The 547,504-nt window shown below is 47.2% G+C and overlaps 4 protein-coding genes and 2 long non-coding RNA genes across 9 annotated transcripts; 4 read left to right on the top strand and 2 right to left on the bottom strand.

Moving 5' to 3' along the window:
* The first annotated feature begins 18,274 nt into the window (after window positions 1-18,274).
* Dock2 (dedicator of cytokinesis 2) lies at window positions 18,275-428,111 on the top strand. Its single transcript, XM_046421400.2, has 52 exons — window positions 18,275-18,402; window positions 33,807-33,890; window positions 42,762-42,802; window positions 43,899-43,954; window positions 44,423-44,519; window positions 47,453-47,601; window positions 52,385-52,520; window positions 54,730-54,884; window positions 58,505-58,586; window positions 64,036-64,171; window positions 65,657-65,732; window positions 66,644-66,720; window positions 67,152-67,277; window positions 68,395-68,519; window positions 73,568-73,666; window positions 76,589-76,661; window positions 76,770-76,873; window positions 79,335-79,518; window positions 79,664-79,761; window positions 81,302-81,391; window positions 82,570-82,670; window positions 83,476-83,610; window positions 110,362-110,470; window positions 121,252-121,322; window positions 123,071-123,177; window positions 165,706-165,854; window positions 194,126-194,221; window positions 318,227-318,325; window positions 320,974-321,068; window positions 331,370-331,448; window positions 339,388-339,488; window positions 339,578-339,636; window positions 351,878-352,026; window positions 362,941-363,026; window positions 369,532-369,688; window positions 371,461-371,501; window positions 375,432-375,522; window positions 376,319-376,438; window positions 379,823-379,912; window positions 381,480-381,584; window positions 384,462-384,603; window positions 389,205-389,286; window positions 390,558-390,642; window positions 391,403-391,489; window positions 396,848-397,024; window positions 397,858-397,941; window positions 420,902-421,039; window positions 422,945-423,072; window positions 424,441-424,609; window positions 425,340-425,460; window positions 426,702-426,844; window positions 427,610-428,111. Exons 1-52 carry the CDS (start codon window positions 18,360-18,362, stop codon window positions 427,670-427,672), a joined length of 5,490 nt encoding a protein of 1,829 aa, XP_046277356.1. The 5' UTR covers window positions 18,275-18,359; the 3' UTR covers window positions 427,673-428,111.
* Insyn2b (inhibitory synaptic factor family member 2B) lies at window positions 209,825-316,039 on the bottom strand. Its single transcript, XM_046421401.2, has 4 exons — window positions 315,880-316,039; window positions 229,013-231,220; window positions 227,837-227,911; window positions 209,825-212,670 (listed from the first exon to the last, which is right to left on the bottom strand). Exons 2-4 carry the CDS (start codon window positions 230,347-230,349, stop codon window positions 212,484-212,486), a joined length of 1,599 nt encoding a protein of 532 aa, XP_046277357.1. The 5' UTR covers window positions 230,350-231,220; window positions 315,880-316,039; the 3' UTR covers window positions 209,825-212,483.
* Window positions 424,606-426,807, bottom strand: LOC124077150 (uncharacterized). Its single transcript, XR_006846552.2, has 3 exons — window positions 426,673-426,807; window positions 425,817-425,914; window positions 424,606-425,215 (listed from the first exon to the last, which is right to left on the bottom strand). It is a non-coding gene; the product is annotated as an uncharacterized LOC124077150 (long non-coding RNA).
* Window positions 428,112-446,896: 18,785 nt separating the features above from the next.
* LOC124077116 (RING finger protein 11-like) lies at window positions 446,897-448,920 on the top strand. The gene has a single exon (XM_046421368.2). It carries the CDS (start codon window positions 447,051-447,053, stop codon window positions 447,513-447,515), a length of 465 nt encoding a protein of 154 aa, XP_046277324.1. The 5' UTR covers window positions 446,897-447,050; the 3' UTR covers window positions 447,516-448,920.
* Window positions 448,921-455,272: 6,352 nt separating this feature from the next.
* On the top strand, window positions 455,273-459,092 carry Foxi1 (forkhead box I1). The gene is made up of 2 exons (XM_046421335.2): window positions 455,273-455,938; window positions 457,453-459,092. Exons 1-2 carry the CDS (start codon window positions 455,362-455,364, stop codon window positions 458,010-458,012), a joined length of 1,137 nt encoding a protein of 378 aa, XP_046277291.1. The 5' UTR covers window positions 455,273-455,361; the 3' UTR covers window positions 458,013-459,092.
* Window positions 459,093-525,557: 66,465 nt separating this feature from the next.
* LOC124077139 (uncharacterized) lies at window positions 525,558-529,564 on the top strand. Of its 4 annotated transcripts, XR_006846541.2 has the most exons (4): window positions 525,559-525,781; window positions 526,171-526,398; window positions 526,629-526,880; window positions 527,355-529,564. It is a non-coding gene; the product is annotated as an uncharacterized LOC124077139 (long non-coding RNA). The 4 variants fall into 4 exon arrangements; XR_006846540.2 differs by having other exon boundaries at window positions 525,558-525,781; window positions 526,171-526,421; window positions 526,629-529,564; XR_006846539.2 differs by having other exon boundaries at window positions 525,559-525,860; window positions 526,629-529,564.
* Window positions 529,565-547,504: the final 17,940 nt, after the last annotated feature.

Consider the following 547,504-nt stretch of genomic DNA (forward strand, 5'->3'; position numbering starts at 1 on the left):
ACAATATTAATTCTGTTTATCCAATAATACGGGTGGTCTTTCCATCTTCTATGGTCTTCTGCAATGCCTTCAGAATCTATAGTTTTCATTGTAGAGGTCCTTCACCTCCTTCATTAGATTAATTCACAAGCAATTTATTGTATTTTTTGAGCTAATTGTGAATGGGATAATTTCCCTAATTTCTTTTTCAGCAAATTCATTATCACTAATGGAGTATATAGGAAAGTGAATGACTTATGTATGTTAATCTTGTATCTTGCTTTTTTTTTAACTTTTATCTTGTTTTTTTTTAACTCTAGAAGTCTTCTGATGGAGTTTTTTGGGTCTTCTAAATATAAGATCATGTTATCAGCAAACTGATAATTTGGCCTCTTCTTTTACTATATGTATCCCTTTATTTTCCTTCTCTTGCCTAATTGTTCTGTCTGTGTTTCAAGGACTATGTTGAATAGGGTGATGAGAGTGGGCATTCTTGTCTGGTTCCTCATTTTAGAGGAAATGCTTTCAGTTTTTCTGTGTTCAGTAAGATGTTGGCCTTGGGTTTGCAGCAAATAACCAAGAAGAAAAATGTTTGATCATATAATTGTAAATATGCCATGTGTCTAGAGATAAAGCCAACAGAAAAAAAGTATAAGACTTCTCTATTAAGAACTTCAAACATCTCAGGGATAAAGAAGATCTACTTGGTGGTATATATTAAACTAAAAATATCACTTATCTCCAAATTGTTCTAAAGATTCAACACAATTCCAATAAATTCCCAGTAAATCCCCCCTCACACTGGAACACAACAAGTTGATTCTAAAATTTATATGGAAATTCAACAAGCCAAGAATAGGCAAGAAAATTTTGAAGAATAAAGGAGGAGGGCTTATACAAACAGACAAAGAACATTAGTATATAAAGAAAGAAATTGAAGAAGACCTTAGAAGATGGAAAGATCTCCCATGCTCTTGGATAGGCAGCATTAATATTGTCAAAATGGCCATACTACCAAAACTGTCATACAGATTTAATGCAATTCCTGTTAAAATATCAATGACATTCTAGAAAAAGCAATCATAAAATTCATTTGGAGAAATGAGACCCAGAATAGCCAAAGCAATCCTTAGCAAGTAGAGTACAGTAGGAGATATCACAACATCAGAACTTGAAGTGTACTACAGAGCCATAGTAATAAAAACAGCATGGTATTGACACCAAAACAGACATGTAGACCAATGGAACAGAAGACATAGAAAAAACCCCACATAAATACAGTTATCTCATATTAGACAAAGGCAACAAAACATTCATTGGAAAAAAGACAGCCTCTTCACCAAATGGTGCCGGAAAAACTGGAAATCCATATGTAGCAAAATGAAATTAAATCCTTATCTCTCACCCTGCACAAAACTCAAAGTGGATCAAAGATTTAAGCACTAGAACAGAGACCCTGTGTCTAAAAGAAGAAAAAAGAGGCCCTCACCATTTTGGCTTAGGAACTGACTTCCTTAATAAGACTCCTAAAGTGCAAGAAGTAAAATCAAGAATCAATAAATGAGATGGATCCAAACTAAAAAGCTTCTCAGCAAAGGAAACAATAAATAATGTGGAGAGAAAGCCTACAGATTGGGAGAAAATCTTTACCCCATGCACCTCAGATAGAGCATCAATCTCCAGGATATATGAAGAACTCAAAAAACTTAACACTGAAAAAAAAATAACCCAATTAATATATGGGTTAAGCAACTGAAAAGATAATTCATAGAAGAAATACAATTGATCAACAAATACATGAAAAAATGTTGAACATCTCTAGCAATTAGAGAAATACAAATCAGAAGTATCCTAAGATTTCATCTCACTTTAGTCAGAATAGAGATTATCAAAGATAAAGCAAAAAATAAATGTTGGCAAGGATGTAGGGGAAAAGGCACGCTATTACATTGCTGGTGGGACTGCAAATCGGTACAACCACTATGGAAAGCAGTTTGGAGATTCCTCAGATAATTTGGAATGGAACCAACTTTGATCCAGCTATCCCACTCTTTGGTTTATACCCAAAGGACTTAAAATCAGCATACTACAGAGATGTAGCCATATCAATGTGTATAGCAGCTCAATTCGAAATTGCCAAACTATGGAACCAACCTGGATGCCATTCAACAGATGAATGGGTAAAGAAAATATGGTATATACACACTAATGGAATATTACTAAGTCTTAAAGAAGAATGAAATTATGACATTTGCGGTAAATGGATGGAGCTGGAGAATATCATGCTAAGTGAAATAAGCCAATCCCGGAAAACCAAAGGCCAAATGTTTTCTCTGATATGTGGGTGCTAATTCACAATAAGGGGGTAGGGTCTAGGGATGAGTAGAGGTACTTAGGGTTAGAGAGAGGGGAGTGATGGGAAAGAAGGGTATATGGGAACAGGAAGGACAGTAGAATGAATTGGACATATATGTCCATATATGATTACATGACCAGTGAGATTCTACGTTGTGTACAACAAGAAGAATGAGAAGTTGTACTCCATTTATGTATGATGTGTCAAAATGCATTTTACTGTCATGTATAACATTAGGACAATAACAAAAAGAACCTTAGTGTAAATAGTAATTGATTCAGCGTGGTTTAAGAGCAAACAGAGACTCAGTCATAAAGAAGAATGTAATTATGGCATTATTTGCCGTTAAAAGAATGGAACTGGAGACTGTCATGCTAAGTGCAATAAGCCAATCCCCAAAACCCAAAGGCCAGATGTTCTCTCTGATATGTGGATGGTAACACATAATAAGGGAGGGGGAGGGAAGACTAGAAGTTCATTGGATTAGACAAGGGAAAGGAAGGTAGTGAGAATAGAAAGATAGTAGAATGAATCAGACAGAAGTTTCCTATGTTTGTGTATGAATGCATGATCAGTGGAACTCCATATCATGTACAACCACAGGAATCCTAATTAGAATAAGTTTTACTCCATGTATGTATAATATGCCAAAATACACTCTACTGTCATTTATATCTAAAAAGACCAAATTATATATGTGTGTATATATACACATATACATAATATATGCATAATAATATATATGCCCAGTATATATATATATAATATATATATACACATACATATATACATATCTATATATGCATACAGAGAAATAAACCAAAGAAAGAATAGAGAACTTGTAAACAGAGTCAAGCATGCACATGCTCTCCTATTTCATAACAACAGACCACATAGGGCCAGAGGGAAATGATAGTCTTTTTGAAAAATTGTGCTGGGGAAATTTGGGTAGTGCATGGAGAAGACCCTTGATCCTCTCTCCACTTAACACAGTTATATGGGTGTTACAAAGGCAAATGTAAGGCCCAGTCAGTTTACTTGAGAGCCTAGGCTGAAATCTAGACTCTCTGGCCCCACATGGACTGTTGCTTTTAGTAATGTTTTTTTTTTTTAATTTTTTATTGTTGGCTGTTCAAAACATTACATAGTTCTTGATATATCATATTTCACAATTTGATTCAAGTGGGTTATGAGCTCCCATTTTTACCCCATATACAGATTGCAGAATCACATCAGTTACACATCCATTGATTTACATATTGCCATACTAGTGTCTGTTGTATTCTGCTGCCTTTCCTATCCTCTACTATCCCCCCTCCCCTCCCCTCCCCTCCCCTCCCCTCTTCTCTCTCTGCTCCCTCTACTGACATTCGTTTGTCCCCCTTATATTATTTTTCCCCTTCCCCTCACTTCCTCTTGTATGTACTTTTGTATAACTCTGAGGGTCTCCTTCCATTTCCATGCATTTTCCCTTCTCTCTCCCTTTCCCTCCCACCTCTCATCCCTGTTTAATGTTAATCTTCTTCTCATGCTCTTCGACCCTACTCTGTTCTTAGTTACTCTCCTTATATCAAAGAAGACATTTGGCATTTGTTTTTTAGGGATTGGCTAGCTTCACTTAGCATAATCTGCTCTAATGCCATCCATTTCCCTGTAAATTCTATGATTTTGTCATTTTTTAATGCAGAGTAATACTCCATTGTGTATAAATGCCACATTTTTTTTATCCATTCATCCATTGAAGGGCATCTAGGTTGGTTCCACAGTCTAGCTATTGTGAATTGTGCTGCTATGAACATCGATGTAGCAGTGTCCCTGTAGCATGCTCTTTTTAGGTCTTTAGGGAATAGACCGAGAAGGGGAATAGCTGGGTCAAATGGTGGCTCCATTCCCAGCTTTCCAAGAAATCTCCATACTGCTTTCCAAATTGGCTGCACCAATTTTCAGTCCCACCAGCAATGTACAAGTGTACCCTTTTCCCCACATCCTCGCCAGCACTTGTTGTTGTTTGACTTCATAATGGCTGCCAATCTAACTGGAGTGAGATGGTATCTTAGGGTGGTTTTGATTTGCATTTCTCTGACTGCTAGAGATGGTGAGCATTTTTTCATGTACTTGTTGATTGATTGTATGTCCTCCTCTGAGAAGTGTCTGTTCAGGTCCTTGGCCCATTTGTTGATTGGGTTGTTTGTTCTCTTATTGTCTAATTTTTTGAGTTCTTTGTATACTCTGGATATTAGGGCTCTATCTGAAGTGTGAGGAGTAAAGATTTGTTCCCAGGATGTAGGCTCTCTATTTACCTCTCTTATTGTATCTTTTGCTGAGAAAAAACTTTTTAGTTTGAGTAAGTCCCATTTGTTGATTCTAGTTATTAACTTTTGTGCTATGGGTGTCCTATTGAGGAATTTGGAGCCCGACCCCACAGTATGTAGATCGTAGCCAACTTTTTCTTCTATCAGACGGCATGTCTCTGATTTGATATCAAGCTCCTTGATCCATTTTGAATTAACTTTTGTGCATGGCGAGAGAAAGGGATTCAGTTTCATTTTGTTGCATATGGATTTCCAGTTTTCCCAGCACCATTTGTTGAAGATGCTATCCTTCCTCCATTGCATGCTTTTAACCCCTTTATCAAATATAAGGTAGTTGTAGTTTTGTGGATTGGTTTCTGTGTCCTCTATTCTGTACCATTGGTCCACCCACCTGTTTTGGTACCAGTACCATGCTGTTTTTGTTACTATTGCTCTGTAGTATAGTTTGAAGTCTGGTATCGCTATACCGCCTGATTCACACTTCCTGCTTAGCATTGTTTTTGCTATTCTGGGTCTTTTGTTTTTCCATATGAATTTCATGATTGCTTTCTCTATTTCTACAAGAAATGCCGTTGGGATTTTGATTGGCATTGCATTAAACCTATAGAGAACTTTTGGTAATATCGCCATTTTGATGATGTTAGTTCTGCCTATCCATGAACAGGGTATATTTTTCCATCTTCTAAGATCTTCTTCTATTTCTCTCTTTAGGGTTCTGTAGTTTTCATTGTATAAGTCTTTCACCTCTTTTGTTAGGTTGATTCCCAAGTATTTTATTTTTTTTGAAGATATTGTGAATGGAGTGGTTGTCCTCATTTCCATTTCAGAGGATTTGTTGCTGATATACAGGAATGCCTTTGATTTATGCGTGTTGATTTTATATCCTGCCACTTTGCTGAATTCATTTATTAGCTCTAATAGTTTCTTTGTAGACCCTTTTGGGTCTGCTAGGTAAAGAATCATGTCATCTGCAAATAGTGATAATTTAAGTTCTTCTTTTCCTATTTTGATGCCTTTAATTTCTTTCGTCTGTCTAATTGCTCTGGCCAGTGTTTCGAGAACTATGTTGAACAGAAGTGGTGAGAGAGGGCATCCCTGTCTTGTTCCAGATTTTAGAGGGAATGCCTTCAATTTTTCTCCATTCAGAATGATGCTAGCCTGAGGCTTAGCATAGATTGCTTTTACAATATTGAGGTATGTTCCTGTTATCCCTAGTTTTTCTAGAGTTTTGAACATAAAGGGATGCTGTACTTTGTCGAATGCTTTTTCCGCATCTATCGAGATGATCATATGGTTCTTATTTTTAAGTCTATTGATGTGGTGAATAAGATTTATTGATTTCCGTATATTGAACCAGCCTTGCATCCCAGGGATGAATCCTACTTGATCATGGTGCACAATTTTTTTGATAAGTTTTTGTATCCGAGTGGCCAGAATTTTATTGAGGATTTTTGCATCTAGGTTCATTAGAGATATTGGTCTGTAGTTTTCTTTCTTTGAAGTGTCTTTGTCTGGTTTAGGTATCAGGGTGATGTTGGCCTCGTAGAATGAATTTGGAAGTTCTCCCTCTTTTTCTATTTCCCGAAGTAGCTTGAAAAGTATTGGTATTAGTTCCTCTTTAAAGGTTTTGTAAAACTCTGCTGTATACCCATCCGGTCCTGGGCTTTTCTTAGTTGGTAGTCTTTTGATGGTTTCTTCTATTTCCTCAATTGATATTGGTCTGTTTAGGTTGTCTATATCCTCCTGACTCAATCTGGGCAGATCATATGACTTAAGAAATTTATCTATGCCTTCACTATCTTCTAATTTATTGGAGTATAAGGATTCAAAATAATTTTTGATTATCTTCTGTATTTCTGAAGTGTCTGTTGTGATATTGCCTCTTTCATCCCGTATGTTAGTAATTTGAGTTCTCTCTCTTCTTCTCTTCGCTAGCATGGCTAAGGGTCTGTCGATTTTGTTTATTTTTTCAAAGAACCAACTTTTAGTTTTGTCAATTTTTTCAATTGTTTCTTTTGTTTCGATTTCATTAATTTCAGCTCTGATTTTAATTATTTCTTGCCTTCTACTTCTTTTGCTGTTGTTTTGCTCTTCTTTTTCAAGGATTTTGAGATGAAGTATGAGATCATTTATTTGTTGGTTTTTTCTTTTTTTAAGGAATGAACTCCAAGCAATGAATTTTCCTCTTAGAACTGCTTTCAATGTGTCCCATAGATTCCGATATGTTGTGTCTGTGTTTTCATTAATCTCTAAGAATTTTTTAATTTCTTCCTTGATGTCTTCTATAACCCATTGATCATTCAGTAACCTATTGTTCATTCTCCAAGTGATGTATTCTTTTCCCTTCCTTCTTTTATCGTTGATTTTCAGTTCCATTCCATTATGATCAGATAGGATGCATGGTATTATCTCTACTCCTTTATATTGTCTAAGAGTTTCCCTGTGACATAATATATGATCTATTTTTGAGAAGGATCCATGTGCTGCTGAGAAAAAAAGTGTAACTGCTTGATGTTGGGTGGTATATTCTATATATGTCAATTAAGTCTAGGTTATTAATTGTGTTATTGAGTTCTATAGTTTCCTTATTCAACTTTTGTTTGGAAGATCTGTCCAGTGGTGATAGAGGTGTGTTGAAGTCTCCCATGATTATTGTATGGTGGTCTATTAGACTCTTGAACTTGAGAAGAGTTTGTTTGATGAACATAGCTGCACCATTGTTTGGGGCATATATATTAATGATTGTTATGTCTTGTTGGTGTATGGTTCCCTTCAGCAGTATGTAGTGTCCCTCTTTATCCCTTTTGATTAACTTTGGCTTGAAATATATTTTATTTGATATGAGTATGGATACTCCTGCTTGTTTCCGAAGTCCATATGAGTGATATGATTTTTCCCAACCTTTCACCTTCAGCCTATGTATGTCTTTTCCTATCAAATGCGTCTCCTGTAGGCAGCATATTGTTGGGTCTTGTTTTGTGATCCATTCTACTAGCCTGTGTCTCTTGATTGGTGAGTTTAAGCCATTAACATTTAGGGTTATTATTGAGATATGGGTTGTTCTTCCAGCCATATTTGTTTATTTATGTTACTAAACATGGTTTGTTTTCCTCTTTGATTATTTTCCCCCCTTTAGTGTCCTACCTCCCACTGTTGGTTTTCATTGTTATTTTCCATTTCCTCTTCCTGTAATGTTTTGCCAAGGATGTTTTGAAGAGATGGTTTTCTAGCTGCAAATTCTTTTAACTTTTGTTTATCGTGGAAGGTTTTAATTTCATCTTCCATCCTGAAGCTTAATTTCGCTGGAAACACAATTCTTGGTTGGAACCCATTTTCTTTCAGTGTTTGAAATATGTTATTCCAGGATCTTCTAGCTTTCAGAGTCTGTGTTGAAAGATCAGCTGTTATCCTGATTGGCTTACCCCTAAATGTGATCTGCTTCCTTTCTCTTGTAGCTTTTAAAATTCTCTCCTTATTCTGTATGTTGGGCATCTTCATTATAATGTGTCTATATGTGGGTCTCTTATGATTTTGCACATTCGGCGTCCTGTAGGCTTCTAGGATTTGGGGTTCTGTCTCATTCTTCAAGTCTGGGAAGTTTTCTCGTATTATTTCATTGAATAGATTGCTCATTCCTTTGGTTTGAAACTCTGTCCCTTCCTGTATCCCAATGACTCTTAAATTTGGTCTCTTGATGTTATCCCATATTTCTTGGATGTTCTGCTCATGGTTTCTTAACAGTCTTGCTGAGCTGTCTATGTTCTTTTCAAGTTGAAATACTTTATCTTCAATGTCTGATGTTCTGTCTTCTAAGTGTTCTACTCTGCTGGTAGTATTCTCAATTGAGTTTTTAAGTTGGCTTATTGCTTCCTGCATTTCTAGGATTTCTGTTTGTTTGTTTTTTATAACCTCTATTTCCCTGTATAGTTGATCTTTTGCTTCTTGGATTTGTTTATGTAATTCATTGTTGAAGTGATCTTTCATTGTCTGATTTTGCTGTCTGATGTCTTCCTTGAGACTCCAGATCATCTGAAGCATGTATATCCTGAATTCTTTATCTGACATTCCATCTGCTGCAGCTATAACCTCTTCTAACGTTGAGTTGACCTGCAATGCTTGTGGTCCTTTCTTTCCTTGTCTCTTCATACTGTTCGCATTCCTTTCTACTTGGTGAAACTGTTGTGCTATTGAATTTTCCCCCTATAAATTTATATTGGTCTTGTATAGTTGCAAAGTCTCCCTCGCAGGCGCGGGCGGCGGCTCTGTCCCTCTGCGGGCCTGTAGGCTTGTTCTGTCGGTGGTCACAGTTCTGTCTACTTTGCAGGCGCAGGCAGCGGCACTGCCCCTCTGCAGGCCTCTGGGGCTGTACTGCCAGTGGGTCGCAGGTCCGCCTACCTTGCAGGCGCGGGGGGGGGGGGCGGCTCTACCCTTCCTCAGGCCACTGGGCCTGTTCTGTCTCTCGGTTGCAGGTCTGGCCTGTTCTGATGGTGGTCACAGTTCCGTCTACCTTGCAGGCGCAGGGGGGAGGGGGCGGCTCTGCCTCTCAGCAGGCCGCTGCTCCTCTTCTGCCAGTGGGTCGCAGGCCCGCCTACCTTGCAGGAGTGATTGGAAGCTCTGTCCCGCCACGGGCCACTGGGCCTTTTCTGTCGGTGGTCACCATTCCACCTACCTGGGAGGCGCGGGGGGTGGGGGGCGGCTCTGCCCCTCAGCAGGCCGCTGGGCCTGCTCTGTGCGTGGTCACAGTTCCCTCTACCTTGCCGGTGCAGGGGGAGGGGGCGGCTCTGCCTCTCAGCAGGTCACTGCTCCTCTTCTGCCGGTGGGTCACAGGCCCGCCTACCTTGCAGGAGTGATTGGAAGCTCTGTCCCGCCACGGGCCACTGGGCCTTTTCTGTCGGTGGTCACCGTTCCACCTACCTGGCAGGCATGGGGGGTGGGGGGGCGGCTCTGCCCCTCAGCAGGCCGCTGGGCCTGCTCTGTGAGTGGTCATAGTTCCCTCTACTTTGCCGGCGCAGGGGGAGGGGGCGGCTCAGCCTCTCAGCAGGCCGCTGCTCCTCTTCTGCCGGTGGGTCGCAGGCCCGCCTACCTTGCAGGAGTGATTGGAAGCTCTGTCCCACCGCGGGCCACTGGGCCTTTTCTGTCGGTGGTCACCTGGCAGGCGCAGGGGGTGGGGGATGGCTCTGCCCCTCAGCAGGCCGCTGGGCCTGCTCTGTGCGTGGTCACAGTTCCCTCTACCTTGCCGGTGCAGGGGGAGTGGGCGGCTCTGCCTCTCAGCAGGTCGCTGCTCCTCTTCTGCCAGTGGGTCGCAGGCCCGCCTACCTTGCAGGAGTGATTGGAAGTTCTGTCCCGCCGCGGGCCACTGGGCCTTTTCTGTCCGTGGTGACAGTTCCCCTACCTGGCAGGCGCGGGGGGTGGGGGGCGGCTCTGCCCCTCAGCAGGCCGCTGGGCCTGCTCTGTGCGTGGTCACAGTTCCCTCTACCTTACCGGTGCAGGGGGAGGGGGCGGCTCTGCCTCTCAGCAGGCCGCTGCTCCTCTTCTGCCAGTGGGTCGCAGGCCCGCCTACCTTGCAGAAGTGATTGGAAGCTCTGTCCCGCTGCGGGCCACTGGGCCTTTTCTGTCGGTGGTCACCGTTCCACCTACCTGGCAGGCGCGGGGGGTGGGGGGGCGGCTCTGCCTCTCAGCAGGCCGCTGCTCCTCTTCTGCCAGTGGGTCGCAGGCCCGCCTACCTTGCAGAAGTGATTGGAAGCTCTGTCCCGCCGCGGGCCACTGGGCCTTTTCTGTCCGTGGTCACAGTTCCCCTACCTGGCAGGCGCGGGGGGTGGGGGGCGGCTCTGCCCCTCAGCAGGCCGCTGGGCCTGCTCTGTGCGTGGTCACAGTTCCCTCTACTTTGCCGGCACAGGGGGAGGGGGCGGCTCAGCCTCTCAGCAGGCTGCTGCTCCTCTTCTGCCGGTGGGTCGCAGGCCCGCCTACCTTGCAGGAGTGATTGGAAGCTCTGTCCCGCCGCGGGCCACTGGGCCTTTTCTGTCGGTGGTCACAGTTCCGCTTTTAGTAATGTTGATACTTCCTGTGAGCCTTGAGGGATACAAAGAAAAAAGAGAACAAGGAAAAGGCAGTAAAGAAAATATAAAAGAGGTGCGCACACACAAAAACAATTACAAAGAAAATAAGGATAGTGAAATTTAAAACCTAAACAGGCGATTCCACTGAACAGGTGGCTCTTTGAAACCCTGCTTTTTTCCTATCTGGTTAGAGTAATGCTTTACCATGAATCATCTGTTCTTCGCATTTCCTCTAGATCTGTTCTTAAACTCATTCTTTCTCTTTCTCTGAAAAATAACTTTATAAGGAAAGGAAAGTTGGCATGCCTGTTTTGACTACAAAATGGTTACCACATTGAGAAATACAGAATCAACTTATTTTTAAATAGTATATTATTTATAATTTCAAATAATGTGTCCCACAAGGGTTCAGCAAGATACTCTTAAATTAATGAGTCTAATTGGCAACCTGGAAAAAAAATCATAAAAACAGGGAAAAAGTATGACTGTTATAGTTTTTAAGATTAACAACTGAACCATTAAATTTAGAGTACTCCATCCCAAAAGGTATCAGAATGATAAAGAATATCATATTGGGTGTATTATTTTACAAAGCAGGCAACAACTCTTGAACAATGTGTTTATCCCACCTTCAAGGACTTTGTGGACATCTTGTATGGTAAAACACTTTTCCACCGGGTTTAGCACTTTTCTACCTCACCTAAGCAGCACCGTGAGTGGTGACTTCAGGTGGCACTGCTGAATATCTATGTGGCCTTCTCTTATTTCATGGTTCTCTTTGCTCTTTGAATGCCGACTGGACACAGGAGCAGGGCAAGGACAAGGGTGGGCGTGAAAATTGCTAAGCCTAGTTTCCATGGTAGAGCCCCAGCGAGTACCCATTCCTGGAAATCCAGTCTCACTTCTGCCCTCTCATCAATTCTGCAACCCACTTAAAACTCCATAATGCTTGCTTTCCTACGTAAATTGGTTCAAGTAGATCCTGTTCTCTTTATCTGAACTGTCAGCACTGTGATCCTTTTAGAACAAAACCACTTTAAGTCAATAGGATTCAGATACTAACCTCTACCTGGACATGGAAAAAAAGAGTCCTTGGAGCAAAGATAATTCCCCTGTGGCGCTGACTTAATTGTTTGTGTTGCTATTTGTTCTGTGGAAGTAGGCTGTCACAGAGGCCTCCTACTTCTGTTCTGGAAGCTTCTGGCCCTTGACTTACCACTTTTAAATTGTCTACCACAAAAGCCCTCAAATTTTTTCTTATCTTAGATTCTACTCTCCATAATTAACCCTTCCCTTCATGCCTGAATACTCTTCTGAATTTCCTTGGGAAGACCCCAATCCTAACTTAAACTCAGCTCTTCCCATGCTCTAGTTTGAGTTTAACTGTCCCCCAGAGGCCCATGGTTACAGGCTGGATTCCCAGCTTGGCACAATTGGGAGGCAGTGAAAAGAGGCAGGTCTGCTAGGAGGTCTTCTGGTCAGTGGGGTGTGCCCTTGAAGAGGAGAGTGGGAGCCCAGCCCCTTCCTCTTCTCTCTCACTGACTCACAGCCCTGACGGGAGCAGCTACTCTCGAGCATGCTCAGCTGACCATGATATGCATCCTCAGGACAGGTCCAAAGACAATGGGGCCATTCCATCATGGACTGAGACCTCTGAAACTGTAATTATAAATGGGTCTTCCCAGGTATTGGTTACAGTGACAGGAACATGACTAAAAAAACTGGGTATCTTCTAAAGTCTCCTGGACCCTCTTCCCAGATGACTGCAATCAGAATTGGGGTGTGGGGGGCACTGAGACTGAGATTCCAATGTACAGCCAGAGTGGAGACTCCCTGGTCTAATCCATGTCTGCACTGAAGTCATTAAATGTGGCACAAGAAAACCATTTGATCATCTTCAATCTTTCATGTGAATCTTATGACCCATAAGCAGATGGCTTCCATGTCTTCAGGATGACCTTCATTTCTCTTTCACTATTCCTAGTCTCAGCTGATGACCTTCGAATTTTATTAAAAATATAATAATTTGCTGCATATTATGTGAAAAACACTAGTGTTCTACATATATTTCTCAATTGGTCTGAACTCTGGAGTAGGTGCCACAAGATTGTTTGATCTTCAAGAAGTAAAAACTGAGTACCAGAAACGTTACTTTCTGTGACGAAACTCACAAAGCTTGTACTTGAAGGAATTTACATTTGAACCTGGAATCCATCTCTCACCCACCTCACACTCCTTTTCTGGAGTGCTGAAACAAACAGAAAAAAAAAAACCACCTTTGTCTGATCTTACATTGACTGACCAATCTGTCTCTGCATCAATCTCTTCTTTCCCCACCTTTAGTGCACTCTGTGCATCCAATCCACCTCCTCTAATACAAGACTTGTTAGCAATAGTGATCTTGCCCACTTTGAGTGGAATACTGCCATCGTACTCCATGGATCATGAAATCATGATGAAAGCACAGTCCAATGTGGCTGTTCCATACTGCAGTGCTAGCATGAACAGGATTCCAAAAAGAGCATAAATGAAAATTAAAAAGAGTACTGGGAGACACATATGAGGGAAAGTTGAAGGAGAAAAGAGGAAGTATGAAGTAATGAGGATATTTGATTCAGGTAAGGGGAAGAGAGAAGAGAAAATAAAAAAGGAGAGACAAAAGATAAAAAAGGAAAAAAAATCAAGGGGAGGGAGTGAAAGAAAGGAAAGAGAAAAAAGTAAGGTAGAAAAGAAAGAGGGAAGTAGAGAAGTAGAGAAAAAAGAAGGTGGGAAGGGAATACAGAAGGAAAGGAAAAAAGAAGGAGACAGGGAAGAAGAAGACAGGAAACAGGTGGAAGGAAGAAAGGAAAGAATGGAGGATAAAGAAAAGTAGAGAGACAGGAGGAACGACCAGGGAGGGAGAGAAAAAAGGAGAAAGGGAGACAGAAAGAAAAGGAAGAGACATGAAGAGAACAGGAAAGAAAGAGAGAAAGGAAGAGAGGACAGAGTAAGAAAGAGAAAAGAGGAAGAATCCAGGAAGGTGTTAAAGGAAGGAGGAAGAGAGGGTGGAAGAGTGGAGGGGATGCACCATGGGAAGGGTGAGGGGAGGGTGGAAGGGTGATGGGGAGGAGGGAAGGGAAGGGTGAGGGGGGTGGAAGGGGGAGGGGAGGAGTGAAAAGAAGGGTGAAAGGAGGCTGGAAGGGTGGAGGGGAGAAGGGAAGGGAAGGGTGAGGGGGGTGGAAGGGGGAGGGGAGGAGTGAAAAGAAGGGTGAAAGGAGGCTGGAAGGGTGGAGGGGAGAAGGGAAGGGAAGGGTGAAAGGAGGCTGGAAGGGTGGAGGGGAGAAGGGAAGGGAAGGGTGAGGGGAGGGTGGAAGGGTGGAAGGGATGCATGATGGGAAGCGTGAGGGGAGGGTGGAAGGGTGAAGGAGAGGAGGGCAGGGAAGGGAGAGGGAGAGTGGAAGGGTGGAGGGGAGGGGGGATGGGAAGGGTGAGGAAGGGTGAAAGGGTGGAGGAGAGGAGGGATGGCAAGGGTGAGGGAGGGAGGAAGGGTGGAGGGGAGGAGGGATGGGAAGAGTGAGGGAGGGTGGAAGCGTGGAGGGGAGGAGGAAAGGGAAAGGTGGGGGAGGCTGGAAGGGTGGAGGGGAGGAGGGAAAGGAAGGGTGAGGGAGGGAGGAAGGGTGGAGGGGCTGAGGGATGGGAAGGGTGAGGTTAGGGTGGAGGGGAGGAGGGAAGGGAAAGGTGAGGGAGGGTGGAAGGGTGTAGGGGAGGAGGGAAGGGAAGGGTGAGGGAGGGAGGAAGGGTGGAGGGGAGGAGGGAAGGGAAGGGTGACGGAGGGTGGAAGGGTGGAGGGGAGGAGGGAAGGGAAAAATGAGGGAGGGTGGAAGGGTGGAGGGGAGGAGGGATGGGAAGGATGAGGGAGGGTGGAAGGGTGGAGGGAGGAGGGGGGAGGGGAGGGAGGGTGGAGGGGGAGGGGAGGAGGGATGGGAAGGGTGAGGAAGGGTGGAAGCGTGGAGGGGAGGAGGAAAGGGAAAGGTGGGGGAGGGTGGAAGGGTGAAGGGGAGGAGGGAAAGGAAGGGTGAGGGAGGGTGGAAAGGTGGAGGGGAGGAGGGAAGGGAAGGGTGAGGGAGGGAGGAAGGGTGGAGGGGCTGAGGGATGGGAAGGGTGAGGGAGGGAGGAAGGGTGGAGGGGAGGAGGGAAGGGAAGGGTGACGGAGGGTGGAAGGGTGGAGGGGAGGAGGGAAGGGAAGGGTGAGGTTAGGGTGGAGGGGAGGAGGGAAGGGAAGGGTGAGGGAGGGTGGTAGGATAGAGGGGAGGAGGGATGGGAAGTGTGAGGGAGGGTGGAAGGGTGGAGGGGAGGAGGGAAGGGAAAAATGAGGGATGGTGGAAAGGTGGAGGAGAGGAGGGATGGGAAGGGTGAGGGAGGGTGGAAGGGTGGAGGGGAGGAGGGAAGGGAAGGGAGAGGTAAGGTGGAAGGGTGGAGGGGAGGCAGGATGGGAAGGGTGAGGGAGAGTGGAAGGGTGGAGGGGAGGAGGGATGGGAAGGGTGAGGGAGGGTGGAAGGGTGGATGGGAGGAGGGAAGGGAAGGGTGAGGGAGGGTGGAAAGGTGGAGGGGAGGAGGGAAGGGAAGGGTGAGGGAGCGTGGAAGGGTGTAGGAGAGGAGGGAAGGGAAGGGTGAGGGAGGGAGGAAGTGTGGAGGGGCTTAGGAATGGGAATGGTGAGGGTAGGGTGGGAGAGTGGAGGGGAGGAAGGAAGGGAAAGGTGAGGTAGGGTGGATGGGTGGAGGGGAGGAGGGATGGGAAGGGTGAGCGAGAGTGGAAGGGTGGAGGGGAGGAGGGATGGGATGTGTGGGGGAGGGTGGAAGGGTGGAGGGAAGGAGGGATGGGAAGGGTGAGGGAGGGAGGAATGGTGGAGGGGAGGAGGGAAGGGAAGGGTGAGGGAGGGTGGTAGGGTGGAGGGGAGGAGGGAAGGGAAGGGTGAGGGAGGGTGGAAGGGTGGAGGGGAAGAGGGAAGGGAAGGGTGAGGGAGGGAGGAAGGGTGGGAGGATGCACCAGGGAAGGATGAGGAAGGTTGAATGGTTTGGGGGAGGAGGGAAGGGAAGGGTGAGGGAGGGTGGAAGGGTGGAGGGGAGGAGGGAAGGGAAATGTGAGGGATGGTTTAAGGGTGGAGGGGATGTGCATTGGAAAGGGTGAGGGATGGTGGAATGGTGGAGGGAGGTTGTATGGGTTAGGGTAGGGTGGAGGGGAGGAGTGATTGGAAGGGTGAGGGAGGGTGGATGGGAGGAGGGAAGGGAATGGTGAGGGAGCCTGGAATGGTTGAAGGGCTGAGGGATGGGAAGTGTGAGGGAGGGTGGAAGGGTGGAGGGGAGGAGGGATGGGAAGGGTGAAGGAGAGTGGAAGGGTGGAGGGCAGGAGGGAAGGGAATGTTGAGGGAGGGTGGAAGGGTGGAGGGGAGGAGGGGAGGGAATGGTGAGGGAGGGATGAAGGGTGGAGGGGAGGAGGGAAGGGAAGGGTGAGGGAGGGTGGAATGGTGGAGAGGATGCACCAGGGAAGTGTAAGGGATGGGGGAAGGGTGTAGGGGAGGAGGGAAGGGAAGGGTGAGTGAGGGATGAAGGGTGGAGGGGAGGAGGGATGGGAAGGGTGAGGGAGGGAGGAAGGGTGGAGGGGAGGAAGGAAGGGAAGGGTGAGGGGGGGAAGGGTGTAGGGGAGGAGGGAAGGGAAGGGTGAGGGAGGGTGGAAGGGTGGAGGGGAAGCGGGATGGTAAGTGTGAGGGAAATGTATAAGGGTGGAGGGGAGGAGGGAAAGCGAGGAGCAAAGAGGTGCAAGGTTTGGGGGGTGGGAAGAGGACTAGGAAACATGGGAAAAGTTTGTTATATCCTGAATGTACTAACTGTGTTCCCTTTAGGACCTTTGCATTTGTGGTTTGTCTGGGTGAGCTTGATTTCCCAGGCATCCCTTGTTAATATTACTTTCTCAGAAGCCCCTTCCCTCCACTCCCCATTGCTGCTCCCCTGGGCCGTTCTGTCTATCATTTCTTTGCTTATTCTCTAGGTATAAGCAAATAAGTCAGGTTCTGTACTCTTGTTGATTTTGTTCCTTTCCTACTCATGGATCAGATCCACAGTAGCCTGAACCTTGTTGTTATCTGAGGTGTATCCTCAGTACCTAAATGGCTCCTAACAGGTCGGGCTCTCAATAACTGTGGAACCCAGTTGACTATTTACAATCTGGGCCTCTATAGAAAATGTCTGCCAACCTCTGATGTGTAGCGGGGATTTGTAGAACAGTTGGAATGGTTCTGAGTTACCCTGGCAGGCAGTCGTCCCCAGTCATTCAGTCAAACACCAGTGAAGGTGTTGCTTGCTGCAAAGTATTCTGTAGATGTTATTAAAATCTATCATCAGTTGACCTTAAATAAAGGAGATTATCCTTAATAATCTAGGTCGGCCTGATCCAACCGGTTGACAGATCTTAAGAGGACCGAGGTTCCTTGAAGAAGAAGGAGTCCATCTGTGGCGGTAGTTCCCACTCCTGTCAGAGTTTCCAGCCTGCCCTGCAGGCCCAGAAAGGGCAAAACCAAGGATATTGGTAGTTACGCCCTTGAGAAAACAGGCTTTGAAATCTGAATTCCCTAGATTTCATCCGTGCCTAGCCAGCTCCACAATGGCTTCGGCCAATTCCTTGTATAAATCTCTTTATTTATACCCACATGCCACTGGCTCTGGTCCTCCGCTGGAACCCTGACAACCACAACAGCTCTCTCTAAAGGCACCACCTAACTTTTGCTGTTAAAAACTAAAAAGTAAATCACTTTAAATAAAATTCATATTTTAGAGGAGCTGCCTGTGGACTGATATTTCCTCATCTCTCTTAATGACTCCAGAACAGAAAAGGGTGGTGAGAATCATGAAGAAAGAGAGAATTCGCCTGACTTAAATTTGCTCCTGTCACTGTGACGGAAAGAGCTGGGGTGTGGGGAAGGTCTCCCCTGGCCTGACCCTGGGGCTGCTCTGGGCCCACTGTTGCCCCCCTTCATCCCTTCACTGTTGGTGAATTCTGTGCTGGGTACTTTCAGAGGAGAGTTTCCTAAACTTTCTTGGGATTTTCCAGTGGGTCCCTGGTAAGATAAGGATAAAAACTCTAAAGGACTGCCCTCCAGCAGCCACGTCACTCTTCTGTGTCACCTGCTGTGTACATTGTCCTCTCTGTTCCTCACAATGGTCCTATGAAGGAGGCACTGTCCATTTTACAGAGGAGAAACCTCAACCTTAGATCATGAAGTCATTTGTTTTGGTTTGGATTTGAATCCAGATCTGACAGCAAAGTTCATGCTAAGCGTCTATTCAGTCATTTGGTTCAGAAATCGGGGACCTCTCAGCCCAGGTGGTCCCCATGGCCCCAGGTGCCCGCCTGGCCTCTGGCCACTCGCTTGGGGAAGAGATAAGTTGGGGGCGGCCCCCCAAGTTTTGCAAGAGGCCTTCTAGCCACTAGCCTAGGGTGCCCCTGCCGGAGGACAGTAGGGAGGAGGGAGCGGGGAGCCCAGGGAGGGGAGGGCTGGGAGGGCGGGCCCTGAAAGAGAGTTTGAAAAGAGGAAGGAAGTGGGGCCCAGCAGAGCGCTAGCCACTCCTGCTGGCTTCCCCACGGAGGACTCAAGGCCCGCAGGCAGGCACCCCGGCCCAGCCATGACCCCCTGGCGCAAAACTGACAAGGAGCGGCAGGGTGTGGGTAGGTGTGCAAGCTGGGCAGCAGCTGGGCAATGGGCAGGCGGCTGGAGAGCCACATGTGGGAAGATGCTTATGGCACCTGGCAGCTTGGGTGAGGGCAGGGGCGCCCCTGGAAGCCCCAGGGCTCAGGGGCTCCCTTTGCCTGCTGGAAGGGGAGGCTGCGGGTATGAAGGGGAGGCTGGGGTCTGGGAAAAGGTGGGCACCTGCCCATGACTCTGGCTTCCAAAGGTGCCCTTTCTCCTTAGTGCTGCTGAGCTTCAGAGGTTGTGTCCAGCAGGCTGCTTGCTCCCTTGTGCCAGTCTCAGCCTTCTCTATCTGTTCACTTGCTGGGTGGAGGGAGCCCCGCTGTCCCCCAGGTCTGCCATGGCCCACCCAGGATGCCCTCTGCCTCCCCCGTCCAAAGCACCTCCCTCTGTCCTTTGCCGGGCCTGTTCCTCCTGGGTCAGATGACCCCTGATTTGGCAGAGCATCCAGGGGCCCCTGCACATTTGGGGAGTGGGGCGGGAGGGCTGGATCCTTCACTCAGCCCACGGCCTCTGGAGAAGGAAGCTGCTTTCAGAGGACCTGGGGATAACTCAGAAGTCAGCCCCTCCAATTTCAGCCATCTAAGCTCCCAGAGGCCTCAGCCTCAAGCTGGGGGCGGAAGTGGCAGCTGGGGGGAAGGGAGGCAGCAGGTACTGGGGCTCCTTCTAAGTGTAATGGGTGATGCAATCCTCATACACTTGAGTGTGAACTTAAAAAGTGCCCTGGAGATTGCCACACAGGCCACTGGCAGACACGCGGCAGAGGTGACGCTTCAGCTGGTAAAGCCCTGGGTGCCCCAGCCCTGGGCAAGGAGAGGCAGGGGTTCCCGAGGCCACTGTTGGAGAAGCTCTCTGACAGCTCAAATATATCATCCACATACTGGGCACTAGGCACTGCAGGGCATAGATGAATAGTCCCCATCCAAAGAATACACAGGATCCTTAGCCTCCAGGGGTCTCAAGTTCTCGATCTCTAAAATGGGAAATTTGAACTAGACTCAATCAAGACCCTTTTTTAACTTCAGGGCTTCTCTGGCCCTTCCAACTGGGGTATCAGGCTAACAATCTACCCTGGGAACCATGGAGACTGTTAACTAGGGCAGGCCATGTGGGTGGAGGGACCACTGTGGTCCAGAAGGGACCAGTGTGGCTGGTCCAGGAAGAAGAAAGCACATCCAGGCAAGAAGAGCTGGTAGCATCTTCACCTTCGGGAAGCGTGCAGGGAAGGGAATAACAAAGCCACGGTTATGCCCGGCTAAGGAACTGGGCTTTCCCCATTTAGGCCACCGAAGGCTCTGAGCAGGCAGGGCTTGAGCAGTTCTGTGCTTAAGCCAGCATGGAGGGAGGCTGGGGGGACAAAAGATAAGGGAGTCACGCCACAGGCCAGGGACAGTATTGGTCGTCCAGGGTAATTAGAGCAGTTAATGAGGGAGACTGAGCATTGCAAAATGGTGTTCCCCTAGGGCCTGGGGGCTGCAGTAACCTGATGCACAGGCTCATGCTAAGGTGTGCATCCTGGCTATGGTGCCAGCTGGCCTGAGCCTGGGTTCCAGCCTCCCCAGCCCTGTGACCTAAGCCCTACGCCTCTCCTTACCTACTCCAGGGCTCGGCTACCTTGTCCATACAGTGGGGTTCATCACAGAACCTGCTTCCCGGGGCATCTGTCTCGTGTGCCTCAGGTGAAGACTCAGGGGCAGAGCACCCTTCTAAATGAGGAAGATGCTTCTTGGTTATCTTGCATGATCTGGTGGGCAGCCAGGAGCATCCTTAGGTCACTCCCCAACCAGGGTTTCTTCTTTCTGCTGCAGCCGCGATCAATCTTTATTTTATACTGTGTCTCCTTTGGGTCCAGTTGAAACTTGATGTCACAGAATGGGACGGGGCTCCATGATGGAGTAGGGAGGATTCTCACCCTCCCTGACAGAAGCTATCCTGCCAGTGTGGCCTGGGAGGATTAACACTGTCAGGCCCCAGCCCCCACCGCTTCTGGATCTGGTGGGAGGGCTGATATTTTCCACACCTTCTTATGAAAACATGAGGGTCAGAAATCACCTGGTGGGCACCTGCCCGTCAAAGAGATCTCCTCTCTCTGCAGGATCAGTGACTGCAATCTCCAACCCTGAGCCCCTTGGGGGAAGGAAAGGGAGGCTCAGGCTGTGATGGTGTGGAGACAGGTCATCCAACGTGAAAACCCAGCAAGTGGCTGAGAGAGAGGAAGCCAGGTTCTAGCTCTGACCCCATCTCTCTTTGCAGATGGATCTCTGTTCTACCTTTCTCACTTTGGTCCAGACATTGATACTTTCCTGTTTCAAACCACTGTCTTATGAAGATCATTTGAGAATCTATGTATATGGGGGTTTGGAAGATAAAGAGCTGGAGCTCTCTCTGTGTGTGGTGGGTGCTTAGACAGCCTCTCTCTGCCATCTCTTCAGAACAGGTGACATTTAACTTTCCCTCCTGTGGTCTCATGGACAGGGCTGCTGGTGTCTGCTTGTGCTCTCCACTGGGGCTTTTGAGGAAGATACTTCTTGGTTATCTTGCATGGTCTGGTGGGCAGCCAGGAGCATCCTTAGGTCACTCCCCAGCCAGGGTTTCTTCTTTCTGCTGCAGCCGTGATATGTGATCCATCAGAGCCGTGAGAAGACCTGGGGTACAAGTGTGATAGAGGCAGTGTGCGTTCAGAGTACAAAAGGGTGCAGTCCTGCATGAGGAGTGGTGTGTGGGCTCAGAAGCTCGTGTGTGAAGTGGGGATTGCGATCTGATCGTGACCGGTTGCTCTGTCTCTGAATTGGGGAGTGATGACGGTCCCACAGGCTGTTGTGAGGATGGAATGAGGTAAAGCCTGGGGCACTGAGGAGTGTGCTTGGCTCCATTAGTAAGTGACCGAACCAGGCAAGTCAGTGGTGCACCCAGCACCGACTTTAGGACATCAATTCTCATAGGAATGTTGCATGCCAAGTTTGCAAAGCTCATTCTGATGCAGCGCTGTTATGGATGAAGAAACGGGTCCCCAAATTCACATGACAGGGAAGTACTGGAGCTGACCCTTAAACATGACCTGCAGACACCTGGCCCTCTGGAGATGCCAGAAGGGCATCTAGGGGGGGACATGTTGAGCAAAGGCAGAAAGCTGGAATGCATGTAAGATGTGGGTCAAACAAGAAGTGGTCTAACTTGGCTTTAGTGGGTGTTTGGAGAGGATGTGGCAAAAGCAGATTTTGGTCAGATTTTGAGGGGCTGTGAGAGCCACGCTGAGGCTAGACTTCCTGTGAGCACTGAGGTCCAAGTGAGAGTATCACTGGTAAGAAGTTAACATAGCTAATTGGGAGAGGGACAAGTATTGGACACCAACCAGAAGGGAAGAGCAGAACACTTTCATTTGTCTACTGACTGCCTGGGTGGCTGACCTAGCAGAGTCCACCTAGAATTAGCACTGTCCTTGTGGCTAAGGCCTGCAGTCCCAGGGACCTAGGAGGCTGAGGCAGGAGGATCAAAAATTTGAGGACAGCCTCAGCAACTTAGCGAGGCCATATTTCAGAATAAAAAGTAAAAAGGGTTGATGATGTACCCCAGTGGTGGAGTGCCCCTGGGTTCAATTCCCCGTTCCCACCACCACCAAAAAAAAAAAAAAAGCCTTTCAGCCTTCACCATCTTAACACCCCCAGCCTGAGACTCTGGTCAGTGATGAGAAATTTCTCCTTGCAGGACGGAGGGAAGGGCAGCCAACTTTCTGATTTATTCATGGTCATTGAACTTCTCTGGGAGAGGGCATTATGGCTGTCCCTGTTTCCTTTTTCTTAGGAGTTTCTTCTTTTACAGGAAGATCCAGGAGGACTTCTTTGTGCACTGTTGATTCTCGTTTGCTGCTAGCACAAAATAGCCATTATGCTAAGGTGGCCTATTTTGGGTTGCACATTCTGATCCCCTACGGATCAGAAACGTGTTCTGTGTACAACCTGTTTCCAGCTGTGGCTCTGTCCCTGGGTTTGGTGAGGTTTTGTGGGTTCCTTTGAGGGCCAGGAGGGATAATCTGTTCTGTGGCTCTCGCCCACCTCCTGGTGGTATTCTGGCAAGCTCTGGTACTCCTTGGCGTGTACACCATCACTGCTTTTGGCTTCTGTCCTTGCCTGGTGTTCTCAGTGTGTCAGTCTCTCTCCAAAGGCACCAGAAGAGTGTGCATGGCAAACACCCAGAGGCACCCATGTGTGCTCTGGCTGCCAAAGGCAACAGATGAGAAGGGATGGAGATCACCTTCCACACACTAACCACTCCATCCATCCTCTACTCCTTCTCCGTTTATTCTCTGGGCATTTGTGGGGCATTTCCTGTGTGCACTCTGCTAGCCACTGAGATACTGGAATCAGGCTAGCATGGGCGCTGCCCTTTTGGAACTTGTACTAGTAGTGAAGGGGAAAAAAAGAACTTTGTGGACCCACCAGATTGGAGGCTTTCCATCCACCATCTTTGCCACATGGACTGTACCTTTGGACTGGTTTCCCAAAATTAGTATCATGCAGCAAAACTCGTGGATTGGAAATCTAATTCCTTCCTGCTGCAACTCTTGGGTGCCCGGGACTCCTACTTTCTGATGCTTCTACAACTCGGGCTATTTGGGAGGCTGCTGGTGGAGTCCACATGAGGAGATCATCCTAAGGCCATGTACACGGAAGGTATACAGAAGCCACAGAAACCAGTGGCCAGCCTGCCCTGCCCTTAATGTCAGGATTTGAATGAGCTTGAAAAAACTGTTTTCTCAGCTCTGCTTCCTCCTGAGATAGGCCTCGTTATGTTGCCACTGTGTTTTGAGACAGGAAATGTAGTCACCATCATGCTCTGCTAACTTCTGGACCTTGGTTGTTTTTAAAGCTTACAGCCTTTAATTTAATAGCCAATTACCCACGGTGCCACAGTCTGTGTTCTGCAGCATGTGTTTGGCCAACAGGGATGCCGATGCTTACCATCACCTGCCTCCAGGGGCATCTGGGCAGAGACAGCATGAATGTTCCCTTCACAGGCACTTTCTCCAGGCTTCTCACTTCCCCTAGTTGGTGGGAATTAAGAGGCTGTCAGGCTGAGTTCGTGAGCTGCGCAAGTCTTACTCTGCATGGGGAAAGTCATCCCTGTCCCTGACCCAACCAGGACACTTGAGGCTTCTGCACTGGTTAGGAGTTCAGTGGCATAACATGACTGATAACAGGGACCCTTTCCAGACCTCTCCCTAGTCATTCTTCAGAGGACTTAGGGTTCCCTGACACCACGTGATCCCTTGGGACAAAGTCTGGACTAGACTGGTGGAAGGAGACACAGGTGGACAGTGTGACAGATAGACAGTGTGACTTGCATGAAATCCCCAGGACACAGCACCAGAGCTGAACAGAGCAGATACTCAGCAGGTGTTTGTGGGGTTGGGTTAAGTGGTGGCAGTGCCAGGCCTAGATGCATGCTGACTGGCATGTTTGGCTGCAGCAGAGAGGCATCCCTGTACTCCACAGTCCTGAGTGTTTCCCTGGAAAGTGGGGTTGTCCTTGCTTGACTGGGAGTGGCAGTAGGGAGTGGCAGGAGGAAAGTGTGTCCTAGGTAGAAAGAACAGCTTGTGCAAAGATCCTGAGGAGGGTCCGCAGGGCTCTGTGGGAGGTCAGGGTGGCTGCATTAGGGGAGCAAGGGACGATGGGTTCTGTGAGGGGAGGTCACGTGGAGCAGGGCGTGGTAGGTGCTTTCACTCTTCGTGGAAGGGTGGAGCGGGGTATTACAGAGTTTGGAGCAGAATCGTAGAGCGACCTGCCTTAGTTTGTAAGAGGACTATTCTAGCAGTTTCCTGATGAATAATGAAGGGAATTAGTGTGGAAGCAGGGAGAGCAATTAGGCAGCTGCTGTAATAGCCTAGATCAGAGATAGCAGAGCCCACGCTGGGAAGGGGGTGGAAGAGGTGCAGGATGGGCTTCCATTCTGGGTGTGTGTGCTGTAGCGCAGCAAAAGGGATGTCCCTCGTGGACAGGACATGGGTATGGGGGGACAAGGGTGACCCCAGCATTTTTGACGGGGACAGCTGGAACAATGGGAATTGCACATAGGTTCTCTCTAGTTTAACCCTGGATCTGAGGCGTCCCCAAGGTTTCCATCAATACCCTTTTGCAGAATGGTGCATTTAGAGAGACTGTGTTATGGTTTGATACTCCACCACCCTGGGAGGTGGGGACCTTAATCTCATCTGAGAAGAGGAAGCTGAGGTAGAAGCCTCCCCAGTCTGAGGGGGATGCAGCCTGTTGCAGGCACTTTAAAAAACACTTCTCACCCCTGGGATTTTATCTGGGTAGTCACTCTTCACCTCTGGCCTTGGCCTATTTTCTGATGTCATAACTAAACGCCACCCAATGGGAAGATTACAAAGAAGAGAGGTTTATTTAGCTGGTGGTTCTGGGGGCCAGAAAGCCCAAGAGCAGGGTGCCAGCACCTGTACGTGTCTGGCGAAGCCTTCCTGCTGTGTGGCAACATGGTGGACGCAGTCTGCAGGAGACAGAGCAGGCACTAATACCCACACAGGGCCACCTCATGGCCTTAGCTAATTCTACTCATTTCTCAGAGGTCCCACTTCTAAATGCCATCAACATATGAAACTGGGGGGTAAGTTTATAACATAAATTTTGGGGGATCTGTTCAGCTATAGCCCCTGGTCTCTTTTGCTCTGTGACTGCATGTCCTCTCCTCCACTGGATGACTCCTTGTGGAGGTCAGAGCTCTGCTGGGGATTAACTCCGAGTCCATCCAGCTCCAAAGCAATCGCAGGGTTCTGGGAGGTCAGAGAAACTAATTATCATCCTCACAGTTGGTCCCCTGGAGGGGCCAATGGAAGCTATAAGCTGTCTTCTCACAAAGGCATGCACATGTGAGCGTGCATTATGAATTCACTGAGCCCCATTCAAGAAGCAGGAGGGCCTGGCCAAGTGTGCCCACTCACTATCTTGTAAAACTGGTACAGTAGATACGTGAGTTTGGTAGCTGTGGCACTCTGCCCAAGGTATGAATTCCTGAACTCAGGAGCTGCCAAGAATCAGAAACAGGTCTTATAACCTGTCCAGATCAGTTACGTTCAATGATTCTTCTGCTCTGTGGTGGAGAGCTAGTTTCAGGTCCAGAGCACCTGCCTTTAGGAAGCTTGCGCCCGTGGGGATCTCTCCTGCAGGAGGCAGCGGAGAGCATCACTGGCATTCACATCTGCCTTTCCCAGACTGGAGCAGTCACCTTCTGGGTGATGTTAGGTGGCTCCTGCTACCACCCGTCGCGGCTCTCTTCATTTTGGGTGGCAGGGTCTGGGTCCCCCCCAGAATGTGATCTCCAGGACAGCAAGACCATGTCCTCGACTCTTTGTCCCACATGGGGCAGGGGCTGCTTCGGCAGCAGTGCTTGATGGGACAGATGGATGAGTGGACAGATGGACACGTGGGCAGGGGAGGAGCTCTTTCAGTTTTGATGGCTTCGTAAGGTTCAGGTGGACTGAGTCGCCTCATCTTGTCTTCATCTTGCCACTTTATTCTCCTCGCTGCCGAGAGGCTGGGTCCCATAAGAACACAACAGAGGCTCTCCCCAGATGCTGGACCCCTGCAGGTGACACCTCAGGGGCTCCATGAAGAGTCCCCCCAACCTCTCCTTCCCCTCCCTGCTCTGCCAGCCCTCCCACCTCTGGGCTGCTGAGTCCTTCCCCTCGCCCTTCCTCTGCCCTCCAGCCTCACTCCCTTCAGGGGCTCCCTTTCCCCCTGAGAGCCAGGCTGTGGGGCTTGCAGCTTGGACTTCATTATTGAGACAGCTCCCTGCTCCCAGAATGTTTGTTTTGTCTCTTCAACTCAATTTCATGAAAGTTGCAGGAGTGCCCAAGCCACCTCTCCTCTCTCTACTCTCCCAACGCGCAGGATCCAGCAAACAGCTGGAAACACTGCATTTGGGGTAGGGAGCTGATTGATGGATTTCATTCTAAAGCCTCTCTTCCAACTCAGTGGGGTGTGTGTGAATGCAGGAGTGTGTAAGAATGTGAGTGTGTGGGTGTATGTGTGTATACCTAACCTCCAGGAGTACTGGAAAGGAGAGAGTAGAATTCCAGCAAGAGACTTGAGAGCAGAACTGACCAGCCTTGAACACTTAATGTTTTGGGTCAAAGGATTCTTTGATATGGGGCCTTCCTGTGTGGTGTGGGATGGTATGTTACTCTGCTTTCTGTTGCTATAACAAAATACCTGAAGCTGGATACTTATAGAGAGTATGTTTAGTGGAGAGGTATGTTTTAGCACAAAGTTTCAGGGGCTAAAAGTCTAAGATCTAAGATGGGGTGACTTCATCTGCTCAGCCTCTGTGTGGACTTCTTGGTGCCACAGAGAGAACAGGAGACTGGAAGTCAGAGGCCAGGCAGGGGCCAGCTGGCTGTGTTTATAACCCCCACTCTTCCAAGAACAAACCGCAGTGTCATGAGAACTGTATTAATCATTTCCAAGGGTGGCGCCCCCATGATCTAACCACCTCCCTTAGACTCTAGCTCTTTCCAGCACTCTTACTACCCCACCCTGTCACCCAGCCTGCAGCACCTCAGCCTCCAGGACACGCTCAGACAATGTGGAACCGTAGCAGGGGTTGAGCAGCCCCCACAGCCTCTACCCAGTGGGTGCTGGGAGCCCCGCTGCCCCCACTTCACTCCAAGTTGATACAAAGACAAACTTTCTCCAGGACCCAAAATAACCCTTTATTGTGAGTCACTGATTTAGAGAAGCCAGGGAATCCTAACTCTCCTCTTGTGGGCTGGGGATGTCACTTTGGCTCACTAAAGACAGCACAATGATACTCTGCCCAGAAGGTGGTTGTCACCACCCAAGAGGGGACTGAAGCTGCTATCAGCATGCAGGGACCAAGTGCATCTCCACTAGGGAGAGGAGGCGCAGTGTGGAGGCTGTGCTCCCACCGCTGCCTGTGGAGGGATCTGGCCAGCTCCCTCCTCTCTGCCTCCCTGGCTCCCTCTGCATCCCACACTGCCTCAGTTTCCTTTTCTGTAAAATAGAGATGGAAACAGCTATACCCACCCTAAGAATCGTGCTGAGGGTTAACTAGGTTGTCTAAAGCCCTCGGGAAGGTGGCCGGTGCAGGGGGTGTTCTAAGAGCCTGGCTCTTGTCATTCGGAGCGCTGGTCCCCTGCCCCTCCTCCCCCTCGCCCTCCTCCATCTCCATCCTGGGCTGTGGCTCTGCTGCCTCCTGGTTGGCCAGCTTGTGCCTGGGTTTGAGCTGGGGTTGCTGCTGGGTCTCCACAGTGGACCTCCCTGGTGACATCGGGATACAGACGCCCCGCATTTCACACTGCCTGCGCTTTTCGATGTGCGCAGTGCCCTTGGGCCCACCTGCACCTGCGCTGGTTCTGTCTTCCCCTGGAGTGGAGGCTCTCCAGAGCCCGCTAGGTCTGAAGTGAGCTCCAGGCAATTACATTCTCTCTGTGTGTTATTGTGTTTGTTCCCCTTACACAGCCACTTGTCGAAACTCTATTAACACCTGGTCTTGGTTGAAGCTCTCTTTTTCAAACATGTCAGTAAATGGCAGGGCCCCCAGGAGGACCCAGTGCTTCCCCATGGTCACAGCTGGCCAACTGCAATACAAATTAGCAGCCGGCTTGGTCAGCATCTCTTGAAGCAATCCAATAAATTCAAGGTGTATAGCCAGAAGAAGGGACATACCTGTCCTTCAAATCCAATCACATTCCTCAGTCCAATGAGTGTTTATGATCTTATTTCTTCAGTGGGTTGGGCACTGTTCTTAGCACCAGGAGCTCAGTACTGACGATGGACTCAGTCTGCACCTTCTCTGAGGCTGAGGGAGACACAGGACATCAGCAAGTCACACACACATATAGGAAAGTGTGATGTCACCCAGCACAGTGGCTCATGCCTGTCATCCCAGCTACTTGGGAGGCTGAGGCAGGATGATGGCAAGTTCAAGGCCAGCCTCAGCCACTTTGTGAGACCCTGTCTCAAAATAAAAGAGGAGGGACTGGGATGTAGCTCAGTAGTGAAGGGCCCCTGGGTTCAGTCCCCAGTACTGTGACAAACAAAAGAAAAAGGGTGACATCAGCAGTGGGCTGGTCAGGGAAGCAAGAACTTTGGATTCTGCTCTGAGTTTGAATCTACTCTCCACCATGGCTGTGTGGCCAAGGGCAAGTTCCAGATCCTCTCTGTGAGATTCTTGTAGGTTACATGGAGGGTAATACCCTGGAGCATTGGCATGAAGATGAATGAGTAGATACAAGTAAGATGATAAGGCTTTGGCCTGTTTTACCTGTCACTCTAACCCCAGTGCCCACAACAGTACCTAGCACACAGCACATGTTCCCACCAGTATCTCAAAAATCATGGCAGGGCTGGGGCTGGGCTCAGCAGTAGAGCCCTCACCTGGCATGTATGAGGCCCTGGGTTCGATCCTCAGCACCACATACAAATAAATAAAATAAAGGTATTGTATTCACCTACAATATATATACATATATATATATATATATAATTTTAAAAATAAAACATAAAAAATCATGGCATATGTGCTTGGTATAGAATAGATACTTAATAAACATTTACCATTTTCTTGGAAAGCAGTGTTGTGTTCAGAGGTTAGAATTTAGATTTCCCTACTGTCTGTCTGCCTACCTATCCACCTACCTAAGTTCATCAATCTATCTTGTAGAAAAGTTTTTTATCCTCCTCCCTGTGCCTCAGTTTCCTCACTTACAAGCAAAGGGAGACTTTGTATTTATTTCCTAACATGGCACAAAATGTTTCCTTGCCTTTTCCATCCCTCACTCCAAAGTCAAGAGTGGCGAGGTCCTCGGTGAGTAGGGACAAAATGATCTGCTCTCACCGTGGTCAGAAAGAAGGGCGGATCAGAGATCAGCAGTCACACTTCGGCACAGAGTGGCACCCCGACTCCACTTCCTGTTAGTCATTTAGAGGAGTTAGCAAAACCGGGTATTCATGAGCCAAGCCACTTCCTTTGTCAGCAGTGTCTGCTCTCCAAAAACCTTGAGAGCCCAGGCCCTTCTGCAAAGGCAGATACGATTTACAAGTTAAATGGCAGGCAGTAGCTTTCATTTTCACAATCAGTGAGTCCTGGGGATGGATACAGATCTCACCATTTTCAGATCTGTCCAAGACATCTTAAGCCGATCAGTTGGAACCTTTGCACCTGACATTGGTGGGCAGAGGGTGAAGGACCCCTGAGGAACACTGAGGGTCAGTCGGGGAACAAATCCCAGTGCCCCGCCCTCCCTTTGGGGCACTCTGGGGAAAACCCAAGGGGTGTGTGGTTTTCTGCTTCTGTAAACCTCAGTTGCCTCCCGGCCCTGCCAGCTCTTGGCCGAGTTCCCAGGCAGACCCTTAGGGCTGGAGGAACAGGGAGGACACTGGCAGACTGGAGTGGGTCCAGGAGACCGCAGCCTATGGGGCAAGAACGTCTGCAATCAGGTTGATGGTGGAGGCCATGTTTAAGCAGGAGAAAGGAGGCCTCAGAGGCCGAGGGCTCTCAAGATTTGCTCTTGGACAAAGGATTGATGTTACTCGATGTTGACTGACAGTGCCATTGGCTGCAAGCTGCAGGGAAGTGGCTTTCCAGGTGACATAAGTGTGGAAGGAATTGGTGTTGTTCCGAGTGGACGCTCCAGGAGGGATTATGATGCCACTCAGAGGGACAGTGACTGCCATTTATTGAGCACTTACTGGGGCCACACATGGGGTCAAGGTTTTTATGTGCATTAATCCCAGGTGAGCCTGGCAGGAGCCCTGTGTTGACAGAGAAGAAAATCAACCTAATCAAGAACAAAGATAATTACGTTTATTGGGAGGCTGATTAGGACTGCAATCTAGGGAAACGCAGATTCCAGCATTCTCAAATGTGCTCCCAGGTTTTCCAAAACAGGGCCTGTATTTATAGCTTTGGTCCATGAGGGGGGCATGGACATCATTGGAGTGTCGGGCATCGTGATGGGTACTAGCAAGGGTCAAGCCATTTTGTGAGAAAAGGCATCGTTGTCTCCTCAATGTCTGGGTCATTCAGGGGGAGCAGGGAGGTTTCATAAGCAGCTAACAAAAGCTAGTGGACTGCAGTGTGGCCCAGGGCAAAGGTCAGCAGTGCTCTGGGTGCAGGTGCCCAGCCTTCAGTGGCTCAGCATAGGGGTGTCTGAGGCCAGAGGAGCAGGGCCTCCCAGCCCCACTCTAGGGGCCCTGAACCAATGCTGCTCTGTTTTTCTCCTCCTCCTGGGCACCTGGGAGGCAGGGCTTCTCCTCCACTGCACAGCTGGAGAAGTGGAGGCCCAGAGAGGGGAAGTTGCTGTTCCAGGCAGGCTGTCCCTGACCCCGCTGGGCTTTCACATGGACTACAGAAAGACACTGTCCCCTCTCCTCCTGTGCATGCAGTATGGACAGGGCACAGGCGTTGGCAAGCAGATAGAAATGGGGTGCCAGCCTCCATGGCTGTCCTGGGGCCTGGTGCAGGACACAGCCTGAACACAGCACTCTGTGATCCCTCAGTGGACAGTACTGGCCTCATGAGCCACATCCGTCTAACTCCAGGGACACTGGCTCATAACCTGCAGGCCTGAGGTTCTCTCAGGATCGAGACTCCCCCATCAATGACATAAGTGCCCACAGAGGAGGGGGGGTGTGTGGGGCATGCCCTGGGGATGAACTCCCTATGCTCACTGCCATCGAGATACCCTAATAACCCCGTGAGATAGGTACTGTCAACACCTCCCTAGTAAGAAAGTGAGAACCAGAGAGGTGCATTTACTTGCCCCAAATCACACAGCAGTACACGGCAGAACTGGGTTTCCTTCTATACCACTCTGCTCCCTTTGATGTGGTTTACACAGGCAGGTGTTAGGGAGGGGGCTGGGGGAGAAGAAAGGAGAGAAGAGAGAGGGAAGGAGATGAGTGGGGAGGGAGGGATAAAAGCAGAGCTGGGCACTGGAGGTGGTGTCTGTGATCCAAAATAATCTGTACACAAACCAGGGATGTTTCCCACAGGGTGTACAGATCACACCATCCATTTGGATCTTGGTCACTTTGTCACTCAAACCACTGTTCTTGTCCTCAAAGATAAAGGGAGATACCACAGGAAGACATAACGGCAGAGTAAAATATTAGTAAAGAGCACAGGCCTGTACTCCCAACTCCAGTCCTGTGTGACCTTGGGTTAGTTAACTAACTTCTCTATGCCTGAGTTTCCCCATTCAAAATTTGGAAATAATGCTTTCTCCTTGGAAAGAGTGCTGTCAGGGTTTAATGAGCAAACGCATGTGGAGAACTTCATGTCTGGTAGTATAAAGTTTTGATAAACATTAGTTCTTCTTAGGATTATAACTCACTACCAGATAAGTGGGGCTTGACTACCTTTAGTTCCTCTTTGGGAGGAGTAACAACCTGTTTAAGGTGCAGTTTTCTCAGCTCATTCCCCACCTCCCAACCTTGTGGAGTAGGTCAGAGATGCATAACAAAATCTCTTTTAAAAATGGGGAGTCGGGTTGCCCTGGAAAGGGAATCCATGCCTAGGCACGTTGGGAATGTCTGTCTGCTGCTGCCTGGGTGTGGCAGCCCCAGGGCTGAGGGCCCTGTCATGGACTGGAGCTCACACCAGGGTACTTTCCTTTCTCCTGGGAAGCTATGCAGAAGGGGTCTCTGGCTCAGGCCTCTCCATCTTCACAACAGCCTAGGCAGGGGCTGAGGGAGGTCCCAGCTCAGCTGGCCCCACCCCTAGGAAGTCCTCTGTAGCCCTGCTTGGGTCCAGCAGCCCCCTAGGGTGCTCTCTAAGCACCAGGCCACGCATCTGGTCACTGCATGTGCACCTCTCCGGCCTCCCCTGGCTGCAGAGTCCTTGCCCTCTGATCCCGTCTTTCTGGCTACTGTTGATGGAGCGTCACTGTGCGCCGGGCTCTTTACCAGATGCACATCTCTGTCTTTCCCATAAAGGACTTTTGCCACAGTGACCTTGGTGTCCGAGCTGGATGCTAACCCAGCTGGACTGAGGGCAGAGGCAGGCTGTCCAAGGCTGCCATCTGCTTCCGCTGTCACCAACACACCCCTCCTTCTGGCCTGCAGCTCGCTGTGCTGCTGGGAGTTAGCCTGTGGCCCTCTCACTTCTGCAAGCCTCACTTCTTCTTGCTCGGTGCTTGAAGGTCAGGCAAGTTGAGTTTCGCTTCCTCACATCTTTTCTCAGCTTGTGCCCAAGCCCTAGTGCAGCCAGAATTCCAGGTTGCCTGGGGCATGCGGTGTCCTTCCCAGCCCTTAGTCTCCAGAGCATTCCACTCCCAAGCCTTTCCTCTTTGTCCTCTGGGGGAGGAGCTGCCTCTTTGGCCTTTTGGTATTTTTGACCAATGCCCTTGGCATGGGAGCCTCTCTAGCCTGGGAAAGTTCTGAGGCAGGGAACACAGGTAAGCTCTAGGTGTCAGTCAGGTCAAAACAGGTAACTGCAATCCCCAAGGCAAGGTCCATTCAGCTGCCTCTGGCTTTAGAACCCATAGCAGAGACATGGGCTCCCTTCTCCAAGATGGCTGCCCCAGTGGGTGCAGGCTGGGTGCAGGCGATGCTCAGGGGGGCCTCAGCACTGCAATGGTAGGCTGCGTCCTCAGGCTCTGGTCCTCCTTGGAGGCTCCAAGGGTGCAGAGCCGACTCCTAGTGAACATGGGAGTGAAGGCCACATTTCTGAAGGTTAATGCTCATCTCTGTAACCTCAACCTTGGGAAAGGGCCCCGAGTGTCTGGGGAAGCAAGGAAGGCTCAGGGAGGAGGCGGACTCTGGCCTCAAGGGTTGGCCTTCATGAAGGCTGAGGAGCAAAGGTTGGCTGGAGTTGGGGAGGAAAGAGATCCAGCTTACTTAGTGAGGGTTCTGTGGCCTGGGGGGGGTGGGGTGGGGGAGACTGGCACTTGGGTTGTCACTGGAATGGGGCAATTAGGGAGCCGAAAGCAGAGCACCTCGGTGGCTGGAAGTTGGATGCTTATTTTCCTGGCACTTCCTGGCCTGATGGCTTTGTCCAAATTGCTTAACCTCTGGCCATCTTCATTTTCCTTGTTAGGATCCCAGGATTTGCTGTGAGGTTGGAAAGTGATGCACAGCCTGGGGTGCAGCAAGAGGGCACTCCAGAGCAGACAGAACCAGCCCCTCCGGAGTTCAGGGGAGGTCGGGTTCAGGGAGTAAGCAGGGTCCTTGGAGCCAGGAGGTCCTGGATTCCCCTGCTGTGGCAGGGAATAGGTGTCTGCATTGGTTTTTTCATTCTACATGGGCTTCCTGGGTGTGGGACAGCCTCAGGCAGGGAGAGCAGGAGGGAGCAGAGTCCAGGTACCACAGGCCTCTCCTGACTGTCTCCCTCTTCCCTTTCCCAGCCATATACAACTTCCAAGGCAACGGAGCCCCCCAGCTCCCGCTGCAGATCGGCGATGTGGTGCGAATCCAAGAGACCTGTGGAGGTGAGTCCCTGCCCACCTCCCCGCAGATGTAGGCCCTGGACGGTGGAGCCCACCCAGTGCACACCAGGCACCTCCTCCTGCATGTGCTCCAGAGCTGCTCCTGGGATCTCTGTGTTAGCGCAGGAGCCACCAACTGCAAGTGGCTAAACCTGCATCTGTACAGGACACGTACAGACGTTTCTTGCTGTTCCATACGCCGTGCAGCATCATCCACAGCGTCTGCCTTGTATTTGGCATTGTAAGTCACCTAAAGGTGACTCAGAGTAGGCAGGAGACTGTGCCTGGGTTATATGCAAATACTATGCAATTTTATATTGAGCAGCCATGGGACCTCCTGCAGGAGGCCCTTAGGTCCGCCCTCCAGGACACTGAGGGATAACTGTAATTAGAGTTTCCTGAACAAAAATGCTTCATTATTTTAGGAATTTTTGTTCCATAACCAAGTCATAACTGGGCGGCTTAATGTTTGTTACACTTACTGTTTGCCACAGCCATGGGACCGATTGGCCTGTGGCTCCTTCTGGATGCACTTCTTGATTAGTCATAATGCTATTGGGAAGGAAAATCAGCATTATTAGGACTTGTGAGGGAGCCATAAATATTTTCCTGGTTCCAGGAGGTCTGCTGTGCATAGCCATGTGATTTGTGTACTGCGCAAATGTGCCCAGCCAGGGAGCAGGGATTGCGTCCTTAGGGATCGCGTCCTTGCCACGTCCCATGCTGGGCAACTGGCACCTCTTTCTTCCCACAAGGGCATCGCCCCCAAGTGAAACCAAGTGTCTCTTTGTGTCCAGCCATGGTGATAGCGGCAGGAGGGGTGCTTCTTACAATTTGCACAAGGCTAATGGCTTTGGATTCATGAGTCTGGCAGTTGAAACTCAGTCTGTCACCTGTCACCTGTATCACTGATCAGGTTGTACTGTGAGCTTGTCCTGGGTATAAAAACCGAATGAGCTTGCTAACCTGTCACCTGTGGTCAGCTGTCCCACCCCCACCAGCCCAGCTGAATAGCTGTGGTTCTCCCTTGCCACGCCTGCCCATGGCACCCACTGCACAGAAGATGCAGAGCATGTGCTCCCTGTGCCTGGGCAGAACAGAGGAGGAGGAGGTGAGAGTGGCCTGAGCCTCATGGAGGTGGAAGTGTCCCTTCCCCCAGTAGATCCATCAGATAAAGCCCCCAAAGGGGAGAGGGGTGGCAGGAGGCAGTGTACTGCAGGGTAGGCCTCTCGTGGGGAAGCAGGTGGCCAAGGGAAAGGAGGTTCCTACAGGAACAAGTGTCTTCAGTCCATTCCACAAACCAGACGCTTCTCAGTTGCTTGCAGCCCTGGAGGTGGTACTACCTGTCCTGTGGGTAGATGTGAGGATGCAGGCACAGAGCCCCCAGCCCTCTGCAGATGGTAAAGAGGCACACACACACACACACACACACACACACTCAGTGCACAAATGCACACACTGCTTGGATCGCAGAGGGTGTTCAGGGTTGGCTAACTCCATCCTTCCCCATGATGTGGCACGCCATCTAGGCGGGCCAGTGTGTAACCTTACAACACGGTCCAGGTGACCTGGAAGCTGAGTGATTGCCTGGAACAAGTGAGGCCAGCGCGCCTTGCTGATGTACTAAGTTTGCTCAGTTGGGTGAACCTAGGTGTCACGCAAAGGCAAAGATTGAAGATAGAACCAGGCACAAACACTCTGCCCGGTGTCTCTTGTATGCTATGTGGACTAATGCTGAGGGATGGGCAGGAGACCTCCATCTGCAGGTGAGGAGATGGGGAGAGGGAAGTGGCTCCCCAGGTCACCTGGGAGCCAGTGGCTGTTTTCTGGTGCCTGGGCCAGCACTCGGCCCATTAAGGCGAGATGGCAGTAAATCACCAAGTTGATCTTAAAGCAGGAGACGAAACTTTATTCACCAGCCCGTGGTCCAGATCCACCAGCTGGTGGGCCAAGGGGTGGGCTGCAAGTCTACACCCTCAGGCCCCCTCCCGGGGTGTGAGTACACGTTTTATAGGCTAAAACCATATTAAAGCGTAAGTGGCTGTTACTATGATTCAAAATCTTAAACAAACGTCATGAGACCTAAAATCATAAGCAGAAAAAGAGAGTGGGCCAAAATGTCCCTAGTTGTGTACAAGTTAAAGAATGGTTACTAACCTCTAGACAATCAATCTCTGACAGGTACACTGTCCAAGAAAAACGGGGACCAAAGAGAGAACACTTTTACATTGTGTGAGAATTGCCATTACATGTTGCCAAAAAAGGCTCTGGGTACAGAGGTGGGGCTTTCCCTGGGAGAAGCAAGTCCTGACTATGGATGTGGGAACCCCATGTTAGTGTTCCCTGAACAGTAGGAATGAACCTCCTTGTAGGAGGTACAAATATGAGAAAAAAATACTTATTTTTTCCCTCAATCAGTCCTATTTGGTTGACACCTTTCCCCATATTTAATGACATCCAAAGACTTAAATCTCATATCCTTAAACAAGGAGGCCTGGAGAGGACATGGGGATGAGAGGACATGGAAGACCTGGGAGAAGGTGCCCTCTTCTCATCTGTCTTCCCTACTCAGTCAAGCCCAATGGTGGTCATCAGCTCCTATACAAATAGCAATGCATCTGGGGAACGAGATGCCAGGTGCTTCTGATGTTTGGGTGTGAAGCTGCTAGGTTATATGCATGCTATGCCCCACCATGGTTTTTGAGTGGAGAAGCTGTACCAGGCTTCCTAAAACACCTCCCACCTCCAAAGACCCCTCTTGTGGCCTATCCTGTCTTCAGACCACACAGGCCATGGTGGGCGATATTCTCTGGGGTAGCACAGCTTGCTTAGGTGCCTCTGTGTAAGTCCTTCAGGAGGGATGGATGTGCCATGCTCAATTAGTCGCTACCCAACTCCTCTCTTTGAAATAACCAGAAAAGTCACTTCCTACCTACTGATACTTACATGTATCAGGGCCATGGGGGTCCATCTTAGGGATGAAGGAAATGGGATTTCTAGACAGTGACTCCCAAGGAACTTTTAGGTTTCAAAAAGGAATAATATAAAACCAGGGGAGAGGGGAGGGAGGATGTGGATTGAGGACCTTCCACTTTTTCAAGCGATGGATGCAGACTGGTGGTTGCTACTCTGTTCTGGAACCGGGACCTCACTGCCTACCATTGTGAGACTTCTTACCTGGAAGTGTTTGGAGCTCCTTCACTTCGGCCCATGCACACGACCACATTGCAGCTCAGGCTGCAGATGGCTCCTCCCCACCATGAGATTTCATTCACTGCCTTCAGGGTGGGTGCACAGGGCTGTGGAGCAACTTAGACACTAACAATTACATGGAGAGTGATCTTGACCTGCCCCCAAGTTCTTTGCTCTGGGGACAAGTGGGGGACATGATGACATCTTGAGAAGGGGTATTTTTAAAGCACCACTTTGTAGGAGCTGTTTCTCTCTTTGGCTGTGCGGTAGAGGCAGGTTGGTGTGGAAAGGTCTCTGACTTCTGGAGTGACGGTGCTCCATCATTGGGAGTACCCCAAGAGGTTTCATCCTTTTGAATGAAGATGAGGCTAAATGTCAGCAAACTTCCACCACGTCTTCTTTGCTTTGTTGCTATAGAAATAGGTTGAAATGGCTTCAAGAAAAGAGCAGTATTCCAAGTCTGTAGGTACTGGAAACAAAACAGAAAATATGCACGATGTATTCTGGATTATAATTATTCTTTTAATTGACTTTTAAAGAAGAGGGGACAGTATCTACTGTTTTGGACCCTTATCTCATGTCAGGCACTAGGAAAACTCTATATTTTCCCCTTAATTTAAGCCTGATAAGACAAGTACCATTGTTATTTCCATTTTACAGAGGAGAGGAATGAGACCCAGAGAAACACGTTTGCTTGTCAAGCAGACTGTGTATCGCAGATCTCCATGCAGATCCAGGCTTTGATTCCAGAGCTTACTCTGTTTTTCTTTTCCCAATAAATTTTATTGTGGATATTTAAGGTATTCAACATGCTGCTATGTGATAAATGTAAATAGCAGGTCACTCCAATGAGACAAACTAACATGACTACCATAGTATTTACCCATTTTTTTTTTTTGGTTGTTGCTGCTTTTAGGACATGAGAAGCTAAAATATAATCATTTAGCAGGAATCCAAAAACAGTGCAATGTTATTACCTGTTGTCCTCGAGTTGTACATTAGATTCTAGACTCATTTGTCCTCGTTATCTGCTACTGTGCAAGCTCTAACCTCCATTGCCTGGTTTCCTCTCCATCCCCCACTCCTGCTGCCCCTAGTAACTACTGTTTTATTCTCTATCTGTATATCTGACTCTCTTTAAAATCTCTCCCATCAGTGAGATCGTGTAATATATCTTTTGATTTTTTGTGGTGCCTGACTGGTTTTATTCAGAATGTCATCTAGGCTCGTCTATGTGGAGGCAAATGGCAAGATCTCCTTCAAGGCTGGGTCATACTCCATGACATACATATGCCTCGGTGTCTTGCCCATCCACCCCCTGGTGGACACTCAGTCTGACTCATAACTTAGCTATTGCAAATAGCACTCAGTGAACTCAGGAAGGCAGCCTTCTTTATGGGTGGTGTTTTTATCTCCTTTATGAATCTGCCCAGAGGAGACACTGCTTGGTCATATGGTCGTTCCAGTTTTGATTCCTTTAGGAACCACCATACTGTTTTCCAAAAAAGCAGCACCAGCCTCCATCTCCACAAACTGTGCACTGGGATTCCCTTCCCCACATCCTCCCAACACCCATCATCCCTTGACCTTTGACAGTAGCATCCTAATAGCCAGGCATTGTGGTTTTGATTGGCATTTCTGTGATGATGAATGATGATGAGCAACTTTTCATACACCATTGGCTGTTATTAGGTATTCTCTGGAGAAATACCTGTTCATATTCTTGGCTTATTTTTTAATCAGGTTATTTGCTTTTCTACTATTGAGTGAGGTGAGTCCTTTACACATTTTGGATATTAACCTCTTATCAGATATATGTTTGCCAATATTTTTTCCCACTCCATGGGTTACTGTTTAATGTTTTTTTATTGCTTTGCCAAATATTGTCAGTCACAACTCACACTCCTAACTACTGATAGCAACTAACTAACTTTTAGCTGATCTTAATATTATACATTTCAACATAAAGAATCATGATTCTTTCAGGGACCCATGACTCAGTTAAATATTAATATTTTTCCATTCCTGCTTTAGACATTCATTAAAGTAAAAATCTCACATGCAATTAAAATTTCCTTTGATCTCTCACCTATTCCATCTTTTTTGTACCCAGGGGTGCTCTATCACTAAACCACATACCACCCAACCTTTATACTTATATTTATAGACAGGGTTTCACATAGTTGCTGAGGCTGGCCTCAAACTTTCAACCCTCCTTCCTCAGCCTCCCCATTTGCTGGAATAATAGGTGTATGCCACCATGCTGGGCTCTGTCCAGGTTTTCATGTATTTACCAGATGTGTAGACTTTCACATCCATGTTTAGAAATATAGTTTTTGCAACACTCCTGTGAGGGGAGGTATTCTGTTTCTCATTTTATTGACCAGAACTCTAAGGCTTGAGTGACAGACCAAAGATCACGCTGCCTGGATTGGCAGAGGGAGGACTGGATTTTGAGGCCATGGATTCTTCTTTGATGTTCTGAGATATTTTGAATCTTCTCCCTCCCTTGACTGCTCGATTACTTGAGAGTTTAGGTATTTTTCGTATTAGAATTTGGAATGCAGATAGGGAGGATAGTTTGAATAGCTGGTGCTTTATTCATGTCCAAAAGCACTGTAAAAATTTTCCCTTTCCTTATGTTCCTCCCACCCTCATGAACTACGTTCTCAAACCCCACCTCCTCATACGGTTAAGTTGGAGGTTAGGACTTCAACTGAATTGGGGAGTGATACAGACATTCAGACCACAGCAATGCACTTTGTAAGTCTTATGATAAAAAACTGAAGTGGCAGTCTCACGGACAGGGTTAGTGAAAATATCTCTCATTATTATTGAACCGGAAAGAGCGTTGAGTTCTGGCAAGTGACAGGATCTGATCAATGCTGTCTGACACTTACACTTGAGCAGGGTGTCCTCTCTGCTTTTTTTTTTTTTTTCCCTGTGTGCCACTGTAATCTGCCCCGTCAGGCCTTGGAGCACAGTGAGAAGCAGCTGAATGGTAACCAGGTCAGGGACTGATGCCGAGGTCAGAGGCCAGAGACCCAGCAGGAGTGGGGATGTCAGGAAAAGTCAAGAAAACTGTCCTCCTGCAGCAGATGCCTCAGGCCTGGGTTGGCTCCTGCCAAAGAGTGTGGGGATCCCTCCCTGTCTTACTTAATCCCAGCGCAGCAGGTGGAGATGGTGGTCAGTGCTTCCCTTTCAAGATCACTGGGGATCTGTTTCTGGAAGCACCAGGATAGTGCCAGCGTTATGTAATCGCAGGCACACAGTTGGTGCTGGTTGAACATGAGTCTGGGAACCAGAGTGTGGATGCTGAGGGAAGAGCCAGCAGATTCCCGGGCCAGGAGTGGGCCGAAGCTGTTGAGAACCTGAAACCCCTCATGGTGTGCACATGTAACTGAGTTCCCTGGGTCACAGCAGGCAAAGTCCTTGGACCCAGGAAGTCTAGGGACCCTGTATGGAGCCCCTTTCACAGAGACACAGATGTGGGCACCAGCATTGAGTACGGACTGCCAGTTCCCTGATATAGTCCTGATTTCTGGTGGCTTTGGTGGCCTTGGCCATCAAGTCAGTTCAGATACGTGCAACTAAGGTAACCTCAACTAGATTTGTGCTCTTCCTCCATCAAAATGCCTGAACAGTTTCAAGGGCTGGCTTTGAATTCACAGACACTTGGACTTGAGCGCTGGCTGCGTGATCTTAGCTTGCTACATCAACTGACTTGGACTTCAACATCATTTATAGAGCAGGAATTATGTTACTTAGCTCACAGAGCTGTCCTGTGGATTAAGTGACCTAACGCAGGCACAACACTTAGCATACAGCTTTGCCGGCTTCAAGCCATCAGTGAAGGGTGGCTAGTAATGCTGTTTCAAAGATGCAGCTATATCTAGCTGGTGGCAGGGGGTGGAATTGCCACCAAAGGAGGTGGCTGTGCAGTGAATGCAGAAGAATGTTACTTGTGCAGTCAGAGCCTTGTGTTTAAATTTCAAGCCATGAGACCCTCAGCAAGTTGCTTAATCTCTGTGCCTTTCTATCTTCATTTGCAAAACTGAAATGATCATACAACTTTTATAGAATTGTTGTGAGGATGAATTTATAACTTGAAAAAACAAAACGAAAACCTTTACCAGAACTCCTAGCACACAGCAAGCACTTAGTATAACTGCAGTTGCTAATTAATTGTTTTCAATAGTAATTGACAAATAGAGTCAACTGAAAATAGAATGTGGTGTTTCATAAAGAGCTTCCCTCATTGAAAGTACCCAGTTGGAAAGTAGTTGGAAAGTGGAGTCTTTGGAGGCTTTGGATGTTAAAGATGATGGGAACATTGTACCCACCAAACTCCCTTCCCACTGAGACAAAAACTATGATGTCATGGCGGCTTATGTTCAAATCCTGACACTCTCAGTCACTAGCTATGTGATCCTGTGCAAGTCATTTAAATTCTCTAGGCCTCAGGTAGGCCACTTACTTGTAAAATGGAACCAAAGTATATGGTCATTATGAAGATTAGAAGGCTTCCATATGAAGTGTCTGGGATGTCAGTTTATTCCAAACCTTATGCTCTTCCCCTCCCTCCCTTCCTTCCCGATTTCCCTCTCCTGGTCCTTTTCTTTTTTCCCCTTCCCTCCCACTTTCTGTCACTCAAAGGAGAAGCCACAATGAGCCTCCTAAGCTTTAGCACTTCCTTTAGGTCCCTGCCTTCGAGCTGGCTCGTGACTGTGAGGGGTGACCTTGCATTGTAAGGTGTTTGGGGGTTTCCACGTGTGTCTGTTGAGAACGCTTTCTGGTGACGATCTGTGAGCCCAGAAGTGACGGTGTGCTGATGTGTCACTCGCCTGGTGCTTTTGACTTACTAAGATGCCAAACACCACTGCCCGGCTGTGCCCCAATCACTTGCGAGCCCTGCAGACTCGCCGTGGCCATCAGTGCTGCCTCTTTTATGAGAGGACTTCGTGCGTGTGGATTTCTGCTGATGAAGCATTGATATTTCCATGAAGAGAAGAATCCTTTAATATTCTTGTCTCTCTACCTGTCCCTGAACCTAGCTGTTTTTAAATGACTGAGTTGAACAAATTCACATTTTAGGCACCATTTGTTGCTGTTAGAACTGTCAATATTATTTTGGGATGTTTGCCAAAATCCCTGAGACTTCCTGTGCCCCTGCAGCAGGAGTTGAAATCACGAACCTGGCCCCCAGGCCAGCAGGTAACAGGTGAGGGAGGAGCAGAGGCTGGTGGGTGGGCAGCTCCTGTTCTCTCTGACGAGTCCCTGACCATGGTGGCCAGAGGAATGAGGACGCTGACCAGCGTCACTGAGGCTCCTAGTTCGGCAACAGGAAGGGATTTACATCTTAAATGAGAATTCATACCCCATTTGAATCAAATGTATGATATGTCAAGATCATTGTATTGTCTTGAGCAGCTAAAAAAAAAAAAAAAACGTAAAAAAAATTCCTGTGTCCTTCCCCGCTGTATCTTTAGTTGTCGCTTTGAGTTGTTGGCAACCAATCAGACTGATTTCAAAGACAAGGGCTTCCAGACTTTGTAACAAAGGCCTCAGGCAGTTTGCAGTGATAAACAGAGAGAACCAAAGCAAAGCAAAGCAAAACAAAAATGCCAGCAACAAACCTGTAAGAGTAAATGAGAGAACTGTTTCTTTGTTTTCTCTTTGCAGACTGGTATAGGGGATACCTCATAAAGCATAAAATGTTACAGGTAAGGTCACTTTCTTTCCCTTTGGGACAGTACTGCATGTCTTCAGCGACCACCCCACCTGGGCAGCTCTCGCCCAGCCTGGCTCCTCAGCAAGCTGAGCCTGTCCCTCCTGCTGCCCCGCGCTCTCTGATCTCCCTCTGGCCCCTATACCTTGGCCCCAGCTCTGCTGGCCGCCTCTCCTGGTCTCTGGTGCTGCCCCTCCCTGCAGCCTTCTCTGATGTTCTCTGATGCTACTTGCATTTGAATTGCACTCTCCCTCCCCATTAGTTCCTGTGGGATGGTGCCGTTTCTATTTGACATCTGTTTTCTACTGCTGTCCTTTAGAGTTTGGGACATTCCTTTGTCCTCCTCTGCATGATGTAGAAAGGGCAGGCTGGGTCTCCCTTTGAGGCTTCTCTTACTCCTGCCTCACCTGACTCCATCCTCTCATCTCCTCGAGAGCAGGTACCTGCCTTGCCCATTACGTTTTCTCTCCTGGAGTCTAGCACAGTGACCAGGTGACCCAGTGTGCATTCTGCTTGGTTTTACTGAGGACTTTCTGAGCAATTGATAAGTTTCTCTTGTTAGCTGAGCTTATGCAGCAAGAGCACAATAGAGGCTCTTTCTTCTTCCCGACATGCTGAGCTGGGAGGCCCCATCCTACTCTACTCTCCCAAAGAACAACAAAGCAAAACCAGGGAAGAGGTCTCAGATCCAGCCAGCCCACAGGACTGTTAGCTCAGGGCCAGCTGTTCCTGACGGCGAAGGATGCAGCTCTCCTGAAATTGGGCAGTTCGGGAAGAAGCAGAGGGTCTCATCTCACTGAAGGCAGTGGCTCTGATAGCTTTTCTGCCAAGACTGCCATCTTCTCCCCTGAGAGTGTGAGCATCCAGGATGGGGTTGAAGCACCCTTTGGGACCGAGGGGTTTTGTGGAATCTAAAACAACTAGACCTAAACATATGGATCTGGAATCCAACCCTGCTCGGACGCTGAGAAGATTCCTTTAAGGTTTTATGGTTTTAAAAGTCAGCCACTGGCTTTTGACAAAAGCCATGAAGACCTTGGTGAGTCTCGGGGGATATGTCCTTTCATTTCATTTGATTTTATCTCCAACAGGGCATCTTTCCCAAGTCTTTCATCCACATCAAGGAAGTGACTGTCGAGAAAAGAAGGTACCTGCTGCTCTTCGCCATGCTTGACCCTGGCTCGTGGCTGCCGCTGTCCTATTTGTTGCCTTTACGACTGACTTGGCAGATGTGCAGGATGCACAGCTCTGCTCTTTCGGTGCCTCTGTCTGTGCCTCTTTTCCTGGCTTCGTGGGAGAGCTAATCTAAACTGCTTGGGTTCAAATCTGACTCTAGGGGGGATTAGTCAGTCTGGAGGAGCCAACTTTTCCTTGGCAGTTGCTTTAGAATCTTATTGAAATGGACTAATCTTGCATATTGAGCACGAGGAGCCCACCCTGCTGAAGGGGGACAATGGAAGGAAGTCCCTTCTTGTATTTGCATAATGTAATTGGCATGGCTGTTGCCTGTGATGTCAAGAAAGCTCTCAGCAGCTGTAGCTTAATGTACATCTACCCACATCTTATTAAAACCTGGATCCTAATTTCATGCCACTCTCTTTCTCACCCTAAATAGAAATACTGAGAACATCATTCCTGCAGAAATTCCTCTGGCACAAGAAGTGACAACGACACTTTGGGAATGGGGGAGCATCTGGAGACAGCTCTATGTGGTAAGACTCAACCCTGCTGCCCGGGACAGGAGCTTCTTGTGACTTTCATTTTATTTTAAGTTTAGCATTTAGCTTTGAGTGGGCCGGCCAAGGTGGCTTTGTGATGTAGCAGAGCACACACTACCATGTATGAGGACATCACGGCCCAGAAGGGTTAAGCAGCTTTCTCGAAGCTACACAGCTAAGCTAGTGACAGATTCTTAATAAATGGGTCCTGATGTGATCCTTATGGTTTTTGTTTTGTGGTGCTGGGGATGGAACTCAGGACCTCGGGTATGTTGGCCAGGGCTCTACCAAGGAGATACACATCTAGTCCCTCGCATTTTAAACTAGTGCAAAAGTTGTTGAATTCAGGTTTGCATATAAATCATCTTGATATCTATAAAAAGATAAAACTTCTTCTGATGGGGCTTAGCGATCCACATGTTTATCAACCCAGGGCATCAGATTTGGTATTCTCCTAACAGTGCCTTGGGAACCAGTGCTCTCATATATTAATTCACTGATGGCTATTGTCCCAAGATCTATGAAGAAGCTTCGACCCTGAAAAAACAAAGAGCACATCATGAGTGTGTTTCCCCTGTTTTGAAGCAAATCTAATTTAAAATCTTTCTTTGATGCTCCACAGCTCCTAATGAGAGCAATTAGCTATGCAGGCTCTTAAGCTGAATGAAAACAGTCAGTGGAGGCTGCTGCATGTTCTTTGCTGCACTGGGCACACCTTGCTGGCGTGTGTGGCCATTTGTAGGCCACCTGTAATGGTCTTAAATGCTGAAACCCACATGGACATTTCAGAATGCTATGATTGGCCCTACCAATACTAGAAGCTTCCTAAATGTCATCAGGAAAATTTAGTGAGTGTAGTCCATTTTTTCATTACCATCATGAAATACCTGAGGGAAGATACTTTATAAAGAAAGTAGGTCTAATGTGGCTCTTAGTGCATGCCCTTGGTGGTGACCTTCTTGCTTCCAGAGTCCCAGGTGGGCACAGAGTATCTACATGGCAAGAAATAGGGCATGGGCATGTAGAGGTTTCTGTCTGGGTTTTCTCTCTCTTCTTTTAAAGCCACCTGGATTCAATCATGGCCTTCTTTTATCCTAATCACTTCCCAAAGGCTCCACCTCTAAACCCCACAGTCAGGTGAAGTTTCCACCTCTCAGCATCTTACACTGATCATATTCTAGCCATAGCAGGGGATGAAGGGTCTGCTTGCAGCTAAAATGATTTCCTGTTCGTCTCCACTTCCTCTTTCAAAACATCCATACACCTGTACCATGGAGGCTTGGCACTTTCCACTAAGAAATATTTGACCAGCTAGTCCATCATGCCTTTCACTCCAGGGAGCAAATCCTTTAACCTCTATTGTTTCAGTATCACCTCCATGGTTCGTGCCATCTCTGCACGCCACCTGTGTCATATTTACTTCACACATAGATTGGATCCCTTTTTTGGTAGACAGTTTAGATGACTTATTTAGATAATTATATAATTTACATAAAGAACTCAGTAGTGTGCTGCACCATCCCAACCCCAGCTGGGGCCCTGTCATGCCGTTCAGTGGGTGCTGCCCGTAGAGTTGGCAGAAACTCCATGGGTTTAAAGGCCCATGAGTTTGCCCTCACTTCAGATGCCAGCTCCGAGGCTGCCACATTTCTGTCAGACTTGGCTACAATTCAGGGACTCCTGATACTTGTCCCTGCCTGGGTGCCCTCCCTGCCTCACCTAGGCCCCACAATCCTTAGAACATCTCCCAGATCTCAGGAAACTGCTCTGCCCACGACGGCCATATCATTATAAGAGAGATAATTCAGGAAGAACCAAATGGAGGAGATATGTAGGGCAAGGAACATGGGTCACATGGCTTCCTTGTTCTCTCTGGGTGCATCACCATCCCACCACCCGGAAGCTCCTCGAACTGGTGGGGTATGGATCAAAGTCGCACTACATGGTCAGAATTCATCAAGTCACTGGCCACTGGTGGTTGAACTCCAGCCCCAGCCACTCCATCCAAGTGAGGGTGACCCGGAGGAAGGAGAGTAGGGCTGAAAGTACGACTCTCGAATCCATTATATATCCTGCAGCTATCGAGGGGGCCACCCAAAGTTGTTCCATTAGAATAAACTCAGGTAGCCTTTGACAATAAAGAGGTGTTCCTGTAACTCTGCCTCCTTTGAGGGTATTTGGAGCATAGCACCAGGCACCAGGGACAAAGACCAAATGTGTGTGGATTTTATTATGCCACGTGCTCTTTCTCTAGTAGAAAGCCCAAAGGGTCTGGCATGATTGGAAAAACATCATTCAAATACATTCAGGGAAAGCGAGACAGGGCTGCTAGGTGCTTACTGCAGTGCCCAAGGAAGCTCTGAGGGCCAGGCCTTCTCTCTCTGTTAAAAAAAGAAAGTAACGAACTGTAAGGGGTATGAGACATCTTGCCATGGAACTGCATCCTCTTCCCTGCCCCTGTAAACAGAAGGATGGCAGGGAGAGTGGAGGAGAGTCACCGGGTGGGCCAGTGTCATCTGGGGCTGTATTTTGCACCACCCAAAGTCGTCATGCATCCTGCAGGTCCACACCCACACTCCGCTTCAGGGAGTACTGCCATCTCACTGCCTTAAGGACCTGAGCTCTGGGACCTCCCTATAGCAGATTCCCCTGGCATTTCTGTTGAACAAGCCACCTTTGTCAATGAGTCAGAAGTCACCCTTTCTTTAACTAGGAAGTGATTGGGGTTGTGACTTCTGCTGTTGAGAACCCCACAGGTCCAGGGAGCAAATATGTGCACAGCTGAGCTCACCATCCTATCCTCAGTTGCTGGCTGGGGCTGGAGCAGGTCAGAGCCGGGCCCCGAATAGCTGCCCGACCCTTGGCACTGCTCACCAAGTGCCCTCAGCACAGGTCATTAGGGATCATTTCCTTGTTTCCTGTCCTAGACCAGCAAAAAGGAGCGCTTCCTGCAAGTGCAGTCCATGATGTACGACCTGATGGAGTGGAGGTCCCAGCTCCTCTCGGGGACGCTGCCCAAGGACGAGCTGAAGGAGCTGAAGCAGAAAGTCACGTCCAAGATCGACTATGGCAACAAGTAACCTCTTGTGCCCCAGAAAAGCCACTTTCTTCCTGGCCACCCTCCTTCTTCTCTCTCCCTCCTGAGAAGCTTGGTTTCATTTTTAGATGCGTGTTTGCCACTTTCTATTTGGGAGATGGCGGTTACCAAGGGCCCTGCCTGTGTGCCTTTGTTATCACCCCCGGGGACCCAGGGACATGCAGGCAGAGCTGGCTTGCTTATGCAGGGCTTATTAGCAGGCGGAGAGATTTAGGACACTCATTTAACCTAGTTCCGAGGGATCGGGAGCAAAGTCACGCTGGTCGCTTTCAGCTTCATCGTCATTTTATCCCTGCATTTACAAAACGCTCCTTTAAATCCCAGTGTGAGACTTGAAGCCTCTTCTCCCATCCTAAATTATCCAAGCCACATGCCACCAACTAACTCACAGGCACAGTGACCAAAGTATTTTCCAGAAAGGGGAAGGCAAGCAGGCATTGGTTGGCCTTTGAATGAAGTTACGGAGAAAGCAAAATAGAGAAAACAAAGTAATTCTTTGAGGCAGGGTGACCACTGCTAATAATAGCTGTGACATTATTGTCATACTTGATCTGAGTTTATTTTGCACAGGGTTTTGTATTAAGTGTTTTCCATGTGTTGTCTCATTTAATTCTTCCAATGGCTCGACGGGGCATGTGGTTTGATTATCCCAGGGTCTGGGATGAGGAAATGGAGGCTCTCAGTTAAGTGACTTGTGAAGAGTTCCACAGCTAGTAAATGGCAGAACCAGAATGCGGACATGGGCAGTCTGTCCAGAGTCTCTGGGCCTGGCCACTCTGCAACGTGGATGGCTTTGAGAACTAGGGCTCCCTGCCTTGTGTTTCCCGATTGCCCTCCAAGCTCTGCTCATGTGTTCAGTCATTCAAACAGCAAGCATGTGGGGAGCACTTATGGTCGGGCTGATCTCCTGTGAGATGTTGGGGCTGCAGAAACTAAAGTCCCTACCCACTAAGAGATCACTAGCCACTTAGGAGTAAGTTGTGAGTTGACATGAACTGTGCCAAGTTTGATGGCTTCGGAAGCAAAGGAGCTCTTACTACGACTTGGAGAGGGAAGTCAAGGGGGGCTACCTGGAGGAGATGGCCCCTAAGGGGTGGTTGGCTAAGAAGGAGAGTGCCCGGCATGTCAGGAGGCTGCAGGGTGGGTCAGGAGGCTGCAGGGTGGGCCAGGAGCCTGGAACACTGGGCTGAGGGGAGGTCGGGAAGCCCACCCAATGGGAATGCCAGGAGATTTCCCCAGCAGCCAGGATTTCTTGCCCTTGCTGTGTGCCCTAGGGAGAGGAGCCAAAGAAGAAAGTCAATGAGTCCAACTTAGAGCACTTCCCACACCAGGACACAGTCCCTCCTTGGTCCCCTATTGGCTTCTGGCAAGTGTGTTCAGATCTGCTTATAAGGCACATCATCCCCAAGTGACAGGAAGGATTTGCCATGCAGCAGCTGCTGCCGGTGATGTGATGGCATCTTTAGAGGAGCACAGTTGCAGTTAGGAGTCAGGGTCACATCTGTGACCTTCATATGCTATTTCCTCCATCAGGACTCCTGACAAGCAGGACCAGGGAGGAAGGACTTGGTCGCTGCTCTTAGGAAGCCCTCCCCAATTTCCTGCCCTCAGGTGCAGCTGTGTCAGGTGCGCCTAACCCTTGGCACCTGGGCAGCAGTCACCTCCCTCAAACTCTGCCTCTTTGCTGCCCCAGGGGGCTCCTCTGAGACCCTGACTGCCTAGCTCACCCCATGGCCTGTGCCTGGGACAGGATCTGCAACAGTGGGTGTGCACGGAGAGGTACCCAAATGGGTGGTGAGGAGGAGGGGAAGGAGAGGCTGCCTTAACCCAGGCCTTCCTCCTTGCCACCTCCCTGCCCAGCCCTGAGCTTTCAGTTCCAGTCAGCGTCCTCTGGGGAAGTGAGAGATGCCCTGCCGCTGAGGTTGGGGGCCCCACCAAGGGGCCCCTTGCTTCTGCTTCTCTTCCCTGTCCACTTCAGCGGCAAGTGAGACAGAACTGGGCACATTACCATTGGCCTGGCATCTTGGGGCCTCAGAGCTTCACTATGGGATGTGAAAGCCCGGGGGCCCAGAGTCTGGGCAGAGCTGCAGCGGCAGTCGGAGGAGCCCTGGAGCAGGTTCAGCTCAGCCCTGAGCTGAGTCTTGGAGGAGAGGTTAGGGTCAGCCTGTTCTCTCCTTCAGCTCTTTTGTTGCACACCTGGTAGGGCCCAAGGGGACAGAGGTAAATAAAATATGGCCTCTATTTTTAAGGACAACAGCTATTAGGAGAGCAAGCAGGGAGAGCTGGTGATAACTTACTGGGTGTTCTCCGCACACCAGGTGCTAGCTTTTAAGTACTTTCCATCTATTAGCTCAGTTCCTTAGTGCCATGACTTTACGAGGTATTCTTCCTATTTCTCAGAGAAAGAAGCTCACAGAATAATTGGGAGCTTTGGCCCAAGAGGCAGTGGGATTTGAACGAGGGAGCACAGATACAGAGTTCCTGGGTGCAGCCCAATGTGGCTCTGTGGGTCAGTGAAGGGAGGCACTTCAAGAAGGCAGGGAGCATGGACAAAAGGCCCGAGGAGGCAGGGCGAGGGTGACACTGCCCAGAATCTGACTGGAGAAATGGTGCAGAGAGAGAGAGAGAGAGAGAGAGAGGCAGACAGGAAGGGAAGGTAGACAGGGTCTGGACACTTGAGGACCGAGGGCCAAGTGTTGAACTTTGGACCTACTCTGAGTGCAATAAGGAGCCACAGAAAGAGCCACTCTGTTTTCATTACCTTTTTTACTTTTCAAAATGCTTAAAGTGGGAGCTTCTTTCTCACCCTCATCTTGGATTCATTTGATCACTTTCTTGAACAGAGAAGAGCCACAGGGCGACTTCCTGAAGAGAACATGTCAAACTGCTCCCTCCCCACACCAACAGCTGCTGAGCTCAGGGCGGTGGTGGCTGTTGAAGAACGGCCTCTCCTGACCTCGGCCCCAGCGATGCCGTCAATCTTGCCACGACTGTTAAAGCTTCCAAAATTCCAGGCGAGGCTGGTAATGGACAGACTCTTTGGTATCCAAGGAGTGAGGAATCCTCAAATGACTTCTCCAAATCCCAAGATAGCCGGATCCTAGGAGGATGTTTTATTCATGCATTTTAGAACCAAATCCACTTTGATAAATTTTGAAGAGAAAGAGCTAGAGAGATCTGGGCATTAAATTATGTATCGGCTCTGCTCCATCTTTTCCGAGGTCACAGGCACCTCTGCTCAGCATGAGCTGCATGCGTTTGTCCCCCCTGAGCATCCTGGGTGGGAGCGTGGCGCTGCAGCATTCTGAGTCACATCTCGTTGGGAATTAATTTCCTAATGAGGGTGGACAAATGGGCGCTCCTTTGCTCCCTTCCACTTGCATTTTGATGAGATGAGAGATGTGCTTCTCAATTTGATTCTCAAATAAGAGATGAAGACCTGGTCTCCTTCATTTGTCCTTGCTGCCCTTCTGGAGTCTGGTACCAGGTGGAGGTGCCCAGCACCTCTGTGAGCCACCTCCCCTACCTGTACATATGGGCAGCTAGGGTTCTGCCACTCGATGCCAAATGCAAGAGCAGCTTCAAGTTAACACCACCGTAACCCACCTGCTCTCTGAACCCAACCCATAACTGCTACCGGGCTCCTCCTATCCAGGAAAGATCTTCAGAAGTTAGGAGTGCAAACCGCATGCTGGTCTTTACTAGCTCTGTGATCTTGAGCAAAATAATCAGCCCTCCCCCTGCCCTGCCCCGTCCCCAGTCTGAATGTTACAGCATTGCCAGGAAGATTAAAAGCGTTGTCACATGTAAAATATTTAACATATGCGAACTTATCCTAACTGCTTTGTGAGTGTTTGCTGTCAGCATTGCTGATGCCAATCAGAATGAGACATGCTGCTGAAACAGATCAATATCTAACAAGCTCGTGGCCTGCAAGTCCAGCGGCTGAAGAGCAGCCATGGGTGACAATCAATATATCTGAGATTGCTTTCTCCCATGGCTATTTTCAAATTTTTATTGAATACTAGTTGAGAACGTGTCTTTGTGTGTGTGTGTGTGTTTATAAACAGTAAGCACGTGGAGATAAGCACATTTGTCTTATTCTGCCTTTGTCCCCCGCTGCCTTCCCAGCCCTGACGCCCCCCTCTCTCACAGGTGACCCTTATTGGTCGTGTGCTCCTTTTTCATCCAGATCTTTCCCTGTTCTTTATTACTTTTATACACATACCCATGTGACACATCCGGCCTGGTTTTTGTTGTTGTTGTTGTTTTATTGTTTGATTTTTTTCCACATAAAATACACTGCCATCTTTCTGTACCTTTTTTTCCCTCTGATACATTTATGTCATTAAACACATCAAAATTACATAATCCTTTTAAGCCCTCCGTCTTCCATCACAGTTCAGCCATTTCTCTTTTGAGACACACACAAACACACACACACACACACACACACTTTAACACTTTAACACTTTGCTGATGTAAACTGTGCTGCGACACACAGCCCTGTTGCATGCACGCTGGGTGTTCTTCCTGCTGTGACATCACAGGAAATACCACATTGGAGCACTTTATGGTATGCCCTGCCCTGAGAGTGGGTGCAGCACAGATCTGCACCCCAAGCTGTGTCCCAGGCCATCTGTGTGCAGCGTGTCTCTGTGACCATGAGGTCCTCAACTGCTTGAGCTTCCTGCTAAACACTTCTCACCAGCATCCTGCAGGCCTTCCTGATCTCTGTTCATCTCCAGGTTTTGCTTTTCAGAATCCTTGAGCTTGATCTGATTGTCAGAGATGAGGATGGGAACATCTTGGACCCTGATAACACCAGTGTCATCAGCCTATTCCACGCACATGAAGAAGCAACTGATAAAATCACAGAGCGCATCAAGGAGGAAATGGTGAGCTTTGCTAAGGAGGCTTTGGCCAGTGAGGCAGGCATTTAGCACACCATAAACTTAAAATAATAGGCTAATTAACCAGACTGTGTATTATTCAAGGGGCCATCTGTCCTATGACCTGAAATGATCAGTAATCACACACACTTTATTGTGTTTTTGTACTCAGATCTGTAATTCATTCAGCATGCATCCCAAAGGTAGTTAAATGCCAGGCAAGATTCCTAATCTCTTGGAGTTTTTGAATTCTAGAAAAAAGACCAAAAAGGTAGTAAAAAAAAAGTAAATAAATAAATGAAAAATCAATTCCAGATGGTGATACATTTCTAAAAGGCAATCAACCAGGGTTTTGTGACTCAGAGTGAATCAGGAGCTACTTTAGAAGGGCTGGTCAGGAAAGGCCTCTGTTGAGAGTAAACTCTGAACAGGAGCCTAAGGGATATGCAGGCACTGCCTGGGAAGGCCTGTGGGCTAGGCAGAGGGAGGAGCAAGTGTAAAGGTCCTGAGTCAGAACTGAGTTTTGCATGTTTGAGGAATAGAAAGCCCAATGGATGGGGCAGTGATTTGGAGAGGTGGGTGGCAGGATCTGGTCCTTGAAGGAACTGAGTTCCTGACATTAGGAGTCACTAGGCTTGGTCCTAGTATGATGACAAGCCAAGAAGACATTTCAAAGAGGGGTAAAAATATAATTTACATTTTAAATGTATGTATTATTTGAAAGCAAGTTTACTTTCATTTTTTAAAGATATAATTTGCACATAGTAAAATTTACTCATTTTAAGCTGTACTTTAATGAATCTTAGTACTATATGCTGCTGACTCATCTTCAGCACATATAGAACACATAGAACAACATATAGAACATTTCCATGGCCCCCAATGTTTCTTGAACTTCCTCCTCATTCTCATGAGTTCGGGGAGTTTCAACGTCGGCGTCCTGTGTTGGACTTCCTTCAGCTCAGCATCATGTTTTGGAGGCTCGGGTTATTGTGCATATTAATGTGTTGGCCCTTTTCATTGTCAATTAATATACTACTGACCAGTTGTGTGTGTGTGTGTGTATAATTTTATGTGTGTGTGTGTATATATATATATATATATATATATATTTTTTTTTTAATTGATCAATGGATAGTTTCCACTTTGGGGCTGTTGTAACTAATGCTACTAAGAACATTTGCAAACAAATCTTTGCATGAACATGTTTTCATTCTTTTTGGGTAATACTTCACAGTGGGATTCCTGCACCATATGATAAGTGTATGTGCAACTTTTCAAAAAGTTTCCCAAAACAACTGTATAATTTTGCACCCCCACCCACAGCAGCATATCAGCGTTCCAGTTGCTCTACAGTCTTTCCAACATGCAGTGTTGTCAGTTTTTTCACTGCAGTTATCCTAGCTATTGTGTAGTGATAGCTTTACAGGCTTTTCATGATAATTTTAATTCTCATTTCCCTGCTTGCCCCTGAGGTTGAGCATCTCTTAATGTGCTTACTGGCCTTTTCCATTTGTATCTTCTTTTGTGAAGTGACTGTTCAAATATTTTACCCATTGAAATTGGGTTGTTTGTCTCATTAATCAAAATTGTCAAATTATTTGGGTGTTCTAGATAGTTTCTTTTTTTGCAGGGGGGGCGTGGTATCAGGGATTGAACTCAGGGGCACTGAACCACTGAGCCTCATCCCCAGTCCTCTTTTGTATTTTATTAGAGACAGGGTCTCACTGAGTTACTTAGTGCCTCACCATTGCTGACCCCAGCTTTGAACTCGCAATCCTCCTGTCTCAGCCTCCCGAGCAACTGGGATTACAGGCATGTGCCACTATGCCCAGTCTAGATACAGATTCTTTGTGAGGTGTGTTTTACAGACTTCTTCCAGTCTGTGCCTCATCTTTTCATTTTAAAATGCACCTTTCAAAGAGAAAAAGATTGTAGTTCTGATAAAGTCCATTAAGCATTTTTTTCCTTCATGAATAAATAACTTCATGAAGAATATGGGGTCCATGATGGTGTTTCCCAGAATAGGAAGATTAAAGTCAATAGAGTCAAAGTGACTTCATCCAGACTGCAGAAATTTGACAGTAGAGCTGCATGTAGTGCTGAAATATTTAGGTTTAACCCTGACTGACTCCTAATATCCAGGACTGTTTCTGTTGTCTTAAGTGATGCTGAGCTAATATGTTCCATCTTTCTTCTTCCTTCCACCACGTAGTCAAAAGACCAGCCTGATTATGGAATGTACTCCAGGATCTCTTCTTCCCCCACCCACAGCCTCTATGTCTTTGTGAGGAACTTTGTGTGCAGAATTGGGGAAGATGCTGAACTCTTCATGTCTCTCTATGACCCCAACAAGCAAATGGTCATAAGGTAGGTGCGCTCAGCGTTGCCTGACCTCTGTGTACGTGGGAGGTTGGAGTTTGGCAGAGCACCCAGCATCTCTTCTCCCCACCATCACTTGTGGAATAAATTCCCACATGGAGGAAAAGCAGCCTGAGAATGTGGAAATCATTCCTTTGGAGGGCCTGGGGTTCAGATGAAAGTGTGACTTCCCACCAGACTTCTTCCACAGTGGAGTTATAGTTACAGGGTTTTGTCAGTAGGTTTTGATGACAAGAAAACAACCAGAAATTACAAGATTCACTTGTCGTGTTGGATAGAACAATACCTAGTTTTATGGGAGTTGAGAAGTGAATGATGAAATCTCCACATCCTCCTTAAGGTCTGTCCATGTGCTTAACCTCACCTTTGTGTTTTCATTCTTCTTGACCCTAGGCTGTGGACCATTCTTAAGCCTGAGTTTCACGTTCACAAAATATGAGTGCTACCCTTTCTTTCTGGTTTTAATGAGAAAGCCTGTAAAGCATGGGCCTGGCACATGCGCTCCAAGAAGCAGTGGCTATTATTTTTGCTACTTTGATTAATTGCTCTTGGAATGGAGGAGGTGAGGGAACTTCTGGGTGCCTTCCTTAAGGAAGGGAAAACACCCCTGGGGATCCCCAAGGAGGAGACTGTGGAGCATTACCAGCCCCCACAGTCAGCCCCCTGACCTCTCCTGCGGTTCAGACAACCTTCCTCCTGTCCCATGCCCTGGAGTTTAGGGCCAGTGGTCACTGGTTGACATATTAAAATGGAGCTGAAGCATTATCTCTCTGTCTTCATGGGGAAAAAAATGGAGACGTGGATATCTTCCTAGCTTGGTTGTTGCCACATTGCAAGTGGTGGTGCTTTAATCAATCACCGTTCCCCTGAAGACATCTCAGAGGCGCGGAGTCATCTAAGACAACTGAGCTGAGATCTGCAAATAATTGCATTTGGTCCTCATTACTCCCTGCCATCTGGGTGAGGAAAGGAGGACCAAGGAAGCCCAGCGTCTTGACTAGAGGCCCACATAGTTATAAATGGCAGAAGCCAAGATTTACACTCAGGTCTATCTGACTTCAAAGGCAAACCATTGTCTGTCACCAAGAAATGAGTTGCATCAAAAAGCAAAAATGGTTTTCACCAGAGCTTCAGCACCACTGGAGTAGAGAGCTATGCTTGGTGGCTCACCCAGGACCCTGAAGTTACAGGGTCAGCCCAGTACAACTGGTTTGGCTTCAGTGCATACGACACTAAGAACAAGGTTTTTTGATCCCTCAGAACCCACCGTATAGTGGCCTGTGTCAGAGATCCCTTGCGGTTCCCTGACAGTCACTCCCAAGGCTCCTGTGAGAAAGATCCTAGAAACATTGTCAGAACCCTCCCTATCTCTTAGAAAGCACGAGGACTCCTTACTGCCACATTGACGAGGGTGCCTGGGCCACTGACCCCTCTCAGTGACCTAGCTTTGTGGAGCAAGGAGATGGCAGCTCTGTCTCTGATGCACCACCCTGGGTGACATGCCTGTTGGGGCATGTGGGAGTGATACCTCAGGAGCATCCCTTGGGGTGGAGGTGGGGTGCGAGGTGAGCAGGAGGAGCAAGAGAATGAAGAGCTATGAAAACCGAAGGAGGAGAAATGAGAGAAAGATGGGGAGAGGAGAAGGGTGGGGGGTTGGGAAACGCTACATCAGTCTGACCCTGCAGAGCTGCTCACTCTCTAGGAAAGAAATCTCCACTCCTGCCTGCTCTAGTCAGGGTTTACCTGGCCCTGACATCAGAATTAGGGCCTCCTTAGCATGCCCTGATGTGGGCTGGAGAGAATTTTTCTGGGCCTGATCTTGTTGGGTTGAATTGAGGTGAGATTCGCAGTGGATTCCTGAAGAAATCTGGTTTGAGAAATTGAAAGTAAAGTTTTGTAGGGCAAAGCAGTAGCAGCTCGGGCATCAGGCCATGGTAATCTTTGTCCACATAGGGCCCAGGAGGGAATTGAAATGGGCCTCCTTTCCTGTGAGGAGGGCATCATCAAAGGCGGTCCCACCTGTCCTGGAGGCTTGAGCCTTCAGGTTTTATTACCCAGGTGTTCCAGGCAAGGATGGATGGGGCCAGCTCAGACCTCTAAATTGCTTTTCTTATTTATGATTGCATTTCTCCTAGAAGAAAATTGCTGGCTCCTGCTGTTTGGATGTAGCAGGCTGGGTCACTAAGGGGATGGCTACATGTGATAGAAGGTACTGGAAAATGCCTATGCATTTCAATAGGAACAGTCCATAAATAACTAGTAGGAAGGAATAATATTGATATAGGTTCATGGTTGATTTTTTTTCTTTTCTTTTCTTTCTTTTTTTTTTTTTTTTGGATAAAATCTCCCTAGTTTGCTGTGAATTCCAAAAAATTCTTTTTTAGATTACTGAGGAATTTTTTTTTTAAAGTATGAAAAAGTTACATGTAAGTTGACTTTTTAAACGTTGGCTGATCTGAGGCTGTGCTCATTTTTGCTACTGGTTCCATTTCCTTCTTGAACTTTACTCAACTGCCTTCATTAATCTTCCAGGGATGAGTGGAGAGAAAGTAAGATGTGAGCGGCACAAAGCTCCATAGAGGGAGGCGGCCCCCTCAGCTTTGCTGAAGTCACTTATCACGCCCTCTGGAGCTAACTTTGGGTTTAGGGTGTTATTTATTTCTTTTTTTCTAATTCAAAATAATGGCATTTATTTGGCACCAAGTGTATGGTCCTGGAGGGCCTGGAAAACCTAGCCACTCCATTCAGTGAGCGGTGACCTGCTTGTTTTAAGTTAGACCCGTGCTGACTCCCTGTCTCCTTGGCATGGCTGTGCTGACACTGTGATCACACTGGGTCTGGTGACTTGAGGGGGTGAGATGGTAAGCGATTATGCATCAGTGTCAGGGGATCCCTGCCTGATGGGACTTGCTCAGTCCCTGACCCTCAGGAAAACCCTCAGCAGGCTCCATTATTCTTAGGGTCCAGTCTGAAGCCTTTCATGGCCTACAAGGCCTACATGGTCTGACCTCTACCTTTTGTCTTACTGCTTAACCCTTGAATCTGTTTCTTAGTTGCATCAAGCACAATTTCACATAAATAGTAGGACAAATGCATTTAAATAGTTGTTTAAGAGTATCTTGGATGGTGGCTAAGATCCTGCATGAGCCACCACAGAATGACATTCCATTCAAGGAAACACTCCTGCCTTAAAGGGATGATTGAAAAGAATTCAAATCTTTATTTAGTCTCAAAAGTGGGGAGACAGGGGAGAGCAATATATTCATAAGGTCCAGAAAAGCATGCCGAAATCGTTTTTCCTCCCATCTCTTTCTCAATAACCTCTCAGCTGCTCTTCAAAAGTATTAAGCACTTGTTCCAGAAAGTGCTCAGCAGATAGGGGAGGAAAGAGGACATGGCCACATGTGTGTCTGTCATTCTTCCCTTGCTCCTCTAAGGTCAGTTTGCCAACACAGCTGGGATCTCTCAGAGGCAAGGACCATGTCACAAACACTAACACCTAGTCAGCTGCCAGCCTGGTGCAGGCACATAGTAGGTGCTCATTGAATGGTTTTGACAGATGGCTGTGGAGCCCCTGCAGTAATAGGCTACCGCTCATCTTCCCACAGTGAGAACTACTTGGTACGATGGGGCAGCAGGGGCTTCCCGAAGGAGATCGAGATGCTCAACAACCTGAAGGTGGTCTTCACGGTGAGTGTACCCATCTTCTTGTCACCATGTCCACCTCAGGAGGATCTGATCATGGAAGTATGGCTGATCCATTGATCAGGAGGGGGCATGGCCTCAGTGCGGGGCTGTGTTCCCAGCTTGATGGAGGGAGTTGGAGCTGGCAGAGGCCTTCTGCACCCCGAGGAAGCCTTCAGGAGGACAGTTCTTCTCCTTCTCTCTCTCCTTCCCGCCCTCTTTCTCACTCCTGTATACACAGAGAAAAGCACACACCTCCTGATCAGTGGTGCCTGGTACTGGGCATGGTGGCTACTATTCTGACTTCCCAGTTAATTCATGGTTAACTCAGCTTCCCTTTTTCACTTTGGGCCTTTCTGAAAACCTTTCTAAAATGTGTATGAAAACCCAGCGCTTCCCTACAACATTGGCCGCCTTGGTAAATTGGATATCGTGAACATGATTAAGTCCTGGATGACTGAAAGTCTGGGGGGGCCTTGAGAGTGTCCTTCGGAACACTAGTACCCACTGTAGAAATGCTAAACTTTGTCATTTGGAAGATTTATTTCTAAGAATAAACTCGGCTTTTTCTGCTCTGAGCAGGGGGAAGCAATGGAAGAAAGAGGATAAATAACAGTTATAATTTCCAGCAGAGACTGCTCTCTTGTCCCTTTTTCACAGGCCATGTTAATAGTGTGACCTCAGGACACTGAGGTTATGGGTATCATTTCCTTCGGGGAGAAGACCACCCATGGGATTTTTCACTGTGTTGCCTGCATTAGCACAAGAAATGACAGAGGCGAAGCCAGGGAGGGGTTTGGGCATTGACCAAATGGACGCGCTGGGCCAGGAGTGACCGACACGCTAGATTAACCTACCTTGCTCTATGATAATTTCCCAGTTACAGCCCATTAAGTGCAATGTCTCATGTCACCTCACGATAGATTGTGGTATAGCTGATTTATTTTGTTTGTTATTTCCTGAAAAATAGGCCAGAGGCGTAGGATAGGATCATAGGTCCTAAATGCTTAGACAGAGTTTTCTTGGCGTATACAAATGTGCCTCAATTCTGTTTATTATCAGTTAGAAGGAGGAGCCTATTTGTTTTCTTGATAAATAGGAGTGTCCCGCGGGGCTTCCTGATTAAACCATGAGACAGATGCTTCATGAGAGGGAGAAGGACAGGGAATCAATCTGTTCTTCCTTTTGCAGAGAATGTATCCCTGATGTCAGTAGGAAGGAAGGGCATTGGTGTCACGTGGTGTCAATGACAATGTGGGTTGCCTTCATGGAATTCTGCCTGGGCCAGGGCTCTGATTCTCAGAACCAGAGAACTCGAGGACTCTGGTTCCATGGGCTGGTACTTCTCTCTGTTGAGATGGGGGAGTCCTCATTTTGGGAAGGAAGGTCATGGTGGTCTCATGACTTGTACTGATTCTGGGGTGATCCAGTGAGCACCTGCTAGGCATGAGCTCTCTGCTGGGTGCTGGGAGACAGTGGAGAATAAGCTGACGGAGTCCTTCCTGTCATGGTGCAATGGGTAGAGGGTGTTAGATAATAAATAAGTGAATAACGAAGCAGGAGCCATGTTGGAAAGCACTGCAGACAACATAGATAATCAGAAATGAGTGTCGAGACCATGTTTGCCTGGATGTTCCTTTCAACTGGGTGTCGTGGTGGTGCTCCCGGTAGACAAGAGCCAAGAGTTGGCAGCCATGTGCCTGGCTGGCCTCTGACTCTCCCCTCTCGATGTCAGTTCTGTCTAGTCTCCACTTTGGGGACAGATTTTCTGCTCACTGGGCTCACAGAGCTGGCATGTGGATCTGGCCGACAGTTGATGTCCCCTTTGTCTGCCTCATAAATATTCCTGGGCTGGGCCAGAGGACAGCAGCATGTGCCACCGGGTTCCTTCCTGGAGACTCAGCCCATCTGGGGTTGCTGCTAACACAGGAAACAAGAGTGGACAGTAAAAGGAATGCTAACATCGCTACTCAGATGGTGCTGAGGCTCCATCATCCTGCTTCCCCCAAACATGGGAGCTGAACTTGAGAACTTCACTTGATTGGTTCAACAAAAGTTCTTCTAAGTAGAATGGATTGGGAGACACTGCAGATTGGAGCCCAGTTCTCAGTAAGGATCACTCACTTACACACCCTCCAGAGGAGAATCTGCGTTCGAGCATTCTGGGTTAAGCTAAGATTCTCCAGGGCCAGGGGGTCACTGATGAAGCAGCTTTTAGAGATATGGCGTCTTCCTTTGAGCAAGTCACAATCTTTACAGAGATCAGGTGGATGGGGCTTCTGTAGAGACTTTACCGGTCTATCTCGTGTATTGGTCAGCTAGGGATGCCACAACCAAGTACCACGGATTGCTTGGACCAAGCAACAGAGATGCATCTCCTCACAGTTCTGGAGGCTGACGTCTGAGGTCAAGGTGTCTACAAGGCTGGCCTCACCTTGTGGATGTGTCCTCCCCCTGTGTCTTCACATGCTCCCCCCTTGGTGTGTCTGTGTCCTGATCTCTTATAAGGACACCACTCATGTTGGATAGGGACGCATCCTATTGACCTCATTTTAACTTGTTACCTCCATAAAGATCTGTCACCAAACGTAGCCAAACTGCAGGGCAGGGCCGTAGACCAGAAACCCCGACTGGAGGACAGGACATCAACATATGGATTTTGGTGTTGGGGAGGGGACACAATTCAGTCCACCCCATCTGGAGCCCTTCAGGTTCCAGGGCCTTGGTGGCTCTAAGATGGCTCTGAAAGATCAACCTAGATACTGTAGAAATAGGAATGATCCCAGGGGGAGGAGAGAAGTAATTAAGGATGGAGGACATTACGAAGGAAGCACGGTTTTAAGGATGGGAAGGCTTTGGATGTGCAGAAGAATAAGAGGCGAGTGTTTGAGGTGGGAGGGAGGGGAGGGTCAGGAAGAAAGAAAGACCCGGGGTTGAAAGTGAGCCTCCTGCGTCTGTGGTGCAATAAAGAAATCTTTGTGACAAAAATAGAGTCTGATTTTCAGAGAATGGTGAGGGACCAGTTGGCGAGGACAGCTGGATATATTATGTCTAGGACCTTTCATGTCCACTAGGAAAGATTAGCACTGCTAATAGGGTAGGAAATAGCACACTGTTAACGATGAGGGGAGAGAAGTAGAAGAAGAAATGCGGCTTCTGAAGACAAGTTGTAGGTCCTCTCAGGATGGCTGGGAGGAAGGAGTCAGGCAGGCCAGAGCAGAGGCCCTTCCGCCATTTGGATGTGATGTAATTGGGATCTTCAACCCAGGTGGCACAGGGCATGGTGGGGTGCAAACAATAAGGGGGGTATCAGTCCCATGCGGCTCCTCTTTCCCCTTACCCCTCTCCCTTCTGAGCTTGCAGAAGGAGAAGCAGGTGTCCACCCTCCAGCTGGTGAAGGACAGCCCTTGCAGGAGTTGGGGTTCTCCAGAGAAATGGAGCCAGTGGGTTTGCTGTTGGAAATCTGCAGGGCAGGGCGGTAGACCAGAACCCGACGGGATTTCTAAACTACTGTCTTGAGGCAGAATTCCTCCTTCTCTGGGAAACCATCACAGCAACACCTAGACCCGAGTTTGGCCAGTCAGCTACACACCATAGCTCAGCCAACTTGGCACATAGTATGCAACCACACAGCCCCGCACAGGAAGATGCAGACCATATGTGGGACTTGCCTTTCCCCCTCCTCTGCCCCACCCCCTTCTCTCACACCAGCCATGCAGGAGGATGGGATGGCTGCTCTACCCGGGCCCTGGCTTGGATAGAAGCAGATGTCTTGTCCCCCATGCACATGCCCACTTTGAGAATTAACTCAAAGTGGGAGAAACGTGCTCTCCTGTGAGGGCTGAGGGTTCTCTGCTCTGAGGCCAGCAGTGTGTCTTGTTCCTTCCCGAGAGGATCCTAGGCCAGGATCCCAAAGAACACTGAAGCCTTCAGATTTAGTGAGGCAGTTGGATGCAGAGACACTCGGGGGGTCCCTCTGGCGTGCCTCCATGATGGTGAGGGAGCTGTGTGGGAGTCAGTGTATCTGTGGTCTCTGGAGAAGCCGTGACTGGGCTGAAAGCCCAGTGTCTTCAAGGACTAAGGTCATGGCCTTAGGGAAACCCTATTTTTCTTTGTGTCTCAGTGTCCCCATCTGTGAAATGGGATGCAAAAATAGTATGTATTCCAGAGAGCTCTTAGGGACCAAATAATGACATAGTGGACACTTGGCACAATGCAGAGCACATTAGTGGAGCTTACCAGTCCAGCTTTCCTCCTTCTAAACACACAGCTAAGCACAATTTCCTGCCTCCTTGGAGGCAGGTGTGGCCACATACCTTGCTGTGGCCAATGAACTGTGAGCACAAATGATGATGTGCGTTTCTTCTGGGTGGAAGTTTTAATAACCAGTGAGTTATTTGATACTGTGTTGGGTTTTCATTGCTATGACAAAATACCTGACAAAAAATGAACTTAGAGGTGTAAAGGTTTATTTGCCTCATGGTTTCTGGGCCTGTGATGAAACAGAATATCAGGTGGAAGGATGTGGCAGACCACAGCTCCTCACCTTCCGGCAGCTGAGAAGCAGAGAGAGAGAGAGAGAGAGAGTCAGTCCCTGAAAGCATACTCCTAGGGACCCACTCCTTTCAACCCAGTCCCACCTCCTACAGTTTCCACCCCCTCCCATAGTCCACTCAGATCACGAAAGCATTAATAGATTGATGCGGTCAGTTTTCTCATGGTCCAATTACTTCCCCCCAAACCCCACCTCTAAGGATTGCTGCATTGAGGACCAGCCTTCAACACATAAGTCTTTGGGGGACATTCTAGACCCAAGCTATGACAGCTATGTTCCCTTTTCCTACTCTGGGAACATTTGAAGCAGCTGTGCCAGGGTAGTGCCATCAGGCAGGGCCCATAGTGAGGGAGGGAGCAGAGCTCTGGCCGTGGGCATGGGACCTGCAGCCTGCATCTGAAACACAGCGCCTTCTGTGTTGCAGGCTCTGAGACAGACAGGGGACATTCAGTGACACCACAGCCCTACCCGTGTATGAGCTTGAGGTGTCCAGTCAATGGTGGCTCTCTTTTACTGCCCCTTTCTTTTGCCTTCTCTCCCAGAGATGCTGACCAAGGATGAGAATGATGGAGTCCTTGGTAGCAAAAGCCACTTCTGCAGGGGTCATCTGCCTCTACAACCACTGTCACTCCTTCGCCCTTCTCTCCTTCTACCAATTTGAAGTGGAACACTTGGGTTGGAGCACAGAGTCCGGTCCCTCAGTGTTCTTTCCAAGCCTCACCTGACTTCTGTGCAGTGGGTGTAATGTCTTGTTTCCTACCTTTTCCAGGACGAATTGCAGGCTTGGCCCAGGTACACCAAGTGTCACAGCATCCCTCAGAAATGTCATAGTAGGTTTGCTCATCTCCTTGTCCCCAGTCAGCTCATGACATGTGTACTTCTGCTTTCCCTTCTTTCCAGGACCTTGGGAACAAAGACCTCAACAGGGATAAGATTTACTTGATTTGCCAAATAGTCCGTGTTGGGAAGATGGATCTTAAGGACACTAATGCCAAGAAGTGCACGCAGGGACTGAGGAGGCCCTTCGGGGTGGCAGGTACTGACACTCCATACCACTGACTTTCACTGGCGTGCCCGTCTTCATGGTTGAATTTTAAAGACTATTTCTTTACGCCCTTCCCCTGCCTCACCCCATCCTCCCACACGACATATGCCAGACATATGTCTTAATAGCTAGGCTTTTGGTGACTAACAGAAATACGCTTTTGGTGACTAAGCCTGGATTCACATTGAGCGCCATGAGTAATGGATCCAGGGTCTGGGGTTGAGTGTTGGGAGTCAGGTGCCATCAGAGCAGTCGGCGCCTTCGCGCCCCAGGGCTGCGGAAAAGGAAGAACGTGCAGGAGAGATCTAATTACCAGGAGCAATTCCTTCTAAAAAATATCCAGCACAGGAAATGCAGTTACACGGAATGAGTCACCCACCTCGGGTCTGAATTCCACCGGGACCTGGTGAGTGGGCAGGACCTGATGTCCCGCGGAGGCTGCCTACAAAGCAGCTGTCCCAGGTTTCAGGGCACCAACGTTCTTGTCCCACTATTTGGCTATTACTTGCACTATTATTTACCTAATATATTTCCTTTTAATTAACCCACTTTATTGAAACTAAAATACATTTATCTTAAATGATAGTTTAAATACCTGGGACATGGCAATTTGATATGCCACTTTTATTCTTTTTATTGAAATATAAATTTTTAATCACGTACCATTAATAATCCCTGTGTACCCTATCTGAACTCACTTCGGGAGGCCCCATCTTCTGCAATCACAAATCCACCGGCTTTCCAGCTCCTTCCCTGGTGCTCCTTGTGTAGTATTGGAGTGGAATAGCGTAATGAGCTAACTGGATTTTTAGCCTGCATTGACACTTGCTGGCCTGTCAAGTGACCTGGGGCCTTGGTTTTCCCCAGGGCCTTAGTTTCCCTGTGTGTAAAAATGAGGGTCTCGGACCTGGAGGCTCCATGGAAGCCCCTCCTGCTCTTCAATGCCCTGGTGCCGTATGCAGACGCTCCTCCCAGCACAATGGTCCTGCAAAGGCAAGGAGGGTCCTCTTCGTGTGTGGTGTAAGAAGCTTCAGAGGCCCAAGACGCCTCTGGAATTGCAGGGTTCAAGGATTCTACAGTCAGGTTTCTGTGCATATGAAAAATGTTTATGAAGCAGGTGCATATTTCACTGGATTATCAAATTCTGCAGGAAGTCTCTGTACTTGGGTTCGGAAGGCACAGTAGCTATTAAATGTATGTGTCAAATGCCAAGCTAATTGCTCAACCCCATAGCCGTGTCTCTGACTGCTTCCTGTGGCCTCTGCTAAACTGCTTTGCCCAGAGGCGTCTACACGGGTGCTGTGTGCTCAGAGTTGGCTGTCCACGGGCTGTGACTTGCTGGGCTGCTTGCCCCTTTAGGCTTTCCCAATCCCAGGCTCCCCCCTACCTCCTGTCTGACAATTTGATTCCATTGCTGTCCCTTCCTCAGATCAAGGAGGGAGTTGAACCATCAGCTCATCTCTCTTCTCTTTCTAGTTATGGACATAACAGACATCATCAAAGGGAAATCAGAGAGTGATGAAGAAAAGCAGCACTTCATCCCGTTTCACCCGTAAGCAATGGCCCGTGCCTTCCTAGATCCTTCCACCATACTCTTCCTCCTGGAGGGCCACTCCAGTGCAGGGGGGGGACCCCTGGCTAGAAATAGGGCAGTCAGGCTGGGCCTCCCCAGAGGAGGGCAGGGTGATCCATGCCAAGCTCCTCAAAACCCACCAGTTGTTACTCAACAGACTCTTCCTAAAGCCTGGCACAGCCCTGTGCCAGGCAAGGGGGATGGAGTGATGGGCAAGAGCAACACGGCCCTGTCTTTGTGGAGCTTGTCCTTTAGATGGCAATTAAATAGATAATCAGAAACAGATTCGTGCATTCATTACAAGCATAACTGGGACGCATCTGCATTCTGGGAACCTGTATTGAGGAATCTCCTCCTGGTTCTTGGCAACTTTTATTGAGGAGTCCTGTCCCGGTTCCCATGGGTGATACATCCATGACTTGAGGGAGGACAGTGAGGAAGGTAAATGTCCTTCTGTGCTCTAAAAGCTCTTGGAGAAAGCAGGAGAGTGTTGTCAGTACTCAGTCACCCCCAAGACTGTCCGTGTACCAAGGCCAGTGGCTCTGGGGAAGGAGTGTGACTGGGACCTCGTGGGAGTGATGGAAGCCTTAGCCCACCTGTGGAGCAGTGTTTGGGTTGAGGGCTTGGGGATCCTTTCTTTTTATGAGTCTTCCTAGGGATAAAAATGACCTCTACTTAGAACATTGAAATTCCCCAACTTCAGAGCGTTTTGTGAGTGTGTGAAAGGAGCCCTGTACTTCCTGATGGCCCATGTGCACCCTGGGTGAACCTCTAGGCTGGCTTTCCAGCCATGGCACAGGGAAGGCTAGGCAACTCCCTGGGGCACCTTGGACAGAGGTTGGATGTGCCCTGAGGGCTCCATGTGCTCACTGTGCTCCCTTCCTCCCCAGGGTCACGGCAGAGAATGACTTCCTTCACAGCCTCCTGGGCAAGGTCACAGCCTCCAAAGGAGACAGCGGAGGACAAGGTAAGGTGCCAAGATACTGAGCAGTGGAGCCCACCCCACACCACCCAGAAACCTAATTCCCAAGGAGACAGAGCAAAACCCAGACCCTGGGGAGCTCAGGCTTCCTTCCAGATGGGCCACTGGGAGCACTAGGTCTGTGGGGAGGGGAGCACCAGGTCTGTAGGGAGGGGAGCATCTCCTGAAGCAAAAGAGAGGCACGTCCTAGTGCCCAGACAAGGAGAGGAATTGATCCATTCTCTCCAGTGTGTCAGGCACCCACCTTACTCATCCCACCTTACTCAAGTCCCGTGAGGTGGGCCCAGAGTCCAGGGTTGGGTCACTGCATTTGGGGTTCTATGTCTGCTTCCAGTGGTCTCCAGAAAGGACTGATGGCGGAGTGGGGTGGGGGCCGACTGAGAGAATGCCTTGCAGAAGCTCACCCTCCCTTCTAGGCCTCTGGGTAACCATGAAGATGCTGGTGGGTGACATCATCCAAATCCGCAAGGACTACCCACACCTGGTGGACAGGACAACTGTGGTGGCCAGGAAGCTGGGCTTCCCAGAGATCATCATGCCAGGTGGGACCTTCCTCTCCCTAGGACAAGCTCTCGGGTCCATTTTATTTTATTTTTAAAGAGTCTACTCTTTCCTTTTTTTTTTTTTTTTTACTGTTTTTCTTTTTCTCTCCCCGAAAGTAAACCACTAAAAACAACCTCTATGCATCCACGAAATGAACACAAACACATAAGTACAAACACATGCGCTTTTTTTCTCCCACAAGTGGGCTCTCACTTCATATATACGATGTACCCTTACTTAATACGCTTTTTATAGTGTTCTGCAACTTGCTTTATCACTCAATAATTTATCACGGGCATCACTTCTATTTTACTACATGTAGAACACTCTTTCTGGGGGGAATATTGTCATTCTCTTAAATTTTTAAACCTTTTATTGCCAAAGGAATCCATGCTCACCATAAAATATTCAAGTGGCCCCGTAAAGGTCTAGAGTGAAATGTTATGAGCTCCCCCATGTCTTTGTCTTTAGACGTAACCACGACTATTAATTTTTTTCCAAATGTGCCTGTAATTTCAAAAGGCGAGATCGTGTAATAACACTCTTTTGAAACGTCCCTTTTGGTCTTGAGCGCGAGGCTTGGTCTTCCGCCCGCCATCCCTCTCCCTGTCTCACCTTCTTCCCCAGTTGAGTGCTGGTCCCCGGGGTCTGGATGGGATTTATTTGATCTCTGTAATGAGATCTCAGCTCCTTGTGGGTTCCCTTGCAGAATGTTTTATTCTGATTGCCCCTCCTTCCTGAAAATCCTGTGTCCGTGGTCCTGGGGTACAGGAAAGCCACTCTCTTCTGGATGGGTCTAATCCTTGGTTTTTCCTGGGCCCTGATCAGTTCAGTTGAAGCTTTACTTGGCCTTCCCAGAAGGTGTCACTAGAGGATGGAAAGCAAGGGATCTTCAGGTGGAGGAAAACATGGCCACTTTTTGACCATGCTATCCCTTTTTTGGGATAGATGTCCTAGCGTCCCTCCATCCCTGCGCTCCCCACTTCTGCATTCTCCCGGCAGGTAAAAATGCCTTTCCCCAGCAGTTCTGATTTAACATCCTAAATAGCGGCTGCCTCCCCTCCAGCTCTCCTCAGAAGCCTGTCTAACTCTTTCTCCTCTCTCCCTCCGCCTCAGGGGATGTCAGGAACGACATCTACATTACTCTCTTACAAGGTGACTTTGACAAGTACAACAAGACCACGCAGAGGAATGTGGAAGTGATCATGTGTGTGTGTGCCGAGGACGGCAAAACGCTGCCTGTAAGGGCTCAGCCACGCTGGCTCTGGGGGCCGGGGCCTGGGGGCGAGGGGAGTGGGGATGGGGTCTGGGAGCGGGTCTGGTCATAAAGATTCGCTTCTCCTCTCCCAGATTTGGCTCCCTCAATGCCAGGTGCCTTTGGGGTGGCTCTGAGTGATGTGGGCTACACCTTCGGAGCCTGGTTAACGTGGTGTCACACAGTGAGACCTCATGTTGTCACTCTTTGGTGCCTAGGCAGTTTTTCAATGCCTGTTTCTTATCCTTTATGACCCCTTCTTCTTCTTTTTATTTTTGCTTGGCCTCTGCTTATAGGTTAGCCTTTTGCAGCTAAAATGTTGTTCTTGTTGAAACCCAAGCTGGTTTATTCAGGCAAAATCCATAGTAAGAAAGAGGATCAATACAGAGCCTTGGGCTGGTGTGAGGCTCAGATGTCCTCAAAGCAGACATTCCTGACACTTAATCCAGCTCCCCAGCACTCATCCAGGAATCCGGGTGGAAAGCCTTATTCACAAATTGGTCTCCAGAGAGCTCTCAGAGCCTACTCAAGGATGCGAAGCACATGGCTATATTTATCCAGCATATGTCCCGGACAATATTTGTCGTGTGTGTTTACATTTATTTACTTATATTTCCTGTAAGGTTGTCAGCAGTTGTGTCCAGTGTGTAGGAGGGTTTTTGCTTCTCAATTCCTCCTCTTGGAATACTTAGCCGAAAATAAGATCAATTCTCAGTAGAAGTTTCAGTGCAGGAAAAGCTTCCTCCAGAGCCACTGTAGGGGATCCCACGGCCCAGGCAAGCAGGGCACTGATCAGAGAGGGGCACAAGGGCTAATAGCCATCGGCTCCAGCCTTGGGGCCTCAGCTTAGGCCTGGTATTGTCACCCTCTCCCTCAGAATGTCTGGTGTCCCCAGGAGAACTCCCCTCTGCCAGGCTCTGCCATACTGAGATGCCTTTCCACCCCATTACCCTGCCTTTGAGAGATGGGACTGAAACCTTCCTGAGTACAACTCCTCCTCCAAGGTCATCAAGTTAGCAGGTGGCAGAGATGGGGTTTGATTCCAGGTTCCAGGTCTCCTCATCACGTCACTAGAGGGCCTACACATGTTTTTAAAATGCTCCCAGTTACTTCTCATTTGAAAAGTGAGGCTGATAACTCTTCTGCCAATTCTGGGATGATTCAGACTTGTTTTATAATTGTGAAGAAATCCCTGCTGGTGCCTTTTCGTTCACAAAACCACCCTCATTAATTAATATCTTCTTGAGCAAAATCCCCGCATTTACCTCATCCTCTTATTGTCGGATGGTAAGACTTTTCTGAAGGGGAATAAGTGAGAAACATTTGGCTGAGAGGAACACAAAAGAAGAGCAGAGGGTTTTTATCTGAAAGGAGAAATTGCATTTCAGGAATGTATAGACAGTTGCTTTGAAGTTATTTTTATCCAGCTATCTGGAGAACTTTTTAACCTCAGCCTCATTTTTAAAACATGGATATGCCGGCCTTGCATGTTGCCGAAGGACAAATTAAAGGGAACAGGTAACAGGCAGGCGAGGTGGCTTTCTTATCTCACGACGGAACCATTTTTACCTCCACCTTTGCGTCTTTCACATCACACCCTGGCCACTTAGATGCAGTTATCAAAGACGAATACATAAGCAGGACTTCAGGGGCTGAAATGCAAAGGTAATCGTGGGCCATGGAGATAATTTGCGTTTTCACCTGTTGGGGAAGTTATGGGGAAGTGCAGTTGACCAGCTATTGAAAATGGCTAAGGAAGCTGGTGGGAGGCTTTTCTTTCCCTATTTGCAGAAATAAATATTACTGTCTAATTAAGTATCACACAGCACACTCAAAAGCTCCTGCTTTATTTGGTGGGTTCCTGTGGGAACAGTCCCTGAAGGGAAGTATCGATTTCCTCTCTTGTTCCAGGTGCTGTCTTTGGCAGATTAGGGCCAGCCAGCGGAAAGGGTTAGGCTGCCCTTGGCTCATTTTGGGTCCTCAGGTCCTTGCTCAGGTGGGGCTGTAGCAGAGAAGCTCATGAGCTATATAGTAAATATGGATAACAGGAAGGGAGGGTAACCTTGAGAGAAGGCAGGCCAAGCCAGGCAGCCCTGGGAGGGAACTCAGAAAGACAAACCAGCCTGAAGCAGGTTTCTAGAGGAGCCCAGAAGCCCAGATGCTGCCCGGCCCAGAAACCTCTGTTTTTCTGAGGCCATCCAGCTTAAGGTATTGGAGGTAGGGACTAGAAACAGTGTGACCTGGTGCTCAAGATCATGACCTCTGGGGCCAGGCCACCAGGTGCAAAGCCTAGTACAGCCTGGATCAGTAAAACAACTCTGAACTAGTTCCATGACCTCTCCAAGTCTGAGAGTCTACCCAAAACTGGGATGGGCAAAGACACCTCACCCTTGTGAATATCAGATGAGTTGACCACATCGTGGGTGTTTGCTGAATCCACTCATTATTATTAGAAAAGTGTCATATGCTTCAGACCTGATTCCCACCTGCAAACGCTGGTTGACATCTCCCATGACGTGGCACACCCTTGGTCAAGTGCATTCGCAGCCGTGGCGCATCTGCCTCGGGTAATGCCTGTGGAGTGACAGGAGCCTGGTGTCCCTCCTCTGTGGTGTCTCTGCCAAGGCCACGTCAGCATCACAGCCCCCCAACTTCAGGATTCTCCCTCAGGTTTTCCACTGACCTGGAGTTCCTGCACCAGCTAGGGGCTCTCGGAGGGTGGGCAGTGTGGACTGTGGCCAAAGTCTCACTTGAGATTTATATGAATCTACATCCTTCCTAGAGCTAGGCTGTGTACTGGCTGGCTGCCTCTCTCTCTCTCTCTCTCTCTCTCTCTCTCTCTCTCTCTCTCTCTCTCTCCCTACCAGCCTCCAGTTTGAGCTTTGGAGTGCTGAGGTAGAGGCCAATGTCTTTGGCTTTTCTCTGTATAAAGCTGAGAATTTTTTTTTTTAGCCATAGGAAATAAAATTTTTTTATCATCAGGATAGTTTTGTGACATTCAGTTGCCTGCCATAGTGCAGTTTTATTTTCACCTGAGATATATGTGTGTTTTCAGACTTTATAAGCTATGTGGGATTCATGGAAGCAACAGAGACGATAAGCCCATAAATGTCACCAGATATGAATATTCGCAGGTAGAAAGAGTGTAGGTTGTTATAGAAGGAACACTGGACAAGGATCTAGAGGACCTGCCACTTTTTTGGTCAAGTGAATTAGCCTCTCAGGGCTTCAGTTTGCCCACCTATGCAATGGGTTCGCATTAAGGACTTAGCATGATGCTGGATGCCAAGTGGCCAGCAAACCTTTGGAAGCATGTTTCAGCTCATTGCCTCAAATAGTTCTGGAACTCAGCTCACCCTTTTCCTATCCATTGGACACCGAGAACTTTTCAGTGAGATGGACAGATTTTCCTTCCCAATGTAGCTTGGTTTCCAGGGGCCACAGAGGACCTTCCTGTGGCCAACTCTGATGGCTCAACATACTGAGGGGTCAAGGATTTATTGCAGAAACTGAAGGAATCTGATGAAAGGTGTACACTCTCCCAGGAGCACCTGCCTTGCAATTATAGGGGCTAGTGCTTCAAAACTAGACCTTAGGCTCCTAAAAGTCTGGGGATTTGAAGTGAAAAATTGATCAGCTAGTATGAAAACCTCCCTAGGCCCCTTCTGGGTCATACTAGCTTGATCTTGTGTTGGGACCCAAACTGATGGAATGAAGAGAGAGAGAGAGAGAGAGAGAGAGAGAGAGAGAGAGAGAGAGAGAGAGAGAGAGAGAGAGAGAGAATTAGGGATTTGCTTATACTATCTGAAAATAATTCCTTGTTACTTTCTGAGACTCTGAGGGTGATTTCTTTTTTTTTAATTTTATTTATTTATTGATATGTGGTGCTGAGCATCGAACCCATTGCCTCACATATGCCAGGCGAGCACTCTGCCACTGAGCCATGACCCCAGCTCTCTGAGGGTGATTTCTATGGCAAAGAATAAATATCCTACATAGGTCAGAGTGCTTTGCTTGCTCTCTGCTCAGAATGCCTTTCCCATGTTTCTGCTCAAAGCCAACTCAGACTCTTTCTTAAAGATGCTTACCTATCACCAGGCATGGAGGTGCATGCCTGTAATTCCAGTAGCTCAGGAGGCTGAGGCAGGAGGATAGTAAGTTTAAAGCCAGCCTCAGCCCTAAGCAACTCAGTGAGACCCTGTCTCAAAAAATAAAAAAGGGCTGGGGATGTGGCTCAGTAGTCAAGTGCCCCTGGGTTCAATCCCTGCTACCAAAAAAAAAAAAAAAAGTTGCTTAAGTGTCATCACCTCTAAGGGGACTTCCCTGAGTTCAGTCTATGTGTGCCTGTCATCACATGGAACTAGTCAGGACCGGGGAGCTCATGTGTCTGACCGTCTCCAACAAACTCTGAGCTCCTATCTGGTTCAGTTCCCAGCTCACCCTGGTTCCTCTAGAGCTTAGTGTGGGCCCAAAATGTGCAGAAGATGATCACCACTGCAGGCTAAATGGAATCACCCTCCCCAGACTCATTCTTCATGGTGGGCACCCCGTTGTCTTTCTGAAGCTCATGCTGTCTCCCACTGCCCAGCGAGTGCCCTCCCACTTTGTCGCGTCAGCAACCAAAATCCATCAGAAAGGGTTTCTGCTTGGCTGGCCTGAGCCTGTTTGTAAACCTTGTGCACATCCACATTTAGGAAACAAATAGGATTAATAAGACTAGCAGCATGCAGTGACTCGGAGGCTGGTTACCATTTACAATGAGGCGCCACGTCAGCGACCAGCACGCTCCAGTGGTTTCCAGAATGAAAGTAATAGAATTTCTGTGGTTAAGCAGCTGTCACTTCTGGGCCAGGGATGCTCATGTATAAATCCGTAATGTAGAAGGGTCATGATAGGGGCCTGGAGAAGGGTCAAGGAAGGCAGGGTTACCCCAGGCTCTAAGATTGGCTTTGGCCTTTGAACCAATGTTGCCCAAACACAGGAAATAGCAATTCTATAGAGTTTTATCTCTCTATATATTTTTTTCTTGATCAGAATGCAATTTGTGTGGGAGCTGGGGACAAGCCCATGAACGAGTATCGCTCCGTTGTGTACTACCAAGTCAAGCAGCCACGCTGGATGGAAACAGTCAAGGTAATGATAATGATAAGAGCACTGAACATGTATGTAGCTGTTACAGTGAACCAGGCACTGTTTTAAGTATATTAGTTTAAAAGTTTATTTCCTGCCATAGTCCTGTGAGGTCTGCATTGTATTTCCCTCATTCTACTGGTGAGAAAATTGTGGCCCACAACTAGTGAGTGGATTGTCCAGTGTCACTGCTGGTCATGTCAGGACTGGAACCCAGGCAGCCTGGCTCTGATCTGAGCTCTCCAGTGCTCCTTGAGGGGACAGGAGGTGGACTGGAGCCGTTATCATTCATTCCTGCTCCTTTTCATGAGAATGTGCCAACAAGTTGAGCAAGACTCCCAGAGAGTTCAGGATTCATGTTCCTGCTCTACCATTAATTCCCCAGCTGTTTGACCTTGAGCAAGTCATTGGATCTGTCTGTTGTGATTTCTTCATCTGTACAATGGGAGCCACAGGATGACTATGAGGATGAAATGATTTAACCACCCAACGCTGTCAGAGAGTCTTGGAGAAGTGTGCGTTTGATAAATGCTACAAATGCGACATGTTCTCGGCTGTCCTGCAGCGTACCTGCTAGTTTTCTTGGTGTAGAAAACCAAACCAGATCTGCAGCTCCTCTGAGCTGCTCTTCCAGCCCTGGCCCCTTGCTCATTTTCACTCTCCCCTCTGCAGCTTCACGCCTGCTCTGTGCGGTAGGGAGTGGAGGAGGCAAGGATACAGAGATTCCAAATGCCTGCTGTGGTCCTCCAGGTCCTTCTCAGATAGTGCCCCCCACCCCCCAGTACTCTGTGGTGTTTCATTAAAATTAAGCTCCTGGATAAAGTAAATGTGAGAAATACTGAGAAGTGACAGAAAGTATAGATGTCAAAGGCTTCCTTGTCTCAGGTTCTCAGAACCCTTCTGATGGAAGCGTCTTTGCAGAGCTGCAGGAGGAGAGAGTGCATTTCCCAGACTGCTCCACCATGGAGCTTCTGCTTTCCCCAGCAGCCCATCCCTGGACTAACGCACTGTTGATCACACTTCAAAGATCCCTTGTTCTGCTCCAAACATATGGGAGGCTTGATAGACCCAAGTGATTGTGAAGAACACAAAGGAATATATTGTCATTTTCTTCATGGAACACCCAGCTCAATTCTGGGGCCAATTTTGAGTCTACTTACCTGGAAGGACACAAAGTGACAGAGCTGTCTTCAGCCCTGGGGTACAGTAGAAGTCACCACTCGTGGGGGCATGGGGTCCTCTGAGGCACCTTCAGAGGATCTGAACAGCACCTGGCAGGTGTCTGGTGGCAAGCCAGGAAATAAACATGTCCCCATGGACAAGTGCTGTGGTTCTCTGATAGCCTTTTATTGGTCCACTACCTAACCGTTATGGACTTGTCCACTAGTCCTCTCTTGGACAGTGCCCAGCCCATCAAACTGTGCTATTCTACCCATCAGGGAGGAATGCCAGAATTTTCAAGATGTGAGCTTAAAACAGGCCGTGGGATACCTGAAAAAATGCCCCTTTAGTAGAAGTGGCTGTAGACACAAATCACCACATCATCATGCTACACGGGAAAGAATATTCTCCATTGGAATATGAATTAGGAATTAATTCATTGAACAGTGAAACTTGATTCTAGCTTTGAATATCTCTGCCTCATAATCAGCAGCAGCCCTTACTCACCTGTGCTGACTCAGGAGAGACACACAACTTCCTTTTTGCTGAAACCCCAATGGTTTCATTCAAACCCCAATGGTCTGGCCTTGTTGCATCTATTCCTAGTTTCCTGTGGGTCTACTTATATTCATTCTTGTCAAGATGATGACCTGCCCAACTTTGGGGTCAGAAAGTTATTGGACCAGGTAGGTCCTCTGTTCTGTATGCTCTCATGCTCCCTAGGTACATCTCCTTGCTAGTTCTTGCCATGCAGTGTTTTATATGTCACCCCACATGGACCGTGAGTTCTCTGGGTTCAGAGATGCTACCTTCATCAGTGTAGCCAATGCTTCACATCTTGTAGCTTCCAGGAACCATTTCACATTCAGTGAGAGGATGAGTTAGACCCAGGAGACTCTCAGTTCTTTTGCTGGGTATGAAACATAGAACAAGACCTCCTCTGTCTCAGATTTTCTTTTCTGGAAGAAAAATTCCTGCAATGTATACTTTTTGGTTTTTTGTTTTGTTTTGGCTTTTAATAGTTATCCATACTGTGCAGACCTTTACAAAATCAGTGTTGTTCTTGCAGGTAGCTAAGCTCCTCTGCATTGGCCTGAATTGCACACTGCAGGAAGCTGTGGGGCTCTAGGAGGTGGGGAGTGCAGAGCCAGCCAAAGCACCTCAGTGAGTGGTGCCAGCAGACCCTCACCCTACAGTGGTGCTGGGAGATGCGGATGATTGTCCTACCTTTATATCTGTATCTGTGGAAGCAGAAGTATCAGACATGTGTCCCACCAAAGAGGGGATGAGCCCTAGGATTTTTCCAAATATTATTGAGTTAAAACACTTTTATTAATTGGCCTAAATGAGAGTCCTCAAGCAACCCCTTAATGGCCACTGTTAATTTGCTAAGCCCTGCTGCAATTGCCAGAGCTCCTGGAGTGTGTAAGGAAATGTGCACTGTGCACTCTGCAGTGCATCAAATCCTGTGCTAAAGTTATGTGACTTTTATATCAATTTGGGGAGATTCATTTTTCCTCACTATAATTTACGGACCTCTTTTCATTGGCTGGGAATGCAATTTGCCAAATGGATTACATTTGGTACTTTATTTTCTCTTCATAGCTAGTTCTTATGTAATTTATTTACAGTTCATCAGGCTTGATGGATGGGTGGCAAAGCAGCATGCTGAGCCTCAAGTTAAATGGTCAGGCTGCCTGTGGGGTGGGACGGGGGGTTGTGTTTAACTCGTGGTCTCCTGAGCTCTGGTTTCTGCCTGCTGAGGTGGCCGTCCCGATCGAGGACATGCAGAGGATCCATCTGCGATTCATGTTTCGACACCGGTCATCCCTGGAATGTGAGTACCCAACCAAATGGTGTCCCTGCGGCTCTCCTGAGACATGGGCAAGATAGTGGGGTGGCCCACGTCTCGTTTTCTTTTCTGACCTCACTATGCCATTTCCAGCTAAAGATAAAGGGGAAAAGAACTTTGCCATGTCCTACGTGAAGCTGATGAAAGACGACGGGACCACTCTGCATGACGGCTGTCATGACTTGATTGTCCTCAAGGTACCGTGAGTCAGAGCCAATGGCAGTGAAGGGGGTGCAGGAACCAATGGGTGATGGCAGGATGGCCTAGTGGTTAACAGCAGGAACCCCAGGACCACAGGCCTACCAGCTGAGTGGCCCAGTGCAAACACAACTCCTTTGGGGCCCCATTTCCTCACCTGTGAGCCGCCTGTGACTCATTGTGAGGATTATGTGAGGTGGTGCTTGCAATCTGGGTGTAAAAGAGAGCTCCAAATGGAGAAGTCATGGTACATACGGAAATGGACTCTTGACTCTGTGAGGTCCTCTGTGGGACATGCAGAAGACCTTCAGGGAATATTTGAGAGAGGCTGCACTGTAGCTAATGAAGAAATATTAGAATCTGGGTCTGGATCATGCTGCTATATAAATCTGGAATCATCTAACATGTCTTCCTGAGTCTCAGTTTTCTTTGTTTAGGCAGATTACCAGTCTGTTTGGTGTTACTATTAACAAAATAACTGAAGAAGGCTACTTTATAAGGAAAAGAGGTTTATTTAGCTCACAGTTTCAGAAGTTCAAGAACATAGTGCTCAGCTCTGGTGAGGCCCTTCTGGCTGTGTTACATCATGGCAGAATGTGTGTGAGGAAGAGATCACGCACCAAATTGGACACCAGAGAGGCCAGGCATGGCTAGAATCAGGCTTTTATAACCACCCTGTCTCTAAAACAAAGCAGCATCCCATAAGAACTACCTTCATCCCTTCTGAAGACAGCGCCCCCGTGACCCAAGGACCTTCTGTAGGCTCCACCTCTTTTTTTTTTTAAGTTATGATTATTTCAATGTTTATTTCATTTTTAGAATGGAATAGCATAACACAAAATTAAAATAACCATCTCTTATACCTCTACTTATAAAAATAAGTAATTTTGAGCTAAATAAAAGAAAAGAAAAATCACATAAATACGAGTTTCAGGACTTGATCAATTTAGGCAGCTAATTTAGAAAATTCATTTTGGCCTCCTCCTTCCCCAGCATGCTCTATAAATCTTCACTTTTAATTCATAGATGTGATATAAAGCAGTGTCTGGAAATAGATCAGATATTTCTGGGATAGACAGCCTCTAAGAGGGTCCCCGGTGACCTCTGCCCCTGGATGGTGACCTCTGCCCCTGGGTATTCACACAGGCTCCACCTCTGAAAGTTTCCCTCACCTCAATATTGCCACCCTGAGAAGCAGGCCTCCAACATATGAATCTTGGGGATTAACCACACCAAACCATTGCAAGCAGTGACAGCAGTAATGATGAAAACTCAGTCAGATCTCAGACACGACAGGGCCGTGTAAATGTGAAGGGCGTACTGATGTCCACTGTTGGGTTTTCACAGCACGAGACCTGCACTGTTTACAGGAGGTGGGGAGGCGTTTGCCTTGACCTGGCCTGTGTGCTTTCCCTTTTGGGACAGCAGGACGCATGGGGAAGTTGCTTGCTGGATGCAGAGCTTGTGGTTGTGACCTACATACAGCATGGCTGAGTCACAGGTGGACCTTTGCCTGGGCTCTCTACCTGGGGGCTGCAACCGCCTGTGGCCAACATGACCCTCACTGCTCATCACGTGGCGCTTTTCTCTGAGTCTCTGACTTTTCCAGAAGCCCCCTTTCTTCTGTGTAGCCTGTGTTCTCTCATTCATTACGCCTTGAAGTAGGTCTTGGAATGAAAGCCATTCTTCCCCAACCTGCTGGGAACTCCTTGGGGAAGAGGACCAGTCGTAGCCAGTTTTCCTTTTACTTGACTTCATTAAACCTTAGTTTCCTCAACTGTAATCTGAGAATAACAAAATCTGCTTCATCCACTTGAATGAAATGAACTAAGGCACACAAAGGATTTGGAATAGCTCGGGGCAGAGGAAGGGTCTGATCAGGAGGGTCTCCTGAGCACTGCCTCTGGTCATTCATATTGCCTGGCGAGGCCGTGCATTTCTTTAATTCTGCTATGTTCTCTGCATTATCCCATTTAGTTTGGGAGTATGATTATCCTCAGTTTACTTGTGAGAAAAATGGACATGGAGAAGCCAGAGAATGAATCCAGGATAAACAGAACAAGCTTCGGGTCCAGGGCTTCCTGACCTAGTGCCTTTGCCATTCACCCCCAGGTTAAGCTGGATTCCCTAGTGTCCTGGAGCATCTTTTTCTTTTAATCATTTCAAAAAAATTTAGGATGGATTAAAACTGCTATCTGGAAATCTTCAATTCCCTTTTCTGCTTTAAGATGCTCACAGAGACTCCAGCTGGTTGATCATCCCCTTCTGCATTCAGCTAACTAGATTCCCACGTTTGTGGCGGTACAGGCCTGCCTCGCCACCTGGTCTTCACTGCTTTCCTGATGATCTTCCTGCTTCTGACCCTCCCCAGCTCACAGCACGTAATTTGGCCACTTCAAGCTCTGGGTAGATTATATGAGTAGTCTTGGCTTGGGACAGTAACCAAGGTGTCATTTCCAGGGGGACAGCAAGAAGATGGAGGATGCCAGTGCTTACCTGACTCTTCCTTCTTATCGACATTATTCGGAAAACAAGGGGGCCACCTTGAGCCGGAGCTCCAGCAGTGTTGGGGGGCTGTCCATCAGCTCTCGAGATGTGTTCTCCATTTCCACCCTGGTGTGCTCCACAAAGCTCACCCAGAATGGTAATGGAGCCCACTGGGAGTTTTGTCTGTGGGGTGTGTGTGTGTATGTGTGTGTGTGTGTGTGCATGGATGCACAAGCCCAGGTGCGTGGCGGCCTGGTGGTTTGATCAGTAACAGTGATCCTCTTGTCCCAACTGTGTTTTAGTGGGCTTGCTGGGTTTGCTGAAGTGGCGCATGAGGCCCCAACTGCTGCAAGAGAATTTAGAAAAGTTGAAGATCGTGGATGGAGAGGAGGTGGTGAAGGTTAGTGGGACTTCACTTCCTGTGTTCATCCACCAGTGACAGAAATTTAAGTCAAGGGCAGCTCCAGGGAAGGAGGCGGGTGGGTTTTCCTTGCCATGGTGAATCTTTATTGGGAAATCCAGTGGGGAGACTTGGCTTGATGGCACTGAATATCGAGTATCAGGAAACTCTGGTTGTGCTTAGTCTCTGTAACAAATTAACCTGGGTGTAGAGCCCAGCTCTCCCATTTAATCTTTATGCAATAATACTATGAAATGACATGTTTCTCAAGGTTGTTATGAGCTTTCAGTGATGTTATTTAAAAATAACTCAGTGCTGTCTCTTACGTGTTAATACATAATAAATGAATGAAAGCACACGAAACTTACAAAGTTCAATAAATAGTGATAGTAATTATTTTGTATGTACATGTTGCTATGTTTAGTAGTATGATCTCTCAGTACTATATGCACATTTTTAGAAATGAAAAGTTTATTTGTAGTTTGTCTGCTCAGAGAGCACTATGCCTTGAAGGTGACAAAGAGAAAGATGTCAGTGCTTGCACTATAGGTAAAGTGAGCTGAAAACCATGCAAATGCCTGGGATCTACAGGGTGGTGGAGAGTAGACAGTGTCTAAGGTGGAGGTCTGGCTAGAGCAGGCCGCCTCTCCAGCCCCATCAAGAGGACAAGTGTGGAGACAAGTGTTTCCCACGGTCCTGGTCATCATGTTTGCACCAGGAATTTGGTTCAGCTAGAAACCCTGAAGTTAGATGTCTTTATGTGGTAGCTCTGGCTTTTAAGGGATTATAGGAAATATTGACTCTTCCCTTAGGAGGGAAGGAAATCAAGTTTTATTTAATTGCACAACCCTGGAGAAACGGTGGTAGAACTTCCAGATCAATGCTTCAATGGACGCTATTGACCCACCCACCCACCTAGCTCAGCACTGACAACCACACGCCCCCAGACCCCCCCTGGAGAAGGCTGTTGCTACCAGGCAGTTTGGAGAAGTCATCTGGGGGTGGGGGTGGGGTTCCACTGCATTCTTTCTTTTGATTCTTCTTTTTAAAAAATGTTTGTTATTGGAGTATACTATCCCTGCGATGCAGCAGGCACCAGCATAGCTCAGGGAGATTTTGTTCACTGCCCGCCACATCCATCCCCCAGATGGATATGCACGACACTCGCAGAGTTGCTGTGGACCCTCTCGCCCCCTTCATGATCCCGCGTAGGGGCAATGGCTAGGCTGGCTGCTCTGGTCATGGATGGGTTTTTCCTACTCTTGAATTTTCTGAAGCTGGAGTGAGAGAGTGTTCATTTCTGTGTCTGACTTGTTTTACTCACATCCTCGCTGTTGCGTGACAAAGCGCTGTGTCATGTTCTGTAGTGTGAAATTGCTACTGTGCATGGACAGCCAAGTGGCTCCAAGTCCTGGCTCTTCTGTGGGCCTCTCAAACATGGCCTGGGTGCTGTGCGCTCATTCTCTTGGGTAGACAGGTGAGGGTGGGGTCCCTGGCCATCTGCACTCCCTCTGAACGTGACCTTGGTTCTTTCGTCCAGTTTCTCCAGGACACTCTTGACGCCCTCTTCAACATCATGATGGAGCATTCTCAAAGTAATGAGTATGACATCCTCGTCTTCGATGCCCTGGTAAGAGCATGGGGACAGGCTTTCATGTGTCTCACTGTGACAGTAGAGAGAACCCATGGTGTCTATGGTCCTTTCCATGAGTTCCTTAGAGCCACGGTGACCTTTGGCAGCCAGACCCATGAGTGAGCTATTGCTTCCCTTCACTGGTGTCCGGTTGTTCTGAAAGCCAAGGGCATAGTGGGGCAAGGGGAGTTTTCAGGTTGATGTCAGCCCAACCCTGGTGGAGAGCACACGAGGCCACGTGCTGGGAATCGTTACCTCCACTTCCCAGGAGTGTGGAGCCGGTCCCTGGCCAGGCTGTAGAGCATCTGACACTTCCCCACTCTCCTGTCATGTCCTCTGACTCACCTCTACTCCTGACAACCCAGAACCTCTGGCCGTGGAACGCTGCCCAGATCTTTTCTCTGTCTTCCTGTATGGTCCCTCTCATGTCACGGCCCACATTTCCTCAGTGCCATGTCCAAAAAACATGAGCAACACTGCATCAGGGTTTGGGCAGTCAGTAAAGTCTTCCTGTGTTGGCCCATGTCTTCGCAGACATTTGCAATTTAAAAGATGCTCCTTGGAGATGAAGGTGGTTTAATCAGGTGCTTTTCACAAAGGTCCTTTAGAATGTGCCTTACAGGACAGATGCTCCTTAACTAAAGGCTCCTTCCATTAAGTAACTCAGAGAAGTGCTGAGTGCTGCGTGGCCCCCCTGGAGAGTCATAGTGCACATCAGTGTACCAAGTCTCTGCAAAGTCCTGCAATAAAGACGATGTCTAACGGTGGCAATATGAGGTTCCTCTAACCTACCTGACTGTGAAAGCTTTTATCTTACAATACCTTAAAGCACATTTCATGAGCAACTTTTGCAGAGACAATATTATGGTGAAAAGTATTAATCGGGTCTGGGGTTGTGGCTCAGTGGTAGATCACTTTCCTAGCCCATGTGAGGCACTAGGTTCATTCCACAGAACCACTTAAAAATAAATGGATGAAATAAGGGTTATAAAAAGGATTAATTATTTATTAGTGAGCATGTCTTTATGTGGTAGCTCTGGCTTTTAAGGGATTATAGGAAATATTGATTCTGGGCAAACAAATTTTGATTAAGGGGTGCATTGTACCAGGTAAATACTGTTTCCTGCTCTGAGTTTGCTCCCCCTCACCCCAATAATTCTTGGCATTTTCCTCAGATCTACATAATAGGACTCATTGCAGACCGGAAATTCCAGCATTTCAACACGGTCCTGGAGGCGTACATTCAGCAGCACTTTAGTGCGACCCTGGCTTACAAGTGAGTCCCTCGCCTGCAGGAATTTCCTGTGCATGTGCTGCCTGCCCTGCCGGGATGCATGGGGCACAAGGAACTTGAGCAGTTGCCTTTTGACACTGGTCTGTGTGAGTTCTCCCTTTTCTGAGAAAACCCAACCCATAACTGGGTAATTTGGATATCCTCAAACATATACAGAATCCCGAGATTGAGATGAAGTGTTCGTGTATTTGCTGAGCTAGTTAGCTATCATTTACGGGATAGTTACTTGTGGAAAAACACCAGAACTCAAGGCTAGAGAGGAAGAAGTACAGAAACCGGGTGGCTCTGGATTGCTGGGGGTAGGGGACCGAGGAGAGAGGGGGGTGATGCTGGAGTGTGTGGTGGCAGCAGTTTGGGAAGAAGCCTTGGAAGGCAGGCCAAGTCATTTAAAGTCTGCCCCACTCGTGTTGGAAAAACACACATTTTCTGAGCAAGGGAGTTTCACGGTAGTTACAGGAACATTTTGTATAGAGAGAAAAATGCAAGACTACATCAGCACTGCTATCTCCCCATTGCCTGAGTAGGCCTAGTTTTACCATTGAAGACATTTTTTTTTTTTCTTATATTTTTCCTTTGCTGGCTTTTTATGGGCAGGAAATAACTTATTCATTCCCTGTAATAAATACATATTTTCAGCAGTTATTTTTATGTTAGCAAACGAGTGGTGAACTTAGCTATACTACCACCTTTAACCTTTGATTGAATGCCTCATAATTTTCTGAGCAAACTAATTACCATGCTGTGGACCAGAAAGAGATATATTTTGAAAATACTATCTCTTATTCAGGAAACTGATGACGGTGCTGAAGACTTACTTGGACACCTCCAGCCGAGGGGAGCAGTGTGAGCCGATCCTAAGAACTCTGAAAGCTTTGGAATATGTATTCAAGTTCATTGTTCGGTCGAGGACATTGTTTTCACAGTGAGTACCTGTTATGTAAGAGTGATTGATGAACCCTGAAATCCCTATGGGAGCCAACAGTATTTTTACTGTAGGTGAAACTCTTCAAAAATTATAACCAGCTTTCATTTAAAAGGAAAAAAAAAAAAACTTAAAAATTCCAATCCAGCCCAAAGAGTTCTGAGGGCTCTAGATTTCGTTTGGGAAGAGAAGGAATCCTAAGCTGTTGCAATGATGTTTCTTCCCAGAGCAATGTGATTTGTGGTCTGAAGCTTTTCTGTTTTATCTAACGTTCTTCATTTGATTTAAGATAATTTTAAGAAAACTTTCCAGGAATGAAGAATGCTCATTTGCACTTAGGGATAAATAGGATCTTATTTAAATTTGCATTTTTGAAAAATCCAGAGAGAGAGCGCTGGCCTCAGGCATGGCTGAATCCAGATGCTCAGTGCCACTGGGACTATCTCTAGCTCTTGATCTTGACTGCCTTTCTTTTGTTGATTGCCTTCTGAGGCAAGTTTTCCAGTGTGCAGCTACTAGAATTCCACTAGCTAAAGCAACCCTAGTTTCCTTGCTATCCCAGAAAAATTCTTTGGCAACAATTACCTGGTTATGTGTTAAGATCTTAATCAGGTGGCTAGGGGAACGGCTAGGCATCACCGGTAGTTGTGGTCACGTGTGGCAGGGTCAGGTCAGCCCCTTATGGCATAGACTTCCTGTGGTGGAGACAGAGCTTTCCCAAAGAAAGCCTGTACCCTTTATTTGGATCATGACAATGGATGACCTCTAAAGCTTCACACTCAAGAAAGCATTTGAAATGGGTCATCATTTCAGATCTTCCTAAAACACCCTTTGACGTTTCAGGTAAGCCAAAGAAAGATGCTGTAAATCCTGTATCCCTTAAATTGGAGTGTACATTTCAATTTCTCAGACTTGTCAGTCAAATCTCAGGGGTGTTCTTCCAAGTTCAGGGTATACTTGTTAATTATTTGTAAACCAGTAGAGTCCAGGCTTTCTAAGAACTGAGTTTTTCAGAGTTCAATGATTCAGACTTTGTAGTTACAGATTAAGACAAGGATACCTCATCTGTCTTCCCAGTGAACATTTTTTTTTTGGATCTATAAAAATATAAGCTTTCATCCATCACTATCTTCTTCTCTAGTTCTTCCCTTAGTCTTATATATTTTACTGTTCCTCCTTCTCCTTCCCTCTTCCCTCCTTCCCTCCTTTCCCTATCATTTCCTTCTCTCTTCCCTCCCTTCCTTCTTATCTTTTTCCTGTCTTTTTTCTTTCCCATCTACTAGAACAAAGTACTTTTGTTCAATTGCTTTCTTTTTTCTCTGCCTCAAGGGATGGCATCTTGCAGAAATTCTAACTCTTGAGTATAAATTCAGTGCTGAATAGCATTTGGCTTCCTGAGGAGCAGAGTGATCTTTATTTCTTGCTGAATCCCCATCACTGACATTTGGTCAGAAGATGCCTCTAAGACACTACAGGCCTCATCTGGAACCCTTTCTCATGAACAAACATGTAGGCTGATCTGCAAAAGAGGGCCCATGACCTCATACTAGGAGAAAGTAGGTTTGTGTCTTGTTCATTGTAGAGTCCTATTCACAATGGTCTGTTCTCCAGTGGGGCCTCAGGGCATCAGAAGTGACTGGGTATTTCCCCGTACTGGGGGAAATGTACTTGGACAACTAGAAAATAGAGAGCTCCGTGCTTAGAGATTCCTACGCCAGCTGGTAGGAAATAAGAACATAATTATTGCTTTTAGGCTTATTGCATCTGCTATTGTGTTTCTGTTTCCTGTTATTCCTTTATTCTTTCCCCCCATGTGCATAATTGCAGTGAATCTGGCTCCCATTATTTGTTCCCTGCATTTGTCTTTGCATGTACTGCGCATGAACATTTGCAAAAGCAAGGACTCCGCTGTGTCGATAGGTAGGAACTGGGGGACATGGGAGGAAGAGATGTGATTTAGATGGTGGGGAATTTTTATTTCATTATTTTGCAGGGGAGAGGATTCACTTTACTCTATAGCCAAAAGAAGTGAGTTTCTTGTTCCCCATCTTGCATCATGAGCTCCCAAGCCAGCATCTGGCCTGCTCATAGCTGTACAGAAAGCCGGCAGAACAGGTTCTAGTTTCTACCACAGGGAGGCAGTGGTGAAAATATGGGAAATTCCTAAATCGTGGGGAGTCTGTCTAGAAGATCCTGGGTGGCCATGCCTAAGGCCACCATCCACTAGGCTTCTGCAGGATGATCCCCTGGGGGGTACAGAGCACAGTGAGAAACATTCAGAAAGAGCTGAAGTGATTGTCTTCCAGGCATTGAACTCTCTACAAAGCCCAGGGTCTTTAATCCTGAAGCTCCATGCTGATCCTCAAGGCTTCTGAGGTTCTGGAATGACAGGTGGCTGGAGCGACCTGTGCTTCCCTGCTCTGCGGTGGACACCGAGCAGCTCTCTGTCCAACTGGCCAGCATTCTGCGGGGATAGCTGGCAGAGCCTGGACCTGCAGGGGGAGGGGGTCTCTCCTCCTTCCTTGCTCCTTACAAATCCCAGTCCTGCCACAGGCTGGGGCACAGGGGGCAGTGTTGCTTGATGGTCACAGCACACTGTTTGTGCTGTGCCGACCTTGGATTGAGGCATGTTTCTGTCCCCGTAAGTGCCTGGCTAAATCAGTGACCCAGCCTCTCTGAGCTTCGGTTTCCTCATCTGTAAGTGGGGATATGCCAGCTCCTGGTGTTTAGCTGATGGGCTGAGATTACATGCAGAGCACTCCAGGTGGCATCTGGCACCTGCTCCATACGTGTGATACATGTTTGCTAATGTCTTGTTTTTGCCTAGGAGACAGCAAGGAGGCCTATTTCAAAAGCTCAGGCTTAAATTAGTAAGAGAGAATGTTCCAGAATCTTGATGCTTGCTCAGCTGACTCACCGTGCACCTATCCTAAGCATTTCTTGCTGTTGGTTTTTGGAGGTTGAATCACTTTGGCCTGTTATCCATGCTTTTCAAGGACAGAAATGTGGGGACTTTGCTGGCCCTGTGAATTCACCTTGCTCTGCTGCTGGCCCCTTCAAATGGTCCCTGACCCTGCTGCTCTCCTGTCCCCTGGGGGTGTGGCCAGGCCTGGGGTGCTGCCCTGCTGGCTCTGCGTCCTGCCTTTTCTGCTCTCTTTATCATCCCTCTTATTCGGTTCTTGCTGTATTCTCTTCTGTGTGGGGCCCCAATCATGGGTGTCTGCCTTTCAGATCCCTCCTTCTCCTCCTCACTCCATACCAGCTTTGCTTGGGAGAGTCTGGGTGCAACAGTGGTTAAGCACAGTTGTCTCCAGGGCTGGCTAATCCTGAATCCCACCACCACTGTGGGGAATTCTTTCATCTGCCCAAAGCTCAGTTTCATCACAGGTAACAGGTATCACGTGAGTACCTGCCACACAGGGTTGCAGGGTAGCCTGAGTGGGTCCAGGGCATAAGGCTCATACACAGTGCCTGTCACAGACCAAGGGCTGTCCATGGTAGCAGTTTTTACCTGCAGAACATAGTTCACATGCCATGGACAGGGATCTTCACAAAAATCCAATAGGACCTCATCTTTTAATGTCATCTCCTACTAAGCCTCATTTGCTCCACACAGCCACACTGAGTGACGTCTTTGCTGGGACTCAGGCTCCTCACACGAGGCCTTTGCTGCCTTCTCCAGTGTCTGCTCGCCAGCCCTCTCCTCGGCCATGTCTGCTGTTTGGCTGTGCTATTTAAAATGGCAGCACTCACCCTCGGCCCTCCTGATGCCCTCTTCTCACTCTGCCTTTGGTCTGTTTTCTTCCTGTAGAATCAACCATGGGTTATACTCTACCTACTCATTAGTTATGCCTTTATTCACCGCTCCCCTTCCCTGACTAGGATGTCAGCCACAGGAGGACACGAATCTTTGACTATTCTTTGCACTGCTGTATTCCAAGAATGGGGAACAGCATGTGGAACATAGTAGGAGCTTGATCAATATGAAACTGGACACCATTTCATAGATAAGAAAATTGAAGTTTAGATTCAGCCTCAGGCTCACACAGCAAAGAACTAGCTGAGCAGGATTTGTCCTCTGCGTGATCTGATGAAGCAGAGATTGAGAACTGGAGCTTTTGCTGGGCCATGCCAGTGGGCAGTCTGGTTGGCAAGGAGGAGGGCTGTCCTGAGAGAAGGCACCTGGGACCAGAAAGGTCAGCTCCATGGGCCTGACACTGCATGGGGTCAGGTGCTGGGTTACTTGGCCCCCCTTGTAAGCACAGTAGGGATTCAGTAGAGAGGATGAGGGCTTGCACAGGAGAGGTTAGGGAAGCGTCCCCACTACTGTGAGGAAGCTCTGCAGGAATCCCAACTCCATACTCAGTCCCAAGGAATGAATGAAGAGAAGCTGCCCTAGGGGAGGCGCAGGTGAGCGCAGGCCCCTTGGTTAGAGAAAGACACTCTGCATTCTGCGGGGGCCATGGCATTGGAAGGGTCCTCCTCCTTCCCCCTACTCCCTGGGAGTCTAGGGCTATTGTGGCTGCACAGTGCCATTGGCCTGAACTGGCTCTGCCACTCCATTAATGGAGGCTTCCCAGAGCAAGCTTCACAGCTCCAGGGACACCCATCTGGCTCCCCTTCCCCTGGCCGAGTGCTGCTGCCTGCCTTCATGTGCCTTTAGCATCATGGATGTGAAACCAGACATTGCTCTCTCTGCCTTTTTGGCTTGCATCTTGCTTTGCTCTGCTCACCACCTGCCTCCCCTGTCTCCACTTACCCCTCCCCAGCTCTGTTTCCTCCGATGTGCATAGTATACACTAGCTCGCCTCTGGGTCCTGAATATGTTAGGCAGCGAGATTGTCTGAATGAAACTCAGGCGCGCCCAGTTCAGCCCGCAGCCTGAGGGAGTACAGAAGTCACTGCCTTTTTAAACAAGTATGAAATTAAGTCCAAGGTAGTTGCCAGTGTGATTTGTTTTCATTGTTTATATATGAATAAATATTAAAATGCAGTCATCTGTTTATGCCGAGCATGGGGTGAAAGGCCTGTCACATTGCTATTCCGGTTTCTCCTGCATGTAATTTGTTTGCATGTTAATGCCATTTATTCCTGTGTAAGCCTCTGTTTTCTGGTTTGAATATAATTTCACTTTTCGATGACAGTAATGGCTCTGTAAACTGCACAATTGCAGTTAATGGAATTATTTTATGATAACATTAACTTGGCATCACATCAAAATGGAAGACAAAACAGTCACCAAAGGGATATTGTCAGACAGTGACTTCTCTGTAATTTATTGTCTACTTTATGAGCTGCTGCACTGCTGAGGGGAGCTAACAGCCTGATTCTCATGAACATATGTGAAAGCACTTTATCAGCTATTAAGTAAGTTGCTGTTATCTGAACACGAAATCATGAGTAGGCATGAACCATTGAGTTGTTCTCTTTCCAGTCGAAATACTGGCAAACATTTACTGAGCACCTATTATGTGCTTGGCATATTGTTAAGTAGTGGGGACTCTAAGATTAGTAGGTCAGCTTCTATAAGTAGTGACAATGTGGTGGACAAGATAGGCCTCTAGCCATCAAGTTGCCTTCCCTAAGAATGAGCAGGACCCAGCAACCGATGCTTGGAAATGGCTATTAGGGGGCACACAGGTCTGAATGACAAAGTCCACCTGGGGAGGGCCAGTGTGTTAGTCAGGGTTCTCTAGAGGAACAGAATCAACAGGAAGTATAATAATAAAAAGGGGATTTGTTAGATTGGCTTAAACGACCCAAATCTGGATAATCCACAATGGCTGTCTGCAGGCTGGAGAGCTAGAGGATCCAGTAGCAGCACAATCCAAGATGCTGAAGCCTCAGAACAAGAGGGACCAGTCGTGCTACCATAGTTTGAGACTGAAGGTTTCTGGAAACTCCATGGAGAATCACTGGCTTTGAAAGAACGGAGGAGCTGGAGTCTGATGTCCTCAGATGATCACAGCAGCAATTAAGAACCTGTTCAAGAAGAATCAAGGGCTGAGGCTGAAGCTCAGTGGCACTTGCCTCGCACGTGTGAGGCACTGGTTTTGATCCTTAGCACACATGAAAACAAATAAATAAAGATATTGTGTCCATCTACAACTAAAAAGATATTTAAAAAGAAGAAGAAGAAGAAGAATTGAGCTTACATCTGCTGCTGCTTCCCTGTTCTTCCAACTTTTATTCCATCCAAGCCTCCAGCCTATTGAACAGTGCTGCCCATGCTTAGGGAGGGTCTCCACTTTAGTTTGCTATCCCACCTGCCAATCATTCCTAGACACATCCTCGGTGACACACCCATAAGCCTCTTAATCATCAGCATCTCTTAATCCAATCAAGTTGACAATTCAAATTAACTTATAGTCAGTAATTCTTCTCAAAGAAGGTGATTTTTTTTTGAGAGAGAGAGAATTTTAATATTTATTTTTTAGTTTTCTGCGGACACAACATCTTTGTATGTGGTGCTGAGGATCGAACCCGGGCCGCATGCATGCCAGGCGAGCGCTCTACCACTTGAGCCACATCCCCAGCCCAAGAAGGTGATATTTTAAATGTTGAAAGGTATTTAAGAAAGCAGCCATTGAAGGAAAAGAGAATCCCACATTCCAAATATATCAGACCTAGCGGAACTGGTGATTCTGCCTGCTCCTCTAGATCTGGTCTGCTAGGCCCCTTCTCTATGTGTAGCCCCCACCATTTCTTACTCTATCTCACCTCATACGCACAACAATCTTGCAAAGGACAGGTGTCATATGTCTATTCTACAGGAGAGGAAATGGAAGCCCAGGAAGGTACCAAACAGGACTCCAGGACACAGAGTTAGGCCTGGTCACAAGGGATCTGACACCCTAGGTTCTTTGTACCCTGCTTAGCCCACACATGAATAGCATGTTTGTAAAGAGGAGTGGGGCTATGGTTTGGGTAAGTGTCCCCCACAGGTCCCCCTGTGTTAAAGGCTTGGTCCTCAGCCTCTGGCATTATGGGAGGTGTGGAACTTTTTTTTTTTAATTGTTAATGGATCTTTATTTAATTAGTTTATTTATATTTGGTGCTGAGAATCGAACCCAGTGCCTCACACATGCTAGGCAGATGCTCTACCGCTGAGCCCCAGCTGCAGCCCAAGTATGGAACTTGTAGCTAAGAGGTGGAGCCTACTGGGAGGTCTTGAGGTCATTGAAGGTATGCCCCAGAAGGGGACTGTGGGACCCTATTTCCTTTCCTTCCTTTCTTTCTTTTGTTCCCTGGCTAGTTTTTCTCCTACCATGATATGCACTCTTTACCCAAAATCCATGGGACCAACCAGTCATGGACCAAAATAACCCTTCTTTTTTTAATAAGTTGGTCATCTCAGGTGTCGGTTGTAGTAGCAGGAAGCCGACTGGCACTAGTGGCTGGTAGGTGAAGCTGCAGGATAGGCAAGCTGTAGGAGGGGCATGGGGGGTTGGAGCTGGTCTTCCTCCTCTGTGCAGCAGGATTCGGCCTAGGTGCTGCTTTTCATCCTGAGCACACTCAGTGAGCCACCCCCGTGGTGAGCAAACGAATTCACCAAGATCGGGTAAAGATATTACCATTTATTAAATCCCAGATGAAGAAATTAAACTTTTTAAGCACTGGTAATAGCACATGGATAAAATTTATAAGTAAATAATATCTATTGAGAGAGCTGATTAAGTTTTATTTCTCACAGGAGCCGTCTGGAAACCACTGCTTTTGGCAGGGGGAGCCACTGATGTTCTAATGTGGGGAATTAACCTGATTAGGTTCTTGCTGTGGAAAGAGGAGGAAGTAGGAGTTAGCATACAGGAGAAGGCAGGAATAGGGAGAATGCCGGTGGACCTCAGGGGTAGGGCTCTGGGGAGGGGGGGTTATCCAGGCAGGTGGCTTGAGCGGAGATGGTCACAGTAGCGCTGGAGAAGAGGAAGAAGTGGGGGGGTGGTGAGGAAAGCAAACTGCCTTCCTCTGCCCTCGCCCCAGGACGCTCAGCACAGACGATGGCCCCCCACCTAATGCGTGTGGGTCCCCTGCACCACACAAGCAGTTCAGGCGTCCTCAGATGTGATTCAGCCCCGACACTGCCTACCTGGAGATAGAATCAGGTCCCACAGGCTGAGGGCTCAATCCCCAAGACTGTCCCCAACCTCAGTCAAACATGAATGACAGTCGTACAAGCCCCTGGTTGTTTAAGTAGTGCTTCTGACCCAGTAGGCGTGAGTCAGGGTCCTCAGATTCAAGCAGGTTGGGTAGCGGCCCTGGGAATTCAGAGAAACACGTCCTATGTCTGCTAGTTACCTAGGATCCACAAAGGATACCAGGGGACACCAGATGAAGAGAAGGACAGGAGAGGCATGTGCGAGGGGCGGAGATCTGTGCCCTGTCCCCAGGCCACCCTCCGGGAGCCTCCGTGTTCAGCCATTCAGGGGCTCTCTGAAACCTGTCCTTCAGGGTTTATGGACGCTTCATTTCCTAGACATGATCAATTACACCACTGGCCATTGGTGAAAGATTCAATCTTTCTAGGCGCTCACCTCCCTGGAGATTGCTGGTGGGGCTCAAAATCCCAACCCTGGAATCCTACCTGGTCTTCCCAGTGACCAGCTCCCCCTTGAAGCCTGCCAGTCACCAGTCATCTCATTAGCATATGAAAACCTCTTCTCACTTTAGAAATTCCAGGAACTTTAGGAGCAATGTGCTAGGAAGCAGGGATGAAGACCAAGCTCCACTGTACCATATCACTAAGGGTTCAGAGATGGTGGGGGTACCAGGACTAACTGAATGCGGTGGTGGACTGGGAGGCCCCGTCAGCCCTTCTGTCACTGAACTTTCTGGACACTTTGACATAGCATTGCAGAGCAGCCTGGTGAGTATAAAGGAGATGCATGTTTCCTTGGTTTATTTGGTCTGCAGCATGAAAAGTTTCAGATGTTTATTGGCAAAGCCTAATAGAAATGTACATCGGAGTTTGGGAGAGCGAAGAATGGAAATCGAGTTTTTGTAGAAATTGATCCGAAGAGTCTTTTGAAGCTGCCATGCAAGCTGAGCAACACTGTGAAACTCAGGGGAAGTCCAGGGGATTAGCCCATTGAAGGGATGGCCAGGGAAGAGCCCCAGTGCAGGCAGGTCAGGGACTCAGGGCAGGAGTAAGAGGGACTGGAATTCCAGGAGCAGCAGAGAAAGCATTCCAAAAGGAGCATTGGCAATGTTGGTCATGGGAGGTCAGGTCTGAGAGCTGATTGGAGGCATGACATTTTGCAATGAGGAGGTCACTGTTGAATAGCTAACCCTTTCCTAAAGTTTAGCATCTGCTTTAGTCTGTTTTCTGTTACTATAATAAAATACCTGATGCTGGAGATGTCTTTATTAAACAAGATGCTTATTGAGCTCAGTCTGGAGCTTCCATACATGGTGTCAGCATGAGCTCAGCTCTGGCAAAGGCCTCCTGGTGGATGGCAGCACAATGGCAGATGTGTGTGCACAAGAGGAGAAATCATGCCACCAGGCAAGGAAGCCAGAGTGGCCAGCCTTGTTCTTCTATAACAATCTCTTATGAGAGTCACTCCAGGAATCCCATGAGAACCATCTTCCTGCCATCCTAGGGCAATGTCCTCAATGACCTACATCTCCCACCAGGCCCACCTCTTAAAGGTTGCCCAGCACCTCCCCAAACCACCACACTGAGGGCCAGGTTCCAGCACATGAGCCCTTGGGGTTCACACTCAAACCACTTCCAAGCTGTCTTTCCTGGTACCCAGCTGGAGGCCATTGGAGTGTGCAGAGGCCTGGGGCTGAAGTGCAGCTGGTCTTCCCTGGAGCACAAGGGAATCCTGTGCCTCTGGCTTGTCTTCTCCTTGCACAATCCCAGGCTGCCCGCTTGACACTGGGCAAACTTCTATTCTCTGCTCAGAGCAGCATGTGAGACGCGGGTCCTGCCTGCTTCCATTGTCCTTCACATGGCTTAATTTCACAGAACAAGTCTGTGCTCTAGACAGTTAAGGGAGCAGACAGGACCTAGGTGTGCATTCTTGAAGGTGGGAACTGTGATCACTTCCCTTCCTCCTTACCTCCTCGCTAGAAGGCTGGGAGCTGGCGTGCCGGCCATATCCTTGCCGAGCACAAAATGGGCTTTTCCTATCGGATGCTGAGGATCATAGCTCCTTAGAAAATGACTGGGGTGGGAGAGTCATCTACCCAGTAAGTATGTAGATTTAGGAAATGTGTTTGCAAATCCCTTGTAATGAAGCATGCAGATGCCGGGTAAGAGGGTCCTGGCTTGCCAGCAGGGTGAAACTCACCAAGCTAACACAATTGTCAGGGATGACAACAGAATTAGCATGACTACATGCACTCTGTGATCCACTTCCAAGGCTCCTGAGGCAGGCAACACCCTGAAGGAGAATTTGTTTCCTTAATAGGAAAGAACAGACAGCTCAGTTGTTGGCTTGCTGCATGTTGTGTCTTTTGGGTGGGAAAAAAAATTGAGAAGATCTTAGTTGCGAGGTGCAGAAGCACATCTAGCAACTGTCCTTCAACTCTCTAAACCTGTCCTCCACCGCCCGCATCTGCTCTCCTGATAGCTGCTGCAGAGACACTGATTGCGCCCCCTCACTCATTCTCCATTAGCGGTCAATCCTGCATTTGGCCAAACTCAGGACGGGACACTGTCATGTGTAAGAGTGAGGGAGTCTCTGCCTCATGCTATGAGAGACAGAAAAAAAAATAAACAAATAAAGTAAGTAGTTGCAAACTGTGATAAACGCTATTGAGGGAAATAAGCAAATTCAGCTGTCCTAAAGGGGGATCCCTTCCAGGACCCCCACCAGTACTCAAATCCAAAGATGCTTGAATCCCTACATAAAATGGCAAAGTTGAACATAATCTAGCCATATCCTGTGAGCTTTAAGTCACATTAGATTACATATCTAAAATGGTGCGTTAGATATGTATTAGGTGTTACACTGTATTGCTTAGGGAACAATGACCAGAAAAAAAGTCTCCTTGTTCAGTTCAGATCCAGTTTATATATGTATATATACATATTTTTTCTGTTTGAGATTGTTGAGTCTGTAGATGCAGAAATGGGGGAATGGAGGGCCAATAGCAGTTGAGATGGATAGTCAGCACAGTAGCATAGAGGAGGCTCCAGCCCAGAATACCTGGGTTTGGATCCCAGTGTCTCTGACCTTGCAAGGAACTTAACTCCGCACTTTAGTGTCCTTGTCTCACGTGGGGATAGACTGCGGGTATTATACTGAGTGAGAGTCCTGAATAAGAGCTGTTTAGACTGGGAGGTGGAGGGTGCAGCCATGGGAGGGTTGGGAGGAGGAGTTTCAGGGAAGAAAAGAATGAGCAAGTGCCCTTGGTAAAGAACAAGTGGGAATGTTTTTAGACAATCAGAATGCTGGGTGGCTGACGGAGGTGGGCAAAGGGGAGAAGAGGAGAAAGAGGGCTCCAGGGCTGGTGAGAGCCTACCACGCGGGGGGATGCCGAGTGTGTTGCAAAGGCTGGTGTTCAACCAAATGCTCATGTGTCAGCTACCTGCTGTAATGCTCAGGGAGTAAAAAAGGTTTGTGTCATGCACCACGTGTGACTCAAAACGCCCTCAAGTCTCTGAGGTTCCCCAGGTAAGATACACGTGACATAATCTGTGCGTTCTTTCATTAGGTTGGAGGATAGACAGAGCCTGTGCCTCCTTGAGCCGATGGAGATCCCTGAATCTCTTCTTGCTGTCTCTCAGCTCTGCTCAATGTAGTTGTCTAACAGTCACATTTACTGTTTTTTTTTTTTTTTAACAACAATTAATTCTTTGGCCACCTAGATTTTGGATTGTGGTTTTGGACAGATGTTTTTCTTAAAAAGTTTATGATTATGATTTTCAATTATCTGCTAATATATGGGTCTAAAGATCCATATTACCCAAAGTAGCAGATGCTGCCAGAGCCATTAGAGGTGATCATTAACACGCACTGTGCAGACTGCGTTGGTTGTGGGTATACATTTCCTCAAAAGAATGGTCTCCTAAAGTCCAGTTTTCTGGACTAAATGGTATTAATTATTATTTTCTGATGTCCTACTAAAGGAGCATTCTTCGTGGGGTGTGAATCTTCATGTCTTGAGGTCTACAAGGGTGGAAAAAATGCAGAGGTTTCCCGTGATTAGATGCACTTTGTGATAAGCCTCAGGTGATTCATACTATTGTGCCAGCAATTAAGAGCATCCTAAACAGGAGGAGCCACAGCATTTTACAGTGCTGTCCCCTGTCCCCCATTTGATACCCGTTCCTGCCTTGGCCTCTGCAATGTGGACCCCCTCTTCTCAGTCTCCGTTCTTCCCAGATGCCCTCTTCAGAGGTCCTTAGTCTCAGCCTGGCCTTTGCCTCTTTTCACTCAGCTCTCAGTCCCAAACTGCTCCCCCAGTTGCCACCTGTGGGTGGAGGATGCAAAGCCAGCAGGTTCTGACCCCAGGTTCCAGGCCCAAGCACCATCATTTCCTTCTCTCTCCTCTTTCAGTATCTCAAAGGCCATTCAGAGTCAGAACCAAACTCACAATGCCCCTCACAGGGACCCACACTCCACCACCGGGTGAGGCAGGGAAGAGGGACTTGTCCTTGACACCTCATTTTCTCTGATTCCCCATATGCATCTATTCTTGTCCCCCTGATCCCAAGCCCATATCTACAGACATGCTTGGATTTACTAAATAGACAAGTATAACACCATAAATATGGAACGTTCCATGTCTCCCTTTCTAATCCTAATTCTTTCTCTCTCCTACTTCACTGGCTAGGATTCTAGGTCATTTTGAATAGAAATGACGAAACAAGCCTGGAACCGTGACACACACCTGCAATCCCAGAAACTTGGGAGGCTGAGGCAGGAGGATCACAAGTTCAAGGCCAACCTCAGCAATATAGTGAGACCCTGTCTCAAAAAAAAAGGGGGGGGGAGGGGGGCTGGTGGGGTAGCTCAGTGTTAAAGCATCATTCGGTTCAATCTCCAGTTCAAAAAAACAAAAACAAGAAAAAGAAATGAAATCGTGAAACATCTTGTACCTTTGATATTTATTGTAGATGTTTCCATCAGTTGAAGGAAGTCCCTTAGTAATTTGATGCTGATGTTCATTATGAAGAGATGATAGATTTTCAATGTGATAATTGATGTTCTGAATTTATTTCTTCCATCTTGATTGTTCCTCCTCCTTGTAGTTTTGTCCCCCCATCCTCTACTTTTTTTGGAATTGTTTTCAATTTTCTTCTTCACTTTTTCACTTTATGAGTTTGAAAGTTACATTTTATATTTATTTTGATTAGTGGCTACCTAGATATTTTGTCATACATATTTAATGTAATAAGATTTAAAGTTAATATCTTTTATATTTCCCTTGAATAATAAAAGGATCACTTTCCTCTTGAATACCATGCTAATATCATAAAGTTTAACTTTAAAGAAAATAACTCCACAAATTAGATAATGTTTTAAATAGTCAGTATTTGTTTATATATTTTCACCAACAAAAGTGCTTCAATGCTACTACATGGTACACTTAAAAAATAGTTAAGATGGTAAATTTGATGTTATATGGTTTTTAACCACAATACAAAAAATTAGAAGTTCATTTTTTTCTCTTTTTTACCTTAGACCTTTCATTTGTTTTCCTTCTTCTTGAAGTAAATATTTTAGAATTAAGTTTAGTAAATTCTGCAGTAAAGTCTCTCAGTTACTCTGATTTTATCCTGAGATATGAAAGGACGTTTTCATAGACATAGAATTATAGTTCTGCTTCTCATTTGTCTATTTGTTGGTTCACTGATCTTTGCTGTTTCTCGTCAGGCCTAACTGACAATCGTACCATTGTTTCTAGGAGTGGTATTTCTTCTTGTCTGGCAGCATAATTTCTTCATCTTTGATGTTTTGTGGTTCCCCTTGATGTTATTTAGGGATGGTATCTCTGATACAAATTAGTTTTCCTAGATCTGGAGTTTTGTGTGCTTAATTCCAATTCCAAATAAATTCCCACTCTTATCTTTTTAAATATTTTCATTTTCTCCATGTAGCCTATTATCTGTCTGAAATGTCATCCAATGCATATAAGCCTCATTATATTCTCCAGGTTTCAAACTTTTCATCTTATCCATCTTTTTTGATTTGGGGGGATTCATTTTGGCTAATTTCTTTGAACCTATTTTTCATTTCATTCATTTTTCTCTTTAGCTATGTCTAATATGCTGTTTAAATCATTGAGTTTTTAATTTTGATAATTATAAATTTTCAGAAGTTCATTTAGTTCCTTTTCAAAACTACTTTATCATTTTTTAAATTTTTTATTTCTTGATTATATTTTCAAGCACCATTTTGGGATTTTGAAATATATTAATTATGTTGATCTTATCTTCTTGGTTGTAAAATTGCAATAGGAAGCATTTGTGGGTCTGAATCTGCTGTATCTGTTTTAGAGCTTTGCTTCCTTTGCTTTTCTTGGTCTTGTTATTATTTCAATGCTGGTGGTCCAACCCAGGGCCTCATGCTAGGTAAGTGCTCTACCACTGAGCTACATCTGCACCCCATATTTTTTAAAGCAAATTTTCCTTTATCAGTTAGTATCTGTGTGTTTGTGTGTGCATGTGTATGTGTATGTCTTGAATTAAATTTTTATTTACCTCCAAAGAAAATCAGAGTTTCTGTCTTTCACTTGAAGGCAGAATAAAGCAGAGATCTATTTAAGTTAATTTCTCTGCTTGTCGATGCAGCAAAGAACATGACTTTGGAAAAACAAATAAACAAACAAACAAAACAAAGTGCAGGAGAAGACTGGCTTATGGCTATGCATTCCCAGTGCAGATGTGTCCACATTCCCCACCCAGTACTAAGGACATTTGTGTAATGAGTCTACCCCTCAACTACCCTTACAAAGAAGGGGTGACAAACCCAGAAGCCAGCTTAATGCTAGGGTCTCCAGGAAGCAGGGCTCACTCTTTTTGTCCTTCAGTAGACATCAACATGGAAGTCTCAGGACGCTAGGCTTCGGCAGATGCCTTTGAGGTAAAGTTGGATTTACTGTTCAGCAGTACCACAGTCCGACTCGGTGTTGTCTGTCTCACGTGGATTCTTACTATCTTGACAATTCAGTGATTGGTTTTTAAACCCATCTTTGGTAGTTCTTCCATGGAGAGGTTTTCCTGGGTTCTTGTCCAGCATGCTGTTAGAAATGAAGGTCTTCAGATTTTATTCTGTCCTTCAGGGCCACGTACCTGCTATTCCTGAGACCTGGACCACCCTTCCCCTCTCCCCTTTTCTCCACTTTTCTCTTCCTGACCTTTCCTGTGTCATTTCAAGTGTCACTTCTTCGGGGAACCTACCCTTTTATTTTATGGCTAGGTCAAGTCTCTATTTTATGTTTTTATTGCCCACAAAATTTGTCCCTGAAGTACATGTCACAGTTGCTGTTTTATATGTTTGGGGGTCCACTTTTACTTCTCTTTATAGCACATTGATCAGCACACAGTAGGTGTCCAACAAATTTTTGTTGAATAATGAATAATACTGTTGTTGAATAATACTCTTAAGGAAACCCCAAGCACAACTACTTAGCCAAGTCAAAGCTGCCCTGTCCTGGAATTTAGAGTCCACTATTGTTAGTTTTTTCTTTCCTTCATTCCTTATAGGTGAGGTGACTCGACTGCTCAGCTCATTTGGCTTCAGGCCAGCTATGCACCACTGGGTCAGCAGGGTCTGATGAATGAACCGCAGTCCATGATTTTAAAGCTCACCTGCTTGGGAGAGAATCCCTCTTCTTTTTTCAGCATTTCCTCCTCTGATGCGATTTAATATGAAATCTAGTACCTCCCCCAATGCAGCAAAATTAGAATGTGGCCTCTCCTAAATCCTAGAAGTCAACACAAGGACCTGGCCCTGGCATGTCCTGCAGCCTGCATCTGCTGCCTACAGTACATGCTCAGCTTTTCTGAGCCTGAGCTTTGGCCACCCCCACACCCAGTCCACTTGGGAAGGCATCTGCGGGGCATCTGCGGCAGGTGGAATGTATCCTGGGGCTAGCTCAGAGATAATCTCAGGGCCTGCAAACCCAATGATGATAAGCAGCTTGTCACATGTGGGGCATTTCTCCACTTTAAAGACTTGCTCTTTCAGTCCACAGTATTTTTTCCTCCTTAGGTTCAGCAGCGACACCCTCCATATCTGTCCTGTGCAAACCGCCATTGAATCTTGGTTCCTCTTTTTAAGCATCTGAGTAAATAATGCAAGTTTCTATGTCAAAATGAATTGACCTATTTGCCTAGTGGTGGGGGTTTGGCTTCGCTAGTGCTAGCTATCCAGTGCTTATCTGATGCATATTTACATATTTATAGCACCCTGCACTATAAATCCAATGATGAATTGGACAACCCCAGGCCTAGTCTTCATGGACTATTTGGTATAGTTGGGAAGAGAGTCACTGAGCAGATGATCATGTGGTTAAAGCAAGGGGAGGTGTTAGCCATGAGCCTCAGAGCAGGTAGTCAGGTCAAGTCCTAGGGGGCCAGGGAGCTTTTCTGGGAGAGTGCCATCTAAGCTCCAGCTTAGATGTTGGCTTGTGAGGAGGAGGGGTAGTAGGTGAAAATAAAGCCACAGAGAGCTCCCTGACAGAGGGAGCATGACCCAGGTGAACTGCAAAAAGGCCAGAGTGGCTGGCATGCAGAGGCCCAGGGACAGAGTGGCTGGAGATCACCTAGAGGTACAAGAAGGGACAGACCTTGAAGAGCCTTGAATGTGGGGCCATGGCAAGTGGCTACAGTCTTCAGAGCAATGAGGAGCTGCTACAGGATTTTAAATGGAAAATGCGATGATCACATTTGTGTTTCTGTAGAAAATGGATTGTCAGGGGATGGGCACGAGGGAGGGGAGATTGATTCAGAATCTTAAAGGTGACAGGCAATGGAGATTCGGGTGACAGTGGAGGTCCTGAAGCAGGGGAGGAGAAAGTGGCTTTGAGAGAGTGAATTAATGGGCTCCATAACTGAATGACATTTGCACTCTTCAAGATCCATTCCTTCTTACTCCAAGCTCTGAATTGGGTGCCTCTGGGTCTGTATGCTCTGCTTGGAAATTCTGGAGGGTGATGTGTCCCATCTTGGCTCTTTTTTTTTTTGCTACTAAGGATTGAACTTGCAGATGCCATCTTGGCTCTTTAACAGTAAAGCCAGTTGGAATCCTGAAGGATTTAGGTTATAGTGTTACTTAGTGGTAGAGCCCATGCCTTGCCCTAGGTTAGATCCCCAGTACCATGCATGTATACCATGCCCGTGTGTACACACACACACACTCTCTCTCCTGAAGGCTTATCTCAATGTTAAGTATTAAGTGGAGATGGGAGAACTGGAAATTAGAGTTGAATGTCCTACTGGAGGTCACAATTTTTACTATTGCAGGCTCTGGTCTAGAGCCCCACAGCTCAGACCCCCGTGTTCTGCTACACTGCCCTCTGCCATAGGCTCCTCTGGCCCTCTGCCCTCCAGCTTTCTCTACAGAGGTCTCCAGTGATGCAAAGCCAAGGGTGTTTGAATTCAGTGCCTTCTTGGATATTCCCAGATTTCAAAACAAAGAGTTTTATGGCACAGGTATTTTAGAAACTGGCACCATTAGGAAAGAAAATGTTAAAAATTCTATTTACACACACCAAATGTCAGGGCTCCCAGTGGAACAGAGCAGGAAGCCTGGGGTTAATTATCCTCCTCAGAAAGCCTGGACTCAAAGGACAAAGTTCAGGTGCTCTTGGCATGACCACAGTTTATAATAATAATAACTTGACATTCTTAGGCAATTGTCTCTCTAGCTGCAGTCTATGTAGGAAACCAGGAGGGAGGTGAGAATGAGCTTCTCTACTCCATACTGGAGAGGGAAGCTGCCTCCTGGGATGTGACCTTGTGTTGGGTCTCCTTTTAGCCTGGTTTCCTGGGTGAGAATGAGAGGACACAGGACAGGCTATGGAGAGGATTGTCCTGATATGGGCTGGAGGGAGAGATGCACTCACCCCTGAGAGCAGACCTTGCTTTAAAAAATTAAATATAGCATTCATTTGTTAAAAAATCAGAAGATAACATAAAATTGTCTAATGGGACTCTCGCACACAGTCCCTTTTCCAAGGGATTTTTTCTATCATCAACTTAATATATAGATTGCCAGATTTTACAATTTGTGTGCGTATGTATGTAATCATTCTGCAACTTTATTTTTTGCTATCATTTATCATGGAAACCTCCTGGGTTATTAAAGAACTAGAGGATGAAATGAAAGAGATGCAATGAAAACCCAATTTCTTCTTGGCACCCAAATTTTTCAACAGAGTATTCCATACAGAAAAATCTAGAAAGGACTCCAATAGATATTTGCTCTCCTTTTAAGTGGTCAATGCAATTTGTTTTTCTCTGAACAGAAGCATGGAGGGGTATGTGCATGTGTTTTTATCCTTAGGAACATTGTTTTGAGAACATTCAATTTCTAATTATATCAGAGAAAGAAAGCCCCAAATGCCATTTTTCATGCTAATGGAGAAATTTACTTAGGCACAGAATTATGCTACTTGGGTCCTTCAGCCAAATGACAGAAAGTCTGCAGCTCTCAGTGGAATAAAGGATGGCACGGGGCGCCCGTCACACTCGATTCATAACGAAGAGTTCTCTCCGAGGCTTTGCCTATGTCTTATTACCTACTTACTGTGAATTTATTACATAGGGTCGCCATAATTTAAAAGTAAAGTGGATGTTTTAGATGGATTTTCTTTCCTCTCTTCCATATTGCTAACTTCTATTTTTTTTTTTTTTTAATTCAGGTGGTTTAAGCATCCACCTGAGGCAGTTTTTCTTCTGTGATTAAGTTAATTTCTATGCCTTTATTCGAGACAGTTTTCAAAGCAGGATTCCCCTCATGATGCAGAATTTGTTTTCTTTCCCCTCAACCACAAATCCTTCTTCCCCGGGATTATTTACAGCAGGAAGAAAGACTCTAGTGAAAATTCTTTGCAGTTTGCCCTAAGGGCTGGTCGCTCCTTAAATGTCACCCTCTGGAAAAGTAACAGTTCAGTACAAACCCTTTTGTCATTGACAGAGAACTGGCTTCTGTCTGGGCCCTGCCTACTGCCCACTGGGGGTGTTCAATGAAATACCACCACCCAAGGCTCTCCAGTCACAGGGGCTGCTTGACTGGCAACATTAAGGTCATCCTAAGCCTCCTTTACTGCTTCCCTTCCAGAAAGAGCTTCCCTACTTTGTCTTCCAACAAAATAACTCCTCACATTTCAATTTTGTTACCCTTTCAAAGAAATCTTCTCTGGCCTTTGTTGATCAAGAAAGCTAAGCACAACCTCATTGCACCAAAATTTCACTTCTCCATCTGCAACTTCTATTTCAGGTTCATAAACCTTGGCACAGGGGAAGGGGTGGGGGGGGACGGTGGGTGACAGTGACCATACAGGGAAGAGGCAGATCAGACAGGGACCCTCTTCTCAAGCTTTTTCTAGCCCTATCACTATGACAGAAATATACCTGCTGATCGCACTGCAGGGTTTCTCTATATAAGCAGGATCAGTAAGCAAAAGAATGATTTTCAGACAGACTCGGCCACTGGTTCGGCTACAAATTATGCTCAGTGCCAGGTAAAGAGAGAGAGAGAGAGAGATATTGGAGAGAGGAGCAATGGGAGAGAAAGACAGAAAGTGCGCTTGACTTCCTGGCTCTGGTCTTGAAGTATTGTGATTTTCCCAGGATAATCACTCTTCTCAAACCAGGAACAGCTCAGTGGTTCTTTTTGGAAGTCAGTAATTTATACCTTTTCAAATAAAGCAAATGCTTGGCTCCTGGGTGGGAACATCAGTCCAGTCACCTTGGATTTAGAGCTTGAGTAAGCAAAGGTTCCAACCGGTCAGCCAGCTTCCCTCTGTCCTCCCCTGGGCTCCCAGTGCTGCCCATCCCCCACCTGCTCCAGCTCCTAGCTGGCTGCCACTTAACCCTGTCCCCAGGAGGGGATGCTGCTTAGTGGTTAATGGGAGAAGGTGGGAGGCAGAGACACTCATGGCCTGAACTTCTGGTTCTGCCATTTATGAGTTGAGTGACTGGACAAATGATGCCATCTAACTGTACCTCCGTGTCCTTATTCACTTCATGGTAATAACACCTACATGATGGGGTTGCAGTACGGATCAAAGAAATAAATATGGACGCAGCACTCAGAATAGTAAATGCTTAATAATAGCAGCTGTTGGCAGCAGTTGTCTTAGTGGAAAAGGTAATAATAGTAATTACTCATATCATCCTTGAGATCTATGGGTGCCCTTAACATGAGCCCACGGCAATGCGTTCTGGATTCCTAGGACTTTTCTGTGCAGCCACATTGAGGCTGCTGAGATTCGCTTCTTCAGTGGTTTTTCATCTGCTGACCCGTGTTTGTAACTCACTTTCGATATTCCAGGCCCGTCGATGGACAGAGGGACATTATGATAGAGATAGCCTCGTTTCCTGTGTGCTTGGAGTTGACACTCTGATGGAGAAAGCAGTCGAAAGGTTTCAGTCAGCTTTCTCACTGCTGTGACCAAAAGACCCAATCAGAACAATTAGAGGAGGAAAAGTCTACCTGGTGCTCAGGTTTCAGAGGTCTCAGCTCATAGCAGCCAGCTCCTTTCCTTGGGGTTTGAGATGAGGCTGAATGTCATGGCGGGAGGGTGTGGCAGGGGACAGCAACTCAAGACATCACACCAGGAAGCAGAGAGAGAGAGAGAGATCTCTGCTCAACAAAGACAAAATATATACTCCAAAGGCACGCCCCAGTGCCCCCTCCTCTAGCTACACCCTACCCGCCTACAGTCACCAAGCAGCTGATCCCTTTTCAGGGGATTAATGCACTGATCAGGTTAAGGCTCTCAAACCAATCATTTCATCCTAAACCTTTCTGCATTGTTTCACACGTGAGTTTTTGGGGGACACACATCTAAACCATAACAAAGTTGTTGCTGAAGATGAAGTTTTGTGATAGGGACGTCTTGGCCTCCATGATGGTGTGTGCAGTGTGTATCGGTCACCTGAGGGAATTCACTAGGTAGGTGGCCTCCCTTCTGTGGTATCCACTGAGTACGTGGCATCCCATTTTGGGGCACGAAGGGGTTGCAAAGTAACAAAGTGGTGTGCTGGGAACTGAATACTTTGCTCAGTTCTAGAAAAGATCCTGGAATCATTTAAAACATTTTTCATTTTAAAAAGCTTTCAATTAATTTGGTCTCGCTCCCAGGCTCCTGTGAAACGAGTCAAGTGCATATCTCTCCAAGAGCAAATTTAGGCAAAGATGGGACTGGGTGAGGGAGGCAGAGGGGGCTGGGCCGAGGGCTGAGGCTGCAGGGCACCTCCGGGGCTGCTGGGGAGGGAGCAAGGAGGCAGGGAGGACAAGCTGTGGTGGGGGGGGGGGGCATTGCAGCAGGGTGGGGTGGGGGGGACTGGGGGGGGGGCATTGCATTCCTCTAAAGATCTCCTCTTTAAACTGTATTTTCTCTTTTGCATATGCAAAGTATAGGTGATAGGTGCTAGCCCCTGTGGAAAGGGCCAGTCCATGTGGATGGAGAACTAGCACAGCACCTGACCCTTGGCAGTGCTTGGCCATGGTGTCTACCTGTTCTGATTCTGCTTCGTCTGCATGCAGTAATCAATGATCCACCCGTGGGCTCGCCCCTCGCTGGATGGCACATGCTAAGTTCTCACTAGGTGGTGGTCTTTGTGAAGATGCCCATCTCTCTCCCTGTGGCTTCTATGGCTCAGGAACCAAAACTGTAATGTATTCAGGAGAGGAATTGCAGGTGATGTAAGCATAGCCTGTGTGTATTGGGTTGCTGTCTGCATGGGCTAGACACGGTACCAATCGCTTTACATGACATTTATGAGGTGAGTGTCCCTAATCCAAAAGTCTGAAATCTGGAGTGCTCCAAAATCTGAAACTTTTTGAATGTCATGGCTCCACAAGTGGAAAATTCCACACCATGAAACTTTGTCTTATGAGCAGAATTACCAAAAGTGTCAGATAAAGTGACCTTCAGTATATTTGTATAAGGTACCTATGAGCCTCATAAATGAGTTTCCTATTTGGGCTCCGGTCCTGTCACTAAGATACCTCATTATGTAAAAAATGTAAAAATCCACAAATCCAGGAAAAAAAAATCCCAAGCTGAAACACCTCTGATCCCATTTTTGGATGAGTGGCGCTCTACTTACATTTGATTTTTGGAAAAACTACAGGGAAGACAACATTTTACTAATTGAGGAAACTGACCCTTAAAGAGATTGTGTTGTAGCCAAGGTTTGCTCCCCACACTCTCCCCGTATGTGGCAAGGCAGGATTTGGAACCTAGAGAGTTTAAGTTTCTATTTTACCTCCAAGAGGCAGGACAACAGTCAGAGGGATGCCTGTAAGGGTCACTTAGAGGAGCTGGCAGTGACTGTGATTTAGAAAACAAAATGGGGCCCACTTCGCCTCTGGATACTACAGTGAACCTGCCAGCGTGCCTTACAGCCCGAGTAGCTTTGTTTGGATTCCTCTCCCTTGGGCTGTGGGCTCAGGTTGGCTATCTCAGTTTTAGGCCAAGGCTCGATGTACTTACATGAAGGAGGTGGAAAAGAGCACCGTGTGCACCATATGGGGCTGTGTTTGCACTGGGAGAGTGCTCAGCTGGGCGCAGTGTCTCCTTAATGAATCATGTGCGTGCGGCTGAGCCTGACTGTATTTATCCCAGCCCTGGGAGCCTGACTGTGATGGGGCTCTCGGCTCCAGAACAGTGCCTTGCAGGTTGTTTCAGTTTTCCTTGTGGCCAGGGCCTTGGGGCCCTTCCATAATTTGTTCCCTGGCAGAATCAGCTGGATTGTTAAGTACCTTTCTAAGTGTTCTAGGCCAGAAAACAATGTTTCTCTCCTGAAGCTGTAACAGAGACCAGGTGCTAAAAAAGGACCCTGGAGCAGCATCTGCGCCCTTGACTTCAAGGCCAAAGTGCTGCAAATAGATGAGGCTGTATTTGTCTTTGCAAGCTTCTCAGGAGGCCCTGGAATGCCCAGTTGCCCCCATCTCATAGAAAACTATATGGTGTTTCTTCCATATAGTCTCAAACTCCTGCGTGTTTCTTGCCTTAGCCATTTACTACTCAAAATATCCCTTCTATTTATTTACACCCAGATTAGAGCATTTGCCACGATGATCACTTCTAGGCTCAGCAGTTGTGTTAGTTTGCTTTTCTATTCTGTGACCAAAATACCCGACATGAACAACTTTAAAAAGGAAAGATTTATTTTGGCCCATGGTTTCCGAGGTCTGTGCCCATGATCAGCTGGCTCCATTGCTCGGGGCTCAGGTGAAGCAGAGCATCATGGCGGAAGGGCGTGGTGGAGGAAAGAAGCACAGCGGGGAAACAGGAAAGGGAGCCAGGGACAGGAGATCCCCTTCCCAGGCACACCCCCAGTGACCTACACTTTCTAACCAGGTCCCCCCTCCTGCAGTCTCCACTGCCTTCAGTGGTCATTCAGCCATCAGTGGGTTAATCCCCGGTGAGGTCAGAGCCCTCAGGATCCAATAGAAGCGTAGAAGGAGAAGAATGCTGAGTTCCAGTCCAAGCTATCCATAGGGACAGTCTGACCTAGAGCGAATCCCATCTCTCTTGTGGATGAAAACAAGATTCAATTTAGTTTGAAATCAATGGAGAGTGTTGGCCTACTCTTTAATAGAGTCTGAGGTCCTCTCTTCCTTCCTACCTTAGTCAAATATTTAAAAGATGGCGATGCCAAGTCACTTCCCTGCTCTGGACCTCTGCCTCTTCATCTTTCCAATGACAGCATGGACAAAGTACTCTCTGGACTTCTCGAGAACTCTTGGTTTCAAACCCCACCCCAGGAAGCAGCAGGAAGAAATTTGTTCCACTCTATGAAGTTGTGACTAGAGGAGGGCTGCAGAGAAACCAACCATCACTAGTTTAATTAGAGTGCAGTTTGTTGTAAGGAATCTTTGCAGCTCATAAAAGCCAAAAAGTGGTCATCAGATACCGCATGAGTGGGAACCAGAGCAGTCCCTGAACATGAGCCGGAGATCTACCACTGAGATGACTCCCAACAGTCCGTTATTATGTTTCTCTGTTAAAAATGACAACTTACAGAAAGAAAGAGAACTGACCAAAAAGCCATTCAGTTGATGGGTGGATGGGGCTGTCTTTTAGCAGAAAAGTGTCACTAGTGACCATCCCTGTTGGTGGGGCAGGCAGTTCCCATGAAGATTACCTGGTCATAATGGCCTCTACCACACGCACACCAGTATACCAAGGAGGATGCCTGACTGAAGAGCCCACTGGCATCTCGATACTGGGGCAGCCAAGTCTGGGTGTCAAATACTGATGGGAGGCAGTTGTCAGGCTCAATACTAAGACAAGTGACTTAGTGGATGCATTGTGATATAGTCTATTAAATGTTTCTGGTAGCTGTAATGGGGAAAAAGTAACAGTTTTCAAAGCAAAATTCTGGAGAGATGGACTATCCATTGGCTAGAGAAAGTAGTTGTGGGGAAGCCAACATGACCACGATGAATTAAGATCCAGTCTTCTTCTGTGCTTGATCAAGGACAGAATGGGACTCTGGTCCCATTTTTTCCACTGAGATGATGTATTAGTTTGTTTTCTGCTACTACAATGAAATACCCAAGGCCAGGCAATTTTATAAAGAAAAGAAGTGTACTGAGCTCATAGTTTCTGGAGGGTCACGGCCATGGTGCTGGCATTGACTTGACTCTGGCTGATGGCATCACGCTGGAGCACAGGTGAGAGGGAGAGTTCATATGAGACAAGAAGCCAGAACATAGCTGGGTCCATTACTGGTCCTCTTAAGAGAGCTACCTTAATCACTTCCAAGGGTGCATTCCAGTGACCTACTGACCTTGCAGTAGGTCCCACCTCTCATATGTCTTACTACCTCTCACATCACCACATGCGTCCAACCTTCCAACATGAATCCTTGGGGGATGAATCTTATTCAGACCAGAGCAGGTGGGATTGAGCAGGTTTCAAGCTCATGAGAATTTCCTGTGTTCTTACCTGTGGAGTGGGGATGACAGCAGGGAAAGTCCTCTCACAATTGGCAGCAGGACAGCAGCTAGTGCTCCCTGGGGCCTAGCTCTGTGCTCAGCCAGCCACTGTGCAGTCCTCTGCCAGCCCTGTGGCCGCCGACACCACAGGTGGGAAACTGAGGCACAGGAAATTGAGAGAGGTGGTGGACATGGAGAGCTGGGCTCCAGAGCCGGACGGCCACGCTTGCATCCTGATTCTGATTCTGGCTGGGGGGCCAGGCCCTGCCGCTGAAGCCCCACCCTCTGCCAAGTGGGCAGGATGATGGGGCTGCTTGGTGGCAGGGCTGTGAGGAGGGGGATAGCCTAATGGAATCCCAGAGGGCTGGGCACTGTTGCTCTCCATGAGGTTCGTGGTTATTGACAAGGTGCCCCGTTCCTGCAGGGCAGTGGGGGTCTTCACCCAGAGCTGACTTTCCCTGTAGTCCACACTCTACAGGAGGTATCTGTGGCTCCAGGAGAAGGTCCAGAAGAGGTGAAGAGGAGCAGGGAGAGAGAAGGGCGAGCCTTAGAGAAGAGAATGAAGATGCCCAGGGCACAGGGCCTCTCTGTGACCTTGACCTAGATTCCTAGAAGGTCAACGGCAATTGCCAGCTCCCTGGAACTGATTGGGACAACCAGCTCTGGCTTCCCATTAGCTTCCTACTCCGGGAGGATTTTTGAGATGGCCGGTTAGGAAAAAAGAGAGAAAGAGAAAGAGGAAGTGGCTGGTGATGAAGTCCCCGATTCCCACAGAGAGAATGACCCACACTGAAGCTGATAAACAGAAGACACAATTAGAGCTAGGAAACAGAGGAAAGAGGGGAGAGGGGTGGGGCGGGCATTGTGCAGAGATGGCAGCGAGGTGGCCCTGCTGGTCCAGCTCTGGGCTTCAAGAAGCAAACATACCTGTTAAGCCTGTCAGTGCTTTATCTGAGCAAAGCACCTTTACCAAAGCCCAGGCGCCGACAAGTTTTTGACATGTCAGGCTGTGACAGGAGAGACTCTATATCTGAGCCGGTGACAGGAGTCCTCCTCTGTGCATTTCACACTGGATGCTGCAGATTAGGCTGCGGATATTTCATGGTTGGCGATAAAGCTTGTTTGGAAAAGCCTGGGGCTGAGCAATACTCCTGAGGCGGGGGATGGGTGGTGAGACTTGGGGACCTGATTCTCTAGGAGAGGATGGCTTCCAGGCACCATCACATGTGTACATCAGGAGGCACTGGAAACCTCTGGAAGGAAGCACATCAAAATACTGACAGAGCTGACTTTTGCTTGGGTTAATGAGAATTCTCAGTTTCTAAACTATGCATTTCTGTTATTTTTTTTATGATAAAAATGTAGGATCTTTGTAATGAGAGGAGAAAGAGGCCAGAATAAGTGTCCTCCTGAAACAAGGGAACAGGAGGCCCCTGAGTAAACTGTGGGGCCCGTTGGCCATGCAGGTTGTGGGAAGTGGGAGGGGCGGTGGATTTGAAAATATTTCTCCTTGATGTTTCCAGGGTACTTTGAAAATCTGATGACCACAGCCTCCCCTCTGCATCTCCTGACCCTTTTTCTTTTAAATTTTAAATGAAGGTTGTAGCTGGCACACTCTTTCAAAGATGTTGCCTGTTGGCTTGAGAAATAACCCAAATGTGTCTTCTTTCAGGCTTTATGAAGGCAAAGAACAGATGGAGTTTGAAGAATCCATGAGGCGGCTCTTTGAATCCATCAACAACCTGATGAAAAGTCAACATAAAACCACCATCCTTTTGCAGGTCGGTTCACACTACAAAAGAAAAAGAGAAATCTCTGTCTTTTCCCTTGGTCATCCAATAAATAACCTCATGCTGAGATAATGACTACTTTGGGGCTTAAATATGCAGCCTGGTGTTAATTGAAGGCTGGGCTGGCTGCATTGCTGATAGGGCTCCTGGGGCAGGAGGAAGCAGATGCCCTTTTTGTTTGACTGTAGCAGGGCCTCCTTTTAAAATAGCTCCCAAGCTTGTGTTATCTGGAGGGAAGTCAGTCAAACTTGGTCTGCTCTAGTGGGAGAACAGAAAGGTGGCAGTTTCCTATTAAGGTGGGGCTCCGACTTAATTCTCAATCCCCTTCAGGATTAAAGAGTCTGTTTTATAGACAAGGGGTAATTTGGAGAAATGGGATGTTGAATGTGGGGGTTCAGGATGCTCATTTGCAAACTGTGTACATCTCTGAGAAACCTTGAAGGCCTGCCCTGTGCTTGGGAAGCAGGGGAGCAGATGAATCTGAATGCAGAGGCTGTTTCAGGGGGACTTCCACTCCTGAGCATTGGGCTGTGTGTGGAGGGCTGCCCAATGCCTCCTGATGGAAGGAACCCAGACACATTTATTTAAATCAGTGAGCTAATGCAGATTGTTGCTGCTGCTGGTTTTAAAAATCGACATTATCCTTTTAGTTGCTAATTTAAATATCCATTATGCAGGGGATTGCCCAGCTCTGTTTAGAATGGATCAGGCAAATGTTCAGCCAGAGTGGCGCTGAGGAGAGACGGAGGCAGAGTCTGTCGAGGGCGTGTGCTGCTGACGCTAAGGGCACCAAACTTTGCACATCAGAACCACCTGGGGATGTTTAATAAATTCTGATGCCTGGTTTCCACCACCAGCCTTGCTAATTTAATTGGTATGGAGTGCAACCAGGGCATGGGGACTTTCAAAAGCTCCCCAGGTTGTTCTAATGTGAAGCAAAGTTGGGGAATTGCTTTGCTAAGGGCTTCTTTTGGTTTAACAAATAGTGGGAGCCTGTGTGTGTGTGTGTGTGTGTGTGTGGTAGGAGGGCTCTGTCTTGCTTATCACTGAATATCTAGAACAGTCCTAATACATAGTGGATGTTGAACATCTGTCAGGTGGATGGACACACAACCAGGGACAGTGATAAGTGTCCATTCTGTACATGAGAGAGCTGAAGCTCAGCCTGTTGATAAAGCTTCTACAGGTCTCCACGCTGGGGAGAGGCAGGACCAGCATCCTGATCTCTTCCTGCCTGGCTCTGAGGACCGCGCTGCAACCTGTACTTTCAGCTATCTGTACACTGATTGTTTTCCTCCTGCTGTGGACCTGGATGTCGCCCTGTGATGAATAGGGGCTGTGATCTTGCAGTTTCACTTTCCTTTCCCTCTTACTGGTTTTTAAAGACATCTTCCTCACATTCCTAAAGCTCTGGTCATTCTTTGATCAAGGGGCTAGCAGGGGCAGAGGCAGCGGCAGCGGCAGCATGGGGAAGCAAGGCAAGAGCCCGGCCTGTCTCCCCCTCTGCCCCCCTGTGCATCACCGAGGCAGCTGAGCTTCTGGGAAGGCGCTGCGTGGCGTTAGGATATGAACTAGCGCCGTGGGAGAGGTTGTGGGCTGAGTCAGGCTCCAGGGAAGCAGCAGAAATGGCGGCCAACACTGTGGGGAGGAAAAGGAGCAAGGCCCAGAGAGGGGAAGCCGCGGAGGAGAGGTCAGAGCTGCCCCTGTGGCTCAGAATCCGTTTCCCCGTGATGAACCACATGTGTTCTGGGGGAAGGGAAAGATGGAGGGAGTAAGAAGGTGGGAAAAGAAAGGAGGAGGAAGAAAGAAAGGGGGCAAGGACGAGTGGGGAGTGCATGGGCAGTGCCCTGCAAGGGCTGGGTGCACAGGAACGGGCTTCTCTGTGGACCCAGTGGCCTTGCGCAGGTCATATAACTTCCCAGCGTCTCTGTCCCCTCGCCTGTGAAACCTCCCTGGGTGAGGATCCAGAACACTCTGCCAAGGGGCAAATCGCAAGACTCTGTGCCAGTGCCGAGGACTAACGTGATTGTTCCAGTGTGGGCACAAGGATCTTCTCACCCCGATCCTCATTGTCTGGGCAACTGTGTCAGGAGCCCCGCTTTCTCCATGATTTGGGCCACATTATGCTAGTTTCCTCTTATGGATTCTACCCTAGAGCCTTGCAAAGGCGTTTTATCTCTTTTAAACTTGCTCTAAGGGCCAGATTTAGCTTCAGGGATTTACATAAAGCCAATGATGCTTTCCACCTATTTACATGGTTGTTGAAAAGTCATCAAAGAGGGATTTAAAGTCATATTCAAATTTGGAGAGCAAATTCAAGTTTGGAGAATAATGTGATGCTGTTTCGGGTGTGAGGAATGAGCTGAAGATTCAGAGAGGTCAAGGCCACGTGACGTCAGCAGAACTCAGGCCAGGAATCTTCTGTAGACTTTGGTGTTTGCGACAGGAGTGCGGGGGGGGGGGGGGGGCTCCACATGTGGGTTTATAACTTTGGGAAAGTCATTTCCACTTTCTGGGCTTTTGTTTACCTTAAGATGGGGAGTCCAAAGTCGGATTTAGAGGACAAGAAGGATTGAAGAAGTAATGCACTTAAGGCTTGGAGGATAGGGCTGGTGCATAATTATTTTCAGTAATTTATACCTATCCCTCCAACCTCTTCAGAGACTAAAAGACTCTGGGGGGTCTTTTACTAGAATGGAAGCTATTCGTGCTCTTAACCTTGTCACATGAAGCCAAATAGTGTCAGTACATTCATTTATTCATTTAAAGAATAAACAAAACAAAGCCAAATACACATTGCAAGGAGAACAGACTCACATGAAAGGACTATATGGGGAAAAAAATGATGGCCAATTTTCACCTGAGACACAGCATAAGGTGTCTGGAGGTTGAATTCTGAGTCTGCAAGGGGAACAGCGGGAGAGTGCTGTGATGTGTTAGTCCTGTCTGCCACGGGCATTGGGTGGGAGTGTAGAATAAGAATGCCCAGGGTCGATGTTCCTGGTGCAAACTGAGTATTTCCAGCAGGGTAGCAGCTTTGGAGAGAACCCTTTGCCATGTCTGTGTTAGTTCCAGCTCAGATCAACGCTTTGTGAGTTCTGGGACTTAAGAAAGTTATTCCCCATCTGAGAGGTTCATCTGGCTTCTGTGAAGTGCTTTCTGTGGCCTTCCTTACTGTTCTGAGTTGGCATGACAGCAGCTCCCCCAAAACTGCTGGTTTAAATTTAAAGCCAGTGGTTCAAAAAGGGCAGAAAAAGCAATAGAAAGGCCTTCTACTCATCGAGGACCCACCTGAGACAGGCTCTACATTATCTTTTTAATTCTGCTAGAGGTCTGCAGAAAATTGATCCTCCACATCCCTGAGAGGCTCACAAATTAAATAACTCATTGCAAAGTATCCCTCTGCACAGTGGCAGAGCCAGGTCCCCTGACTCCAAAGTCAATGTCCTTCTCTACACCACAGGAATGCCTTAGGCCAGGGCTATCCGTGTGCCAGCCCCATGAGCATCATTGGCAAAACCAATAGCAGGTTGACAGGGCCAGCAGGAGACACTTGTGAACAGGATGCAGCTCAAATGTGAGCAGAAGGCCCAGGGTGATGTTGCACACCAGCTTGCCCCTTGTCCTTGAGATCTGTGCCGTCTCACAATGCCCCGGTTTGATGGTACCAGTGGATTGAACAGAACTGGTGAGTTGGATGGCATGTTCTCTTGGCCACTTGATCACCACACATGCTGACAGACCCACCAGCATGTCAAGAAGGGCAGGGGCCCTGTCTGTTGTAACCCCAGTGTCTGGAGCAGTGGTTGGCACACAGTAAGTGCTCGATTATCCATCGGCTGAATGAATGAAAGGATGTGAAGCAGCGTCGACCATTTCTGTTGCGTTTTGTTCTGTTTTGTGTTTTATCGTTTATGATATGTCAAGCTACCGAGCTAAAGGCTTTACATAGATTGTTAGCTCATTTGATTTTTTCTAACAAGCACCTTATAAAGCAAAGTCTCTTATCTCTGCTTTTCAGACGAGGCGAGGAGGCTTAGCGGTTGAGTGACTTAACCCTCGGAAACGCTGGCAGGTCTTGGATTTGAATCGAGGCTGTGAGAGTCCGCAGACCGTTTCCTTAGTCACCATGAGGAATAGTGTAGTTTTATTAAAGACCCAGCCTTTGGGCAAAAGGCTGAAGGAGGGAAGCTAAATGACAGCAAAGATGGGCGGAGCTCGGGTCACAGTCACGAAGGCACCCCGAATTAGCGGGCTCCACAGCCCCTCCTTTTCTCTGTGAATATTGTAAATGGCCAAATGTCCAGACTACGGGAGAAAAGCAGCCCGTTCTTTTTTCTGTTGTTCTTTTTAGATGACAGTAGAGTGTATTTTGATGTATTAAATATACATAGATTATAACTTATTCTAATTAGGATCCCATCCTGTGGTTGAACGTGAATTCTCTGGTGGGTATTCATACATGATCGGGGAGAATTGTGTCCGATTCATTCTACTGTCTTTCCCATTCCCGTCTCCTCTCCCTTCCTTTCATTCCCCTTTGTCTAAGCCACTGAACTTCTAGTCTTCCCTTCTCTCCCCCTTGCTGTGTGTTAGCATCCACATATCAGAGGGACATTCCTTAGGTCTTTGGGGACTGGCTTATTTCACTTAGCTGATAGTCTCCAGATCCATCCATTTGCCAGCAAAACTCAGAAAGTCATTCATTTTTATGCCTAACATTCCATGGTGTGTATACACCACCTTTAAGCAGCCCATTTTTGAGAAGTGGTCCACAGGATGAACCCCAGGTGTAGGGAAATGCCATTCCATGTCCACAGCAGGTTGGGCTTTTCCTCCCAACCTTTCAGTCATCCTTTGATTTTGCCCTCTTCTCCACTTGCCCACACTTAGGGGCCACAGTTGGGAATGAAGACAGGTGGCAGGTAGAGTGACAGTTTGTCCCAATGAGAAAGATGTACTGACACTGAGAGATCATGCTTTTCCTGCAATCTTCTCGTCAACCCCTAGATTAGGTCACTATTCTCTCCATTTTCCTGACCAGGAAACTGGACCACAGAAATTTAGCTTTTTCCAATGTCACAAAGTAAAGTGGCCTTCCCCTGGACTTGGGGTCAGACCGTCTGCCTCTTCAGATGGCTGTTCAGAATACTGCATTCTGTTTCCTCCTGGTGAGACCCAGGGACCAACATAATGTGGTGACAGAAAGCATGGAGGAACACGTGTTCTAGAACCCGCTGGCCTTCTTCCCTTCTTGCTCCCTGAAAGAAAAGAAAACTATGTATTGTTTAATGAAACTGCACTATTTGGTGGTGATTAGGAACCAGACCTCTAGTCTTGCACAGCCTGGATTCAGGTCCTAGGAATATAGGTGACGGGCGAGACTCCTGAGGCAAACGCCACTTCCTTGGGGAAACAGCCTCTCTGAGGAAATGCCCTCTTTGGACCTGTTCTGGGGAACCCCTGTGACATTGTGGGTCCCCTTCCAAAGGGCCTTGGCCCTCTAGCCTTTGATTAAAGTCAAAGTATGAACATCAGAGGTGTGAGAACAGAGTTTTGAATGCCCATGGCTCTTGAATGAGGAAGATATCCAGCCTTCTCCCATGGTGCCATTTTAAGACATGTTCTTAAAGCTTACAAGAAGGCTGTCTGCTGGCACCCACCATGGTCATGATTGATCATGCTTGCAGTGTGTGATTGTGTGTGTGTGTGTGTGTGTGTGTGTGTGTGTGTGTGTGAGAGAGAGAGAGAGAGAGAGAGAGAGAGAGAGAGAGAGAGAATCTGAAAACATTGAGCAGATGGGGCCCCTTTGAGTTCAGGGAGGTGGGTCTGCTGGTTTGGGGTTTGTTGTTTTTAAACAGTGGCTGTTGCTAACAGCCTAGAGTGCTCAGTTCTGCGTGAGATCCCTCTGGGCAGCAATGATTTCCATTGCTGGGACAAAGAACCGGAGAATAACAACCTGGAGGAAATGTCTGTTTTGGCTCATAGTTTCCGAGGTCTCAGTCCTTGCTTAGCTGACTCCGTGTTTTTTTTTTTTTTTTTTCCCTGGGCCAGTATGAGGCAGAACATCATGGCAGCATGGTGTAGTGGGGCAAAGCTGCTCACTTCATGGAGGCCAGAGGCAGGGGAAGAGGGAGGGAGAGACACCAGGGACAAAATAAACCCTTCAGATGCATGTTCCCCCATGAACACATGTAACTAGGCCACCTCCTGCAGCCTCTAGGCCCCAAAGTACCTCCAGCCAGAGTTCAAGCCTTCAGCACAGGAGCCTATGGGGTCATATCAGACCCCAAGTACAACAGCCCCCTTGTCTTCTTTCTGGGCCAGTCAAACCCTGTCACTGGGTTTGGGTCTTGCTCTCTTCTTGAGGACTGTAGCTAGCCTTCAACAGGAGGTTCCAGAGTTGGTGATTAATCTAGGAAATTACCTGCCCCCCCCATGACTGCCTAATTTCTGATCTAGCCAGTGTTTTCCTTGTGGCCAGTCTTGCAACCTGCTAGATGTGTGAGGAGGGATGTCAGGAAACTGTATTTCTTTTCAAAAAAGGGGGCTCTTCATTCTCTTCTTTTCCCAAGTTAGCCTTCTTTCTCCAACATAAACCTCCCCCTTGCCCAGAAGAAACAACTTTCCCAAAACACCATGGCCATCTGCAGAGCAGAGTACGTTGGGTAGGAGCCAGTGGGGCCACTGGGGGCATGTCCACGCTGTGCTGCTTACTGGCTGCTTGGCTTCTGGCAGGTGACTTGACCTCTCTGTATCAGTGTTTCTCTTTGGTGAAATGGAATGGCAGTATCTACTCATGCAACAGTCATAGTATTAAGTGAGATCATGCATGTAAAGTGTTTGGCACATATAATGTTTCCAATAATAGTCCCTATGTTAAAGCCCTATGATTAATAGTGTATTTTATCTGTGTATGCACATATGTATTGCATCTGTGCATATATGTGTGTGTTTGCTTTAAATATTTTATACACTATGGAATATATACTATTGTTTTATGCATAACAGTATTAATGATGAGAGTAGCAGTCATCTCAACAGTGAAGCTGAGCAGTTCCTAGGAGTCCGATAGATCTGGAAAACCAACCTGTTCCTAGCTCCCAGGCCTCAGAAACATGCAGCAGATAGAGGTCCCCAGTGAATCATAAGCTGAGCTGTCCCCTCTGGGAGTGCAGGGTGGTAGCACCTGGTGTCACCTGCTCAGGTGTGTCAGGGGAAGAGTGTGGCCAGAGCCTTGTGGCCAGTGCTGGCTGTGACAATAGTCTTGGCCAAGTTCCTAAGTCATAAATAGGCTGTCCCTACCTGAAGAGAGAGCCATGGGCCTGCCGGCTCTCTGTGGGGCCTCGTGGGCCAGATGAACATTAACTCTTCTCCTGTGGTGTTGATAACACCCTAAGTCTCCGGTGACAGCTACTCAGTTGTTCAACTTTATTACCAGCCTAGAGCAGGACGTTGGGAAGATGGGCTCCTTCTGAAGCCGCCTTCTCCCTGCCCAGCTCCTCTGCACTAACAGCTGCTGTGTGTACATGCAGGCGTCTGTCTGGAACCCTGGGGACTGTAATGCTGTGGTGTCACTCCCCAGCCCGGGAACGAGAAGCAGCTCTTGAACACCAGCAGCCTGCTGCAGACACTGAGCCCTGGCTTCCCCCAACTTGCCCAGGGGTTGTTCTTTTGTTGCTTCATTTGGTCTTAATTATAATAATTCACATTATACTTTGTGAAGGCATCGTGGACCAAGAGCAGGAGGGGGGAGATATGATGTTTAGGGATGGATGCACTTGCCTTGGGGACCCGGTGAGGGCCAGGCATTACGATAGGCATATGCACTCTCTTCTATGTCATTCTTGTTACTGTACCTGACGGTGCAGCCCACGGGGTAGGGAAATGGGGCTGTGCTGAGTGCATACGGGGCCTGGGTGGGGAGCTGGCTTCACACCCGTGTTCCTGTGGGCTAAGAATGAATGAAGAAATGGTGACCGCTACTGGACCAGCCCTTCTCAGATCACATGGGTCTCTAGACTCTAGAGGTGGGGAGAAATGCAGCCTGCAGCTGCGTTTGAGTTCGCCAGCACAGCATTTGAACAATTGAACAACTCATTCTTAGAGAGAGTGTGGGTTCCAGTGCCTCATCACTTCCAGCTGCTCCAGGCACATCCCATGTCACTTTTTCCCCTCCTATTTGCCCAGTCCTGAAGGCAGTGGACTTTGCTACATCTGTTTGGTGTTTCCTGATGACCTTGACCAACTAGGTTGGTTGCAGTATACTGTATAGTAACAGCCTATAGAAATGTCATAATGCATCCCAGCATATTAAATTCCTGAAAAGTTATGCAGTTTATTAAAAAACTCACTGTTTATCTTTGCTTAAGTTAATATTTTCCAAAATTATTTGATTGTGAACCCCTTTTCCCTGAAGCATACCTAAGCCCATCTTACGGGACCAGAGTGGCCAATAGAATATTGTTTTAGAAACACCAGCCTGTTTTCTCTTGTCATCTAGATTTGAAAGCATACGGAATAGATCTCTAGGCACAAAATCCAATAACTATAAAGAAAAAGCCTGACAAATTTGACAACATGCAAATTAAAATCTTACTGTGCAAAGGAAGATATGATAAACAAAGCTAAAAGATAAGCAATGAACAATAGAAAAGCAGAGGAAATTCTTGCAAAAGTGATACCTCAAAAGAGTTAATATTAATAATGCCTAGAGAATTCTGCAAACCAATAAGAGAAGAATCCCCCAAAAAGAAGAATGGAAGAAGGATATGAACAAGCAACTTAATAACTACAAGTATTCAGTAAGTGTAGAAAAGATGCCCAGCTGTGCTGCCAACCAGAGAGTTGCAAATTGTTCATCAGATTGACAAAAATTAAAAAGGTTATATATTCAGTGTTAGCAAGACAGTCAGTAAAAAGAAATTGGCCACTGCTTCTTTCAAGGTAACTTGAGATCTACTGCAGTTCACATGTATCCATTTTGATGAACTAGTTCCTCTTTGAGAAATCCCCCCTGCAGGGATTCTTACCAATACAAGGAGATCTATGTGTTAAATGTCATTTTACCACACATGGTATAATTAAGAAAAACTGAGAATAGCATGGAGCCCATCTGCAGGGGAAGGGTTGAAGGAGGTGTAGCATACCATTCAGGTACTTAGAATGCTGGCCAGAAATGAAGAGAGCACACGCCGTGATATGGCATGCCAAGGTCACAGTGGCAGATGGCTATCTGCAGAAAGCAAGTTAAAGAGCTGTGTATTTGCATGCATGCATGTGTGCACGTGCGTGCGCGCGCGCGCGCACACACACACACACACACAACACATGTACTCATGCATGATCAAAATCTGGAAGGAAATTCCCCACACTGTTAACAGTGGTCTCTTCTGGGAAGGACAGATTGGGGCTGAGATGAAAATGTGGGGCTTCAGGGACGATTTTCACCCCCAAAACCTTATTTTATGTGATTTATTTTTTGTATATAAAATCCATGGTACTGATAGTATAAATCATAAACAACAAAAAGAAAAGGATGAAGGGGTAGAAAGAGCTGGTATTTGAGGAAGGGGGTCATGCAGCTTCAGGGTTCCAAGGAGCGGATCTCGGAGCAGCCTGCCTGAATTTGAATCCTGGCTGACACTTGCCAACTTTTTGACCTTGGGTTAGTTACTGAATCTTAATGCGACTGAGCTTCCTTATCTATGGAAATAATATCTCCCTTGCAGGGCTGTAATTAAGAAGCTAATATATTCACAGCGTTCAGCACAGCGTCTGCCCCATTGTAAATTCTCAGAGAAGAGTCATCATCATTATTTAAATAAGACGCTTATTTGTGTATGGCTAGGAGTAAGATTTTCTTTAAGAAAGTAATTTTCATGATTTTTATTTGGGTCTGATTGCCAAAGGATGATAATACTGATAATAGAAGACCTACAGCATAGAAAATAAAAGAATAAAAAATGCACACTTCCATTCGATTCTGAGACATTCTTTTCCATCCATGTGACCTGCAAGTCCCTCTGCTGAACTTGGAGTCTGTCTGGTTGCCTGGCAAATGGTGCTACTGTGCTGGGGGTGGGTGTGGCTCACGTCTCTGGATGTGCATTTATTACCTGGAAGGAAAGTAACAACCCAGCACAGTCGCAGCTTTTTTAGCCGAGCTGTAGCCCAATGCTTGCCCGCTATCATTTACATTCCCACTATTTTTTGCTCATTAAACAGACCATGGAGAGAAAATATAAATAACTCAGTCCAAGCCATTCTTGCCACCAGCAAATCAATTCAAGCACACTATCTTCTAAGAAGAATAAAAATGACCATTTATTGAACACGTAAAATATGCAGGAGGTTCTGCTAGATGCCTCATGCACATTCTTTTCTATTCTTCACAATCCTACAAAATAAATATCACTTTTCCTCTTTTAAAGACATGGACTCTGACAATCAGAGAGGTTAAGTGTTTTGTCCAAAGCCACATGGCTAAGATGGTGTGCAAATAGAATTTGACCCCAGATCTGCATCACTTCCAAGTCTATGATGGTTCTACTGTATGATGGCAGCATCTTAGACAGAAGCCGGGACCTCTCTTTTATGTGCAGAAAAGTGCAGGCCTGGGTTTCAATCCACCCACAGCCTCGAATCATGTGGCAGGGTCCTGGGTGCAGGGTCTTTCAACTCTGATCGGTGTTGTGTCATAGAGCGTCCTCCTCACCCTCCCCGAATTGCTGGATGTGGCCTCACTCATGTTTATTTCATGTTCCACCCAGGTGGCGGCTTTGAAATACATCCCTTCTGTCCTCCACGATGTTGAAACGGTCTTTGATGCAAAGTTACTCAGGTGAGAGCCTATGATGTACTTCCCCCGGTTCTGCTGTCAGCCAGGGATTCAAAGGGAAAGGAGGGCTCTTGTGGGGAGTTCCAGACGGGCGCTCAGTTCAGGGATAGGGTAAGCATGAGGCAGGAGCCTCGCCCGGGGACTCCTGCATGGGAATATTTACCTTTTGGTTTTGTTGTGTCAGACTTTGATGAAAACCATAAGCATCCCTGTGAAGCTACAGAAGGTAAACATATAGAGTAAGAGATGTTTGTTTGGGGCAAATGTTTCAATTGGACCTGGGCTTGAAGGTTGCTCAGGTTCTAGTCTTTGCCTCCTAAGCCCTATAGTGGCAAGGGGAGGACACCCTAAGGACACAGGGCAGACAATGGAGTTGGGCTCCCTTGTGCTTCTGCTTTTAAACTCCATTCATCTCATGGATGAGCCCATAATTTTAATGTGATTACACTGGTGAAATAGGGGCCTTTGGATCTGATATACCCTCATCTTTTTTTCTTGTCCTTAAATTTGCTTGAGTTCCTAGATAACATAACAGGAGATGTTTAAAAAAAAAAAAAACAAAAAAAACACCTTTTTATGTTTAAATACTTTTCTGTTTGAAGATGGTACCCAGAGTTCCCACGTGTCCTACCCTGCTGTCCACAAGGCTCATGTTTGCATAACTGCCACCCATGGATTGAAATTGAGAAATCGTCCTTGGTGCAGCTTTTATAACTATACTCTAATATTCACTTGATATCATTGAGCTCCAATTTTTTCACAGATGTCCCTTTTCTGTTCACGTAAGATCTTTGCCGGCTCTTTCTTGTCCTTCAGCTTCAGGCTCAATGTTAACTTTTCAGAAAAGCTACTTCTGAATATTGTAAATCAATTAAATCCTCGCTGACCCCTGGCCCCTTGTTCTCTGACATAGCTTCCTATTTATTTCCTTTGTTGCATTGATCACAGCATGTTGCTTTGTTGGTGTCTGCGTTGTGTGTGCGTCTCCACTGGAATGTAAGATCCATGCCAACTGGAACCAAGTCTGTTCCCATGACTCTCATTTCTCTGCATGTTGTCTGTCACATACTAAGTAGATGCTTAATAAATACTTGAAAGGATGAATGAATACCATCATGTTTGTTTGTTTTTTTCTGGAAAGCTGACAGGGACTGTTATTCTGTTTTGAGATATTTTTATTTTTATCTGGAAAGAGCTATCTCCTTTTTGATGCCCCGAACTATCTGCAACCCACCAATTTTTCACAGATGTTCTTAAACTTAAGGACCTTTTTTGATCCTAAGACGTATCATAAAGCATTTCCAAGCATAAGCACTTATAAATAAAATGATATGCTAATGAAGTTAGCACTTGGTTTTCTTGTTGCTTTGACTCTCTAGCTGCCTGACCTTGGGAAAGTTAGTTGACCTTTTTAAAGCTTATTTTTCTCTCTTGTAACATTGGGGTGAATATCCTATCCAACTATAGAGTTCCGAGGTTTAAATGGCAGTGCATGCAAGGTACTGGGTATGCAGTAAGGACTCAGGGTTGATAGTGCCACTTTCAGATTTTTACATCTCTTCAAATGCTCTTAACACTCAACACCAACCACAGCTGACGCATCTTTGCTGGAGGCTTGCTGTGCCCCTGAGCTCTGTCAGGAACTGAGGGTCTGAGGGGAGCAGGAGTGACCCTGGCACCCCAGGAGGCTCTGTCAGTGCTGGGGGGCAGGATGCTGGGTCTAATTTGCTCTCCCTGACTCCCATTTCCAGCCAGCTCCTCTATGAGTTCTACACCTGCATCCCCCCTGTGAAACTGCAGAAGCAGAAAGTTCAATCCATGAACGAGATCGTCCAGAGCAATCTCTTTAAAAAGCAAGGTGAGTGCAAGGCGTCTGGGTTGGGTGAGTCCTCTTTTGGAATCTGGCAGGAGAGGGTGACCTGTCTGGACACTAAAACATCTCTTTTTTTTTTTGTATTTCTTAAAACACTTTTTTTTTTTTTTTGGTTATTCACAACATTACAAAACTCTTGACATATCATATTTCATACATTCGATTCAAGTGGGTTATGAACTCCCATTTTTACCTCAAATCACTGCTCCCTTAGTCCACATGAGGGTGCGAAGTGGAGAGTGGCTGCCGGCTCAGATTTTAGAAGCTAAGCTGATTTGGGGGATTCTTAGGTTGCAGTGTTTATTTTTCTTGAGAAAAAGTAATGGGGCAGTAAATTTAGAGACGCGTATATACCTTAGGTCATTGAGGTATGAGAAGATTTCTCTCTGCACGATTTACTATTGCTGTCTGTAACCTGAAGGGAGGTGGGCCGGGTTCCTTTTAATAGAACTGATCTTTGGGAAGTTCTCAAAACTTCAAGGATGTAAGAATAATCTGGAAACATTGTTAAAATGTGGATTCCTGGGGCCCAGCTCAGAGATTCTGATTGAGTAGGATTTGTAGGGTTTCTTTTTTTTAGCTTTTAAAAAATGTAAATTATTCTTGAATAGGTAATACATTTATATGGATCTAAATGCAAAGATATGAAAAGGTACCACATGAAAGGTCCCTTTGGACCTGTGTATGACCACTCCAGGGCCTTCTCCAGAAGAAGCCAGTCTTCCCAGCCTCTATGTTTGCTTCTGTAACCCTCCTTGGATATATAATCAAATAGATGGGCTATATTTTCTCTCTTGGCTTTTTATTATTATCACTCAAAGGAAGCTATTAGGTAATTCCTCTGAACTTTGACTAATTTCACTTAATGGCATCTTTTGGAGATCAAGGAATGACAGGATTTAAACAAAGTGGCTGTCCCCTTAAACTGGTAGCCCGAGTCCTCTGACAAGCATCCTATTGTCAAGAGACTAGGGGTTCTTGTTTCTGAGGCCAGTGAACTAGATGTCCAGAGCTCCTCCAGATGTGATAGGGGCGGGGAGCTCAGAAGTTCATTTTCACTCCCTGGCTCCTTTCTGACAGCAGTCTGCATTCCTGGATCATGCAAAACGGAGCGTGCCCTATGCCCCTCTTTGCTTACCTGTTCAGAACCTCGCATTCCTCTCCCCTCTAGAAGGGTGAAAGGATGACTTTGGAGGTCGCACTGTTTTTTGGACCCTAAGACCAATCTTTTCCAATTTTAAATTCCTCTGTCCACACTGATGTCAATAATGAAATGAGACACAAACTGAGAAACTGAGGTCTTAGAATCCAGAGGCTCTGCCTGGCCCAACTGGAATTTATTCAGGGAGTGAAGCTGGAATATTTATGTAAAGTGCCTGGTAATCACAGAGACATTCAGAAACCACTTCGCTGTAAAGGTGTTTTTCTTGCCCAGTCTTGGTTAGCATGGTGCATCCTAAATTGCTGTCTGGATCCTGTCCTGGGGTTAGGGTAGGAGAGAGACACACGGGGAAGGCAGGTATTCCTGTGATTTTCATATTCGTGTGTGTGGCTTCCTGACCATTTAGGCGTGAGAACATTTTAATGCAACACGTGTGTGGTTGGTTTGTGCAGGGTGGTTTGAGCAAAGTGATGAGACTGACCTTGGTAAGCCCAGCTGCCCGTCTTCCATCACTGCTGCTTCATAAAGGGAGACGTTTGTGTTTGTAAGGTTCTGATTTCCACATCCACATGAACTTCCCCTCACTCTGAAGGCCCTGAAATATGCCTGCCTTTTCCTGCTCTGGCAGCCCCTGCTGGGATTTGGGGTGGTGTCACCATTGAGACAAATCGAGTCCAGTCCTAGAGATGTAACAAGGACACCTCCAGCTACACATGGCATTGCACAGATGGCAGGGAGCTGGCTAGTTGGCTCTCCTTCATTGTTCTGAGCTGCCATTATTATCAGGGGTCCCGCTTAGCATGGAGGCCAGATGAAGAGTGAGCACAGCCCAGACTGGGCATGTGTGTCAATCCCAGCCTGTGGAAGTACGAGTAATCCCTCTCCTGGAGCCCCCTCTCCTGGGCTGCGAGGGGCCCCCCAAGGGCTAACAGGGTCACAGGGCATCTGGCCAGCTGCTGCTTCCCAGTCCTGCTGTGCGGCAGCTTTAGATTCTGTAAAAACCCTCTGATTAATATTAACCGACAGGAGGCCAGCCCTATTGTTGTTCATGGTGACAAAGGCAATGTAAAATTCCTACCTCCAAATAGATCCAGAGACTGGGAACAGGCAAACAAAGTACCCTTGGGTCCCTGCTTTCCAGAGGACACAGAACATCATGTGTCTACCCATCCCTGGCGCTGGAGGGCATTGGGCTCTTGGGCTCAGCTGTCCCACTCTTTATTTGCTTTACTGAATTGACCCAGAGGGAAGCTTCAGCTCCTCCCCTTTCTGAAGGGCTCAGTTCCAGATGGACAGGCTGAGTTCATGGACACCTGCTGGTGTCCACTGTTTTGGGGCGAGTGTCTACCCTCATACCCTTCACCAAGGTGAGCTTGGTCCCGCTGGCCAAACTCAAGCTGTCATGAATGCGTCCTGTTATTCTCCTGTGAAGCACCCTGTGCCTTGGGACAGAGCTGCTTTGGGCTACTCTCATGTAAGTGCCAGATGTGCAAGCTCCTGGAGCCTTGTCGGAGGCATTGGCTTGTACTCACAACCCTCAGCATTTGTGTGGACATCCAGCAGAGGGGCCAGGAGGTTGTAAGCACTCTGTCAGATTTTGGCAGGCTACCTTATTAACCTCTCTTTGGGAGGATCCTACACAGAGGGGCCCAGGGTTTACTGGTTATGGGCACTGGCACTTGGGTCATTTAATTTAATTTAATTCCTGGATCAGTCCCTTATCAGCTGTGTCACCATGGATGACTTTAGAATTTTTTTTTAGTTGTAGATGGACACAATACCTTTATTTTGTTTATTTATTTTTATGTGGTGCTGAGGATCGAACCCAGACCCTCGTGTGAAGCGAGCGTTCTATTGCTAAGCCACAACCCCAGCCCCCATGGATGATTTTTTAACCTCTCTGATCCTCAGTAAGCTCATCTGTAAAATGGGAATAATAAAATAGTGTCTGACTTAGAAGGTTGTTCTCTATGATATGTCAAGAGCTTTGTAATGTTTTGAACAACTAATAATAATAAAAAGAAGGTTGTTCTCTAGGCTAGTGAGATATATGAGGCATTTAAAGAACTTAGTGCAACATCACTTTCAGCGCAATGTTCTGTACAGAGTGATGACTTTCACTGTTCGTGGTGCAGATTTTCCCTCCTGCAGTCTCTCAGCCACTATCCTGACCTTTAGATTCCTTGTGATAAGCGAGTCTCCTCGTGTTGCATAGCTGCACTTCACCCTAAGCCCGGACTCTCCCGCTGCCCTGGAAGCCACATGTTTTTCCTCGGGGGTCTGGAGAACTTGGGACTTGATGAATGAAAGGGCCTGAGTCTGTAAGTTCTTCCCATTTTTGTTCCACCTCCCCAGAGCATTTTTGCAAATGGCGGTGTTTGGTATTTTTAGAAGGAGGCTGGGCAGGGGAGGGTTGGTGGCCTCTCCCTTTGCTGTTCACGTTGCTCCAGGCCTTACCATACTCGTGTGGTCCTGGACACTTGCCAGCCATCCTCTCTGGTGGTTTGGCCTTGGGACTCTTTAAAGAATGGAGGCAGCCAGCCTCCAGTGGCCTCCACTGTTCTTTGCCCTGCAATCTTGAGTCAGCTACCCAATCCTAGAGCATCTTCATGTCCTCTCCTGTAACATGGGCACAGCCACAGGCTGGATTGCTGGATTGCCTTGCAGGCCCGATGGTATGATGTGGCTTGTTAGCACACACCATGAAGGAGTGAGTAAGGAGTAGCCAGTGGTAGTGGCTCCCCACGGGGTGGCTTCCTTGTGCGAAATGACCTCAGAGTTCAGCGGGAGGAGAACTGAGAATCTATAGGGATTAATCTCTGTCCTCTCCAACACAAGCTCAGACATGCCTGGTGACTCCGAGGGGAGCAGAGAGGACTAGATATGCCCCCAGGAGGCTCTGAGGGGAGCCCACGAAGAAACCAAGCCTTCTGCACTGTTGGAACGGATTTGTCCCCAGGAGAACCTCATCTCTAAGTAATGTTGTCTGTTTCGTCTGATGCTAATCAGATGCGCCATCTGGTTCAGTGTAAACTGCTTAGAATCCACACTGCTCACTTCTCTCCTCAACCTCCAAACAGAGGGAGGGGGAAAGCACACACACGCAGGAGTGAGCTGGTGAGGATTTGGAAACGCTTCCCGTGTTGATTTCCAGCTACCAGGACTCCTCACTGGGGACTTTGCTGAGTGGCTGTGTGGGCAGCACACGCACCCGCCTGAGCGTCCTCCTCGGAGCTGCAGCTGCCTCCTCCTGCCTGCTGCTTGACCATGGCCTGCAGTATCTGCAGCAGCTGCACCTCAAGTCACAGTTCACGGTGGCCAGGCAGCTGTGGGGGGAGGGGAGGCCGAGTGTGCCCAGTGCCATAAGGGCAATATCTTTTCCAGTATTATTGCAGCATCAGGTTGGGAAAAGAGCAAAGTCCCCTGACTCTAGTGATGGCTTTGCTTGGTGAGCTTTTATAATGTCACTGAGCCTTAGGTTCTGTGTTTGAAATATGAACAGGAATGTCACCATGAGATTCAGAACATCCTTCTTTCTGATCCTGACCTGGTCACTAATTAGCTGTGTTCCTTTAAGCAAGTAGCCTCTCTCAGCTTCAGTTTCTTTAGCTACACAACTGTGATTAACTTTGTAGCAGAACAACCAGCAGGAAGCCTGAGATGTACTAGCTGCCCATGGAAAAGCGTTGGTCACAATAGCAACCACAGCAAAATAATGACATCAACAGTATCTTTAAAGGACAGACATGTTTATTTAAGTGACAACTCTGTAACAGATGCTGTATGGCACATAAATATGTTATATTCTTACAACAACCCCTATCTTATTATAATTGGGGAAACTGAGGTCTAGGAAGTTTAGTAACTTGTATCCCGATGAGACCAAAGGCTATACAATGTGTTACATTATTAGCATAATGATTCTGCAGTCACAAATCAGTGGGTTTTTATAGCAGATTCTCAGTGGGTTTAACAGTGTAAAGGTTTTTGTTCCTGTGCAAAGTCTGGCAAAGGTCATGTGCCTTTTGTCCTTTGTAAAGTTGTGCCAGCTGGTCCCCAAGGCCTCCCTGCCACTGGGGGAGGAGAGATGGCAGAGAGAGGCACTAAACTACCTGGGCCTGGAAGTGATGCCTATTGATTTCACCATGGCGCATTGGCTGGGCCGTGTCACCTGAATCCAGCCCAACTGTAAGGAATGCCCAGGAAATGTGACAATGGGCACTCTCTCTGCCTTTGGTAGCAAGGGTCAGAGCTGGATTCTGAGTATAAGTGATTTGAATAACAAAATCCACCTTCCTCCACAACCCCAGGCTTTATTCTTATTAGGAATAAATAAGCATTTATTCCTTGGGACTTGGTTTTCTTCCATTCCCCACCACCCACACCTTCCCCAGTGCCGGGCAGCTGTCTCTGACAGATGTGGCGGGGGCAGCAGGAAGAGGCCTCACTGTTGACTTCGCCCAGCCCAGTTTGCCTGAGCAGTCAGGGTGTCAGCAGGCTGCCGAGTTGGGATGTCAACATCAGGCTTGGCCACGAGACTGTTCTGCAGGAAGAGGCCGCAGGAGAAGAGAGCCTCCACCCCTCAGGCCACGCGCCAGCCTTAGAGCGGCCACCACCTCTCGCCTCACCTTACACAACTGGCACTGCCTGGAATTCCCTCCACTGCCTCTGCTCCATCCTGTCCCCAGGCACACCCTGCAGGGTCTCCCCCTCATCCCTGTGAGACCCACTGGGGTCCAATCTGCAGCCACCCCCCTGGTGGCCCAGGCATTTCTGCTCAGACTCATTCAACACTTCTCTGCACCCCTGCTGTAGGTCAGGCCCTGGAAAGGAGCAGGCAGACAACTGTCCCAAATCTGCCCCCGGCTGTGTGTCCAAAGAAAGCATAGTTTTGTGCTTCCAGTCTAACTTTCTTCTAGAGTCTCCACCTCACTCTGCACTGTGGCCACTTAAGAATTTCATTTAGTGATGTCTTCTGGTTCTAGGTCTAACAAGTATTAGATTCAAAAGAGTTTCCTCCGTCTTTCCCAAATGGCTTTGGGACCGTGTCCCAGAGACTCAAATAGGAAAGGGAAGAAAGATGCTGCTTTTGCCTTCTTCAATGTACCCCCTTGGGGATTTTGCCTGAGAGGGGATTTGGGGACACTTGTATCTTGTGGCTTTCGGTCTTGACACCAGCGGAAAGGGTGGCTGGTCCATCCCCTCCATCCTGTCTTCTTTCTTTCTGAGGGGGTCTCCTCTGCTTCCTTCTCTGGGGCCATAAAAATGGAATGGTATGGCAGGTGGCATAAAAGTAGAGAGTTTGATATATTCAAAATGGTTCCTGGGATTATAAACAGGACAAAACAAGGTGTTTCGCCTCTGGAAGAGGGATTTCTCCAACCTTGATGCACCTGGGGAGTGGGTTCAAGCCCTGGAATCATGGAGCCTGCACCAGAGATTGCAACTCTGGAGAGGGGGAGGGACCACATGGTGTCAGCCGTCCCACAGATGCAGGGGCAGGTGGCCCTGACCCCTCTTCAGGCTGAAGCACAGCTCCAGAGCTGGAGAGGGGGAAGGAGGGCAGCGTGGGCAGAGAGAAAGGCTTCCTCAGGGCACGGGTGGGGGCAGCCTGCACCCGGACCCCGCCTACCTAGCATTCTCGTTCATGCCACTCTGGGGCTGACGCGGCCAGCTCTTAAGGGTCTGGGAGGTACCTGATTTCTTTTTGTGCTCAGTCTGCTTAGGATTTGCCACCAGCTCTCAAACACTGGTCTGTGGACCTTGACAATAAAACACACCATTATCAAATGACGAGTGTCCCTTAGAAAAAGGAAAGAAAGGACAGTTGTGACAAACTGGAGTGGGCACAGCCTTGATTAACTATACCTCCTCACTGGTCTGCACAAGGCTGTATATATATATATATATATATATATATATATATATATATATAATTTACTACTTTATTAACACATTTAGTATCCACACACTCACTACCCAAAGCAGAAACTAGAACATCACCAGTCACCTCTGCGTAACCAGAGGACTCTGCCTTTTGCCATGGAGGGGACGGCATTCTGGAATCATTTGTCCATCACTCTGCTGCTTTGTTTCTATGTGATTGGACAGCACATCTCCCTCATGTAGGACCAGTGCTTTAGTTATTTTGACTTTATAAAAAGGGGTTTTGAACTATTGGTATTTGGGGGAGCTTTTTTCATTTATTATTCTACCGGGATTCATCCGTTTCACAGGTTGCTGGAGTTTGTTGTGTTGACGCCGGTAGAAAATTCCATTGTTTGAACAGATCATAGTTTATTTCTTTGTGCTTCCAATTTTAAGCATTTGGTTCAATTTTTTTTTTCCATTGTAAGTGTCGCCGATAAGAACATTTTTGTCTGTTATAAATGTGCAGGAGTCTCTTTGGGGGCTGTAATTGCTCAGCTTTGCTTTGCAAAGGGAATCTGAATACTTGGCTTGAGAGAGAGTGCTAAACTATTTCCTGAAGGTAGCTATGCCAATTCTGTGTCCCCCCAGCTGTCCAGGAGATGTCCTGTGGGTGCACATTCTCTTCAACTTGGGTGTCACCCAATTCTTAGTTCTTGCCAGTAAGATGGGTTTAAACCATGTCATCACGCTCTTGATGCACACTTCCTTGACCACTAGTGACACTGAGAATCCTTTCTTATGCTTCTCTGCCACAGGCATGTCACTTTGGTGGCATGTCTATGCTAGTGTGTCACTTCTGTGGCATGTTTATATGTGTATGTCACTTCCGTAGCCCATCTATGCAGGAATGTCATGCCTGTGGCATATCCATGTGTACCTGTCACTTCTTTAGCACATCTGTGTGACACTGTGGCATGACTTATATGTATGTCACTTCTGAAGCACATCTCTGTGGGCGTGTAACACCTGTGGCCTGTCTGTGGGTGCCTGTCACTTTTGTGGCATGTCTATTCACATATTTTGCCCATTTTCCTCTTGAGTTAGTTGTATTTCTTTTACTGAGTTGCAGCATATTTTATGTATTCTTCATACTCATATTTTGCTGATTTTGTGTATTGCAAATATCTTCTTCTAGTTACAGCTTGGCTTTCATTTTAAGGTGGGTTTTATGGATAGAAATTTTTTGAATAATATTAAATTTATCGATCATTTTAATGGCCAAGTCTTGGTGCATCTGGTTTAAGAAATCTTTCTGAATTCCAAAGTAAAAAAATGTATTCACTTCTATGTTTGCTGAGAGTTTTATAATTTTATTTATGATACACAAATTCTTGATCCATCTCCAGAGCTTATGCTCTGTACCTGGGATGAGGTGGGGATCTGATTTTGCTGGTGTTTTTTTTTTTTTTTTTTTTTTTCCTTTGACCATATGTTCTTCCCCAGCTTTGTCCCTTGGGCCATTTCTCCTTCTCACCATGCTGCAGTCCTTCTGCATTTCTGGGACAACACTCATCCCAGGAGGCTGAAGGCAGGGAGGCCTAGCCTGATCCAATCCCTCGTCTATGGTGTGTAAGGCCTTGGTGTCGTGCCCAGCTGAGGACTGAGGGTCAGCAAGTTCAGCATCACCTCCTAAGCCATCTCCAAATTAATCTCCAGTGTGATGTGAGCATCCTGGGAACTTTGCACCCAGACATGACACTTGGCCTTCCCTAGGCTCGGGTTTGCTCATTACACACACACACACACACAAAATTATTATTCTTGTGGCAAGACTTCACTGGAGCCCAGGGGGCAGCTTCTTGCAGAGTCTCCCAGTGTTGATGAAGAGCACCAAGCAGGCACCAGGACAGCCCCGGCCAACACAGCAGCAGTACTCGCATCCGCTACAGCAGCAGCCCTGTGTTTGTGGAGTGCACTTTAGATGTCAGCACTGGCTACACAAATGCACATCGCATCATGAGTGCACACTGTGCGATCTGGGGCAAGCCACCAGTCTTCCCTAGAGCACTCTAAATGATGAGGTTGAACATGCTTTTCCAGACAGAGGTCCTATGGCAAAAAAATCTACCATCAAAAATAGCATCCTCGGATCCCAAGTGATAATACTTCTGAATATGTTTCACCATTTAATGGCAAGAAATGGGGCCCTTTTATAGAAGGTTTTTGGAGTAAGGGGAAATCGTATCATGACTTCAAGTTCACACAGCCAGTTATTAGCACCGCCCGGCTCAACCCTGGACAAGTTCAAAGGATTGAAGTGCTGGAGCCAACTCTGTTTCTTCAGGAAAGTGCCATTGAGGCTCGAGGACTTAAGCTTCCGCTCGCCAGGGCATTTAGAGCCATGGAGGTCTTCAAATGGGGAGGCCACTTTGCCCGTCTCCACTGCTGTGCCACACGGCCACAGCCAGCTCCACGCTGTCCTGTCCCCACTCTGGAGATCAGAGGCCCGGCCTCACATCTCTTCCCCTTCTGTGTGACTGATCGCAGGCGGCATTCCGAGAAGGAAACCTTCAGATCCAGAATCAGAGAAGACAGAGATTTAACAGGCTGCAGAACAAATCCGAGAAATTTATTAAAGTGTTCTTTTTCCCCCCAGAACTTAAATATATATATATATATATATATATTGGCATAAAATCAAAGGAAAAAAAATCCTCCTTGAACTTCCAAAAGTACCTAGAATTGCTGCTTTTAATGACATTATAAAGTGCAATAAATTGGGGAAGGAAAAAAATCCCAGCCCACTTCTTTAACAGCTGCCTGAACCACCTCTTCTATAGACATAGAACTGCTCCTGCATCTTTAAATCCATGTTCCACCCCATTCTTCATATTAGCAGCAGCACATATAATTAGGAACTTACATTTACCCTGTAAATTCTTATAAGGTTCTATGCTTAGTCCATTTTTTTTTTATTGTTTTCCCTGTGAAATTATAAGCATGGCTATTTTGAATTCTGGTGAGGCAGGTCTTAGAATGAGATTTTTATGTTGATCTGTTTGTTTGATTTTGCTGTCCCCCCCCCCTCGGCCCCCAATTCTTCCTACAAGAGGAGGAAGTTTCCGTAAAACTACAGTATGGGTAAATTGAACACCAGCTGCTGATTCATTCAGCGGAGGCAATATTTATCGAAAATCTAAAACTGTAGCAGTACCATGACAGTGTAAGAAACATGAAAATAGGAAAGAAATGCAGTTATACAGAATTTTATGGCCACCATGGATGTAACCATTGTTTTGTGCCAGTCTCAGGGTTAAGCTTTTCATACTTATCTCATTTAGTTATGATGTTCTGTAAAGTGTAGGCATTCCTATCCCCGTTTTACAGGTGAGGAAACCGAGGGCCAGACAAGCTGGGATCCCCGCCACCAATCCACGTGGCGAGGAATCTGGCAGAGTCAGCCATCCAGCCGGGTCTGTGTGATTCCCCAGTTTGTATTCTGAATCTCTGGGCCAGGAGGAATCTGGAACAAGGGTTTCTGCCCCCAGGGGGCTAGAGCACTACCCAAAGTCTGCTCAGCTGCCCACCCACACAGCCCAGGAAGGCCACATAAAGGAGTGAAGGGCAGGGTCCTGGTTATCAAATAGCCATCCCAATGTCATCTTTTGTTCATGTTGATGACAGAGGTTCTCCACGGTCTGTTAAACATGTGGAAACTTTCTCCACAAAGTGTGGTCACTTTCATTTTTTCTCTTAAACACAGTACATTTGGCTGTCATTCATTTCCTCATCTTTGACAAAGATGAGTGTACAGAGAAATATTTCTCTACCTAAGGAAACAGGAGAGGAAATGGTACAGCTCAGCTCTGGGAGATAGGCAGTAGGGAGTGGTGGGGACCAGGGGGAAGTCAGCGCCCCCTGCTGGTTGTTGTGTCTATATGTGGCTCAGCACTATCTTTACAGAACATCATAATTAAATGATCTTTCCTTTGGTTTCTAAAAGAAGTTCTCCAAGTGGGTTCTTATGTGAAACCTGCTGATTTATTTTTTTAATGATATATAGTTGAAGCATAACCTACATATACAACAGGACAGTAACCTCTGGTGTAAATTAATAATTTATTGAGTTCATAGGGTTTTAATACACATCTAGGATTTTAATAAATTTATCATAAATTTATTTTATGATAAATTTCATAAATTATATTATGTGTATATACAGCCCTGTAAGAATGTTTGTCACCAGGATTCAGTGAGAATGGTGCCTTCGGAACATTAGGGACAAGTTCATGGAAGAGGCAGGATATCACATGTTCCCTTGCCAATGGGGCACAGACCACACCAAGGCTGTGGCAGGCATGCTCTAAAAGATGCTTCCAGAGTCAGGAAAAATGACATTTATCATGGAAGTGAGTTTTACCAAAACATCGCGAGTTCATTGAAGGATATTTGGAAATACATTAAAGTACCTATGATGTCATGACTTATGGCTAACCGTTGTTTGTTATTTCTCTCTTTTGTGTCATCTATTTTAAATAATTGGAAGACTGTTTTACCAAGTTCCCAATCTACTTTTTCTGCTGAGAATTATTGGGAACATTTTCTCATTCTATTTTTAAACGAGGCTCTGTTGTATAGCTGGTCCATAACCAATTTCAATATTTTCTTATTTATGGACATATGGTTTCATTTCCCTGTATGCTAGAAAAACTTAGTGAAATTCATAACTTCAATAGACAAATCATTCTCCTCTTTGCTCATTATTTCCTTACTGCTGGGCATGAATCTCCCCCAGCTTCCCCAGTGCTCTCCAGGGTTTTCATTCTCCCTTCTTCCTCCTTCACACACACACACACACACACACACACACACATACACACACACACACTCACACTTCAACCCAGGATCCTGCTTCCTCCTTAGGCAACACACTCAGCATAAAGCAGACCATGTCATCCCCAAATGAGGAGCTCAAGAGACATGATCCAGTTTGGGAGGGACGTTTTCTCACAGCTCTGCCGGCCTTGATGGAGCAGGCAGAATATCACACATGTCCCTGTGTGGGTGTTCTCTGTGGCACCAGGTGCTTAGCTGCAGTCACACTGAGGGCCCTTAGCAGCCCCGGGCAGCTGGAGTGGATTTGCTGAGCATGAGACGGTCCAGACTGGGTGGACCTGAGGCCAGAATGAAGAGGAAAGCTCATGACCCCCCAGGCAAATGAGGCTCTAGTTATGGCTTCAATTAAAGAGGGTGAAATGATTCCAGGAGAGACTTCCCGTTCCTGATGCAGGCACAGCATAGGATAGCTGTGGAGAAGGGCCTGGATGGAGACCAGAGTTTGCTAATGTACCCAGGATTCCAGAGCAGAAGTGTCCCACTCTTCTCTGTCAGAGGGAGCAGAGGGCAAGGGCTACCTTGTGGGCTTTTGGGAGCAGGACATGGATTGATGCTGGTGACAGGATCTGGCTCTTGATAAGGACTGTCAATGGCATGTTGTCAACAGCTATGGCTAGTAGGACTGTTATCCGCAGTCATCTGATGGAGGACCCAGTGTGGAGCTAGAGGGCAGGAGACCTGTGTCCTCAGCTCTGCAGTTTTTTGTATACGGTCACTTAGTGAATCATCCCTCTGTCTCACGGTCCCCATCTCTCGGGTGAGAAACTTGAATTAGGGGACTTATCAGGTCCCTTTCACCCTAAGGCTTGGGGTCCTGAGAAAACTGCCCAGAGGGTCCAGGGTCAGAGTCATTTGTGCCCCAGCTTCTACACTTCCATTGCAATAACTTGCCCTCAGCTGGGACCTGATTCCTTTGAATATTTATTAAGCTGGTGGAGGAAGTGGACCTCATGAGTCCTGGTGGCAGCCCAGCCCTCGGGGCTGCTGTTGCTCCCTTTCTCAGGAAGCATAGAGTCAGCCTCAGACCCCACATCCACACTGCACTCACTTGCCTCTGTGCTCCCAGCATGCAGTGCAGCGACTGGCAATGTCTTTGTGTTCCTGAGCGCTTGTCCAGAGCATGTGAAGGCCTGGGCTGGTGAAGAAGCTCAGCAAGCTGCTCCCTGTGAGCTCCTCTCTCTTTTACTCCATCTTCCCCAAAGTATAGGTTTTTTGTTTAACTTTCTCCCTCTGTAAAATGAGACTGACCGATGATGCCCCACTCGCCTGGTGGAGGGATTTTGTGTTACAGAAAATGTCGTGTGCATGTGTGTGTGTGTTGAAGAATTTAGCACACCAGGCATGTGAGATGTCTGGGCTGGAAGGATGTTAGCAACCAGCTGTGGAGAGAGAGTCCAAGTCAGCAAATCTGAGACACTGAGGCGGCTCCTGCCTGGTATGCATACCGTGGAGGCCTTTCTTGCATCTGACAGAATGGGTCTGCTCAACCATCTCCATTTCTCTCCACCCATCCCCAAAAATCTTAAACAAAAATTTCTAATTCTAAAGAAATGCATGGCATTTGTCTTTCTGCCCCTGGCTCATTTCACTTAGCGTAATGTGAGAAACAGAGCCAGCTTTGATGGGGGGTGTGATAGCTGAGCAGGCTGGGTGCATGGACGGGCCGTGTGGGGCTCCTGCATTCTGCTCAGTTTAGATGTAAACCTAAAAGTCCTTTAAAAATGTGTTACACATTTAAAACTAAGTCCAGTGAACAAGATGCACATTGGTCTGGTTTGCCACCCTCCATCTTACTCCGTTTTACAAAAGGTCCTGGAAGGTGATATTGTCTCTGCTCAGTTTTTTTTTTTTTTTTTTTTTTTTTGTCCCTACACCAATTCTTATCACTGGCAGCATGGCCCTCACTCTTCCTGGCTCAGGGGATGCACTCTGTGCCTCTGGGAGTTGCTGGGGCTTCCTTCTCACCGCCTGCACTTGTAGTACCAGTGCCTGTAGGGAGTCACCGCCATTGCTGGCTCTTGGGTGACACTGTCCCTACCATGAACTGGTACGCACCCATGGTGGGATGGGCTGATGTCCTCAAGCTGCCTCTGGAGAGACTCTGCAGAAGACTGGGGGGAGTCAGGTCCAGGTGGGCCTGGGCTCGCCCCTGTACAATCCCTCCTGTCCTTGTTTTCTCTGTCTCCTGCCACCTTCCCCTCCAACCGCCATGCAGCCCCTCTTCAAACCTGCTGCCCCCACCCCTGGAGGAAGGAGCTCTCCCTGGCCCTGCTACTTCTGCATCTGCTTCAGGGGGGCCAGGGCTGGGAAGGCTCTCAGTCCTGGGGGGCGTGGGCAGGCTGGGATGACCGTGGCCCTGTGGAGATGGAGTGAACCTAGGAATCCATATTGTGTCACCCTCCCTTCCAGAGAGAGCCCAGCCAGTTTTCTTCCTGGGCCGTCTAAGGAGAAGGCCGACCTTGCCAAGGAGAGCAGTTTTTCCTCAAACACAGGGCAGTGATATCTCGATTGAGGGAAGCTTCTTGACTCATGTGGCACTGGCCTTGATCCTTTAGAATATAAACTCTAGCCATCCTGTGTCAGGGGTGTGTCTTATTCCACCCACTGTGAGTCCAGTTGGCCTGAGTCAACCCCACTCCAGCTGTGAACGGCCCTGTTACCTGGGAGGGGCAGGGGCAGCTTGGAAGAGATTTCCAAATTTTAACCCCCATAAAAAAATGTGTATGTGTGTGTGTTTAATGTGTGTTTAATTTTACTTTGCTTTAGTAAAATCTTTGTGGCTTCCCCAAATTGGTTGAAAGATTTATCAATTTTTCTTCCCATGGTGAGTTACAACACAGCTCTACTTGGCCTTGTGTTCTGGCATTTTATCATCCTGGGGTTTGGAGGGCACCGGTGTCAGGCTGACATGAAAGACTCTGTAGGACTCAGCATGCTCAGATATACTGGGGCCCTGCACTGTCCTCATGGGCCAGTGTATGGACCAACTGGTCAGGGGCTAGAGTGCAGCCTGGGCCGCCCAGGCCTTCTGGAGAGGAGGCAGCAGTAGGGACCACATTGGCACCCCTCAGGGGCCTGTCTCCCCACGCAAATGTTTGTTTGCATCTTGAAAAACTGCTTTTCCTCGGGCTCACTGCCCCACCCCCACCGTGTTGCATGTTTTGCAGGATCTGTTCTGCAGCAGGGGGCTTTGTGGCTTTGAGGGGGGCTTACAGGGTTCTGGGCCCCATCTCTTGTTGCAAGGGGAGGTTTTCAAATGAATGCCATCTGTTCAGACCTGTGCAGAGTCCAGTGGGTCCCAGTTACCTCTCAGAGGCATGCAAAGTTGGCAAATATTGGTAGGTGGTGGGACCCACTAAAGGACAGTGGCTTTAGTGTGGTTCTTGGGAAGAGGAGAAAATCACTCCCCGAGCTTAGAAAGTATTGTTTTCTCTTCCCAGTTTATCAAGAGGCATTAGCCACAAATATCAAGAGATGGGCATGGGGGTGGGGAGCGGGAAGGGCCACTGTTTCCCGCTCTTGCTTCTTGTCTGGGCTCCCTGCAGCTCTGTGCCCCAGGCTCAAGTCTGACAAACTGCTCCTTTCTCCCTCTGGCCAGCCTAGAGGAGGACGTGCAGCCCTGTGTAGTGTCTCCCACCTTGGTTAATCCTGGGAAATGGGGACATCCTCCCGATGCCTGCTGTGTAATTGCAGACCTCCAGATCTCTCTCTATGCCTGAGGGTCAGAAGGAGGAATATTTAGTGCCTTGGGGAAATTCAGCTCATTCAACAGCCACACAGGGCCCAGTTATCAGCTGTCCTCCAGTTCCACTTTGCTTGTTCTTGCCCAAGGACAATGTTAGACACTCTCTGGCTCAGGGCTGTCTAGGGGTGCATAGTCCTACACCAAACACTTCAGTCTTTGCTTTTCCTTCTAGACTCTTATGAATACTCACGTCTCTGACATCTCTAGGTCCCCACAGGATAGAGGCAATCACCTTTTCTAAGAAGAAGGGCAACTTTTAGAACAGGTTTTCCAGCTGAATGTGTGCATTGTGACCCTCTGGTATATGCAAAGCATTCAATAACCACTTGGAAAAGACAAAAATGTCCAGGATGTGCTGCTGTTCTCAAAAGCTGGCCTGCATTTGCCATGGGACACTCTATTCAAACGGCACACAGATAATCTTTTTTTTTTTTTTTTTTTTTTTAAAAAAAGAGAGAGTGAGAGAGAGAGAGAGAGAGAGAGAGAGAATTTTTTAATATTTATTTTTTAGTTATCGGCAGACACAACATCTTTATTGTATGTGGTACTGAGGATGGAACCCAGTCCACACGCATGCCAGGCGAGCGCGCAATCACTTGAGCCACAACCCCAGCCCACACAGATATTCTTGAGAGGGGAGCAAAGTGCAGGGGGCTCCAGAGGAGAACACGAGTCATTCTTGTTGTTTGCAACATCTAAAAAAATGATTAAAGAGAAAAAGACAAGAAGCACCAATAAGCTGCAGATTGTGACCCTCCAGACTTCATTGGAGTTGGGTAGCCTCTAATCATTCCATGATCTTGATCTTGACTTTGGTCTTATTCATAAAAGACTTCTGGAGTGATATCCTTTACCAAAGCTTGTTGAATTCTAGAGAAGCCCTGTGGGGCTCATCCATTTGTTTTATAATCTCTGAGTTGTATCCATCAGTGACTTTGGACAACATCTGCTGTTCCTTTGGTTCTGCTTTTTTTTTAATCTGTAAAATGGGGATATTAAAGAGGTAGTGTGGATATTAAATGAAACAAAAGCTGACTACAGTCCCCTGGGTGGTAATAAATGCTCCATAAATGATAGCTTCAAATTAATATGATTATTATTTCCATTTTAATTATTCATTTATAATTACTATGTTCATTTTTATTGCCAGTTCAGAGGTGAAGCCAGTAGAGCGTTCAAAGTAAAATGTTGTTCAAATTGACTTTTTTAAAATATCAAGGCAGGAAAACAGAAATGATGTGTGAGACAGGGCGCACGTACATACTGCAATAGTGTCACTACTTACACTTTCTGACAGAAACCTTATAAAGCAGGTTGTCATTCTTTCATGGATGGAGGACCCTGCCTATCTGTGCCAGAGCTTGCAATGAGCCAGGCTGCAGATACTTTAGCTGACTGTTAACTACGGATCAGCTTTATTTTCTCCCACAATGTATTTTTTTTCTTAGAAATTAGGAGTTAAAACCGATCATTTACTATCAGCCCTCTTTTGCTCAATGGGCATGAACTGCAGTCTAGCTAGGCAGGTGTTGAGGCAATGGCCGTGACCCCCTCCACCCCTACAAGCAGCATCCTGCCCACGGGCTCCCAAGGCTCAAGGCTGCTGCATGGGCATCTGTCCCGGGTAGCCAGCTTCTGTTGTGTGGACTGCAGTCAAGTTCATTGATTTTACTCAGCATTGCAGCTTTAAAGTTTTTTTTTTTTCCCTCAAAATAGCTAGTCTTTTCAAAGCTTTACTCTTTTTTCCTGGCAAGACTTTCAGAAAACAGGGTAAATGCAAAGAACAACCACAGACTTCAGATGATCAAGAGAGATTTTTGAATATGTTTATAAAGATTTCACCAAACACAGATGGATGGATAGAATTGAGTGGCTCTTTGGAGAGAGTGTCTAATCTAACCCCTTGTTTTACATACAAGGAAATTGAGATCCCAAGGAGCATGACCTACCCAAGGTGACACCACGAGTTAGTGGCAGAATTGGGATCAGCAGCCAGCATTTCTGAGTGAGGTTCCCCGTGTCTCTCTGCAACCCACATGCATATTGATCTTCTGTGACAGGAGTCTTTCCTTCTCTTTCAACCTAAGTCTTCCTTATTATGTCAGAGGTCTTACAGCTTAGCTAATTTGCCCTTAATCTTTTTCTACTAGTCTCCTTTGACAACCAAGAGGGTGGATACCTTAGGCTTGCTCTCCTCTTAGAATTTAAGGGGAGGGTTGGTTTCCATTGTGTTCAATTTTCCTCCTCCCGTTGATGGCAGGGGGTGTTGGTTTCCACCCAAGGTTGCAGAGTTTCTTTTTAATAGGAATGGAAGCAAACTGAAATAAATGTAAGTTATGAAAAATATTAAGAAAATCATTGTAGCACAGTATGTAAATTATGACAAGTCCTTTATGAGTCTCCCAGTGGTAAAAATAATGGCTGACTAAAGTTTAGGGAACACTGTACTTGACTCTTCCTGCTATAATGTTCCACACCCTTTGAGGATGGACATGGCTGGTCCCAATTCCTTCTCATTTCATATCATGTCTTTTTCAGGTAGTAGCCAGAAAAACAATTATTAGATCTAAGAGGGAAACATTAAAATGACCCATATATCAGAGGTGAACCCAGATCTGTCAGCAATCTCATTATTGGTAGCTTTCCTAGAGGCCAAAAAGGTTGATTAGCAGCCGATTTAGTTTCAGGGTGTAGATATTTTTACTTATGTTTTGAATTATTAACTGTATGCTATTACATTTTCCAGGGATGGATGCTCGGTTTTAAGTTTATATTTTAGACCATATTCTCATATTTTTTATCCACTTTGAAGAAGTTCTCTAACTTCTGATTATCTTGCTATTCAACTAGACGATATGCCTGGAAGAAAAAGACAGCGAAACATAATTTATCAAATAATTTCCATTTCTTATTCTGTTTAAAAGATTAGCAGGTATACAATAAATGAAATAGGAATAATACTCATCAAAAATAAGTTCTAGCTGCGCTGGCAAGGTAGACAGAACTGTGACCACCCACAGAGCAGGCCCAGTGGCCTGCTGAGGGGCAGAGCTGCCCCCTAACCCCCGCGCCTGCCAGGTAGGTGGAACTGTGACCACCAACAGAAAAGGCCCAGTGGCCCGCGGAGGGACAGAGCTTCCAATCACTCCTGCAAGGTAGGCGGGCCTGTGACCCACCGGCAGAAGAGGAGCAGCGGCCTGCTGAGAGGCAGAGCCGCCCCCTCCCCCTGCGCCGGCAAGGTAGAGGGAACTGTGACCACCCACAGAGCAGGCCCAGCGGCCTGCTGAGGGGCAGAGCCGCCCCCCACCCCCCGCGCCTGCCAGGTAGGCGGAACTGTGACCACCATCAGAACAGGCCAGACCTGCAACCGACAGACAGAACAGGCCCAGTGGCCTGAGGAAGGGTAGAGCCGCCCCCCCCCCCCCCGCGCCTGCAAGGTAGGCGGACCTGCGACCCACTGGCAGTACAGCCCCAGAGGCCTGCAGAGGGGCAGTGCCGCTGCCTGCGCCTGCAAAGTAGGCAGAACTGCGACCACCGACAGAACAAGCCTAGCGGCCCGCAGTGGGACAGAGCCGCCGCCCGCGCCTGCAAGGTAGGCGGACCTGCTACCGACCAGCAGAGCAGGCCCAGCGGTCTGCCGGCGTGGTAGGCACATTGCCCCAATTGGAGGAGGGGCAGAGCCGCCGCCCGCACCTGCGAGGGAGACTTTGCAACTATACAAAACCAATATAAATATATAGGGGGAAAAGTCAATAGCACAACAGTTTCACCAAGTAGAAAGGAACGCGAACAGTATGAAGAGACAAGGAAAGAAAGGACCACAAGCAATGCAGGTCAACTCAACGTTAGAAGAGGTAATAGCTGCAGCAGATGGAATGTCAGATAAAGAATTCAGGATATACATGCTTCAGATGATCTGGAGTCTCAAGGAAGACATCAGACAGCAAAATCAGACAATGAAAGATCACTTCAACAATGAATTACATAAACAAATCCAAGAAGCAAAAGATCAACTATACAGGGAGATAGAGGTTATAAAAAACAAACAGAAATCCTAGAAATGCAGGAAGCAATAAACCAACTTAAAAACTCAATTGAGAATACTACCAGCAGAGTAGAGCACTTAGAAGATAGAACATCAGACAATGAAGATAAAGTATTTCAACTTGAAAAGAACATAGATAGCTCAGCAAGACTGTTAAGAAACCATGAGCAGAATATCCAAGAAATATGGGATAACATCAAGAGACCAAATTTAAGAGTCATTGGGATACAGGAAGGGACAGAGTTTCAAACCAAAGGAATGAGCAATCTATTCAATGAAATAATACGAGAAAACTTCCCAGACTTGAAGAATGAGACAGAACCCCAAATCCTAGAAGCCTACAGGACGCCGAATGTGCAAAATCATGAGACCCACACCTAGACACATTATAATGAAGATGCCCAACATACAGAATAAGGAGAGAATTTTAAAAGCTACAAGAGAAAGGAAGCAGATCACATTTAGGGGTAAGCCAATCAGGATAACAGCTGATCTTTCAACACAGACTCTGAAAGCTAGAAGATCCTGGAATAACATATTTCAAACACTGAAAGAAAATGGGTTCCAACCAAGAATTGTGTTTCCATCGAAATTAAGCTTCAGGATGGAAGATGAAATTAAAACCTTCCACGATAAACAAAAGTTAAAAGAATTTGCAACTAGAAAACCATCTCTTCAAAACATCCTTGGCAAAACATTACAGGAAGAGGAAATGGAAAATAACAATGAAAACCAACAGTGGGAGGTAGGACAGTAAAGGGGGGAAAAATAATCAAAGAGGAAAACAAACCATGTTTAGTAACATAAATAAACAAATATGGCTGGAAGAACAACCCATATCTCAATAATAACCCTAAATGTTAATGGCTTAAACTCACCAATCAAGAGACACAGGCTAGTAGAATGGATCACAAAACAAGACCCAACAATATGCTGCCTACAGGAGACCCATTTGATAGGAAAACACATACATAGGCTGAAGGTGAAAGGTTGGGAAAAATCATATCACTCATATGGACTTCGGAAACAAGCAGGAGTGTCCATACTCATATCAAATAAAATAGATTTCAAGCCAAAGTTAATCAAAAGGGATAAAGAGGGACACTACATACTGCTTAAGGGAACCATACACCAACAAGACATAACAATCATAAATATATATGCCCCAAACAATGGTGCAGCTATGTTCATCAAACAAACTCTTCTCAAGTTCAAGAGTCTAATAGAACACCATACAATAATCATGGGAGACTTCAACACACCTCTCTCGCCACTGGACAGATCTTCCAAACAAAAGTTGAATAAGGAAACTATAGAACTCAATAACACAATTAATAACCTAGACTTAATTGACATATATAGAATATACCACCCAACATCAAGCAGTTACACTTTTTTCTCAGCAGCACATGGATCCTTCTCAAAAATAGATCATATATTATATCACAGGGAAACTCTTAGACAATATAAAGGAGTAGAGATAATACCATGCATCCTATCTGATCATAATGGAATGGAACTGAAAATCAACGATAAAAGAAGGAAGGAAAAAGAATACATCACTTGGAGAATGAACAATAGGTTACTGAATGATCAATGGGTTATAGAAGACATCAAGGAGGAAACTAAAACATTCTTAGAGATTAATGAAAACACAGACAAAACATATTGGAATCTATGGGACACATTGAAAGCAGTTCTAAGAGGAAAATTCATTGCTTGGAGTTCATTCCTTAAAAAAAGAAAAAACCAACAAATAAATGATCTCATACTTCATCTCAAAATCCTAGAAAAAGAAGAGCAAAACAACAGCAAAAGAAGTAGAAGGCAAGAAATAATTAAAATCAGAGCTGAAATTAATGAAATCGAAACAAAAGAAACAATTGAAAAAATTGACAAAACTAAAAGTTGGTTCTTTGAAAAAATAAACAAAATCGACAGACCCTTAGCCATGCTAGCGAAGAGAAGAAGAGAGAGAACTCAAATTACTAGCATACAGGATGAAAAAGGCAATATCACAACAGACACTTCAGATATACAGAAGATAATCAAAAACTATTTTGAATCCTTATACTCCAATAAATTAGAAGATAGTGAAGGCATAGATAAATTTCTTAAGTCATATGATCTGCCCAGATTGAGTCAGGAGGATATAGACAACCTAAACAGACCAATATCAATTGAGGAAATAGAAGAAACCATAAAAAGACTACCAACTAAGAAAAGCCCAGGACCGGATGGATATACAGCAGAGTTTTACAAAACCTTTAAAGAGGAACTAATACCAATAGTTTTCAAGCTACTTCAGGAAATAGAAAAAGAGGGAGAACTTCCAAATTCATTCTACAAGGCCAACATCACCCTGATACCTAAACCAGACAAAGACACTTCAAAGAAAGAAAACTACAGACCAATATCTCTAATGAACCTAGATGCAAAAATCCTCAATAAAATTCTGGCGAATCGGATACAAAAACATATCAAAATAATTGTGCACCATGATCAAGTAGGATTCATCCCTGGGATGCAAGGCTGGTTCAATATACGGAAATCAATAAATGTTATTCACCACATCAATAGACTTAAAAATAAGAACCATATGATCATCTCGATAGATGCGGAAAAAGCATTCGACAAAGTACAGCATCCCTTTATGTTCAAAACTCTAGAAAAACTAGGGATAACAGGAACATACCTCAATATTGTAAAAGCAATCTATGCTAAGCCTCAGGCTAGCATCATTCTGAATGCAGAAAAATTGAAGGCATTCCCTCTAAAATCTGGAACAAGACAGGGATGCCCTCTCTCACCACTTCTGTTCAACATAGTTCTCGAAACACTGGCCAGAGCAATTAGACAGACGAAAGAAATTAAAGGCATCAAAAAGGAAAAGAAGAACTTAAATTATCACTATTTGCAGGTGACATGATTCTATACCTAGCAGACCCAAAAGCGTCTACAAAGAAACTATTAGAGCTAATAAATGAATTCAGCAAAGTGGCAGGATATAAAATCAACATGCATAAATCAAAGGCATTCCTGTATATCAGCGACAAATCCTCTGAAATGGAAATGAGGACAACCACTCCATTCACAATATCTTCAAAAAAAATAAAATATTTGGGAATCAACCTAACAAAAGAGGTGAAAGACTTATACTATGAAAACTACAGAACCCTAAAGAGAGAAATAGAAGAAGATCTTAGAAGATGGAAAAATATACCCTGTTCATGGATAGGCAGAACTAACATCATCAAAATGGCGATATTACCAAAAGTTCTCTATAGGTTTAATGCAATGCCAATCAAAATCCCAACAGCATTTCTTATAGAAATAGAGAAAGCAATCATGAAATTCATATGGAAAAATAAAAGACCCAGAATAGCAAAAGCAACCCTAAGCAGGAAGTGTGAATCAGGCGGTATAGCGATACCAGACTTCAAACTATACTACAGAGCAATAGTAACAAAAACAGCATGGTACTGGTACCAAAACAGGCGGGTAGACCAATGGTACAGAATAGAGGACACAGAAACCAATCCACAAAACTACAACTACCTTATATTTGATAAAGGGGCTAAAAGCATGCAATGGAGGAAGGATAGCATCTTCAACAAATGGTGCTGGGAAAACTGGAAATCCATATGCAACAAAATGAAACTGAATCCCTTTCTCTCGCCATGCACAAAAGTGAATTCAAAATGGATCAAGGAGCTTGATATCAAATCAGAGACGCGCCGTCTGATAGAAGAAAAAGTTGGCTACGATCTACATACTGTGGGGTCGGGCTCCAAATTCCTCAATAGGACACCCATAGCACAAAAGTTAATAACTAGAATCAACAAATGGGACTTACTCAAACTAAAAAGTTTTTTCTCAGCAAAAGAAACAATAAGAGAGGTAAATAGAGAGCCTACATCCTGGGAACAAATCTTTACTCCTCACACTTCAGATAGAGCCCTAATATCCAGAGTATACAAAGAACTCAAAAAATTAGACAATAAGAGAACAAACAACCCAATCAACAAATGGGCCAAGGACCTGAACAGACACTTCTCAGAGGAGGACATACAATCAATCAACAAGTACATGAAAAAATGCTCACCATCTCTAGCAGTCAGAGAAATGCAAATCAAAACCACCCTAAGATACCATCTCACTCCAGTTAGATTGGCAGCCATTATGAAGTCAAACAACAACAAGTGCTGGCGAGGATGTGGGGAAAAGGGTACACTTGTACATTGCTGGTGGGACTGCAAATTGGTGCAGCCAATTTGGAAAGCAGTATGGAGATTTCTTGGAAAGCTGGGAATGGAGCCACCATTTGACCCAGCTATTCCCCTTCTCGGTCTATTCCCTAAAGACCTAAAAAGAGCATGCAACAGGGACACTGCTACATTGATATTCATAGCAGCACAATTCACAATAGCAAGACTGTGGAACCAACCTAGATGCCCTTCAATAGATGAATGGATAAAAAAAAATGTGGCATTTATACACAATGGAGTATTACTCTGCATTAAAAAATGACAAAATCATAGAATTTACAGGGAAATGGATGGCATTAGAGCAGATTATGCTAAGTGAAGCTAGCCAATCCCTAAAAAACAAATGCCAAATGTCTTCTTTGATATAAGGAGAGTAACTAAGAACAGAGTAGGGTCGAAGAGCATGAGAAGAAGATTAACATTAAACAGGGATGAGAGGTGGGAGGGAAAGGGAGAGAGAAGGGAAATTGCATGGATATGGAAGGAGACCCTCAGAGTTATACAAAAGTACATACAAGAGGAAGTGAGGGGAAAGGGAAAAATAAAACAAGGGGGACAAATGAATGTCAGTAGAGGGGGCAGAGAGAGAAGAGGGGAGGGGAGGGGAGGGGAGGGGGATAGTAGAGGATAGGAAAGGCAGCAGAACACAATAGACACTAGTATGGCAATATGTAAATCAATGGATGTGTAACTGATGTGATTCTGCAATCTGTATATGGGGTAAAAATGGGAGCTCATAACCCACTTGAATCAAAGTGTGAAATATGATATATCAAGAACTATGTAATGTTTTGAACAGCCAACAATAAAAAAATAAAAAAAAAATAAGTTCTAGGGCTGGGGTTGTGGCTCAGTGGTAGAGCGCTTACCTAGCACATGTGAGGCACTGGATTCTATCCTCAGCACCACATAAAAATAAATAAATAAAATAAAGATAGTGTGTCCAACTGAAAAAAAAAATGAGTTCTAGAACATTCTGCATTTTTTCACTTATGATTTCCGCACAGCAACTGAATATCTGGAAAGAAAGTTGTCCTGGGTTTCTCTCTGTGCAGTTTCTAGTTGTCTGTAACTATGAAGCTCCTGGTATTGCTTGATTTATTCTCCTGTTCCCTGAAGCAGGCTTTTTCCTCTTGGTTGTAACTTTTTACTGCCGGGGTCCCAGAGCTCTGAAGACCTGGGAGCTGCTGGCCTGGGGTCGGCTTGCCCTTCACAATATTCCGCAGAATCTTTTCACGCCCCCTCTCTCCGTGGGCCTCGTTCCACTGGCCGTTACAGGCTTCTGTAGACTGCACCTTCAGCAGAAAATTTATTCTCATTTAGAGGAAACTAGGGAAAAAAAATGAAGGTGGAGTCAACTTCTGGTGACTTATAGGCAGTTAGAGTCAAACGTTTGAAAAACGGGCTTCTGAATCAGCAGAGGTTTTACAGAGTGACTGGTGGAACTGCATACCGATGGGCGAGAGTTTGGAGATGCCAAGAAATAATGCTACTTCTATTACGACTAATAAAAAGACTGCATTGCTAAATTCAAGGCTAGGAAGGTTAATGATGATACATTCTTTTTTAGTATCAAAGATTAACATGATAACTTGCATATTATAGTTAATTCAGACACACTGCTAATGGAGGAGGCATACAAAATTAATTTCTATAGCACCTCGTAAATTAGGAGCCCTCCGTCTCCTTTGTCTGGCGCTGTCTTGGCAAGAGGCCTGAGTACTCCTCTTGAGGCATCGTTGGCCCTGGGAGAATCTGGGGAGTCAGGGTGTGTTCCCTGCAGTAACTGATTCAGTGCCAATCTCTGCTGGGTGCTTCATCACCTACCATTCTCTGCCAGGTGGGGATCTTGGGGTCAACGATGAATAAGAACGTGGATTGAGCTGAGCTGAGAACAGGGAGAAAGGAGGGAGAAAGAATGAGCAAGAGACTAGGGACAGCTGTTCCTTCCAAGGGCCGTTTGCATGTTGTCTTCCCCCTACCGAGGACCAAGGCCCACTGAGGCGAAAAGGTCCTCAGCCCAAGCTTCCAGAGCACAGCCTCTGGTCAGGACAAAGTGCATCCTGAGGGCAACAAAGGAGGGGAGATGGGACTGTCTCAGGGAAGAGGTGTTATCCAGGTCCATTCTGTTCAATCTCGTGATGGCAAATTGATGAAGTTTTCAGTTTTACTTAATCTTACTGGCTTTGCTATCTACCTTCTTTAACATTTTTTTTTCCTGAATGGTTTTAAAAAGGAAACAACGTCTAATTTTTTTTTTCTCCTATAATGGGGCTACATTTTTTGATTGTAAAAATACTTGAAGGCCTTTTAATGGATGTCTTTCACAATGAATAAGATAACTAAGTGGCTAAATTTAGGAAACATGTTAACAGGACACTGTTTTTGAAGTAGGAACAAAATCTACACGAGTGATTTACAGGTACAAAGAATAAAATAAAGGTGACTTTACCTTTCTTTAAAAATAAAGAAAAAAAAATGAGCAGAGTCTCTGGACTCCGACTGGGCATCTGTCCTGGGGCAACACCTTGGGCAACTGACCTGACTCCCTGAATGCTCACCATGTTCAACAGGGAAAATAGTGGTAGGCACCGTATAGTAATTTGTGGACTTATAATCATAAATATTACAATAACTCTAATATGTCTGGAGTGGTAAAGTCACGCATGCACATGTGACAGTAATAGAACTGCATACTATATACTTATACATATATTTTAAATATAATTAAGTACATATATTCATGTTAATGTAATTTATAGAAAAATGTACAGATCTTAAATATACTGTTCAGTGAACTTTTTGCATAGGTATACACACATGTAACCACCACTGGATACAGCATACTTCTATCACCTGGAGAGTTAGGCACATGTATTTTAACAGTTAAATAACAGCAGCTGAATATCCATGGTGCCTGCCCTGGGCGGAGCGCGGCTCGAGCTGCTTGATTATATGTCTTCTTTCCTCTTGCCAACTCCTTTGGGGAGGTATGTTATAGCTCCCCCTCACAGAGGGCTCAGTTTTTTGCCCAAGGTCACACAGATAGCCCCTGAGATCCCCACTCTTGCCCTGCACACTCCACCCGGCTGCTGACTGTAGCTCCCATCCCTGCATCAGAGGAATGAGAACGGAGCCTGCCTGAGGGCTGATATTTCTGTCTGTTCCTCTTCTTCACGGGCCAGCGCATCCATGGGCCTTGTCTTTGGTGGGCTGGGCGAGCTGCTCCGTGGGGGCGGGGGGAGAGCAAGGCAGGACCACTCCTCCCCTCCCTTCAGCAAACAGGGGCGTTACAGGTGATCTGCCAATACGTCAACTGGCCCTCCCGAGAAATCCTGCTCCCAACTGGCAGTCCCTGGTGAAGGGACAGCGTAGACACTCACTAGCTGGGTCACGCACGCAAGTGGCAGTTCAGGATGCTTAACCCCTTTGAGCTCTGTCTAAACCTTATTCTTATGGTAATTCAAAATTTCCAAGGAAGGTGCTTCTAAGCACCTTTTAGCTCCCTTGGCCTGAGGTCCCTGTCATGTACCTGCCTCCAGGTCCCAACCAGTGGCTGCTGCTTCTCCTCTTCTACTTGACTTGCTCTTTCTCATTTTACCTGTCTTCTCCTTTTCTTCTCCTTTTCCTCTTTCTCCTCCTACTCCTCCTTTTCCCTTCTCCTCTCCATCTTACCATGGTCTTCATGATCACCACCAAATATACTGAACAAGCCACTCACTGCTGATGGCCCTGCAGCTGTCCCTGGAAATCCTTCTAGGTGAGAAGCAGCCACGTTCACTGTATCTTTCCCGTAGTTCAAGTAGTGCCCACCCATCTATGCTGGATCACTTTTAGACACCCCCTCTGACATCTCCATTTGGATGTCCTACCGCCACTCAAACTCATTTTTTCCCAAACTGCATTCATTCTAACCACTTCCTCACTCTTGTTCTGGAGACCTCCAGAGCTGGCTTTCAAATCTCATTGTCTCATTTGTCACTTTCAGCCCCTTGGAGACACCTTTGGATCTTGCTCATGTGTGCCTGACCTGGCCACTTCTGTCTCTTTATCACCTACATCCTGGCCCTGCACATCCCTGTGCTGCATGTGATGCTTGGCATTTGGTAGGATCTAGATGCGTGGCTGTTCTCATCAGTAGATCAACAGAAGTGCCGTGGAGGGACAGCTCACCGCCTAAGGCCACCTCCTGTGTTATTTATTTTTTTCATTTTTCACGTGAGCACACAACACAATCAAATGTGTTAAAACCATTTGCTTTCCTCTGGCTCTTCTCAGAGCTAAAAAATCCACAATTTGATGTCAAAAGCATCTAATCATTACTAAACTCAATGTAGAACCTTAATATTAAAACTAAATATGATATTTTTTCCTTTTAAGAATTCAGAAAAAGGTACGTTTCCTGCCAAAAATTGGTTCTCTTTTGCCTTAATGATCCAAAAAGGCTAGAATTTGGATGATTTTCCTTATCACCCCAGGGCATAAGGGCAGCCCCTCTTGACTTTTGCCACATCTGTCACGTTCTGCTTTCATTCCTGTTGGACTAACATAGCATAGAAAGAAGTACATGTAACTAATAATAAATAGATGAACAAGTATTGCCCCAATAAAACATTAATATCACTTTCATAGAAATCCAATTTGAGACTCATCTGCAGGGACTGGACATAATTGCAAACGCGGTATGTTAAGTTGTGATTTTTACACCGTTCCGTCATTAACTGGTTCTTTTCTTTATTACCCTGGGACATCCCCAAGGGTGAAGACCAGATATTGTCCTTCTTTTGTACAGAGAGCTCATTACATGTTGCTGTGGGATATTTATTCTCTTGACTTCCTTCCACCTCACATTTTACCCAGTTGCTGTTCTACTGGTTTAGGGTCCGAGCAGAATCCTTTTGATTCTCTCATTTAAATATCTGGCCTAGTGTGTGATCCATTTCTCAAGTCACTCTTTGCTGTGGGCCTTCCAGGGAGGGACCTCGCTGGCTCTGTTTCACCAGTGGTAAAAGCAAGCAGGGACGAGCCAGCCCTGCCCCTGAGGGCCATCTCTGCTGTCCACCTTCTTAGCCCAAAGAACCCAGGCCAGGGGATACATTCTCCCCATTTCCATTTTTAGTTATAGCGAGGAAAATGGCAGTAGGTTTTTTCCCCTTCCTCTTTAAAGTTTGCTTCCAGTTCTTCAGCTTGTTTGAAGCGCATATTTTTTAGTTTTCCCTTTGTACTAAACAACTCGAGGTTTTAAACGTGTGGCGTGGCAAGTGAGGGCCCCCAGCCACTCCTCCTCTGGAGCTGAAGAGGAGAAGGTGAGGGAAGGAGAGAATCAGACAGTGATTGGAAACAATTACACAACCATTCCATTTTGCTAATGCTCGAATCCAGGAGAATTTTCTCATTTAATTTTCTGAAATGAAAGGCCCCTCTGTTAGCCTTAAAATGTAAACAAGAGGCTTTTAATGTGCGCTTTTCCCAGAAATGGAATTCTAGCTGCTTATATTGATCCAAAACACTATTGTCGGTTTTTGTTCTTTTTGGTATTTGTGAGTTTTGTGATGGCAGCGATAGGGGATTGTCCCTGTGGGGCTGGAGTATTGTGCGTGTCATTATTATGACAACAAACAGATGTAAAAGGACATTCAGAGAGCTTGCCGGGCCCTCCCTACTCTGTCCACATACAAAAGGGAAAGGTGAAATGCTAAGGCATATGTCCCAATCATTTCAATTTATACCCACCTCTTGGAACTCAGTTCTCTTGAGTTTGGTTATTTCAGACAAAAATAAATTTATTTCAAGTGACGCAGATAACAGCTTTGAATCCATTTTATTCGGGACGTCTAGAACAGATGAGTCCATTTTATTCAGAACGTCTAGAACAGGTGTTTGTGAAATACATATGTAAGTTAGCTGTAGCTAAAGGAAGCTCGGAGTTTCACACACTCTGCTTTGACTCAGAATCATCTTCTGCATAGATGGCATCAGATCCCAGAGCCTCATTCCATGTAACAACTGCAGCTGGTTTCATACCAGGTTTTATTTTGATCTTATGAAAGAGGCAATCAAAACCTCATTTTTGGAGAAAGAGAAGTGACCTTTCCAAGGTCACACAACTTTGCAGTAGAAACACTGGGGATCCCCACTTCCCTGTGTCTTCCTTCAAGACTAGGAAAAGCCAAAGCCAGGGAGGTGCTGCTGGAAGGCCAATCAGGACGTAGTGAGGGTGAGGAGCGTGTGACTCTTCTGTCCCCCACCCCAGCTCTCACATCTCATTTCCCCAAGGACCACACAGAGAAAGAATTTTAATACCACCCAACACCAAGTGATGTTCTGATTCTGGGGTGGCCCGGGTGCCAGCAAAGCAGGCCCCCTCTGACAAAGTCCTTCATTTATCTTACACTTATTATGATCCTCCTGGGTGACGGAGGAGCAGGAGAGGACATGACTCTATTGGGGCGAGATCCTCTTCCAGGCTCTCATGGTCTACTGAGGAGGAGGTGCTGAACAGTGCAGGTCACCACAGCTGTTTGCTAGCCACATGCAGGAAGGAGCCTTGGCCAACTGTAGCTGAATAAAACAATCAATGACTCAAACCTGAGGTGACTCACATTCATTGCTGCTGATCCTGGAATTGGGGGTTTAACCTTCTAAAACAATAGCACACATCAGCTAAGCATTAAACAACCCCTCATCCAAGTGTTGGAGTCTATTTAAGGCCAGCAGAGAGGAGTTGACCAAGTCAAGGGTGACTGCCTCTGGCTTGCATGTGTAGCAGTTGGGAGTGACTCCTAGGACTTGTGACTTGTGTGTATGGAGTCTGGTCTCTGCTGCCATTGCACCAGAGAGGTGACCCTGGGCAAGCTGTTTGGAGCTCCTCTTTGCTCATCCCTAGGATGGGGATGATGCACACGTTTAGGTTTTTTTAGGGGTCAGATGAATTCCTGGAACCCAACAGGAGCTGGCACACACTGAACATCCCCCTCTGTCCGCATCCCACTCTCCTCTCATTCTCACTCCCAACAGTGTCTGTCCTTTATTAAAATATATCTGTCATTGCGACTCTAGCTGCTAAGAAACTGACGTTTGAGCACACAGCTACAGACTTGCTCACAAGAAGTTACATCTGTAATTGTCCCTTGTTAAGGAAAGACGGGGATTCGTGGGTGCAAGAAACAAAGTGAGTCTCCAGAGGGGGGCAGGGGCACAGAGCCTTAGGAACACCTGTAGTATGGTGTAAGAGAGAGGCTGTGGGTCCAGATGATCAGCCCTGGAGAGTCTGGGTGGCACTGACTGGTCTGATAGGCATCCCGAGTGCTTAGAAATAGATGTGAACTCCACATGTCACTGAATTGAAACAAAGGGGACAAGGGACGTGAGGCCTGCTCTTGGCAATCAGAAAGCTGTCTGATGCACTTCTCCCTTTTTGTGCATTTGAAAGGGAGCATGTTGCCTTCCCAGGAGTCCCTTCAGGGTCACCAAGGTGATCCAGTACAGGGGCAACTTGGTGCAGCCCCAGGGCTTCGGGTTAGCTTCTCCTTCCATCCCAAGGGGAGACACAGTCTTCTAAGAGGCCATGTGGCACTCCTCTAGTACTGCGGTCACAAATGCAATCCCTCTAAGCAGTAGGGAGCAGATCAGATCAGGGATCACAGCTCAACTGGCCATGTCTGCGTCTTTATTTTCCTAAAAGCACTTGCTGTGGAGTCCAGTTGTGTTTTAATCAGTGAGCTGGCTGGGAGGAGGCTGGTCGGCAGTTGCGGAAGAGCTGATGGGGCCACTGAAGGGGGAAGAACCTGTCAGAACATGCCACTTCTGTCCTAATAGCTTTTGGAAGGCGTGACGACCATTCCACACCTTCAGGAAGATGTCGATGGGAGTCTTTTATTACTTGCTAGTTGAAACGATGAAACGGTCTCCATGGTTAGATCCTAATTTGATAAGCCCTACAAGAAATCTATTGCCCTCTTACTGAAATATTTTTTAAAATGTGTATGCTCACACGTATACAGAGCACGTTGAATGCACTGGCAAGTTGCATTGATTCTGCTTCTAAAACATAACCTAGAGTCTCCAATACTGCCTTTCTCTACTGCAGCAAAATAATCAAGCTTTTGCCTTTGCTCCCCTACACTAAGGAGACAGGATGACTTAGCTGTGAACAAGGGCTCTAGAATTACATTTCCTGGGTTTAAATAGTCTCCGCCCTTTATAAGTCATTCAATTGTAGGCAAGCTATCAAACCTCTCTGAACTTCAGTTCCCTTGTCCATAAAGTAGTCCTAATGATATACTATACCATAGAGAGAGTTTCTGATAGTGAGGACTCCATATATAGTAGACTCTTCAGGTCCTGGCACAGCATCCTCTCTCTTTTTCTTTTTTCTTTTTTTTTTTTTGTGTGTGTATGGTGCTAGGGATTGAACCCAGGGCCTCATGCATGCAAGGCAATCACTCTACCAACTGAGTTATATTCCCAGCCATAGTAGACTCTTTCTTTCTCCCTACAAAAAGCCTGCTGCTTGTCCTGCCTTACTCTCTATGTACACCTTCCACTCTCCATTAAAAACAGACACACACAAAAATGTTTATCTCCACCCAGCAACCAAACTCCTGAGCCCAGAGCCTTTCAAGAACTGGCACCAGCCAATTGCTCTAAATTTGTTGTCCACATTACTGTCTCCCTTTCCTGCAGTCCAGCCACACTCTGTCCAAGTGATTCCCCAACAAGCAAAGCATGTCTGTACCCCAGGACCTTGACTGCCATTTCCTCTTCCTGGAAAGCTCTTCCCTGAGATCTTTGCATGCTATTCCCTGGGCACCCAGCAGGTCGTACCTCAAGTGTTATCTGCATCTCAAAGTGGCCTGCCTTGGCTGCCCCAGATGCAAATGGCCTTGTCAATCCGTAGGCTCTCTTCCACCTCTTCCCTGGCTTCTTGTCTTGCTGGCAGTTATTGGGATCCCTTGTTGTAGCCTGGGCCTCAGGCCTACCCTCCTCACAGCACCTGCCTCCCAGGGCTACCTTTAGCCTGCAGGAGCTGTTTGCTTGTGCTCAGGAGACACCCCAGGCCCTGCCCATCCCCTGGTCTGGATGTTCTAGTCCTTCCTCCCTGTGGCCTTCCATCTCCAGAGCTACCTGTGGGTCAAGCCTGGAGGCTACCTTCTGTGAGGCTCATGCACCCACCATCTCCCTCTACGACCTCCCTCTCCCACTACACTTTGAGGTTTTTTATTTTTTATTTTATTATTATTATTTTTTATTTCTGGAACACTTTCTAAGTCACCTTCACCCAAACTTTATCTCAGAGTTTGCTTTTGGAAAATCCAACCTGGAGAAGAGAACCATTACCTTGTAAATTGCTTATAACAGCTCATTAGAATATAATATCCCACAGAAAAGCATCTGTCATAGCAAGCATTCATTGACTAAGTATGTGTGCATGTGTGTGTGGATAAAATCAATCAAGCTTATATGTTTAAGAAATAAATATACCAAACTATCAGAGATTTACAATAATATTTATAAATAGCATGGCTTTCCTTTTTGTACACATTCATATCTTATCCTCTAAAAAAATTCCGGCTATTTAGTATCAATCTACTCTTCTTGACCTCACTAGATTTCTGCATGGTATACACCAAGTGATCACAGGGCACTTGCTTATAGGTCGAGTGGGAAAAAAAATCACATGTTAGCTATAAAGGCTATATGGTAAAAACAAGAGCTTGGTTTGAGGTGCCTAGCATCAAGTTCTGGAAGTGCATGTCATCTGAAGGATTCTCTGCCTTCTAAGATACCTGAGGAGATTCTCACAGCCACTAGCCATGCCATCTCAGAGTGGGCCATATTTGTTTAGCCTTGAGGGTCTTAGGGGGAGAGCCATGGATTTTGCTTGATATTGTAATTATTGTGTTTTCAGGTGGGCAAAGAAAGTGAACCATGTGAAGCCACAGAAAAATGCACTGGGGACATGATAGTAGAGTTGTAAAAGGCTTGCAACCTGAGCTGGAATTTGAAGTTTGTGGATAGCTATTGATTTCCTGGTGGGTGGAATTCGTTTTTCTTGCACACTGGCTGGGGAGGGAGGCTGCAAGGACGGATTGCTGACTGTCAGGGCTGGGTAGTGTCTGCAGAGGCCCTCCTTGGCCTCTCCTTCATCTAGCCAGGTGCCTCTGACTCTGAAACACTCCTGAACCCTCGGGAGGGTGAGCAGCCCAGCAGAGCCTAACAGGGCTTAGGCCACACTCAGTCTTGCCAGGGAGAAGCTGGGTTTCAATCAAGCCCACACACCAAACGGCCTGGGAGGCAGAGCGACCTGATAGCCGCGAGCTGTCCCAGTCCCCAAGGGGGTTGAGCTGAGCCAAGTTTGCCTCCCCATCAGTAGGAACTTGGCCAAAGCCAAATGAGTTTCACCTTAAAGTGTGAAAAATCGACCAGGATTGAAGAGTCGATTAACCCATGTTGGTGACAAAGTGAGGGGCTGGCCAGGAGTGGAATGAAATTCCAAGTGGCACCTGCCACCATCTGGCTTATAAATGTGGGTGCCCACATGGGATGTGACTGGACCCCCATACAAACCCACTGGTCATGTTAATCTCCTTCCCCAGAGTAAGGCAGGGGCTGGGAAAGCCCAGGGCCCTGCACTCCAGAACATTCCACAGTCTGTCTCATTCCAGATTAGAGACAGCAGACATTTTCCTGAAAGGGACATCAGGTGACAGTCTTGTCTCACGTACTTCATGAGTGACATCTTTGATTCCGCTTGCTTGGTCTCTGCTTTGGGGTAGGGTAGGCAGGGTGCCTCTTTGTGGATACTGCATTATATGCAGAGGCTCCCTTCAAACCTTCTCAGTTCTGCGATGAGTGCATGCAAACTGGCATAGGGCTGGTACCGAACCCCTTGAAGGCCTGCAGGGGTGATGGTGTACCCCAACTCTTGAGAGAATTTTGATTTTGAATGTGGAGTGATTAGCAGCACTTGTCCCTTAGCTTGGGTCTCAACTTCACTTCTTGGATGATAAACAGGAATCTCACTGTTTCCTATTCCATAGATAATGACTACTTTGATGGCGTGGATCTGAAGTGTCCCCAAACTCTCACATTGGAAGCATGATTCCCAATATCAGATGCAGAGCTTTTAAACAATGGTTGAATCATCAAGGGGTGGGTCTGAAAGGACTTCTGGGAGGTGGACCCAGCTAGAGAAAGTAGGTGCACTGGGGGTTGTGCTGGAAGCATTTATTTCCACCCCACCCCCATCTCCTGCTGCTTCCTGGCTGCCATGAGCTGAGCAGCCTCCCTCCACCTTGCCCCTCTGCCATGAGGTTTCTGCGGTGGTCAGCTGACCATGGACTGAGACCTCTGAGAGAATGAGCCAAAATAAATCTTTTCTCCTCTAAGTTGTTTTGTCAGATATTTGGTCACAACTATGAAAAGCTGACTAGTGTGATAAATGGCAAGATAGAAATGTATCCAGGGGGACTATGGGAATGCAGAGGAGAACTGGCCAAGTCAGAGTTGGGGTGCCAGGAAAGTTGTCCTAGAGCCTACGATATCCAAGTTAAGACCTAGATGGCAAAAAAGAGTCAGGTGACAAGCATTCGAGGCAAAGAAGGGAATGTGCAGAAATCCAGAAGCAGAGCTGGGTACATCCTGAAATCCCAGCTGCTTGGGAGGCTGAGGCTGGAGGATTACAAGTTTGAGACTAAACTGGGCAATGTAGGGAGACACTGCAAAATAAGAAAAAGGGCAGGCGAGGTAGCTCAGTGGCAGAACATCCCTCGGTTCAGTCCCCAGTACTGGAAGGGAAAGAACAAAATAGCAAGCGAGAGGAGGAGAGAAGAATGGGTTGGAGGGGGAGGTGGAGGAGTGGTGGGTGGTGATAGGGGAGAGGTAGAGGGGTCTCACAGAGTGCCTCCGGCTGCCAAAAGCTTATACAACTTTCTCTGAGATCAGTGGAAAGCCATTGAAGAGTTTCCTGATCACAGGGGACTGACTCCTGTGTGCAGAGGTAGTAAGGAGACAGGAACCCAGGATATGGGAGAAGGTGGCTGGGAGGTAGGCTGGTCACCTTCATGATGGACTGCATATCAGTTATGGAGAGAGGATGAAATCAAGGTGGTGCCCAAGTTTGTGAGGTTCATTGTGTGAACCCCATAAGAGAGCATAGGAGAAAGAACAAATGCATGGGGAAGATGTTCCATTCCAGGTATGGTTCTTGGGAGCGCTTTCCTCTGTCACGGGGCTTGTGACTATGGTCAAGGATGTTATTTTTGGCTTGAAGTACCTCTAGGTGGTTTTCCAAAGAGGACAAAGGATGTGCCTTTCATTCTCTCCATGGGCTAATGTTATGGAGGAGCAGGTGAGAAAAGGTATCACCTTGTTGTGAAGTGTCCCCCGACTCCTGAGGTGACTGCGGCAGCACATCACACTTGATGAGGTCTCTGAATTCTGGGAGGGAGCACCAGCTGCCACAGGACAAACTTTCTTGAAGAACAGAGAAAACCGGAGATACTGCGTTTTCCTCCCTGCAGTCACTAGGCAAAGAGAGAACTCCTTTTGATTAAAATACAAAGAGTCAGTGGCTCTGCAGATTCCTCCCCTGGCTGGTTTGAATTACAATTTGGACTTGTCACCTGGTGGCAGATCTCCCAGCCTCCATCAAACTCTGGGCACCCAAGGGAGGAACCCTGCTAGGGTGCGCAGGTCTCTGGAACTCATTACCTCTGCCTCTGAAGATTGATTTAAGGCTTTGCAATATTTATCTCTTAAACCATTTATGTTTGTTTGCTTGACAATCAAGCGACAATTTAGAAACTCTGCTTCCTGAAGCTTTACAGACTAATATAATTTCATAGCTCCAATTACAAATGAGAAAAATGATTTCATCTAGAAAACAGAGGAGCCAAACATTTCTGAGAAATCATGGTTAAAGAGAAGACAAAGTACTTTGTGAAAAACAGGCCATATTATTAATGGCTTCCTCGGTGAGAATCTTGCTGATTCTCAGCACCAGGAGCCTCCATCTTATGAGGATGCTGGTTTTGCTAATCTGTGAAGCGGCCTTCCAGAGAGATGAACTACCTGTGCTGCTAGGGCCTGGTCTGCAGCTCCTTAACCCCAGTGACTTAAAGAAATGCAAACATCTCCACTGCTTTTCTACTTGCAAATATATCCTTCCTCCTCCTACTTGCTCAGAACCTGTACTTTATGAAATCCTAGAATTTTGGATGGGGACTCAATCATATGGATCAACCTCTTGTCTGATATGGTATTTTCCATCGTCTCTGACCTTAAGCAGCTACCTTATTACTTGGGTACTCCTAGGAATGTGGAGCTCACTGTAAGAACTTTCCACTAGAATCTACTAATTTAGCTCAATTGTTATGTGGAATTTAAAGTCCCATGGCTTGGGGGGGGGGTGTCATTAATGTCTGAAATCTATCATCAGCAGTTTCCTCTTGGATTCAAACTTTGAAATGGGAGCTAACTGAGATTTCCTAACTAGGGTACAAAATTTGGCCTCTGTTATCCCACAGCTGTATTTTATGGCCACTAATAACACATTGCCACTCTACATACATAAAAACTCTACATTTGTCACCTAGACACATCTACTTCTGATTTCTGTGGCCTTGGTTGCTGAGACAGGTGATTAACCCACGATCATTCCTTTCCGCCTGGAACAGTACTTGTACATAGCAACCCCTCAATAAAGGTAGTGGAGTGACTGAGTGAATGTCAGGCTGACTGAATGAGCACATGAGTTAGCTAAGTGCATGAATGAGCCAGGCCTGCAGCTGCCTTCTAGCATCTCCTTCCTAAAGGCCTGAGTGATCGCATAGTACTCTTACTTGAGAGGAATTTTAAGTGATTCATTGTCTTGAGAAGCAAAAGGCTCTTTTATTCTTAAGATGTTGTCTTTTTTTTTAACACTTTGTTTGTTTGTTTGTGTGCTGGGGACTGAACCTGGGATCTCCTGGATGCTGAGCATACTACATACTGAGCTCCTTCCCAGCTCCTTGTGTTGTAAACTCAAGTCAACTACCCACCCCTGATTGGTTTCTTCCACCGTCCTTCAAGATCTTATCAAATCTTTAGCTTCAGCAGAAGAACAATATGTTGTGTCAGAGTCAGAAATCTGGGGCAGAGGTCCCAGGACTCTGTTCTCTGTGTCACTACTTGGATTCTTACAAGGACATCATCACCATTCTCTGTGGCTTTGTCCTTCAGCCATTGTTTTCACTGCAGTGACATGAATCTTCTTCAAGGACATTTTCTGGTGGCTCCCTTTTGCCCAGGGGATTATGGAAGTTCAAGTCTTTTTGTTGTGTTGTAAACCTCCTTTGTTAGATCTCTTATTTATTTTCTTACAAAATTAACTTTTTTAAAATTTATATATGACAGCGGAATGCATTACAATTCTTATTACACATATAGAGCACAATTTTTCATATATCCAGTTGTATACACAGTATTTTCACACCAATCCATGTCTTCATACCTGTACTTTGGATAATAATGATCATCACATTCCACCATCATTAATAACCCCATGTCCCTTCCCTTCCCCCCCAACCCCTCTACCCTCTCTAGAGTCCATCTATTCCTCCTATGCTCCCCCTCCCTATCCCATTATGAATCAGCCTCCTGATATCAAAGAAAACATTTGCCATTTGTTTTTTGGGGATTGGCTAACTTCACTTAGCATTATCTTCTCTAACTCCAGCCATTTACCTTCAAATGCCATGATTTTATTGCTGAGTAATGTTCCATTGTGTATATGCCACTTTTTTTTTTATCCATTCATCTATTGAAGGGCATCTAGGTTGGTTTCACAGTTTAGCTATTGTGAATTGTGCTGCTATAAGCATTGATGTGGCTGTGTCCCTGTAGTATGCTATTTTTAAGTCCTTTGGATATAGACCAAGAAGAGGGATAGCTGGGTCAAATGGTCAAAATTAACTTAAGAAGACTTTATAACCCTTGTCTAATGTAATAGGAGAATTTACAGTTCTTACCCTCTATTGGGTTTAATTGTGGGAACAACAGTGGAGGCATGATCAGGCAGTTAAGTATCCCAAGTTGGTGAGGTTGTTGCAGCTTCTAACAAAGAGCCCACTACTCCAGACATCTGGTTTCCTGCGAAAGGCATCTGAACACAGGGAATGACACAAAGTTTCTAAGTTACTAGTTAATATTCTTTTAAAGATACATTTAAAAGTAAACTTCTGAACAAACATTGTGGAAAAGTTTCCTTGACCTTTTTAAATAAATAGATCTGGACAGAAGCTCAACTTCCTGATGACAAGATAAGGACTAAGTATAGATTAAACTTAAATCCTATGGTAATTGGGATGCAAACATTCTGCAACCTTCCCCTTATCTCACTAAGCAAAAGGTAATGTCTGTCTATCCCAGTGTCTTGTACTCTCAAAAACCCTCAGGCCAATGACCTCTTAAGTGCAAATTTCTTATGTCTGAATTGTTCTTACTTAAATTTACTGTAATAGGTAAACAAATAAAGTGCTATTAAACCGGTGGCCTGTGATTTCATCTATAATTTCAAGCATAACTGAATCAAATTTTTTGTTGCCTACAAATTTGTTTCCATAGAACTAACACCTCCCATTGCATTCCGGAACTTTCCTTTTAAATGTTATCTCTCATTATTTCACTTGCAAGAGAATGTCCCACTCCCCCTACATCTGGCTACTATAAATCACCCACTGTTCTAATTCCCTGCTCTTCCTATGGCAGTATTGGGGCCAACTCAAAAGCCACTTTTTTCGCTCATTCAACTAAGATGTAACTTGACTCTGTGATTCTGGTCGGAATTTCAGTCCGACTTTCATGGAGCTTACTGTTTGGTGGGCTGAATGGACATTAATTACACTGATTAGAACTTGACTACAAGCTGAGTTTGGGTTGTGAGAGCTGGGACATACAAGATTCTATTGCAGCCCATAAAGTCTCCCATGACCTTTCTAGCCAGAGCTATTTCTCCTTCTGATGTCCTCAGGGCATGTTGTGAGGCTGCCAGTTGAAATGTCTTGGTTACAAGCAACTGAACCCTACTTTGGTAAATTTAAGTTAAAATAAAAGTATTTGGAAGATAGGGAGGTGCACCCAGAATCTGGGAAAGCTGTGGAGCCAGCCATCAGAGCAGAGACCCAGAATAGCTCTGGGAGGAGGAGCAGGTATCCCAGGTGGCCTCCTGCAGGGCGACTAAGAGCACAGGCTTGAGTCAGGCTCCTCTACCAGATCCTAGTGGTGCACACAAGGGAGTCCTTTTGTTTCCTCATCAGGGAGAAATCGCACCTACCACCTGGGGTCACCTGGAGGACTAACCAAGGTGACTCACACAAGACACTTGAAAGGGTGTCTAGAAGCCCAGCACATTGTAAAGTCTTCAGGAAATTGTATAGAGAGGAAATAGAATTGGGACTGATATTCCAAGGAAATACTAATCTAATTTTAATAGTTAAAATTTTAATAAGGAAAATATTTTTGTGAATAGAGAGAATTGAATTAGAGAGAATTGAACAAGAGAGAGAAATGAATTACAGTAGATGGGATAGAGAGAGAAGATGGGAGGGGAGGGGAGGGGAGGGGGCGGATAGTAGAGGATAGGAAAGGCAGCAGAATACAACAGACACTAGTATGGCAGTATGTAAAAAATGGGAGTTCATAATCTGTTTGAATCAAATGTATGAAATAAATATATTTGTAAAAAATATAAATATATGTGAATAATATAATAACTGTCTGCAGTTAGTATTATAAATGTTCCCTTAAGATTCAAATAGCAGAGGGACGCCATGTATGGGGTCAGGTCTGTCCTGAGGAAGGCAGGGAGTAGGCAGAACAAGACAGAACAAGAGATGGCAACTAGCTCTTTCCACCTTTCTCTTATCCTAATTTCTGCCGCTGCTCATTGTTTTTATGGCTAATCATTTTTGTCAGGTTTTAAGTAACTGACAGGCAGGAACCTGTCCAGAGTTTCTCATCCCTGAAACTCTAGAAATATGGTGCTTCCAAAGGTCAAAAGTGTTCGTCATCTATTGTTGGACTGATTTAAAGGAAATCACGGTGTATACGATTCACAGCTCAGCTCCAGCAGCACCTGGGTGTGAATGGCTTGAGACATGTTTGGATTTGTTTTGTTCTTTAATCCCTTCCATTTCCAAGGGAAATAAAGAGATAAAGCCGTTTAGGCTTCAGAACCTTCCAAAACTTTCTCAAGACAGCAATGTCAAGACAGAGGCCCTTCCCTGCAAAAGTCTTAATTTATTTAAAATGAAAGCAGTGTGCACGAGGCTGCATGAGGAAAGTTATTCACATTTTGTACAGTTTGCAACAGTGAGAAGGCCCACGAATGGGATCTCGGCAGTTAACCTAGTTAAGTAATAAACCTAGTTAAGTAATCCAGTTAGCCATGATAGGCAATAACATCCAAAGTGCTCCCGGACAGACTGGTGAGTGGAAAGAGTCAAGGTGCTGAGTGCTAATATGCAGCCAAGGCCCCTTTTTTAAAAAGAAAGCAAAACAAAATGACATTATGTTTCCTAATGGCATGTGTGTATGCAAGGTCATATGAAAGACCTTGAAGGTTCATAGCCCCAGTTGAACATGATGGACTTAAAGGAAAAGTGCAATAAAAACGACTAGAGAGTTTATTTTATATATATATATATATATATATATATATATATATATTTCTATATATAACATATATTTCTGTATATATTATATATATTCCATATGTGTATGTGAGTATACACACACACACACACACACACGGAATGGAATAACTGGTTGCCTCCAGGGAATTGGGGATAGAGGAGGAACTAGAATTGTGAATGATATTCCAAGGAAATCTTAACCTAATTTTAATATTATAAGGATAATATATTTATGAATAATTTATTTAATGAAAAATATAATTACAAGGGAGATTGCATGGTAAAGGAAGGAGACCCTCATGGTTATACAAAATTACATACAAGAGGAAGTGAGGGGAAAGGGGAAAAAAAACAAGAGAGAGAAATGAATTACAGTAGATGGGATAGAGAGAGAAGATGGGAGGGGAGGGGAGGGGAGGGGGCGGATAGTAGAGGATAGGAAAGGCAGCAGAATACAACAGACACTAGTATGGCAGTATGTAAAAAAGTGGATGTGTAACCCATGTGAATCTGCAATATGTATACTGGGTAAAAATGGGAGTTCATAATCTGTTTGAATCAAATGTATGAAATATGATATATCAAGAGCTTTGTGATGTTTTGAACAACAAATAATTTAAAAAATTTAAAAAAATAAAAATAAAATATAATTACATATAAATATAATATAGTTTATACATAATTATAACTTTAAATATAAAAATTTTAATGAAGAACTATACATAATATGTAATTATATATATGTATAAGTGTGCATGTGTGTCTATATATACACACACATACACACATGAAAGAAAGAAAGGAACCTAACAGTGGGGAAGCCACATGCCTGTGAATGCCCTTCCTTCTAGAATGCAGGGACATCCTGCTTCCTGTCATCACCAAGGAGCTGAAGGAGCTGCTGGAGCAGAAGGACGAGATGCAGCACCAGGTCCAGGAGAAGAAGTACTGCGTGGAGTTGCTCAACAGCATCTTGGAGGTCCTCAGCAGCCAGGACGCGGTGAGTCCTCCTGATGACACCGGTGGTCCTGGGCTCAGACGAGGGTTGAGATGATTAAGTTCTAAAATATTGATGCTGATCAAGAGCAGCTGAAATCTAAAGAGAGAAGCCCAGGCTTGCTCAGGGCCTACTTTACCAGTGACATTACCTCCCTGCTGTGAGCCATTCTTTGGGACAGCAGGAGTTAGGTGTGGAGCACCTTGTCCTCCTGTCCTGGCATGAAGGTGTAGGCTTAGGCAGGCAGTTGATGTCTGCCATGTGCTTGAGCCCTGGTTTGCAGGTTGGTCATTGTTCTTCTGCCTCTACCATCAAGAAAGCACCTGTACCTGCTTCCTGGATGGATTGATTTGGGTTTTGTCTCTCCAGTCACCCCCTGCATAGCAAAAATGGTCAAGCTCCTGGGGAATGGGCATTTCACCCAGGCCCATACTCCCGGATTGAGCAGGACAGTGGCAGGGAGGTGGCTGAGGCAGTGAACCCAGTGTATATTTGGTAGTCTTCAGGCACACACAGATCAGTCAGAGGAACCAAGAGGAAGGTTTTGGTCTCAGAGGGGCAGGTGGAGGGCTTCTCAAGGGTACAATCTGCAGAAAACAAGAATCGGCTGCGAGGCAGTGACAAGATGCAGGCCTGGAATTCTTAGGAACTGGAAGAGGTGGCTCCTCCGGCAGCTCTATTGTGTGTGATGGTGTCCACAGGGGAGTCTGCCCTTCAATGGGATTGGTTTCAGAAGGCTATGTGGACCCATGCAAACTGTCAGCCTTCTTTAAGTATGCGTGTAAGCATTGCCCCTCCCAGGCTCTCCTCCCTAGAACATCCTCAAAGAGCCTTCGGGATGAACTGCATCTATGATTCTCTACTGCTTGTATCTCATAGTCAACTGGTATTATCAGCTTCTTCCTGTGTGGCCTCTCTCCTGTCTCTTCCCCCCAATTCTTGCCATTCTAATTAAGACCAATAGAGTAGAGCAAGGGGATCCGGGGAGGGAGCGGTGGAGCAGAAGAGGAAGTGCTGGGGATTGAAATGAAGAAAACTATGTGATCCATATTCATGAATATGCCAAATGAACCCCATTCTATGTATAACTATGCTGCACTAAAAATTTTTTTTAAAAGATTCTTCTTTTTACTAGGTGAATGCAGTATCTTGTTACATTCATTCACTCAAAAATATATATGATGTGCCAAGTGCGTGCTAGGCATTGGGGACATGAAAGCAAGGTCTGTTTCTTTAATAAAACTGTGACAGACATGTAAATAATCAACTTTTTGAGCAAGCCACAAGTGGAAACTTCCAGCCCTTGAAACCTTGTTTCTTGCACATAATTACTAAAATACTGAATAAAATTATTTTCAGGCTGTATGTATAGCTATATATGAAATACAAATGAATTTCCTGTTTAGACTTGGGACTCATCCCCAAGATATATCATTATATATATGCAAATATCTCCAAATCCAAATCCAATCCAAATCTGAAACACTTCAATCATAAGCATTTCAGATAAGGGCCATTCAATCTGTAATATAATAACTAGAGTCTACATGCATACTAAGGGTACTAGAGCTACAAACGACGATCTCTCTCTCTCTCTCTCTCTCTCTCTCTCTCTCTCTCTCTCTCTGTTGTGTGTGTGTGTATGTGTGTGTTTTAATAAATTTATTTCAAGGAAACCTTTACAAAGGAGGTGAATCTTCAGCTGGTGTTCAGGGTGAATAATTAGGGATCATAGCTGCTACTTCATTTGCCGTTTTCTCAGCATGGTGTAAAATGCCATCCATACATTCTGTCTGCCCACCCTGATCTTAAACACTGAGGCTTGATTTTCCTATTTTGCAGTTCAAAAAATTGACATAGACTTAATTAATATTTAAAACCAGACAATACATAAATGCCAGGATCAAAATTCAAGCGGAGGCTGGTCACACTGCAAAGTCTCTGTCACCATAGGCATCAGGGTACCCCTTCCCTTTCTCATCCCCACCCTGTTTCATGGAAGGAGGTAATACCTAAGGGGCTGGATACCCAAGACCCTTTGGGTGATGATGTGAGGCAGTTTCTGGAAGCACATCACTTTGCCAGCTTGAATAGGCCCCAAGCTATGCCACTGGATCCTTAGTGTCATTTGGAGGGAGAGCTTGGTCTGACTCCTGCCCTGTAGGGATGTGGAGGCTGGCCTATCATCTCTGCAGTAACATCCTAAGGAGTGTTGCCTGTTTCTGTTGAAAAGACAATTTGCAGTGTTCCTTATCCTTCAGTAATGCTCAGATCTCTTTCATTATAGGGAAAAAAAATCAAAGATCCTTTGAACTATGCCAGTGTACCCCAGTTTGAGGAACCCGGCTATCATGGGCTAATTGTAAAGGTCTTGAATTGGGTAGGAGAGTGGCCTCAGTCCACAGTTTATTTGTAAAGTAGGATGCTGAGGATTTGCCAAACCCAGAGAAGTGGCCCCTTCAAGGACTGCCCCAATAGGCTATTGTTACACTGGCCGCCAGTGGGGAGAGCCTGCTGTCCCATGCACCCTGGGCACTCAGGGGTCCAAGGCTGCACAGCAGTGAGGAGGCCTGAAGTCCCTAGGGTCTGTGGCATCTGGAGTCAGTTGCATGCAATGTGGTGTCACTCTTCACTACCTCTGAGTGCATGGCTTTTATCTTGAGACCAGACTGTGGGGACTAGCCCATCCCTCTCGTCAGTTGAGGAACTGTCTTTGCTGGATGAGTTATTAAGTGCTACTGTCACCACTGAGTTGGGACAAGGCTGTATTACTTCTGATGAGCCTTACATTCCCCTCCAGTTCAAGAAGGTAGAAATCTCTCTCCTCCTCTCAAATGCTGCTTCTGTGATGCTTAGGACTCATTCTGTGGTCGTGATTACTTTGAGCCAAAATCCTAAGTCAAAAGCATATAATCTAAATTTCTCTTATTCTAGTATTGTGATTCTCGATGCTGACTGTGCATTCACATCATTTGGTGAGCCCTTTAAAAGCAGCATGCCCAGTGCCCAGTGCTAGGCATTCTGATTTAATAGCTCTGGGGTCTGCAGGGGCATCGCAATGAGAAGTTTGCCAGGTAGTGCTAACAGGCAGCCAGGATGAAGGACCACACATCCAGTGCAGAAGACCTCACACTGAAGTGCACATCCCAGTGACCTGGGTGCCTACAGCAGGATTTTAATCTTGGGTCTGGAGGAGGGAGTCTGATCATTTATTTTTCTAATGAGTTCTCAGATGTCTTTGCTGCTGCTTGCCCAGAGACCACACTTTAAGAGCTGCTGCTCGAAAATGATCTTTTTCCCCCTTCGGTATTCGTTCACTGAAAATGAAAGAACAGTTGCATTTATTCTCAATTCTTTGCTCTTAAATTAAGTCCATACAATCTAACACCTTCCAGTGTGGCTTTAAAAAAACCCACAAGATAGCAAAGACTTCCAACTCACTCATTTCCGTAGGGTAGCAGGACCTGCCATGTGCAAAGACCTGAGTTTGAAAATCCAGACCATAGGATGTGCCTTAGATTTGGTTCTTACAGGCACCGACCTGTAAAAAATTGGAAACTTGGAAGAAAAATATAAAAAGACTCCCAGGGCAAATGACCCTGGGTGTTTCTTTGGTTATTCCCACCCTCTATGCTAATAATAGAATAGCCATTTATTACTGGCTCTTAGTTGGCACTATGAAACAATCCCTTGTCCCGCCCCACAGTAGACTGTCCACCTACTGACCACCAGGGTGGACCACATGTGGAAGATAGCAATTATGTTGCAGGACGCCAAGCCAACCTCCATTTGGAGGGTGGGCAAGGATGGCTGACTTCAGTGGTCATTATTGGGGTAATTACAGCCCAGCTCAGTAGGGTACCCTTTTTTTGTGTAATCCTGGGTGGCATGTGACTGGGGGTGGGGGACTTGATGCCTTAGTCTGGGTGTTGATTTTTTTTTTTTAATGATAGTGTTGAATTCCCTAGCCCAGCTTGAGAGAGTCCACTTAGCATATGAAAGAGCCCAGCTCAGGTGGAGGATAAAAGACCTGATACCAACCCCCTGAACTCTTTTCTTCACCCCCACCCCCTACTGAGCAAGTCTAGTTGTCAACTGTGGTTACTTTGAAAGGTCCTTTCACAGGGACTTCATTCTGTGCCTGACTGGCTGCTGAGTAAATCATAAAATTTAATTTCCCATCAGGCCCAGAGGGAGTTAATTTTTTCTCCTTTTAAAGCAGGGTTTTCATTTTTTATGTTTCATTTCGCTAAGAGAGTCGTCATTTTTGTACTCTGCTCAGCAATCTCAAGTGAGTTAAGATGACTCCTAATTCTCAAGAGGAAGTTGATGGTGTTTGTCTCTGAATCATGGAGCTAGGGATACCCAGAATCACCTTTGAAAAGATCCCTTGCAGTTATAGTGACCAGGCAGAGCAAGTGGTGGGGATCCCCCCTCTGTTAGTCATGCACGTTTGAGGGTTCTGACACCATTATTCATCCCTCTAGTAGGGAACACATTGCCAGGCAGTCTCTTATGCTGATTGTTCTCCCTAGTTCCTCCCTTCTATGCAGATAGGACCCCAGCCCTCCTTTTAGGCTTAGCTCAGAGTACTCTCCTTCTGAGATTTTCTCAATTCCATCTCCTCCTCCCACCCCTGGGGGGCAGGGGCAGAATTAAAGACTCTCTCCTTGGTGTTTTCATTCCTGTGTGTGCTACACAGTTCTGTGCATGTCCCTTGCCAGGCTTTGAGCATGGAAGCTCAGACAGCTGACTTCACCCTGGGCTTTGCGGAGTTGACCCCTTTGAGCCTCCTGCTGGCCTCTCTGCCTGCGCTCCCCATCTTCCTCTCTATCTACTTGATTCCTCCAGGGTGCAGCTCACTGCCCACTGCTGAGCTTAAAGTTTCTATCCCAGAATGTGCTGCCTCTGCACCCACCCAGCCCAGTGCCACCTGATTGCACTCTCCCAGGGACCTTCTCCAACCCTCTCCCTCTGTGTGCTCCTGGGAGCAGCCAGCTCCTTTGTAGCCCAGAGTGGTCATCTTCTGTCATTTTGGTGCTACCCCTTGCCCATCCCACACAGCACCTGGCTCACAAATCCATCTGTTAAAGGAAGGAATAAATGAATGAAATCCCCCCCACCCCGCAAAAAAAAAAAAAAAAAAAAAGAACAGCAGGGCTTCCGCTCTGGGTGCCAGGAGGGAGTGCTTCCTCTTTTAGACACTCTTTGGATGTCAAGAGGTGAGGGTTGAATTAGTCCCCCTCTTTGGTTTCTGACACATCTTCCTGAAAGCAGGCCTTTGCTTGCTTTTTGTGTATATTTTACCCAAAATCAAAATTTTATTAAGTTGATTTTGGTAATCTAATTGGCTTTTGTTAGTGATTAATGAATAGAGGAACATCTGTTCAAAAAATCTGGAGAGCTCAGAGCAGTTGGTGTGTAAGGTAGCTTGAGTAGGAACCAGCAAACAGAATGAGGCACGAAAGTGGATTGGTTGAGGGCCCATCTCATCAGGCCACCATTCCTGTGAGGGTTAAATCAGAGGAAGTAGTTTTTTTGTTTTTTTTTTAATAATGCTGCTCCAGATTAACTGAGCTCTTTCTAATGGGTTTCCATGAATCTTCAGTTTTTAGGAAAAACTGGTCTGCTGGGGGATTTTCTGATAATAGGGCATTTAGCACTGGTAATTCCAATTTGGTTTGGGCCCAGTACTGGAGCTCAGTCAAAATAAAAAAGCCTTCTATACTTTTATTTAACAATTTCTTACCTTTTACCCCCATGTTCTTCTCCCATGGCTACCCCTGTGGGTGGTTTGTCTAATGTGAATGTGCATGTGTGGTTCTGGGAGCATGAATATGCTCCCAAGCGCCTCTCTCTCTCTCTCTCTCTCTCTCTCTCTCTCTCTCTCTCTCTCTCTCTTACATACATTCCTCCTTCAAAGAGGGGCAGACTTGACAGTAAAAGGCATCAGCATCTAGGGCTTTGTTATGGTCCCAGTGGGTGGTGATAGCTCTATTTCAGCAGAAGTCAGAGGACTTCAGGGTATCTTGCTCCCTGCCCTACCCTGTGGGAAGAAGCTACCTGCAGTGCCTTCTGAAGTCCACCTCCCTGGGCCACCCTGAGTTGTGGGTCTCTAAGGATCTGGGGGCAGCTCGCCCAACAAATAGTGGAAGGGCATTTGCTGCTGGTCCCTTTCATTATCATTGAATCCCAGGAATCAATACCACCCTGCAAAGCAACAGAGATTTCTTCTAACCTGTCTACTCCCTTATATTTCAAATAAAGGCAGGAGACAAGCCTTGCTGAAATTCTTTTTTTCTGTGGTGCATTCCAAAGAGCAGCTAATGCTGTCCCAAACTTCAAGCTGAGCTAGTTGAGAATCCCCTACTTCTATTGTGACCTTTTGCTTTTACCCCCTCTCTCTTCCTGTGGCTTCCCTGGTGATAGATGGGCCCTTCCCAGGGATGGTGGCATCACAGTCGCTTGTTCTTGGCCACCATGTGGGGAGATAGGTTTTATTTTCCCCATTTTACCAATGAGGAGGCTGAGCCTCAGAGAGGCTGAGTGGCAAGGCACTGAAGTTCAGGAGTCCCTGCAGGAAGAATTCCTGGGGGAGTTTGGCCACCAGCTTCTCACACATACTGGGTTTTCTACTTCACCTTCCACTCTACTGTCTCACCAGCACATTTCCCTGGTACAAGTTTCACAGCCAGAACAAATTCATGGATCATCACCCATAGGTTTAGAGAGTGCCTATCATGTGGGCTGGAGCTGTGGAATCCTGGGAAATCACCTATGCTCTCTGTAGAGTGGGGTGCTGGTTCTCCAGGGCATCGGGGTGTGGCACTGTGAGGACATCAGCCAGTGGCTGGCTGTCGCCCAACTCTAAACATGTGGCTGTCTTCTTCCCTCTTGTTTCCCTTCCCTCCTGTGCTGCTTCTAAACATAATTCTGTAATTCTTCCAAAACTGGCAAAGGGTCAGTGGCTTCCCGGGAGCGTAGTAGATGGGTACTGAGCCTAGCAAGGGCTCTGCAGCCCCATTTGCGCTGAAGGTGACCTTCAGCCGGCCCTGGCAGCAGCCAGATGCTTTGGGGCCTTGGGCTCCATGGCAGGTCTGCCAAAAGACAACAGAGCCTGTGGCCAGCTGGAGTACAGCCCTCCCCAGCAGGGCTTCTGGCCCCGGGGTGGGGGTCCTGGAGAGACTGGAGAAAGGCATCATCCTACCTTTTCAGGGGGCATGTTCCAGAACTGAGGCTCATGAGAATCATGTGTTAAATGTTTAAGAGTTTTGTGAACTTAAATTTAATTAAAATTTAAAAATTTATTTAAATCAATAATTAAGCAAACCATCTTGAAATCAAGGTAATAGATACTCAGAAACTTTCTAATTATCTTACTGCATTTTATGCTCATCCACATGAGTGGGGTTACTTGCACCTGTTGTCTCTGAATGGCAGAAATTCTACTGAGTGCTGGAATCAACCACAAGGGTATTTAGAGCTCAAAAATGGGGAAACATTATATATTGAAGCTTTTATTGTTTTTTTCTTCCCGGGGAGCCAATTGATAATGGTATCCCTGCACACCACTGCCAGAACTCTAAGGCATTGCCCAGAAGAAAAATCCAGAAGCCCAGAGGAGCTGCCTGGGCACTTCTCTACTCTCCAGTGACTGAATGTGCTGTGGTCCATGGGGTCTCCTAGGACAGGTCAAAAAGCTGCACAGATGTGTCAAGTTTAAGTCAAACTAAATACCACCTGGGCTGGGCCAGGCCGGGAAGTTGGCTCATTGCTCATGGCTGTTCTCACTGATTGATTAGAAATGGCTTCTTCAGGCCAGGGGGAGAAGGAATCCTGATCCCTGCAGCAGGTGAAGGGTCCATGGATGTGCGGGGTCTGATCCAGCTGTCTGGTTCCACAGATGTGGGAAAGGCTGGCTTGCCAGGGAGCTTAAAAAGGGGACTTAAAGATTGACTTTGGTTAGGTGAACACCAGGGTATGTTTTGTTACCAGGAAGAACCATCAATGGATATTTAACCAATGGAAAAGTACAATAAGAAAGAGGATGTTAGCATAGTCTCAGAGTACCTTGCCAGGTGCCTGCTTCTCAATGGCACAGGAAAGATGGTGACTTGCTGTGGAGATGCCTGACAGGCATGGTTAGTAAAAAACAAAACAAACTCTGACTCAGTTTCCCCCACTCTGCTCTCACAACACAGATCGCTTCTGATGCCAGGTAAAAAGTCCATTCTGCAGGGGACAGTGGCTGGGTATCCTTTCATTCAGGGCATTTCTGACACTCTCTTCCTGGAGACAGAATCAGATCCCACAGGGCAAGGGCTCAGTCTCACTTGTCCCCACTTTGGATGCCAGTTGCAAGCCCCAGGTGGCTTCACCTGTGCTTCTGACCAGCTGGTATACAATCAGGAATCCTACAACCCCTGCTCTGGAATCACCTGCTTAATGGTGTGTTGTAAAAGATCTCCAGAGCTATAGATGAGCGATCCACAGGGCAAGGTAGGGGAGGAGAGGTATGGTGCTTCCATGCCATACCTGGGAGTGCCACCCTCCAAGAACCTCCACCTGGAAGATCCCTGGACCCTCCTGTTTTTAGGGGATTTTATGGAGACTTCATTGCATGGGTGTAATTGCTCATAGCCTAGGAGGGGGAACCCAGCAAGGCCTGTCCTTCCCTGAGTGCAGATGGCAGGACCCCTTCTGAAGTGGGGGTCTGAGATCTACTATCAGACAAGGCAGGTCAGGGAATTTCCTTATGACCAGCTCCAAGGTAGGGGTAGATTAGAGTCTCGATGACCACTTTGGAGAAGAGATTCTAGTTTCTATGGCCTGCCTTGGCCAGGGAGTTTTGAGCCAGAAACTGTAGATAAAACCCAAAAAAACCAATATACCATGATATGCCTGATATCACCCAAGTGAAGAAAAGATCAGCAGAAGGGAAATATATCCGCATCAAATGCCTGCTACGTCTGCTCTGAGGATAGACCGCTGCTGTGACAGGGACTTTTGCCCCAAATTTTCCCCCCCAATCTTATAAGATAGTAAACAAGCCCCGGTTATGGATTATTACAAAATAACAGACCAGTATTTCCAAAATTTGAGGTCATAAAGGGTGAAAGACTGAAGTGCTACACAGATGGAGAGAACCTGGGAAACAGTGTGGGGTCCTGAATTGGCTCATGGACCGGAAAATAGGTACTGGATGCATAGCTGGCAAAATGAGTGAAATCTGCAGTTGAGTTAGTGGTTTTGTACCTGTGTGAATTTTCTGATTTGATCATTGTGCCATGTTTGTATTAGAGGACAGGGAACGTAGGAGCACTCAACTATTTCCACAACTTTTCTGAAAGTCTAATATTATTTCAAAATGAAAACTTTTTTGAAGGCTTATTTTAAAAGCATTTAAAAATGATGATTACTCACAAAGAGTGAATTCAGACAGTGACTAGTATACCTGTCCCAGTGTGTGGAGAAAGGATTTTCTCTGGTTTATCAATTACAATCTACAGATTGATGAGAAGCCTTCCCAGAGGATTCCACTTGCAAAAACTGCCCCAGCCACTAGGAGGCTGGTGGAGCTTCCTACCAAGTGAACAGTCAGGTGGTTGGTGGACTAGGCCAACATCACTGTGCTCTTACGCAGGACGAAGCTGGGGACTGGCCATGGAAAGAGCATATGGCCCTGTCCTGGTCCCTTCTCAAATACCTGGCAGGCTGCAGCATTTCACATGGGCCATTTGATGATGCTGTCCATACAGCAATTTCTAGGTCAGCATGTGTGACTTACAAGTCACCTTTGCTTTGGTGGCCTTGGAGAGTGGGTAAGTCTTAGACTTTGCTTACCATATAGTCTTTGGGTCATTTATTCTCAGGAGATCCACTTGGAAAATTAGAAGGCAGCTTCTGTGACAGTTGGCCAGAGTTTCCCTACAATTTTAAAGTGAATAATCCACCACATTTTGTTCCATCTCACTTTTTAAAGTGCTATTCAATGTTCCTTCATCTGTCACAACCGAAGTTTAAAGGATTTGCCTACATCCATCCTAATGGTGTCCTCTTCACACCCTCTTGTTTACCCAGCATGGATAGGACAGGGTTGATACAACATGGCACTTGCCTGGGGATGAGGGCAAACTGTAAGCAGGCCTCAAAAATTCAGTGATCAAAAAAAAAAAAAAAAGAGGAATGTAACATTGTAAAAATAATCAATATTTTGATATTTTCCTCCTTGTGAAATTTTTGCATTGATTTTTATTTAAAAAATAATAACATTCTGTTACATTTTATGTGTCTTGATTACAGAATTCAGGGGGGGACCCCTTTAATTTTGCATCCCAGGCTGGTGCCTCACCCACTCCCAGTGCTGGCTCTGCAGAGTACCTGTCATTAACCCCCACCACCTGCAATAACCAAGCTGGACTGTGACCCAGGAATGGGTGTGGCACCTTGCATCTCCCCATGGTGGGAAAGCCTTCTGTCTGCAGAGAAGCCTTGCACAAAAGCAGTAGTTGAACGGCCATATACACTCTGAACCTTCACTGAGCAGCTACTTGCTTCTTTGCATAATGTTTGCACTAAATCTCCTTCACAGTCGGGAGGCACGAGTTAAAAGCCCGCTCAGCAGCAGAAAAATATAGCTATGTTTGGTTCAGGTTACAGTTACTGAGGGAACGATAACTTTGATTTGCTCAACTGATGTAGATGTAAATCCTTAAGTGCAACGTGTTAAACGAGGAAGGAGGCGCTCTGTTTGTGAGGGTGTTTTTGAGCTGTCTGTAGGACTGCAGCTGCCATATGCAATCTGAGGGTACCACAGAAGCTTCCAGCAGAGTCCAAGAGTTCTAGAATGGATGTTTTCTCAGTAGTTATTGGATTGCTTCTGTCTCAGAGATAAATACCATTGATTTAGCAACCCAGATTGGAAAATCAAAAGTTTAATTTCAGCATAGCTTCTCTGAGCAACCTGGTGTGCTAAGTTCGTGTGCTAAGTTCGTCTATTAACATTTCTTCTACCTGGAATTCCAGCTCAGCACAGCTTTTCTCTTCAATCATATTCCCCACTGTTCTCAGATGGCATGCTGCATCCTGGGGAGGTGAGGCCCCCCACTCTCACACCACCCTGGGCCCGCGTGCTTCTTCCTCTTTCTTTGTGGTTGCCCTGTATGGTGTGTTCTTTAGAAGGCATCCCTTTTACTCCCTCCTGCAAGTCCTAAAGGCCTCCAACTGGTGGTTTGCAATCTGAATCTGGCCCACTGATATATTCTGTTTTGCTCATAGAAATATTTGACAAAAGCCACAGTCCCACTACTTCCTCGTGTTTTCTAGGAGGTAGGATTCGCCCTTTCGAATTATCTGCCTGGCCTGGGTAAACACTGAAATCATGACCCCTGAGAGCCAGAGTTTTCTGAACAGGCCTATCCCTACTTCCCTTTCATTAGACAATCACCCCAGGTTCTTCTAGCTCCGCCTTATCCTTCTTCTCTGCTGCGTTCTGACAACTTTGAGCTTCATCATTGAATTTAGCACTTAATTATGTGCAGTCTTACATTTTCTCCTTGTCATGTATCTTAGACTTTTCTGGCGCATGCTGAGATAAGACCAGCCTGGTTGTGGTTATTTCCCTTTTCATCTAAGGCAGTGTCTTTCTATCCAACAGCTCACTCAATGCTAACTAAGCACCTTGTACTTGCCAGGCAGCATTCTAGACAATAGAAATGCAAAGGTAATTAAGAGGAGCCAATCTCTTATTCAGAGTCACCAGGGAGACCTTACTTGTTAGTGCCCTCCCGCTCTAGTCCTTGCCCTCAGTGGCCTATTCATTATTTCCAGGCTCACCTTATCACGTGCTTCTGGCATGATTGACACTCAGACCACTGCTGTGGTGAAGTTTGCTCTGAATAGTTGAACACAGCTGTCTTTTGAAGCCTGGGACAATTTCTCTTGTCTCTGACTCACCTGCCTCATTCAGCAGATAGTCCACCTCTGTCTCTTGGAAATTTGGCCCAGGCTTTCCTGTATTAAAAGCACTCTTCCATGGCTGTCCTCAGTCTGCTCTGCAGATTCCCACAGGGCTTACCTGATCTTGGGTTTCTCATATATTCCTGCCTACCTGGGTGCAGGGCTGAATTCCAAGTAGACACTCAATAATTAATCTCTGTGGTTTGATTGATCCTCCCATCTTCAATTAGTCTGCTTTCTAGAAAGACATGCTGACGCTAATTTTATTTTTTTATACTCAGCAGAACATAATGAGAAAGGTAAATCTGCCACCCTGGCATTAAGATGCTATATAAAAAGCAAGTACCGACTGGAGAGCTGTGAGGCTCCCAAAGCTGCAAGCTGTTGAGACATCAGGTTAGACTTCAGCATGCACTTTCCCAGGGAAGTAATCTGCCAGGGGTGGTCGTGTTCTCAGGCCAGCCAATGTGAGCATGCCTCACCTAGAATGTGAGTAAACTTTGGAGCTGAGATTAGAGGCCCTGTTTTCTCATGGTCCCTGTGTAATTTACAGCACTGTATGCACTTCGCTGTAGGTGGCACTGGACACACTTGGCTTGCCTTTGCAGTGTCTGTTTTCTCCATAGACAATAAGCCCCAGGAGCTCAAGGACTGCGTCTGCCCTATGCACTGCTCTATACTAACAGAGTGCCTGGTTAGTTTGCATAGAGTTCAATTCCAGTAGGAAGATTATGGACTTCGGGGACATGTAGGCATGTGTTTGGATCCCAGTGTTACCATAAACCAGCTGTGTGATCTTGGAGAAACTGAGTGGCCTCTCTAAGCCTCAGTTTATGTCTCAGTGGTCTTTTGTTATCATAACTCTGAAGTCACTAAGCATGATACTGAGTGTGTTTCTTTTTTCCTTCCCTCTTGCCCTCAGAATGTATTTGATTGATTGGTTGATTGATAAGGTCTGCTGTCTTGGTTGGTTATGGGGAAGATGGTTGTTGTATCAGGGCCTTGTAGCAGCTTTTGGGAACAAGTGGGTTTTATTTCCAGGTCTAGTTCCGACAGTCTCTGTGTGCTGGGCAGGCCATTCAAACCCGTCTATCAAAGAGTGAGGAGGGACCACAGTCATTTAGAGTTCTTCCATACTGTGGACAAGGAAGGGGAACCACTCAGTGTTTGTCAGTGAACCCAGAAGGGGGAGTTCTGTTTATCTTAACTCTCATGCAAGCTTTGTATTTGATCTTATGTTTTAAAAATATTAATGTAACATTATCCTTGAGTCAGTTGTTAGTGAATGCTCATTGGAAGCCAAACACTGTGCCCATTTGTTATGTATAGAGGTCAACTGATTTTTACCATGATCCTGAGTGTAGGTGTTAGCATCCCCATATTGCTGATGATTAAACCCAGGCTTTGGGAGTTCAGCAGTCTCTGGCCACAGAGCAAGCTAGTGGCAGGGTCTGAGTTTAATCTCCTAAATCTGAACCTTTCCCTGACTCCACATAAAAGGGTAAGTGGAAAGGAGCTGTCTCTAGGCCATCAAGTGTGTTAATAAAAATGCTTCTGGCATGTTAACTGGAGGAAGCCGAGCACAGCATCTGCACCCCACCAAGAGATTCTGTGTGCGAAAGGACTTGAGTGTGTCGTGGAGGGATGAGAAGTTAGATGTGCTGTAAATGCTGAGCTTATGGCTATATTATTTCATTTGTGTTTCTGGTAATGCTTGTACAATGAATAATGGATGTTTTTAAAGAATGCTCTGCATAATTTAGAGGTGTAATCAAATGGATAAAGAGACAGCTGATTTTGTTTGATGCTATAATTTATCCTATGCATTTTTTGTGAGGGTTCAGAAATGTACAAATGCCAGCAAGGCTGCTATTGTTTATAGCCTTCTCTGGTTTGATAAAGGTCACTGTGATTGTGAGTAGGTAACAATGGAGTCAGGGGGAGGCACTAGATAGCCCAGGAGCCAAGTCAGAAGCCAGCCTCTGTGGAAGCTGAGTGTTCCCTATGAAGAGTCAGGCTTGGGCAACAGAAGGGTACATCATATCTGAGCACAGAATGGCATAATTCAAGGAAGGTTGGAGAAGAATAGCAATTATATTCCCAGTACCCCCAAAGTCAAGTTACTGATCTGCTTGAAATCTCTCCTGGAGGACAAGTTGTAGTGCCACAGCCTCATGGCTACAAGGTAAAGGTGACAGAGGAAGGTGGTGCACATGAGGAGAAAGCAGAGTGGTCACTGGTGACTTTTGGTGTTTAGGTCTAGATAACTTGGCATAGTTCTTATTTTGCATCAAACTCTGATTTGTTAAGATATGAAGTAGAGTGAAGCGAGGTCATGTGCTTATCCAGTCATCCCTTCATCCGTCCGCCCAGCTACCCATCCGCCATTGGTGCCTGCACTTCAGGTCTTCAGTATTCATATACGTACCTAAAGCTTGCTCAGTGCCAAGCATGATGCTACAGCTTGAAGCTTGAAGATGGAAAGATGTGGTCCCCTCTTTACAAGAAATGTGAACGAGATTTTGAAGGGAATCAAAGAGAAAAGCCAGGGGTGAGGTGGGATCCAGGGTCAGGGAGTCAGGAAAGGCTGCCTGAAGGGGGTTGTGGAGTCATGGGTTTTGACTGGTGAGTAGGAGATTGTCAGACAACCAGTGAGGAGGATCATTCAGACACAGGCAAAGCGTATTCTCATCATCTCACTTCTGGTCGTTCTTTGGGGAGGACGAGCTACCCCAGACTGGTTGGGCTAGAATCAGGGAGAAGCAAAATCTCCCCAGACCCAGAGGACAAAGCTCCCCCAGGGAGCTGCCCTCGGTGCAAGGTGACATTGTAATGAGTCCTGCTTCACGCACAGCCACGACTGTGGGAGGATGATAATCAGAGTTCTGGGGAGCAGGTCAGAATCCAGGATCGGTTGATCTGGACACAAGCTGAGAGAACGGGTGGTCAGGGAAGAAATAATGGTTAAGCCATGTGCTCTTGGGCTGCACCCTAATGTGGAAGGCACTGTAAAAGGCCTCAACTCCCACTGCCAAGAGCTCCTGGATGCACATTTCTCCCTGCAGCTTCTGACAGCTCTCGTAAGACCCCTTACCGGCTTCCCCTGGATTGGGTTGTCCATCCCCTTCCATGGCTTCCGGAAGCACACTAGATGACTCTGCTGTGGCCCTTTCCTCCCTGTGTAGTTCTTCTCTAAGCATGCATTGCTAACTCATGGTGGCCTGTTACGATTCCCAAGTGCCCAGGACAGAGCATGGAACACAGTGAGTCCACTCTGGCTACAGATCAGAATTTATTTGGAGAGTGTTCAAAAAAATAGCAATCCCTAGGCATCACACTCAGAGATTTAGAATTGGTCTGCAGTGGACCCTGGGCATGAATGTATTTATATACTTAGAAAATCCCCAGTTCATTCTAAAAATGCAACCATGTAGATGGTTGAAGTAAGTGCTCAGAGAATATTTCTTGAGGTATTGAATTATACTAAATAGTTTCTGGGCCACCTCATTGTTGGGAGGGAGGGGCTTGGGGAGGAACAGAAGCCTACAGTATAGGCAGCCCCAAGGATCCAAATTCCCCCTGGATCTCAGAACTGGGAGTGGGTGGCAACTTTCAGATGCTACAACCTCATCTCAAAGAAACCCTTAATGTGCACACAGAATGAACGCATGGATTTGGTTCAAGATGAACTGATTGCACCACCCAGTTAGGCTGGGCTGTGCTGGTAGAGAATCAAAGTGGCCAAACATGGTAGGAACGGCTGCCCAGCTCACCAACTAGCTGGGGAAGGATGAGAACCATGGATTAAAAGTGGGTGGGTGCATGAATATATTATGGAGACTGGGAAATGGGGTGGCTATCTTCTTTTCATCTGGAAATGCCCCAGAAACCATAGATCAAATGGGAAATTCAAAATAAATGAAGAAAAATAAACTACATTTACCACTCCCACATTTAGTGAAGATGTATAGGTTGGTCAGAGAAAGAGGAGGAAGTGGGAGCTCACAGCCTAAATTTTCCAGAAAGAATTGGCTGAGGATGGTGGTATTAAAAATATGATAGAACTTTTAAACTATGTTGAAATCACAGGTTACAATTAGAAAATAGTGAAAAAAAATCATATATGGTATTTGAGCATTAAAATGGAAACATACATCAGATGTTGATGGCACATACCTGTGATCCCAGTGATTCAGGAGGCCAAGGCAGGAGGATGGCAGGTTCAAGGTCAGCCTGGAAACTTAGTGAGACTCTCTCTCAAAATAAAAAAAAATAAGGGCTGGAGATGTAGCTCAGTGGTAGAGCACCCCTGGGTTCAATGACACCCTTCAAAGAAAGAAATACAAACAGAGAGAGAGAGAGAGAGAGAGAGAGAGAGAGAGACAGACAGACAGACAGACAGACAGACAGACAGACACACGACGGGGGTTGGGAGGGAGAACATCTCATAATGAAAAGAAAAGAGTGTTTAGCAAATTTTCAGGACCATGGATAGGGACACAGCTCCTCTGTGGCTTGTTCTTAATAGAGACTGCTTTCTGGGGAGGGCTTTGATTCTATCCAGTCCAAAGTGAAAGAGCAGCATGTGTGGGTGGCTGCACGCCTGGATCAGAGGATACACATTTATTCTTCAGACTTGGAGGCTTTTTCTGGCCAAGTCTCTTGAACTTGAGATTGACATACCTCTTCCATCCCTTCCTGTCAAAGGAAAAGAAGTCCAAGGGTGAGATTCTAAAACCCCTTATTGCTGGTGACTTTTCTAAAGTTTCTGGCATAATCAGCCCCTAGGTGGATTAGTTAATGGGAACAGCTGAATCCCGGCTGAGGTACAGACACTGGGGCGTTTCATGTCCCCAAGCTTGGTTTTATGTCAGCCCCAATTGGAAGGAATTTGCAGGAAGAGTCCATGTTAAAGCACAGGGACAGAGGAGTTTTGATTTGGGGAGATCCTGCTGAGGAAACCTTATCAGTTGTTGAATGAGCTATCTGATGTCCCTGTCCCCTGGAGGGTGGAGGGATGATTAGGGCTACATCACTGTAGGAAGGAGAGGAGGAGATCCTATACATTTTTGGCTACTCTTTTTCCATAAGAACCCCTCGTTCTGTTGTGAGGTCAAGCTGTGTCCCAGTGCAGTTGAGGAAATCCATGCCAAGAAGCTTCCAGAGTCTCCATCCTGTTTCCTCACCTAAGAACACCTCCCAGGTTACTCTTCACCTCCTCTTAGCTTTCTCAGCTAACTAACTTCTAGAGTCGACATTCACTTGATAAGATCATGGTGATGCTTTATTCTGTGTCGGCTTCTTGTGCTGGGTGTTGAAGCCACAATATCGAGGCAGAGCTAATCCCTGTCTTCTGGGAGCTCACTGGTGTTGCTCAGGAGTGTGAGGAGGACAGGTGGGACAGTGTGCATTATAACCTCCTGCCTTCGAGGAGCTTAGAGTCTAATCCTGAATCACTCACTCAAGACTCCATTTTAATGGGAGAGAGTTAGGCTAAGTTAAAGAATGAGGTCCTGTCAATGGAAGTGCAAGTAATGGTAATGAGCTACAGGTAGGTGTGGGGTGGGAAAAATCATGCTGGTCCCCGCAGATACCTACCCTGCCTATGACTGAAGTCATCTTGGGATTATAGATGAAGTCTGATGACAAAACAGACACAAAGCAAAAGGAAATACAGGAAGAAGAAACCCTGGGTTGTCAGTGGCAGGAGAGAGAGAGAGAGAGAGAAGGGAGCTCAGGAGGAAATCAGGGTCCAGAGGGCCTGGAAGCCATATCTTAGATGGCTTCCTAGATCAATAGTACCCAGGGTCTACACCACCAGGTAGTCCTTTTCTTACCCTCTGTCCATGAGTGCAAGTTCTTCTTTTCTTTTTTTGGTACCAGGGATTGAACTCAGGGGCACTCAACCACTGAGCCACATCCCTAGCCCTGTTTTGTGTTTTATTTAGAGACAGGGTCTCACTGAGTTGTTCTCTGCCTTGCTTTTGCTGAGGCTGGATTTGAATTTGAGATCCTCCTGCCTTAGCCTCCCCAGTCACTGGGATGACAGGCATGTGCCACTGTGCCCGGCAAATGCATGTTTTAAAATATGCTGTCTCCCAAACAAGCAGCAGGTGTTAAACATTAAGAAATCTGCTCACTCATGAACAAAGATCAATTCTATGTAAGCACCAGAATTTTCTGAAAGTTTTCAGAATTTCCTGACCAGTGGAGTTAAACACGTTGCCTACCTAAAATTTACTTTGTTCTCATGCAAAGAAGGACTCTTGGCACTTTAACTGGTCCCTACAGTAATACTAACAAGAAGTGTCAAGTTTCTGTTAAGTTTTTTTTTTTTTTTAATGCTACAAATAGCTCACAGACTCCCATTTCTGCAGTAAAAGCCTCAAGGAGTCTGGTGCTGCAGGGCCACTTGCTCATTTGGTGCCCTTTGCACCTGATGGTTTGACAGGTACATTTTAGTACAGTTTAGATACAGAACCAAGAAAGCCTATGGGTATTTTAGCTTCGTATGATTAGCTAATGCCAAAATAGGAAAAAATGCAGAACTGAAATTAACAGCTGCTTAAGTATTTGCAAAATGAACAGTGTATCAGCTAGTCAGCTACAGCCACCTCCTAGGCAGTTGGATTACATTTATTGGTGAGGAACTTTTCTTTTCCACATCATTGACATATGATGTGAGATGGGCCTTCAAAAGTAGGACTGTCTAGAGCCTGCCTCTTTGTCCAAAGAGCTCTAAGAAACAGGGGTGAGCGGAACAGTTTAAGATTGTAAAGTGGATGAACCCATTTTTCCTGAGAAGGAGCCTGGAGTTGTAGGGCCCTGGGCAAACATACCCACCACCTTCTATTCCAGGGTGTGACTAAACTATCATTTTATGATAGGACTCCTGATTCATGGACTCTTACCTCCCTTCTTGTATTTGAATATTTTAATAGTTCTATTGCCTTTATCATGTACAATATCTAGCAATAATAAATTATTGCTATAAAAAGTTAGTACCCAATGCAAGAACCTTACCACCAAGATGATATGGATTCCCATCCAGCTCTGTCACCTACAGCGCTATCTATGACTCTGGACAAGCCATGTCACCTCTGAATTCCCTCATTTGCAATGTGGGAAGCCCCAGTGCTTCACATCTGCAAAACTGAAGAATTCAATGAGATGGTTCATGCACTCAGAGTGCCTGGAATGTATTATATGCTCAGTAAATATCCAAGGATGACAATCATTAGGATGGATCTTATTGCACCTAAGATGACAAAACAAATGCAAAACAAAAGGAAATACAGGAAGAAGAAACCCTGGGTTGTCAGTGGCAGGAGAGAGAGATGGAGAAGGGAGCTCAGGAGGAAATCAGGGTCCAGAGGGCCTTAAAATAGGGTCATGCTTATCCCCAGTGTTTTCATCAGATACATTGTGATAAACAATATAAAATTCATGACATGTTGCCTCACACATGGTAAGCAAATTTGCTTAATTTAGCAAATGTTGGTTGTGTTCTTTATATGTATCTTGTTATGCAATTCCCATAAATGGTTTGTTTCAAAGGAAAAAACCCCAAGTGAAGCATCTCCCAGGTACACCTTCCTGAGTAGCCCCCATCACTCTTCATCTATCAGCATTAAGATGTTGGGCTTACAGACTTTGGGAGCTGTAATTCTTTTTACTTTAGGCTGCAGGTTGGAGTTCCCAGTGTATTTTAATAAAAGTCCTCACAAAGCAACATACAGATCTGAATAAAAACAATGTTTTGCTCTAAGCATATGAGATTTGTGTTATTGTTGAATGTGAGAGGTTTTGTTATGTTTCTTTTTTTTTAATGGTTGATTTAAGAACATTTTTTTTTCATCTGCCAGGAAATGGAAGTTAAAAGCATTTGGTAAATGGAATAAAAATTACATAGTTGTGCCTTTTAAAAAATGTTAACTCATTTACTTTGTAGTTCTCTTCTGTCAGTTTAATAACACTGACAACAGCCATCCAGCTTGTGAGCACCAGGTTATGTCTATAGCCCCAGCATGGGGGCGGGGCCTCAGGACAGTGAGTGAGTGGACAGCCACGTCCCCAGAATTCAACCCCCCTCCCAGGCATAAGGCTATAGGCCCTGGGACATATCCATAAAGTCTCTGGTGAACAAGGTTCCTTCTTGTTGCAGACAGACTTTCATTACTTTCTAATCAGAGAATAGTTCTATTGCCTTTATCATGCACAATAATTGTGAAAATTTCCAACAAACCATAGGAAGTAAAATTATTGCTCTAACACCAATCTCTCCCTCTCCTTTCCCACCCGCTGGGCTCAGTGATATCATTGTTAATGGTTGGACAGACATTTCCTCAGACTTTTTGGATACAGAAAAATATCTACCAAAATAAATGGGATTATATTATAAACAGTGCACTGAGGTCTCTTACTGATTACATTAAGGATCCCTTTCCAAGTCAAGTTCTGTCTCCCTTCCTCTACTCCATTTTATGGATTGACCATCAGGTGTATGATGGGATTCCTGATTTGAGGACATTTATCTTGCTTGCTACATATAGACATTATAAAAAGTACAATACTGCTATAAACAGCTCTGAATAGAAGTGTCTTATGATGTTCTTTGGGCAGATTTTTAGAATTATCTGCTATTTGTAAAGTACTGCCACATCCTAGACCTGGAAGTAGTGGCATGGCAAGCCTGGGCTGCAGCCAGGAAGCCTGGACTGGGACTTGCATTGGCACTTATATGATGTATGACCAGAGCCAGAGCCAGTTTCCTCACTCGTAATTTGGAATAATGGACATATTTCCCTATTTTCAGAGTGGCTTGCATAATCCCTAGAAGCGGGCATGGCGGAGTAAATGCTCACAAAAAAATTTAACCATCAGTGTGAGAATTACCACAGTTTCTCAAAAACAGTTTTCATATTATGGGTACTGTTATGTCCAATGTAGAGCTGGAGAAACTGAGACTCAGACAGCTAAGAGTGATCTAGGTCAACGGCAGACAAGGCGAATGTAGTGAATGGCAACTGCATAGTCTCTGTGCAAAGAGAGGCTTTTTCTTTCTTTCTGTCCTTTAGCTCCTCCTCCCCCTCCTCCCTCTCCTCCTCCCTGCCCTTCTCCTCTTCCTCTTTCTCACACTCCTTCTCTTCCTCCTCCTCCTTCTCTTCCTTCCTCTCTTCTCCCTCCTCTTCCTCCTCTCCTCTTCCTCCTCCCCTCCTCTTCTTCTTTCTCTCTTTTTTCTTTGCACTTTTCATAGTCCTGAAAACGGTTGTCAGAGGGAATGCTGAGGGCCCAAGGCACCCATCCACCAGCAGCACCACCCTTCACGTGTGCAAAGAGCCCAGAATTCGGCAGCACCGAACTTGGGTTCTGGCTTGGCCACCTGTGAGTGGATCATTCCTGGGCAAGTTATTACCCTAAACCGCTCCAGTCTTCCTGTTCCGTACCCAGGGCTTCAGAGGGTTTTATCAAAAGTTAAATGCACAAGACACCAGTGTTTGTGCACAGAGCTCAGCACACAGTAAGACTTCTAGCTTCGTCAGGTGTGCAGCAGGGGCAGAATCAGAACCCAAGTCTTCTTTTCCTTTTATCCTGTCTTTTGCCAACTGCTCCAGCTCTCTTCTCCCATGGACGGCTGGTGTGAAGCCAGGCTGCTCATGGTCAAGGGCAGGCACAGCCCGCATCCTGCCTGGGGAATGGTGAGGAGGAGAACCGGGAAGGTGGGGTGTGGCACTCCCCTGCCTGACCTCTGCGATCCCTGACTCCCACTGCACTGAGTGACCTTGGCCAACTCTGCAACTTGCAGAGGATCACAGCTGGTCCAGTGAGGTCTTTCAGGACAGAAACTAGTCCAAACAGGAGGGAAGGAGCCAGACCCTAAACTCAGAACTCATGAAAAATCGCATTATCTCTAGAGGCCAAAGGAAGAGAGCGCAACTGCTTTAGATGATAGCTACCGATATCTTTTCGCAGTTAGATATTTTCTTTCTAGGTAAGTGTTTGCAGTGCCTTCAAGATAAGAAAGAAATTGAAAATACCTCTTGTGTGGAATACAAACAGAGCAGTGACTGTGGATTACAGCCATGTTCATGGTCAGAATATGCATGATTTCTCTTTTCGTTAAATAAAATAAGCCTTTGGGTGTAGTGCTGTAGATGTGACCTTATGACCTTCATCTTAGGGTGGAAAAGGTCCAGTGCAAAAGTAGGTGGAGGAGGTGGCTTCTTCTGGGCATGAGCCCAGGGCCTTGGTGGCCTGCATGCTGGAGTGAGGGCAGAGCCAACCCCAGCCCACTCAGCAGAACTGGGTTTTTATTCTAGCTCTGATGACATTACCTGTCACATGTCACTGGTCACCTGACCTTGTGTAAACCCTTTCCCCAAACTAGTTTTTCTTTCCATAAAATAGGAGTTGCACAAATACTCTTTACAAAACCATAGACGCTTGCATAACGCAATCACTTTTTATATTATTTGTCATTGTCACATGATTTTGATACTTTAAATCAAATCAACTTATAGATATGTAAACACAAAAACTTGAGGTAGAATTTCCCATAAAGATGGTATGTATAGGCACATATTTTGCTCCTTCTTGAAAACCTACTGGAAAAAAGAAGTAAAGGGTTAGTTTTTAAAAGACATTTAAAAATCATGTGAAAATTACTAAATTACTTAGTAGATCTAAGAAAAGCGATTTGTGATCCAGCATTGGAAATTGCTGAGAACCCATGCAATCTAAAGCAGAGTCCCCAGAAAATTCCAAAAGGAGTAGGACCCAGTGCCCGTGCAGGTGAAGGTGAAGAAGGGGAGATCAATACAGAAGAGAACTTGAAGTCAGTCAGCCAACCTGTTTTGTCCCATTGTCCCGATATGGAACCCCGGTTAATGGTAACTGAAACAATTACTATGTTTGCAGAATTAAAAACTTGGGACTTAGAAGCAGTCTAAGTGCATGCAGCTGAGTCATGGGAGGTTTATTCTATGTAACAGATAAAAAGAGGGAGTCTGGACTTGGAGACACCGGACACCACCAAGAGCAGGGATTCCATAACTCAGAGCCAGGTTCCATTCCTAGGATGATTCTGGAGACTAAACCTCCAACCCAGTCCTTCCACTCCACCCCCGAATGCTGGCAGCCAGGACTTGGCCTCTGGGCAGGGAATAGGAGAATTCTTGTCTGTGGAATCCAACCAGCTCAAGAAGAAAGACTTGCCATATATTGATATTTGAGTCTCTCTAGCTAACTGTCCCAGCCAGATCACCCTGCAGGGAAGGTCACAGACAACCAGGCTGAGTGGGCAGTCAGCTGTCACGTCACCCACACTGCAGAGAGAACACAGCCTCACGGAGGAAGGGCCGGGGCAGCGCTCTCAGGAGGCAGAGGGAGCGAAGAGCAAACAAGAGAAGAGCCACCAGGAGGAACCAGGTTCTTGGAGAAAGGAGACTTAAAAATAGGCAGAAGGAACTTTGAAAATTAGGAGAAGAGGCAATGGGGAATCATGGGAAAAGAGCACAGGAGAACTAAAAGGGTTTCAGAGTTTTTTCAATTCCTATTTTTGTGGGTGGGGGTAAAGTTTTTTAAGAGGTGGGGATTCCTCATACTTTACCATTGGATGAGAATGGCATCTACATAATCAAAATCTTATAAATACCCAAGTGTCAATCAAACCAAGATTATACTATAACTGTATGGGATGGGTGGGTATGCCTGATGAGGGTCGGGAGAAGTGAAATGCTTCTTCTTTTTTTTTTTTTTTTTTCACTACCAGGGATTAAACCCAAGGGCACTCAACCACTGAGCCACATCCCCAGCCCTATTTTGTATTTTATTTAGAGACAAGGTCTCACTGAGTTGCTTAGGACCTTGCTAAGTTTCCGAGGCTGGTTTTGAACTTGTAATCCTTCTGCCTCAGCCTCCTGACTGCTGACATTGCAGGTATGCGCCATTGCCCCCAGCTGAGATGCTTGTCTTTTATGGTGGACAGTTGATAGACACAGCACTAAATCAAACAAAAGTTTTGAAATGGAGTAGTACAAGCATTGGTGACATGGTCCTAAAATCAAGATATACCTGCCATGACTATGAAATCATTGGTGACATGGTCCTAAAAATCAAGATATACCTGCCATGACTATGAAATATGTAAAGAAGTTCCTCTGGGGAGGAGGGCATCTGAGACTGCTGGGTTTTATTTGTTGTTGTTTGTTTGTTTTAAATGAACCTCAGAGAATATATATATATATATATATATATATATATATATATATATATATTACCACTGTATATATATTACCACTTTCATAAAGTTAAACAAAATTTTATATCATTGCTTGTATATAGTCAGCATTACTCGTTACAAAAATTGACTCCCTAAATTGTTAAAAATACCATCTCACACAATCGGATACTGACCCACGTCCAAGTTTAATTTAACAAGCTCCGGAACCATCGGGACAGCAAATGAGCTGGTTAAAAGTGTTTGAGTGCCTTCATTTTTCGTGGGAGTGGAGATACTTGTGCATAATTGTCATTAGGTCCAAGATAAAGTGGATACTGAGCAATAATATGACAGCCTTTGGCAAGCCAGCAAGCAAACATAAAACTTTGTTATTTTGCTATAAGCTAACCTTTTATAAAATTTCTGGTTTCTAACCAGTTGTGGATGGTTAGCAAGAGGTTCCTCCGTGGGGTCTATCAGAAACATTCCATTAAAATGTCATGAAGTCCTCATTTTGCTTTATTTCCAAGTTTCGGATCTTTTTACTGCACACTTGTCAAAAGCATAAATAACTTAAAAATGAACACAGTGAAAACAAATCATTGTTACTAGGCTCTAACTAAATGTAGTTTGCCCATTGTCTGCTCCCATCTGAGGGCCTCCCTCTCTGTTAAAAAAAAGGGGGGGGGGTTGTTGTGTGAGGTCCTGGGTTCTAACCCTAGCACCTCATCTCCCCAAAGGGGATTTTGCCTGAACTAAAGAGGCCTTAGAGACATGTCCACACCAAATGGAGATTTTTCTACCCATGTCATCAGAAGGGTGGCAAAAAAATAAGAGCAAAGGACATGCCTTTCATATAATTTGATTCAGTGTTTTGAAATCCTGTATTGTTGCTTAAAATCATCCCATCCCTGGCATTGTGGATTGTTATTCTGAAAATATAAATAATCAGGAGTTTTGAATTGTATTCTAGAAAATTCCACGGCTTAGGGTGCCAAGAAGACACTGGGGCGGGCTCCCCCCCCATCCCAGCCCCCCACCCGCCCACTGCCAGCTCTCCTGCTGTGGTATCTGTGGACAAGGCTCAGGCATAAGCCTGAGAGCCCCTTCCAGAGACCATAGCCTATAATTATTAAAAGAAAAAAAAATTGCTGCAATTTGCAGCCTGTTTAGGTTGGGTGGATTAATTCCTTTGCTGCGGCCATAACGTGAAGACTGATTTTGTCATTTCAATTACAAGCCACCGTTTAGTTGGGGCCCTGAAGACACTTCCCGGGAGTTTCCTCCACTTGCCTCTCACTGGTGCAATTAACAGTGGGTGATTTGTGACTGCACTTTTCCTGCTGGGCGCAGGTTTATCATCTTGAAAGTTTTCCATTTGCATATATGCTATACATTCTTTGGGCGACATCTCCATATCACCCACAGTTTATTGAACGCCTCGCCCTGTGCTGCACTTTCTGCTACATGTTGGGGATCTGCAGGCCCAGCCAGGATGCTGATGCCAACCAAAGGAGTGACGTTCCTTCCTGAGGCTCACTGTGCCCTGGCTCTTGGTCTTGGGGACTTTCTCTGCATCACCTTCTATTCAGTAAACCAATAACCTTGAGGTTTCTAGTGTTGTCCACATTTTATAAATGCAGAAACTGAAACTCGGAGAAGCAAAGCAATTTGCCCAAGGTCACCCAGCTCAAATGAGAAGAGTTGGGATTCGAATTCACATCTATCTGATCTCAGAACACTTGGCTAACACTCCTCCTATATTGGGAGCTTTCAGAGTGAGATGAATTGAAATGGATGCTTTCCCACTTTTAAGTACCAAATTTCCTGAGCCAGTTTAATTGCTCCTCTTTGGACTAAGAAGAAGTGGCGATTTAAAAGTAGCAAGGAGCAGGAGTTCAAGAGGAAAAGGGGGGTTTTAATATCTCTTTTGGTAAGGGAAGAGATGTAATCCTGGGAGAAAAAAATTGCATCAAATGGAAGCCATTATATAAATTTGATGAAATTGCAAAGGGAGAATAGGAAAGATAAAGGAGTAATGAATACATGGCACTGAAGGCTTTCTGAAAAAGAGGAAAAAGATCAGAAGTCACTGAAGGAATTAGAAGTTGGCCCAGTTGAAGACAGGGTCCATCCATCTTGACAGATGGAAGGAGGCTAATGAAGCCCCAAAGTAACAACCAGAGATGTGTGATCGTGTTCCAGTCTGCCTGGGTGAGTTTGGGAAAGGAACAGACTCTGGAGCTAGACTGCTGGATTTGAATCCTTCTTCCTGGACTTCCTTTCTGGGTGACCCTGGGCAAGTTACTTAACCCCTCTGGGCTTCTGTTTCCTCATTTAAGTAATAGAAATCACAATACTGTTTATTTTGATGTGAAAACAGGTAACGTGTTTAGCAGAGTGCCAGGAATTCAGCAAGAACTCATGAATGCCACCTTTTTGCTGTTATAACCATGAGCATCATATTTATATAATTCAAGAAAGAGAATATTATAACTCATCGAAAGGCTTAAAAGAAGGAAGTCTGGGGGGGGGGGTTGCCTTTAGCCAAGAAGTGCAGAAACATGCTATCCCTCCCCACCCTGAGCCTCAGGAAGGGAAAGACCTGGGTGGTGGGGATCAAGGCAGGAGAAGGACTGAGGTCTTGCTGGGATGATGGAGCTCGAGAACTCCTGTGGTGAAATATGTGTGTGCTCTGGCAGAAGCTATTGGCAGAGCTTTGCTGGTGGATCCATGGGCTGGAAAATGGAGGATTCGCCAAAGTGCCAGAGAAATGAATTTGATGCAGAAAGAGAAAGCAAGCTCAGGTGATTCATTTCTAGATGTTGGGAGGTGAGGACATTTTAAGTAATTAGCCCATCTTTCTTCTTCTCATCCTCTTCCAACTGTGAATCTGTGTCCTTCCATTGGTTCAGAAGAGACAAAAGTTCAGCGGGGTTGGACGCAGCAGAGGCTGCCCATGGAGGAGCCATGGCACTACCATTGACTGAGCACCTTCTTTAGGTCAGGCTCTGGCTGGTTCCTGGAGACAGAGCCTTCCCCAAACTCAAGCCTCCATCTCCACAGCTTCCCAGGGCCTGTGCCCATGATGCTCAGCCATCAGAATGAAGTCCCTAAAATTCAGAAATTGCTAATGCATGGTCTCTATTTTAGATCTACAGAATCTCCTTCAGGGGAACTGGGCGCGTGTGTCTTTTCAGAATTATATATGTCACTTTTAGGTTCACACGGGCCTCGAGACAAGCTCCATGCTTTGTTGATGAGGAAGTCAAAGCTCAGGAGGGTTAAATGCTAAGTGAGGCTGCACAGCGTTGAAAGTCAGACCAGGTGCTTCTGAACCTAAAGTTCCAGGCTTTCCCACATGGTCATGTTCACCCTCACTGGAATGCAGGGGTGAAGCTGTCTAGGGGTGGTGCTGGTGACGCAGTCTGAGGATGTGGGTGAATGTGCATGTAACCCTTGCTTACCACAGCAAAAACTCGAGCTCTAGCAAGTCCTACAGAAAGCTCAGGGGCCTGCACTTGAAGTGGGTGGAACCCTGTGTATGTTACACCCCTGCACCGCAGATTTCCACCCCGACATGGGTGATGTGACTTCAGCTGCATGAGTACCCCCAGTGGTCCCAGTGCCCACCTCACCACCCCACCCTGGTCTCCAGGAACACTGCCTCCTATTAGTCCCTGCAGCCTAGGGTGACAGTGGCTTTCTTCTGTTGGTCCCTCAGCTTCTCCAATGCTGAACAACCAATTCTCTGGGCTGATTACCTCCTTACTTCAGGTTAGGTCAAGCCAAGGTTTAGAGAAGTTACTAACCCAGCCAGCGCCGCACCGCTAGTACTTGCAAAGTCCCCAATTCTCAAGCCTAAGTAAGCTCCCCTTCACTAACAACTCAAGGTGACCGTTGGAACTCCTGGGGCACCATGCCCGTGTCAGTGGAGTAGAGATGTGACGATGACAAACGGTGATCAGGAGGGGACGGGCTGGTGTTGGCGGTGGCAGTGCTGTTGGTGATCACTGTGTCCGCCCAGCCTTGTCGGGGTCTTTGAAGGGCTGCGAGGGCACCGTGCCTGATTGTCACACAGATGTCTCTGTTGCAGGCCTTCACCCACCACCACATCCAAGAGATCATGGTCCAGCTGCTTCGCACGGTGAACCGGACGGTCATCACCATGGGCCGGGATCACGTTCTGATTGTGAGTAAATGCTTTCCGTGTATCCAATGTCGCCCACTCTTCGCCGTCTGGGCACGGGGTTCATGTTGAACATCAGGGCTGCTCATCGCTTTGTTTTGGAGAGAAGGATTGGGTTTTTCCTGTCTGAGTTGGGAGACTATGGGCACTAACTCAAGTTGCAGAAATAAAATACACCCTAGGATTTGCCTAAGGTATTGTGTATGTCAGTGGGGTGTGACGTTACTGGTAAAGAAAGAGGTGAGAGAACCTTTCTGTAAGGGAACCGGATGGAAGCTTCCAGATACATGGCCACTGGGAACCTTCTCATCTGGCAGGATGGAGTCCAGGCCCAGGGTTCTGCTTTTCTGAGTGGCTTCCCTGTGTGTGGACTGTCCATAGATAGCAGGTAATTCAAGGTCACTGCTAAGTTTGGGGTCATTCTTCGGCACAAACATCATATTCTGCAGATCAGGAAATTCCTGCTCAGAGTTTGGTTTATGTTCCCTCCCTAGACACAGAACCAGTCTTTAACCGTAAGCCTCTGTCCAACTTGCTTTAAACATCTGGATGCTTACAGGGGCCAGTCACACAAATGAGTATGCCCACCACACGCCCCATCCTCAACCCACTCAGAACAAAATCCCAACCGTCGTGAGCCTGGACACCCTTTGCTCATTTCTCTCTCTGTTCCTCCCTCTCGGGGGACCTGATTTCACTTGCTGTCCCTTGTCCGAGGGCTTGTTCTCTCATTTTAATCAAGTTTGGCTCAGGAGTCAGCTGACCAGACAGGCTCCTCTGCCCTGATCATCTGTCTGGATACTGGACACTTCTCTACCTTCTTCCTTCTCCTTTATTTTTCTTGGTGCACGTCCCCTGAACTACAGACCACTTTGTTTATTGTCTTGCTCTCCTTGTGAGACTATGAGCCCCAGGCTACTCTTTGCTGTGTCTCCATGTCCCACAGCAGCACCTGGCACCTACTAGGTGCTCAATAAATACTTGTTGAATGGAGGAGCAAATGAATGAGTGAAGAGCAAATCCAGGCCACTAATGTTGAACAAGGACAAGTGCCTTTCAGCTCTGACCAACTGGTGCCATGCAGGGACGGGCCACAGCAAGAATGGAATTCCCAGTTGCTCAAGAGAAGGTAAAACCTGCCCACTTTATAAGAAATTTCCTGGCCTTTAAGTGTTGGCTATTAATTTTTAAAAGTGTTGATAAACAACTATATGTTTCCCCCAAACAACTGCATTCAGCTTTCAGGAAGCAGAATGGCTCTCTGCTTTTCAATGGCCTGGGGTAAGCCAGCCTTGGGGACATTGAATGACAACTCCCCACAGTCCTGCTTCCTGGACCCAGAACAGAAGGCTGTGCATATTGTTTTAACTGTAGCCAGGGGAGGACTGATCCCAAGAAGCAGCCCCAGTGCAACGATCTTCTACCTCTTTGGGCCTGTCTTTGTGCCTAGTGTGTGTTGTGTACATTTATGGAAGCAGCGGGGTGCAGCTCAGTGGTAGAGCACTTGCCGGTGTGTGGGGGGCCCTGGGCTTGATCCGCAGGACTACTAAAAAGAACAAAGAAAGGAGTGGTGGCCTCCGCCTAGACTAGCAGCCGCACCAGGCCCTCCTGCCTTCCTGGGCCAGAGAGCCCTGTTCGCTTGTCTTTGTCGTTTGTCTCACTCACCGTCCCTCCACCCTGGAAGTCTCTTATTTAGAACACGTGTCCCTGCCCCTGCTTCTCGTAAGGCACCTTAGACCAGCATTTTGTGACTCCCCTAATCTCTATTCCTTTCCTTTGCAGCAAACCTAAAGATGATCATCAATCCATTTGGCTCATTCTGTACATGGCAGGCTCTTCCCTCCAGAGCAGCAGTTCTTTAAACTGGGGCCCAGATTGTAGAAATCACTAAATAAGTGATGTCTCCTGTTATTTTCTTTTCCATCTGGTACAATGAGCCTCTCTGTTCCTTTGCATCGTCGACACAGGTGAGCGATGCCCATTTGGCCGTACTCACCACCTCCAGGTCTGCGAGCCTTTTAGCAAATGCTCTGCCCTGGCCGCTGGCCCTTGCAGCACCCAAGCCTGGCGGCTGTCCCCTTGGTCTTTCCCCTTCTCTGGAGTGATTGCTGGCTCCCCGCTGTCTGCCAGATGACATCATAAATGCATCCGCTTGACCAGTCTCAGCTTCTGGAATCTGGTCCAGCCACAACCATTTTTTTAAACTTTTCTCTACTTTTTTCCATTCAAAGGTCCAGCAAAATGAGGCCTAGACATCACTCCTATGTGCCTGGCACCGTCTCATTTCCAAGAGCAGCCCGTGTTTTCTTCCTTGCCCATAACTCCTGTCTGCCTTCTCAACCTGCTGATATCCCACCTTCGTCTGCAGGGTCCTGTACAGAGGTCAGCCCTTAGGATGCTGGTCCGAGCCTCACTGTTCTGCCTTTGTGTTTTTAAATAACAGTTTCATTGAGGAAAAACTTATATTAGAATTTAACCATGGAACATATTCATTTTGATGAGTTTTAGGAAATGTTTCTGGCTGTGCAGCCCCTGACCCCTGCTGCCACGCACCTGGACACTGCCTCTCCCAGGGTCCATCTGCATCACCTGCTCACCATCTATCTTTTCAGGAAAGTTCGTTATCAGAGGTTCCTACGAGGTCAGGTCTTCTGTGTCTGGCTTAGTTCCTTTGCATAGTGTCTTTGAGGTTCCTTGTGGTTTAGGAGGTATCACACGTCTCCCTTTGTGTCGCTGATTGATGCCACATGTCATGGAGAGGCCACAGCGTGCTCACCCATTCACTCGTTGATGGACCTTTGGGGTGCCCTCCACTTTGGCCATGCCATTGTGAACATTTATGGATTTTTTTATTGAACACATTTTCATTTCTGTTGGGTAGAAATCTAGGAGAGTCTTGCTGAGGCATACCAGAAGTGTGAGTTTATAAGGAACAGCCAAATTGTTTTCCCCAGGGGCTGCGCCGCTAGACGTCACCACCAGAAGCCCAGGGGTCATTGCTTCACCCATGTCCTCTCCAGTACTTATTGCTGCCATCTCTTTGGGTTCCAACAATCCTGGGGAATTCATGACCACTCTGGCGTGGTGTTTCATTAGGGCTTACTTTGCATTTTCCGATGATTGAAGGTGCTTTCGTGTCACCTGCCTGTTATATTTTTAGTTGTTTTTATCTTTGAGCTTGTCCTTGCTCCTCTCTTACCCCACAAGCCTTATGAAGGGTTGTGCTCGTCTCTGAAATGGGCTGACACTAGACTTCCTCAGAGTGGCGCTGAGAGTTAATAGCAGCCCACAGGAGAAGCAGTTGCACGTGGGTTCCTTGCACATACACACATTTATTTGTGAATCCAGCATTTTATGAGAACCCCTTACATCCTCAGCACAAAGGCTCATAAACAAGCTAGGCCCTCAAGAAAACCAGACCTCCTCTGGTGGGATGTGTTCAAACTCGCTGTCCCTAACACTGACTCGTCTCCAGCTCCATGAGGCCTCTGCACTTGCTCTCTAAATCCAGGATCCAGAACCACACCACCCCCTCCCTCCACTTACCTGCCTGGCCCTGTGGTCACTCCCAGGTCTCTCCATATCTGGTGCCCCTGCTCTTACCCCTCCAATGGGGGCCAGAGGTGGCCCCAGCACCCTCTCTTGCTGTTGGCTCTTGGAGCCCAAGGGCAAGGTCAGGTCCTTGTGCTGAGCATGCTGTAAGATGATTTTCTGGTTTTGTTCTCCTGCTACATTCTTGGGACCCCCTGAGGGCAGGGGCCATGTTTTCCTCTCTTGTATCCTCTGCACCAAGTACGGGGCCTGGCATAATGGGGAACCTCCATAAATATTCACTGAGCAAATGAACCAGTGAGTGAATGAGTGGGTGCCCTGTTCCCTGGAAACCGCTGCCGTATTTCATACTCCATACCCCTGCCCACGCTCCCCATTCAGGGCGCTTTTCCTTCGTTGGTGAACATGTTCCCTCAGTATCGAGGACCAATATCAGGGAAGGAATTGCCTGTGCAGATGTCCCTGTCCCCGGGGCCCACCAGGAGCCTGCAGAGCTTCCAGGTTGCAAGCTGTGGCATTTGTCTCAATGACTCTGGAGTCTGCTGGTGTAAGGAAGAGAGCGCCGAGTGGGGCTTTGAGCAGCCTGGAGTGAGCCCACCATCGAGGACAGCACTGTGCCTGTCACCAAAGGGAACAGCAAGCAGGTGTTTCTGCAGACACTGCTTCATCTTCATGAAATAGGCCTTTCCAGAGATTCCCGGAATAGAAATATCTTCTCCAAATTAACAGAAATGATGTTGGAAAGTAATTACTCAGGGGTCAAGAGTCCCTATCTTAGCGCTGAAGGCCCCAATTTAATTTCGAATTGAAATTTGTAAGGAAGGGCAGGTCCCCATTCCACCCGCCACTCTTAATTTTCCCAGATGTGATTTTTATTGGTTAGTTTCCATTGCTTGGAATATTAAACAATCAATATTTATGGCGAACGCCCGAGACATGTCTAGTAGTTTCGAAATCCTAACAAGGCCTCTAGTGGGGGCAGGGCAGCAGGCTGCTACTCTCCTCCTTATATCGTTAAATAGGATTGAATACTGACCCTTTCTTATCTGCAGGAGCAGGAACATCGTGATGAGAGGTGTTCGCTATTAAAAACCACAGGAGCCATCTGGCCGGCCGATGGCTTCTTGCGCTCTGTGCTTGTAACTATCATTTGCTAGTAATGACCATTACTGATTGTCCTGTAGATCACCTGCCTGAACAATGAATCACTGATAGTGGCAATGAGTTAAAGGAAATTGTACAAAAACCAGAAGCAAAAACCCTCTTACGTGACTAGCGCTCTCTCTCCCTCTCTTTGCCAGAGTCATTTTACCTAAGTGACCAAGAACTTGACTTTGATGCTGAGAAAGACAGCTGGGTTGATAGACAGGGCATTTTGGATAAGTAAGGACAGGAGGAGAATTCCACATGCTTACTGCAGAGAATTGGCTCTCTGTCTCTCTACACTTTTAACCTTCTAGACCTTGGTTTCTTCTGTGCAGTGAACTGCAACATTTTTATGATCTTTTTTTCATATGTCTAAGTTTCCTGATTTGGTCTTATTCCCACTCTTCCAAGCTTCCAAGTCAGGGACCTACCGTAGATCTTGCCTCATGTGTCAACCCTGGATGATTGGCAACAGCTGCCTGTAGTACTGTGTTGAGAAGGATTTAGAGGCTACATCTGGCCTCAGTGGGAAAAAGCTCTGAGTTGATTAGTGATGTCTCTCAGGGTATGTAATGGGCAAACAATGATGTGTGAAAGACACATGCAAATATTATTCATTGACTGAAATCATCAGTGTTCCTTTTTTTTTTTTTTCTTCCTGGCCAAGTCCAAAAGCTCTTATATACTCAATATTCTCTTCTCCGGAGTCTTGGTTCCTTTAGGACGGTTGAAATGTAAGAGCAGAAGAAAAATGAAAATTAGCGAATGACTTCAGATAGCTTAAATTTTGCTAGGGAAGGTTTCTATCTGATGCAAGCTGGCGGTTACCAGATGTGAGACGTACCAGGGCTTTATGCATCCATGATGAGGAGAAAATGCTACCAAGCATACTGCGACACAGATTGCAATTTTTGAGAAACTTAAAATATAAAAACAAAGTTTAACGCAGAATCCTTCCCAAGGAGTGTGGCTCTCCTCTTGAGTCCAAATGCATAGGGAGTTGTCAGTCTTCCTGCCTTTAGGACAGTAAACTGGCTGGTGCTGGGAGATGAAGCCTCGTGTCTACAGTCCCGCAGCTGGTTGCTGAGGCAGGACGTGGACTAGGGACCTGGGAGCATGGGGAGCTGCCCAGCCCTCTGAGATTCCTGCTGAGAGACCTGGTCCTGTCTCAAGGGTCTCAGGACTATGTGAGGGGAAGTTCCCCGGCTTGTCACACTGACCCCAGAAAACCTTGCTCCCTGCCTCCCTGCGTTGGGGACAGCCATCCACTGGGAGAACCAACCAGGAGCTTAACCATGGTCAGGAGTTCTTGGAAGGAAAACGACCTGGTAATTCTGTTGAAATTGGGATCCAGATTTTATTTTGGGTTGTTAAAATGAGTCTCTAGGTGATATATTTGGGGCCTAATTACCCCACTTTTCACAGAGGAGTCTATGGAGTGATTATATAAAGGTAAATTCCATTGGCATCGTGCCTGCTCCAGAAACTCTGAGTGTTTTGTTAAAAGGGGGAAAAAGAGTGGAAATGTGGAAACCACCCCATCCTCTAACAGCACCACGGGACTCCAGGGACTCCAGGCTTTGCAGCTCTGATTTCACTTTCCTTTCCTGGGACACTAAGTGGGAAATGGCCACCAGGCTGTGAGCCCAAGGACTCCAGTGGCCGAGCAGGGGGCTGCATGATCCTTAGTACCAAATCTCCATGGAGAGCAGGTGTGGGGCCTGCTGGGACATGAGAGGTCAGTTCCCAGCCACGAGGGCTTAACTTGATCTTCACTTGGCAACCCAGGACCTCACCAAAATAGGATATTGATAATATCACTGTCACTTATTGAGCAAATATTCTGAGTGGCAGAGAGAGCCAAGCACTTGAGTTTTACCTCACTTAATCTGCATCAGGTACTCATATTTTACATAGGAGGTAACTGAGGCCCAGAGAGGTTATGTAACTTGCCTACAGTCACACAGCTGGCTAGTGGGAGAACTAGGATCTGAACCCAGGATGTGCTAGTTCTAGAGTTCTTGCTCTTAAATAGCATGTTGTGTACTCTTCCATTATCGATGACCAACATCATTCTGGAGGTATCACCTATTTGAAAGCAACTTGAACCCATCTCATTGGAATCCAATGAGATGACTCACATGGCTCTGTTCAGAAACCTGCCAAGCAGCATAGACTTTGGAGCCATTTGTATTTTGAATAATATGTTTAGCATCAATTTCCCTCAATTCTGGTGATTAGACCATAAAGAGCTATAAAGTTAGAATAAGAACCTACTATCTATTTGGTATTTATGAAGTAGGGGGTTAACCAAGCTGGAGAGTCTCAAGGGTTCATAGGCAGGGGTGGGGGTCTCCTCCCACTTACACTTCCTGCTGCTTGGCCCAGTCCTTACAAACCTCCCAATCCCAGTGCACCAGCCAGGCCTGGGCCACCGCTGTCTCTCATCACCATCTCCTAAGAAGCCTTTTGGCCTCCTCTCTCAGCCCTTTCAAATTCATTCTCAGCTCAGGACTTCCTCTAAGGCAGGACTGTCTAGATGAGAAACTGTCAACCACCCCATGGTGCCCTAGCACAAAGACCTCTGGGCATCCAACCTGTCCCTGTCCCTCTGCCAGCGTTCTCCTCCTCAGTGCCAGTCTGGTGGAACTTCTGTTCTGCTAGTGCAAGAACCCCTTTCCTCCTCTAAGCCCTCCTGCAGCCATTCCCTCTGCTGAAACCTGCTCCTCGCTGCTCCTTTGCCGGACCCTCCAGCTCCCTGCACGCACCTCAACCGAGTTCACACCCCTGCTCTCTTCAGTACCCCACAGTGCACCCCCCCCAGTGGCATGATGGGTTCTCTTGACACCCTGGAGCGCCCCTGCATCTCACTTCTGCATGTCCTGGATGATGCAATGAACACCTTCTGCCTGAGTGAAGGCTTTTACTATCCATTTTCATTTACATATAAACCACCATTCTTTCCCCTTACACGCAAATGTCCCCGTGATGTCACGATTAGGCTGGGAGTCAGGGAGGAGTGAGGGCAGTTGCTGCATGACTGCACTAAGTGGAAAGAAAATGGGGAGGAGGACACATCGTCTTCACAGGACTCACGTGAAGGTGACGATGACAGTTAACATTGATGGCACATGTGTGTGACAGAGATGCTACCAAGCACTTTCAGAGCATTATCAAATTTAATCTGTGAGATTGGCAAAAAATGTCATCATCCCTCTTGAAGAGGAAATGGCTGTTAGAGGACTTGAACACCTTGCCCAGCCTGGAGGAAGCCAGAATCCACCTCATATCCTGTTCTGCAGGCACTCAAAGCCTGCGTTCTTAAGCACTTCATGATCCACATCTAGGAAAGAGTTTCCTTGACATAGTATCAGTTGAACTGAGAGAATCCCTGAGTGTGTGTGTGTGTGTGTGTGTGTATGTATGTGCTTATGGTAGTGGGAGGTGAGGGATTAAGTTAAGATAGAAAATAGTAAAAATTATACAAGAGACCTGAAATTCCCCTGGGTAGCCACAAGGTGGCATCATTAGCCAGGGGCAGCTTGGTTGCTGCCTTCTGTGATAATTTAGATGGTGTCCAAGTCACAAAAGTGGAAAGCATTGCTTTAATAATGATTCTGATAATGACTTATGAGGTAATACTTGACTTAGGATATATATGCAAAAAAATGCATCACTATCTCAACTTTCACAGGAACTCTTGCATGTGAAGGCAGAAGTCATCTATTTGAAAAACTTTATAGAACTGGATCTAGGTCTTAAAATGCCATGAAGAATTTGGTTAGGTGGACAGAAGAGGTTGGGGCATTTTAAGGGAAGCAGCATTTCTTGGCAGGTAGCAGATTCTCTAAACTTTGGGGAGCAAATTAATGGAAAGGACATACTCATTTAAAGGAAGATGAATGATGAGCTTTAAATAGTCCTGACTTTTAAAAATAAGGTGACAAAAGTTTCATTTTTTGCCAGGTTCACCTATAAAGATTTTTTTTTCCCTAACAAATTCCCATATACCATACTGGCCCTAGGATGCATTATTATTTTTAACACATTGGGAAGAGCCTGTTCCCTCCTCCAAACCTTCCTTCTGATCCCTGATCCGCTGCAGGGCAGGGGAGTAAGAGAAAGTCTGAGGTCCTCCATGTGTTCAGACGGCTCCTGCCTCCTCCCTGCTCTGCCCGGTGGAGCCGATCTCTGCTGTGAGTTGAGTCAACTACTCCTGGACAGCATGACTCATGTGGCTGCCACTGTGAATGTGTCACACTTGATTCTGTGACACGTGCCTTGCAGTTCTGTAGAGCAGGTGAGCTCAGGCCCTGGGAAGCTGGTGTCCAGGCTTTGGCCACACCAAGGCCACAGCTTCACCCACACAGACCTTGGGAATCATTCAGTAGATGCTGAGACCTGCAGTCGCAGAATGAGGTGTGTCATCAAAGCCTGATAAAGTCACTCCCAAACAGCTCAGTGCCTCTCAGCTTTTTTTAGTGAAGCTGGACAAATTCAAGTTTGGACAAGTGATTTTATGTGTGTTCTTAAGTTCCTGTCCTGTTTCCTGGAAGAGGGGCCTGTCTTTGCTCATCTTTGCAGTACTTTAGAAACAGAAGGTCTTCCAGGGGTGTGGGCTTAACACCCTCTTGCTCAGCAATGTGTCCCAAGGGCCACAGAATTGGGAGTGAGCTGTGAGTTCAAAAGGATTTGATTGGCAAAGAGCTGATGCCTCTTCCTCAGGGAATGAGAGGGTTTATTTCACAGCTCAGATCTGCAGCTCCTTTATCTGTACACTGAGCCTAGTGGTGCTTAGGACCCACTGCCCTGTGATGAGGTTGAATAAAAGAACATTCCTGAGGCTTGCAGCATAAGGCAGCCCATGCGGTTGGTCCCCCTTCTCTCTGGAGTCTTCTTCCCAGTTTGACAGTGTTAGGAGTAAGACTGCTGAGTGGTTCTTGGCTGAGCCTCCGTTTCTTTCCTGGATTTGGGAAGTAATGGTCAGCTGTTTCTACATCCAGCGTACCTGTCAGTTTTGTGTTACCATAACTAAATGCCCACGTCAGGCCACATATGATGTGAAGGGAGGTTTGTGCAGCTCACAGTTCTGGAGGCTCAGGGCAGTGGCACCTGCATGGGCTCAGTTCTAGTGAGGCCCATGGAAAATGGTGTCAGCAAGGTCAGGAGTGTGTGTTGGAGTCAGTCTGAGCCTGGAAGCAGAAAGGCCAGACTCTGGCCTTCATAAGGACTCTGGAGAGGAAGCCATCAGGGAGTCCCAGGAGGACCTCATTCCAAGGAAATACCCCAGTTACCTAAGGACGTCCCTTTCAGCTTTGCCTCTCCAAAGTCCCACTTCCTTCCAGTAGTGCCACGCAGTGGACAAAGCCTTCAGACCCCAGAGCCTTGGGGACATTCACACCATAGCCCTGGCTGTGAAGAAAGCCTTGGGGAGCTAAAGACACCGCAGAGGGAGCTCTGGGGCTGTTGTTGAGGGATAAACGCTGCTGGGGAGAAACCTTGTTGGAAGAGCTGCTAATGAAACCAGCCCCCACAAGACTCAGGTGCAGGACTTCCCCACCTTGGGCACTGACCTTTCGTGACTCCAGAGGACAGCTTCTGTGAAGTGATCCTTCAATCAGAAATCACTTGTGTGTATTTATGCTGCATCCATACACTGATACATTTGTGCATTTATATTAGATTTAGGGTTTTTTAGAACACAAGGACATCCTGTGGCTTTAGTCAACAATGAACATATCAACAAGGTCATCGAGGAAACTGAAGGTCAGGGAGGGGAAGCCCTGTGGTCTCACCAGGGGTCTCGCCCTCCCAGGCCAAACCCAGGGGCCCTATTCTGAGTCTGAAATCATGTCCACATCTTCTGCTTTGAGGACACGTGACTTGCCCATTTCTGGAGTTGGCTTTTTCTAAAATAATTCTGCTTTCCTTTTACGATCAGAAGAGAAAACCTCAAACGCTGTTTCTTTAAAAATAGGAATTAATGAGATAGCCAAACTTCCCGAAGCATTTTCATGTATATAATTTTACTCTCCTAAACAGCCTGGAAAGCTGGGAAGACAGATGGCTCGTTTTACAGATGGAGGTGGGGGATGGAGCAAAGGCACTGGTTCAGACCATGCAGAAGGTCCCGGCAGGAGTCGGTCAGCCTGGTCTGGTCTGACTCTCCCCTGGGCTGGGCCTCCTCTTGAGGTTTCCATAGCCTCGTTTGCTCCCAGTGCATTTCAACAAACTGTGTGTGGCTTTCCCAGCCTCTCAGGTCATGGTGGGAAGCCCCGAGGGTCCCAGAGACGGCAAGGACAGTTCCTGTCTCACAGGACATCAACTCCTGGTGAGATGAGCATGAGAGGTTGACAAAAGAAATCTCAATATGACATGAGAAGGGGCTGCCTGTACAGTGTGCCGTGGGTACTCAGAGGGTGGAGTGACTAATTCTGTGGCAGGGGCGGGAGATGAGCATAAAAAGTTACAGAGAGGAGGTGACATTTAAATTGCAACTTGCTGTCTGGCGTGTGAGTCCAGGCCCCCAGTTTGGCAGACCTAGACTTCACCCCCCCATACCTTAGACCAAGACAGGCTTCTTCTCTCCCCAAAGCTTCCATTTATTCTGCTGAAAAAAATGGGTCACCATCAGCTCCCTTGTGATAGTTTGCTGAATAAACAAGATGACAGACGTGAAGCCGGTGGTTACTTCAACGCACTGAGCTTGTATCGTCACTATCAATAGTAATATGGCTGCCTTTTTCTATTCTCCCCTAATGAAAAATTATTTCCTGTAGTAGACAGGTGATGGGACAGTATCCCACGTACAGGGAACAGTCTCTGATAGCCTCCGACACTTTGGAAAGTGGCAGTAAGTTGGAGATGGGCAAAGTGACCTGGAGGAGGTCAGGCCCCATTGTGAGGCTGGTGAGAGTGAGCTGAGGAGTCCTGGTGGCTAGGAAGGCATCCTGAACTCCAGGGTGCTGGTGGGTGCCATTGGAGACATAAAGCCAAGGAATGGCCCAGTATGTGTCTTAGAGAGATCCAGAAGGCTGGATGGAGAGGGCAGGAAAACAGGGAGAGGAAGAAGACTTTGAAGGCCCCACAGGGGTCCACCCAGAGGAGACAAGGGCTCACAGTGGCCAAGTCTTGCAACTGAGCTGTGTAAAGACTTCTGGGACTTTGAAAGCTCCCCATTGAGGTGAACATAGCATCCCTCCCTCTCACTACTAACCTGTAATGAGGCAGGAGGGGATGGTGAGCGACACTCCAGGAGGATACAAGGTCAGCCTTCAGTGGGTTGGAAGGAGGGTGGGTGACACGCAGGTGGGGTGAGTCAGAAAAGGACACCTGCTTATGTGGGCAGCCCCCTCATGGGACCATAAGCTCTCTGAGTCCAAGGATACCTCTGTGGTCTTCTCTCAGTGTCCTTGGCACCTGGCCTGACACAGAGAAGGGGCTCAAGGACTGTGTATTGAAGACAGTGACTATGAGGTGCACCTGAGCACTCTTGGAAGGGACAGGTGCCTGTTGGTAGAGATGAAGCCGCTGTCCTGGGTGTGCAATGTCAATTGTGTTTAGCATGGCTGGGCTTTCGCTGTCATTGATCCCAGGTTCTCAGCTACTAAAGGTAGATTGTTTTTTATTTGAAAAACAAAACCAAGAAAACAGAAAATAATGACAACAAGAAGTAACTTCCTGTCACTTCCATCACCTGCCTGATTTCCGCCTGCAGCATGGGTTTGGTTGTTTGGCGCTCAGCTCTGGAGTTCAGCAATTAAAATGACTCAGCCGGCCTGGTTCATGAGGAAGCATCACCGGGTGTCACAACATTGTGTGCGCTACCTGGGAAACCAGATGAAGCGCAGAGCAGAGGTCACGGTGTCTAGCTGGCAATCTGAAAAAATGCACATTGAGGTTTTTGTCAGCAGAAAAAATTATGGGTTTCTTTTGAGTGAAATTTCATGTAATATACTTATGGATCCTGAGAATTTATGAAAGCCACTCATGATAATAAAAGCTTTCCCTCACTTTGCGGCATATAATCCTTTTGTTTGATTGTATTGTCTTTTCACTTTGGTTTTGTGGTTGCGGTGGAAGCCAAGGAAAAATGCTTTGCCCGTAATGCTCCTCCAGATAGACAGACCCCACCTCTTTTTAAACTGCATTTGGTCTCAAATGCACTTGGTCACATGAAATAAATGCTGACATTTTAATAGAAACATTACAGCAAAAATAGTTAACAATCTGCTTTAATTTCAAAACTCATTTTCTCTCTCATACAGTGAGGCAGTATCTTGGTAAAATGTTCCAAATGCATTGGGATTTAATTATGATGGCAATTTATTCTGAAATGAGATTAAGCTGGGCTGTACAGAATAAAGGTGCAGGGAGAAGGCCAGAGCAAGTTCATGTTCCTGAGACCTGAAAGCCAGGTGGCCACCGTGGAGGGAGAAACCTTGGGCACAATAACTGCTGAAGACCCTAGCCCTGGGAGCTCAGGTGTAGACTGCACCGTCCTGGGTGAGGATGATAGACAGGGAATGCTGATAGTGACTTATTACCGTCTCCTCCCACCGGATCCAATTTATCCATAAATTTATTCCTGCAGCAAATATCTGAATCCGACTGTGGTGAGTGCTGGGAATGCAGGGATGCCCAAAATATGCACATTCTACCTTAAAGGATGCAGGCCTTAGGGAGAAATGCAGTCCACAAAGAAGAACATAGATTAGTGCACAGGGACAACTGTGCCAAGGACTTAGAGAGCAAGGTCTCTGTTGCCAGGTGAGACTAAAAAGCGCCCTTGGCGTGGTCTTAGTCACTGGCGTCACTATCCGGCAAGCCTCAATGGAGCTGGCAACAGGGCAGGGCGGGGGTGTGGTGTGGGACACTCCATGCAGGAACAAGTGTGTCTCCTGATCCTTGAGGGGCTGTAAGCATGGTGGGTCCGTGGAACCCAAGGAGCCTCAACACCATCAGAGATCACACAGGCAAAGCGCCCCCTGGAGTTCACAGGAGAGGAGGCAGGGGCGGGTCCTCCCAGCCTCTGGGTCATGGACTTAACTCCCTAAGTTTATCAGGAAGCCACTGAATGGTTTTCAGGCAATGTGCGACATGGTTCAGGTCTAAATTTTTGTAGTGCTTGCTTTGGCTGCTGTGAGGGGAAAGTACTGGAGGAGTCAGGGGGTGGGAGCAGGCAGCCCACTGGGAGATCCCTGTGGAGGCCCGTGGAGATGCAAAGTGGTTTGGAAAAGGAGGCCCTTCCACGGGAGGTGCACGGAAATGCAAAGAAGGGGTACCAGGCGCCAGGAGGTGTCGCAGGAATTTAGGCCTCAGGTTGGTAAAAAGCAGCTGGAGGGGAAGCTGAGTGAGAGGACCCACCAGGGTCCTGACTGTGAAGCTGGTGGCGTGTTTTGCCCCAATACATGACCCAGGCTGGGTTTGCATGTGTGCCCATTCCCTTTTCCTGGTGGTTGGGCATAATGATCACAGAGCACCTTTGTTTCTTGGAACTTAAAACAAAATACCTTTTGAGCAGATAGCGAATTGCCGTGAGCAGTGAACCAATGGAGCTCACACATCACCCCCCACCCAGCACCTCCTTCCCTGGGTGACTTGGCAAGGCTCCTGGCAGCTCATCTAGGCTGCCTTCATCTAACTGGCCCCTGCTTCAGGTGGAAGGGACCTGGCTTTGAAGTCTCCTTCATTTCTGGGATATGTGATTCTGTGTTTCAAGAATCCTTGGATCCCAGACTGCGGGCGGGTCCCATGTGCCCGGTGTTCTTCTGGGTCACTCCACTTGGTTCCTCACCAAGTATTGCCATGGTTTTTGATGGTTCTAATAAGGTCAGGAACAATTTGTCCCTCACCCTGAGGAAACCTTGAGCCTGTGTCTGGCGCCAGCTGCAGCCGCCTGGGGGCGTCTTCCCTCCTCTCTCACAATTTACTTCAATCACCAGTGAAGGAAGGCAGGTGTGTTGCTGAGTGCCTGCTGTGTGATTGTGGGGACATCCTTGTCAGGTAGGGGTTCTGCTTTATATAAAGAGGAGTCAGAGGCTCACAGAGGTTAAGCCATTGCCCAAGGTCACCTAGAACAGAGAAAGGAGCAGAATGCTACCAAACCCAAGATTTCTGATTGCTGGTCCAGGTTTCGGTTTTGGTTTTGATTCCTCCTAAATTGGTCTTTCCTGAAGTGGGGGCCCGAGTCTCCTGACTCCCACACGTTGGCTTGGGGTGCAGTTGGTTGTGGAGAGGGTTGGCTCACCTGATAAGGAAGTGTTTTCTTTTCAGTTCTCTCTCATGCCTCCTGATTCGTCGGGTGGAACATGGTCTGGTGTCAAGGTGGCTTTAGGATGCACTCAGTGGGGCTTGTAACCCTTTTCACAAAGAGCTGGTCTAGGGCCCAGCACCCCCAACTTTCAAAAGCACAAACACTTTTGAATATAATAAAGTTACTGTTATTTTGTTTTCTATTTTTGGATGATGATTCTGCTTTTCTTTGTATTGGTGACACAAAGGAACCTTTTAAAAACAAACAAATTAAGCAGGAAATAAAGGAAAACATGGAGTAAATCAGAGTCAGGTGTACGGGCCTAATGATAAAAATCCTGAATTCGTGTCTCTCTGAATGCGACTGGGGATGCCTGCCTTGATTCCTGTCACTCCCTCACACGGAGAGGCTCCATGTGACCATTGAGACACTAACTTCTAAATCTGTTCTTTCTTTATCCCTGAAAAATGTCTTAAAGCAATTATAACAAATGCCATCCTTGCCCTCCAGGACCATCAAGGCTTGCTTATAATCCAAATCAACCCCTCCAATAATGGAGACTTCAAACCTAGGAAAAATATTTAAGTTTATTGCAAAAGATAATATTCCATTTAAAACGGTTTAGAAATTTACAAAACCTTACATTAGTACATTGTCTTTAAGAAGGTGCTCTATACGGGAGCAGGTACGGAGATCCGGGGCAGCGGTACGCACTGTTTAACTACAGAGAAAGCGGCTACATAAATTCCTGCAATTTAAGTTGATGTATCAATCTTTCCCCCTTTAGTTTTATAAAAGCAATTTTTGCTAAGTTAATCTTTCTCCACAAAACCATATCGCCTCCAGTGAAGCATTTCTGTAGAATATCATGGTCGATGTCACCAATACTTTACAAAGGAGCAGCGGTCTGCAATGGGGAGGTGAACGTAGAGTTTTGGTGTATGTATGTGTAGTTGTTTAAGCACAGATACAACCCTTTTTGTCCGTCAGGAAGGTGTTTATCAAATCCTTTTTCCTCATAATGATTTTGAATGTTTGATTTTCAGAAGGGACCTCCGTCTCGTTTTCAGGTGGGTGGCCCAAGCAATGCGGTGTTGTGCTTTGGTATAGAATCAGTAGAGCCTCAGTTGGTTTTATTTCTGGAAACATCAACATTTTTCAGTTCTGATTTCATTTAATTCAGTTGAGGGTTGATGCAAGGTCCCCAGCTGGATATGTGTGTGATGCCAGGAGCTTCTTAATTTTGTGTGAGCTGTATTCTCCCAGGCTTACTGGGGCAAATGCTCTCGATAGCTGAGTGGCTCTGTCCATTTGAAGTTGGAAGTTGCCCGGATCTTGCAGAGTAGGTAAAGCAGGCGCTCTCACCATTCAAGGATGGACAAACAGGCCCTGAAAAGTTAAGCAACTTGCCCAAGGTTAGTGGAATAGACTGCTCTGTTGCCTGGGTGTCTTAATTCTGGGAACAGGCTTATTTCCATTCCAGCATGATGCCCAAGAATATAAATTCATTTGAAATTAGCGTAAGCAAACCAAATTAAGATGGAAACTCTACTACAAGAGAAAATTACATAAGAGATCTCAAATGATTTCGCCCTATTGGATTATCCTCTGCGCTGTTCTTTTCCATTGCTGGGGCCCACTGAGAGCAGACTGTATGGATACAGACAGAGAGATCAGTGGCTTGTAGCCAGTGGTAGCATGTCTTATTGAAATGTGGTTTCTTAAGTATGACAAGTGCATTTATCTTAATTCTAACTTGACGTTATGTATTCCGTTCTCATTTTGTGGGTTTAAACATTATACTAGAAGCAGAACAAGAGCATCTTGAATGACATTCAAAGACTTAAATAGTGCAAGCTGAGATTCCTTGCCAAATTTCCCTCTCACTCTCCCTGAAATAGCTTTGTGCACTGCAGGCCTTTCAGAGGGGAAGGTGAAGCTGCAGGGTGGTTTGCTCAATTAGCTTCAGTTGGCAGTAGGGTACACACGTCCCATATACACACGGGGTGCCGTGCACTACCAAGGCTTTCACTGAGACCCTGGGTCCTGGGCCAAGGGTCCCTGAAGTGCCTTCCTCCTTTAAAGCTGAGTTAGCTTTAGGACTCATTCCTGTGGCTTCAATCCAACCACAGGCCAGCAAGGAATTTAATGTGCAGGAATCTGAGCCTTGCCACCCTACCCATCAGCCTCAAGAGTATGAAGCAATTACTTCCTTCTACGTTAGGGCTTGGCACAGCCATACAAGTTTTCCTGGACTCCCCAGGTAGAGGGGTCCTGTCAAAAGAAAGAGCCAGACCCAAAGAACTCAGATTTTGGGAAGGGAAGGCCTTCAATGCTAGAATGGAGAAATGTATATCTGCTGCCTCTTCAATCAAGTGACCGTTGCCTGGTTTCCGGGAAGGGAGACCAAGAGGAATGGTGTGTGTTTTCCTAGCTACGAGGCTGGCACAGGGATGCATGGATGAGAAGGAGTGTTGTATCTCAGGTTCACCTCCTATCTGTCACAGATAAGATGTAACTGAGAGGCAGCAGAGTCTCCTGCCCTCTGATGTTGCAGGAGAATTAACTGCTATCTCAAAGGTCAAATGCCAACTGGGTCCTACCCACTTTCCAGGCAGCCTAAGGCCGGGCAGAGATGCTTGATAAGTTAAAAACTACAGTGTCAGTAACTCTCTTTGAATTCCAGTCACCCAGGACGGCCACACTAAAAAGTCTTGGATATACCTTACACTGCATGGACTGAAGGCCCACACTGTGTGACAGTGCTCCTTGGTTTGGTATGGAGTGGCTAATTAAAAATGAAAAGGACCCCAAGGTGCCAGGATGACCTTGCTTTTCTGTCATGCCCATGTGCGCTGATAGCTAGGAAACTCCCAGGGTTTTCATCTGATTTTTCCCCAGGATATCTGCTTATAACCCTCCTCTATCTTCCTGCTCTGCACAGCATTTCTTTCTTTCTTTTTTTTTTCCTTCTGAGTTCATGAGACCAGGACGGGATGAAGTGCTCAGCATCATGGTGGTGTGGGAAAGTGCGGTGGGGGTTTTGCCCGTGGTGGGAATCTGGATGTAGCAGATGGGGATGAGGCCTGGCCATGTGTGACAGGGAACTCAGCTCGTGGTCACACCAGAGTCTGTGAAGTCCTCAGCAAGCAGCGGCACACACTCAGATCAGGTGGGTGATCGAGTGTCCGGCAGCGGCCACATAGGCCCCAAGCTCCCTGGCTTCACAGGTCAAGGGCTCCCAGCCCTGGGCCTTGGTAAAGAAGCCCGGGAGGCTCAGACAGAAAGGATTGACAAACAGGCCCTGGGAGCTCAGATCCACCAGAAGCACTTCCTCTTCACTTTCTTCGTTTTCCGCCTCAGATCCTGTTTCTCAGGGGCCGGGGGTTCTGCTGGGGACTTTGGTGGGGAAGATGCTTCCTCAACTGGTTCCACTTCCTCTAGACTCTGCAGAACTTCATGGAACCTTCCTTCCTGCTGCCGAAAATCATACTCTACACTGAAAAACAGAGGAAGGAAGAAAAGTAAATTCAAATCAAAACACACTGATTTTGCGTCACCAGGTCCCCAACTGGCAAGAAGAGCAAAGGCTTTGGAATCAAGTCACTGGTCCTTAGAGACCCAGTGGCTGACTGTGTGGCCTTGAGAAGGTTATGGCACCTCTCTGAACCCCTCATTGTTCATAGATTGAACTGACACCTGCAGTGCGTTCCTCACAGGGCTGTTACCAAGTGTGGATATGATATGTAACAGAGAGGCTCTGCTGGGTGTTCAGTAAATACTGGAGGCCGTCTTGGTGCATCTGCAGTCCTTATTGTTAATGTAGGCTATTATACATTAGGCATGAAAACTGCCTCATTATAAAATATTTTAATAATAAAAGGAACATTCAAATAAAACTGAGCTCCGTTTCCTCATCTGTGACATGGAGGCAGTAATGGCACCTTCTTGGGAGTTGGCATGTGTAAGGTGAGATGATACAGATGATGTGCCCAGAGCAGTGTCTGACATGGGGCCACCCTTCCTGCTTTTGCCCCTGTTGCTGGCATCTCATTATCACCAGCACTGCTGGTGTACTGGGCCTTGCTCTTCAAATTGCTTCTCGACTTAACAAGGTGTATTGAGAAATTTACATATGAGAGCACCTCACAGCATTTCCTCTGTTCTGAGAGATTAAATATTCCTTTAGTGAAGGACCAGTCGCCTTTTTTCATTTGTGCATTTTAGAATCATTAATGCACAGACTTGGTTATTCTGTGTTGATGGCCACAGAGGTCTATGAAGTAGATGTGAGCTGTGGGGACCATGTAACTGAGAGGCAGCAGAGTCTCCTGCCCTCTGATGTTGCAAGAGAATTAACTGCTGTCTCAAAGGTCAAATGCCAACTGGGTCCCACCCATTTTCCAGGCAGCCTGAGGCCAGGCAGAGATGCTTGATAAGTGTAACTCTCTTTGAATTCCAGTCACCCAGGACGGCTACACTAAAAAGTCTTGGATACCCTGGGGTATTCTTCTTCTTTCTCTCCGCTGCCCCTGCTTTCCAGGGAAGAAACCGGCTGAGAGACACAAGGGGAGCAGTCTATTCTGTAGCCCGCAGGATGAGGTGAGCAGGGAGTTGCAATCTCTGAGGAGTGGGTGCTGTGCTCCCCCTGAGCTCTGTGTGTCAGAGAAGCTGGGGAGCCAGCCTTAGCCTACCTGTGACCCTGCTCGGCCTCCCAGAACCCAGTGAATCTGGCTGCAAAGAAGGGTTCCTGTTAGGCATGGCTGCGGTGGGTAGGAGCTCCCCCGTCTTAACAGTTCTCTTCCCCCAAGGAGGTTCACCTCTGCCAGGCGCTTGGAGAAGGCCTTAGGCTTTCAGATGTGTTCGTTGCCTGCTTTGGCACCAGGGTTCTCGGGAGGTCCAAGGATGAGGAGCCCGCATGGGGGAGTGGAGGGGGAGGGAATGTGGGGTCATGAAGAAGGCAGAACAGACTCCTGTTCAGCCAGGAGGAAAATGATGTGCACAGAAGACCAAAGACCCTGCCCACGCTGCTTTGGGAAGTGGCATGACTGGCTAGAGCCTCCATCCCCAGCAAGGGCTGAAAAGAAGCCCTCATTAAAGGGTCACCTGCCCTCGCCTACTATCCTCATATCACCTCTCAGAACTCAGGTTAGTGCTGCTGAGAAGGTAAATCACAATTGCCACATGTGACTAATGAAGCCCCAAAGATGCCTTGTCACCGAGCATTCTGAGAGGGAAGAAACTGGCTGAGAGACACAAGGGGAGCAGTCTGTTCTGTAGGCAGCAGGATGAGGACGGGTTCATGGGGAGCCCTGGGGAAGGGCATCTAATTGCCCCACTTCTGGGTTTTTGATGAGCTTCCCCCAGATTTTCCTCTCTTCTGCTTGCATTCTTTCTCTTTCTGTTCCTCCCTGATCCTCTCTGTAGGGACATAATCCTGGTGGGTGACCTATATGACGGAAGAAAACAGGAAGTGGTTTTCAAAGCAAACCTCCTCAGCATATCAACAGTGAGATCTTGGGGAGTCTTTTCCCATTTTTGAGCAGCAGACTCCTCATGTGCCAAGTGAGCAGGGCACCCACTCAGAGGATGAAAAGGCAGTGCCCAAACAGTGTGCCCCACAGAGTGGGCATCAGGTCTAAATACCTGTCCCCTAATAAGTACTGGTTGAACATCTTCCAGGTGTTAATCCCTGTTCTAGGATCTGGGGAAGGAATGGTAGACAGACCAGCACTCTCTGGGGCCTCCTGGCACTGCTAGTCCAGTGTCTGAGCCCTCAGGTCAACATTGTGCCTGTTAGGGACCTTCCAGCCAAAGCCCAGGATGTGCCAGATCAGCGGGCAGAGACACCCACAGACTCACACAGTGACTCCCATACTTCTGTATGCATCGCAGATCCTGCACCCTGATCAGTCTTGGGGGGATGAGTGGGTTTCCATCTGTACCACCTGGACCTTGTTCTTCCCAGTGGAAACTTAATGTGATGGATTCAGAGTCTGGGGAGACTTGTCCCCAGCAACCTCTGCATTGCACCAAGGCAGGAATATAAAACAGCAAGTTGCAAGCTCTGATTCTTACCCTTGCAGCACTGGGAAAACATGGCTCACAAGTAGGGAGCATTCATAGTCACTATTCCCCTTAAATAGAGCCATCCTACCTAGTACATCAGAAAAACCATCTTCATTGTAGAGTGTCAAGCAGAGTCAAAGAGAATTGAGTACCAGCTCGTTCTAGAATTTTCCATGCTATATGGTATAGAACATCCCACCCACCCATCCATCCATCCTTCCATGCTTCCATCTGAGCTCAACACTGTGCTAGGTCCCATCGACATGCCAGGGAGCTAGACACACTGGATACTGTCCCCATGGATCTCACTTCCCAGGGTACTAGATGGCGATTACACTAACAGTTGCTTTCAAAACATTCTTCTTCTTTCTCTCCACTGCCCCTGCTTTCCAGGTCCTTGTCCATCTGTTCCTCCCAATGCTGTGAATACATGCAGCAGCAGATTTCTTCTCACATGTGAGATTTCTGACTTTGGAAATCAAACAAGCAAGTCCAGCAACACACCACCTGAGTTTGTCAAGATTTATAGGTGCCCCGGCACCTATTAGGAAAAGTAGCTGTGGGTGAATCCAGAATGTGTGCAGAGCTGGCCAACCTGGGGGGAAGAGCCAGGAGACAGACACTAACCCCATCTCAGGGACACAGGTTGAAGTGCAGCCCGAGGCAGAGGATGAAGTTGAACACCCACTGGTCTGAACCCAGGTGGCACTGCCCACTGGCTAGGTGACCTTGGACAGGTTCATCCCCACCCCGAGAAGCAGCCGAGTGTGGGGCTTAATAACTTCCGGTGGGTAGTTGTACAAATGGCCATGGTGGCAGGTGCCGTCACCCTGCTTGGGACGCAGTCTGCTGGATCCATGCTTCTTCACATAGTTCTTGGTCTCCAGGTCTTAGGGACATGCCTCACCTCTCATCTGCACCTTTGTCTCCTCAGTAATTACACACCTGGCCCTTGGCATCACTCTCCACCCCTCCCCTCCTTGCACACTCAGGGGAGAAAACACTCCGCGTTTCTATGGAAACGCAGCCGGGCTCCATTATAATCATTGGGGATTGGGGAGCTCCCCCCTCCCCGCTGAGACTGCCCCCACTGGTCTTGACAGTTTAAAGGGGATTGAAAGTGACTTTCTTTTCAAGGCCAGGCAAATAGCAGAGTATGGAGAAGTGTGTGTGCTTTGCAAAGAAATTGATTAATGTTTTTTAGGCCAAAGCAATTTATTAACATAAAGGAAAATTGTCCCTTTTCTTCTGATTCATCTGTTTGACAAACTCTGTTTGGTTTGGAGGGGAAGAGAGGGAATATGTTTTGCTTTGGTGGCAGCTGCCTTATAAATGGGGAGGAGCCTGTGCCCTCACCCTCATCTGCTTGGCATCCTAAGACTGGGTAGAAAAGAGGAGATACCAACCCCACACCATGTTCCCCAGCCCCTGGAAAAGAGGAGCCTGTTGCCAGCTTGGTGAGGATTCTCCATGGGGAGTTGTTTGTAGATTCTGGGGGTGAGCTCTCGGCTTTGGGCCGTGGCCTGATGGTAGAACAAAACAGCCCTCCAGCCTCACCTCTCCCTCCCTCCTACCCTCCCTCCTGTGCCATGTTTGCCCACCTTGCATATTCCATGCAGGATCTTAAGAAGGAAGATAAGTGTTGGGTGCTTAGTTTATTTAGAACCCAGGGGACCAAGATTAATCAAGAAATTATTGCAGTGAAGGATTCAGGGCTGGAGCAATTGAGAAAGTCCAGCCCAGGAAAAGCATGTGGGTTGGTCCCCTGAGGATGCACAGGATACAGACCCCAAGGTTCAGGGATGCCCAGGTCACTAGGGAGCCTTTGAGCCCTTCACATCTTAGAATACGTCTAAGCATGAAACTATGCTGCATTTAGACAGTGAGCAGTATGTAAACCAGGAGTGGATGAGAACTCTCAGGGTTCCCTCTTGAGGGCACCTCACTAATCTAACTGACAGATCAATACTCCAGCCATCATGCCAGGTGGGAAGCAGAAGAATGTTTTTCTAGGTAACTGGAAGCAGCGAGAGCTCTGTATCATGGCTTGCCTGAACCAAGAAACAGTAAGGAGCAGGTGGAAAAATAGGTAAATATGTAAACACATGAGCAAGCAGTGAGCTAGGTGCTAGACGCAGGATCTTAGCTGAGCGAGCAGAAGTTGGGTGGGCCACAAGGAGATACCAACTTATATAGAAACAACAAAAAATCAAAGAAACCTCTTACTTTTATAAAAGACCTTCAAATTTGCAGAATGCTTCAGGTCTGTGTTTCATTTATCCTCAGGATATCCCAGGCAGAAGGGAAGATTGAATGCCCATAAATGCCCATAAATGGGCAATTAAAACAGAAAGATAAGTTGGCAAAGGCAAGTCACAGTGTGAATTAGGATCAGTTTTAAGCCTGGAGTCTAAGTCAGCTAAGGCTGCTGTAGAATAACACCTTTGACTGCATGGCTTAACAGGAGCACTGAACCCCTCACAGTCCTGGAATCTGGCAGTCCAAGATGAAGATGCCGGCAAATTCCCTGTCTGCCACGGGCCTAGTTCCTGGTGCACGGATGGCTGACTCCACCCTGTCACCTGGCAGAAGGGGCCCACAGACTCTCTGCACACAGTCTCATTCATGAGAGTTCCACTCTCATGACCTAATCACCTTGAGATGCCCCACTTCCTAATTGCTATGGCATTAGGCAGTAGAATTTAACCAAAAAATTTCAGAAACACCTGGCTTCCTGACTCCTGGTCTTTTGCTCTTTCTAAAGAAGGATCACATGCTTCCACTAAGGGCCTGGCTCTTTCAGGGTTGTATTCTAAAGAGAAGAAACCCTAAAATGACCTGAACCCCATTTGATCAGGACACATAGTAATCTAAATGGGCAATAATAATAATTATGACAAGAAAGAGTCTCACGCATGGAGTGAGATCCAGAGACACCATGTGCAAGTTGACATTCCTTCTGTCACACAGTTCTCATTGTACCAGGACACAGATAATATTGGCTTCATTTACCAAATGAGGAAACTGAGGCAAAGAGAGGTTAAGTATCCTGCCAAGGATACCCACTGAAGTGACAGAGCCAAGATTCGAACCCCAGTTATGTTGCCTCCAAAGCTCATGAACTGAGACATACTGCTCCAAAGGGACAGTTTCTTGTGCCTGTGTGAGATCTGGATTGCAAAAGGTCTGTGAGGGTGGGGTGGCCACCCAGACCTGTCACTCCTGACTGACCCCAAAGCGTTCTGTACAGCCATAGCCACACTGGGCTGGGCTGCATGGGGGACCCTCCGGGTCCCTGCTAACCAGTCTGCAATATTCTTTTTGGATTTCAGGGTGGCCTTGGCATTGAGGTTGCATACCCCAGAAAAGATGCTCACCCCTTAGAAGGCAGCTCATTCAAGGTCACCTGGGTGGGGATAGACTGCTGATGTCTCCAGTGGGCCCTGGGCACTCCCTCCAGGTCAGGTGGGTCTTGCTGGTTTATAAAGAGAGATGTTGACAAGCCACTGCCACCAAGCCTGCATGGCAGGCCAGCGGGCTGAGAAGTGAGAGTGCCCTGCGGCATCTCCCTGAGGAAAAGATATCTCCTGACTCCTCTCTGCCTCGTCCCCTCTCCCTCAGGAGCGTTCCTGCGGTTCCTCTTACCACAGAGCCCAAGTGCACCACAGACTTATTGGCCCTCTGAAGCTTTCCTTTTAAAGGATTAGCTGTAAGAATTGTTGGATGCAGTGAGGGTAGTTTGGTTGCTGTCCGCTAGGGTAAATCACACCACTTAGGAAAGTGTCTTTGGGGAAGAATCACAGTCTAGGGGAAAGGGGGCTCTAGTTTTATACCTCCTCCCCCCGCCCCGCACAACGACCTGGTTCCTTCTGACCAGGTTGCTCATCATTTATAGGCTGTAACGACTTGCTGCTGTTTCACATTGGCAATCCACCCCTTCTCCTGGGGCAGCTACCTGCTGACGAATTCTCAGAGAATCCCAGGTTCTCCTGCAGGCACAGAAATCAGCAGGACCAAGCTGTAGAAATCTTCACTGCTGATAGCTGTCTCTGAAGGAAGTCTGTGGCCCTGTGACAAGGAGCATGCTGTCAGCCTCAGAAAGGCTTGGTCATCTCAGTCACATGCCACACCAATGCACTGAGGAGGCAAGGTCAAGAGGAAACAGGGAGGGACGGGAAACTGAACTCCCCTGAAAGTAGGACCCGGGCTTGAGCCCTGGCCCATAGGGAACAGGTTCCTGGACCACTCCAAGCCTCAGTTTCTACATCTGTAATATGAGAATAATAGTCCTACCCACACTGGGGGGTCACCTGGAGCCTAAAATGAGAAGATGCGTGTGGCGTTAAAGTGCCTGATGTGGCGGCAGGTTCGACAAAGGGTAACGGCTATTATATGAATTTGACAAAGAAATAAATGCTGGATCACTGTGTGGTCATCTGTGGCCTTGGTGTCCCTGTTTATTATTCCTGGGAAGAACTCAACTCGCTTGATTTCATATTTATGGCGTGTTCCAGCCTCTTTAGCTATTAACACATTAAAGCAGCTTTCATTTTTTATTGCAGATAAATTGCTGATGCTGTAAATCCGACTTCTTTTCCCTTATGCTCCAGGGAGAAAGAAGGGACAAAGCCACCAAGAGAATCGGGGGATAGGCACAATGAACATCTTGGGTATCAACCTGTCGGGGCCTCAGAAGTTTCTGCCCGCACTTTATGGCTATTCCACCAGAGGCAGTTTAAGTGAGGCTGTGGTCATTCTGAGGACGCTGGATGGTATTGCCATGAGGCTCACGTCTCACCACTTGAGATGGTGTTCCTCAGTCCATCTTGGAATTTGATGACAGCTGTAAATGGCACCTGTGATTTCTAGAAAGAACAGATCTGCTGTGTGCTTTGTAATTATTTTTCACTGTGCATTTCTTTGCTGGCCAGAGAGAGGACGTTGGCTGGGAGACTGTGGCTCTCACAGTTCACCTGGCTCCTTGCTGCGAGAGCATGGTAAGCAGACAAAAGGAAAAATACTGAATAATTTAAGTGGAAAGTTGGTTGCTAAACCCTTAGGACTGAGTGTACATTGCAGTTTCTAGAGAAACACCATTTCTCTGTCAGTGTAAGTGACATAGCTATAAGTGGCTGGGGAGGCCACAGGCCAGTGACCAACAGCTTAACCCTGGAAGGACACTTAAGGAAGGGCTCTCAGGGCCACCAGCCCTAGGACCCCAGGCAGCTCCCTGGCTCTCCAGAGCCTCTCTTCTCCCTAAGGGAAAGTCCTAGCTTTTCTCCCACAGGGTGCCCAGCTTTGAAGCTGTGGCCCAGGTTCCAGGGGGGGTCTTGTCATTTCCTGTCATTATCAAAACTGAAAGGGAAGCACCAGAAATGAAAATACTGAGAGGAGGGGCAGAGGGAGGTTTCTGGGGCAAATCTCCTGGTAGGGATCTCTAGGTACTTCTCAGGCTGGTTCAGAAGGATGTTAACAGTGGAGGTGTCAATAATAATAATAATAATACAGTGACTTGTGGTCTGTGGAGTTTAAGGAAATCAGGATGGGGTGGAGGATTCTAGCATGCATGTAGCTTTGTGCATATTCCAGTCACCAGTGTGGGGTGACCGTACCTCTGTCCTGAAGGGTAGGTGCATGGGCAATGGTCCAGCCTCCACACACCCTCCCCTCTCCAGGGCTCACTGGGGGCAGCGCCCAGCACTGGACTCTCAGCTGGGGAGCAGAATGGGGCTTTTCAATGCTCTTAACCTTAATTGCAGGAGAAATGTCAGCCTGGATTGCCAATCAGTTCCTGATCTCAGATGAGGCCTGAGGAACTGGGAGGTGTGGGAGGAATGAAAGGCTTCCCATGAATCCCTTAGTAATGCATTATACGAGCAGGTCTCCAAATGGCCAGAGAGGGGCAAGTTTCCTCTTCTCATTGGAAGCAGGAAGCATCCAAAGAGACCTACTGCAAGGATGAGCTCCCTCTCCCTACTTCTTCTCTTTCCTTTTCCTCCATCCCCACCAGCTCCTTCCATATACAATTAGGTCTACTTGTGACCACCTAACCCTAAAGTCAAAGCCAAGCAGAAGGGTAATTCATCTTTCCAAAGAAGCATTAAAAACAAATGCTGGTTTATGAGCTATTTTATGAGCAAGAGTTTTGTATTCATGCACTTGTCCCCCCCAAAGTCTTCCAGGAACTCAACAGTGGACTCTTCCTTTAAAGACCCTGATCTCACCCAGCCAATGCTGGCAAAGCTTCAGACTTTCCCAGGGATCCTGCTGTGACTACAGCTTCTTCTCTACCTATGCCTCAGCACAGCCGGTTTGAGGATTCTGATGCAGAGGGCCTGAAGTCAAGCCTCAAGAACTGGTTCAGGCCCTGCATCTTCAATGGTATCTTTGTCTGGTAAAGCTCAGCGATGATGTTACAGTCCATGTAGCCCTGACAGCCACCCAGTGGTCTAGCTGAAGGCAACTTGCTCTGAAATCTGGCTTGCGGGAAGACAGACTGAGTTCTGACCTTGCTATTGCTTTTATGAAGTTCAGAATAACTGTGTAAGTGCCTTGGTCTTCTCAGCCTCAATTGCCTCATTTGAAAATCATATAAGTTCATGACTCTCCCTGAACCTCGACTCCTCGTCTGTAGAGTGGGGGTACTGTTTCCCATAGGGTGGTGAACATAAGGTGCTGAAAACAGCCTTATGTTCACAGATAGATGCTCAGCAGCTGGTGGTCACTGTTCCTTCCTTTCAGTTCAACCCTACAGACACCTGAACTTAGCTTCTGTAGTTGCAAAAAATCATCAAATAAAATCCAATAAGCTGACCCCTAGGGTACCCGCATAGTTCACACACTCTGGGGATTCCATGTGAGCAGACTGGTTTCCTATTGCTGCTCGAACAGTGACCACACATTGGATCATGGGCCTTATTCTTACTGTCTGGAGACTGGCTGGCCACCAGAGCATCAGCAGAGCTGAGCTCTTCTGGGGGCCATGAGGGAACACATCCCTTGCCTTCCTTGGCTTGTGACCTTATCACTTTGACCTCTGCCTTTGACTCCCCAGCCTCCCCCTTGTCCTCATGAGGACCCTCATGATGTCAGCCACTCATGCAGATCTGGATACTGATTTCCATCCAAGGCCTTCACTTAACCACATCTGCAAGGTTCCCTTTGCCAGATAAGGTCACTTATTCACAGGGGCCAGAAGTTGGGATGTGGTCATCTCAGGCATTATTCTACCCACCACCCTGGACTTTGATGTTTTACCCAGAGAATCTGCCAATCGAATTCTTTAGAGATGGCTGGGACTCCAAGAAAAGAGGTATTTCAGCTCAGAGGAGATGCACAGCTGAGTTTTGTCCTGCCCACCCCAGTCTGCATGGAATTACTAGGCAGCTTTGCTAGCAGGCCATGGAGAGCAAGGATCTCAATGTCCTATGAAAGCACAGCAGATTCTCGGAGCCATCAAAGGGAGATTTGATTAGGTTCTACCTCATTGGAAGAATGAAGTATTCTAGGTATTTTAAAATTGACAGTCCGTGTAGTACATTCAGTCACTATGTGATGTAGTTTAAAAGAACTAGCTACATAGATGCCTTCTCTTCCTCGTGAGAACATTTGATTAGTGCACATCCTCCATGTCAATACCCGAGGATGGAGCTGTGCACAAATGATAACCAGGACTTTACTTTTCAGGTGATCCAAACTGCTGTCTCAAGCGCTCTGCTGCTTTTAATTCATCTTCAAGTTAATACACTCGTTCCTTCCTTGACAAGAGTCTTGAGGACCAATTCTGTATTAGACACTGGCCTAGGACTTTGGGCGCTAGATGTTTGCTGGTGGAGAGAACCTTGTAAGCCTTGGGTTAGGATCAATGGTAGAGGGGAGGAATGCATGGGCCGTGGTGTCCTTCTTGGGAAGGGATCAAGTTTGTCCATGGAATTGGCTTTCTTGGCAGGACTGGTCAATTCCAGAGAAAGCAGCATAGAAAAGGGATTCTGGGGAAGCCGGGCGACTCCTGCAGAGGCCTGATGGAGCGGCCAGCCCAGTGGCCCCCGTGGTGGAGCCAGAGCACAGCAGGTCAAAAGAGGCTTCAGCATGACATTCAAGGGCCTTGAGGAGTCAGCTCAAGGAAACAGTGGGAACCAGGGCAGGACAGTTCAGCAGGGGAGTGTGGCCGGGTTCTGGTTTGTGAGACATGGCTTTGCAATCTGCATGGAGGATTACTTGGGATGGAGTAAAAGGGACCTATAGTGAAAAGACCAACCAGCATTCAAGTGACGAATGACGAGGGCTCTTGCAGAGCCAGAGCAGGGGTGTGGGAGTGAAGGGGCTGGATGGGGGCAGCAGGATAGACAGGGCAGGTGGGACGGATGGTCAGCTTGACATGTGTAGTGAAGAAGAGTGAGGCGGGGACGGTGGTGTCCTTATAGAGTTGCTGCGTGGTCAGTGGTGTTGCAGAAAGTAAACAGGGAATTCATTTTTTGTATGTGGGGGGTGAGGAATGTGCTTAGAGATAAGGTAAATTTGGGATGCCCTGGGATATTGCTATATGGGTGTCCTCAAAACATGATGTTAAAGACTTGGTCCCCAGGGTGGTGGCATTGGGAGGTGCCATGTACTCTCAGTAGGTGGAGCCTATGGGAGGCCCTTAGGTTATGGGTGTGCTCCTGAATGGAGTTAGGGGTCCCTAGACGCTCAGTTTTGCTTTGCTTCCTGGCTCCTGATGTAAGTGGCTCATTCTATTCCTGTCACAATGTGCCACCCTCATCAGAAGACAGAGCAATGAGACTCTATAACCATAAGCTAAATAGTTGCCTCATTTTGTTGTAGTAACATGAAGCTGATTAATACAGACATTAAGTGGAAGAATCTGTAGTTAGTTGAAAGTCATGCACTACATGACACAGATATGTACCCACATCTTAGGAAAGAGTAAGAGAAAGTGGTATCACAGAAATAAACTCAAGTCTGTGAGTCTTGAGTTCAGCTGAAGCAATAAGAAGAGGCTAAGAGTGAGGAGAGGAGCTGCCTGTCCAGGTAGACCTTAGACAAACAACTGCTCTTCTTATCTCTCTCCTCTTTAGCAACTTTCAAATTTTACATGATCAACCTCTGCCTTCACCCACTAAAAACGATGAGTTTATAGCTTGCACTTTATTTCCATCCAAGCCATATGCTTGGATGGTACATAAATTTTTTTTGGGGGGAAAGAACTTCCATTATTTTCTCTTGAAACATTAGAAGCATTTTACAACTTAAATGGATTTTTCCTGGGAGCTACATCCAGAAGAGAAATGCATGAGCCATATCGTCAAAGTCCTCCAAAGAGGCTTTGCTGACTATTTTTAGAGTGGACATGAACATGAAGCGTGGGGAGATATGGCTGGAGGAGCCGAGATCAGGTTGAGGAAGGAGGAGGTGGCTGAGAGAGACCTTGTGCCCTTGGAAAGAAGAAAGGGAGTCGTTTCTGAGGGCACTGCTTCCCAGACTTCAATCAGTGGTTCGCCACCTTCATGGATTTTACCAGATTTCCCACATCATCTGCACAATTATTTACTTAGCCTTTTTTTTTCTAAATCAATTCACTTTTTAAACTTAAGGAAAAAAAAAAAACAATTATACAACATAGGAAATATCACTTCTGAAATGGAGACCTGTATCACTTACCATAAATATCTAAGAGGATTAGTTTTTAAAGCTTCGATAAAAAAAAAATTAAAAATCATTACATTCTGGCTGGATACTGTTGCTTGCCTGGGGCTGGGAACCTCAGACCTACTCTCTTTTTACAAAGAAAGGTGATAAGCAAGCAAGAAAGCCTCAAAAAGACATTCTAGCACCCAACCAGATTTCCCCTCTAGGCGATCGGAAGGACTGAAACAAATTTGAAAAGAGAACAAACTTTCTCACGGAGTAATTCAGTGTTATTGAGTCTTGGGTACCTCCAGCACTCAAGCCTTTGGGTAAATTGTCCTAGGATCCAAGCTAAAAAGAGGTGAGAAAAATGGAGACTAAACCTCCTGGAACCAGCTTAAGGTTTGGAGTCAATTCTTACCCTCTTCCCTTGGAGCTCAGTTAACAAAGAAACACACAGGAGTCCCTCCCCAGTGTATGGGATCCTTGGAAGCCAGGAGATCCATGCATGGGATCTTTAGGCACCAGTGTTGAGGCTGGCTCTTTGGTGATAGAGGATCCACCCAAGTGATCCCTGGCAGGAGGAGAGAGTCAAGGAGGCTGAGGGGGCACAGAGATAGGACCAATGGTCTCGTGTGTCTTGACAGGAGCAACAGCAGAGCCACAGCCTTTGGCTCCTGGGCCCTGTGGGAAATCCCACTTAGAAAACCTTATGTGTTGCTAACGAGGCAGCAGTGTCTCCAGAGAAGAGGGCCCAGTGGGCAATCCATCATGTGCCCATGTGCCTCATGTACAGTGACATGCTCTGGGCCCATCCATCATCAGGGGGAGAGAGCACAGCGCCAGAGCGAGGCCCGCGGAGGAGCGTTTCACATCACTTATTCATTGGCTTCTAAGATGTGGCTTTTCAGGACACCACACAAGTTCGAAGTCATTTGAAATGTTTTTTTTTTTTTTTTTTAAATGACAACTCTCATCTTGCTTCTGTGGCTGTGACGGGGATGTTGTTCTGATCTCTCTGCTTTCATCAAATTAATTGCCCATTTCTTCACAGTGGTTTGGATACAAGGGGGGCACATACTGTCTGGGAGAAGAGTCTAGACTGGCTGTGAATGACGATGAGGAGCCTCGGCAAGCTGCACATGTTCTTCTGGAAGGGAGGGGCGGCTTGCCAGCCCACCCAGGGGTGGGACTTAATTGAGAATCTTTGCCTGGGATGTTTGAAGTAAGCACTAAAAAAACCACAGACGTTCTCAGACTTGTTGGGTGGTCACAGTTCAACCAAATATTGTCACTTTTAATTCAGCTTGGAAACACAGAATGTCAGAACTCAAAGGGACCATTGGGACTGGCTAATTAAAAGCTCTCATCTTTCAAATGAGGAAACTCGGAGGTCAGAAATGACTTGTCCAGGTCACAAAACTCATAGCAGGCTGGTAAATAACCACCTACCCTTTTCACTTTACATCAGCCAAATAAAAAATTATTTTAAGGTCATACAAAATGCATCATGTAGCTACCTGAAGAGAGAACAGCCAGAAATTTAAATGCAAGTTGGTTCAAATGAATTCTTCCTACTTATGATAGGTTTCTTTGTTCTCCCTCGCTTCAGATAGGAGATATTTTTTTTTTTAAAGGAGAAAGAAAAAAGGTAGCCATTGATAAAGACGGCCTGCTTCTGTTTGCCACAACTACGAGGCCCCTCCTCTGAGGGCACACTTCACATGGAGTTAAAAGGCCTCTTTCTGTGTGACTTGTGCAGAACCTTCCTCTATTTGGTAGAAACGTGGTCTTGGGCTCCTCCGTGTAAGGAGTTGACAGGTAGGTGGAGAAAATGCCCAAAGCTCTGCCCCAGTGTAAGCACCTGCTGGCTCCCAGGTATGGGGCACCCTACTGCAATAAAGTCTCAGGATGCTGCCAGAAAGAACAAGAAATTTCTACCAGAAGACACGGGCAACCCACCCGGGCAACAGTGCACTCAGCCGAGCTATCATTCTCCGTGGAAAGAGAAAATAGTGAAGAAATGAAAACCAGACATTTTGGTCAACAAAATTATAGGACATCAACTGAAATGACCACTTTTAACCACTTTTCCACTGTGCCACTGAAAGTGGGGTTCCAGCTGAGGAGCCATTGGTCTTCCTGGTAACAACAGTAATGAGCCCTGCTCAGTTGCGGTTATGGAAGGCACTTGCATCTGTTACCTCCTTAGGTCCCCGTGGGGACTCTCAGTAGAGGTCACTGCTCCCAGGCTACAGATAAAGAAACTGAACCACGACATGGTAGCTGATCTGACTTGGGATCAAAGCACAGATCTTTCGACTTGAATGCTCTTACCACTCTATCGTGTTCCCATCTATCTCCTATATAAACCACTTTATTGTAGACCTCATCCCATGCTGGGAAGAAATGGTATATTTTGAAAGGAACACAAAGTGCTTAGCACAGTTCTTGACCCATGGTGAGTGCTGGGTGTGGGCTGGCAACCAGGGGTGGAGATGGGAGGCGGGGGTCACCATGGTGGAAAAATTGATATCACAGGTTTGGAATTAGAAAGATCTGGATGTCAGTCCTGAGTCTGACCCCTTCTGCTCTCAAGACTATGTTCTACATGAGCTGGCCCAAATGGCTTAACTTCCCTGACCACCATAAGGCCCACCTCACGTGTGTGATAGTGAAATGAGATGCCAATATGCAGGCAGAGCTTACCTCGGTACCTGAACTACTGTCTGATAAGCATAGGGATGATATCATCCAAAGGGCTTGCTCATCGAGGTCCTTACCCATCAAGGTGACCTGCCTTGAAACCAGAAGTTAATGTCTCCTAGTTAAACACCTTATGTTTTAAGTCTCATGCATTTGTCTTTTCCCCTCTGTCGACTTTGTGCATTTAGAGAGTTTACTAGAGTGTTCCTTGAACCCCATGACTTTTGTGCTCTGCAGAGCAGGCCTTGGTTGTGACCAGGTACCTGTATATGATGCACGCTGTGTTCTGGCAGGTACTGCAGTTGTTGAGGTCTTGGCCGGTTCGATAAAAGTTGCGCCTGCAAGACAGAGCATTTGCTGGATAAATCAATGGGCAGAGGCCACAGAGGACACACACATCTACCAGCTAATCCCTGGGTCCCTACCACACAACATTCATGGTGCCCTGAAGTTTGTGTTGCAAAGAAGGAAATAAAAAATTGCAACAAGGGGACCTCCATTTCTAGTGGGCTTTATGCATCTTTGAACACTTTCAAATCTGAAGGCTTTTTCCTGCTCCCACCAATCCTGCAACATGAGGGATTGGATAGAGTGATTAGTAAAAATCCCGACCCTTTGGTCCAGTGCATTTCTCTCTGTATCATCACAGAGTTCTCTCTTCTCAAGCAACGTGGATTCTGATTCCTAACAGCAAATGCCAGCTAATTGCTTCTCTCTCAGTCCCTTTTTGATGAGCGTTAGCAGTGCTTCCTCTTGGTCTTTAGATGATGCTTTCTAGAAGGACAAGGGCAGCTCACACCCAGGCAGATCACTGCCCTCCCCTCCCCACACTGGTGCTGAGTCACCCTGGAATGTATTTGGCGACTTTTTTCTCTTTGCAGAATTGTAATCTCATTTCAACTCTTACAGAGTCGGTCCATAATGGACCAGCCCAAGTCCTCAAAGTGGTCAGTGGAGCGAGGATGGTCAACTATAAGCTCAGTGGCCACCTTAAGCCCTTTGTGACAAACATAAATGCAAATGCATTAACTCACTAAGAGGGTGGGGGAAGTGTCAACCTGCTATAGTGTCCCCCTTCATCTATCAGCTGGACCTGCATCTTTATAAAAATCAGGTCTGATCCATGGCTTTGCTGTTTTCTCCTCCCACCCCCATCCAGGACATAAAAGCAAATAACAGTGGAAATTCACCCTGATCCACCAACCCCTGGAACTGAATGAAGCCCCATCAGAGTGAAGGGAGGCCATCAGCTATGATAGGGGGACACAACTGACCTCAAGCATCTTGGAGACATTTTGCCAATGGGAGTCGGTGCTCTCGTTCTCTGTCCCATCCCATCAAATGACTTCACCTAGAAGATTTTGGGGGGGGATGGGGGGGTACAGGAGGATTACGAGTTCAAACCCGGTAGTTTTTAACATAAGAAAAATTCACCTTACCCTTCAGTAAGAGCTCGAGCTTTCTCCAAGTCTTGAATTACATTCAAAAGGACCTTAATTTTCTCTTGGTTGGAGTGTAGCGATTCCTCCACAGATTGCAGCCGACCTTGGAGGTCGCAGAGTTCACCCCGTGCCAGGTGTATTTGATTGATGTCACTAATCTCCCTGTTGCTCTGAGATTTGCTCTCACTCCTTGGAAGAGAAGAGGGGAGGGGATTGTTTCCTGGGCAGTTCTGAAATTCCAGGGTGTCTGGTTGGGTGGGGTTCTTTGCCAGCTGCTCCTTACACCCAGGGGCAGACTTTGATGCACTGTTAGTTTTGCATGCCCCCAGGTCCTGGTGACTGTCATCCGATGCATCCGATGCAGGACAGTCTGAGTCTCTTTCTGGATGGGTGGGTTGGCTGTGGGACCCTGGTGCAGGGGAGCTGTGAGTTTGTGGAGATGAAGGGACGAATGTGTCCTTTGACTGAGATGACAGCAGGCCAAGGTCTCGGTCCTCACAGTTGTCTTTGGGCAAAAGCAATTCGTGCTTGAGTTTCTCTGTGCCTGGGGTGACAGCCAAGCCAGAGGGAGATCTTTCTGAATCTGATATCAGCACCCTTCTCCCCTCCCCTGGACACACGTCAATCAAAGGGGGTATCGAGTTGCTCCTCTCAGTTGACTCACCTGGGCTGAGCGTGGATGCTCTCGCTTCCCAGGAAGGACCGTGATAAAAATCATCTGGGACCTGAATGGCAGCTGCAGCTTTCTCTGAGGCCCTCCAAGACCCAGCTTCTAAGCATATGCTAAGAGGCCCGTTGCTTTGCACCTTGGACACCCTCGGCAGAAATGGGTGGGACACTTTGACCCTTCGAGGTCCATCCTCCAGGTGCTGAGCCAGCCTTAGGTAGGCAAGGTCAGAGGACACAATGTCCTGTTCCGAGAGGTTGCCGTTGACCTGGATGGCACTTGGGGGTGCTGTGGGCATTTCCACCAGGGACTTGCTGGCTGTCAGTTTCTTCCTTTTGAAAACTGGGAAATGCTTCCTGAGACTGGGGGAGGTTTGGATGGCAATGTTCCGAAACCCCCCGGCCTTCTGGGACCTGGGGAAGGACAGCGAGTAGGCAGCGGGGTGATGATGCTTGGGTGCTGGTGTCTTCCCCATCCCAGCCAGGTCTTCGGGAGCCTGGGTGTCGGCCTCAGCTAGGCCAGTTGGGTTCTTAGTGGTCCCATCGTCCTTGAACCGCACCTGCTGGGATTTGCTCCTGCGGTGGTGAGGTGGCTTCACGAGCTCCACCGACTCTAGGCTGTTACGCTTCAGGAGCACGGGTCTCACTTTCATAGTTGGCTGGGCCATTGAGCCTCAGTGGGAAGGAACAGAACCAGACACTTCTCCGGCACACATCTCCCTTAGGTCTTTGGAGCAGCATCGAATGACGGCATCTCAGGCAAAGAGAACTGCCAGCCAGGATGCAGTGGCCCTCCCCTTTTAGGATAGGAAGCCCTGTCGGCCATTCCCAGCCTGTGGTTCCACTTAGGAGCTCTATGAAAGCTTCCCCCACTGTCCCGATGTTATTCCACGGCAGTCATGATGGCTACGTAGAGAAGCAGTGATTAGGCTAACTATTAGACATCTGATCTACCAAGAGAGCTGGGGGCTGCTCACCAGGGTAGGTCAGGAGCACTGTTCTGATCCTGGGAGAAGCTGGCCGTCTTGAAGAAAAAGACCACCAAAGTACCATTTGGGGAATCGCAGCACACTCCCAAAGAGAGAGCCCCCAAAACACCTGCTACATCCAGAACATATGGGTTCCTTTCCAGAGCAGCAAGTTTCAGTGTCAAACTAGGGAAAGCTCAGACACATCTTCTTGCCATAGCATGTAAATAGCTGGATAAATAAGTGACTGGGGAAGTTGCTGCTTTGGTGACACATGATGCTCCTGAGGGGGAGTCTGCCCTGATGTCAATCTCAGAGTCCTCCTTTGGGGTCATTATTTCCTTTCATGCTGTTTCCACATTCTTCAGTGGGGGCAAGCTTGTTTTCCTAAACAGCCTCACAAAACCCAGTAGGATGGAGGCAACAGAGGGCGTTCAGGGAGATGGAGTCCCCTGTCGTGATGTCTTAGCTGAGGTTCACATGTGGGCCGAGTCAGCCACGTCTGCGCCTCGGGACGTTAGGCCAGGAACAGCATTCACTGGGTCAGTCTTTGCGAGCAGCTAGGGAGCACCTGAAAGGGAGGAGAGGACATCACCCAACTGACCCCTGACTGAGTAGTTTTGAGTGAGAGGGTGTAGGAAAGGTCCCTCTGCACTGTTCTTCTCTGTGCTCCTAGAGAGCCAGGTGCCTTGTGGGTGCAGGGCCTTGGGACAAAGCACTCATCTGCCTGGATCCTGCGCTTCCTGCACTCCCAGTTATCAACCAGCCAGCTCCTCTTCATCAGCAAAGACCCACCTTAAATGTCATTCCGGAAGGAGCTTTTACAGTGACTCTCTCCTCATCCACACCAGTGCTAGTCCACTCAAGGCTCCCATTTGACATTCTCATCACATCCTTTAATGGCAGAAATTGCAGCTGTCATTAAATAATCATCTGGGGACTTATTTATTCAGTGTGTGTTGACCCATACCTTGTGCACCCTTGGAGGACGGGGCTGGGGCCACCCTGTGCATGGTGTAAGTATGCCCAGCCTCCCACCTGATCCTGTGGCTGCTCACTGGGCATAGACCAGGGGAGCTGATGGCTGAATGAGCTCTGGAAGCCAAGGAGAGCCAGGGTGTGGGAGGGATGGAGGAACTGGGGCATCCTACAGGGGCGAGAGGACCCTGGCGTCTCTTTGCAGTGACTGCAGGCTCTTCCTAAGGACAAGATTTACCCCCTAACAGCTTCACTTTTACTGCCTTCCAGGAGATAACTATGCATGAAATTCTCTGAGGAACTTGTACCTTGTAACAATAACGGCCACCATTTATTGAGCATTTATTTTTACCATGCTGAGGGCTTTCCACACATTAATCATAACAACTCACATTTACTGAGCACTCACTATTGTGACAGGCGCTGTCCTAAGCACTTTCCAAGCTTTAACCCACTCGTTTGTCACCTAACTCCCCTATATAGATGGACACTGTCACTGAAACCATTTTACAACTGGGCTCATTACTTGCAGTTCAGAAAGGTTAAGTGACAGGCCTAAAGATACACAGCTAGTGACAGAATCAGGATCTGAACCTCCACAGTCTGACTCCAGAGCCTGTGCTCTTGACCCCTGCTCCCCAAAGTGCCTTTTCAGTGTTGCATTATCTCATTGAATCCTCACATAAAAACCTATAAGGTGTCATTATCTCCCTGGGACTGATGAGGTAACCAAGGAGTGGAGAAGCCGGGATTTGAACCCAGGTGTTTCCCATTCCCAAGTCTGTGTTGTTAACCAGGAAGCTTGATTCTGTTCCCTTCAGATCTTCCTGGTACATGGACAGGTGGGCAGTGATTTGAGAATGGTTTTTAAAGCGCCCTGCAGACTTGAGAGATAAGGACTGTCCCCTGGCCTCGCCAGAGCAAAGCCAACCAGAAGGCTTGCTGTAGGTTGGAGGATCTGCATGAGTCCCAAGCCTTCCTGGTCGACCACAGGGCTTGGAGAGAAAATGAGTGATCAAACAGCCCACTGGAGTTTGGGTTTCCCTGACAGAGGAGTCGTTGCATGACCCAGGCTCGTTGGGTCAGTGCATGTAAAGCTGGGTCCACACAGCGATCAACGTGTTTCTCATCCTTGCTGGCATTACTATTTGGCAGCCAGGTTTCTCCTGGCGAGTGCCAGCGAATGTGTGAGTGTGTATGGGGGGGGGGGGGTGGCGACCATCAGATCTCAACAAGCTTCACAGGCTCCGCAGCCCGACTGTGGATGACCCCATCTGCAGCTTTTCCAGAAGGTAGAGCCACTCTTAAGACAGAAGGAGCGAGCTCAGGGCACACTCACCTGTCTGCAACGCAGGGCTGACCTGGAGAACTGTGTTTTCACTTAACTCTAGGGAGACAAGCCTGCTGGCCCGGGTTCCCCAGTCATTCTGCACAGCAGTCCCGGGCAACCCGACTTTAAATCCGGGTTGTGTGTTTCAGCGACTTTGCATAAGGAATTTTAGGTCTAGAAGAATCCAGATTCTACTTTCTCATTCCATGACTAAGTCTCCCTTGGACACCTCCAGGGACACGGAGCTCATTACTTTATCCAATAGCCAAATGGTTATTCTTCAAATTAGTACTAGCAAATATTCATGGAAAATGTCCTGCTGCCAAGCGTTGTGTTGGCATTGGCATTTGATCCTCAAAATAACTATGATCCCCATTTTGCAGAGTGAGAGACTGAGGTTTGGGAGAGTGTCACGTGCCTAAAACCCTCCATCTTGTGCCCTTCACCCTCGCACTGCAGAACCTAGATCTTTGTGTGTCTGCTTTTGCCGAATTGGGACCAAGTTATTTTTCACTGACTCTTCACCTGCTCTTTAGTGTTGTATTCAGGAACAACATCAACTCTCACGAGCTACAGTGGTCTGAAGCTGGTTGTCATAGCACTAGCGTCTGGTGAGCACTGAGCATGCGCTGGGCATCAGCAGAGGTGCTTTTCCATTTCCTCTCCTCCCTGGTCTTTGTAACACTCCTAGAGGAGGTACTGTCAGTCCCCCATTTGACAAACAAGGACACTGAGGTGCAGAAGGAGAGCAATTTGTCCCAAGTTGCTCTCCTGGCAAATGACAGAACTGACATTTGAACCCCAGGACCGGCTCCTGGGCCTTCCTGCCTTCTCCGGCCCTGGAAGGGCTGATCGTTTGGTGCAAGGCTGGCCTCAGGATCAGCCTCCTCCACATTCCCCTTCTGGAAGCCGCCCTGGTTCTGTTTCAGCCCTGTCTCTTCTCCAGCAGATTTGTGTAGCCTTTAGATGTTTTCTTTTGATCTTTAAAAACAGTCAGCTTTCTGTTTATAGATGCAATACGGTCATTGTAAAATCCAAACAATGTAGATAAACAAAGGAAAGGAAAAAAGAAGGAAGCTCATCACCAAAAAAGAGCCACCAGGCACCCACAACTTGGTACAGCTCATTGGCATCTCCGTGCTCGGGGCTCACGTGGGTAGGATGTGCATAGCTAGGTTTGTGGACAGAAAGCCTCATCTCCACTGTCCAGGTTGGAGGAAGTTCCCAGGTGGCTCATAGGCTCCTTTCGCAGGCTATCAGGACTCGGCTATCTACCATGGTCTACTTAAATATGTCCTTCTGTGGATAGTAACTTTTTTCTCAATATTTGATATTACTAATGATGCTGTAATTAACATTTTTTTGTACATGAACCTTGGAGCACTTGTCTAATAATCTCTTGGGGATAAATTCTTGGAAGAAGAATTAGTGAGTCAGTAGCCACATCTTTTACATTTTGTTGATAAAACCCCTTTACCACTTTTACCTCCAGAAAGTTCTGCTAAGGAAGGCCTCTCCAAGGGTGTCTGTCACTGTGGTTAGTTTAAGATGTTTTTTTTCATCATTGACAATAAAGTGGAAGTGATAGTGTATGTCATTGTTCTTATTATGGAGCTTATTTAAGATTGGATTTTTTTCACATTTGTTGGATTCATACCATATTTGGTATAGGTACTGAGTGAATAATTGAAAAGGAAAATGTGAATAACCAAGCTAATGTGGAATCTCTGGTCTCCTGGACAGAGCCTGGAAACTTTAGGAAACATGTGATTTTCACTTTAAATCAACCATGTATTTATGTCCCAACTCTTCCTCCTACAACGCCCACCATGACCTTTGAGTAGACTTGTCCTGAGGAGTGTATCTGCTGGGAGGAGTAACCGTGTGGAGGCCCCTGAGTCTGCTCCCAGCTCTCAATTAATTGGTAGGGAGTTCCCTGGGCCTTGGTGGTTAGGGCTTAATTGATAGCCTGGCTGGAGTCCAGAATCGCTCCCCTGAGCCCTCACAGCAGCCGGCGGCACCTCGTGGTTCAGCAGGTGCTCCTCTTTCAATCTTGGGTCTGTCCTCCTTCGTTTACCAACTTACTGAGCACAAACCACGTGTTTATGTTCCCACTGTGCCCTTGGCCCACATCTGAGGGTCCTGGTGCAATCAGGGTCCATTTGACAGATACAGAAAAACTGAGCAAACTGTAGGCCTTCTCCCGCGTGGGCACCCAGGTCTCTCCTCGGGTTTATGTTGGCACTGCAGGGAGGGCATCAGGGAAAGGCTGCAATTGATGACCTGGACTGGAATCTCCCACTTTTGACTGTCAAACAAGTGACGTGGCCTTGGTAAAACCACTCAGAGCCACTATGAGGACTGCACGGGGTCACCTGAAATGTTCAGCACAGCCATGTTGGCTCGCCAGATGGAATCCACTGGAGGCCATGAGGTGACTCCAAGGGGCCTCTTGGTCCTTCCACTTTCCCTCGGGAGAGGGAACTGCAGGACCGTTTGTGGGAGAGAATGGTGTGCCAGGAATCCTGCCCATCTCCCTGCCACCCCTGTACCCTGGGTATTTGGGCACTGCCCTTGCCTCTTTGTGATCATAGGCTGACTCCCCACCTCTTCCATTAGACCATCACCCCTGAAAACAGGATGTGATGACAGTTTGCTCTGAACCCCAATCCTCGCTCCCAGCTTGGCAGAGCAAAGTGAGAGTGAATTCTTGGAGAATCAATGAATATAATCCCATGTCATCTAATCTTGCTTAACTTCTCTGGCATAAAGTAGCTTTATTTATTTATTTTTAATTGATTTATTTTCAGAGGCAGGTTTTCACTGTGCTGCCCACGCTGGCCTTGAACTCCTGAGTTCAAGGTGTCCTCCCGCCTCAGCCTCCCGAATAGCTGGGGCTGCAGGTATGCAGCATTGCACTCAGCGTTGGAAAGTATATTTATAGATGGCATGGAACAAATATTTGCATAACTGATTAATTAAGAGTGAATTAATTCACTTCCAACTTTCTTTCCCTTTCCATGATATATTGCCATTGGGTCTGGGACAAATGAACTACGTCTGTCCTTTGGTGTGTTATGCTTCCTCGATTTATGGCTCAGATTTAATTTGGTGAAACTTAATCGAGAGACTGTTATGATGTGCACACTCTAATAAACATTCTGAAGAGAAATAAAACTGGATCTGTATTGGAGCATTAAGAAAGGGCCTTGTGTTGCCAACCCCCTATGCAATGGACCTCTGGGGAGTGCTGCAGATTTTGGTCCAGGGTTGGGGATTGCAGGATGATTTATTTTCTTTCTTCTTCTTCTTCTTTTTTTTTTTTCAGGGCTGAGGATTAAACCCATGGGTGCTCTATAGTGACCCTTACTATTTATACCACTAAGTGCATCCCCAGCCCTTTTTATTTTTTATTTTGAGACAGGATCTCACTAAGTTGCTGAGGTTGGCCTTCAACTTATGATCCTCCTGCCTCAGCCTCCTGAGTCACTGGGATCACGGCACCCAGATGGAGGAAGGTTTCCAATTAATTTCATGCATCCAAATCCTGCTTTAAATATCAGGGTGCTTTTCATGTTAACAGGGGGTTAGACTCTCTTCTGTAGACCAGGAGCCAGTAAATGACAGTAAATTTTTCTGCAAAGGGCCAGATAGTAAAGTGTTTTCAACTTTGCTAGCCACACATTCTCAGTTGCAGCCATTCAGCTCTGCCGTTGTGGCATAAAAGAAGTCCTAGCCAGCATATAAACTAGTGGCTGTGATTATATCTGATACAAATTTACTTATAGAACAGGCAGCTGAGTGGAATTGCCTGGGGCCTTGGCATCAACCCTTGTCTGAGCATCAGCAGCCCCCGGGTGGTGTTGGGGCTGAAGGCTCTTCATTAGGGACTTGCTGTCTGGAGGCGGCTCTGTTTACTGACATGGTGCCCACTCCCTCCTTCTGACTTAGAGTCAGTAACAATGACCTTTAGTATTTATACCACACTGCACAACTTACAAGGTCTGTTCAAATCCCATATAATCCACACTAGGAAGGTTGGAAAGCATTGTCCATATTTTACAGAAAAGAAATCAGACTCAGAAGGGCTATAAGAGGTGTCCTAACTCCCAGGGTGAAACCTGAACCCAGCCCCCAGCTACCAGCCTCTGGGCTCTTGTGGTTGCTTGTCCCTAGCAGGAGGGTGCATTCCTATAGGATAGGGACACCACTGAGACTCCTTTTCATCCTTCCAAGTGGTGTGTAGGCTGTGCTGAGGATGTGGGAGTACTTCAGAATAACTATTGATCACTTGCCCTGGTCTTGCAATTCAAAGTTTCCATTCCCTTCCGATTGTGCTCAGTTAATTGCTTGGTCAAATCTGTTGGCAAGAGTCCCTGCATAACCATCTAAAATCAAAGGGTTAATGCTGTGGTCCAAGTTTTCATTTTGTCTTTCCAATTTGAAAATTGACCCAATAGCTTTTGCAATAAGGAAAGGGGGGCTGATATAGATTTTGGGTGTATCCAAATCCACATTTTCCTTTAAATGGTCAAGAAGACAGAGGAAATTGGCTTTCTGGAATCACTGAGTGGGGAAGCAAAGTGTGGGTGTACTTGAGGACAGAATTAGGCACTAAAATGTGAGGCTGAGATCCATACCTGTGTGTCAGGAGTCTGGAAGATGTTGGCTTTATACTGATCATGATATCTTTTTCTCGTTTTTCTATGTGCCGCAGTTGACCTTTCCAAACAATTTCTGCTCTGTGTGTTTTCATCTCCATCTCTTGTTTTTGCCACTGTGAGAGCGCTTGCTCTTCCTGTCCTTCCTGTCCACCCTCCACACAGCAGTCAGAGGAGCCTTTATAAAGTGTCCTCATGTTGGGCCCTCTTTGCAACCTGCAGAGGTGTCCTGCTACATTTAAATTCACATTCAAACTCCTTCCATGGTCTTGGAGTCCTCCTGTCATCTGGCCTCTGCCACCCTCCTGATCCTACTCATCTCATTCCCTCTTGATCTCTGACCTGGGTCCCCTGGCCCCAGGTAGGTCAGGTCACTCCCACCATCTGGTCTTTGTATCTCATTCCTCTTTCTTGTGCACTCCTCCCTGACACCCTTCCATGGCTGACTCTGTCACCATGAAGCCTCAGCTCTGAGGTGGTCATCTCCTGAAGACCCTCTGCAGCCCTCTCCACCTTCCGTGTTCATCTGTGAAGGAGCACTATGGATGATTGGCTTGTGTATTTGTCATCTGTATTTGCCCCATTCATGGACGAGCCTCTTTAAGTATTTGTTGAATGAATGAGTGAATGAATTCTTAGGGTTAGAGGCTTCAAGGAATCACTGAACCTTAGAAATACACCCGAGAACTTTTAAAACTTTAGGCCTTGGGGAGCATCTCATTCAGTGATTTCCAAATTCCCTTTTGTAATGGAATCATCTTTCCAAATCCAAGTTTAAGCAGAATTCCAATCCCTGCAACAGAATCAAGAGGAGCTGTTCTGGCAAAGTGCGGAAGCTTAGTGCCTCCAGCCACTGAGCCTCCCTCTGTAGTCTCCATGTACACTCAGGCGAAAGCCTACCAAGACAACCCCTTCATTTTACAGATGGAAAGACTGAGGCTCTGAGTGCCTCCTCCCCCTATTAATGCCTCTAGAGGATCAGGGTTACAGGTCTGTATCCCCGGCCCCAGATGGTTCCTGGCTCAGAGCAGGAGCTCCAGGAATGCTGGTGGAGCCATCTGAATGACAGGCGGAGTCGAAGGCAGAAGTGCAGCTGGACGCCAAGTCTGGGGCCTTTGGATCTCCAGCACAGCAGGGAGGACAGTGGAAGAGACACGGTCTCCTTCTGGCCTAGGTTCAAGGGACTCATGGAAACAGACCTGGGGGAGGACACAGACTCCCCGAGGTAGGGCGGGGAGCGGGGGGCAGGTCAGCTCTGCAGGGCTGTTTCTCCTGCCACTGTGCCCACCGAGTGCATTCGTCAAAAAAACCCAGGAGGGATATGGTTCTCTTCTCCCTCTTCCTCTTATCTTTCCCTTTTCTTTCTTCTCCTTCCTCTTTCATTTTTAAACAAAAAATAAATAAATGCTTCAGGCATGCAGGACTGCAGAGGACAGTCCAGAGAATGCAATGAGCAGGGCAAAGCCACAGCTCAGCTTAAGACATCAAATGCTACAGATCCAGCTGGTCTCCCCCTCCCGTCCTCTCTCCTCCTGTTTCCTTCTCGTATCTCCTCCCCAGCTCTCTGTTCCCTCTCTGTTGCCTCCACCTTGTCTTTCCCCTGCTCCCCTGCTTCCTCCTCCCCTCCTCCCCATCTCTCCCTCCCCAGCCCCTGCCCCTTCTGCTCTTCTTTAGTAAGTATTTTTGCAGCAGTGATTCAATCCTTTGGCTGTTCTTTGTCAAGGCCGGGGTCTCAGCATTTCTTCAAATTTCCTTTCCGGTGCACCTCGGGCATCTGTCCCCAGAGACTATGCCCTGGCGTGCACACGTCCCTGTGAGAGACACTGATGCTCCTGCTGGACTTCCAGAGGTCACCTTCAGCTTGCTTTCTCTGGGGGAAAAGCCTGACCACCCCTGCACCCACCTGCCAGGCACTCGGTCCAGCTTCTCCTCACAGATGAAAAGAGCATCGGTTTAAAATCACCTCAAGATTTCTCAGCATTTTTAATTCTTCTCTGAGACTTTCCTGGGATTTCTAAAGGCATTTCTATTTCACTATATCACTGGGAACATTTTCTTATCCTTTTTTTAGGCTGTACTACTATGACTTGAAAACATTTGATATGATGCTTTCTGGACCATGCACTGGGGGAGCTTCTTGCTCAGACAGATAGAAGAATCTAGAGCCATTTGGACTTAGCACTGGAGGAATTACTGTCAGGTGAGAAGGGGAGGGCAGAGCTGAGCAACTGTGCCTCAGTCCCCTTCTTCATAAAGCTCAAGCCCAGGCCTGACAAGAAGCTGGACAGCCAGGGACTGAAATTGCTGTGAACACATTCATCCACAGGGTTGGCAGGCGCCACAGGCCGCTCCTGTGCTGAGGTGTGAACACTTCCTGTTTCCAAGTCAGGGAGGGGGTCCAGTGACAGTGGAAGAAGTCAGGAAGCTCCTTCTCCATCTCAGTGCCACCTTTCTGGGTTTTGTGGCACCTGGGAGCTCTTTCCCTCTTTAGTTGTCCAAGTTTGTGCTCAGTGATCGCATCCAACTGCAGATTGTCTAAAGCTATTATGAAGCTGCTGGAAACGTCTTCCTGTTGTGAAGGGACCCAGGCTTCTACCTTGGGAGTCGGACAGCTTTGGCTGGTTAGAATATTAGTACTGAGACTAGAACCAAGAGTGACTCCAGGGACCCCTTGCTTTTTTAAAATTTTCTAGCTCCTTCCTGTCTCCCATCATCTTGCAGATGAGGAAACTAAGGAAGAAGGGAAAGATTGGGCTCAGATAAATGTGGTCTGGCAGGACCAAAAGAAAGGCAAACTTTATTAGATCAAGGAACTTCCCCAGAGGCTGGAGGAAGCCAAGGACCCATTCTGGGGTGGGGGCCAGCAGAACCGGCCCCCAGTGTGGGCTTGGCAGGATCCCCACCCCTGACGGAGACACACAGCACACACCCGGCTGGGACAGTGTCGGGTCCTGAACTCTGCAGTGTGCCACCCACCCTGGTGCTGCAAAGCCTTGGCAAGCGGCCACGGTGAAGGTTTCCCGCGTCTGGATCCCTGCCCACACTGCAGAATTTTCACTAGGGGAAGGAAGGGGGGAAGTTTATGGCCTGATCTAATCGCAGATGAAGGAGAATTGTGGCAGCCAGCAGCACGCGGGCTCTGTTAAAGAGCCCACCCTTCATTCCGAGGCGCTTGAATGGTGTGTCCAGCATATTTGCACAGGAGCTGGGAGCTCAGCAAACAGTGACCACCACTCTCCAGGGTTACAAGTATGTACTAGGTGTCAGGTCACAGAGATAGGACAGCACCCTAGATGTGAGCGTCCTTGTTGGGAACTATGGAAAATCTCTACGTTCAAAGTGTAAAGAGGAAAGTTTAAGGAGACAGTGCTGCAAGGGTGTCACCTGGTGTTGGTGCTGTGGTGCTCTTGGAGGAGGCCTAGGATTTCCCAAGGGGCCAAGAGCATCTCTTGGCCTTTGTGGACGTTTTCCTCCTTTCTAGTCTCCTGTAGGAACCTCAGACCACTGCTAGAATCCCTGTCCCATTTTGGGACATGCTTTCTGAGTGGGCTAGTTATGAAGCCCCATCTGCCTCCTATGCAAATAGGAGGGTTACAAGGACACTTCTAATTGCATCTCATTTGACGGGGCCTAATAGCAAGGATGTCCCATGTGGGTTAAATCACACAATTACAGAAGCTCAGTTATAAACACCCTCCTTCTGTTTTCCTCCTTCTCCTTCCCTTCCTTTCCATTTTATAAAAAAAAAGGAAAGTGAGTCGAGAGAGTCGGGCACGGATTCTTGCAGGAGCTCATCCTGCACACAGCCCCACTCCTCACCCTGCAGGAAAGGAGATGGAGAAAAGCCCTGAGCCAGGGACACCTCGCCTGGGTCCAGGCTGTCCTCACTCCTGGCCTCCTGCACTCACCTGGGTCTTCCCCTCTGCCCTGGCATCCACTTGTCCTCTCTACTTGAGAATAGGATCACAGACCCCGAGGATCCCCTGCGGCCCCATCATGCCCAGCTGTGAGGTCCGCCCTCCCTCCACACCCCAGTTGTGACCACGACTCCCACTAGCAGAGGTGAATTTCCATCTCCTGAAGTGAACTACTCATAACTACTTGGCAAAGGCTTTTTCTTACAAAGAGTTATTCATGTGTTTACCCTGAAACCTGCTGGATGACTTAGGAGGAGTCACCTCATATCTGAGCCATTTCCACATTTGAAAATGAGAATGATATTTGGCTTATATAACACAGTGTCTGGCACATAACAGGTACAGTGAGGATCTCCCAGCAGGGCTGCTGGCTTCCTTCCCTCCTTCCTGCTTGCCTATTTTGTTGCCTAGAGATTGTCCCCTGATTCCTCCTGCCCTTGTCTTGCCTGGACATGGACCTTTGTACTAACAGCACGATCTCAAGCCAGGCTTTGGCTGCTCTCCATGATCCCGGTTGAGCCAATGACTGGGGTAGCCTTTCTGACTGCAGAGGGGCTGTGGTAATTAGATTTTCATTGCGGTGACAAAAGACCTGGTGCAGATAAGCAAAAAGGAGGAAAGGTTTATTTGGGCTCATGGTTTCAGAGGTTTCAGTCGACGGTGGGCTGGCCACATTGCTTGGGGCCTGAGGTGAGGAAGAACATCATGGAAGAAGGTGTGGCAGAGGTGATCTGCTCAGCTCCTGGCTGGGAAGCAGGGAGAGAGGACGGGAGCAGGGACAAGTTGTAGTCCCCAAGGACCCACTCCTTCCAACTAGGTTCCACTTCCTGCAGTTTCCACCACCTCCCAATAGTCCATTCAGCTATAAATCTCTCAATGGATCAATCCATTGACAAGGTCAGAGCCTTCAGGATCCAATCACTTCTCCAAAGTCCCCCCTTTGGGCATTGCGGCACTGGGGATCAAGTCTTCAATACATGAGCCTTTGATGGACAATGCAGAACCCAACCACACCAGGTGCACAGGCATTGAGAAGAGAGACCAGAGCACCTGAGCAGAGCTCAAGGGAGCCAGAAACCATTGCTGCTGGGTGGTCAGTGGTGAGCAGCTCCCCAGAGCTCATCTGGATATTCCTGAGAATGAGGTCCAGGATTCTATGGGTCCAGAATTGCTGGGAACGCCTCACCTCATCTGAAATATCAAGATCCCCTCCAGAGTTAATAAAGGCTTCTGCACAGCAAAGGGAACAATTAGGGATGTGAAGAGAGGACTCACAGAAGGGGAGAAAGCCTTTGCCAGCTAGTCTTCCGACAGAGGATTAATACCTAGAGTACATCAAGAGCTCCAAAGACTTTACACCAAAAAGTCAAACAACCCAATTAATAAATGGGTAGATGAGTTAAGCAGACATTTCTCAAAAGAAGACATACAAATGTCCAAACAATACATGAAAATATATTCAACATCATTAGCAATTGGGGAAATGCAAATCAAAACTTCACTGAGATTTCATCTCACACCAGTCAGAATGGCAGTCACCAATAACACAACTAATAATAAATGCTGGAGGAGAGGAAGTAGAGGAAAAGGAACACTTTCACACTGACGGTGGGACCATAAATGAGCAAAACCATTATGGAAATCAATCTGGAGGGTCCTCAAAATATAGGGACTGGAACCACCATATGACCCAGCTATACCACTCCTTGGCATTTATCCTAAATTAAAGTCATTATACTACAATGACACATGCATACCCAAGTTTAGAGCAGCAGAATTCACAACCTCCGAACTATGAAACCAGCCTAGGTGTCTATCAACAGATGAGTAGATAAAGAAAATGTGGTGTATATACACAATAGAGTTTTATCTAGTTGTAAAGGAAATTTATGGCAATTACAGGAAAAGGGATACAACTAGGGACCTTCATGTTAAGTGAAATATGTCAAATTCAGAAGGTTTTCTCTCATATGTGGAAGCCAGAGAGGAAAAGGGAAAACAAAGGTGAGCATGGACCTCCTAAAAATCAACGGGAGATCTGTAGAGGAAAGGGACTAAGGGGTCAGAGGAAATGCTGGGGAGGGATATTGGTCAAATTGTATTATAGAGTGTGCATAAATGAATATGGAACAGCAAATCCCATCAATATGTCCAACTATAATGCATCAATAAAAATGTGGGGAAAAAAATCCCCTAAGTCCCATGCAGAGTGGTTCAGAGAGGTCTGGTAACTTAGGGGGTGTGGCGCAGTGCAAGGAAGCATCCTTCTGAGGCCAGACCTCCTAGGTGTCAAGGCTGGCTCTGCCATTTTCTGCATCTTAGATGGAGGCTAAATTACTCACCCCTCTGTGCTTCGATTTTCCCTTCCTAATACCTAGCTAATTATATCACTTTAGAAGGTTGACACGAGGTGACACACTTGTAAAGCATTCAGGAAAGGGCCTGTCAGGCAGGAATCACTTAATAAACTTTGGCTCCTGCTATCATTACTATTGGCAGCACCATCGTTCTGAGCATTAAAGTGTGGGAACCAACAAAGACGCCTGTTCCTCACCAGTCCCCACTCAAAACTCTCATCTGTGAAGCAGAAGTATTAATGGTACCTCTCCTGCCTCCACACACAGTGGGTGTGGGGATTCATGGATCACGTATAAATGGATAAAACACAGGAACTATAAAACCAAAAGTGATGAGTATATGACTAAAATAGGAAATAAAAAAATGAAGTTAGATGAGTGGAGAAACACCAAAAATGAGCTTTGGAATGAGCTTCCTGGTAAACCAAGGGGAAAAGGGAAACTTAATAGAACATATCCTTATCACTACTTAGTTCTGGGGTGTGTATTATTTTATCATGAGTCACAAGGTTTCATAGCTCTAAGAGGTCTTTAATCAAAAGAGCATTCACTTTGAATTTTTTGGCAGATCTGAAATTTTAGGCCTCAACTCTGAGAATTCTAAAGGGATTTAAAAGGAATCACAGTAAAAGTTGTTGATGGAATATGAGTTTTTTAACCCCGAGAAGGTTGATGGCAGGAAAGACGTGGTGGTCCACTGAAGCCTCCCCTGCAACATCAAGTGGGAAGTCAGGTTGTCCTGTGGCCTTTCCAAGGACAGAACCATAGCCCATGGCCAGGTGCCTCAAAGATGCAACTTGAGTTCTAGCAGAAATTCCCCAGACTTGGAGGAGACCACCCCTGCCCCAAGGTTAGGAGCTCCCTGTCTATGCATGTGCCTGTCTAGAAGGCCACCCTTGGGCCATCCAGGAGCTCACTGTATTGTCAGGGAGCATGGAGATGGCTCCTCCCTCCAGGCCATGCTCAGGTTCCCCAGATTGTAACAGGAGAGGACCCTCATGGGAAGGGATGCACTGTCCTCACCTAACTGTGGATGACCAACTGAGTGCAAAGTGCCCTACAGGAGCAGGCTCCTAGAGCAGCCAAGCAACTTTTAATAATGATAATTTACAACAAGGAACACTGAGGAATAAAGTGGCCAAGAGGTTGTCGGTGGCTTGGAGGAAGTTCCCTTCGACACAGGGAGCTGTGGCACCTGCGCCTGACCTTTTCTTATTGCTTTTCCTCTGCTGCCCCAGCTGCTTCAGCACCTTCTGAGACTGGTGTCAGCCAAGGGTGCTCGACTAAGTTGGCACTGGGCTTCTGCAGGCCTGCCCCAGCTCTCCTACATCCCAGCCATCAGCCCAAGGGAGCTCCTCTTGGGCAGGGCCACAGCTTCTCAGCGTCACAGTGCTGGGCCCATAGCAGACAGGAGTGCCAGGTGATCAGGAGCACAGGCTCTGGCACCTGCCTGCTGAGATCTGAATTCCAGCTCTGTCGTCTACTCGATCTGCAAACTTGGTCAAGGTATTGCAATACTTTGAGCCTCAGGTTTGTTATCTTCAAAATGGGATTGATAGGATTGATAGAATTCTCTCTGCATGCACACATGCACGTGCATGAGTACACACACACACCACACACACAGGATTGCGGCGTGCATAAAATAAGATAATGACAATTAGGCTCTTAGCACAGTGTCTGTCTTAACTACTCTATCAGGAGTCAGCAGCTATTTCCATCAAGGGTTAGGTAACAAATATTTGTAGATTTTTAGGCCGTGTGGTCTCTGACCCAACTATTTAACTCTGCCCACTGTAGTATCAAAAGAGCTGTGAATGACACATAAATGAACGAGCCCGGTGATGTTCCAATAAAATTTTATTTACCTGAACAGAAAGAAGGCAAGGCCCATGCGTGCTGGACCCTACATGAAACAGGAAGTCAGAAGGCCAGACAGAAACTTAAGTGGCAGAGTGGTGGTTTCAACAGCAGCAGCCAGTGGCTATGAGCTCAGACCATGGAGCAGAATCCGTCTGGGTTCAAATCTGTTTTGGGTGAATGTTGTCATCTCTCTGAGCCTTGTTTCCTACTACATAAGGTACAAGATGAGAGATAAAAGGAACCTGTCACAAATGGCTGACGTGTGATTCAAAGATGTGAGACGTGGTGCTAAGCATTTAGCAAGAGCTCAAAAAATTTCTAGCAATGTGGAGGGTGTTGACAAAGTGACCGTTGATCTCAAGTAAGTTCGACTGAAGCACAGCTTACCCTGACCTTGACCATGCCCACACAGCATGGCTCATCAGGCAGAGCAAGAGTCTTAGATCCTGCGAGTGCCTGCCGTCCTGCCTGAGTCTTCTAGTTCACTCTCTGTGAAATGGGGCCAGACTTCCCCCGCTGTCCGTGCAGAGCTAACTACCTACCTACAATGAGACCATGGAGCGGGAGCCAGTCCACGACTCAGAACTCAGGCGCCCAGTCAGCACCAAATTGACACTGCAGATCAGAAATGGGCCTTGGCATTTCAGTCTTGCCTTCCCCTGGTGGATCTGAGGATAGCAAGGCCAAAAGATCAATCTTGGATAATATGAATTTTTGTTGTGTGCTGTGCAGAGCTGCTTGGAGACTCTATGCAGAAGCTCTGGGCAGCTCCTTGGCATTGGATTGCTGTAGTTTGGTATTAGTGTCCTGGAAACAGACCTCGTCACAAAGCACATTGTGTTGGAGGGAGATATTGCTGTCAAACGTGAGGGCACAGCGTTCCTTCCTGTTCGTGTTGATGCAGGAAGACTGCCTAGCAAATGGCTTTTCCCAGGGCTCAGCTCATGGCTTTTTTCTTTTTTTTATTCCAGAAGTTTTTATTTTTACCTTCTTTGTGGCTCTTACAGCCCTAATTAGTGCTATCAGGCATCTGCCCTAATCATATACTATAATCACTATTGATTTTCACTTGTGTCATCTCTCTCCACCAAGACCACGAGACTCCTATTTCTCTTCCTAACACCAAAGCCACAAACTGCCTTTTCCCTCCCTCCCTACTTCCTTCTTTCCATTCTTGCATTCCTCCTTTCTTTTCTTTCCTTCCCATGTACTTCTGTCAAGCACCCGCTATGGGTCAAGCCCAAACTCGCAGACGTCAGGAGTGAGGGAATGAGGTGGGGGAGTAAGAGACAGCAAGGAAACCGGCACATGCTTAGCAAGGTCAGGGTCCTGTGGAAATCCAGAGTTTGGGGGCCCCAACCTGTTGTAAAGTCAGGAAGTGCTTCCTGGTGCAGGGCACGTCTGAGCCTGGTTTCTAGGACGAGTGGGAGTTCAAATAGCTCAGTCACAAGGAAGGTTATGTCTGGGTCCAGACAGAGAAATGAAAGCTCTTCCTTCCACATGAGCCTGGCTATTGTGGTGGGGCCAGGGGAAGTGGCAAACGCCAGCAAGGACCGGCTGGCAGGAGGCAGGGATGAAAGAGATGCCCTGGAGTTACTTCCAACATCTTAAAGCTTAGGTGAGCAGTGCATTTGTGAAGCAAACTTAAATATCACGTCTCCTAGCATTTGGATGTAATCACATTAAGAGTATTATCTCCTTGGTCTGCTGATGCCAAGTGGAAACTTTGATTAGCAGTACTGCATGCCTTTGATGAGTAGGGCGATGGATTAGGCCCATTATGGCTTCATATGTAAATCTCATCCCCTCTATTTTGGTATACGAGGTTGTTGGGGAGAGGAAAATCACCAGAGATTCTTGGTGGTGAGAAAAAGAAAATATATTTCTTCTTCTCACCAAGATTCAGGTAAAACTTGATCTGGAATTGGATTTCAGTAAAGCAGCAAACAAAACCAAGCCAACATTGATCAGAAGTCCACAAGGCCTACCACTGGGTACAACTGGTATACCAACCTGCCGTGGTGTCACCCATTGGAACTTAATTCCTGGTAGAAGTCAATAGTTAGCAAATAAACACACAAATAATGAACATGCAATTGCAAAATGTGCTAAGGGTTGTGACCAAAAAAAGGAATCCTATGAGAAAATAATGGGGAAACCTAATATGTATTGGTGGTGTGGGGGAAGTGACACTTGGACTCAGAGGCACTGTGGACTTGGCCGGGTGCAGGGAGAACATGAGAAGATAATGTTCCAGGCCAGAGGACACTGTGGACACTGGCCCTGGGCAGAAAAGGCACTTGGCCTTCATGACAGCTAATGAAAGGCCAGCAATCATGGCTGGAGCCCAGAGAACAGGCTAGAGTTGGCTCCGAGGAGGCTGCCAGGTCAGCGATAGCAATCCCAAAGGCCATATTTGTCTTTTGGTTGATTCTGAAAACATGATGACTTCAAGAGTTTTAAGCTATATGGGGTTTGGTGGGTCAGGGGGTGGGGTAAGGGGAGGGAGGGAGGGAGAGACAGAGTACATTTGTGCTTTGAAATGTTTTTTTCTGATTGTCCTGATAAAAAGGGACTGGACAGGGGTGAAGCGGAAGGAGGTGCTTAGAGGTGAGCACTGGTGCACAGGACCAGGTGGTAGCACTGAAGGTGGTGAGAACTGAATAAATTAAAAATGCTGTGGGTGAACTGGGCAAAAGCACTAGTCATCCAGGTGGTGCTGAGGTGGACGAGGCAGAGGGAGGACATTAGTTTGGTGGGAGCTGACTTGGAAAGCTGCACTTGCAGTTACTTAGACCAATGGCTTCAAATAGCGTTGCTGCAGACACCTGGAGATATTTTCTGGACCCTCAGTCACGTGTTATGATGTGACTGCCATGTTTGCTTACAACTTTTGGAGTAGAAGGAACTCCCCGCTTTTCTCTGTGTGTGGCCAGTTTGCCAGAGTGAGTAGATTAGGGGACAGTAAAGTCATCTCCTATCCTCAAGTTTGGAACAGGGTGATACACACCCTGCCATCTAAGATACTGCTCTTCCAAAGAAAGGGACCACCTAGATGCCCAGTCAGTCTAACCACCTGGATCTCCATCTCTCTGTGCCAGAGGAGCCACAGGGAACCCAGACACAAAGAGGTCAGTCTTCACTTGCAGGGGCTGAACCACCTCAAAAACACCACAACACACTGAAAACACCAAAGCCCGTGCAGGAGGGGAAGAACCACTTAGTCCAAGAAGGATCCAAGAGGCATGATGGTAACCAACACCACTGAGCCCCCTTTAGGAAGCCAAGGCACAGAGAAGCTGAGTGCCTTTGCCAGGCTCAAACAGTAGTAGCTAGCACAGCAGGGGCGTTAGCTCAGGGACTTATGTTCCAATGCTCCTGTCCTTAGCTATTATGTCATTCTATAGCAAGAGGCCGCAGGACACAAAGGCCTTGGAGGGGAGGGTCTTGACCAGTTGAGACAAGTAGAATATCCTGAGTCTCAACTACTCTGTGGCATAGATGTTGCTGAGGTTGTACAAGGTCACCTGCATGAGGTCACCTGGGGAGCCCAGGTTTCCAGAGTGACACTGAAGGTTTTACAGTGGGGACCTCTTTTCCTGTTTATGTACTCCTTCCTTAAATCCTTCATCTGCAAGAACCAGGATGGTCACTGGGAAGGCAGCAGTGATCTGGATCATTCCTCCAGAGCCCACGGTGTGTGTGTGTATGGAGGGGGGGCATAAAGAAAGGCTTCACTTAACTATAGTGTGGTAAGTCCCACCTGATGAAGTCAGGGCACTGTGGGAGCCCCCGGGCACAGCAGGCCTGCCAGTACCTTTTGTTGTGGTGTGGGGGCGGCAGAAGAACATCTAGCAGAGGGGGCAGGTGGGCAGGACTGGCCTGCTAGTCAGTGGGGAGGTGCAGGAAGGGAACTGATTCAGGCAGCGGTGGGGACCCATCCTCCAGGTGTGGAGATCAGAGAAGACATGGCTCTTTTGAGGTACTGTTGGGAGGGTGGCCTTGCTGGAGGGGGAGCACGGGTGGAAAGAAGCCAATATGGACAGAGCACACCTGGGGCTAAGTCCTCTCTCTAGAGGTTGGGACCTTGCCCTGGGGCAGCGGGAGCTATGGGAGGGGAGAGGGTGGTTGCTTCTTTGGAACACTCTGGTTCTTTGTACTATCTTGGGCTAAAGTGATGAGCTGGCAAGAAGTCTGATGATCTGGTCCCCCAAAGTGGTTTAGTTTGGCTCTAAGAGGGCTTTCCCCCGAGTCTTAATGGAAGCTGTCCCTTCTCCATCCCTGATGGGCTTTCCAAAGAGCTGAGCCAGGCTCTACTGGTGCATTTCATTTCAGAGACACTTGCTCTGCGTCTTCCTGTGCCCCTCTGCTTGCCTTCCTATGGGATGTCTGCCGTCTCTCCTCGGGCTCATTTCTGAGCAGCTTCCCTGTCATGGGAGTTGGGGAGGGTGCGGGTGAGCATCTCTCCAAATGCAGGAGGGAGGCGGGAAGGGGCTGGCAGAGATGGAGGTTGATCGTGGGCCTTTAGGCTGCTGGAGACTTCAGGGCCCCTAGAGACTCTCTAGGGTCTCTCAGTTAATTAAGAAGGACCCTCATTTAGATGGACAGTGATGGTCAGATGGGCTGGAAGTTGCTGCGACTCACTGGGAGTGAATGGTATTGGCTATGCGGGACTTTCCATCAGCAAAGCTGGATGGAGCTAATTTATGGGTTTATTAATCCCCAAATCATTCCTAATAAGGGCCACCTATGTGTGAGAGCCTGCATAGAGCGCCATGGCAGCTTTGCGTTGTCCCCCAACAGAAGTGGTGCAGTGTGAGGGAAGGAAGGGGCCTCTGGAGCCTGGCAGACCCAGGTGGAGACCCAGCTCTACCACCTTCCAGCTGTGTGACCTCGGACAAGCTCCAGAAGCCCTGGGAGCCTCAGTTGCTCATTTGCAAAAGGAAGATACTAGTCATTACCCTCTCATTGGGGTCAGAATTAAATGAGGTCATGCAGAGTGCTCAGTAAGTACAGGTGCTGAGACATAGATTTTTTTTTAATGTTGGGCTTAATAGGTTTGTGAACTCGAGTACCTTCAGGGTAACATCAGTGGGTAAAGCAGACTGGGATCAAGATAGGCAGAGAAAAATGTCATAAAGCAGACAGTTGCCACTCGACTTCAGGCCCCATTGTTGAATAAAATATAGACCCAATATTATTAGAGGCAGTGATTTTTTTTTTTTGGAAGAAGCTAGAATTTAGTGTTAAATATCCCAACTTTCAATTAGTTGGTAACTGATTTAAATTTTTTTTTAAATCAAGGGCAAAAAAAAAAAAACACACACATCTGAAAGCTTCTCCTTTGCCACCTCTGAGTTTTCCTTTCTGCAAAAAAATGATTTCAAACTGGGTCCTAAAAATGAATAGCTCAAGTCTGCCAATCAAAAAGCATGTTGGGAGATGGCACTCTGTGGTAGGGGGAGGTGATGAAATGCCCCCAGTCCTTCCAGGTAATGGGACTCACCCATCCCGCCCTGCACATAGGCCTGTATGATGTTTGATATCCAACCGAAATAAAGGACAGGTGGGGTGGGCAGGGGTCATGTAGGTGAGATCTATTATGTGCATCCATGGGGGCAGGCAGAAAAATGACTGCATCTGCATCCAGGAATTCCTACCACCCACCTTTTCCGCTCACCTGGCTGCACCTGCTCCCCTGTCCTTTGTGGACCTGAACAAATTGAGAACATTTGGGGGCAACTATAGCAAGAAGAATTTCTTACTTTCAGACAAAAGGCTGCTTAACCTTCATCCAAAGGGTCAAACTGATTCCCTAAAGTCAACTCTCTTAACCTGACTACAGTTGCTGCCCAGATACAAGTTTTCACACCTGCAAACATGACAGACAGTGGATCAAAAATATTCAGAAAAATAGATTGTGTCTGTACTGAGAATGCCCAGCCTTTTTTTTTTTTTTTGGTCGTCATCATTCCCTAAACTATACAATGTGACAACTACAAAACATTTACACTGTATTAGGCATTGTGAGTCATCTAGAGATGATTAAAATAAACAGGGTGTGATAGCCTCCAGGTAAGTTCTGTTTCCTATTATACAAGGGTTTTGGAACCCCGGGGTGGCCTGGAAGTGATGCCCTGTGGATACCAGGGGATGACTGTGTGTCTAATATGTCTTCAGAAAGCCCCTATCCCACGTTACCCAAGAACTGTTCTCTTACACAAAGCCTGAAATATTTCAGCGGATGTTGGAGGGTTGGAAGTAGAAGGTTGCTAACTGTAAATGAGCAGGGAGACATTTTTCTCACACCAAGTATTATCGAGCAGTCCTGAGCTTGACCTTCTCTTCATCCATTTATTCATTTCTTCAGTAAATCCTCGGTGACTCCCATGTGCCAGGGACTGTGCATGGGGCCTGCAGAGTCACAAGTTCTGATGTCCGGCATAGGCTTTGACACTTGCTAAGAAACCCTCATTTTCCTCGTCTGTCAAGTACTCATTCAATAGAACCATTCAAAGGGTGACCCAAGGCAGTGTGTGCACACTCAGAAGTATTATTACCCCCAGATAACCATCATGTCAATTATAACCTCAGCCTTGGGGTTGATACTCTCACCCACACTTCTGACAGGAGTAAACCTAGTTTATAGTAAAGAATCCACTTGTCCAAAGTCATGAACCTATGCAAGTGTCGGAGTTGGGACAAGCCAGTCACCAAAACCCAAATCACACCAACAAGAACGAACCCTTCCTGGCCTTCTTGGTTTGTTGTCAGAAAGAACTGAGCAGCACCCTAAATGTCAGATCTGTTAAGACTACAGTGCAGTTGGGTCCTGAAGGAGAAAGCCTGCCCGGTGGCTCTCTCCTGGCCCTGTGCACAAACCCAGTGCTCAGCTGCTGAGAAAGCAAATGCTTTTTCCCTCTGAAAATACCATCATTCAATAAATATTTATTAAGTCCTTTTCTGAGGCTGGCACTGTCTTAGTGACTAGGAACACAAGAGGGAACTGAGCAGAGTCCCTTCCCTCTCTGCACTTACAATCTGTCCTTCTAGGAGAAGAGCCCAGATTTATCTAAAGGCGGGAACCCTGCATTTCCAGGAGCTTTGGGCAAGAGTCTCTGGCCAGTTCTACCCCTCTGGTTACTCAGTTTGGATTAAGTGCCTGATGATTGGGCTCATGCAGAGAAGCATCTAGAATTTGTAGCTCGTTTGCTTGGAACATTTTAGAAAGTCACAATAGTTAGTGATAATGATAACTGCCACTTAGAGAAGACTAGTTGCCAGACATCATGGTAAATGTTTTACCTGCATTATCTAACTTAATCCTCAGGGGAAAAAAATTAAAAAACCTAGTACCCCTGAAAGTATAGTTATCTCTATTTTACCGACAAGGAAATTGAGGCTCTGGGAAGTCAAATCCTTGCTCATGATAACACACCTGAAAAATGGCAAAGGGGGATGTGAATCAGGTGTGACTTTCACAGACCAGTGGTTTCCAACCAGGGCCAATCCTCACCTTCACCAGGGGATGTCTTGGGAAATCTGAAGACATCTTTGGTTATCACAGCTGGAGGAGGGGGTTCACTGGCATTTGCCAAGGAGAGACAAGGATGTTCTAAATTCCTAATACACCAGACAGTCTTCTACAGCAAGGGATTGCCCAGCCCACAGTATCCATAGAGCCCAGGGGGAGAAACCCCATCAGTTAAATCTCTTGAGCAGGTTCTTCTTGCTGAGACATTTTGCACTTTATGAAATAGTCCTGATCTCCATTGAAGAGTTGTATTTACCTTCTCTCTCACTCTGTCTTCATCTAGAAGCTTTGATAGAGCAATTTAGATCAGTCCATTTCCAGAAAGAGCTTTTGATGAACATAGAGCAAGAGAAACCCCAGTGGAGTTTACAGCCCCTTTTCAGCTGGGTTCAAGTTCACTGATGCCAGAAGGGAACTTGTTAGAGTCTTACAGGCTGCAGGACAAATGTTAATAGCTTCACCTTTAATTTAAGCTGGACTCTTTTTTTTATAGCAGGGCCTTTGCTAGCAAGCAGATTTATTATGGCATTTTTAACAGCTGAGGCAAATCAATAAAGTATATGAGCACATGTGGTTCTCATGCTATTTGCAAATACCAGTTTGAATCCTCATGTACATAATAGGCGTGCTCATGTGTGCTGTACGCATATGCTTTCCTGTGCTTTATGGTTTGAACTGGATCCCCAAATCAGATATTTGGTTTTCTGTACAAAATCTCCGAATGACAGGATAGGCTAGGGATTGGACAAATAGAGCAATGGACACAAACAGACTTCCACCCTCTGGGGGAAAACTCTTAAAGCACAGATAGGATCCTGGGTAGTACATTTGTCTCTCCATAAAGACAGGCAACAAGATGGCATCATGATAAACGTTGCAAAACTAAGAATGCAGTGAGCTACGTTTGCCATTTCCCTCGTTTTATAGAACATCTGGACATCTGTTATTTCATTTCACCTTAGAAACAACCGTAAGGCATTATCCCATTGTACAGATAAGAAAATAAGTTGAGAGCAATTCGGCAACTTGTTCAAGTTTACAGAACTTGGCTCTGGCTGAGCATGCACTGTCTGGGGCAGTTTCTTTTGCAGTCCCTGGGGTGAACGGGAGCCGGTCCGTCTGCCATGAAAGCTGCTGCCAATGTTAGGGAGTCTGTGGGTATTTTCCTTGCCTTTGCTAAATCTGTATATTCGTTATCAGGGCTCAGACTTGATGTTCTATCCAGTACATAAGCCATGAACCACAGGACACCAGTTACATTTCAATTCACTAAAATTCAGTACAATTAAAATTCAGTTCCTGGGTCACACTCTCCACTTTTCAGGTGCCAGTAGCCAAGTGTCATAGAGGATGGTGCAGAAAAATTTCCACTATTCACCAGCCCTTGCTGAGAGTGACTAAAGTAAGGTAATAAAACCACTGGGCTAGGTAATATTTCAGAGTGTCCAGGAAGGTACTATTTAATTTGTAAAGAAAAAAAAAAGAACAAAAGGCAAAGATCCAGTAAGCTTTTTGCTTTTTAAGGAAGAAGGTCTAAATATTCGTTTTGGACCTGCTCTCAGTCAGATATCAGACTGGGAACATCCTTCCATAATTCTTATGATAGCCAGGCAAGGTGGTACTGTTATCCCCATTTAATGGGTAAAAGCAACTGAGGTTTAGCTACTTGACTAACACATGCATCTTCTAAGTAGCAGAGCACAGATTCAAAGTGGAATCTGTCCTCTCACCGTCTACATGTACTTGGCTCCATACCATGAGTCTGCAATAAAAATAAGAACTTTGATTGTATTCCAAAGTCAATGTCACTTTGAATCGAGTACACTTCAAGTCATCACTTACACAGATGGCTATCGTATGGATCTGGAACTTTAGGGATGATCTGAGTGGACACGTGGTAGTGGGAGCTGAATGTCCCTTGTCCTGCCCTTGGGCCTGATCCTCACAGCCTCTGCTCCTTAGTCACACTAGGAGCTCTGCAGCTGCAGCCTCAAAATGCCACTCACCTGAGCACCAGCATTGTCCCTTTAAGGACTCTGCAGGTCACCAGGGTGCCTTTCTCTCAGCTCTTGGAACAGGATTGCTTTGGAATAGCCCTGATGGCACTTAAGGCTTACCCATAATGGCACCAAAGCCAGGCTCCTTTCCCTATCTGTGGCCTGCAGGTGGCTGAACCATATGTTCCAGACACACACATCCCTGGCCCAGATGGCTTTCTCAGTTCTAGAAGACTGAAATCCCACATCCACATCCCAAGCCATATACAGGAGAGAAGAGAATCACCGGCCAGGCATTTAATGGTTAGACACGGCAGTCTGAAAAGAAGCAGGACATTTTTCCAAGCATGCATCTGCGAGGAAAATGTCTTTTGAGCCTTGAAATCCCACATAAGCAAGGTCATGCAAAGTCATTTAAAATTACACCTCAAGACAGTTCGATGGCAAAGGACCTACCCCTCACCGTTGATTTATTGCTTACTCCTTTAACTTTTTAAAAAAGATCAGCAGATTGATTGTGCCGCCTGTGGCGGGAGACGCGCTTACCTTCCTCAGCCTGATTCTTAAAGCCTCACTGGCCTGTTTTCAGCGTCGTTCCCCCTGGTTCCTAGTCCTCTGAGGGTCACAGCACTGAGTGTTTAGCTCCAAGTGAGAGCAGCACGCAGGGTTCACAGCAGATAATGCAAAGAAGCTGTGGCACGGACATTCCCCAAAGGACCCCCTATACCTTCAGTGACAAAACTGAGGAAAGCAGGGAGGCAACTTCCAGTGGGCTCCCGGGGCAATCTGGACTGGTGACCGTGGTGCTTTTAGGCCACTGCATTCCAGAGAAATGGCAGGAGTCTCTCCTGTTTCTGGAAAGGCTACTGTTTCCAGTCCCTCTCTACCAGCAGGCTCCCTCCAGCTTGCCCATCTGCTTTAACACCCAGGCTGGCTGTACCAGCTGTCCCCTGGGAGATATCCTGGCCTCCTGAGCCCTTCATATTCATGGACTGTTAGTCATCAGAGGTGAGAATGGCAGGCAAAACCCTGGGGGTCCTCCCAGGCACCCAGGAAAAGTATTTCTACGTTCATTGATGCTCATTGACTAACAGGCAGCTCAAGTTCTGCCTGCTAAATCTCAGCAATCTAATTTCTTTTCTGGGCTTATTTCTTCATTAGTGTTTTCATTTCACTTTATTTTTTTACTGACAAAATGGCCCCTGATCTGTTAATTTATTTAACAGGTCAGGTATGTGCTATGCTTGAAAACAGGGGATTAGGAAAAAAACATGATTATTAATTCAGGAGTTGCGTGCTTTCTCAGACCCTCGTCAAGGCTGCGAGGCATTCTGTACACATCCCATCTCTTACAACTGCTGCCTGTCGGGGACCCCCCTCTGCACTTCCACCAAAGACATGGAGCCAATGCAGCTTTCAACCAAGAGTCGTTCCCACTACACTTAGCTATGCATCAAACTGCCCTCCGCGTCCAGACCGGGGGGCGTTTAATGTGGCCAGTGACATTTTTCCAAGTGTGTTTATTACATGCTGGTGAGTTCCTCTGAGACAATTTGAGATAAAACTTTAGGAGTAATTATGCTTTATGAGGACATAATGCCCTTCAGGCTTAATTTCACACGATGTTAAATCAATGCTCATATTCAATTCTCTTCTGTCTGTGTTCAAGTTAAAGGGCACAATATTAAAGTTTCCTATAATTAGCCCAGAAGTTGGTGCCACACAAATGGTAAAAATTGACTTTGATCCTTTTGTCTGACTGTGGGAAACCATGGTGAGTGGTCAACAGCTCATATCCATGGGTTCCATGGGAGGCCTAAGGCCAGGAAAGAAAGTCAGAGGAGGAAAGAGTTTTCTAATCAACTCTTGGAGAAGATGAGTTCCCACCATCTTCACTCCTGAAGTCCTGTGGGATAGTAAATGCCTGTCTGCCTTCATTTCCATGATGTCTCTGGATTGAAACTGTCTTCTCTAGAAGGAAGATATCATGCAAGACCTCTGACCTCTGACTACCCAGGCCTATCCTGCTGCGGAGCAGTCAAGGCACCTTCTAGAACATGGCGTCTGCTCAGAGTCTCTTGGGGATGTGTCAGACCCTGGATATGAGAAAACGAGAGGGGTTAGTTTTTCTTCTGCTCCAAGGCCTTTTGTTTATTTGTTTTTGATCAGGAAATATATCGGCTCCCTCTGATGAAGGGTGGATATATATTTATATATATCTTGTTATCTGTTAGCTTTCAGTATTGTTGCTCTACTTGCAAAGAGTCTCAAATATATAGTCACAGACAACTTCACCTTGTAATGTATGTGTAAGTATGTGTGTGTCTGAGTGAACACTTAGGTGTTTTCCTAGGGTTTTATGTAAATTCTCCTCAAATAACTACTGCAATGAGTAACAATGGCCACTTAAACTTATATTATGTCATAAATGATTCTTTGCATGACACTATAAGTGCGGTGGAGTGTGTGTACGCTCGTGCGCATGTGCATTTGGCCACACTGTATTGTACCCATTAGATGTAAAGATGATGGAAACCTGGAGTGGTCTAGTTCATTGCCCAGGGCCCATCAGTTTTCAATAAAGAAAGGAGGACCAAATTTAGTTGCAGAAGCTGCATCAATGTAGCAGAGCACTGAGATTTTTTTCCCAGGAGGTACTTTCTTTCTTTCTTTCCTTTTGGTTAATTCTTTCAATCAACCCATTTGAATAGATTACTTAATTAGCATTTATTGTTTGTAAAATTCCTTGTCCAGAAGCACCATTTTAGGGCCCGCAGTTTTGAAGAAAGACAATTTAATGGGTGATAATCTTGTATAGAATTTCCAAATTGATTTCTCGGTAGTAAATTGTTCCTCAATTGTAGTGCCTTCTCCACTCTCATTAGACACCAAGGCTTCTTGCTAAATGCATTCATAACCATTAACATGTTGTCTTCACTTCCCTGTCATTTGAAACAGGTCATAACTCCAGGCACAAACATTTAAAGGACAACTGTACTTTTCAGTTTCATTAGTGTGCGGGGAGAGTTGGAATGTGCCGTTGAAGTTTATAGAGCTCTGCAGTTCCTGATGGAAACCGTTTGGCTCTACCCATCCCAAGAGAAGAGATAACCTTTCTCTTTATACACAGAGTTGTCTGGTTGAAATTCCACTCTTCCCGAGTCTTGTTTATCAGCCTGATGTATGTCTGGGACCTTAGGGAGACTCCCCAGAACCTGCTTACAATTTGTTCACCCTCCTCTTTCCCATGGATGCCCTGGGAATACCACTGCCAAGGAAACTCGCTGATGGTGAAGTACTGTAAGGATCTATTTCAACTGGTTTCTTTGACTCCTTAGATAATGGTAGTTGAATGCCTGACTCAAATTGAGCTCTAGAAATTTTGAAATATAACAAACATAAAAATAAACAAACATACTGAAATTCCCTATGATGTTTGGGGCAGTTTCTCTGCCTTTGACGTCTGGAGAGCAGGAGCTCATGAGGAGGACTGCTCAGATTCGCTCTTATGCTCACTGGGGACAGCGTGGTGTTCTTATCATGGCCTCTGCCAAGACATTTTCTAGCTGAATTAGGTCTGAAAAAATGATCTAACCCTCTCATTTTTATCAATGAGGGATTAGATGCTGAGGTATTATTAATAATGACAAACATGATGTGGATCCCATTTAAGATCTTTTTGTGTACTGAGAAAGAGGCTTTGAAAACATTATCTCTTTTAATTCTCAGTTCTGGCTGTCAAGCTGATAAAGTAGGTGGGATAATGGCCGTTTATACAGATGAGGAAATAGGCCCAGAAAACTCAAGTGCCGTCAGCAGTATCACTCAAGCCAATTGGTGGTGGACTCAGACCTATACCCTGGCTTTACCGAGGTTGGCCCCTCAGGTTTAAGTGCTAAATGAAGGAGCTAAATGCATGCCCCTGTTCTTCCAGGGACTTAAGGCATGGGTGCTTGATACCCAAGACAGCCCTTTGAAGCAAGGCTTACCTCCAGTGAAGCACCTTTATTTTCTTCAACATGGCTCCTCCTCAACCCCTTGACTTCTGGATTTTCACCTTGATGCTTTCCTATGATCCACCTTAAATCTCAAGTAACCTGGCCCCCACCCTTTCTGACTCATGCCAAGAATTTCTCTTCCTAGGTGAACATAGGTGAGTCTCATTGACTCCTTCACTCAGGAAAGATAGCAATATTGGATGCCCACTCTGAGCCAGGAGCTGCTCCTGAGATACATCAGGAGCCAGATGGATAGGTTTCTATACAGCATATACTCTTGGGGCAGAAGGATCATTGGGAAGCACCGAACTCAATGCAAAAGACTAAAATTTGAAAACTGGCAAATGTTTATATTTAATTTGGTACAGCATCAAAAAAATGAAGGTAATTATTAACATTTTAAAATAGAGAGGTTCCACATAGAATCTGGACTCCTGGAATCTCAATGGAGACCCAGGCCCACTCTGCATAAAGCACCAATCCACATGAAATGGGAAACTCCGTGCTTCTCAGATGGGAGGTGTGTGAGGTCTCAAGGCCACATGTGCCTCAACCATGATTGCTTATGCCCAGGCAGCTACATCCATGTACATGATCAGCTGATCCTGGGAAGTTTTGGCAACCCATGGAGTAAATAATCTACAAAGGCACTTCACACCACAGCATGGTGGCTTCCCATGGCCCCGCTATGGCCTCTCCACAGGCAGCAGCTGGACCAGAGACTGCAGCAAGTTAAAGAGAATCTGCAAAGCCCCAGAAGACTGGGCCGGTCATAGGCAATTCAGCACTTGGACAGCTCCCAGCTTCCTCCTCCCAGGGTCATTTATTATGCATTCCAGGCCTTGGTGCTGAGACCTCACTACTTGGCATCTCAAGGGATCTAGTGCAAAAAACCAATAAACCTAGAAAATTAGGAACTCTCTCTAGTAGGATCCAAATGAATCAGAAGGCAATAAGAAGAAAATTGTTGATATATAATAGTGGGAAGAAATAATGTTTATTATTAGTATTAAAGTTGGTTTTGGGTACTTTGAAAATATTTACTCTAAGTCACCAGCAGAAGCAACAACGGTAATAGCTAATATTAATTGTAGGCCTCTTAGTGTTGTCTATGTCATTTAATTTATCCCACTGTTCCTATTTTACAGAGGGGAAACCAAGACTCAAGGAGATTAAGTCACCTGTCCAAGGTCATATAACCAATGCATTCAATTACTCAAATGTCTTAATAATTTGGGCTCATTTCTAAATTTGGCTGAGAATATTGAGAAATTTTGTGGGAGATTGACAGAGATCTCTCACACATAAATAGAAGTCAGGGATTGAACAGAATAGTTCTCCTATGATGTTCATTATCTAGGTCTGTTTTCAAGATTGAGGGAAATGATCATGTTTACTTCAGCTATGTTAAGCCATCAAGGGCCAGTGAGCAAAGTGTTTTACTGAAGACTTCACATATAGACCTAGAGGATATCCCGAAAGCAAGCTGGAAAATAAATACAGGAAATGCAGGTGGAAGGCTGGCCATTCAGGACTTGATCCCTGTAGTAAATCTGATTAAAGGATACAATTTGGTTTAGAAAACTATCAGAGCAAATCCTATCTCTTAAAATTTTTTATGCTGAATTCTGTAAGATTATACTGGTTGCACTAGGCCACAAATATTGGAAAAGCTCTCTGATTTTCCATTTCTCATTTTGTCATGTTTATACTCAAATATAATAATACAGCAGCTCATAGGTCAGAGCAGAGGATTGCCTGGGCGATAAATGAGGATTCAAACTGGATTTGAGGTCTTCCTGGCTCCCGTGTTTTTACTCTACCAGGCTGAGGCATAAGCTAGTTAAGAGTGTGGGATTCACAGAGAACCCATCCAAACAAGCTCTCTGCCTCCTGGATGTTGGCAGAGTAATGCTCAGGAATGTTTATCACCCAGGAGCCTGCTATTTATGACTTGTCTACATGTATGGACCCAAGGAGTCAGCCAGCCTGGCAGGGGCCTTTTTGTCAATGTCTCTTTGGTTATACTATGTTCCTGGTTCTTCTGATATCTCTGTGCTGAATACAAGAACCCTTGCTCTGGGGACAAAGAAACTTAGAGGATGGAGCACCAGAGTGAGTGTCTTGGGGCATGGCCTCTAAGGCTGCTGGCTAGCTGTCGAGCAATCTGCCTATATCTCAGTTCCCTCATTTGTAAAATGGGGATAACCCTCTCTTGTAAGATTGTTAGTGCATCAAACAAATTAATATGTTTAAAGCATTTAGAAGAGTAATTGTGGGTGTTAGGGGTCATTAAATAACTTTTCAAATTTAAGGTCCTTTATGTCCAGGCACAGGTTCAAGGATTTAGCAGAGAGTAAGTCATGTGATCTTCAGAATATTCAAGCTCTCCCTGCAGAATCTACAAAGTAATTATTACCTCTGTTTTCAATTGAGGAAACTGAGGTCTAGGAATGTTAGTATGCCCAGGTCACACAGCTAGTGAGGAATGGGAGCCAGATTTGAAAACAGGCAACAGTTCCTGGAATCCATGTGTTTAACTACTAGGCTGTAAAGAGATGCAAGCAACCTTCCTATTTACTCTTTAATCCAAGCTTGAATTCACTCACTGACGATATACCAGACCCCTAGGAGGCTGAGGCAGAGACTGGCATATGCATTGCTCCCTTATCCCCACAGCTGGAAGCCAGTGACATGGACACAAAAATCAAACCATCAACTCACAGCATTTTCTTGGACATTTTTAATTAGTAAAGAAGAATTCATAGCATCTAATCTGGCTAGGAGTTCCAGGTGCTTCTTGCCTCCTTTTTCCAATTGCTCTCATCAGTGCTTGCCCCACAACTAGATAATGAGCTCCAGGTAGATGATGTGTTCACACAACTGCTCATCCCCACAGCTCCCTGGAGTACAAACCGTCTGGTTCAGTGAGTATTAGTGAATGAACCAATTCCACCGGCTTTGCGCCTTGATACTAGCAGCCTTCTTTGCTTAGTGATTTTTCCCCCCATGGTCAAAGAAGGGACTCTGGAGTTTCCTTTGGTCCTAAGTCCCAGTTCTAGTGCTTTCAAATTCCTGCGACCTTCAGTGGAGCAGATTATTAATATAAATAATGCAATCGTCAGACGACCTCTTTGACATTCTCCATTCAGGGAGGCTTCTCTGATCTCCTTTGATTTCCAATCCAGAGACTTGTAGGATAAAATGAAGATGGGCTGCTGGTTGTTGAAGATGACTCATTTGATAACTTTGCTGTTTTTTAGTGATTGCAAACATTGTAAAGTCCCCCCCAAAATTGGCTATGCATTAAAGGAGAAGTGAAAGGAAGAGTGTGTCTATAGGGAAGTTCCATGGAGAAAATAATAGAAGCTGGCAGAAGCCGTAATGCCACATTTTCCTGGCCACACCACATAGAGAACCATGACCTTGCGGTTGAGAGATGAGGGAGGGGTTACTGTGCAGAAGCTGATCTTTCCCTTCTACCCCTATTTCATTCTGGAAACCAAAATGAGGCATTAAACAAAGAGTGGCAGCACATTTCAAAGGCAAGGGACTTACAGGCTATCAAAACCGGGATTGAGAGGAGCTCTGGGCGAGTGTGCGCTCTCTGTGAAAGAATTCTGCCTTTCAGCAGGGAAAGGGATTTAGCTGGCATCCGAGGATTAACACAAACTTCTGATATTGCTACCCTCCATTTTTTGGGGGGGGGCAAAAATTCAAACCTTAGATACTGACATTTAAAGGCTTTAAAATATCCCATTCAATTTGCTTTGGGCAGCATTTATCAGTGTCTATTACTTTAAAAAATTTCGGAAACCATAAATTCCATTCATCTAGGAAGACCATGTGTCCTGGTTTGTCAGAAATAGTCCCCGTTTCTTCCTGTTGTACTGGGGTAATTACCAGTACCTCCCATATGTGTTCTGGTTTGAACACTAAATCGCTCTACTTACAACCCAGTGACAGGCAGGGTATCTGGAGAGGTTCCCACATTTGTGCACGGGAAGTTCCTATAGCACCATTGATAAATCACAACATAGACAGCCTCAGGAATGCCCCACAAGAAGAATAGCCCCATGAACCATGGAGAATTCCTTCTAAGAGCACCATCTCTGTCCAGTAGTTATCACACTTAACGACTGTGAGAGAACTGCATGGATGAAAATGGATAGGTCCCCTAGATATCTTAAGGGAAAAGGGACCATTTTAAGAGTGTGGTTCCATGTGACATGGTTTAGGTCATTTTAGAAATGCAAACTAATTTAAAACATCTTTTAGGGGACACTTATGAAAGATGAAACATATTCAGCACACCAGTAACAAGAGTTAAGAGGGGATGGGCTGGCCCTTGGTATGGTGGTCAAGGTGACTTTAATAGCTCAGCTTGTTCCAAGAACACTTGAATCTCATATTGTATGTGGAATTCATCACTTATTTTAAAAATGACTGGATACTCAATGTTCCAGGGGTGATGCTGTTCAACTCTTTGTTTATATTGGGGTAACTGGGATCTGAGAAGCCAAATAAATTTGTGTGAGTCACACCATCATGCGGGGCAGAGATGGAGCCAAAATGACCATCCTGACATCCTGTCCTTATTCATGACCTGACATTGCTTTCCTGAAAGGGACACACAGATTTATTAGGTTGACTTAACTGCATGGAAGTGAATGGCTAGACACACACTGAACCATGTTTATCAAATTCTACTTCCTTTAAATCCCAAACTAAAAAAATAATGGCCAGGGTGGCTGAACCCATCAGTGTACCCCAGACGGGCAGTCATCTAACTTACTCTTTGGAGTCTACTGTTTGGTGTGATTCGGTCTGTAATTCTCCAGCATGTGTTCATTTGCTATGGAGATTAAAGTGGTCATTAATGGTCCAAAGAGGTGGCAAGTGTGTGGTCAGTAGGCTTTTCCTGGCATGTTTTTATTATAATTTTCACAGGGTCACTTGGCTTGGTTTGTGTCACTGTCCTTACTCGGGTAAGCAGTGTACTCATGGCTTCCCCCACCTCAGTGATTCTTTGTACCCAAGCAAAGCCTGCTAATGTGGGGGTGACTGGAAGCCACTAAAACATTATAATTCCCTTGAGTGTTTGCATGTTCCTCAAGATCACGACCTGAAGTTAAACTTCTTGATGTTTTAAGGGTAGAAGCTTAGACACTAACTAGCAGATGAGTATTAGTGGAATTTTATTTCACTTTTTTTAGCTTCCAAATTTTCTTGACATCTACCAAACAGTTATACTTTCTGATAATTATGAATACACATCCTAGTGATAATTATCATCAGTGCTGTTGAATTTAGAACCTAGAACTTTGCATCCACAACATGACTTCATGAGATATAGTCTGTTTTTATTTCCACTGAATAGATTAAAAAGGCACTGAGAGGTTTAGTGTCTCAGGGAGGGTGATGCGGTAGGAGATGGAGCTGGGTTTGAACCCAGGCAGTCTGACTTCAAAGCTTCAGTGGTTCACTACCATGAAGGATTGCCTGTACCATAGTAATGATTATGCAATTATGATGATTGTTCAAAATATAATATAGCACAATAAAATATAATATTATGTAAGATATAATTATATGCCATTAGCTGTGTGGGTACTCATTTGCATACTTTGATCTCAGAAATTCCAAGGGGGAGAAAAAAAGCACTGTCTTGGAGGATTGTTAATAGAATTCCAGAAACAGAGTGGGTATGGTAAAGTATATAAGGTGCTTCCCCTTCCCCCCAACTTTCCTGGCTCAACAGTCTGCTGGCTGGCACTCCTATATGGGAGATCAGTATAACCCCAGATCTTGCCATTCATGGCTTTCACAGGGACACACATAACTTACTGAGTAACTGGTGGCTTTGGCAAGAGGGCATGGCTGTCACTTGGCTGAAGAATTCCATGGATATCATAAAAGTGATGGCTCAGCCTGGTGGCAGGTGATGAATAGTGTGACCCTAGAGAGGGAAGCAGCTCTGTGCTCAGTGCCATCTCTTCAGACTTAATTTGCAGCTGGGACTTGGCCCTTCCTTTGGGCTTACAGGAAAGCCCATGAGCTGAGTGGCTGAGCTTGTCCTGATCTGTGTGGAAGGCTCTCCTCCTGTTTCTGACCTCCACCCAAGGACACCTGCAGCACCTCCAACCACAGGAGCAGGAAGCAATCCCAGAGATTAGAAGCTCTGGTTGTCAAAATATGTGGTTAAATAGTTCATTGAATAAAAAACTAAGACTTTTTTTTTTTTTAGGTCTTTCCTCTGTTGATAGAGACACTACCCAATTGCCCTTACAGGAATATTATTTCCTCCTCTCAGCTATTTATTTTCCTGTTCCTTGTTTTAAAACAAAGTTTTTTAAAGAAGGTGCCCAGTGTCTTACCTCTGTGAAGGCAGTCCTCCTGTAGGGTGGCAGCAAACAGGAGGGAGTGCAGACCTCACAAAACACCCAGGACAGAGACATGCTAAGGACACTGTAGGCATGACTCCGTGTTGCTCCCAATAGAAGAGTCTGGATCAGAACTTTCAAGAACATTTGCTTATGGGGAACACTGAAAAATCTTTATGTTTCTTCATTCAGATGTTTTTGTATAGAGTTTTGAGAGGATTTCCAGAAAAGTCAAGGGTCCATCTCTAGGAATTTGCTGTATGCCTTGAAAGCTCTGAGACCCTGCATCAGCCAAGTATCTAACTCTGTCTAACCCTGAGCTCTCCAATCACCCCTCCTCACAGCCCTTCCACAGCCTGGTGAGCAGGGGCTCTGGAGCAGCCAGTTCCAGACAAGGGCATGTGCAGAGGCACAGGGAAATGGGTGCTTTCTTGAGGGGGAGGGACCACTGCTCAGTACAGGCTATCAACAGCATCAGTGACAGCCTCCTCCCAGAGCTCCTAACTGCATGTTCCAGTTTCTGGATTGAATAGTGCACAACTACAGTATCGTGCCCCTCTGCCGGAAGGGCAATCGTTCAAAGAGAATGGAGCTGGAAATGGGAATTGCTTTCTTCTGTGCCTGTCAGAATATTATGTACTTCCTGTTCCTGGGCAAATATTTGAGAATTTTATCATATTCCAGATACCTTCTTTCTGTTGGGTTCCTCTCATTTTCTCTTGAGCCTCAGTGCCATTCCACACTGCAGAGAGAGTGACAGCATGAACTGCAGGAGTGTCACTCCTCCGTGTTTGTGTGGCTGGGGGCAGCTTTGGAGGAAGCCTTTCAGAAAGAATTGCAATAAGGTGCTTCAGGTTTTCCAATCCTCCTGTTCTACAGATGGAGACAGGGAGGCTCAGAGGACCCAAGCCCTAATCTGCACAGCTAAAACCATGGTAGTATTCACCTGGAGTACCAAGAAATGTGTCGATAAATACAAATCATGTTAATAATGTTAAAAAACCAAAGCAGTTAGCTGGAAGATCTGGAACTGCTTTACCTGGTCAATTTAGAGATTTTGTAGCACATTGGTGTTATATCTATTTAATTGTCTCAGTAAGCAGATTTTGTAATAATAACAGCAATGTGAAAAACACCCCTTAATGACTAAGGATTTTGTGGTTTATAGAGTCTTACTTTCCTTAGCTTCCCAGACTGGTCCTTCCTTGTTTTACAGAATTCTAGTACTCAGAGAAGTTAAGTGATGTGTGTGTGGTCACACAGCTGAAGCTCAGCAGAGCTGCAGCCTGATCCATGCCTATTGTACGCCCCTTAAATTACGCTGCCTCACGCTGCCGAGCTCCTCAGGCGATGCTGTCTGATGCGAGGGATATATAACCTGCTGCTTTTGTGTGTCTGATACATTCAGGGGGTTTTCCAAATGGAATCATTTGGGAGGGAGCTTAGATAGAACTTGTTTGTTGAGGTTGGGTAACCCCTTTATTTAGCAAACACCTAGACAATGTTCATTGCCATTACTGACAGACTTCTAAGCAGGTTGTATACATCTAGTTGCAAATTTCTCTTGTCAGTCCCACAGGTAGATACAATTTAACTCTATTTTATGGATGTGGAACTTAGGACCAGAGAGGCAAAATAATTTTCAAAAGGACACACGGCCACCACCTAGCAGAAATAAGATGTGTGCCTAGGCTCTCTGACTCCTGTTTGCCCAGCCGGGTGCTGGGTAGGAAAGTTAGGTAGAGGGTGATTTGGATTGAAATGTTTCCTTGTGCTATACGTGAGATGCCTGGGTGGTAAGCTTATTTGATGGATTCTACTTTTTTCTTGGTTTCATATACTTTCACTTATTTTCTAATCTTCCTTCTGTATTTATGTGTACATTTCATTAAAAGGGCACACACGGAAGCTGGATTGTTCTACTGTAGGGTTGCAGCTGAGGTATCAATATCGTCAACACAGAGATGCATGTGTGAGCACATACATTTATACAAGGGAAAATATGTGGCCAGAAACTTGTCTGTAAGCCCATGTTCATTCCTCTGGCATGTTCCTCTTGTGACCTTGGGCATACCTCTACACTTCTTTGAGTGCTGTTTTCTCACATGATAATGGAAATTGATAGCCCTAAATGAGTCCCAGGATGTGCACATGTCCTGTGAGTTGGAAAGCACTCTAAAAATGTGAATGACTTTTTTTTAAGTAAAAATATATGTGTCACATTTTAAATGTTTCCAGTCTGCTATTATTTTCACCATGTTATGCATCTTGTGTTTTGGAAAGTTTACCAGGAAGGATTTTCTCCTGCTGCCCTGAGCGTCAGGATGTGAGCTAGGGTAGAAGTTTTGTGGGATAAGCAATACGCTGCTCCCTTGGAGAATTCTCTAAATTTGCAAGTGGAAACATTGCAGAATGCAGCGGGAGGAATAACATTTATCATTCAGGTGGAGCCTTGTGTTTGCAAAGGGCTTCGTTATTTGTTAACTAGTTGACCCCTTGACGCCCTGCGGGACCCCTGGAATCCAGAAGTGGAGGCACCTGTACCTTTTCCCTGTTGCTTCCTACGGGTACCTGGGGAGCCCCAGCACCTAAGCCATCTGATGAGTGGCCACTGGGGGGAGCTATACCAGGCCTGCCTGTGTGCTTCTGGCCTGAGCTGGGATGAAATGAGGGGGAGCCTTGAGCCAGTGGAGGTATGGGAAGGAAGTCTCGCCTGGTCTTTTCCTCCCACTTTCTCTCCCCAAAACCTGCCTCATTTCCCTTTTCAGTGACTCACTTTTGCTTCCTCCCACATCCTGTTGGGGGTTACACTCCCTGTTGCTCTCTCATGTAGGACATATTTTTTCTCATTTGTTTGTTGCTAAGAAGATTTAGCCAACCTAGACTCTTGATGATCTCTCGCTGCCTCTTGGAGAGCAATTTAGGCTCTCATTGAACACCCATTTCATTTCTTAGGCTCCCTTCAATCACAGTGAAGTTCATTTGAAGTGACTGAGGCTTCCTGTCAGCAGCTCTGTCCTGCTGAAAAAAAATGGAATCTCCTCTCCCTGGCGCAGATGTGCAAGCCTTCTCTCGAAGGAGAGCTGGAAACAGGATGATTAACAAAATCATCTTTTCTGGCCTTTCCCGGCTTCCTTTCATCAGTCTGGAGAATTCTGGCATTCCCTGGGTGGGCCTGGCATGCAGATAGCCAGATATCAACAAAGGCCAAACTCTAGTTCCTCGATTTTAGACTCCACCAGAAGGGACTTCTTCTGGAAGCCCCTGGAGCTAGAAGTGGATGGTCCAGTCCAAGCCCAGTGTTCCTGTCCACTCCCGGGATCACTGCAGGTCTGTCGAGTTGCTCTCAGTACTGTTGACTTGACCTGAATAACTTAACCATCTTTAACATTTGACTCCCCTCTATCCTGCTTAGATTTTTGAGTCTGTTATGCTTTATTTCCACTACCTTCCTCTCCTCCCATTCATCAGTTCTTTTTTTTTTTTTTAATGAAATGCTACAAGGTTTACTGTAAAGAGAGAGAAATGGACCCTAGAGTGGGAGTTGAGGACCTGGCTCAGACCAGAAGTCCACGCTAAGCCTCAGCCCTGCGCTGACTGTGTGACATTGAAGAACCTATCAATCAGCTACTGCTTCTGTAGGGCAGAGTAACAACAGCACCTACTGTGCAGAGCAATGTTGGGAGGGCTAAAGGGGATCATTCTTGTAAGTGCTTTGTAGGTTGCCAGTCCTGTCTAGGTTGAGCGTCCCCAGTCTGAAAATCCAAAATCCAAACATTACAAAATTGGAAGCATTTGAGCACCAACATTGATGCCACTACGGAAAATTCCACACCATGAAACTGTTTCATGCACAAGAACCTGAAGAATGTTTCATAAATCTACCTTCAGACTAGGAGTGTGAAGTATATACGAACTTAATTGAACTTTATGTTTAGACTTAGTTCCCTTCCCCAAGATGTTTCATTAGGTGTACGCAAATATTCCAAAATCCCAAACGCTTTGGATCCCAGTATTTCAGGTGAGCAATGCTCAGCCTGCAGTATCTACTGCCGTGTGTGCCATTGTTCTGGAATTTAGAAGTTTCTGGCTCCCTGAAGAGAAGGTGCTCCTTGCCAACAGGGCTGTGTATCTGCAGAGACATTTAAGGCAATTTATGAGCCTCACTACAAACACACTGTGGCCAGGAGCTCCCAACACACCCCTTCTCTGGCTGGGCGTCATCAGCTCCGATCTGTAAGCCCACTACTGAGAACTGAGCTTGGACAAGGGAGTCCTTGACTCAGAGTCAAGAGAGACGATGGAGAACACATGATCCCAAAAGCCACTGAGGGAGGGGAAAGGAATCCAGGACTGGAGTCCCCACAGCCGCAGACCCAGACCCCATTGAGCGGAGGCCCCTCTCTTCACTGTCTTTCCCCAACCTCCTGGAGAACTTGTGCCCACACCCTGCTCCTCCCTTGCTGTTAAAGAAACACTGTCACTTCACTCTGAGAGCACTTTTCTCACTTTGGATAAGCCTCTGAAGAATGGACCTCTTGTCCTCTCCCTCTTTGAGCTGCCGCAGGAGTCTTGGCATAACTGTAACAAGCAGGCCTTTGACACATGAGCCTTAGAATGAGAATGGTTTGCAGGGACTTTCTGTGAGTTCTGGTGGCCAAGTCCAAGATTAAAAGAGAACTGAGGAAGACAAAAAAAGGCCAAAACATGGGAACAGTGACTTGGCTCAAAGCTGGTCAAGACAGGATGGATGAAGGCTTAATCATAGCAAAAAAAAATCATGGAGGGTATCACCAGCTGGACAGTGGCGTAGAGCTTGAGAGAACCTCAAACCGTTTTTGAAGATGAACCAGCCCCTCAAAAGCTTATGGCTCTGAAATTAGAGGCAAAAATGGGATGGAGGTCTTAAGAGCGAGTTTTTTTTTTTTTTTTTTCATTGAGCTTTTGCTGTGTTTCAGGCTTCACGTGGAAACACAAGGTGAACATGACAGATGTGGTCCCTGCTTCTGGATCTTTTCTTAAAAAGATCAATAAACATAAATTGTTAGTTGTGGGCACAAAATCAACCGGGAATAGAAACAGGGAAGAACTAAGGTTGGGGCCTCAGTGAGGCAGGCTGTTAGGTGGCATGGACAAGCATGACCTCTATGACATTTCTGTGATGAGTTAAAGGGGGAAAAGTAGGAAGAGGACCCCAAGCACATAACAACATCTGGGTGGAGAAACTGGGATTTTCTGGAGAGTCTGGAAAGAGGGGGCAGTTGCTTCAGCTGAGTTTGGAGAGGTAGGAAGGAGCCAGATCATGAGGAGTCTTGTAGGTCCTGATCAGGGGTTTGAATTGCAATACAGGGCACTGGTTCTTCAACTTGATCATGAAATAGGATCACCTCTTATTAAACATAGATTCTGGGTCCCCTCCATTTCTGTAGGTGGGGCCTAAGGACATGCATCTGCAGAAGTTCCAGGTGGTGCTTATGGTACTGGTCCAGAGAAATGACTTTTGGGACCTTTGTTGTAAAGCAGTGAAAAGCCTGTGAGTCTCACTGTCATAGACACTATACCTCATGACGGGCCATCCAGCCTGTTCCTACCACCCCCTCCTCTGTCATCCCACAGGAGCCTGGACTCCACTTCACACATCCTAAGGCAAACAAAACCAAACCCCTTACCAACTGCATTGCCCAGTGGCTTTGCTCCCTGACCAAGGGTGCTCCACCTCCTCCTGAATGGACTGGTCTGAGTTAGCCTGCCCCACCCCAGATCCAGAACATTCAGCTCTCCTTACGCAGTCAGTCAAGTTTCCTAGGCTCAGTTCCCCAGAGCCCCGCTTTCCCCCTTCCCCATCATGCTGCTGAACTTGCCTCCAAATTAGGAGGACAACCTTGCTGGTTGGGAGGACCAAATGAATGAGTGACAGGAGACATTATCCATCCAGGAGTGGTCAAGAAATCATGGAAAGGACCGCCTCAGGAAGTCTAAGGACAGGTCAAGTTTTTAAAGAGGTGCAAAAGTCCCTCTCCATCCAAACTTTTGAAGAGTGTATGAAATTGGAGGAAAAAAGCAGACAAGATTTGTCCACAAATAATGACGACTTCACAGAGAATAGCCATACAAGAGTGGGCTGCTGGAAGAAAACAACAATCACAGCCCCATAATGCAAGTCTAATATTACCAGGTTAAATACTACACAAGTAATCACTTGGTGATGAAAATGATTCATTGTGCACACAAAGCTCACTCCCTGCCCCGGTGCTTTGAGTCCTGCTTGAATAGTGGAATAATTAGCAGATAACTGCACTATTAATTATGCCAAGGCTTGCTTAGAGATAGGCTAAAAGGCCAAACCTGTAGGATGATGAGGGCTACCTGTGTGCTCCTTTTATCTTGTGCCCATGGCAGAGAGGATGGCCCAGCTGAGGTCAGCCTGAGCCCACCAGGCCCAGGGGACTGGGGCTCTGACATGCTCCTTACTGCTCCTCTGCTGTAAGCCTGGGTGGGCTCAGGGGTGTCTGCAGCATGCCAGTGGCACTTGGGCACTGTGGATGTGTAAGGTGTTCTTGAATTCGATAGTGACACATCTATTAAACAGTTCCCGGGGACCAGCTTTCTGTCCTCCTGCCTCATCCTTCCTTGACCACAGGATGAACATTTTCCATTCCTTGAACCATTGACACCAGCGAGGTCATCCCCCATGTGGAAGAACAGACACCGACAAAGCTCTGAGCGTTTTACTCCAGATTTTCCACAAACACATCCTGACCATTGAACGCAGAACCCGGCTTCCCTCCTCCTGGTAGGAGGAGAGGGAGTAAGGAGCCATCGTGCTGGGGTCTGAAAAGCTCCTCCAGTCTGCCCAGCAGAACCTGCTGTGACAATCGGGGCCTTTTTCGTGCTACCAACATGGTATGTGTGTCCTGGGCACTCCAAATGGGGCTAATATGACGAGGAACAGAATTTTGTTTTCATATCAACTAACTGAAATCTAGATAAGTGCACAGGAATGGCACCTGTTTGGTTCCTTCCTATGCTGGGGTTGCCTGTCTAAGCCTGAGGGGCCTCAGAGCCCCTCAGGGTGATGTGTGACATTTCATCTTGGACAATTTCCCTCTTCTTATCCAGCGAGAGTTTCGTTCACTCCGAACGAGTAAAAATCTGCCCTGAATTACTTAAGGAGGTGAAGGATGAACATATTAACCGGCTATGATAACAAGAAAGCCCTTTAAAAATGAATGCGGTGGCTATGAAATGCTGCCAAGGCAATTTGCGCAAAATAACAGAAGACAAGGATGAGCTGTGGCTGACAGAGGGCAATTAGTGTTGTGATTTTTTTTGCCTTGAATTATTAATTTCAGGAAGGGCACCTCTCAACATCTGCATTTTCATCCTGTGTTGGTCAGCTTCTCGTCCCCGTGACCAAACACACAAGAACTCATGGTGTCAGAGGTTGAATCCATGGCAGACTGACTCCATTTGCCTGGACCCAAGCTGAGGCAGAATATCATGGTGGCAGGGCATGGTGGAGGGTGGATGCTCAGCTCATGGCAGCCAGGAAGTCGAGAAGAAAGGGGACAGGGCCTCAGGGAAAAATGAACAAGCATCCCAAAGAGCTTTGGGAGCGTGAACCGGGCTACAGCCAGCCAAGGCAATCAAGCACATGCTTTGCCATCGACAGTCGGGCATTGGGAGGGACACAGACACCAGAGTCACTCCATGGGGCTTGATGTGTTACTGCCATCTCTCAGCACCGCCATGCATTGCGATGTCAACAGGGCTCCACATTCTGTCATTCAGAAGTTGATCTGCTATCAGCTTGGTTGCTCCAGCCCTCACCTCTAACTTCCTTGAAAGGACTCCCCCCGCCCCGCCCCATCCATGCACACTAACTTTCTGGATAAAATTAGATGTGGGTATTTGATAAGGTGCTGTAGTTTAGTGGAAAGTGCTTTGGGGTCAGACCAATTGGGGTTTTAATTCTGTGTCAGTTACTTATTGGCTGACTTTGGCAAAAGAGACCCATCTGGCCGTTTTCCTCATCTGTGAAACTCAGATCATGCCTCCTTGTGGGATGGTGGTGCGGGCTGGGAGCGATGGATATGAAGGATGGAGAGACAGGCTGGACCAAGAAACTCCTTGTAAAGCCCAGGTCCCCTTTCTTGATTCTCCAAATTCCAGCCTTCCAAAGTAACTCATATTAAAAGTAAAATGGATATCTTTTTTATTTCTTCTTACAAATATACAAGCACTCACCTATGAATAGTGTTTTAAAACAAACAGTGATTTCTTTTTCTTTTTAAAGGACAGATATGATATCACAATTTCTCAGGGACCACACCCAAAGAAATCACCACTATTATATTCTAGTACCCACACTGCCTCATCAAACTACTGTAGTCCTGATTTAAAAAAAAAAAAAGCCATTCTGATTAACAACAACAACAACAACAAAAGCCTCCCACTTCCCTGCTTCCTAGGCCTGTCCTAAGCCTCTCCATGCACTCTGCATCTGCTATTCTCTGTGAAGAAATGCTTTCTCCTGCAGGTTACTGAGTGGGCAACATTCCCTCACACCTCCCCCAGCCCCATCCTGTCATTAAGGGAGGGTCCCTTCCTCTTGTCCCTATCACCTGAAGCAGGAGGGGGAACAAGAGCAAAGAAACAGAATAATTCACCTTTTAGTATGCCCAGAAACGGAGAGGAGCCGAGAGATGTGTTGCCATGGAAACCAGGTTCTGTTTACTAGTAGCTTCCTCTACTTACAGCCTAGTGCGTTGGACTGTAGGGCCAGGGCTCTCAGCTCTGGCTGCACATGGGACTCTCTGGGGGCTATACAAATACTGACACCCCTCGTCATTAGGATTTCATTAGTTTGTGAGGCATCTTGGCATCGCTAGGTGCAGACAAAGATTGAGAGCCGCCACGGCAGGACAACCTTCCCGTTCTGCTAAATTAGTCATTGTCCTGAGGATCGAGAGTTGGCATAAATGAAGGCTTTGTTTTATTTTAATATTGATATCACATTCGGCGGGGGAAGGAGGCTGCTCATTTGTTCACCTTTCAGAAACAGTGAATCCCTGGTCCAACTCACTCCTCTTCTCTCTGTGGGAGGAAGCAATGCGTCTGGGAATCAGACCTTCCCCACCCCTGTTCGAGAAAGACTGCTGTGCTAACAGAGCATGCGCGTGCCCAGCACTGTGGGGTCGGACACCCACTTCTCAGCTTCCAGGCAGCAGCCAACCTTTGCCTCCCCTTCTTGATTTCCTTCAACATGCCGATTTAAGGGGAATGGATGGGGGGTGGCTGGCGCCCAGACTCGCTGTAATCACAGAGAAGAACGGGCAAAGTGTGCCCAGGGGAGCAGCCAGCCCTTCTGAACATACCACTGGTGTCATTGTTGATGGTGACAACTTGGGAACTGTGTGTGCTTTTCTCCTTTCTTCCCCAAGCCAGGCCAGGCTCTATGGCTAAGGATGGGTTTAGCACTTAGGGCAGAGAAGGCCACTCTTCCCTTCACTGGAATGACACATCCATCATGGATACAGTGGTCACACACCTTGTGCTTGAGGTTTGCAAGCCCTGGAGTTGAGAACCGAGAAGCAGGAGGTCAAGTGCATCCCGGTTGGGGGTTGGCATTATCCAAGAACTGGGGCAGAGCTTATGTCACTGGCTTTATTCTTGATTTAGTAAAAATGGGATTGAAGTGTGAATTCCTTGGACCAAGACCAGTGCTCTATGCCAGCTCTCCATGGGAAGACTCCTGACTTCCCCTCTGACGACTGCAGGATGGTCCCTGGAATGGATCACAGCCAAGAACACCCTGCATTGTTCTCACCCCTTGTTATCATGTCTGTGTAACACAAACCCTTGAGGGCAGGGAGCCTCAGTGTCCAGCGCAACACTGGCCAGGGTAAGGGAATGTACACATGTGGTCTGGGAACACGGTGCTGTCAGAACCCGCCGTCTCCCAGCACAACTGTGTATGCTCGGTACACAGACCTGGCTCCAAATCCTGCTCTTTGCTCTGGTCTGCCTGACCTTCGGCAGGGCAGCTCCCTTTGCTGAGCCCCATCTCTTTCATTTCTATAATGGAGCTAGTGAGGGGATTCTTGGGTACTAATAATTATTAAATGTGTTACTATATGCCAAATGTTAGAATCATGGTTCACAGGGTCAGTTGTTGGTAAATCTAATTATCATGCCATTATTGTTAGTTTTATTATTATCTGTGTGATAGCATCATGTGCAAAAAGGCAAACGAAGTATGATTGTTGCCAGAACAACTGGAACCATCTTAGATTTGCTACCGATTCTGGCTAAGACAACAGCAGCAGCCTGAGAGATTGGTTTGTGAAGTGACCAGGCCACCGAGGCTGCATTATTAGCAGAATATGGATATTAGCAGCCAACACATAGGTTATGGCCTTCCCAGGTGTGGAGTGTCATCACAGGAAGTGGAATCATTAATACAAAGAGCACTGGAGAGGGAGTCCCTCCGGGTGGGCAGCTAAGCAGTGTCAGGCTCACCAGGCAGGGCTTTTGTAGAAGAGCTGGCCTGCAAACAGACCTCGTCAGGGCATCCAGCATCCGTGTGTATGGATGGTCTGCAGGTCATCATGCCACTGGCATTTCTGTGTGAATTTGTTCGCTTCTTGCAGTTTCTTTGCCCAGAGCCAAGATCTGTGAGTCATGCCAACATCGCCTCTCTTACACCTTATGGGATCAAAGTTTCAAATCAGCAAAGGGGAAGCTCTCGCCTCCCACACAGTGCAGGGAAAGGGCACCCCAGGTGCCCTTCTGTTCTCTCTCCTCCATCAGAGAGACCAAATGGTTCTGGCTTCCTTTCCCTTCCTTTGTGCCAAGTCCCCAAAGTCTGACAGGCCCAATGGGCAACTAAATGGAGGGATTTAGAATAAGAACCAGGGTCCAAAATCACTACCACCTTTTTGGATGGCAGCCGCTCCAATATCAGGTCAGATTTGGAGACTGCATGGAAATGAACCCTGGGACAGACTGGCTGGGAAGCCATCACTCTGTCATGCCCTGCCTCCTCTGTGGTGGAGGCCAGGTCTTCACAGGCAGGCAATGATGCACCCCGCGGACACGGCCAAGTCGTCTTTCATTGCAGCGTGACGTTGCTTAGCGCTCCAACCGCTACAGTGTGTCTTAAAACTTGTCAGGTGGTGCACGGTACACTGGCTTCACAGGAGAAAAACGAGTTCTCTAAAGATATAAAAAATCAGACATTTCTGGTAGAACGAGACATTATAACTCCGAAGTCCTGCAGATAAATAATAATTAGGAATGACATTGACTCAGCAGAGCAGGCAGAAAACACTGTTCTCCATCAGCGAGGTCCTTAAGTGGCCACTGTTTCACTACCCAGGGAAGGCCAGGCCCATGGCCTTTAGGAGGGTAGCATCCATTTTTTTACTTGGTTCAAGGCGGGGACAAACAGCTTGAGTATTTTTCTGTTTCCTAAGTATTTTTTGCAAATAGGAAGAAAATAGGGGAGAATGTTACAAAACCACCTGTCTGCCCTTCAAGAGATAGAGAACCGGAGCAGCATTTGCATTTTGACTCTACCCACAGATGCGAGAACTTTTTGAGACCCGAGAGTCCTGCTGCTGCTGCTGCTGTATTGCACAAAGAAGGGAACGTGGGTGCTTCTGTGACAGCGGGGCTGGGATACAGCAGTGGGACATGTGAGCAGAGTCCTGCAAGCTCAGGGCCCCTCACTGGCCTCACCCTAGTCCTGTTCTGCACCATAAACGGAGGCTGCAGGAGGCAGAGTGACTTAGGAGAGCTCTCAGATGGCTCACAGCAGATCCCAGAGGGGAGACGATTGTAAGAGAGTTGGAACCAGGAGTGACACTCCTCCATCCTGGGTGTGTTTTGGCAGGGGAGGCAGGGAGGTTCAGTAGATCTTTATTGTAGTGATCATCAGACTTGCTGTTCATGAATCAGGAGATACGTAGATGTCATTAGAGAGCCCAGTGCAGCCATAGAGCCATTTCAGGATGGAGCATCCCCCAAAGGACATGACCCTCCCTGGGGTCACTGCAGCCTCCATACACTTGGTGCATCAACACTGCATTGTCCCCGTGAATCATCTCTGATCAGGATAATAATTAAGACATGGCAATGCCCACTTAGTAAATTAGCTAAATTGGCAAAACTCAATTTAAATAGCTATTTTGTCTCCGGCGATAGAATTATAACAGCACCCTTCACTTAATGAGCCAGACACGTAATAATTCAAACATACTTAGAAAAATCAAACAAAGCTTCACCGTCACAGGCAGGGGATCCAGCCACCCGCCTGCTGCTGCCTTGCTAGCACAGCGGTTTGAACACTCTGGAAAACAAGCTGGGTACTCAGTGAGCAGGTGGGGGCTACGTAGGTTCTAGGCAGAGAAATTGGTTGGGTGGCCTGAGCCAGCTGCCTGTTTCAGCACATGAAGGTTTATTAGAACACAGCCATTTATTTACAAGATGTCCATGGCTGCTCTCACGTCACACTGGAAGAGTTGGGCAGTGGTAGCAGGGACCCTACAGCTCCCAAGGCCTGAGCATGTTTTATCTGGCACTTTAAGGAAATTCCAATCCTTTAAGAAAGTTTACCAAACCCTTGGTTTGGGCCACACCCTGGGCCTGATGTCTTGGTTGTGTGACCTTGGATCAATCCCTGATCCATGATTTTCTACAGGTCAAAGTTCTGTCTCCCAAGGATGTGAGAATTGGGTGAGATGACAAGTGCTTGTTGAACCTGGAACATAGTAAGTGTTCAATAAAGTCTAATGATGCAGCAATCATGACAACACATTCATTGAGCGCCTACTATGTGCCAAACCCCCCCTAAATGAGTTGATGCATGTAAAAAGTTGTGCTTTTTACATGCATCAACTCATTTACCACCCAAAACAATCTCAGAAGGCAAATATTATAATTGTTCTAATTTGGCAACTGGAGAAAAAAAATCATTTTATTCTTTTGCATATATTTTCTTCTAAATGTCCCCATATTTATCTACTTTCAGGACCATTCTGTCCAGTTTAGCTGTTTTACTGTATTGTAAACTGATCAAGGTTGAGATTCTAAGGTGCCTCATTATCCCAAGGCATGGGGCCCTGTGCATAGCAGGGTGTCATCCGTTGAGCTCTGGGTTGCTGATGCTATTGAAATCAAATGTTTATTCTCTCAGTGGGGCGTTTTCCATCTTACCAGCCCTGCCGATTCTCCTGTCCTCTGCAGTGCAGTGGAAAGAGGGGATGGACGTCACCTCCAGGTTCTGTGAGGCAGACAGTGAAAGCATGTGGGATTTCCAGGATCCCAGGACACTGAGTTGTCCACAGGCAGATACTCATCTATCCAACAAACACCCAGCGTGTGCCGCGGAGACTGCTCCTGCAGACAGAATCCTCATGGCTTCCAGTGCTTACAGTCTGGCCGCCGCCACCTCCAACTGATCCCTTTGCTTTTCCTTTTATGCACAGAAATAAATGTGCTCTGCCTGAGATCTCCATGTCCAAACATTAGTTTTCACATAAAGTTAGTAAGGTACTTAAGGCTCTTGTAAGGAGCTCATCTTTTTATTAAGGGCACTAGAGACTGTAAGAAAGGGGAAAACGGAGTCAGCCTTGACTCAGCCCCCCTGTGTGTCTGACGTCTGCTCATGTTAGCTCATTCCTTCCTCATAGTAAACCTGTAAGGCTGAGACAGAAATTTCCCAATTGGCAGATGGGAAAAATAGAGATCCTGTACATTGAAGTGACTTGTTTAAGGTTACCTGGCTATTGAATGGCAGATTCGTTTCATTTCGTATCCCCGATGCCTCCTGTTCTCCTGGAAGTCTCTTGTGGGTCCCAGGATCACCACCCCTCCACTGGAGAAGCACCTCCTTCCCCTGGTTTTTTAAAAGGGGTCACTGCTTTAAAACAGAAAGTGGAAAGGACTCTGGGAAGTGGGTGGCACTCTGTGAAATGGCAACTCTGCCAGATTCTGGTCCAGTAGTTCTCAACCCGGGGGTGGTTCCCCCCCACCCCACCCCCCAGGGGAAATTTAGCAAAGTCTGGGAACATTTTTGGTTTTGACAACTCAAGGGTTGCCACTGGCGGCTAGTGGATAGAGGCCGGAGGTGCGGATCCCAGAATGTACAAGAGAACCTCTCCCTGGCCATCAGGAGTCATCCACCAAAATGCCAGTAAGGCTGAGGTTGATAACCCCTCTTCATACTAAGTCTTAGGCACTCAGAAGCAAGGAACCACAGACAGAGAGGCTGCCTTCCTGGACAGCATTTCACTGGTAGGCAGGTATTCATCAAATTACCCACCACTGAGTCTTCAGTCTTAGAAACTGGAGACGTGCTCAGAAGGGCAAGGAGAAGCGATGGCAAGAAGACTTTGTGGGGGGTGCCTAGAGAGGCTGGGGCCTAGAGAGGAGAGGCTGGGGCCTGCGGGCTGCAGAGTGGCAGATTACTGCAAGTGCAAAGACCCCTGGGGCAAAGGCGAGTGGTTCCTTGAAGACCTGCAGGCTAGAGGAAGAGCACCAGCAGCCGGATGCAGGATGAGGGAAGGAAGGAGCAGGTCCGGCAGACCTTGGACTATGGGGTCCATTGAGGAGTCCTCAGCAGGGCACATGATCTAGTTGGGTAGGAAAAGCCGGCTCTGAATGTCGTGTGGAAGACACACTGGACAGGGCAAGTGTGGCCACAGGAAGCCAGCAGATGTGGAATATCAGGGCTTTCTCGAGGTGGAGGGACGGGCCAGGCACAGGCTCCTCCAGAACCCAGCCCCACCCCTCTGGGGATGCCTATTTCAGCTTGAGCTTCACAGCAGGGTCTTTCTGCCACAGGAACTCTGTCACCCATAAATGTCAAGATGCATCCTCCCCCCCCCCATTTAGAAATATGCGCCGTTCAAAAATAAAACTCTACCTATCATTTGCACTTCACATCTGGTTGGCAGCAGCAAAATATCAATTCTGCGCCACCCACGGCATGCACAGATCAGCCCCACCTGAGGAGCCCGCCCCTCCTGGCTCTGATTTCCACTTCCTTCGTTGACCTTTTCCAAGGTGTCAGAAAGCAGATTCTCTCATTAAGATGTTGACACCCGAGAAAGTCGGCCGTATATCTTATTTATGGCAGTGTGTGTATGGGTGATGGAGAAGGAAGTTAAAAATCAACTGTCAAGGCAGGAAAAATATGATTTTCCTCAGTCTGTCCTCTCTCCCCAGTGACTTCTAGCTACTCTGAATCATGAATTGTGTCCGTGCCTCTCCCATGGCCTAATTAACTTTGAGGGAGGCTGGGTAGGAGGGGAAAAATAGCTAAAAATGCCCAGAAACACCGGTCTGTGGAGCTGGCACATTCATTTCTGATTAGCAGCAGTTCATGCACTCGCCCGTGAACCACACAGATGTTCAAGTGGGAAGTCTTGAGGTATTGGGAAATTATCATAAATTTGAACTTGTTGGCAAGCATCTATTTCCATATTTTACAGAAAACTGTAATTTTCCCTCCCAAGTTTCCTCTCTGGTGAGGAGGAGGAATTTTACACCAAGATGGCGGCAGCCCTGGCTGCAGCTGGGGCAGGTTGAAGACACAGGCAGGCAGGGCTGGACCTGCCAGGAGTGCCTGCAGAGGGACTCCCCTATGTGCGAGGGTGCCTACAGGCCAGGTGGAGGGGAAGCCACCAGCCAGCCTACTAGGGGGACTGACAGGAGCGGCGATTCCCAGCCCTGGCCTAAATCCCTGGCCATCCCAACCACAGCACCCCACCCTCTGGGCACAGTTTTCCTTACTCAGGTGAAATGCAGGGATAGTGACATCCCTTCACAGTATTGTTAATGTCACTGAGAGATTAAACGTAAAATATCTCTGGCAAATCATAGGCACATAACAAACATGGCTGTTGAATTCAGTTGCCAAAAAAAAAAAAAAAGCAAAAAAAAAGGCCAGGCTTATGTCAGGATGGGTGGGACAGCTGGCAGGAGGCTCCAGCTGCTTTTCCGAGATGAATGGCAGTATTGCTTTCCCCACACCCTGGCCAGAAATGTCCTGCTTTCCAAGGTACCTGCATGAGGTTGGATTTCCTGTTTGTGGAAGGCCTTGAGAGCAAGAATCTGACGAGTAGGTTTTAAAGCATTCACTGGTGCATTCCCTGATCTCTCTGGTGGGACTCGCAAGAGCTGTCTGTCCCCTTGTCCCACCCAGAGATCCAGCCCCTCTGTGGACAGAACAGTACTGAAATAAGGTCCCCAAGAAGTGGGCCGAGAGCCAACTTGAATGTTTGCATGTGATTTAGTGGCCTGAACTTCTAAAATGTGTGAATTAGTTGCTAATATTTAAAGCCTGGGAGTTTTTATATGACAGACAGACTATGGTCTCTCTTGAGTAAATGGAAGGACTCATGTCTGTGGGCCATGCCACCCTGTTTCGATGAGGAACAGGGATCCTCACGAGACTCCCCCTGATCTTTGGTTACCCTGGCTCAGCCCTGGCTCAACTGCCTTCTTGTATGAATCTATCTGGTCCCCGTAGGCCCTCTGGTTTGTGGACTCTGTGGTTCTCCAGGTGTGGTCCTGGGGTGACCAGTAGCAGGAACATCAACCAGGAGCCTGTTAGAATCACACAGACCAGATCAAGGAGGATCCCAGTCATCTGTCACCCGCTTCCTCTACGCCAGGTGACACCAAAGCTCCTTCAGTTTGAGAACCCTGCCTGGGGTTAGAGACAGGTGCTGGGAAACGAAGAGAACTGGTCCCAATGTCACCTCTGCCACTTAACTCACTGTGAAAAGGTAGAGGTCACTTTACTTTGGGGGGCCTTGTTTACCTTCTCTGCAAACCGAGAAAGTCAGGCTAATTGGTTTCCGAGGGCCCTCAGTCCTCAGCAGGCGTGTTCCTGCAGTGCTTCAGGCCTCCGGGCTCATAATCAGCACTTCACTGCGCTCACCCTGTGCCTGGATCTGGTAAGCACTTGACCTGACAAGGTCGGTCACCGTGCCCACAGCGTGGTTCCCTCTGAGGACTCATTGTATACAGAGGGGACAACAAGGCCCACAGAAGTGAGTTGGCCTCCAAAGCCCCTTTGTGGCAGAGTCCTGGGTTTACAAAGCCTGACAGTGGTGAGCCCCTACTGCCTGATATCTGCTTCCTGTGACTGCCTACAGGTGGTGGGGCCTGAGAGCTGGAGATGGGGTATGGCTGGCACCTTAGAATGAGGCAGATGGGTCCCTCAAGGCAGGCACATTCCGCCAAGCAAGGAGGACTGCTAAAATAGCGTGCGGAAGCAGGTAGGGACCCTTTAGCAGGATCCTAAGGCGGACAGGCTGTGTGGGCCAAAGGAGGGAGGGAGGGCCTCCAGAGTGACATGGCCAATGCCAGCCAGGCTCTAGGGTCCCAGTTCTCTGTGGGGTCCCAGTTCTCCTTGCGGTCCAGCTCCCTCCGTCCCCTACACTGCAATCTCGGGGGCATTTCACCACCCTGACTTGGTTTCCCCTTTTGTGAAATGGAAACAATGCCCCCTCCAGGGTGGCAGTGAGACCAAAGAAACAGGTTTATGAGCAGCATCTGGCCACCAGCACCTAGTGCCCAGCACTGGGTCCCTGCCCTTTCCAGGTGGCTCTAGAAGCCCCTTGTGTGTGGCTGTGATAGTGGAAAAGCTGGGGGGGGGTGGTTCTCTGGCTTAGGAAGTAGCCTTTCTCCTCAGTGAGCTCCTGGGAGCCACTGGCCCAAGTGCGTCGTTTCCCAGATGTCTGCCCAGGCAGAATCCTCTGGCGTGGTTGAAGAGTGCAGATTTAAAAGTAGACTGCCCTGACTCTGCCACTTTCTAGCTGTGTGGCCTTGAGAGAACCACTTAACCTCTCTGGGACTGTGATCATCCATACAATGAGTCAGTGGTATCTTCCTGATGCCTTACCTGGCACATGATGACTGGTAGTTACCGTCCCTCCCCAAGAACAGAAGACACATCATTTTGTGCAGAAAGATCAGGAGCGCAGAGTAGAATAAATATGAACTCTTTGAGTCTTAGAGTGAAAAGCCAATAGAATTAACTTGACTAAATGATGATAAATGCCATTAATTGAGCTGTTACTCTGTGTCCTGCATGATGTTAAATTTTTGTGTTATCATCTCATTCAATCTTCCCAGATGGTTTTTACTAGGGAAATATTATTATGCCCATTTCAAAAGTGCAAAAGTCAAGGTTTGGGGACATGAAATAGATGTGCCCAGGAGTACACAGGCAATTGGCTTGACTGTGTCTGCTGGTAGCCACAGTCCCTCTGCACACGTAGGAGGGGGCATGAGGGTGCTCCTCTCACCTAGAAGCCATTCCCACAGCCAACCCAGAATGCTTCCCTCTGGGTCTCTCCGTCCCCAAGGCTCTCCTCTAGCAGCCAGAACCTTTGGTTTTGCTTATCGTTTTGATCCATCCCTGGCCTCAGTCCTTTATGCAGTCTGATTTTTCCCTGTCTCTGCCCCAAGACCTGTGAGTCCCCAGCATACCTACATGGTTCTGTTCCGGAAAAGTGAACATCCCCTCATGCTGCAAACGCCAGGAAGCCTGGCCAGGCAGGCTCGGGGCCCGTGTCGTCCCCTCTTCCCTGCTGCCCCCAATTCATCACAACCATCAGCTGAGTGATGCTCCTAAGAGCCAAAGCTGATTCCCAAGAGGACCTGTCTGGTTCCAACAGGCAAAGAGTGGCAGTAATGTGAGGAAGGAGAACTTAGCAGCTCCCCGCCCTCCAAGGAGGAGGGGCCCAAGCTTCTTGGACCTTGGAGGAAACAGGAGGCCCCCAGCCCACAGGATCATCCTGGAGGGTCGCTGTGGGGAGAGTGGGGGTGGCCCCTTCACGCAGCCCACCTGGGGGATCAGGAGGTGGGAGTCTGAGGGTCATGAAGTGCCAGCTGTCCTGCCTGGGAGGTTGCAGCAGGGTTGTCATTGGAAGTCCCTCGGGGCTCTCCCGGGAGTTTAGGTTTGTCAAGTGCAGCCTTAGCTGGCTTTCCTATGTGGAGGGAAGAGAAGGAGAGTTTGGGACGTTGGCCTTTAACAAAGCTCCTGTGTCGGGCTTCCAACAGCGACTTCCCAGCAAAATGCTGCAAGGAGCTGGAGCCAAGGGCCTCAGCCGGGTCATCCCTGTGGTCACGTCTTCACTCCTCCAGTCTACCGAGGCCTCGCTGCCCCGTTTCAAGGTGGGAGACAGGCTGGGGCCCGTCTTCCTGGAGTGGCGTTCTCGTGGGTAGGGAGAGACCATCCACCAACAAGCCTCACGGGAAAAGTAATGTCCCACAGCAACATGCAATCTACAAATCACACAACAGGAATTAGTCCTGGAGAGGGCTTGGGGTGGGGGCTAGTTGGGTGGGGTGAGCAGCAGAGACCTTGCCACGGACACAGACGTGGAGCCATTATGGGGGGGACGTGGGGACCTGGTGTTCTAGCAGAGGACACAGCCTGGGCCAAGGCTCTGGGGTCAGGAAGGAGTCTCGCCGTGTTGGAGGGACAGAAGGAAGGCCGAGGGGTGCGGAGGAGCGTGGGTGCTCCTGGAGCAGGGTCTCCAGGGCCTGGCACTGTTCCAGATGTCTTGCCAGCCACATGCATTTGTCCCCTCTTAAGGCTGCAAGTCCTGGTTACTGGAAACGAGTCCCCCCCGCCCCTCCAAGGTCACCCATGCAGTGGCACCGTGTGAAGCTGAGCAGTCTAAACGCAGAACCCATTCTTTAACCAGCACCTGATACAGTCACCGTGAACTCCCTTGAGCATGTTAATGAACTGAACCCAAACTGGGAACAGGAGACGAGTCTTGGAACTGGGTGGGACGTTTTCCAAGGGGAATGAAGAGGGACTTGGCATTGACTGAGGGCTGTGGCCGAGTGCCAGGCCCTGGGCTTTGAGCTCTCTCATCCATTATCCTCACCCCAGCCCACACCGAGGTAGACCTGTCTAGCCCCCATTTTACAGGTAGCCAAACACAGGCTCTGAGAGGTGGTGTGTCCTGCCCAAGGACACTCGGCTGATGCCAGACCACCCCCTGGGTTCAGATCTCTCCTTCCTGGCACCTGGGCTTGCCCACCCTCTATCCTGCCTCCCTTTTGTTTCCTTATTTTTTCATTCTTCCCTTGTGAAAATGAAGGCAGAGTCCCCAACCATGATGAAAACCTTACCCATGAGGGAGGGAAGGCTGGCTGTGGGGTGCCCGCACCGTTCTGCAAACTCCCTGTCACACTGAGGGGAGGACGGCCTGTCTCTGTCCTTAGGGGGGGACACAGCACACAGGCTTCCCACAAAGAAAACTCAATGCTATGCCATGTGTTCTGCAGAGTGTCACCCAGTGCTCCTGGAAACTTCCAGAATCAGGGTCAGGAGCCACTACTCTACTCCCCACTGGGTTGACCCCGCCAGCCAGGAGAGATACCGAGTCTCATTCAAGGTACCAAGGGAGGAATCAGGCCACCATTCAGCACGCCCTCCTTCCTTCTTGTTTTACTCTAGGTGCAAAAATTCCATCTGCTCGCTTCTTTTATACATTCTCTTACCAAAAGATCCTTTGTCCCATGGCCGAGGCTCAGGGGTGCTATAGGAGTGGCTCAGAGGAAGTCCCTGCTCTCACAGAGCTTGCCTTGTAATGGGGGATTCAGAAGTTTTTACAAGAGCAAACAGAAATGTAAATAAATTAATTTCAAATAGTGATGAGTGCTATGAAGAAAATAAAAAGGGTAATGACCCAGAGAGATACTTGAAATAGAGAGGTACTGGACCAAGAGCTCAGCACAAGGCACTACAGAAAGCATTTATCAAGTTGCCAAATTAAAAGGGTGCCCAAGTACTATTTCTCCAGACCTCCAGTTACCAAGGCACAATAGAAGCCACCGCATGTCCCCTACATCAGAACCACTGCGTTTGCCATCATGCAGGATTGTTATTCTGTGAAAAGCAGAGCACGCAGATACGGCTGTCTCTCAGTATCCAGGGAGATTGTGCCTGATGCCCCTTGGATACCAGAAGCCAAGAGTGCTTGGGTCAGATGACCTATTTACACACAACCTTTGTGTGCCTTCCCATATGCTGTAGATCATTTCCAGGTGCTTTATGATACAATGCAAATGCTACATAAATAATAGTTATACTGAATTTTTAAGGAATAATGATAAGGAAAAGGGTCTACATGTGTTCGGTAATAATGCAAATTTTTTCCAAATATTTTTGATCAATCTGCAGTTGGTTGCATCTGGGAGGCAAAACTAGTGGACAGAGAGGCCAACTGCATATCTCTGGGCTTAGGTCTCCTTGGCATCTTTTTGAAAGTGAGCCCCCTTGTCAATGGGTTCCTAGAAGATGACTCCAAACTTAGAAACACTGAACCCCTCTGTGTGTGAAATGTGATGGGCGTCATTGGAGAGGTGACTGCTGCCCTCCTATTTGAAACTCCTTAGGAGGGAGATTGTGACAATGCCAACTCCACAGTGGGCAGAATTATTGGGAGAGGTGCTGGGTAACCTCTTGGAGGAGGATCCCAATTCCAGGTACCTTGGGGTGATACCAAGGGAGAGTGGTTGGAAGATTTCTTTTCTTTTCTTTTCTTTTTTTGGTACTGGAGATTGAATCCAGGGGTGCTTAACCACGGAGCCACATCCCCAGCCCTTTTTCAAATTCTTTTTATTTTGAGACAGGGTCTTGTTAAGCAGCTTAGGGCCTCACTAAGTTGCTGAGGCTGGCTTTGAATTTCCTGCCTCGGTTTCCCGAGCTGCTGGGAGGTTGGAAGATTTCTTAAAGGAGAGAGCAAGCCCTTGTTTGAAGGGAAGGAGAATGAGTCAATGAGAAGTTAGAAATAACGTCGAAAAGCAGCTGGAGCCTGGCTCTCACAAGCCTGAATTCAGACCCAATTTGCAGGCACTGGGGACCCGAGGTAGGAAGCGTGGCAGTTTCTTAATGGCAGAGGTGGCATGGACAAGGTGCTGTGATCAGGTTAGAATTTGATTTCTCCAGGCCGTGGTTCACAGAGCAAATAACATGTTCAATGTGATCTTTAAAATAAATTACAGAGATCAAAACGGAGGCGAGCAGGAGAGTCTCTGAGTACACCTAGAGGTGTAACATTTCAGAGTTCATTTAATTAAAGGAGCCAACGGAGCAGGCTCCAGCCCTGTCATTGGAGGAGCCAGAGGTCTCATCTTCGAAGCGGGGATGCAAATAGACTCTTCAATGTGCACACATTCTTCTTTCAGTAGGTTGCTCTCTCTTCTTGATTTTCCTTTTTTTTTTTCCTTCATGGTACACACTCGTTTAGAGAATCCTCACGCAGAATTCACATTTACACAGAGAAATAAAACACATGATGAAGGAGGAAGACAGGCCCATGTCTTTCACACTGGGCGGCCGTGGGGAGTGCTCAAGCCACTCTGCACTGTGCTCAGGACATGGTGGTGGCCCTGCCCATCGCCTTCTGATCTGCTACCATGAGATGAGACAGGGGTCACCATGGGCGCTGGTTAAAAGCTTGGTTGCTGGAGCCAGCCTGTCTGGGTTCAAACCCCAGCTCTGCCCTTTATGGCTCTGTGCCCTTGGGGAACTTATTAACCTTTCTGGGCCTCACTTTTCTCATAAGAGAATTAGTGGACCTTCCTCCAAGGGTTGTTTGAGGATTAAGTGCACTGATAAATGCAAAGAGCTTAGACGGTGTCTGGCACATACCAAGAGCTCAATAAATATTAGTATTCTGGTCGCTTTTCAGAAGGCCATTCTGGGTAAACAGGGTGGACGGAGATCGTCCTGTGGCAGGATGGCAAGGCCTGGGCCTTGGGCCCGCAGCACAGCCCTGTCTGGTAGCAAAGGAGCATTTGCTGTGGGCTATCCTCCTTTCTGTTTCAGTCATGGTTGGTGCGTCTGGCTCCCGCTGTGGGTTTTCTAGGTGACAGGAGGCCTCGGGTGCGCTGTTTTTACCTATGAAGTATTCTGTAGGGTTGTGTTTTTCTAGGGCTTTGGCCATTATTCCTTATAATAGCCACATTCTGTCACAGCATTATTTGATCTGTGAAGATTGACTGCAGTATCGGGATCAGATCCCTCCACCCCAGCTCTCCAACTAGCCTCCCGCTCAGGCAGGCTGCTCCGGTGATCTGGGTAGCCAGGTCTTGCTTTGTGGATTGAACCCATGGGGCTGGACTAGAGCTGCCCACTGGGGCCCCAGGGGGCAAATTTGGCCCATGGTGTTTTAATAGGCCCTCATGGGGTTGGCTCACTCAAAGTCAGAAAACTAATTTTGAATTAGATAAGAATAAGTGCAATTCAGAAGGATTCATGTAAATGTGCAGACTCCCTGTTGCTCAGAAGTCAGCATAGCTGTCACTGCAGCCAGCCGTCCCCGTCCCCACCTCAGTGATCAGAGCTGATGACAGCAGACTGCTTTCAAGGGGCACGGCCCCACCGTCTCCTTTCTCCCCCACTGAGCTCACTCATTGTCTCTCTTGCCAGGAACACAAGCCAAAGGAAGGGAGTATCTCTTTTTTTGGGGGGGGTAGCAGGGATAGAACTCAGGGGCACTCAACCACTGAGCCACATCTCCAGCCCTATTTTGTTTTCTTTAGAGACAGGGGCTCACTGAGCTGCTTAGTGCCTTGCTTTTGCTGAGGCTGGCTTTGAACTCGAGATCCTCCTGCCTCAGCCTCCCGAGATACTGGGATTACAGACATGTGCCACTGCACCTGGCAGGAAGGGAGGATTTCTTATGCCCATTTCCTTATTTCAGGTCTTGTCACCCCTGGCGGGCACAGTCTCAGCAGCCCCTTCACACTCTTGCTTTGGTTTTCTTAATCCTCCATGGTCACTCCTGAAGCTTCAGATGTGGCCCCAGACAGAGGGGTGATCAATCTTCCACATGACAGATGGCAGGGTCCGGACTTGCACCCAGGTCTTCCAGTACGAATCCAGAGCTCTTGGCTCTTGCCAGACAGTCTTCCAAATGAGGGACTTTGGGCTCACTCACCTGGAGCCTGCTGTGTGCCACCAGCCCAAATCTGGGGATTCAGAGATAGATGCAGGGAGCCTCAGCAGCTCACCCTGATCCACACAGCACATCCTTCACCTCAACTAAGAGCCATCAAGAGAAATCAAGCTCTTGGAAACAGCATTGTGATGAGAGGCTAGAGTTTCTTTCTTTTTAAAAAAATTTTTTTTAGTTATACATGGGCACAATATTTTATTTTGTTTATTGATTTTTATGTGGTGTTGAGGATTGAACCCAGGGCCTCACCTGTACAAGACAAGTGCTCTGCCACTGAGCCACAACCCCAACCCAAGTTTCTTATAAAGAATTTTAATGTTATTTTGAGCTCCTATTTTATACACATCCACATTTGTACCTATACATCAAGCATTGTTCTCAATATTTTACATATATTATCTTGTACAATGCTCTTCCGCATACTCCTTGAGTGCTCGTAATAGTACTATATATGAGTACTCACACTATGTAGGGTAGGGACTGTTGTTATCCCCATATTATATATAAGTGATGAAACTGGGAAACAGAGGAGGTAAGTCACTAGCTCAAGATTACACAGGCAAGAAGCAGGCACCAGCAGCAGAGCCCTGGGCCCAGATGGCTTCACCACCTCCACTCTTAGGCAGTATGCTTTCCTGACCACCTCTCAGCCAGGGAGCCACTTATTTGATTCAGAGGACATTGTAGGTGCCAGTTGTTCAGTGTTCCTATCCCAGCAGCATGGGAAAGAGCATTGTAGCTTAAGTGCTCAAACCCCAAGGGCTCCTCTTACTATTTCAGAGGGATGGAAGTTTTTCTTAGCCCCTGACCTGTGACTGAAAACAGAAGGGGGCTGGTGGGAAGAGAAGCCATCAGAAAACCAAAAATCTCTCATCTTAATAAAAATTTGCTGTAACAGAGCTTCCCTGCGTGCAGTTCTGGGAGGAGACTCTGTTCTTTTCCTCCCAACAGTTTATTGAGCACCTCCTGAGCAATGTCCTGCTGGTGCTGGGTATGCAGAAACCAATGCAGCATGGTCCTGTCCCCAAGCAACCCAGTCTGTTTTAATTATGGTTCAACCTTTAAGCAAAGGACAAACAGAGACAGCACCGAGTCAGACTTTCTGTCACCGGTCTCACGCAGATGCCCTGTGCTCAACACTGGTCAGAGCCAGCAGAGCCTCAGAGCCCCCCAGGCTGAGAATGTGGTACACTAATTTCATTCCATTGCCTGAGTGGACAAAACTGGCCCATTAGCCACAGAGACCCTGCCATGGGGGTGGGGAAAGGGGAGAGCAAAGCACCCCACCATTTTTTCCTGATCTCGTGGACACTGGGGCTGTGGTCAGCCTAGCCCTTGGAATCTTGACGTTTGGGGCGGGAGCTTGGCATTTCTCCAAGTTTTCTTGGATGCCTTTCCATCCTGGATGTAGAAGGAAGCCAGCAGAAAAAATGAGGAAGGCGTGGCTAGATGGATAGCTGGACAGGTGTGTGGGCGCCTGGTTAAAGCCCTGGAGATGCCCAGCAAAATCCTCAGTGGACCTAGGGGAGGACAGTAGGTTGCCCGTGGGAAAGGGAAGCCTTCACTTCTTCACTAAACAAGAAGTTTACTGAATTGTTTAAATAATACTTACATTTTCCTATTTAAAAGGCAGCTTGACCTTTAGAATAAGACCTGAGCGCATGTTCTAGCTTTCACTGCTCCTGAGAACTCTGGCCAAGTTCTTCGAAACTCTTAAGTCCTCTGCTTCCTTGTTTATAAAGTGGGAGTTTGAGGATCAACTGAGATTCAGGACTAAAGGAAGTGCTGGTGGAGGATGGAGGGAGATCAGCGGCTCGCGGCTCCTCCTTATTACTCTCTGCATTATTAACAAGTGTGTAGGTGGGGCTGAGAGTCAGCTGCGCAGAAGACCTGGGTGGCTGGAGAGAACACAGAGGAGGCAGCAAGTGGCCGGCTGAGCAGGGGCCGGGCTCTGTGTCACGCAGTGTAAATTGCACTCCCTATTTGTGGAGATGTGCATCCTTTCCTTTTAGCCTATGGGCACTGGTTTGCTCCTCTGGGATCATTCAGGGATGCCAGGCTGGAGTTGCCAAGAGTAAGAGCCTGGGACCATTGGTAGTCCATCCTAACTGTGAATCATAGATCTGCATCTTTGGAAAACTTACCTTTGAGTAAGTTTTCTTACCTTTAAGATGGGAATTGTCAGTGGGCCCTTGGTATCCTGGGAGATTGGCTCCCAGACTCCTAGTAGATACCCAGATGCAAGGATGCTCATGTCCCTATATAAAATGGCATGGTCTTTGTATTTAACCTATCCATATCCTCTTGTATACTTTAAAACATCCCCAGATTATTTGTAATATCTAATGCAATGTCAATGCTCTATGAATAGTTGTTATACTGCATTGTTGTGGGGGAGGCTATCCATGTTCAGTACAGATGCAGTATTTTTCCTGTTCTGATCTGAAGCTGGTTGAATCTTCAGATATAGAGCCCATAGGTACTGAAGGTCAAAAGGAATTGTACATACCCCAAAGATTGTCTCGTTGATTAAGCCAGGTAATGCATGCCAAAGGTTTAGATGAGAGCTCAGCACAGATTAACTGCTTAGTTCTTATTATGACATATTCTGCTGCCAGGTAATTTTAAGGCTTTCAAAGACCCTGAGCTTCTGGAGACTTCACCCTGTATCTGATCAAGTGTATTGAAAGTCACCATATTCCACACTCACATGTTTTGCTCTGATACCTTTAAAAGAGATTTTTATGATTTGGCCTTTGCAAGCATTTGGCTCTGAGTAACTCATGGCTACGAGCCCTCAGCAATCACTGGACATATTTGAAAATCCTTTCAAAGTGAGCAATTCTAAGGAACAAATTGTTTTCAAATGTAATGAAATTTTTATGGCTATCAAATTTAACAATTAATGATGTTTATATAACATTCCATTATGTAGACATTTAATTAAACATTTATTCATTTTGATTTTGCAGTTTCTCTTTTTATATTTTGAAGCAAAAAAATAAATAAAAATAAATAAGATCTTAGGCAATAGATGTAGGCGGCCAGCCAGGGGCCAGGAAGACCCCTCAGGCTTGCCTTTCCCAAAGTCATGGCTTAGCAGAGCCTGGCAGGATTGGATGTAGAAGGAAACCACAAGCTCATTTCTGAATGGAATGGAATGGAAATGTCCCTCCATTTCGTAAGTGGGGAAACTGAGTTCTAGGGAGGGGAATGATTTGCCTGGTGAATGATTCCCCAAATGTGGAATCCTCTGTTCTCCAAGACTTTATTTCTTCTCCTTCCTTCCTTCCCCCCCCCCTCTCTCTCTCTCTCTCTCTCTCTCTCTCTATATATATATATATATATATATATATATATATATATATATTCCAAATGACCTTCAAGGAGTGGCTCCCTCAAATTAAGGGAGTAATATGGAGCCCACTAATGCCAGGAAGGTTCGGGCAGGTCCACCTGGATTGCAGGCTTGTGTGGATGATGACAAAATCAACAGTGGCTTGAACTACCAGCCTTAGGACCTCACCTCCTGTAACTTGGCTGTGCAGGGGAGAAGCAGTCCTGGGACTCTAGCTGCTAAGAGCAGGCCTGCGTGGGGCTAAGCATATTTATGCCCTCCAGAGCAAGGCAGCCTGCCGTAGCCTTCTAGAGATATGGGGATGACAGGAAACTGTGCTCCTGAGGGTGAGGACAGTGCCAGGCTTCTGAGGTCAAATCAGAGTAGTCCCAGAAGAGAAGGGGGTGCCCCTGCCTAGGACCACTGGAGCAGGAGATACCTGGACAATGCCCAGGCATGTTCAGAGTGAAAGGCTTTCTTTCCAGTAGGAAGGTTCTGGGCTTACTTACTGAGCACCTACTGTGTGACTGGAATATTCAAGAACTATCTCAGGAAAGGAGGGAGAAAAGGAAAGGAGGAGGTGGGGGTCTCACAGCAGTCCTATGGCCGTGAGCACCCCTCGTCTCCCTGTTCATGACCTTGGCCTTGGGCTTTATACCTTAGAATCATAAGAAATGGCTTTCTCTTGGTCATTGTCTCAAGGGCACAGTCTAGGTCTGTCTTGTCCTTTCTTTCCTCCCCGTCATTAAAGCTCTGGGACTGAGCCTGAAGCAGAGTCACACGGGAGAGGGAGCAGGAGGACCTGCTTCCAATTCTAGCTGAGCTACCACTTGGCTGGGAGGCCACAGGGACAGCCTTGACCTCTCTGAAATTCAGAGTCTTCACCTGTGGAATGAGGGCTGAGAAAGCCCTCCTCCCCGAGCGCTAGTGACGTGCAGGCATGGTCACCAGTATGCACGAGAGGCCCCACGGGTCCAGTCCCCTTCATGTCTCTCTTGCTGGCCTCAGAGACACAGCTCAGTACCTCTCAAGTGAAAGCACCCCAGGTGTGCTTCAAGCCCCCAAAGGGGCCATGGTATAGCTCTGGACCTCAGGGAAACAAAGAGCCGGTTGTAGAGGAGGAGACGAGATTTGTCAAGGAAAGAGCACCAGGTGTGAGGCCTGGATTGTCCTTCCAGTTCTCCCCCAAATTTGCTGCATGCCATTGATCAAGCCACGTCAGCTCTCTGGCCCTCTGCTCCCTCCATCCTGCAAGGGCAACACCTGATGAGGTCCGAGTTTATTCCAGGTGAACAAGCACCCAACTGTGTGGTGCAAGTTATAGATCCTGCTCTAAGCATCTCTAAGAAGAGGATTTTCAGAGACAGTCTGAGTGTCTGTAAGCTAGAAAACATCATAAAAATGATGCCAAAATGCAGCCACAGGTGATGTTATTAACCCAGTGGGCCACCACCGGTCCCGTGGGAGTCTTCAGCTCTTCCCTCCAGTCCCTTTCTCTTGTACTAGAATGACCACTACAGTGACCTTAAGTGTCACAGGCAGGATTCAGGCTAGGTTTAAGTCAAGACTTGGATATGGGTGCTTTTAGAGGTATAAGCATGTAGCCGAACAGAGGCAAAGACTTCATCTGCCTTTCAGAAGCCTTAAGATGCCGGGCACAGGTGTATTTTGCATTCCTCAAAAGCGGTGTGCTAAGAAAAATGCACTGAATCAATCCTACTTAAGATGCGCTAAAGTGCTCACTATTTAAAGGCAAGGGCTGCCCTTAAATTCACCTGTTTGTAAATACAGGCTTTGTTTAACAAGATTCTTAAAGCAAGTTTCCCTGGCTGAATGTCTCCTGCAAAGAAGAATTCAAATACAGTCTTTCTTAGAGGCAGAAAAATAGATCCAATTCACGCCCAAGGTTCCTTCAGACCTGGGAGTCTAGAAATGTATCAAATATAAGGAAATTGCTAACCACGTTTCTGCCCTGGCCAATATCCCTAGAGGACCTACACAGTCAGCACGGCCTCCGTCATCGGTGCTGGGCAAGACCGCAGGGATTGTTCCGGAAGACTCCTTCAGGAGCCAACTGGGGTGCTGTAGAATTTGTAATCTGATTCTGCTTCCATTTATCCTGTACCTTATACATTGCTGTAACAAGAGCTTGTGTGCCGTGAGCATGGGGACTATGCGTGGTTTGCTTCTCAAGGACTGGCATGGAGCAGGGACCCAAGAAAATATGCGGAATGAACAAACCAGCATATTAGTGGGCTGTGTGACCTTCAGCCAGTTATTTAATTGCTCTGGGCCCCATAACAGAGATAGTTAAGATTCTCTACATTGTGCCATTGTCACCAGGAATAAATGAAACAAAAGATGCAGAGCATTTAGTACATTGCCTGGAATACAATAAGTACAAAGCCAGGGTTAGCTTTTAGTATTACTATCTCAACATCAGGCTCTCGTTTGACCCATTCAGCAGCCCTGTGAGAGTAAGCATAACTATGCCCACTGAGCTGGGGAGAAAACTGAGGCTCAGAGGGGACAGGTGGCTGCCCCAGATGGCAGGTGGCACTGGAGCTTCCAGGTTGTCCTGCTCTGGCATTGGAAAGAACCTTGTTCCTGCTCATACCCATTTGCTAATGGGGAGTCAAAGGTCAGGTACTGGGGGCCAGGGACAGATGGCAATCCTGGGCTTTCCAGCCCTTGGGGCGCCCTGGCTTTACAGGGTGAATTGCTTGTTATGCCTTATGAGCAGGAGCCAAGGCTGGTGGGTTCCAGTTTGTGCTCCATCCTCCTGGTCCCCCTGGGTCTCCCCACTCCCCAGGTGCCTCCCTTAGGCATCCGTGATTCCTTCAGTGTGATAGGTTGCACAGGGGGCTCACAGAAGTCCACCCCAAGGGAGCACTGTGCCAGGAGAGGTCCCCAGCTCGCCTCAGCCTGGACACTACTGTAGTACGTTTGTGAATGAAAAACAGCACAGCCCTGTAAAAACTCATGGGCAGGGGGTCTCCCTGGGTGGAACAGAGTGGCAGGTGCACACGTGTGGAACACGCTGTCCACACGCACATAGATAGGCCAGGCAGTATCCGCCAACCTGATCATCAGCCTTTGTGATAAGGTAGGGAACTTGGGAAGCGGAAGTCATACAGAGAATCTGGAAAGTGCTTTACAGGGAAAGGGACCTGCCTGTTCCCCCAGGGCCCTTTGGAGGAGATGCCATGCCTCCAAGCTCCGGTTTCTTCTGTCAGTGAAAAGCCCCAGAGGGGGACAAAACCAGTGGGCAAGCAGAAAGCCCAGATACCCATAGTTGGAGAAACGGGGGTGGTGGTCTAGAACGTTCTCCTTAGAACCTGGTGTGCATATTTAACTCACAGCTCTCCCTACACACGCAGGACTGTTGTCTTCATCCAGCACCCTTCCCTCTTAGGATTAAAATAGAGGACAAAGTGGGTATGTTTGGCTTTTTTCTTTTTTTTTGGCATGAATGAGCAGCATGTGGTTTAAATATTGATTTTATGAGAACAATGTCACATTTTAAGATTCAGTGACAGGCACAGAGCTCCGTTAAAGGTTGTTAAAGAAGTGTGAAGGCTGGGGAAAGCTTGGGTGGTGGCAATGCCTAGCAATAGAGAGGCCACGCAGGCAGAGGGTCTGTCATCTGTCAGCAGCCGGTCACCCTCGTAATTGCTGGGGGAAAGGGCCCTCACCTCTTCATGCTTCTCTGTTTTGCCGAAAATACTTAAGGAAGTGGGGAAAAGATCTAGAATGCTTTGTGCCTCTCCGATGAGTATGTTTTACTGTCACTAGAAGCTCACAGCAGGCTTGGTAAGGACAATGCGTGACCCTAAAGTCTAGATCAGACAGGTTCCATGTGGAATACTGAGCTGGAGAGTGTCTAAGCCTAAGACTGGGAAGAAACCACGAGTGAAAATTTAGTCAGTGTCACAGAATATTTTCAGTGAGCAGAAATTATGTATGAAAAGCATAAACTGAACTAAACTTCCAAAGGGTTTGTGGGGAACTAGATCACCCTTCAGAAACTCAGCTGGTTCAATGTCTGGATGTTGTAAGAAAGAAGTTTATGGTCCAATGTAAAGAAGAACTTTCCAGCAATTCTAATGGTCTTCAGCAGAAAGGGGGTTCCTGGAATCATTTGAGCATCATTTGAGCAGAGGTCACTGGGCCTGTGGCTGGGAATCCCCCCGAGGCATCCTGCAAAAGGGTATGTGTTGGACTGGGAACTGCAGAAAGATCCCCCAGTTCTGAGGTCCTCCGACTGGATATTTCTCCTGGCAAATACTTCGTCAACAAACACTGCCCTGGTTATGCCTCCCACATCTATAAGTGTCACCATAGATCCAGAAAGATCTAGAATGAGTGCTGTGGAGACCAGGTAGCACACTCAGAGGCTAAAACAGGAAATTTGTCAAGAGATTGGAAAGGAGATTCAGCCAAGAAAAGAGGAAACAAATATTCTCAAGTCTACGCTGGGCATGGTGGCATCGGATTATCATTCCAGTAATTTAGGAGGATGAGGCAGGAGGATTGCAAATTCAAGTCCAGCTTGGACAACTTGTCTCAAAATTTTTAAAAATTCAAAGGGCTGGGGATGTTGCTCAGTGGTAAAGCATCCCTGGGTTCAATCTCAGTTCTGGGGAAAAATAAATAAGTAAAAAAGAGCTGAGTTGGCTAATGTTGTGGAAGGAGGACAAACAGCTGTTGAGTTACTACTGAGGTCCAGAGAAGAGTCAATATGGCTAAATTAATTTAAGCTGATATAGAGCTAGCTCATCAGAAGACAGGTTATGGTCTGATCCCAAGCTATCAATCCCAAAAGCCATGGGAACAGTCAAGTTGAGCAGCATTTGCTGCTTTTGTAAAACTAATCAAGGTCAGATCTTCTCCGCCTCTCTAAATCCTTTTGTAAAGACTTGTGATAAGTTCCTGCCAGTGGATAGTTACAGAAGAGAAAATAATGTAGTCCCCATAGAAAACTGTGCAGGCCTTCCATGTCAGAAAATTAGAACCATATAAATTGGTATGTTTTCTTTCTTTTTTTCTTCTATTGTTGCCTAAGCTGCCAGAGAACTGAGACCCAGCTTAATTTTATACCTGAGCTGGTGTTTATATCTGCTCTGTCCATGATGCCTAGCAGTTACTTCTGCTTTTTGAAGTAGATGGAGTCATTTTGGGCCATCAATAGCATGTCTTGTACTTTAATCTGTCATTCATTTTGCATCTTTTGGAAAGTAATAGGCTCAAATCTCATCTACTCAAAATGGAATGAAATAAAAATAAAAATTAGTAATTGGGAGGAAAAAGTAACATAAGACCTTTGGATAGGGGTTCAGGATGGATTGGAGGATTTCTATCACTTAATTTCTGTCATGACCAGTAATGGAAGGCTGTTGTCACACTCAGCATTCTTGGTCATCGCCTCCTTAGTCACCTGTACTGGTGGTGTGCTATATTGCAACCTCTAAAATAGCCCTGGGATGTGCCCAGTACACTCTCAGTGAGTGATGGCATTGAGACCCAGTTTGGGTTGACCAGTTGCCTGATTGCAGCTTCACTCATGTAGGTAAAATCAGCCATATGTCTTACAATTGTCTTGGGCCACAAGATGACAGGAAATAAATGAGGTGTCTCCTGAGGGCAGGGAACATATCACGTCCATCACTGACTTTTCTACGTTTAGAAAAAGGGCCGTCAGAGTTCTGGTGGCTGTGAAGGATTTGGGAATTAAATTAAGATGAATTGAATATAATTGAAGTGACTTGAACCTCACTGAACAGAATTAAATTGAATTACCTAGTCTTGCCTCACATCAGGGGAATGTCTCACCTTTACTAGCTAATCAACTCTAACCACAGTGCAAGATAAGCAAAGCATTCTGAGCATCATGTTTAGAATTTAAGCATGTGTTCATTTGAAAAGTACTTGCTGTGTGCCTCTTAATGTTCAGGCACTGTGTTGGTGCTGGGAAGCCCATGGTGGGCCAAGCAGACATTTTCTCTGCCCTTGAGGAGGTCAGCCTAGAAAAGGAGACAGCAGGGGACAGCCCACACAGAAATAAAATCTAAGGGAGAACTTTGGCAAGGGTCGAGGAGGAAGAATATACGATTTTGCCAGAAGAACAAAAGGCTGAACCTATTCGAATGACTAACTGTCCCACTTGGAGATAGTCAGCGTGTCTAAGGCACAAAACCCAGTTAAGGACTGTAGGCTTCACCTTGGCTGAATAGGGATCTGAGGAGTGGGACCAGGAGTTTCTCATGTCAACTCTGGTCACTTCCTGGAGAAGAGGGAGCAAACGTTGCAACACAGACAGTCTGACCTGGGATGGAGAGAAGTAGAGACCAGTCACATCTCAGAGGCAGAATTGTGGTGGTCACTAGAGGTATGTAGCCAGATAGAGAAAGTGTCAAGAAGGCTTGAAGCCTTCCATATCGGTGACTGAGGGCCAGGAGGGCAGAGGTGCCATTGGAAATATTAAGGAAGAGAATCAGCTTTGCACTGCGTGAAGAGGTGAAGATAAAGCACTTCAATTGAGCATCAGCCGTTTGAGATGCCTGTGACATTTCCACCTGGAGTTGTCAAGTAGACAGTTTTGTATGTGATGCCTTCTGCAAATATTTACTGACAACCTAATCTGTGTCAGGCTCTGCAGTGGGTGTGATACAAAGATGCGAGGAAGACAAGATCTCCGACCCTCTGCCCTGGAGGGAGTGGTGCCAGTATTGAAGAACCCAAGTGGGACTTTAGGCTGTCTGTGGTCCCAGCTGCCACCAGGGAACATCTACTGGATGTCCCTAGGATAGCTTCATCAGGAAGCAGAGCCTCACTCCCTTTCCTGTTTGCCTAAATAGAGCTTGGATGGCCTGAGAATGTTCTTTGCCAAAATACCTCTTTGAATTGGTCTAGGGGTCAAGGGCATAAATTTACTTCCATGTTGAGATAGAAATTGACACATTCTATCTTTTTTAAAAACCAAAGTAAATGTAACCCACAGCAGCCCTAACCTGACTCAGCTGGTATTGACAAGAATTCAGCCTTGGCCTGTAGGAGACTCCCCTCCATGGCCCTCTATGCTGACAGTCACACAGAAGTCCCTGGGACTTTGGTTAAGCAGAACATTCATGGAGCATCCTCTCATCTTGAGCCACCATGGTCATGATGTGGCCATGCACGTTTGTGGCTTCATAGGGCTGGATCAGGGGTCCAGCCATGGTGGGGCCCTTCTCCCCAAGACACGCCAAAGGCAGGAGTTACCATCTTTGCTATTCAGAATCACAGCCCATGCACCCCTTCCAGTCTTGGGAGTCTCTTTTTGCCCTTCCTTTGCCTACTTTCTGCCCCCTCCACCCACCAGCAATGTTGGTCCCTCTCCCTTCCATCATGAGGGTGGGGCCTGCTCCCAGGGCTCTGAGTCTGCAGGCTTGAGGTGGGTCCTGAGAACCAACCTTCCAAACAAAGCTCCAGGTGCTGGCACCACCATGGGGGACACACTGAGAACATTGTTTCTCGGGGAGGGAATAAAATTCCTGCCCCCATGGAAATGGTGGAAGGAGGGGTGTGAGCAGGGAAGGGAAATTTCAGGAAGGGTGCATTTCCATCATAAGTCTTTCCTTCAATCACCCCACCATCTACCACCTCATCTTGAATGATGAAATGATATTGACCAAAGCATGATTCAGGCGTAGCTGTTTGGAAACATCCCCTTGCTGAAGAAGACCCAGGGGAATGACATTGCGTCTTTTCTCTCCGGTGACCTCAGACCTGTCCTAGTTCACAACTGCTCCTTCCCCTGGAGCTGAAGACTTGGCCCACATCCCACAATTTTCAGAGAGTTGCTCTGCTTCCGTTCCCAAATTCAGACAATAATTTTTCTCTCTGTTGCTTGGGCTTGTCATTGAGAAGGCTGGCATCGTCTGCAGAACGTATTTGCAAGTAAAATGTCTAAGTGCCAGAGAGAGGCCTGGGAGAGGAGCAGCTCGATGCAGTGAACTGTATCAGACAAGTGGCCCTTGGGAACTGGCAGCCCTCTGGCCAGCTCTTCTGGTGGCAGAGAAACCCAGCATCCCTGCCTGTGGGGCCTCCTGCTGCCTCTCCTCCAAAACCAGAGGAAGGGCTGAGCTAGGAAGGGCCGCAGTCAAAGTTAAGTCCCAGTCACCCCCAGTGCCTTATCCCCCAGCCACAACCCTGCAGAGTGGTCATGCTGGGGAAGCCCTGCCTTCAAATATTGTCAGTGCCATGCACTAGCCAAGAGTGTTTTGAACAAACTGCTTCACCTCTCTGAGCCAAAGTTTCCTTATTTATTAAAGGTGGATAATAATAGATCTACTTCCCAATATTGTTGCAAGAATGGAGAGGCATCACACATGCACATTCCTTAGCACATACCCGGCACACAGCAAGTGTGCAAATAAAGATGAACCTTCATCAGTCATTACTCTTGCTGTGTTCTGGATATTGGGACTCATGTCTTCCTTTTCTCCAGGGACCACAAAGAAAAGGAGGAATGATTGCCTTTTTTATCAATCCGTTTAACCTTCAAACATTTCTTGAAGTCCTACCATGTGCCAGTCACTGTGCTAGGGGCCCATCCCCCAACCCTGCACATTATATGCAAGAATTGATTAAGAGCAAATGGATGAAAGGGAGGTAGAAGAGAAGGCTTACAAAAAGCACATTTCTTGAACACCTACTGTGTGCTGCAGCAATACTGTTTGATCTTTCATAGGCCTACTACCCATCTGCAGATCTTAGAATCGGATTCTGATTCTTCAGGTCTGGGATGATGTTGAGATTCTGCATCTAACCAGCTTTCAGGTGGTGCTAATGCTGCTAGTCTATGGGCCACACTTTGAGTAGCAAGATACTAGACTTGTACATTATCTCACTGACTGCTCCCAGAACCTTGTGCAATGAGAAACAGTGGGCTCGTGGGATCTAAATGGTTTGCTGAAGATTGCGCACCTGGCCTGTCTCATTTTGGCCTGTTCAGTTCCCTGACCCTTAGGAAGAGTGCATGTCCAAGTTTACTGCATTAGCCACACCCAGGGAGTATTAATCATCGTGTCTGCAGAGTTGTATGTCAGGTCATTGTAAGGTGCAGTGAAGTTCAGGAACCATGACCTTCAAGCAAAATGAATCAAGGAACTAAAAAAGAGAGGGGTCCATCTTTAAAATTTCAAAATTTCAGGTACTAATCATAGACTTTTAGAATTGGAGTTCTAGAGCCTTTTATAATTTTACAGGTGAGGAAACTGTGTCCTGTAGAGGTGTGAGGCTTATCCCCAATTCCTCAACTCGTCAAGGGCAATGTCAGGACTAGAATCGGGCATCATGAATCCCATCTTCTGTGTGCCACTTGCTACAACCACCTGCCAAGGTGGCCCCATGGTACCTGTGCTGGAAGAGAGTTCCAGGAGCAGAGAGCATCCCTTGGGAAGATGTCCCCATCCTCTTGCACCAGCTGAGAGCTTACTGACTCTAAGGGGGCCTAGCAGGCCTCAGGGGAATGCCTAGCTAGTTTCTGAAGGGCAGACGGTTTCCTTTCCAGTATCTACCCAAACTTGAAATGACAGCAAGCAACACATCACACCTTAAAGTTGAAAGGCCTTTACAATTCCACAAGGAAACTTGTAACCCCAACATGGTGGGAGCATATTAGGTGGCTTTATTTAGTGCAACAAGCATTTATTGTCTTAATGATTACATTATGCCAATTGTGTCGGGTGCTTCATTTCAAAGATATGTAGTATGTTGCAAAGCTGTCCAACTAACCTTTTTATTTTTCAAGGGGGGGGGGGACATTGGTACAACTTAGAGTAGGAAACCCCCACATTTCAGTTGCCTCTGTAGCTTTATCATAGGACTCATTGCCCTAAGGCGTGGCTGGATTCTTAACTGTAAGCATTTGTTGAGAACTTACTCTGTGAGCAGCACATTTCTTTTACATAACATCCTATGGAGTGGGATTACTTACAGAGGACTACTCAGCTAGATTGGGGGGATGCACATTTAGCTGTGGGTGACTCCAAGCCCTCACACTCAATAGAGGAGCTGGCTCCATTCCCTTATTTCATAGATGAGGGTGGGAGAGGGAGAGCCACCTGCCCCCGGGTGCACAGCGGCAAGTGCTGGGAATGGAGCTGAGTTCAAATTCTTCTAAGTCTGGGCCCAGTGGTTTTTTCCTGCTATATTCATGGGAAAAGAAGCCCGAGGAAGGCCAGGATTCCAAACCCTGTTCCTCTTCCCATCTGGGCTCAAGCCATTGTACAAAGAGAAAGTCACTTTCTGTGACAGACTAGACTTGGGTCTAATTCCCTTGAGCAATCTGTCTAATTAGAAGAGAGGCTTCAGGCCCTGTGTCTCTTCAAATCAGACCCAGATTGGCACATGCTCCCAGTCTTGTCCCATGAGTTCCAACAGAGGTCATAGAGCCATTCACTGAGCACATGGCCGTGAGGAGCCTGCTGTGTGCCAGGTACTATGCTACACACTAGGCGTGAAGAGGTCAGGAGAGAGAAGGAGTCTAATCCAGCCTCTGCCTTCATTGTCCTGGGGTAGAAAGACACAAGGAAGAAGAGTGGCTGAAAATTGTCATCAGTGCCATGAGAGGGGTAAGCATATAGAATAGGAGAGCTCAGAGGATACCTCTAGCCTTGCTGGGGATGGGGGACCCAGAGCATCCCGGCAGGAAGTCATTTCAAATATGAGACCAGAAATCCATATCTGACTGTTTCTAAGAGCTTTCAGATGGTTTGGAAGGTTGGAGGAGGGGGAGAGGGACTGGGGACCAGCTGCTGAACAGGGCTACAGGCAAAACACATGGATAGGGGACTGAGGTGCTCAGAGTACCACCTGGGAGCATGGGCAGAGAGAATGAGGACAAGTTCTAGATGGCCTGGTGGTGGCCTTTAAGGAGCAGGAAGACTAGGAAGAAATGAGGCCGAAAAGGGAAGAGGGGCCAGGGTGTGCTGGGGATTGCCCCTGGGCCAGGAGGTTTGGCTTCTCGCTCTCGCAGTAAATGGGGTCCGCTGAAGGTTTTTAAGCCAGAGGTGAGATTCAGTCTCATTTGTGTGGTAGAAAGTCATACCTTGATGGCAGGGTGGCAATTAGAGGAGGCAGAGGAGGAGAAGGGGGACCACTTAGGAGGCGATTGCAATAATCAGGGTGGTGCCAGTGGCGGATTCAATCTCTGCAGTGCCAGTGGGGAGAGGCATGAACAAATGCAAGACAAAACTCTAAATCTCCAGGGCTTGGTGATGTGCAGAGCGTGGGAGGAGCAAGAGTGGAATCAAGAACCGTGGCCCAGTTCCTGTCTCGGTGAGTGGGCGGGTCTGAGAAGAGCACTCGGGCAGGGAGAGGAGAGGTCTGAGAGGGAAGGGGGATGTCGCTCTGTTACAGAGCGACCCACCCAGTGAGGACACCCAAGAGAAGTCAGATGTGTTGTCTCTGGAGAGTAAAAATCTTCCTGGAATTCTCCTTATTTATCAGAAAACACCCTGAAACTGTCAACACCGTGTAGTTTTACTGTCACACGAGAACTAGCCAAGACAATGACAGCCAACCTCAGTGGTAGACTGGTTGCTCCAGCTCATAGTATAGCTCTGGAGGTCAGCTAAGTTTCCAAGGCCCTGTGGACATGGGGACAACTAAGACACTTCCTTTAAAATCACAGCCAACGAAACAGTTCTTTCTGCTTCTTTGATGAGTGTTCAGCTACCCACCTGGGGAACTTCTGCTGAGCACATGCTATGTGCTAAGCATGGAGGATACAGGATCAGAAAGAGGGTCCCTGCCCTGCAGGATCTCCAGGTCTGAGCCCAGGAGACCCTTGGATATGCAATGAAGATGCCACCACTTATGTCCAGGAGGAAGATGGGATGGCAGCGTTCAGAAGGTCTGGGTCTTCTCAGACTTTGTAAATACTAAGCATCACCATGGAGTAGGTGATGCAGGTGACTTGTGGGATAACATTAATTTTTCATTTGGATGAATCATGATTCAGTTTGGATTCAAGGTGCTCCCCAAGAGCTCACGTGTGAGACAATGCTAGAAGGTTCAGAGATGAAATGATTGGGTTATGAGAGCCTTAACCAAATCAGTGAATTAATCCTCTGATAGGGATTAACTGAGTGGCAACTGAAGGCAGCTGGGCTGTGGCTGGAGGAGGTGGGTCATTGGGGGCGTGGCTTTGGGTATATATTTGGTATCTGGCAAGTGGAGTCTCTCTCCTTCTCCTGTCTGATCACCATGTGAGCCGCTTCCCTCCAACACACTCTTCCACCATGATGTTCTTCTGCCTCACCTCTAGCCCTGAGGAATGCAATCAGCTGTCTGTAGACTGAGACCTCTGAAGCCATGAGGCCACAAATAAACTTTTCCTCCTCTCCAATTGTTCTAGGCAGGTCTTGTAGTCACTGCAGCAAAAAAAGCTGACTAAAACAAATCGCATGCAAATCTCACAACTGCAGAGCAACTGCCTTCAACTTCAGCTGCACAGTTTTCCGAATTTTCGGTATTATCACGATCCAGACTCCCTCCAAGTCCTTGGAAGTTCAGGGTCCAGCCACTTGATGCTGTGTTAATGGCATCATGTGCAATAAAAGGAGGAAGAACTGAGTGTGACTAGGGCATGGGGCAGGGGGGTTCTGCTCTGCCTGGGACACAGGGTGTGGGGCAGGGGGTTTCTGCTCTGCCTCCAGGAGGCAGCACAGTGTGGGAGTGAAGCTGGGGACCGCCCATCTCCGAAGAAATATCCAGGAGAAGCCAAATAGCCAGAATCTAAGGCATCTCTTCTGGGTTTTAAATGTTCACCATAAATTCAGTTGTTTTAAAAACCCTGGGCCAGCTGAACAAAGTGCTGCTGTAGGCCAGCAAGGGCTGGGCGCTGCCCGCTGGGGGCTCTCTGGGTCAAGTGACATGAGTACAACCTCCCAGCCCACCCAGCCCTGCCAAGGCCTCTTCAATGCATGGTCAGGGGGCTGTCATCACAGACTGACTTCGGTGATCAATGGTTTGGTTTTTAATTTGATGTTCTCAACCAGATTTGGATACTGGGCACAGAATGTAATAGATCAAAGCAGGATAAATAGGGGTCATCGAGACACCTATTCAATTTTTTTTGAAAGATGAAATTAGTGCTCAGTTTCTTGTTCTGCGCCCCATCCTGGAAACCCACGTGCTGAGGAGGATAAAAAAGAACATGCATCTTAAATGGCAGCCCTTGTTATTAATGGAGCTCTGTTTATTCCGGGTGCCAGGACAACTCTTGGGCTGATATGAGGTTAGGGGAAAAAAAAATGGTCATTTTGCTCATGAGAACTTGGAGGGTCAGGAACCACTGTTTGGAGGGTAGTGCAGTTCATATAACTCTGTGGTCAGACGGCGTCTAGCCTCAGCTCTACCACTTACAGAGGCTGTGTGACTTTGGAAGCCACCTAACCTCTCTGGGCTGTGGTTTTCTACCTGTGCTGCAAGGAGGCTTGCAGGACAGCTTCCAGGGAGCCCCTTCCCCATCTGCTCTCTGAATGCAAGCTTTAACTTTGATTAGACTTTTGCCCAGATTTCTCCAGGCCTTCCAGGGTGAGAGAGTCAGCAGGGGATTTAAAGAACAAATCAGTCCAGACAACTGTGAAACATCTTTTTTCTTTTCTAGATGGAATTAGTAGATATGGGGCTCTAGTAAGTCGATCTGATATCTAGGCACCACCAGGCCAGCTTTCTAGATGGCATTTTTCACTGTGTCACTTGATTTTTCTTTAATTGAGTGTGGATTGGAGAACAGGCACAGAAACAGGGTGTAGGAGGAAAGTTTCCAAGGCAGGGCTCTGTGGCCAGGGAGTCTTCCTTCCGCTCCAAGACACGGAGGGCAGGGCAGGTGGGGGAGGACCTGCATCCATGCCAAACTGCAGTGTCACCTTTATTAATGATGACGGGGAGAGGGAGTCTGCAGGCAGCTACTGCGGACTGCAGAGGACAATAATCGGAAGGTGTTGCTACCATTCCAAAGGACAGGGAAGTGGGACAAATGGGAATTTAAGAGGCAAAAGGTGAGCAGAGGGAGGGGGCGGAAATCAAGCATGATGTCATTTGGAAAACTGCAAACCAATCAATCAACGAAGTAGTGTTCCAGAGAGGGAGGAGGCAGCCAGAGGAGGAATCAGCCTACCCGGGAGCTGGGCCTGGCAGGAAGCACAGGATCAGCTGGCAGAGTGGTGTCCTCGCCAAGGGGTCAGGTGGCATGTGAGCCCAGAAACGGGCTCCCACTCCCTTCCGCCCCTCTCTTCCTTGGGCCTTTTCCTTCTCTTTCACGCCCTCCCCGTCTCCAGTGACATCAGAAGGAACGCTGCATCCAAAAGGGCTTTACAGGAGCTCATTAATGTGAACCCTTGGAGTCAGCTTTTCAAACAGTTATCTCCGAGTTCAGCTTCATAGGATTTTTTTCATCATTGGGATCAGCCTCATAAAAGCCAGAGTGTGATGATTCTGCCAGTTTTTACCGTTAACAGATGAAATAGTACTCCCTTTATAGAAATGAGCAGCGAGGACTTTGAGTTGCTTTCTTTAGTTCCCAAGGCTTGGTGGGCAGGGCGGGCCTGAAGAAAGCGCAGTGGGCAAGCCTGTGGGGCTTCCCATTACCTACAGACCAAGTTCCCATGCCTGGCATTCAAGGCCTTTGCACAGTTGGCCCCTCCAAATATCCCGCATGATCTCCCTCTGGGCACTTCTGCGCTACCAGAGCATCCGCATTGCTCTGTGGGTGCCCTGTCCTCATCCTGCTCAAACACCTGAAAGTGGAACAGCACTTTCTTGGCATCTGTGCCATCCCTCTCCCTCCTGCTCCTCTGGCAGACATCACTAATTGATCACCATACTCCTTCCTGCTGAGCTAAGACTTGGCCTTAGAACCATTCCCGACACAGCTCTGTAGGCGGCCGCCACCAATCAATTAAATTAATCAAATTATAACATGAAATGCATTTTCTATTATAGATCTAAAATGTCCTTTCCCATTCTTAATCTCTCTTTCCTTGTAGCTCCTCAGATCTACAGGCTTGGTGAAATTTTCCCTGATCCTTCCTAACCACGAAGGCCTCCCCCAATTCTCAAAAGCCTGGAGCGAACCTTTATAATTGTCACTCAGCATTGCAGTGAATCTTTCTCTTCATGGGCCAGGGCTTCTCCACTTTGGTGCTAGTGACATGTTGGACAAGTAACTCTTAGCTGTGGGCAAGGTCCTGCTGTATAGGATGTTTTCCTAGCATCTTGGCCTTTACCCAGTGTGTGCCAGCAGCACCCCCTTAGAACAACCCCAAATGCTTCCAGACTGTTAAATGCCCTTTGGAAGCCAAACTATCCTTAACTGTGAACCACTGTGAGATAGACAAATATAGACAGACAGACAGACAGATAGAATCTCCCTGTTAGTCTGAGACCTTCGGGGTGTAGACCGTGATTTCCCTGGCATAGCTATGTAGACACATAAGTAAATATTTGCTAACTAGCTGATGAATTGGGAATGAATGGGGCACTGTCTGCGAAGGAGGACAGATTTTCCCAGCACCAGTGTGCTACACTTCAGGTCAGCATGCACAGTTGAGTGGTGCCATGTTCCAAGGTCACACCTCCACCTCCACCCTCTCCCAATAATCTGTCACTGGACCCTGCTCTGAGTATGCTGCAGCTAGCAGATCCCTTGCAGTAGGGACAGCCAAACCTACGTGGGGAGGTAGAAGGAGGTGCTGAGAGGCAGGCTGATAAGCTGGGCTTAAGGTTAAACCAAGCTGAGCAAGATCTCCTCCACCCTTCTTCACTCCTCTTGAGGGAAGCACTAGAGAAATTCTTTTATGCCCAGAGTACTCTTCCCTCCTGGAAAATGCCCTTGCCTGGCCGCCTGGCTGCCTGTGAGCATACTCGCTGTCTGTGCCCCCACCACTTCAAACATGGCAGCCGCACCAGTGGGGCCAGCAAGGGAGACCACATAGATCCACATTCTCACTACAACTCCCCTGGCCCACAGGAGATTGAAATCTTCCTCCAGGAGTCCACCCAGAGCAACTGCACATGTCCCAGATGATGGCAGCTGTTCCTGGACAGTGAGGAAGGGGTGAGACTGTGAGGCATCCTTTGAAGACCTCTGAGGGCCAGGCCCTCTGTGGGACCTTCTGCACACACCTTCTGACTTTACCCTCTCTGTGGCCCAGCAGAGGTGGAAAGTGTCATCCCTGATCACAAAGAGGCAACCGAGGCTCAAGGAGGTCAGGCAACTGGTCCCATGTCCCAGAGAATGCCAAACCAAACTGGGATTTGATCCCAGGACCCAGGTGTATCCAAGCCTTCCAGCACAGCTACTTTTATGGGAAATCAGGGGCATTTCCTAGTGTAGGACATTAGTGTCCCATACAGAACCCTTCCTGTCATTAAGATCCCCAAGCGATGAGAACATGGAGATGTGTCCTTAGCTGAGCCTAAAGTCAAGGGAGATTCATAGGCCCAGAGCACAGTCACAATAGGGCCACTTCTATCCTTGCAGCTCTGTCCCCAGTCTCTTCAACTGTCTGTCTACCTGCATCATCTGGCTGGCACCACGCAGCATCCACCCAGCCGTGCATCCATGCAGGCATCCCTTGGTCCATCCATCCATCCATTTGTCTGTCTATCTGACCATCCCTCCCTTCCTCCTTCTCTATATTGGCACAAAAGATGCCCAGGGTGATGTTTCCTGACAGTTAAGTTTTGTTTGACAATGTCAGGGTGTTGGGGGGGGGTAGGATTGAAATGAGCATATTAAACACTTTTTTGTGCCTCAAGGTGTTGCTTAATCTTAAATATAATGATTATTTCGTGTTTATAGAGCAATAGTCTTTTTTTTTTCCTTAAGAAAACAAAAGAAGTCTGGAGTAAAGTTGATCTAGGCCAGTCATATCACCTTTCTGATCCTTGGTCTCCTCATCTGTCAAGTACAGATGGTATCACCAACATCTACTGAGTGTTGGGAGGAAAAGGGTCAGGCATGTCCAACAGTTGGCCAGTAGCAAGTACACAATGACCTTCAACTGCTCTGATCACCAGTGTGCTTCTCAGCAGTGTCTAGCACAGAAATGTCTCACTGATGATAGCTGTTCTTTCTGAAACTATTCTTTTTTCGAGCAGATTTGTGACCCTCCAGACCCACACCTCCATAGATAGAGTTAGAAGTAGAAGAGGGAAGTTCTTCTCCTCCCTTGCTATCACCATATAAACGTCCTTACAGATGGGGAAACAAAGGACCCAGCACAGTATCTGAAACATGGTTCACCCTTTAGGTTACAGTTACTTTAGTTACTTAAGTTATAGTTATTATTGTTTAGCCCACAATTCCTCCTGCCTGAGACTTATTATCCTTTTGTGATGCTTTTTCCCGTGGAAGGAGGACCTTGGAGTTATCTTTACCTGGACGCACATACCTGCAGGAGAAGGTGAGGAGCTACTTAGGATATGCAGCCAGGGCCCACACCTTGGCGATGCTCCTGGTTTTGATTTTTCCCAGGGAGGTGCGAGCTGAGGACTATACCATATGGTCCAGGACTCAAAACAGACTCTCCTGCATAATCTCTCCTAAAACACTCAGTATGAAGCTTGGAAGCCCACACTGGTGTGTGCACCAAGAATAAATCCTTGTTTCTGAAACTGTTCTTTTTGCAATCAAATTTGTGACCCTCCACACCCACACCTCCATAGACAGAGTTTGAAACAGCAATTCTCTTCTGTTCAGAACGGGGGTATCTGGTTTCTCAGGTTGCTCCCCCAGACTCAGACTCCTGGGGAACAGCCAGGAGCAGACTGAGCAATGAGCCCCTGACCCTGAACATAAATGGAATTTACACACAACAAAGAGAATTCATGTCCACTTCCTCCAGAAGAGGGCCAGATTCTCCTACAAAATTATCATTTCATGAGAAGTGTTTGCTAGGAGAAAGGCACCACAGGAATGAAGAAGTGTCAACACTAAGAATAGAGTTTGCACGTTCTATAGACCCACAACCCTGGGAACAACTCCAACAGGGCCGTGGAGATGGACTTGTGGCTAAGGCACCGAAACTGCTTCTTTAGAGTCAACCTGGTAGCACATTGCACCAGAGCACGCTTCCTAAAGCCCAGGGGGAGAGCTTCCCTTTGCACTTAGAACAAAATCCAGACTCTCACCCTGATCCCCGAGGACCCAAGGGGCCCAGTTCCTGCCTGTCTTTCTGACTCCTCACATACTTCACCGCCCCCTCAGTCCTCTCCGGGCTCTGCAGGCAGCCCCGCACGTCCCCACTTCAGGGTCTTTGCACCTGCTCTTCACTGGACCAGGATGCCATTCCAGATGTTTGCGTCAGCCATTCTCAGCAGTCAAGTTTTCAACTCAAACGTCAGTGTACAAAGAGGCTGCTGCTACCCTATTGAAAATAGTTCCCTTCCATCTTTCCATTGCTCTGTAACACTTCTCTAGTAGCATGAATCCTCAAGAGCAAATCTGTTATGAACCTTGTTCATAGATGAGTACCCACCACCAGAACCATGCCCAGCACATAGTAGGTACTCAAGAAATACTTGTTGGATGAAGAAATGTGTGAAAGAGTGATGTCGTTCTGGCTTGAAAGGACATAGTTTAAGAAACCAGTCCTAGTTAAGGAACCAGAAGGCCAGAATTAGAGCAAAAACTTCTTGGGTTTCTGGCCTTTACTGGAGTAAAGGTGGTCAATGTATGACCCCAGCTTTTCAGAGTTTATGGAGGGGACATTCTTGTAGAATAGGGGATGCTACAGTAAATTCAGTTTCTCATCTAATGTCTGTTGAGCCCCTGCAATGTGCAAGTTTGATTCTAGATCTAGAGATACAGCAGTGAAGAACGTCTAGGTCTCTTCCCGGTGCCGACAGGGGCCAGGCAATAACTCAGTGTCAGAGGGAGAAGGACCCGCTCTCAGTTCCTGCACTGCCACCTCCTAAATGCCCGTCTGGGAAGACACTGGCATGCCTGCTTGGCCTCCTTGTATCTCACTTTCTTCCTCTGTAAATGGGTGGAAAGCGACCCCGTGGCATTGCCAAGAGGATTCAGGAGAAGATGAAGGGAGAGACCTGGGCACCAGGAGGCGGAATGGGACTTGCTTTTTTTCCACCTCCTCCCCCCGGATTGAACACCCCATTGTGTCCCTGGGAAGATTTAAAGCGCTCTAACACTGCAGAGCCACAGCACGGGCTCCAGCCAGGGCCAGAGGTATAGGCTTCAAAGGAAGCGTCTGTGGGGACACAGCTGCTCGCCTAGTCTTGGTTTCCATCAGCCTCGCCACGCCTTCCTCCTGCCCCTGGTCAGCCAGGATGGCTCTCTGAGGGGACACTGTGCTTGTAGCCTGGAGAGCTGACCCATCTCTAATGTCCACCGTGTCAGGCCAGGGTGCTTGCAGCCGACCCTCCTGGTGCACCGTGTGCATAGACAGGACATGTCAGGGGACATCCAGAGGATACAGCATCCAGGAGGCACCTTTCCACTTTCCTGTGATGTTGCCCCTTTAACATGGAGCAGATCACACCAAACCCCTGACTCTGTGCCCAACAAACCACGTCCCCAAGCAGAAAGGTAACTTGGTTTACTCTGTCACACAGCAGGGTCCCCTGGGTAGCTGAAGAACGTCACGGCACAGTGACAGCCACCTCCTACGGTCAAACAGCTGGGAGACTTGAGTTTTCAATAAAGACAGTTGTATTTCCTGCCTTTGAACAATTTGGACACTGTTGTCACTTTTCCTACCTGCCAGCGCTGTCCCCAAATAAAAGAACTCTCCCAGCATGCTCTGCTCTGAGAGGCACACACTCGATTTACTGAACAGCTGGACTCGAGGCATGTTGCAACCCGAGGCTTGTTCCCAGCTGAAGGGCACGTGGCCCTCGAGCTGCGTCTGCGAGCACTTGATGTGTCCACAGGTAGTCATGGGTAGACGGAGTCATCATTTCCTCCATTGGGGTTAGGAATTTTAATTAGCTAATCTGCCTAATTTTTCTGGACCACCGTCGGCAACAAGACAATAATAAAACTAGCTAATAGTTATTGGGGGCTTTCTGCATTCTCAGTTCTTGACAGGAATTCATTTTAACCCTTTATTCCATGTGAAGTAAGAAATGTTTTTCTCCTCCTCAATGGATGAGGCAGTTGAGGTACAAGACCCTGCTCAAGGTCACACGACCAGAGGGAGGTCAGCTGAGGTCTGAACTCGGGCTGTTTCCCAGGACCCACTCTGGACTCTACGTCCTGGCAGAACCAGATAGGAGCCCTTTGTCCTGCTCACGGCTGCTCCCTTGGTACCTAGCATGGTGTCTGGAACTTGGTGGTTGCTAGGAGAGAACGTGCACCTTGGCTGCCCTGAAGAGTACTCCAAATTACAACTCGAGCAGCCTGACGAAGTTCTAAGATGAATGGGTTTTAGAGTCCTTGTTTCTCCTGGCACCGTCCCTCCCACCTCCAGTCCCAGATCACCACACAGACAGCACTAGCTTTATCCAAGAATAAAACCCGTTACATAACCACATGGCAGGCAAGGGGTGAGCAGAGAAGCAACCTGAGAGGGACATGTTGTCCACCTCTAGTCTCCAAAGCGTAGCCCCTGGGAAGAACTTTCCATCTCCCTAGGAGCCTCCCTCGGCCTGCAAACTTTCCTCCGTCTCCTCTCCTTGGCACTTTCTATATTTTATTTTATTTTGGTCGTGCACATTATTTGAAGTTACTATAGCAACGTGTCACCAGCTGGCATTGCATAGTAATGTTGGCATTTGGGTAGCAAGCTCCCGAAGTTGCTCTTTCCCTCCCTCTGTGATCTCCTCACTCCCACTAACCTCAGGTGAGTGGGGTGCCTCCTCAGCCACTGGGCCCCTCTCCCCTGTTTGGCTTGTTTTCCAAGGCAGAGCAAATCCTATAGAGTCTTCCGTGCTTCCCTCTGCACTGGGAACTGCAGGAGTCCTGTGTGTGTGTGTGTGTGTGTGTGTGTTTGCATTTGTATTATAGGATGTTAAATAGATATGTTGAAGTTGAATGTTGTGTACCAAAACTATTGGCATTATTAGTATGATGATCAGGACAATTTTTTTCATGCAAAGAAGTGAATGCCAGGGTTTTCGGAGGGCTACTCTCCACATGGAAATCACTCAGTATCTGAGCTAATTATTTTGGGCCACATGGTGTGAGGTTTCTCTTCTCTTTTGCCTCCATATAGTGAAGAGACCCCCACTGTTTCCCTCGGAGGTCCAGCTCTCTCCCAGGTGCGCAAGACCTCCCCACGTACTGACTGATGAGCTGAATTAATTACGAGAATTGATCACCTCGGCATGCAGAAGAGGGTCCTACACGGCAGATAAACCCCGCCGCTTGCCGCGTCAAAGAGCCCTCATCAGCCAAGTGCCCGTGATGACTGTACTTATTTTTACACGTTTGACCTAGTTTCAAACCGTGTCTCTTCATGCTGTGATTCATTAGCCACATTTTAAACCAACCCCGATCGGAGCCAGGTGACTCTGCTTGGTTTGCCCCAGAGTCTCAGATTCAATTTCTCTCTGGAATTTAATATGCAAGTTCCACTGGTATTCCGTTTTAAGAAGCAATTTCCTATCCAGGCACCTGGCATGCTGCTTGGGATGGATGAGTGGCTGCCTCGTGCCTTGGTAGTAAATATATGTCCATTTCAGAATCTCTGCCAGGGATGAGAAGAGGGGGATTCTTGCTAGCCTGGACTACTGGGGATCCCCCACCCCCATAGTCCCCGCACAGCATTATACTGCTCTTCTGGGTTGCTGATGGGCTTGGAGTTCGAGCTCCTTTGCTATAAAGTTTCAGCAATGTCAATGTTAGGGCTGTCTCAACTGCTAGGGCAGATGCCGTCTGATCTAATTCCTTCTAAAATTTTCAGTCATGGTGATGTAGAAGCAGGGTCCCAAACTTGTAAGAAGGGAGAAGGGCAAGACAGAGTTGCCATTTTGAGGGTACTACTGGAAAGGGGACACATGTCAGAGAAGCCTAATGTTGTTCCATCCTTTTATCATTGTGACAAAGTGGTTTTTGAAAATTCAAATGGCAGAGCAGAGCCTTTCCTGAACAGAAACCTGCTACCCGTGTCTTGCTCCATTTCGGGTATCAATCGGTGGTGTTGCTATGACTTCTGAGGGGTCTGATACCACAGTGGGCTAGGTACTACAGTAGGAAAATGGGATGCCTGCAGTTGGAAGTCACACACTGTCATTTTTCACTAACAGCCAAATGCAGGTAACTTGTGCAAACTTCAGTCACATCACACCACCAATCCTACGGAAAGGAAAAGGCACCCAGCTGGGGTTTTCTGTGTGGCAGTTGGAACAAAGAAATTAACAAGCTGGTAAAAGTAATTTTGATCGATCCACAATCTCTACCACACTAACCCACTCCTAATAAAATGATAATGGTTTTCTTTCACGAAATGGTCACTCTCTCTAATAGGGACTGCAATCCTGCTCCTTGATTTTTTTTTTCTTTTTCAAGGAAGCATAGAAGTTTCCTTAAACAGGGCTTCAGACAAGGCAGCCTTTTCAAGGTAATTCCAAGCAAAGTTAGCTCCCAGATCTGATTTTTGCATTTCCCCCCTTTCCAATTGAGCCATTGACAATAACAAGCATTCCATACCTATGCATCTGGGGCAGCCAGCAGTTGTGACAATGGTGGGCTTTTCACCCCTACCCCCCCCACACACACACACACCCATGCAAGCTCACAATCCCAGCGCTCCGTTAAGCCAAAGCTTTAGAAGTAAACTATCGTCCAAGAGGCGAACAGCGTTTTCTCTTAGAAGATCATCCATCACACACACAAATAAAACCTTCCCACATCTCTTACCTTGAAACAGTGGGATTACCTGCCGGAGATGTCCCCCCTTCCTTGCACAACAAGCCAGGCTTTCACCAGCAGCAGAATAACTCCGAAAGAAGGAAAAATAAGTCCTTTATATTGTAATTTTCACTGTTTATATGCAAGAAGTGTAGTGGGTCTGCTCACGTAGGAATAAATAAGCCGAACAAACTGCACAGCAGCGACTGTGTGAAGAGAACGGCCCTCTAGTGGCCACAGGCGGAATTCTTCCAGGAAGGGAGAGGAGATGGAGGGAGTAGAGGAGGCAGGGGATCGTGTGCGCATACACACACGCACACACGCACACACGCACACACACACTTGTACACCCTTTAAGCCCTAGGATTTTGTTTACATCCAGCTGGCCAGAGGTATACACAGGAAGTAAGTTCATTTCTTGACTTAATGGACCTGGTTAAGTTGGCAGTGCTGGGGCTGTTCAGTCTGGGTTGAAAGGGTGAATAATTTCAAAACTCACCACCCGCTGTTGCCTGAGCAGGAGAGAGGAACTGGCTGCAGACCATGCAGGGGGTGTGGCCCCTTGTAGACGCTGCCAGTCCCCTCCATGGAGTAGACTGGTCACTGTTCCTGAGAGTCCTGGTGTGGGGCTCTCTGCCAGATCTGTATGTTTCCTAAGCGTTTACGGTGAATGTGGGGGTCACCCACCGGCCAGCTGGGCTAGCTTCCTGTGTGAGTGACCCACTTAATCATACTGAGTCCCTTGCTTAGAAAGGCCACAGGGCTATTTTGAAATATTCAATCATTTTAAACAAGGGCCCCACATTTTCATTTTGTTCTGGGCCCCACAAATTGCCTAGCTGGTCCTGCCGGCAGGGGAAGCAGACGATCTCAACTGAAGAGAACCCAGAAGCAAAGGACAATCTGTATCTTTGGGAGCCACTTTGGTGAACAGGAGCCTCAGAGACATTCAGTCACCCTAAAGGGTTCTTGAGGAGGAACGCAAAAGGGGTCTCCTGGGGTCACCAAGGATGCTGCCCCACCACGGGAACAAAATTTTCAACCATCGGCAGGTGTTAATGTTTGCCATATTTTTTAACAAAAGAACTTCTTTTTATATAAACAAAGGCAGCAGTGTGTGATACCAGCCCCAGTTTGGGGTTCAAACATAAATTTTCCAAGCCTACCGCCTCCAAACATAAAACTTCTAAGGACTCTTGGAGTGGGGGTCCCTAGAGACACCGGCATGACAGTGCCAGTCCATCTCCAATTGTCTGCACTGGGCTGGACCACAATGGACCTGCCTCTGGCCAAGATGGCAGCCCCCAGGGGATCGTACAGGGGCGGTACAGAGTAGCTTCTCCTGGCTGCTGGCTCAGTGGCTAATGCTTCCTTGACCAGGTCTCCCACCCTAAAGCTGACCCTGCCAGTCTGGGAGAGAGATGGCAAGAGAGACCAAGCTGAGGTCTATGGTGCGTGAAAGGGTGTATTCCCTTCCTCTCTGCTCCCAGGGATCCTTCCAGACCTCTCCAGCTCTCCGCCTCGGTTTCCCTCTTGTCTGAATTCTTCAGGATCTTGAACTTTTTCTCTCCTGAATTCAGTCATGATTTCCCAATGAGACCATCAACTCTTGGACAGCAGGCTCCATCCCTTCCTTTCTTATCCCACCCTAGGTTGCCGACTTCTCTGGCTCCTTCATAATGATCCAATAACTGGTCCCTCCACAGGGAACCCTAATGGGATTTCAGGGTGGTCTCGGATCCAGTGGATCCTTTTTTGCTTATTAGCGCATGTCAATTCTACAGAAGAACAGGTTTCCTTGAGGCACATTGGTACATACAAATAAATAACTTGCTTTGATTATCAGATCCTTTTGATAATTCTCTAGTGGGAGATATGGATGATGGATGGATGGATGGATGGATGGATGGATGGATGGATGGATGGATGATTGCCCCACTTTACAGATGAGATAACTGGGATTTCCCATGTAAAATTATTTAACAGGAAGTGAAACCAACTCCAGGAGCCCCACCTCGGCTGAATCTCCCAACACCCACCACCGCTCTTTTCCCAAAGTACAAATAGCAGGAGAGGTCACATGTCGGCTCTTATTTTCATACCTGCGGTGCTTGCTGCAGGGGCATCATAGGTGCTCAGTGAAGGCTGATTCCATGAAGGCGCTGTAAGGAGACATTTTCCCCTAGGCAAATTTCACACACTCATCCAGTGAGGAGAGAGTCCCTGTCCTTGGACGGCCCTGTGACACTTGCTGGGGAAGGTTGAGCATTTTCCAGTTTAGAGTCAAGGAAATGGGAGAGATGAATCCCATGGTCCTTTCTCACTTGTCCGTGGTATTTTTCTTTATGTCTTGCAGAGTCACTTCGTGGCATGTATGACGGCCATCCTAAACCAGATGGGTGACCAACACTACTCCTTCTACATCGAGACCTTCCACACCAGCTCAGACCTTGTGGTGAGTCTGAGAGACGCTGGGGGTGGAGGGCGGGTGGGCAGGACGTGACACCTGGCTCTCATGGTTCTCATGAGTTTAGGACACAAGACGTCCCTGCAGGTCTTGGGCGTGTTTATGAGCATGTCTGATTTCCTGTCTCTTGTATTTCTCACTCTGGAACATGTCTTCAATCATGTCAGAGTCGAGTCATGGACATCTACCATGTGATCTAGATGTGGCTCAATAAATAGGTGCTGGTAAATCTTGGACGCTTGCAGCCTAAGAGCAAGAGTTGGAGTCATGCAGTCTTGGATTTGAATCCTGGCTTTGTCACCAGCTAGCTGTGTGACCAGGGGCAAGAGAACCTCTCATAAGCCTCAGTTTCCCCATCCGTAAAGTGGGGATAATTTGATTGGGTTTCAGGGTATGCTGAGGGGCTTGGGTGGGAGCACTGTATTGCTCACATTGTGAGTACCCAGGAGAGATAGCTAGTATTAGGTTATGATAGTGCTTAGAAGAAATTGCCCTGAGCCCAGGTCTCTTTTTTCTTTCTTTTCTGTGCTGAGGATGGAAGCCAGGGCCTAGCGGATGCTCCTCAAGTGCTCTACCACTGAGCTACATCCCCATCCCTGAGCCTCTTCTAGCCTCTCAGGACTCAGCTGCTACAGGACCACCACCCCGTGCCCCATGGCCATCGGCTCTGCAGCAGATACAACAGAGAGGCCCACCCTAGCTGCCCTGTCCCAGGGTATAGCAGAGGACCCTCTCCTGTCAGTGTGGCCCTTTGTCACTCACCACTTCCAGGGGCAGGAGTCCTGCTGCTAGGAGCTCTCTTAATTCTCCTGGGAAGACCAAGGGTGCTGAGCCTGGACCACCCTCAGAGAGTGGCCCCTCCTCAGGGAATGACTGGGAGCCAACACCCCCAACCCCAGCAGTGAGCCAAAGCTCTCCTCTTTGAAGTAGGGTTGGAAAGAAATGGAACCCTATTCTGGATACTCAAAAGACAAATAAAAGGAATAACCCCAGTTTTTCTCCCACCCCCACCAAGTTCTTTATGTCTTGGGACACGGAAATAGGAAAACCAGATTCCTAATTTTTGATCTTTTATGTAAACAATGATTCCTGGGAAGGAAGGTGGGGAAGGGAATTCTTACTTGTTGAACATACGCACTTTCTTATCTGATTCTCCTAGCACTATGACATGGGTGTTAGGAGTCACTTGCTTCAGCTCTACAGTCTTCTTGACGAAGGCTCCACAGCAGTACAGGACCAACATGCCCGAGGTCCACCTTGAACCTCAGCTCTGCCCCTCACACTACATGCATCTTTTCAGTCAGAAGCCACTTTGTCCATCTGTGAGCCAGAAGCCTTCTCCATCCCGTAGGAAGGGGGTGTGCCTGGGACGAGAGCCACACTTGCCCAGGTGACATCAAGGGTGAATAACAATCTCTGCCATTAACATCTCCAGCATTAAGGAGCTCTTGGCTCCAAGCCTCTGTGCTAAGCTCCCAGGTGCACCTAGTCACTGTGCGGACCCTTGGGGATAGATGCTGCCCCCATTCTGCTGATGTGGAAGCTGGGACTTAGAACACTGAGGCCATTTTTCCTAGAAGCAGAGACTGCTGGGAAAGAACCAATGCCATCTCCAGAATTTTGCAATTTATCTTAAAGCAGTGATTTTCAAATTATGTTCTTACTAGCTGCACTCTGCTCTCTCTCTCTCTCTCTCTCTCTCTCTCTCTCTCTCTCTCTCTCTCTCTCTCTCACACGCACACACACACACACACACACACACACACAGAGCCCATCTACGTTTATCTATTTCAAATATTAGGTTCCAGGTGAGATTTCCTTTGAACAAAGAATTCTGCAGTCAGGATGATTTGAAAACCACTGCTCATGGAAAGAATTCTGAAGGGACTCCCTCTGGATTTTAGGCTTCACCTAAAGCATTCAAGCGATATGGTTTTTATTACTTCCAGCTCAAGAGGGTCACAGGTTCTGGGTCTTCGCTATCTGGATTTGTACTGAATTTGTTTTCTGCAAAGATGGAGGCCAAGTTTGTCCCATTGCAAAATCTGAGAGAGTGTGTTGAAGTCACTTTGAACCTCTCCAAAGGAGGGAAGGAGAGTCCTGGTTCCTATGCTCTCTCTAATCTGCTCATATGTGTGTGTGTGTGTGTGTGTGTGTGTGACAGATGAAATAGCTGTGTTTACACCACTGCTAATTAGATGCTCATTTAAATAATAGTTTATTTGCTAAATGGCCTGAGATGTGTTCATATGGTGTCGATTATTTTCTGCTCAAATACATATTTGGGAAGATGATTATAACATTGCCACATCGATGAATACATTTACTTCTTTATTCTCAAAGACAGAATTAATAGTGCTTTATTTTGAGATTGTCTCCTTATTCCATATTCATGTTCTACTTATTTGCGAAACAGCCTCTCAGAAGCCAACTTTTACGCTTCTATTTACAATGCATGGCAATGAATTTCCCTGAATTAGCTTCAATGAAGAATTGATCCCCTTACCTTTCTTTCTCTATATATAAAATAATAATAATAATAAAGGAAACATTGTAATAGCCCACGTGACCTGGACACTTGAAGTCACTTCCTACCTGCAAGGCTGATGACTGGCGTGTTTTCTCCACTCTTTCAGGACTTCCTGATGGAGACCTTCATCATGTTCAAGGACCTCATCGGGAAGAATGTGTACCCTGTGGACTGGATGGCCATGAGCATGGTTCAGAACAGGTGGGAGACCTTCTTCCCAAAGGCCACCTCCCAGGGCTCAATGAAGAGATCACTGGTAGCCATGAGGTGGGGATAGCTCCCCCTAGTGGGAAGAAGTTGAAGTGCTGACATATCCTGTCCACATTGAAACCCAGGGGAGAACTTCACACTCATCCTGAATTACTCAGAAGTCCCCCACTCCTTCTCTGTTCTTGAAATCCCAGTTAGGATACCACACTTTGTCTATGAAACCTTCCCTGAACTCTCTAGACAGGCAAGTATAGGGAAGCATTTTTTTTAAAGATAGAGAGAGAGAGGAGAGAGAATTTTTTAATATTTATTTTTTAGTTTTCAGTGGACACAACATCTTTGTTTGTATGTGGTGCTGAGGATCGAACCCAGGCCGCACGCATGCCAGGCAAGCGTGCTACCGCTTGAGCCACATCCCCAGCCCCGGGAAGCATTTTTAATTATATTATTTCAAAATTTATTTAAAATAATCAAACATATCCTGTGACCTATGGTAAAAGAAGTGCAGGAAGTTTCATTGGATTAAGCAGCATTTTCCAAGAGAGGATTTAGGAAATAGAGTTTTACCGATGAATCTGTCTTCGGAGCCATTGGTGTGTTGTAACTGGGGTGTCTCTGGATGTGCACATCGTAGCTATGAACATCTTATAGATTGTCAGTGTAACCCAAGTGGAGCTCACACCCAACATGGCCCAGCTGAGCAGGAGATAAAAGTTAATTGTCAAAGATTTCAGTATTTACCATTATGTCTCTAATACATTTCAACACAGTGAAATTCAGATCCTGACACTCGGCGACATCTTCTAATATTCCTTTTCTCCACCCACCTGCCTCCCATCTCTCTCACATGGTGAGGTTTCCCCTGGTCTCTCTCAGAGCCTTTTTCTCACATCCCGCCCGTGATGACCTTCAGCGGGGCCTTCCTGGCCCCTCTCTCCCCTTTCTCTCCCGATTTCTTTGGCTCTTGTGTTTGCTTCAGTTCCCCCAGGGAAGCCCTTCATCTCACACCAGCTCCCAGTTTATGGCCCTCTACATTTTGCCTCAGTTCTGTATCCTGAAACCCAAGTGCTGATTGGCAGAGAGAAAGGTCCCCAGAGGGTGGAAGAAGAGGAAAGTCGAACGAGCCGCAGCTGAGTTCTCTTTGGTGGAAGGGAAAGAGAGGAGATGAGGAACATTTACATATTGATGATTTGCCATTGATACAGCCTGAGGATTTCTATCTCCCATGCTTGGAGCCGACTCCAGCCCCAGCTGCCCCCCCCCCCCCCCCCCCCGTCCTTGCTCTCCCTGTGTCACCAGATGACAGTGGACACCCTTGCCCACAGAGCTCTGGGGCCAACATCCAGGGCTGCTGGAGTGGAGGAGGGCTTTGTCTGGAAGGAGCTGTCTGTCTGTGTGCCTCTGCTTCCCCTGGGAGGAGGAAGATCAGCCCAGCAGCAGGTGTCAGAGCGTCTCAGCTGGGCCACCTCCAGGTTCTCCCTTCACACCACGCAGGTGCAAGCTGACTTCTGCAGGATTATTGTGCTGGTGGGAATTGGGCCCAGGCCACATGCTGGGTCAGAGGCAGGTCACTCCCCAGCCCTGTGGGCATGAGACAGGCAGGTGCATAAAGCCCAAAGCTCTGGAGGGCTCCATGCTTGGTTTCATACTCTGGTATCTCGGAGTTCTTAACAATTTCTAGACAAGGATACTTGTATTTTCATTTTGCACCGAGCCCCCATAATTTTGTAGCTGGCTCCTGCACTACAGGAGGGCCCTTTGCTGTTTTGCCCACTGGTTGGTAAGGTATTGGGGTTTTGCCCACAGGCCTCCTGCGGAGTGGCCTGCACAGTCATTCCAAAGAAACACATGCGGATCTGTGGGCCAGTGCCTTGGAGGAACATCCCCTCCTGAAACCCCTGCTCGCTACGGACCTGAGTCTGTTCATCTGGAGATGATTCCTTGTTTTTCACTGCCAAGGAAATAAGAATAGAATTTTCTAGAAACCGGAGAAAGTGGAAGTGTCTCCTAAATGGAAACATTTGTATCTCTTAAGGATCAGTTAAGTACTATTGTTGCATTTAATTTCTTTTTTAAAAAAGCTGGACTCAGCCTCCTGAGTTCTGCCACCTTGCCTTTCTCCGGCTTCCTCACCGGTACAATAGGGACAGCAATAGTTCCATTAGATGGACTTTGCAGCATGAGGGTGGAATGAGCTGTTCCCAGCACAATGCCCGGTGGCTGGGAAGAACCCGGTGAGTGACAGTGCTGCCACCACAGGAGAGGACAAATGTGGTCTTGAACTGGAGAAGCATGTGCTGATGTCACCCCTCCCCCACCCAATGCCTGGCTTCTCATACGCCTGGCTTGGTCCCTTTCCTGCACCTTCTGGCCACAGTGATCCCTTAGGATCCCGGCCCCTTGAAGTTTCACTGTTGTGCTCCTTCTGTGCCATTTGCTTCAGCTGACGTTCATGTTCGTCACGTCACGTCCTCCTCCAGGTGGTAAAAGCTTCAGGTGCATTCGCTCATTTCATCCCCCAACAACTTTACAATGAGGTAAAACTGTCAGAATCTGCATTTTTATCGGTGAGGAGCTGCACACAGAATAGATAAGTAGTAGCCTACTCACGACTGCATTGCTGATAAGGAACCGAGAAGCCATTGGATCTGAGCCCCAGCCCTAAGGGCACTGCTTGGACATGTGCCCTGAGGCCCAAGGAAGGGGGGCCTTGCCAAGGACCCAGCTAGGTGGGACAAACAGGACAGCGGCCTGGGGTGCCCAATGCCCTCCTCTCTTCTGCAGCACCACAGCTGGTTCCTGTGGCTGGACCAGCTTCACTTCTTAGTCTGAACATTGTAACTTTCTTTCCTGTCTTCGTCCCTCCGCCTCCTCCTCTCTTTTCTCCCTGTTATCTATGTTTTCTATAAAATCTGCTTGTTTTTATGAATTTTCTCTCATCACTTATGATTTATATATACATATTAGTCATCCATTATTTACTTTTGTGCAGGCTGGAGGAAGGAGTGGGGTTTTCCAAAATCAAATGTCGCCCCAGCTGTGTACCGCTTGTGTAGACAGATGTAATGACAGTCTACTGCAAGAGATGCTTCCTGTTAGAGCTTTTTTCCCCCTTTTTGTTGAGATGCAGCATTCAGTAAGATCTGATTTACATGACATGATTAATTTTTAAATAATCAAGTTCTTTAAAACACTGTAAATTAACAGAATGGTGCCTAGGAACCTCTTCCCCCCACCTTCCATCTGTGCCTTGATCTGGAATTCCAGCATTTCTGGGGGCCTTGGGAATCTACATGCATCCCTGAAGCTCCTTTTAAATGCAGTTAACTGACCAACAAATAGTTATTGAAAGTCTTAGGTGTCCGGGCTCCAGGGCATACACAGATCAGTTCAAGCTATGGTCCCAGGTGGCAGAGGGCTTCCAGTCTAATGGGGAGACAAGTGCACCCGTGGGAATATTGCCTACTGCTGTATGGCCACCGGAGACCCCCCAGAGGCAGCACAGAGAAGTGAAAACCTGTGATTTCCTGGGCTCAAATCCTGTTTCTATCAGTTAACTGGGCAAGATACTTAACCACTCTGGACTCAGTTTTCCTCCCCGTCAAGTAGGACTAGCAATAGTGCTTGTCACAGAGGATTATTGTGGGGACTGAGATGAAGTAATACACAGGAAGTGGCCAGAACAGCATAGGCACAGAGCCAGCATTTCCCGAATGCAAACTTCCATTTTCACTTTTATATGCTCTAGACGTAGCCAAAATGCTTCACGGAAGAGGCAGATCTGGCTGCATCCTGTCTGCATTTATCAGTGACATGTTTTAAGGTCTGATCTCATCTCAGGCCCATAACAGGCACACCGTAAGGGTCACAGCAGTTGACCTAGGGAGCCCCCCGGGGCAGCCCAGAGCAGTTATCCAGAGGTCTCTGAGGGTGCTGAGGGTGAGGAGCACCATCTCCGTCCTCCTCCTTCCCTACGTGGACGTGACTGTTCCTTTTTGGAGTTCCCACCTCCTCCACCCACATCACCCAGACAGGGAGCGAGACCTCTATGGTTCCTTCTGTCGACAGGCTCACCTCATCTGGATGTCCAGAGGCTACTGGTTTCCCGAGTCTGGGAGTCTCCTGCATCCCTAACTAGATCCCTAAATGATGCAGGAAGTGTCATAGGCGCTTGGGGCAAGCCATGCCTGGTACCCAGCTGGCATCTGCTGATTGACTGGAGCCTCGTGGTGCCGGAGCTTCAGTGTTGAGGGAAGCGGCTCAAGGGCTCTGGGGAAATGGATGTCTCAGTGCCTCCTTCAGAGGGATGAGCCCTGCCCGCTGGCTGACTCTTTCATTTCCATCTTCAAGTGTGATCAGTAGAATTAACTACATCCCATGAGCTTCCCACAGTGGGCAGGTGGGTGGGGTTCAGAAAGGCCCTCGCCCCAGCTTGGCGATTCTCCCCAGAAGGGGCATGCCCATCTCTCCTGTTCCCTCTTTTATCACACCACGCACCTGTCAACCTGTGGGCGTGTGTTGATGCTGTGTTGTCACTTCAGGGTATTATCAGCCTCAGATCTTCGTGCTCCAGAGATACAAGGTGGCGGCAGGTTAAGAATAGTAACAATGACTGACATTTATGGAGGACCTCCATGTGCTGAGGCTCTGGGCCACCAGCTTCAAATACTGCCTCTTGTTTGATCCTCATCCATGGCTCCTTTTACAGAAGGAGCAACTGAGATTCATGGAGGTCAAGGTCAGAGCTCAGAAGAGGGGTGGGTGGGAGGTTGACTGGAGGCTTGCTCCAGCCCCTTCAGGAGTCTATGTGCACCTTTCCTTCCTGTGTCCCAAAGGAGCGATGCATAGACGTCACAGAGGCTGACTCGGGAGGTGGGACGTGGGCTCAGCTGCTTCTGTAACAAGGATTCGTTCTGCTATACAAAGGCATAGGAATCCAGGACCCCCAGTGGCCGCGTCAACACCTCATGCAGCACAGCTTTGGGGGAGAGCAGCACTGCATTTGATTTCTCTTTCTGCCAGCTTCTGCCTGCTCACGATAGCTGACTTCTCTGCCCCTTGCTCGATGGCGTAGGATTTCTAGTTGCTCATAGAAACATCCACTCATGGCTTCCCGCAAGGGCCCAGCCCATGGCCTTCTCCCTGGTCCTGCTTTGTGCCACTTACAAGGATTCGATCTACTCCTAGTGGACTTGGGGGTCCTCACTGGGCAGAACTACTCAAAAGACCCCCCTCAGGCTGCTGGCAGCCCAAGGAAGACTGTGTCACCCCAAATGTGAGCCCAGGGTCCAGTCAGCTGTGGGCAGAAAGGCAGAGAGTCAGGAGTAGCGCAAAGACACCTGGTGCCTGGAGGACGAGGGTAGGGGCACTTGGTTCCCCAAGTCCACAGCAGACTACACTTAAGAAGAGTTAGCGGATTCTTCTGACCTGCAAGGCTTAGAGAAAGGCGGGGTCGGCTCTGCGGCATGAACATGAGAGATGGCCCGATGTTTCCGAGGTCCTCTCTGCTGCTGTTCAGTGGGAGGAACAGCAGCACCTGCCTGAGTGGGTAGGATTAAATGAACCAATGTCAAGCAGAGCACTTAGCACAGGGACGATGTTCACATGGTGACTGCTAATGCCTCCATCACGATCACCATGAAGGCCATTAGCTCATGGCTGGGGTCGGGCAGAAATGCAGCGATTTCCTTATGCATGGTGGTTTAAGACCTCCCTTCTGAAGGCTGGGACTCCACAGGTACTGGGTCACTGGGAAGTCACATAAACTCACAGCTCCAAGATGGCAGCAATGTCGAGCTCAGAGAGTTCATGTGGGATGGCGGTGGGGAGGTGAAGGGGAAGAGAGGAGGGACCCTGCAGAGCACAGAGCCTGGTTCCTGATCCACAGCATGGCTGTGGTGGTATTTCTCAGACACAGCCTGCCAAGGATCATGGATGGGAAGTGCTGGGCTGAGACTTGATAATGAACTTGGTTCTCAATGATTCAAGTTCATTGTTGAGAACAACAGAGTTGATGTGTTTTTATTCCAGCCCACTTCACCACATTAGCGCTTAGGCTTTATGAGCAATTATTTTAAAAAAAAGTAAAACAAGGAGGGTAAATAAGCTGTATTTTCCTAGTGCCCACGTGACCAAAGTGAAGTGATACTCTGTCTATAGAAGAATCTGAGGGACAGAAGGACACAGTGCCCGCCCTCAGCATAGGTTGATGGGTTCCTGGTCACTGGACTGGCTGGGAGAATGCCAGACAGGTTTCAGCTGACAAATGACTCTTCCTGGAATTATTGATAGCTTTCTTGCTGCTGAGAACGTGTAAAACCCCTCATTTTGGTGTCATCTTTCAGATTCCGAGATGTTTATACATAATATGACAGCCACTCAATGTGTTTCCATCTGGGGAATCAGATAACTAATCTTTAAGGAGAAAATATAGATGTTGTTTCAAAGGCATGTTAACAAGGGACAAAACAGCAAAACCAAAGAAATTTCCCCCTTTTTTTTTTTAAGAAAGAGGAGAGAGAGAGAGAGAGAGAGAGAGAGAGAGAGAGAGAGAGAGAATTTTTTTTTAATATTTATTTTTCAGTTCTCGGCAGACACAAATCTTTGTTTGTATGTGGTGCTGAGGATCGAACCCGGGCCGCACGCATGCCAGGCGAGCGCGCTACCACTTGAGCCACATCCCCAGCCCCAGAAATTTCCCTTTTGACAGCCCTGCGGGGAGGTGGACTTGTGGGATTCTTCCTTCTGCCCTTGTGTGGTCCTGGTTGCTAGCTGCTCCAGTGTGTGTGTTGTGCTGTTGGCCCTGCCTTTGGAGGCAGAGTGGAGCCACCCCAGGGGCTCTGAGGCCACCGGGGCCAGCATGATGCTGGTGCCCCTGCACCAGGCCCTGCGCTCACCACTTCCATGCTCTCGCTGCTTACACCCCACAGCGACCCCGAGAAAGAGGTTACAGCATTGCTATTTCACAGCCAGCAAACTGGGACTTCAGAGGTGATATTAACATGTCCCAAATCCACATAGCCAGAAAGTGGCAAAACCAGAAATAACATCCATTTGTGTATGTGTGTGCTCCACATTCTGTGATCCCAACTCCAGGGCACCCTGTGCTTTTTGTTGTTCTTGTTCTTGTTCAACAAACAACCAAGTGTTTCACGAACACCTGGCCCAGCAACCTGGACAAGCAGTGTGCTGGAGGTACCTGCCCACCCTCTCCACCTACCCAAAATACACCAGTGGCTTTGGTGGGCATTTCCAGGCATCTGGAGAAAGCCCTGCTTCTTTCTTTCTCTGGGATTTTTCTGGCTATGGAGTGCTCAGCCCATCTGCAGGACAAATCAGAAGTACCAGGAATTTAATGTCCTAGAAAAACTTTCAGCCAATAAGGAGCAATGTTAGTGGTACAATAACCCAATATGTTTGTCCCCTGGGAGGGGACACTTCTGACATGCAAATGTGTTCTATAGAGTTTCCTAGAGACTCCCAAGCAGAAGCGAGTCTCAGTGATCACCTACAGCAATGATCCACTCCTCAGCATTCCCTTAGTGGCCTCCCACAGTGGCTCAGGTAGTCCAGGTAGTCACTCACTGAATGAGTCACTCACTGAACAAGCAATTTTCATTGGCTGCTGCTATCTGCTCTCCACTCCCTAAAATTTTACAAACATAGATACACGGAGGCAAGTTGGGCACATTGCAGTTGTATTATAAAGCCTTTGGGGAAACTGAGGCAGCCTAAAGGCCCCTCAAACCCCAGTCAGAAAAAATTGCAGACATGAGGCTCAGAGGAACAGGCTGGGTTTATTAAAGGAATAGGAAAAGGGAAGAGGGACACTCTCAAGGGAGAGAGTGGGTCCTTTCAGAGAGGAGAGAGACAATGTGCCTCTCCTGCACTCTGTTTTTTTGGGGATCCCAGAGAAGTTTCCCGACAGTCCCGCCCAGGTCCGCCACTTGACTTTTGACTGATGGCAGGGTGACATCAAATTTTCAATTTCCCACTGCAATGGCCACTCTAGGTCACCTGGGCTGACCTGTTCTAATTGGATCCTTAACCATGCATTCTTACAGGTTTTATGGTTAGGAGTAACTGTCCTTTTCTCCCTGAGTTTCAGGATCTGGTCACCAAAGTCTCCTGGGTTTCTCCCATCAACAACATCTCAGGCCCACATTTCTCCTGCAGATGACATGTACTTTGCTGAGGAATGTGTCATATCCTGTCCACTTAGGCCAGGCAAGGCTGTAGGTACATTGCTTTTTGGAAAAGAAAGCATGTGGGGCTAAACACAGTGGGCCCCTTTTATGGAATTATTCTATTAATCTTATGTTCCCACCATCCTCATCTATCTGTTCCCTAACAGTTGAGAGACTACTGCAAAAATCCAGGCGAGAAAGGACAGTGGCTTGGCTCAGTTGAATGGCAGAGACAGGACATGGTGTAGTTGAATTCTGGATTTATTTATTTTATTTTATTTTTTCCTACTGGGGCTGCTTTACCACTAAGCTACATCGCCAGCCCTTTTCATTTTTTATTTTGAGACAGACTTGCTAAGTTGCTGAGGCTGGCCTTGAACTTGTGATCGTCTCACCCCAGCCTCGGTGTTGCTGTGATAACAGGCATGTGCCACAGTACCCGTCTAATTCTGGATATATGCTGAAAGCAATGCTAAGACAGTAGGATCTGAGAAAAATCCAAAAGTCAAGGCATGACCAAAGTTGCTAGGATTTTCTTTTCCTCTCTGAGCAACTGGAAGAAAGGTGTTGTCTTTAACTTAGATGGGAAGACTACAGTTTGGGGGCTGGGAGGGCAGGTATTAGGATGTTAGTTCCAGGCATGTGCCTCTCTGATGCCTATTAGTCATCCAAGTGGAATATAGAGCGGAGAGCTGGAAATCCAGTGGGAGAGGCCAGGGACAGAGATGTGAACCTGGGAGTCACAGGCAAGTGATCAGGCAGTACGTGTTCTTGAGGGCATCTCAGGTCCCTAGGGAAGTGCAGTCTAATAGAGGAGATAGACAAGTAGATCACCCTGTACCATGACAACAAAGGAAATCCTGGTGACAAAGACACAACAGACCCTCCCCCAAAGACTCTCTAGGCGATCAGGCTACGAAGACACAGCTAGAATGTGAAGTGTGGTGACCAGGGGTGTAGGAAGTCACCTCAGAGTCTAGGGAGTGGTGGCGTTCACTTAAGTCTTAGGAGACTGATGGAAGAATCTAGACCATGACAGGCAGGCAGAGAAGGAGTGGGCATTGTTCAGGAAGAACACAGCCAAGTACTCAGGAAGCGACCTGAAGCACGGGGCCATGGCAAGAACTGAGCCCAAGGAAGCTAGGGTCCCAATCATGGAGGCAGAAAAAGGGTTTAGACTTGTCCTGTGGACACGGGCTCCATGGACGTCAGCAATGGTCCCTTTGGGCAAAGCGCTCTTGAGGAGGAGGGGGCAAAAGATGGGAGACTTGTCAGTTGGGCTCTGCAGGGTAGAAGAAGAGGAAGAGGTGGCCATGAAGACTCTTTGGACAAATGCAAATTGACCACCGGTAGCAAAGTGTTAAATGTGGGCTGGGTTTGACCAGTATTATGACGTGGAGGAGAAGACCCGAGGTCTTCATAGGAGGTTCAAGATGTACACAGAAGGGTGATCGTTGGAACATGGTTTGTAGAAAAAAAAAATAAAAGCCAAGGCATCACACAAAGGTCCATCAATAAGAAACTGATTAAATAAACGGTGACACATCCACACAGCAGAACATTCTTCAGTGATTAAAAAGGATGATATATATCTGTGTTCACCAGCACGAAAGGAGAGCACGATTTGTTGCTGAATAAAAAAAGACAGGCTATGAAGCAGCATTTATTGTGAAACACCATTTATCAAAATGATATCCTTAAAATATCATGCATATGTATACGTCTGAGGAGACCTTTGAAATTATGTTCACTGAGCTGCTGATGATAGATTTCTCTAGATGCTGGAGTGCTATTGGTTGGTTTCTCGTTGCCTCTTTTCTGGATAGCACGAACTTTCTGCCATAAAGTTCTAATATCTGAGACATAAGGCCCCGCAGATTTTCCAAAGGAAGTCAAATAGTCCATTCTTGAGTTCCAACAAGGCAAACGTGGCCCCAGGTCTTGACTCTGATAGGTGTCATCTGCCTTGGTCACCATGTGCAAATCATCATTGGGTCTTTGAGCCTCTCCCTGAGGGAGGGTGAGGGAGTTTTGGTTTTGTGCAAAGTGGAGGGATGCCTGAGGGAGCATGCTCAGATGGTCTAGTAACCTTCTCCCCTCTTCCAGGGTCTTCCTGAGAGCTATCAACAAGTTTGCAGAAATCATGAACCAGAAGTTTCTGGAACACACGAACTTTGAGTTCCAGGTGAGTGTGAGGCACTGGAAGTGCCCGATACCTCTGAAACCTTGGAGATGATTGCTCCAACACACACATCCCAAAGCACAGAGAACGGGTCAGTGCTTCTGGGGATGTCCACAGAGAGGTGCAGGTAGGAAGACAAATTCTTAGGCTTGACTAATCACCAACTGAGCCACACATGCAAATGCATCCACATGACGAATCTGGTGCTCAGGGAGAGACCTGCATTCATTGTCAGCAGAGCAGGCGCCACCTTTCAAAAATATATCACATTTTTCCCCCTTTTCTGTCCCCTCGATCCTAGAGACAGCTAGCCATAGACACTGAAATGTGTGTGACAGTAAAGCTCACAAATACATCTCTGTGGCTTCCTGGTTATTTTCATAGTCAGCCAAGACTTGAGGCCTCTGAGACATTCAGGGGGCTAACAGCAGGTCCCTGGACAGACAGAACGAGGCACCTCCAGGTCTAGACCTAGAAGAACTGACCCTTCAAAGCTGGCAGGAAGCCCAGATGGCTTCCTGTGGCTGGATGTGTGAAAGACAGGCCACTCCAGGGAATTTCTGACTCAGGGTCTCCTGTAGTAGGGACTCAGGAAACAGAAGCCACTGAGTCTGGTGACCATGATTGTCGCGACCCCCTCGCCAGCAAGGAAGACACGACACAGGATTCTTCTTTCAGCGGTTTATTCAGGCCTTAACTCTAGTCTTCTCTCAAGCGCGCTCTCCACTCCACGCACCCACACACAGCCTAATAAAGCTTGCTCAAGTCCAATGAAAAGCTGCCACGCGGGGTTTTCTCATAGGGTATTGAGGGACAGCGCGCCAACTTTTCCTAATAAGGAGTTGTTTACCAAGATCTACAACGGAGACCGGCGCCATCTTCTAATGGCGGCAACGGTCTACAAACACGGCTCACCACACATGATAGTAAGAGCAGGGGTCATTTTCTGACGCCGTCTACACACCGGACCTCAGGAGATGCACTATCAGGACATCCTCTTTCTCAGTCCTTGCAGCACCCTACAAGCTAGCTACCTACCACTGATGATATTTCTGCTCTCAGGATGCAGGCATAAGACTCAGAGGTGAGGAGGACATGGCCCCGTCACACAGCACATCTAGCTGGGACTAGAGCTCAGTGGTGGCTGTCACAGTGGCCCACACACCTAGCAGGGGCCACATGCTAGGGCCTCACCCCCCAGTGGGGCAGCCTGGAAGAGACCAGGTGAGAGGGTCTCCCAGTATAAACATCTTCGATAGGGGAACAAAGTGTGACACTCTGACCATTTGGAATCAGGAGAGATGTCTAATCCCCACCGAATGCCAGGTGCCTGGGGGCTCTAGTTTTGCATGTGTTCAGAGAAGGGAATGAGGCCACTGCTTTTGGGGGTGGACAACTTGGAACAACGTGCCTGGGGCACAGGAGAGCCCAGGCGTGGGCCACAGCAAGGCAAGCTGGTTTGCTCTTCCTCCCTGGGTGTGAGCAGCTCTAGCTGGGACCCTGCTTTTCTGGCTGCAACTCCCCTCTACTGTTTAGAAAGTTCCAAGGGAAGCTCAGTCTCAGTTCTTTATGCCACTGTTTTAAGTTTGATCCAGCTTTATTTATTTATTTTTTGTTTTACCCAAAATAAATCTGCATCTGATGCCCAGAGAATAGGGCTTCCATACAGGAAAAATTTGAGTTTCTGAGTTGTGTGACTGTGGGCAAATTACTTCACCTCTTTGTGTCTGGGTTTCTTCAACATTAAATCAAGATATTGAGAGTGGCTATCTTATTGGATGCTTCTGAGGCTTAGGTGAATTAATTAATCTAAGTCACTTAGAACAGGGCTGGAAACATAGTGGCTATCTAATAAATGTGAGCTCATCATCATAATAATTATTGTCACTTTGATCATGATGATGACAGCCACAAATATGACTGGCCTGGGAACTCGAGTCAGACCTCAATAAAAAGGACAGCAGGGAGGCATCATTCTGATCATAACAACATTTTGCCTGGGTCTGTCACACTCACCAGATTCTGCAAGTGGGAAAGTGGCCAACCTTACAAAGTTAAAGATGTCTCTTTTCCTAATGAGGTTTCCATAGATATTCAGCAAAAAGCACCCAAGAACAAGGTCATTTTTCAGCCTTATCTGTGTTCTCCTCCATCGTCCCTTGCACCATGTGAGAATGGATTTGTTCTTTGTACCCTGCCTGGAACACGCCTCGTCTCCTCCTTACGTTTCATTAATTATGCATTTAATATCAGCAGGAGCGGCATCCATCATGCAGCTTGGCAGGCCTCGGCAGCCGTTGTCCAGGGGAAGGGCAGGTGCAATAGGATGATCCCTAATATCTTTGCCGGAACTGTGGATTGTGATTCAAAGGGCAGAAAGCAAGAAGCTCTGTGGGTGACACTCTGTAGGTGACAAGACCTGGGAATTACAAAAAAAAAAAAAAAAGGTGTTTTCTGCTGAGAGCTAAGATCATTTGCATTCCTGGGCTCCATTCTAGATTCTGGGCCTTGGTGTGCACATCCATTTGCACGGGTTATGGTCGGAGAAGACCAAGAGGATTTAGAATGCAGCTCAGTGGGGGCTTTAGTTGAGGGCCCAGGGTATTGCTTTGAAGAGTTTGGAAGCAAAGCAGAACACCATTGCTAGGGTTTGAACATGCACCCAAAGTTCTTGTGCTGGAAACTTAATACCCAATGCAACTGGATCAGGAGGGACTTTTAAGAGGTGATTAGGTGATGAGGGCCCTACAGCTAGAAGGCCCTCCCCAGATGGGAGCCCCTCCATGGTGGGCTCCCCAGTCTGCAGAGCTGTGGGGAGTAGATTTCTGTTCTTTATTATCCAGTCTCGAATATTCCCCTATAGCCACCCAAATGGACTCTTGACAGAAGGCTATATAAATCCATCTTTCAGCTTCCAAGCTTTTGAAGAAGGTAATTAACCTTTATTGGGCATCTTCTTGGGGTATTTTGGTACTCATGATAGTCCTATCAGGTTGACCTATACCCATATTGATCTAACTGCTAAGTGGGGCCACTGGGTTTCTGCCCCGACCTGCCTGCAAAGCCCAAGCTCCCTCCACTCTTTTGTGCAGGTGCTTAGGACAGACTGCCTTTACATTCTAGAAAACAGCTCAGTATAGCTTCACTAGCACACTCTTTCTCCTTGCTGAGCCCTGAAATGATTGACTGCAGGACCAGGCTCTCTGGGGTGGAGACTGATTGGCTGCAGGACCAGGCTTCTCAGTGTTGGAGACTGCTATTGGCTATGGAATCAGGGGTCACACTTACGATCTGAAAACTGTTTCTGCCACAGGGAGCTCTCTCATTGGTACTGGGTTCCATTTCTGTCCCTGGCTCTGGGTGTGGGCATTCCTGCGTAGGCCTGGAAGCATTTTTGGATAAGCTTCTGGGCACCAGCCTAACTTGGGATCTTTTTTCAAGCCTGCTTTAGAGATGCAGTGAAATGGAAAAATTTCTAGAATATTCTCAGTCATTATTGAAGGCCATCTTGGTCTTTACAATGGAAATGTAATCACAATGGGAAAAAGAAGGTGAGGGAGAGACAAGAAGGTAGCAGTCATCCATGCCTTGAAAAAGCTCCTTGCATGGCAAGGACTCATTGGAGACTGGTGGCGGGTGGTTCCACCAGGCAGGAAAATGCCTGGGACGCTTTCCCCAGCCCTGCCTACTTCAGCTGTTGGGACCCAGATAACCTCTGGTTTGATGCTCTTAAGCTGAATCCACACCTGGAAACTTCCACCCCGTGTACTGCAGCATGCCCAGAATGGCCAGGGCAGTGGTGCCCCCACCCATCACAGAGGAGGATGGACAGACTGTGTTCCTGTAACACCACATGCCAGGTTCTTTCTTTAAATTGGAACTTGGAGTAAATAATAAAATTCAAGTGCATTGAGAAAGAATTCTGTAGGATCAAAATCCTCAATCTCTCTGTTGTAAAGATTCTACAACCTCAGATAAACCAGTCATAACATTACCCCAAAACCAAAAATAAAGAAAGTCTAGGAAGGACAACAATAATTTTACCACAAGAGCAGGATATTTAAGAACGGAAGCCCTATTAAGGACCCAAAATGTAAGACCTGAGACTATGAAACTGCTAGAAGAAAACAGAGGAATTGCTTTATGACATTGGTTTGGGCAAGGGTATTTTGAACAAGATGCCAAAAACACAGGCAAGAAAAAACAAAAATAAATGGTTTACATAAAACTGAAAAGCTTCTGCACAAAAGAGAAAACAAATCGATAGATGCAAAGACAAGGTACAGAATGAAAGGGACTGTATTTGCAAACTGTACTCCTGAGAAGGTGGCAACATGCAGAACTCAACCCAATAGAAAAAAAAAGGACAAATAGACATTTCCCAAAGAAGACATGCGGGTGGACGACAGTATGAGAAAACTAGAATCATATTGATTGTAAGAAAAATGCAAATGAAAGTGACAGTGGCATATTACTCCCATTAGAATGGAGTCTGTACGTAGAGAACAGGGTGCCCTTATATATATGGTTAGTGGGAATAGAAATTGGTGCAGCCATTACAGAAAACAGTATAGAAGGTCTGTAAATAAATAAATAAATAAATAAATAATAGAACTGCTGTTATGACTTTGCATCCCACTATTGGTAATATATTCAAAAAAAAAGGAAAATCAGTATGTAGAAGAGATACCTTCATGCCCATGTTCACCGAAGCACCATTCACAACAGCCCAGATAGGGTGACAGTTTGAGTGTACATCAACAGATCAATGGATAAAAAAAAATGTGACTCTCTCTCTCTCTCTCTCTCTCACACACACACACACACACACACATACACACACACACACACTCACACACACATTACTATTCAGCCATAAAAAGATGAAATCCTGACTTTTGTGATAATGTGGATAGACCTGGAAGACATTGTGTTAAGTGAAATAAGCCAGGTACAGAAGGACAAATACTGTGTGAACTCATTTTTATGTGGAATCTAAAAACATCAATCTCGTAGAAGCAGAGGGGTTAGGAGGCTGGGCAGGGTGGGCATGGGCGTGTTTGATGGGAAGAGTTTGGTCAGTGGGTACCAAGTGATGTAAGAGGGGTTAATTCTGGTACCCTGCACTGTAGAAAGACTATAGTCAATACCAATGTTTCAAAATACCTAGTAAAGAGTATTTTGAATGCTTTGCCACAAAGAAATGAAATAGCTGTTTAAGATGATGGGTATGCTAATTGTTCCTGATTTTATAATTAGCCAAGGAATACATACATATGTGGAAACTGCATGTTTCACCTCATAAATTCATACAATCATTACATGTCGATTAAATTTTGAAGTTTTTCAAAGAAAGTCCCAGAGTATGATAAACATGGATTCATATGCTACTTTCCCCATTTGGAGCACACTATTTAACCTTTATGAGCCTCAATTCTCTGATGTCTAAAGTGAGGAAAATACAAATTTACAATTTCTGAGGATTTAACAAGAATATACACAGAGTACTTAGTTCATGAATGAACTCGTTCAACAAATACTTCAGGAGCACATGCTGGGTCAGACCCAAAGCTAGACATTTATGCACGAGAGTGAATTTTAAAAAATGAGGCTTTTGCCTGCAGGTTGCTTGTGTCCAGTAGAGGAGACAGAAAATAAATTAGTTTGCTTGAAATATGTCCTAAATGCTGTGAACAGGGTGTTAGAACAGTGAGGAGCAGGAGGAGCTACTTCATTCCAGGTAACTAGGGAGGTTTTCACAGGAAGTAACGTTTGAACTGATATTGTGAGACTGAGTAGGAGTTTACTAGCTGGATTTCCTCATTTAGCCCTTCTAACTGCACCCTGTGGACAGTATTATGCTCATTTTCCAGATGAAGAGACACAGACTGGAGAGCTAGGCTAAGATGCCCATGATAATGGGGCTGGTAATTGGACTGGAGCCTGGGAATTCGTCCTGACATCTAAGAAAACCAGCAACAAACACAACAAACTAACAACAACAAAATCTGCCTCCACCCGGTTGCTTGGCAATTCCACCTCTAGGAATGTTGCTACAAATATAATTTCTCATGCATAAAGATGTTCAAACAAGGAGGTTGATTACAGCACTGTTACTAGAGGAAAAACAGTTGGAACCAAGCTAAATATCTATAAATAGGGAATTTGTTAAATTAAATTACATCCTTACAGCAGAATACTATGCAGCAATAAAAGAGAGTGAAGCAGATCTGTGTGTGCTAATAGGGAAACATTTGCAAGATAGACTGGGAAAAGAAAACAGCAAAGAACAGCAGGCTATGAAAAAAATCTCCATATGTATATTTATGCATAAAAATTTTTTTTTTTGAAAAATGATTCCCAATATTGTTAACCATTTTCTTCTGGGGAATTAGGGTTCAAGATCAGATTGAAAAATCAGTTTCTATTACTTAATCTTTTCTATCACTCAATTTTTAAACCATGGGCACATTTGCTTTTATGACTTTTTTGAGAGTTAATTAAAAATAACTAAATTCTCATTATATCTATTAGCAATATGACCTTGGGTGGTCATTTAATTTATCTAGTCCTTGGTGTTTATGGCTTTGAAATAAGGGAATTGTGACCCATGGTAAAAACGGGGCCCTTGGTTTGTGTCTTTCTGAAGCTGGAATCACAACCTATGAGAAAGTAATTTTCTGGGTGGCAGAGGTGACCGTTCCAAGGGGGATCTTCCTACCTTCCTACCCCTGGCCATCTGCAACCTACCATGGACGTCTCTGAGTTCAAGATGAAAGTCTCAATGGCAGGGTAATTTCTCTAGCTGCTTTTTTTCTGCTCTCTTTCTATGTAGTGTGGACAGGGGCCTGAAAGTGGTCAGTTTTATTCAGCAGAGCTGTCCCCACCTGCTCCTTGCAGGGTGGCGATTGCCCTTGAGCACCAGGTAGTTAGGCTCAGCAGCTGACTTTGGTACCAGAGGATCCACTCAAATGATGAAGAGAACCAGCAGTAAGGCTGACAGATCCTTCGGAGGATCCATGCCCTTTAGACACATTGTCTCGGGCCATCTTTGCTGCAGCCCTTGCAGTGGATATTAGAATCACCCCAGACAGGTTTACTGAGGTTCAGTGGCACCTTGCTTATGTCACTCTGGTCTGTGGCCTGTGTCAATATTGCCATTGTGTAGTTCATCTTTTTGAGCACTTTCCAGGGGCTGAGTTCTTTCCTGCAGGAGAGTGGCTCTGGTATTAGCCTCTCACATTCCTCACTGGCAGGTTGTGTGCACGTGGCAATTATGACAAGGCTATATATAAACTGAGCTCTGGGGGCCCCAGGTAAGTGAGCCAGTCTCACCCACGTGATTGTTGATATACAGATGTCTAAGCCTCACCCCAGGAAGTTGATTCAGCAGGTCTGGGCAAGGCATGTCTAACCTGCACCGAGTTACTATTGGTGGTCAGTGCACCACACCTGAAAACCACTGAACAAAGGGGAAGGGAAAGGCAAAATGTGCTTTGAGACAGAATGGACTCAGGCTGGTCCTCTGAGCTGCCAGGTGACTCGGGGACCTCCACAGAAGCTGTGAGTCTTGGACTGCCTTATCCTCCCACCTCAGAGCAAGAAAGAGCTCACCAGGGCCCCCAGTTGGGGCAAGTTATTTGTCTTTCAAAAAAACCAAACAAAAAGCATCACAACAAAACACCAGCCCTATAATCCTTGCCCAAATCCTGTTGTCAGAAAGGGGACCTGGTCAGTGCCTAGAGAAATCCATCCATTGTCCTCGCTTTGGCCAGCATGTTAATTTCAGAGCCGGTGCCAGTTAGAAAATTGCAGCGCGTACAATTAAACTGGTTCTGCCTGTGTCTTCTGCCATCTTCATAAATTATTCACATCACCCAGCATTTAATATGCCTTCCCACTTTACACCCTCTCCATGACTCTTCTTCTCTTTCATTTACAGCTGTGGAACAACTATTTTCATCTGGCAGTAGCTTTTATCACTCAGGATTCTCTGCAGCTGGAGCAGTTCTCACACGCCAAGTACAACAAAATCCTGAATAAGTAGGTTGCATTATTGGATTTCCTCAAGAGGGAGGGGCTCTCAGATGCTCTGAGACGGGGCCTGAAGCGGACATCTTTGTTCCTCCTAGGTATGGGGACATGAGACGGCTAATTGGCTTCTCCATCCGTGATATGTGGTACAAGCTTGGTGAGTAGGCACACATGTCCAACTCCTTCCTGAAGACCATCTGTTCTCTGGCCACAGGGGTTTCGGCAGGAAGAGCTTGGCATCCCAATTTATCACCATGCATACCCTCAGCCCTTAATGCATGTCTAATTGTGCTTAGAAGGAGGGAGGATGCTCATCTCCCATCCCACCACCCGAGCAGATGTGGATCTGCTTGTGCTCTATGCTCCCGAGGGGATATGAAGTCAAATTGGAAATTATAAGAGAGGGGAATGCCCAAGACTTCTCTGTGGGAACTCACATCCTGATGCGTCACGGGAATGCTCATTGTTGATTGGTGGGCTAGTCTGCATCCTGCATCCTGTTCTGTGATGTGGTCCACAAAACACCCTCTGACCTCATGGGGGAGAATTGGTTCTTGGGAGGATATGAGGGTCTTTTGAGCCAATAGGCGATCCCAGAAGTTGCTCCATGCCCAAGTGAGCAGAAATAATGTGTGATTACCTGAGTGATATCCATGAAAGTAGAACGGAACCAGGGTGACATTCCTTGAAAGTTTAAATGAGGCCCATGCTAAGGAGATTTTATTTAATCTTCCCATCACCTCCTGCAAGACAGAAACTTTCCCCCTCCCTCTATCAGACAGGAGCTCAAAGAGGGAGCTTGCTTGAGATTAAACAGTGGATGTCTCAGAGCATGGATTTCATTCAGTGAGGACAGGGCCCATCAACCTTGCCCATAACCTGAATTCTGCTTCATAAATATGTGCTGGATAAATGGATGGATGGATGGATGGGTAGATGAACATCAGTGGAGAATGAGAGTTTCTATCTCTGATTTGGAGGCTTCCTCCTTGACACTCTGATGCTTAATTACTCTTTCCTGGACTTGCTATTGACCTTATTCAATGGAGGAATTTATAGTGGCTGTGCCCACTTCTTTATTACCACCCTATACTTTGCTTTCTGCTTCCCCATACATCCTAGGCTGCCAATCCCCATTAGATTTTCTGGACAGCAATTGCTTGCTCTTTCTAGCACGGCGCATCTTCTGAGAGTGGGCGGGGAAGAGCCACACAGTGAAGAGATCATCAACCGTGTCCTGTAGTTGCTGGTAGCATCAGCCTCCAGCAAAAAGCACGGTGATGACAGGAAGGCTATGGGTTGGTTCATAAAGTCCAGGGCAGAGCTGAGGGCCCAGGCCCAGAACAGACTGCCACATCTCTGCCTGGGCCTTGCCCTTTCATGTATAAGCTATGAGGTCTCAAGCAGTCGGATGTAGCATCCTCAGGCTTTTGCAGGGCATATAGTGCCTTCTCACTGGAGGCTTATGAGGACACAAGCAAAACCTGGGGCAAATGAAGCCGCGGAGGCTACCGCGCCCTTGTTGGATGTTACCGCTATTCTCACCCTGGCCCCATCAGGACAGAAGCAAGTTTTGCTGTTCTGGCTACTTCATCACGAACTTGGCCTGTTTCACTAAGGCCTGCAGGGCAGGACCCAGGCCAGTAATGTAGAAAGTGAAGGGGCAGGCCGCAGGAAACCCGCAGGGATTCTGCAAAGTAAGTGCTGTCAAATTTGCAGCAGGGTGATTCTCTGGATGCCCTGTGCATTGCAGTGCAGTGAGCCGCCTCCTTGGCCTCTGCCCTCTAAGGCGCCAGCAGCACTTTCCCCAGTTATGATGACCAACATCTCCAGACATTGACAAATGTCCCCTGGAGAGAGGGTTACCATCTCTGCCTTGTTTTTCTGGAAAAGCATCTTTCTCAGTATACTTTTTTTTTTTTGCTTCTCTACTAAGGACAGAAGTATAAAAAATAATTTATGCTCACTTACTTTTGCTTTGCAATCAGGGGGAAAGGTCTAGTATAAGTGCAGACTCACACATGGGGAGAAGCTGGGGGCCTGGTACCAAGAGAGCAGACCTGCACTAGTGGAAACCCCTTTTCAGCTGATGGCTGTCCTACTGGAACATAAGCCGGTTATTGTCACATCTCCCAGTTTTTCAAAACGAGCCAGGAAACTGGATCTCTTAATGCATTTTGCAATTTATGAATATTAATGATAACTAATTGAAAATTTTCAAAACATTGCATGTGCCCAACAAAAGGATGGGGCTCAGATTCAGTTCACTTGTGTGCTTTGCTTTATAAAAGCAGAGACCAGCTAGGGCTGCGGTGGGGCTCTTCCCAGCGCCACACCACTGCCAGAACTGTGACACACGAAGCCATGTTTCGTCTCCAGTTGTCCCAAACAGCCTGCTCTTTTCTGAATGTCCTTTGCTGCATTGTTCTGCACACTGAAGATTTTATTTAGATATAGAGTGTGTTTTGGCAGACATTCCTGCACCAATTATGCTGATGAATGAAGAGATGTTACCAAGTATTCGACCTGCTTAGAATCACAGAGCTCCACAGCTAGAAGGGCTCTTAGAGATCGTGATGTCCAGCATTCTTCAAACATTTATTTTTAGCCAATAAAAAAAATCCATGCTTGATAAGTAAATTGGATGGAAGTTGAACTATTCTAATTAAAGTGAGCTGGGGGTTCAGAGGTTATTATAATGGGCTGTTCTGATGTAGACCCCTGAGGGTTTCCTGGGGAAATCCCAAAGTATTGCAGAGAATGGTTGGCAACTATGGGTCTGGTCCAACCCACCATTTTATCACTGAAGAAACTGAGGCCTAGGGAAGAGAAAGGGTTTGTTCAAGGTCATTTCATGGATTAAAGGCACAAGCCAGATAAGCACACTGGCCAGAGCCATTGCTCAGGAACCTCACAAACTCCTCGCTGCTCACAAATACCCACAGGATGAATGAATGCAGTTAAAAGACGTGTCTGTCAGGCTGGGGGGCCTTCAAGAAAGGGGCATTCATTGTGGCTTCTAATCAGGGAGGTGTTTATTGGGAGGGCAAGGAGTTGCTGGAGAGTAAGGTTGGAAAGTCCTGGTGAGGGCCACTCCAAAAGCCAGGGCAGGTGGTGTGGCCTCATCACCTGCAGGATGCCCTGTTCCTTCTTGAAGTTCCCACCAAGCCTTCGTCCAAGGAGGCAGGCAGAGTTTACCAGAGGAATATCTAGGATGACATTCCAGGAAGAAGGACTTGTGGGCAGAAGTCAAACTGAGGATGCTCCCTGCAAATAAATAAACAAATAAATAAGCAATGAAGGCTGCTGAGCTGCTCCCTCACCTCTTGGCCAGGCTCTTGGAGAAGAAGAAGCCCCAAGTAGTTTCCCTGGCTCCCTAGACTTCCGCTTCCCTTTGCCTGTCTTTTTCATGGGTAAGAACAGAAAGCTGAGGTAAACGCCCCTCACCCCCATCACACCCCACCCTGTGCTCCACGGGGTACTGGAGTGAGCAAGCTCATGTTAATGATATTAACTTGAGGATCCTCACCAGGACCAAGCACTGTGTGCATTAGGGACCAAGGTGGTGAGACCACTACACTGGGTAATGAAAGGTTTTAAAATGCTGTTCATGCAATGTCGGAGATGGAGTGACACTTGGAAGCAGTCTGTGACTAGACTTTGCTGATGGCCCGTGGAGGAGCTATTCTCTTCTTCCTGGCTAATTGGACCCTGATTATCTTTCTCAGAATTCCAATGTGCTCAGTTAACAATGTCTTGTAATAGGAGGTTGTCATGTTACCCAGATCTGTCCCATGAGAAACAACAGGTACACGCTTTTTGAGAATTCAGCAAGCACTTTTTTTTAACCTATTTTAAAAAAAGAGAGAGAGAGAGAGAGAGAGAGATAGGAAGGGGACAGATTCAGTGACTCTGACTATATTAGTCAGCTGTGACAGTCATTGCTAAGACGAAATTCCTGAGAAGAACAGCAGAGAAAAGATTTATCTGGGCTCATAGTTCAGGCCATGGTTCACTGGTGTCATTGTTTTGGGCCTGAGGTGAGGGAGAGCATCATGGTGGTGGGGACATGTGGCAGAAGAGGTTACTTACTTCATGGTGGCCAGGAAGCACAGGGGAGGAGAAAGAGTGAAGGAAGAGGGAAGGGGGGGGAGAGAGAGAGAGGGAAAGAGACAGAGAGAGGGAGGAAGGGGCTGGGTGCAAAACATAGTCCCCAAGGGCCCTCCCCCAAAGACCCACACCCTTCAACTAGGCCCCAACTTTTACATTTCAACCACTTCTTTTATTATTAATTAATTCTATTATTTTAATTAGGTATATAGGACAAAAGAATGCATTTTGATTCATGGTATACAATTGCAGCACAACTTTTCATTTCTCTGGTTGTGCACAATGTAGCATCGCACCATATGTGCAGTCATACACATACCTAGGGTAATGATGTCCCCATCTCATTACACCATCTTTCCTGCCCCCATATCTCTCCCGACTCTTTCCTCTCCTTTACCCAAAGTTTCTCCATTTTTTCCATACCCTCCCCACCATTATGGATCAGAATCCACTTATCAGAGAGAACATTCATCCTTTAGTTTTTTGGGATTGGCTTACTTCACGTAGCATGATATCCTCCAACTCCATCCATTTATCTGCGAATGCCATAATTTTATTCTCTTTTAATGCTGACTAACATTCCATTGTGTATATATACCAGTTTCTTTATCCATTCATCTATTGAAGGGCATCTAGGTTGCTTCCACATTTTAGCTATTGTAAATTGATCTGCTATAAACATTGATGTGGCTGCATTACTATAATATGTTGTTTTTAAGTCCTTTGGTTATAGACCGAGGAATGGAATATCTGGGTCAAATGGTGGTTCCATTCCAAGTTTTCTAAGGAATCTCCATACTGCTTTCCAATTGGTTGCACCAGTTTGTAATCCCACCAGCAATGAGTGAGTGTGCCGTTTTCCCCACATCCTCGCCAACACTTATTGTTGTTGTCTTTATAATAGCTGCCATTCTGACTGATGTGAGATGAAGTCTTAGAGTAGTTTTGATTTGCATTTCTCTAATTACTAGAGATGTTGAACATTTTTTCATATATTTGTTGATCAAATGTATATCTTCTTCTGAGAAGTGTCTGTTCTGCCCATTTATTGATTGGGTTGTTTGTTTTTTGGTGTTAAGTTTTTTTAGTTCTATATATATCCTGGAGATTACAGTTATCTCATACTAGACAAAAGTGCCAAAAACATCCATTGGAGAAAAGAGAGCCTCTTCAACACATGGTGCTGGGAGAACTGAAAATCCCTATGCAGCAAAATGAAAATAAACCCCTATCTCTCACCATGCACAAAACTCAACTGAAATTGGATCAAGCCCCAAGGAATTGGTCCAGAGATCCATAGCCTAATAGAGGAAAAAGTAGGCCCAAATCTTCTTCACACCAGATTGGGCCCCAACTTCCTTAACAAGACTCCTAAAGTGCAAGAAATAAAATCAAGAATTAATAAATGGGATGGACTCAAACCAAAAAGCTTCTTCTCAGCAAAAGAAACAATCTATGAGGTGAAGAGAGAGCCTACATTTAGGGAGCAAATTTTTGCCACATGCACGTGAGATAAAGCATGAATCTCCAGGATGTATAAAGAACTCAACCACTTCTTGATAATGCCATCAGATTATGAATGCATCAGTGGGTCGGTTCACTGATGAGTTCGGAGCCCTCAGGATCCAATCACTTCCCCCAAAGTCCCCCTCTGAAGGCTGCTGCATTGGGACCCAGACCTTCAACAGACAAGCCTTTAGGGCATGTCTCAGATTCAACCATGATACTAGCACATCTTTTGCCCATCGCCCTGCTCCTCTTCCTTACTGAAAAATGACAAGGTACCTGGGGAAGCAGCATCCATCTTGAAGGCAGGAGGACAAACGTGTCATGCCAGGGATCGGGGAGCAGCTCCTCACTGACCCCCTTCCAACTTCTTTTTGAGGAAGAAGATTAAAGCTTCAGTTTAGCCATGGAGGTCCGGTTTCTGTTCCACCCCTAGGGGACACATCCTCTCAAGCAGTCCCCCCACACCCCCGCACCCAGGGATTTTACAGGTAACATTGCCAAGCGAGGCCTAGGGAAGCACAGGGATACTTCCAAGGTCAACAGCGAATCCGTGCCTGGATAGTCTGAAAGAACCTTTCTTTGGACCCCAAGTCCAGTGTTCTTATGAATAATTTTTTCCAAGGGGTATGCAAATTATTTTCACAGGGTGTGAAATAGCCAACTAACTGTTTTCAGAAGACTCCGATAATGAGTAAATCATAATGCATGTTGGTTTTTTAAATTTTGTTTTAATGCCAGAAGCAATCAGAGCAACAGCGTCGCCATCAGCAGCAGCATCTTCTTCTCATCAGGAAAGACTTGGGCAAACCTGTGATTGTAAGATAGCTAATTGCGAGGCTCTCATCTCAAGCTTGAAGATTATTTAACGTTCTTCCAGGGATTGTCTAGACGTACTTGTGTGTGTGTGTGCGGGCGCACGTGTTGCTGTTTGGGAGAAGGGGTGTGGGCAGGGAGATCTTGGTAGGGAGAAGGTCGCCATGCTGTTGAGGACTCAGCCACTAAAGAGTTAACACCATTTGTGTTTTTGGATCCTGAGACAATGCCAAATGCCCTGTGCTTTTCCCAATAGTGTGGCATCATAACATTTGATTTCTGCTGGGCACAAAGCAATGCACATTTTGCTATAATGACTTTGCACTTCAACCTCCCACATTCATTTGGTTGAACACCAGGCTGCTGTGTTAATAGTCGACATGGGAAAGACAGACACATCCCAGCAGCTGGCATCACATTCGCACATGTGGGGAGACCACCCTTGTTAGTCCTGGTAGAGCAATCGGGCTATTCCTACTTAGGCATCTACAGAGTGCCCGGTTTGGTGCTGAATCCAGGGCATGGTTCAGGGTAAATGAAAAATCAGGCATGGGTCATGACTTGCAGGGGGAACTTAGCTGGGAAACCCAGGAATATGCTTTTTAAAAAGAGTGGTGTAGTGAAGACACCAAAGATCAAGAACCATTGAAGGAAATGGCTCTCAAATTAGGCGCCAAGGTGTGGTTCATGTCAGGACCAAAGGAAAGATGGGGAAAGGCTCATATTCCAATCTCAGCAAGCTTGTCTCTAGGGCTGTGGAAGAAGCTGCTAAGAAATAGGAAATGGGATTAGAGAGACTATCCATTCATCCATTCATTTATTTGTTCATTTAACAGCAAGTATTGAGCGGTATTGTAGGCAGAATAATAACTCCCCAAAGACGTCTGCATCTTTCCTCAAGGACCTGTGGTCCGTGTTACCTTGCCTGGCAAAGAGACTTTTCAGTGTGATTGAGCTAAGGACCTTGAAGATGGAGAGATTATGTTGGACTATCCAACTGGGGTCCTCATACTTGCAAAAGGAGGTGAGAGGATCAGAGACATTTGAGGAAGTCTTCACGCTGCTTCTGCATGGAGGGGCTGTAAGCCGCGTCAGGCAGGAGCCTCAACTAGCTTGGCAGTGGAGGATAGCAGATTCTTTCTTAGAAGTGTCTGGAACTCAGCCCTGCCCATACTTTGGTTTTATTAGCTCAGGAAAACCTATTTTCAGACTACTGCTATCCAGGAATATAAAAAAATTAATTCATTCTGCTTGAAATCACTAATTGTGTTGACTTATGATCCTGGAAACTGGACACCAGCCCTCTAAATGTTAGCCTTTGTGCCAGTGACTGTGGTCAGAACTGAAAACAGGTTTGTGACTTAGCCATGGTCTCGTGGACTGGTGAATATTGCACTGAAAGTTTGCGTACTCCTTGTAGAGTTATTTAATTTTGGTCACAAAGATAAATAACTGTAGAGCAGAAACTCGGGGTGCTCGAGAGTCTCTAATGGACTCCTATCTAGTGAGTGAGCCACAGACCATCCATGAAGAAAAGCCAGGCCCTGAGCTCGGAGCAGCAGGTCCTATAGAAATATAGCGGGAGCCACTTGTCTAATTTTAAATGCTTCAGTGTCCCACATTAAAAGAATATTAAAAAGGAATGGCGAAATTCACTGTAGCAATGCAGATACTCTTTGACTTACCACGAGATTATGTCCCAATAAAAATCATCATAAATTGAAAATATCGTAAGTGGAAAGTGCATTTCACACACCTGAGCCACTGAGCATCCTGGCTCAGCAACACAGCTCACACCAGAGCATCAGCTGTTTCCTGAATCACTTTTGCACTGTTGAGAAGTCTAAAATCGTAAGTCGGTGTTTTATTCAACCCTGTATCACAAAGTGCTATCATTTCGACATGTCTTCAATACAAAACATTCTTCAGATTTTAAAAGTTTATTATTTGAAATCTGGTGGATTTTTTTCCACCTAAATCACATTTCATTTGGATTAGCCACACTTCAAGAGCTCACAGCAAAAACGTAGGCCGCAGCCTCCAGGTTGAATAGCAGCGCTCCAGAGAATGTGTGAGATTGCCTTGCAGGGGCAGGTGTGGGGCAGGATTCAGAGTGGGAGGGGAGGGGGGGAAAAGGCAAGAGCTTGGGGGCCAGGGAGGGGGAGCATTGTGAAGATCCAAGGGGTAGGAGAAAGTTCACTGGAGGAGCAAGAGGCAGGAGGAGATGGCCGAAAGACAGGCCTGGAGCGTGAGGCAGGGTAGGAAAGAGGGCGTAGGACCACACAGGCCTGCGGGGCTCCAGCACAAGAGCGATGGAAGCCTGGACAGGCTTTAAGCCGTGGATCAACAAGGTCAAGTTGAGCCTTTTAAATGATCTTTGAGGACAGACTAGAGAACATTTTAATGGGATAGAGAAGACAGGAGAGGACCAAAAATATCAGAAATAATAGAGAAGGCAGATCAATCCTGACCCTCTCCCCAGGTCAACCCTTTGCTCTAAAGGTGAAGCAATAAAGTGATCAGCTTACAAAGTTCCATGAAAAGCCCAGTGAGCTCATGAGGTTGCATGGAGTCTTTTAAAATTATTTTCTCCAGAACTAGGCATAGGGCTGAGCCCCAAGTGTGCCTCGCCAGCAGCAGCAGCAGCAGCAAGGCTTCCTGAGCTCCCTGATGTGCCACACTGCAAAGCCTTTTGTTTACATTTGCTCTTTTAACCTACTCGGTGATTCTACCAGGCAGATATAATTGCCATCTCCACATTACAGATGAGATCATAGAGGTTTGGGGAAGGTGAGTGACAGCTGTGGACCTGAACCAGGTGTCAGGCTCAGGGATTCTACAGGGGTGGGTCCTGTCCTGAGGAAGGGGTACCTGCCTCTGCACTGTGAGGAAGGGGCTTTTCCAAGCCTAAATCCAAGCAACAAAGATCTCTGTTCTTTTTGCCGCTTTTGAACTGAATGTGTGATTCTTTTTTCCCTGACCTGCCCAGATCTATTTCAGAGTCCTCCAGTGGCCTATTGGACTCTGAGACCCAGGAGATGTTACTCTCCTTGTCCTTGCTCATTTCAGGGTCCATGCCAGTGTTTAGAAGCCCATGCAGTCTCAGCCAGAGTGCCCCTTCTGACCCTCAACAGCCTCACTGGGTCAGTGACCTGCCCAACTACAAGAGGTCATTGGACAGATCAGAAACAGAGGCCAGGGATTGATGGGTCCGTGTCCCATCCACACAGCGGGGCTGTCCTCTGCCCTCACATCACCTCCATCTTTCCTAAAGCCCTTGACCCTCAGCGTTTGGATTTATCTGCTGACTCACGGGCACTTTAAAAGTATTTTCTATTTCTTATCTGTTCCAAGTGAGGTTCAGCTTCCTTTATGTGGAAAAGACTCTCAAACCATTTCCCTCTCTTGCTCTTTTTTGAATATAACAGTAGGTGTGTTTCTTGAATGAGAATTGTTTCCCCAGATGAGTTTTATATTCAATTAGCCATACATTTTTTCTGTGCATGTGTGTGGGGGATGCATCCATGTATAGAAAGACCTGCACATACGTGTGAACACATTTGGTTGACTTAAATGAAAAATCCAATGTGCGGAAACTCTTTTTTATTTGTTTGTTTGTTTGTTTGTTTTAGTATAGAGGAATGAAATTTCCCAGGGAGCATTGTAAGGATCATTGAGATCACACTGTATTTACAGATCCTCATCACTCTTTCCTTTTCCCTGTTCTGCCAAATATTGCCTCAACAGACTATAAAGAACACAGGTCAAAAGGATCTCAGAAATCCCCTGTCCAGAGCATGTCTGCCCTTTATTTTAAGCCATCTTAAATTTATCCTTATCGTACCTAATGCCGCCAGTATTCTAAAGGCCTTGGTTGCATAAGCAATTTCTCCATTCTGCAGTGACTTATCTGACAGTTTCCCATTTACCTTCTACCTATTATTGCACTCGATTTTGAATTTCAAAACCCCAGTGTGGCTTGAAAAAGACTTAAAGGATCTTGAAGGATGGAATCAGAAACCTAGATTAGCAATTACTAGAAACCTGCCAGAAAGTAGGATTTTTTTTTCTCCTCCTATTTGGGCTGAAGTGAAGACTTGAGGCTCAAGTGTAATCTAAAAGCATCATATAATAAAGCTGAAAGCCCAGAAAGGTGTCTTTTATATTTCACTCAACTCTCTGCCTGACGTCACCATTTTGTTCTCACAACAGAATGATGCCTTCGACTAGGATTAATGCTGGGGAAATACCAGCATTCATTCTCACTTAGGCTGAATGCCAATGTGTTTTCTTTGTCTTTCCTCTTGGCTTGTTTCCTATATTTTGATCCCAAGGAACCGTGTGCCAGGTTATGCGCCCTACCACCTGAGCCGCTGCACCCCCAGGAGCTCTCTGCCCTAGGCGAGGACCGCAAGTGTTCATCCTGACATTGGGTGGGTTTCTTGGGCTGTGGAAATCTGGAGGAAAAAGGCAACTGCAGATGAAAGGCACAGTGCCGACCTCAGCAGCAGGATCGCTGGAATATGCCTATCCTCCATCCCCAGGGAATCTCTACAGGTCCCGTGGGGTCCTCTTTATTCCTCCTTGCTGCCACTCCTGATGTGTGTTCTGGGCCATCTGCTCAGTGCTGCTCAACAAGCCTGCACTCTGTGGTTCATTTTAACCCAACATCACAATGAGAGTAGATAACACTATATCAAGTATGTCACATGCAAAGCACTGACCTGGCTGCTCACTCAATAACAATTTGTTTACCCTTGAAAGCCATCCTATGACATGATTATTATTATTATCCCACGTTACAGGTGAGGACACTGAGGCCCCAAGAGGTGAGACAAATTTGCCCAACATTACAGTTAGTTGACGGTGGGATTAATTTACAAATCAGTGTCCTTAATCACTGGCCCACACTCCCCCTGCCACGGGGTGCTGATTCCAGGCTCAGTGCTGAGTGCATATTTTCATATGATCTCCAAGTCACGTGGCTGGCGCGTGTGGGAGCTAGACTAATGTATTTCCTCATTGGATTGATACTGATTGAGCTTCTCTTACGCGCTATGCTTGATGTAACTGATACCATGAGGAGAACAGATACAGCTTCCACCTTCATGAAGCTCTCCGTGGGAGAGGCAGATGTTAGTCAAAGGACTCCCAAAGTCAAGGTGTCATTTCAAAGTTGGAGGAGAAGGCAGAACACGAGGAGGCGGGGCAGGACTCTGATCTAGCCATGGCTGCCGTGTGAGAGGCAGGGGGGTTTCTCCCGGAGGAAGGAGCATCTAAAGGAAGATGGGCAGCCAGGTGGCAAGGCAGAAGGGGGAGCCAGGGAGTAGGCAGGAGGAGCCTTTTCAACAGAGCAGCCTGTGTGCAGGAAGCAAGGTAGCTTTGTGACCCTGGGAGCACCCTGTGGCAGAACACTGACAGCAAAGAGGGGAGTCACTGGGAATGCCTTGAGAGCAACAGGAGGACTAAGGAGTTGTGGTCCACCTGACTCTAAAGTGATGCTTTCGCCCCCCTGTTCCACCCACCAGACCATTCTAGCAGGTTCTTGGCAGCTGGTTTTGATTTTCTTTTTTCATGAAGCCGTTGGTAAAAAGCACATTTTTCCAAACCTCAGAAACATGGCTTGTGATGCAGACAGACATAATTCCAATTATCCCCGTGCTTCATCGCCACTTAGAATTTCAATGAGGGCCGCATTTGTGGAGGAGATAATGCAGGCGAGAGGCCTGGGGAACAGGGACCTGCGTCGTTAGCCTTCCTAATGGGGCTCATTTGGGACGCTGCCTGCGCCTCTCACTGCGCTTACAAGTGTACAGCTTTCAAGTCGGTGCCAGGCTCCCAGGAAGCACCCACGTTGGTGATAACTCTGGCTCCTATTTGGGCTCCTTTTCTTCCTACCCCAGGCTTCAGAAGGACCTGTGCACCATGCAAATGTTTTATGTGCCTATGTCCCTCTTCTCTTTCAGGCCAGAACAAAATCTGCTTCATCCCAGGCATGGTAGGACCTATATTAGAGATGACACTGATCCCCGAGGCTGAGCTCCGGAAAGCCACCATACCAATCTTCTTCGACATGATGCTGTGCGAATATCAAAGGAGCGGGGATTTCAAAAAGGTAAAAAATGAGGCCGGAAATTCTCACCAGCATCCCTAATTCCCAGCCCATTTCCTCATAATGATACCCTTGTTCCATCTGCCCGAGCTTCTTTCAGAAGCTCCATAGCAGGAGAGGGACATTCATTCATGTGCCCGGAATGAGCTGGCATATCAGATTTGGTCAGTGCTCCATCACACTGTTCTGCCCCAGGCCAAGATGAAAATGCCTGTCTTGCTGTCATCTGCTGGGTCCCTTCCCAAGGGTGTTAGAGTCCTGCTTTCCTCCCTAATGGCTCTGGTGGGTTCCTGCCCACCCCACTCTCCCCATGCCATTGTCTGGCGCTTCATCTTCCCAGATGACTTTGAAGATCTACATTATCTAGAAAAAGAAAACCCTGCCAGCCAGGGGTTACACTCGGCCCTACATCAAATGGACAGCAAATGAAGTTAGAGGCACTGTCACTTGGAAGGCATCTGTCATGCGCACAGGGACAGGAGGCTTCCCAGCACAGGAGCCAGAGCCTCTGTAAAATGCCAGGCCTGTGATTTTCATTGGCACTTAGGTCTTGTGAAGAGATGGGACCACTACATCCGGGCCCACTGGCTCCCAGAAGCTCTGGAAGAGGAAGAAAGCACTGGGTGCTGGCACCTGGCCCATTTCCCTCCAGGAGGAAGGGTAGCCCCCAGGTCACAGCAAGGCAGCCCCAGTGCTTCCCAGGGTCCTGCCCCTCTCCTTCTGCCCACCTGCTCCCCTAGTTCACCCCCAACTGGCTCCTCCTTCCATGTTTCTGCCCATCACCCTGTACCATGTCCTACCACCAAATAATTGTATTTAGAGTACCTTCTTAAAAGGCAGCAGATTCCAAACTTCCCCTCCTTAGGATGCTTCTCATTGATTTCTCTGATTCCTGCTGGTGGAAGTCCAGACCCGCTGGCCAGAGTTTCCCAGGTCCTGCCTGCTCTGCTTCTGGGCTGAAGCCTTCAGCTGCTCCCCGTGCTCTTCCCGCTCCTCACCTACTCCCCCCTCCCCTGCCTGCTTGGCCTGGCCTAGGGGGGCGGGTGTCCTTCTTCCCATGTTCACCAGGCAGCTTGACTACATCTCTGGACCTGTAGAGCCTATCCCAGGAGCCATGTCCATTAAGAGAGCTCTGCTCCCTACTTGTGTCATTTCCAATGTAGATAAAATATTGCACACTGCCTGGCTTTATACTCTCGGCCATGCTCTGATGTCTTCCTGGACCTCACCTTCTAAGAAGAATGAGGATGATAACTGTGGCTGACATTGACTGAGTGTCGATCACGTGTCAGGCATTATAAGTGCTCTCCATGCATTACTTCTGGTAGCCTTTTTTATTACAACTCCATCTGAAAGGTGAAAAAGCAAAACGGAGAGGTGAGATCATTTGCCCAAGTCACACATCTAGAAAGTGCAGAGCAGAGGCTGACAGGGTTCACCTGATTCCTAGATCCTGCTGCAACTACTGTGCTATCCAGCCTCCAGATGGCCACAGTCGACGTCTGCTCAAGGAATAGGAGCCATCCTCTGGGGCAGGGCTTTCTCAAACATGGTCTGTGGTGCACAGTCCAACAGGGTGCTCCAGGGAAGAAAGTTCAGGTTAGATACCTTTGGGTACCACTGAGCATCCTAACTCCTCTTGGAGATTCCCAGTGTGTGCTAACACCTTCAAGAACCGAGTCGCTCTGTAGCAAAGGAAGCTGTTTAATTTCTCAAATGTATGTGTGCAAGAAATACTTTATTGGATCTGCCCTTCCTCCAATCCCGCTTTGGAGACAGTTGTTTTAAGAGGGGTGTGACTAGTTTGCTGTGACATTTCCTCTGTGAGTGAACTCTTCCCCTTGGGGATTAGAAGGAGCTCTCTAGTCCCAGAAAGGCCAGTGACCAGCTGCCCCTTCTTCAAGAAATCTCAAAAGAATGTTAATTCTTCGAATTAGCTAATTTGGCTGAGGAGTTCGGAGGGAGGAAGAAACCATATTGACCAGTTGGGCTGGGGGACAGGAGGTTACAGCTCAAGCAGGCTGAGTGTTTGAAATGAGACCTGTTCCCTGCCTGGATGGAGGCATCCTCAGACATCTGCTGGTCTTAGGTCTTCAGAGGCTTGAGGCTGGGGCAAGTTCCCTTCCCTGGAGGATTCCTGCTCCTGGCTTTCTCGGGATGTACTGCCCATCTGTTTGGGGTATGTGGGGTCCTTCCTTGGGCACCTCATCCAGGAGTGTTTCCGTGACAATGGGGTGTTTCCATGTTCTCCCATTGCTTCAATTCGCTGCTTTCTTATCAAAAAAGGCAGACCAATCAGGCTGACTCATGGGGCAGCTGCCCAGGTAAAAACCAGCTGGGTACTTGGTGGGTGCTCAGCTGTGAGACAAGCAGGCCCCGGCATGTGGCTCTAGGCCCAGAGTAAGCCGTCCTGAAAGGTGTCCCCAGGAGAGGGGGTGGCAAGGCCCTCATGATCGCCAAACAGCCCTGATGACCAGAACCAGAGTGGACCCCAGATCTGGGGACTGGAGTCCAGCAGACTTCATGTGCACACTAGCTTCACTGTGTCATCTAAGAACTGGGTGCCTGGATATGACCCGGCTCCCTTTTTAAAACTCAAACATTTTAAAGGAAATAGCAAACCCATGAGGAAAACTTAGCAGGGCCCGTGTCCCAGTTCACACTAGTCTGTCTGGCCGAGACCAACTTCCTGCTGGTCTCTTGCCCTCATGCCCCTGGTGGGGGGCCCTTCCTTTGATGTCCTTGCTAGACATCCTTTAGCTCTGGCCTCAGCCTTGAGGAAAATGAGCCTCTCTCCTAGGGTGGGGGATTCATGCAGAAGCAAGAGTCAAAGATTTGCTCAAATGAGACATAAGGGACTGGAGCCAGGACAGGAAGGTGTGAGACTCTGAGTGGCTCAGGGGACTGAAGACTAGAGAGGAGGAAGCCCTGGGGCAATCTCTCTCTCTACTCTGTTTCTTTTGCTATCCCAATGCCAGATAGCCCTGTCTCTTCCTCTAACCCAAATTCCATAGATGGTTGACTGACGCCTTTACTCACCGTGAGTACAACCCTTCATCTCAGGCCATCTCAAGGTCTCTGGATGTCTCATCCCTGGTGCACTCTATGATTCACTTGATGGCCGTGTGGACAGGAGGGGCCTTGGGATGACCACCCTGGCTGGTGTGGCCAGTCTGTGCCATTGTGCTATGCAGAACAAGGGCCATGATGGGACCTCTCGGCCCTGAGGTCCCAGTGCCTATCAAGTGCCTGACATACATGTGGTGGCACTGTGTCACTGTGCCCAGAATGAATGGAGGTGCTTAGACCCCCACCCCAGCACACCTCAGGGCAAGAGCTCTCAGGGAACAGCATTCCAGGGGATGTTCTATACAATGCCATTTTGCACAGAGCAAAGGGAAGTAATTGATGGAGATATCAGTGTGGCAGATTCTATTGAGACTGAGTCTTGGCATGAAGTGGGTTGGTGATTGAAATGGTTTGGAACCTAATGTAGAAAGATCAAATCAATTTAATAAATATGTACTCAGCACCTACTGTGTACTAGAAACTGCTTTGAAATCAGACAGTAAAATTACTCCTTATAAACTAAATGATTTTTTTTTTGATACTGGAGATTGAACCCAGGGGTGCTTAACCACTGAGCCACATCCCCAACCCTTTTTGTTTTTATTTAGACACAGGGTCTCACTAAGTTGCTTCAGGCCTTGCGAAGTGGCTGAGACTGTCTTCAAACTTGGGATCCTCCTGTCTCAGGCTCCCAAGCCACTGGGATTACAGGCATGTACCACCACAGCCAGCTTAAACTGAATAAATTTTGATGAGTCATTTGGTCTTTCTGAGCCTCAGTTCCCTCCAATGTAAAATGAATATCATAATACCTTTACAGGTTCCCAAGCCCAAGCTCTTTGAGGGATGAATTGAAGCAATTAGAGATCAAAGAAAATTAGGCAGCTACAAGACTCCCACAGGCCTCCTTCTCACCTGACGCCATCTTCTCGGGCTCCCTCCCAGTCTTGCCTCTGTGAGGCCCCAAGGGCCTTGAGGGGAAGGGAGGAAATGAGGCCTCAAGAGCTTGGGTTCCTGAGGTTCGCTCCCTCATTCTTGACCAGGCTTCTTAAGGTTCACATTGGGCCTTGGTAGAGTCTGACTTCTGTCAAAGCAACCTATGGATTCCCGCTAACACACACCACCTGTCAGGGGAGCGTGAGGGGTTAATGAAGTGATGTAGTCACGAGGCTGTGGGTGAAAATGGAATTAATTTGGAGGAACCAAACTGCCTCTGGAGCTCTGCAGAGCAACAATGTCAGGGTGAGGCTTGTCACTGTGACACGGCATAGTACGTGTGAGATAGGCTGCCTTGTGTTGGGCGCCTGGATCTGCCCTAGCTCAAGTTCATCCATCCTTTAAACCCAAGACAAGCCTTTGGCTTCAGTTTACTCCTTTGTAAAATGGGGATATCCTCTCTCATGGCTATTGTAAATATTGACCGAGATTATGATGTGACAGTACAGTGACAAGTGACGGTCAGCACTTACATTTATTGAGCACCTACCATGCACCAAAACCCCACCCTGGGCCATTTACGCATGATTTCTCCTTTCACTCCTCACTATAGCTCCTCTATGGAGTGGATGCTGTTTTAAATCTTCATTTAACAGATGAGAAAACTGACCATCGGGAAGATTTATTAACTTGCTGAAAAAAATTGTCAAAGCAAAACTTAACCCAAAGCCTGCGGCCATAGCCACAGCAGCGGTCCTGGGAGGTGGCTGACGGGCTTTGACTCCACCCTACCCAGAGGGTGCACACGCTGGCTGGCATCATCTGGCTCTGCCCATTCCTGGCACCCTGCAATTTCCCTCCCAGCAGACTCTTTTGTGACCCTGACACAAGTGCTTATTTACCACATCCTCTGCTCCAAAGAAAAGTTGATCTCCCCGGGAGGAACAGTGCCAACAGTTCCCAGTGAACCTCTCAGGCAAGAGAAAATTCTGGTTTTCCTCCCCCAGAGCTGCTTTCCAGTAGCATTAGCAGTGGTGAGAAGTGGAGCCAGCACGGTGCACACTGGAGCCTTCAACTTCTCCGGGGCTTTTCATGTCCAGTCACCCCTGGTCCTCCCACCTGCTCCATGCTACACCACCCTATGGACCAGGGCTCCACAAATAATAGCCTGCAGGCCCACGTCATCTGGCTACCTGTTTTATAAATAAAGTTTTACTGGATCACAGCCACACCCAGTGTTTCTCTGTGGCTGCTTTTGTGCAGCAGTGTACTTGTGACAGGGCACACACCTTGCACACAAAACCTAAAATAGGTATTCTCTGGCCCATTAAGAAAATATTTTGTTCTATCAGTCATGGGAAGATCTGCTGGTTTTTCTCAATATGATGGAAGGAATGGAGGAGGGATTCGATGCTCAGCCTAACAGCAGAGCCTGTTCTTAGAGTCCCTTAGCTGTATTGCTTTCTGCTCTAGGCATGACACAGAAGACTTCTCTGAACCCCCAAAGCCCATGTTATGGTTTAGATCTGAGGTATCCCCCAAAAGCTCATGTGTTAGACACAGCAAGAAAGTTTAGAGATGAAAGGATTGGGTTATGAGAGCCCAAACCTGACCAGTGCCTTAATCCACTTGAATGGATTAACTGGGTGGTGACTGTAGGCAGGTACGAAGGGGTGTGGCTGGAGGAGGTAGTGGGTCATGCCTTTGGGGTTTATATTTTGTCCTTGGTGAGTGGAGTAGTCACTTTCTCTGTTTCCTGGTGGCCATGTCCTGACCTACTTTCCCCTTTACACTCTTCTGCCATGATGTCCTGCCTCACCTTGGGCCCAGGGCAATGGAGTTGGCTGGCTGTGGACTGAGACCTGAAACCATGAGTCTCAAATAAATTTTTCCTCCTCTGAAATTGTTCTTGTCAGGTCTTTGGTCATGGTAGTGAAAAAAAAGAAATTGATGGAAACAGCCCTAAGCCTGATTGGGTAATAATCAACACAAACCCAGTGCTGGGCAGATGCATGGTAGGGGCATGACCCTATGCAGGATGGCAGCCCCGACCCTCCCAGATGGGCCCCACCCAGGCCCCCATTGTCATCTCCTCTTCTTCACCTTTCTGGGCGTCTGCTGCAGCTGGGACGCCCTCCTCGTTCCTCCACATTCCACCTCCACACCTTTGCTCAGACCTTTCCCCAACTAGAACGTTCTCTTTTTCAGTACTTAGCACAACACGCCCGTCTTCCCAGGCCCGGTGTGTCTGTTTCAATAAGTCTTCCCCCACTGTGGCAGCTCCAGGAGATCCCTTCGCATCTGTGTTGTGTCAGCATAAGCCTCTGGTCCCTTCTGTGGACCCGTCACCCACAAAAGTAAGGAACACGGCATCACAGGTGAGATGCAGACCTGAGGGGAGAGTGAATCTGGTTCCTGCCAGTAAAGACTTTATCTTGACTGGGCTCCATCCTTTATGTGCTGGAAAGAGCTGCCAAAGGTCCCTGCCATCCATCTGAGACTTTAGACAAGTCACTTAAACTCTCAGAGCCTCTACTGCATCTGTAATCGTAACTGACACTTACTGGAGGCTGTGCCAGCCAGGGCTGGCTGCTTGTCATGCATTATTGCCTTTAAAGGTGACCCTTGACCTCAAGCCTCACAGGGTGGTATGAAGACTGAGTGTGAAGAGGCTGAGTTAGGAGCCTCTTGTCACAAGAGTCCCCAAGGCCTCCAAGGGTCTCAGTAACTTTGCCAAGGGACCCCTTCCCCTCTACAGGTGCTGATTTCCTTTTTAATGGTGAGTCGGGGAGAAGGGGCCTCTGTGATCCGGATGGACCCTTCAGGGTATGATACTGAAACAGCACAAACCATTTTGGTTCACACTCGTATAGAAGAGATGCGGCATACTTCCAAATTCATTCTACGAGGCCAACATCACCCTGATACCTAAACCAGACAAAGACACTTCAAAGAAAGAAAACTACAGACCAATATCTCTAATGAACCTAGATGCAAAAATCCTCAATAAAATTCTGGCCACTCGGATACAAAAACTTATCAAAAAAATTGTGCACCATGATCAAGTAGGATTCATCCCTGGGATGCAAGGCTGGTTCAATATACGGAAATCAATAAATGTTATTCACCACATCAATAGACTTAAAAATAAGAATCATATGATCATCTCGATAGATGCGGAAAAAGCATTTGACAAAGTACAGCATCCCTTTTTGTTCAAAACTCTAGAAAAACTAGGGATAACAGGAACATACCTCAATATTGTAAAAGCAATCTATGCTAAGCCTCAGGCTAGCATCATTCTGAATGGAGAAAAATTGAAGGCATTCCCTCTAAAATCTGGAACAAGACAGGGATGCCCTCTCTCACCACTTCTGTTCAACATAGTTCTCGAAACACTGGCCAGAGCAATTAGACAGACGAAAGAAATTAAAGGCATAAAAATAGGAAAAGAAGAACTTAAATTATCACTATTTGCAGATGACATGATTCTATAACTAGCAGACCCAAAAGGGTCTACAAAGAAACTATTAGAGCTAATAAATGAATTCAGCAAAGTGGCAGGATATAAAATCAACACGCATAAATCAAAGGCATTCCTGTATATCAGCGACAAATCCTCTGAAATGGAAATGAGGACAACCACTCCATTCACAATATCCTCAAAAAAAAAATAAAATACTTGGGAATCAACCTAACAAAAGAGGTGAAAGACTTATACAATGAAAACTACAGAACCCTAAAGAGAGAAATAGAAGAAGATCTTAGAAGATGGAAAAATATACCCTGTTCATGGATAGGCAGAACTAACATCATCAAAATGGCGATATTACCAAAAGTTCTCTATAGGTTTAATGCAATGCCAATCAAAATCCCAACGGCATTTCTTGTAGAAATAGAGAAAGCAATCATGAAATTCATATGGAAAAACAAAAGACCCAGAATAGCAAAAACAATGCTAAGCAGGAAGTGTGAATCAGGCGGTATAGCGATACCAGACTTCAAACTATACTACAGAGCAATAGTAACAAAAACAGCATGGTACTGGTACCAAAACAGGCGGGTGGACCAATGGTACAGAATAGAGGACACAGAAACCAATCCACAAAACTACAAGTACCTTATATTTGATAAAGGGGCTAAAAGCATGCAATGGAGGAAGGATAGCATCTTCAACAAATGGTGCTGGGAAAACTGGAAATCCATATGCAACAAAATGAAACTGAATCCCTTTCTCTCGCCATGCACAAAAGTGAATTCAAAATGGATCAGGGAGCTTGATATCAAATCAGAGACACGCCGTCTGATAGAAGAAAAAGTTGGCTACGATCTACATACTGTGGGGTCGGGCTCCAAATTCCTCAATAGGACACCCATAGCACAAAAGTTAATAACTAGAATCAACAAATGGGACTTACTCAAACTAAAAAGTTTTTTCTCAGCAAAAGATACAATAAGAGAGGTAAATAGAGAGCCTACATCCTGGGAACAAATCTTTACTCCTCACACTTCAGATAGAGCCCTAATATCCAGAGTATACAAAGAACTCAAAAAATTAGACAATAAGAGAACAAACAACCCAATCAACAAATGGGCCAAGGACCTGAACAGACACTTCACAGAGGAGGACATACAATCAATCAACAAGTACATGAAAAAATGCTCACCATCTCTAGCAGTCAGAGAAATGCAAATCAAAACCACCCTAAGATACCATCTCACTCCAGTTAGATTGGCAGCCATTATGAAGTCAAACAACAACAAGTGCTGGCGAGGATGTGGGGAAAAGGGTACACTTGTACATTGCTGGTGGGACTGCAAATTGGTGCAGCCAATTTGGAAAGCAGTATGGAGATTTCTTGGAAAGCTGGGAATGGAGCCACCATTTGACCCAGCTATTCCCCTTCTCGGTCTATTCCCTAAAGTCCTAAAAAGAGCATGCTACAGGGACACTGCTACATCGATGTTCATAGCAGCACAATTCACAATAGCTAGACTGTGGAACCAACCTAGATGCCCTTCGATGGATGAATGGATAAAAAAAATGTGGCATTTATACACAATGAAGTATTACTCTGCATTAAAAAATGACAAAATCATAGAATTTACAGGGAAATGGATGGCATTAGAGCAGATTATGCTAAGTGAAGCTAGCCAATCCCTAAAAAACAAATGCCAAATGTCTTCTTTGATATAAGGAGAGTAACTAAGAACAGAGTAGGGTCGAAGAGCATGAGAAGAAGATTAACATTCAACAGGGATGAGAGGTGAGAGGGAAAGGGAGAGAGAAGGGAAAATGCATGGAAATGGAAGGAGACCCTCAGAGTTATACAAAAGTACATACAAGAGGAAGTGAGGGGAAGGGGAAAAATAATATAAGGGGGACAAACGAATGTCAGTAGAGGGAGCAGAGAGAGAAGAGGGGAGGGTAGGGGAGGGGAGGGGAGGGGGGATAGTAGAGGATAGGAAAGGCAGCAGAATACAACAGACACTAGTATGGCAATATGTAAATCAATGGATGTGTAACTGATGTGATTCTGCAATCTGTATATGGGGTAAAAATGGGAGCTCATAACCCACTTGAATCAAATTGTGAAATATGATATATCAAGAACTATGTAATGTTTTGAACAGCCAACAATAAAAAATTAAAAAAAAAAGATGACATTAAATATAAAAAAAATAAAAATAAATTAAAAAAATATTAAAAAAAATTTAAAAAAAAAAAGATGACATTAAATAATCCATGAGCCTCACTGCGTGAAATGCTTCTTCAAGTTCACTCTAGAGACAAAAACATCCTTTGGCTTCAATGCAACAGAATTTGGTGGAACTAGAGAACACTGGCTTTCTGCTTACTCAACGACATCTGATCTCTGGCCACCACCCTTGTCACTGGTCTTGACTCTGAAGCCTAGCATCTGCTCCATGTCTTACTTGTATTTTGCAAAAAAAAAAAAAAATGTTTTTTTAGTTGCAGGTAACAAAACACCAACATAGACTGCCTGATAACACACACACACACACACAAAATAATTTGCATATATATATATATATATATATATATATATATATATATGTGTGTGTGCTGGAAACAGCAGTTCGTGTAATTGGGAAAACTTCAGGTATGGCTGAATCCAGATGCTCAAAATTGGTCCCTGTGTCTTAGCACTTCCTCCCTGCTTTCCTCTGCAGGAGTGTGATTCGCAGACACACTCTTCATTATTGTCATCTTTGGGAGCCTCAGGCTTACCACCTCCATCTTCCGGTTGAGTAGAGAGTCTCTTGCTAAGAGTTCCAACAAAGCCTCAGACTGGACTCTCATTGGTTTGGCCCGATTTCTTTCTTAGCCCTGCTCATAAGCAGGCCTGCATTGGGCATCCACACTTGGCACCAGGGAGGGGTCATCAGCCCATCTCAGGGCCAGGGTGTTCACAAGCTAGAGAAAGGAATGATAGGCAAGCAGAAATGATAGGTGCACCTGAAGGGTGCTATGCTTGAAGATGCAGCTGTCACATACCTCTGGGCCTTTGCACATGCTTGGAATTCCCTTTCCCTTTTCACCTTCCAGCAAAATTTCTACCTAACTTTGGAAAACAAGCCCAAATGACATGGTCTGTGGGAAGCCTTCACACATGTGCACGCACCCACACCCATACCCATACCCCATGCACATACTCCATCTCTGCCCTAGCACTCATCAGCCCTTGCTCCCTTCACCCTCCAGACACTCCAGGGGCAGGCATGGCATCTTGGTCCATTTTGCTTCCCAGATCCCAGCAGTTGCCCTGGGAGGTAAGAGATGCTCCCTGAGGTCTGGGTCATCAGGGTATCCCACCACCAGACTGGTTGGACCCATTTCAGTGCTCAGCCATCTAATGCTGCCTCTGCCTCTGTTCTCTCCATCCTCAGTTTGAAAACGAGATCATCCTCAAGCTGGACCACGAGGTGGAAGGGGGCCGAGGCGACGAGCAGTACGTGCAGCTGCTGGAGTCCATGTGAGTGCAGGCCACACGGGCCAGGGGCTGCGGGCAAGCTCCAGGGTCCCCACGTGGCTGTCGCCCCTAGAGACCAGTCTAGGGCTTGTGGGGACCAGGAGACACCTTTGGGGAAGGAGCCTCACGTTTCTCTCTGCGTTGGACATTTCTTTGATGTTGACATAATGGGCCAGATAGAAAAAAGCTTTGCTGTGTCAAAAAGAAAGAAATAATCCATCAATGCCAAAATGTCCAGGCTGGGTCTGAACTGCGGAATAACGATTGCTGTTTTCCTTTGAAATTTGTGACAATGAAATTTGTGACAATGAAATTTGTGATATTGATTTGATGAGATCCGCGTTTACTGAGTGCCCCTGGGACACGGTATTGTGCCAAGTGCGCTCTCTCTCTCTCATGCCTCCCGGGCTTAGGTATGCTCGCCTGGATGCCCATGTCACAGAGGTGGCCTCTGAGGCTCAGGGAACAAATGCATTGTCTCAGCAAGCTGGGAACAGCTAGTGGAGTGGACAGCAGGGACTTGAACCTGGCTGGACCGGACTTCAGTGCTCAGGCAGGCGTGGGGCAGGCAGTGGGTGGTACTGTGCCCAAGACCACCAGTCTAGGAGTCAGGACGTGGTTTTGTTTTTATGGCTTTATTGAAATATAATTCACAAGCCATATAATCTACCCAAAGCAGAGAATTCAGGGACCTTTGACATTTTCACAGAGCTGTGCCACCATCACCATAGACAATTGCAGATCATTTTTATTGCTGAAAAAAAGAAACAGGTACTCTTAGCCACATCCCCATACACACACACACACACACACACACACACAACTCCTCCATTTCCCTTAGCCCCATTCAGCCCGTGCTCTGCTTCCTATCCCTGTGGACTCACTGATTCTGTGTATTTCATATAAATAGAATCATACAATCCACTGCCCTTCATGACCAACTTCTTCCACATAGCAGAATGCTTTCAAAGCTCATCCACATAGCGAGCATGAGTGCAAAATTTATTTTTACTGCCAAATAAGAATTCACTGTCTGTTTACTAATTTTGTCTGTTCATTAATCAGTTGGTGGATATTTAGGCCATTTCCACGGTCTTGACTGTTAATTAGGACTGATTCTGCCGTGAGCATTCACGTGCAAGTTTAGGTTTTTTTGTTTTGGGTTTTTGTTTTTGTTTTTGGTACTGGGAATTGAACCCAGGGGCACTTAACCATGGAGCCACATCCCCAGCGCTTTTATTTTTTGAGACCGGGCCTGGCATAGTTGCTGAGGCTGGTTTTGACCTTGTAATCCTCCTGCCTCAGCCTCCCGAGTTGCTAGGATTGCAGGTTTGTGCCTGCATGTCTGGTCCATGTGCCAGTTTTGCGTGGATATATGTTAACAATTGTCTTGTTTTGTACCTTAGAGAGGAATTGCTGGGTCTTGTGGAAATATAAATATAGACACATTTAACCTTTTTTGATACCACCAACTCTTTTCCAAAGTAGCAGCACCAAATACAGTCTCACCAGCACAGCAGGAGGGCTCCCATTCCCCACAACCCTGTTAACACTTGCTGATGCCTGTCTTGTTGGTCATGGCCTTGCTAGTGAGTGTGAAGCGATAGTTCATTGTGGATTTCATTTGCATTTCCTAAAGTCTAATGATGTGCAGCATCTTGCTATGTGCTTATTGGCCACTTTCACATCTTTGGAGAAAGACATTGGACTTGAATCCTGGCTCCCTACTTTGCAGCTGCATGGCTTTGAGCAAATCACACAACCTCTCTGGCCTCAGTATCCCCATTTCTAAAATGAGAGATAATAAGCTCCTGTGGTTATTTTGAAGAGTGAGTAATCATAAAGCATCTGGCGCCCAGCAGGTACATGCTTAATAAATGTACTTCAACCCCTCGGCCTGACTCCCAGTTTCTGTCTTTGGCTGCTTGGTAATTGCCCCCTGCCCTGGAGAGGCCTCTCCCAAGGCTTAGGAGTGTGGCCAGACAGCCCAAATTTCCCCCAACTGTGTACTCTATGATTTGAGGGATGCTCTGCTTTTGAATTCTTTCTCCAGTCCTTTCTGAATATTTAGCAACCAACCACAGCCAGCTAAAGACTCATCTCTGAGCCCTGCAATGACACTTCCACCCTGCCCAGCCTATCTGAGCCCAGTGGACAGAAGGAAACCCCAGGTAGCAGAGGCTCAGCTGTCCCCTGTCCCTTCCTGTCACTGTGCTCAGCCCTCCTGAACACCTAGAATACAAACCAGGTTCGCTGGGAGGAGCCACCGTCTGTCCCCCCAAGCGAATATTGAGAGTGATCATTCAGGGACAGAAACAGGGTTTTGCCTGAGTCAGTGATTATCTTTAAGTTCTAAAAAGGAAAATCTAAATATTGACCAGGAACGGAACCATGTATGGTGCTGGCAATTTCCATTTTTACAAGCGGATGGGCTCCGCAGCAATCTTCAGACTATCAGCAGGGTTTTCAAATCCTTCCTGAGTGGTTATTTATAAAAGGAGCCCTTAGAGGTCGAGGAAATTAAAGACAGCTCATTATTTTCCTTCTGAGACAAGGTGTGAATGATTTGTATGCAAAACTAATCAAGCCCAACCCAGGAGGCAGGGCCTCCTCAGAAGGCCCAGTGGGTGGAGTCCCACCACCTTCCTTTGACCTCTCTGAGCCTCAGTTTTCTAACTGTAAACTGGAGATAGAAATATTAGTCACCTCGTGAAGCTTGTGTTGGGGCTGAATGAGGAATTGTGTCAAGTGCTTAGCATGGTTGCTATTTTTCTTCCTTTTTGTCTTAATTTATTACCATAGTTCCTGACACCTACTAGGTGCTCCTGGAGTCTTATCATTATCGTCATTCAGATGGGCAGCAATGTGGCCATTGGAAGTCATAGCCCATTCATCTTTTCCAGCTCCTCAGTCCTTCCTCCCCGTCCCTTGTTCAGGGACTCCATAGGTATGTAGGGTCCCCTCTGGGCAGGTAGAGAGCTTGGCAATGAGATGGTGTCTTTGTGACTAGAACAGTCCTGTGGCAGCTGCAGCCATACATCCAGGTGCAAGACTTGGACATGGAATGAGGCTGAATTTCAGTCCTCATGCCCTTGTGCAGTACACAAGCTGTACAACCCCACACAGCACCCCAGTCCTCCTACCCGCAGGGCTTTTCTAGAGCCCGATCTCATTAATCCACAGCTGTCTTAAATCATGAGTCCCACAGTGGATGGAGTCATAAGACACACCCCTGCTGTATTAGTTTTTCATCTCTGTGATCAATTACCTGATGAGAACAACTTAGAGGAGGAAAAGTTTATTGGGGGGCTCATGGTTTCAGAGGCTGAGTTCATGGTGGGCGACTCCATTGCTCTAAGTCCAAGGTGATGGGGGACATCATGACAGAAGGGCATGGCAGAGGGAAGCTGCTCAGGTCATGGCAGCCAGGAAACCGAGGTGGTGGGGCAGGAACAAAATGTGATCTCTAAGACATCTCCCAGTGACCTACTTCGTCCAGTCCTGCCTGCCTACAGTTGCCACCCAATCAACCATTCACGTTATTAATCCACCAAGTGGATGAACCTACTGGTTAGGTTACAACTTCATAATCTAATCATGTCACCTCTCAACATTCCTGAGCTTCAGGGGCTCCTCACACCTACTCCACAGCACCTGCTACTTGATTGCAAGCCTGGGGATGTTCTTGGAAGTACTGAGGGAGCTGGAAGGCTGAAGGAGACACAGCGTGTGTTCTGGGCCTAGAGCCTACCCAAACCAGCTCAGTGGAAAAGCAGCTGTCACCCAAGAGGCACTCCATGCGTACTTCCTAAAGCATTGACTCAAAATCCAGTTTCATAGCCCTGACAGAAGGTGAGGGCCCCCAGGCTGAATGCAAGCCAGTCCCAGGAACACCTGAGCTGGCAGCAGCCCAAGGGATGCCTGAACTTGCTGACCCCAAGGCAGTAGCAGAGATGGGGGGCAAGTCTGCACCCCTCCTTCCACTGAGTGAGGAGCTATCCGCCTGAGCCCAGGATTCCCAAGTTTTCTCACTACCACTCCCACTCTGCAATGGAACACCAAGTAAGTCACAGCTGTGTGTCAGGATCAACATCAGGACTTGGAGGTTACAGTAATGCTGAGGAGCTTTTGTGGATATTAAACAGGATAATCAGTGAAACAGGCTTAGCACCATTCTCAGAACTCGGGAGCACTCAGTAAGCTGTAGTTTTTACAGCCTACAGTAACTTTTCTGTGTGTGTGTGTACCCTCCTGCACTGGTATCTCATGAAGGTCAGGGTCTTAACAATGTAGCAGTCCCTGGTGTCCAGAATGGTACATGTGGAATGTAAGGATGGGTGATGGATGGGTGATTCCTGTCTCCCCACCATCTTACCAGCCCTAGACTATCTAAGCAGCCTTCTTGCCTCATGCATAAAAACAGAGAGAAAGTAAAAACAGCCAAGACCTTATTCTTCTAAAAACCTTGCTTCACAAAGCATGATCCCTGAAGCAGCAGGATTGGTGTCACCTGGGAGCTAGTTAGCAAGTCAGGCTCCCAGGTCCCAATCCAGACCTGGTAAATTAGAATCTCTTGGATGATGCTCGGGTGATTTCCATCACACTGAAGTTTGAAAGCACCAGTGATTCTCCATGTTGCCTGCAGGTTGAAATCCCCTGAGCTAAGAGACCCTACGGTGCTGCCTGAGGCCCTTGTCTGAGGCCCTGAGATGCCTGGGAGGCCATGAGAAATCCCACAGCAAACTCTGGGAAGAAACTTCTTTGTAGTTGTGTTGTCCTTGGGGTTGGGAGCTGGGCTGGAAGTGGCTGCTCTAGAAGGGAGCAGGCACAGCTGCGGCTGAGCCAGACAGGTGTAAATCACAGGGCCATTTGCACCGCTCATGGACAGCCAGGCAGCAGGTGCTTCTCCCAGCGCTAAGATGGATTTGTCTAAGCCCTGCCACAGTTTCAGATGCCACCTCCTTGCAGCCTGGTGCGCTGGTGGGAAGAAATCACGTGTAGATTCCTGGTTCCTCTCACCTTGGCCTCCTAAGGCTCTTGGGACTTGCACTACATGGGGAGCCTGGCTGGAAACAGTCACAGAGTCAGGTGCTGCCTATCCAGCAGAGACGCCCAGGGACAGGCCACCATGCTTCCCCAAATTGAACAGCAATTGGCTTGATTCTAACGGTCACCACTCAAACATATTTCCAGTGTAGCATGGGGAAGGTCTTTTAGCCCTCCTGAGCCTTGATATCCTCATCTGTAAAATGGGGGAAACAATTTTTACTTGTCAGAATTTCTATGAGGATTTCTAATGAAAAAGGGACTCATGTAGCATCTGGCACAGAAAAAGTGATTAAAAAGAAGTGGTTATTCATCAGACTTCCAATTCATCCGTCTTTCCCTTTCTAGCCTGCAGGCCTCCTGGGGGTAGACACAGTCTTCCCAGATTTATTTCTTTCTCCCCACCACACATGCCTCGCAGTGTCTGCTGGAAGAGGCTTAGGAACATCACATTTTGTATTTTCATTTTAAAAACTTATATTAATATTATAATGCAGGTTATTTTTTTCAAATAATATACCCATATTTAAATTGAAAAAAGGTTTTCTCCTCTGTTCCTCAACTTTGACCCCTCAGAGAAGATACCATGGCTGAGCACTTGGTGTTTGTCCTTCCTGACCGTGTGTCGTGCTCCACCATGCGGTTAGCACATGCCTGGTGTTGGGTGGTTGAGACACGGGACCCTGGAACCCGACTGTTTACCAATGGTGTGACCTTGGACAAGTTAGTTGACCTCTCCATGCTTTTGTTTCTGCATCTGTCAGTCTCATCTCATTAAACTGTGATGGGAGGTCAGGCGAGCTAATATCTGTGAGATGTTAAGAAAAACACTAGGACTCAGTGCTATGCCCATTAGTTAAATTTAAAAAAAAAAATCATTCAGCAACTTGACTCACTTAACTATATATTTTATAGAGCTGTTAATATCAAAACAGATTGATCTCTCTAATTCCTTTTAATGGCTTCATAGAATCACATTCTGTGAATATACCTTAATTTATTTAACCTCATTGATGGACACTGAAGCTGGTTCCAACTATTTCAGTATCAGCTGCAATTTATAAGTGCTATAAATATATCCTGGCGTACTGCTGGGAATATTCCTCAGAGCAGATTCCCTGAAGTAGAGTTGCTGGGTCCAGGGATTCGAGTGTTCCATGTTGATAGACAGTGTGGAAATCGCCATTCAACCAGGGGCCCTGCGTACTTCCAATGTGAGTGTGTGAAAGTGACTGTCCCCCCTCCCCCACCATGCACACATTGAAATTTTTTTTTTACTTTAAATTTTTTCCCATTTTAACAGTAGAAAAGTAGACACTTACTACACTGTATGAGTAAATACATATACAAATGAGCAAAAGGAACCATTCACAAACCAGGGGAGCTTGGACTGGCAGGGTTACCCTCCACCCACCACAGTCTGTCCCCTGGCCATGAGCTCACCACCCGTCTCTGCCCGCAGCCTGATGGAGTGTGCCGCAGAGCACCCGACCATTGCCAAGTCAGTGGAGAACTTTGTGAACCTGGTCAAAGGGCTCCTGGAGAAGCTGCTGGATTACCGGGGTGTGATGACCGACGAGAGCAAAGACAACCGCATGAGCTGCACTGTCAACCTGCTGGTGCGTGGCCTGGCGGGTGTCCCCACTGTCCATGTCTGTCCACAATCGGGGGGTGGAGGTGCCGCTTAGCTTTGTGTCTCACTCCTGTTCCTGATAGGGAGGTGGTGCTAACAGCTTCAGAAATCAGACAGATGTGGGTCGGCACCCCTGCTCTGCCACCTGCTAGCTCTGCGTCTTAAGGTCTGTCTGTGCCTCACTTTCCTTATATGTGAAATGGGAATAATGAGTGCCCCATTAATACATCCCAAGGTAGGAAGGTGGCGGTGGAGACTGGTCGACAATGTGAGTTTCAGAGGCACACAGCTCATGGTTGTCTTTACCCTGGTGATTAATGAAATAGACCACTACAGAGATGCTCTCCAGTCTTGGGTTTGCTTATGTTATGTGGACGAAAAGCAGCAGTGAGTTCATGGGTCCCGCCCCTGGGGAACTGCTCAGTGTGTGCTGGCTTCCTTTCTCTGGCAGGATGGAGAGCACTTATAACTAGAACTTAGAGACTACCAACCAGCCAGAGCAGCTAAGGCTCTTGACCCTTCTATTGCAGGAGGCCAGCTCCTGACAGCCTCCCTCCTGTGCTGGGTGATTGGCTCAGGAGGGGGTGGCAGCAGCTGTAGTGCTTCCTTCCCCCATATTGGCCAGACTTAAAATGCTTTAAATGAACAAAGCTGGCCAAGGCCCACATGGTTTCCATCACGTCAGTCCCTGCCACCCCTAGTGCTCTCCAAAGACAAGTCCAGTTCCCCCAGTTCTGTTGTGTGGCCTCCCCTTAGTCCACAGGGCCTCTCTTGCAGCAGCTTAGATATTGCCATTGATGTTCCAAATGCTGAAGGGAGTTTAAAAACTCTGACTACAGCAGAAAGGAATTCAGTGCTGAGGACTCCACCAGGCCCCACTTACAGAAAGAGCAGAAGGAGGGCCTTTCCAGGAACTGAGGGTTTCTTTCTAAGGAGCAAGAGAAGCAGGTTGAAGAAATTGACCTTTAGCAGTCAGACTAGGACCAGGGAGAAAGCTTAGGGCAGGCAGTTCCTCCAGCAGTCAGACCCTACTAGGTTTGGGCGTGGGACTTGAATGTGGCGTCAAGGATCAGGGCAGGATGGGGGAGAGGTGCCTAGTGTGAGGAGAGCTAAGTATTAAACCAGAGTTTGCCCCCGTGTGGCTCTCAGACTGGATCAGGACCTCCTGGTTCCGATCTGTAAGGACTTGTTTAAAGATGTCACAGGATTAGGATCTCAGGCATGGGAGCCCAGGACAACTACCAGTCGAAATGGCTTCTGGGCTGGAATAGGGACCAGCTTCCTAAGTCTGGCCAAGTGTAAATGCTTTTGGCTGTGGAATCCCATCACAGCTCTGGAGAGTTCTGTGTTCTATTATGATCTATTACTATTGCCAGGATGTTCCTACGATCTTTCCAACTCAGGTCCTTGTGACCACAGGCCTGAGCATTGAAAGATGAAGCTGGGCTGCCCTTCAAAGTGGACTTTATCAAAGCAGACTGGCCCTGCCATTGGAAGCACACCACTCAGCCCAGGAGACAGCTCAACTGCATCTCCTTACGTGTTATGGCTGAGACATTTCCTTTGTCCCTTTATAGTCAGAGAAGTGGCTTTCAAAACAGATTCTCCCAGTGAGACTGTAGGATGCATTCAGCAGAGTAGACTTCTCGCTCCTATCTCAGGGTGCCCTGACAGTACACAGCGACCTCTCTCTCATCCCCGTCGCGACACCCTCTACCCTCACAGCCTTGCTTATGGCTGTTTTTCTTCCCCATCCAGAATTTCTACAAAGATAACAACCGGGAAGAGATGTACATAAGGTAAGAGTCTTATTTTCTAAATTCAGCCTGCTGTGCTGCTCTCCTGCTGACATCCCCTGATGGTTCCCCACTGTCTTCAGGATAGAGTTTGACCTTTTCGTCTTGGCATTCATACCCCTCATGTTCTGATGCCTATCAATTCCCCAGACTCTGTCAATTCTTCCCCATAAGCCACTCAGAGCTCTCCCGCCTGTCTGTGGCCCTGCTCCTCCCCTTCCTGTGGGCAAGCTGCGAGCTGTTTGCATTTGTTGCTGGCTGGTGTATGAAGCCCAGGTTGGTCCGGGAAAACTGTACAGCCATTGGCCAGCCCGGTTCCGAAGGGGAGAAGTACAGAGTTGCACAATGCCTGCTTCCTTCTAGGCCTTTAAGAGATACTTATTTTAATATATCATGAAGGGTTTTAGGGACATTAGCCTGGAGCTAAGAAGTTCTCTGCCAATTTTTTTCTCAGAATATCATATTTTTCTGCAAAGTTTTTTATTGTTATTTTTTTGCTCATTACAAAAATAATATAGACTTTTTACTGAAACCAAATAAACTCATAAACATACAGACAAGCAAAACAAAGCAATGAAATAAGTCCCCATAACCCATACATACTTCCAGATCTTTCTATGTTTATGCATATATCAAATTCTAGGCAAACATTGCTTTTTGCAAAACTGGAATTACTAATGATTTATTATTTGCTCTTTTTTTTTTAACTTGACAAGAATTCCATGTCAACAGATGTATTTCAAGATCATTTTTAATGAAACTATTAAATTTCCTTTCTGGAACAGACTATAATTTATATAACCAGTTCTATATTGTTGAACATTTAGGTTGCTTCCAACTTTTTCTCTAACAAACAGCACAACAACAGAATTTTCGGACATATACCTCTGTGCATATCCTTAGGAGTCAGGAGCCCCTGAGGTGGAATCAATCAGAAGGTTAAGGAGCCAGGTATTTTTAAGCCCTTTGACATATTCAGTCAAAGGGAAGAGACTTCAAGACTAAAGTCAGTCTGCTCTTACTGAAGATATTTTTAGGTTCTTAGTTTAATGTTATTCCAGAAGTAGGAACTTTCATTTGAGGGGAAAAAAATAAAATTAGAATTCTATAGGTTGTCCTGAGCTTGGGTCGTTTATAACATCATTAGACATGACACTGTGGTAGCACCACATTTGGGGACTGGAGGACTCAGGATCTTCTCCCTGTTTTCTCTGTTATGTTGGACAAATCGTCCCGGGAATTGGTTGAGGCTTGCCCATCTGCAGCGTGTTTCCATTGCACCTTCTGTTTGGAGGATGAGACAAGGTACGCTAGGTGACGCGCCTGGCATATGGTCTCTCCTTCCATCCTCTCTCCTCTGCCTCCCATTTTAGAAGCACAGATGGCAGATCCCAGACCTCTGCAAGCCTTGGAGACTTGGGGCCTATCTAGGAAAGCCATATTTGCCCAAACCAGACATGGCAAACAGGGGATAGTCTGAAAACCTGTTCCATTTGGCAGGCATCGTATTTTAAAACAATTTTTAATTCGTTGCCAAATCTAGAGATTCTACATAAAAATCACAATTTCCTTCTCCTAAAAAGAGAGCCACATTGGAGCCTCATCCCATCTGACAGCTCTCATGTGATGGGTGGTGGTGACCCTTTTAGACATGGCAGGAGCCAGCCCCAGGGTCATGAAACTGTCTCTCCCTGTGGTTCTATATCCTGCCTACCTCACTCAAGCATCTAGAGGTATTTGACCTGATATCCTAGTGAGCTCATTGAGATCCTCCCTTGGGCTCTGTAACAGAAGACCAAACCCTGGGATTCATAAAAAAACGGAGAGGAAGCCTTGGCCAATGCAGGAGTTGACCATAGCAGGAAACCTCTCCCTTGGGCCATGCCCCCATCCCAGTGTTAGATACAGCCTTCTAAGGGTCTAAGGGATCAATAATCAATGGGAAGAGATATAGCAGGATTAACCCATGCATGCACACAGGCGTTTCAAAATTCCCAGCTCTACCTGGAGGTCACACACAGCTTCACCACGTTATGGGGAGGAGTGTGGACAGACTGGAAATAGCTGGGCTGGAACCTGCTTCTGCCTGTCTCTGGCTCTGGGTTACTAACTAGGCTCAGACTTCTCACCTGCACATCATTGCTGGGATGGATGGATAGGCTACTGGTAATAATGCGCTCACTTGATGGTGGATCCTTCTGCCTGGGAGGTTGTCCCTCTTATGCCCTTCCTTCCCCTCCAGAGCCCAGCTCACCTAGCAGGCCAGAGCCCTCTCTAGAATCCCTTTCTCTCCCCCACTAGATAAATATCACTCTCAGTCCATAGATCTCACCTTGACAATATTTATCACAGCTGTATTTCTCAGGTATTCATTTGATAAATTGATTCACATCTAAATCTTTTAGGCTCTGAATCCCAAACGTAAGAACAAGGTCCATTTTTGCTACCTCTGATTTCAAATGGCCTGGAATAGCCTGGGTGCTCAGTGCAACTCTACTGGGTGAACAAGGGGATGAGCCACAGGGCCCTGGGTGGCCTGGTTCACTAGTTATCAAACAATTACAAGGTGACTGTCTTCTCCAGACCTTTGACTGTCCCTAACCAGAGGTCAGGCAGCTGACATTCAGCCCAGCAGCTACATTTTATGTGGCCAGGGACATTGAATGTCAGCAGCTCCTTGCTGAGGTCTGTGCAGAAAGCCTTTCTTCCACTAGGAACCTGGGCCTCAGCACAGGGACCTGCACTGATGCAGATGCTGGAAGCCCATGTTCCCCTGAATGAGGTGGTGGCTCTGGGTGAAATCCCACCACAATGGCTGCAGCACCTCTCCTCCTGGAGGAAGAATCAAGCTTCTTTCCTTCACCCTATTACTAAAAGTTGGGTTTTAATAAATGTCCCTAATGTCATGCAAGTCACCAAAGCAGTGGTTCTTGGGCTCTGACTTCTGCTTCTAGCAGCGGTAGGTGGGAATGTTTTGTAGAAGAATGAGGTTCACAATGATAATAGATAGCAGCTGTCAGCATTCAGTGCCAGCTACAAGCTAATCACTTTCCATGCATACTTGCCTTTATTAGCAGCAATGCTAGCTGTCACTTATGGAGCCTTTTATGTGCTACTCTCGATCTGCTTGGCCCTTTACACTGAACGGCTCTCTGGGTAGATTATGTGAGAGTTGCCATCTTGCAGGTGGGCAGACTGAGGCACAGAGAAGTTCATTGGCTGCCCATTGATGTCTGTTGTGGGTCAGTTATCTAAGAACTTACCAAACCTTCTTCCTTTGCTCCTGTCTCCAATACCCATCAATAAATTGCCATCCCAGGGTTCAGAAACTGGAATGTCACTTTGCAAAGGGACAGGACATAGGATTGAATGGTGGGTTCTCCCCATCGACAGCTCAGGGCCTCTATGTTAATGTCCATTCTCCAGCCCCTGGCCTCCCTCCTTTTACACTTTTTTTAATACTCAGAGAACAGAGGAGGGAGTAGGAGCTTTCCTTTCTAGTCGTTGGGGCCCATTACCACCCCAGCAGGCCGAAGTGGTTGAGTGGAGGTGATGCCCCACCATTTCTGTTTGTCAGCCCAGGCCTTCTGATAAGTTCTCCCCACCCCTTCTCTCTCCTGCCTTTATTTCCCTGACTTGTCATATTGCATTGGCTGTATCTTTCAGTATCAAGCTGAATGAATGCTGGCTGGGATGGTCCCCATTCTCCAGGCTGTGGCTTTATCATCTGAAAATGGGAGTCCCAGTGAAACCATCTCGTAGGCTTTTCATGAGGAACGAGTGATCCAAGGCATCTGGGCCTGGTACCCAGCAAATGCTAGCTGCTGTCATTATGAAGGCTCTCTTGTGACCTACAGATGTGCATTCCTTCCTGTCCCTATCAACACCTCTTTCTCACTGCTCCTGGAATTTGGTGTATTTTTCCCCAAACAGGTATCTGTACAAACTCCGTGACCTTCACCTGGACTGTGACAATTACACAGAGGCTGCCTACACACTGCTCCTTCACACCTGGCTTCTCAAGGTGCTGTCCCTTTGGATGAAGGGGGTCCAGGCTGGGAGCCACGTGGGGCCCTAACATGTTGAAGAGTTAAAAAAAAAGGAAAAACAGCCATATGCATTTTGTTTTGATCAGTGGTCCCAAAATATTGACCTGGCAAGATACTTTTCTGCCCTACTTCCCCTGATCACCTAAGGTTTTAGTGACCTTTACATTTAGCAAATATAACCCCCCAAGATATATTTTGCAGTGTTATATAGCATCCTGCTATCAGCCATAAACCATTAGTGTGCTCACTGAACTGCTTTCATTCTCTTGAAAATTTTGCAATAGCTGGATGAAGTCAGATGATCTCCATTGGCTTTGGAAGAGCTGGGATGGCACCTCATCAAGGTCTAGAGAGTCCCTGCAAGCTACACAGAGTGAGCCAATGAAGCAAATTAAGCACCACTCAGCAAAAAATCAGGAAGTGCTTTACAAAGGGAACTGGCAGACTGGAATCTGCCGGACTGACCACTGATACCCAGAGCCACAGGGAGCCACACAGGGTCTGCAGGACCTCAGCTCTCTCCTCATCAGTATGTGTTCTGGGACATGGGTGCTAAAGAGCAACCTCCAAGCATCCTGGTACTCATGTCACCAAGAGGGCAGCCTCCCCTGGGGGACCTTGAATTTTCAAAAGTGAGCTAGGTTTGGGAGAAGAGGAAAGAAGGAAAGCACACAGTGTGGGGAGGGTGTTTTCTGCCCTTCAATCCTGGGAAGACAACTGGCCGTGGCAGCCCCTTGGCCCTGGGTGACTCCCTGCGTTCTCTCTCCACAGTGGTCAGATGAGCAGTGTGCATCACAGGTCATGCAGACAGGCCAGCAGCATCCTCAGACCCACCGGCAGCTGAAGGAGACACTCTATGAGACCATCATAGGTTACTTTGACAAAGGAAAGGTAATCTGCTCCTGCCCCTTCTCTCTCTGTGGGGACCCTGGCCATTGGGAAGGACAGTTCTCTCCTAAACCCTACAACCTATCCATCCTCAGGAATGCATAGCTATCCCTGCAAATCCTAAATCTGATCCCTTCTTTCCATCTTCTCTCCATCTCCATTTGAAACCTTCCCTTCCAAGTATCAGCATCATTCTCTTGGCCACTACGATGGATCCTAAGCAGAGTCCCTGCCTCCCTTCCCAACCTGTGGATCATCCTCCACTCAGAAAACATGTCATGATCCTATCATGAGACAAGTATTGGATTGTGCCATTCACCTGTCTGATTGGAGGAGATTCAGCGACTTCCCCATTCCACTTAGAATGCATTACACAGTCCTTCCCATGATCCGCAGGGCCTCTGTGAGCTGGGCCTTGGATGCCTCCTCTGTGCCTCCCTCCTGAGAGCTCTCTTCTCACCTGCTCTGTGCCAAGCTCCTTGGCCTCAGAGCCCTGGCACTGGCCCTTCCCAGCATTTCTCCCCCCCACACACTTCCTACTGGAAAGCTGGCTCCTGCCACCACTCAGGGCTTTGCTTTGGGTGTGACATCCTCAAAGGGGATCTTCCCCGGCCACCTCCAGGCAAAGCAGCATTGCTCTGCTTTGGGTCACCATTCCTGCTTCTTCAAAGCACTCCCCACCCTCAAACAGCACCACATTTATTTTGTTTCTCTTGTTTATTGTCTGGCTCCCCAATTCAGAATGCCATGACAGAAGGACCCTGCCTTGTCCACTGATAAATGGCCAGTGGCCAGAACAGAACCTGACACACACAGGGACCAAGGACTTTATCCAGGGCAATTGAGTGGACTGAGTGGGTAGATGGCATGATGGCACCAGTGTGGGTCTGTAGCCCGCAAAGATTCTTGGTTGGGTTTGGCCAGGAATTGGGCAAACCAGCTACTGCCCAGCTCCAGCTTCCAGTGGCCGGTCAGGCAGCAGTAGCCCAGAGGCTCCCATCATCCCACAGGGGTTGTGGCCTGGCAGCTGAGCCCTCACCTCTGGAGCCAGACTCCAGGGTTTCACTCCTTGCTTCTCTACCCCCTCCAGTTTTCTTGGCCTCTGCAAGATTCCAGCTTTCCATCCATCATAGTAAAATACTAATAGGACCAACTCCCTGGTTGTAGAGTGGAAATGAGGTGACAAGATCCGCACAGAATGTCTACCTTAGGAACTGTACGTGGTGTATCTTGTTCATTTCCATGATCATCATTGTTACCTGGCTCTGCCACTTCCTTTCCCAAGCCTCTCTCAGCCTCCTGCTTATCCACAGCCCTGCCTCTCCTCTGGGCTGCAAGGTCTCCTCCCGTTCACCAGGACACCATTTAACACTTAATTTTGGTCTGTCCTGCTGCTGCAGTTCATTGCATCTGTCTTGGTCTGATCTCCCCACCATCCTGGAAAGATAGAATGAGGTAATGTCTGCAGAAGGGCTTATAAATCCCCCAGCACTGGGCAGTTGAGAAGACCATCTCATAATTTACAATGCTAAGCCTCTTGAGGGCAGAGACTCTGCCATCTCTTGAACCTCCTGCCCCACTGAGTGTCAAAGTAAAGCTTCTGGTTTGTTTATTGGCTGGTTAAGTCAGCCAGGCTGGGAAAGACCCAGAAGGGGCTGTAGGGCTGTGTCCTCCTCAAGGCATTCAGTGCAGTCTGCCCTGTGCCGAGCATGCCAAGCTCACGGACGCATGCCAGCCATTATAATGTTTGCATGGTGCCCTTTGTGTTGTGCAAAATGGGGGAGAGGGCAAGGGAAGAGGTGGTGCCAAAGCATTTGGGAGCAGAGAGGAGGCAGCAGATGGAGACAGCTCAGCCTGAAGACCATTTCTGTGGATGCTTCTAGAATGAAGCCCAAACTCCTTAGCACTCCATTCAGTTTTCTTTCTCCACACTTCCTGGGGAGACCCATTGCTACAGACACACACAATGGTTCTCCACTCCACATGTCCATCTTCCCATAACCTGATGGACTCCTGTACCCCCTCAAAATACAAACGTTACATTCACTGATGTTCCGTGAGGGTAGAGATTGCATCTTGTCCATCCTCACATCTGCTCCATGGCTGTGGATTCAATGCCTATGAACCACCCCCAGTACCCAGCAACAGCAGCTCAGTAGTGAATGTCTGAGGCTCAAAGAGATCAGGGACCATCAGAGGCCCCAGGGGACCTGGGAGGAAATCCAGGGATCTGACTTCTTGCCATCTCTCCTTCCATGTTCTCTTGGTGATCTTAACACATGGGGAGTTTCTTCTCCCCAACTGTATTAGGTGGGAAGTTGGTGAAGACCTGCACTTGAGCCAAACAGCCCTCGCCCAGTGAGGGGCATTTCCCCAACCTTCTTGTTCTGGGCAAAGCCTGCAGACTTGGTTCCTCCTGGCACTTTATGCATTTTATGGGGCTCACTAAGCTATCCGTGGTTTATAGCCGGGCTCCTCCGTGCGGCCCTTGGTTTTATTGCATATGTGGTTGCAGAGAGAGCACTTCTGCTATGAAGCTCACACTGCGTTTTGGCAATGGCCCTCTCTCCTCCTGGCCTCCTCCAGCGTCTTCACTGAGAGGCATTTTCTATTTTGAACCGAATTGCAGCCCACCCTGCACCTCCCCCTGCTTGTCTGCAGAGGTTCATGACCTCCTTTAGTCTAAGATGGTGGGTACTCTTGGCTTCTCACCTAAAACAGAGCAGAGAAATTATTTTTGAAGATGGGGAAGATGTCCTACAATGTAATTCTAATCATTTTTTAATACTCTGAAATCACCTCTCCCTCTGCCTCTACCTGCTACTCACTCCCACCATGAAGCCAGACAGGGAAGACCCCAGGACTGGACATCAGGGCAACCAAGGTCTGGTCCAAATTCCATCTCCAGAAGCTCTCTGGCTCAGGTCACTTGCTCCCTTCTTTTTGGAAGGTGGGGCCAACATACCCCTGCCCAGCCTGCACCCTGCTGGGGCATCACAGGAGGAGTGGAGTTGGAGTGACAGCCCCAGGCTGGCATGCCGTTCCTGCTGCTGGGCAGGCTCTTGACCGGGGGCAGGCTCTTGCCTCCCTGAGCCTCCATTCTCACCTGGCCATGAGGGGCCTGTTAGTTCCTCTCAGGGTGGTTAGAAGAAGCAGAGAGCATGGGAAAAGTAATTAGCCTACTCCATTATTCATCAAGAAACTAGAATTAGAGGCCAGAGAAAGGTCATTCTTGCCAGGAAGCCCTCGGCTCCCTCCGTGAAGGGGGGCAGGTCTGGGTGAGGCTACAGCTCATTCTCAGGGGCACAGCAGGGCTCAAGTCCCTCCCTCAGCCAAGGCTCCAGAGAGTTGGGGTCCCCATAACCTTGCTCCTGTGACCTTCCGTAGATGTGGGAAGAGGCCATCAGTCTGTGCAAGGAGCTGGCTGAACAGTACGAGATGGAGATCTTCGACTACGAGCTGCTCAGCCAGAACCTGGTAAGGCGCCCTGGCCCTGGGGTAGGCTGACTGCCCTGGAGGCTGCTCACGGCCTCCTCTCCCCACAGAGGTTGCAGAGGAGGAGACGGGAGGCCAGGCGGGTTAGGAAAACAGAAGAAGAATGGAGGTGGGGCCTGAGTGAGGCTGGGCCGAGTGTCTCTTCCCGTTGGTTGGATGGAGCGTTAAGTACCTGTGTAGCACTGGGGCATCTGTTGCTGTTGCGAACCTGTTCAACACAGCTACATTTGCAAAAAAAACACTCCCACAAATCACTAAAACCAATTAAATAAAAACACTTATTTGTGCTTTTTGATGAGCAGATAAATCACATTAAAATGCTCCCCAACTGGCTTTTCCCAGAAGCATGTCAAGGCCCAGGACTTGGTGGGGAGTAGAAAATGGAGGAGACAGACTGTCCTGCCTGTGCCGCAGAAGCCAGGACGTGGCGGGGAGTTGGCCTCTGCAGGGAAAAGGCAGAGCGCTCAGCTGCTCCCTGTCCTGTCCACACCCCACAAATTTCCTGGATGCCCGAGTGTCAGGACCTCAGGGCCTCTTCCAGTCCACTGAGACAAGCCAGTCTAAGTGTTTCCAGAAAACGATAAAATGAGAGTCTGAATATCAAGAGAGAAATGATAGCTTTTTTTGATGGGAGGGTGCAGGTATGATGAGCTGGTTAAAAACAACTAAGCTGTTAGCTGCTTTAAGACACATAAGATATGTTGCAAATACACACAGGTGCTTGCACTGGGAGACCCTTAATACCTGCCCCAAGGGCATATCTGCATAGGTGATTGTGGACATGATAGCACACATGACTTCCAGACATGTGCCTTCATGCACAAACACACACACACACATACACACACACACACACACCTCTGATACACACCCCTACACAGAGCCCTGGGCCCCCAGGCTCCTGTCTAGATCCACATGTCAAGTTGAAATTACCAGTGATTATGAGGCGTGCGTGCGTGTGTGTGTGTGTGTGTGTGAGCACGCGTCCGCGTGTGCACCTGTGGGCATGCAGGCCACATCAGGGTTTCTATAGGGCCAACAGCCATTGTAAGATGCCATGAAGTGTAAGGTAAGATGGTTTTGGAGATGTCAATATATAAGAAATACACACCTCTTGGGGTTAATGAAATACGTCAAGTGCGCATACACAGGAAGACATCTGCATCTAGAGACACTCATCCATTTGTGTACCCTCACAAGCATACACCAAGTGTGGGCAGAGTGTGAGCACGGTCACCATGGTGGGGCCCCGGGAAGTAGCTGCCTGGACACAGTTCCATACTTCCTGGTTAAATTGAGGTGCCGTTGGTTTAGCTGCAAACTGGAGGGACTTGTGGGATGGTTATGAGGAGATGCAGGTAAATAAATGAGCGAGGTGGAGCACAGGACCTGGCTTGCCGTGCACAGAGCTGTCCTATTAGATTACAGACACAGCCGCAGGTGCGCCATTCTGTGCACCTGGCATGTCGGTCTTGACTGTGGCCTCTTTGGGTGGAAGGTACCTTGGATGCACATCTGTGATGTCATAGCCTGTGTTTTCTTCTTCCAGATCCAGCAGGCAAAGTTTTATGAAAACATCATGAAAATCCTCAGGCCCAAGCCAGACTACTTTGCTGTCGGCTACTACGGCCAGGGATTCCCCTCCTTTCTGCGGGTGAGTTTGCAGGAAGCTCTGGCTAGGGAAGCAGGATGGTGGCATTTCAGGTGTCTCTTTGTCCTTTGACGATCTGCTCCTGCTCGGATAGAAGCTCACAGCTCAGAAGCCAAGCTTTCCTCTGCCCCGAGTGCTGCCACCACCCCCAGGAGTCCTCAGCCACTCTTCCTGTCAGAGCCACCAGCATCAGTCACCTGCGGTGTGTCTCTACAGCAACAAGGGCTTCCTGGAGAGGTTGTGAGCTCCCTCTGTTATTGGAAAGAAGAATTCAAAGAGACTGGAGGATGAGAGCTGCCCGGGGGTCCGTACACAGCAGTTCTCAGGAGTTTCAGTCATAGGGTCTTGTTGCTCTTAAAAGTACTGAGAATCCCAAAGAACCTCTGTGTTTTATGTACATGTACCATATGAAAACTAAGAAAAAGATTAAAATAATTAGTAATTTATTTTAAAATAACAATAGTAAACCCACTACCTGTTAACATAAATTGTAAATTTTTTTAAGGAAAAATAGCTGTATCTTCCAATTTTAAAAAATAAGGGAAAATAGCAAGATTGCTTTACAATTCTGCAAATCTCCTTGATGTCTGGCTTCAGGAAAGAGCTAGGTCCTCATCTGTTATGGTCACACATCACAGAGCCTCTGAAGACCTCCACCTTCTCCCGCGAGAGAGCAAGGGTGGGAAAGGCGAAGACAGCTTCTAAACTATCGTGAAACGGTTCTGATTTTGTGAGCCTCTGGAAAGGTCCTGGGGACCCTCAGGGTCCCTGGAGCATTGTTTCTGAATCACTGTGTGAGAGGCCTATTCATCCACGATGTGGAGGGATGAGGTCACCTGTCAACTTCCTTCCAGTCCCTGAGTTTATGGTTCTATTCTGGGCACAGGGAGAGCCAAAGGAAAGAGCAGACCTGACCCCTGACCTCACTCGGCCTACAGCACAGTCAAGGAGCTAAGTCACCATGGTTACCAAGGGAGTATGATTACCATGGCAGAGCCACGGGAGTGACGTCATGAGCACCAGATGGCGTAGCCAGGGAGGCTCTCCTGGGTGGAGTGGAGGTGGCTTCCCAAACTGATGTCAGTCACCTCAGGGTCCCTGGGCAACCTGTTCAGAACATGTGTTCCTGGGCCCAGGTCCTGTAGGCTCCATCTCAGGGGACTGGGGTGAGGCCTGGGAATCTGGACTTTGTTTTATTTCCTCTCTCCCTGCCCTCCTTCCTCCCTAGGTCCCCTTCCTTTACTCTATTGCTCTTAAAAAATCTGTTTATTTTTTAATTGATACCTTATCATTATACATAAAATCAGAATGCACTCTAGTCCATGCACCCAATATAATTTGGTCAACTTCATTCCCCAGTCCTTCCCCTTTCTCCCCCCCTTCCTCAATCTTGGTCCCCTGTTTCTATTCTACTGCTTTCCCTTCTGTTTTGGCAAGATCCCCCTTTTTAAAATTCCTTTTTTCCCCTCTAATTTCCACACACAAAAGTGAAAACATTCGACCCTTGGCTTTCTGAGTCTGGCTTATTTCACTTAACATAATGTTCTCCAGTTCCATCCATTTACCAGCAAATGGCACAATTTCATTCTTCTTCATGGCTGAGTAGAACTCCATTGTGTATATATACCACATCTTCTTTATCCACTCTCTATTGACGGGCTCCTGGGCTGGTTCCATAACTTAGCTACTGTGGATTGTGCTGCTGGCATGTGTGCATCACTAGAGTATATTGATTTTAGTTCTTTTGGATAAATACCAAGAAGTAGGATAGCTGGGTCACATAGTGGTCCCATTCTTAGTCTTTTGAGGAATCTCCATACTGCTTTCCCAAGTGGTTGTTCTAATTTGCAATCCCACCAACAATGGACAAGTGGACCTTTTCCCCACATCCTCGCCAGCAATTATTGTTATTTGTAGGGAATCTGAACTTTTTAAAAAATATTTTTTTAGATGTATGGACCTTTATTTTATGCATTTACTTATATATAGTGCTGAGAATCGAATTCAGTTCTTCACACATGCTAGGCAAGCGCTCTACCACTGAGCCTCAGCCCCAGCCCCAGAATCTGAACGTGTAAAGGCCTCCTGGGCTCTTCTGATGGTGCCAGGGTTGGAGGTCTGGTGTACAGAGGCCAGAGAGACTTGGGCTTGGACAGAAGGACTCAGGGACCATTAGATGCAGTACAGCTGGCATAGATGCTTTCTAGAACAAGGCTTCTCAGCCTTGGCACTGTTGACATCTTGGGCCCATCCTGCTCAGTCGTGGGGACTGTCCTGTGTGTTGCAGGATGTTTAATGGCATCTCTGGCCTCTGCCCCAGCTCCCAGTCGCACTCCTCACCCTCAGCATGACAACCAACAAATGTTTCCAGACACTGCAGTGTCCCTTGGGGACAGACACCGGTTGAGGACTGCAGGTCTAGAAGTGGCTGACATGGCTGAGGAAGGGTAAAGAGAATGTTTTGGGGAGCTCAGGGTCAAAGCCAGGAGAAGAGGTCTTGAACATTTTGTCCCCCCAGGCCCAGCCCACGTCACATTAAAGGCCAGGAGGGAAACGTTGTGGCCACATAAACAGGACAGTGGGTATGATGGGGTGCAATATGAGGAAAAAAAGTATTCTGGAAGCTTCACATGGGATGGTCTGCAGAAGATTCTCTGTGTGCACACTCTTCCTTCCTGGAAGGAGCTCTTTAAAGAATTGGCACACCCTGATAGGGCGGGAGTTGAGCTCCTCCCTCCTCTGGTGGGAAACTGAGGGGACAGGGAGCCATCGGAGGCCCCACAGCCCCATGCTCATTTCATAAGCCTTCCAGCCGTGATTGGGCCACATCCTCCACATCAGGAGGCTCTGGGGTCTCTGATGGGTGTCACTTCCTTGCAGAACAAAGTGTTCATCTACCGAGGGAAGGAGTATGAGCGAAGAGAAGACTTCCAGCTGCAGCTGATGAGCCAGTTCCCCAACGCGGAGAAGATGAACACAACTTCTGCCCCCGGAGACGACGTGAAGAACGCCCCAGGCCAGTGTATCCTTGGACATTCCAGCCACGGGGCTGGGCATGAGCAGCACTGTGGGCACCTCAGCCCGTAGAGCTCAGAGCTGCTGCCCACCCTGGTGTGCCAGTTTCAGTGTCCAGCATGGGATCCAAAGAGCCCGTCTCAGTACAGCCAGCCCTCTGTGTCCAAGGGTGCTACACCCCTGGATTCAGCCAACCACAGACCAAAAATATTTGAGGGGAAAAAGCACAGTCTGTGCCAAATGTGAACCGATTTTTTTCTTGTCATTATTCCCTTATATAACAGCTCTTCACCTAGGATTTTCAGTGTATTAGGTACTATAATGACTTAAAAGTATTAGAAGTCATTTAGTAAGGCCTTTAACATGTACAGGAGGATGTGAGACTACTAAGCCATTTTATGTAAGAGATTTGAACATCCTGAGATTTTAGTATCTGCTGGAACCAATCCTCGGGTGTAGGGAGGATGACTGTGCACTCTGAATGCAGCACCCAATGACCCATGCAGTCTCTCCTCAACTGTTCGCTCTCATGAATACTCTGAAGTCCAGATTCTGCCAAGCATCAGACAACGCTAAACTTACTAAGGGGTCCTGTCTTCAGGGAGCTTAGAAGATAGCAAGTAAAATAAACACTGAGCAACAAAATGCAGGATTAAATATTTATTTATGACAATATGATCCTTGCAGGACACTGTGGGAAGGAGCACAGCTGGTTTCAAGGACTGAAAGGACCCCAAATTGCTGTTACAATAAAACCAAACTCCTAAGCAGGGCTGGAAGTCTGTCCACTCTCTGACCCCTGCTTTTCCCTCTGGCCATACCAGCTCCTTTCTGTTCCTTAAACATGCCCAATTGTCCCCACCTCTAGGCCTTCTCTGGTCCCTTTGCATAAATTGCCCTTCCCCTATTCCTTAGGCAGCTGGCTCCTGCTCACCTGTCAGATCTGAACTTGGCTTCCCTCCTGGAAGAGGCTTTCCTTGGTCACCTTTTCTAAAGTGGCCTTCTCTGGACTCCCCAGGACCATGTTTTCTCACACTGTGTTTGTTTCTCTGGAGAATCGACCTTGATCTGTGTTGGTCACGTGCTTCTTGAAGGCACATGAGATGAGGGTAGAAGTTGGCACCAAGAGAATGACGTTTGTTGTGCCCCCTTCCTGCACTGTGGCCCTCGCCCACGAGCCCTGGCACCCAGCCCACTGCCAGGAGAGGTTTGTTGATTAATAGAAAGAAAGAGAAAATGAGAGAAAGCAGAAAGAGAGAGAGGGAGAAGGAAGGAGGGAGCAGGGCAGAACCACTGGCTGCCGAGCACAGAGCAGGGCAGAGGTGACAGTGCGTGAGCAGGATGCAGACCCAGTGTTCCCAGGGCCAGGAGCCACACTGACTCCGGGCAGGAGGCAGGGTTCAGGGCTGGCTGCTGAGCCGGGAGCACCTTGACCCAGCCTGGCTCCCCGGCATTGCGCCCTTTAGCACAGATTAAGTTACAGCCTTTAAAACGGGTTGACAGGTTGCGTGGCTGGGCCCTTCAGTCTGCCAAACCTTAATCCAAATATTTTTCCCTGGGGTGATAAATATTCATCTGTGACCTTTTTAGTATGCTTGCCTGCCCTTCATGGCTGCCCTGCCACGGGCATTTGCAGGAAGAGATGCAACTGGTGGTGGCGCCCGCTGGTTGCAGGAGAGGGCGTGGCTGCCGGCGAGACAGGGATTACACCACGGCCTGCGAGGTGGACATGCTGGTGTGGAACTGCGCATGCTCATTTAACCAGGGCAGGGGAGGGGCAGGTGTTCCTGGGCCAGGTCATCATAGTTGGGACTCTGAGGCCTGAGTCAGTGCCAGGAGCCAGGTAGAAAGGCAAAGGGAGAGGGCTGACATTTGCTAACTGTCCTCTTGGTGAGACAGAATGCTTTATAACCATTATTTCTTTAAACCCCATAAAATGCTGTATGATGGGTGTTAATTTTCCCTGTTTCACAAAGAAGGAATATGTGAGGCAGAGAGAGAAAGTAATTTGCCCATGGTTATAAAGCTGGTTAGAGATGGAGTTGGCATTTGAATCCTGAGATCTGTATGTCTCTAAAACCGTGTTCTGTCACACCATCAGTTTTCGAAAAGCTGATGAATAGAGTGTGCTGACCTCTACTGCGCCCCAGCCCCTTGATACACCCGCCTTCACCTTTCCTCATGACCATCCTGTGAGTGGTCAGCAGTGCTCTCTGCATTTAGTGACTAAGAAAGTCAGGGCTCCGGGATCTTTAGCAGCACAAGGTCACGGCGAGGAAGCAGCAGAGCTAGGGATCGAGTCCAGGCCTGCTTTCCACCAGAATCTTGAACTCTTAGCTCTCTTGCCCTCACTTATTAAAAAGTGGCCAAGCAATTTACGGGTCTCATAGTTGGCTCATATTGACACCCAGGTGGCAGAAGATGTTTGAAAGCAAAGGTCTCTGTAGGTCTAAGGTTGCCACAATTCCACGCATGGATCCCAAGTGGCAGGAATGACGGGCCAGCTCCACCCACATTCCTCTGGCATACCTAAGATGCTGATGTCAGAGGCTTCCTTAGGATGAGCCTGGATCCTCCTGTTGGATCAAGGCCAGTGGCCAAGTTCATTAGACATGGCCTAGAACCTTCTCTAAAAGAAGGGTGGGCAAGCTTGCTGTAGAGGGCCACATGGGGCATGTTTTAATCTTCAAGGGCCATGCCTTCTGTGTCATAAGCCCTGTACCCTGCTGTCTGGCTGGAGAGCAGCCACTGCTGACGCACAGGTAGCTGAGCGTGGCTGTGCTCCAATTACACCTTCTCTATGGGCACTGAAATTTTGCACTTGCTCTGCTTTTCACACTTTATTATCATGTCACAAAATACTCTTTTTCCATTAGTGCTTTTAAAATAAAAAATCCATGCTTAGCTTGTGGACCATATAGAAACAGGAGATAAGCTAAATCTGAATCACCATAGTTGGCTAGTTTCTGTTCTAGGCTGATCCAGAGTGACTCCCTCCCAGGGTAGGCTGGTGGCCACAGGGCTTAAGAAAAAAAAAATGGTTTTCCTGAGAAATGCTTCCATCAAGAGTGATCCATTTAGGTTCAACGTTGCCCTCTTTCCTTCAATGTGGAAATACTCTCTAGAGGTAAAAACTAGTAAATCCCCAATAAAGTAGCCTAGAGTAAATTTATCAATGAGAGGCAATTGAATCGAACTTGGAATTTGGTTTTAGCCATTTCTTGTGGGTCAAAAAGTCAGAGCCTCTTCCATCAGAAAGCTTTCCCTCTCTGGGAGATGGGGTGGCAGGAGAGGGAGGAAGACAGTAGCTGAGAGCTGATCCTACAGAAAATATTGACCAGTGCCTGGACATCCAAGGAAGGAAAACAGCTTCCAACTAGGGTGAAGTTAGTTTTCGTGGACTTTGGCATTTTACATCTCCCTGAAAGGTTCACAGGGGAGGCACAGTAGTAGAGCAAAATATTCCAAGCACAGGGAATAGTAGACTCTGTTGAATATCTAGAGATAATGGTGGAAACCTGGGTTATACCCACACTGATGTAACTCTGAGAGCTAGCAAGAGCTCCTGATCCCTTAGTTGGCAGACATATCAGACCCGGAGATATATTTAAAGTTATGGTTCTCTTTGGGTAGAAAAGAGGGAGGAAAGCGCTTGAATATCTAAAAGAAGAGATGAATAAAGAAAAAAATGGAAAGTAAGGTTGGGATCGGACCAGTGAACCACTGATTTTGTTCATTTCATTTGCCGCATTACCAACTTCAAATGAATGAATACAGATCCAGAATAGTCGTGACCATGACCTGGTCCACAGAGTGCCTCTCCAGATCTGTGCCCATGGCAGGCATCACTAATCGAGCTTGGAACTCATTCCCACTAACGCTGAACAAGACTCTTTACAATCCTGGCGCAGGATGTTGGAGTGCACGTTTGCATGTTCTAATGCAATACTTCTCAGCTTTAATGGTGCATATGAATCACCCAAGGATCGTTTAAATCAGATTCTGACTCAATGTCTGAGGTAGGGTCTGAGATCTGCTCTTTCTAACAAGCTCTGATGATGCTATGGGGCTAGCTGAAGGGCCACCTTTGAGTGACAGGTCTAAAGAATTCTGAGCATAGGGTTAAAAGACCCAAGTGCAAACCCACATTCTGTTCTTACAAGTTGTGTGACCTTCAACAAGTTGCCAGACTTCTGTGACCTCAACAGGGATGATTTAGGTTAAATGCCATCAGTGGAATTGGAGATTAAATAAGACCATGAGGAGAGGTACTCTGCAATTGATGGGGAGCTATAAATCCATTAGATGGTGTTATTGTTAATGATAATATAACAATAATAATTATGATACCCACCACTAACCAACTCTGTTGTCAAGAGCAGAGCCCTAAGATAGGGTTGCCAGGTGATAGGCAGCCCTGCTAAGGACCACGGCGACTGCTAACTGGTCACCAGCACCTTGTTAGAGGCCAGCAACATGCAGTTGATCCTTGAAAAATGAGGGCTCCCAGAAGGAATGGCCTGCAAGCTCTCAGCTGAAACTGGTGAATTGAGGACTGTCCCTCTGGTCAGCAGACCTGTTTAAAGTACTTAACTTCAGGGATTCCAGATATCCAGTGTTTCACTGTTCAGCCTGTCCTGGATGAGCATCCACGGTTCAAGAACAAGCCAGTGCCTGACCAGATCATAAAGTAAGACCCAGAGCCCACTGGGAAGAGGAACAGGGGCGGGAACTCAAAAAGGGTGTCCTGCTGAGGTTGTAGCAGGGCAGCCCCAGTGCCCTTCTCCACCTGGCCAATCTGTTCCCCCCTTTCCTCTTGGGAGAAGCCCAATTAACAGGGATGAGACTGGAGTGGATGGGAGGGACAGGGTTGTGGCTAACTCTGCAGCATAGCAAATCCTCAGTGGCATTGTTGAAATCATTGAATTGGACATAGAGAGTTATTTCTCAGGCTGATCCCTGAGTGGCCCCAAGGAACCTGCAGCCAGAATGTTGGCTGCGCAGGTGACAGGAGGGTTGGGGATTGGGGGACATGGTCAGGCAGCTTGGACATACTGAGCACATTCTCCCAAAGGGACCTCTTTTAGCATTGGGTGAGTTTGGCCGTTGACAGTGGGCGTGCTCAGACTATGATAGAGGAACCGGCATGGAGGCAGGTGTCAATCCATCCCACACTAGATTGCAAGGTCACCGATGAGGCCAAGGGAGACAGTCTGTGCGGCACTAAGCTGTACCCCCACAGCTGCCCAGACCATCCCCCACCTGTGCCCCAGGCCCAGGTACCCAAGAGCATCTGCGTGTCTTAGAGTAAGACTTCCCCTCTGGGTGGAGCCATCAACAGCAAGGGCTCCTTTGGGAGGGGAAGGGCCTCCTCTGCAGGGGGATGCAGGCTCTGGCGCAGCCTCACACTCGTGCCACAGTAGAGCAGGGGTGGCCAAGAGGATTGGAGCCTCCCTCACCCTCTTAGTCAGGCTCCCATGGACAGGAGACAACAGCTCACAGCTAGCAGACCATGCCCTGCTGGAAATGATGTTAGAACCTTGCTAGAGAGTCAAAAATGATTTGGGGGATGACTGTAACTCTTGAAGAAATCCTTGGAGGCTACTCCTGGGACACTGGGCACATCCCTCCATGTCTCTAGATCCTTCACTGGGGCCACAGGAAATGACCAGCCTGCCCCATCTGCATTAATGCCAGAATTCCAACTCCATGGCCATTACTCTTGGGGTGCCAGGTTCTTATATGGGCTTAAGACGATTCTGCCCTCTCAGTCTCCCCGCCAGGAAAGCCTGTGCAAGGGTCACTGTTATGGAGCCCAGAACATAGACCCTAAATGTAAATGCTGTCACAAGGACTCTGCCAGACCTGAAGTTACTGTAATGGATTTCAGGTGCAGGGGCAGACGGGAAGTTAGCCACTGGGCATGGCCACCAGGAGACTTACCTTCTTTCTGTCTTTCAGCTTTTACAAATCCAACTACGTGCAAAGGTTCCACTACTCCCGGCCTGTGCGCAAGGGGACGGTAGACCCTGAGAATGAGTTTGCTGTGAGTATTTCCCCAGCCCTACGCAACCAGGGTGTGGATCCACCAGCCCAGAATGGGAGAACTTGACCCAAAATTATAGAAAAGGAAACAAATGCCCAAAGGTTTGATGGCACCCATTCCATAGCCTCATCTCTTTCCCCATCCCACATGTCCCCTGAGTGCCTGTCAAGTGACCTTATCAGTCACAGGACATTCAGGCACTTCAGGAGGTAAAGCCCAGATTAAGCAGAGGTCAAACCTTCCAGTTCACACCAATAAGAAGCCACAATGTTGTGGTCACCCCTATGCCCTGTGTGCTAGTCCCTGGTGTGTGTGTGTGTGTGTGTGTGTGTGTGTGTGTTTCCAGCTGGGACCTGTCTTCCATCCCCAGGTCTGAGGCTGAAGTTAGAAGGTGCTTTGAGTTTCTCTCTGCTCTTTGCCTCTGTAATTCTTAATATTTTGGGAGTCACCGTCCCTTTGAGAATTTAATGAACATTATAGGCCCTCCCCACAGAAATGCACATGGACAAGTTCAATATTCCCTGAAAATTCAGATTCCAATAACTCCAGTTAGAACTTACTTGGCCTAAGTCCAGAGAGAGCTTCAGAATTGGCTGAGAAGTTTTTGGGGTGGGGCGAGAGTGTTTCTGGATCTTGCAATATTTCCTCTGCTTTTGGGTGGATGGGAGGTCCTGGGGCTGGCTGGGTCTCTGCCAAGCTACTCTGATGCCCAGGTGTCATAAGTGTGTTGCTTTTCTGCCTCGTACCCTTCCCCAAACAGTCGATGTGGATTGAGAGGACCTCCTTCGTGACTGCCTACAAGCTGCCGGGCATCCTGCGCTGGTTCGAGGTGGTTCACATGTCCCAGGTGAGTCTGGGTTCAAATTATGGCAGACACACAGACAGCCACATTTCTGGCCAGAATCCAAATGCTTGAACTCTCTTATGCAGATGGCATATACTTCACTTCTCCACAAGCCTTAGGTTCCCCCATGTCCTCTGGCAGCTAAGAATCTTGCTGTTCCAGAGGAAGGTCCACTGTGGCTGTGAGGATACCTTATAAATGGGGACACATTCAGGATGTCTTACTTATCAAATCATTCAAAACCCATTTCATGAATCCCAGCATCTGTCAAGTGCCATTCTAAGACCTGAAGATTCTGAAATGGAACTTGCATTCTAAAGGGGAAGACAGACTAAAGAGTCAAAATAATACATACTATGTTGGTTGGTGATAACCAAGATGGAGAAAAATAAAACAGAAAAGTGATGGAGGAAGGGTGGCTATTTAAAATAGCATGAGCTTCCCTGTCAAAAGGTTTGGAGCAAAGACCTGGAGGAGATTAGGAAGTGGCTCTGGAGCCAGAGCACATTTTTTATCCAGATCAGAACAAGTGAAGGGTGAGTAACAGTATTCTGCTTCTAGACCATCAGTAGGACCTCATCTTTTCTGTACGTGAAAAAGTTATGGGCAAAAGGGCATGGTCTGACTGATGTTTTTGAGCTACTGGATTGTTAGTCTGGCCCCAATGCCCACTTCCTTTCCAGTGAGCCCGCAGCTTGGTAGCCCTCCAACCCTTTTTATAGGCATGGCCTAGACCTCGAGAAAGAGGAATAAGAATGAATACAGAAACAAAAACTTTTGAGCATGTGCTCAGCTGCTCATTTGCACCATCTGACTTGAACCCAGTGACCCTGTGAGGCTGATGTTGTTCTCCCCATTGTACAGGTGAGGGGCTGAGCTGCAGAGTGAGATCCCGGGTTGTTCAAGGTTAATAAACAAGGTGAATCCCGTATGAGCCACCTGGACTGGTCTCATTCTCTCCTTTTCCTCCAGAGTGACCCCAGCCTATCCCAGCACACAGTGCCCTGGAAAGGAAAGAAGTATGCATGCCCTTGGTTTGGGATAAGTTTTAGCACGTGTCCCAGGCACTGTGTCACATGCTGAATGGCCTTATCCATGTAATCCTCAAAATACCCTGTGAGATGCCTACTGTCAGCCCTCAGCAGGCCCAGGCTCCTGCCATGGCCCAACCAACCACAAATGGAAAATACTCGGGGTAAAAATTATATCTGAATGGAATGCATACAGAATCTTTTCTCTTGTCATTTTTCCCTAAACAGTGCACTGTAACAATATTTATACAGCATTTGCTTTGTATTAGGAATTATAAGTCATCCAGAGACCATCTGGAAGGATGGGCACATACCAAATACTGTGCACTTTTGTATAAGGGACCGGGGCCTCCATGGACTCCAGTGTCCTTGGAAGGTCATTGAACTCATCCCTCAGGGATGCCAAGGGACATTATTATTAATCCTTTTTTTTAAGGTGAGGAAGCAGACAGACACTTTCCACCGATTGGTGGCCTCTGTCCCTTAGCTCCAGCGGAGCCTTGTGCTCTGGCAGGGCTCAGCAAGGTGCCTCTTATTCCGTGACTCCTGCTACTCTGTAGGCAAACAGGGAGCACATTCCAGTGCTCCTCACTCCTTGGCCCGTATCACCTCCTGATGGACTGAGTAGTTTTCCTATGTGTTGATTTTTAACATTAATAGAATATTAAATATAATGTGTTAGACAAGTTCCATCAGTATATCAATTCCAGGAAGATGGAGATTTTTCCTATTTTATTCTTTGCCATATTCCAAATGCCAAGAGTAGTCATAAGCCCATGATAGATGCTCAAGGATATTTAAGCAAATCAATTAGTTTAATAAAATGCAGACACCCATCATATCTGAATTGCATCTTTCTTTGTGATCTCAGCATTATGAAATTAGGGAAGAAATAGTAAAAACTTTATTTTTTTATCCCAATATCTTCTAGTAGAAGGAGTTGGAAAAACACCCCAAAAGTTGACTATAACAAATTTATTTTTTGTGGCCTAAAATGAGTTACTAAGGACTTCAGAATGCCTCAGACTTAGAAGTTTAATGCTTGCTAAGTGAATTCATTTCTCAGCCCATTTTTTCATTATATGAACTTGTATCTTGTTTCCTTTTCTTTCTTTCATAAATTGCCATGACCCCAGTATGGTTTGTATAGAGACATGAGTTCCAACGGCCTTGCTGTGTATGTTCTGCGTATTTATTGAGGGCTTTTACTCATTCTTGGCCCTGAGAAATGTAGTCTTTACAATGAGCCCAAGTCTGGGGGTCACTCGAATCCCACTCCGTCATTAATGAGCTGTATGTCTCAGATTGGCTGAGCACTATTTCTTTTCTTCTTAGTTTGCATTATCTGTGAAATAGGGATTGCAAAACTATGGAATTTCAGAGCTGAAAGGGATGCCAGGGTCAGTAGGTCCCAAAGCTGGAAATTCAAGTGTCTTCCGAGTTCGGCAAGATAAAGTAAATAAACGAGTCGAGTCATATGAAGACCACAGGGGTTAATGGAGTCTATGGCCAACTGCAATGGCAACTCCTCCCCCAACTCAATTTAACCTGGAAAAATTAGAATCACTGTGCTTGCTGAAGGACAGACCCCATGGACTGGGTTTGGCCTGCTGTTAGCCAGTGTCTTTCCTGATTCTCATCCAGCTCTACTGTTTCACCTCTGAGGAGACTGAGACTCAAGGATGGGACTTGAACAGCCAAAGCCATCAGTGTCGGAATCAGAGGTGGTTATGAGCACACCACATGGCCGTATGAAGGCTGTACTGGTGGGATGCCTTCAAACAATTTGAAATGCCACCCAACAGCCAGGGATTGTAAGCACTTCCTCTTTCTGTCTGAGCCCCTCCCCTTTCACCTGTACATTTTTTTCCCCAAAGCACTTTCCCTTAATCACTCATTTTTGCTTCACATCAAGTAGACAAGGGGTATTGTACCTACACGGTCCATAGACAATTGAGGCTCAGCTGAGGAAGCAGAGGGCTTTACAAAGTCCCAGCCACAGTTGGTGGCAGGTTTGGTAACGTGGGATCTACATGGGGAATCAGGAGCACCTGACTTCTTGCTCCACCTGCTACCACCTGCCTTCCAGCAAGCAATGAGCCCTGTGGCTGGAGGGGGTGAATGGGAGCACTTGGGCTGGCTGGAGGAGGTGGTGGATAGTAGAACCATCCCTATCACCATGGTCATTACTTGTGTGCCTGTTACAAGCTCCTGGAACCATACCTTTCACCAAATACACACCTCGTCACCCTTCTCTGGGAGTTATAAAATCGGTCTACATAAATGCCCTTAGGTGGGAAGCCAAAGTTATTCTCATTCTCATTCTCCATTCCCAATGGCTATAATGAGGACAGATTTGGGACTCCAAAAATAGCTTCAAAAATAAAGAGGAAAGCCAGTCTACAGGTCTTTCCATTTTTAATGACTTGCCGAGAAGCCCGCATCTTTCAGGCCTGCCAGGATATTGGTGAACTCCAGGTACAGAGCTGGGCTTAGTCCGATCATGCTCCTGGATTCTCTTTAGAACTTAGTCAAGACCTTGGCCCTGTGGAGCTCTGCAGGGTTGGTCTGCACATGTGGCATGACTAACCCGTGGGGTTCAACTCATGGTATGAGGACTGCAGCAGTGCCAGGCTGAGTGGCACTCCCCTCTGGCTGACGCTGTGTGTGTGCTCATGTGAGGGGGGCTATGGTTTGAATGTGGGTACTCTCCCCTAGAGGTCCATGCATGAAAGCCTTGCCCAAAGGTGGTGGGCAGGAAGGCACTGTGTACCTTTAAGAGGTGGGGCCTAGTGGGAGGTCCTTAGGTTGCACCATCAAAAGCGATTGTGGGACCCTGTCTCTCAGTCTCTGCTTCCTGGCCCACGGTGTGAGTGGCCTGCTCTGACACAGGCTTCCCATCATTGTCATGGGCACCTTTACAGAGGCCCACATCCGTGGAACTACTCATTGCTAGACTCGAACCTCCAGAACTGTGAGCTAAATAAACCTCGTAAGTTGTTTGCCCCAGGTATGTTGTTGTAGTAACATGAAGCTGACTGACACCGTAGGTGTGTGCATGCATGTGTGACAGAGAGTGACGATGACAGTACTCCCCGGGACTTCTCACTGCAGGAGCTCCCATCTTCAAAACCATGGCTGCAGGGAAAGAGGGTGAGATGGTTGTGATTCACAGGGGTACAAGGCCGTGGTTTAAAAGAGGACCAAGAACACGGCCAGAGAGGCCAATCTGCCCGTCTCATATGTAGTGGGCACAGGAACCAGCTGAGGGTGTTTTCACAGAGCTCTGCTCTGCCAAGTACTGCATGACCTCAGCCTTCTCTACACAGCCACTGAGGCAGCACTCTCAATTTTCAAGTCCCTTTCTCTGTGACGTTTTCTCAGGCCCCTTGACTCCCAGCTTTGAACACCTACGAGCATTAACCACAATAGCTACCAAGAACTCTGCAACAGCTTCGCTCGTTCCCATTTTACCAACAAATCAACTGAGGCTCAGAAGTTGAGGACACTTGCCCAAGTTCACACAGCTAGAAAGCCACAAAGCCAAGATTTGTACTTTTAATTTAAGAAGTTCAGTGGTCAGCAAACTATGGCCCATGGGCCCAATTCCACCTGCCCTCCTATTTGTGAGTAGCTTTATTGGAGCAGCTTTGCTCGTTCATTTACATATTCCTCTTAATCGCTTTCCTCCTACAATAGCTGAGGAGTAGTTGCAACAAAGACCATCTGGTTTGCAAATCCTACAATATTTACTATCTGGCTCTTTTACAGAAAATGTTTGCTGACCTCAAGTTTAGTTTTCGGTTTGTGATCCCAAGCTCTTGAGAACCGCACTGGGTGCCAGTTATCATTTGATGGCACTGTTTATACTGCTCTGTGAGAGGCGGGGGAGAAGTTTCTCTTTATCTTCCCAATTAGCCCGGCTCTACCTAGGAGCAGCTCCCTCCTGCATCACCCAGTGTCAGGACCAGCTGCGCCAGGCTGGGTGCTCATATCAGGAGCTCTGGGTCTCTCTGGATAATGACCCCTGTGCTGCTGCTCAGCTAACAAGGAGCGGGTTGAGTTGGATCACGGTTCACCCAGAAAGGTAGAAAACCCCTTTTGGGGCCTCTGTCAAGTGCCCAGCACTTCCTGCCTTTGTCTCCCCAAGGAGCCTGTTTCTCCCCAGGGCAGGTAGCTCCCCCAGCCCACTAATTACAGCAGATCCTGCTGTAGTTCCTTGGGGAGTTTGGATCATTTGAATTTACACCCCAAGTGAAATCAAGACCAGTAATTATCTCTTTCTAATGCAATCCACTCAGGCTCTTCTTGGTGACCTTGTTTTCAACAGACCACAATTAGCCCCCTGGAGAATGCCATCGAAACCATGTCCACGGCCAACGAGAAGATCCTGATGATGATCAACCAATACCAGGGTGATGAGAGCCTCCCCATCAACCCGCTCTCCATGCTCCTGAATGGCATCGTAGACCCCGCTGTCATGGGCGGCTTTGCCAAGTATGAGAAGGTAAGGGCGTCCATTTTCCAGGCCCTGGCCTGGTAGTGGCGGGAGGGCTACAAAAGCTGACCTTCTCCCAAGGACACTTGTTATGGCTGGACCTCATGTGGCTCCCAGAATTTCTGTGGCCTGTGTCTGCTAACTTCCATCTCCTTCCCATCCTGGCTCCCACTCCCTGTGCTGGGGCAGGAGCCACAGGGCTCATCAGGGCCTCGTGGGTCCAGGCAGAAGACTGGAATAACAGGCACATGTGGGAAGAAATAAAACCCAGCGTTCCAGTTCTTTCAGCTACCCTCAGATGCCCCATGCAATCTCAGTGGTAGGAACAAAGTGATGTGCCTGTGCGTGTGTGTGCGCGTGCCTGCGCCCCAGGAAGAGCTAGGGAGCTGCCAGTGTCAGAGTCACGTGATGAGCGAGGCCGTGAACACACACCAGCTGAGGTTCCTCCTGCTCTCTGTCCTCAAAGCAATGTGCTGGGTGCCTCAGAGGACCCCGCAGAGCTTCATATCCCGGAGTTTCCGTCCCCGCTCCCAGAGATTCTAACTCGGCTCTTGTGAGTCGTGGCTGGAGTATGTGCCTCACACGTTCCCAGGTGCTGCTGTTGGCCCAGGAGCCACACTCTGAGAACGACCTCCCTGGGAGTTTGCACCCACCCTCAGGGGCACTGATCTGCACCTACAGGAAGAGAAGATAGCACTAACAGCACAAGCCCCCACAGTGCACCCCGTTCCCCTGAATTCATGCCTGCACCTCTCTAATTGAGCCCCTCCCAGGGCCAGAGATCCATCTTGGGGTCCATGCCAAGTGAACAGGAAAGTCCACACCCTGTCTGTCTTCCCCAGGCCTTCTTCACTGAAGAATACACCAGAGAGCACCCTGAGGACCAGGACAAGCTGAGCCGCCTCAAGGACCTGATCGCATGGCAGGTAGAGTAGAGCTGGGCTGGGGTGTCCAGTCCTTTCCCAGGACTGCTTTGCTCAGCTAGCCTCCTGCGGGCATGGCTGATCTCACCTGTTCTCCTGCCCCTTGCCTTTGGCCCTCTTCTGATTCTACATCACACTTGAGCAGGCTCAGCCCAGAACAGAGATTTGGGGCACCTCACCCTTGGGTGCCACACAGGTGCCAGGCAGCAATGCGGTGTTGGAGGCTGCTCAGATTGCTTTCTTATATGCTGGATTCTAGAGGTGGCTTTTCACAGTGGGACTCAGATGAAAACCAGACCCTTACACATACACATACCATGTACCTATCAGATGTAGAAGACTTGGGCTCTCATCCCTACCCCCAGCTCGCCCTCTAAGGCTGACCCAGTTTGTTGCAGATAATGCTCAGGTGGATATCAGGCTTTGCAAATAATTGAGGCTTTTGTTTGGTTGGTTCTTGGTCAAAGGCTCTGCACCTGCTCAAGCTGCAGCTCGGCCCTGCAGATCCAAGCCTCAAGAGTGGCCACTGTGTCCAGCGGTGTCCCTTCTCTCCTTACATCCCTCTCCTTTGTCTCTCTGTGCACCTGTCTCTGTCTTCTCCATCTTGGCTGGAAGCTCTTTGCTTCTACCCCTCTCTCTCCCTCCCGCCTATACCTTACTCCTCTCAACTTCCTCTTTCCCCTTTCATTCCCTCTCTCTCTTTGCAGAAGACACAGTCTGATAGATCCTTCCCATAGGGGCTCTCAAGAGACCCAGGCTCCCCCTCTAGGCCTGCAACACCGCCTCCTAGGCATCTGTCAGGTCTGGGTTCTTTGCAGACCATGCACCACTGCAGTGCACAGGGGTGAACTTGACTGGGATGAGGGGAGCAGCGAGCCCAGGGGCAGAGAGCAGCAGTCTGCAGCTGCCTGCCCTCCTCCCTCCCTTCTTGCCAGTCACAGTGCAAAGAAAAGCAGAGCTTTTGTTACTCTAGGGAAATCAGGGAAAGAGAAGCACAGGGTGCAGCCTCTTCTCTTAAAATAAGGGTTCTTAATTCAGATCCTTCTCTGCCTCTGCCAGTTTATGCAAAGTGAGGCTTTCCAAATGAAACACCACACACTGCTCAGATGCACTTTTCCCGAATGCATTTGTGTGTCTGGGATTTTCTCTCCCTGTTTTACTGCCCCCCTCCACCTTGTGAAGCCCAGGTCTCTCCATCCTTCTGGAGGTCATTATACCCTTTAATAATCAAATAATGATATTCTCCCCCACCACCTCCAACTTGGGAAGTGGAAAGACCAAGCTGTAAAGGGTGGCCTTGCTCAGATATTTCTGAGATGTCCCAAGAAGACTGACAAGTCACATAAGTTGGCTTTGTGGTTGAGTCTGCAGCAGAACGTAGGCTTCTCCAGTGGGCCTGTATTCTCTCTGGTCCATCTTCTCCATGCTGTGTCCACTGCACTCACAGGATGGACCTTAGCCTTTATAAGACAGCTGACATAAGACTGTGCCTTCTAAGAAAATTCAACCAAAGTCTTGGAGCTGATTTGAGGGGCTCTGGATCAATAAAGGGGAGCTAAAGGCATTCAATAGATGTTACTTCTTCTTAGAGCTGGTATCTAGGCACCTTCAAACAGTGCCCCCCAGTGACCACCACGTAGCACAGGCCACAAGGTTATAGGAGGCCACTTAAACCCCAAAGCAAATTGTCCCAGTCTGTGTCCCACCCTGGCTATGAGCACCTGCGCTCAAGATGCAACCTGGCGAAGGTGGCCTTTTCCCATTATTGCACATATCGAGTGAGTGCTTACTGGGCCCCTATTCATTGAGCCCCTAATGTGTACCAGGCAAAAGCTGAGCAACAGGGATACAGTGAAGGATAAAATTGGGCCAGCTCCCATCCCACTAGAGCCTAATTCTAAAGTGCATATTGATTTTGCAAAGCTAGATACACTTTGGATGTTTTCAAAAAGTGAGAACCTTAGATTTCAAAGGGGATGTATTTCCACTACTGGCAAACCAAAACTGCTGAAGTTTTCAAAGTACATTTTATGTTCAAGGTTTTACAGATTTTGATATCGACAGTTTCTTAGCTGTTTCTTCTTTGTAAAACTTTATTGGCATGGAAAGCTGTCTATGGTATTTTTTCTTCGAAACTTTTTGTTGTGAAATATTACATACAGAAAAGTACACATAAAAAATATAGATCACTGATTTCACACAAAAGCATGCTCCTGTGTGACCACCCTAGGTGAGGACAGAATGCTGTTTGCACCCCAAGACCTCCTAGACCTCCCTGTAGCCACCTCCAGACCTCCCAGGACTGACCACCACTTTCCTGCTTTACAAGAATAATTTCCTTGCTTTTTAAAAATAGTTTTTACTGCCCGAGCCCTCGTTCTTAAACACCATAGTTTGCTTTAGATTATTTCTGTCATATATAAATGGAATCTCAGGGTACTGTCTTTTGTGTCAGTGTGATGTTTGTGGAATTAGTTTATTTTGGTGCAGATCTATTATTGATTTTCCTTGCTGTGTACTGGTCTACACAGATGGCTTGTAGAACCACCACAAATGTATTTGCTGATGAAAAATTGGGTTGATTCCAATTTGGGGCTGTCACAAATGATGCTCTTCTGACAGTTTCTGTGGGGTGTACCCCTAGGCTTGGAATTGCTTGATCAGAGCATATGAAGATATTTTGCTTCAGTACATTGTGCCAAACCTCTACCAGCATAGGCTAGTTTTGCCTGTTCTTCAACTTCATATAAACAGTATTATGCAGTGTGTACTATTATGTTTCTGGCTTCTTTTGCTCAACATAATGCCTTTGAGATTTATCTAGGTCGTTGCATATATTAGAGGTTTGGCTTGTTTCTGTTATCCTGTGTATAAATATACAGCACACAGGCAAGATGCCAATTGATTCATCCACTCGGTTGCTGGACTTTGGGGTGACTTGCAGGTTTTGTATGCAGTGGGTAAAGTTGCTATGAAGTTCTTGTTCATGTCCCTTGTGGACATGACACTTGATCCCCTTGGTACATACTCTACAATGGAAATGCAGGGTTCTGAGTGTTGAGCTTCACCAGATGTAAGAAACAGCTTTGCAATGTGGCTAAGCCAGAGTCTGACTTGCTTTTCATTCTCCCACATACTGAGGGTCATTTTAAGGTCAGTGCTTCTGGTGGTTGTTTAGCAGCAACCCATTTTGAATTGAACTTGCATTTCCTACATGAGCAATGGCCCTCTTCACACGCTTTTTGGCTAATTAGGTAAACCTTTTGTAAAACACTTCTTCAAATCTTTTATGTATTGTCTTTTCATTGATTTGTAGGCATTTATATATATTCCAAATGTGAGTCCTTTGTCAAATATATTGATTGCACACACTTTCTGTAAGTCTGTGGGGAGTCTATTTACTTAGTGAAATCAGGAAGTATTTGATGAAGAGAAGTTTGTGATTTTGATGAGGCTCAGGCTATCATTTTTTAAATGCATAGTGTTTTGGTGTCCATAAGCTTTAAGAAATCTACCCCCAGTATCCTGAAGTGCATTTTTCTGTTTTTTTTTTTTCTGAAGTTGAATTATTCTATTTTACATGTTTATGTGTGAGATCCATTTTGACTGACACGAAGATTACAGAGTTCCAATCAATCTAACATGACTTCTTGAAATAATCGTTCCTCTTGCCTTTGGTATAAAATGACCACACACATGATGGTCTCCTTCTGGACTTTGCTCCGACCCATTGGTCTGTTTGCCAGATGTGTATTGATAGCACACTGTGCTAAAACCGCAGCTTGAAAATAGATCTTGAGATCAGTAAAAGAGTACTCCAGATTGTAGCTTCTCTTCAAGTTTATCTTGGTACTTCTAAGACCTTTTTATATCCATATACATTTAAAATCAGGTTGTTCATTTCATACGTTCTTCAAGAACACATCAAAAATTGGAATAGAAGTACATTAATTCTGTGTGCTAATTTAGGAGAGAATTGATATCTTAACAATGTTGAGTCTTCCTATCCATGACATGTCCTATCTCTCCACTTAATTTATCTCAGCAAAGTTTTGTAATTTTTAGCATAGAAGTCTTTCCCATATTTTATTGTATTTATTTCTAGATGTTTGAAGTTTTAAGATTCTATTGTCAAGAGCATTGTTTCTTAAAACTTCTCTGTTTCTCAATATAAACACAATGGAATTTTTTTTTTTTTTTTTTTTTTTTTGGTATATTGGTCTTGTACCTGGAAACCTGGCTTAAATTCACTTAATAGATTCTTTTAGATAGTGTGTTTATTGGCATGGAAAGACATCTACAATATAATCTTAGAAATTTTTGTTGTGAAATATACAGAAAATTGCACACAAAACATAAAACTATTTTGGTGCTTTTTAAAATTTAATTTTTTTTTTTTTGGTTTAACACAAAGCATGTGTCTGGGCAACCACCCCTGGATGAGGACAGAGTGCTGCTAGCCCCCTAGGGCCTCCTAGTAGCCCCCTCTAGCCTTCCCCTGGGCTGACCACAAGTATCATCAGTTAATACAGAAGTTTTACTTCATTTCCAGTCTTCTACTGTATTTGTTTGTTGTTTGTTTGGCTTTATCTTACTGATGAATGGAAGAAAGAGTACACACATGTTTTAGAAACATTCCATTCTATGCCTGATTTTCTTATTTATCTCAAATGAATTGGCGTGTCAAATGCCTTTTCTGCATCTGTGGAGACCTTCCTGTGAACCATTAATAAAGTGAATTTCATTAGTAGATTTTGGAGTATTAAGCCAGCCCTGCACATACAAAATAAGTCCCGCTTGGGCATCATGTAGTGTTATTCTTATATATTGCTGCGTTCTGTTCAGAAACGTGTCCCTTAGGATTTTTGCATCTATTCTCAAGGAATATGTTAGCCCATAATTTTCCTTTCTTATAATATCCTTGTTCGATTTCTATACAGAACTTAGCCTCAAAAAGGTGCAAGATTTTTCCCTGTGCAATGTTTTAGAAGAGTTTGTATAGAGTTGGTGTTTATTTATCCCCTTAGTGTTTGCTAGAATTCATCAGCAATGCCATATGGGCCAAAAATGCTTAAAAATATGTATTTGATTTATTTGAGTTATCAGATGTTCTACTTCTTTATGTCCTGTTTAGTAAATTATGGTTTTCTAGCAATTTGTTCATTTTATCTAAACATTAAACCTTTCAACTAGCTTTTTTTATAATATGATATTTATAACATGTTTACAATCCCTCTTCACTCCTGGTGGTGGTTACTGGTGCCCTATGTTTTGTGACTCATCTTTTTAGGGGTGTACTAACATTGTGTCTTCTCAAAGAGCCAATCATCAACTTGGCGGATACTCTCTGTTGTAAGTTCAGTTTGCATTCATGTCCTCTCATCTGTTTCCTTTATCTTGTTCTTATTGTGTGTAATTGGCTTTGCTTTAAATGTCTTTGGATTTAACTTTATCAGTATCTTTTTATGTAAGAATGGCTTATTTTAAATCAAGTCATAATATTTGTGCATCTTTATGGGATCCATCATGTTGATTCAATCTATGTATAGATGTGTGGTAAATCAGAGGAATAAACATTTCCAAATGTTTCTATATGGAAGGTTCATACTCTGTGGGTCATTTTGACATCTGTCAGGTGGCTCTAATCTGTAGTTACTAAAGAATAACCAGAGGTGGTCCCTGCAGTCTGCATTCTGGTGTCCCCTGCTGAACTTCCCGTCTCCTCCCCACTGCCCTTCCCAGTGTCTGGTGACAGCCCTTCCATTCTTCTACGAGGTCGACTTCTTGAGTTTCCTCAGAGGAGTGAGAACATGGAGTATTTGTCTTTCTGTGCCTGGCTTCTTTCACTTAACGCAATGACCTCTACTTTTATCTGTGTTGCTGCAAATGGCAGATTTCAGTCCTCACTATGGCTGAGTAGCATTCTATTGTGTGTGTGTACACTACGTTTTGTTTATCCATTCATTCTTTGATAGGCATCTGGGTGGACTCCATGTTTTAGCTGTTGCGAGTTGTGCTGCCATAACCGTGAAAATCCCAGTGTCTTTTTGTTAAGATGTCATGTCCTTTGGATGCCCAGTAGTAGTATCATTGGAACCTATGGGAGTCTGTTTTCAGCTCTTTGAAGAATCTCCATACTGCTTTCCATAATGTCTGAGCTAATTTGCCACCACATTATTCCCTTTTCTCCACATCCTTCCCAGCTTGTATTTTTTTTTTTTTTGTCTTTTTGATGATAGCCATTCTAACTGGTATGAGATGATATATTATTCTGGTGTTTATTTGCATTACCTGATGAGTGAGTTTGACCATGTTCTATGTGCTGGTTGACCATTTATTTGTTTTCTTTTGAGAAGTGTCTGTTGAGTTTCTCATTCCATTTTTAAACTGGATTGTTTTGTGTATGTTCAGTTTGGGGAGTTCCTTGTGTATTCTGGATAGCAGTCCCTTATTGGATGAATAGTTCACAGATGTCTTCTCCCGTTCCATAGTCTAACCCATCACTCTGCTGATTTTTAGTTTGACATAATCCCATTTGTCTATCTTGACTTTCATTCCCTATGCTTTGGCAGTTTGTCTAAAAACTCATTGCCTATTGGTATAAAGTATTTTCTCTGTCTTAAAGTATTTTTTTTCTTTTTTTTTTTTTTTTAGAGAGAGAGAGAGAATTTTTAATTTTTTTTTTTTTTTTAGTTTTCGGTGGACACAACATCTTTGTTGTATGTGGTGCTAAGGATCGAACCCGGGCCGCACGCATGCCAGGCGAGCACGCTACCGCTTGAGCCACATCCCCAGCCCAATTTTTCTTTCTTTGCTTGTAGTAATTTTAGAGCCTGAGGTTTAGTGCTTAGATCGTTGATTCATTTTGAGTTAATTTTTGTATGCTGAAAGTAAGGAATCTAGTTTCATGCTTCTGCATGTGCAATCTAATTTTGCCAGCACCGTTTACTGAAGATACTGTTTTTTAGGTTTGGGATTTTTCTCCATTGTAGGTCCTTGGTACCTTTGTGAAAAATCTGTTGGTTGTATGAATGTGAATTACTTTCTGGGTTCTAAACCCTGTGTCCTACTGGTCTGGTCTGTGCTTAGTCAGTACCATGCTGCTTTGGTACTGTTTCTTGGTAGTATGTTTTGAAGTCAGGTGTCATGCCTCCTTGTTTTACTCAGCTTTTTCACTGCAGTCACTAAAGACCCAACCAGAACAACTGGAGAGGAGAAAAGTTTATGTGGGGGCTCAACAACAATTTCAGAGGTCTCTATGCATAGACAGCCGGCTCCATTCCTTGGGGCTCAAGGTGAGACAGAACAATATGGCGGAAGAGTATGATGGAGGGAAACTGCTCACATATCTCTCAGGAAGCACAGAGAGAGAGAGATCCCCACTTGCCAGATACAAAGAAATACCCCAAAGCCACACCCAATGCCCCACCTCCTCCAGCCACACCCCACCCACCTTCAGCCACCACTCGAGATTAATCTCATCAGGTGATTAATTCACTGATTAAGTTAAGGCTATCATAACCCAGTCATTTCTGCTCTGAATCTTCTTGCATTGACGCACCTGTGAGCTTTGGGGGGACACCTGTCATCCAGACCACAATACCCCTGCAATGTTTCCTGCCACCACCTCAGGGTCACTTCAGCTCTTCAGGATCTTTTGTGGTTTGATGTGAATTTGAATTTTAGAAATTCTGTATCTGTGAAAAACATTACTGATCTTTATGGGAATCGCACTGAATCTACACATGACTTTGGGTACTATGGTCATTTGGACAATATCTATTCTTTGACCCATGAACATGGGACATCTGTCCTTTATTTGTATCCTTGAGAATGTCTTTCATTAGGGTTTTATAAATTTCATTTTAGAGACCTTTCTCTTCCTTCATTAAATGTTTTTCCTACACACTTTATTTTTTGTGGATATTGTGAATGGGATTGTTTTCTTAATTATTTTTTCAGCAAGTTTATTGTTGGTGCATAAAAATGCTATTATCTTGTATATGTTGATGTTTGTATTCTGGCATTTTACTGAATTTGTAAGTTCAAACAAATTTTTAGATGGCATATTTGAGTTTTCTGGGTATAAAATCATGTCATCTGCAAACATGGATCATTCTTTCCAATTTGGACACCCTTTCTTTCTTTCTCTTGCCTAATTTCTCTTGCCAACACTTCTAGTACCCTATTGCATCATGTTTATCATTTGCATACATTGAACCATCCTGTATCCCTGGGATCAATCCCACTTAATCTTGGTGTATGATCTCTTTGATATACTATTGAGCTCATTGGCTAGTATTTTATGAGAACTTTTGCATCTATGTTTATCAAGGATGTAAATCTATAGAGTTATTTGAGTTTATGTGTTCTTGTCTGGTTTGGGCATCAGGGTATGTTATTCTCATAAAAAGAGAATTTGAAAGAATTTCTTCCGTTTCATTTTTTTTTCAAAGAGTTAATGATAAGTTAGAATTAGCTACTTTAATATTTTGTAGAATTCAGTAGTAAAGCAGTCAGGTACCCAACTTTTTTTAGATGGGAGATTTTTAATTTCCATTTCAAACTCATTATTTAATATTAGTCTATTAAGATTATCTATTTCTTCTTAAATTTGGTAGGTTTAAGTGTTTAGGAATTTATCCATTTCTTCTAGGTTTTCCAGTTTTTTAGCATGTGGTTAGTCACAGTAGTTTCTTATCCTCTGTATTACTGTGATATCAGTTGCAATGTCTTTTCATCTTTAATTTCATTTAGGTCTTTTTTCTGGATCGGTCTAGCTAAAGATTTATCAATTTTGTTTATCCCTTCAAAAGCAATTCTTTGTTTCATTGATCTTTTGTACTGTTCTTTTAGTTTTGATTTTATGTATGCTCTGATCTTTATTTCTATCCTTCTAATTTTGTGTTTGATTTGTTCTTGTTTTTCTAAGTTTTTGTGGTACAGCAACAGGTTGTTTGAGATCTATTTTTATGTATGTATTATTGCTATGAACTTCTCCCTCAGTACTGCTTTGGCTTTATTTCAAATTTGGGTATGTCAAATTATCATTTTTATTTGTTTCTAGAAAATTTTAATTTTCCTTTTAATTTCTATTGGTCTTTAGATCTAATATTTGTTTTGAATATTTGGGTGGCCCTATGTTGGGTTCATAAATGTTTATAATCCTTATATCTTCCTGATAAATTGATATTTTTGTTAATGTGTAATGACCTAGTGCATGCCTTATTATAATTTTTAAATTTAATGTCTGCTTTATCTGATATGAGCATACCTTCTCCCCTGGCTTTTGATTTACATCTGTGTGATATCATTTTCTAACACTTCACTTTTAGTCAATGCTTTTAATATTTTTCTCTGTCAATAAACTGAGTTTCTCATAGACAGCATATAGTTGGGTCTTTTTTTCCACTTTTTTTGAAATTGGTTCATTATAGTTGTACATGATGATGGGTCTTGTTATATATTCATAGATGTACACATGTAACAATATAATTTGGTAAATATCACCCCCCCCCCAATCTTTCCCATATTCTATTTCCCACCCCTTGCTCCCTTTATTCTACTGATCTCTCCTTGATTTCCATGAGATTCACCCCTACCTTTCTTTTTCTTTTTCCTCTCTAGCTTCTGCAAATGAGAGAAAACATGTCCCTTGACCTTCTGAGTTTGACTTTTTCTGCTTCACATAATGGTCTCTATTTCCATCTGTTTTTCTGAAAATAACATCATTTTACTTTTCTTTATGATTAAATAAAACTCCATATATATGTATACCACATTTTCTCTATTCATCCGTCCATTAAAGGGCACCTTGGACTGGCTTAATAGTTTGGATATTGTGAACTGTGCTGCTGTAAATAGGTATACATGTGTCACTGTAGTATGATAACTTTAATTCTTTAGGATAAATGTCAAGGAGTGGTATAGCTGGTTCACATGTTTCATGCCTAGTCTTTTGAGGAAACTCCATACTGATTTCTATAGAGGTTGTACTAATTTACAGTCTCACCAACAGTGTAAAAGTGTTCCTTTTTCTCCACATGCTCTCCAGCATTTATTATTATTTGTACTCTTGATGAAAGCCATCCTAACTAGTGTGAGATGAAATCTCTGTAGTTTTGATTTTCATTTCCCTAATTGCTAATGATTTGGACTTTTTTCATATATTTGAGAAGTGTTTCTTTTTTTAATTTTTATTATTGGTTGTTCAAAACATTACATAGTTCTTGATATATCATATTTCACACTTTGATTCAAGTGGGTTATGAACTCCCGTTTTTACCCCGTATACAGATTGCAGAATCACATCAGTTACACATCCATTGATTTACATATTGCCATACTAGTGTCTGTTGTATTCTGCTGCCTTTCCTATCCTCTACTATCCCCCCTCCCCTCCCCTCCCCTCCCCTCTTCTCTCTCTACCCCCTCTACTGTCATTCATTTCTCCCCCTTGTATTATTTTTCCCTTTCCCCTCACTTCCTCTTGTATGTAATTTTGTATAACCCTGAGGGTCTCCTTCCATTTCCATGCAATTTCCCTTCTCTCTCCCTTTCCCTCTCACCTCTCATCCCTGTTTAATGTTAATCATCTTCTCATGCTCTTCGTCCCTACTCTGTTCTTAGTTACTCTCCTTATATCAAAGAAGACATTTGGCATTTGTTTTTTAGGGATTGGCTAGCTTCACTTAGCATAATCTGCTCTAATGCCATCCATTTCCCTGCAAATTCTATGATTTTGTCATTTTTTAATGCAGAGTAATACTCCATTGTGTATAAATGCCACATTTTTTTTATCCATTCGTCTATTGAAGGGCATCTAGGTTGGTTCCACAGTCTTGCTATTGTGAATTGTGCTGCTATGAACATCGATGTAGCAGTGTCCCTATAGCATGCTCTTTTTAGGTCTTTAGGGAATAGACCGAGAAAGGGAATAGCTGGGTCAAATGGTGGTTCCATTCCCAGCTTTCCAAGAAATCTCCATACTGCTTTCCAAATTGGCTGCACCAATTTTCAGTCCCACCAGCAATGTACAAGTGTACCCTTTTCCCCACATCCTCGCCAGCACTTGTTGTTGTTTGACTTCATAGTGGCTGCCAATCTTACTGGAGTGAGATGGTATCTTAGGGTGGTTTTGATTTGCATTTCTCTGACTGCTAGAGATGGTGAGCATTTTTTCATGTACTTGTTGATTCATTGTATGTCCTCCTCTGAGAAGTGTCTGTTCAGGTCCTTGGCCCATTTGTTGATTGGGTTATTTGTTATCTTATTGTCTAATTTTTTTGAGTTCTTTGTATACTCTGGATATTAGGGCTCTATCTGAAGTGTGAGGAGTAAAGATTTGTTCCCAGGGTGTAGGCTCCCTATTTACCTCTCTTATTGTTTCTTTTGCTGAGAAAAAACTTTTTAGTTTGAGTAAGTCCCATTTGTTGATTCTAGTTATTAACTCTTGTGCTATGGTGTCCTATTGAGGAATTTGGAGCCCGACCCCACAGTATGTAGATCGTAGCCAACTTTTACTTCTATCAGATGCCGTGTCTCTGATTTGATATCAAGCTCCTTGATCCATTTTGAGTTAACTTTTGTGCATGGAGAGAGAAAGGGATTCAGTTTCATTTTGTTGCATATGGATTTCCAGTTTTCCCAGCACCATTTGTTGAAGATGCTATCCTTCCTCCATTGCAAAAATCCTCAATAAAATTCTGGCGAATCGGATACAAAAACATATCAAAAAAATTGTGCACCATGATCAAGTAGGATTCATCCCTGGGATGCAAGGCTGGTTCAATATACGGAAATCAATAAATGTTATTCACCACATCAAGACTTAAAAATAAGAACCATATGATCATCTCGATAGATGCGGAAAAAGCATTCGACAAAGTACAGCATCCCTTTATGTTCAAAACTCTAGAAAAACTAGGGATAACAGGAACATACCTCAATATTGTAAAAGCTATCTATGCTAAGCCTCAGGCTAGCATCATTCTGAATGGAGAAAAATTGAAGGCATTCCCTCTAAAATCTGGAACAGGACAGGGATGCCCTCTCTCACCACTTCTGTTCAACATAGTTCTCGAAACACTGGCCAGAGCAATTAGACAGACGAAAGAAATTAAAGGCATAAAAATAGGAAAAGAAGAACTTAAATTATCACTATTTGCAGTTGACATGATTCTATACCTAGCAGACCCAAAAGGGTCTACAAAGAAACTATTAGAGCTAATAAATGAATTCAGCAAAGTGGCAGGATATAAAATCAACATGCATAAATCAAAGGCATTCCTGTATATCAGCGACAAATCCTCTGAAATGGAAATGAGGACAACCACTCCATTCACAATATCCTCAAAAAAAAAATAAAATACTTGGGAATCAACCTAACAAAAGAGGTGAAAGACTTATACAATGAAAACTACAGAACCCTAAAGAGAGAAATAGAAGAAGATCTTAGAAGATGGAAAAATATACCCTGTTCATGGATAGGCAGAACTAACATCATCAAAATGGCGATATTACCAAAAGTTCTCTATAGGTTTAATGCAATGCCAATCAAAATCCCAACGGCATTTCTTGTAGAAATAGAGAAAGCAATCATGAAATTCATATGGAAAAATAAAAGACCCAGAATAGCAAAAACAATGCTAAGCAGGAAGTGTGAATCAGGCGGTATAGCGATACCAGACTTCAAACTATACTACAGAGCAATAGTAACAAAAACAGCATGGTACTGGTACCAAAACAGGCAGGTGGACCAATGGTACAGAATAGAGGACACAAAAACCAATCCACAAAACTACAACTATCTTATATTTGATAATGAGAAGTGTTTCTTGACTTCATTTGCCCATTTATTAATTGGGCTATTTGACTTTTTTTTTTGATGCAAAGTTTTTTGAGTTCTTTATATATTAGTCCTCTGTCAGAGAGTAGCTAGCAAAGATTTTCTCCCACTCTGTAGGTTCTTTCTTCACATTCCTAATCATTTCCTTTGCTGTGCAGAAGCCTTTTTAATGAGATGCCATCCCATTTGTTTATTCTTGGCATTATTTCCTGAACTTTAGGTATCCTGCTGAGAAAAGTCATTGCCTGTGCCTGAAGTGTTGACCCTATATTTTCTTCTAGAAATCGCATAGTTTCTGGTCTCATTCCTAGGTCTTTGGTTCATTTTGAGTTGATTCTTGTGCATGGTGAGAGATAATGACTTATTTCATTCTTTTACATATGGAAAATCAGTTTTCCTAGCCCCGTTTGTTTAAAACTGTGTTTTCTTCAATTATATTTTTGGCACCTTTGTCAAAGATCAGATGACTCTAGATGTGTGGGTCTGTCTCTGTGTCTTCTACTCTGTACCTTTGGTCTATATGTCTGTTTTTATGCCAGTATCATGCACTTTTTATTAATACAGCTTTGTATAATTTGAAGTTGGGTATTGTGACATTACTTTTTTGACTCAGAATAGCTTTGGCTATTCTGGGTCTTCTATTCTTCCAAATGAATTTTGGGACTATTTTCCTGGTTCTGTCAAAAATGTCATTGGTATTTTGATGAAGATGCTATTGAATCTATATGTCATTTGGGGTAGTACAGCCATTTTAACAATATTAATTCTGCCTATTCATGAACATGGGTGGTCTTTCCATCTTCTGAGGTCCTCTTCAATTTCTTTTTTTAATGTTTCATAGTTGTCATTTTAGAGGTCTTTAACCTCCCTTGGATAGATTTATTTATTCCTACATTTTTGGTGTTGTGTTGTTTTGCTATTGTGAGTGGAGTTATTTTTTTTTATTTCTTGCCCACCAGATTCATTGTTTTTATAGAGGAAAACTATTGGCATTTGTATATTGATTTTGTAACCTGTTGTTTGTCAAATTTGTTTATTAGTTCTAATAGTCTTTTGGTGGAGTTTTTTCGATTATTTAGGTAAAGGATCATGTCACCTGCAAAAAGTGACAATTTGACTTCTTCCTTTCCTATTTTTGTCCCTTTTATTTCTTTCTCTTGCCTAATGGCTCAGGCTTGAATTTCCAGCAGTATTTTAAATAGGAATGGTGAGAATGGACAACCTTGTCTTGTCCCATATTTTAAAAGAAATGCTCTCAGCTTTTCCCCATTTGGTATGAGGTTGACTTTCAGTTTTTTACATATGAGCTTTATGATGCTGAGGTTTCTTATATCCCTAGTTCTTCGGTGTTTTTAACATGAATGAGTTCTGAATTTTTTCAAAGATTTTCTCTGCATCTATTGAGATGACTAAGTGATTTTTTTCTTAATTCCATTTATATTATAAACTACATTTATTGTTTTGCATATATCAAACCATCCTTGCATCCCTGACATAAAACCAACTTGGTTGTGGTGTACAATCTTCCTAATATTTTGAACATGATTTGCTAATATTAAATATTTTTTCACCTAAGATCATCAGGGTTAGCGGTCTGTAGTTTTCTTTCCTTGATGTGGCCTTATCTGGTTTGTATATGAGTGTGATACTGGCTTCATAGAATAAATTTGCAAGCATTCCATCCCTTTCTTTTTCATAGAATAATTTGAGGAGAATTGATATTAGTTCTTCTTTAAAGGTTTGGTATAATTTAGATGAGAATTCATCTAGTTCTGGGCTTTTCTTTTTTGGCAGTTTTTTTTATTACTGCTTCTAACTCATTGCTAGTAATTTGTCTGTTTAGATTTTCTATCTTGATTAAGTTTTGGCAGATTCTATTTGTCTAGAAATGTATCCATTTCTTCTAGTTTTTTCCAGTTTATTGGAGTGTAAGTTTTCAAAATAGTCCCCAATGATCTGCTGGATTTCTGGATTTCTGTGGTGTCTGTGATGATTTCTCCTTTTCTACCTCTAATTTTATTAACTTGGGTTTTCCCTTTTGCTTTTGATTAGTTTGGATAGGGTTTATCTTTTCAAAGAAACAACTCTATTTCACTGATCCTTTGTATTTTTATTCTAAATATTATTTATTTCAGCTCTGATTTTATTATTTCCTTCCTTCAACTGGTTTTAGAATTTTTTTCCCCAAGATCTTTGAGATATATCATTAGGTTGCTCATTTGAAATCTTTCTGATTTTCTTATGTAGTGTAGCTATGGCTAAAAGCTTGCCTCTTAGAACTGCCTTCATAGTGTCCCAGAGGTTCTGCTATGTTGTGTTGTTATTCTTATTTGAATCTAAGAATTTTTAAATTTCTCCCTTAATTTCTCCTATTACTCATTCATTATTCAAAAGTGTATTGTTCAATCTCCATGTGTTTACAGAGTTTCTGTAGGGTTTTGTCATGTTGATTCTAATTTTATTCCATTATGATATGATAGGATATAAGGAATTATATCAATGGTTTTATATTTACTAATTGTTGCTTTTGTGGCCTAAAATATGGTCTGTTTTGGAGAAGGTTCCATGAGCCACTGAGAATAAAGTGTTTTGAACTGTTGTGGAATGAAATATTCTATAGATGTCTGTTAAGTCAATTTAATTTATAATATTTTGGGGGTCCAAAGAGTCTTTATCAAGTTTATACCTGGATGAACTATCTCATGGTGAAAGAGATGTATTCAAATCACCCAGTATTATTGTACTAGGGTCTATCTAAGGCTTCAATCTGAGTAGTGTCTTTTTTATGTAATTACTTAAACCCATGTTTGGGGGCATGAATATTTATTATTCTTATAAATCTTCTTGATACTTGGGTCTTGTTTTTTAATTCATTCTGCCAGCCTACCTTTTAATTAGGGACATGAGACCATTTACATTCCGTGTTATTATAAAAAGATGTTTATTATTGCCATTTTGATTTATTTATAAAGTTAATTTGGTCCTGTTTCTCATTTACTTAGCTACACTTCAGTGAGATTTGTCTAATTAGGATCCCATTCTTGTGGCTGTACATGATGTGAGGTTCACTAATTGTGTATTCATATATGAACATAGGAAAGTTATGTCCAACTCACTCTCCTGTCTTTCATAATTCCAACCCCTTCCCTTCCCTTCATTCCCTTTTGTTTAATCCAATGAACTTCTACTCTTCCCTCCCCTCCCCCTTATTGTGTGTTAGCACCCACATATCAGAGAGAACATTCAGCCTTTGGTTTGGGGGGACTGGCTTATTTCACTCAGCATGACAGTCTCCAGTTTCATCCATTTACCAGGAAATGCCATATTTTTATTCTTCCTTATGGCTGAGTAATATTACACTGTGTGTGTGTACCACATTTTATTTCTATTCATCTGTTGAAGGGCACCTAGGTTGGTCCAGTGCTTTGCTAGTGTCAATTGAGCTGCTATAAACATCGATGTGGCTTTGTCACTGTAGTATGCTGATTGTAAGTTCTTTAGGCATATACCAAGGAGCTGGATAACTGGGTCAAATAGTGGTTCCATTTCAAGTTTTCTTAGGAATCTCCATACTGCTTTCCAGAGTGATTGCACTAATTTGCAGTCCCACTAACAATGTATGAGTGAACCATTTCCCCACATCCTCACCAACATTTATTGTTAATTGTATTCTTGATAATTGCCATTTGGACTGGAGTGAGATGGAATCTCGATGTAGTTTTAAATTACATTTCTCTAACTACTAGAGATGTTGAACATTTTTTCATATATTTGTTGACCATTCATATTTCTTTTTATATGAAGTCCCTGTTCAGTTCCTTTGCCCATTTATTGATTGGGTTATTTGGTTTTGGTGTTAACTTTTTGGAGTTCTTTATATATCTTGGAGACTGATGCTCTATCTGAGGTGCAGGTGGTAAAGGTGGTTCTCTCTTCACGTTCATGATTATTACCTATGCTGTGAAGCAGCTTTTTGGTTTGATGTGCAGTATTTCTTTAAGTAAGTTAGGTAGTGCCAGTTTAGTTGTCATGAATTCTTTTAGTTTCTGCTCATCTTGGTAGCAGAAATTTCTTCATCAAATTTGAAGGATAGCTTTGCTGGAAATAGCAATCTTTTTTGACAGTAATTTTCTTTTAGGACTTGGAACACATCATTCCAAGCCCTTCTGGCTTTTAAAGTTTGTGCTAAGAAATTAGAAGTGATTCTGATAGGCTTGCCTCTAAATGTGACCTGACATTTTTCTCTGTGGCTTTTAAAATTCTATCTTTTATCTGTATGTTCAGCATTTTAATTACAACATGTTGGGGAGAGGTTGTTTTTAGATCCTTTCCATTTTCAGTTCTGTATGCTTCCCATATCTGGATGTCCCTCTCATTCTGAAAGTTTAGAACACTTTCTGTTCCATTCCATTAGCCTGCATCTCTCAACCTTCCTCAATTGCAGTGATTCTTAATCTGGTCTTATAATGTTGTCCCAGAGTTCTTGAATATTCTGATCATGGTTTCTTCTTCTTTTTTTTTTTTCTTTAATGCTGTCTGATTGTTTAAGGTGGCCACTTTGTCTTCCAGCTCTGAGATTGTTTTCAGTGTGGTCTACTCTATTAGAGAGACTTCCAGTTGGGCATTTTATTTGATTTGCCTTTCATTTCCAGGATTTCTTTTTGGTTCGTTTTCAGTATTTCTATCTCCTTATTGAATTTCTCATTCATATCCAGTACTGACTTCCCTAATTCATATAGTTGTTTTTCTGTGATTTTCTTGGAATTCATTGATCATTTTTATAATGATTTTTTTTTTGAATTCTTTATATAATGTATCATCCATTTCAATACCTTTAGGGTCAGTTGCTGGTGAATTATGAACTTTAGGAGGTGTCATGTTACTTTGTTTCTTCATATTTCTGTATTCCTGTGTTGGGTTTTATGCATCTGTCAGGAGGTGGGCCATTTTAGGGCATAGTCTTTACATTCCAAATTGTTCCAGTGATCTAGGTTGAGGCCCTCTTGTAGATGTAGTATCCCTAGCCATTGTTACTTCTATTTTTGCTATAGCAGTGACTGTCTGTAGGTAGGACCTGGGGGCCACCCCTATTCATTTCTACTTGGGGCCTGGTCATTAACTTGGTGTTTCCTCCCTGTTCTTTATTTTAACATACAGCTGAAGATTGTGTCATTAATTTGTGGGTGGAGTGAAATGCTCTGTCTTTTGTATAGATGTAGTTCAGCAGCAGATTCTCTACCCTGTGAACTTGGAGTGTCCCTGTATGTTCCCAGAACCTCACACAATCAAGCAAAACAAACAGTAACAACAACAAATGCAAACAATATATACCACTAAAATAAATACTCAGTTCTTGCTATGATATCTACAACATTAATTAACACACAGAGAAACCAGAAATGGTGGGGTCAGCAATTGTGAACAGTAAAACCAATAACCATGAACTACATTTGGCTTTAAAGCAAACAGCAGGTGTCAACTATGTCATCCACAGCAGTAATAATTGCATCAGCATTAATGGGGAGGGTAGGAGTTATATAAATCAATTAGTTTTTAAAGACTGTAAAAATAGAGTTAAGAGAAAATAAAATGTGATAGGAAGGTAGAAAAGAGTTTACAATTTCAAAAAGTGAGCAGAGAATGCAGAAAAGATGTAGCAGGTGATGGTTACAGGAAAGAGGGGAAATATAGAAACAAAGTATAGGGAGAGAGGAAGAGAGGACAGTAGAATTTGACTATTAGAGAAGAAAAACAGAAAGAGAATCAAATACAAAACAAAGCAAATATACAAACAAAAAAAATATACAAACCAAAAAATTCTAACCCTCAAAAGACAAACAAAAATAACTAGGCTTAAAAATGCTGACAATGAGAAAGAATAAATATGTATATAGGTCTCTGAACCCATCATCACAGTAAGAACAGTGTCTCTCTTGCTCTCTCTCTCTCCCACCCTCCCTCCCTCTCCCTGAAATCAAAAACAAACCCCAGAGCTCACAAATAAACACATACAGAGAAAGAGAAAGAAAAAAAATTAATGAATAATGGAGGAATCATCTCTAATGAGGTGGTCAAAATAGTTGACCAGGATGGATGGTCACTGTCTACACCTGTCTTTTCATTTCTTCTTGAGCTATGTACTGAGAACAAGAAAGCAAGGGCTGGGGGTTGGTAACCCCTTCCTCTTTGTGTGTTGCTCTCTGAGCTTCCAGTTGGAATGACCTAAGATTGAAATCGTCTGAAATAAGTTTCGGCTTCCCTTCTCATTAGTCTGAGGTTGAATGGATTGGGAAGTGCTGTCAGGTTTGCCTGCATAGAGCAGATCAATGCCCGCCCCCCGACCCCCGGGTGGGCTGCTACAGAGTTGTATGAGGTGAGTTCCAGCAGGTGGAGCGTAGGTCCACCTAAGTTGGCTGGCTTCCTTGGTGTGTGCTCTGGAGAGATTAGATCCCTCTCCTCTAACAGGAGTCTGGATCTCAGAAGTTTCCCAAGAATCCCACTTGTGGGCACAGGGCCATCCTCGACACACTCTTTTGCCCACAAGCACGTTTCCAGGCTCAGTCCCGGGGGTGTATTCACACCTGCCTGGTCAGATTCCTGACCTGCTTCAGCTGGCCACGTGAGTCCCCAGACTCAAAGGAGGATCAAGTTGGCCCCTCGTTGCTTTTCCAATTTGAATCCCCCTGGGCACAGTCCTCTCTGTTCCTGTTTCATGCACATTTGGCCATGTGGGATGTGCTTGCCTGATCTCCTGGCTCTGCAGCAGCAGCTGCAGCAGGGCTGCTTCCAGATGGCTCTATCTCAGCTCCTTGAGTCTTGAGCCATGGAGCAACTAGGAATGCAGCCTTCCTCTGTTTTGCCATCTTGAATTCTCTCCTTTAAAAAAATTAACCAGTTTAAGCATTTTGATTGCTGAAATTAATCCACTAACATTCAAAAATTATTGTTGATAGATTCTTCCTCCTGTCATTAAGTGTGTTCTGCTTATTTTGTACAGTTTCTTTTCTTTTTTGACTTTCCTTTTTATTATTGTGATTTTGTGGTTTTCTGTCATGCCCTAAAGTTTGATTCTCATCTCTCTTTTGTGTATTTTTTGGGGGTCTGTGATACCAGTAACCATGGTCTCAAGGTTTTGGAACACAAAGAGGACCTTGGGAGTGATTGCAGTTGATTCTGGGGCTTATAGTACTGTTAGATGCTTCTGTGTAACCAGGAGACCCAGATGATACCTTCTCCAGGTCCTAGGGCTTCCAGGGCTTTTGGAATTAGTACTGTTGTCCCAAAGTCCATGAGCCATGTTCTCTGGATTCCACCACCACCCCCTCCCAGATATGTACAGATCATGTTGGGGCTTTTAGTGCTGGTAGGTATGCTTCTGGGGGTATAGAACATGGGGAAGACCTTCCCTAGGTCCTGTGTGTAGATACAGGTGGTACAGGGCTTGTGGTTTTGGAGCTGCAGGGTATAAAAGATAGTGCCCCGGGGTTGTATGGGTAAAGCTCTGCTGTGGACAAGGTTGTGGTATTAGTAGTTACTGTCCTAGGGAAGAAGGATATGGATGGGTCCTCTCCTTGACTCCCAGGGTCAGGCTAGAGTTAAGCTAAGGGTGTTTTTCTACCTGCAGTCTCAAGTCTGTGGTCTTTGAAGATGACCTTTCCTAGTTCTTTCCAGGTCAGCACAAGGGGTTTGTGCCACTGATAGCTGCATTCCTAGAACCATGGAACAGTGCCGGGAACTCTCTCAGCTCCCAGTAGACAGGTGGAGGTGAAGCCAGGACTCTGCAGTAGTGGCTACTGTCCCAAGGTTGTGGGTCAGGGGAGATAGACCTTACCTAGATCTGAGGGGCAAAATCAGGTGGGGCTCAGGTTTGTAGCTAAGGCAGCCACTGGCCACAACTTCTGGAAAGAAGGTTTTGGCTGGTAGCCACTAATAAAAGAGGGCAGTAGTTCCCTTAGGAGTTTGTGTAGAAGTGTGAGATAGGACAGATAGGACACAGGGGAGGAGTGATTGGAAAGCTTTGTTTGGCCATTGTATACTTTGAGAGCTGGGGGGCTGGAGGAGGTCCAAAGTGAGCTCTTTCTTTGGAGTAGAGGAGTCACTTTGAGACCAGCCGGCTTCCTAGACTGGACTTGAAGCTGCTGAGGACCATGAAGCCCTCCTGCAGCAAGGACTGCGGAGTGCTGTGGTAGGGGTACTGGCACCGGCCCCTTTCCCTATTCCAGAAGTATTTGCGTGCTACACTCCCTGCCCCTATCAGGCCAAGAACTGGGTTGAAACTGCGAGTTGCTTTGTTCTTTAGGTTGCCTTCCTGACTCTCTGGGCTTATTTCCAGATTTTTTCCTTCCCACACTCTCCTCAAAATATGGCTTCTCCGTTGCTGCCCCAACTCCTCTCCATGGCAAATTTGTGTTTAAGGCACCTCTGTTCAGCATCTCAGCCCTGCTTCCTATCACTCCATCGAGACAGATGCTTACCCACTCCGTTTTCTGTCTTTTCTAATATAGAAAGCTATAAATTGGCCTCCACTAACAACTCTAAATATATCTCAGTGCATTTGATATGCAGTACTCCCATAATCCCTTCTTCTCTTACATAAAGTCTTTATTAATGAAAGATCTTTTGTATTCATATATTAATTTAAAAATATTTTCTTAGGCCCTCTACAGTCTCTGTTTCTTCCAAGTTGATTCATTTGCTTATTTGTTCCTTCTTATTGGCTTTCTTTCCTGTTGGAGAATTTCCTCCAGTAGCTGGCAATCGTTGGCCAACTCTTCATAATTCAGAGCCCACATGAAAAATCTGCGAACCTGCGAGAGGGCCTGGCCAACTGGATGGCCATCCAGATGTCTATCTACCTGGAACCCTTTCCTTCCCGAGACAGATGCTTTCCAGCTGTTGGGTGGGCAGATCCTCCCAGCTGCCACACTGCAGGCAGTTTGGGACTTGGAAAGTACAGGTCTCAGCATCTCTAGGCAGACTTTCACCCTGCTCTCTGCTGGGCCTGTTACCCCTCAATCCCAAGCTTCTTATTCTAATAATTCTAGAGAATAAGCTCCTGCTTCTTGGAGGGATGAGAAGGCATTGTACCTGGTCACAGGTGAAGCAGCAGGCCCCTGGTGATCTGATAGCTCCTGGCTCAGAGTTTCAACCCACCCGTCTGCTTCTGGCCTACCCACTCGGGCTCTCCTGAGGCACCTGTTGCCTGACCACCACCACCCCCTCCCCAGGTTCCTAGAGGCAGATGGGTCTCATCACCAACTCCCTCCTCTGCCCTGGAAGGTCAGTTACCATCCTCCGCCCACCTCCCCCTGCACATTGTGGGGCAAGTTCCTAGATGTGTCCAAGTTCACTACTGATTTCAGTTTCTTCTTTACTTTGCCATTTTGGCAAGAACTCCAAGGGCAGGAGGCAGAAATATCTTTGCCATCATGGGAATATTAAAATTTTTCCCCAAAGAATCCTTTGTAGGTACTCTCCTTTGTGCCATGTGACCCATTCTCAGCTTCTCCTCCTGGTAGTAACCCCGTAGCTCTCCTTGGACACAGCTAGTTTTGGGACGGAATCTATTAACCTGTTTGGTGGACAAGACTTTACTTCCCTCCCACCAGTTCTCCCCTCCTCCCTCATCTTCCCAAGGTTTTTAACATCACTTTGGAAATTCCCTATTGGTGGTTAACTTTGATATCAACACATCTGTATCCACCCTCAGCAAACCACATCAGGTCTAATTGCACCTCCATGCTGGGAGGTGAGGCTGTGGCCACTCCCTTCTTCCCTCCCAGTTCACCTTCAGATATTCAAGAACCTCTTAGGGGTGACTTTAGGTAAAAGCTCAGAGATTCCTCCCCTCTGGTCTCTCCTTCAGTAGATTGCCTTCCAGAGCACGTGACCTCTGATGGGGTAGGACCATCCAACCTCCGTGAGGCCAGGCAGCTGGAGATCTATTCCCCTTTAGAGCAAGCTCCAAGGTTGTAGTTTTCCTGGTTTCCCAGGGTTGTTTACAGGTCTCCCAAGACCCTGAAACTCTTGATGAATTCTTAGCAGGCAGACGTGACCTTGTAGGTGGGGGCCCATCTGGCCAGGCTGTGGATAGTCATTTACCTCTTTCCTTTCCAGATCCCCTTCCTGGGAGCTGGGATCAAGATCCATGAGAAGAGAGTGTCAGAAAACCTTCGGCCCTTCCATGACCGGATGGAGGAATGCTTCAAGAACCTGAAAGTCAAGGTGGAGAAGGAGTATGGAGTACGAGAGATGGTATGGAGGGTCCCTGTGTCTGGGTAAGGGGGGAGAGGGACCAGGGGAGTCGGAGCCCAAAGAGGCCCAGCAGAGGATCCTGCCCTCCGGGAGCCGGGATTGCTGGAGCTGACCCAGGGAGGCCCTCCTATGAACTTGACCCTTTCAAAGTCACCAAGAATGGATACCAGTTATTCAAGGGACTGTATCACCTCATTGCTGATGTGTGTACTACATGCCAGGCCTAATCTAAGTAAGCATTTGACATCTACTGGGCCAGTTAATCATCCGGAGCCTGGCAGGGAGGAGTGGTTGTCAACCTCTGTGTCTCTTCTGAGGTGTCAACCTGCCCAAGGTTACGGAGAGAGTGAGTGAAGGTCAGGATTCACACTTGCTGTGTTGACACCAGAGCCACTGCTTTGGCCATCGAGCTCTGTGGCCTCAAGAGGCTGTTGGCCTGTTGCTCCCAGGGACATCATCTTTATCCTCTTCCCCATAAAGTGGAACAGTAAAATGTCAAGGCTGTGCAGTCCCTTAGAGACCGTCAGATATGACCCTCTCATTTTCAGAGATCCAGACAGGAAGGCGGGTTCCTGGAAGAGCCTCGGGTCTTCTCCACAGGACAGGTGGCCTTGCCAGCACCCCGCAGGCAGCTCCTGCAGGGCAATTCCAATGCCAAATAACTGAATTTAAGTCAAGGTTCCCAGGTTCAGAACATAGTCTCTCCCTTTAGGGCCCGGCCACAAGCTCCAGGGTCCTGGCCCATCCACACTGCTGCCCACCTGGCTGCACACTGGGAGTTTTCCCACTACCCCTTAGGTCTGGTAATCTGCTAACACAAAGCACTACACAGACGGTGCCTGCTTATGATGATTCCACTCAATGGTTTTTTGACTTTATGATAATATGAGAGCAATATGCAGTCAGTGGGAATCATGTTTTGAATTTCGATCTTTCCTGAGCTGGTGCTACGCGGAACATACTCTTTCAAGCCCCTAGGCTTTGGAAGCACGGCTCCCAGCTGACCCCTTCAGTGCACTGTGTCACTAAGCCCAGATGTCAGCAGGCCAGGTGGACTCCATGTGGTTTTAAATTGTGATCTTTTCCACTTATGATGGATTCATCAATATGTAACCCCATCATATGGGAGGAGCTTCTGGTTAGGATCAAATCAGGATGAACGAGATGAAGAGGCATATTCGAGTTAGGTGCCGTGGTGCACGCCAGTAACTTCAGCCACCCAGGAGGCTGAGCAGGAGGATGGCCAGTTCCAGGCCAGACTTACCAACTTCACAAGACCCCATCTCAAAATAAGAAGATCTGGGGCATGAAGCTCAGTGGTAGAATGCCCCTGGGTCCAGTCCCCATGAACTCAAGAAAAGAAAGGATATGCATAGAGTGCATTCTAGGAGTTTCCAAGCCCTAAGGACACACCCTACTTCTGACACCTTAATGTATAATTACCCACTGGGATTTCTCCTGAGTTTATGTGTCCAAGGTTCCCATTGGGGTTTCATGATGAAGTCCTGATAGTGAGGCCCTGGCCACTGGATTGAAATCCATCTCTCGGTCCTATCCCCTCCTTGGAGGTTGAGCTGACATCACATGGCTCGAAGTCTCAGCCCTGTAATGACAGGGTTGGTCTTTCTGGCATGGCCAGCCCCCATTCTGAGCTCTCTCATTAAAGTCAGATGTGGTCCCCAGGGCCACCATGAATAGCAAAGACACTCCTGTCATAGAAAATGTGAAGGATTTAGAGGTTATCTCCCAGGAGCCAGGGACAGAGGCCAGCTGAATTCTTCATTCTATAGCAGCCCCCAGCCTGCACCGCCGTGAAGCGCTGTGCTGGTGGCCGCTCGGCCCCATGGTTCTGGAAGGCAGAGGCATGTGGCCCCAGCTGCCAATCACCCTGTTCTCCCCCTGCAGCCTGACTTCGACGACAGGAGAGTGGGCCGCCCCAGGTCCATGTTGCGCTCCTACAGGCAGATGTCCATCATCTCTCTGGCCTCCATGAATTCTGACTGCAGCACTCCCAGCAAGACCACCTCGGAGAGGTCAGTCCCTGTCCCCAACCCCCAGAAGAGCCTCCCTCCACCCCTCCAGCAGCCTCACCCCTTTCAGTCTCGAGGCTCTCAAGCCTCATAACTGTCCATGGCTTGGGCCATTTTTCAAAGGTCATTTTCCTGAGGCCCCAGAGGGACTCACTGCAGTCTCAGGTCCCCAGTCCAGTGATCTGTTGGGCAACCACAGCTCCTTACAGAGCCTGCATCCATCTGGAATGTTCTCACCCCTTGACAGGGGTCCCGTCCCCCCAGGAAGCTCCTCCCACCCAGATGGGCTGTCTCCATCACAGCTGCTACACCATCCACACCCTGTGGTTCCTCCTGCTTTACCCCTTCACTCACCTGGTAGAGGTTCCGTGCCTCCCTCGGGAGAGTCAGGCGGAGGCACCGCTGAGTGGGCAGCAGCCACAGCGACTGTGGCAGTTCCTGCTTGAGCAGAGGGAGGCACAGCACCAAGTGTCCAGCTGGCTCCCGGGACAGAGGGGAGGCCTGTGCTGCCTGTGTGAGGACCGCCCAGTGGGCCAGAGTGGGGGGTGGGGGGGAGACTGTCCCCAGCCATGTCCTAAGGAGTTCTGTGCGAGCACGTCAACCTGGAGGGAGGGGCGGTCGGTCTGGAGCCACATGTCACATCTGTCCTTACAAAATCACCCTGCCTTGTCACAAGATGCATCACTGCAGCTATTCAGAGAACACGAGGGGTCACAGATCAAGTCAGGACAGGGGACTTGCTGTTTAAGTGACTCGCACTCCATCCCTGATGTTGGTCGTCCCGAGGGAGCCGTGCGGGTGTCCTGGCTTCAATGCCCTTCGTTTCTGAGGCTGATAGAGTGGGCGAGGGCAGAGCCATGCTTTCCACAGCCAGCAAGCCATGACGGGTGGTCCCTGGGGTGCATGTGCCCTCTTCAAGGGGGCCTGGCTGTCTCGTTTCCACCATCCTAGAACCCTTTGGCTTTTCCCTGCCCAATGTGACTGTTTCAACAATAGAGGCCACCTGCCAAGTGCTCAGCCCTCATTTCTAAGGTTGTGCAAATACCCCCCCCCCCCATTTACTAAGGGAAACAGTGGAGAATCCCCGTCATCCATTCAAGTGGCAGTGCCTGGATTGGAATCCAGATCCATGTTTTTAACCAGTTTTATCTTCTTGCCATCAGTCTTGCTACCTTCAGTCTCCTTACCCTGTATTTTGAATGTTTTCAAAATTGTCTCCCTAAATTCTCTGAAAGGTTAGCTCATCCATCCCTGACGCTGTAGTGACAGCTCAGTCAACATGAAGGTCTTCTCTGGCCCTCTGGGTCCCCACAAGGCAGTCCCACTGGAGCTCTAACTGCAGTTTCCACTGCTGTCCCACTTATCCTTCAGCTTTGACCTGGAATTAGCTCCACCCAAGACTCCGAAAGTGGAAGAGGAGCCCATCTCCCCGGGGAGCACGCTGCCTGAGGTCAAGCTGCGGAGATCCAAGAAGAGGTCCAAGAGGAGCAGCGTGGTGTTCGCAGACGAGAAAGCAGCAGCCGAGTCAGAGCTGAAGCGGGTGAGTGGCAGTGACAGGTCCCCCTCCAGGGGTGGACTCACTTCCATGGTGCATCTGGGAAGCAAGGAGGTGAAGCCCAGGCCCGTGTCTGCAGCCAGGGCAGCTGGGATGCAGCAGGATTTGAACCCAGGCCCCCAGACTCCAGAGTTTGTGTGTGTCCTTTGACAAATTAGGGAGCAACTCTGACCCCACCAGCACCCTCTGGGTGCCCGTAACCCGGGTGGGGATGCGGAGATGAGAACCTCACTGGGCTGGCTTTGAGCCCTCGGGTCTTATAAGTTAATGATGAGACTTAGTATCAAACAGCCCTGAGTTCAGTCCCAGTTTCCCCCTGGAAATGCGGTTTGTTGAAGCACCGTGAGGACTTGGGAGGGAGAGAGGAACTCACTGTTCTGGCAAGAGGGGGGCTGTCAGATTAAAGGGCCAGCAGAGATGCCTCTGGGGGAGGAAGCCCCTGCCCAGGGCCCGACTGCTCTTACCTAGGGGAGAAGGTGGAAGTAGTTTCTGTCTCCCCATCCTAGGGGCACGTTCACCTGATAGTCGAAATCGGTGTCCTCCAACACTCCTGACATTTCGGAGAACACAACTATGCAGCCTTACGTGGCGCTGGCATGGAATGGTAGAAAACAGCATGAATTCACTTTCTGTGGAGCCCAGTCATCACCCTCGTCCTTCCCCTTTCACGGCTCATGTTTGCCTCACTCTAAGCCCCTGTGCTACATTTGTCCAGCTGTCCAGGAAGCACGAGTTCATGAGTGACACCAACCTGTCGGAGCATGCGACCATCCCCCACAGGATGTCCATCCTCTCTCAGATGAGCTTTGCCAGCCAGTCCATGCCCACCATCCCAGGTACGCATGCTGCCGCCAGCCTTGTGGGTGGATGGGGACCGTCCCGCACTGCAGTGGGGACCAGGCATCATGGGGTGAGACTCTGCTGACAGCCAGTCCTCTGGGTGCAGCCAGGCCAACAGGGCTCCCTGGAAGCCTAGGTCCCTCAGAACCCACTGAGCACCTGCTGTCCCTGCATTCTGTTACCTGGGCCTCTCCAGGGCTAGAAGTCTGTCCTTGGTATGACCCCGAGACCAGTGGCTTTTTTTTTTAAAGAACTGGAGAACTATTTCTGGGTTTACAAAAGCTGCCACTTACATGTTGCAGCTGCAGAGTGTTTGACACCTAGATGGCACATTTTCCCTCCCACCACTCACCGTCCTGGGAGGAGGGTGGCCACTCACGGCTGGCTGCATTTCATTCACAGAGGGCATGGCAAGCAGCAGTCCTCAGTGGTCACTACGTCGTGAAGGCTCTGCGCCAAGAGCAAGGACAGGGCTGCCCTTGTGGACCACAGAAGGCCAGGGCAGCACCTGCTAGTGCCTGAGCACCTGGGGCCAGGCCCTGCCTACCTGCCCCACCCCCGTCCTCTATCCAGCACTCACAGCCACGGAGTAGCTAATGCCGCTCTCCCTGCTGCACACACATGGAAACTGAGGCACTGAGAACCTCAGTATCGACTGTCGCCAGCTAGAAAGTGGCGGAGGCTGACCTTAGACCCAGGCCCTGCCCTGAGGCTGGTGTGTGAGCGACACAGAGCCCTGCACAGCCATCCTCACCATGGACCCAGAGACAACCTGGTGCTCTGTGCTTTTATTGCCAATGCCAAAGCCAATAGTGTGGTAGCCCATTTTTCGGGTCTTTGGGACTCCAAGCTGGGGAATGACCATCAGGCCATCCAGTTGCTTCATCAGGGGGACACACTCCCCAGCCCCTGCCTTGGGTGGCAAGGAGAAATGCAGGTGCTGGGCAGGAAAGGAGGGACATGCTCACTTCTGTCCCCTACCTCGAAGCCTTCCCCCATGTCTCCAGGCCTGGAGCTTTGGAAAGGCTCTGGCCAAGAGCAGGAGTTGGAGCAGGCCACTGACTGTACGTTTGGCATTCCTCACCCAAGAGCATGGCTTCAGCAGTCCCTGGCATGGCAGAAGATGGGCCTCCTGCCCACACTATGTGATCCATCTGCCTCCAGAGACACCCTTCCTATCCCCGGGGCCCACCTCTCCTCCATCTTACCCATTCCCGGGTCTCTGCTCTGCTTCTAGCCCTCACACTCTCTGTGGCTGGCGTGCCCGGATTGGAGGAGACCAACGTGTCACCTCGCCTCAGCCAGACCTTCCTCCATCTCTCAGACGGTGACAAGAAGACGCTAAAGAGGAAGAAAGTCAATCAGTTCTTCAAGACAATGGTGAGGACCCAGGTGGGTGGGAGGAAGAGGACACTGTCCAGAGAAGATGAGGATATGTACGTGTATGTAGCTTGTACATCGCGGGGCACGTGTGGACATGTGGCCACTTCCAGGAGGCATGATCAGGGGCTACTGAGGGCTGAACCTTGTCCAGCAGTGCATCCACCAGGGCCCCTGACATCAGTACCAATCCGTGGTTGCCCCTTTGGTTTTCCTGGCTGAGCCCCAATAGCTGGCTGCCTGCCTTTGGAAGCTGAATTGTTTTTGTTGTTAAGGGAGCAGTTTCGTATTCTATTCATTGTACAAAATTCTTCAATTTAAAGTTAGCTTTGAATTACTGACCTTGAAGTCCTGGCTCCTCTTATTTCTCGTTGCTCTTTGCTCACGATCAATAAAGTACAACACTTTTGATCCTAAAGGTGATAGTAAACCAGAACTGTGTTACTAAAATAACCACAAGTTTGCTGGGAGTACACGGCGAGTCAGGCACGGTGCTGAGCACTCCCAGGTACCATCCCATTCGATCCTCCACTGGCTTGGAGGATTTTCTAAGGCTCAGTTTGGCAAGTTCACCCAGCCAGCAAGTGGTCATGGAACAGCAAAGCTGTGGTCCACCCGTGGCCCAGCACCACCTTCCTGGCCAAGCTCAAGGTCATGACCACTCATGCTCACTCATTTGGCTTTGGGCAATCAGTATAGAGGCCGGGGAGCTCCATGCCAATGCTCATGAGAATCCCGTCTTACTACTGTTTATCTCCCCCACAGCTGACCAGCAAATCCAACGAGGAAGGCAAGCAAATCCCAGACTTCTCATCCACCGACATTTAGATGCTGCCGACCAGACCTGCCAGGGAGGGAAGTTTCCAGAAGAGGAGAGGCCTAATTATGACACCAAAGCCTCAAAACATGGGAAGACCCTCCCTGTAAGTTGTCCTCAATTGCAAGACACAGAGGGGCTGACTGAACTTGAGTGGCAAGAGCCCAGCATTCTCCGGGGCAGCCACCTGCTGGTGGGTGGACAAGGAAGCCCCACCCTGGAGTCCCAAACCACAAGGAGCTGCAGCCCTCAGTACAAGGAACTGTGTTTTCATTTCATTTTCTCAGTCTCCACACTTAACAGAACAGCCTTTAAATATTCCTTTTTATTTTTAGTTAATAGTTTTGTACTTTACATTTTTTAATACAACCACCCAGGCCCTTTTTTAGCTTATCATCTCCAAAATATTGCTCTTTCTTACTGACAATAAAATTGGTTCTGTGGTTTAAATCAGCCTTGCTGCCTAATTCTGCCCAGGTAGGAAGATGGGGGGCTATAGTGCCCGGCACTGCCCGACCTGACATCAAAGCTCCCCACTTCTTCCTGTTACCCCCAGGGACCTCGCCATGACTCTGGGCTTTTAGGGGCAAACCCTGGGGCGCTGAGCAAGTCCACCGAGAAGACTTTCACACCAACATCCTCTACTTCTGGAAAGAGATGGCCAAGCACTGAGCCTGGTCACTCTGATACAGACCCTGGCCAAGTGCAAAAGAATCTGGGGGCCAGTGGACTCATGGCCCAGACCTTGGATCTTGTCGCCGGTTCCAAAGTGGGTTCCCCTCCCCACAAAAGAATCCCCAGGGAACTCACCCAAGGAAGGTGAGTGAGGCCTGGCAGTAAAGGAGAATGGAGCCATCCTCATGTCCACAGACTGCACAGGAGGGCCTGGCAGGGGACTGAGGACCCCACCTGGGAAGGAAATTGACATGGGTGACGTCAAGTACATGCAATGAGGAGCTCGGGTCTAGAACCATCTAGAGCCCTTGGGCTGGAAGCTCACATCTGAGAGGCAAGGCCCTGAGGTCCAATAAAGGCTGAGATGATAGCAGCTCCAACGTATGGAGCCCTGACTGTCCCTGGCACTGTGTAATATACAGAATGTCTCCAGGGGGTGGGACAGTTATTAGCCAGGTGAAGAAATTGAAGCCCAGGGACAAGGAGTGACCAAGATTGTACACTTAGTGCAAAGGCTGGGGTGCAAACCCAGGGTGCAAACCTCTCCCACCCTGTCCTGTCTCTGGGCCCCTTTAGGGCACAAGCCATCCTGAGTCTACCCCATTCTCTTCCTGGTGGCCTCTGTGTTCCCTCTCCAAGCCCCAGACCTGGTGGCTGGTGGGGGTTCCTCTCCCCTCAACAATTCTGTCCTGTCATGGTGGTGGTTGGGTTCCTGAAGCGAGTCGATGCTCCTGGGGATTGGCATCCAACTGACTCCACTTTGCAGAGGTGTAGGGGAGTACACAGGGCAGAGAAGCCCGGAGCAGCTGAAGAGCTGAACACCTGGCCACCTTCCAGGCTCCATGGGGAGACAGCAGAGTACCATGTGCCCTCTGTCCTGTCCATCCATCCTTCCCCCCTCTCCATGTTTTACCTATAAGATCCTCAGGTTGGCTTTTTTCTCTCAGCACAAATGAGATCCTGGTGTTTAACCTTGAAATGTGAGCCCTCCCAACTACCCGTGGGGAAAAATTCTCAATAAGAAAAAGAATGGTTCCTCCTTTTCCCACACCTGCAGAAAAAAAGACTCCAATCCCTGGACCTGCAGGCGTTATCTCTCCAATGTAGGCTTATAAAGCACCCAGATTCAGAGACTTGCTGTAACCAGGGACAATGAGCTTTTAGCCTCTAAACTTGTGTTGCTCTCATTAATCTCCTCACCCAACAACCTGCAGCCCTGCTAATAACCTTCCTGAGTTGTTTTCTGAAAATGATCGATACCTGAGTCTCGTACAAGGTCTGAGGATACCAATGGTTTGGCCACTTTTCCCATAGAAGTGCAGCAAAAAGCGAATCCAGGGATTCTTGAACTGTTTGAGAGTCGGATCCTGCCTCAGTCAGGACTATCATCAGGTGGAGGGCTCACGGGGCACTTGGCCAGGAGAATTCCTGATGCCCTGAGTCCACAGAATGTCAACACACTGGTAAGAGTGACACTAACCAATAACATGGCTGCCATTTGTCAGTCACTCTGCATTCTTGTCCTAAACCCTCACACCAATCCTATGAGGCAGATACTAGAATCCCAATCATATGGGCAACAAAACCCAAAGCCTTAGTATATTTTCTGTCACTCTAAGTGAATGCCTGAGACTTGGAACTTTAAAAAGAAATTTACTTCTTACAGTTCTGGAGACTGGGAAGCCCAAGGTCATGGCACCAATACTGGCATCTGTCGATCTCCTGCTGCATCATGACAGCGGATTCTGGGCGCAGCGGCACGCATCTGTGATCCCAGCAACTTGGGAGGCTGAGACAGAAAAACTGCAAGTTTGAGGCCAGCCTCAGCAACTTAATAAGACCCTGTCTCAAAAAATAAAAAGAGCAGGGGATGTAGCCCAGTGGTTAAGCAACCCTGGGTTTAATCCCCAGCACCAAAAAATAACATGGCAGAGGGCATCACAAGATGAGACAGAACATGGCTATTAGCGCGGGTCTCTTCACCTTGTCTTACAAAGCCACTGATGTTGTCATATGAGCCCACCCTCATGACCCCACATAGACCTTACATAGCCCTCACTACCTCCAAGGCCCCCCCTCCAAATACACTAACATGACTTGGGGTTTTCAGCATATAACTTGGGGATCTAACTATAGTGCCCAGGAGTAGAGTTTGCAATATTTCCTTGTCATCCAGCTGGTAAGGAGCACAGCCACTTGTTGATGCATACATTCTTTTTCTACTTTTGACCTCAGCTCAGTGTCAGACTGCAATCCTACCCATGCTTACAAGGGTGTCTTCCCCACATGTTGGTGACGGCTCCCAGGGCAAGCCAGGGTTGGGAGAGGTCTTCAGCACAGCCCTCCTCCTGCCACGGGATGCTCCCTTACTGTGAGCCAGGTCTTTCTGAAGCCCTTAGGGGGAAGGAATGTTGGATGGTGTGCATGGGGTGCTCTCTGTGTCACCCCTTTCCTGAAGTAGTGTTCTGGGCCTTGGAGATCACTCCATCCAGCCCTCTCACTTGCAGTTCAGTGAGTGGATCTGGAACCCAGGTTGGCCCAACTCCATGCCCAGATCCCCTCCTCATGGTGTCCCTCTGTGGCTCTCCCTTGCCCTCTCTCCGGGCACCCAGACTCTGCTCTCTGCCTTCAAATCACAGCTGGGACCCTCCCCTCACACTTCTGTGACCTAGGGGTGCTTTGCCAAGCAGCGAGCAGAAGTCATCCTGCCTCCAGATCACCAGGCTACGACACCAAGTGGGAGAGGAGTGGGGGCTCCCCGCCTCTGAATGCAGGCAGGCTATGCGCTCCCGACAGCCGGCTAGAGTGCGCGCGTGGTGTGCGGCTCCTGTCTGAACCCTGTCTCTACCTCCCTGTTGTAGCTGGTTCCCTAGGCAACAGACCCCCAGGCAACCACTGAACGCTGCACTTTTTGAGGTCTGCCATCCAAGGGGGTGAGGCACAGGAACAGGAGGGAGCAGGGAAGCTGGGGTGTTAACTATGCGGGCCCTTCTTCCCAGCAAGCCAAGGAGACTCGCCTGCAGGCAGCGCTGAGCAGGGTAGCTTTGGACAGGGCAGAAATCTACCCCCAGATAGCAGGTGGGAAGGAGGAGGAAGGGGTGTTTACTTGCCCAGCTCGCCCCTCCCCCAGGCCTGCTCCTCACTGGCCCAGGTACCCTACTGGGGTTTCACTTTCGGGTGGCTGAGCTCAGCCCTTTCTGAAGCTTCTTGAGAAGTAGATCCCATGCCTACCTGTGGCGTCACAGCCAAGTCCAAAGTCGTGGAAGAAACTAGCACCTGGGGCCTAAGCCATTGGTTTCAGCTCTGAGCAGCAGCACCTGGGAAGATGAACCACACCCTCCTGGACAAGCAACTGACCGTCCCCTGGTGGAGGGACCCTGTGGGCCTGAGCAATCAGCTGACAGCAACTGGCTGCGGGGGCAGAGCAGGCCACTGAGGGTCCAGGAAATTATGACACTGAGCAACTGGAAGGTAGGAGAGACCCTCTGACCCAGAGAGACCCTCATGGTCCTTCCATGATGTCCTGCTCGTGTCTTACCATAGCATCCTCCAGAGTGTGTGTGAGTATGTGAGTGAGTGTGTGAGTGTGTGTGAGAGAAAGAAAGAGAGAGAGAGAGAGAGAGAGAGAGAGAGAGAGAGAGAGAGAGAGAGAGAGAGAGAGAGAATGTGTGTGTGTAAGCCGTTCTCCGTTCCCAAGATGGGCAGCCAACAGTCGGAGAGTCCTTTCTAAGGTGGTGGCAGTAATGACCTCCCATGCAACAGTGAGCAAGAGGATCTGTGGAATGAGCCACAGGTGCATGTGCACCAGGACGATGATGGGTATTTGTCACCTCCTTTCCCTGTTACCCATCTATGTTCCTCTGACCCGCAGCTGGCACTCCATCGGTCTGGGCTGTCTGCCTATTGGGCTGACCCAGACCTCCCATCCCCGAAGGGTATAAGCCCTTAGGTTCCCTGGCTCTTTGGGGGGTATGGGTTGCTTTAATTGCCTATTGACTGTTATTAGGGGTCATGAAAGTACCAAGAAATGGCCCAGTGACCCCATTGGTTGTGGACAGAGGCCTCCCTGTCCCTGTTGTCTTGCAACAACCTAGCCCCTCCCCCTATGTAATCAGGGTCAGGCACCCCAGTCTTTGCTGATCCATGAGCATGAGAATCCAGAGTGGTCAGGGGGCTGGTCACAGTTTCACTCCCACAGGAGCTTTGCTGAGTCCAGTTGCAGAGAGGCTTCCTCTGACCCAACCTACAACCATGTCTCTCAAAGTCCATGTGTTAAAATCACAACTCCCAAGACTGCAGGGTATGAACTTTTTTGGAGACTGAGTCTTCAGAGAGGTAATAAAGTTCCAAATGAGGTCCTTGTGGTGGGTGGTTATCCAACATGACTGACATCCCCATAAAAACAAGGAAGTTTGGGCACAGACACAAGAAAACCATATGAAATGACGATGGAGATCAGGGTGATATGTTTACAAGCCAAGGAACCCCCCCAATGGCCAGCCAACCCCTAGAGGCTAGGAAGGAGGCCTGGAACACACTTCTCTCATAGGCCTTAGAAGGAGCCAGCCCTAGCTGGGCACGGTGGCACATGCCTGTCATCCCAGAAGGTTGAGGGAAGAGGATCACGAGTTCAAAGCCAGCCTCAGCAATGGTGAGGTGCTAACCAACTCAGTGAGCCCCTGTCTCTAAATAAAATACAAAATAGGGATGGGGGTATGGCTCAGGGGTCCAGTGCCCCTAAGTTCAATCCCCAGTACCCCCCAAAAGAAGGAACCAGCCCTGCTAAAGTGGTGATCCCATTCTTCCAGCCCCCAGATCTGTGACACAGCCCCCTTCTGTCATTCATGCCACCAAGTTCATGGTGGTCGTTACAGCAGCCCCACCAAACCAAGTCAGAGCAGGACCCGAATCTAACAAAATCCAAGATGTCGGGGACAGGAGGCACCAATGTCCCACCAGAGTCACAGGATGAAATAGAAACAAAGCTGCCCCTACTCTCACCACTTGGCTCCCAGATTTGGGGGCTGTTGGAGACAGTATTGCATGTCACCTGTTGCCCACGACATTTGCTATAGTGGAGGACAGTTCCCTCACCCTGGAAGGTGTTATTCCTCACTGGTGCCCTGGCAGAGCCTCCGAAAGGCTGTGCCCCTCTCGTACCCTGTGGGCAGCTTCAGATTGATAGGATCTGTGACTCCCACAGCCTGAGCCCACTTCCCTGAATCCCTTGTTAACTAGTCCTTTGGTCCAAGGAATCTAGGGTACCTGACCCTCCCTGACCACCACACTGGTGGACAGGCTGTTATCAATATAGTGGAATACTGCGGTTTTCCCTGGGAAATCTGTCTAAGCCAGATCCCTATGGACCATGTCAGGGCAGAGAATCCCTATGGACCATGTCAGGGCAGAGAAAAGAAGCACTGACCTCTCCCAGGTCTACACAGTGTGGATGTCCTGTCGCCTGCTGTGTCAAAACAAGCTCTTCATCTTCCTTTTATAGGGCTGAAGGGGAGGAAGCAGTCGCCAAATGAATAGCCACCTGCCAAGTGGCTGAAGCTGTTAATCTGTTCCAGGGGTGATACCAAAGCCTGTGGAGCATCTGGTAATACTGATGGAAGGCCACTATTGTTTGTCCAAATTCAGTTCATATTCAGAGAAAACAAATAGGTGACTTGCATAGGAATACTGTAGGAACTGCCACTCCTACTGGAACAGCTGTGTTTATTTCTGAATTTTTCCTTCTCTCTTGACCAAAAGTTAGCTTCTGGGCTTCTTTTGGCAGGAGGTTCCTCTCAGACCTTCTTACATAATGGGTCTTAGAGGCCAATGAGCAGATACATTCGTAGGTCTATGGTACATCTAGAATTCAGGACAAAGCCCCTATCCCTTGGTCTCTATGAAATGCACTTGGTCCTGAGGCCCATATAGAGTTTCAGGTCCCCAGTGTGGGTATCAACTCAGATTCATATCTAGCAGTTTTGAGAAGGCTGGACATTTCTTCATTCCTGGTCCATAGATGGTTGACAAATGGCCAGAATTCTCTTTGGGAAAAGACTAGAGGACTTTACTGAGGACACTTGTGGGTGAATTGCAGAGTTTTCTCTGGAGGAACCAGCGGCCCCTTTAGCCAATGGGCTTTAGATCTGGGAGCTAAATGAGGGGCTGCAATGTCCCATCACTGTGGCTGATTTTCTGATTCTACAAATCAGGCAACAGCCTAAGTAGCTGCCCATTTATTTGACCCCAGAAGGACTATGATCTATGTCATAGACCATGTCATAGATAAGGGTCAAGGCAGCCCTGACGGTCTCTTGCCTTCCTGTCCATTATAGTAATTCCACACACCTAGGTCTGATGGTGAAGTGTGGTTCCTCCCAATCTGGTAGTCCACAGTGCCCACTGGCATTAGGAAGCCCGGTCTCACAGCGGCCTATCCTTCCTTTGGCATTGACTTGTCTCCAGAAGACAACCACCATGCTATTTTGTGTCTAAAGAAAAACCTCACTATTTAAAACAACAGAAATTCCTTCTCAGTTTTAAAATCTAGAGTCCAAAATTGAGGGGCCAGTAGGGCCGTGCTCCCTCAGAAGGCTCTAGAGAAGCTCCTCAGCCTCTCCTGGTGCTGGTGGCGGAAGCTACCTTCATGTTCCTTGGCCATCGTAGCTATGCCTGCCTCTACCTCCACGTGGTGTCTTCCCTGAGTGCAGGTGTCTCTGTGCCTGTATCTCCAAATCTCCTTCTCCCCATAAAGATACCAGCCACTGGCTTTAGAATCCACCCCAACCCGCCTGACCTCAGGTTGACTGGATTTCCTCTGCAAAGACCATATTTCCAAATAAGAATGTGTTCGTAGGAATGAGGCCAAGAGCTCAACATATATTTTTGGAAGAAGCAATTCTACCTACAAGACAGGCACCCTTTACAAGGCACTCCTTGTGTCCTGAATGAAGAGAATGTCCCCTGGGCCCTCCCGGGAGACATAACCAGGTGTCACTTCTCAGGCATTCTAACTTTGCTTTCCTGAGCACTCTGACTGTTCAGGAAGAGTACTGAATAAGCCCAGGATGTTCTAGCATCTCCACTCCATGCACTATATGCCAGCAGCTTCGAGGAGCCATCTCAAAAAGCTGTTAAGACCAGCTCCTGGTGTCACTGACATTGACATGGGACCGGGGACTGGGCTGGAGAATTTTCCTCTATCCGGCCTCGTTTTCTGCAGCCTCTGCAGCTCAGCACCTCTGCCATCCTGTGCCTACCCAGTACTCTCAGCAGATCCTGCGACTCCTGTGCTGGGCCAGCTGTATCTTCCCAACGCAGGACATTCCGCTCCCCTCTCAGGCTGTTCAGAGACCTGACTCTGGTGACCAGGTGGGCGGGTTGCACACAGCAAGTGCCCTTTGTGGAGTCCATGCCCCAAGGGAATGGTAATCAACATGCACAGCCTGTGCCTCCTGAGAACATCTCCAAGAGAGGAGAGGCTGTTCCCATCTGCCAGAGGGAAGGCCAGGAGGTTCAAGGTGCTCAGGTTTGTACACCCAAAGGTCCCTGCCCCAGGTCTTAGGGTATATTCTTTTTCCCATCAAGGCCCTGACTTTAGGATCTCATGGAGGTTTTGTCTTAGTGTCTTGCAACTCAGTTGCCCTTTTTTATCAGATTCTGACCTGATCTCAACATAGTCTGCCCTGCAGTTGCATGAGATGGAATCTCAAAACTTCCACAGCATCTGTGGCAGGTGGAATATTTCCCTCCTCCAAGAAGCCCTCTCCTAATCCCTGGAACCTGTGAATAGGTAGGTTATATGGCAAAGGGAAATAAAGGCCGTGAATAGAATTAAGGTGGCTAATCAGTGCCCCTTAAATAGAGATAACCCTGGATTATCCAGGTGGGTCCGATGTAATCACAAAGGTCTTTGACAGCAAAGAGAGAGAGGTGGCCAAGGAGACTCAGAGGACACCACACAAGATGGATTCACTGCCCGCTGCTGGCTTTGACCACTGAGGAAGGGACATGAGTCAAGGGATGTGGGAACCCTCTAGAAGCTGGAAAAGGCAAGAAACAGATGCTCCCCCAGCTCCTGGGACATAGCACGACCGTGCCAGCACCTTGGTTTTAGCTAAGTGAGACCCAGTCAGAATCTTGATCCACAGAACCAACACTGCCAATGTGGGTTAATCTAACCCATGCAGTGGGCAATGGCTCACTACAGAAACAGGAAAGTATCACACGGTGGCCTGAGAGCCGCTTCCTGCAGCCTGATCATTCTCTGTTTGGAAGATCTCTACAGAGATCAAGGAGCCACGCTACACCATGGTTTTTTTAATTATCATTATCCCTAGCACCTTGGTACCTTGAACCCCCCATGTTCATGTTCCACCCGCCCCTCATTTTGCAGGTGGAGCAGCAAAAATTATGGCATCCCTGAATGCTAGGCATTATCCCATCCTACTTACTACTCACAGTGGGGACCCTACTGCCGTCAGACACATGGGAAATGCAACTTCAAAATTCCATCCAAACCCACTTCTGCTTCAATTACTATACCCCGAGTCCCTTGGAATCTCACGCCTCAAGGAGTGGTCTTCAGACCATCGTAGGCATCTCCAGAGAGCTAGTTAGCCACACAGGACTCTAAGTTCCACCCCAGGTAAACTGAGCCCCCAGTTGCACATTTGAGCAGGAGTCCTGGGTGACTCATATACACATTAAGACTCGAGACCCACACAGCAGCAAAACACAACCCAAGGGTTACAGTCTAATTTGGGGGGATGGGGGAATATGCATCCAGGCAGCAGGAGGGAGGGAAAGAGAGTGAGGCAGAGGGCGATGGGAATAGTTCAAGCTGATGCATCTCTCTGCCGGCCTCTGCTTCATGGCAAGCTGTAAAGAGACAGCTGGTGGCTCAGCACATGTGCCGCTCATCCATCCTTCACATCCCTGGACACGGTACACAGTGAATGTTCCATCTCCTAATTCTCATAGGTCAAAGTAGGAATTAAGTGATTCCCTGCACTTCCAAGCTGCATCCTTCAGCCCCGTGGACAGCACCTGGGAAGCCCATCGCCTGGCATTTACTCAAATTGGGATCAGCTGAGACTCAGGGTATGTAGCTGGGCAGCAGACCGGGTAGCAGAATCTCAAGGGGGTAATGGGGAGGGGTCCAGCCTTCCTGTCCCCTCTGGCCCAAGGGGGAGGGCTGGCAGACCCAAGTGGTACAGGTTCAACCCCCTCCCCCAGAACACGTTGGATCATCCCAGCCTGGCAAGACCCCCTGATTCAGACCTCATCGGCCCCTTCCCCTTTTGTTCATGCGTATGTTGGGAGCATTTGCCAAGGACTGGCAGGCAGACTAAGAGGATCATCCCATTTTTTGTTTGGTTGATGGTTGTTTCTGCAAGATGAGGGAGAATTCTCTCCTGCAGGACTAGTGTGGGGCTGGGAAACAGACTGCAAATTAAAGATGGCCTAAGTACCCTTTCTCCTCACCTGAGAAACCCCTAGAAATCCCTGAGGACATAAGGGAGGGCCTATCATTCCAGAGGAATCCCTGGTTCCTGGAGAAAGACAGAAAACTGTGGCCTTGGGAATCCTGGGGAAAGGACTTGACCTTGCGAAGCCCAGTTTCCTCCTCTGTGATAAGGGGCAATGCCAGGTAGCCATTAGGCAGCTGCAAGAAGAAATAACATGGGTCAGGGAATGTTTCCAGGTTCTGCCCGAGTCTGCCCCACAGACTGATCACACTGAGCTCACTCTCGACAAAAGGCTCTTTCAAAAGAGGCAGAGGCCTCGCTCTAGTAGACAGAGCTGCTGGTGGTACCATGGCCTGGTCTCCCTGCTCTTCTGCCCATCTGAAGCAGGTGCCAAAAGCCACAGATGCTCATACATAAAGTCCTTTTTAATAGTGATGGACAGAACCTACCCATATTCTCCCAGATATTCAGCCATCTCTAGATGGCTTAGAGACCCTAATACAATGTAAATGCCATGTAAACGGCATTATGTGTAGGGAGCTGAGGCGAGGAACACAGCTATACATGCTCAATTTTGTTCTGAGTATTCCTGATCTGCGGGTAGTTGGAACTGTGGACACCAAGAGCTGACTGTGCCTGCTGGCTACTGAGGACAACTGTCAAAGTGCATATGGCTGGTGACAGCTGCATGAGCAGTGACACAGACCTTGGCCCCAGACCTGACTGAGCTGGGTCCCAACCAAGGTGTTCACAAGGGAACAGAGATGCCTGTGTCTCCAGCATTGAGCTAACAGGAAGAACGTGTCCTGCTGAGGGTCCCAGCCTCAGTGTAGCTCGGCTTCCCACCTCCCACGGACACCCCCAGGGTCAGCCTCTCCAACACCCAGACACAAGGGCACTCCTCCCATGTCTGCTGCTGTGTTAAAAGCTAGAGCTGCAGCAGCAGCCAGAACCATCAAGAGTCTCAGGTTTGCATCTCCAATGAGGGCTCAGTGACCGCTGTTGACCCACCCACTAGAAAGGGACTCCAAGTTACCCAGGCTCGGCTGTTTGTATTCCTTAAGAGGACAACATTTATTAATGGAGAGAACTAAAACATCTGGTGAACAGAATGGCTGATCAGTGCAAAGTGGAGCACAACCAAAATGACGATGATGCCTACCTTCCCCACCACAAGAAAATTAATCCAGGCAGGCTACACCCTGGATCCCGCCTACACCCTGAATCACCCTGAGATTTAGGCTGCAGAATGGAAAGCCTCGTGCTTGGAACTAACGCATCAAAGATACAGACATGTGCCATTTACCAACCAGGACACGCCCTGAGAAACTCACCATCAGAGTTTCCCACCATTGTGTGGCCACCAGGAAGGATAGCTGTACACACCTGATGGCCACGTGATCACTGGACATGCCCTCTTGGTGCAAGAGGGATGTGGGTTGAGGCCAGGCCCAGGAGGCTGCTGGGGTTTCGCTGTGTACTGCTTTGCAATGAACTGTTTTTCTTTTCTAAGTAGAACACTCATGTAATGACAAAAGCAAAGCACAGTAAACGTATCAGCCAGTAACATAGTCACATATCGGCATTTTCAAGTATTATGCATGGTACCAGTGGTAGGCACTACACTTTCATGTGACTGGCAGTGCAGTGGGTTTGTTTACAAACACAGGTGGCATTCATTGTGCTGTGTGACTACAGTTGTGTAATATCACAAGGTGATCAGAATTTTTCAGACCCATTATAATCTCTCGGGACCACCATCCTACATAAGGTACATCATTCACAGAAACATCCTCATGTGGCACATGACTACCTTCAATATGAAGCAATCGTTAATTTGTTCTCCCAGGTGCAGTGTCCCCATGGTGAGGAACACACTCGCCACTGGACGGCCACATTGTAGGCTGAGAAGTCAAACACGGTGGGGGACGAGACCAGAAGCAAGTTTCAGGGTGGGGTGATGAGGGTCTGGGAAAGGAAGGGACCACCCCCAAAAATAAACTCCCTATACCTCAGGGTTCTTACCAGAAGTAAGCTCTAGAAGGAAGAGTGTGGGATTGGGGGTAAAGGAAATTGTCCCCTCTGCAGGGCTGGGCAGGGAATTTAGAGGCTTCTCCTGTCCACTGGAGCCAGGAGAGAGTCTAGAAAAGGCAGGCATTGACATTCACTAAGCCCACAGAGTAGGTGCCATTGTGGAAGGCTTCAATATGATTAATAAAATATTAATGCATTTTCTTAAAGTTTTATAATCAAAAACTCTTATAAGAATTAATAACCCTAACTCTTATAATGATAAGCCTAACTAACGAACCATATTGTTTTTCTTAGATGCCCCACTTGAGGATTTCTCTCACTGGAGTCAATTAGAGTTGCAGAGTTATTTCATAGTTCCTTTTGAAATTGGGTGAGGGGTTCAGGCTGTGCCCAGCACAGTGTAAGACCTAAATAAACACTGATTCTCATGATTTTATTGATAGCTAGTGATACTGACCACTTGATGATGATCCATTTCTAGAACTTACATGGAATTTAAATTGTCAAAAAGAAGAATAAAAGCAGCAGGAGCAGAAATGTGGACTGAACAGAAGGGGAAGGGAAATTTAAAACCCCCAGAGGCTGCACGACAGCATGGCAAGAGAGACAGCACCCCCAACGCCTGCCACCAGGCCCCACGGCCAGTGGAGGGGAAGTTTCTCCTCTGCAGGGTGAAGGGTGAGAGAGTCCCCGCAAACGCCATCAGAGCAGATGCTGCAAGCCTAGCCACAGTCCTTGCTTTACAGCCTAAAGGGAGAACAAACCTGAAATCTGCACAGTAATCCAAGTTTGGAAAAAAAAAGGACTCCTTTCATCTCCCTGAGAACCCCCAGGCTGCATCTTGGGAAGGGACATGCTGTCTGAATTTGGACTGCTCTAGGGATCAGGAACCCCTGCCGTGTCCTGATGGTCCTCTGTGCTGGCTCAGCAGGCGGCTGTCTCAGAAGCCAGACTTTGTCTTGGTGAAGTGACTCTGACAAACCCAAGGAGAGTGCTACATGATGAGGAGCTGCCTCTGAGATTCAGAGTGCTGGGGGCTGTCCACAAGAACCAGGGCATGGGGAGCCTGGCCTCCGAGATGTGTGTGGCTTCACGGGTGCTCTGTCTATGGGCAGCTGCCTGCATGGTTCCCACCACTCCTCTCCCAGCCTCACACATGGGCGCCTGACACTAACAAAGTGGCAAACACCCCAGAGGTGTGTTAGGACAGTTTTGAGCAATGCCTCCAGGGTTCTGGTTGTTGCCCCTCCCCTGGGCACATAGCCTATGAAGGTCTGGAGAGAAACTTTGTGTGGTGACAGCTATGTTCTGCTCCCCCTCACTTCTGGGAACACCTCAGCTAAGAGGAATCTTATGCAGCTACAGCTTTGACTCACCCACACTCAATCCCTGGTGGGCACGACAGATACAAGAATTAAGGGGAGAAGAGCCCCTGGCATCCCCAGGTATGAACGCTGAGGAAAGTCTGAGGTCCCAGGGGCTGAGAGGAATAACACAACTCTTGCTTCCACAGCACCTATGTGGGTCCCCTGCATGGGTCACCCTGGACCTTGCCTGACACCTACAAGACCCGGTGTGAATGCCACAGGGGGGGTGCTGTGATTCCTGCCCCAACCTCTCCCTGTGAAACTCCTGGACCCACACCAGTGTCTAGTCAGAGGACAAGTGCTTCAGGTCCCTTCTCACTTGTTATGGTTTAGAGATGAGGTATCCCCCAAAGTTCATATGTTTGACAATGAAAGAGTGTTCAGAGATAAAATGATTAGGTTATGAGAATTGTAACCTAATTAGTGGATTAGTCCACTGATATGGATTAACTGGGTGGTAACTGGAGGCATATTGGGTGTGACTGGAAGGAGTAAATCACTGGGGACATGCCTTTGGAGTTCATGTTGCAAGTCTCTGGTGAGAGGGTCCCTGTCTCTGCTTCCCAGGTGCCATGTCCTGAGGAGCTGTTTTCTCTGCCATGCCCTTGTGCCATGATGGGGTGCCTCACTCAGGCCCAGAGCCAAGGAGCTGGCTCACCATGGACTGAACCCCTGAAACCATGACCCCTAAACCAACTTCTCCTCTTCTACATTGTTCTTGTCAGTTCTTTTGGTCACAGAAATGCAAAGCTAGTACCAAGGACACATTCAAATATCAGAGCATTACCAACAGTGCCAGAGGAAACCCTCATCACCCAATGGGCCACTCCTCACATCCTAGGAGTAGCCACACAGGATACAGTCCACACACCTTACTGTATATACCACACCTGCCTGAACTGCTATAATGTCCTCACTCTTATGTGACCTGCAGAAACGGTGGGTCTCTCAAACTCTGATATGGTATACATTGGGCCCAAACTACTAATCATTGATGAAGAAGATACAGGGAGGTTACACTATGGAATCCAGCTGAAAATAAACTCAATGTCACATAACGAACCAATATGCCAAGATATATCTTTAAGATGAAGTGGTTTACTAAGAAAATAATCCCATAAAAGTGGTAGAGATATCATTCCCACCAAGGTGCCGATCAACCTAGGAACACAAGAGGGAAAAAGAGATAATATGACATCTTCTAAAGAGAAAACTCTCTAGTAACAGATTCTTGAATTCTTCTAATAAAGAATTCAAAAGAATGATTTTTGAAAAGCTCGATAAGATCCATTAGACTATAGATAAACAGTTAAATGAAATTAGGAGGACAATGCAAGATACAAATGAGAAATTTACCAAAGAAAAGAGATTCTGAAGAAGAATTCATCAAAAATCTTGGCAACAGATAGCTTAATAAGCCAGATTAAAAAATTCAGTGGAAAGCCTTGACAACAGACTAGATTATGTGGAAGAAATAATACCAGAGCTTGAAAATGAATATTTTAAAATATCACATTCTGACAGAAATAAAGAAAAAAATAAGAAAGGAATAGCATGCTAAATCTTTAGGTCATAATAAAAGATCAATATCCACAATATCAGCTTACACAAAGGGGGAAAATACAATTTAAGGACATAGAATACCTATTCAATGAAATAATAATGGTGAACTTCCATTAACTTGGAAAGACATGGACACTCAGGTAGAGGAGATCTATAGAATTCCAAATAGATGTGAACAGAAAAGAAAGAATTTTAAAATTCACAAGAGAAAAGCACCAAGTCATATTTAAGGGCAACCCCATAGACTAACATATTTCTAGGCAGAAGTCCTATAGCCAGGAGGGGGGCCTGGCATGATGTATGTGAATTCCTGAAAGAAAATAACTGCCCTAAGTTTACTACACCCAGTAAGTGTAGTAATCAAAGATGAAATGAAATCTTTCCAAGATAGGCCAATCTAAGGGAATTCTTGACCACCAGGTCAGCCTTACAACAGGTGTTTAAGGGAGTCCTGCACCAGAAATGGAAGAAAGATCATCAAGATAGCATGTAAAAGTATAAATTCCATAGGGGAGTAGATATACACACAAAAACAAGAAAAGAATCAAACACTATCAATACAGTAAGCCATCAGACCATAAAGATGAATAAAAGAAAAAGAAAGAATATTCAAAATAACAAGAAATTTAAAAATTATAGGCACAAGTCCTTATATTATATTAATAACTGAATGTAAGTAATATAAATTCTCCAGTTAAAAAGATACAGACTGACTGGAAGGACTTAAAAAGAAGATCCAACAATATACTGCCTACAAGAAACTCACCTCACTAGTAAGGACACAGAAACAAAGTTAAAGGATGGAAAATGATATTCCCAGCAAATGGAATCTGAAAACAAGCAGAAATAGCTATGTTTATGTCTGAAAAAGTAGACTTTACAACAAAAATCTAAGAAGAGACAAAGAAGGTCACTACAAAATGATTAAGAAGTCAATTGATCAAGAAGATATAATGATTATATGTCCCTATTATTGGAGCCTCCAACTTAATAAAACACACACTATTATAAAGGGAGAGATAGGCCCCAGGACAATGTAATGGGGTATTTTGATACCCTTCTCCCACCAATGGATATATCATCCAACAAAAAGTCAACAAAGAAATATAAGAGTTTAACTGACCATTAATAGAATGTTCCATCCAAAAGCTTCAGAACATCCTTTATTTTCATCAGCACATGGAACTTTCTTTAAACAGATCACATATTTGACAAGTCTTATCATATTCAAAACAATTGAAATCATAATTCTGATCTCAATGGAATGAAACTAGAAATCAACAGCAAGAGAAACTTCTGAAATTATATAAATACATGGAGACTGAACAACACACTTATGAACAGTGGTCATTGAGAAAGTCAGAAGGAAAATTTTAAAATTCCTTGAAACAAATGAAATGGAAAATACAAAAACCCAAGGAATACAGAAAAAGCAGTACTAAGTGGGAAGTCTGTACCAATAACTGTCTATATCAAAAAGGAAAGATTTAAAATAAACAAACTAATGATACTTCTTTAGGTTGTAGAAAAGTATGAACAAATCATACCCCAAATTAATAGGAAGAATAATAAAGATCAGAGAAGAAATGAATAAAATAGATCTAAGAAAACCATAGAAAGGATCAATGAAACAGAGTTGGTTACTTGAGAAGATAAAGAAAACTGACAAACCTTTAACTAGATTAAATAACAGAAAGAGAAAGGGTGAGAGAGACAAAGACCCAAGTAAATAAAATTAGAGATGAGAGAGGAGACATCATAACCAATACTAATGGAATTTAAAGGATCATTTGGAATTATTTTGAAAAACTATATGCTAACACATTGGAAAATCTTGAAGAAATGGACAAATTTCTGGATGCATAAGATCTACCAAAATTGAACAAAAAAGATTTTAAAAAGCTGAATAGACCAAAAACAAGTAAAAAAGTTGAGTCAGTAATTTAAGAAAAAATAAAGCTTCCCAACAAAGAAAAGCCTAGGAATTAACAGCTTCACTTCTGACTTTTATCAAATTTTTAAAGAAATAACACCAATGCTTCTCAAATTATTCCATAGCGTTGAAAGGGGAAAAAAACCTTCCACATTCACTCTATAAGATCAAAATTACTCCATTACCAAAACCTGACAAATACACAACATAATGAAGAAAATCATAGACTAATATCCTTCATGAATATAACTATAAAACTTTTCAATAAAATACTCACAAATAAAATTCAACAGCACATCAAACAGAGCACAGACCATGATCAAGTTGGTTTAATTCCAGGAATACAAGGATGATTCAACATATAAGTCAATAAACATAATATACCACATCAATAGAATGAAGGATTAAAAAATTATTTGTTCATCTCAATAGATGCAGAAAAAGTATTTTGAAAACATTCCATATTCCCTTCAGGGTAAGAACCCTGAACAAATGATGTATAGGAAGGTCACACCACGGCATATAAACATACATGACAACCCATAGCCAGCATCATACTGAATGAAGAAAACCTGAATGTATTTTTTTTAAGATCATGAACAAGACAAGGGTGTCCATTCTTACCACTGTTATTCAATATAGCACTAGAAATTTTAGCCAGAGTAACTAGGCAAGGGGTAAAATTAAAAGGATTACAAATAGGAAAGCAGGAAGTCAAATTATTCATGTTTGCAAATGCCATGATCCTATACATAGAAAGACCTAAAAGACTCCACCAAAGACTATTAGAACTGATAAACAAATTCAGAAACAGCAGGATGGGAAATCAACATAAAAACAGTAGCTTTTTCTTTTTCTTTTTTTTTTAGAGAAAGAGAGAAAATTTTTAATATTTATTTTTTAGTTTTCGGCACAACATCTTTGTTTGTATGTGGTGCTGACGATCGAACCCAGGCCGCACACATGCCAGGCGAGCGCGCTACTGCTTGAGCCACATCCCCAGCCCCAAAACAGTAGCTTTTTCTTTAACAATATTGAATTTGCTAAGAAAGAAATCATGAAAGCAGTTGAATTCACAGTAGCAGCAAAAAAAAAAAAAAGGAATAAACTAAGGAGATAAAATAAGTTTAACCCTGAAGAAAGAAACCAAAGGAGATACTAGAAAATGGAAAGGTGTCCCATGTTCATGGATTGGGAGAATTAACATTCTCCAGGTGGCCATACTACTCAAAGCGATCTACAATTCCAGGGCGGTCCCCATGCAAATACCAAAGACATCTTCACAAAACTAGAAAAAACAATCTTAAAATCCACCTGGAAGCACAAAAGACTCCAGATAGACAAAGCAATCTTCAGCAAAAAGCTAAGCTGGTGGCACCACAAGACCTGATTGAAGACGTACTGCAGAGCCCTCGTGGCAGAGGCAGCATGGAATTGGCATAAAGGCTCAGAGACCAACGGGACAGAATAGGGAACCCAGAAGTAAACCCATGCCTCCCAGCCAATCCATACTGTGCAAGCAACTGTTTCCCCGGTGAGGCTCCAAGGCACAGGAAACAAAAGCAAAATCTCACAAGTGGGATGGTCTCGAGCTCAAAAGTTTCTGCACAGCAAAGGAAGCAATCGCCAGAGTGAGGAGGCACCTACGGAGTGGGGGAAACCGTTCCCCAGCTCCTCATCTGACAGGGGCCGATGTCCAGGACACACAAAGAACCAGAAACTGAACCACAAACGCACAAGGAATCCAATTAAAAATGAGCACATGAGCTGGGTGTGGGTGGCGCACTTCCGTAATCTCAGCCATCAGGAGGCTGAGGCAGGAGTATCACAAGATCAAGGCCAGCCTGGGCAACTTAGCCAGACCCTATTTCAAAATAAAAAGAGGTTCTGGCTGCTGCCGCCGCCGCGCTGAGGCGGAGTAGGATGAGGCCCGCGGCTCCGGCTCCGGCGTCGGCGGGGGCAGCAGCAGCTGAGGCAGCAGCTGAGGCAGCCGTGACGGCCGCGCCCCCACCTCCTGACCTGGATTAGGCCCAGCAGCTCCGTGGCCGCCGCCGCCCCGCGGGGGGGCGGGGTGGGGAAGTTCTACGTCTCCCCGCCCCCCCCCCCAGAGCCGCCTCGAAGGAGGCAACCGCCGCGACCCCAGCGGGGCCCGTGGCCCAGCCTTGAGTCCCCACCCCCGGGGGCTGGCATGAGCTGCCCCTCGGCGGCGCCGGGGGGCGGGGGAGCCGCCGCCTGAGCCCCAGTCTGCCGTCGACCCCACCTCGCCGAGAGAGGCTGACCGCGGAACGTGCGAACGACCCCGTCACTGCTTTCTTCCTCCCCCTCAGATCACACGCCCCAGCCCTGGAAGATGGGGAACTGCCTCAAATCCCCCACCTCGGATGACATCTCCCTGCTTCACGAGTCTCAGTCCGACCGGGCTAGCTTTGGCGAGGGGACGGGGCCGGATCAGGAGCCGCCGCCGCCATATCAGGAACAAGTTCCAGTTCCAGTTTATCATCCAACACCTAGCCAGACTCGGCTAGCAACTCAGCTGACTGAAGAGGAACAAATTAGGATAGCTCAAAGAATAGGCCTTATACAGCATCTGCCTAAAGGAGTTTATGACCCTGGAAGAGATGGATCCGAAAAAAAGATCCGGGAGTGTGTGATCTGTATGATGGACTTTGTTTATGGGGACCCAATTCGATTTCTGCCGTGCATGCACATCTATCACCTGGACTGTATAGATGACTGGTTGATGAGATCCTTCACGTGCCCCTCCTGCATGGAGCCAGTTGATGCAGCACTGCTCTCATCCTATGAGACTAATTGAGCCAGGGTCTCTCGTCTGACTTCAAGTGAACCATCATTTTTGGTGGTTTTGATCTTTCGTCACTGAGCCCAAAGAGCCAGGGATTAGGAATTAAGATCATGCACAAAAAGTTTCCTAAAAATTCCTAGATGGCTGCAGATGTTGAGGAAAGTATGTGATATTTTAGAAACTTAGGGGGGGAAAGTAGGATGGTATTTTTATGTAAAGCCTTGACCCAGTGTTTAAGAATATAATTGTATTTAGACCTTGTTATTGCTGCAGTACATAGGAATTGTGTAAAGTGTTAAAGCAACTGTATATGTTTAAATTGTGTGTGTTGAAGATTAGGAAAAAAGATAGTGGTTATTTTTCCTAAATGAAATAACATTCTTCTCTCCACCAAAGTTTTTTCTGAAGTTAATGGCATTTGGGTCAAGGTTTTATTAAAAGCTACATTTTATAACACTGGCACAAAAAAAGTAGTTTTAAGCTTGTTTGCACAGTTCTTTTTTTCCATTGGAAATGGAATTCATTGCCTTAGGTCTTTTTAAATAGTGTATTATCGTTGGGGCTGGCTCTATGCTTGAAAACCAGTTTATTTATAACCTGTTGTAAGTGCTATATTCTGTTTGCAGTTAGGAAATGCAGAATTTTAAGTGATCTCCTAGCTTGTAAGCAAACTGAGATGCACTATCCCTTTTCTAAATAAAAATGAGTTAATGTGTCAATAAATCAACTCAGCAAGGTGGGTTTAATATTACCCTTTCCTATGTGTTTTATCTAATTCTTTTGGTTGTTAATATGGTGATAAATGAAAGTCAAGGTAAATTTTAAATATTAAGATTTCCGATTTATTGAGCTTGAATTATGCCACCATGCTTATGTAAAAATGAAGGTGGCACCATGGTAAAACTTAATGAGAAGTAGTTTCTCAGTTGTAATAATTTTGATTTCTCTTTCTTGTGATCTCTCCTTCCCTGTTGTCTTGAACCATAGCAAAAGGATACTGCATCTCTCATTACTATAGTGATGAGGTTATTGAAGTTATATAAACACATCTCAGTCTCTGTTTCTTTGAAAGGTATCTGTTAAGTCCTGCTAGGTGATTGACAAGACTAAGTAGGGAGAATAAAGGTAAATGTGATTCATGTTTTGCACACAAATGCAGAATTTTATAACCACATGACTTCATAGTTGTGATCTCAAAAGGAATTTCTCCTTATAATTTTTCTTGCAGTTAATGTAAGAATACTCTAAATCTCTAAGCTTCTGAAGTATTAGAGGTAGAGATGATCTAGTAAAGATGTAGTTTATCCATTTAGCATGTGTTTATTTTTCCTTATGTACTCAAGGTGATTTATTTGTTCAGCTCAGTGATATTACAGCTAAAAAAACATTCATTAGCAAAAGGAGAAGCAGTCTACATCTAACAGAGGAATCAGAAATGTTTCTTATTTTTGTTGAGTTGAATGTTTGACTCTAACACTTTTCTACATACAAAACATAAGTTCCTTAAAGATTCTTCATAATTGTATTATAGAAGAATTTAGTATGTCATAAATACTTAATTTGACATTCATCTGTAGTAGCCATATGTTGTTTGATTTCCTTATGAGCACCATGATGGAAACACTCAAATGAATTTGAGAAAAATTGGAAGAAATTAGATTATCGGGTTCTGTTAAATTGTTAATGTATCTTCCTTAAATTTTTGTTCATTAATTTATATCCATCTGATTATATAAAGTAAATTTGGAGGAAAAAAATAAAAATAAAAAGAGCTGGGGATGTAGCTCAGTGGAAGAGTGCACCTGAGTACAACCCCCAGGACCCCCACTCCCAAAGAAGGCAAATGAATGAATACACATGTGTATTCATTGGCGTGGGGAATACCAGGGGTTGAACTCAGGGGCATGACCACAGAGCCACATCCCTAGCCCTATTTCGTATTTTACTTAGGGACAGGGTCTCACGGAGTTCTTAGTGCCTCACTTTTGCTGAAGCTGGCTTTGGACTCACTATCTTCCTGCCTCAGGCTCCTGAGCTGCTGGGATTAATGCGTGTGCCACCATGTCCAGCTGAATAGACATTTCTTAAAGAAAAATACAAGGGGCAAATGGCTAATATATGACAAAATGCTCAACATCATTAGCAAACAGGGAATTGCAAATCAGAACTATGAGATACCATCTCACCCCAGTTAGGATCAGGAACAAACACAGGGGTTGGGATTGTGGCTCAGTGGAAGAGCGTTTGCCTTGAATGTGTGAAGCACTGGGTTCAATCCTCAGCACCACATAAAGATAAATAAATAAAGGTATTGTGTCCATCTACAACTAAATATATATATATATATATATAAATATATATATATATATAAAAGAACAAACACAAACAAAAACAAACACCAGTAAGATGTGGAGAGAAAGGCATACTCTAACATGCACAGCTGGTGGGAATGTAAGTTAGTGCAGGCACTGTGGAAAACAGTATGGAGGCCCCTCAAAAAACTAAAATAGAACTGTCATGTGACCCAGCTATCCCACTCCCCAGGCAGGGTATATCCTAAGGAAATGAAGTCAGCATTCAAAAAAGACCTGCACGCCCATTCTTATTGCAGCATTAACCACAATGGCTCAGATATGCAATCAGCCCATGTGCCCATCAAAAGCCGAATGGATGAATATGGCACACAGACACACTGGAATACTGTTCAGCCATAAAGAAAGAAGAAATCTTTTCATTTGCAGCAAAATGGATGGAACTGGAGGGCATCATGTTAAACAAAATGAGCCCGACACACAGACACAAGTACAGCATGCTCCCGTTCGTATATGGAAACTAGAAAAAAAAAATTTTAAATATTTGTAAAGACTGCCTGAAAGTCTAAGAGGATTACTGGGGTCTGAGAAGGGTGCTGATTGGGAGAGAGAGAAGATGAGGTCAAAAGGATGGATGGGCATGATTGATACCCTATGTGTGCATGAAAATATCACAGCAAATCCCACTAATTGGTACAACTAATATGTGTTCAATGTAATAGTATATAAAGTAAGTTTACTACATGAAAAATAGAAATAGACAAATTACAACTAAATCAAATTCCAGGTGCTGCTTTGAAATGGTACAGACCAGGAAGGGTGTAAGCCCCGACGCTTTGTGAGCACGTGCACGGTCCTGACCCCAGCCCAGATCTGCCACTAGCAGATCTCCTTCATTTATTGCTGAATAAATGAAGGAGGGAATCACAGCCAGCTTTGCTTCAGAGGCATTTCCTAGACTACCTCATGCAATCCTCATAAAATCCATTTCACAGACAAATAAACAGAGACTCCAAAAGTAAAGGACATCATAGGGGTGCAGCGGGGCACGCCTGTAATCCCAGTGACTTGGGAGACTGACACAGGCGGATCCTAAGTCTAAAGCCAGCCTCAGCAACTTTGTGAGGTTCTGTCTCAAAAAATAAAAAGGGTTAGGGGTGTAGCTCGGTGGAAAAGCAACCCTGGATTCAATCCCCAATACAAAAAAAAATCAGTACACGAGATCAAGGCACTCAGACAACACAGCTGCAGGAATAGCATTCAGATCCGTTCTGTCCTGCAGCTACATGGCTGCCTTAGACAGCCCCCCCATTCAAATGTCTCTCACTATGTCCATTGCAACAGAGAAAAGGTCTTTTTCTCTAAGGCTCGCTTCCTCCTTGAAGTACTCTTGATTGTGGGTACGGGCCAGGCCAGTGTAAATCTCTTGCCCTGTCTCCCACCCTCAAACCTTTAGTGGGCCTTGTAATTTCACGGGTCCCTCTGGTTCCTGCTATTAATGAGAATCCCACCAGAGGGCGGTATTGACCTATGTTTCTTCGGGCGCACTCACCAGAAGCCAAAAAGCAGTACACGGAACACCAAGATGCCCTGTGGCTAATGCTTCAGCTAGACTTCCATGAAGCCCACCCTTAGGACACGACCAAAGCTTCCCGAGACAGGGCTCTTATGAATGCTACCACACAGGACAGGAAGTCCAGATAGGAGTCCATTGCTGTGCACAGAGAACTCTATAGGCATGGGTAGAATGGCTCTTTCTTGTCCCCATTTTACAGATGAGCAAACAGAGATTAGTCACTAATCCTCTGATTCCCCATCCCAACCTATTTCTACCCTGCCAGGCTCCCAAGAACCTGGGAACGTAGAAGCTATTTGTGTTTCGTGTGTTGAGAGGAGAAAGAGCCTATGAACTCTATCAAAGGTCCATCAGGAGGGAGGGGAGCAAGGGTCTGGAGCATGGGGCTGCTGTGGCCCACCAGCATGTCCCTTCCCCGGGGGCTGCTGCATCCCTAACGAGAGCTTGTTTTTACTAAGTAAGCATGTACTACGTGCCTGGCATTTGTCTCCTAGGTCATGCTCGGAAGCACTGAGGAAACTGAGGCCACTGGTTGCAATAAAGTGTCAAGTGCGTAGGAGCCCCGGGGCCTGGCCTCTGCTGCCTCCTGCGTGATCTGCAGCCGGGTCAGTGGCATCTGCTTTCTGGGTCTCTGATTATTTAAGAACTAATAAAGTCAACGTCCTTGAAAACCCAAGCAGAGGCACCCCTTCCCCAGGGACACCATGAGATCAGGCCTCTCAAAGAGCAGGATTCTCCACCCCCAAGGTCAAGGTCAGCGGAGATGGGCCTGGTTGGCTGGTCTAGGTGGGGCCTGTCCATCCCCGCTCTGCAGGTCTCAAGCCAGCCGGGCTTCTGGACCTGGCCCTGCCAGCAGCTGACTGCAGGGCACACACACTGAGTGTCAGAAGGAGTGACAGGTCTCTCCTCCTTCCTGGGGTTGTCACTCCAAATGGTAAGGTGTCCCAAGGGGAGAGTAAGTGGATGGGATGTTGGGCCTCTGCCCAGGGCCACCTCCCTCATCAGTACCTGGCCTCTTGTGCCCAGGCCTTCACGGCCAGTCTCTCCCTCCTCACAGCCCTGCCAGATCCTGGACTCTGAACGCCACAGACAGCACTTTTCCTTCACAATCCACGGGACAGACGCTGTGTGCACCCCTGTGTTGTAGATAAGCAAGCCCAGGCCTTCCACCATCAAGAAACTTGGCCATGATCACAAAGCTACAAAAGAGCAAAGGAGGGATTTTAACCCAGCTCTGCCCAATCCCAAAGCCCGTGGTGTTTGGGGTTTGCTGTTGGGTTTTTTGTTTTTGTTTTTTGGTGCTGGGTATTGAACCCAGCTGTATCCCCAGTCCTTTTAAATTTTTATTTAAAAGGCCTTTTTGATTTTATAGGCCTTTCTAAGTTGCTGAGGCTAGCCTCCTGCCCCAGCCTCTTGAGTCACAGGGATTACAGCCACTCCATCTGGCACGAAGCCCATGTTTTCAATGTCCTGAGGCCTCATCCCCAGGATGACAGCATGGGTTCAGGGTATGTGGCCCTCCCTCTGGACCACAGTCTGTGAACCGCAGCCTCGGCTTTCCCAGACTTTCATTCCTTCATTCCTTCAGGATTCTGTTGTTTCTTCCCCCGAAGTTGAGCAGAGCATGTCTTTTCTCAGATTAGGATTTTCACTCCTGGGAAAACTTGTTTTGACGATCCTGCCGGATGCTCACAGCCACACGTGAGGTCAGTCCTGGCCTCACCCCCACTCCACGTGAGAAGCCAGAGGCTGAGGAGGGCTGACCCCTTGCCAAGGTCTCCATGGTGATTCAGGGTTGAGAGGGGATCTGCGGGGGAACCCCCAGCTCAGAGCTGTGTCGGACTCTGCCGTATGGCCTCAGCCTGACACCTCTACATTCATCTCCAAGGACAGAGCCCCTGTGTGCTTGCCTTCTCCATATTCACATCAAACTACAGAAGAACAAGAAAATAGTGCCTAATTCTCCAGCTGGAAATAATAATCGATAGCTTGATATGCACCTATTTCTGGATTTTATATGGATGGATGGATATACACTTTTACTCCTCAAAATGGTGCTGTATTTATATCACTAATTATTCTTGTACGATCTATTTTTCATGGCTGCATAATATTACACCATTTAGATAATACACAATTTATTTAACCAATCTGCTCTTGCTGGACGTTTAGGTTGCTTATAGTTTGTCATGGTGATGAACAAGGTCATGTTGGACATCCCTCAGTCAATTCTTTGCACTAAGTCTTTAAGGTGAGCTTTGGGAGTCGGGACCACTGGGCACAGGCTTTGGGGGTATACTGGTGTGTGCCAATGGGAGTGAGTGCTCTTTGAAAATTCATGTACCCATGCATAGCAAGCCAGGCCTCCTGGCAGAGAGACCCTAAACAAAAACTGCCCCTCTTGTATTACTCTTCTGTGAGAGTACAAAGTTTGCCTTAAACCTCACCTGCACCAGGACCCTCCAGGGAGGACCCTTCCTTCGCTGTTCATGGTGGGACAGGAAACACCACCCCCCCCAACACACACCCAGTTACTTGGAACCCATCCTGAGGGCACCCAGACACTACAAACAAAAATCACCCAGAGGTACTCACTCTGCCATGTGTCCTGACACAGGTGCCCAGGAGAGCAGAGAGGGGCAAATTCCTTGGGAAGCACCTCTCCCACCTCAAAGAAATACAGAATCTAGAGGAAGTGGGCCGAAGATGAGTGGGAAGCAGGAAGCAGAGGCCGGAAAGCAGGAGGGAGGGAGTGGTAGCCCAGGAGGCTGGCTCCAACTTCCCCCAACCTTCTGATCACAGAGCCACGTTTCAGCTGTTACTGGAAGCTCCTCAGGGCACAGCTACCCACCCTCAGAGAAGGGAGACCACCACCCACTCCTCACGCTGAGGGCCTGCTGGGGGAGGGAAGGGAGGCTGGGACAAGCTCAGGTGGCTAACAGAGCCCAGAGAGGAGAGGAGCTGGCCCTGACTGAGCCGCAGGGCAGCCGCCCAGGGTTGTGGCTCCTGCCTCTGGGGCCCTGAGGGAGGGCAAGGCATGGGCAGTCAGGCGCCCTCCATGCCAGGGGCCTCTGTGCAGCATCTTGAAAGAACTGCAGATCAGAGGGTCAGACGTGGAGCTGGGGAGCCTGCTTTGCCCTGAAGCTGGAAAGAAACCTGAACTTGGAAGTTCTCTCATTTCTCCCTAGAGGGCAATTCCCACTCTCTCCTGCTTTTGATGTTATTTTTAAGCGCTCTGCTGCTCCCCGGGTGAATCCCTAGGCATGTCCACTGCAGCTCCTCTCTGCCCACCTGGGGAGGGGGGTGTTGAGCACTAACTCTGAGCAGGCTCCAGAAGCCAGGTGCCTCTCCAGTCTCCGGGGCAGCCTGTCCTGGCCACTCCAGCCGGTGTGTCTCCCCTTCCAAAGACCAAGACTCGTGGGTCTTCTGATGGGGTCAGTCATCCAACAGGGCAGGGGCTGTTGATCAGAGATGAGACCAGGAGAGAGAAGCCGAGGAAGACGGGCTGCACGGAGGTGAGACAGAGTGGAAGGAGCTAGAAGAACCAGAAACAGAGAGAGGAGGAGGAGGAGGAGGGGTGGCCTGTGGCTCCAGCAGCCCAGCCTAGGAAGAAATCAAGTCCGGGGAGGGGGATGGAAGAGAGAGATGAGACACAGATAAGAGTGTGACAGACACCAGGGATAAGATGTAGAGGGGACAGGAGGCAAAGAGAGAAGGAACCCTGGAAGAAAGGGAAAGAAAGGATCTGTCCATTTCAATGTCACTCTAATAAGCTGTCCTGGTGTGTCCTTAGTGCCTGAGGCCAGGCTGGCCGGGAGCAGGGAGGCGGGCCGCAGGTGGCCGCCCCTGGGTGGGGCCCCCGAGCCCTGCGGGTATAAGTCGGAGGCTGGGCCCCCGAGCACCTGGCAGGGGCAGCTCGCCGGTGCGCGCAGGTGCCAGGCAGGTGGCTCCAGCTGAGCCCAGCCCCAGCATGAGCTCCTTCGACCTCCCGGCGCCCTCCCCGCCCCGCTGCAGCCCCCAGTTCCCCAGCCTGGGCCAGGAGCCCCCCGAGATGAACCTCTACTACGAGAACTTCTTCCACCCGCAGGGCGTGCCCAGCCCGCAGCGGCCCCCCTCCTTCGAGGGCGGCGGCGAGTACGGGGCCACCCCCAACCCCTACCTGTGGCTCAACGGGCCTGCCATGACCCCGCCGCCCTACCTGCCGGGCGCCAACGCCAGCCCCTTCCTGCCCCAGGCCTACGGCATGCAGCGCCAGCTGCTGCCCGGCATGCCCGGGCTGGGGGGCAGCGACCTGGGCTGGCTGCCCATCCCCTCGCAGGAGGAGCTCATGAAGCTGGTGCGGCCTCCCTACTCCTACTCGGCGCTCATCGCCATGGCCATCCACGGGGCGCCCGACAAGCGCCTCACCCTGAGCCAGATCTACCAGTACGTGGCCGACAACTTCCCCTTCTACAACAAGAGCAAGGCCGGCTGGCAGAACTCCATCCGCCACAACCTATCGCTCAACGACTGCTTCAAGAAGGTGCCCCGCGACGAAGACGACCCAGGTGAGGGCTGCCAGCGCCGGCAGGGAAGCTCCCTGCAGCCAGTTCCTGCGCCCTGAAGAAGGCGCCTTCGATCCTGCCCAAACCCCATTCTAGAAAGTTCTGAGGAGGGCTGCCATGTCCCAGGGCTGGAGGGAGCTTAGCAGTGGAGGAGAATGTGGGCCAGAGGGCAGATTTAGGTTTCAGTGGGTTCCAATTAGTGAGGCAGGGCAGGTTAGCTCTCTGAGCCTCAGTTTCCTCATCTGAAAAACAGGGACAGTGGCTGTGTCTCCCTTTGTGACTTGTCTTGTGGGTAAGGTAGGTAGAGTCTTTGATGTTAACAAATACTTAACTGGCTGCTGTGGTTAGGATGCATGGTGTCCCCAGCACCTGAGCTAGGGAGCCTTTGGTGAATGGGCCTGGATCCTGCCAGCAGAGGCTTTGGCCTGTCTGAGCAACTGTGAATGGCCCCATGGTGCAGCCTCCCTCCCCACCCACAGACTCTCCTCTGACCCCACAACTCCCCTGCAGGGTAGCTCCTATTAAAGCCATTTTACAGATAAGGAAAATAACATTCAGAGCTGAGATAGCTTGCCTCCTCAGGTCACAGAGGATGAAGGGTGGTGCTGGACTTGATCTTGAAAGCAGGTCTGACAGCAGAGGCTGTGAATTTTGCTTTGTAAAGATGAAGCTCTACAAAATCCAGAGACTTGCAGAGCAATGTATTAAATCTTCACGGCTCCATTTCCCAAAATGAATGTCCACGTTGTTCCACCATAGGAAGCCAGGGTAGGGCTCAGACGAACCCCAGCTCTGCTCTCTTTGAAGTTAGCACTGGCCAGGTCTGTTTGTCCCTGCAGAAGAGGGCCAGTGTCCTATTCAAAGACCACCCCAACCCCCCAGCAAAGGCACCACAGCAGGAGTAGTTCAGGCTGTCCCTCCAATGGCACTTCCTGGTTACAAGGCCCTTAACACACCTAGTGTCTGTCCTTCCCACGGTGAGCCTCAGGAAGTGGGGATAGGTCCAATATGCCCATTTGTCAGACTAGGAAACTGAGGTTCACACAAAGTTAGGAGCAAAGCCAGGACTCAAGTCTGTCTTCAGACTCCATGCCCACGACTCCCAGGGAGTCCTGAATTCTTCCTGAGTTTTCTTCAACTTCAGCCGTGGAAGCTCTTGACCACTATTCCACCTGCCCTCCCCACCCTCCCCAAGCCATGACCAACAGACTCTCCTGTAACCCCAGGGACACCCAGCACTCAGCCTCCCTTCCTAAGGGGAACTACCTGTAATGAACTTCATGCCCTGTGCCTCTGTTTCCTTATAGCCTGTCCCCCCCATCCCCCACCAAGCCTCACTGTGGCTGGGTGCTTTAAACAAAGATGGCGGGTGTGGGTAGGTGGCATGGGACATTCCTCCATATCTCAGTCCCAGGCTTTCCTTCTCTTCTTTCGGCATTTGCCACCCTTGTTTTTAGGAGCCATAGAAGGAATTCTGCCCATCTCCGGGTACCTACTCTCTCTCACTTTTGTTCCAGGCAAAGGAAATTACTGGACTCTGGACCCCAACTGTGAGAAGATGTTCGACAATGGAAATTTCCGCAGGAAAAGGAAGAGAAAATCCGATGTCTCCTCTAGCACAGGCTCCTTGACCTCAGAGAAAACCGAGAACACTCTCCTGGCGGGCAGCCCCACAACCACAGAGCCTCAGGACATTTTGGACAGAGCCTCACCGGGCACCACCAGCTCCCCAGGGAAGCAGTCCTCCCCTCCATCCTCAGTCACCCCGTGCCTCAGCAGCTTCCTCTCCACCATGACAGCCTGTGTGAGCAGCTCCAGCCCCATGGGCCGCCCTGTGGCCACGCCAGCACTGAGCCCCGAGCCCACCGACAAGATGGGGCAGAACTCACTGAGCTTCAACTCCTACACCCCACTGACCAACCTTGGTGGCCACGGGGGCGGGGGCGAGTGGGCCAACCCCATGCCCACCAACCCTCTGGGCTACGGCGGCTCAGTCCTCAACCAGTTCAGCCCTCACTTCTACAACAGCATCAACTCCAACAGCACCCTCTACCCCAGGGAGGGCACCGAGGTCTAGGTCAGAACAGCTCCTGGGCCTCATGGACATGCCAGAGAGAAACGCAGCCGAATCTTCCAGGCCAGCTCCCCTCCCCATGCCATGACCCAAGACCTCTGATCTTGTTCAAACCTTCTGTTTATCACAATTGCGTCTATACACAGACTCACCAACTCTGCAATGGGGCCACCATTGCCTGGATGACAGTAATGATGATGGCCATCTGTTGGGCATATTCTGTGCTGGGTGCATGTTCTCAGAGAGTGAGGTCACACTATTTACAGTCATCCTGTGAGGTTCGCGTGAACCTCTCCCATTCAACAGATGAGGAAACTGAGGCTCAAGGAAATTATTTTACAAGGTCATACAAACTAGGAAATGGCAGGGCAAGAAGTGGAATCTGGATCTGAGTGACCCCCAAAGATTGGTCCAAAGGAGGCAGGGATGAAGGAACTGGTGGAGCAGCTAAGGAAATCAGTGAGAATCTGATTGTGGCAACTATACAAAATCTCCCCAGAGCCTTCTGGTTGCCCATCAAAATAAGCTCCAGCCCGGGCCTGACTCGTCCTGGTCTGTCCTTATTCTGCTTGTCCCAATTTGTCTGCAAGACATTCTTTTGGCCACGACTCAAGGAGGGAACCCACCAGTGGACTTCAGGAAGCCCAGCCCAGGTGTCCCTAGAGGACAGTGTATCTAGCATTTACAATACAGGTGTCTATCTCCCAGTCCCCAGGGCCCTTGAGCAGAGCCAGGGGTCAGCCACAAGAGTACCTGTACCTCCCACCCCAGTGCTGCCCACTTGCAAATTTTGTAAAGTCCAGCTTCCTGCGCGTGTGTGTCAGGGCCAGTGAGCTGAGGTGCTGAGTCTTCCGAGAGAAACGTGGCAGAGTAGGCATTTTCTCTTTATAGCCCAGGCGCCGGGGATGTCTGACTGAGAAAACTGTGACCTCAACGGAGGGGTCTTCCATCTCCCTCACAGGGGGTCTTTTAAAGCAGCTCTTGTTTTTGTACCTACATTATATGCCTGTGATGTTTTATCACCTACACCTGGGAAGTGTTGTTTGGTTTTCTTTTTAATTAAAAGACAAACGGTGTGCAGAAGCGTGTGACCCTCCCTTGTGAGTTTTTCCCAAGTCTTTCTGCTACCCGACTGATTCAACACAGGACCTAGGATAGCCTGGGGCTGAAGGTGTTTGGGATAGGAGGCAGAAAAAAGATGGGATCAAGACTCTGCTTCCCTGGTTCAAGGCTAGATCAAGGTCCCTGACATAAAGGCAGGGTCTATGGGGGCGGGGTAGTGTATGGAAGGAACCTACCTGTGTTGAACACAGGTCTTTCCAGCTCATGCAAACCTCAAAACTTGGCTATAATCATCAGTAAGAGGGAGGAACTAGTCTCATTATACAGATGGAGAATCTGAGGTTCTGTGTGGTCCAGTGACTTGCCTGAAATGCTCATGTGACCCACGCCCAGGTCTCTGACTCCTGCACTTCACCATGCTTCACTGTAAGCCTGGGTGCGGCTGATGCCAGTAGCAGGAGGCCAGGGGCAGGTGCCAGGCCAAGGGCTAGCAGCCCATGAAGGTGTACCCCATGGTTCCCTGGGGTTCCTGGCACAATGCGCCCTGGAGTATGAGGTCATGACAGGAGCCCCTCATCAGTGTGCAGAGGGCTAGCCCTACAAGACCAGGGTAGCTGGGGCAGCTCTGTTGCCTGGGAGTGACAATGAGCAAAGCAACAATGATGATAGTAAAAGCTCCTGTGATGGCTTCTCAGGTGCCAGGAGCTGATTAGGGCTTGACCTGCTTCATTTCATTTCATCCTCAAAATAGGCCAGTGCAATCAATGCCCTAAATTCTCCTTCATAGGAGAGGACACTGAGGCTGGGAGAGGTTCTGTAGCTTGATCAAGGACGCAGCAGGACGCAGCAGATCCTGGAGTACTGTGAGATGGAGAGTCCTGGACCCAGCACAGGACAGCAAACCATAAAAACCAAAAACATGGTGGGGGGAGGGGCACGTCTTAGGAACCCTGCCCCACGCTTCCCTGAGGGGTCCCTTTCCACAGCGAGGTGGCTGCTGGCAGATGTGATGGCTGAGGGACCAACAGGGAAGGCACACTTTGTGTCAGACCAGGCAAAACCTTAGAAACCCCGGAAGAGGCTGACTCCTCACTGCACAGAAAGGAAGCCTGAGGCTGGGAGGGAAGGGACTCCACAATGGGGTGATGGGGCCAGAGGCAGAGTTTCAATGCAGATCCTGAAGCCCTGACCAGGAATTTTTGTCACACTGGATCCCACTGCCACCAAATTTGTCCTAACAGACCCTAAGACCCACACGGGTCTCCACTGCTAATCTCACTGCCAGCTCTTTAATGGCACTCCTGTCCCCAGGCAGGTGCGCCCTGAGCAGCAAGGCAGTACAGGGGAGAGGGGCACAGGGCCCAAGGACAGCGCTACTCTGCAAGAAGGGACATGGCGATTTAGAATCAAGGTCTCCCGTTCTTTGGCCCAGAATTTAATGTGCACAAGCAGTAAAAGGGAAATCTTCAGGGCTCTGGCAACACAAAGACTCTGTAGGCCCTGGCCGTGGCTGCACCTGGGAAGCCCCCGGTAGCAGCCCCAGGATCCATGGGAAGAGCAGGATTAGAGGCACCCGGTGGGCAGAACAGAAGGTGGGAACAGGCCCACCAGAGGGAGGTCCCTGGACAGCCTCAGTGGGCCCCGGCTAGCTGGGAGAAGGGAGGAGGCCCGGAGGCAGGCGTGCCAGGGGCTCAGTTCTCTTCCACGCTGAGGAGGCCTGTGCAGTTTTGAGCTCCCACACTCTGGCCCTGCATCAAAGCCACAGCCCCCAGCATCAGTTGAGAAGCTGAGAAGAGGGCTTTGCTGTATGCTAGGGAGGCCAGGGAGCTTCGTGGAGGAGGGAAGAGGAGAGGAGGAGGGTAGAAGAGGACTGGGCGGACCACGCTCCCTGAATCAGAGGGCCTAACCTCCCAGTTTCCATGGAGGCTGGGGAAAGCAAGCCTCAAAACAGAATATAGAATGCACATTATAGAACATAGTAAATGTAATAATAATAATAATATAAAGTAAATAATAATTTACTTTAATAGGTAAATTTGCCAAGGGAAAAATTAGAATGTTCACAAAATATTAACAATCGTTTTCTGGTGGATGGTGGGATAAGAGATGATTTTTTCTTTTCTTTCTTTTTTTGGGGGGAGGGGAGGGCATTTGCTCATCTCCACAACAGCAGCATCTAACTTTCTTGAGCACTGATGGTAAACTAAGTACCTCTGTAGTTAATAATCATAACCACCACAGAGGTCAGGGATATCCTTATTTTCATTTGGTATGGAGGTGACTCATACTCAGAGAAGTTAAGAACTTTTCCAAGGTCACCTAGCTAGTAAGTATCCGAGGCAGAAGGTATGCCTGACTCCAAAGCTAATGCTCTTAGCCTCCATGCTAGGAGAGAAGCCTTGAACTAGCAGATAGGAGCCTATTTCCCCCTCAGGGACAGCCTCCGGGCTATCCTCCCTGCCTCCAGCCTCTCCCTCCCCACTGCAGAACTTCCTAAGTTGATAAAGTTGGCCATGCCTCTGTTCTCCTTAGAGGCCTTCAGTGGTCCCATTCCTATAGGTTCTTGCTGATTTGCATGGCTTACAAACCCTCATTCTGTCTTCATCTTATAAGAACCCTCTCATCTGGCTTAACCTCAGGCTGGACCTGTGCCTGCCCTTGGGAATCAATGTGAGCAGGCAGCCCCTCAAGAGACATCCTCTGTATTTGTGTCTCCTCATATTTTTCCATGGAGACTGCATTCTTTATATTGCCCCAAGAAATAATAAACTTTCATTTCACTTATTAATTCCAAAAGCCCAATGAGATGATTAGTTAGAACTAGAATATTATTACCTGGAAAACGATGCCCTCATTCCTTGACTCCACTTTTTGACATGGGAAATGTTTAAAACAGCTTCACATTACTATTGATTCAAATAATATTAGTATTTATTGAAATGATTTTACCACAGTATAAAGTTGGTACATAATTAATATTGTCCTACAGCTTGAAATTGAGTTATTTAAGAAAGAGTGTCAAGTCTGTAGCAAAAGCTAATATCTGAAGTCATGATAAATGCATGATAAATTCATTTTCCATAAAATACATGCTGATGAATAATAGCAATAATATTGCTATTAAGCTATGAATATAGGCTTTAAATAATTTATATTTTCACAAGCTTTTGTAAAATTTTCTAACCAATTCTTCTTTCTACTCACAAATATTTTCACCACCATCAATTACAATAATACATCTTAGCAGATTCTGCTTCAGGTTGCATTGACTTAAATTTTCTCTCAAGTTTCTTTTTTTTTTATTTGTTCTTATTACTTATACATAATAGTAGGATGTATTTTGACATATTATACATATATTAGGATTATAACTTCCCATTCTCCTGGTTGTACATGATGTGGAATTACATTATGTTATTCATATATGCACATAGGAAAGTAATGTTGGATTCATTCTATTATCTTTCCTATTCCAATTCCCCTCTCCTTTCCATTCATTTCCCTGTATCTAACACAAATTACTTCTAATCTTCCCTACCCCATTCCCCGTATTGTGATTTAGCATCCACATATCAGAGGAAACATTTGGCCTTTGGTTCTTTGGGTTTGGCTTATTATGCTTAGCATGATAGTTTCCAGTTCCATCTATTTACCAGCAAATGGCATAATTTCATTTGTCTTCTATGGATGAGTAGTATAAGATTGTGTAAATGTATCAAATTTTCTTTATGCCCTGTTGAAGGGCACCTAGGCTGATTCCATCCTTTAGCTAAGGAGGCTGCATTCTTAGTATAATTTAAAATTATTTAAAACAAGACAGTGAAGGGGTGCTGAAAGAAGCCCTCCTTAGAGATCCTGAAAGTTTGGTACTTGTCCCCAATGCCAATCCAATAAGAAAGACACAGGTTGTTTGTTTTCTTTTGATTGTACCAGGGGCACTTATCAATTGAGCCAAATCCTCAACCTTTTTTTGTATTTTATTTAGAGACTGGGTCTTGCTTAGTTGCTGAAGCTAGCTTTAAACTCGAAATCCTGCCTCAGCCTCCTAAGCCTCTGGGATTACAGGCATGAGTCACCACACCTAGTTAGGAAAAATAAGTTTTATAGCTTTTCTAGCAAAGGAGAAGAACAGGGGACTCCTGTCCCAGAGGTTGTGATTCTCCCATTAAGGGAGAGGTGATTCAAAGGCTACATTCCACGCATTCTGTCTGGAGTTGTAATTTACTTGTTAATTTAGGAGAGAGTCACTTCTGAGATCTTCTGGTTCCATCCCCAAAAACTGGATTACTTCATTCCTGTGGTGGGTTTGTGCTCAAGGACAGATAACTCTGTCTAGGATGGGGAAAGAAAGGTCACCTATTTCCCTTGAGGTTAAGGATTGGAGAGGTTAGGGAGGAGGAGGGAGATAGCAAGAGAAAGAAATATGCCCATTTTTAAGTCACAGTGGCAGAGCAGCAAGGGCAATTTTCAAAGCAAAAGTAGGCCACTGTCACACCAGGACCCGGAGAGGTGGGCGAGGACACACACAGTCTCTTTATCCTGGAGGAGATAGAGCAGGTAGCCTTGCATTGATGACCCAGCCCACGTGAGGGGCCAGGCACCATTCAGAGTCATCTCCAGGGTCACTGGGCATGATCATGTAGGTGTCAAAACTCCACAAGTTTAGCATGTTTAGCATGTTAGTCTGCTCAGCTTGCCATCACCAAATACAACAGACCGGATGGCTTAAGCAACAGAAATTGGTTTTCTCAGTGCTCTGGAGGCTGAAGTTCAAGATCAAGGTGCCAGCCTAGTTGGATTCTGGTGAGGGATGCTCCTGGGTTTGTAGATAGGCAACTTCTCCTTTGAGTTTCACATGACAGGAGAGCGGGTGGGGGAGAGGTCTGTCTTCCTCTTCTCTTAAGGCCTTGATTAGAATCTCACCTTTATGACCTCATGTAACCTTAATCACCTCCTAAAAGCCCCATCTCCAAATACAGTCACATTGGGGTTAGAGTTGACACGCTAACAGGGGAAAGGCCATGCAGAGAGAAAGTACTGGTGTAACAGTGGCCCGCTTCGTGGTTGGATATATCCCTTGCTGCTCTAAAACTGACGTGTTTTTCCTTCTCCCTGACCCTCTACCCTGGTCTTCTACTCCCTGATCTCTCCTCCCTTATCTCTGGAATCACCTCTTTAAAATCCTATTTTCTGTGATGGGCAGAATCACAGCCTCTGGGACAGGAGCCTCCTGTTTTCTCCTTTACTGCAAAGTAACAAAACTTTTTTTTTTTTAAGAGAGAAAGAGAGAGAATTTTATTATTATTATTATTTTTTTTTGTGTGTGGTGCTGAGGATCAAACCCAACGCCCCGCACATGCCAGGCGAGCGCACTACCACTTGAGCCACATCCCCAGCCCACAAAACTTCTTTTTCTTTTGCTCAAAACCATGTCCTTGTTATTGGATTGACATTGGGGACCAGGGACAGAACTTTCAGCAACACTAGGTTAATTCAGGGCCAAGGACAGAACTTTCAGCAGAGACTCTAGGTTAATTCAGGGCCAAGGGGTACAGAGGTGGCTCTCTTACTCCTTCCATGCCTGGGTCTCAGGGTCCAGACTTCTGGGCTTGCATTTCTGAGAATGGCTTTCCCAGTCCAAATTCCGGCTCCCATCACCACTGTTGAGCAGGTCACTGAGGCCTTGGGTTTCTCAAGTGTAAAGTGGCAACATTCACTGCCCTCCCTGATGATGATCCAAGAGATGGTGAAGACAGCAGGCACTAAGCCCCATGTCCCCCTGAGTGCCAGCACCTGGCCTCGGCATTCACAGTGAGAAGGCTCCAGGTGATGTGTGGACCAGGTGCTAAGGCCCGGCTGGGCAGGGGAGTCCTTTCCAACTCTTCCCAGGCCCTGGTTGGTCCATGGAGGTGAAATTTCCAGCTGGTATTTGCTCGTCTTTGGTGCCTCCTTAATTTTTTCCTCTCCTTTTTTTGTACAGATTCAAAGCCCTTTGCAGAACACGGTCTTGAACAATCAATGAATAACAGTTTGTTTCATTGTTTTTAATTTTATAATTATACTCTCTGCATTGCAAATGAGGCTGGGTTTTTGTTTTGTTTTGGGTTTTTATTTTATTTGTTTGTTTGTTTTTGGTATCAGGGATTGAACCAGCATTTAACCCACTAAGCCTCATCCCCAGCCCTTTTTATTGTTTATTTTAAGATAGAGTCTTGCTAAGTTGCTTAGGGCCTCACTAAGTTGCTAAGGTTGGCCCGGGACTTGTGATCCTCCTGTCTCAGCCTCCTGAGTCACTGGGATTACAGACATGTGCCACGGCACCCTGCAAGCCTGGCTGACCTTTTAAAGTAATGACACAAAGTTGTCTTTTCAAATAAGTTTATTTTAGGAAGCAAATGTGTTGATTTAAAGACATAATAGTTAAGTGAATAATATCAGGATAATATCTGAAAATGGAAAAAAATATAGCAAGCAAAAGGAACGCTGTAATGACTGAATCTATAGATAAAGTGCCAGACTCGGCTCCTGCCCCCAAGTGTGGCGGGAAGCGCAGCCCCTCCTGTACCCCTCTCACAGGAGCTGCCCCCACCTGTGTCCCTGGAGCAAGAGTCCCTCCTATAAGGCCCTGGGTGCCTGTCTATGGGGCAGCTTTGCTCTGCACTCTGGTCGGCTGGCAGCTGCGGGATCTGTTGCTGACGGAAAGTGATGGCAGGGAAATGAGGCTGCTCTGGTCCTGTCCTCAGGCCTGGCTGGTGTCTTGTCCCCCTCAGGGATCTGTCTCTTCCCAAGTAGGAGGCTACAGAGGAGGCCTCAGCTTCCTGCCCTGCCTCAGGACCCGGGCTTGGACCACCCTGTGGTGACTGGCAGCGCCCCCTCCCCACCCCCACCCCCTCACCCCGCCATCTTCTAACCAGCTCTGGCGAAGCACACAGCTGGAACTGTGGACAAGGCTTTAAAGACAAGGCTGGGTGGCAGGGTCCCCTGTCTCACTATTTCACAAGTTTAACTGACCCAAGAGTCCCCACAGAGGCCAAAGCACTGAGTCCTCCAGAATCCTATAATCTAGTCTTCTACAGGCACTATAAAGAGTTCCCCAAGTCCCTCACTAGGCAAAGGAGAAAACTGAGGACCAGAGAGAGAAAGGGACTTCCCAGGGTCACACTCAGCAAGTTGGCAGTGAAAGTTACCTAAGAATTCAGGCGTTCTGATTCTTCAGCTAGGATCACCTATTTGTAGAAAAGAGTTTTGCTACAGCAAAACTCACACATAGGAGAAATGTGAGTTGAAGCTCAGTCCCCACTGTTAAAAAGAAGTCAGAAAGGAGAAGGGAGTGAACATGAACACAGCCCCAGACACTATTTTGGTGTTTAATGAAGATATCTCCTTGGTCATTTCCTCTTGTCTCTGTGAGACCTTCCATTTCCTGTAAAATGTGAAATGAAAGCTGAGCGCTGGGCCCACCCCTAGATCTCCAGGATGCACGGGAACAGCATGAACCTTGGAACCGGGTAGGCGGGGCCTGCCAAGCATCAGGGCATGTCCTCAGCCCAGGATCCTCCCCTACCACTTGATAGGGATGGTCCTCGCCTTCACGATTGCTCACCAGATGGTCACACAGCATTTAGAGAGAGTAGGGGCTCAGCAACAGCGGCCTGCAAACACCAGACTCAAAGCCCTTTGCAGAAAATGGTCTTGAACAATCATTGAGTAACAGTTTGTTTCATTGTAGCTGCATCTGTTACAGCCCCCCAAGCCAGACGTCACGTAATGTCCACCAGTAGGGAGATGACACTAACGAGTTGTGACCTGTGGATATGATAGAATGCTACTCCATCACAAAAAGGAATCCAGATACAAACAACAACTGGATAAGTTTCAAAAACACTCTGTACCTCTGTTTCTGGCCAAATAGCTCTACCCAGATCCTACTCCAAATAGGTAACAGACTACAGACGGCAGAGAGCTCAGCACGAGACCGTAATTGAAGGTAACAAAGAGTAAAAATCAGGCAAGTTCTCAAGTATAGTAGCTGGATGCAGCAGCACACGAGTGTAATCCCAGTGTCTCGGGAGGCTGAGGCAGGAGGATCGAGAGTTCAGCAACTTAGCAAGGCCCTAAGCAACTCAGCAAGACCCTGTCTCTAAATAAACTATAAAAAAGGGCTGGGGATGTTGCTCAGTGGTCAGATGCCCCTGAGTTCAATCCACGTTACCAAAAAAATAAAAAATTAAAAAAGTATCTACCCAGAATGAACTGGGTGGCTCCAGGTGTGCTGACAGGCCACACACAGTTAGTGCCTCACAGAGAGGTTGAAAGTCTGAGGGAAATTCCTGCTGCTTCTTTTGAGGAAGAAGAAAAGGAAGAAGAAGAGGAGGAGGAGGAGAAAGAAGAAAGAAATGGGGAGCAATCACATCTACTAAAAATAAAGAGGTAACCCTAAAAAGGAGAAATAGGTAGGCCTATACCCTCTCTGTAATCTTGACCCAGACCTCTGGCTCTTCTCTGAACCATCAATGCCCAGGACAGGCTCCAGATGACAATAAAAGAACTGGGTTGATTTGAGCTGCAGCCCAAGGCAGAGCTTTGACAATTTGAGTCAAATCAACTCAATTGCAAACAAACAAGTCATAACCAAGACGTCAATACCCCGCAGAGGAACACATCCGAATACAGTTTTCACAGAGCGACTTTCACAACGTTCCAGTGTCCAAATCAATAAATCTTAGTTATACAAAATGGCAGCTCCGTCCTGGTCACCAAAGCCTCTGCCTCACTGCCTTCTGAACCTCAGGCTGCAGGACGAGCAGAACAAAGGGGCAGCCAATGCCCCTGAGAGACGGAATGAAGGTAAATCACACCTTCCCCAAGCCTCAGGAGCCCTCAGTCCCCACGTCTGTACAACAGGGCAACGCGGGTCCAGCTCGTGGTGATTAATCCAAATCAAGTTTGTTGAACACTTTGCTCAGGACCAGTCGATGTCTTTGCTTGTTGGTTTTCCATCTTCCTAATCCATCTGTAGACTCTCTAAGAACAGGGTGCTGTGTGTCTGGTTATTTCAGCTACACCAGGGCCGAACGCAGGTCCTGGAACCCAACTGGAACTCGATATCTACTCACTCAAGGAATGAACGGTTCAATTGGCCTTCTGTATACATGGGTTCTGCCTCCTTAGAGTAACCAACCGAAATCAAAAATATTCAGAAAAAAAGAAAAAATCACACACTGTACTGAACACGTGCAGGCCCTTTTTCTTATCATTATGCCCTAAATAAATAACTATTTACATGACATTTGCATTGTGTTAATATTACAAGTGATCTACAGGAGACTTGAGGTATAAGGGAGGATGTATGTCGTATGTACATCATTTTATATTAGGGACTTCAGCATTCTCAGTTCGGCCTTCCCGAGGGGTCCTGGAGCCAATCTCCCACCAAGCGATGAGTGTGCGTTCTTATTAATTACCTGTGGATAGAACATTGGATATGGTTTTAGGACCTTTTGGTTTTTGAATATTACCAGAAAGAAGTTTTCTCTGTCAGAGCCAAATGGCCACTGGACAAATCGTCTTGCTGAGGTTAGTAGAGGATGGTTATTTCTGTCTACGTTTCTCTCTGAATGAACACATTTGAATGTGAATTTTAATGCATTAAATTGTTATAATTTTAATGCATCACAGCTACCTTTGAATTTTCTACTCAAATCTATTGATTTGGACAAGATATGTTACCTTGACCAGTGTCTCCTAGGGAGAATTAATCTCTTTAATTAATGCACTTTTGGGGGCCAATATTTATTGGGAACCTTCACTACAACTATAAGACTCAACATGGAGGGAGTCATGTATGGTCTCTGTCCTTAAGGAACTGAGGTTCTAGCAGGAAAGACAAAGTTTCCACGGTGAGTCTGGCTGCTCTCCTATCACCCCAACTGGTAAAGATGGATAGTGATACCAAAGAGCGGGCAGAGCCCTGAGCTCAGGGGCAGAGGAGGCAGCAAGGGGTCGACCTAGGGGGGCAGTTAGACATCTTCCCTGCAGCAACAGAAACTCACAGAAGGACAAGCTCTGGAGTGGCTCATGGCCCCAGGGATGAGGCTCTTAAGATTTATGTTTTCTTTTCTATCCAAGTTAAACCTCTAATGCAATGCAGGCATGTTTACTGTGACTTCAGTGTCGCGTGTATAATGGAGCCATCTTAAATTAGGAGATCAAGTGGTCAGAATGGAGCCATTTTTAAAATTCCCTAACAGATATTCAATCACACTGCCCCAATTCCATGCCTGCCCCAATTTTAAAATAGCTGATCATGTAGATTGTACCCCCAACTCTTCCTATCAGAGCAAAGGACAGTGCTTCATTAGGGATAAATGTTGGCGGACAGCCAGCCCAGGTGTGCTTGCTCACCGGATTCCCTTTGTGGTGCGGAGGCACACCCTTCTGCAGAAGCTCGTGGTTGATTTATCGCAGCACCTTGATATTTCCAACAGGCATTGGGTTCAGGGCCCGGGTGAGACCAAGAAGAACAGGGGGAACTGCAGTCTGGGTCAGGCTGCTGGAACAGAGTAATTTCCTGCCTGAACCTGCCTGTTGACCTCAAGACTCAAAGCCCAAGGGCAACATCCAACCAACAACGCTGAGGTCCTGCACCCGCACTGAGCCTGGTGAGGGAAAGGTGGCATCTGGGCCCTGTCGCCTTCCAGGATTCACACAGAGTTCTTCCCAAACAAAATGAGATGTGGGTGTTAGTCTGGCATAAATAAATAAATAAATAAATAAATAAATAAATAAATAAATAAAAGAGAAAAGTCCACATTAAAAGGTAAGCAGAGTAAGAACGTAGTGAGAGCTCAAGTTCAGATGTTTTCAGGACCAGCTGACCACACGTTCCACAAAAGTGTCCAAATTCAATCTTAGACATCACCCTTCTGGATAAAGCCAAGCCAGACTCAGCCATGGGCCACCTGTAGGTAGGGAAACTTAGACTTTCTCTTTTGGGTAATGGGGAGCCACGGAAGGCTTTAAGCAGGCTCTTCAGAGCCAGGTGACGAGACATGCATTGAAAGGCTGCTGTGTGGACAGTCAGCTGTGGGAGAGGAGGTTGGAGTCCTGGGAAAGTAAGGGGCATGCCGGTGCCATGTCAGTGGCTGCGGGGCTTGGAAGGAGGGCACGGACTTGAGACCGCAGGAGTGGGGGACTGGAGCTATAACAAAGGATCCAGAGTGCCACCAATTCCTAACTTAAGAAGCCAAAGTCCCTCTAACCCCCTCCAAGGGCTTCATTTTTGTCAGCATGGAAAGGATATTGTAAAGGGCAAATTACACAACCCAAGAGGAAATCCAAGGGCAGACAGAGGGAATAATAGAAAGGACTGTGGGCTTGGCAGTGTGATCCATTATTATTCTTTAAGGTAAGAAGAAAAAAAAATAATTGATCCTGGATGAAGAAATTGGGCTTGGCTGAGCCCGGGGCTGTGGGAGGCCAATCTTGCTCCAGAATTCCTTGCGGGCATGCGGCAGAGGGGTGAGCAGGAAGGAGGACAGATGGCACTGCAAAGGCTTAATTAAAAAGACATTTTGTCCCAGTCTGGGGATGGGAAAATCTAGAGGATGGGCTTTGGGGCTGGGGAGGGAGGAAGCCACTGCAGCCGACAAACTGTCCCTGCCCATGAGCACCCTTGCCAACTGACCCGGCTTGCAATACCTCCTAGAGCCAGCCAAGAGTACCTGCACCTGAGCCCATTCACAGATGAAGAAGTGCATACTGTGAGCCAGGAGCAGCGCAGAATATTACGCAGATGGGAATCCAGCCTGAGGATTCCTGTTCCTAGTCCAGTGCCCCCAAACCACGCTGTTCCTGGGGCTGGGGGTGTGTGCCAAATGGGATCTCCCACAAATTTGGCTGCCAGCAAGCTGCTTAGTCAGTAGTTGAATAAGGGAATTAATCTCTATTGGTTTGGTATCAGATGATCCATCAAGCAACCAGGATTAGTTCAATTCCTCCTACAGGAAGTCAGGGCAGAAAAGAGGAAAATCAATGAGCCCTTAACCAGCCAAAAGGCTTCCCAGACATGTTATTGGGGAGAACTGGATAAGCAGCAGGGAGAAGAGGGAGGCGGAGGAGGCTGAAACAAAGGATGCAGGCGGAAAGGTCTTCCTGTTAATTTTTCATGGACCTAAGAGCCGTGAGAGCCAGTAAGCCAAAATTTTGACTGAGGTCCAGATAGAATTTTTAGCTTCTCTGTGGATGTAAGACAATCTAGGATATGATGTTAGAAGATTGAAGTAATGGCATTTCTGGCACAGTTCTGGGTCAAAGGTCAGCGAGCAATTTCTATAAGGTCTGGATCCAAAACATCTTCAGCTTTATGAGCCAAGAAGAAAATCTAGGATGCACAAGAGAGAAAAAAAATCCACAATTTTTTTTTTGTGTGTGTGGATGAAAGTCAAAATGTAATAATAATAATAATAATTAAACAAGTTCTTTTTAAAATATGGTTCTACTAATGAGAGGATAGGATTCTTTGGGGGATTATAACAATTCACTTAATTGAATTTCAGAGTTTGTGTCCCCTGTCATGAAATCAGTTGCAGATGGTTATCTGTTAAGGCCAATGGGTGATGGATTTTACATGTCAGGTCTGAAACATCTTTTCGTGCCCATCGTGACAGGTGGCACCACCATGCTTTTTAGTGTGCCAAGCCACCAGCTGAGTGGTGGGAACTGCTCAGCCCAGCTGTTGGAGGAAAGCAGCATCGGCAGATCGGAAATGACTGTGTGTCTTGTTCTGTAAAACTTCACGGCCGCTGAAACTTGGCTTTTGTAAAATTTTTACATGTCACAAACCATCTTCTTCTGATTTGGGGGGGAATCATGTAAAAAATGGAAAAACCATGGGCCATATAGACAAGTGGCAGGCGAGATTGGACCCCTGGATTGTCATATAGCTTGCATGCAGCTATTCATACTAAGGCTGGCCAAGCCAGGGCCATCTCTGGTGTTGCAAGGCAGTCCCTAACATCTGGCCCCCAGAATGTTGAGGCCAGATGGGACAAGAAGCAGGAAGTGGCAGAACTCTCCCCTTGGGCACACCAGCCTTGGTCGGGGATGCACCTGACTGGGTGGGTTTGGCAGGCTTCCATCTCGCTCTCTTGATCCAAAACTCTTTATCCTTCGGGCCCCATGGTGGATTCTGTCTGTGTCTGAGTAGCCATTCTGGGCCCCAGAGTCTTGATAAAAAACACAGAGATTTCCAAAGGACAGAGCAGAGCTTCCTGAAAAGGTCAAGGCCCCCATGGCTGAGATGAAGGTGGGTGGCCAGGGGGGCAGGAGAGCAGCTCTTGGTGCTGCAACTGGAGAATGGCCCTTATTTCCAGCTGCTGAGCTGGAGTGTGCCACTTGTTTATGGTAAACTAATGGGCTGGTCTCTGCTGGAGGCCAGGCTGCAGGGCAAGGCCGGCTGGAGAACCCATGCTTTAACCCTTCCCAGGAGCAGTGGTAAGTGTTCAGCTGAAGGGACAGCCCTGGCCTCTGTCTTCCTGCAGGAGGTGACTCTGCCCTCCTGGGCCGGCCAGCAGTGGGTTTGCAGCTTTGATGAAGTGGGAACATCTGAGCAGAGCCGCCATTTACTCATTCAGCAAATAACCACCGAGCGCCTCCTATAGTGGACACTGGAGGGGACAAAGAATTAAGCAGGCAGCAGCAGCTGGCTCTGTTCAAACTGAAAGGGCTCTTAAATGTCCCTTGGCCCAGTCTCCAGGGCAAGGCGGACAGCATATCATTATCTCCTTGAAACAGCTGACGGGCTCAGGGTCACACAGGAAGGAGGGCAGAGGGTGGGTGGTGGGATGAGAGTGCAGATTTCCTTCATCTTCACATGAAGACGTTTTCTAAAAATCTCTCCATTATTCGCTTACTTTTTTTCCTGACATTTTTCTGATATTCTGTGCCAGACCCTGGGGCATTCTGGGCTGTGAGGACACAGAGCTTCTCTCCTTTGTGAAAAGCCTGTGGTCTCAGGGGGCCACGTTTCAAACCTAGAGAGTAGAGGAGCACTCAGAAGGGGGAGGGCTGGATGGAGAGGTTGAGTCACATGACAGCTAAGAGGGGCCTTCATTTACTACGTGGCGAGGGTGGGTGGGCAAGTCATTCTCTCCTGGAACCTCGGTTTCCTCTCCTGTTGCCAAGGCATACAACATCTCTACTCCAGTGAGGGCTGAATGAGGAGATAAGGAAAGTGCTTGACACAGTGCCTGGCATACAGTCAGTGCTCAATAAACTGCAGTTGCTGAAGGTCCAGGAAAGATAAGCCATGAGGAGAGGCAAAAGGGCCTGGAAGTTAATGTGATTGATTCTTTTTTTTTTTTTTTTTTACTTGTGTGTCTCACGTTTTCTTTTAAATCAAACATTTCTGTCCAGTTGTTAAGTGTATGTACTGGACATGTGTAAGCCTGGGATCTACTTGAATCCTCAAGGAAACCCCTTGAAGGAAGTACTGTTATTTGATTCCCAGATGATACAACCGAGGGTCAGTGATAGGAAGTTCTCCAAGACGGCAGAGCCAGGCAGGACGTCTGGTGTGGGCCAGGCTCCCGATGGCTGTCTCCACACTGGGCTCTCTCTTGTTGGAGGAGGAGGGAGTTGGAGGTTATTTTGCTGGGAACAGGGAAGGAAAACCAAAGTTTAGGCAAAGGCGCGGAGGGCTGAAAGGTGATGGGGAAGGCCCGACTGGCAACATTGTGAACTCTAGAATGGGTGACATCCAGAAAAGCAAATTCCTGCCTTTCCCACCAACATCCTTGCTGGTGGTCCAATGTGGTCCTAATGAGAGGAGCAGGAAGGGGAATGAGAAGGGGAACCAGCCTCCACCTCCACCCTCCCGTCTCAACTGGCCAGTGATAATAAAACGTAGTGATGTGGCCATGACGACTGCACCCTCCACCCCTGCAGCCAAGGAAAATAAATCCTGATGGTTTATGGACCATCTAACGCTGAGTCCCCTTGAGACAGAATGGTCAAGGGTCTGCTTCAGCAGGGAAGCCCCAGCCAGAAGACTTACCGATACTCACCTCGCACTTTGACCCTGGGTGTCCCTTGTCTGAGCAGCAGCTGGCCAGTCACAGGGCTCCTTCCCACGGAGGCCTGACAAGACCACTGGGTTCTTTCCCGAGGTTTGTTTTAACAAATCGCCGCCACCTGTGTGGATGGGGGCTCCCTCTGAGGCTCTGGAGGGTCCTTCCTGCCTCTCTGGGCTTCTGGTGGCCCAGGCATTCCTAGACTCAGCTCTCAGCTCCGGTCTCTGCCTCCATCTTCCCATGGCTCCTCTCTTCTGCTTCCTAGAAGGACATCTGTCCTGGCTCTTGGCCCACCCAGGTCACTCAGCTCATCTTGAGGTCCTTCATTTCCTTACATCTGCAAATGTTATTTCCCCAAATTTCCAATCCTTAATTCCCAAATAAGTCCACATCTACATGCTCCACAAGTGAGGACGGAACACATCTTGGGAGAGGCCACCATTCAGTCCACGGCAGCCACAGTGGAAGAGTGGGAGTCACTCCCAGCAGAGGGCTCAGATGAATTGACCCTCACAGGAGATCATGGCCCGTGACATAAAAGCCTCATCCTCTCTTGTCCAACTCAAACCCAGCGACTCAATCTTAACTATGAATGTTTATGGAGTAACAGTCCCAGAAGAGCCTAATGTCTCCACTCTCATCTTAAGGGGATAGAGCCCAAGGGCAGTTGGTTGTAGAGGGAACATCTCTCCCACTCAGAATCACATGTTTAACATCTGTCTCCCCCGATCTTTTCATTTCATCCACAATTATTTTTTAGCAGCTACTCTGGGTCCATTCTGAGTCAGGCTCAAGGAGCAAAATGTCAAAGCAATGAACCCTCCTGGGATTCAGTCTGCTGTCTGGGACAGGATGGGACAGATAGTCAAAATAAAGAAACGGCTACAAATTACATAACAAGAGAAGGGTGACACCAGGGAGCACCAAGTTGCCACTGCAGATTAGAGATCAGGAGACACTCTGAGGGAGCTGAAGGGGGACAGGATTTAGCCCAGTGATGGCCGGAGAAGGGACTATGAGAATTCAGTAGGGCAGTATGTTTGCCTTCAGATCACCAGAAGCCAGCCCACTGGCAGGTACAAGGGGCTCAGTAAATGGGAATTAAGAAGCATTTAATTGAAACGTGAGTCTCCACCCCCATTTCACAGATGGGAACAGCCAGGCAGAGCACCTGAGCTTGCTCTGGACAGGCACGGGTCTCTGTGGACCGGGAGAGCCGGGCGTGCTTCAGCTAGCTGTGGTCATCCACGGTCCCTCCTGCCTTCCCCAGGCTCCTCTTGCAGGTCCCTCTCCACTTGGCTCTGGCTCTGTGCCGGAGGTAGGTGCCGAGCCAAATGAGGGGGAGGCCAGGTGGGGGGGAGGGCGGCCTCACTTCAACCTGACATAAGGTGAATTCTTCATGGCCAGAACCAGACGAGCAAGTGGCCTGGAGACTGAACAAGAAAACCACCCCGTTCCCAGCAGGAGCTCCAGAGAGTGGCTCTATGGGACATCTCTCCCCTGCCATAGAGCTCCAGGCCGCCCTGGCAGTGTCCAGCTAACCTTTTTTCCCATGTCACGTTGGCCCTGGTGGCCGGCTCTGCTCTGCTTTCCAGATGTGGAGCCCTGTATGGCACTTATGACCCTGTCCCAGGCTCAGCTCAGAGGTCACCTCCTGCAGGAAGGGGGCCCCTCCCCCATTTGGGGTAAGTGTCCCAGGCCTGCCCCTTTCCTCCTGCCCCTTTCCTCCTCTCCCTGCCATGAGATGCATTCCTTTGTCATTTCCAGCTGGTAAGCTCGTCAAGGGCAGAGATCAGGCCTGACCCCAGTGTGCAGCTACCCCAGGAGAGTTTTAGGAACAAAAGTGAATGAATCCATCCTTGCTTCACAGTGAGCTGCACAGCCCAGCAGCCCTCTGTCCTGCAGGGGTGTGCCACTGCTGAGTGTCCTGTGGGTCCAGAGGGGGCTGGGAGTGATGTGACAAAGGGGTAAGTCCCAGATGGAAAGTCACTCTCAGCACTTGTTGAGCCTAATACGCCCCAGGCACTGGGTTAACGCAGTGGACTCGCATAGACACGGCCTCTGTCTTTGAGTTTGCAGTTTGGCCAGTTCAGAGCAATGTGTGGCCAAGGCTGGCCAGAGCTGGTGGGCAATAGGAGGAGAAGACAAGCCCAGGCCCCAGTTGGCACTGGGCAAAGACTGTCCCACAGCTCAGGGATTTGACCAAGAGATTCCCCAGGGGCCTCTGGGTGCACATCCTAACATATAGATATCTCCTGCTCAAGACCAGCATCTAAGATGGCCTGAGGCTCCTGCCTTCTGGAGATGTGTAAATTTTAGATCTGACAGACTACACAACCATGTAAGCCATTTTCTTAAAATTTCTCTCACTCTCATTCTTTCTCTTCTCTGGTTTCATTTCTCTGAAGAACCCTGATTGACACATTTGGGTGTTGATTGTCACACAGTCCAGAGAACTTTCTAGAATGCTAGTTGGATTTGTCCCATGCTTGCTCAGATCCACCTAGGAGCCTGTGCTCCTAGGACAGAGATCCAAACCCTCTCAAGGGATTTTCAAGGATAGAGCTGCAGCTGATGCTCCAGCCTCAGAGACCCCAGTCCCCTGGTACTCCCCACGCCTCCACCCCACCCCCAGTTCCTCTTCTTGATCAGGCTGTGCCACTACCAGGACAAGAACCCAAGGCAGCTGTCTTAGAAGCAGACTGCTCTTTTGAGATCCCCACAGTGCCTCTATTCATCATGCTGAAGGCCTTCCAGAATGTTCTAGGACACAGCCTCAAGGGGTCTGGGCCTGCACCCTCTGGAGTCAGGCTGGGGGCCTGTGGCATCGTCACCCAGAGCTCCAGAAGTTGGAGGGAACCCTGTTTTTGCCAGTCCATCCCTGTGGGCAGGTTGGTGCCAGGCTTGGCAGAGCGCCTTGGCTCGGCTTCCTTGGCTTCTCCAAGTGGAAGGCCCTTGAGCGGTCGCCGTTCTTTCTGGGTATCTCAGCCAACCCGGAACCCCAGCTGCAGCCTTTGCAGTGAGGGGCATCCACTGGTCTCCACTGAAGAGAAAACGACACAGTGACATCACGCCCTGAGGTCATGCCAAGCGCCGATCCTCACCAGGCCCAGGCTGGGATCTGTGCAAACCCCCTGCAGCACGAGGGTGCTGGGAAGCCTGTGGCTGGTGGCCAGAGGGCCCTGCTGACCCACAGAGTAACCCAGCTCCTGCCACAGCCCAGGAACTGCAGGCTTCCCAGGGTGACACTGGCTGGGAGCTCCCATAGCTGGTCCACACTTGGTGGTGGGAGTTAGCATCCTGCCAGAGACACGTCTCCTTGCCCTTGGAGTCCCCTGCCCCAAGAATCCCACCCACATTCACAGAAGAATGGCAGTGCTGTGGAGTGGCTAGGGTCCTGGCTTGGGAAGAAGACTGGGCTCAAAGTCCAGCTCTTCCTCCTAATTAGATGGCTCTGCAAGTGTGCGTTCACTGTGGGCCTCCATGTTCTGATCTGTAAAACAGGGATAAACGCCCGCCGCTCGACCCCAGATCAGAGAGCATCTTTCAAAAATAGAAGTATTTGGTAGAGTCCTGGCTTCTGGCACCATCTAGATCATCCCATCCTTTTTTAAATCCCTCTGTGGTTTCAAATTAAACACCTCACTTCATTTCAGGAGCAGCCTTCCCTGGCTGAAGGTGCAAAGGACGCTCCTCAAGTTCAGACTGGCTGGAAGGGGGCAGTGGGGGGACTCCCTCCATGAGTCACCATGCCCGCTGGAGGTCAGAGCTGGGTTTATGCTTGAATTGTCCCAGAAGTATGGATTCTTCTCTTGGATTGCTTTGCACATCAGTACCAATTTTTGGGAAAAGGCCAGGCTGTAGCATAAGACGAGAGAGAGAGAGAGAGAGAGAGAGAGAGAGAGCACATACCAGTTTCCCGAGCCTTTGCTTCTAACCTTTCAGGTTGATTTGGCTCTGTTTGGGGAGGATGAAGAATGTGTGGGAGAGGATGACAGCTCCCTGACCTCTTCCTTTCCCATGAAGGGCTCCCAGGGTCCAGGAAGTCTACCTTCCCAAACTGAGTCTCCACAACCTCGGGCATTGGTACCATTAAAATCCTGACTTAGAAAATGGGAAGATTGAGTTTCAGAGAGGTTAACTACTTGGCCTAAGGTCACAAAGCAAGTAGATAGCAGAACCAGCGTCTGACCAGAAGCCTGTCCCAATCCCATGGTATCAGGGGTACTAAGTGCGTCCAGAGATGGATGCGGAGGAGGGAGGGCAGATGCCTAAGATAGGAAGCCATTCATTCAGTCATTTATTCCTGAGCACCTGCAACAGCCAGCACTGTGGATTCCAAATAAAGCACCCGCCTTTTCTCAAACGCGGCAGGCACTGGTGCGCTGGCCTCTCTATAGACAGCAGGGGGAGGCTGGCAGGGGACCCATGCCTGCAGGTTTCAGAGGTTTCAGGCGCCTCTGGAGACTGACCCCAGGCCATGGCTCTGATGTCTCCTGTTCTTTCTCCATGTTGTGCAGAGGATCTTTCTGAAGCATCGTTTCTGGAGGACGTCCAAACTCCTTTGGTGCCACCAGGCACAGGTCTCTGGGTGCCTCTTCTGCCTCCTCGCTCACATTTACCACCCAACCCCCTCAGCTCCCCTTTTTCTCTGGGTTCCAGCCAGGTGGGGTCTGGGGAGGCCCTTGAACAGAACCCTTGCTTCCCACCACTGTGGCCTTGGACACTCGTCACCTTGCCTGGAACTTTCTTCTTGTGCCTACGAACCTGGCAGCAGACACCACTGCCCCGTGAAGCCTTGCGCTGATCCCACACCAGAGCCCCCAAGACACACATCTATCTGCACAGAGATGCAAATCCAAGCCCTCCACCATGGGGTGGCATGGCTCATGCCCACATCACCAGTTACGCCAGTCTCCTCTAATGCCAGCTCTGGGCCATCTCAGGACTTCACACTTCCTCTTCTCTTTGCCTATGATGTTGTTTTTTTTTTCCCCCTGGGACACTGAGCCCTCATTTTGGAGTTCCAGCCACCTGCATCAGACAGATTTTCTTCGACCCCCCTATTTAAAACAGAGGCTGGGTCCCGGCTTCGGCTTAGGTTCATGCCAACCTATTTTGTGGACACGGTTGCTTGTTCACTTGGTCACTGTCTTTCTGCCCACTGAACTTTCTGCCCCACTGGGAAAAGAGAACTGGAATGATGTCACGGCCTTTGACAATAAATATTCCCTGAAGGAGTGGGGGTTCTGTGGGTGTAGATGTGTGAAGGAACCCAGTTAATATGGGTGCATTTTGATGCATGAAACCATAATTTAATAAAAAAAATAAATGCAAATGTGTTGAATACACAAAGAAACAGCTGGGCATGAACTGCCGGAAGCTGAGCCTGGTTCATGCTTGGCTTTCAGTGTTTAACGCAGAGCCTGCTCAGTATTTCCTTCCTCCCAAGATGCTCCCATTCCCGTGACATGAAGAATATTGACTGCATTCTTCCATTTGGTTTCCCTTTCTGTCAGTCCTCATTAAACCAATGGTGCATCTTCAAGCACCTGATATAACTCAAGACGTCTAGACTATGGAAAATATAGTTTGTAAAAGTTGCTGATACAGACTTGTTTTGAAATTCAATAACATAAATTGTTAAGGGAGCTAGTAAAGGAAGTTCAAGGGCACCCACCTATCTGCATCACCTTTTAAAAGGGAGCAGGCCTTTGGAAGTGCTGCAGAGACTGGACTCGTGAGGCCTTGGGATTGGATCACCCTTGGCTGGATCTTGACTCCATTGCTTTCCAGTTCTGTGACCTTGAGCTAAGCACTTAACCTCTCTGAACCTTAGTTCCTTCATTGAAGACATACCATACAGCTCCAGTCAGGGTTAAATGAGATAATGCCTAGGAAGTCCTTGTCCCAGTGCCTGGCACTCAGCAAGCCTTCATGAAGAGGGGCTATTATTAGTAGGATTTTGCTCCTGTCCTCAGTCCCTGGTGCTCACAATCAGCCCACTGTGAGTGCCACATAATAGTGTGTGTGCAGGAAGGGACCAGGGCGCAGAGGAGGAGGCGCCTGCCCTGGGGCCTTAGTGCTGGAATTCTCTTCCTTACCAGCCCAGCCAAGCTGGTTCCCTCCCTCCCCTGACCTCAGTCCTCTGGGAACCAGGCTCTGGGCCCCAGGGGTGCTGGGAACAAAAGGGCACAGTCAACTACCATTTCAGTTTGTGTCTGGACCTTTTGTCCCTCCAAAGTTCCTGGGCTCCAGAAGCCAGGAGAGGATTTCACCCTCAAAACTGAGCCTGCCCCCTGGCCTCCAGCCTTACAGTGCTCCTGGTGTCCCTGCCTCAGCATCCTGAACCCTGGGTCCTGCCTCAGCCTCTGCCTTCTGAGCTGTATGTGTGTGGCACTCCCCCCCTAGTTCCACCTGCAGCCATGGCCCTGGGGGGTGGGGGTGGGGGTCCTTTCCCTGTTTTGCGGGTAGACCAGCTGTGTCCAGAGAGGTCTGATGACCTGCTCCCGGTGACATGGGGTCTCCCCTCGTCCAAACACCTTGGGCGACACCCACACCCTGCACATCTGTAGAGCCTCCAGGTGCCAGGCTTGACATTCCATTCACCATCCCATTAAGTGTCACAAAGCTGTTGTCAGGGGAGAAGAGATGTCTCCTAAGAAAGGTGGAGGAGTTCCCCAAAGAAGGGGGAACTGGACTCAGGACCAATGGGTTCTCGGCAGGTGAGGGAAGAGAATTCCAGCAGGTACCAGCCAAAGGCATGGACAGCTTTACTCAAGAAGTAGATACACAGGCAAGCGGGGTTGGGGCCATCTCAGGAATGACAAGCCTTTGGGGTAAAGCAAAGGAGCATGGGGCCACCATCTCCAGAGGGAGAGACAGCCCCCTCGTTGGTGTAGGTGTTAATAGTTATAGAGGACCAGTTGGGCTGGAGATGTGGCTCAAGCGGTAGTGCGCTCGCCTGGCATGCGTGCAGCCTGGGTTCGATCCTCAGCATCACATACAAAGATGTTGTGTACGCTGAAAACTAAAAAAAATAAATATTAAAAAAATTCTCTCTCTCTCTCTCTCTCTCTCTCTCACTCACTCACTCACTCTCTCTTTTAAAAAAAAATACTTATAGAGGACCAGTTGTTGGGGGCTGGACAAGAGGTGGAGGTCAGGTGAAGTTGTTCAATTTTGGGGGAGGGGGTATGCTGGGAATTGAACTCAGGGGCACTCGACCTCTGAGTCACATCCCCAGCCTTATTTTGTATTTTGTTCAGAGACAGGGTCTCACTGAGTTGCTTAGCACCTTGCTTTTGCTGAAGCTGGCTTTGAACTCTCAATCCTCCTGCCTCAGCCTCCTGAGCCTCTGGGATTACAGGCATGTGCCACCATTCCCTGCAGAGTTGCACAATTTTTTGAGCCCATTTCCCTGCACCTGAGCACTGCCCTTTTGTTACAAGGGAATGGGTCAAGGGCACAGCCAAGGGTGTATGCTCAGGAGTTGCAATTGTTCTGGGTGCTTTTTGGCATTTCAGTGGTTCATGGCTGTTTTCTTTGAGACTCCTATCTCTCCCTTCATTCCCCAATTCCTAGCTCACTGTGAGGTCGATACCAGTCTCTCCAGCTCACAGACAGGAACGCTGTTCCCTCCCTTGCCTACGAGCATCATACCAGGGAGCAAGTCCCCAGGATCCCAGTGTACCCTGAACCACCCTGCTGCACCGATTCCTGGGGAGCATCCTGAATGCAGGCTCTTTTGGAGTAAAACGAAAGAATTAAGATCTCAGGAGGACCCCTGAAGAAGGTGAGCTTCCCTGTCCAGCCCAGACAAGTAGCCCTCCCTCCTTTGGCCATCTCTACAGTCCTGGTTTCACCCAAGGCACATTAAGATGTCAGCCCTGGGAGATCCAGTGGCCACTTAGCAGTAAAAGTGCAGGTGTTAGAGCGTCAACTCCAGCAACAGTTGCTTGGGTCCGTTCCTTAGCAGCTCTACTTGCAAGCTTTGAGCTCTCAGGCAAGTGACATAAACTCCCTGCACCTCAACTTCTCCATCTTTAAAATGGGAATAATAATAATAATATCATCGTTTTGGTATTAAATGAGAAAGGAAACAATGTTAGGTTGGAGGTGGGGACATGTTTTGTTTTCCTAATATGAAGCCAAATATTCCTAAGTGTTCTTCAGGAAATGGGTGCTGCGTCCAGGCAGCTGGAAATGGAGATGTGGAAACAGGACCCTGGCCAAGTAGGGTCGGCCAGTTTCAGCAAGTGCCCCTGCCCAGCACGGGAGGGGCTGCTGGAGATTTGGAGGCCACCCCTCAGGCCTGCCAGGCCTGTGGGTGGGGCCCTCTGGGCCAGGTACCTAGTTTCATTAGGCCACATTCCTAGGATTCCTTTGTGACTGGGCACTTATTACAAGAGAATCAAAGTGCCAAAGGAAAATATTCATTTGGGACCAAGACCTGGATTTTTCATTTTTATAACTGGCCATTAGGCCGGCATGTCCTTGGATGCAGGCAGAAGGCCCCGCCTGCCGGACAAAGAATCTCTATGGGAGCCCAGTGGCCCATGGGGGAGGTTGGGGCCGGCACCTTGCCAGATCTGTAGGCCGGTCCAGAGGGCTCCCTGAGGTCATGTTGCCCAGCCCTGCCTCCCACCTGCCTCATCCTCACCCAGGCCAAAGAGACAGGTGTCTACTCAAGTACTGAAATGTCCCTGTCGCAGGTGACGAGGACTTGCAAAATCCCCTCCAGATCCTCCATCTCTCTAGCCTGGTGGCTCTCAACTCGGAATGATAGTACGCCGAGGGGACGTTTGACAATGTCTGGAGACATGTTTGGTTGTCACATCTAGAGCCTGGGGAAGGAATGATTCCACTGGTACCTAGGGGGTAGAGTCCACGGATGCCCCTGTCAGGGACAATACACAAGTTGAAGTCCTCATCCCCACAGTGAAGGAATCAAAAAGTAGAGCCTTGGAAAGGTGAATAACCATGAGGGTGGGGCCCTCCTCAATGGGGTCAGCTCTCTCACAAGGCCACAGAGCACACTCTCTCTCCGCCATGTTTGCGTACAATAAGTTGGTAGCCAGCAACCCCAAAGAGGGCCCTCACCAGAGCCCGACCATGCTGTACCCTGAACTTAGACCTCCGGCCTCCAGAGAAATAAGATTCTCTTATTCATAAGTCACTCCCATTAGGATATTTTGTCCTAGCAGCCAAACTAACTAAGCAAGGTGCTAGACATCTTATAGGATGCAGGGTAGACCCCCACAACGAAGAATGACCTGCCTCAAATGTCAATATTGCGGAGCACAGAAGCCCAGGTGTGGCTCATTTTCTCTAGGGAGAGTCCTGGGGGCGGGGAGAGGAGTGCTAGCATCAGATGCATACTGTAGGGAGGTGAGCAGAGGGGGTCTTGCAGCACAGGGTGGAGTGCCGTGCCCCAAAAGTGCACCTCCTCACCCAAACCCCAGAGGGTGGAAAGGTGGGGAGAGTGTGGGGGGGGGGGCGCCTGGAACCCAGCAGACCTGGATCCACACACAGGCTACATTCCCTAAGTCACATCATGGTCTGAGCCAGATCTGTGGAGAAGGAATGTCCCCACCTTAGTGGGGTTAGCATGGCCACTAGAAGGCATGCCATCTGTGTGGTAACTGAAGTCCACTTGGCCAGAGCTTCCACCATCTCCTGTGTTCTACCGATCATAACAGGTCCTTTGCAGCTTCCCTCCCCGTGGCCTCTGGAGTCCCGTCCTCAGCCCCAGCCAGGCAGTGCCTCCCACCCAGTGCAGCCAGGCTCTTCTCTGTGCTCTGCGCCTCTCTCCCGGATGCTTCTCCAAACCTCCTGGCACCCAGGTTTCTGCCTCAGGAATATCCTTTGTAGCCCCCATCCCCTGGTCATCCTCCTAGCCCAGCACAGACCCCACCTGGGGCACACCCTGGCTTCTTTGAGTCACTCCGGGCTTAGGGAATGGGGGAAGTTACAGTGGGTGCCTGTATGTGGTGTGACTAAGTGTCGTGTGTGTGGATTTGCGTGTGTACCAGGCGTGCTTGCATGCATTTCCATGTCTCCCGTGGATGCATGTGGGCTGGGACTGCCTCCTTGCTCTTGCTGTCTCCCAGCCGCTGCAGCCACTCCCAGCCTTGTAACATGGTGGGCTTCCTGGGTAGCTATAATGGAGCCAGCCCTTGGGGAAATTCTGGAAAAATGGATGTGTCCTGACTCTAGGACAGGTGCTTCCCTCTCTCCAGAAGGACACCAGAAACCCTGCTTACCATAGAAGTTCCTGCCATTCCCCAAGCCCATACATCCTCTTTTTCTGAGCGATGACTCTGGCCAAGCACAGACAACAAGAATGGAGAGAAGAATCCTTCATGGCCCCTAGTGATGGTCAGCCCCTGGGTAAGCAGGAAGCTCTCAGGCAGCTGCTCAGCTAGGATGCACCAGGATGACCATTCCTGCTTTGAAGAGATCAAAACACCCACTCCATATTGGTAAACAGATACTGCATTGCACCTCAAATCCCCTGATTTCCAAAATTCAGCAAGGGAAGGGTCAATATTCCAGGAGCCTTTGCCAGGGTTGTGCAGATAGCGACCCTACTCTAGGACTGTGTCCCTTCCCTCAGCTCTGGGAGCTGCCTCTGCCAGAGCAGAATATTCTTAGTAAGACTGTTTGGAGCCAAATGCATCATCGTGCTCAATTCACTGAGAACTGCAGCCGAGGTGTCCATGGGTCTGAAAGCACCAAGGAAGGAGTCATCAACTCTGCCTGCGGGATGCAAAGAAATCTTCAAGGAAAAAAATAAAAAACTTCTCTGGGGTCTTAAAGGGTGGATAGGAGTCTGCAGGGGTCTAAGGAGAAGGAGAGTTTGCCAGGCACAGGGACAGGCAATGCAAAGGCAGGTAGGAGTGTGACGGAATCTGGCCCAAACCCAGGGGGTCCCGAGGGCATGGAATGTGGGGATAGTTGGAAAGGCCATCAGGAAACTAAATTTAAAAGGCCTTGAATGCCAAGCAAAGTGTCAGAAAGCAGGGATTCGGGACTCTGCTGGCCCCTTGCTGAGTAGCCCTGGGATAGACAGGCTCAGTGCAAACTGAAAATGTGGGGCCCCTTGCTCTACACCTATTAAGAATTTCAAGACAGAAGCCACAGAGCGTTAAACCCAGGATAGGATCCTTCCAAGTGTAGGGCCGCGGGCTGCGCAGGCTACAGCCCATGAAGTGGGTGCTGCCCAGGGCCCTGGTCTGAATAGATGTTCTGTCTGGGATTAGGAGATGATAACGCTTGGGAGGTTGGGAGGAGAAGAGAAGGAGAAAGAAAAGTACAAGGAAAAGAAGAAGAAAGAAAGAGAGAAAAGAAAAAATAGAAAAAGGAAGAAAAAGAGGGGGGGGAAAGAAAAAAAAGGGGGAAGAAAAAAAAAGCACTCTTAGAGATCATGGCATTTGCAGGGAAATGGATGGCATTAGAGCAGATTATACTAAGTGAAGTGAGCCAATCCCTAAAACACAAATGCCGAATGTCTTCTCTGATATAAGGGGGGTGACTCAAAATGGGGTAGGGAGGAAGAGCATGAGAAGAAAATTACCACTGAACAGGGAAGAGAGGTGGGAGGGAAAGGGAGGGAGAAGGGGAATTGCACGGAAGATGGAAGAAGACCCTCATCGTTATACAGATTACATGTCTGACGATGTGAGGGGGGAAAAAAAAGAAGTGAATCACATTAGATTGGGTAGAGAGAAGTGATTGGAGGGGAGGGGAAGGGGGGATAGGAAGGACAGCAGAATAAAATAGATATTATTATTGCTGTATGTATATACATGACTGCATGACCAATGTGATTCTGCAAACTGTACACTCAGAGAAATGAGAAATTATACCCCATCTGATTCAAATGTATGATATGTTAAGATCATTGTACTGTCATGTGTAACTAATTAAAAAAAAGAATAAAGAGCAATTATATAACAGAGAGAGAGAGAGATGATTGCCTGTCCACCAGAGAAGGAAAACTCGGGGCCTTCCTGAAGACCTCTTTGCCCGGTAAGCATCAGGTTGGCCACCGCAGGTGGGCTGTTTCCAGAGCACTCATTCACCAGGAGGACTCACACACAACTGTTCTCTTTGTGCACTAATGCCACTGCCAATGACCGGCCACTGTATGCACATGGGACCTTCCAGGAACCCCCAAATCCTGTTTCTGGTAAGCACTGGCCCTCACCACTGTCCTACAGCATGGGAACCTCCCCAGAGCCCACCCAAGTTCCATCTGACTCAGTGTCCAGTGGGTTAAAAGGGGCTGCAGTGACCACCTTGCTAGGAGCCAAGGAGCCCAGCGGCTTTGGGAAAGTCGCCAGGTCGCATTGCTAATTCCACTTTCCCAGAGATGAGATAAGCCGCCAGATGGGAGTAGGAATGAGCAGGGCCCTAACTGTGCTTTTGATGCAAATAGAGGCCTAAATCAAAAGCACCTCTTCCCGGGGTTAATAGAATCATTTGGTTAAAAGTTTACCAGCATTTCACCACAACCTCTGTGCACAGCAACCTGACCTCAGTATTTGCATATGTTTTGAATGAAAATTGTGAGGACCATGCAAACTAGACAGCTCAGGGTGCCTTATCAGATGGCCCCAGGGAATCTCAGAGGGACAGGAAAGAAACACTGGCTGCTGAAGCCCTGGTATGGGCCTGGGCCCCAGTGACAGGATATACCAGTGTTCTGTGTCCCCTCCCCACCCCCTGAACCTCATCCCCTACCCCCTGCTGATAAGCAACCTTCTCCATTTCACCTGCCCCTCAGGGACTGAAAAGCCACCTGCCAGGCAGACTCCATGAGACCTGGAGGAAGATAAAGGATTCTTTATGTCCCTTCTTGTCCCACTGAGGTCAACAGCAAGAATTAGGGTGAGAGTACCAGGACCCCTTAAAACAGTTTCCATCACTTTATCTGTTACTCCTTTATTCAGTAAGCACTCATTAAGGACCCCAATTGTTCCCTCAATATGGGACAGAGTCAACTGTGCTTACAAATCATACCTGTCATTAGGGAAAAATATCTGAAAGGAAATACACACACATACAAACACACACACGCGCAGTTGCTTATCACATCATATACACATATACATCACGTAAGTCCTTTTGCAGGGAAAGCAACCAATATACAAATGTTGAGAGTAAGACAAGAATAAGGTGAACTAAGGTGCCTACACCTGCACTTCCAAGGGTGGCCATGTGAATTTCCCAGAATGTTCCCCCAGACTCGCCAGCATCTGTGCACGGAGACATCTGAGTTCTGATACTGAGCATGTGGCTTTCTAGTCCGTTCCCCTCCACTGCCACCCTCACTCACCTCCGTGGTTCTGGTGGGGAGTGCTCCTGGCATTTGGATATGCAGGACTGTCCCTCACATACATAGCTCCTGCTTGAAGTGCCAGTGTCCCATTCAGATTGTCATGGCACCAAACGCTCTGCTGTTCTTGACATTTCTACACTCCCCCCAGGAGGGGGGCATTGGCTGTACAGTGTGCAGACCTTTACTGACACCCCCTTCCTTCCAGGCACTGTGGGAGGCCTAGGGCAAGCTGGGAGGAGCAAGACATCTCTGAGAGCCCCACAAGCCATGTGTGGCTGGGATTCTGCCAAGAGAGGAGCCACCCTCTGACCCATCCGGGTCCAGACTGAGGTTTGCTTTTGGCTTTCCAAAGACAAACGCGCAACTTAGCAAGGTCCCCTGGCCTCCAGAGCTCACTTCTACTTTCAAGTTATTATAACAGGCTTGGGTTGCTTTGTGATGGGGAAACATAGTGAATGTTCACCAATTGATTCATCAGGTAAGTGCTTGGACAGGCATCGGAAGAGAAGTGATAGATGCGAAGAAGATCTCCCAATCTACTTACCCAGACGGTCCGTTTTCATTTCAAACTGTTTAATCTTTTTAAAGGTCAGACAGGAAGGTCGAGAAGGCCCAAGTGTTCTGGAGGCTGGTTCCTGTGGGGCAGGCTTCCTAGGGTGGTTGATAGCATGATCCAGAGACCGGCCCTCCACCCCAGACTGTAAAATATGCTCCTGACCCCTAATAAAAATGATCATGTGGTGCAGAGTGGTACAATCAGACTCACTGTTAATTCAGCGCCTCCTGTCTGTCAAGGTCTGAGACCCATCCTGACCACCATGATGGCAGCGATGATAACGTCTATGCAATGAGGTTAAGGGAGGTGACACGTGCCTGACACAGGGGCCTTCAGCTACTGCAGGCTCTTCCGTCCACCCCGTGTCCTTGTCCTAACAGATTTTGCAATAAGTATTTTATTTCCCATGCTATCTGTGAGAGCCCCAAAGCTTGGTGAGAATCCAGTATTGCCATAGGTCAGAGCAGCCAGGAAAGGGAGGAGCTGGGATTTGAACCCTGCTCCCCTGAGGGCCAAGATGATGTGGGCTCCAGTTTTGCCAGGGTTCTTTGGCTAATTTAGGGAATACGTTGGCCCAGCTTTTCTTCCTAATGTCCAAGTTCCTTTGCTAGGCTTATTCCTAAAGATTCTTCATGACTCAGCATTTTCCAGAAGTTTTTTGCTTCTGTTGGCTCTTTCTCGCTCCTTCGCTTTGGTCTGAGAGGAAAGTCCTCAGCCACTGCTGTCTGGTTTTACTCCGCCCTGACCAGGGCCAGGCCTCTGAGCTCCCTTGACTTTTCTGAGTCTTTGGTTTCTGCCTAGACCAAAGCCTGTCTGTAGCCTAAATATTGGAGGATTCCAATATTCCCTTAAGTGCATCCAGATGCTGCATTGTCTCAACCAGTCTTTGAACAGTAGTTCAGGGAAGGAAAAGGCAGTTTCTGCATTGAACTAAAGTCTTCTTTTATGGAGATTGACATGGTATTAAAGAGCTTTCCTCTCTCTCTCTCTCTCTCTCTGTCTCTCTCTCTCTCTCTCTCTCTCATAATTTAAAAATCTTTCTTTCTCAGAATGCAGCTCCCAAAGACATGATGGGGTCCCCAGACTCCATCTGACCCAGATGGCCTTTTCAGTATATTGGATGAATCCCCATCGTTCAAGAACCCGGGGATTTCACATAACAAGGTAGATTTTCTGCTTCTACCTGAAAAAGATCTGGAAAGAGCAAGACTGCATTTGAACCACAAATGAACAGCTGCTCCCTATAGAAAGATGCAAGGTCCCTCCCCCCCACAGGCCCTGCTATATGTTGTCACCCTCTGCTGCCTAACTTACCATATGATGGGGGATAAGTCACCTAAATTCTCTGAGCCTTAGACTCCACACATGAAGCCTCATGGATGGCCCGAGACATACGCTTTGCAGCACTAGACTTTCATGATGAGCCTCCTACTCATCCCATTGGACAAATAACTCATCCTGCTCTCCCTTGGCCCAAATGCTGTCCCCTGGGGCCCAGAACACTCCAGGAACCCAGGACAGCTTTCGGTAGGGGCTCTTATGACTTTGAGTCCCCTGGTATAGGGAGAGGAAGTTAGTCTGTCTTTTCTGGGGGGCCTGAATTCAAATTTGAGGCCTGCTTCTTCCTCCTGCAGGAGACAGTGGAAGAGCTGTGAAAAGCTGCACTCTCTTCCTGATTTAGCTCCAGGCTCAGAGAACCATTTTTGTTACAAATACCATTTTTTATAATATTGACATAATGTCAATCTCAACAATAAGGACAGAAAGGCTCACCTGCAATTCTGTCACAACTGAAAATAGAATCTCTTTCATCCTCGTCCATATGCACAAAAAAACTTCATTATGAAGGTGGTTAACATTTTCTGAAACCCTGGTCAGTGGATTGTGCCTTTGGTGTTGTATCTGAAATGTCACTGCCCCACCCAGGTTCATCTAGATTTTCTACTATGTTGTCTTCTAGAAGTTTTATAGTTCTGAATTTTCCATTTGGGTCTATGTTCAACTGTGAGTTACTTTTTTGTGAAGGGTATAAGGTTTCTGTCTAGATTCCTTTTTTTTTTTTTGGCACATGGACATCTATTTTGTTAGCACCCATTTGTTTAAAAGGTTATTTTTTTTCTCCATTGTGTGGTCTGTACTTATTTGCTAAAGACAAATTTTGTGTGGGCCTATTTCTCTCTGTTTTGCTCCAATGACCTATTTGTCTATCCTTACACCAAAATCACAATGTCATGTTAGTAAGTGTTGACGTCAGATAAAGTTTTTCAACTTTGCTCTTCTCCTTTAGTACTTTGCTAGTTATTCTTGGCCTTTTGCTTCTCCATGGAAACTTTAGAAGCAGTTTGCTGATATCTATAAAAATAGTTTGCTGGGGTTTTGACTGAGATTACACCAAATCATAGGTCAAATTAGAAAGAACAGGCAATATTGACATTATGGATTCTTCTATCCATGAATATAGAATATCTCTCCATTTAGACAGTACTTTTTTTTTTTTTTTAACCTGAAGAACCATGAATTTTAATTAAAACAGATACAAACAGAATTGATCTGGAACATATGGGTGGGCCACGGGCAGATGAGGACTTCAAGCCAAAGTAATAGTGACTTTCCTTGACCCACAATTCCACAGGCTGTTCTGAGCCCTTTTTGACTGGGCCTGGTCCATAGGGCTTGTCTTTGGCTTGTCTCATCCAATTGTAGCAAACGTCCTGCAAAATTAGCTTAGCAATTAACTCCACATGTTTCTCTCCAACCTCCTTTGGTAACTGGTGAAATCCTTCATCCCCCACCTTTGATGTCTAAGCCTTTTGGACGGCCCTCTTCATATACTCCTGCCCTAATCCCATCTGCCATGTTGTGAAACAGCCAAGAAGGCTCTCACCAACCGTTAAACTGATGACACATCTTGGACTTCCTGCTTCTAAAACTATGAGCTACATAAACCTTTCTTTCTAAGTACGCAGCTTCAGGTATGTTGTTATTAATGGAAATGGGCCTACACAACAGATTTAGCAAGACTCCCTCTACCCTTGGCATCTCATCTAGGTAATGTTTCATCTATTCATAGTCTCACTCTGGTCCTTAGCTGTGAATCCTCAGCTGTCTCTATTGTATTTTAGGTTGAGACCCACCTCTCTCCCCTATTATGCCACTCTTTATACCTGTCATAATAGTCTGAATAAAGTAAAGTGTCAGAATAATTTTTTTCTTTAATACAGTTCCTCAAGCCTCCAACACACCTCTGAGGAAAACTGGGCAAAGGGGCAGAGCATGGGATCTCTAGGTATTTTTGACTCTGAAAATCCAAGGGGCCAGGCAGGAAATCAGAGTCAATTTCATAACGCTTCGGTTTTCTGCATTAACTTAGAGTCACATTACTGTTTCTTCCTGTCTTGAATTCTCATCACAGAGTTGGTGGCAGTGTTTTTAACTAACTCTGGTTTTATGGTTGTAATTGTGATCAGATTTTTTAAGTGACTTTTTAAAACTGATTTTTCTTTAGTGAGGCCACTGAGATGCAAAAGAAGGTGACTCACTCAAGCCTATGCAGACAGGAAGAGGCAGGATGGCACCATCACTTGGGACTTTTACTTAAATTCATGATCTGTAGCCTTTAAGAGTCCACACTGCATCTAGACGAGTAGAGCATTGATCTTTTAAAATTTGCCCTTGTTAAGTAATTCAAAACACTGCTTTCTATTAAGATAAACACTGAAATTTTATGCACTAGAGTTAAAAGGTTCTCAATTGTGGAGAGTAAAACATGAGATATTTCAGAAAAACAATCTGTATGTTGGATGCAGTTTACTTCTGGCTTCCTCAGGAGATACGCATACATTTCTTTACTCCCTATTATCCTGAGATGGAAAAACTTGATAAGGAGTGGATTAAATCATACACATTTTACAGATGAAAAACTAAGTCTCAGAGAACTATATCCATTAATCTTATGAAATCTTCACATCCATTTGGCTGATATTCTTTCTTTGAGAAACTTCAAAAGCATATAGCATCTCTTTTGCTTCATATTAGATTTGAATCCTTTATACTAGTAAGGGGTGATGGCCAGCGTCCTGTTGGAAGGTTCTTCCTGCTGAGGAGGGTGTATGTAAGCCATTAAAGTCTGAGAAATTAAAGTCTAGAATAATTAGTGGAGAACAAAAGACAAAAAATCAGAAATATATTTTCAAAAACGGAGCCCCTGATAGGTTTAGTCCACACGGGAGCTGGAACAAGACAAAAGAAGCTGTTTCCAGTGGTTTATTTAAGGGGGTACATCAAAGGCAAGGGTAAGGTTTCAAGGGCAGTCAGCAGTTGATTGGCATCTTGGCAGGTCACACCCTTCTCCCGTGTTGTGTGGGACATGGCAGAGAGGAACAGGAATTCACAATGTCTCTCTCTGGGCATCTTACCCAGAGAAAATGTTCACTGGAAGTTTCCAGACACCAGATGTTCCTATTCCCTAGGCTACGATGCTTGGTGGCCCACACATAGCCCACGGATGGCTTGCAACATCCTAGATTTGAATCATCTAAGTCAATAGTTATTTATTGGCATCTTATATGTAAGCATTGTTAAGCTTAGAGTAAAATGTTAGCAATAATTGCAATGACAACAAAAAAATGACATTTGTAATTTACTTGTTCATGTAATTTTATCTCATTTTATCTTCACAGCAACCCAATAATGCAGGAAAAACTTTTTAAACTTGTCTTGCTGGGGAGGATACTAAGGGCTCAATGAGGTTAAAATCCACCCTGGGTCAGGAGCCAGGCTTCAAGCTAAGGTCATCTGACCCCAGACTTACTGCTCCTTATAACACTGTGACCCCTTCTCTAGCATTCTTATTGAAAGGATCCTGTCTGGATTTCCAAGGTAAGTAGGGCTTGTGCATCTACTTCCAAAAAGACCTCAGTGTCAAGAATTGTGAAGAATCTTAAGATTTTACCTCCGCTTTCATGCTAGTAAGTTTATCTGCTCCAGACTCACTGATGCTGGTAGAAGATATGAGACTCCTGGGTCAGAAACAAAAGACTATGATTCACAGCATGGCGAGTGGCGTAAACTTCATATTTATATCACTTTCCCTGCCCATCCCAGAGGATCAAGTGCAGAGGGCCAGGTGACACTTGTACACACAGAGGGGCATCCCAAGTCTAGAGAGAGAAACACTCCAAGCTTAAAAATTCCAAAAATGTTATACTTGACCTTTATCCCAAAGAGAAGTTATCTTTGTTTTTCTGGGTTGTGAACAAAACTCTCTTTGCTCTGGAGGAAGAAACTCTATCTTTCCAGGCCAATCACTATAAAAACATCTAGAATAAAATTAACATGCTGGCAAGATGCATAAAAACACGAGACCCATGGAGAGCTGCCTCCCAGCACCCAAATTCTCCACATTTACTTAGGGACATGTCACCTTGTGCAAATTCCAGGACAACCACAGTCTCAAAAGCCTCTCAAGAGCAGGGAGCAAGCTGGCCTCATCCCAGCAGACACCAGGCACACACTAAGCACTGTACAATCAGCCTGTGGAAACCACCAGCAGTCAACCAGTGTCGGGAAGCCCAAAGTCCAGCATCAAGCCTGACAGCAACGAGGGTGAGGGTCGGGGAGTGGATAGTAAGGAAAGGATTTTAAGACAAAAATAAAAAGCAGAAAGAAATGCACAAATCAGAGTGACATCCTGTGTGTCCCTTACTCTCTCACTTACGGAGAACAATACCTACCTCCTGTGGCCAGATTAGGATTCTGTCAGGCCAAGCTCCTTCAAGCTCAGCACAGCTCCTGCTGCTACCAGCACCTCAGCACAGGCGAACTGTATGGTGGTTTGGGGTTAGATTCAGTCATGCTTCAAGTTAAATTTAATATAAAAATACATAAGCTTCTTCAGGGAAGCTGTGACTCTACACATTATAAAGGCTTTGTCCTTTTGCCACTGTTGTGTTAATGTTTTTGCTTTAGCTAAATCCTTTGGTGGATTTCCAGGAAGACCTGATTTGAAAAAAAAAATGTATTCGACAGCAAATATGTCACGCTTCATCCCGACACATACACTAGACCGCTTTGTGTTGCCACAGAATCCTACGTGGCGCAGGGTCACTGTACGGTGTGCACTTGGATGTGCAGAAGGAGCACCCTGGGTCTTGCTAAGAGGGATTCTGATTTAGCAGGGGTGATGCCCAGGAGTCTGCAGCTCTAGGCGGCACCATGGGTCCAGGAAGCACAGTCTGAGGAGCAAGAGACAGGAACAGTGTCACTGCCTTGCTGGGACATCAGGCTTCTCTAGAACCCAGAGCAGCCAGGCAAGAAGGGAAGGCAGGGGAGCTACTACTGGAAGGGGCCAAAGTTGCAAGGAGGAAAGGTTAGAAACCTAGGGATTATGGCCTCCGCCTCCTGCCTGCCTTCCAACCCTCCTTGTAAAACCCAGAGGGACAGTGGGAGGGACCTTCCTCTCTCCTGGAGGCCTGGGGGAGCTGGGCCAGTTGCCTTCTGTTTACTGTAAACAGCAGGAGCTGCTGCTCAGGCTCCCACTAATCCTGCCTCCCAAGGCTTCTGCATGTCCAAATTGCCAGCTGCCTTGGCCTCCCTGGCCCCTAAAGCCCTCTCCTCCGACTGACCCAGGTGGCCGCATTTCAGTCCCCAGATCTGCAACAATAGATGCCGCAGAGGCGTGGGTCTGTCAAGTCTAGACTGGAGCAAGCCCCAGGGCCCTCTCTGTGCTTTGGAGACAAGCTTTCCCTGCCCCTCCCTTCCCCTGTTCACTTGACTTCTTTCTGTATTAATGTGAACTCTTAGTTACCAGTGACAGGTATTCTGTGCAACCTAGCATTAGGAAAAAATAAGTAAAAGGACCAATAAATAAATAAATAAATAAATAAACTATTGGCTCATAAAAGTAGAAAGGGCCTTCAGGTCCAGCTGCACTCAGGTGCTCAAGTGATATGGTCAAGGCTTGCTTCTCAGTTACTCTGTGTTGTAAGGCTTCCTTCTGCCAGATTGCTTCCACAATCTTCAGTTCCACCTCTTGTTCTCTCAGTCTACTTAGAAAAAGAGGCTCCAGGTGAGCCACAAGAAGCTACCAGTTTCACAACACTTCCCTTTTTCCTTTCCTCTCTTCTGTTCCTTTTCCCATGAAATTAATAGGGTTGCCATCCTCTGTCCTCAGAGATCTCACCATCTAATAGAGAACATACAGGGCAAAAACCAATAACTAGAACATTCTACTCTCTGGCCCATGGCATGCAACTCGGAGTGTGCACCCTGTGACTGGGCTCTTGTTGTCAGCAGCTTCTGCACTGCCCACTTCTGTTTCTGTGACCTGAGCAGGATTCATGGTGTGGGCTACAGCCAGAGCAGGAAGAGCTGCTGGGTGCAGCTCATGACCAGGGGATTCAGCCTGGGCCACTCAGGCCTACTCAAGCAGCAGGGGACCCGGAGTGGGAATGGTGAGACCCCAGGAAACCCCAGTGGCTCTGCCTGCCCCTCCAGGAGGTCCCCAGGAGGAGAGAAGAGGCAGTGGCTTGGGCCTCACGCTGTGCTGCACCCATGCATGTAAAATTCCTAAAATCAAGATCTTCTAGCCGGGCGCCATGGTACACACCTGTAATCCCAGGAGGATCACGAGTTCAAGACCAGCCTCGGCAATTTAGCAAAGGCCTAAGCAACTTACTGAGACCCTGTCTCAAATAAAAAATCAAAAGGGCTGGGGATGTGGCCTGGTGGTTTAGCACCCCTGGGCTCACTTCCAGGTACCAAAAAAGATCTGCTTTCATGTGGAGAACGGCTTCAGAGAGGCGCACAGGCCCTGACTTACAGGTGACAGGTCAGGTGGGTATGGTGTGCAGTTGTAGGGGAGATAGTCTCTCCTTTCCTCAGATTCTCAGAAAGTGGTTGTACTTTGAGGATAGATCCAGAGCCTGAAAGCAATACCCCTGCTGTTACCACCCCAGTCCAAGCCACCTGCCCTGGTACCAAGCCTGTCTCTTGGCCTTATCTTCAGCCCTCCGTTCACAAACTCCCCTGGGCCTGGGCTCCAGCCTGGCTTTGCCTATTAGCCAAGTGATCTCTGTAAACCTCAGGTTCCTGTCTGGAAAATGGCCTGGGAATACCATCAGTTCACGTTTAGGAAGTGTGACAACGACCTGAGCCCCTTCCCGCATCCCATATATCCTCGAGGCCAGCCCAGGGGGACGGGGACGGCTGGACAGGATTTCACAGCTGAGGACAGCCAGGCCTGGAAAACTAACCCTGTTAAGGTGCAGAGCGGGACAGGGACCAGGGAAAAGCCACAGTATTTTTTAAAAAAACTTTATTTGTTCTAATTAGTTATACATGATAGGAGAATGCCTTCTGACACATCACACATACATGGAGTATGACTTCTCATTCGTCTGGTTGTACATGGTGTGGAGTTACACTGGTTGTATAATCATACACACACACAGGGTGATAATGTCCAATTCATTCTACTATCATTCCTACCCCCATATCCCGCCCCTCTGTCTAGTCCAAAATGTCTCTATTCTCTCCCCATCCCTTATTGTGAATTAGCATCTGCATATCAGAGAAGACATCTGGCCTTTGGTTTTCTGGATTGGTTTATTTTGCTTAGCATGATACTCTCTAACTCCCTCCGTTTACCAGCAAAAGCCCTGATTTTATTCTTCTTTAAGGCTGAGTAATAGTCCATTGTGTATATACACCACAGTTTCTTTACCCATTCTTCTATTGAAGGGCACAGAGGTTGGGTCAATAGTTTAGCTATTGTGAATTGAGCTGCTATAAACATTGATGTGGCTGCGCAGGACACAGTATTTAAGGAGCCCTCCCTCTCAGATGCTGACCCTGCTCTTTAACAACCTGAGAATGGAGCCTTCATCCTGGATGGTCACCTTGCTTCATCCTCCTGCCAGCCCCACCACCCCAGAGCTAGCAAGTGCCAGGCTTATTTCACTAGGGTCACACTCTCATCCCTGCAGGTGCGGATTGAGAAGGTTCTTGATGAAAGTAGCTGCATACCACCCACAAGGGACAGTGCTCGGTGATGGGGGGCTAGGACATCCTGTCTCCATTTTTTTTAATAATTCATATGACTTCTGTTTTGCAAACTGGGTTTCTGAGTCTTCTAGCTCAAAGGAACCCAGGGAGGATTTTTCAGGAAGTCCTTGTTGCCCTCTTCCCCCTAATATTGGGACATTGAAGCCCAATATTAGGAGTTGTGAACGGGTAGGGACCCTCTCTGGCTGAGCTGGGCCTTTGGCTGACACAGTATGTCCATTAAAACCCGTTAACCTGGCTCCAAATAAGACCAATAGTCCCTTTCGGATGCTAACAATTAGGCAGGATTTCAAAATGGGTTTTTTTCCAAATTTTTATGACCTTACGTTGAAACCTTTATTGCCTTGCTAGTTTGCAGCAGCGGAGCCCAGGCATAGAGACAGGATAAATGGAGTGGCCGAGTCCTTCCATCCTTGGCTGAAGGAAGTTCAGCCCTTCTCCTACACTGCTGTGCAGGGTGAGCACCCCTAGGGGACACTCCCCAGGGAGCCGGGCCTACCTGCAGCTTCTGCTTCACTCGACTGCCTTGGATGCCGCCAGACGGTCAGGAAAGGTGGTCTGAGGTTAATACGTAACAGAGACACCGCGAGCCCTGCCAGGTCCTGGTTGGAAGGCAAGTCCGTCCAGCCCTGTCGAGCCCACGTGGAGACCAGAGCAAGCCCTTGCCCAACTCTTCTTCATGATATCTGCCCAGACCACTTTTCTCCACCTAAGGATCTCTGATTCCATTAGTGAAGATATTTCCTGGTCAGCGGCTACCACATCTGAGAAGCTTCCTGGGGACCTTGGCTGACTGAGGAGTCCTGCCTGACATTGGTCTCAGAACATTCCCAACCAGGTCCGACGCACCCATTCCTCAGCTCCTTAAAAAAGACTGTCTGTTACTAATAGGCCAACATAATAGTCCAAAAAATAGCTTCGTTTAATGTGCCACTCGGGGACAGGCACCACCTCTCCTTGTCTCAGTTCACTGTACAGCGTCTGGCGTCTGAAAGATTTCATTATGGAATCAATGGAACCAAGAAAGAATTGAACGTGAATTTGTTAGATTCGAAGATTGTACAGTGTGTGAGCAGCACCTGGCTTTGTCGGCACCCTGGCACCCAGCAATGGCCACCCATAGGTTCCCAGGAGTGTTGTCCAGCAAGGTGTGATCCACTGGCCTGTTCTGTGTTCAAGTGAGTGCCCTGGAGGCATGTGGCCAGTTCTTATTTGGAAAGGAAACTAGGGAAGGCTGATATCCCTCCCTGGGTCCCTGCTGGGATCACCTGTGTTGTTCTAACTGCAGATCACACTGGTGCCAGGAGATCCTATCTGGAAGGGTAGGGCATGCCAGAGGAGCCCCTCTGAGGTCCAAGCAGATGATGCCTTAGGACCTCAGCTCTGTCTATCCTGTATCGAGGCTCCAAAGGGACGAGCTTCCGACTGCCATTGCCCAGCACCCAGCCTCTGAACCACACAACAGCTCCTCTCTCCTGTGCTGAGCAAGCCCAGAGCAGGTCCTGGAACATTTCCAGAGGGTGATATTCCAAGTGATGTCTGGGCTAAAGAAACAGAGGATCAAGGCAAGTCACTGGGCACCATGGTGCCACGAGCAGGTGGCATCAGAACAGGCATCCGTCTGAGTGGTTAAAGCCTTGAGTTTTAGACTTGGAAAGACCAGGTTTAGAAGTCGGCTCCACCAGAACCAACCAGGAGAAAGTAAGCAATTCACCTCCTCTCTTAAAACTCAGTCTCCTAACTGTAGAATGAGGACAGCAACAGTACCTCATTGTGACAAAATTTAAGGTTTAAATGAGCCAAAGCCTGGAAGTCCCTGGCACTTGGGAATGCAAAGTGATACGAATACTGCTGGTGTGACCTTATCAAGTATCTGTGGTATCTTGTAATCTGCCATGCCTTCTAGACCCTGAGCTACACAAGGTCAGGAGCCCAGGTGACCAAGACAGGTTATGGTCCATAGTAGATGTTCATCTCTGGCTTGTCAAATTCACGTGAGATAAAGCAGAGAGCAATTGATGCTTTCTGTTGTCATATTAAAGTTCTGGGTTATTTTCCTGTCTCCCTAACTAGACTGAGGTCCCAGAGAGCACAGAAGAGCCATATTCTTCTACATGATTTGAGTGCCTCACACACACTCTCTGGGTCTCAATTTTCCCATTTGTAAAATAGGACTAGAGGCCCTAGTAGGCAGGGTTTCATGAGGGTGGCATTGAAAACACATTGCATTGCTCCTTCCTACTCTGAGAGCCCTGTGATGACAATTGCAATTAGAACTAATTTACAGAACAGTGTCACATCCAGTCTCTAAGCCTGGAAAGAGCTGGGCATGGTGAAGGTCAACTCCATCACACGCACAGGTGTGACCCTCAGAACTGATGGGTGGACAAGCTGGGAGACTGCTTTCCCCTTACTAAATGCTGGCCTCCTGTGCAGCAGGACAGGCACTGGCTGCTTTACCAGGAGGCACAGGGTGGCTCAGTGACCTGCCCATGATCAGACAGGCAGCAAGTAGAGAGCTCAGATTTGAACCATGATTGAGCTTCACTGTCAGCTTCCTGCAGGTGGAATTCCTAACCCTTAGGAAAACCGCAGCTTTAGGGACACCACCTTTCCCCTGTCCAAGCCCACGGCAGCCCTCGTCCCACCAGTACCCCAAGCCCTTTGCCTAAGAGAGGGACAGGAGTAAGAAGTTTGAACTCTGCACAGACCCTGACTTGGGTACCACCTGGCGAGCCAGCCAGCTTCCTCAGGATCCCTTTGGTCATCAGCGAGGGGCCCCAGCCTTCATTCAGTTGCCCGACTCAGAAATGTGGGCCTCACCCTTCCTGTCCTTCTTCCTCACCATCCCCATCCTTCGCTCATCTGATCATTCTGGCTCCCCCCTAAACACACTTCAACCCACCCCCTCCACTCCCTTCTCGCCCTCCTCTGCACACCCTCTTTAACAGCCATAGCTCAGGCCACCAGATCCCCCTCTCCATCAGCCTCCTTGCCAGGCTCTTGCCAGGGTGATCCTCCCAAAATGCAAATCTGGTCATTGCCCTCCGGTTGATTCCTGAGAGCATCCTCTGCTCCTGAAAGAAGAGACAGCAAAGCCCAGTGGAACCAAAGCTCTGTGGGGTGAGACATGAATGGACCTCTGTCCAGGCCCCTGGTTGCCTGCACTCTGGTCACAGGATGACCTGGATCCTCAGTGGCTGGCGCAGGACCGTACACCCAGCCAGCACGCAGCCAGTCCTTGTTGGACTTGTGGATGGGTGGGTGGATGGATGGATGGACAGATGGATGGTTACAGATACATGCAATGCTCTAACCTAGGAGGAAAGTCGGAGGTCACTGCTGGGGCTCCAGAAGTATTTGTGGGCTGACGGCTTCCTGCTCTCAATAGTTCTCACTGGTAGAGGAAGCCAAGCGCTCTTCCTAGAGGCAGATAAGGAAGATTCAGAGGGAGTGGGCCAGACGCAGTACACTATTGGCCATGTGTCTGATGGCTCACTTGTGAGCCAGAATTTTCTTATGGGGACTGGTTATAGAAGGTTTAGTTACAGGAGGGTGCTACTTCCCAAATCGCCTGGCCCTGAAGATTGAGGGTGTTTAATGGCCTTTATTTTGGGGAAAACTTACAACAATCATAACTGTGTTTATTTGGCAGGTGCACCTTGCTCTGTCTGGGGGTTTTCTTTCAGGGTGGGGAACAGGTTTATGCCAGCAGAGGCTGCTGGGACCGGTGCGGCCATGCCCACATGAGAGCACACAGAGAACCCAGCTCTCTTCCTCTCCTGGAGCACCCAAGCCTCCCTACCTGGGCCTGAGCCCCAGGGAGGGGCTAGCTGGAACTTGGGGCAGGGGACAGTGACAGCTGCACTTGCCCAGAGCCAACAGGATTTGTTCCCCTGGATTTTCCACGTCATCGATTCCAAGATCGGGTCTGATTGCCCATGTACCTTCTGAGACTTGCCAGGGGCAGAGCAGGGGCTCAGGGTAATGTTGGGTCTGGTGGCTGGGGAGGGGCACTCCAGAACGTGGTGAATTGATGGGACTGTCCCACCTCACTGCCTACACACACACCAGGAAAGTCACTGGCTGGAGCACCGGAGACAGCCAGGAGAGAGAGCCTGGGTTAGGGGTCAGCTGAGGCCAGGCCAGTTGGGCAAGGAGTGAACCCGCTTGATCTTGAGCCAGGGAGATGCTAGCAGAATGGAATGAACTGAATAATGGCTTCTAAGAGGGCAGGCTCTGGAGAGGTGGGGAACCAAGTTCCAACCCCTGTTCCTCCTTTACCATCTCTGTGACCTTGGACAAGTCCCTTCAATTCTCTGAGCCTCAGCTTTCTGACCTGTGAGATGGGGATTATCTTGAAGATAAATGACAGAATAGATAAGGGGCTTGGCACAGGACCTGGCAGGTGTGCAGGTGCCCCGTTTTTGAAGTAAGAGGTTCTCCATGCTTGTGACCTTCGACCTCACCTGGAGAATGAAAACCGAGCAGCCTTGGATGACGGAAAGTGGGGGAGAGTAGAGAAACAGCCACTGTCAGGGAGCAGAGGTGGCAAGCACTTTCCTTGGCCACACATCCCACACGAGGACAGCTGCAGAGCTATGTTGGTGGAGTGGGCAGATAGGCTTTTCCTTGCCAGTGCATCAGGTGCCATTGGTGACCCAACCCACTGCCACTCACCTGCCACCTGCAGGACTTCTTCGTAGACAGAGCCCATTTCCCTTCAGAGAACCTGGGAAGGACAGACATCATTTTTCCCAGGATCCTTGCATACGGCCATGTGAGCCCCTCCTGGGAGGGGTCGCCCTTCTTTGGCTGGACGTTGAGCTGGGTATCTGTAATGCTGGGAACTGCAGCCGCCATGTTGCAACCGTAAGGGAATGAGCCCAAAGCACACACATGTGCAAAGGATCGGAGAACTGGGAGGAACATTCTGGAACTTTCATGGCTCTAGACTTCTTGTAATGTGGGGGAATGAATGACCTCACCGCTTAAGGCGCCTCTAGTGTTTTGAAGCACCTTCTCAGCAGCCTTGCTAAACTTGAGAAAGACATCCTAGCTTCTTGTGGGTCTGGTTCTCCCCGAGCCTCCAACTGTGCTTCTCTGGCTGGAGAGGGGATCTCAGGCCTTAAGTTACTGAGGTGGCCTGGATCTGAGACCATGTACCCGCCCTCCCAGGCCTCCAGACAGAATTCAGCAAGACGTGAGAAGTCAGGTGCTTTTCACGTGTTCACTTCTTCTTAGGGTGAGAAAACACACACACCAGGAAAGTCACTGGCCGGAGCCAGTGACTTATAACTTGTAGCCCCTTGTGAAAGTATGGGCACTTCAGTGACAAGTTTTCAAAGCCTTAGTACAAGGCCTCATGTGGAGTGTGGCTAATGACACAGTGAACGTTTACATGATCTTCGGTGTCCACCACTGTGTCCCCATGGGTAAAGTTAACTCTGGGACGGACGGACACACCAGCCCTCCCTGAAAATGGTGATGAGAATGCAGAGATAAAAGTACATCTCTGTTCAGGTGTTTCAGAAACACTCATCCAAAACCTCAATGTCCCCCAAACTTGTATAAAAATTGGTGTTTGCTTTTGTAACCGTTTCACACGTGTCTCTCAAATCCCAATATTCCACATAGTCCATGAACACAGAAATGTGGGGAACTGACGTATTGAACGAGGTGCTGACCTTCCATGCCTCAGTTTCCCTCTCTGGGGGAGCTCAGGTGACTTCCTCACTGGCCTCCTATTTTTGCTTCTGACCAAGGATCAATGGGCAGCCGGGTTTGAAGACCCCTGTGAGGAGCAGAAATGCACCTGCACTGAGGGGCGTCCAGGCTGGGGCAGCTTCACCATGAAGACTCCATGCTCCGGAACCCTGCAGGCCTGGCTTTGAACACTGGCCCTGCCCATTGTCTACGCTGTAGCTCTAGACACATGATTCTGTGTTTCTCAGTATCCACATGTGTTAATGGGAGCACCCAGTACCCATTTTATAGGTGTTGTCCGGATTCACTGTGTTTAACCTTGGGAGCTCTTAGACCAAGCAGATGCTCAATATATGTTATCTGGTTTTATTCTTGTTTTTATTCCTGTTGGAATTCCAGTGTTCCCGAAACATTTTCCATGAAAGCCTCATTCAACTCACCTGACAAAATTCATTTTAATGTAAGGTAGGGGAGGAGGGATCATCTCCAGAAACCATTGAGCTACAACAGAGTCAGGCTGTTAGGACAGAGGATCCTGCAATCTCCATCCGGGTCCTCCTCATTTTACTGACAGGGAAATTGAGGCTCAGAGAGGGGAAAGGATCACCCTAGGTCACACAGCAAGGACCCAGATTTCTCAGCTTCTGAGGTAATTTCCTCCCAAAGCAGAAGCATCTGGAGTTAGCAAAAAAAGTCAGGTTCTCTGGTTATAAAGCCATGGGGGAGAATAGCAGGGGGGAGGAGGGAGAGAACTCTAAGTCACTCTGCTTCTTGACTTTTTAGAAACAACAACTCTGTTCTTTATAATCTGATATTACCTCCCTGCTCATCTCCAAAATATATCCTTGGAAAAGAATGGATCTGAGTTGCAAGGAGGGTGGGCATTTGAATTTTGTTTACTACAAAGAATGTGTTTAATGCTTGATTGCTAGAAATTTAGAGTTCAGGGACCCAGAGAAGATAAAACAATTGCTCATTAATTACTTGGTTGTCTTCATGCACGGGGATCTATTCTGTGTCCGGCACTATGACAAACAGAGTATGGAGACAATCCATCCGGGACCTTGCCTCCAGGCTCAGAGTCTGAAGGGGGAGTTTTCCTAATTACCCAGGTATGCTCAGCATGTGCACATACACTGAGTCGAGCCTTTATAATTTGCATGCTGCTGTGAAACTATGTTATACTTCAATGACCCATTTCCAAAGTCCTCGTTCGAAGAAGCCTCACTTGGAGCTCGTCTAACTGTACAATGAATGCTAATGTGACTGTCAATCATCATGGCCCAGTAGTTGGTTCTCCACAATCTTCTGAGTCCACAAGTTCACTGGTCACTAGAATCTGGAAGGGCAGTTACTGAGGGGGGAAACTGAGGCACAGCAATCCAGGGACTCAAGGTCATGGGGCTCCACAGGAGCCAGCCAGAGCCCAGCAGCACCCTCCCCTTACCACACCCCCCCTTTCCTGGCTGCCTCCCCGGCTCGTGTCTGCAGTGTCTGCAGGGACGTGGGGGCCCATTCATTCCTAGGCAAATGGGCTGTGGGCGCGCGCACAGGCGGCAGGTCCTGGGACGGCTGGAACAGGCCAGGACCGCCTGGTGCCCTGTGGCAGCCACCCCCTGGCCTCTAAATGATGGTGTGGAGCACTTGGCTGTTTTCAGAGTAAATAAGAGGGCTGGAGCGAGTGGGGAGGCGGGTATGCACCTTTGCCAAACCAAAACAGAGTGAGCAGGGTGCCCCCCTGCACCCTATGGCGGCTGAGGGCCGTATGGGGGCCAGCCTGGGCTGAAGGCTGCTGTCAACAGTAGTGGTCATTAGAAGGGGAGGCTCTGCTTCCTCCACCTGCAGGGATCTCTCACATGCTCCACCCTGGCAGCCGCTGGCCAGGGGGAGACAAGCAGGGCAGGGTTAACCCTCACCTCCCAGCACAGGGAGGAGACGAGAATCCTGGGAGCCTCACTCTGCCTCTTGTCTCTGACTCCTCAGCCCTGGCACGGGTCTTGGCTCCCTGGCTGAGAGGTGGCATGGTGAAATACAAGCACACCAAGAAGCAGAACACGTGGGTTCCCGGCCGGGCTCTCCAACTCACCTCCATGGAATCGAGGCCAGTCACTTAGCCTCTGGGTGCCTCTGTTTCCTCGTTTCCAAAATTCAGTTCTTGTGAATGTTGAACACCCAGTAACTTAAACAGCTAAAAAGGCCCTGGTGGGTGATCCCTGTGGCAGCAAGCAGCTCCTCCTCAGCTCCCAGGGAATGTCACCATGTGAGGGCCCAATGTCACCAGATCTGTCCATATTTCAGGAAATGCAAAAATCCTGGATTTCCACATGCCATCAATCTCCTGATTTATAAAGGTTGGCAGCTAATCAGAAAACACTGTGTGGCCTACACAAACCAGTCTGAAGACCGGGTTTGACCAGTAGACCCTAGTGGGGGACCTCAGATCAAATCATATCCTCAATCTGCTAATGAGAGGACTGAGAGCCAGGAAGCAAGAGTGATTGCTGGGCCTTGCTCAGCCAGCTGACTGCCCAGACACCAAGAGCCACAGTGGATAATGGGACCCTCCTGCGACACCTGCCTCAGCTCCACTGCCACGCTTCCAAGGGGTATCCTAGCTCCACTGAGCTCAGAGGGGTCTGTGACTTGCCAAAGATTACCTTACTGGCAGGTCCCCAGATTGGATTCAAAATCCAGGACCAGACACACTGTCTCCTCAGCTTGAAAGGCCATGCTGCTACCATGAGAAGCATCTGCCATGCTCACCTGAGCTGTCTCCAAACAGGACACCCGGACCCTAGAAGGACTGTGCTCTGGATGCCAAGCTGTCTTGAGAAAGTCTTTATTTGCATTATGAAGATTATATAAAAAGGCTTTCTCATTATAAAAATATCGAATGATAGAAAGGATAATTCATTTCCCCTAGCTTGACTCGCCTTCTCAGGAACAAGTCATTAAAGGTGATGTCCTTCCCTTGAGTGAGCTACATAATTCTTGGGATGGGGGACTCTCAAAGCAGGAGGGCCCCAAACTGGGCTTCGAGGCTGCTGAGCTGGCTGGCTCCTTTGGCCAAGAGTTTGTCCCAAGAGACTGATGCACGTGAAGGACCCTGAGGCTGCTTAGAGCCGCATGGATGATACCCGGGCATCAGGGAGGACGTCTGTGTCCCAGCAGGTGCTTCCCCACTGCAGCTGGCAGCCCTGGGGCAGAGCCACCAGTACCCCGCCCAGCAGGGGTGTCTCCAGCTCTCTCTCTCAGGCCTTCAGACGCTGACCAGGAGAAAGTCTGGGCAGATGCTGGATGTCCCAATTGCCACTCCAGCACCTGCCATTGGGCTTCAGCAGGCAGAGGGCAGGCCTACCGGGTCCCAGCTCCTCTGTCAGCTGCCACATCTGGCTAGAAGTGAGGGCTTTGTTCTGCCCTCGTTATCTTCATTTTACAGCAAGCTGCTCTTTGTGGCAAGCCGCTGCCTCTCCAGTTACAGCTGCAATGGAGATTTCCTCTTCAAAACAGGCTTGGAGTGTTCTTTTAAAGTTTAAATTAAAATAGCAAATAAATAATGTTTCAGGTGGTTGGCAGAAATGGCCAAAACCACTCTGGTGGGAAGGAACTGGCTGGATTCTGGCACACACCGTCTTATGTAGAGGAGGCCTAGGGAACCTGCCCCTCCACCCTGAAGCCCCGTGGCATCAGGCCTGGGCCGCACCGTGTGTGGAAATTGGGGAATGGACAGCAGGAAGTCCAAGAAGACACTGGAAACTAAATGCCCTGACCTAACTCCAAGAAGGCCACAGCTAACTCTGGAAGCCTCAAGTGGTCAGTTGAGGCAAACCAGGAGAACAGAGGGAACGGTGCCCCTTGTCCTCCCTCTGAGGGACTTGTTCTGTTTGTGTGACGCCTGGGAACTGGCATCTGTCAGGTGTAGCGCAAAGAGCCTGGGAGTTGGGAGGTCTGGGTTCCAGTGCGGGAGCCGTCGCTTTGAAAGCACAGGCTCTGGAGTTTGAACACAGGCTTCTGGTCTCTTCCCTCCACTCTGTGTTTCCTCGTCTGTAAGATAAGAACAATTGTGCCTCCTATCCCCGGGTCCTCGTGATGAATTGAGATAATATCTAAAGGATTCAGCAAAGTGTCAGCCAGAAGCACCTCAGACTCCCTGAACAGGAGCTGTCGTGGCTACCTCTGCTGTCACCATTGTCACCATTAGCGCTGTTTCAAAGCAGAGCTCTTCTGTACCCAGGGACCTCCGGCCTTCCTCCCCTCTTCATCTTGGACAGGATAGATTACATTTGCGTCTGGCTCAGCCTGGAGATGTAACTTTAAGCAAGATGCTCAGAGCTCTTCAAGCCTTAGTGTCCTTGTTTGTACAATGAAGGGGATGATGCCCTGCGGGAGCTCTCCTCCCTGGCGTCTGCCTTGATGATCCCCCCTCACACACTCTCACTCACACACACACACACACACACTCACACACACTCACACACAGTCTCCCATTTGGATCTTGACCCACCTGAGGCTGACAAGCACCAGATTAGTGCTCACTGACACCGTGGGCTTTATTGCCCCAGAGGTATTTGCATATCTGGAACATGAACACACCTCTTGTCTCGAAGAGTGAATTGCAGATGGCAGGATTATCGGGCTTCGTTCAGTCCCTCGTTTCAACCACTGGAGACTTTTTTGTGCAGTGGCCTCCTGGCAATTTTATTTCGTTATTTTAAAAAAGTAATATATGTGCTTGGAAAAAGAAAATAATTCAGAGATGAAGAGAGAGAAATTCAATAGACCTTTAAATCATGTTTCTGACCCTCGAGTCTCCTTTCTGTTCTCACCCACAGGCAAGCCACGAGGCCAGATGGCCTGGATGGTGCCACTCCTCTCTTTAAGGTCAGAGAAACATGGACATGTGTGCACGGGGGTGGAGGGCACAGGAAGCCTGCTGGCTGTCTGGGCACGTCACACCGTCTGTGCTTCTCTTACACTTGTTTTACACTGAAGGCCTCAGAGCCATTTCTCCAGATCAATAAAATAATCCCTTTAGTGTCCAGAGCCACTCGGCCCAATCCTGCTGGGGAACATCACGTGTGGAGTTCAAGTGAAGCCTCTCCTCCGTGGACACATGTTCATCTTGTGGGGTTTTCCCAGTTCCCTCTTGACAGCCACGATGAGTGTAGCCATTATCAGCCATCTACCCATGTCTTCATGAGTGTCCATCTCTTCTGTTAGAGTCCTGGAGCGCAATTTCCAATCAAAGCAAAAGTACTCCTTGTCCCCTGGCCAGAGTCAGATGAGCTGATGCAATGCAGCACTGTGGAGAGCTGGGGAGGCCGCAGCAGGCGCAGGGGACACGGGACACGTCTACTAGGCGCCAGCATGCTGCCTCCGCAGACTGTCTCGTCCTGTCTTCCCTTCACCCTGAAGTCTGGGAGGCAGGGATGGAGAGGACCCATTGCCCGGCTGTAGAAGTGGAGGTCCCAAGAGGACAGTGTTTGCCCAAACTAGGGGAATTGGAGACCTCAGCCGACTCCACAGTGCCAAAAGCCAGAGCTGTCCCCACCTCAGAGCTGTCCCCACCTCAGAGCTGCCACTGTGGGTGCAGCCATGTGCAGATGTCTGGTGTGGGGCGGCCTGGAACATTCCAAAGGTGAGAGATGTCTGGGTCAGGGCAGTTGGATGGCCTCTGCCTGGGAATGGTCAGTGTTCATAATGGTGCTGCCTTTCCCTGTACCAATCCATCAACACTCTAGGAAATGTCCCCTTTAACCACAGGGAAGAACAGGTGGGCCCATCGGGGATTGTGGGGGAGGCTCAGGAGGCCCCCCTTCCCCCTTCTTTCCCTTCAGGCTGGTAAGGAAGCTGAGCCACAGAGATACCAGGGTACACTGCCTAAAATCTCAGGGGACAAAAGCCCTGCCAGAACCAGTGGGACTTCAGCATTTCTCCATCTGTGGAGACCTGAGGGAGGTGAGTTCCTGAACAAACCCTGGGCCACTGGGCCTGGGAAGAGATCTCGGACTTCTGGTCATTCAAATAACTAATTTGAATAGTGAAGAAACTGAGACAGATTAGAGCAGTACAAATAAGAAAAAAGACATGCAAATGAGGAGGAGACAGACAGACAGTCCTAAGTCCTGAACTACAGCCAAACATTTATGAGATCAGCACAGGTATCTTGGAACGGAGCAGGTGAGGCTGAGCTGACAGGGACAGAGACTAGGGCGGTCAGAGAGGGTCCAGAGCTGGTCCCAGTGTCTGAAATCTCTGCACTGCCCAGTTGCCCTAAGTAACTCCTGATTTTTTACTCCCTTCCCTCCTCCCCCAGGATTCTGTGGAGTTCTGAGGCAAAGCCAGAGATCCTTTGTTCCCACAGGAAAGTCATGTTGAGGATCTGGACAGAGGGGAGGAGCCCTGCAGGGCCTGCAGCCTCAGGCACCGGGTCTGATGGGGACCAAGCCAGCTCAGGCAGACACCAGGGTGGAGGAGAGAAAAGCTAGCTGAGCTGTCCCGCCTCCCCAGAAGGTGGAAGAGAGTCTTCAGTGTCTGTGTTGACACATTCCAGGCCCCATGCTTCTGGAGGTAGGAGGTGTTGGGGGGTCCTGGCCCCTTTTCTCAGCCAAGGGCTGAGCACAGTTCCTGAGAGGGCGAAAAATCTCGGGCTCTAGAACAAGGGCACCCTGAATTCCAGCCAGTTGTTTGCCCTGGACAGGCCACCCCTCCTCCCCGAGCTCAGTCCAGGCCCTCACCATAAAGCACAGGCGAGACACGCTGTGAAGGGACAGCTTGGACGAAGTGTCCATGGAGCACTTGGCTGGGCGCCTGGCAAGGAGTGAGTTCATTCGTCCTCTGTGCCCTTCTCGCAGGTCCCTCTGTCACCAGCACAGAGGCCATTGGATGACAGAGCTTCCGACTCAGGGTGCTGGGGAGCCCCAGGAGTCTGGCCCTTGGAGAACCCTGGCCCACCCCGTGAGAGGCCGGTGGGTCCCAGCTCAGCCCTAAGAAATGCCCTGGCCTCTGACGGTCTTCGGTGGGAAATGGTCAGACACAGTTCCGCCCCTCCCTCCCTGGCAGCCTCACTCCCCCCAGTCCTTGGAGGGCAGGGGTGCCGTGAAATCGCCCAGCTCAGCCCTGGGTTACTGAGCAGAATGGAGACAGTGAGGAGAGGGAATTGCACGGGAGGCCACGTGTCGTAATGCAGTGCCCCTCTGGTCCCCTCCTTCCTGAAGCACCAGTCGTGCCTCAGCTGCCTGTGTAGGAAGCTGGACCCCAACAGGCCAGCCTCTGGCCTCCTCTTGGGGGCCAGCCTGGGGTTTCCAAGGCTCGTGCTGCCCCCTTGAGGCCGGGTGCTGCATGTACTGCTGCTATTGCTCCTGAGCCTCTCAGAAGTCTAGTCTGGAGCCCGGGATCCCCAGAGGGAGGGAGGTCAAAGTCTGGGAATGGCTCTGCTCCTGCATGTGACACCAGACAACTAGTGCTCACCTGCATGGCGACAGGGTGTGAAGAAAAGGATCCACACACTGGAGTATTTCAGCTGCTCCTCTTGGACATCTCCTTGTGGAAAATGGGAATCCTGAGGACATGGCCCCCACACAGGCTTTGAGAGAACAAATGGTTACTTGGCCAGTAGGAGATGATGATGATGATGATGATAATGGTGATGATGATGATGTTGATGGTGATGACAGCTAAGTTTTATTGAGCACTTGCTATGAGCCAGGCCCTGTGCTCCACACACATCGCCTCATTGAGTCCTCTCTAAGCAAACTTCTGAAGCAGGAACTGTTAGTTTCCCCACTTGACAAATGAGAAAACTGAGGCTCACAAAGGGAGAGTGATTTGCCCAAAGTTACTCTCATGAAGAGCAGAGCCAGGCAGCCAGCCCAGATGTGCCTGACCCTTGTCCCTCACCCATGGCCATGTCCTGCCTTCTGGAAAGTTCTCCACCTTCACCACCCCCTGTCTGCCCCCTCCTGTCTCTCCCCAGACTTCTGTCTCATCCTGTCTGGTTCTCTGTTGCCTCCACTTGACTTGTACACCAGCTTCTCCAAGTCTGTGCCCAGCAGCCTTCCCTGGCCCAGGGGAGAAGACACACTCTAGTGAGGTGGTGGAGTGGGAGACGTGGCACAGAAGGGCACTCTGGAACATGATGCTAGTGCAAAAGATGTCTAGAGCTGCAGCCCAGTCTCGGGGTGCATACTGTGTGTGGGTGAGGTTGAAACAGCCTCTTCCAGGTGTGTGGTCAGGAGGCTCTTAGGGCACCGTCCATCATCAAGTATCGAGGGCGGTGGGCAGCTCTCAACTGCTAAACAATGGCTGACTTCCAAGGGCTGGGTGGTGTGTACCCTCCCTGAATCATTCCCCGAAAAGCCAGGTAGAAAAACCTGTGGCTGATGTAAAAAGATAACTTCGGGCTGGGGATATGGCTCAAGCGGTAGCGCGCGCGCTCGCCTGGCATGCATGCGGCCCGGGTTCGATCCTCAGCACCACTTACAAAGATGTTGTGTCTGCCGAGAACTAAAAAATAAATATTGAAAATAAATTCTCTCTCTCTCTCTCCTAAAAAAAAATTTAAAAAAAAAGAAAAAAGATAACTTCAGAGTGACCCAGATTGTCTAACCTCAAAGGATGTTGGGGGCAAAACAGGACATGCATTCCTTGGTTCTTCTGGAAACCAAACTGTGCAAGCTCCAAAATGGGACTTGCTGCTCAGAGGCATTGGGTTTAAAGAGGGAAGATTCCTTAGGGTTTCAAGTGAGGGATTCCTAAATACTAGTCTTCACCATGACTGTCCTGAAATTTGTCCTTGAGTCTGCAAGAGGCCACAGGAAAGGAACGCTGTGTCATGCTGTTGAAAGGTCTGTGATGGCATGGTCCCTCCTCAGTTTCCAGAGATCCATTATTCTTTACTCTGAGTACTGGAGGCAGTTGACCTGTGACCTGGAGAAGACTTGCTCCTAATTCTCCACTCCAGTTCCTGGCCACAGTCTCCGTTCTGCCCTTGGCCATGCAGCAGCATGAAAATCTCCAACCTGGGAACTGGGAGATCTGGGTGACTCATGGCCTGCCAGCTGCCGACCTGGGAAGGTCAGGGGCCTGGGGACTTCATCCCCTCACCAGTGAGGTCTGGGAATTGAACTCAGTGTGGGTTCCCGGTGTCGTGACATCTTTGGATTTCTCTTTGGTGAATGTGAGGCTGTTGCCTTCTCCTCTTGGACACAGAATTGAACACGTCTGAATTTATCTTTGCAGCCCCTGGGTGGGATCCAGGGCCTGTCACAGTGGAAAGGACAGAGTGTTCCAGTCCCAACTTGGCTCTCGACTAGCTGAGGACACAGGGCAAGCCACATGGGATGAGCCCGATTCTCCATCTGGAGATGTGAACTCCCACCTCCATCACGAGCTCCTGAGGGAGGGCACATGCCAACCACCTGACACACAGAGGGCACTCGGAACCCTCTGCTGAGTGACCGGCTCAGGTGGAGGTGATTGAAACTGAACGGCTGGCTTACAAAACAGAATGCTGTCCCTGCTCCACAGTAGCTGGGGACACATTTATCCCCATCAAAGATCAGTTCCCATCAAGGAAGGACATGCTCCACAGCCCTGGCCAGCACTCCCGGAAGTCAGGAGCCCTATTATTCTCCCTAATGGGCTTGGAAATGGCTACAGAGTTAAGCCTATTGATGTGAAAACACTGGCTTTTCTGGAAACTGGAGCTGGCTTCCTTGACCCAGAAGAAGAATTTTCAGAAAAACTGGCAAGTCTCTAAAATATCTCCCCAATTTTTCAAATGATGAAAAATCAAATAGACTTTTTTAAATAAGTGTCCTAGCTCCTCAGAGGAGGGTGCCATGAGGAACTCTGGTTGTACCCTCATGGGACAGGGCAAGAGGTGGAAAGGTCTAGAGAGAGAGAGAGAGAGAGGGAGGGAGGGAGGGAGACCTGTCCCGGGTGACACAGGCAGTTGGGTCCAGAAGAGATGCTACTGCACGATGGATTAGCACCACATTTCCTCCTTCACAAGTACTGTCACACACATGGGCTCGCATTCTGACCCTGTGAGCAGATGCCAGTGTCTCCTCTGATCAAAGGAGGAAGTTCAAGTTCACGGTGTCAGGGGGATGGCCATCCTGCCGCCGGGCCAAGGCCTGCCCAGGACTCCCCCTGGGGATTCTGGGAAGCAGCAGTGATTCTGAAGGGAGGAGATGTTCTGGGCCCAGACGGTTGACTTGTGGGCATGGAAGGGAAGGCGGTGTCTCTGGACTGCTGAGTGTGGGTACAGAGTTATCCCTCACGTACCCTGAATCAGGGAAGAAGGACTGTCACTTCCCAGGCCACCTCCATGCCTGCCCCATACCACGTATCAGCAAGTACAGACTCAGTCCTCAGGAAGCTGGTGTCTGCCTGGAGAGACGGGGCGACACTCTCAGCCCACCCAGAGTGGTGCCATTCAGCAGTGGAAAGGGATGTAGAGAGGCCGTGGAGGACATCACGCTGTGTGGACGAAACCAGACACGCAAGGACGCTGACCTCGTGGTTCTATTTACATCAGACTGTAGAGAAGACAATCTATGGGGACATGATCCGAGGTGGCCTGAGTAGGGAATAAGACCAACTCAGACGAGGCGCCACCGGGCTCTGGGCGACAGAAATGTTTCATATTTGACTGTGGCAGTGGTTACACAGGTGTGTGTGTGTGTGTGTGTGTGAGCTTTTGTACAAATTCACCCATACTCATGGAAAGGGACACCCAAAATGGGCGTGCTGAGCACACATGAATCACCCCCCAGCAAAGTCGGTCACTAAAAGGTCTTTCATTATTCAAAAAATGGTATGCGGTGAGCAGGATCACCGCTGTGGTGAACTTCCAAACTTTGCAGAAAACAGGCAATTCACAGATGACGCTCTCACGAGGATGCACAGGTGCATCTCTTCCCACAGGCGGTGAATGCGAATGAACTATTTTCATAAGTTTTTTCCAATTAAATTTAAATTTATATTATTTTTTAAAAAGTTTTTGCTCTTGTGGAGTTTTTAGTCCAGTGGAGAATAGAGACATTAAGACAGTCATTGTGTAGATAAATGCAAAATGATTATAACTGGGAATAGGGCTACAGAGGATGTCACATGAGATGTCAGAGTGTGTGCTAAGGACTTGGTCAGCTCAGGTGGACAGAGAAGCCTTTCCAGGGATGTAACAATAATTCCCAGCTAGAGCAGTAAGCAGGCACGAGCCAGGGGACGAGGGACGAGGGACGAGGGAGCCGTATGTGCTAAGGGCCTATGGCTGCAGGAAATCAGCTGAGGGCTCCTGGACGAAGGGGCAGTGGAGCTGCGGCAGGAGGAGAAGGAGGAGGAGGAGGGTGTCCAGCAGGTGAGCAGGGGCGGCTGGAGAGAAGCCATCAATTCCAGGCAAGGGTTTGCATTTTTCCTGAAAGAAACCAAAGTCCATTGACACGTTTTAAGGAGTGGAGGGAGATGAAGTGAACCCTCCATTTATGGATTAGCATAGTTTGCCCCTCTTTCCTTCTGGCCAGAAGGTTCTTGAGATTAGGGCCAAGTCTTACCCACCTGTGTAGCCCCCAAAGCAGCTTCAGCAGTCCTGAATGAAAGTGACCCAGGAGAACTGTCCCCAAAGAGTGGCTTGCTGAATGGACAGATAAGTCATCTGATAAACATCAGTTTAATATCCTTCCTCCCCCTACAAGGAGGCCTGGTGCTCAGGGTACCAGGCCTGCACCCCCATGTCGCCACCGTGGCCCCAGACCTGAGCACACCAGACCCTGGCTCTTCCCCTTTGCCAACTCAGCGAGTCAGCGAAGGCCCTCCGGGGACTGTCCCAGTGGCATAGTGACCTGTGGCTCACACCCCTGGCTCCTGTCACCAAAAGCCTGGGGGTCTATTCCTGGCACCTGCCCTTCCTGTGCCTCCTTTTGCTCTCAGGTCATGACCTTCTGCCCTCCAGCCAGCCAAGCCAGCATCTCTGGCTAGAAGGCAAATTCTGTCACATCCAAGGTGTGGGGACAAGTGATGCTGTGTCACCACACAGCCTTGGGGGGAACTCTTCTGAGCAGGTGAAGCAGCAACACCCTGCAAGAAGGGGAACGTCTGTCCTCTCATGTCCTCTGAAGCAGAGTCACCTCCGTGGATCTCTGGCGGGACCACAGCGTGAGGCTGAGATCAAACTTGGGTGTGCAGGGCAGGAGAATAAATGCAGCTTCTGGCCGAGGCAGAAACTCCGGCTCTGAAGTAGGGTGAGTGTGAGCTCCACTGGCACATCTGGGACAGCAGGACGGCAGAGAGCTGGACCCAAACCTGGGGTATCGCGATGGCCATGAGGCTCACACCCAGGAGGGACTGGCCCAGGCTTCGCGCACAGCCTTCCTTACTCCTCACGGTGACCTTAGTTGGCATCCACAGGAAGCACACCAAGAGCCAGGCCCAGTGACAATCTCAGCATAAATCCTAGCCACTCAGGAGGCTGAGGAAGGAGGATCTCAAGTTCAAGGCCAGCCTCAGCAACTTAGCAAGACACTCTGTCTCAAGATAAAAAGTAAAAATGACTGGGGGAGAGCTCAGGGGTAGAGTCACCCTGAGTTCAATCCCAGCACGAAAAGAAAAGAAATGAAAATACACCAAGGCTTGGACACAACTGGTTAAGAGATGGAGGTGAGTCCCAAGGGGCAGTGGCTTTGAAGCTGGACATATGAGCATGCGGTCATTGCTGTTAGAATGACACACAAACTCCTAGGATCAGACCTGGCGACCTACAGGATGCCAGATCTCCTCTCTCCAGCTGTGCTGCAACTTATTTGATTAGAGGGTTTGTATTTCTATTTCCTGTCCCCATCCCCACCCCCAGGGCAAAATGACTCCCACATTACAGAGGCCCATGAAATATCCACCAATTGACATGACCAGGCTTTGGAGAGCCTGAAACTTGGACTTTTTAGCAAATGGGCCTTTCTTTCCCTCTGCCTATTAAAAATAAGAGGTCATCTTAAACATAAATGCCCCAGTGTAAAAGTAAAGAGATCAAATGCAGAATATTGAGAAACCATAAAGGTGAGAAGGAAAAAGTTTACGATCCCACCCCAAGGCACCATTTTTTCTTACTTCCTTCCAACCTCCTTATGCAGAAGTTTATGTTATTGCTCTTGATGTAAGAGATTGCTCTTTATAAATGTTTATTTTTTACAATAAGAATAGTGTATTGGTGCATTGAGAATGGGAAAATAATTGAAAAACAATGCCAGTCACTCACAATGTCACAACCAAGAGCTAATTATTCACGCTGGTGTGTTTTAGCTTGACTTCATGCTCCACTCTGGGGACCCTGACTGCAGAAGTGCTTCTTCAGCTGTTTCAATCTAATACTGAGTGTGGAGAAAAGAAGGATGGTTAATTGACTCTTAATAACTGCATAATATTCCGCTGTGCGGTTAAATAAAAAATCATTTAGCCAGGTCCAAGTGCCACCAGTGCCACCGCCATGGGAATCTGTGGTCACTGGATGGAGGTAGGGGCCCCTAGGGTGTCCCCTGCATGGCTCTCTTCCTAGGCTCCTCTTTTCAGTCTCTGAGCCACCTGTTGCATCTGAGAGCCACCGAAGGCTTTGATTCTTCTGGAGGAGCTGGCAAAGAGATCACTCCATGGGTCCCCAGGTCATCTCTCACCACCTTTCTAGAGTGTTGTCTGGTCTCTCCTGTGGACAGATGTCCAGGAATAGAGGACAAAGAAGGAGAAAGAGATGTAAAACAGATTTGTGCACATGTAACCATTCAACAGTCAGAGAGCAAGGAATGAGCAAAAAAGGAAACGGCCCCCCTCCCCGGCACACACCTCCCAGGCTCCCCATGCCTTTCCAGTGGTGCCCATCATCCACAGTTTTCCATGCATTCTTCCAGAACTGTCCACACGCACATCATGACCCCCCCAGCCACATGCAGTCTGTCCCTGTCTACCCACCTGTCTGCTCACTCCTCCAGGCCTCTCTTCTTGCCCTCCATAGCTACCTTGCCTACCTGCTTCCCACCCATCAGTTCATCCATTCCCGACTCCGTCTATGCACATTTAAAAACCAGGAGTCTTTCAACAAATGACTATCACTGAGCAGCTCAGAGGGGACATCAGAGCTGGGCCCCTGGCTCCCCAGGACAGTCACCTGCTCCCTTTGTAACCCTGGCCAAGATGGCCTTGCTGCTTTCTGACTCAATCTCATCTTAGGTAAACCAAGGCCGCGTCCACCTATGACGGTACCTTGGAAAGTGGAGACATGGTGGCCAGAGAAAGGCCAAAGGGGCCAGGCTCTCCTCTGGCCGGCAGGAGGTTTTCCATCTCCCATGGAGGGTGGTGAACGTGGGTGTGGGGAGTCCAGCCACCGCGGGCACTGTTTGGTCACGCCAGCACCCTGCGGCCAGGTGGAAGGGGACACAGTGAGCTTCCATAAACATTACCTCACGTGTTTTGCAGGAGATAAGATGTTTGCTAAACTTTGTCTCAGGAGCAGGTCTGGGGGGGCCTTTCTCGTGACCACCCCCCCGGAGAGCTGATACCTGCTCTGACTGGCCATGGGGGCCACCAGCTTAGTTTGCCCAAAATACAGGAACCAGCAAGTAGAACTGGCTCTATTTAGTGTAAATAGAGGCAAAAGCTTTCAATGTTGGAGGACGAAGAGGTGACACTGGGAGAGGGACTATCCTGGGGTCAGGAGCTGGTACCTATGAGCACACCGTAAGTCAAGGTTTTGCCATTGGACCTCAGCCCCCGTAGGTGGCATTAACCCAGCCTGGGGTGCTCTCTGGGTTGAGGCTTACATTGGATGAGGGATCATGGAACAACCACACGGGGACACTTACATACACCCCACGTGAAGGCTGCCCCTGGAGTTGTGTCATGGGAAGCCTGTGGCCACCATGCACTCACAGGGCCTCTGTGACCCTGGGGACCCACGTTGGCCATTGGCTCCCCTACCCCCGTCCTTTACTCTCCCCTCAAAGCAGCAGGGCGCGTGGCTGTGCGGGTTGCCACTGGATGGTAAGAGCCCTTCCTCCTGCCCCACACCTCCATGTCCAGTGAGGGTACACGAGGCCCTCCCTGGACCCGTGCTCCCTGGACCCTCCCCAGCGTCAACAAGGAATCCACAAGGAGTGTCCTTACCAGGTCCAGGGCCCTCTGAGGCCTGGGATGATGACCAGGTTACATCCTGCTTCCTTTCCCATTTAGGATCCTTGTGAACCATGAGGACATGCTAACGCACACCTGCAAAAACCGCGATAGAACTGAAACCTTCGCATTTTAACAGATTGAAAAAAACATACTCTGTGTGTCTTCACTCAGAGAGGATGGGAAGTCCGAAGTGGGAGGCCTTCTTGACCATGAGGCCAGGCACATTTCCCCTGGCCTCTACCCTGTTAACCAAACACTAGCATTTAACTCAGTAAGTAGTGACGTCCGTCCCCATCCCTGGGGACAGGCAAGCAGAGAGAACGCAGCTGTCTGGGAAACGTGAACTGCAAGACCTTTATGGTACAGAAGGTCTCTTGGTCCTGAGTCTAGGTGGAGGGGACAGACCTTCGTGCTGACTGCTAGGGCAGTGGCAGCGTGGGCGGCACCCCAGCCTAGACAGCATCTCTGCAAAATGAGAACGAGGATTCCCATCCTGCTGGGCTGAGATAGTGCATGAGCAGACACACTCAGTGTCAGGCGCATAGTCAGCACACGTCTTTGGGGCACAAGAGGTGTGAGCAGCCCCTGATGAGGGGGGCTCAAGCAGGAAGCCTCTGGTTTTAGGCTGCGGGTGCCTAAGTGTCCCTTCACCACTTCTGAGAACAATCCTCAAGTCCCACAAGCAAGGGAATCAGCTCACTAGGCCAAAAAATCAGATGGAAGGGCTTCCTCCTCCCCTTGCCATTCCACAGCTCTGCAGTCAGCACCTGACGCCCCTCCCCTCTGAACTCCAAGCCTGGTCTTGTTCTGCAGGGTGAGTTGCACAGTAAGACCAGCCTCTGAGCAGCACGAGTGACCTTTCTTGGAACTTACCTGCAGCTTCCAGGCACATGTTATCTGTGGGTCTTATTGACCTTGATCATTGGGCCAAAAGACATAGATTCTCACCTTATAATAACTGTCATGTACACTGCTCTTACTATTTGCTACTCTATTGCTATGTGACCTGAGCCAAGTCACGTACATCTCTGAGTCTCAGAATCCTTATGTATAAATCAGAGAAAATAATCCCGTCTATTCCTAGGGCAATTATGAACGTACAAGTAGTTCTTACATATAAAACAGAATAGTGCTTGAAGCACAGCAATTTAATATACAAATATAATTAACAATGTACACATCTTAAAACAATATAAACTGTGTGGTTTGCCTGGCACCAGGCTTTGTAAGTTTTTTATGTGTCTTCTTCTCAGATCAACCTTTTTGTTATAATTCATATTATAGTTGAAGGAACTGGGAAGGAAGGAAAATATTGCACTAGACGACTTGGCCAGTAGTTGGTACATCCAAAGTTCAAAACTGATTGTCTCTACGAACACAACAGACACTAGTATGGCAATATGTAAATCAATGGATGTGTAACTGATGTGAGTCTGCAATCTGTATATGGGGTAAAAATGGGAGCTCATAACCCACTTGAATCAAAGTGTGAAATATGATATATCAAGAACTATGTAATGTTTTGAACAGCCAACAATAAAAAATTAAAAAAAAAAAACTGATTGTCTCATTAAAATCACACATTTCTGCTCTTTGGGTGCTTATCAGTTAGTGTCAAGGCAGGAGATGGTCACAGGTCACTTCACCCCCACTCCCCTCTTTCCTTAACAACAGCCATGGTAACTATGATGCCAACAGCCAGGACCCTGAACTCCACGTGTTCCCCCAGTGCTATAAGCTGATGGCATCCATCTTGACTTTGCTGAAGGGAAGCCCCCCAGAGAGCCCCACATCCAGAGTCCTGAGTCTAAATCCTATACTATTCAGAGACTTCTCTGTGGAGGACTCAGCTGCCCCCTGTCCTGGTGTCTCAGCTGGGGACAACCCCAAGAAGCCATGTGCGCCTCACCCACAGCTACGGGGAGGCCAGCCTCCCCACACCTGGCCTCCTGCCTTCCTACCGCTGGCCCAGGCTCCTGCCACAGCACCACCCTGGAGTTTAGCCTCTCGGGCCATTTATCACAAACCCTCCTCCTTGGGACCTGCCAGCCGTGCAGGTCTCAGGCGCACTCCTCACGCACGCCCATTGGTCCTCAGTTATTTAAAGATTCTGTTAATTCAGCCCTCGGAGCTGTCCTGCCGGCACCGGGCCCATCCACGTGGCTCTGGCATCCTGAGCTTCCTAATTCCATTCCTGGGGCTTAATTATGATTACACAGCTTTATTACATCGAGTTGATTTTAAGTAATGGCCCTAATTAAGAGTGAATTTTAATTAAGCTTAATTCAGCGCCTGCCTCCGATTGCCCAAGATTTGCAGCCTGAAATGAGGAGGGGCTGCCGTGCGCAAGACTCTCACGTGACTTTGACTTTGTGCTGCGGAGTCATCTCGGCCAGATGGGTTTGCTTGACTTTCTGGCCTCAGGAGTTCATTTCTTCAGCAGGCTGCAGGGAGTAAACTGTATTCCACATCCCCTCCCTTCCCAGAAGCAACCCGGGTCCTGGCAATAAAAGAATAAGTCAACTGGGCGCCTGCACCTTGGGGAGACATGAACCAATGCTCTCCCTCTCCTAGGAACTGACGCTCCCTGCTCCTCAGACCCACTTTACAGATGGAAAAACAGAACCAGGAGGCCAAGGCACACAGTCAGTAGGGCCGGGAAGATTGAAATCAGCTCTGATCCCAGGGCCTGGGCATCTCTGATCCCACCAGCCTTGAAGTAAATGGCCATCATGTCCGGGCATCAGAGAAGCCAACTTTCTTGAATTTCCAGCCCAAGGCGGCACATCCCACACTTGGGAGCTTCCTCCTCTGCCTCTTGAGTCTTGCCATATCTGCATCCACAGACACATCAAGGTTGTTTTTGCAAACAACCTTAAACTGATTTATTTTCAAATGAAATTTTTATCTTATCTCAAAATTGCTATAAAGCAGGGTTATCATAAATTTTTTCCAAAAGGAAATAAAACCACTGTATCTAAGACTAAGGTCAGATCTGTCTTCATCTGAAACCCAGAGATGAGGAGGAAGTTGCAGATACAGAGCACAAATTTAAGACTTTGTCCTTCACAGGCTCAGAAGGATGGAGCCGTGGAAAGGTAACCATACGTCACTGTGGGATTCGGGTTATTGACATCTCCTCCAAGTGCCACCTAAAATCAATTTTCATTTGTCCGGCTCTTTGAGACCTGGGCTAAGCCCGTGCTACCAGGCTTTGCTGGGTCCACCTGCCCACCACTGCCACACAGATGACAAAGCTCTGGACAGGAGTCTAGCTGTCCCAGCGTCCCAGCCACGGCCCAAGGACAAGGCGTGGACATTCCTTTGGTATTTCAATTGAAAACACAGCGACATCGATATGTTCTCCTGGGCTGTGTGGGAGTCAGCAGAGGCCGGTCCTGACCACTGTCTCCTCTGTTTGGTGACACTGACCTCCTACCCTAGGAAAACACCCTCTGAGGAGTCAGCATAGCTCTAAAAACATTTGCTTTTCTGGTTAAGTGAAAATTGGATTTGATTACCTGGAAAACAAAGGGGGCAGAGTCATTCACAAATGTTCTCCTGAAAGGCTCGATTTGAAAACAGGCATTTGACTAAAGCCCCCGATAAGTTAAAAGCAAAAAGGAAGGAAAAAAAAATTAAAGGAAATCATGTATTCGTCCCCTTCCAACTGCCGCTCTGACTTGAACCCTCCTGAGACTTAAAATAGAAAAATGGGCATGGCTTAAAGCACAATAAATAAGCACTTTAGGGATTTGATAATTAAAGCCAAGAACTTTTCCATTAAACCTGGGTATTTTGAGGACCATTTCCTTAACGTGACCTAGGGGCACAGAAACTGCCAGGTCTGGGACTTTCTTCCAAATAGGGCTCAAGCAGGGGCTGCCTGCCCCACCTCAGAGCTCTGTGGAGACATCGTCACCAAACCCCTCAGCCGAAGCCTCTTCCCTGTGCCTGGGCAAGGGAATCCCATCTCTGCACCTGAGAAACTTCCCTCAAGAGCAGAGAAGATGGCCTTGCCTGAAATAGCCAGGTTGTCTCCCAGGATGCCTGTACCAAGCCACTCGCCACATTCTGCCCTGTTACACCCACTACCCGTTCATTCTTCTCTTGTGTTCTGCAAGGTCATACGTGCAGGCAGCAGGAGGGGCTTCATGACTGTCACTGAAGGTTTCCCAGGGAGTCATTATGTCCTTTCTCCTGCCACCAATTACTCTCGCCAGAACTGTCCAGAGCTTGAATTCCTATTCTGCAGGTTTTCAGCTGAGGAGCTTTAAGCCTCAGCTTCCTGGTCTGTAAAATGAGGATCACAGTATAACCTACCTTGCAAGGCTGTTGTGAGGATTAAATGAGATAGTGCTTAGCACAAGGCACAGCACACAGAAGTGCCCAGGGGGCTGTCAATGGTCAGCACTAATAAACTCAAGCAGTGCCACAGTTTATCTCTGCAGGTTTTTACTGACTTGCCTGTTGGAACAATGCTCCTGCTCTCAGAAGTATTCAGAAGCCCCGCAGGGAGTGGTGAGAGACTCAACTGCTCTACAAGCCTCTTGGATGATTTATGTCCTCAGTCTCATGTTCTGCCTTTTACCCGAGCCAAAGAGCTTTGGCCAGAGCTGATGCAGGTGCTAACCACTTCTCTGAAGAGCCAGCTGGCAGGGATGGGCCACAGGTAGCACATGGAAGAGGCACATGCAAGGACCGTCTCCCTCTTGGAAATGGATTTTGATTGTGGATCCAAAAAGAATCACCGAGGCTTCACATGCATATGCCCGAGCCTGCGTGCACATCCACACGTCTTCCTGTCCAAGTCTTGCCCCTTCACAGCAGGGCAGAAGGCAATCCCTGCAGGTGGCATCTTGGGCACATAGCTGTTCGGCCTGTGACAAAATGCACCATTCTTTCCTGAGTGAAGCTTAATGCTCCTCAGCCTGGGGATTTATATCGAGCAATAAAATCCACAGAATAGAGAAATGCAAATAGATTGTAGGATATAATATTATCATTGTCAACATAAAAGGCTTTTATTTACTTCTCCCCAAAAGAAAATACGCCATAGTGTCATTTGTTTCAGGGAATGCAAAAGAGGTTTCAACAACTAACAGGGCATGTTTCTGAGCAAAATATGCCCCGTATATGATGCTGGAACACATATTGTCAGCGGCCACTTGCGTGTCTGTGTTCTTGCAAACAAAACCATGGAATCGAGTCACAGAAGGTCACTTGCCTCCATGTCCACAAATGAACCAAACAGCACAGATATTGCAGGGGGAGAGGTCCCCAGGGCAGGCCATTCTGGAGGAGCACCTCCAGGTGGTGACTCGAACTCCAGAGGAATCAGGGCAGAGGCTGAGCAGGCTGATGGTCCAGGTTGAGGGCGAGGGAGGTGGGAAGGAGGAGAGGTAGCAGAGGACAGGAGGGAGGGGTGACTTCCACCGCTTCCCGGGGACACATCTTCACAACACTGCACCTGCCCCCAGATGCTAGAGGTCGTTGACCAGGTTGTTTCTCTTGCACAGAACACGACAATGTACAGGACTAGTGAGTTCCATGCACTTGGGGATAATACGCCTGTTCCTGTATTTAGGGGATTCAGCAACCACTTAGTTTCTGAGTGGGAAGGATCTAAATTTATAAGGCCTTAAACAACAATAATTACCAGAACAGCAATTTATACAACAATATTCTGGACAGTCCTTCCAGTAGCCCCAGGAAATATACAACTGTCTCTCAGCACCCACAGGAGCCCTGAAGGTACCAAAATCCACACATGCTCAAAGCCCCTCATGTACATCCACGTAGTATTTGCATATAATGTACCATATCCTCCCCTGTACTTTCCACGACTCTAGATGATGCTGACTTACACTAATACAATGTAAATACTATGTAAATAGTTGTTATTCTGCATTGTTTAAGAGATAGTGAGAAAAAAATCTATACATGTTCAGTATGGATACAATTATTTTTTCTTTCTTTTTTTTTTGGTACCAGGGTTTGAACCTAGGGGCACTTAACCACTGTGCCACATCCCCAGCTCCTTTTTTATTTTTTTATTTTGAGACAGGGTCTCACTAAGTCGCTTTGAACCTAAGTTGCTGCGGCTGGCTTTGAACTTTTGATCCTCCTGCCTCAGCCTCCAGAGCCAAATATATTTCATTTGTTCTTGGTTGAATCTGCAGATGTGAAACCCAAGGACACCAAGGGTCAACTATATTATTCTAGCCAATTTGTAGGTGAGAAACAGAAGCTGGAGAGAGGTGACAAGCATTATCACCAGTCACCTGTGCTGTGGGGGAGTTGAGATACACACTCAGGTCTGACAGGCTCCTGAAGCCTCCATCTTGGGCTGCACTGATCACGCAGGTGGCTCTCTCCTGAGGCCCATGCTGGGCACTCTGTGTGGACAGGACACTCTCCTCACAATCGAGGCAGGGGTTATTTTTCCTGCATGGGAGGACACTGCTTCTCAAGAGAAGAACAGCATTTGGCCAAGTCACGGAGATACATGTAGCCTGCCAGGGATTTAAACCCTAAGTCCTGATCCTGGATGCTGAGGTAGGAAACGAGAGCCTAAAGGTGTCCTACACCTTATAGACCCCGGCACCCAGGTCACCCCTGAAGGTTGAATGAGCTTCAGGACTTTCAGCAACCAAACCATAAGCTTGTTTCACACCCACAGACTCTTTTCCCTCCTTGCAGCTCATCTGGACAGGGAATGCCCCCACACTCCCAGGGTATCTGCACCCACCGGGAACCGATGGGATCATGAGAACCAGTCATCTCCAAAGAAGAAATCCAATCCCAGGGAGGAAGCTGGTTTTACTGCTCCCAGGGGTCAAAGCCACAATCCTGCTAACTTGTCCTAACTCACCCACCACAGAGACCCTCCCGAGTTCCCAGGTGTGCCCTCAAGGTCACTCCGGGGCGTGGGCCACGGTGTACTCCACCACTAGCCTTTGGGACTCGTCACCACAGAAGGGCCAGAGTGGAAGAGGCTTCACTTATTGAGGCAGCAAATATTGGTGATCAATGAAATTGGTGACCACCATGTCATAGACTGGGCCTTCCTTGAAGAGGAGCAGAGGCCTGTTCCCTGACATCTGTGACTTCCAGATGGTACAGGGACACGAGAGTCAGCTGAACAGATGTGAGGCCAACTGACACACTCTGCTAAGAGACAACAAGACAGGGGCATAATTCAGGAGTGGGGGGCCAGCATCAGATGCAGAGCCCAGGAAGACTTCCCCGAGGAGGTGGCTTTGAGCCGAGACCTGGCCCTGGGGAGACCTGGGGACACATTCCGGAAGAGGGTTGCTGAGCCCTGGAGGGCTCTATTTTGGGCATTTGGCTCACGTCAGAGTTTCCATGAGGACATGAAGGTCATGTGGATCCCCAGACTCTGATTTTGATCAACAATGAATCACAGCCACCAGGGACTACTACCACCCTATCCCTCCACCACACCCACCATGGCAGCCTGTTTGACCAACACAGAGATTACCCCAAAACATGCTTGGTGAAAAACACCCACAGGGAGGGTGCCATTTTCCAGTTTCTTCTTTAAACAGCTATCATCTCTGATATTTGGACCTCTCACACAATCACACCTGCTATAAAGGTTTCGCCCCATCACTGATGGCCACAAAGCTGGCATTGTCCTTTGGAGAATTCCGCATGTAAGGGGTGCGGATGGGGGAAATGGAGGCTTTATTGGCAAGAGGGGAGTCAGCACTTGCAAGAGGAAAGGGAGCCAGCTTTGAGCTCTTCAGCACCAGCCGCACGTGTTTCCTTCAACCCCAGGAGGAAGGTATTAAAAGCTCCACCCTTACCCCTGAGAACGCTGTTTCTCTCAGAGGCAGAGCAACTTCCTCAAGGTCACACAGCACGTAAGTGACAAAGCCAGAGTGGATGACATCACATTAATTACTAACTACTTTAATCGAATGCATTGATCACTTGCTAGGGAACAGGCACCTCGTTAGGAGTCTTAGGGCCATGCCTGATTTCAAGTTTATCTACATATTTTGCTTCCACTTCCATCTATTTGGATGCTATTCCCACTTCATTACTCTCCCCATTAGGCAGATGAGGAGACTGAGACTCAGGGAGGAGAAGTAGCTTGCTTTGGGTCACTCAGCTCGGAAGCAGCAAAGCTAGGATTCAAACTGAGGTAATTCTGATGCCTCCTGTTTTCAGAAAGTGGCTGATGTCAAGAGAGTGAAAGTTGGAAATGTTCTGCATTAAAGGAGCTTAAGGAGACATGACAAGCTGATGCACAACTGATGCCCGAGTGGAAACCGTCCTGAAAGGGGAGACGCCACCCAGGCGTGTTATGGTCACTTGACAAAACAGAATGTGAGCAGCCTTGGAGACAAGAGTCGTGTCGAATTTGAACATCTGTGGTGGGACCTCTGCTGCGATTGTGTAAGGGAACGTCTTTGTCTGAGGTATCTAGGGGTCAAGGGCCGTGTTCCCTGCACCTCCTTCATGTGGTTTAGGGAAAGAAGTGTGTGTGTGTGCACACGTGTATGAGCGTGTACAGAGACAGAAAGAGCTAATGCGGTAAAATGCTTAACATTAATCTAATGGGTGCATTTACTATTCTGTAAGTTTGAAATTATCTTCAAATATATATATATATATATTTTAAACAGGAAGAAGCAATTGCTGGGTGTCATATAATGAGCTGATGGGTGTTTCCTGAGACTCACTCCACGGACCTTTCACCTCTCCTCTGTCTCAGTGTGTCCCCTCTGTCTGAAACTCCAGCATTGCTGATCCATTCCTGCAGGTCCGCCCGCCCCGGGTGGAAGTGCACATACCCAGGACAGGTATCCGTCCTTCAGATCTTGAGGACACCGAGCTGTACTGCAACGTCTCTATTCATTGCTAGCCGAGACCTGGGGGTGAGGATTGTCATGTGCTTGTGGCACAGGGTGGTGCCAAGGACAAGGCGTCCTTGAGGGAACTGTCAAGTGGGCAAATGACACAGTATGAAAAACAGTGGGTTTGGAAAGGCACAGAGCCGGGAGCTGCTGGAGGAGGAAGAAGGAAAGAGCAGAACAGACCCAGCGACCACCCACCACCTCACCTGGCATCTTGAGAGGGCTGATCCAGGTTCCCTGGGACGGGGAGGAGTGCACTTCTTCTTACCCTCCCCTGCCAGGGCTTCATTGTCTCTGGAAAGTGAATACACAGCCACTTTGGTCCAGGGACTCCCCACCCAGTGTCACCCTGTACGTGTCTTTTGGGTCAACCTTGCCAGCTTTAGATCTAACAATAATGACGATGTTTTTCCACGTAAAGAAACTAAAACTTAATCTTGCTTGTTATTAAAGAAGTGGAACAAAATGAATAACTATTTTACATGATTTACACAGTCTCCTGCCTTGCCTCATCGCCTGCATCTTGGTGACCGTGGGGAGCTTGACAGCAGTGACGACACACCAGTGTCATCAGGCATCTCCTTCCCAGGGTGGTCTCCCACGGGCAGGTCACACTCCTCAAGTGGGGCTGTAGAAGGCTGGTCACTGTGGCTGACGGCTCATGAGAATCCTAAGCTACAGCTTTTTTCTAGAAGCTCCTGCCACCCCAAGAATCAGGTATGAACTCTTGCAAAGCATATAAACCCCTGGACAATCTGGTCCTTGACTCTCTACTATCATCTCTGACTGTCCCCATGCCCTACCTCCAATTCAGAGTATACTGCATTTCTTCCATTTCCCAGATATTGTCTTACCTTGACTCACATTTAAGCAAATAATCTTCCCTATGCCCAGAATGCCCCTTCTCCTAACTTTTCCTGCTAAACTCTGGGTTTAATGTTGTTGGTGGTGGTGGTGGTGGGTTTTTTGTTGTTGTTGTTTTGTTTTTGTTTTTCTGTATTGAGGATTGAACCTAGGGGTGCTTTACCACTGAGAGACATCCCCAACAGGTTCTTGCTAAGTTGCTTAGGGCCTTGCTAAGTTGCTGAGGCTGGCTTTGAACTTTTGATCCTCCTGTCTCAGCCTCCTGAGCCACTGGGATTACAGACATGTATCACTGTGCCCATTTGGTATGTTCTTTTTGTCCAACCTAAATACCACTTCTTCCTGGAAGCCTCCCCTACATCCTAACCTCCTCCTATGGGCTTGCCAGTACCAAGGTCTTGATGTAGGATCCTTCCTAACCTGGTAAAAGCCTGTTCCCATGACAGTCCCAGGAAGTAAGGACTACATCTTATTCTCTCAGTTACTGTCCACAATCTAGTACTGAAGGATGACTCAAGAAATATTTGTTTCAGCAATGAAGAGAGAAAAGGGCACCAAAGAGTAATTTTAAACTGACTGACTCTCCAAGTCTACCATGCGGCCTTTGAGTGAAGCTCATGATTTTGCTATGTGACAGGTAGTTTTGGAAATCAGCAGATCTCCGCTGAACAGGCCTGGTTTCAAAGCCCACACCTGTGACTCATTAACCTCTGTACACCTCAGTTTCCTCACCTGTACAATGCAGATCGGCACTGCCTCCATCTCCCCGTGTCACTGTGCAGATCAAAGGGCACCGACCCATGCCATGCTCACGCTGTCCCCAGCCCCAACACACCCTGGATAAATGTTAGTCATTATAATCAGGATTTGTTATATTATTATCATGATTACAATGACAAAAGTCACATTAAAAGTGAAGAAAAGTCAAGCATAGATGTTCGGGAGGCTGCTACCATGGAAACCTGGTTAGGTAGCTGAAATGTAACTGATGGCTCAACCAGATGTCGGATGTACCACAGCATCTGGGCATCTGCAAGCAGAAGCTACCTCCACAAACAAGATCTCAGTTTCCTTTGTTAAAATCAAACCTGATTAGGTAAAAATAAAGCATAACATTTCACAATTCTGGCCCTCCAATGCCAGCAAAGACAGGTGTGTTCTGCTAGATCTTGTCTGAAATCCGAGTACCCTTACCAGGCACATTCACCTATAGAAAATAGTGTCCTAGCTACTCTCAGTCCTGCAGAAGTGGCTCTAGCAGGTTCAGGAGCCCACAAATGGAAAGGCAGCCTGGCAGAGGTGAGGCTCACTGCCTTGAGGCACCAACATCACCCCAGCTTACCAACTATGCCACCTTGGGGAACTGGCTTTACTTCTCTGTGCTTCAATTTCTTCATCTTTGAAATGCGGCTGACGACATCATCTATCTCACAGGATTCCATAAGGGGAATAAATGAGTTAAAGTTTGTAAAATGCTTAGAACAGCATCATATCCTATGTATTTGGTTAAAAAAAAAAGTAATAAAACTTTGAATCCAACTCAAACCAGAGAGAAAATTATAGACTGTGACCTCAGAGCCCCGGGGACTATGGATGTGTGTATTTATTCCTGCATTTGTGCTTCAAAATAACTGTTCAGAAGGGCATAAAGGAGGCAGAAAGAAAATCCTATTTGTTCTGCCTGTGAAGCTGGCAATTCCTATGTGGGAGAAATCAATGAGCATTTGATAAACAGTCTGCAACCCTCCCCGGCAAATCCCTAAAATGGATTCTGCTAAGATCCCTGGCTTTCAAGCCTTCCATGAGGAAGACAACAATAAACACAGGCTTTTCTCTAAGAAGGAGGTGAAATCTCATCATTTTCCATAATAATAATACTTTTTAAGAAGTTACTTCTGAGGGGCTTTTCAGGTTTGGAATATGATAGCAGAATTCATTATAATAACCCGCTACAAACACACAGTGTTGCATGGTGCTGGGCTACCTCCAAACGTAACTGCGTGTCTTAACTGACTTCCAGACATGTCCCCTCCTCATGGACTTCAGGATAAAGGGCAGGCAACCTGGAATTAGGTGACTGCCAATGTTCTGGATGAACTTTCATGAATAAGCAAGCGATTTTGTGCCTCCGGGCCTCGGTTTCATTGTCAATGAAATGGAGCTATTATTCTCCACCTGTAGTCTATCTCAAGCATTAAGCCAGTGAGCTGAGTCTGTAAGGCCCCTGGCATAGTGACTGACGTGGGTCTTTGGTATTGTTGCTTCACATGATTGATTTTGAAGATAACCCAGTGTGAAAGCCCGGGTAGATGAAAGAGCTGTGAAAACTCAACATCACAAGGTAGATTTCAAGGGGGGACATAAGCAAAAGAATGGCTGTTCAATTGCTATGTGTAATAATAGTTATAGGATCCTCTTTTTGAAAGGACCCCCTCCAGATGAAAGGCTTTCAGTGCCTGGGGAGGAGGGCGGGGATGGCGAATTCCAGCTCTGGAGAAGGAACAGCAACATCTCACACCAGACGAGGGAGCCAGGGGAAATACCAAGCCTGTGACAAAAAGACTCCAAGGCTGTCACGGGTCCAGAAGGGGGAACTGGGGCTTTATTCACTTAATCCTTGCAACAAAGATAATAATATAAAGGACCGCAATACATGAACCATGCTCAAACTCGTGAGTTTATAACTGATACTTCAAAATGACCACTTTGGGAAGATGCTAGGGAACTAGATACTATTTTCAAAACCACTTAATAAAGGAGGGGGATCAAACCTGTGTCCGACTCTCCTAGGTGAAGAGTTCCTCTGCAGAATCCAGTAGTGAAAGAGGCTCCTCTCACTTCACGTGTTTTTCAGATTTAGCCACGTTGAAGCAGGGATCAGAAGAACTTCATTCCTTTTTAGGACTGAACAGCATTGTCTCTTACATTTGGGTCATGGATTCATTTTAAGTTACTTTTTGTGTATGGTGTGAAGTAGGGGCTCAATTTTTTTATTGTGCATATAGACTATTTTAGTTTAGAGACATAAACTGTTCACATAGGCATTGAAATGTCTACAGTTTGTCTCAAAATAATCTATGAAAAAGAAGAATGAGGAATATAGATAACATGAGATTGGCTCATGGATTTACCATTGTTGAAGTCAGACAATGAGCACACGGAATCCATCAAACTACTTCTATATTTTCATGTTAAAATGAGGGCATTTTAAAAAAAAAGTATATATTTTTAGTTGTTGATGGACATTTATTTTATTTACTTACATACATGCAGTGCTGGGAATCAAACCTAGGGCCTCACACATGTGAGGCAAGCTGAGCTTCAACTCCAGCCCCGATGAGGGCATTGTTTTTAGAGGGATATTCAGAAATATTTGCAGATGAAAATGCATGAGGTCTAAACTTCATTTCAAAATTTTGATTTTGGAGTCAGGATGATGTAAATGAAATGAGATTGTCTATGAGTCGACAGTTATTAGAGCCATGAGATAACATGTGGGTTCATTTTTTTAAATATATTTTTTTAGTTGTAGATGGACACAATCCCTTTATTTTACTTATTTATTTTTATGTGGTGCTGAGGATGGAACCCAGTGCCTCACACATGTGAGGCAAGTGCTCTGCCACTGAGCCATAATCCCAGCTCCATCTTACTGATCTTTCTACTATTATTGAGTACATTTGAAAATTTTCCACAGTACAATTCTTTAATGTGATCTATAATTCATTCCCTAAGATTTTACTTGGTAATAATAAGAATCTTTGCAAATGAAGACAAGAGGAGATGGCTGCAGAAGTATTGGGAGCTGATGTTTATCCTCCTGAGAAACCACCAACCTCAGAACTGGATGAAAGAAATACGGTGGATAAGCCAGTTTAAGGAATTCTTCCAGAAAAGAAGGAGTGGCATTTGACTGGCCTAGAAAAATGAACACTAAGTCTGTCAAGAAGACTGGAGCAGGAAGGGGGTTTAAGTAGATAGCAGATAGGGGTGAAAGGGACAGAATATTTGACAGGAATGGGGTATAGAAGGTCCAGGAAATCAGCAATGGACACTGGCGGTTGGCTTTGAATATCATGCCAAAGATGGACTTTCCAATAAGCCAGAGTTGAAAGCTGATGGTCCGTGGCTGATATAAAGTCTCTGGCCTGTCTGTGTAATATGTGTGTTTCAATTAAGTCAACATTAATAGAAAAAGAAAATGTAGGAGACTTTACTTAAAAATCTGAATTTCTTTTAAAAAAATATAGAAGATCTAGACGCACTAGGAACACAGGGCCTGCATCCCCCCCAAGCAGGCCTTTCATACAGACCACACCTTCACTAAGTTCATCCATCCTGTGTCACAAGTGGCACAGGAACAGCAGCAGGGCTATTTGTCACCACAGTTTAGCTGGGGTTGTTTTTTGTTGTTGTTGTTTTGTTTTGTTTTTTTCTTATAATGAGGAATATGCAACTCCTTTGGCCTCTATGGAAAGTGAGAAGGTGAAAGGTGGACATGGGGTCTGAGTGTCTCAGCGAACCCTTGAGAGGGCACATTCCTCTGTGGTAGGAAGACGGCTCCACTGCCATCTGCCCAAGGTGCAGAGTGCAGCCACAGGGACAAAGGCCATCTAGGGTGCCAAAGTAACAACTAGGACAGTAACACCCCCAGGAGAGCGCACTATGCCCTTCCTCCTGCCTTCCAAGTGTTTCAAAACTTCCTTCCAAAGACCCTCTGTCTCTCTTAGGAGGAAGGCACTGGTCAAGTTCATTTTGTGGTGGGGTTCACAGCCAGAGGTTAGTCAGGATCCAAGGAAGACCCAGAGCACCAGACCACCAGGCAAGGCACCGGCCAGAAAGGGGTGGCTGAGAATTCCCCAAGACTGCTGGAGGGTGAGCTGGGGTGCTCCCTCCCACGCCCCCACCTGCCACATACTGAATGCACCTGCCTGGCATGCGTCCTGCCCTGACCTCCCCGCAGTTCAAGGAGGTAGGTGGAGGAGGGAGGACTGCACGCCTGAGGAACCACCTGGAAGTCGCAGATCTGGAGGTGCGAATTCCTGCGCCCCCAGAATCTTCCAGAAACCCTTCCTAGGGCAGCGGCTCTCCGTGATTGCTATGATACCTTCACAGCATGCCGCCCACAGGCTCTGGGGTCAGCCCAGTCTTGGCTTTCACTGAAGTTAGTGACAAAAGCAGAAAGAGGCTGGTATTTAGGGCTCCAAGCTTGGGAGCTACACTCAGCAGATTGCTGTTCAGAACCTGCCCAGTTCCTGCACCGCAAACTTCCAGCTGGAGTCGCAATCGCTCGCCTTTGGCTCATTATTGAGGAAACGGCGCCCCCTGCTGGCACTCCCGACTGCAGCCGAACCGGCAATCTGTTCGCAGGTCTGCGCCTAGGACAGCCCAGCTCTATTCACATGTCAGAAAAAAGTCCAGCCAGACCACGAGCTTTCCTTTCGTTTGTTCTTTTGCAAATTAACTACTGCTGAGAAGTTGGGAACATTATCATGCAGGTCATTTTTATCAATAATAATAATTACTAATTATCAAACTGTAGAATGTGCCAGGCAGTGAGCTAAATGCCTAATTTATTCAAATCTCTCTAATTTATCCAATCTCTGAAGATTATTATGCCCATTTTATGGGCTAAGAAACTAAAAACACTGATCAATTGGTATGATTGTCACCTGATAACTTGAGCATTACTTATTTACCGAGCTCACCTGTGCTGGGTGCTGTGGTATCTCCTGTTTCGGAGATGCATGGATTTCCTTAATAAATAAAATCACAGCACCGCAAGAAGGGGACCAAGCTCTAGTCTGGGCTGCTCTGCCAGGTATTGTTGTTTGACCTGCTCATCACATCCTCCAATGGTCCTGTGAGGGAGGGTGATATATCCATTTAGCAGGCGAGAAAAACAGGTTCAGAGAGGTCCACTTACTTGCCTAGGGTCTTCCAGCAGGTTGGCGGAGCTTTAGATTGAAACTCAGTTCTCCCTGGGGGCAAAGCCATACCTTCTAAGAGGCTCTACTAAGTGAGAAGCTATTTACAAAAAAAGAAAGAAATTTATTTAGACCCCAGAGACAATCAAAATGATAGAACGAGCAACTCTGCCTAGGGGCAGCCAGGTAATTCACTAAAATAGGTGCCCATCTTTGAGTTCTACCATTCACTTCCCCAGTCATCCAATGGGCCCACAACATGTTTACTGAGGACCTACTATGTGCTAGGCCTTTTACTGGAAGCCAGGGAGATGGTGATGGCCAAGCTAGTGAGATGAAGCTTAACCTCAGGGAGCTCATAGCTGGGGGGAGGGATCTAGCAGGGAGGTGGAACTCCCAGCAACCCCTCTGATTGGGATCAAGTTCAGGGAAGAGAGAGGGCATGCAGAGCCCCGAGTGAGATGGTGTGTTTAGGAGGCCTGACTGGGATGTCACACCTGAGCTGCCTAAGAAGGCCGGGAGCACAGAGGGCCACTTGGAGAGAGGACAGAAGAGTGGCCCAGCTGGGAGAAGGTTCAAGTCAAGGAGCAGGTGGGAGCAGGATTCTGTGCAAAGGACCCGCAGAGAGGAAGATGAGGTAGTGGAGCAAATGGAAAGCTTGAAACTTCAGGCGGGGAACTGGCTGTGGAGGCCACGAGCTCTGCTTTGCCTCTCCTCCCTCACACTCCAGGACTTCCATGAAGTGCAGTCCGCCCTCCATATCCACGGGCTCCACATCCATGGATTCAACCAACCAGGAGTTGAACACATTACGGGGGGAATGTGCCTGCACTGAACACCTGCAGGCATTTTTCTTGTCATTATTCCCTAAATGATGTGGACCAACTGCTATTTGCACAGCCTTCACTTCCTGCTAAGTATCACAGGCCACGAGCGGAATTAGAGGGTACGGGAGGACGTGCATAGTTATGTGCAAATGCTGCTCCATTTTGTAAAACAGACTTGAGCATCAGGATTTGGTGTCCGCAGGGCTCCTAGAACCGATTCCCTGTGGATACCAAGAGATGACTGTACAATAAAAAATAAATTAGCAGAAAAATAAAATGAAGAAAGCAAGACATGAAAACATGGCACAAATTTGCTATAGCCAGACTCAACAGACAAGAAACCACTCACACTGCTATTACTGTACTCCTCTAATCAGAAGAGTTTGCTCACAGGTACTTACCAAAGACCCATTTTGAGAAGACTGCTTTGGAGCCCCAGTGAGCCACAGCATCTGTGTCAGAAAGGGTAAGAGTCATTCAGCCAGGGGCCAAGGAGAAAACACCAGGTGGAGGGCATCGTGGGCAGATGCAGAGCTGCAGAAGCTGGCTGGTGTGTTTGGGGACTGACAGATCACTGGCTAGGTGGGCTGGCGAGGTCAGAGGTGGGGCACGCAGGCAGGCTGCAGTCCTGGGGAGCTGTTGGCTATGATAACGACTTGAGCCATAAGAACTACCCTGAGTAGGTCTTAAGTCTCAAAAGCACATGCCAGGATCATGGCTTCCTTCTGAGTTTTACAAACCCAGCCAAGCTCTGCCCCACCGGCATCCAGTGCTGTTTTACCCATTGGATTTTTAACTTCAGCACACCTCTTCCCCAGCCAAAGAGAGGAAGGAACAGAAAGCACTGGCCTTCATGAGATCAATACAACTGACCCTTGAACAACAGGGTTTGAATTGTCAAGGCCCACTTAGACATGGGGTTTTTGTTTGTTTGTTTGTTTGTTTAGTTTTGTTGAAATTTGTGACCATTTGACAAAACTCAGGTGGTCAAGAATTAACACTGCTTAGCCTAGAAATATCAAAAACAGTTAAGGTAAAGCTACAGTTAGGTATGTCATAAATGCATAAATTAGATCCATAACAGTCTAGGTTATAATCACTACCATAAGACATATACAAATCTATTATAGATAGTTAAAATTTAACGAAACTTTCACAAACACTTATAGACCACCCACGGCACCATTCACAGCTGAGAGAAATGTAAGCAAACATAAAGATGCGGTGTTACATCATCATGGCAGGAAGTTAACTGTAGTACACAGACCGAAATGCTGTGATCATTTCGTAGCCACCTCCTGTTGCTATGGCACTGAGCTCAAGTGTGCTGAATAGCCTCTTAAACACCGTGGGATGCCAATCATCTCTGCACGAGCAGTTCATCTCCCCGGTAAATTGTGTGTTGCAGTAAAAAGTGATCTCTCGCGTTCTCCATTATTTTTAACCACATATTCTGCATACACAAAATACAAGTTGATCGAGTGTTATGTCATCGGCAAGGCTTCCAGTCAACAGCAGGTTACTAGGAGTTAAGTTTGGGGGAGTCTAAAGCTGTGTTTGGAACTTAGACTGTGCTCAACCCCTGCATTGTTCAGGGGTCAACTCTACTGAAGTCAAAGGCGGCTGTCCACACCTTCTTTATCGAGCTCAGCAATACAGGAGCTGAAGAACTTGAACCGGGAGGCGTGCCCTAGACTGGATAGTAATCATTGGACCCTATCACTGGGATTTCAGAATTACTCATTTTATCATCCCAAGTATAATAGAGGCTCCTCGAGGGCAAAATTAAACCCTACATATTTGGACCCAAATGTCTGTCAAACTTTATTCATGAATGAAGAAATGGGCTCACCCAATTCACCTGAGGAAGCCAATGGCAACTACGGGGTTCCACTTGGGCCACCTGCGCCCTGAGCCTGCTGCTGTCCACACCCTCATGCATGGCTGGGGAACTGGGTGAGCTCACGGAGGGACAAAGTGCAGCTGGAGGGTACACATTCAACATCGCTAAACATTTCCACAGCCAGAAAAGCAATGACCAGCAAGCCTCTTGCAGTTTTTATTGAATTGGAAATAAAAATCTAAATGACTTTTTTAAAAAAAGATCTGTAAGCTAAGTGGCTAAGGAAACTAAAACTAAATCATTTTAAAAGGATCCAGCAGACGTGGCAGATGGAAAGCCTGATCCAGCTTTGCCATCACTGGTCACCGCCACTCATGGAGCACATATTCAGTGCCTTGTCTGCACCATCGCAGTCTAATCTTTACAACCCCAGAAAGCAGGTTTGCATATTCCCATTTTGCAGATGGAAAAGCTGAGGATCAGGAAAGTTAAATGAATTGCCTTGCATCTGGAGCTAGTAAGAGGAAAATTCAGAAATGGAGCCCAAGTTTGTTGGGACTCAGAGCCTGAATGCTCAAGGTCATTGTAGTCTCCCAAGCCAATGGCAGACAATGCTGTGGCCAGGGCACCAAGTAAATGGAGAACCCCCTCCCACAGCTCCTCTCGAGTAGCCTATGATGAATTATCTGGTTGGACATGGGTGAGTTTATCTAGCAAAGGAATGTTCTACCTGATTCCTTAAAAAGTGCTCATCAGGGCAGGGAACCCCCACTGGAGGCTGGGTGGGCCTCCCTCCTAGCGCCCTGTAATGTGCAGCCCATAGACGGGGTCGATACAAATCACTGGCTGAGATGAAGGTGACCTTGGCAAGGTCACTGTAGTTCTGATGATCGGCCATACCCAGGGGGATATCTGAAAACCAGCCTCAGCTCTCGCCCTGAAGAAGGCGTCTGGAAGGGCTGTTCCCCGGAGGCAGCCACCAACAATTCACTCAGCTGCATCGTTTACTCCTTAGGCCTTCTGTGCACAGTCACAGTGGCGCACAGTCACAGTGGCACTGTGGAAATGCCCCCCACACCCACTTAGCAGGAACACTTGATAATAAATGAGTCAAGTCCTTGTCCTTTTAAATCGCACACTTGGGAGGCAGAGAGACAGTAAGGAAACTAATCCATAGTCAACGAGGTGACTCCTGGCAGTGGTCAGCATGGGGGAGGACACAAATGGGGTGATGAGTCAGAGGACAACCATGGGGGACTCACCTGGCCTCAATCTGGGTGATCTCCCCAGCAGACAGTTTGCCGTGGTGAGGGCAAACCTGGAAAAAGGAGAAAGTTATGGGGGTGTGCCCCTGGGGCTAAAAACAGGGGGGCTCTGTTTCTACCCTGAGGCCTAAAAGGGCAAGGGAAGAGCAGTTTCCAGAACCTGCAACAAGAGGTCACTGAAGAGTCCCTTCTTGACAGGAGCAGTGACCTTCGGAAGAGACACAGCCAACCAGAGGGACCCAGCAGGGAAGAAGCAGGATAACAGTCAGGACTCTCTCCTGGGCCCACCGTGGGAGGCTTCGCTTGCAGGAGGAATTTCTCTGGATGTGAGGCTTGAGGAAGCCAGAGTAGAAGGTCAAGATGGCCCGCTGACAGCCAGGCTCAAGACCATGGTCCTCCCACAGTGATACACACTCTTCAAGGACAGGGGCTTAACAGTCCCCCTGGGACCTGACCCGAGTGAACGGGAATATGTGCAAACCAGGCCAACTTGGAACAGGTGAACTCCAGCTCCCTTCCCTGCTGGAGGGAAGTAATCCTTAGACCTTGAGGATGACCTTGGGCATCAATATTGGCAAGCCTCAGTTTTCTCATTCCCCCAAAGAGGGCCTTAGGCTTAATGACCTCCAGGTCCCAGGTAATGCTGTGCAGAGGAGGAGGCACAGGCTCTGGGTCAGGCAGCTGTTGACTTCAACCTTTTGTACCACAACAGCCAGCTGACCTTGTGCATGGGCCGTGGCTGGGTCTCAGCTTCCCTCTCAACAGGGGTGACAATACCTATGGCTCTTCCACTTTCTAGCCAGGGAGCTTGGGTAAGTCACTTACACTCTGTAAGCCTCTACTCCCTTTTCTGTAAAACGAGGTGAAAAATGCTACATTCCCCCTTAGGGTTTTTTTTTTTTTTTTTTTGCCAGAATCTAATGAAATAATATATATTAATCATTTAAATTACAAAGAGCTTTCCAGAATGTTCTATGAGATTTTTCTGAGTACTTTCAGTTCAATGAAGTTACCTGGGGTTGTTATATATACTGTTGCCAAAATTTTCTCTATATGGGAATTGTACCCATAAGTTCCTAACATGTCCTTGCTCAGGGTGACAAGCATCCAAGATGGCAGGCTGTGTGTGCCACAGAGCACACCAGAAGAAAAGAGCACAACCCTCAGCATCTCATTTTAGGGCCTTCACTGCTTTTTTAGCCCCCTGGTATGACTTGGTATGAAGCACTAGAAATTCAGGTGACCAAGGAGGAAGCTACTAATTTAAATGAATAGCTTTGTCAAAAAGAGCCCCCTGAAGAGCTCAGAGGGAGATAATGGCTGCCCTGTTTGGAGGCTGGAGTCTGTAGCTGTTTACTGCCTCCAGGGCCAAGCATTGCTATAGCAACAAATGACTTGGCAACAGCTTTGAACAGACTGCTTCTTTGAAAGAGTTTAGATAATAGGGATTACTCAGGTTCTTTCTGAAAGGGATAACATAAGGACTTTTTTTATCCCCTCTTCTCAAACATAAGGACATTTGAAAGAATAATCCTTTTTCAAAAACTGTACAATAGAGAGGGAAGGGCTAGAAGGCTTTGCACTCAAATGTTAGCAGTTAAGTTTCCTAAATAGAGATTACAGGGGTTTTTTTTGTTTTGTTTTGTTTGTGGGTTTTTTGGACACTATTCTGAGTCTTCTATGATGCGCATTTGGTTTTTGTTGTTTTGTTTTTTCTTTTTATTTAAACTAGTGTTCCCATTCACTTCTAAATAACATTAATGTATTTTTTTAATTTTATTTTTTAGTTATACTTGGCCACAATACCTTTATTTTATTTATATATTTTTATGTGGTGCTAAGGATCGAACCCAGGGCCTCACACATGCTAGACGAATGCTCTACCACTGAGCCACAACAATGTATTTTATTCATCCTTCTTTCCCATTTTACTAACTCAAAATATATTTGTGAAATTAAAATTAAATATTTAGATTTCTTTATTAAATTTATTTTTAATCTAGTAATGAAAATGTAAAAAGATATACATTATAGGGGTAACATGTGATGTTTTGGTACACATATATCTTTAATGTTTAAACAAATTAAACATACCTATCTCCTCAACCATGTATCATTTCTTTATGGTAAAAGGTTTCAGTTTTGTACTAGAAATAAATTTACATTAAAAGCAATAAATAGATTATGATAAGGCATAAGACTAGAAATGTGGAAATGATATTTGGGGCCCAAGTGAGGATTAGACCTGGCCTTGATGGAGAAGGATACATACGGGTTTCACAGCACCAGGGTCTTCTGGCTTTTGCTGGCTTGACTAAGAAAAGCACCTTGAAGGTTAATGTATGACACATGGCCAGGTTACATCTTGCTGAGGGGACACTTGGATCCTGTTATCCTTGGAATGCAGAAAAGGGGCCCCACCAATGCTCACTCCCCTCTTTCACCACCTCTTCATTCAGCAGTACATGCAGTAATTGTCCTAAGGAAATCAAATCCATGTTTCATTGTGGAAAGTAGAAACTGATTAATAGGGAAAAAATGTTAATTGTTAAGGTGTGATGTGAGGATTTACCCAGGATCTCATAGCCTTGGAGGAAAAGGAGATTGAAGAGACAGCTAGCATGAAGTGTGGATGTTGACTTTGATATTATGGATGTGCCAGTCAGCTCTCCTTCACTGTGACAAAATACTTGAGAGAAACAACTTAAAAGGAGGAAAGGCTTATTTTGGATCATGGTTTCAGATATTTCATTCCATGGTTGCCTGGCCATGTTGCTTTGGGCCTGTGTCAGGACATTACCTCATGGCAGGAACATATTCTATTTTGTGGTAGAAGAGGCTATTCACTTCATGGCAGCCAGGAAGCAGAGATAGTGAAATTAAGAGCTGGGATCTCAATATGCCCTTCAAGGTCAAGAGCTGGGGTCTCAATATGCCCTTCAAGGTCAATTCCCAATGACTTAACTTCCTCCCACTGGGCCCCACCTGCAAAAGGTCCCACCACCTCCTCAGAGCACCAAGCCCTAAGAGTGAATTTGGTGATTCGTGAAAACCTAAATGTTTTTCTCTAAAATGCTTTTTCCAGTAAATAATAAAATTGTTTCAAATTATTGAAAATAAGATGGTGATATTTCCATGTGCATTTATTAAGCTACTTCTATATACTAGGCATTCATTTGAAGGAACTCATAGTTGTGCAATAAAAATGTAAGCAACTATACCCTGCTACATTTATAAACAATGCAGTAGTCAAACACCAGTTTTGGGATCGGATTTGCTTCTGAATCCAGTTATGCAAATAATCAATTGTGTGACCTTCAGTCGGCTGCTCAAGCTTAGAAAGTCGAAAGTACAGCTGGAGTTTGCACCCTTGCATTTGTGACCCTGGAGCCCTGAGATCCTTCAATCAAATGGGCGTGGACTGGAAGGATTTGTGGCTTTCAGTGGAGTCCCCAGATTCCTCTGATTTCTTCAGCTGCAGTTCTTGCTCCAGCTGCTGTTCTGGCTGGGTAGTATTCTGCCCACAGGCCCCTGTGCCTGAGTGTCCAGGCTTTGGGACACTGTTTGCTTATGCTTTCCCACCTGTCTCCATTTTTAATTTTGTCAGAGCCATGAATTAAGCAGGAAACAGATCTGATTTATTAATTCCATTCCTGCTCCATGATTGTGCCCAGAGGCTTGTAGACACACACTGTAAATCACTAAGAGTAATAATAATAATAATAAAGGGCTTTCTGTTGAAAGCTGCCTTGGGGACATCTGTCAACTTGTCGGGGACCCCCAGAGAGCCAACTTCTTCTTTTGCCATTCCAGAATCAACCACAGGAAGAGGCATCAGTAAGTGACAGGAACTTTAGGGCTGAGTGGAGAACAGTCCCTAGTCCATCGGCTTTCTGGACTAGCCTGCAACTTCTTCTCCTTCTTTTCTACAAAGAAGGGACTCACACATTAACATGTCGAGTTCTTGGCACAGAAGATCAAATGCAATCCTCTCAATAGCATTACTGGATAAATACCAAATTATCCTCATTTTACACACGAGGGCACTGAAGACTTAGGATGAGTACCTGTAAAATATACAGTTTATACATCGTAGAGGTAGTGTTTAAATGCAAAGCCCCACTCATCCAAAGCCAGTGTTCTTTCAACCCCACTAGGCTGCTAGAAACTTCTGGTTCCTTCTTTAAGGTCCTTTTGAGCATCCCAGACTGAGTCCCAAAGTGTGGTCTTGGTGCAGGAGAGAATCAGGCCAGTGAGAATGCTCTTAAATATGCTTTGTCCTCACTCTGAGCCAAGCACTGAACTAAAGGCAGTCGCCCCCTTATCTGTACTTCCCCTTCTGTGGTTGTTGTATTCTGTGGGACATTCTGAAATGTCCCCCAAAGCTCAGGTGTTGAAGGCTTGGTCTCCAGGGCAGCAGAGTTCAGAGGTGGGGCTGTGGGAAGAGACTGGATCAGGAGGGCTCTGACCTCATTAATGAACTAAGTCCAACCCATTGATGGACCCATGATTCACCAGTCTGTTGGGAGGAGGTGGAGCCTGGGTAGCCTTAGGTCCTAGGGGCCTGCCCTAGAGTATTTCTTCTCTCTTGCCCCCTCTTCTCTGCCTCTCTGCCTCATGGTGACTGCTTTCCTTGCCATGTACTCCCCACCATGATGTTCTGCTTCAGCACAGGCCCAGAAACATCAGAGCCAAGGGACCATGGAACAAAATCTCTGAAGTCATGAGCCTAGATAAAACATTTCTCCTTGTAAGTGGCTCATCTCAGGTATTTTGTCACAGTGACAGAGAGCTGACGAACACAGTGTGTGACCTGTGGTCAACCGTGATCGCAATATTAAGTAAAAATTTCCAGAATAAACAATTTAAGTTTTAAATATCTTTTATTACTACATATAATTATAAATATTCTATTTTGTTATTGTCGCTGTTAATCTCTTAGTATACTCAATTAAACTTTATCACAGGTCTATATGTATGCAGGAAAAACCACAACATACATAGGGTTTACTGTCTCATTTCCATCCCCTCTGCCACCATTTTGAAGAAAGCGCGGGCATCTTTTGTGTGGGCTACTGCGATACATGCTACCCTGGACGACTCATCTCTATTCTTCCCCCTTCTCACTATGTTCTTCCTCCTGAAGTCACGGTCATCTTTTCAAACCACAAATAGGTCCCTATTGCCCACCACCGTTCCATGAGAACTCTCATGGTGGTTTCTGTCAGGTACCAGGACAGAGGTCACATCCTTGACACCCTAGATGACCCTGGGCCCATCGGCTCTCGGCCTCTCCTTGCCTGGGCCAGCCTTGCTCCTCTGCTCCAGTGAGGCTGCTTCTGCTCAGCGCCCTGCAGGGTGCAGTTCCCTCCGACTAAAATGCTCTCTCCTCCTCATCAGTGCCCAGAAGTCTCTTCCTCAGGGAGGCCTTTTGTAAAAGCCACCCTGGCCATGTCACATCCCCTCATGACATGCCTCCCTCCTATGCAGTGTCTAATTAAACTGCCTCTTAACATTCACAGCCACGTGCCTCATAAGGATGCCTAGCGACATCCTAGCTGTCTTTGATCACTCTGTGATGCTCAAATCACAAAGACTCGCCTAAAGACCCATTTCTCAGAATGCCCCCCGCTGTCTAGCTCTTTATGGTGGTCTTTGTGGTCTTTGAATTCGGTTTGTCTCCGTCAGTCCACAGGCCCTGTATTAAAAAGAGACCTGTGGGTTTAGATTTACCACCCTGCACCTAAAACTCGGCACAGTGTCTGACACACAAGAGATACTTGAGAAAGATCCACTGCATGAATAAATCCATGTGCACAGTCAGTTTCCAGAAGCAGGAGTCCTTTTTCCTTGCCTAGGCTCTTAGAGTTGAAAGTTCAAAACATTGGTCTTTGGTGGGATTCTACTGAAACCAATGGTTTGTCAAAATCTCCCAGCAGTGAACACTATTTTTTCCTCTGCAAGAGATGGTCAGCAGAGGGCCCCCCAGGAGCAATTATTGAGGTCCGGTCAGTGAAAGCAGAAGTCAGCTGGGAAACAGCAGATCCTGTTCCCAAATCTGTGGACCCTTGAGCAGCTCAGAGACCACCAGCAGGCCCTACAGTGCAGTGGCACTCTAGCCCAACACCCATAAACCATTTGGTCTATTCTCCAAAACAGAACTCGGAGGGCAGAAGGGCAGAGCCCTCTGCAGATTATTTGAATGCAAACCCACAGCTTGCTTCTGCAATTGTCAGTTGCACGCTAAGCAACTTGTAATCAAGACCTCACACTGCTTGGTAGAGTCGTGCCCGAGTGTCGGGGGAGACTCGCTTTCTGTGGGGGCCACTTTCCGCTTGCCAGTCAGTAGTTTTATTTCCATTTTAATTTTCAGAGCATCTGCCCCCCAGCCACAGCCGGTGGTTTGGAATTCATGACTCTGTTGTGTGTTTACGCACTACGCTTGCTTGTAATTGACAAATTTAAATTCTGGTCATATTTCATTTATTACCCAGACCCAGGGAAAAAATCCTAGGCGAAAACCTAATTATAGGGAAAGTGCCACAAGGTAATTGCTGTGAAGGAACTCCTGCCGTGGCAGGGCTGAATATTTCATCCACCCATAAAATGATTATGCTGACAAGATTCTGAAAAATAATAAAATCTGTTTAATAAAAAAGAAGCAAAATATCAGTGTTTTTACACACAAAGTATTAAAACATCCTTCATTTTGGACAGATCCTAAGTCATTTGATTTTTATTCAAATCATGACCCACAGCCCTGATAGTTCTTTAATCCAAGACTGGAGTGCTGCAATCCTTCCACACGAGGAAGCTTTGGGGCCTGGCGTGGGCTTTCAGAATCCACTTTTTATTGCTCTAGTGGATCTTTGGAAGATGCTCCAGGATCAGAAAACAGACAAAACAGACAGGATGAAGGCCGGAGGGCAGTGCCCTTAGGTTGGACTGCTGTGTCTAGATTGCTACAGCACATCCACTCTCTCCCCAGCTGCCTTGCAACTGCCCCTCCTTTAGAGGGCTCAGGAAGCATGAAAATGTGGCTTCTGCTACCAAAGCTTTGCTGAGAGTCCTGCAAGGTGGTGTCAGGGGGCAATGCACATCTTGGCTTCTCAGACCATCCAAGACACTACAGCAGTGCTCCATCTATTAATTCAGCTACTGAACAGAGACATTTTGAGCACATACTCTGTGCCAGGAATTGTGCTAGGTACAGGGTAGATGAGGGAGAATAAGACAATCCATTCCCTCCCTTAATTAGAAGTACATCATAGTAAAAGAGACAAGTTAAAGCCCAAGCCGAGAGAAAACAAAAACATAAACAACAATATAACCAATTAAATCAAGTAGCATACGGAAACAAAGAACTCATCTTAGAGAATGTGCCCTAAAACATGAAAATAAGCCCCTTGGGAGGCTCAAAAGGAAGCAATTGCAGAACCACTGTTGGCATGGACCAGGGTTGAAAAGAGGGGGAGGAAGGGGACTGGCACCATGCAGACCAGGGCAAGAGGGCAGCGTTTATTCCAGGTTCTAGAAGGAACGATGGGAGCAACTGAAGGAAAGACATGATCCAATGTACATGTTCAAAAACTTGCCCTGTTGTAGTGTGTAGAGAGAATTGTAGGAGACAAGAGTCTCAGCGAGAAGCCAGTAAGGATGCACTTGCAAGCAGCTCAGGTGGCGGGGCCGATGTCCTGGACCAGGGGCATGGCATCAGAGGTAGTAAAGTTCTGAGTACAAAATGCACATCTAAAATAGATATATTTTAAAACCCAAACCACTTCTCAATCTCTAGATCTTGGCTCTCCATTATGATGGCAAATAAAACTAGAGACCAAAGAAATAAAATAAAACAAAGGCCAGAAGAAATAAGACCTAAGTTAAAATGAGGCTGGTGCACCCATCTCCTCCCTCCCTCACCTGAGAGAGCAGAGCAGACGGTGTGAGTTGTTTCCACCTGGGCCAGAGGAGGCCTTGCACCCCATACACTTTCCTCTCTCATTAAGTGGACCTTATTTATATCTAAAATTATGTAAGTAGACATTTTGAATGCACTGAATCCTGGCATCAGAGCCAAGGTGAATTTTCGTGGTGCTCCTGCACTTGTGGCTTATGAATGCCCAGGAAGCTGAAGTCAGTGTTCCGCCAAGCAGGGCACACAGACCACCTGGGGTACAAGAGCAGGTGGTATAAAGGTACAAATCTGGGGAGCCCCACCTTAGGTTTACTAAAGCAGAGTCTTTGAGCCTTTCAAAAGCTCCCTGAGTTAACTGACAAACAGCATAAATAGCTCAAGAAGGTCTGCTTTAAAGTGATTGATGTACCATGCTGAGATGTGACCTGAAGATAAAATAGATGGGGTTGGGTGAAAATTGTAGCTGGGCTAAATAAATAAACACAAAGAAATAAAACCCCCTTAAACCTTTTAATCATAAATGCTAATAATGATTGTTAACATTTTGGTGAAATTCTTCCAAACTTAACCTTCACACACATACATTCCTTTCTTCATAATGAAAGATGAGTGCACTCTTACATTCTAGTGTAACTGACTTCATAAACACGTCATATGTCTTTTCATAAAGAGGCTCATTCTTCAATGCACAGCAGGCTGATGAGGGTGCCGTGTGGGGTGGGGCAGTGCTCAGAGGCAGAGGACCTTGGATCAGGATCTATGCCTTTAATAAACAGAAAATATCGTTATGGGATGGATGGCTGACATAATAGAATTAGAAACATGCTTTTATTTGGGGATAGAGACAGGTGTTCTCTGATTGGTGGATCTCTGGAAATAAACACAACTTGTATCATGAACATGCCTGGCTGGAGGAAGGCATCGTCTAAAGCAAAGCACAAAGAGTTTGCAGACAAAAGGACAGGCAGGCAACAGTGACAACACAGTGTCTTGTTGAAACCATCAGCATCTGTCTATCACTGTCTCAAACACCCAGAAGGAAGCTACCTGGTAAGTGCATCCAGGCTCCCATTCTGAACATCACCTTGGAAGCCTCAGCATCTCAGGCTTCCAAACCTTCTGAATCCCAGGGCTCCACACTCTTTGCCTTTCTTCTTTCTTGGCTGAAGTATGCAGAGTTAAGACTCACCAGATTTAGTAAATAGCAGGATTTCCAATTTCATTTCTGAATCTGAGTGCCATACAACACTCAGGACAAACGTACTATCTCAGGACAAACGTACTATAACAATTGTCATTTCTCTGAAACTTGAATTTAATTGGGTGTCCTTTTTTTTTTTTCTGGCAACCTTACTTGGTTAGCTTCCTATTTTAGAGAAAAATGTTGATACAGAACTGTAATTTCTTAGAAGTAAAAACACCTCAGCTAACCTAGGAGCAAGGTAGGTTTTTGGTAATATCTTTTTGTGTTGCAGAGTGTTTTCTTCTCTCCTGGAGAGAAAGAACATGCTTCTAATATAACATCAGCTACCTGAAGACAAGAGTGGCAGCAAATCCAACTTTCATTTTAGATCACAGAGGCTGTGATCTGCTTGCTTTTTGCTTCCTTTATGTGGCTGGCCAGGGGAAATCACTGGTTGAATACAGAGGGGAGTCTTTGATCTTTCCAAGGTGGTCCTGCTTCTCCGGTAAGAATCCCAAGTATGTGCAGGGGTTGCTACTTCCAAAATTTGTGAAGACTGGATTGTTCAGAAGGGAGTTGGCGCTCTGGCAGCAGCAGGCCCTTAGACACCCAGGCCAGGACTTTTAATTGATAATGAGCAGGCAGAGGAGGGAAATGGGAGCCCTGAGATCCAGTGGAAGAAGTGAGATAATTTACTCAATTTGTTTTCCTGGAAACCAGGACTTTGTGTCAATGATTTGTAATAAAGCTAACTGAGGCACAGACTTGGCTCCATAAAATGCTTAATCGCCCAGTTTTGATAACTGCCATTCTCTTTAGGG

Source organism: Marmota monax, unplaced genomic scaffold, assembly GCF_021218885.2.
Source record: "Marmota monax isolate L192 unplaced genomic scaffold, Marmota_monax_Labrador192_F-V1.1 WCK01_AAM20220418_F8-fsc00084, whole genome shotgun sequence".
Taxonomy (NCBI): domain Eukaryota; kingdom Metazoa; phylum Chordata; class Mammalia; order Rodentia; family Sciuridae; genus Marmota; species Marmota monax.

What these genes read in the sequence shown, in the direction of transcription:
- Dock2 (XM_046421400.2), top strand. Translation starts at nt 18,360, where the DNA reads ATGACCCCCTGGCGCAAAACTGACAAGGAGCGGCAGGGTGTGG. An exon ending in GAAGAACGCCCCAGGCCAGT is followed by an intron (nt 384,604 to 389,204) that starts GTATCCTTGGAC and finishes CAGGGATTCCAG; the next exon opens with ATATCCAGTGTTTCACTGTT. An exon ending in GTGCCTGACCAGATCATAAA is followed by an intron (nt 389,287 to 390,557) that starts GTAAGACCCAGA and finishes TCTGTCTTTCAG; the next exon opens with CTTTTACAAATCCAACTACG.
- Insyn2b (XM_046421401.2), bottom strand. Translation starts at nt 230,349, where the DNA reads ATGGCCCAGCCAACTATGAAAGTGAGACCCGTGCTCCTGAAGCGTAAC. An exon ending in GCTCGAGCTCTTACTGAAGG is followed by an intron (nt 227,912 to 229,012) that starts GTAAGGTGAATT and finishes TCTGTCTTGCAG; the next exon opens with GCGCAACTTTTATCGAACCG. An exon ending in ACAGCGTGCATCATATACAG is followed by an intron (nt 212,671 to 227,836) that starts GTACCTGGTCAC and finishes TCTGTTTTTCAG; the next exon opens with TGTAGAGTATGATTTTCGGC.
- LOC124077116 (XM_046421368.2), top strand. Translation starts at nt 447,051, where the DNA reads ATGGGGAACTGCCTCAAATCCCCCACCTCGGATGACATCTCCCTGCTT.
- Foxi1 (XM_046421335.2), top strand. Translation starts at nt 455,362, where the DNA reads ATGAGCTCCTTCGACCTCCCGGCGCCCTCCCCGCCCCGCTGCAGCCCC. An exon ending in CCGCGACGAAGACGACCCAG is followed by an intron (nt 455,939 to 457,452) that starts GTGAGGGCTGCC and finishes CTTTTGTTCCAG; the next exon opens with GCAAAGGAAATTACTGGACT.